Source organism: Carassius gibelio, chromosome A7, assembly GCF_023724105.1.
Source record: "Carassius gibelio isolate Cgi1373 ecotype wild population from Czech Republic chromosome A7, carGib1.2-hapl.c, whole genome shotgun sequence".
Lineage (NCBI taxonomy): Eukaryota > Metazoa > Chordata > Actinopteri > Cypriniformes > Cyprinidae > Carassius > Carassius gibelio.
Genome location: NC_068377.1, coordinates 9439166 through 10013541, shown reverse-complemented (window position 1 = coordinate 10013541; position 574376 = coordinate 9439166). Strand labels below are relative to the sequence as shown.

At 37.1% G+C, this 574376-nt stretch overlaps 15 protein-coding genes, 3 long non-coding RNA genes, 120 other non-coding genes and 3 pseudogenes across 153 annotated transcripts; 130 read left to right on the top strand and 11 right to left on the bottom strand.

The window, feature by feature from the left end:
• The first annotated feature begins 61065 nt into the window (after positions 1–61065).
• On the top strand, positions 61066–62475 carry LOC128016395 (paraneoplastic antigen Ma1 homolog). The gene has a single exon (XM_052600866.1). It carries the CDS (start codon positions 61066–61068, stop codon positions 62473–62475), a length of 1410 nt encoding a protein of 469 aa, XP_052456826.1.
• A 24973-nt stretch (positions 62476–87448) lies between these two features.
• LOC128017706 (uncharacterized) lies at positions 87449–90409 on the bottom strand. The gene is made up of 4 exons (XM_052603166.1): positions 90255–90409; positions 89823–90112; positions 88610–89596; positions 87449–88441 (listed from the first exon to the last, which is right to left on the bottom strand). Exons 2-3 carry the CDS (start codon positions 90022–90024, stop codon positions 89172–89174), a joined length of 627 nt encoding a protein of 208 aa, XP_052459126.1. The 5' UTR covers positions 90025–90112; positions 90255–90409; the 3' UTR covers positions 87449–88441; positions 88610–89171.
• Positions 90137–91754, bottom strand: LOC128016394 (uncharacterized). The gene is made up of 6 exons (XM_052600865.1): positions 91513–91754; positions 91227–91430; positions 90821–91142; positions 90496–90639; positions 90255–90417; positions 90137–90153 (listed from the first exon to the last, which is right to left on the bottom strand). The coding sequence occupies exons 1-6, from the start codon at positions 91752–91754 to the stop codon at positions 90137–90139; spliced, it is 1092 nt and encodes a 363-aa protein (XP_052456825.1).
• A 15646-nt stretch (positions 91755–107400) lies between these two features.
• On the bottom strand, positions 107401–123702 carry LOC128017705 (zinc finger protein 809-like). 4 transcript variants are annotated; one of them, XM_052603161.1, is made up of 4 exons: positions 123581–123702; positions 122623–122943; positions 109211–109439; positions 107401–109012 (listed from the first exon to the last, which is right to left on the bottom strand). In XM_052603161.1, the coding sequence occupies exons 2-4, from the start codon at positions 122934–122936 to the stop codon at positions 108920–108922; spliced, it is 636 nt and encodes a 211-aa protein (XP_052459121.1). In that variant the 5' UTR covers positions 122937–122943; positions 123581–123702; the 3' UTR covers positions 107401–108919. The 4 variants fall into 4 exon arrangements, with proteins under 4 accessions (XP_052459121.1, XP_052459124.1, XP_052459123.1 ...); XM_052603164.1 differs by lacking the exons at positions 122623–122943; positions 123581–123702 and adding exons at positions 109526–109760; positions 110400–110554 and having other exon boundaries at positions 109211–109453; XM_052603163.1 differs by lacking the exon at positions 122623–122943 and having other exon boundaries at positions 109211–109760; positions 123581–123698.
• LOC128017707 (uncharacterized) lies at positions 108263–122393 on the top strand. Its single transcript, XM_052603167.1, has 3 exons — positions 108263–108387; positions 121571–121870; positions 121961–122393. Exons 1-3 carry the CDS (start codon positions 108295–108297, stop codon positions 122171–122173), a joined length of 606 nt encoding a protein of 201 aa, XP_052459127.1. The 5' UTR covers positions 108263–108294; the 3' UTR covers positions 122174–122393.
• Positions 120767–120899, top strand: LOC128017937 (uncharacterized; annotated as a pseudogene).
• A 1740-nt stretch (positions 123703–125442) lies between the features above and the next one.
• LOC128017901 (5S ribosomal RNA) lies at positions 125443–125561 on the top strand. Its single transcript, XR_008184597.1, has one exon. It is a non-coding gene; the product is annotated as a 5S ribosomal RNA (ribosomal RNA).
• A 1618-nt stretch (positions 125562–127179) lies between these two features.
• Positions 127180–127298, top strand: LOC128017900 (5S ribosomal RNA). The gene has a single exon (XR_008184596.1). It is a non-coding gene; the product is annotated as a 5S ribosomal RNA (ribosomal RNA).
• A 1618-nt stretch (positions 127299–128916) lies between these two features.
• LOC128017936 (uncharacterized) lies at positions 128917–129030 on the top strand (annotated as a pseudogene).
• Positions 129031–129602: 572 nt separating this feature from the next.
• LOC128017687 (uncharacterized) lies at positions 129603–133862 on the bottom strand. Its single transcript, XM_052603133.1, has 7 exons — positions 133721–133862; positions 132900–132982; positions 132668–132811; positions 132390–132554; positions 131906–132194; positions 130896–131802; positions 129603–130792 (listed from the first exon to the last, which is right to left on the bottom strand). The coding sequence occupies exons 2-7, from the start codon at positions 132948–132950 to the stop codon at positions 130261–130263; spliced, it is 2088 nt and encodes a 695-aa protein (XP_052459093.1). The 5' UTR covers positions 132951–132982; positions 133721–133862; the 3' UTR covers positions 129603–130260.
• LOC128017694 (uncharacterized) lies at positions 133269–134975 on the bottom strand. The gene is made up of 3 exons (XM_052603143.1): positions 134430–134975; positions 134131–134339; positions 133269–134042 (listed from the first exon to the last, which is right to left on the bottom strand). Exons 1-3 carry the CDS (start codon positions 134973–134975, stop codon positions 133661–133663), a joined length of 1137 nt encoding a protein of 378 aa, XP_052459103.1. The 3' UTR covers positions 133269–133660.
• Positions 134976–135056: 81 nt separating this feature from the next.
• LOC128017698 (uncharacterized) lies at positions 135057–137394 on the bottom strand. Its single transcript, XM_052603151.1, has 4 exons — positions 137316–137394; positions 135844–136393; positions 135668–135743; positions 135057–135532 (listed from the first exon to the last, which is right to left on the bottom strand). The coding sequence occupies exons 2-4, from the start codon at positions 136384–136386 to the stop codon at positions 135057–135059; spliced, it is 1095 nt and encodes a 364-aa protein (XP_052459111.1). The 5' UTR covers positions 136387–136393; positions 137316–137394.
• A 1782-nt stretch (positions 137395–139176) lies between these two features.
• LOC128017898 (5S ribosomal RNA) lies at positions 139177–139295 on the top strand. The gene has a single exon (XR_008184595.1). It is a non-coding gene; the product is annotated as a 5S ribosomal RNA (ribosomal RNA).
• Positions 139296–140913: 1618 nt separating this feature from the next.
• LOC128017897 (5S ribosomal RNA) lies at positions 140914–141032 on the top strand. The gene has a single exon (XR_008184594.1). It is a non-coding gene; the product is annotated as a 5S ribosomal RNA (ribosomal RNA).
• A 1618-nt stretch (positions 141033–142650) lies between these two features.
• LOC128017896 (5S ribosomal RNA) lies at positions 142651–142769 on the top strand. Its single transcript, XR_008184593.1, has one exon. It is a non-coding gene; the product is annotated as a 5S ribosomal RNA (ribosomal RNA).
• A 1618-nt stretch (positions 142770–144387) lies between these two features.
• LOC128017895 (5S ribosomal RNA) lies at positions 144388–144506 on the top strand. Its single transcript, XR_008184592.1, has one exon. It is a non-coding gene; the product is annotated as a 5S ribosomal RNA (ribosomal RNA).
• Positions 144507–146124: 1618 nt separating this feature from the next.
• LOC128017894 (5S ribosomal RNA) lies at positions 146125–146243 on the top strand. The gene has a single exon (XR_008184591.1). It is a non-coding gene; the product is annotated as a 5S ribosomal RNA (ribosomal RNA).
• A 1618-nt stretch (positions 146244–147861) lies between these two features.
• Positions 147862–147980, top strand: LOC128017893 (5S ribosomal RNA). The gene has a single exon (XR_008184590.1). It is a non-coding gene; the product is annotated as a 5S ribosomal RNA (ribosomal RNA).
• Positions 147981–149597: 1617 nt separating this feature from the next.
• On the top strand, positions 149598–149716 carry LOC128017892 (5S ribosomal RNA). The gene has a single exon (XR_008184589.1). It is a non-coding gene; the product is annotated as a 5S ribosomal RNA (ribosomal RNA).
• A 1618-nt stretch (positions 149717–151334) lies between these two features.
• On the top strand, positions 151335–151453 carry LOC128017890 (5S ribosomal RNA). The gene has a single exon (XR_008184587.1). It is a non-coding gene; the product is annotated as a 5S ribosomal RNA (ribosomal RNA).
• A 5486-nt stretch (positions 151454–156939) lies between these two features.
• LOC128017889 (5S ribosomal RNA) lies at positions 156940–157058 on the top strand. The gene has a single exon (XR_008184586.1). It is a non-coding gene; the product is annotated as a 5S ribosomal RNA (ribosomal RNA).
• Positions 157059–158456: 1398 nt separating this feature from the next.
• LOC128017888 (5S ribosomal RNA) lies at positions 158457–158575 on the top strand. Its single transcript, XR_008184585.1, has one exon. It is a non-coding gene; the product is annotated as a 5S ribosomal RNA (ribosomal RNA).
• A 1618-nt stretch (positions 158576–160193) lies between these two features.
• LOC128017908 (5S ribosomal RNA) lies at positions 160194–160312 on the top strand. The gene has a single exon (XR_008184604.1). It is a non-coding gene; the product is annotated as a 5S ribosomal RNA (ribosomal RNA).
• Positions 160313–161930: 1618 nt separating this feature from the next.
• Positions 161931–162049, top strand: LOC128017887 (5S ribosomal RNA). The gene has a single exon (XR_008184584.1). It is a non-coding gene; the product is annotated as a 5S ribosomal RNA (ribosomal RNA).
• A 1400-nt stretch (positions 162050–163449) lies between these two features.
• LOC128017912 (5S ribosomal RNA) lies at positions 163450–163568 on the top strand. The gene has a single exon (XR_008184608.1). It is a non-coding gene; the product is annotated as a 5S ribosomal RNA (ribosomal RNA).
• Positions 163569–166529: 2961 nt separating this feature from the next.
• LOC128017886 (5S ribosomal RNA) lies at positions 166530–166648 on the top strand. The gene has a single exon (XR_008184583.1). It is a non-coding gene; the product is annotated as a 5S ribosomal RNA (ribosomal RNA).
• Positions 166649–168266: 1618 nt separating this feature from the next.
• Positions 168267–168385, top strand: LOC128017885 (5S ribosomal RNA). The gene has a single exon (XR_008184582.1). It is a non-coding gene; the product is annotated as a 5S ribosomal RNA (ribosomal RNA).
• Positions 168386–169785: 1400 nt separating this feature from the next.
• On the top strand, positions 169786–169904 carry LOC128017922 (5S ribosomal RNA). Its single transcript, XR_008184617.1, has one exon. It is a non-coding gene; the product is annotated as a 5S ribosomal RNA (ribosomal RNA).
• An 11011-nt stretch (positions 169905–180915) lies between these two features.
• Positions 180916–181034, top strand: LOC128017884 (5S ribosomal RNA). The gene has a single exon (XR_008184581.1). It is a non-coding gene; the product is annotated as a 5S ribosomal RNA (ribosomal RNA).
• A 5167-nt stretch (positions 181035–186201) lies between these two features.
• On the top strand, positions 186202–186320 carry LOC128017883 (5S ribosomal RNA). The gene has a single exon (XR_008184580.1). It is a non-coding gene; the product is annotated as a 5S ribosomal RNA (ribosomal RNA).
• A 1373-nt stretch (positions 186321–187693) lies between these two features.
• On the top strand, positions 187694–187812 carry LOC128017882 (5S ribosomal RNA). The gene has a single exon (XR_008184579.1). It is a non-coding gene; the product is annotated as a 5S ribosomal RNA (ribosomal RNA).
• A 1618-nt stretch (positions 187813–189430) lies between these two features.
• On the top strand, positions 189431–189549 carry LOC128017881 (5S ribosomal RNA). Its single transcript, XR_008184578.1, has one exon. It is a non-coding gene; the product is annotated as a 5S ribosomal RNA (ribosomal RNA).
• Positions 189550–190949: 1400 nt separating this feature from the next.
• Positions 190950–191068, top strand: LOC128017879 (5S ribosomal RNA). Its single transcript, XR_008184576.1, has one exon. It is a non-coding gene; the product is annotated as a 5S ribosomal RNA (ribosomal RNA).
• A 1618-nt stretch (positions 191069–192686) lies between these two features.
• On the top strand, positions 192687–192805 carry LOC128017878 (5S ribosomal RNA). Its single transcript, XR_008184575.1, has one exon. It is a non-coding gene; the product is annotated as a 5S ribosomal RNA (ribosomal RNA).
• Positions 192806–194209: 1404 nt separating this feature from the next.
• LOC128017877 (5S ribosomal RNA) lies at positions 194210–194328 on the top strand. Its single transcript, XR_008184574.1, has one exon. It is a non-coding gene; the product is annotated as a 5S ribosomal RNA (ribosomal RNA).
• A 1618-nt stretch (positions 194329–195946) lies between these two features.
• LOC128017876 (5S ribosomal RNA) lies at positions 195947–196065 on the top strand. Its single transcript, XR_008184573.1, has one exon. It is a non-coding gene; the product is annotated as a 5S ribosomal RNA (ribosomal RNA).
• A 1618-nt stretch (positions 196066–197683) lies between these two features.
• On the top strand, positions 197684–197802 carry LOC128017875 (5S ribosomal RNA). The gene has a single exon (XR_008184572.1). It is a non-coding gene; the product is annotated as a 5S ribosomal RNA (ribosomal RNA).
• Positions 197803–199420: 1618 nt separating this feature from the next.
• Positions 199421–199539, top strand: LOC128017874 (5S ribosomal RNA). Its single transcript, XR_008184571.1, has one exon. It is a non-coding gene; the product is annotated as a 5S ribosomal RNA (ribosomal RNA).
• A 1401-nt stretch (positions 199540–200940) lies between these two features.
• Positions 200941–201059, top strand: LOC128017872 (5S ribosomal RNA). The gene has a single exon (XR_008184570.1). It is a non-coding gene; the product is annotated as a 5S ribosomal RNA (ribosomal RNA).
• Positions 201060–202678: 1619 nt separating this feature from the next.
• Positions 202679–202797, top strand: LOC128017871 (5S ribosomal RNA). Its single transcript, XR_008184569.1, has one exon. It is a non-coding gene; the product is annotated as a 5S ribosomal RNA (ribosomal RNA).
• A 2381-nt stretch (positions 202798–205178) lies between these two features.
• LOC128017870 (5S ribosomal RNA) lies at positions 205179–205297 on the top strand. The gene has a single exon (XR_008184568.1). It is a non-coding gene; the product is annotated as a 5S ribosomal RNA (ribosomal RNA).
• A 1619-nt stretch (positions 205298–206916) lies between these two features.
• On the top strand, positions 206917–207035 carry LOC128017869 (5S ribosomal RNA). Its single transcript, XR_008184567.1, has one exon. It is a non-coding gene; the product is annotated as a 5S ribosomal RNA (ribosomal RNA).
• Positions 207036–208654: 1619 nt separating this feature from the next.
• On the top strand, positions 208655–208773 carry LOC128017867 (5S ribosomal RNA). Its single transcript, XR_008184565.1, has one exon. It is a non-coding gene; the product is annotated as a 5S ribosomal RNA (ribosomal RNA).
• Positions 208774–210392: 1619 nt separating this feature from the next.
• On the top strand, positions 210393–210511 carry LOC128017866 (5S ribosomal RNA). Its single transcript, XR_008184564.1, has one exon. It is a non-coding gene; the product is annotated as a 5S ribosomal RNA (ribosomal RNA).
• Positions 210512–212129: 1618 nt separating this feature from the next.
• On the top strand, positions 212130–212248 carry LOC128017865 (5S ribosomal RNA). Its single transcript, XR_008184563.1, has one exon. It is a non-coding gene; the product is annotated as a 5S ribosomal RNA (ribosomal RNA).
• A 1400-nt stretch (positions 212249–213648) lies between these two features.
• LOC128017911 (5S ribosomal RNA) lies at positions 213649–213767 on the top strand. Its single transcript, XR_008184607.1, has one exon. It is a non-coding gene; the product is annotated as a 5S ribosomal RNA (ribosomal RNA).
• A 1403-nt stretch (positions 213768–215170) lies between these two features.
• Positions 215171–215289, top strand: LOC128017864 (5S ribosomal RNA). The gene has a single exon (XR_008184562.1). It is a non-coding gene; the product is annotated as a 5S ribosomal RNA (ribosomal RNA).
• A 1618-nt stretch (positions 215290–216907) lies between these two features.
• Positions 216908–217026, top strand: LOC128017863 (5S ribosomal RNA). The gene has a single exon (XR_008184561.1). It is a non-coding gene; the product is annotated as a 5S ribosomal RNA (ribosomal RNA).
• A 1619-nt stretch (positions 217027–218645) lies between these two features.
• LOC128017862 (5S ribosomal RNA) lies at positions 218646–218764 on the top strand. Its single transcript, XR_008184560.1, has one exon. It is a non-coding gene; the product is annotated as a 5S ribosomal RNA (ribosomal RNA).
• A 1619-nt stretch (positions 218765–220383) lies between these two features.
• Positions 220384–220502, top strand: LOC128017861 (5S ribosomal RNA). Its single transcript, XR_008184559.1, has one exon. It is a non-coding gene; the product is annotated as a 5S ribosomal RNA (ribosomal RNA).
• A 1374-nt stretch (positions 220503–221876) lies between these two features.
• On the top strand, positions 221877–221995 carry LOC128017927 (5S ribosomal RNA). The gene has a single exon (XR_008184622.1). It is a non-coding gene; the product is annotated as a 5S ribosomal RNA (ribosomal RNA).
• A 1620-nt stretch (positions 221996–223615) lies between these two features.
• LOC128017860 (5S ribosomal RNA) lies at positions 223616–223734 on the top strand. The gene has a single exon (XR_008184558.1). It is a non-coding gene; the product is annotated as a 5S ribosomal RNA (ribosomal RNA).
• A 1400-nt stretch (positions 223735–225134) lies between these two features.
• LOC128017910 (5S ribosomal RNA) lies at positions 225135–225253 on the top strand. The gene has a single exon (XR_008184606.1). It is a non-coding gene; the product is annotated as a 5S ribosomal RNA (ribosomal RNA).
• A 1403-nt stretch (positions 225254–226656) lies between these two features.
• Positions 226657–226775, top strand: LOC128017859 (5S ribosomal RNA). Its single transcript, XR_008184557.1, has one exon. It is a non-coding gene; the product is annotated as a 5S ribosomal RNA (ribosomal RNA).
• Positions 226776–228393: 1618 nt separating this feature from the next.
• Positions 228394–228512, top strand: LOC128017858 (5S ribosomal RNA). Its single transcript, XR_008184556.1, has one exon. It is a non-coding gene; the product is annotated as a 5S ribosomal RNA (ribosomal RNA).
• A 1618-nt stretch (positions 228513–230130) lies between these two features.
• On the top strand, positions 230131–230249 carry LOC128017855 (5S ribosomal RNA). Its single transcript, XR_008184554.1, has one exon. It is a non-coding gene; the product is annotated as a 5S ribosomal RNA (ribosomal RNA).
• A 1620-nt stretch (positions 230250–231869) lies between these two features.
• Positions 231870–231988, top strand: LOC128017854 (5S ribosomal RNA). Its single transcript, XR_008184553.1, has one exon. It is a non-coding gene; the product is annotated as a 5S ribosomal RNA (ribosomal RNA).
• Positions 231989–233389: 1401 nt separating this feature from the next.
• Positions 233390–233508, top strand: LOC128017853 (5S ribosomal RNA). Its single transcript, XR_008184552.1, has one exon. It is a non-coding gene; the product is annotated as a 5S ribosomal RNA (ribosomal RNA).
• A 1619-nt stretch (positions 233509–235127) lies between these two features.
• LOC128017852 (5S ribosomal RNA) lies at positions 235128–235246 on the top strand. The gene has a single exon (XR_008184551.1). It is a non-coding gene; the product is annotated as a 5S ribosomal RNA (ribosomal RNA).
• A 1619-nt stretch (positions 235247–236865) lies between these two features.
• LOC128017851 (5S ribosomal RNA) lies at positions 236866–236984 on the top strand. Its single transcript, XR_008184550.1, has one exon. It is a non-coding gene; the product is annotated as a 5S ribosomal RNA (ribosomal RNA).
• A 1618-nt stretch (positions 236985–238602) lies between these two features.
• Positions 238603–238721, top strand: LOC128018003 (5S ribosomal RNA). Its single transcript, XR_008184693.1, has one exon. It is a non-coding gene; the product is annotated as a 5S ribosomal RNA (ribosomal RNA).
• Positions 238722–242389: 3668 nt separating this feature from the next.
• LOC128018002 (5S ribosomal RNA) lies at positions 242390–242508 on the top strand. The gene has a single exon (XR_008184692.1). It is a non-coding gene; the product is annotated as a 5S ribosomal RNA (ribosomal RNA).
• Positions 242509–244127: 1619 nt separating this feature from the next.
• LOC128018001 (5S ribosomal RNA) lies at positions 244128–244246 on the top strand. The gene has a single exon (XR_008184691.1). It is a non-coding gene; the product is annotated as a 5S ribosomal RNA (ribosomal RNA).
• A 3668-nt stretch (positions 244247–247914) lies between these two features.
• LOC128018000 (5S ribosomal RNA) lies at positions 247915–248033 on the top strand. Its single transcript, XR_008184690.1, has one exon. It is a non-coding gene; the product is annotated as a 5S ribosomal RNA (ribosomal RNA).
• Positions 248034–249652: 1619 nt separating this feature from the next.
• Positions 249653–249771, top strand: LOC128017999 (5S ribosomal RNA). The gene has a single exon (XR_008184689.1). It is a non-coding gene; the product is annotated as a 5S ribosomal RNA (ribosomal RNA).
• Positions 249772–251389: 1618 nt separating this feature from the next.
• On the top strand, positions 251390–251508 carry LOC128017997 (5S ribosomal RNA). The gene has a single exon (XR_008184687.1). It is a non-coding gene; the product is annotated as a 5S ribosomal RNA (ribosomal RNA).
• Positions 251509–253125: 1617 nt separating this feature from the next.
• On the top strand, positions 253126–253244 carry LOC128017996 (5S ribosomal RNA). The gene has a single exon (XR_008184686.1). It is a non-coding gene; the product is annotated as a 5S ribosomal RNA (ribosomal RNA).
• A 1618-nt stretch (positions 253245–254862) lies between these two features.
• LOC128017995 (5S ribosomal RNA) lies at positions 254863–254981 on the top strand. The gene has a single exon (XR_008184685.1). It is a non-coding gene; the product is annotated as a 5S ribosomal RNA (ribosomal RNA).
• A 1618-nt stretch (positions 254982–256599) lies between these two features.
• On the top strand, positions 256600–256718 carry LOC128017994 (5S ribosomal RNA). The gene has a single exon (XR_008184684.1). It is a non-coding gene; the product is annotated as a 5S ribosomal RNA (ribosomal RNA).
• A 1401-nt stretch (positions 256719–258119) lies between these two features.
• On the top strand, positions 258120–258238 carry LOC128017993 (5S ribosomal RNA). Its single transcript, XR_008184683.1, has one exon. It is a non-coding gene; the product is annotated as a 5S ribosomal RNA (ribosomal RNA).
• Positions 258239–259857: 1619 nt separating this feature from the next.
• LOC128017992 (5S ribosomal RNA) lies at positions 259858–259976 on the top strand. The gene has a single exon (XR_008184682.1). It is a non-coding gene; the product is annotated as a 5S ribosomal RNA (ribosomal RNA).
• A 1619-nt stretch (positions 259977–261595) lies between these two features.
• Positions 261596–261714, top strand: LOC128017991 (5S ribosomal RNA). Its single transcript, XR_008184681.1, has one exon. It is a non-coding gene; the product is annotated as a 5S ribosomal RNA (ribosomal RNA).
• A 1398-nt stretch (positions 261715–263112) lies between these two features.
• On the top strand, positions 263113–263231 carry LOC128017921 (5S ribosomal RNA). Its single transcript, XR_008184616.1, has one exon. It is a non-coding gene; the product is annotated as a 5S ribosomal RNA (ribosomal RNA).
• Positions 263232–264849: 1618 nt separating this feature from the next.
• LOC128017990 (5S ribosomal RNA) lies at positions 264850–264968 on the top strand. Its single transcript, XR_008184680.1, has one exon. It is a non-coding gene; the product is annotated as a 5S ribosomal RNA (ribosomal RNA).
• A 1374-nt stretch (positions 264969–266342) lies between these two features.
• Positions 266343–266461, top strand: LOC128017925 (5S ribosomal RNA). Its single transcript, XR_008184620.1, has one exon. It is a non-coding gene; the product is annotated as a 5S ribosomal RNA (ribosomal RNA).
• Positions 266462–268081: 1620 nt separating this feature from the next.
• On the top strand, positions 268082–268200 carry LOC128017989 (5S ribosomal RNA). The gene has a single exon (XR_008184679.1). It is a non-coding gene; the product is annotated as a 5S ribosomal RNA (ribosomal RNA).
• Positions 268201–269818: 1618 nt separating this feature from the next.
• LOC128017988 (5S ribosomal RNA) lies at positions 269819–269937 on the top strand. The gene has a single exon (XR_008184678.1). It is a non-coding gene; the product is annotated as a 5S ribosomal RNA (ribosomal RNA).
• Positions 269938–271338: 1401 nt separating this feature from the next.
• LOC128017986 (5S ribosomal RNA) lies at positions 271339–271457 on the top strand. Its single transcript, XR_008184676.1, has one exon. It is a non-coding gene; the product is annotated as a 5S ribosomal RNA (ribosomal RNA).
• Positions 271458–273076: 1619 nt separating this feature from the next.
• On the top strand, positions 273077–273195 carry LOC128017985 (5S ribosomal RNA). The gene has a single exon (XR_008184675.1). It is a non-coding gene; the product is annotated as a 5S ribosomal RNA (ribosomal RNA).
• Positions 273196–274814: 1619 nt separating this feature from the next.
• On the top strand, positions 274815–274933 carry LOC128017984 (5S ribosomal RNA). The gene has a single exon (XR_008184674.1). It is a non-coding gene; the product is annotated as a 5S ribosomal RNA (ribosomal RNA).
• Positions 274934–276331: 1398 nt separating this feature from the next.
• Positions 276332–276450, top strand: LOC128017920 (5S ribosomal RNA). The gene has a single exon (XR_008184615.1). It is a non-coding gene; the product is annotated as a 5S ribosomal RNA (ribosomal RNA).
• Positions 276451–278068: 1618 nt separating this feature from the next.
• LOC128017983 (5S ribosomal RNA) lies at positions 278069–278187 on the top strand. Its single transcript, XR_008184673.1, has one exon. It is a non-coding gene; the product is annotated as a 5S ribosomal RNA (ribosomal RNA).
• A 1400-nt stretch (positions 278188–279587) lies between these two features.
• LOC128017982 (5S ribosomal RNA) lies at positions 279588–279706 on the top strand. The gene has a single exon (XR_008184672.1). It is a non-coding gene; the product is annotated as a 5S ribosomal RNA (ribosomal RNA).
• Positions 279707–281080: 1374 nt separating this feature from the next.
• LOC128017924 (5S ribosomal RNA) lies at positions 281081–281199 on the top strand. The gene has a single exon (XR_008184619.1). It is a non-coding gene; the product is annotated as a 5S ribosomal RNA (ribosomal RNA).
• Positions 281200–282819: 1620 nt separating this feature from the next.
• LOC128017981 (5S ribosomal RNA) lies at positions 282820–282938 on the top strand. The gene has a single exon (XR_008184671.1). It is a non-coding gene; the product is annotated as a 5S ribosomal RNA (ribosomal RNA).
• Positions 282939–284336: 1398 nt separating this feature from the next.
• On the top strand, positions 284337–284455 carry LOC128017919 (5S ribosomal RNA). The gene has a single exon (XR_008184614.1). It is a non-coding gene; the product is annotated as a 5S ribosomal RNA (ribosomal RNA).
• A 1618-nt stretch (positions 284456–286073) lies between these two features.
• Positions 286074–286192, top strand: LOC128017980 (5S ribosomal RNA). Its single transcript, XR_008184670.1, has one exon. It is a non-coding gene; the product is annotated as a 5S ribosomal RNA (ribosomal RNA).
• A 1398-nt stretch (positions 286193–287590) lies between these two features.
• LOC128017918 (5S ribosomal RNA) lies at positions 287591–287709 on the top strand. The gene has a single exon (XR_008184613.1). It is a non-coding gene; the product is annotated as a 5S ribosomal RNA (ribosomal RNA).
• A 1618-nt stretch (positions 287710–289327) lies between these two features.
• Positions 289328–289446, top strand: LOC128017979 (5S ribosomal RNA). Its single transcript, XR_008184669.1, has one exon. It is a non-coding gene; the product is annotated as a 5S ribosomal RNA (ribosomal RNA).
• A 1400-nt stretch (positions 289447–290846) lies between these two features.
• On the top strand, positions 290847–290965 carry LOC128017978 (5S ribosomal RNA). The gene has a single exon (XR_008184668.1). It is a non-coding gene; the product is annotated as a 5S ribosomal RNA (ribosomal RNA).
• Positions 290966–292339: 1374 nt separating this feature from the next.
• LOC128017923 (5S ribosomal RNA) lies at positions 292340–292458 on the top strand. Its single transcript, XR_008184618.1, has one exon. It is a non-coding gene; the product is annotated as a 5S ribosomal RNA (ribosomal RNA).
• Positions 292459–294078: 1620 nt separating this feature from the next.
• Positions 294079–294197, top strand: LOC128017977 (5S ribosomal RNA). Its single transcript, XR_008184667.1, has one exon. It is a non-coding gene; the product is annotated as a 5S ribosomal RNA (ribosomal RNA).
• Positions 294198–295597: 1400 nt separating this feature from the next.
• LOC128017975 (5S ribosomal RNA) lies at positions 295598–295716 on the top strand. Its single transcript, XR_008184665.1, has one exon. It is a non-coding gene; the product is annotated as a 5S ribosomal RNA (ribosomal RNA).
• Positions 295717–297336: 1620 nt separating this feature from the next.
• On the top strand, positions 297337–297455 carry LOC128017974 (5S ribosomal RNA). Its single transcript, XR_008184664.1, has one exon. It is a non-coding gene; the product is annotated as a 5S ribosomal RNA (ribosomal RNA).
• A 1620-nt stretch (positions 297456–299075) lies between these two features.
• On the top strand, positions 299076–299194 carry LOC128017973 (5S ribosomal RNA). The gene has a single exon (XR_008184663.1). It is a non-coding gene; the product is annotated as a 5S ribosomal RNA (ribosomal RNA).
• A 1620-nt stretch (positions 299195–300814) lies between these two features.
• Positions 300815–300933, top strand: LOC128017972 (5S ribosomal RNA). Its single transcript, XR_008184662.1, has one exon. It is a non-coding gene; the product is annotated as a 5S ribosomal RNA (ribosomal RNA).
• Positions 300934–302552: 1619 nt separating this feature from the next.
• Positions 302553–302671, top strand: LOC128017907 (5S ribosomal RNA). The gene has a single exon (XR_008184603.1). It is a non-coding gene; the product is annotated as a 5S ribosomal RNA (ribosomal RNA).
• A 1618-nt stretch (positions 302672–304289) lies between these two features.
• LOC128017971 (5S ribosomal RNA) lies at positions 304290–304408 on the top strand. Its single transcript, XR_008184661.1, has one exon. It is a non-coding gene; the product is annotated as a 5S ribosomal RNA (ribosomal RNA).
• A 1403-nt stretch (positions 304409–305811) lies between these two features.
• LOC128017917 (5S ribosomal RNA) lies at positions 305812–305930 on the top strand. The gene has a single exon (XR_008184612.1). It is a non-coding gene; the product is annotated as a 5S ribosomal RNA (ribosomal RNA).
• A 1620-nt stretch (positions 305931–307550) lies between these two features.
• LOC128017970 (5S ribosomal RNA) lies at positions 307551–307669 on the top strand. Its single transcript, XR_008184660.1, has one exon. It is a non-coding gene; the product is annotated as a 5S ribosomal RNA (ribosomal RNA).
• Positions 307670–309288: 1619 nt separating this feature from the next.
• LOC128017906 (5S ribosomal RNA) lies at positions 309289–309407 on the top strand. The gene has a single exon (XR_008184602.1). It is a non-coding gene; the product is annotated as a 5S ribosomal RNA (ribosomal RNA).
• A 1618-nt stretch (positions 309408–311025) lies between these two features.
• On the top strand, positions 311026–311144 carry LOC128017969 (5S ribosomal RNA). Its single transcript, XR_008184659.1, has one exon. It is a non-coding gene; the product is annotated as a 5S ribosomal RNA (ribosomal RNA).
• A 1403-nt stretch (positions 311145–312547) lies between these two features.
• LOC128017935 (uncharacterized) lies at positions 312548–312661 on the top strand (annotated as a pseudogene).
• A 572-nt stretch (positions 312662–313233) lies between these two features.
• LOC128017688 (uncharacterized) lies at positions 313234–317493 on the bottom strand. The gene is made up of 7 exons (XM_052603135.1): positions 317352–317493; positions 316531–316613; positions 316299–316442; positions 316021–316185; positions 315537–315825; positions 314527–315433; positions 313234–314423 (listed from the first exon to the last, which is right to left on the bottom strand). Exons 2-7 carry the CDS (start codon positions 316579–316581, stop codon positions 313892–313894), a joined length of 2088 nt encoding a protein of 695 aa, XP_052459095.1. The 5' UTR covers positions 316582–316613; positions 317352–317493; the 3' UTR covers positions 313234–313891.
• LOC128017695 (uncharacterized) lies at positions 316900–318606 on the bottom strand. The gene is made up of 3 exons (XM_052603144.1): positions 318061–318606; positions 317762–317970; positions 316900–317673 (listed from the first exon to the last, which is right to left on the bottom strand). Exons 1-3 carry the CDS (start codon positions 318604–318606, stop codon positions 317292–317294), a joined length of 1137 nt encoding a protein of 378 aa, XP_052459104.1. The 3' UTR covers positions 316900–317291.
• Positions 318607–318687: 81 nt separating this feature from the next.
• Positions 318688–321163, bottom strand: LOC128017697 (uncharacterized). The gene is made up of 4 exons (XM_052603150.1): positions 320947–321163; positions 319475–320024; positions 319299–319374; positions 318688–319163 (listed from the first exon to the last, which is right to left on the bottom strand). Exons 2-4 carry the CDS (start codon positions 320015–320017, stop codon positions 318688–318690), a joined length of 1095 nt encoding a protein of 364 aa, XP_052459110.1. The 5' UTR covers positions 320018–320024; positions 320947–321163.
• A 1645-nt stretch (positions 321164–322808) lies between these two features.
• Positions 322809–322927, top strand: LOC128017959 (5S ribosomal RNA). Its single transcript, XR_008184650.1, has one exon. It is a non-coding gene; the product is annotated as a 5S ribosomal RNA (ribosomal RNA).
• Positions 322928–324546: 1619 nt separating this feature from the next.
• Positions 324547–324665, top strand: LOC128017948 (5S ribosomal RNA). Its single transcript, XR_008184639.1, has one exon. It is a non-coding gene; the product is annotated as a 5S ribosomal RNA (ribosomal RNA).
• A 1398-nt stretch (positions 324666–326063) lies between these two features.
• Positions 326064–326182, top strand: LOC128017916 (5S ribosomal RNA). The gene has a single exon (XR_008184611.1). It is a non-coding gene; the product is annotated as a 5S ribosomal RNA (ribosomal RNA).
• Positions 326183–327800: 1618 nt separating this feature from the next.
• LOC128017942 (5S ribosomal RNA) lies at positions 327801–327919 on the top strand. The gene has a single exon (XR_008184633.1). It is a non-coding gene; the product is annotated as a 5S ribosomal RNA (ribosomal RNA).
• A 1619-nt stretch (positions 327920–329538) lies between these two features.
• LOC128017933 (5S ribosomal RNA) lies at positions 329539–329657 on the top strand. The gene has a single exon (XR_008184627.1). It is a non-coding gene; the product is annotated as a 5S ribosomal RNA (ribosomal RNA).
• A 1614-nt stretch (positions 329658–331271) lies between these two features.
• Positions 331272–331390, top strand: LOC128017940 (5S ribosomal RNA). Its single transcript, XR_008184631.1, has one exon. It is a non-coding gene; the product is annotated as a 5S ribosomal RNA (ribosomal RNA).
• Positions 331391–332788: 1398 nt separating this feature from the next.
• On the top strand, positions 332789–332907 carry LOC128017913 (5S ribosomal RNA). Its single transcript, XR_008184609.1, has one exon. It is a non-coding gene; the product is annotated as a 5S ribosomal RNA (ribosomal RNA).
• Positions 332908–334525: 1618 nt separating this feature from the next.
• On the top strand, positions 334526–334644 carry LOC128017939 (5S ribosomal RNA). The gene has a single exon (XR_008184630.1). It is a non-coding gene; the product is annotated as a 5S ribosomal RNA (ribosomal RNA).
• A 1619-nt stretch (positions 334645–336263) lies between these two features.
• LOC128017932 (5S ribosomal RNA) lies at positions 336264–336382 on the top strand. The gene has a single exon (XR_008184626.1). It is a non-coding gene; the product is annotated as a 5S ribosomal RNA (ribosomal RNA).
• A 1617-nt stretch (positions 336383–337999) lies between these two features.
• LOC128017938 (5S ribosomal RNA) lies at positions 338000–338118 on the top strand. Its single transcript, XR_008184629.1, has one exon. It is a non-coding gene; the product is annotated as a 5S ribosomal RNA (ribosomal RNA).
• A 1398-nt stretch (positions 338119–339516) lies between these two features.
• LOC128017926 (5S ribosomal RNA) lies at positions 339517–339635 on the top strand. The gene has a single exon (XR_008184621.1). It is a non-coding gene; the product is annotated as a 5S ribosomal RNA (ribosomal RNA).
• A 1619-nt stretch (positions 339636–341254) lies between these two features.
• LOC128017914 (5S ribosomal RNA) lies at positions 341255–341373 on the top strand. The gene has a single exon (XR_008184610.1). It is a non-coding gene; the product is annotated as a 5S ribosomal RNA (ribosomal RNA).
• A 1619-nt stretch (positions 341374–342992) lies between these two features.
• On the top strand, positions 342993–343111 carry LOC128017930 (5S ribosomal RNA). The gene has a single exon (XR_008184625.1). It is a non-coding gene; the product is annotated as a 5S ribosomal RNA (ribosomal RNA).
• Positions 343112–344728: 1617 nt separating this feature from the next.
• LOC128017909 (5S ribosomal RNA) lies at positions 344729–344847 on the top strand. Its single transcript, XR_008184605.1, has one exon. It is a non-coding gene; the product is annotated as a 5S ribosomal RNA (ribosomal RNA).
• A 1613-nt stretch (positions 344848–346460) lies between these two features.
• Positions 346461–346579, top strand: LOC128017903 (5S ribosomal RNA). The gene has a single exon (XR_008184599.1). It is a non-coding gene; the product is annotated as a 5S ribosomal RNA (ribosomal RNA).
• Positions 346580–347977: 1398 nt separating this feature from the next.
• LOC128017905 (5S ribosomal RNA) lies at positions 347978–348096 on the top strand. The gene has a single exon (XR_008184601.1). It is a non-coding gene; the product is annotated as a 5S ribosomal RNA (ribosomal RNA).
• A 1618-nt stretch (positions 348097–349714) lies between these two features.
• On the top strand, positions 349715–349833 carry LOC128017891 (5S ribosomal RNA). Its single transcript, XR_008184588.1, has one exon. It is a non-coding gene; the product is annotated as a 5S ribosomal RNA (ribosomal RNA).
• Positions 349834–351452: 1619 nt separating this feature from the next.
• On the top strand, positions 351453–351571 carry LOC128017941 (5S ribosomal RNA). The gene has a single exon (XR_008184632.1). It is a non-coding gene; the product is annotated as a 5S ribosomal RNA (ribosomal RNA).
• A 1619-nt stretch (positions 351572–353190) lies between these two features.
• Positions 353191–353309, top strand: LOC128017929 (5S ribosomal RNA). The gene has a single exon (XR_008184624.1). It is a non-coding gene; the product is annotated as a 5S ribosomal RNA (ribosomal RNA).
• Positions 353310–354927: 1618 nt separating this feature from the next.
• LOC128017880 (5S ribosomal RNA) lies at positions 354928–355046 on the top strand. Its single transcript, XR_008184577.1, has one exon. It is a non-coding gene; the product is annotated as a 5S ribosomal RNA (ribosomal RNA).
• Positions 355047–356444: 1398 nt separating this feature from the next.
• On the top strand, positions 356445–356563 carry LOC128017904 (5S ribosomal RNA). The gene has a single exon (XR_008184600.1). It is a non-coding gene; the product is annotated as a 5S ribosomal RNA (ribosomal RNA).
• A 1618-nt stretch (positions 356564–358181) lies between these two features.
• On the top strand, positions 358182–358300 carry LOC128017868 (5S ribosomal RNA). The gene has a single exon (XR_008184566.1). It is a non-coding gene; the product is annotated as a 5S ribosomal RNA (ribosomal RNA).
• A 1619-nt stretch (positions 358301–359919) lies between these two features.
• Positions 359920–360038, top strand: LOC128017850 (5S ribosomal RNA). The gene has a single exon (XR_008184549.1). It is a non-coding gene; the product is annotated as a 5S ribosomal RNA (ribosomal RNA).
• Positions 360039–361657: 1619 nt separating this feature from the next.
• On the top strand, positions 361658–361776 carry LOC128017928 (5S ribosomal RNA). Its single transcript, XR_008184623.1, has one exon. It is a non-coding gene; the product is annotated as a 5S ribosomal RNA (ribosomal RNA).
• Positions 361777–363394: 1618 nt separating this feature from the next.
• Positions 363395–363513, top strand: LOC128017856 (5S ribosomal RNA). The gene has a single exon (XR_008184555.1). It is a non-coding gene; the product is annotated as a 5S ribosomal RNA (ribosomal RNA).
• A 1398-nt stretch (positions 363514–364911) lies between these two features.
• LOC128017998 (5S ribosomal RNA) lies at positions 364912–365030 on the top strand. Its single transcript, XR_008184688.1, has one exon. It is a non-coding gene; the product is annotated as a 5S ribosomal RNA (ribosomal RNA).
• Positions 365031–366649: 1619 nt separating this feature from the next.
• On the top strand, positions 366650–366768 carry LOC128017987 (5S ribosomal RNA). The gene has a single exon (XR_008184677.1). It is a non-coding gene; the product is annotated as a 5S ribosomal RNA (ribosomal RNA).
• A 1619-nt stretch (positions 366769–368387) lies between these two features.
• LOC128017976 (5S ribosomal RNA) lies at positions 368388–368506 on the top strand. Its single transcript, XR_008184666.1, has one exon. It is a non-coding gene; the product is annotated as a 5S ribosomal RNA (ribosomal RNA).
• Positions 368507–369566: 1060 nt separating this feature from the next.
• On the bottom strand, positions 369567–476169 carry LOC128016599 (calcium/calmodulin-dependent protein kinase type II delta 1 chain). 11 transcript variants are annotated; one of them, XM_052601230.1, is made up of 21 exons: positions 475861–476169; positions 475282–475376; positions 433859–433918; positions 430578–430632; positions 422592–422657; positions 417829–417901; positions 410954–411056; positions 409988–410071; positions 409221–409315; positions 408464–408586; positions 407221–407304; positions 406727–406769; positions 406047–406081; positions 402110–402142; positions 390658–390702; positions 389590–389638; positions 385042–385347; positions 372461–372536; positions 372286–372380; positions 371126–371359; positions 369567–370613 (listed from the first exon to the last, which is right to left on the bottom strand). In XM_052601230.1, the coding sequence occupies exons 1-20, from the start codon at positions 475920–475922 to the stop codon at positions 371127–371129; spliced, it is 1815 nt and encodes a 604-aa protein (XP_052457190.1). In that variant the 5' UTR covers positions 475923–476169; the 3' UTR covers positions 369567–370613; position 371126. The 11 variants fall into 11 exon arrangements, with proteins under 11 accessions (XP_052457190.1, XP_052457191.1, XP_052457189.1 ...); XM_052601231.1 differs by lacking the exon at positions 417829–417901 and adding an exon at positions 415518–415590 and having other exon boundaries at positions 371131–371359; XM_052601229.1 differs by lacking the exon at positions 417829–417901 and adding an exon at positions 415518–415590 and having other exon boundaries at positions 475861–476168.
• A 6901-nt stretch (positions 476170–483070) lies between these two features.
• LOC128016598 (mitotic spindle assembly checkpoint protein MAD2A-like) lies at positions 483071–488215 on the top strand. Its single transcript, XM_052601228.1, has 5 exons — positions 483071–483268; positions 484700–484846; positions 485108–485228; positions 485399–485502; positions 487882–488215. Exons 1-5 carry the CDS (start codon positions 483205–483207, stop codon positions 488052–488054), a joined length of 609 nt encoding a protein of 202 aa, XP_052457188.1. The 5' UTR covers positions 483071–483204; the 3' UTR covers positions 488055–488215.
• Positions 488216–490896: 2681 nt separating this feature from the next.
• LOC128016584 (cGMP-specific 3',5'-cyclic phosphodiesterase-like) lies at positions 490897–530027 on the bottom strand. 2 transcript variants are annotated; one of them, XM_052601212.1, is made up of 21 exons: positions 529821–530027; positions 527301–527937; positions 524707–524796; positions 524535–524606; positions 524361–524450; positions 524125–524262; positions 521931–521995; positions 509615–509723; positions 509324–509408; positions 507938–508113; positions 506930–506989; positions 504866–505012; positions 496579–496704; positions 495696–495790; positions 495508–495595; positions 494081–494181; positions 493876–493953; positions 493727–493790; positions 492916–492990; positions 492701–492784; positions 490897–492085 (listed from the first exon to the last, which is right to left on the bottom strand). In XM_052601212.1, exons 1-21 carry the CDS (start codon positions 529916–529918, stop codon positions 491966–491968), a joined length of 2598 nt encoding a protein of 865 aa, XP_052457172.1. In that variant the 5' UTR covers positions 529919–530027; the 3' UTR covers positions 490897–491965. The 2 variants fall into 2 exon arrangements, with proteins under 2 accessions (XP_052457172.1, XP_052457173.1); XM_052601213.1 differs by having other exon boundaries at positions 506939–506989.
• On the top strand, positions 501936–503151 carry LOC128016597 (uncharacterized). Its single transcript, XR_008184218.1, has 2 exons — positions 501936–501988; positions 502122–503151. It is a non-coding gene; the product is annotated as an uncharacterized LOC128016597 (long non-coding RNA).
• Positions 515819–520936, top strand: LOC128016593 (uncharacterized). The gene is made up of 8 exons (XM_052601226.1): positions 515819–516057; positions 516790–517144; positions 517501–517704; positions 518802–518893; positions 519036–519409; positions 519556–519622; positions 519751–519916; positions 520385–520936. Exons 1-8 carry the CDS (start codon positions 515940–515942, stop codon positions 520497–520499), a joined length of 1491 nt encoding a protein of 496 aa, XP_052457186.1. The 5' UTR covers positions 515819–515939; the 3' UTR covers positions 520500–520936.
• LOC128016594 (uncharacterized) lies at positions 521415–524274 on the top strand. Of its 2 annotated transcripts, XR_008184215.1 has the most exons (4): positions 521415–522326; positions 522409–522612; positions 522891–522991; positions 524127–524274. It is a non-coding gene; the product is annotated as an uncharacterized LOC128016594 (long non-coding RNA). The 2 variants fall into 2 exon arrangements; XR_008184214.1 differs by having other exon boundaries at positions 522409–522991.
• Positions 530028–541867: 11840 nt separating the features above from the next.
• LOC128016595 (uncharacterized) lies at positions 541868–543338 on the top strand. The gene is made up of 3 exons (XR_008184216.1): positions 541868–541940; positions 542038–542101; positions 542890–543338. It is a non-coding gene; the product is annotated as an uncharacterized LOC128016595 (long non-coding RNA).
• Positions 543339–574376: the final 31038 nt, after the last annotated feature.

Sequence of the window (574376 nt, the reverse complement as noted above, 5' to 3'; positions counted from 1 at the left end):
TTTCTATGGAGATTTAAATGCTGCTTAAAGTGTGTCTATGATTTGAGTCGTTGTTGGCTTTCAAAAAGTTTACTGTCTATGATTTTCTTACCTGAGCTCATTCTGTGATCTCTTTGTCTCTCTCTCTCTCTCTCTCTCTCTCTCTCCCTCACTTGGATTCCGTTATGTCTTGTACAAAGTTTACTGTCTGTATTGTCGTACGCATATTTACTCTGTGTGATTTGTAGTCTAATGTATTATTAGTCAATTATTAAAAACCCATATATTCATGATTGTCTTGGCCTCCACCCCACTCACATTACGAGTCACTGAGATGTCTGATCTTTAGCTACAAACTTTAAATTTAGAAACTAAATTTGTCATAATGATGGGATAATGTTTTCATGGCCAGAGAATATTTTTCCTTGAATTATAAGAAGTGATAACTTTATGGAAAATTGATAGGTCAATCTTACGGCCGTTTGCTGGACAAACCACTGTTTGATTTGCAGTAATTTACAATAAGAGATATCACAATAATTGATATGAAGAATGGAATATTGACATATTAATGAGTAAAGCCGCATTTCCACCGCAGGAACTTTACCCAGGAACTAGGGACTTTGGCCTGGTACTTGGTGTTTTTCCACCGCAGGAACCAGGAACTAAATAAAGTTCCGGGTAAAAAAATGCCCCTCAGAAAGTCCCTGCTGGCGAGGTAGTACTTTTTTAAAGTTCAGGAACTTTCGGGGGCGAGACTTTGGCGCTAAACATTCTGATTGGTTGAGTTCACGCAGCATTGGTTGAGTTCAACCACCATTTATTCGGATCAACATTTTCAAAATATTACTGTTATTGTGTCATGAAATGTAATTTTAAAAGTATTTCAGGCGAGAATGAAGTTGTTTAAAATTCAAATCTGATGTTTATTTATATAGACAGCATTTAAAAATGTGTTTCGCCGATCTCTGAGACGGTGAGCTCCACGCAATCAGCGGGAGCTCAGTCCTCATGTATCCGCCGAGAAGCTGCCTCAGCTTGGATAGACCTTCTGATATGTGCCGCTGGCTCTGATGTCTCTTTAGTGTTTAAACATAAAATATAATTCAGCTGCGGGGTAAATCTAACAGGTTTTCTCTGGTCTGTATTCAGTTTATCTATGTGTTAAAATGAAAATAAAAAAGGCATATTTATATAATATTTCGTTTCATTGTAATGGCTGTATATAACGTTACACATATCCCTGAACTAAGTACATTTCTGCAGCTGTTATTATGTTTAAATGAAAACGAAAGGAGGCAGTGGTATTTTATATCCTATTTCGTGTTATTGTATATATACTGAGGGGAAAATTGCTTTAGCCAAAGCCATCTGAGTTCACGCAGCATTGGTTGAGTTCAACCTCCATTTATTTGGATCATTTTCAAATATTACTGTTATTGTGTCATGAAATGTAATTTTAAAAGTATTTCAGGCGAGAATGTAGTTGTTTAAAACTCAAATCTGTGGTTTATTTATAAAGACAGCGCCTATTTAAAAAATGTGTTTCGCCGATCTCTGCGACGGAGAGCTCCACTCGATCAGCGGGAGCTCAGCCTCTCCTGGGATAGACCTTCTGATATGTGCCGCTGGCTCTGATGTGTCTTTAGTGGTTAAACATAAAATATAATTCAGCTGCGGGGTAAATCTAACAGGTTTTCTTTGGTCTGTATTCAATTTATCTATATGTTAAAATGAAAATAAATAAGGGCAAATTTATATAATATTTCGTTTCATTGTAATGGCTGCATATACACATATCTCTGAACTAAGTACATTTCTGCAGCTGTTATTATGCTTAAATGAAAACCAAAGGAGGCAGTGGTATTTGATATCCTATTTCGTTTTATTGTAAATATACAGTAGGGAAAATTGCAGTAGCCAAGACGAGCTGACTGAAGTTATCAAGTATAATATATATATATATATATATATATATATATATATATATATATATATATATATATATATATATATATATATATATAGTTACGCTGCTGTTTGTAGATTTACCAGAGTTGCGTAGTTGCAGACATCACACTCCCCAGTCGAATGCACAAAGTCTGAACTAACTACCGATGTTGCACGTCCAAAATCAGCATACTTTTTTTTTTTATCAGCGGTACTTTGTATTGAGAAACGTGCGCGGACCTACGTCACCAGTCATTTGCCTAATCTTCCCGGTACTTTACACCGCGGTGGAAACGCAGAAAGTAACAGGTCTGGGGGGCAAAAAGTTCCTGGGAAAAAAAGTTCCTGGTAAAAATGTTCCGGATAATTTCGGTGGAAACGCGGCATAAGTTACAGTGCCCTGTAATGATTTATTGGTATAGACAATTGAGCTATTTTTCATAATCAATAAAATGTATTGTAACTGTCATATGAGATATATATATATATATATTAATCATATTCCTAATTAATTATTCAAATTCCCTATATATCATTTGAGTTAATTATTCTGTACAACTCATTGTTGTTACAGTTTTGGTGGAGAATGCGGGCATTTCAAACGTCGTTTTGTGAGCAATCAATCTGTGTATATGGTTTTTAATAATTTCTGCACGTGCGCTATGAAATTATGTACTTGTGAGATAAGTCGCAAGACGCGAACTCACTCCTAACTGACTGAGGCAAAAAGCTGATCAGTCAGCACGTTAGGTATCTATAGAAACGTAACAGGATAGTCACTGTTATTTTTAATGTAAGTAAACTGCAGTATAATGTTAAAAGTATCCTGTTAAGAAAGACCAAAATCTTTTTACAGTGAGAACATTTTAATATGAATAATCAAAAGATGGAGAAATCTTTTATTAGTTGCAACATTTAAATCTGAACATGAGCGATGTTCCTCTGATTCAGTTAAAAAGGCCTTGCTATTTAAATATCGTTATTGAATTTGTGGTGAACCACAGTGATATTCAAAAATTAAACGATAAAAACTCCTGGTCTAAAATTGGCTTAGCTACCCGATTTCTTAACCTAAAACATTTAAATCATAAGTGCTATTTTGATAAATGTTTATGGGAGTTCAACAGATGAAAAAAAATTCCTGTTTTTCACATTTGTGTCTTGGCAGTGAAACGAATCCTGTCCTTACACTCTTGTGCAGTATATAGCACCTCAGAGATCATATAAACCTGTTTCTGTTTGTTACTTGTGATTTTTGATGCAGAAAATCAGCCTGACAAAGATCAAATTCTAAGTCATATTGAAATTGTAATTCCGCTATCTAAACACCAGAGGGAACTCGTGGTTTAGAAATTTCAAGTTACGCCCCTGCTTTCTGATTCCAGCTTGCATGAGTGCAAAGTCGCCATCCCGTGGCCGTTTCAGATAATGCGCTCTAATTGCTATTGCTATTACTATGGTATTGAATTAGCTGTTTAAATTCTCGATAATTATTTGCATTTACAGCTTTGCTCATGCGAATATTATTACAGGGAAACAAAAGAATTTTCCCTGCCTTTGACTGTTTACATTTACTTTGAGTTTGGTTCAAACATGATTTGAATTAAAATGTAATTGTTTAATAGTGGAAATCTAGATGTTTCAGGTCAACTACTGATTGACCCACTTAGAAGGTAAGCCATCTAGTGGCAGTCTCCTGTTAAATCGACTAACAGACCTCTGTCTTTTCCATTCTGTTTTGAATTGCATGTCCACTTTTACCCTTTTTGATTAATCTCACCCTGTTTGATTAATTTCATAATTATTAATGATAACTTACAGCTATCATGGGTTATTAAAGGATATTATTCAGATTTTCCTTTTAATTCTTACATGCTTATTTTAAATTTTGATTTAAACTAGTTTTGAATTTTTCATTTGAATTAAGTTTTCTGCTCAGCAGGTTAAGCACAGAGATGCAATACACCCCCCCCCCCCCCCCGTGGTGAAAACCAGCTACTTCTTCTCCCGTGTTTCTTTCCTTTCTTTTATTTTTATTTTTATTATTTTTCTTCTCTCTTTTGGCTTAGGTTATTTAGATAATTAATATTACTATCAGAATTCCTTTTCTTTGTTTTATCATTATTAGGTATAGCTGTTACCTCTTATTTCTACAGATATATTTACTCAATTGATGTTAAACAAACAAAACCTTAATTAACTTTAAGTTTCTTTTGTTCATCCTTTGTGTATTTGATTGTAGAACTCCCTTGGTGATTGGACAGTCATCTCAGGTTTCCAGTGAGCAAGGCTGCCCGACCGGTGCCCGACCACTGGCTGCGAGTGAAACTCGGCTCCTTTTGTCTCTGTCCGTTAGCGACACGCAGTGGAGACATCAGTAATTTGGCACTCCAAAAATTGTGTTAAAAGTCACAAGCTGTTTGAGAGGGTGCAACGCCAGAGTAACGGAGGACCGGGGACACTGCGGTTGAGTGTTTGGGGAGCGCCGGAGAGGTTGACCAAGCCACTGGTTTCCACCTGAATGACTTCAATTCACCCAGGTGAACCAAATGTGATAAAACCCATCCACTTATTATAAGCCACAGAATATTAGATATTCCCCCGGATATATTTTAAGTGTTTAACCCTTTTGCTTCTTTAAGCCACACCATATTTCTAGGTTTCCTACCCAGATAGCCCACTCACCTGTTGGCCCTATCTTAAAACCTAGCAGTAGGCTTAGGCCTCCTTATTCTCACTAACACATTGTGTTTCTATTGTTTTTATCTCATTTCAAGTGTTGTTTCACTTTGATCTTTTTCTATCCTCTGTTCTGTTGTGATTTGTTTCTTTCATTTCACATAGAGACAGTAACCTGTGAGCCACCAAGGAAGCTAAATAGTAGAGCAACAACCAGCAGCCGGTGTCATCACACGACCCGCTAGGCTACTGCCTGTCAAATCTCCATTTCAGGTCCTTCGTTGACCCAAGTTAATTGGCTACTTAACTGTCTGACTGTTTGCATCAGTCAGCCCCAAAATTCTCATAAACGGCACAGCCCATATGAATATAGCTCGTTAAACGTAGAACGAACTTGCATTGGTCTTTTTGTGTGTGTGTGCTGTGCTTCTCTCACCGACAGAGAGTCAGGATGTTCCAGTCATCCAGTCCAGCAATCCACGGGGGCCACCTCTCGACATGGTTGAAAGCAGTGATGACCCCATTCCTGCCCAAGGACACCAGTAGCCTGCAGCACCCAGAGCAACTAGACACCGAGCTAGATGAACTGATGGCACGTGATCCAAACCAAAGCGACTACTACAAAGAACACGCCAGGATCCTCGAAAGCCTAGTTCACATTCTCGTCGCCCTGGCACGGATCAGTGAACGGAGCAACATCACGGAGGAGGCCTGGAAGGACCAGGCCCCAACCCAGAGTCATCTTGATCGGCTCCTCCTCGAGACCCAGAACCGGCGCGAGAAAGAGGACGACACAGATCCAGAGCTACAGAAAGCAGGCCCACCACTCCAACCCTTCCAGCCAAGAACCCAGAGCTGAAAAAGGGGGTGTAAGCTCACGGCTCAAGAAATCACCAGCCAGCTTACAAGAACACCTGTCAACAACGGAGGGGAGAGAACCCTTCCAGAGAACGCATGCCACTAAACCCTGCACGGCTCGCAGAGAACTTGACAAGCTAGCCAGAAGCATCTCTATGTTCAATACAGATCCTGCAGGACGACAGGACGTTCATGCTTCTTTACAAGCCATTGACTTTCATCTGCAAACTGTCACCAACATGACAGACGTGAACACATTGTACCTGTTAAAAATCACTTCCAGCTGTGATGTGCATTGTTTTCTGGATTGTCAACCAGAGACTGTCAAAGCGTACTACCAGCAACTGCTACAAACTTTGATTCTTGAATTCTCTGATCCAGACTCAGACCATGGGCTTCTTATTGCTATGGACCTCAAACAGGGCCGACTTGAAAACCCACAGACTTTCTGTAGTCAGCTACGAAAAGCCTACTTCGGAGCATGCAACGAACCAGATATGGAACAGGATGTCAACTTAAAAACTCTGTTCCTCCTAAACCTACATGCCAGTTGGAGTTTTCATCTCAGAGTCCCAGCGTGTCCACGTAACAGGACTACACAAGAGTTACGGAACTTAGCCTACAAAGCTTGCACCAAGCAAAAGACTATTTGTGAAAAGACTGTGAAAAACTCCAAAGTCTCTGTCTCTGAGCACTGCTTGGAGTTAACCCTAGATGGCGCCCTACAACACCACAGACATCTTTACAGAGAGTCAATACCGTTCCAAGCCAGCAGAGGGCAACACAATCGTGGTGGTACTCATCCAACGCACCAGAGCGGCGATTCCCACCATCCAGGACACAAAGCCCCGACAGCCGGCAGTGGAACCACTCTCGACATGACACTGGTAAGCTCAATCCTGAGCCCACGTCAGAAAAACACAGTGCAGCCACGTCTGAGACAGCAGAGATCCTGAGGGTGCTGAAAGAGCTTCTTCACATGAAAAATCGCAAGGAAGATTAGCCAAGCACCCAGAAAACTGCCCGTCATCCACAGACCACAGAGCTAACTGTCACAGCACAAAGTGACAACAACACCCAAGCTCCACAGCCGACAGCTGCACACCCTGAACGAGACAGCACAGGTCCTCACACCAGGTACCACAAACACAAGGTACCAGAAAATGCTCTTTTGACTACCTGCCTTCGCAGCGAGCTACACAAGACCGGTCCTCACCACCCATCGATCGTCACACCTGCCCTGATGCCAACATTCCTGGGCAGCCTTCTCAAAAAGGGGGTGGGCCGAAAAGGAGTCAGCAGGGAAGACCTGATCGACACAGGATTAAACCTGACTGTGATCTCATCTCACCTTTTCAAAAGACTCCAATTTGAAGCTAAGAGACAAGATCAAACTCTTACACCTCAAACTTATGAACTGAATGTACAGGCGTACAGACAGAACGACATCCAGTTTGAACAGGTTGTTTCCTTTCACCTGACAATCATTCTGATGAGTCTAATACATCCCATGTATGTCCCACCAATGAACACTCATACATTTCTCATCGACAAAGACCTGCTAGAACACTTTGACCCTTTTCTGAACTTCAAACAGCTAAAAGACTTTGCTCAAGGGCGAGAGCCTCTTTCCCTCCTGCCACACAGGTTCCTTGAGCCAGACTGTCAGGTCACAGAGGTCACGGGAACTCCCACAGAGCCAGACGGTCAGGTCACAGAGGTCACGGGAACCCCAGCAGCCAACCATGAGTACAAAACCCTAACGACAAGCTCAAGTTCATACCTCTGTACCTTAATCAACAAACAGGGTACGGTGGTACCAGCTTACACCAAAGGGGTCGCTGTTCGGCTCAACCTGCAATGTGGTCAAACCTTACACCACACGCTGGGTTTCTTCCAATCCTCACCTGAATGTGTGAAACTTGGACCCACACTTGAAGCCACACCCCTCACTGAAATGTCATCTTGTATAGTCTACATCCTGTGCAACAACTGCACGGCAACAGACATCAACATTCCCAAGGCCTACCGGCTGGGATGGCTAGTGAGCCATGACTTTAATGACTTTGAACTAGTACTACCTGTCATTGAGCCCATTCCACTTGCACTGATACCTGAAGGGAGTACAAACAACACATTGTTCACTGCACCCTTCAAATTTGTCGCCATCACATCTGTCATGTCGGTGAGCAAAGACCAGGTGTGCAGAATGGATCTGACAGATGACCAACTCCTCGCAATATACACAGTCTCCCACCAGAACATCAGTGAGACTGATGAAGCTGCTACACCTCGCAATACCAAACTGACATTAACACTTGGCGACCTTCAACAGGTGTCTGCTCGACTATGCCAACTCACCAGCTGAATTCAACATCTGTGTGAACAAAGCCTGTACAGACTCTAACTATGCTAGACTCAGTGTCGTGTGCCATCTTCCATGCTGTAAACAGAATGGCTTCAAAACTGCAAACAACAAGCATGTCAAACACCAACACCTGTTCCAGCAATGTGATAACATCACAAAAACACACAATGTGATCGTGTACTGGAAGAAGGTAAAAGGGCACTCGAAGCTACCAAGTCTAGACAAGGACTTAAAAGATCAAACTGACACCCTTGCCAAAACTGGCACACTAAACAACATTCTGTGGTCACTCCCAACCCACCCACCCACACTCAAGGTTGAAGTGATTACACACAGCATAAGAACTTTACTAGCTAAACTGCCTACCTCAGAATTGCTTACGCTGGCTCCGTTGTCTACACAGACCAACATAGCGGACATACGGGCTTCTGAAACCTCCATAATGACTTTGTTTTACCACCTCTCAGACCCCTCCATCCACCCTGGCAACCAGTCTACAGTCACTGACAATCAACGCCCCAGACCACTGCATGATACAGACCGCAGCAAGATGTGGCAAAACAGGAGCCAGGGCGAGCTAAACCCAGTCACCGCCCACTAAGCAAAGAGGCTGTCCTGTCCAACCAAAGACAGCCCTCGCTTGTTTCTTTCTCCCCTTTCTCTCTCTCTCTCCCTATTATCTGTACCAGGATGCTGCTGTGGTTTGCCGTGCCGTGCTGTCAGCCAAAGAGAGGACAGCTGCCACCGAGAGAACCGCTGAGACTCCTGATCACCGACAACAGGGCACACTACCCCAGCACTGTAACCGAACAGCTGTACAGGGATCCGTTGGAGAGAGGACTCCCTCACTCACACTGAGGCCGGTGTAAATGTTCAGCCAACATGAGAAAGTGACTGTTACACAAATGGAGTTAAGTGGACACCACGACCGCTCCAAACAGTTCCCGGGAGCTTTGCTCAGAGCCGCTGCTGCCGCCAGAATGTTTAACATTGTTATGTCCAGTGTCAATGCAGCGAACCAGACCGTAAACTCCTTGAAACCACTGTTTACTGTCTTCCAGAAGGACTTTACCCAGACTCAGCTGTTTACAGCATTAACAACAGACATGCTGTGGGAGGTTAGCTCCTCCAATGACAGCCTAACCACGAGTAAAACCCCACCATACATGATACCCTTAAGCCTTGTGTTAACTGTGCTGTCTTACACCAAATACACCTGGCCAACTCTCTGGATAGTGCCTTCTTACGGCACATTTACCCCAAACAGAGAGAAGTGAATGTGCTCCTGAACCAACTCATTAGTGAGTCAAGCCAAGTCTACAGACCTAAAGACATTGTCAGTGTCAGGATGTGGAAAAGCAACACCCACAACAAGACACACATTCCAGATGTGGTGGCCTACCACGACAGCGACACACAGCTGTACCTGGCCTCAAACATGCACATGTGTACTTTGACCAAAGACATTCATTATCTCTGCCTTAGCAAACCCTTCCTCAGACACAACGCTGAAGGAATCTGCGGTTTGCAACCCCGGGTCAGCAATACGCGCTGCCCTGCCGAAGCCAAGCCTCTTACACAAGTCACAGAAACACAAGCAGAGATTGTGGGTAACAGATGGCTCGTCAACACTCCTGTGCGCTCAGCTACACTGAGCTACGACCAGCATTATTCCCGTCGACAAAGCCCTCCAAGCACTGTCTCGACAGCCCCTTCTGAACTCGTCATCTGCAGTCCGAGCCTGGACTGCTGCCGACACTGCACGGTGCATCTCCATTGTCATTGGTCACACCCTGACTCTTGGCGTGACCTTCATCCTATACAGGATACTCAACGAGATGCAAACCTCTACAGCCAAACTCACGACAACTGTGGCTGGAGGTCTCAGATGGAAGGGGGTGCCAAGTCAAAGACAACACCGAACGTCATTAAGCTGAATCCTCAGCTCCAGGAACCACCTGCCATCTTGAACAATCTGCCGTCATGATTCACCTTTCATCTGCCAATAGTGATGATTGCCGTCCGATGATGTCCACACAGGGACTTCATCCGACGGAAAAGGGGGAGATGTAACACTAATGAGCTGATGGTATTTCAGCCATCTGTTCCATATTAATGAATCCTGACTCTTAACACATTCTGAACTCAAAGACCAGAACGTGAGTAAACAAGGACCTTCGTTGTTTACATAATTCACCATTTTGGCCGCCCTAAAGTCGGCCACATCCTGCCTTGAGTGACAGTTATTTACGACAAGAAATTCCAGAGTCACCTGGGCGAGCCTCAAAGGGGACATGAAATCCCCCCCCCCACACACACACACATAAGCACACACACGCAAACGAACGTTTCTTTATGCTTTTTATGTAAGTCCTTAATAATATGTATTTTGAATATGTTTGTGGGTACAATGGTTAATCCTTGTTATGCGAGGATTATAATTTTACTAGTTTATAAATTGGAAATGTTTCTCCTCATTTTAACTTTCTCAAAGAGAGCCATGTTTCTGCAACACCCACTCCTGACCAGGTCGTAAAGCTTTAAGACCCCACTGGGCAACAGGACAGGAAAGAAACATTCACTGGTACCTTTTTCTCAATGTATCCTAAACTATTACTTATTCAATATGGTCTCAATGTATGAAGTATTGCTTTGGTGCATTAAAGATTCCCCATATAAATTGGAGAATCTGCAGTTTTATCATGTGTTAATCAAATCTTTAAATGTGTGTAATTCTGCATTTGAATGAAACTTCATGTTTTGATCATTTATATACATTATTTTTGGTATCTGTTTAATCGTTATGCTTTGACAGACCCATTTATCTAAAGCAAAGTGATGAAAAATGTATTAATCTGGAATAACGAACTTGCTAGAATATCACTGCTGAAATCTAACAAGCCCCAAAGTTAGTAGGGTGGGTGTTTCCACAGAGACAAAGGAACTTTTCCCCGCTTCAGATCGCGGACATTCATTGGTTGTTCACGCGAAAAGAGGCGTGAACCATCCCAAGCCATAAGAACCGACCGAACAAGCAGGGCTGTAGTACTTGAGTCCGGTCTTGGACTCGAGTCCGGACTCGAGACATTTTTCTGTCGTCTCGGACTTGTCTCGGACTCGTTGAATTTGCACTCGGACTTGTCTTGAACTTGGCCATTGGACTCGCCAAGTCTCCTAGTTGGTCTCGACCGAGTCCAGCAAAAAAATAAAATAAAAAATTTCTCCTTCAAAACAAAACCACATTTGCATGATGTGTGTGTTCCGCGCAAACCAGCAAAAGGTAAAGATGCAAACATGTAGGACAAGTAGACAATGTATCTGTATCGAAGCTGATTATTAGCCTACTCTTGAGAGAGAACTGATTTGGTTTTTGAGAGACTGAGACGCGCAACGCTGCTGTTTGATTGGCGAGCTCGCTGTGCTTATTCCATTCATTCGTATCATATGGTAGCCTAAGCTTTCAATATTTGCCTTTTAAATATATACAAATAATATAACGTGTAGCTATGATGTATTATTATAGGTAAAATTACTCTTGCAACGCTCTGGTTTCTGAGAGATAAAGAGAGGCGACAACAATGCGGTGTTTGATTTGCTCTCTTTTCACTCATAAAGTTTACATTCATTCACTTCTGGCGCTGATGCCCTGGCTCACCTGTTATCTAGCAAACACCAGACTCTGTCAGCTTTAGCCGAGTATTCAGGCAGAATTATTCCTTGAGCGTTATTCGTTTTTTAAGCCATTATCCGTTCCATTCCGAATAAGGTATTCAGCTTCAGGCACAACCCTAATACATTACATATTTTATTTTTACATGCAACATAGATAAGGTCATATAGTAACAGCTCCACGCAATATTGTAATTCTAAAATTCACGTCGTACTTGCAAACACTTTGTAACTTTATGGTTAATGCATGCTGGAGTAGTCGATTGTTTCCGACAGAGCTCAACTAGTCTATGCAAGCACTAGTACAGTATGACAAAAAAGTTCGCTGTATTTATGTGCACATGTCCAGTAGAGCCAAACGTATCCATTCTAGCCTTGCTGCGCGCATTTGTCATATCTCGAGCTTTGCGTGTCTGTGCACTGTGCCAATTAGGCATAGTCATATACATTTTTGACCACAGATATAATGTCAACAAAAAATAAAGTGCATAAAAATTATTTGACCTTACAGTCCCAAACTTTGTTTGTTTATCCAAGTTTAGCTCCCAGGGTCGTACTGGGGGTAAAACCAGTACTCATTAGCAAGGCCCCAAAGGAAGAGAGTAGAGCTGTAATCGGGCCTTAAAAGTTAGGCCCGAAAGGACCCGAGCCCGACAGGTTTCGGCCCGAGCCCGACAAGTACATTTTGATTGACAGCTTTTTAAAAGCCCGAGCCCGTTTACAGCCCGACATTATTCAAATGTGTGCACGCACACAGCTCTTTTGCCTTTTGTCAACAATGAGTAATTTATTCATGTTTTAACATAATTTAGTAATAACTAACGTAGACTACACCACTTGGAAGTTGGAATAAAGAAATAAAATAAGTCCTCTGTGACATCGTAACATCTCAGCACTCTAGACATAGGCTCATTTAACCTACAAATAGACCAACGCACCAATAAAAATGAGTCATTAAAAAAAAATTAAATTAAGATAGATTTTAAATTAAGATGGGTATTTGGCAATAACGAAATTAAGATAAAGGCTCCGCCGGATTTGCTTCGCACTAGCAGATGATATTTAATAAAAGAATATGCCAACATTAGTGTAAATACTCTGTCAACATTATGCATTTAAGACTCAATGAATATTTAGTTATCATTTGAAAAACCTTTACTCACAGAGATTAGGCTAGGTCTACATGTTTATGTGGAGGAAAATGATTGAATCCACTGTAGATGTCTTCAGCGCGCTCCTGCGCTCACTGATGGTGCGTCATTATTCACTCATTATTCTTATTATAAACACGTTCAAAACTTTTCCACACCTCAGAGTTTGCTTTAGTTGCTGGTGCATCCAAAACGTAATCGCCAGAGGCAAGCCTCCGTTACACCTGCTCAGCATTCATTTTCGCATCTTCCTCGCGCTAATCGAAACACATCACATTACTGCTCGTTTACCTCGCAAACCGGAGCGCAAGCCCAAGCCCGGCCCGAGCCCGCGTAAGATGATAGAAATTAAGCCCGAACCCGACCGAACCCGTCGGCTTCAGCTCTAGAAGAGAGGGCCCTTGAAAAGTATGAATCTGAAATATATATTTTTTACCTGGATATTTTCATGGGTGGGGGCCATGGGGGCCCATCAGGACTGCCTATGCATAGGGCCCAGGATCTTGTTTAACGCCCCTGTTAGCTTTAACCCTAATTATACACACTTGAACCTAATCAAGCTCTTACTAGACACACTAATCTTCCAGGTGTTTTAAGGCTAGTTGGAGCTAAAATTTTCAGGACATTGGCCATCCAGGATCTAGTTTGGAGACCCCTGTCCTACAGAGTTGTTACTTTGCACATGCTTTTTGATCATTACAAATAATAATGTAAAATTATTTTCTTAGAATAGGAGATATGCTTTCTCTCGCATCACAAACATTATCAGTAGTTAAGTATGTGGTCTTGAAGAGGACCCTTTTTTCTTTCATTTGGACTCGGTCTTGGACTTGGACTCGAAACTTTTGGACTTGGACTTGACTTGGACTCGAACCTCTTTGGACTCGGTTTTGACTCGGTCTCGACTAGTCCTGGACTTGGACTTGACTTGGACTCGACAAAGCCGGACTTGACTACAGCTCTACGAACAAGGTCCGCTTTCCCTTCTTCCTCTCTCTTCCTTCACACATGCTGCTCTCCTGCGACCCTCGTCGCTCCCACAAGTCCATCGGCGCGGCCTTGGGCCACGCTCATATCGCCGTCCCCCCCTCCAGCCAGGAGGCGGAGAGGACAGCCATTATCATGGCTCCTCCGGAAGCTGTCATTTTCGTTGTTTTGTTTTCTTTCCTTTACGAAGTTTATTCAACTATTCGCCTCTCCACACAAGGAAGACGAATTCTGGAACATTGTTTGTTGAACCTTTCAAATACCACACGATTCCACCGCAACCCCCGGGCTGGAAGACAAAAGACCATGCTGCTCCAGCGGGCGCCGGTCTCCAGCACGCGCACGCTGGTTTTAAAAGACCTGCGCACAAAGCGTCACGAAAAGACCATGCTCACGCACACTGGACACTTTGCAAGTATCATTTTTCTATGGAGATTTAAATGCTGCTTAAAGTGTGTCTATGATTTGAGTCGTTGTTGGCTTTCAAAAAGTTTACTGTCTATGATTTTCTTACCTGAGCTCATTCTGTGATCTCTCTCTCTCTCTCTCTCTCTCTCTCTCTCCCTCCCTCCCTCCCTCCCTCACTTGGATTCCGTTATGTCTTGTACAAAGTGTACTGTCTGTATTGTCGTACGCATATTTACTCTGTGTGATTTGTAGTCTGATGTATTATTAGTCAATTATTAAAAACCCATATATTCATGATTGTCTTGGCCTCCACCCCACTCACATTACGAGTCACTGAGATGTCTGATCTTTAGCTACAAGCTTTAAATTTAGAAACTAAATCAATTCAATGAACACTCGTTACTCAAATCAAACAGGATTTTTTTTCACAAAAGCCACAACCCAAGAAAGCAAAGTAAACGTTCTCTCATTTGTAGGTTTCATTGATAAGTAGCGGTGGATGCAAGTAAAACAGTAGCTACCTCATTTTTTTTCTCACCTGAAATTCATGCAATAAACATGTTTCTGACAAAGATTTAAATTAGTTTGTGGTCTATATAGCCTGCATCAAAATTAGGTTTGCAATGATGCGCCCGAAGGCAGGGGTGGAAGACCCAGTCAGTGACATCACAATATGCTAATTTGTTTAAAAATTAATACCAACATCATCACGATCACAAAAATTTACTTTTTTTTTTTACATTGAAACTTGAAAAAAAAAAAAATATATATATATATATATATATATATATATATATATATATATATATAGACCGACCTACCAACCCTTTTTTTTAAAAAAATGACTGTTACTGCATGCAAACCCAAATATTTTTAAGGATGGCCTCAGCGGTAAATTCCATCAGGTGCGTGATTTCACATAGAGAAGCTGATACACGGAGCCTTTGTTAACTCAGAAGATGCGCAAATCCACGTTCATTTTCAGTGTTTATTTGCGCATCTTCTCAGTAAACGATGGCTAGTTACAGCTGCTCTATGTGAAATCACACACCTGATGGAATTGACCGCTGATTAGAGAACCGGCTTTACTGACGAGATGCGCATAACGATCGGCCGATCGGAGTACCCATAATAATAATAATAAGCTAGGCTCTACATAATAACAGGCTATAATCTGTCAATTTTTGTTTGTTTAAAGGGGGGGTGAAATTTTTTACACTGTTAAAGAGTTGGATTCCAATGCTAAACATGGACAAAGTTTCAAAAATTAAGTTGTATGTTTGAAGGAGTATTTTTGTTCCAAAAAAACCTCTTCCGGTTTGTCACAAGTTTCGGAAAGTTTTTTCGAGTATGGGTCTGTGTGACGTTAAATGGAGCGGAATTTCCTTATATGGGTCTTAAGGCACTTCTGCCGGAAGAGCGCGCGCTCCCATATAGCAGAGCACTGAGAGCTCAACAGGCATTCACTGATCAGAGCGAGAGCGTCACGAAAAGTCACAAAAGAAGTGTGTTTTTGGTTGCCAGGGCAAGACAACCCTGCACAGATTACCAAAAGAGAAACAGCATTAAGGGACCAGTGGATGGAGTTTATTTTTAAAGAGAATCAACTGAGTTGTGCAAGTGTTTTTGTTTGTTCCCTGCATTTCGAAATGCTTGTTTTACAAACAAGGCCCAGTTTGACGCCGGATTTGCACATCGTTTATTTCTTAAGGATAATGCAGTCCCAACGAAAAAGGGTCACGATCATGTGTTGGAACCGCATGCGGTGAGTAAAACTGCTTCAAATATCTCTGTGTTGTTAACTTAGCTATCAGCGCGTAAGCACATCAAGTAAACAACATGCGATGTTGTCATCAAACTGCACTTTCCACATGTACAGCTTAAAAAAATTTTTTTTTTTAAAAAGACGACATAAAGTGGAACTTAGTCATTTTCCAAAACCGCTAAGCAAATATATACAGTTTCAGTACATACCACATAGAGACGCCTTTGCTGATGCTGCTCAGCCTCTGGATCTGTGTCACAACTTCCAAACGCTCTCAACGCAAAAGCCTACTCGCGCTCGTGATTCTTTAGCTCCGCCCACACGTCACGCCTCTAGGCGCTCGTGTTTTGAAACGCTCGCATGCACTTTTGAAAAGCAAGAAGTAAACGTCAGTTCTGTAGGCTATAGGATGAATGTTTATTTATTTTACCTTAAAATTACATTGACGTAATATGATTTAAAACGCACCTGCTGTAGCATCTTTGTTGTATTCGATGCACTTAACATAATTGGATTTAACATTCTGGAATAATTTATTTATATAGCCTACTTTGGTTTTATTTAGTTTCACTGGTAAAGACCTTTTTTCTTTACACTAAATTTAAAAACGAACATTTTTGTTTGGAGTGTTGAATGTGTTTTCATTTTGTTGTTTGGATTGTTGAACTATACAGTTGTTGCCTTTAAAATTACATGGTTAAAGTTAATGTTTTCATTTAAGGTTTCAATCCAATCTAAAAACAAAAACGAAATGTCGGCCTATGTTTGTATTGAATGCTTACTGCGCAGTTACTGCTGTTAATTCAAATGGTTACAGTTTCAATGGCCAAAACCCAGTTTAGCCAGTTAAATACCAAAATAAACATCCTGTTTATATATACTTTCATTCTTTCTTGTTTTTTGCTTGATAAAATCTTGAAAATCGGAAATCGGTATCGGAATCGGCCAGTTTGCTTGTAAAAAAATCGGTATCGGAATCGGCCATGAAAAATCATGATCGTGCATCCCTAATTTTAAGTGTGTTACGATTCTGCACGATAATGTGTTCTTTGCATGCTCTTCTTCGGCTCGAGTTAATACATAGTCTATGACGATTATGAATAGGAAGGGAGCTAGGGTATCGCCTTGTTGGACGCCTGTTGTAATGTCGAAGTGGTCTGATAGCTTCCCTTCAACTAGTACGTGACTCTTTGACTTGTTGTATATTGTGCGGATCGCTCTTACTGTTTTGTCTGGGATTCCATAATGTCTTAGTATGTCGAACATGGTTGACCTCTTGATTGAATCGAATGCCTTCTTGAAATCCACAAAGGTGATATAATAATCGAGTTTCTTGTCTTGGAAGCCTTCGATTATTCTACACAGTATGTGGACTTGTTCTGTACATCCTCTGCCTCTTCTAGTAGCGGTACATACGAATCACCTACTGATTGATATTCGATCATATGTGACCCATCACGGAAACCAGTGACACAAATCGGCAGCAAAATTTTCGAACAAAATGAGAAAGAAGCGTTTTTTTTTTTTTCAAAATTGGTGATTTTTGTTTTTTTTCAGAATCTGATAGTTGATATCACAAAAGAAGCCTCTCCGTGTTTGAGATAACATTATTGGTATATTTGAAAGCGTACATTTTGAGGTTGAAATCAGCTTGTTTGTCGGAGATTCTAGCACGCAGTAGGGAGTTTCATTGTCTGTCTGTATTTCCATTCTGGATAAGCCGGCTTTTGTTTCTTTTGTTATTGCCCCCGCCCTCCGAGGGAAGCGAAGCTACTTAGTATGCAGCGCTCTGGACGGCTCTAGCTGATATCAAAATTCAATGAAGATGGACGCCGCAAAGATGAACACAGATGAGCTGAACCGTGGCCGTTACACCGAAAATGCTTTGAAGTACTTCGACAAGCCGAATGCTTATAAACAAGTGCTCACTGATTCTGAAGACGATCTGAGCGACGTTGAAAGCGGCATAATAAGACTGTAATATTCCTAATCTACAACTGAGCGAAGATGATGACGAGGAAGAATGTATTGGACTGGTATCAGACGAGTTGGACCGTAAGATATCAGAGGCTATATCGATAGTAACATTTGATGGGGAAATAGACAGAGAAATGGGGAAAATCCGTAACATTTAGAGGCAAACAGACGCACAGTAAAAACTTCGGAGATGGTTACATCCACAAAGAAAACCCCGACAAAGAGAAAGTGTGCCCGAACGACTTTTCATTGGAGGCATCAAGATCTGCAAGAATACTTTTGTTTCTTATGGTGTGAGTTTCCATAAACATCAAAGTTTGTAGTTTTGTGTTCATTCTAAGACCACGTACACGTTATCTCATGTTTAGTCCATGTTTAGACCTTCCCATATCTACCTATTGTTATTAGCTAGCTCATCGGTTATCACAGAATCCTGTTAAAAAAGTCCTAATGCTACACAATGAAATCAATTCACCAAGTTTTATGTAGACAACCAGCAAATAACAAAATAAAATTAGCATCAATATGTACTTTTTGTTTACATAAACATTAAAATAATAACATAAAAAATGATGGCTACATTTGAAAGATTAAAGATTTTTTATAAAAAGATAAAACTCACATATTTCAGCCTCTAAATCATTTTTATAAAAGTCAAAAAATATAAAGTACTGACATTTACAATGCACATTCTCCTTTATTATTAATAGTATGCAGTCCGATTTTTCCCGTTGTGTCTGTCGTTGCTATGCAGGGGGTATGGCTTATCTAAATGAGATGTAAATGAGCCCCATTGTCACTCGCAGCAGTGAGAACTGCACAATCTTCAGAGGCTATGTTCTGCTTTTTTAGCTTTTTTGAGTGCCTACCTTCAAATGGCCACAACTTCTCCAAATATTATCAGATTTCCATGAGTTACACATCGTTGGAAAGCTTGGAGACTACACTTTCAGAATCTGTGAATAACTCAAAATGCCCCAGAACCGACTTGTGTCCCTACATTCCGTGACTGGTCACATATCACTGTATATGTACATGCTATAAAATGCCCCTTTTATGTCAGCTTGATGCGGTGCGTATGTGACGACAGGTGTACCGTCAGAACTATTTTCGGGTTGTTGTTTTGCAGTTCCTAGAGACACAACAGACTTTAATCCTAGAATAATAGCCAACTTCCCATAAAATATCAAAGACGTGTTTGTCGGTGCTTTAGAAATATCCTGTTTTTGATGTGATCGTAACCAAGTGTGACTTTCGGTGGAAGGTTGGCGTTGATTTCTCTAACCAGAAATAGTACATCTTCATAATAACCCGGTTTAAACGTATTGCACACTTTAGATACATTTTGTAGATTTTTTTTCTTTAATGTAGATAATCACATCACTGTCCTCTTCGTAATGCTTCTCATCATATCCCAGTATATTAGGGTCGGTGTTAATAATAAAGGCGGCATCCTCCTCATTAAATGTATACCAGGAAATAGGATAATAAAATTTGATTAAACCGACTTCCCATTGACCTTTGAGGTTCATACTTCTTGCTAGTCTCGTTTTGTAATTTGAGATACAGTTGTCAGGGTAAACATCCATAGATGCATTACAAGGTAGCATGATATAAAACCCGCCCTCACTCATGGTGTAGTTTTTCACAAATGTTACTTATGACACCTCCGGTTATTACTTTAATGGATTCTGTATGTCCACGATTTCCTTTTCTGGTAACCATGAGAAAAACTTAGTAGGCCAGCCCAGCCACTTGACAAGACAAAGCACTTTGCGGCCACTCTTTTTTCTATCTAAAATCTTTTCCATTTTAAACGATTTGTCTTGGTTCACAATTATTTTTTGTAGTTCTTTTTCATAAAAGCAACCATCGATAACATCACCATCATAATCTTGTAGTCTGTACACTGGAGGGTTTCCGCGGCTATAGTGAAAAATTCCTCGGTGTAATTCTGCTCATAACCCTTCGAAAATACCCCTCTAACTTTTGAAACTCTAACTACATCCCTATTTTATACTTAAAGTGTTCCTTCACGTAACTTTCCATACAGATTATTAAACACATCTGTCTCATTTTTTTTATTAACATCCAACGGTTGCATTTTAATACTTTTGTGATAACTGGCGTTATATCCTTCGATAAGATCTTGTAAGATATTGTAGTAACGCTTTGAATTGATAGCTGTTAAAAACCGCCACATATATGATTTAATCATTCGATTAAAACGCTCAACACAACAAGCTTTAACATCACTTGCTGTAGCAAAATGATGTATGTTATACTTTTTCATCAGTTGTTGGAAATGTTTGTTGAAAAATTCTGTACCTTTATCGGTCTGTCATTTTTGAGGTATACGGTTTTCTTTCAGTATAGAGGCGAATGCTTTTGTAACCTCTGCACCTGTCTTATTCTTCAGCGGACGCACCCATGCATACTTGCTAAAAACATCTATGCAAGTCAGTAAAAATGTGATACCATCGTTTTCTTTTGAATAGGCAGACATGTCAAACAGATCTGCTTGAAACTGTACATCTTTTCGGTACACTATCACTCTATTCCGTTTGTATTTGATAGGTGCTGTCTTGTGTAATGTATAAGTGTCCTGAGATGATAGCCAATCTGATATTTCTTTATCCTTCAGAGTTTCCCCCGTTTTCCTGTAGTGCACCACGTTTTAATCGTTCTTTACCTCCCAAAGAACCAGGGTGCGCTGGGTTGTAGTACACTTTTTTCATGAATTCAGGCATCTTACCAACACTACTGTTTACACAAAACAATGACCGAGTTATTAGAGTCAAAAGGTTTTTATTTGTAATCATTGCAGAAGACACATACGGGTTCAATATGATTGGTTGTACATTATCTAATTATACATTATCTAGATATTGAAGGAATTTCACACACATTAAAAAAATGTCAATGTCAATAATTTTATATACGTCTGTCGGATCATTTCCTGACAACAACATTACACACACATCGGTTACATAAGTACAAAGACATGAAATGTTACCTATTTTAAGACTTTCTTCACATTCAGTCATACGTTAAAGAATATTTTTAACAGTCATGCGAGGGTTATACCTGTTTGTGAGGCACTGAGTTGTCATAACACACCACTCCTCCGACATGCCCCTCACAGCTAACATTTGTTTTTTTAATTTCATTAAACGTTTATTATCCATATAACATTCACTCTCATCATCTATATTCTTATGCAATAAACAAGTTATTTCACTCTTAATTTTTTTTTAAATATGAGTTTTCCCAGACAGTTTGTCCTGCAGAGGTTACCCATGTCCCCCGGTTAATCAGAATCAGCAGGTGTACTCTTCTTCCAGCTTGTCAACAGCGTCGTAAATGGCCTGCTCGCAAGTTTCATCCACAAGTTTCGTCCGGAGTTCTGCCAGACCTTCCACTATGTACATATCATCTCTGAGCTCACACAGAACGCCATCGACAACAACCTGAATTCTCTGCTGATGCGGTGTTAAACCAAACAGTTTCAAGGTTTGTGCCCGAATGAGTTTCAGATCAGGTTTACACAATTTATGCAAGAGTTGCTCAAAACACCCCAGAAAATAGAATGCAGGTGCCTCATAGAGACATGATGTTGTGTTTGTAAAGGATGATCGACCTGACATCCGTTTAATGATCTTATGTCCAATCACCCCGATGCATCCGTCAACAGTGTCCGAGATGTTTTCAGAAATTGCTGTGCCAGATGGACCAGCGTGGGGAGGTGGTTGTGGTTTGTACTTTGCGAGAAAGGCGGTTATGGTATCCGAGCTCTGTACAGAATTTGTTCAGCCAGGCATCATTGTCCATCGCTGACCACGGTGCGGATGCGTTGTTATCGCATACAAAGTGTGGAGCTGGCGAAGTATTTTCTTGAGTCATGTTGGTGGTGATGATTATAGATGGTAGGTGGGGCCACATGAACCCCTCTCCGACTGGTCACACACTATTCAGGGTGAAACAGTTTCACTTTTATATTGTTGTATTTGTCAAACGCCTCACACCACTTAAAAATTTTGTCTATCTTCCCAAATATTTCCTCTAATGCAGGCACGTCTTTCCACTGAAACGAAAATTTAATGTTATAGTATTTAAGATGGTCCTCTTCAGATATTGGCCATGCAGGTTCAGGTAAATCCAGAAGGCGGTTGCTGCAAAGAATATATATATAATCATCAGCATGCTTGTTAATGTGATCCCCGAGCACTCTGTAACGCATTCCTGGAGTGACACCGTTCCATTCCCCTGCGAATAGAGGATCGTCGCCTCCATCTTTTCGATCACCCCAGACATAATTGTAAAATAAACACCAATCTTTTACGGTGAAAAACAGATCATGATCCTCGCTCGTGTCGTACGTGACCCTTTCATCACTGTCTACGGTGCTCAGTCTGACCTCGCGGTTGCTCATGTCAAAATCGTAACCGCAAATATGATTACCGGATAGTGGCTTTTCTGAAGCATTCCCGAGCCTCATTCTAAGTGTGTCAGCGGTGCTGAGGTCAACTCAACGGAGATGCCTTAACACTTTGCTTAACACAATCTTTTTAACACAATCTTTTTTTCTTTTTTTCTTTTGTTTAAAGTCTTTCTCTCTGTCAGTAATAGTCTTGATTTTTAAAATGGTAGTTAGTGGTAAAGTACTGCATAGATTTGACAAGTATCTTGTCTGATGTATTTTATTTTAGATCAGCGTAAATGCCTACCATCTTTTTTCTTATGTTTTAACTTTTTATCCCGACGTGACATACACCACGTGTATCGCTGCTTTACATTCGCTTCTTTTTTTTAGTTTGAGGTAAGGTACAAATGCTATAAAACTCTGTAACCTAGTTTTCTAGCAGGAAACAAAACACCTTTTTAAATTGGAATGCTAAAAGCTATCAAACTTTTTCACGTGTTGCTTAATGAAACATATCTGATAGTTGTTTTACTTGTTTGGTTGTTTTAGATGAATAACCAGTAACCTAGTTTTCTTTTTATTTAATTTGTAACAACTTTAACAACATTTTTACATTGTTTCCACTTCGTCTGTGTTTATAACCTTTTTCTTGAAATGCACTGTGTATTTAAAACCTTAATAAAATCTTCCCTTATATACTATTTTCATGATTTCACCCTTTTCAGAGTTTAAAAAGCACATATGGGGAAGTCGTGGCCTAATGGTTAGAGGGTTGGACTCCCAATCGAAAGGTTGTGAGTTCTAGTCTTGGGCCGGACGGAATTGTGGGTGGGGGGAGTGCATGAACAGCTCTCTCTCCACCTTCAATACCACGACTTAGGTGCCCTTGAGCAAGGCATCGAACCCCCAACTGCTCCCCGGGCGCCGCAGCATAAATGGCTGCCCACTGCTCCGGGTGTGTGCTCACAGTGTGTGTGTTTGTGTTCACTGCTCTGTGTGTGTGCATTTCGGATGGGTTAAATGCAGAGCACAAATTCTGAGTATGGGTCACCATACTTGGCTGAATGTCACTTCACTTCATATCCCAACACATTTTCCCTCCCTCCGAAATTCCTTCTTAGGTTCATAAGTTCATATTTAGGTCACTGGGCTGTACAGGGAGAGGAGGGGGGTGTACAAACAGGTGTCCAGAACAGATGGCTTTTATGACCCTCATCAATCAAATTTTTGGAGACAAGCCGCACTGGATTCTCTCTTATTGTGCTTAATTAACTTGAACTGTTTCATTTTCAATTTTACTTAATTTAATTATTAATCGTTAAACTAACGTAAAGTGTTTAATTTCGTCATTAAAAAAAATTGAAGTGACGATTTCCAATGTATTTTGAAAGTCTTTAATTTCTCTTAGAGTTTATGTTTTGGGGTGCTTTTGTTTTGCACTCTAGTATTGTGTAATTGATTTATGATGATTTTGATTTGGGAGATGTGAAAGCAAACAACTCTGTAACGTATTGACTATATATATATATATATATATATACTAGGGCTGAATCAGTTAATCGATATTTTCGAGAACGTCGACGATAAAACAAATTGTCGGCAAATGTTTTTGAGTAGTGGTTTGATCTCGTATCTCCTTAATGTAAGAGCCTGCAGCCCTGCACTAATGTGGTTCGGTTTTGACCAGTGTGGCGCCAACCTGGTCTCACAGAATTCCGTGAAATGTCCACGGGCCCTTTACTCAAAATCCGTGAAACCATCACGGAATTGCCCCAAATTCCGTGACGCGGCCACGGATATATCTCCAACGCAAGTCAATGACACTGACCTTCCGTGGTCCACACACGGATACCCGTTTTAATGACGGAGTACAGAACTCGCTCAACGGACGTGCTTTCTCATTTGGAGTATTTGTTTCTTTTCCAACATCAAATGCCATAATGACGTTAACCAGACAGTTATTGTAGTTATTGTATTGTCCTGTCATCATAAAAATTCAGTTTGTTTCAGTTAGCCTAACCAAAGTCCCGTGATGGCACCACGGACCTCAACAACCTGACCTCACTCACTGGATGTTGTAATGTTGCTGGCTTGTTTAGGAACTTATAAGCTTTTCGTCGACTCTGTTGCAATGGCATGTAATTAACTTGACATTCTTTCTCATCCCGTCATCATGAAATCCAGTTTGATGGCGTTTTACACACATTTTGGCTATAGTCAGAACTAAAATCTGTGATAGGAGCACGGAGTGAGTCTGTGCTGAGATCACGGATAACTCTAACGCAAGTCAATGACACTCATCTTCCGTGGTACATACACAAGAAACCCAGTCTCACGGCAGTTCGTGATTTGGTCACATAATTTAATATATATTTATTCATGCCTGGGACACGTTTATTTCATTATCTCATGATTGCAGCACGTTTTTTAAACTAATGAATTTCAATTGGAGGCATCTTTCGTGCATCAGCACTAGTGATGACCGATTCGTGAACGAATCATTCAATTTAACCGGTTCTTCTTAGTGAACTAGTTCACCAAATCGAACTGAATCGTTTGAAACGGTTCACGTCTCCAATAAGCTTTAATCCACAAATTACTTAAGCTGTTAACTTTTTTAACGTGACTGAGACTCCCTCTGAGTCAGAATAAACCAATATCCTGGAGTAATTCATTTACTCAAACAGTACACTGACTGAACTGCTGTGAAGACTGAACTGAAGATGAACACCGAGCCGAGCCAGATAATGAACCAACATGCCCACTGCTGGAGCAGTTCTCGTTCTCGAGTCAAGAACCGGTTGCTTCGGTTTTCGGATCACCAGTACACTCAACCGAGAATCGTTTCTGTCGGACGCGTCTGATTTGAGCTGATTCTCATTCTCGAGTTAAGAACCGGTTGCTTCAGTTTTCGGATCACCAGTACACTCAACCGAGAATCCTTTCTGTCGGACGCGTCCGATTTGAGAACCGATGAACTGATGATACTGCGCATGCGTGTAATTTTTTAAGTATTTTGTTAAACATCGGAAAGTCTGATAAAATAACTTTTTTTTTTTTTTTTTAGATGAATGTCTCCAATCTGTATATTGTATATAATGTATAGGCCAAATGGGTTTTCAGGGAAGTTGGACAATAATTAAGACTCTAAAGACTCCTATGCTTAATAGGAAAATGGGATGATTCATGAAATATCTGTACTGTATTTATAGTTAATGATGACACATTCACAAATTGAGTTTGTAGTAAACAGAACATGAACATGAGTAGAGCAGCTGATGATACTGAATTGCAGCACGTGCCGGTTAGAGCGATTCTCGTTCTCGAGTCAAGAAACGGTTGCATCGTTTTTCGGATCATCAGTACACTGAACCGAAAACCATTTCATCCGGACATGTCCGATTCTAAAATCGAGGAGCTGATTATACTGCGCATGCGGGATTCAGCGTGAAGCCAACTGACTCACAGCATGTCTGAACCGAAGTGATTCTTGTGGTGATTGATTCTGATTCTGTGCTAATGTTATGAGCGTGGGTAATCCGAGGGCTTGGATGAAGGGCAATCTGGCGAAACATAAGTTAATTTAATACAAATACATCACAATGGATTATGTTTAGTAAGTGGATCATGGTTTCTGCGCTGATGACACCTAATTTATTTACCTTATATTTTCAAGACTTAAATCCTCATATGATTGCTGTTACTGTATTTGGGTGTTGTTGCAAAACTCAAATGTAAACTTTTCATGATTATGAGGTTTTTAACTGACTAAAGTTATGATTACTGAGTTTATATATTTGAATGTTTGATGGACGTGACGCCATTACGTCATCGCCAAAGACGCCATTACATCGAGCGTAAAAGAACCGCTGAACCATTTTTTTCAACCGGTTTATTGAATCGAACCGTCCGAAAGAACTGATTCGCGGAAAAGAACTTCCCCATCACTAATCAGCACGATATTTTCTGAATAATTTATTTATTTATTTATTTTTTTTCCACAGGACAACAGAAGAAACTCACTGAAACTTAAAAAAATATCGGAGCTTAAATTACTGTAACAAAACTGAGCAACATACTGTATTGCTGGTGACAAAAACGCATATTAAAACTTTTTTTGCTGTAAAATGCGCAATGGTTCTTTTTTTTACTTTTTTATTGATTGATTATTGATAGATTTTTTTCATAGGCTTAGATTTTTTTTAAATTACAGAATTCAATATCAAGTCCTTGACACATAACTGTAACACATTTTCACATTTAGAAACAATATAGTTTAAATAAAAAGAACCAACATTTTTTTAAAATAACTAGCAGAGATAGGCCTACAGATCTTCTTTTTTTTTTTACTTTAGACTCTAAAGTTAAAAGTTTTTATTAAGGTTATTGTAAAGGCTGCTTAAAAATGCTGTCGCTGATGAGCCGCTGATCGCTGTCAGATTCTGTGATATGTCTGCGTTGGATTGTGGCTAATGGGCTTAGAATGAGCCCCGCTGGGCCCGTGTTCTGGTTTACTGTAATATTTCACCGGTAATAAGACCGAAATAATATAGTTAAAATAAAGAAATGAATGAATACAATGATATCATCTAAATAAATGTTGATAGATGTAGCGTTATAGTTTTAAAAATATTAATAAACAGCAAATCAACACAGCTTCGAAATAATAACCGAAAAGACCTAAATAATAATAATACATAATTAATATACATCGCCGCCCCTCCCACCACGCGCATCACGCTCTGTGCGTCAACCCCAAAGTGTCAAAAACTGAAGCGTGGTCAAGTGCCTCCAGGCAGCAAGAAAGTCGACCAGAAGTTGAAGTCGGCTGCGAGCTGCCATCTTGTAGCAGAACTTCACTTGCGTTAGCATTCCCATTGACTCCCATTCATTTTGGCATCACTTTGACAGCGAATAACTTTACATCTGAGGCGTTTAAAGACTCCAGTTGTCCATTATTTATTTCTAAAGATACACGACAGTGTATAAAGGGCTCCATTACCTTCTATGTTACATTATGGGCCCGTAGAAACAGTTTTTGTAAAAAATAGGCTAACGATTGCGTCATAACCACTCGACTCTCTGTCCCATTACCATACAGACAGGAGGAGAAGCTCGCAGGCAATTAACTTAATATGGCGTACTGGCGTTACATTTTAAAATACTATACAAAATAATCAGAATACTTACTCCTGCTCACTCACGCCAAAGAACTCCCCGCTCAAGCTCGCCGTCTCTGCAAGATTAACGATGGCAGTTTGCACGCACAGCTACTAGAAGATTTACATCTGTCAGACAGGTTGCTGACGTCGTAAAGCTTTGTTTGAGTCTGCGCGTCAGAAACGGAAGTGCTAAAAAACGCTAAAAATGGGCTTCACTTGTCTCAATTGAGTTCCAATGGGGTCGCTGTGTCCATTTCTTTTACTGTCTATGAGTGCCTCTAGCGTCACTGACATGATGTTTATCACTATGAAATCACGTTCAAGAAGTCTCATTCAGCACACATCGCGATACTTGCCATGAGTTTACAAGAGCCGCAGGTTGGGTGAGTTATACAGTGTATGGTGAGTAGTAGTAAATATGCTCTTTTAATGCCTGTTATAAAATGTATTCTTTCTTCTTTATTGATCAGATGAGCCCCTTATGTTTACTTTCTGTATTACATCGGTCATCCGTGGCTGTCTTTGAGTTTCATTGTGTTTAACTAAATGAACACAGCTGCTAACTTGGGTGATTAAACTCTGTCACGTGACGTGCTATAGACCTGGGTTCCGTTTTATATTAATTTCAGGTTCAAAGATTTAAGCTGTATTTGTAGTAAAATCATGGTAACCATGACACCTACAATAGTAGGTAAAACCCAGTAAACAAGACATTTACCATGGGTTTTTTTTACCGCAGTAACCGTAGTTTTACTATGGCTTCATAATAGCACAATAATCACCAAAATAACTATGGTTGTATGACTGTAATGATAGTGTTTTAATGTGCTTTTTAGTGATGTGTCGTTCTTGAACGATTCGTTCATTTTGAACGAATCTTTAATGTGACTCGGGAAGAACGAGTCATCTCGGGGAGTGATTCATTCAGTCGCGCATGCGCATTATTCTATAGGTTCTGTTCTAGTAGTAGTTATTCACCTGTCAGTCAATGCAGTCTTGAGCCGGAAAGAGAATTGATTAGTTCATAGTTCGGGTCTATCGGGTTTTTGACTCGTTCCTTAATCACGTGACAGCCCCATACGCTTACCCATTGCAGTCTGAGCCGGAAAGAGAATTGATTAGTTCATAGTTCGGGTCTATCGGGTTTTTGACTCGTTCCTCAATCATGTGACAGCCCAATACGCTTTCCCAATGCAGAGTGAGCCGGAAAGAGAATTGATTAGTTCATAGTTCGGGTCTATCGGTTTTTTTGACTCGTTCCTCAATCACGTGACAGCCCAATACGCTAAACTCAATGCAGTATGAGCCGGAAAGAGAATTGATTAGTTCATCTCATGAGTCTTCATGTCGAGTCATTCCTTAATCACGTGACAGACCCATACGCTAAAACCATAGACAATAAAAGAATGCAGTATTGAGCCGGAAAGAGAATTGAATAGTTCATCTTTCGGTTCTTCGGGTTTTTCATTCTTTTTGTCCCGTGATGTGTCCCGTAATTAGATAATTTACAACTTTCCTTACAAATGGGTGCGTAGTACTTATTTATTATAAGTATTATTTACTCTTACAGTAACGTGATGCATTTCTGGTTTCAAATTGTTGCTTTTAATTTCTGTCATGGTGGTACTTTTCCATAACACTGAATGTGGAAATAAAGAGTTGGTTATGCTTAAAAAGTTGATATTTTTTTTCTGTCTGTTTGTTTTTGTTTAGTTGTGCAGTTATTAAATCAGATTGTCTGTGTAAACCATACTTTTGTAACATATGACACTTTATAAACATTAAAAACACTGTGTACATACTTTTGAATTGTTGTTTATTTTTGTGCCAGAAAAGCTTTGTAACAAAGAGGACAACTATTCCAAAATAAATTAAAATAATAAAAATATAAATAATTAAAAATGAAATTCAAATGAAAAGATAATAAAGCAACAGGGTCTAATAACCCTAACAAATGAACTTTAAAAGTACAATATAAAAAAAAAGAAAAACTAAATATTGAACAAGCTTTGCTTTTTTTACATAATAATTTTAAATGAATGCGTTTTAAAATAAATAACACTTTTATGCCACAATAAAAACTTTATATCAAAGAGGATAACTATTCCCAAAATCATTTTAAACCATTTGAATAAAAAATAAATGAAAAAAAGGCTCCAGAAAGGCTTTTGTATACTGGTGAACATCTCCTCCACCAGGCCAGAGGGTCTGATGTGCGGGGTAAGAGTGGCTCTGCAAGGTTGGCCCGCATATCCATCATAGCATCTGAGGTCTTAGAAGAGGTAGCAGAAGGCCTCAAACTTGCCACCCTCTCGTCAAAGTCTTCCAAAACATGGCCCCTGCAATGGCAGTCGCACCAGGATCTGAAACTCCTCACTCTGAGCTGGGTTAAAACTGTTAAAGCTGAAGTTATCATAACCTTAATGTCTTAAACTAACATTAATAATTCAAATTCAAAATGTTATTTGCTTTTAATGTATGTCATTATGTCCTTTTTTGAGCAATCTTCTTATACATATATTACACCAATATGTCAAGTCTGCCTAGGAAAAGCAATTATTATACCAGCAATTATATTTATAAAATAACAACAAACCACAGATCCTCAACAAACAGTAACAAAAACACAGTGACAGAAATGTCAGAAATAGCGCATGGGTCTGTCACGTGATTAAGGAATGAGTCAAACTTGACCCGAGACCCGAAAGACTCATGAGATGAACTAATCAATTCTCTTTCCGGCTCAAGACTGCGTTAGTTTTGCGTATGGGTCTGTCACGTGATTAAGGAACCAGTCAAACTCGACCCGAGACCCGAAAGACTCATGAGATGAACTAATCAATTCTCGTTCCGGCTCAAGACTGCGTTGGTTTTGCGTATGGGGCTGTCACGTGATTAAGGAATGACTTAAACCCGAAGACTTCTTGTCAGATAAGAGGTGAGATGAGCTAATCACAGACTGAAGACCCAGGTAAAGAATGAATATTTTTTCTGTATCTTATAGCATTTTAGTTTTGTATTGTTTGTAGTGTGATCAACGTTTGCGTAAGTACTAGATGTGTTGGGGAGGTATCACTTAATATTTTAATAACATTTTGCTAAAATGAACGAAATGATCGAAATGACTCGAAAAAAGATTCGTTCATTTTGCTGAACGAGACTCAAAAGTATGAGTCGGTAAAAGGATCCAAACTTCCCATCACTAGTGCTTTTATATGATATATTTCACTGTAATCACATTTACTGTACCATGCTTGTAATACCTTTTTAATGTAAATTTAAAAAAATAAAAAACATTTTTCCCATCTTGCAGTTCATTCATATTAGTTTATATCTTAAATATTTTGCTCACAGATCACTATTAACATTCTGTATATAATTCTGTTTTATTTTCTTTCCCCTTGTATTTATTTTTTAGCTGAAAAGACGTAAAGGAAGCAGTCACCCCAGTCGTGTTTGTGGAGAGGTATTCCTTCAGAAATGGAGAAGACTTAGCTCTTTAACTCTTTATCACCCCCACCCCCCCACCACACACACAGAAATGGTTCCTAGATCAGTGACTTAAGACTTAGCAGTGGTTTGATTTCTGCAGAAGATGTAACTTTGTTTTAATTAAGCTTATAATTGTGACCTTCCAGCAACCTACTGTACTGTATACATAACCAGTGATGACAACAATAGTTAAAAATAGTATTTATCATAGTGATAAAGCATTGTGTTCTCTTTTTCAAGCTTCATACAGTAAACTTTACTTCTGGTGCTTTTATCATAAAAAAAGCATCAGTTCTCATCAGGAGTTTTAGTAAAGAACATATTTATGCACAGGCATCCCCTAGTTCCAGTCATGAAGTGAATGATGTTATTGTTAAAGTTATATTTCTTCATTTTTATGTAGCAGGTGTTTGTTTTCCTGAACACTTTATCTTTCTTCCATTGTTCGGACAATGATGCTGTGCTGATTGAGTTTTATAGAAGATATTGCATACTTGACATGCATGTCTTATTTTTTTTTTTGTTTTTTTGAAACATTTACATAGTGTTGTATCACTTTTTGGTCAATAGAATTTTTAAAGAAAATGTATCTTTTTCCGGTGTTCTCTGAAAGACATATACGGTATTTATACTGTTTTGTTATTTAATAAAAGTATTTGCATATTAAAAATTGTTAACGTTTACAACATAACTGCCTTTTTATTCTTCATAGTTTTATTCTTCAAAAACGAGCTTGGTGACAGTGCAGTAATATGCGCAGTTGCGCACTTTGTCTTTAAATGAGTTTGACATATCAATAAATACTAGGGGTGTAACGGTATGTTACACACGCCGGAGATCGGGCACAGTGCCGGAATACTTTAAGCCCTTTAAATGAGGTAGGACCATAAACGCTTACTTCTTGTCTTTCCTGTTTCTAAGTTAACCCATGTCTGCACCAGGGTCTGCGCTGCACATCAGTTCAAATCTGAGAGAGACGGTTAGGTTTGTTTAGGAGCGTACATCATTTAAATATCATCATAAAGTAAAATAATCTTATAAAATACATGTAAATGAGGTACAACACTTACTTATGGTGTTTTCCTTTGATAAAACCAAATTCACCATCTTCTCCCCATCGTGAATGTAAGAAAATATCTCGCTTGAGAAAAAGATTTGGAGAGAACAGAACATAAATATCGCTATAAATCAATATAATGTTATTAAATACATATTTTAAATGAGATAAAAACAGTTACTTCCAGAATCCCCTTATAAAAAAAGAAATAACATCCTCATCTGTCGAAGGAAATGTCGTTGAGAAAAGTTTATGCGCACACAGAAAATAAATGTCGTTATAAAACGATATAATATTACAAAACCCATTTTAAGAGTAAGATTTTACACTTTATTACACTTTTTATTTAATTCTGTCCCCATACGAGGGATCTGTGAAAAATATTTCACATGGGTCGGGCACGCGCACACGAGCAAATGTCCCGGATGTGACTATTAACACTCAACAGTGTTAATAAAAATAAAGGTAACTCTGCATATTTACACCACCAGAGGGGGCTGCTAGTGTTAATCCTGTTAATTCAACACCACAACTTTAACACTTTACTCTAAAAGTCCCCAACACTAGAGCCGCGTTCGAAATCGCATACTTCCATACTATATAGTAGGCGAAAAACAGTATGCGAAGCAAGTAGTATGTCCGAATTCTCAGTATTCGAAAAACAGTAGGCGAAATGTACCCGGATGGCATACTACTTCCGGCCGAATTCCGTAGTATGCATAGGATGGACACTTCTCTATCCCATGAGGCACCGGGAGGGGGCTCGCCATACTCATATTCGAAAATAACGGAAAATCGGAGGATCGTGACGCCGCTGTTTTGAAGTGCAAGTACCTTATGGATAAACGCTGTTCATTGTGGTTAAAGTGTACTTGTTTAACATAATCCAAGTAAACGACTGATTTGTTAAAGTTTTACACATTGTAAACTGATGAGACTATTTTGTAAATTGAGTTAAAAAATATGTTTAATAATCATTATCGATCAGAGGCTGTGCTTCAGCTTGTTAAGGCTGCTTTCTACAGACGGCTCGTTAATTTAATGATATAAAGTTACAAAATTGTAAGTAATTGAAACGAGTTAATTTACATTTTACTAGTGTTGATATTTTGATTAAAAAAATGTTGGATAACTTACAAGGCAAACTATTGTTAATAGGTGCCTCAGTTTGATTATAAATCATCAGTAATGTGTAAATCCTGTTCTGATGTTACAGAGACTGATGAACACAATCTTGTTCTCATCCACTGATGACACCCTATACACTGGAAAGCATAATTCAGTAAGTATATAAATGAAAATTAATCTTAACTACACACACTCTTTACATGTATTTATGTTAGGATCATCACTGATTTATGCTGTTTTTTTATTATAATATGAATTTCCAGGTATTTCCAGTTGTTAATTGGTCATTTGCAAAGTACTTAATAGCAAATAACTTTTGAAGCAGTTGTGTGCACTGATTTTGTAGCAGTTTCCAGTTGTTTTTTTAACATCTGAAGAATGTTGTCTTGAGAATGGGTGCCACACTTTAGAGAAATACCCATACAAATTATTCTCTTTATGTATTTATTTATTTATTTGTCATTTCTACATGGATAAGAGCACAAAGCTTCAGACAAAACCACATTAAAATTTTCATAAAGTAGTATAATAGGGCTTAAAGCAACAGCAAAAGGGAATTTCTTAAGATGTTTCTATAATAATGTCAGGAAAATAAACTTCAGCAGCTTCATTTCAGTAACTGTAGATGAGGACTTTAAATTTGGGAATCAAAAATGAGTGAAAAAAAGTGGAATTCAAAAATATAACCCAGGGATAAAGTAATACATATTATAAAATTAAACTTGTTGTAATTATGTTGGTATGATATGTTATGTGATATGTTTCTAGGTTTTCAAATTATAAGATGAATTCCCAGTTATGAGTGTAATATATTTATGTGTATATATAAATACACACACGTTTAAATTTAAATACTTACATGTGTATTTATACATATGTGATTTTATAGTATTTATATTTTTTAAATAACTAATATATGTATATCTTGATTTGACAGTCTTAAAATGACCTTCACAACGTACACAAGCTTAAACAATAGCACTATGAGAACATGAACTGATTTGCAGAGTCTTAACCTGTTCGACTGTCCTACAGGTAATCTGCTCTTGAAGAACTGCACACGGTCATCTGCTGTGACACAGCTGTGGTCCGTTTGTCCCGCACATGCTGTCCTGTGCTGACTTCTGTGTTTTTGGGTTCCAGTGTATCATCGTCATGATCCTCATTCAGAAGACGGAGGTTGTGGAGCACTGCACAGCATGCAACAACATCTGCACAAAGGCAGAACTCACTTCCAGGGCCTTGAAGAAGAAGATGGAGCACAGCTGGTCTTCATCATCCTGAAGGCTCTCTCAACAATGTTCTGTGCACGAGCATCATTGGTGTTGAATCAAAGCTGTGCAGGATTGTGTTCAGACTCTCTGTCTGCTGTGATGAGGCAGATGAACACTCACACAAGGACACACACACCATCTCCCAGGATGTGTTTTCCTGCAGGTGGATAGGCCTCCAGAGTTCTTCAGCACCCTGGCATCATACACAGACCCGGGATACTCAACAAAGATATCAAGGTACTTACCATGGTGGTGACCTGCAGCTGAACAGAATGAAACCACTTCCTGTTGAAATAACATTGGGCTTCACTTGCTGGAGGTTCAGTTTGTATGTGACAGCCATCTATTGTTCCAGCTACCAGAAGAAAAGCTGCTTCCACTGCCTCCAGGTCATCTGTGGTGGAGAAGGCAATCAGCCTCCTCAAAATCCCCATGACAGACCTGCTCATTCTGTGCACAATGTTATGCAGCTCTTGGATGTCGAAGGCCAGTGACAGCAGCCTGTATGATGCTGTTCACAGTCTGTAAATATTTAGTTTTTGTTTTTTAGAATAAAATTTCAATAGGTTACAAATTTTTTTGCTGATATATATATATCTAACTATATATATTTATATATGTGTGTATATTGTCTATAATGTATATATTATGTATGTATTTATGTATATATTGTGATGTGTGTGTGTTTCTGTGTATATTTCTATAATGTATTTGTGTGTATTTATGTGTATATATGTGTGTGTGTGTGTATTTGTCCAAGCATTCATTCAAGTTTATTAATTTATGTTCGTTGTGTGTAATTTTATTTGTATTTATGTATTACAATAAATTACTTTATATCCTTACATAAAATCAGGCTGTCATTCTGTTCACAGCTGTAGCTGCTGTTATTCTGAGGTAGAAAATTAAAAGCTAAATTTATTTTAGTAAAGGATTTACAAGCTGTTAACTAAGGCATGATCTGCGAACAGCTGACCGACGCCTGCTTTGAATTGTTAATTCAAACGACATAAAAACGCAGACGAAAGCGGTAAGAAAAACGAAAAGCATCACATATGTTCGCTCAGTAGAGTGGGCTCTTTAAATTTACGCGCTGTTGTGACGACGTATGTCACGTGACAATGTCAACATGGCGGATGTAGTACGTCCGAATTCCATTCATACTACCCACATTCATACTATATAGAACGTACTTTTCTAACGGTCGAGTAGTACGTTCAAATTCAAATGTAGTACCCAGTACGCAGTATTCGATTTCGGACGCAGCTTAGGATTTTAACCAGATGACATTTCTGATTTTAAATTTCAAAAATAGGACCATATTAACTTCCACTCAAAGTGCCTCAACGCAAATGATTGTATTTATTGATATTAATTTTATTTATTCATTTAAAAATTTTGTTTTAATTTACTTTAATTTACTTTAACCAATTTCTGTTTCTAAATCACCAAATTCACCCCAAATTACATTCAATTTAAAGTAACCGCAAAATTTGTTACTTTTATTTAATTTAATTTTAACCAGAAGACATTTCTGATTTTAAAGTTGAGAAACAGGCCCCCATTACTTCCACACAAAGTGCGTCACCACGACATAGATTTTTGTGAATGTATTTATTTATTAAAATGCATATTTTATATTGTTACTTATTTATTTCCCTTAATTCAGTTCATGTAAAAAAAAGAGAGAAGACAGGTCAAGTCACCGTTGACACTCCAGAGTCAGGTCAAGTCACCGTTGACACTCCAGAGTCAAGTCAAGTCACCGGTGATCTTCATGGGCAAAGTCAAGTCACCATTGATCTTCATGGGCAAGGCTATGTCACCAATGATCTTCATGGGCAAAGTCAAGTCACCATTGTTCTTCATGGGCAAAGTCAAGTCACAGACTATCTTCATGGGCAAAGGCAAGTCACCATTGATCTTCATGAACAAATGCAAGTCACCATTGATCATCATGAGCAGAGACAAGTCACCATTGATCTTCTTGAATCCAGTCTAAACTCTGCGAAACTACCAGAGCCGCTCCACATCTCTGCTGAACTACCAGAGCCTCCCCACCTCTCTGCTGAACTACCAGAGCCTCTCCACATCTCGGCTGAACTACCAGAGCCTCTCCTCGTCTCGGCTGAACTACCAGAGCCTCTCCTCGTCTCTGCGGAACTTCCAGAGCCTCGTCACATCTCAGCCGAACTTTCTGAGCTCTCGACTGATCCTGTCGTGGCCACGGAGGCCATCTTGTTCATGTTCACTGTTTCAGACTTGTCTAACCAGACTTGCTCTCCTGTGTCACAGAAGCCCACTGTGGTGGTCTTCTGCGCCGCCCTGGTGGGCTTCTGTCTCCACAGCACGGATGTGGTGGTCTTCTGCACCGCCCTGGTAGGCTTCTGTCTCGACCGCACGGATGTGGTGGTCATCTGCGCCGTCCTGGTGGGCTTCTGTCTTGACCGCACGGATGTGGTGGTCTTCTGTGCCGTCCTGTTGGGCTTCTGACTCGACCGCACGGATGTGGTGGTCTTCTGCGCCGCCTTGGTGGGCTTCTGACTCGACCGCACGGATATGGTGGTCTTCTGCGCCGCCTTGGTGGGCTTCTGTCTCAACCGCACGGATGTGGTGGTCATCTGCGCCGCCCTGGTGGGCTTCTGTCTCGACCGCACGGATGTGGTGGTCTTCTGCACCGTCCTGGTGGGCTTCTGTCTCGACAGCACGGATGTGGTGGTCTTCTGCGCCGCCTTGGTGGGCTTCTGTCTCGACCGCACGGATGTGGTGGTTTTCTGCGCCACCCTGGTGGGCTTCTGTCTTGACCGTACGGATGCGGTGGTTTTCTGCACCGCCCTGGTGGGCTTCTGTCTCGACCACATGGCTCAAATTCCACCTTGCTCCTTGCTTTAGTATGCAAATACTTGCACCTTGGTTCGGCCCTGGACCACTGAACGTTATGTTCCTTCCTGGACTTGTGTTTTGTTGTTGTTTTGTTTTTGTTTTTTGCTCTTCTTCTTTCTGTTACCCTCTATGGACCTGGCCCTCCGTCCCTCCCCCTGTTCCTCCGCCGGTCCACCTCCCTCCTGGGCTCCTTGTTTTTGTTTTTCTCTCTGTTTCCCTCTATGGACCTGGCCCTCCGTCCCTCCCCCTGATCCTCCATCGCTCCACCTCCCTCCTGGTCTCTGTGTTCTTTGGTCTCTTCTTGTGTTCAGGTGGAGCATCTGGTAGCTGAGTGGTAATGTCACGCTGTCTGGTCTCTGTTTCCCTGAGTCTCCACTAGTGGTCTCACTTCCCCTTAGGAACCTCACCGTAGGCACTACATTCCCACAAAGCCTTGTCCCCTCATCACAGTAATTGCACTCCTGTTAATTGCACTCAGGGGTCTTCACTTGATAGTCATTACCCTGCCTATATTAACCGGTCTTTTTCTGTTTGTCTTCATGGAGTCCTTTCATTCCGTCACCCAGTTTCCTCGCCTTCCGAGTTTCCTCATCTTCCGGGTTTCCTGTTCCAGTTCCTATTCCTGTTCCTGTACCTATCCCTATTGTTTGTTTGTTTTGGATTGATTTCTGGTTTTGACCCCTGCTTGTTGGATTCTGATTTGGATTACCCATTAAATTCCACACTGCGTTTGGATCTCTCATCTCCTGTGTTTCTCTGGGTTCCGATTGTAACACATGTACAGTTTGAAAAGAAGAAAATGACTGACACATCAGAGCTGGAATTGAATGAGTAGTGTGACCTGACCATTTTGATTACCCAACGAATCTCAGCTTCAAGCACAGCTTGGCTTGAAAAGAACTTTGACCTTGTTGGCCTGAGTATGTCGCCTCTTCATTTGTATTGGACACTTTAAAAGCTATGCTTCCCTTACAGCCACTTTTTACATCTACAGTGGTTGCCTGTAAGTCTTTGCTTTGTCTTCAAATGTCCTGTCCTCTGCCTTCAGAAGTAATTTCCCTGAGAAAATGTGTGATTTGTGTCTCCTTTTTCATTTGTGTAGCAACCTTTACATGGCCTTGTCCTCGTTCATGATTCGAGTGCAGAGAGACCCATGTTACCAACATCAAACGATTTCTTGCAAAACTTGCAATATGCCCTTTGCACATCTGATACTTCCCCTAGCCAGTCCCTGAACTGGGGATTTCAGTTCCTTCTTAAACTTGCACTGCCTCCCTGACATTTGTCTTGCTTATCAGAAGTGTTACAGATGCAATGACGGGTATAAACCACCTTTACATGTTCTATAGCTTTATTTTTATTACCATCTCTTTTTGCATCCTATCCTGTTCTAATTTTGTATCTGGTCATTGTACTTCCTTATCCTTTCTTTTTTGGAAAGCACACATTCTATATTTATTTTAAGTTATGTTATATAATCATATTGTATTAACCAGCTATTTAATAAAAAAATCACTAGTAATAATCTAGTGTTTTAATAAAATATCAACGAACAACATATCACAATTGTATAAATAACGCAACAAATTTAATGTTTTAAAATAAAAACAATTTAGAATAGAAATAGGAAAGGTAGGATGCTTTTAAAATTAAACTATTACCACCAGCAGATGGCAGAAAATAACAGTCTTATTGAGTGAATCATTGGAGTCACTCTATCAAACGATTCATTCAAAACGCTTATAAAGGAATGAAGAAAATGATGGTTTTCATGAATTGGTCATTCAAAAACGAAGATATGAATCAAAAACGCAGATTCGGTCGGCAAAGAAACGTCACTGTACTGTATGTTGCTAAGATAAACGTCTTTTTGGAACTACTAGGTTGGTGAAAGAGCAAACAGACAATAGTTTGTCTAAAAAGGAAGTCACTTATATTGACCTATTGTTTGGTGAACTGTTGCAGAAAATCAGCATCACGTTTGCAAACGTGCCTTTATTACATTTATATAAGTACTATTGTATACTACCAGCCTCCGCATCATGTTCACAAGTGTGTGCTGCACTATGAACATGCAATTATCGCTGTGCATCACGTCAGCATTTCGTTTTCACTTCCTATATCGTTCATAAAACAGGTTTGGGAAGTTTGGATCTGATTTGTCATGGGGATGCAAGGCGTTCCAACGATTCTAAATAAAATAGACTTAACAAATCGATAACCCTTTTCAGGCAAATGCCGTCACGCATGCTGTAATTCGCCGTGCAGACCCCTTGCACATGCGTATCAAAATAATTACTTTACAATAATATTAACATGTAATTAAATATTACCTGTATACCAGCGAACATTTGCTGCAAAGATTCGAGCACTTGATTTCTAGCACCTGAAAACTGCCAACATGAGACTGTCATGATTCTGCCCTCGTGTCCTTGATTTTTCCTAGTCTTGAGGCAGGATCATGACAGACCCGTGTTTTGTGTGCAAGCACATGGCCTTGCCTTTGGGCCATGTGCTTGTGTTGTCTCGTTCCCTTGCCCCGCCCCCCTTGTTAACCTAGTCGTGTCTTGATTGTCCCATCTGTGCCACCTGTCGTGTCTTGATTGTTCCCCCTATTTAGATCTCCTAGTGTGCTCTGTCTTGCGTCGGTTCATTGTGTACCTGTGATTGTTCCTTAAGAAGTGTTTGTATTACCGTGAGTGTTTGTTTATAGTTAGTATTTAGAGTCCTTGTTTATCTTGTCAGTCCAGTCCTGTTTTAGTTATTTAGTCTTTACCTTGCTCCGTGTTTTCCCCCTCGTGGGTTTTTGTTTCCCCTTTTTTGTAATAAACCCTTTGTTTGAGAATCCCTGTCTGCACCTGAGTTCCTCCCTTACCAAGATCCTGACAGAATGAACCGACCACCAAGGAACTCAGCAGACAGGAGGCAATGCTGGATGGCATCAGCCAGCCAGCGAGATTGTTTTGAGGGCTCTCGCCTTGTGGTGTTCCGGGGGACCAGGGGAGGTCGTTCCGGAGCGAGCGAGCGAGAGGAGGAGCCCCATAGGTCCCCACCTACCCAGCTGCCCACGGTCCCAGAGGGTCGTGTCCTGGCCGTGGCAACCCTGGGGGGTCAGGCAAGCCCCTCCCAGAGTCCTGAGGTGCCCTCCTCAGCCAGCAGTCTCCCCATGAAACGAGGGAGACGGTCTTCATGGGAGTCAACTTCTGAGTCTTCGGCGTCCGAGACTGCCCTGCCCGAGACCAAACTCCCCCAACCCGCCTCTGACCCAGCTGTGGCCTCTGCACCGCGCCCAAGAAGGAAGAGGAGGAAGAGGGGGCCTGCCGGTCCTGTGACCCTGTCTCCTCCCGTGCCAGCAGCGGAGAGCGCTGGCGTGCCCGTGCCAGCAGCGGAGAGCGCTGGCGTGCCCGTGCCAGCAGCGGAGAGCCCTGGCGTGCCCGTGCCAGCAGCGGTGGGCGTTCCCGTGCCAGCAGCGGAGAGCGCTGGCGTGCCCGACCCAGCAGCGGTGAGCGTGCCCGTGCCAGCAGCGGAGAGAGCTGGCGTGCCCGTGCCAGCAGCGGTGAGCGCTGGCGTGCCCGTGCCAGCAGCGGTGAGCGCTGGCGTGCCCGAGCCAGCAGCGGTGAGCGTGTCCGAGCCAGCAGCAGTGAGCGCTGGCGTGCCCGAGCCGGCAAAGAAGAGGGCAGTATGCAAGTCGGCAGTCGTGAGAGCGCAGGAGAGTGCCGCGGCCGACTCTGCAGCAAAGACTTTAGTTCAGTGTATCTCATCTCGTAAGGAGATGCCAATTGTCTTAGCGGCTAAAGCCTTCTCTGATTATTTGTCTAGTCTTGTCCGTATTTTAGAAATCCCCGTCAGTCCTGTCTTGTCCCCTGACCCTGTCCCCAGAAGTCCCAAGTGTCCAGCCGTTGTCTCCCCGTGTCCTGTTGATGTGGCCCCGTGTCCTGTTGATGTGGCCCCGTGTCCCGTTAATGTCCCCCCGTGTCCTGTGGTCCCCCCGTGTCCAGTAGATGTTGTCCCCCCGTGTCCAGTAGATGTTGCCCCGTGTCCAGTAGATGTCGTCTCCCCGCGTCCCGTAAGTCTTGCCCCGCGTCCCGTAAGTGTTGTCCCGAGTCCCTTGTCTGGTCCTGTCATGTCCCCTGTCAGTTGTCCCGAGACCCCTCCCCGCCCCTCACCACCCAGACCTGCCCGTACCCCCCGTCGTCAGCCTTCGTCCTGTCCTCCTAAGATTCCTACCCCACCCACCCGCCCTGGTCTGTCCCCCATGAACTTTGTGGTCCCGCCCCCTCCCCTTCCCTGTTTGTTTTTTTTGATTTGTCACCCTAACCCTGCCGTCGTGTATTCATGTCTGCCTTTGTTATTATTTGTCATGTCTTGTTGGTTTGTGTCGGTGTCCCAGTCCGTCATGTCAGTCATGTCTCGTGTTTGATGTTCCCTTGAGGAGCGTCTGGAAGCCGCTCCTTAAGGGAGGGGTTCTGTCATGATTCTGCCCTCGTGTCCTTGATTTTTCCTAGTCTTGAGGCAGGATCATGACAGACCCGTGTTTTGTGTACAAGCACATGGCCTTGCCTTTGGGCCATGTGCTTGTGTTGTCTCGTTCCCTTGCCCCGCCCCCCTTGTTAACCTAGTCGTGTCTTGATTGTCCCATCTGTGCCACCTGTCGTGTCTTGATTGTTCCCCCTATTTAGATCTCCTAGTGTGCTCTGTCTTGCGTCGGTTCATTGTGTACCTGTGATTGTTCCACTCTGTGATTGTTCCTTAAGAAGTGTTTGTATTACCGTGAGTGTTTGTTTATAGTTAGTATTTAGAGTCCTTGTTTATCTTGTCAGTCCAGTCCTGTTTTAGTTATTTAGTCTTTACCTTGCTCCGTGTTTTCCCCCTCGTGGGTTTTTGTTTCCCCTTTTTTGTAATAAACCCTTTGTTTGAGAATCCCTGTCTGCACCTGAGTTCCTCCCTTACCAGATCCTGACAGAGACAGCGTCATACGTCACAGGAAGCTTAAACAGCGTGAGCTCACATCAAAACTCAGCATCCCTGAACAGAGCGCTTTCTGTTACATTAATTGTTTTAACCAGTTGTCGGCCAATTCTTTAATGATAAAAATAATAATTTTCCAGGACAACAAGATTTTTTCCAGGACAATATATGTTTTCTCTCATTTTCCATGTGTTTTCCAGGACTGGAAAATTGTTCATTAATATTCCAGGATTTCCAGGTTTTTCAGGACGTGTGGGAACCCTGAAAGTGTAATTTGCTCATATCTGAACAAATTATTCACTCTATAAGCCCTATTCACCCTGTAGGAAGCATGTAAAATGTACACATAAAAGGGCCTAAATGGAATTTTAGAAAATTACTTTATCTTTACCTTACTGGTAAGTAATTCAGCCTCTATTTTACTCAATACAGTTTCATGTGAAAGTCTTTACATGAAGTGGACAAATCAAGTGGACAAATGGGAAAACAGCAGTGAGAGGAATAATATACTTGCAAACATAATTTTTTTATTATTTGTTCAACAATATATATCTACATATCAGAAATAAATACACAACACAATAATAATAAGACAGGTAACAAGGTAAACAGAATAGAATTAACATTAATTATTAAGTAATTTAGCAGAAAATATAGCAAAATAGTTACTAATAAGTTATAATTTACAGGATTCTTATTACAAGATTTATGCATGTACAAACTGAGCAATATACAATATATATATAATATATACAAGGGGATGAGGTAATGCAGTACAATAGTATGCGATGTTAAGCAGATATTTACATTCACTAAAAACACATCTTTTTTCTATGAGAAAATAGGTATGTGTTTTATTGATGGTGTAGGGCAGGGCAGGATTCCAGGGTGGAGCAGAGGACCACCACATCTGTCTGGTTGAGACAGAAGTCCCCCAGGGCAGAGCAGAAGACCACCACGTCCGTGTTGTCAAGACCGAAGACCACCAGGGCGGCGCCGAAGACCACCACAGTGGGATCGAATTGACAGGAGAGCAAGTCTGGTTGGGCAAGTCTGAAACAGAGAACATGAACAAGTTAAGGGTAGCCTCCGTGGCCACGACAGGATCAGTCGAGCGCTCAGAGAGTTCAGCTGAGACGTGACGAGGCTCTGGAAGTTCCGCAGAGGCAAGGAGAGGCTCTGGTAGTTCAGCAGAGACGTGGAGAGGCTCTGGTAGTTCCATGGTGTTTAGACTGGATTCCAGAAGATCAATGCTGACTTGACTCTGCTCATGAAGATCATTGGTGACTTGCATTTGTTCATGAAGATCATTGGTGACTTGCATTTGTTCATGAAGATCAATGGTGACTTGCATTTGTTCATGAAGATCATTGGTGACTTGCATTTGTTCATGAAGATCAATGGTGACTTGCATTTGTTCATGAAGATCATTGGTGACTTGCATTTGTTCATGAAGATCAATGGTGACTTGCCCTTGTTCATGAAGATCATTGGTGACTTGCATTTGTTCATGAAGATCAATGGTGACTTGCCTTTGCCTATGAATATAGTCGGTGACTTGACCTTGCCCATGAAGAACACTGGTGATTTGCCTTTGTCCATGAATTTCACTGGTGACTTGGCTTGACTCTGGAGTGTCGACGGTGACTAGCCCTGACTCTGGAAGGTCCAGGGTGACTAGCCCTGACTCTGGAGTGTCGACGGAGACTAGTCCTGACTCTGGAAGGTCAATGGTGACTAGCCCTGACTCTGGAAGGTCAACGGTGACTAACCCTGACTCTGGAGGGTCAACGGGAACCTGACTCGGCTCTGGAGGGTACACGGGAACCTGACTCGGCTCTGGAGGGTACACAGGAACCTGACTCGGCTCTGGAGGGTCCACGGGAACCTGACTCGGCTCTGGAGGGTCCACGGGAAACTGACTCAACTCTGCAAAGTCAACAAGGATCAGACTCGACTCTGGAAAGTCAACGGGGACCTGACTTGACTCTGGAGAGCCCACTCTAGCTGCCATCCTATGCAGTGGCTCCAGGCCAGCAGCCACCTTGTGCAGTGGCTCTGGGTGGGCGACCACCTTGTGCAGTGGCGCTGGGTTGGCGGCCATCTTGTACTGTGGCGCTGGCTCAGCAGACGTGATGTGAACAGTCTTTGGAATCTCTAGGATCTTGGACAGCATAGAGAAATAATCAAAAAATGTTTCAGCGGCCATCTTGGGCAGTGGCGCTGGGTTGGCGGCCACCTTGCATCATGTCGCTGGGCTGGCGACCACTTTGTTCTATGGCGCTGGGCTGGCGTCCATCTTGCCTCATGGCGCTGGGCTGGTGGCCATCCTGGGCAGCGGCGCTGGGCCGACGGCCATTCTGCACAGTGGCTCTGGGCTGGCGGCCATCTTGTGCTGTGGCGCTGAGCTTGCGACCATCAAGGACAGTGGCGCTGGCTCGGCAGACATGCGCTTCCTCTCCCTTCTCCGTCCGCAATGGTGAGACGGCGGCTCCAACCGTCCCACACGAGCCCCGGGTCGAAGGGGGGCCATGGTGGAGAACGATGCTGAACCTCCTCTCGACCAGACGGGTTCCCTCAAACTGACTCCTTCTCTCCCGCTCGGTGGCTGGGGAAGAAACATCAACAGACATACCGCTGGATCTTGTGTCAGGACACAGGAAAACACAGAGAGAGATCCAAGTACAGGTATGTCTTTTATTGGGGTAATCCAAATCATTGTCCATGCAGGGGTCAAAACCAAAGTAGCCAAACAACATAAACAGACACTAAACACACGGGCGAGAACAAGACTAGAATAGTCGTGAAAACTACAAGGACTCAGTGACACATACTAAAACAGACAGGGTATAAATACACAAGGAAATGACAGTGCTAATGGGGAATTGGCTGAGTGCAATGATTAATGACCCGTGACAGCTGAGTGCAATGAGGAGACAGAGATCGTGGGGAATGTGGTTCAGGAAGTGACAGACACCGTGGGGAAGGAGGACATCTAGTGGTTACACAGGGAACACAAACAAGACGCTGTGAACACACCATGTCTAAACCAGGACCAAATTAGGGTAAGATCTAAACTAGGTCTAATCCAGGTCTGAACCAAGTCCAAACCATACCCCAGAAATCTGCTATTGTGATTTGGGGGATGTAGTTGCAGATGTATGTAGTTGTAATTTTTGTCTTTTTTAGTTCCTCATCTACTACACTTTTGAAGTGTTCAAAACTGTTGAACACAACACCTTCAAAACCTGAAGTGGTGGACTTCTTAGTTGCTGGGCAATAGGTAAATAGTTTTTGGCTACTTTCAGCAGCCTTGTCTTTGGAGGGGGTGTACCTCTTATGCTGCCCACCACATTGGGGTACTTGGCAGGCCCAACAAGGCTTCATGGATTTATGAGGCTTGATTAATCTGGATGTCAGCTCAGGAGGCGGTGCGAAAGGTATGAACCCTTGACTGCTGGATGCCCCACAGAGCATCATGGATGGTCCCGGTGGCTGTGCAGGAACCACTACCAGGACAGGTGCTGCTGATGCTCTGGGTGGGATGTACGTGGCCACATGGGTTTTTGGTTGAATGGGCTGGTTCACAAGCATTTCCACATCTAACCTGCAAAAATAAATCATACATGCAATGATGAGTATAATTCATGAGAAATAATGTGTATGACTATCACGTCACATTGTTTGTTGTGTTTAAGTTTAAACCATTAGGCTGATAAATTCAGATATGTTCACATATTGTAATAAAGTAGAAAAGTCACATACTTGTGAAATGAAGAACTGAAAAACTTCCCCTTCTGTTCATGCCTTTTCCCAGCTACATAACGTAAGCTCTGGTATTGAACCTGAGGTCGATCTGGAGCTGGAAGGGATTCTGGCAGAGTAGGAGCTGCTGACATTGGTTCTTCTGACAGCACTCTTTGGTGAGGTTTCACCTTTGGCATTACTGTTGCCCTGTAGTTAGCCTTCTTCTCTTCCTGTGCCATGAATGTAGAGATGGACTTGGCATTCAGATTGGGCAGAGGAATTGAGAAACCGTTGAGGATGGGATTGTCTCTGACTCGGTCTACAATCCTTTTTATACTGGCTCTTGATTGCATTGGTGAGGCCATCCTTAAAAATATTCTTGTTTGCCATAACCCGACCGACCCTGTCAATTTTTTTTTTTTGCTTTTAGTCCGACCGACTTGCCGATTGTAAATTTTAGACCGCATTAAGACCGACCAATTTTTTTTAACTCTTCAAACAACTAATACAAAAGCAATAAAATACTATTAATTATATTTAAGTATTGTAAATATATAAATTGCCTAGGCCTTCATACAAACGAAGGCTATCTTCTTTAATTAAAAAAACCTGTGACGTCATCTATGTTTACACAGATGTCACACTATAGACCAACGCTACTTTGGTGTAATCGAAGGTTAACAAACGGATTCCTGATACAGAACTCGCTCCAGGGACCTTTTGTTTTTCATTGTTTCTGATGTGTACAGGCCTGTCAGACACAATTACAAACAGATATTGTATAATAGTTATATTGTTTAGTCCTAGCCTGCAAATATTTGAAACTTAAAATCAGTTAACAGCCAAGGTAGCATGCCTAATGAGAACTAACGTTAATCACGTAGCTACTAGCAGCTTCGTATTTCTAACTACAACAAAACTGTCAATAGCTTAAATCAAGTGAAATATGATCCAAGTAAACCACCGACTCCTCTTGGCATGGCCTCATCGTCTAGTTTATCATACTGTGAGCATGTTAATGACAAAAGTAGGCTACTTGGTGATTCCACGAGATAATGGTAACGTTAGATATTTCCATATTTGGCCACTGCGTGGGGTTATTAATCCAGTTTTCGACCATTTCAAAGGGAAACCTCTGTAAACACCGTGTCCAGTAGCTTCAATAAATACCTCTCACGGTCCTCGGCCGGCAAAAAGAGTGTGTATGTTTCTGCCATTTTTGCTATCAAGAAATTAGAGCGAGTTCTGTATCAGGGGAATCCGTTTTTTTTCCCCCAAAAAGGGGCGTTAACCTTCGATGATGCAAAAGTAGCGTTGGTCTATGGCCGGTGCGTCCGCTTCGTCTCATTAACTGTCAGAGTCAACGGTTCGCGCTTGGTAATGATGGCTGTGGCTGCAGTAAACCAAATGTTTGCGGTTCAAAATGTTTCAATGTTCAAAGTCATAAGGGTTCGGGCACCATAATACGTATAAAAAATGCACTAAAACAGCTTGACACCACTTTAACTTGGCATGAAGTTCTGGAAAAACTGTGCCCAGATCTTCTCCCATCCCTTCTCCCGTCTAGTCTAAAACGTGACCGTGTCAAATCTATTGCACGAATCAAGCACGAATCAACCAACACAAGTTTCGAAAACAAAAATAGGAAATTGATTTTTTTTTTTTTTAACAGGCGTCACACAGCAACTGCAGCTTCGGACAAACACGCATAACAGCAAATAATACTTCTGCACAATGTTTCTCTTTTTACAACAGAAATATGAATTCTGCCGGTTTTCAGTCTCATACAGTTTCGGGCTTGAATCGCCTAGGGCTGTCAAAATAGCTGAAAAACTAAATTAGAATTTTATACTTAAATATGATCAAAATTCGAATTGTATTCAAATTAAAAATGCATAATTTCAGTAAGGGTGAAGAAAAGCTTTTTGCTTCTCTTAAGAGGCTCAAGATAGCGCATCGAGCAAAATATTACTTCATGTTTATTCAAAGAATTAGAATACATGACTGTGAAAAAAACATAATATTTAAAATAATGTTTATGAACCAATTATTATTAATAAAGTTGCTTAAAGAACTATAAACAAAACAGCATCATGTATGAATGCATTGTTAAATGTTAAATAAAAAGGGCGGAAAACCAGTCACACACGATACATTTTTCATTTAAAAACATGAGATGCAGTGGGATGGGGAACAAAAACTCAAAATAAAGTCTCGAGATATTTTTAGATTTTTAAATTAAATTAATACATTAATTTTACATGTCTTTATACGGCTCTCTTGTGTGAGACGCGAATCCAACGGTGTCCCTCTAGAAAATGCGCGAAATATCCGTTCTGTATGAACGGCTTGGTTTCCATTTTGATTTACTTTAAACAAGATCTTCTCCACATTGATGTTCTCTCTCTCTCTCTTTTTTTTTTTTTTTTTTTAAGTGGCTTCAACTGGATAGGGTAACATAACCTTATAATGCAATGCCACATATCGTCATCGCATCTCGTGCGCCACTGAAATACCTCGGACGGTGCACGTACAGGAGATGACAGATGAGACAGCAGATACTGTGTGTCGAGCTCTTCCGCCTTTGAAACTTGTGTAGACACAGCTGTGCGCGTGGCGAAATGGAATGGAACACGTACCGAGGCTCATAAGGCAGTTTCCTTAATGAACACCTAAAATTCGAATGCGCATTCGAATGTGGATTTTTATTTTAAATTCGACGAATATTCGAAAAAATATTTTTTTTACAGCCCAAGAAAATCGTCTATGCGATTTTGTTGTTGTTGTTGTTGTTGACATTTCTAATCGTAAACACAGCCATGTTGAAGCCTGCAGTAAATGTTTTGCATTGTGGCAGTCTACTCTGCTTATTGTTTTTCTAAAAACATCTGAACATCTGTTTTTCTTCTCATCTGAAATTCATGCAATAAACATGTTTTTAACAAAGATTTAAATTTGTTTGTGGTCTATATAGCCTGCATGAAAATGAGGTTTGCAAAGATGCACCCGAAGGTGGGGGTTGAAGACCCAGTGATGTCATGAAATACTAATTTGTTTAAATTCATACCGACGTCATCGCCATCACAAAAATTTACTTTTTTTTTTACATTGAAACTTGAAAAAAAATATATAAACCGACCTAACGGCCCTTTTGTTTTTATTATTACTGTTACTGCAAACCAAAATATTTTTAAGGATGGCCTGATTTTAGTGGGGGAGGTGAGACGACTGGCTGGTTTTTCAGCATTTTAATAATGAAGTACAACAGACGACTATCCTCAGTCACCTGGGCTGCCTGGGGGTACCTCATCCAGGAAAACTTTGTCTTCTGTGCTGCTCTGGTCTCAGGTTCGTCAGCTCCCAAGCATCTGCCAAACAGGGTGTAACCCCACCTTGACTCATACTTTTTTACAAAGTTGGCTGCAGACCTGTCATGCTCTTGCAGAGCACCAACAGCAGTGCCAATCTTCAGCCTTAGGTCAGCTGGCACTAGGTGACGGCCACTGTTGTCTGCCAGTTCTAAAATGAGCAGGGCCAAAGGCTTCCACTTCCTCCAGCCCAGGAAGATGCAGATGGCTCTGGGTCATCAGCACATCCTGCAGAGCAGGACTGTCCTCCTCCTCCACCTGTTCTGACTGAGTGAGGATTACATGTTTGTCACTGACAGTGTCCATAGGATCCTCCTCTGACTCTGCACCCATGTCCACACCCTCATCTGCCAGCTTGTCCTCACTTTGTTCAGCCGTCTCCTCTTCTTCAAAGGACTGCTCTTCCTCAACTGCAAATATGTAATGTACTAATCACCAGTGTGTCTAGGCAGTTACAACAACTAACATCAGACTAATTAATACAACATGGCAATGCTGCAGTTAATTTGTTTCATATTATGTAAAATAAAAATGAACTATATCATACATACTTGTCATGGATAGAATATGCAAGATATTTATAGATATTTGACTGCTTAGTTTGTATGTATATTGTTATAATGCAAAATTGTGTACCTTGCTGGGCATAGTAATCCTTTGCAGTGAAGCTGGTTGACTGGCACATGGCATACTCTACTCCAAGGAGCTCCTCCTCGTCTGGGTCCTTGTATACAGCAGGGTAGGGCATTGGAGTGGCAAAGTTGGGCTCGAGGACATGCTCTTTACTGAAGAGCACCTCAGCCTGCTGATTCAGGCGCTGAATCTGCCGCGGGTCCATACACCACGTCTGCCTGCCATGACCACCAGCAACCCGGAGTGATTCCATGCGGCTGTTCCACTGCACAGCAAATGCAATCAGATACACCTGAAAGACATGACCATTCGTGCATTATTGTACATCAGAAACTAATTTTGATTACAAAGTGGACATAATAGAGATATAATATGCCTATGAACAATAATGTGTAATCAATATTTTTTTTATATATTAAAGCTGTTTATACTTACTTGGAATGGCATAACTCCACATCTCTGAGGGAATGGCATTGTACAGGTGTGAGTGCAAGCCCTCCAAGGAGTTACTGCCTCGCCGACACCTGTACTTGTTCAGGCGTACACCATTCAGCACCACCACCTTCACTGACACATACAGCTGTATGCCAGGGGGGTCCTATAAAACATACATTGCTTATTTATTATGGTGTCTGTGAGTTTGTATGATTTTACAAAAATGTTTACCCACCTGCATACAACTAAGATGCTTGCTTGCAGTTGCCCTGTGAGAATTCACTGCCTGTGCTGATTTGAACAGGTGGATTCCATCAATGTCAAGGCCTGCAGGTCCATTGAACTCCGTAATGATGGACTCAATTGATGAAGCTGTCTCCTGTAACAATCATTCACATTTATTTTATAAAGTTCAGAAAGGAACCACTTTGGCAAGTTTACTTGAGTTTATTGAACACAGTTTACCTTTGGCAGTATGGTTCCTTATGGGGGTTCTTGCTCCCAGAATAACTGAACATACAAGAGCTGTACCATTAACCCCCAAAACATAAAGAGAGGTATTACGGCCTGAAGAAGAACCCCCCAAAACCAACCTTGTTCCAATCCTACAAAGAGAAAAGACAGTGTTATTGATATATCCTTAATGTAGCCTACTGGCTAGCGAAGGGGTATTCTCCAGGGGGAGAACCGCAAACGAGCAGCATGTCCCTGAGCTTGGTATGAGTGGTGTGAGAGTAGCGTTTCCTTGTTTCCTTCCTGCAAAAGAGAAACACAATGTTATGGAGATGTCCTTAATGCAGCCTATGGTAGGAGAGGTGTATTCTCCCCTCTAGAAAGCGAGGGAGAGAATAGCAAGTCTTTTACAGTTCTAATTGCAGATTTGTGGCCATTATTGGAACTGAAATGTTGAATAATCCCGAAAGCACATGATCATCGTCATGTGGTGAATATGGCCAATCGTGAACAGCTGTGTCGTCATCAGCGCTCCAGCTGTCACTCTGGGGAAACTGCAGGCTGAATCAGCGGGCTACTCTCGCAATACTTGATGCCACACGTGACGGTCGTAGTCACGTGACAGTCTCAGTCGGACAATATTTTGCCCGGTGTGCATTGCTTCAGTCTGATTGCGATCGGTTTGCACAGTGCTGGTGAGTCGAACATGTCTGATGCTCAGCAAGTCAGCTGCCTAAGATCAGATGCAGCCAGTACTTTTATTCACTATTCAGTACAGTACTTTTACTCACTATTGATTCCCGATGGTTTCAGAGGAGGGTTAGTCTTTGTCGCCCTCTGTTGTTCAGAGAAAGGTACAACAGGGTTCTTAAAAAAAAAATCCAAAAGTAAATCCAAGCACTTCCAAAGACATTTAATTTTCCAGCACTTTAGACTGGGAAATATATATATATATATATATATATATATATATATATATATATATATATATATATATATATATATATATATATATATATATAATTTATTTTTTTTTTTTTTTTTTTTTCATAAATACTCTTACCTTAGTTAAGCACATGCACAGATACCCCACGGACACCCTTACTTGTAAAACGTTTGGATTTTTGAGGTGCATAGCAATTCATTGTTCTCTCAACAAATCATCAAATTGCAACAGGCAGTGCATTTGGACCGGTACAGCGGTTTGTATGAATGTCCTTACAATAATGATGTCCTTAGATTTTGTCACAATAATGATTAATGTTTGTGGGAGAATGATACATCATGTTCATACAATCTTCGATATGTGATTTTTGTAGCATAACAGATGGTTAATCCATTCGGGATTTAATTTACGTAACGTGCAACATATCCCTGATTGATGAGTGATGATTCCACTGCATTTCGCGGACTATGACACAAATTAATTCTTGTTTAAATCATTCCGTTGTTGTGATGGCGATGTTCGAGAGAGTCCAGTCCGGTGACACATGATCTGACACGGCTGTAGCATTCAACACCGTGTATGATTATATAAGGACTAGGGCTGGGATAAACTATTATTTTTTAAACGATTAATCTAGCGATTATTTTTTCGATGCATCGATTAATCTAACGATTAATTTTTTAAGACCGATTCAATTTCGATTATCTCCCCATTAATTGACTACTAACAGTTTATACATGTTGATTTACATTTCTGAATGAAAAAAACATGAATTCCTTAACATTGCAATATATGTTTATTGCTCTTAAAATTACAAAATAAAAGACTGACTAAGAATGCATTACTTTGCACTTGTGTAGAGATAGCATCAATAAAACCTTGAAGCCTTGAAAACACATAGCTTACTGAAAAAGCTTACTGAACACATAGGGCCTAGCTTACTGAAAAAAAGTTATTCTTTCAGATGAAAATAACAACAACTTTATGTCCAGCATTCAATAAAAAAGGTCACCTGAAATAGTTGTTTAGTGCAATTGAAAGAATACAGTAACCAATTTAAACTTGTGGGCTAATACAGAGAGTGCTTTTCCCAAAAAAAAAAAAAAAATTAACAGCAGCCTGTCATGGAGAAAAGAAAATCTCTGAATGCTCCACGTGAAACTTTGGTGTTTCGCCCTTTTTCGTTAAACATTCATTCAGCTGTGCCACTGTGACTGAGGAGTTACAAGAAAGAATGTGAGAACAAAATAAAAGTATATGATTTTATGTTTGTAGTTTATTAAGAATATATTTAATTATCCCACAACATAATTTAATATCCACTTGGGGGAGCAGTTAAACAGTTTATTAGGAACAATCAAAGCTTACTTTCAAACTAATTATAAAATAACTTTTTGGCATCCTTACTCCAGTCTCACAATCCTTCAGAAATCCTTTTAACAATCTTATTTTCTACCAAAAAAAAAAAAACCATTTATTATTATCATCATTATTATTTTTTATCATTATTAATGTTGAAAAGAGCTGAGAATATTTTTCAGGTTTTTTTAGGGGGAATAAATTGAAAGAACTCTATTGTTTTTACATTTGTTAGAGTTATCTCTATTTGTTACATTTATATTATTTACATCATACTTTTGAATGGTATAGTATTGTATATTATTAATGAAACTTAATAATGTTTCACTTGATCAGTGGTGGACAGTAAAGGAGTAGCTTTACTTCGTTACTGTACTTAAGTACATTTTTCAAGTATCTGTACTTTACTGGAGTAGTTTTATTTTGAACAACTTTTACTTTTACTTCACTACATTCCAAAGAATAAAATCTTACTTTTTACTTCACTAAATTTCATAAAACATATCGTTACTCCCTATAATATATCACGTGCTCCGACACGCAGAAGCGGTGTCTGATTCATCATGAACGAACTGAGTCTTTTCAAAATAAACTGGAGTCGACCACTCACTGATTCAAATGAACCGTTTAGTGCGAGTCTCCAGAAGTAAGAACCGGCAGATCTTGTGAGCGCGCGTGCGTCTGATGTTGCTAAAAGTAAGTTATGTCGAAATTCTGGATTAATTATTGTAACTGAAAATCATATTTAGGTCAAAACTGTCAGTTGTTTGGGAACTAAATCCGTTGTAAAGAGTGATCTATTTGAGCCCACTGAAATGCTCGAGTGTAGACGATGCAGACAGATCAATTTTAGGTAAAAAACAAAACAAAAAAACATAAAATAACACAGATTAAATACAATAACTCATGCACGTTCAAATTCACCGCTGCCGTAATGTTAACAGTTTTATTAAAATGTCCTATGTTACGTCTGTTTTTATATTGTTTATCGACAGTAACGTTATACATATGTAGGCTATATTGTTTGGATTAACTAGACGAGTAGACAGACATGAATGTTCATCGTACTGAAAATAAGTAAATATTGTTAGCTGATGCTAACTGTCTAGCTAACAAGCTTGTTAGTGCTAAGTTGATGTAATTTTTATGATGTCCAAATATTTTTATTCAGCCACACACATACACACACACACACACGCACACACATACACACACACACACACACACACATATATATATATATATATATATATATATATATATATATATATATATATATATATATATATATATATATATATATATATAGAGATTACATCTGGTTAGAAAAGAAAGGATGTGATGTTCAGAACATGGTAACTACAGTAATTATCAGTGGGAAGAGATGCACCCCGTTTGGCCAGGGGTGTTTTTAAACCACAGACAAGATTTGAGAAGGAAAAAATCATTATGAAATTTGTTTTATTATTTTTTTCCTTAAAATGTTCTTCCTAACTTCAGGCCTTATTATCATGTCATATATACAGTACAGACCAAAAGTTTGGACACACCTTCTCATTCAAAGAGTTTTCTTTATTTTCATGACTATGAAAATAGTAGATTCACACTGAATCAAAACTATGAATTAACACATGTGGAATTATATATGGAATTATATACATAACAAAAAAGTGTGAAGCTGAAAATATGTCATATTGCAGGTTCTTCAAAGTATCCATCTTTTGCTTTGATTACTGCTTTGCACACTCTTGGCATTCTCTTGATGACCTTCAAGAGGTAGTCACCTGAAATGGTCTTCCAACAGTCTTGAAGGAGTTCCCTGAAAGATGCTTAGCACTTGTTGGCCCTTTTGCCTTCTGTCTGCGGTCCAGCTCACCCCTAAACCATCTCGATTGGGTTCAGGTCCAGTGACTGTGGAGGCCAGGTCATCTGGCGCAGCACCCCATCACTCTCCTTCTTGCTCAAATAGCCCTTGATGCCTTCAGTGTGACTCTACAACTTTCATAGTCATGAAAATAAAGAAAAACTCTTTTAATGAGAAGGTGTGTTCAAACTTTTGGTCTGTACTGTAACTTTGATGTTCTGTAAAACAACTAACTTTAAAATACTTTTTTTCTTACTGGTGAAAATCAGATGGTCATCTCTGTTTTCTCTCAGGTACATCACAGTGTAAGCTTCACAGTGAACATTACTCTAATCAGCGTAGTCCATATCAACAACAAAAATATCTTGACTCCATATAGTGGTTATTTTGGAAAAAAATCCAAGGTATTTTGAGCAGTAGGATTATAAAAAAAAATGTGCTAATATAAAATTAAATTAAGTAGCCTATATAAAATTGCAAACATCTATCTTGCAGTACTTTTTTACTTAAGTACATAAAAATTGAGTACTTTTGTACTTTCACTTGAGTAAAATTGAAAAAGGAGTACTTTTACTTTTACTGGAGTAATATTCTACCATATGTATCTGTACTTTTACTCAAGTACTTGATTTGTGTACTTCGTCCACCACTGCACTTGATTATACTTTAAGTCAGGAATTATAGTTTGGAAAAAGTATTTGGAAAAAGTCTAACTAGTAAAATGTTTACACGTTATGTGAAAACTAGTACAAGTATATAAATAAATAAAAAGATACTTACAAACAGTAAAATAAAATAAAAACTTGAAGAACAGTCTTGCTGCTTTTTCTTCTGTGTGGGCATATTCAAGCTGAGTACTTCAGTTTGAATCTAAATAGCGCGTTCAGGGGGGGGGCGTGGTCACATTACACATAACATACTAATATGCTTTTAATATCCAAATCCGTTAAAGGATTTTTAGGCTGCATTAATTAGGTAAACCGGAACCGGAAACACTTCACATAACACCGTACTTTCTACATCATTAGAAGAATGGCATCTACGCTAATATTTGTCTGTTTCTCTCTTGTTCCGAGGTCACCGTGGCCACCAGATCCAGTCTGTGTCCAGATCAGAGGGTCACTGCAGTCACCCGGATCCAGTACGTATCCAGACCAGATGGTGGATCAGCACCTAGAAAGGACCTCTACTGCCCTGAAAGACAGCGGAGACCAGGACAACTAGAGCAACAGATACAGATCCCCTGTAAAGACCTTGTCTCAGAGGAGCACCAGGACAAGACCACAGGAAACAGATGATTCTTCTGCACAATCTGACTTTGCTGCAGCCTGGAATTGAACTACTGGTTTCATCTGGTCAGAGGAGAACTGGCCCCCCAACTGAGCCTGGTTTCTCCCAAGGTTTTTTTCCATTCTGTCACCGATGGAGTTCCGGTTCCTTGCCGCTGTTGCCTCTGGCTTGCTTAGTTGGGGTCACTTCATCTACAGCGATATCATTGACTTGATTGCAAATAAAAACAGACACTATTTAAACTGAACAGAGATGACATAACTGAATTCAATGATGAACTGCCTTTAACTATCATTTTGCATTATTGAGACACTGTTTTCCAAATGAATGTTGTTCAGTGCTTTGACGCAATGTATTTTGTTTAAAGCACTATATAAATAAAGGTGATTGATTGACATTAGATATAATGAAGGGAGACATGAAAAACAGACATTGCGTTGTTTTCATATGGATTACTTTATCTCAGAATATTTGTTTTCGGCAGCACTTGTTTAGTTTAAAAGTACACATTTCAGGCTTTCTATATATATCTCTCCCATGTCTCTTCGTTGAGTATTCACAGAGTTACAGTTCATTTTAATGACGTGTTTGTACTTGACGATCAGTGGAGACAAAGGCTGCAGACAGCGCACCTTGTTTGTTATCTTTATGTTATAAGTACAACTGAGAGAGTTCCTTCAAGACAATTTACATGCATATGACCACAAAGTTGAGTCATGCTCGCTGTGACCAGCGACAGAACGGAAGGCCTGTGATCACCTGGTGCACCACATCAGAGATGACAAGCACCTGTTCAACAAAGACCCAGAACGAACAAGTCTTTCACAGCCAACCGTTGATGAAAAATCTGAGGTACTAAAGGACATCACCTCAGTCACCTAACACAGTCATTAACAAACTGTCAAATTAACTCCAATTCCAAGAACCACATTCTCTGTCTGTAAAACAGCAACCACCAGAGCACAGAAGGTCAGAAAGTCTGCTACAGCCAGAAGGCACCACAAGAACAATGCAAAATAGGAGAAAAGGTTTTTGCAACCCAGGTGCACCCAGCCATGCCAAGCTGCCTCCGACTGTCTGCTAAAGAACTTCCTGCCTTGCTGGACTGACCCCTCATTAGACCATGGACACGCCCTCATCCAAACCAAGGATGCAGAGAGCCAGTCTTCAGTGACATGCTAGAAAAAGGGGGAGACAACACAGACTTGAACAGATCTGACCCCACATGCACTACACCAGTAAAAAACAGAACATTACTTACACCCAGAGGTAAACACATCTACTGATAACACATTCAACAAACATATTCTTCCAACAGGTAGAATATCCAACTTTTAGTGTAACAAAGTTACACATACCAACCATGAAGAAACGTGCAGCCATCCTCACAATAGGTAGAACACCTGACACTAAGTTAAGGTTCATGACACACTAGCTGCACCTGACATCCTAGCTCAATAGTAGTTGTAACCCATGCTAGGAAAACCCTCAGCAGCCTTGTTTTGTTTTGTTCTTCTTTTACCTATCCTTCTCCTTCCCCTCTTTCCTGAGTAGGTGAAACGCCTAGACACCCTGCAAGGGTCGAAGGTCTGATATTAGGATTGACTCGCAACACCTAATATCCGCCAGCCACTCTAAACTGAATGGAAGCCAGAGAGCTCCATGCATGATAGGTCAAATCATTGAATTGAAAATGAAATTACTAGAAAACTAATGGTAAACGTGTAAAGTAAGACAACCTAGAAGAACCAAACAAAGTTAACCACAAATTTGATTGATGAATCAAAATAAAAAAACAATTTCCAAGACGATCTAAACTATCCTCAATGTGCTAAACTACATTGACTAATTGAACTTAACCACGTGTACCTAAATAACCTGATGCCTGCACCAGTACAGTAACTGTCATGGAGGTGTTGTCTTGCTGTTTGCTGTGTTAGTCTGCTTCATCTGCATTTGTTTCTCCAGCAATCGACGATGTCTTCACCTAAACACCTCGCCGATCGAAAGGGGGATATGTAACAGAAATGAGTCGAACCAGACAAATTAAAGAGTCTATCAAAGCTGTGTTGGAACATGAGCCGAATTCCTCAGGAAGTCATAAAACATTCTGTGCCACAAGTCCCAAGGAAGATAACCAACCAACCAACTTTAACACACATTAACACCACTAGAACAATTATTGACAATTTCAATTCGAAGAAGAGAAATCTGGTGTCAAATGTGTTGTTCGTAATGGAAATGCAATGCTGGACATCACATGTAAACCCATGAGATCGAGTTAAACACTTCCATTGACTTCCCCCCACCTAGCAGAACCAGTCTGAAATTCCTAAGGAGGGGGGGGGGGGATTGTAACCTCTGTCTCCACAGAACATCCCTATGTCAGAGAATGACAAAGAAACTGTCTTTTGTACATATATATATATGGACCAAAATGAACTCCAAAATGACTTCTAAATGAATCAGTCCATCAATTCACTCCATATTCATTTATGTGTATGTTTTTTTTTTTTATAACTATGGTGTAGCTTAAGGATTCATAATTGTGTTTGGTATGTGTGTGATTGAATCTGCTTGCTTGAATTAGACCAGACAATAATTTATTTGTCCCATGTATCATATTCATGTTATAGGAATCATGTCCAAAATTAGACCCTGCCAGAGCAGGAAAATTCGGACCACATGCTTGGTAAGATAAACATATGATTTATGATACCCCCGAGCCAAGACAATATCTGATCGGTCAAGACAACATTTGAGGTGTGGCCAACAGGCCAGTTTAAATACTTAGGACACCATAAAATCTTTGCTTTTAGTTCTAGCCTTGCTTTTGCTATCAGTCATGCCAGCTTTTTAGTCTCTAGCCATGCTGTTTAGTCATCACTATTCTCTGAGGTTCCAGCGTGCTTCAGCCTGCACGCCTGCTGCTACTTAGCCACAATGAGAAGGAACACAACCTAGTCTCATCAAACTTTATTTCTTTTCTTTTCCGTTTGAGAGTTTCGTGTTCTGAGTTAAGTCTTGTATCATCGACCTCGTCTGCGCGTTTCAACTCCAACCAGCCACACAACTCCATCTTCAGCCAACGCCCAACAACCACGGGCTTCCCAAGACGTCACTTCAGCGACTACTGAACTTCCAGCCAATCAGCGACACCAGTGTAGGGACTAAAAATACGTTGTGTTAAAATGTATTTGATATTATTTTAATTTTTCTTTATTTTGAAATATGATGCAACAACTACGTTTTGCTTGTATTCAATGAGAAAGTGTGTTCAATACAGGTGTACTATTGCAAGCCAATGACTGTTGAGCTTGAGGTTGCATCATAACGTGAGTCACGTAATGAGGAAGGAGAAGAATCACACATGTTGAGAGAGTGTGCTGTCAGGTCTACTGTTCCGATGAAAAGTGCGTCATCCTTTTGGAGACTAGTATATTCTTTGTAATATAAGGCCCAAAGTGTAAAGTGACGACACTTGTTTTATTTTCTGTTCGTATTTTACGTGCATCTTTGTTTTGTTGTTTTCCGTGATCCTGCGAGTCATCACTTAGTAAGCCGTTTGTAATGATGGCTTAGCGGTTATAGAGACAATTGACTTTATGAACAAAACGGTGTTTATGAAGTTATTAGTCATTTGCGGTGGACGTTGGAATGACGTGTGAAATTGGACAGATCGCGTGTTTCATCGCTGGACTTGGATCGACTGGATTCGTCTCATGTTCAAGACTGATCGCGAAGGGATGCTGAGTGTTCGTGTCGTGAGAAGCCTAATATTGTTTCACTGTCATCGGATGAACGTAAGTGTCTTCGGGTTTTCGTGGGAATACTTTGAATTCATCATCTGATTAATGTGCACCAACGAACTGGGCCCCAACTATAATGATCGATCATACGTTTGAACTGTTGACTGACTCAAGTGCTTCATAACTGTTTGACTGACTCCCGTACATTTGAATTGATTGAAAGATATGTAACTAATGTGCATATATTACTGAAAAACAGTTTATGGTGTGAACTGCAAGTTATCTCAAGTGTTTAATTGAACTTGAAAGACCTATTTTGTTTTATTTTATTTTTTTGCATTATTTGGTTTTGGAGGAAACTGAGTGTTTGCTAGGATTCTGAATTGAAATTTTATGTATCTTGATTAAGTTCTAGTATTCTAAGAAGGAAAGTATAAGAAGTGTGAAATAACAAGAACCATACTGAGACTCCAAAAGAGGTTTATATATTTTTTATTATTTAAAAAGAAAAGAAGCAACTTGCATATATCATCAGGAAGAATTGTTTATCTTCTTTAAAAACAAAGGAGTTGTTACCTTAATGTACAAATACATTTTGTTATATTTTTTCCCTTTTAACATTTGTCCTTTGGGTTTTCATTGGGACTGGAAAGTTAATTAATTTATTAAGTCACTGAATCCTTGGGAAATGTAAATAAGAATTGTTAAATTGATCTTTAGTGAAGAAATTGAGTAAAAATTGGTACAGGAGGAAAATTCATTTTACAATTTTTTTTGTAATTACAAAGAGGAACTACCGGCCTAATTCACCATCCAACTGCCGGGAATCCAGGATTCTTGTAAATAATTAAATCAACCCCCAGGGTTAAGGAAAGGGTTACATTTTGGAGGCACCGCTGGGATCGTTTTTTTTTTCTCTTTTCTCCTGTTTACCAACATTTTTCTTTATCTTTTCCATTATAATTCAGTATAGCAGTGACCGTAGATTTGAAACACTGTTTATTTCACCTCAGTGCTAGTTCCTTGCCTTGACTTTTGAAATTATGAATCTGGCAAAGACTGTTGAGTGGAGCAGAGAAGAGAATGCAAATCTCTCACGTGCCATTGTATTGAGCAATGTTCCTTTAGGCACAAGTGATGACACTATTAAAAAGGTGTTAAACACAGTAAAAGTTTTTGGTCGCAGTAGAATACGTGGTCGCCGTGGTGATGTAACTGGCAGATGGTTGTTTATTTTAGTGGAGGCCAGTGCCGATCTAGAACCTGATGTTATACCTACTGAGATAGGTATAGAAAATGAAGCTGGACCCTGGAGTGTCAACTTAGTGGGCAGTCTAGTAGCTAGTGGTCCTGCCTCTGAAGGTGATACTTTTCAGCTCAAGCTGCAAGCATTGTTGCAGCAGGAGGGTAAATCTATGGATGAAGTGAAGGCCCTGATTGTGGAAAAGCAGTCTCCCAAATCAGATATCAGTGTTGACCTTGTTGATGCCATAGGTAAATTGGTAGATCGGTGCAACCAAGTTTCCAGTGATGGTCCTGCCTACAGAAAGCTGAAGTTGTTTTCAGGGCTGAAACCTGTCCCTCCAGGTGAAGAAGAGTATGAAATCTGGATGGAGCAGGCCGCTCAAATGATAAGTGAATGGCAGTGCACCGAAGCTTCAAAGAAACAACGTATCGTTGAGAGTTTACGAGGTCCTGCTGCTGATATTGTCAGGTTTTTAAAAGTGAGTAATCCTTCTGCAAATGCAAATGAGTACTTAGCTGCCCTTGAGACTGCATATGGAACTACTGAGAGTGGGCCTGACCTTATGGCTAGATTTCGTCACACCTACCAGGAAAATGGAGAGAAACTTTCAGCTTTCTTGTATCGCCTAGATAAACTTCTCCACAGAGCCTTGTTGAAAGGTGGGATTGATGCTGGTGGCATAAATAGAGCCAGAATGGAGCAGTTAATTAAAGGAGCCCTTACCAATGATATGGTTGCCTTGCGAATCAGAATGACTCACACTTTGCAGAGTCCTCCTTCTTTTTCACAGTTGATGAAAGAAATACGTGAAGAAGAACACTGGGTAGCTGCAAGGGAAAATGTTAAAGCATCTGTGGCCACTGTCGTCTCTCCCCAGGCATATGCGCCATCTGAATTACAAAACCTGAAGAAGGAGGTTAAAGAGCTATCTACACAGGTGAGTCAACTGTTGAAGGTGGCGACTGTGCCTTGTGGTTCTGATCCTGCTCCTCAGAAAACATCCATCAAAAACTCTGAGACTGTGCACCGAGACAACTCTCAAAACGCTAAACCCATTCAGCAACCAGTGCCTGTGATCTTTTGCTACAAATGTGGTGAAGACGGACATAAGAAGTGGGAGTGCAAGGCACCTGAGGACCTCAGAAAAGTGAATCAGAAGCTGATGAAGATGCAGCGCCTGCAGGGAAACTGGGCAGGAGCTCAGTGAAGGAACGGCACGGGGCTCCTGAGACAACACATTCCACTTGTGGTTCATCCATGCTTGATGCCGGTAAGCCAAAATTGCCTGAGGGATTAGTAGGACCTGTCTCAGAAGTGCCTGTCCAGATAGAAGGTATCTACGCAAAAGCTCTTCTTGACAGTGGTTCGCAGGTTACTCTCTTATACCGTAGCTTTTATGAAACATATCTGAAACATTTGGAACTTCAGCCTGTGGAAAACCTTGAGATTTGGGGTCTAAGTTCACATAAATACCCCTATGATGGATATTTGCCCCTTAGACTGGAGTTCACAGAAAGTGTAGCTGGAGTGCATCAAGTGATTGACACGCTTGCCATTGTATGCCCCGACCCTGTGAAACGGGAGGGAATAGCTATTTTACTTGGGACTAACACTAGCTTAGTGAAGAAACTGTTTGAGTCTTGTCGTGAACAAGCTGGTGAAAAATCCTTGAATGTGCTAACCATACATCCTGTAATCAGAGAGGCGTACGAGACTATGCAACCAACAAATGTTTCACATGATGACCCAGACAAGCATGGAACAGTTTGGTTTATGAAGCATAACCCTGTTGTTCTGACACCAAATCAAATTCTGCAACTTCCTGGTCTGCTTAAGTTTCCTGGTCAAATGACTGAATCTTTAGTGCTAGTTGACAGAGCAGCAGTTGGTGACACAAGTTCTGATGACTTAGAGGTGAGGCCTGAACTTCTTTCAGCATCTGTTGTATCTAGTCGCAGAGTCACAGTGACCGTTAGGAACATGTCTTCAAAAGAAGTATGGGTGAAACGAGGAACTCCTCTTGCTCATGTTTTTCCAGTATCCTTAGTGCCTCAACTTACTGCTAAACAGCCGCCAGAACAAAATACTTTGACACCTGCATCTTTTGATTTTGGAGATTCTCCAATGCCAGAGGAAGCAAAACAAAGATTGTGTGAGAAAATGATGCAGAGAAAGGAAGTGTTTTCACTACATGAGTGGGATGTAGGATGTTCAAAAAGCACCACTCATGAGATAAGGTTGAATGATTCATGCCCTTTTAGAGAAAGATCTCGCCGTCTGGCCCCCGCCGACTTCGAAGATGTGCGACTGCACCTACAAGATCTTCAGAGTAGTGGCATTATATCCGAGTCCCGTAGCCCCTATGCTTCGCCCATTGTTGTGGTGCGCAAAAAGTCACGGAAGGTTAGAATGTGTGTGGACTATCGGACTCTCAACCAACGGACTATACCAGACCAGTATACTGTGCCCCGTATTGAGGATGCTCTCCATAGTCTTTCTGGAAGTAGATGGTTCACTGTTCTCGATTTAAGGAGTGGGTACTACCAAATACCCATGAGTGACGCCGACAGGGAGAAGACAGCGTTCATCTGCCCAGTGGGGTTTTATGAATTTGAGCGTATGCCCCAAGGTATCTGTGGAGCACCGGCCACTTTCCAAAGAGTCATGGAACGCACTGTAGGGGATATGAACTTTTTGGAAGTGCTAGTGTACTTGGATGATTTAATCATATTTGGACGAACTCTTGAAGAGCATGAAGAGCGCCTTTTGAAAGTCCTTGATAGGTTGAGAGATGAGGGATTAAAGATTTCCCTTGACAAGTGTCAATTTGGCAGGACTTCTGTAAACTACGTAGGGCATATAGTGTCTCAAGATGGAATATCCACTGATCCTTCCAAGATCGAGGCTGTTGTATCCTGGCCTCAGCCCCAGACAGTGACAGAGCTCAGGTCTTTTCTAGGGTTTTGTGGATATTACCGGCGTTTCGTGAGGGATTTCTCAAAGTTGTGCCGACCGTTAAATGAACTTCTGAAGGGGTATCCATCTTCTGCAAAGAAGAGAAACAAAAATTCACCTGTGAGTAACACCAAACCCTGCTTTAAACCTTCTGAACCATTTGGATCTCGATGGACGGCTCAGTGTGATACAGCCTTCCAAACCTTGAAGAATTGTTTGACTCAAGCTCCAGTGTTAGCCTTTGCGGATGCACAAAAGCCATATGTTTTGCATGTGGACGCAAGCATGGATGGACTTGGAGGAGTTTTGTATCAAAAACATGAGGAAGGATTACAACCAGTTGCTTTCATCAGTCGCAGCCTTTCCCCTTCGGAGAGAAATTATCCAGCCCATAAACTGGAATTTTTAGCTCTGAAGTGGGCTGTTGTGGATCGACTGCATGACTATCTTTACGGTGTTGCGTTTGAGGTTAGAACTGACAATAATCCTCTTACTTATATATTGAAGTCAGCAAAACTTGATGCAACGGGTCACCGTTGGCTGTCTGCATTGACCACTTACAGTTTCAGCTTGAAATATAGACCTGGCCGCAGGAATGTCGATGCAGATGCGTTATCTAGGCGTCCACATACTCACCCAAGTGATGATGATGAGTGGCAGGAAATTCCAGCTGCAGGTGTGAGGGCTCTTTGTCAGGCTTTGTCTGTAGAGAGGAGAACAGAGAATGTCTCTTACCAATGTGTAGTGCAACAGGCAGGGGCACATATGTCTGCTGTTCCGAAAGCTTACTCTTGTGCTGTTGACGTAGCTGCAGATCACTTACCCGTGCTTAGTCCAGGTGAGCTTCAAACAGCACAGAAAAATGATTTGTTCCTTGGAGAAGTGTGGAGGGCAGTTTGTGATAAGAAACACCCTAGTAACATCCAGAGCAGCCACCCTAAGATGAAGATCTTGAAGCGAGAGTGGGAAAAATTGTCTGTATATAATGGATTGCTTTACAGAACAGTTCGTCAGAGTAATAACCGGGTGAAACGACAGCTTGTACTGCCAAAACAATTCCAAAAAAGAGTGTTAAAATCTCTGCATGACGAGATTGGACATTTAGGCTTTGATAAGTCCTATGGCCTAGTTTGTGACCGATTTTACTGGCCACACATGAAGCGTGATGTAGAGGCTTACTGTAAGACATGCGAGCGCTGCATTAAAAGGAAGACGTTACCTCAAAGAGCTGCTCCATTGTCTCATATGCAGAGTTCAGGACCCATGGACCTCGTATGTATTGATTTTCTTTCCATCGAAGCCGATTCCCGGAATGTTTGCAATGTTTTGGTTGTAACTGACCATTACACACGTTACGCTCAAGCTTTTCCCACGAGGGATCAAAAAGCTTCTACAGTGGCAAAGACATTGTGGGAAAAGTATTTCATACATTACGGTCTGCCTACTCGAATACACTCAGATCAAGGCAGGGATTTTGAGAGCCAGTTGGTGACTGACATGCTGACTATGCTAGGGGTAAAGAAATCGAGAACCTCACCTTATCACCCACAAGGTGATCCCCAGCCTGAAAGATTTAACAGGACCTTGTTGGATATGCTGGGTACCCTTGAGCCTAGTCAGAAAAGTAAATGGAGTCAGCACATAGCGCATTTGGTACATGCATATAATTGTACTTCCAACGAGGCTACTGGGTTTTCACCCTATTTTTTGATGTTCGGCAGAGAGGCTAGATTGCCTGTCGATATTTGTTTTGGAGTCTCTGGTGATAATACGTCACATGTGTCATACTCCAAGTATGTGTCCAAAATGAAGCAGGAATTACAGGCAGCTTATCAGTTAGCTCAGGCTACTTCTGAGAAGATGAATCAGAGTAATAAAGCTAGGTATGATCAGAAGGTACGCTATCATATTCTAAATGTAGGTGACAGAGTTCTTATTCGAAACCTTGGCCTCAAGGGAATACAAAAGCTTGCAGATAGGTGGAGTGCTAATCCCTATGTAGTGGAGAGTCAATTCTCTGGCATTCCTGTGTATCGTTTGAAGCCTGTTGATGGTAATGGATCATCCACAGTTATGCACCGAAATCATCTTTTGCCTTTAGGACAAGAAGTGAGGTTAAGTCCTCAGGTAGACCTTATACCTACTCCTTCACCTAGAGCTTTGAGGCGTAGGAGAGCGAAAGAGAAGCGTAGAACTGCTGAGTCAGAAAACTCACCACTTGTAGTTGATGCCTTTCCAAGGGAATGTAATTCTTCAGATTCAGAGTCTGAGTTTGGGTTTTATGTTGAAGATGTGACAAACATTCCTTCTCAAGTGACAGAGGAGATACAAAGTGAAAACTCTGTACAAGATGTAGAATGTTCAGAGTCTGGTGATGCTCACATGGTTTCAGAAATACCAGTAATTCAATGTCAGAGTGAAATTTCTGATGGTCAGCTAGTAGCTGAAGAGGGTGATACTGAAGTAGTTGATGTAATGACTGAAGCTCCTGATGTTACCTTACAGACTACTGCATCTGCTGATAATGAAACTCAGCCTGAGCTTGTACCTCCTGAAGTACGTAGATCAAGTAGGGAGAGGAGGCCTAATACTAGATTTACCTATGATAAGCTGGGTATGCCATTCATACAGTCTGTATCATCTCAACACTGTGGTGTTAATGTGTCAGCAACTGAAATACTAAATGTTTTTGGGTGTTACAACAGTTCACATGCTTGGTGGTGTAATCCTTATGCCTTGTGTGAAATATGTAGCAACTAACCTGTACTTGTGCCCTGTAAACAGGTGGTTATCATTTGATTGATGCATGGTAATTTTTGTAACCAGCATGGGGACATACTGGATTTTTGGTGGGGGGAGTGTGTAGGGACTCCTAAAAATACGTTGTGTTAAAATGTATTTGATATTATTTTAATTTTTCTTTATTTTGAAATATGATGCAACAACTTGTCATGATCCTGGTTCCCTTTCCCCTTTTCCCCTCCCCTCTCTGATGCTTTTTCTTCTCTTCTCCTACTTTGCACTAATCTTTCTTCTCTCGTTAATCTCCTTCAGCTGCTCCTCATTGCGCTACTCTTTGCGCTTGGCTTCCCGCACCTGTTTCCTCTTGTCCTTTGATTAACACTCCTACTACTTTCCCTTTCCTCCCTACCTGCCTTGCCAGATTATTCCCCTAAAATACGCTTAACTGGTATGTCTTATCCCCTGTCGTTTGTCCCAGTCTTAGTCCTGTTTGTTCGGGGTGCTGTGAGTGTGAGCCTGGAAGTTTAGCCGCCGCTCGTCTCCTGACCTGCCGATCTCTCTCTCTCTACTGTGAGGTTGCGGAGCTGTCCACCGTACTCAATCCGCCGGGGCGGCCGGTGGCTTTTGCTTTCTCCTTTTGAACAAGGACGAGTTTTGGTTCCGGTTTTTCCCTTTGGGATTTTTTCTGTTTGCATTCCCTATTATTCTCAAGCTCCTGTGTTTGATCATTAAAGACAATATTTGCTCCGCGAATTGCTCTCTCTGGTCCTCTTTCCACACGACACAACTACGTTTTGCTTGTATTCAATGAGAAAGTGTGTTCAATACAGGTATACTATTGCAAGCCAATGACTGTTGAGCTTGAGGTTGCATCATAACGTGAGTCACGTAATGAGGAAGGAGAAGAATCACACATGTTGAGAGAGTGTGCTGTCAGGTCTACTGTTCCGATGAAAAGTGCGTCATCCTTTTGGAGACTAGTATATTCTTTGTAATATAAGGCCCAAAGTGTAAAGTGACGACGCTTGTTTTATTTTCTGTTCGTATTTTACGTGCATCTTTGTTTTGTTGTTTTCCGTGATCCTGCGAGTCATCACTTAGTAAGCCGTTTGTAATGATGGCTTAGCGGTTATAGAGACAATTGACTTTATGAACAAAACGGTGTTTATGAAGTTATTAGTCATTTGCGGTGGACGTTGGAATGACGTGTGAAATTGGACAGATCGCGTGTTTCATCGCTGGACTTGGATCGACTGGATTCGTCTCATGTTCAAGACTGATCGCGAAGGGATGCTGAGTGTTCGTGTCGTGAGAAGCCTAATATTGTTTCACTGTCATCGGATGAACGTAAGTGTCTTCGGGTTTTCGTGGGAATACTTTGAATTCATCATCTGATTAATGTGCACCAACGAACTGGGCCCCAACTATAATGATCGATCATACGTTTGAACTGTTGACTGACTCAAGTGCTTCATAACTGTTTGACTGACTCCCGTACATTTGAATTGATTGAAAGATATGTAACTAATGTGCATATATTACTGAAAAACAGTTTATGGTGTGAACTGCAAGTTATCTCAAGTGTTTAATTGAACTTGAAAGACCTATTTTGTTTTATTTTATTTTTTTGCATTATTTGGTTTTGGAGGAAACTGAGTGTTTGCTAGGATTCTGAATTGAAATTTTATGTATCTTGATTGAGTTCTAGTATTCTAAGAAGGAAAGTATAAGAAGTGTGAAATAACAAGAACCATACTGAGACTCCAAAAGAGGTTTATATATTTTTTATTATTTAAAAAGAAAAGAAGCAACTTGCATATATCATCAGGAAGAATTGTTTATCTTCTTTAAAAACAAAGGAGTTGTTACCTTAATGTACAAATACATTTTGTTATATTTTTTCCCTTTTAACATTTGTCCTTTGGGTTTTCATTGGGACTGGAAAGTTAATTAATTTATTAAGTCACTGAATCCTTGGGAAATGTAAATAAGAATTGTTAAATTGATCTTTAGTGAAGAAATTGAGTAAAAATTGGTACAGGAGGAAAATTCATTTTACAATTGTTTTTTTGTAATTACAAAGAGGAACTACCGGCCTAATTCACCATCCAACTGCCGGGAATCCAGGATTCTTGTAAATAATTAAATCAACCCCCAGGGTTAAGGAAAGGGTTACACCAGAATACCCCTTTCAACGGGACTCCCTTTCACAGGAAACCAAGGCAATGTACCCTCAGACATTTGTGCTGGTGTATCTAATATAATTTTAACCCCATTGAGGAACTCAATGCGAGCGTTAATTAAGTGATTGATGGTTGTTCATGTCTATGCAATTTAACGTATTGCTGTAAACTTGGGATTCCATATTTCCATTCTCTTAAACTCATCTTTCCCTAACTTTCGATCTTCCTGGAACTTGTGTGAATGTGTGAGTGCGTGCGTTTATGTGTTAGATTAGTTTATATGTCTTAGATTTATCTAATAAAGCCTTATTCATATTGAAAAGAGAAGTATCTTGTGTTTTGTGCTTACAAGTCTTAAACTGCCGATCTTGTTACTGTGCTAATTGATAGTGTTTTCACTATACTTTGGATATTAATATCCAGCGCAGATTTGATGTTAAACGGCTTGTTCAGTGAATCACAGGGCTTCTCAGTGATCAGCCGTGAAACAGTGATTCTGTTCAAATTCCCTTTAAATTATTAAATGATTCCCTTTGAGCTAAATTGACCTGTTTCCGTTACAGCAGTTTGAGCCTTGGGAGCAGTTGAACATACTTACCGAGCAGTGGTGCCACGTATATATATGTCCCATGTCTAATAGGAGAGAGGTGGTGATTGGAGCGATTTGACAGCTGACCACATCAGCTTTTCACAGCTTTGCCTCCGTGGCCTGACTGAACTGACGCTGTGCTCGATTTATATTGCTTAAAATTTGAAATTATTTCAATAATTGGAAGTATTTCCAAAATGAAATATAGTAGTGTGACAACTTAGTTAATTTTAGTGAATTATGTTTTGAGCACTTGTGAACACCCGATACTTGGCATGGCTCTGTTTGATGACAACAGCATCCCAGCAGTGCGGCCAGTGTCGGATGTCCAGTCTGACCATATTCTGTACCCAGTCCCCAAACAGATTCTCCAAGAAGGACAAACCACTGTCACTGAAACAATATAAATTCAGACCTTTGGCCATACGTCTGTAGCACCCCTCAGACTCAGCTGCCACCACCACTGTGGCCAAGAACTGGCCCCACTCGTTCAGCACACTGGTGACATACTGCATGGTGCCCTGGCCATCACCATATATCTTCTTAAGGACCTGGAAAACACAAAGCAGAACATTCATTTTATAGTTTCTATAAATAACCTGTCTGTCCAATATAATTTATATGACTTACAGGACCTGTACCATTTTGTATCCATCACATTTGAACACTGAACAGTGAGGCCAAAGTCCCTTATTCAAAACAATAAGCTGGCTCAAGTCATTTTAAAGTGACTAAATAAATATTAAGTTTGCTTTTTTTCTGCATACCTTTTTGTACCATCAATGCAGAGGATGTCTCCAGTCACACTGAGGATTGAGGCTCTGTACACAGGCATCTTCTCCATCTCCATGATCGTGTGCACACCTCAACACACGGGCACAAGGAAGGGGAGTCCGGGGCAGAGGAGGGGTATAAGTACCAGCAGCTTTGACAAAGGAGAGGATGCTCTTCTGATACGATGTAGATCCAGCTGTGTGGGCTTCGTACAGGAGAGTCTGGTACAGGTCACGGCGCTCCACATACCACTCATCATGTCCCTGCTGCAGCATTCTCTGGACTTTGTTCATGGACACACTGTTGACCCTGTCATTCAGAAGAGTAACCATGCCTTTGTCAATGGCACGCTTCCCACATAGTATGGCAGGAAACATGCTTCTGATGGCCGGGCCCAAGTTCATCAGAATCTTGGGACTGTGTGCCAGCCAAATGTACTGCTGAACATGATGACTGTTCTCATCTTCACTGTCTGCGTCACTATGTGTCTTGCTCACTGCCCACCTCATCTTTTCACAATGTGAACACTTCAGCTTCTCCGTCAACAGGGTGTAATTGTACTTCATCCCACACACTTGCCTGGCATAACTTACCAAAGCCTTTCTTCTCAAGGTATTCACCTGGTGGTGAAGGGCAGTTGGAGCAAGATCAGCGGATCTTGGCTTGCATCACACCAACTGGGCGCCAGAAGAAGACCGGGGTTGTGAAAAAGGCCATCATGTTGGGCAGTCCTCCCTTGACAGAAGTAGGAATTGGGGGTGGGTGGAATTCCATCTTCTCCTTTAAAAGCCTTCTCTCCACAATCTCTCCTTTGGCATTCTTGTACTTGAAAGGCCTCTCAAACAGACCATACATCTCATCGCATTTCAGCCACTTGATGTTAGAAGGAGCTATACCATTGGCTTGTGTAGATGGAGGTGGATGCTCCCAGTATTTCTGCCAGCCCTCCAGCAAGATGTTACCGGTTTCTGAGGCAGAGGTGTCTACAGGGGAAGAAGGTCTTCCCTGAGATATGCTGAGGCTCATGGAAGAGTCCTGACTCACAGCTGGTGTGAGTTCTCCCCAGGTGGTCAGCTGTGTGGCATCCGCTACCTCAGACTCTTCAAGGACAGTTTCTGTAGAAAAAAATCAGACAAAATGTACTGAGCACATTGCTTAAGATGTGAATATAATGACAAACATAAGCATAATCAAAATAAAGTTTGTTTCTATTTTCCATGTTATCAGATCTTATTTTAGACAACACAAATGATATTTGATACAAACATTTTTGTAAAGAGCTGCAACAAAAAAATTTAGGAAATAGTTAAAAAATAAATATAAAAAAAATCCAACATATCACATCTATAAATTAAATAGATTTATGTGTTATCTAAATGCCAACAAGCACCTAGCTTGATAATATCCCTCACCCTGCTGAAAGTTAAAGTGAAATACTAATCATTATCAGTGCCATAAAATGTGTGATATTGCGGCAGTGTATTTAGTTAGATGTTTGAAATACATCAATAAGAAAATGTTAAATGAATTTTAAAATCGAGCTATGGCATGTTAATGTGATGATCGGAGTGCAATTACTGTGATGAAGGGACAAGGCTTTGTGGGAATTGTAGTGCCATCGGTGAGGTGCAAGTGAGACCAATAGTGGACACCCAGGGAAACAGAGACCAGACAGCGTGACATTACCCCCTTCTCCACGGAGCAGCTACCAGATGTTCCACCCGAACCCAAGAAGAGACCAAGGAACACAGAGACCAGGAGGGAGGTGGAGCGGCGGAGGACCAGGGGGAGCGACGGAGGACCAGGTAAAATGGGGAAAGAGACAAGAAGTGCAAACACAAAAACAAGGAGCCCAGGAGGGAGGTGGACCGGCAGAGGATCAGGGAGAGGGATGGAGGGCCAGGTCCATAGAGGGAAACAGAGAGAAAACAAAGACAAGGAACCCAGGAGGGAGGTGGACCGGCGGAGGATCAAGGGGAGGGACGGAGGGCCAGGTCCATAGATGGAAACAGACAGAAGAGGAGCAAAAAACAAAAACAAAACACAAGTCCCGGATAGACATAATGTTCAGTCCCCAGGGCCGAACCGACAGGGCAGGAATCCAGAGAGGAGCAAGGTGGAATTGGAGCCCTGCGGTCGAGACAGAAGCCTACCAGGGCGGTGCAGAAGACCACCACATCCGTGCGGTCGAGACAGAAGCCCACCAGGGCAGTGCAGAAGACCACCACATCCGTGCGGTCGAGATAGAAGCCCACCCGGGCGGCGCAGAAGACCACCACATCCATGCATTCGAGACAGAAGCCCACCAAGGGGGCGCAGAAGACCACCACATCGGTGCAGTCGGGACAGAAGCCCACCAAGGTGGCGCAGAAGACCACCACAGTGGGATCGATGACACAGGAGAGCAAGTCTGGTTAGGCAAGAGAACATGAACAAGTTAAGGGTGGCCTCCGTTAAAGCCCTGCATTTCAGCCTGAGCCCGACGGGCCCCAACTTATTTATGCCCCTAGGGCCGGGCTTCGGGCCAATTTTCACGTTATAGCTCACATGCGGGCCGGGCCTCGGGCCTTTTTTGGGTTATCCTTCTATTTATATTTTTAGACATTAAATAAAAAAATGAGAAGTTGACATCGACGATAGAAAAACAAACATAGAAAGACATTTCATAACCTCATAACTTTCAGAATCTGATAATTCAACCCGTTATAATTAAACTGACATACTGACATGACAGTCTCACGCATGCACGCTTTTCCATCAGCGCGACCCACAATTATACTTCACTTATATCCACTTATTGTAGTAGTAGCTATTATAGGCCTCTAAAGTAATGTAAATGTAAACAGCACATAGGGAAGAGTGATAGAAGAGAGGAGGACTGGGTTAAAACCTGGTTAAAACCTTCCACTATGGAGGCTATTCTTTTTCTCCACAATGCTCTGTATGAGACTGTTCTAACTTTTCATTTGACTGGACTTTATTTTCGTTTAACTGTTGGAAACTAATGGAAAAAAGAATGGACATGTTCTGTGGTGCATTTTTGAGGTAAGATAACCTGCAAGTTTGTTTTTAATTAATTTAATTTGTTTTGATTGTAGGCTATTTCTCATTTCGTTTGCGAGCGCTGTTGCGAGCCTGCCTCAGTATTTCAATTTTTTTTATTTTATTTTACTCACTGTGGTTTAATAAATAAACATTTATTAAACTAACTGTCTGTGTGATATGCTTGAAGTGTTTTATAAATTGATTTTATTGTAGCCTGTTAAAGTATTAGCGTTAATTTGAGAGGCTTAATTGATTAAATATGTTTTAGGCTACTCGCTGTCGGCTCGGCTGATTAACGTTAATCGTCATTATAAAAAAAAAAAGCTCCAAACATTTTTCTAAAATAACTTGATAAAGAAATGAAAAGAAACATAACACAAAACTGACCCATTTTTTAATTGTTGCAAATAGGGTAAGCTTCCGCTGTGTAATAAAATAAATGAATAATAACACGGGCACGTGTCGGACTCGGGCTGATAATTCTGATGAGCTGTCGGACACGGGTCGGGCTAGGGCCTGAGAGTCTCGGGCCAGGGCCGGGCTCAGGCCTAGATTTGAGGCCCGTGCAGGGCTCTAGCCTCCGTGGCCACGACAGGATCAGTCGAGCGCTTAGAGAGTTCGGCTGAGACGTGATGAGGCTGTGGAAGTTCCGCAGAGACGAGAAGAGGCTCTAGTAGTTCAGCAGAGACGTGGAGAGGCTCTAGTAGTTCAGCAGAGATGTGGAGAGGCTCTGGTAGTTCAGCAGAAACGTGGAGAGGCTCTGGTAGTTCAGCAGAGATGTGGGGAGACTCTGTTAGTTCCACAGAAACGCGGAGAGACTCTGGTAATTCCATGGTGTTTAGACTAGATTCAAGAAGATCAATGCTGACTTGACTCTGCTCATGAAGATCATTGGTGGCCTGACGCTGCTCATTAAGATCATTGGTGACTTGCATTTGATCATAAAGATCAATGGTGACTTGCCTTTGCCCATGAAGAACACTGGTGACTGGACTTTGCCCATGAAGACCATTGGTGACTGGACTTTGCCCATGAAGATCATTGGTGACTGGACTTTGTCCATGAATATCACCGGTGACTTGACTTGACTCTGGAGTGTCAACAGTGACTTGACTTGACTCTGGACTGTCGATGGTGACTAGCCCTGACTCAGGAAGGTCAACGGTGACTAGACTTGACTCTGGAAGGTCAACGGTGACTTGACTTGACTCTGGAAGGTCAACGGTGACTAGCCCTAACTCTGGAAGGTCAACAGTGAGTAGCCCTGACTCTGGAAGATCAACGGTGACTAACCCTGACTCTAGAGGGTCACTGAGCACCTGACTCAACTCTGGAGGGTCACCGAGCACCTGACTCGACTCTGGAGGGTCCACAGGAACCTGACTCGACCTAACTCGAACCTGGCGGCCTACTTTTGCAGTGGCGCTGGGCTGACGGTCCTCCTGTCTGTATGTAGACCCCGGTCTAAAAGTGGCCATCCCACCGGGAGAGACAGGTGTGGCTGGGGTATTCCACGGAGAACGATGTTTTAAATAAAAAACAAATTATAGGCGTCCAACTGCTCCAATTCAAGTCTAGGAACCGGGTCATCCAGCCCGGGATTGAACATATCCTTTAGGGCCGCATCATTATATCCCAAACCATCCACTAGGGTCCAGAACATTTGTGCTATAGCACCCACCTCAATCCCCTTTTGGCAGAGAGTGGTCAATTTGACGTATCTTGCCCTTCGTTCCATCATACAAATACAATCAATCCAAAGGGAAATGAACAAGCAGGGGTCAAAACCAAAAATCCGTCCAAACAAATAAACAGGAATGGAACAGGAACGGGAACAGGAACTCGGAATACGAGGAACTCGGAAGAAGAGGAAACTGGGTAACGGAAGGAAAGGACTCCATGAAGACAAACAGGAAAAGACTGGTTAATATAGGAAGGATAATGACTAACAAGTGAAGACACCTGAGTGCAATTAACTGGAGTGCAATTACTGTGATGAAGGGACAAGGCTTTGTGGGAATTGTAGTGCCTACAGTGAGGTGCCTAAGAGGAAGTGAGACCACTAGTGGACACCCAGGAAAACAGAGACCAGACAGCGTGACAGTTAAATGTTAATTACCAGCAGCTGCCAACAATTCAGCATCATTGGCATAGTCAGGATCCTGCCGGAACTTAGAAAGGATAGATTCAGTCTTCTTTCCTTTGTGTTTCCTTGACTCCTGTTCATGCAGAAACTAAAGAAATTGTAGAAAAACACATACAAAGTTGTACTGTACAACATAAACACACGTACTTACACTGTTACCACTTCCTATGTCTAAAGCACAAGCTTTTGTGCAGAGTAAACATTGATGATTTTACTATTGAAGGTGCATTACATGTGCCTAACTGATTTACACATGCACTATTTTTTTTTTTTTTTTTTATTAACAAAACAGTAAATATAATTTAATCTCAGTCAAAGGGCCAAAGTTACCTCCAAGCGTTTGTCAAGATGAAAGGTGACAAGTGGGAACTCTCTGGCATACTGCAGCAATCGTTCCTTTTGCCACTTTAGGAGATCGCTCTTCTCACCCTTCTGGCAATATTCAGACAGCAGCCATATGACCCAGCCCACATCATTTTCAAGCAGCCACCTGAAAGACTGTCCTGCATATTTGGTGAATGTGACAACTAGCTGGCCTTTCCACATTTCCCGTCCAGCTTCCTTTGCAGCAGCCTCCGCCTTTCCAGAATCCAGACAGCTGGGGTCTAGTGCTTTGCTGGGGGCCATTGCCACACTCTTAGCTGCATCCGTACACTCCAGCTTGGCCTCTCCCTGCCTGTACAAACGGATGCATGGGTACAGGTGCTGTTTTTGGTGGCTGCTCAGCTGCTGTTTCAGTGAGAAGCTTTTCCCACACACTTCACACACGTTCCTTTGGACCATGAAGCTGCATGTGCCGAGTCAGGTTGGACTTCACAGAGAAACTACTACCACATACACTGCACTTGTGTCCCACCAAATCCATGCTTTTTATCTGTTGTAATAAAACAGAAACAGATTTAGATTGCAGACGCGGAACACACAGAATTCACCACAAAGTGTAAACAACCCGAGATCACGGTTTACCAACCGTGACAGTACCCCCCCCCCCCCCCTCTAAGAACTCCTCCTGGAGTTCCCAGAAGGGCCTACCTGCTGACTGAATTCATCAATAAGTGAGTGATCCAATATGTCCCTAGCAGGTACCGAACTCCTCTCCTCCGGACCGTAGCCTTCCCAGTCCACCAGATACTGGAATCCTCGTCCCCTCCGTCTCGAGTCCAGAATGCGATTAACCGAATATCCCCATCTACGAGACGCGGCGGCGGGGGAACCGGATAGGTGGATTAATACGTGCATAAAACACGGGTTTAATTTTGGACACATGAAAGGCGGGGTGTATCCTCTTGTATGCAGGAGGTAGTTTGAGGTGGACTGTCACCGGACTAATGATCTTGGTGATAGTGAACGGGCCGATAAATTTGGGAGCTAGTTTATTAGAAACGGATCGCAATGGAATGTTACTGGTAGAAAGCCACACTTTTTGACCCACGACGTAGACGGGAGGCTTTGACCGGTGGCGATCGGCCTTGGCCTCAGTGCGCTCCCTCACCCGGAGCAGAGTCTTCTTCAGACTTCAGATTCCAGACTGGGAAATGCTGGTGGCTGGTACCCAGGGCCGGCCCGAGGCATAAGCGAACTAAGCTGCTGCTTGGGGCCCCTCGCCACCAGGGGGCCCCCCAATAATTTTTTTTATTTTTTTTTTATAATTAAATAACTTAAACAAGTGATATAAATGAATGAATGAATGAATAATGAACGAATAAATTAATAATTCAAGACAAAAAAAACGTATTTACCAACAACTGCTGCTGTGTCTGCTAGCGTTTTAGTCATGCGCAATTGCACATAGACACCTCGCGTGCATTGACAATTCGCGCCAGCGCGCAAGTGTGCTTCACTGTAATAAATGATAAACCATGTCACAAAAAGGATGTATCCCTCTGGTGCCGAAAAGAGAAAGAAGAAAAGGACATAAAGGTGGCTTGTCGTTGGACGTTCGAGAGTCTCAAATTTAGGGACCGTCTCTAAAGTTACATGCGATATTGTTATACACTTTTCTAACGTCAGTAGCATTTGAGGAGAATGACTTACAGTCATAAAGACAACTGTAATTGTTCATCTAGGTGTCAGCTATAATGCACAATTGAATATAATGTTGAATATTTATTAAAACAAACTGTAAGACATATGTAAATTATGCTACTTTTTCACATGGGCTCAAAGGCAAATTTGAAGCTCAGTAGCATTTGAGGAGAAAGACTTGCAGTCACCTTATACATTTTTAATATATATTAAAATAAATTATAAATCATTTAGGTAAAAACGAGACCCGTTTATCACTTTCAGGCACATTGCTGTTAAACATTCCTGTTGTTTTTTTGTTTTTTTTTCAGGTTCCCTTACGAAAATTACCCATGGTTTTATCAATAACACCACAAATCATCGTTCTTGTAGCCATGGCAACTGCAAATTAACCATGGTTTTGTTACTTCAAATAATTTTTTGTTGTTGTTGTTGTTGTTGCTATAAAAACAGACCTAAGCCATCAATAGCCTTTAAATTAACTTCATATAAATTATTGCATTATATAAAAAAAAATATGAGGCCATAATGATTGGTTAATAATAACACTGTTAAAATACATATTGTAGGCACATACAAAATAAACAATTTATGTACATGTTATTACAAATGCATGCACATGGAGCCAAATGCCATGTAATTGCTGCTGTTACATTTTTGCTATAGATTACACAGCCTATATAATTTCTTCAATTTGGCAAATTATTTATTTCATGTTTTGTGACAGTTTGTATTCAGAAGTTTAAGAGTGAAGTATGTTAAGTATTGATTTTTATTTATTTATTTTGTATTAATACATAATCTCACTGTATTCATTTATAATGTAACATTATAGTGTGACATTTGTGTCAATAATCTTGAAGCACAGGTGACTCCGCATGGTGGGAGGGGGGGCCCCCAAATCAAATTCTGCTTAGGGCCCCCAAGAGGCTCAGGCCGGCACTGCTGGTACCCTACACTACACTGAAATGGAGAGAGGCCCGTAGCTGACACTGGCAATGAATTGTGGGCGTACTCCACCATAGAGAGTTGTTGACTCCAGGAAGAAGGATTCTTGGAGACCAAACATCTCAACGTCCTCTCTAAATCTTGGTTGGCTCGCTCAGATTGTCCATTGCTTTGGGGATGATAACCCGACGACAAGCTAACTGACGCTCCTAATAATTTGCAAAACTCTTTCCAAAATTTGGATATAAACTGAGATCCCCTGTCTGAAACCACGTCTACCGGGAGGCCATGAAGCAGAAAGACGTGATCTAAAACAGTAACCGCTGTCTCCTTGGCTGTAGGTAATTTGGGCAAGGGAATGAAATGTGCCGCCTTCGAGAACCGGTCCACTACAGTCAAAACGACTGTCATGCCATTAGAGGGCGGGAGGGCGGTAACAAAATCTAGAGCGATATGTGACCAGGGTCTCTAAGGGACAGACAGCGGTTGAAGAAGCCCATCAGGAGGTCGGTTAGATGACTTACCACTGGCACAAACTGAACAAGCCAAAACAAAATCGCGGACATCGCGAGCCATACGTGGCCACCAGAATCGTTGTCTAACCAACCCATTAGTTCTACTTATCCCTGGGTGACAAGCCATGTTGGAACAATGACCCCACTGGACAACTTCGGACCTTAACTCTTCCGGCACAAATAAGCGGTTCGGTGGGCAACCGGACGGAGGCATTACCCCTTCTAAGGCCGTCTTGACCTTTGACTCGACCTCCCATACGAGTGCTGAGACTACTAATCTCTCAGGCAAAATACACTAGGGAGTAGCGGGACGGTCGGAGGGATCAAAAAGACGTGACAAAGAATCGGGTTTAACATTTTTGGAACCCGGGCGGTACGATAGGTTAAATTCAAAACGGCCGAAAAAAAGTGCCCACCGAGCCTGCCTGGAATTGAGTCTTTTGGCAGTTCTGATGTACTCTAAATTCTTGTGATCGGTCCAAACAATAAAGGGAACCCCTGAACCCTCTAACCAGTGGCGCCACTCCTCCAACGCTAATTTGACCGCCAACAACTCTCTATTGCCAATGTCATAATTACGTTCGGCAGGAGATAATCGATGAGAGAAAAATGCGCAAGGGTGTACCTTATCGTCTGAAGCAGCACGTTGGGACAACACTGCTCCTACCCCCACCTCTGATGCGTCGACCTCCACCACGAACTGCCATGTGGGATCAGGGGCCACAAGGATGGGAGCCAAAACAAAGCAGTTCTTGAGGTTAGTGAACGCAGCCTCAGCTGCGTTAGACCACCTGAACGGAGTACTGGGGGAGGTCAAGGCTGTCAGAGGTGAGGCTAGTTGGCTGTAATTACGAATGAAACACCGATAGAAATTGGCGAACCCCAGAAACCGCTGTAGGGCCTTACAGGAATCTGGAGATGGCCAATCTATCACAGCCTTTACCTTGTCAGGGTCCATTCGTGTTCCCTCAGACAACACGATATACCCTAGGAAGGGGACCGACTGTGCATGTAATACGCACTTCTCCGCCTTGACAAAAAGCCCATTCTCTAATAACCTCTGGAGCACTCGTCTGACGTGTTGAACATGTTCCTGGAGAGATGAAGAAAAAATCAGTATGTCATCCAGGTAAACATATATAAACTGATCTACCATATCTCTCAACACATCATTCACGAGTGCTTGAAAAACCCCAGAAAAGCCTTGAAAAACGGCATCACCAAATATTCAAAGTGCCCTCTAGGGGTATTAAAGGCAGTTTTCCATTCATCCCCCTTCCTGATGCGGACCAAATGATAAGCATTACGTAAATCCAATTTTGTGAATACAGATGCTCCCTGCAACCTCTCGAAAGCTGAAGACATGAGTGGTAACGGATAAGTATTCTTAATAGTAATGTTGTTCAGCTCTCGGTAATCAATGCAAGGTCGCAGAGAACCATCCTTCTTACCCACAAAAAAGAACCCCGCCCCCGCTGGAGAAGAGGAAGGATGGATGAACCCAGAGGCTAAGGAATCAGAAATATATTTCTCCATGGCCTCCCTCTCAGGAATAGAAAGAGAGTATAACTTGCCTTTAGGCGGAGATTTACCTGACACTAAGTCTATGGCACAGTCATAGGGACGATGCGGAGGAAGAGAAGCAGCCCGGGACTTACTGAACACTTCCTTCAGGTCCAGATACTCAATGGGCATGTTTGGCAAAGCCATGGTCTCCTTCTGATAAACAGAAACAGGAACAACAGGCCAAGCAGAAACCAGACAAGTCTCATGACAACTTTCACTCCACAATGTGACGGTGTTTCAACCCTATTCCACTCATGGATTATGTTTGAACAACCAGGGGTGACCTTAAACAATGGGAGCAACAGGGGAGTATGAGGAAAAAGGATATGGTTTCTTGATGGTTGCCAAATGTGATGAGTGTGATGGGTTCAGTATGGTGGGTGACGTGAGGCAGTTCCTGGCCATTGAGTGCGGTGACATGGATGGGGAGAGACACAGGAAGGACAGGAATTTTCAGGTGATGTGCAAGTGAAGAATCAATGAAATTACCTTCGGCTCCGGAGACCAGAAGGGCTTGGCATTCATGATGGTGATTCTTCCACCGCAGTCTCACTGGAAGGAGGGTCGATGATGTGGGTGAGGACTTCTCAGCGGAGATCCCACCCGATAGTAGCCACAGGTTTACTATCGGGCTGACTCTTTTACCGATATCTTTTATCTTTTACTCTTTTAAGAGTAGTTGTTATGGTCAGAGCCTCCGCAGTATAAACATAGTCCTTGGGACCTCCGCCATTCCCTCTCCCTCCGGGACAGCCGAGCTCGACCCACCTGTAGGGGCTCGTGATCATTGACAGAACTGACCGTGTTCTCTCGACTCAAGCGTCCCCTACCAGGAGAGAATGGAGGTCTGGAAGGACTGTGTTGGCGGCCCAGGCGATTAAACCTGGCCTCCACCCACAACGCCAGGTCTATGAGTTCGTTGAGAGTAGGGGGCAGCTCGAGGAGGTAGATCTCCTGCTGAACACGGTCGGATAACCCATGCAGGAATCTATCCCACTGCGCCGCCTTGTTCCAGTGGCACGCGGCCGCCAGGGTACGGAACTCGATGGAATCCTCGTTGACAGATGAATGTCCTTGCCGGAGTTCCGAGAGGCGATGGGCGGCCTCCCTGCCGGTCGCGGCCCGGTCGAAGACTCTCTTCATCTCATCTGATAGGAGGTGGAACGAGGCACAACACGGATGTTGATTCTCCCACACCGCCATTCCCCATAAGGCAGCCTTGCCAGAGAGAAGTGTGAGCGTGAACGCTACTTTGGATTCCTCCGTAGCGAAAGTGCGGGGCTGCAGAGCAAAATGCATCGAGCATTTGTTAAGGAATGTTCTACAAAAGGTTGGCTCACCCGCGTAGTTCTCCGGCGCCGGAAGTCGCGGCTCTGGCCGGAAGTGGTCTTGGGGAATCCCCGGGGGAACAGACGGCGCAGGCGGTGCGATGGGCGCAGTGGGAGACGTGAGCTGATGGATCTGCTGGGTGAGCTCGGACAACTGTGCCACCAGCGCTTGGACAGTGCGTCCGGTGTTCGAGATGCTCTCCTGCTGCTGATCCATCTTTTTGACACTGTGGTGCATGAAGTCGGTGAGGGTATTGGTGCTCGCTGCTTCCATAGTGGTGAGATCGTTCTGTGACGGCTGGTGAAAGGACAGTCAGGAAACAATAGCGAGTTACAGATATTTAATGAGAAGATATGATGATGGTACATAAACACACAATGACGATGATACGGCGACACTCCAGAGGGATGGTAGTAGTGGTGAGAAGTCCAGACGGTGGTGGAGAGAAGGTGAGGAATCCGGATGTTGACGGCGTGAGGCAGCAGGAGAGAGTGGCACAGGAACTGCGGGGAATAGAGCCGAAGGTAAGTGTCCGTGGCTGAGTGATGGTGCGAAGAGTGGATGAGGTTCTAGGGAAACACAGACATCCAACGCAAATAACACAGAAGCCAGACGGGGGTAAACACAACGACATGAAACAACGATCTCACAAACACAGGACGTGTGACAAGCCATTATATAGTGGATGAGTAATGAGTGGCAGCTGTTGCTGATACAATTAAGTGCAGACGCGGAACACACAGAATTCACCACAAAGTGTAAACAACCCGAGATCACGGTTTACCAACCGTGACATACTGTTATTACTATTACTTAAAGTAAATAATAATTAAAAAAATACTACACAAGTACTGAGTCATCTTTATTGATTTTATCTGATTTACCTTTTAATGTGATATTTCATATGATTAGATGAAAGTTCAAAAGGTAATGCATTTATCATTTTAAACTCTATTTTTGCTTGCCTTGTGTTTTCAGTGTTTTAAAATGTTATTGAATGTAAATGGCTTATCAGTTACAATGAGACAAAATAGTTTAGATTAGTGGAGAACAAAACAGGCCTAAACTGTTTAAATGTACATTATCAATTCCAACAGGACAAACTGGCAAGTGACAGTTGTGTTACTAGCCATAAGTAAAATTTGACCTGTATTTGAATAGTAGGTTAGTCCTAATGTCCAGCCCTGATTGTGCTTGGGTATTTCCAAAGTATTTACTTTTTAGTAAAACATTACAAAGACTATCAAGAATTACTGCAGTTTACGATTCATGTTAGTAACTTTAGTTAGATGGGCGATTATATTGTCCCTTAATGGTTTTAAAACTTTAACAGTTAATAACTTTGTAATTATTGCACGTAAATCCACGCAGAAAAAAACGGTTAGAAAGCATTTATATGAATATACTGGAGAATATACTATACTGACCTATTTTTTGCTATCGCCGATCTCAGTCCACTGATGATATTGTTACTGCTCGTCACTAACATGATGCACGTTCAGTCAATCAAAGCAATGCGGCCAACTGATTGCGGCCAACTCAATGGCCCTCAATGATTGGTCAATAATTGGTCAGTATAGGCAGGGCCATTTGAAGGAATTTGGGGATCCCAAGCAAAATGGACAAAGAGGCCCCCCGACCCCCACACGCACGCAAAGCCTACACGAACCACAGCATAGCCATACAGTTTAAGTTCACCCACACTTTATATAAATAAAAAAGGTTTACAGTGGGAATTCAGTAGTGATTTGCACTGTTTTTTTCTGATAATATGACAGCATACACCTATCAGTTTAAACTCTGGGCTGTGCAGGATATCAGCTATAATTATAGAGCTTGTGGTACCTTGTGCTATATAGAGGAAACATCAGCATTGAGAAGTGATGCATCTGTTGATGTTGAGGATGAAGTTGATGGTGTAGCTGGGAAAATAATTGAAAACAAATCTGAAATTACCTGTGAAGTACGTTTTACTATTTCACTGTTAGCATATTGAAAGAGGTCACTATTAACAGCTCAGGGGTACATTTCCCAAAACCATAGTTGCTAACTAAGTTAGATGGTAGACACTTTATAATAACAGTCATTAATAGATGGTAAATTGATAGTTAATTAATCTTTAGTTAGTTGTCATTTAACTGTTAGCAAACAGTATTTTTACTTATAAAGTTTACGGAAAACTTAAAGATATGTTAGCATTTCCATATTTTGATATTAGAAGGGAAGGGATGCCGGCAGCTGCTTTCACTACCAATGCTTAAAATTATCCCAAGCTAATGTTTGATGAATGGAATATATTGTGTGGTTTTCCTAACCCCCATTTGGTAAATACAGTATTGTTCAAAATAATAGCAGTACAATGTGACTAACCAGAATAATCAAGGTTTTTTGTATATTTTTTATTGCTACGTGGCAAACAAAGTTACCAGTAGGTTCAGTAGATTGTCAGAAAACAAACAAGACCCAGCATTCATGATATGCACGCTCTTAAGGCTGTGCAATTGGGCAATTAGTTGAAAGGGGTGTGTTCAAAAAAATAGCAGTGTCTACCTTTGACTGTACAAACTCAAAACTATTTTGTACAAACATTTTTTTTTTTCTGGGATTTAGCAATCCTGTGAATCACTAAACTAATATTTAGTTGTATGACCACAGTTTTTTAAAACTGCTTGACATCTGTGTGGCATGGAGTCAACCAACTTGTGGCACCTCTCAGCTGTTATTCCACTCCATGATTCTTTAACAACATTCCACAATTCATTCACATTTCTTGGTTTTGCTTCAGAAACAGCATTTTTGATATCACCCCACAAGTTCTCAATTGGATTAAGGTCTGGAGATTGGGCTGGCCACTCCATAACATTAATTTTGTTGGTTTGGAACCAAGACTTTGCCCGTTTACTAGTGTGTTTTGGGTCATGGTCTTGTTGAAACAACAATTTCAAGGGCATGTCCTCTTCAGCATAGGGCAACATGACCTCTTCAAGTATTTTAACATATGCAAACTGATCCATGATCCCTGGTATGCGATAAATAGGCCCAACACCATAGTAGGAGAAACATGCCCATATCATGATGCTTGCACCTCCATGCTTCACTGTCTTCACTGTGTACTGTGGCTTGAATTCAGAGTTTGGGGGTCGTCTCACAAACTGCCTGTGGCCCTTGGACCCAAAAAGAACAATTTTACTCTCATCAGTCCACAAAATGTTCCTCCATTTCTCTTTAGGCCAGTTGATGTGTTCTTTGGCAAATTGTAACCTCTTCTGCACATGCCTTTTTTTTAACAGAGGGACTTTGCGGGGGATTCTTGAAAATAGATTAGCTTCACACAGACGTCTTCTAACTGTCACAGTACTTACAGGTAACTCCAGACTGTCTTTGATCATCCTGGAGGTGATCATTGGCTGAGCCTTTGCCATTCTGGTTATTCTTCTATCCATTTTGATGGTTGTCTTCCGTTTTCTTCCACGTCTCTCTGGTTTTGCTCTCCATTTTAAGGCATTGGAGATCATTTTAGCTGAACAGCCTATCATTTTTTGCACCTCTTTATAGGTTTTCCCCTCTCTAATCAACTTTTTAATCAAAGTACGCTGTTCTTCTGAACAATGTCTTGAACGACCCATTTTCCTCAGCTTTCAAATGCATGTTCAACAAGTGTTGGCTTCATCCTTAAATAGGGGCCACCTGATTCACACCTGTTTCTTCACAAAATTGATGACCTCAGTGATTGAATGCCACACTGCTATTTTTTTGAACACACCCCTTTCAACTAATTCAACTAATTGCCCAATTGCACAGCCTTAAGAGCGTGCATATCATGAATGCTGGGTCTCATTTGTTTTCTGAGAATCTACTGAACCTACTGGTAACTTGTTTGCCACGTAGCAATAAAAAAATATACGAAAAACCTTGATTATTCTGGTTAGTCACATTGTACTGCTATTATTTTGAACAATACTGTAGATTATCACGGTGGAATAGTATAGCATGCTATTTGCTATGCCACTTTCATCTAGGGCTGTAGCTATCGAATATTTTAGTAATCGAGTATTCTACCAAAAATTCCATCGATTAATCGAGTAATCGGATAAAATGTGTTTTTACTTAATTAAAGTGCAATATTAATTATGCAAGAGAAAATAAGACTCCTGTGTCTCTTAAAATGAACAACTAAAATGTTTTCTTTTTTAGAAAAAAAATATTTTTATTTTTAAATGCATACATCAAAAATAAACATTTAATTATTATCCATAATTATTATCAGCAATTAAGTCCCATTCAGTTGAGGTTTTAAATAAAGCATTTTCTGAGATGCACATTAAACATTAAACACAAAACATTAATTTAATTTATATTTTAATTATTGAAAATTAATCAAACTTAACTTTTTGGTAAACAAAGGGGATTTACTATTAAAAATAAAACATGGAAGAAATTTTGTGTGATTAAACCTTAAAAAAAAAAATAATAATAATGTTTGATTTTTTTTTTTAGTAGTAGGCTATGTACATTCTGCTGAACAATAGTAATACATCTCTGGCAAATACTTGTCTAAAACAATTATTTTTACATTTTATTTTGACGGGTTGACGTACCTTTACAGTTCTGTGTATGTGATGTGACTCTAGTTTTACTCAAATAAAACGGTCAAATGCTCATGAAGTGACTGTCAGAGTAGTTCTGGAGATGTTGTTCATGTGTTCACGTCCTTATTTGGTGAGACAGCAGACGCTGAAATCGCTGCGAGCGTCACGCGCTTCAGTGTGTGTTAATAAAGGAAGACGCGCTTCTACTCCATTCATTAACAGAGACACGCAGAACATGCAGGATTCATATTTAAATAGACTGTTCTGGCTTAATATTTACAGATATTAGTCCATATCGTGATTTGATGTAAGTGCAATGACCTATTTTTAATTAATTCATTCAAAATTTGGCAAGTTAACCTGTAAATTCCGTTTGGATCCAGATAACAGCGTCATTACACGTTACTGCATTGACGATCAAAGGGGCACTCACACAGTGTCGTTTTTTTGGGGCCCCAGGCCAGCTCGGGAGCATGTAAAATGTACACAAAAACGTACACATTTTACATGCTCCCCTGTAGGCCCATAAAAGGGCCTAAATGGAATTTTAGAAAAATACTTTATCTTTACCTTATTGGTAAGTAATTCAGCCTGTTTTACTCAATGCAGTTTCATGTGAAAGTCTTTACATGAAGTGGACAAATCAAGTGGAAAAATGGGAAAACAGCAGTGAGAGGAATTAATATATTTGTAAACATTCTTTTTTATTATTTGTTCAACAATATATATCTACATATCAGAAAGAAATACACAACAATAATAATAATACAGGTAACAAGATAAACAGAATAAAATTAACATTAATTATTAAGTAATTTAGCAGAAAATATAGCAAAATAGGTACTAATAGGTTATTATTTACAGGATTCTTATAACAAGATTTATACATGTACACACTGAGCAATATACAATATACATACAATATATACAAGGGGATGAGATAATGCAGTACAATGTTATGTGATGTTAAGCAGATATTTACATTCACTAAAAACACATCTTTTTTTCTATGTGAAAATAGGTATGTGTTTTATAGATGGTGTATAATGAATCGGTAAATTGGTATAAGAGCTAGATATAGTAGCACATATGGCTAACTATATTTAGCCTTATAATGAGAATATAAATAACATGGCAAATAGTACATTGTAACCCACAAAGTGTAAATAATGTTGAGGACATGTAAATCTCTGTAACCCACACCATGTCTAAACCAGGACCAAATTAGGGCAAAATCTAAACTAGGTCTAATCCAGGTCTGAACCAAGTCCAAACCATACCCCAGAAATCTGCTATTGTGATTTGGGGAATGTAGTAGCAGATGTAGTTGTAGTTTTTTTCTTTTTTAGTTCCTCATCTACTACACTTTTGAAGTGTTCAAAACTGTTGAACACAACACCTTCAAAACCTGAAATGTTGGACTTCCTAGTTGCTGGGCAATAGGTGAATATTTTTTGGCTACTTTCAGCAGCCTTGTCTTCGGAGGGTGTGTACCTCTTACACTGCCCACCACACTGGGGTACTTGGCAGGCCCCACAAGGCCTCAAGGATTTATGAGGCTTGATTAATCTGGATGTCAGCTCAGGAGGCGGTGAGAATGGTATGAACCCTTGACTGTTGGATGCCCCACAGAGCATCATGGATGGTCCCGGTGGCTGTGCAGGAACCACTACCAGGACAGGTGCTGCTGATGCTCTGGGTGGGATGTACGTGGCCACAGGGGTTTTAGGTTGAATGGGCCGGTTCACAAGCATTTCCACATCTAACCTGCAAAAATAAATATACATGCGATAATGTGTATAATTAATGAGAAATAATGTGTATGACTATCAAGTCACATGGTCTGTTGTGTTTAAGTTTAAACCATCCGTGTTCACATATTGTAATAAAATAGTAAAGTCACATATTTGTGAAATGAATAACTGAAAAACTCACTTCCGCTTCTGACCATGCCTTTTCCCAGCTACATGACGTAGGCTCTGGTACTGAACCTGAGGTCGATCTGGAGCTGGAAGGGATTCTGGCAGAGTAGGAGCTGCTGGCATTGGTTCTTCTGACAGCACTCTTTGGTGGGGTTTCACTTTTGGCATTACTGTTGCCCTGTAGTTAGCCTTTTTCTCTTCCCATGCCATATAATACAACTAATACAAAAGTAATAAAATACTATTAATTATATTTAAGTATTGTAAATATATAAATTGCCTAGGCCTACATACAAACGAAGGCTATCTTCTTTAATTAAAAAAACCTGTGACATCATCTATGTTTACACAGATGTCACACTATAGACCAACGCTACTTTGGCGTCATCGAAGGTTAACGCCCCTTTTTGGGGGAAAACAAATTAGTGGGGGAGGTGAGACAACTGGCTGGTGGCCGGTTTTTCAGCATCTTAATAATGAGGTACAACAGACGACTATCTTCAGTCACCTGGGCTGCCTGAAGGTACCTCAACCAGGAAAACTTTGTCTTCTGTGCTGCTCTGGTCTCAGGTTCGTCAGCTCCCAAGCATCTGCAAAACAGGGTGTAACCCCACCTTGACTCCATACTTTTTTACAAAGTTGGCTGCAGACCTGTCATGCTCTTGCAGAGCACCAACTGCAGTACAAATCTTCAGCCTTAGGTCAGCTGGCACTAGGTGACGGTCACTGTTGTCTGCCAGTTCTAAAATGAGCAGGGCCAAGACTTCCACTTCCTCCAGCCCAGGAAGATGCAGATGGCTCTGGGTCATCAGCACATCCTGCAGAGCAGGACTGTCCTCCTCCTCCACCTGTTCTGACTGAGTGAGGATTACATGTTTGTCACTGACAGTGTCCATAGGATCCTCCTCTGACTCTGCACCCATGTCCACACCCTCATCTGCCAGCTTGTCCTCACTTTGTTCAGCCATCTCCTCTTCTTCACAGGACTGCTCTTCCTCAACTGCAAATATGTAATGTACTAATCACCAGTGTGTCTAGGCAGTTACAACAACTAACATCAGACTAATTAATACAACATGGCAATGCTGCAGTTAATTTGTTTCATATTATGTAAAATAAAAATGAACTATATCATACAAACTTGTCATGGATAGAATATGCAAGATATTTATAGATATTTGACTGCTTAGTTTGTATGTATATTGTTATAATGCAAGATTGTGTACCTTGCTGGGCATAGTAATCCTTTGCAGTGAAGCTGGTTGACTGGCACATGGCATACTCTACTCCAAGGAGCTCCTCCTCGTCTGGGTCCTTGTATACAGCAGGGTAGGGCATTGGAGTGGCAAAGTTGGGCTCGAGGACATGCTCTTTACCGAAGAGCACCTCAGCCTGCTGATTCAGGCGCTGAATCTGCCACGGGTCCATACACCACGTCTGCCTGCCATTGACCACCAGCAACCCGGAGTGATTCCATGCGGCTGTTCCACTGCACAGCAAATGCAATCAGATACACCTGAAAGACATGACCATTCATGCATTATTGTACATCAGAAACTAATTTTGATTACAAATTGGACATAATAGAGATCAAATATGCCTATGAACAATAATGTTTAATCAATATTTGTATATATATTAAATGTGTTTATACTTACTTGGAATGGCATAACTCCACATCTCTGAGGGAATGGCATTGTACAGGTGTGAGTGCAAGCCCTCCAAGGAGTTACTGCCTCGCTGACACCTGTACTTGTTCAGGCGGACACCATTCAGCACCACCACCTTCACTGACACATACAGCTGTATACCAGGGGGGTCCTATAAAACATACATTGCTTATTTATTATGGTGTCTGTGAGTTTGAGTTTGTAAGATTTTACAAACATGTTTACCCACCTGCATACAACTAAGATGCTTGCTTGCAGTTGCCCTGTGAGAATTCACTGCCTGTGCTGATTTGAACAGGTGGATTCCATCAATGTCAAGGCCTGCAGGTCCATTGAACTCCGTAATGATGGACTCAATTGCTGAAGCTGTCTCCTGTAACAATCATTCACATTTATTTTATACAGTTATATCGCTTAAAATGTGAAATTATTTCAATAATTGGAAGTATTTCCAAAATGAAGTATAGTAGTGTGACAACTTAGTTAATTTTAGTGAAGTTTGTTTTGAGCTTCTTATACATAAATATTATACATGGATTAATATTACACTTAACCTCAACTCCACAGGTGATCCGTCTGACATAGGACCTGATCTGGTGAGGTTTGAGGAAGGCTATCATGTCCTCGTCTGAAAGACTGGCATACAACTCCTGGTTGCCCTTCCTGACTGCCTGGATTAGGAGCATCATATCGTCCTTGTAGTAGGCCAGCACTGCACCTGCAAGGGCACTCATGAACACCCCATACTTGGCATGGCTTTGTTTGATGACAACAGCCCCCCAGCGGTGCAGCCAGTGTCGGATGTCCAGTCTGACCACAGTGCCCTTCTGCACCCAGTCCCTGAAAAGATTCTCCAGGAAGGACGAACCACTGTCACTGAAACAATATAAATTCAGCATTTTTTTTTACTTTAAATGAATGACAAATTTGATCAGGGTATATGGATGTGTTATTACCTACCGACAACAGTTGTTATCTGCATATATGACAGTTGGTGCAGGAGCCCTAGCTCGTTCAAAGCGGGTCATCAGACCTTTGGCCATGCGTCTGTAGCACCCCTCAGACTCAGCTGCCACCACCACTGTGGTCAAGAACTGCCCCCACTCGTTCAGAGGTGACATACTGCATGGTGCCCTGGCCATCACCATACATCTTTTTAAGGACCTGGAAAACACAAAGCAGAACATTCATTTGATAGTTTCTATCAATAACCATCTTCTCCATCTCCATGATCATGTGTGCATGCCTCAGCACACGGGCACAAGGAAGGGGAGTCCGGGGCAGGGGAGGGGTATAAGTACCAGCAGCTTTGACAAAGGACAGGATGCTCTTCTGATACGATGCAGATCCAGCTGTGTGGGCTTCGTACAGGAGAGTCTGGTACAGGTCACGGCGCTCCACGTACCACTCATCATGTCCCTGCTGCAGCATTCTCTGGACTTTGTTCATGGACACACTGTTGACCCTGTCATTCAGAAGAGTTACCATGCCTTTGTCAATGGCACGCTTCCCACATAGTATGGCAGGAAACATGCTTCTGATGGCCGGGCCCAAGTTCATCAGAATCTTGGGACTGTGTGCCAGCCAAATGTACTGCTGAACATGATGACTGTTCTCATCTTCACTGTCTGCGTCACTATGTGTCTTGCTCACTGCCCACCTCATCTTTTCACAATGTGAACACTTCAGCTTCTCCGTCAACAGGGTGTAATTGTACTTCATCCCACACACTTGCCTGGCATAACTTACCAAAGCCTTTCTTCTCAAGGTATTCACCTGGTGGTGCATGGCAGTTGGAGCTAGGGCAGCGGATCTTGGCTTGCATCACACCAACTGGGCGCCAGAAGAAGACCGGGGTTGTGAAAAAGGCCATCCTGTTGGGCAGTCCTCCCTTGACAGAAGTAGGAATTGGGGGTGGGTGGAACTCCATCTTCTCCTTTAAAAGCCTTCTCTCCACAATCTCTCCTTTGGCATTCTTGTACTGGATAGGCCTCTCAAACAGACCAAACATCTCATCACATTTCAGCCACTTGATGGAGGAGGATGCTCCCAGTATTTCTGCCAGCCCTCCAGCAAGATGTTACCGGTTTCTGAGGCAGAGGTGTCTACAAGGGAAGAAGGTCTTCCCTGAGATGTGCTGAGGATCATGGAAGAGTCCTGACTCACAGCCGGTGTGAGCTCTCCCCAGGTGTCCAGCTGTGTGGCATCCGCTACCTCAGACTCTTCAAGGACAGTTTCTGTAGAAAAAAATCAGACAAAATGTATTGAGCACATTGCTTAAGATGTGAATATAATGACAAATATAAGCATAATCAAAATAAACAAAGTTTGTTTCTATTTTCCATGTTATCAGAACTTATTTTAGAGAACACAATTGATATTTGATACAAACATTTTAGTATAGAGCTGCTACAAAAAATATAGGCAATAGTTTAAAAAAAATATTGTAATATAATAAAAAGTCACATCTACAAATTAAATTGTTTTATGTGTTATCTAAATGCCACCAAGCAGCTAGCTTGATAATATCCCTCACCCTGCTGAAAATTAAAGTGAAATATCATTATCAGTGCCATAAAATGTGTGATATTTCGGCAGTGTATTTTTAGTTATATGTTTGAAATACATCAGTAAGAAAATGTTATATGAATTTTAAAATCGAGTTATGGCGTGTTAAATGTTAATCACCAGCAGCTGCCAACAATACAGCATCACTGTCATAGTCAGGATCCTGCTGGAACTTAGAAAGGGTAGATTCAGTCTTCTTTCCTTTGTCTTTCCTTGACTCCTGTTCATGCAGAAACTAAAGAAATTGTAGAAAAACACATACAAAGTTGTACTGTACCACATAAACACAAGTATTTCACTGTTACCACTTCCTATGTCTAAAGCACAAGCTTTTGTGCAGAGTAAACATTGATGATTTTACTATTGAAGGTGCATTACATGTGCCTAACTGATTTACACATGCACTAATTTTTATTTTTTTATTAACAAAACAGTAAATATAATTTAATCTCAGTCAAAGGGCCAAAGTTACCTCCAAGCGTTTGTCAAGGTGAAAGGTGACAAGTGGGAACTCTCTGGCATACTGCAGCAATCATTCCTTTTGCCACTTTAGGAGATCGTTCTTCTCACCCTGCTGGCAATATTCAGACAGCAGCCATATGACCCAGCCCACATCATTTTCAAGCAGCCACCTGAAAGACTGTCCTGCATATTTGCCGAATGTGACAACTAGCTGGCCTTTCCACATTTCCCGTCAAGTTTTCTTTGCAGCAGCCTCCGCCTTTCCAGAATCCAGACAGCTGGGGTCTATTGCCTTGTTGGGGGCCATTGCCACACTCTTAGCTGCATCCGTACACTGCAGCTTGGCCTCTCCCTGCCTGTATAGATGGATGCATGGGTACAGGTGCTGTTTTTGGTGGCTGCTCAGCTGCTGTTTCAGTGAGAAGCTTTTCCCACACACTTCACACACGTTCCTTTGGACCATGAAGAAGAGCTGAAGATTTTTGCCCGAACCCGATGGGACCCGGGTTCGGGATTTCTATCATCTTACGCGGGCTCGGGCCGGGCTCGGGCTTGCGCTCCGGTTTGCGAGGTAAACGAGCGGTCATGTGATGTGTTTCGATTAGCGCGAGAAAGATGTGAAAATGAATGCTGAGCAGGTGTAACGGAGGCTTGCCTCTGGTGATTACGTTTTGGTTGCACCAGCAACTAAAGCAAAGTCTGAGGTGTGGAAAAGTTTTTACCATGTTTATAATGAGAATAATGAGTGAATAATGACGCACCATCAGTGAGCGCAGGAACGCGCTGAAGGCATCTACTGGATTCAATCATTTTCCTCCGCAAAAACATGTAGATCTAGCCTAATCTCTGTGAGTAAAGGTTTTTCAAATGATAACTATATATTAATTGAGTCTTAAATGCATAATGTTGACAGAGTATTTACGCTAAAGTTTGCATTATTCTTTTATTAAATAAAGCAAATCCGGTGGAGCCTTTATCTTAATTTCGTTATTGCCAAATACCCATCTTAATTTAAAATTTATCTTAATTAAAAACATTTTTAAATGACTCGTTTTTATTGGTGCGTTGGTCTATTTATAGGTTAAATGAGCCTATGTCTAGAATGCTGAGATGTTACGATGTCACAGAGGACTTATTTTATTTCTTTATTCCAACTTCCAAGTGGTCTAGTCTACGTTAGTTATGAGTAAATTATGTTAAAACCTGAATAAATTACTCATTGTTGACAAAAGGCAAAAGAGCTGTGTGCGTGCGCACATTTGAATAATGTCGGGCTGTAAACGGGTTCGGGCTTTAAAAAAGCTGTCAATCGTACTTGTCGGGCTCGGGCCGAAACCTGTCGGGCTCGGGTCCTGTCGGGCCTAACTTTTAAGGCCCGATTACAGCTCTACCATGAAGCTGCATGTGCCGAGTCAGGTTGGACTTCACAGCGAAACTACTGCCACATACACTGCACTTGTGTCCCGCCAAATCCATGTTTTTTATCTGTTGTAATAAACAGATTCAGATTAGTTTCTTCTTTTCAAACTGTACATGGGACTAAACACTGGAAGACCAGGAGATTCAAAACATGTACACAAGTAACAGTACTGTTATTTCTATTACTTAAAGTAAATAATAATTTTAAAAAAACACTACACAATTACTGAGTTATCTTTATGGATGTTATCTGATTTACCTTTTAATTTGATATTTCATATGATTAGCTGAAAGTTCAAAAGGTAATGCTTTTATAATTTTAGACTATATTTTTGCTTGCCTTGTGTTTTCAGTGTTTTAACATGTTATTGAATGTTAATGGCTTATCAGTTACAGTGAGACAAAATAGTTTAGATTAGTTGAGATAGCCGGAAAAAACAGTTTAAACAGGCCTAAACTGTTTTAATGTACAGTATGTAGTCAGTTAATTCCAACAGGACAAACTGGCAAGTGACAGTTGTGTTACTAGCCATAAGTAAAATCGACTTGTATTTGGATAGTAAGTTAGTCCTAATGTCCAGCCCTGATTGTGCTTGGGTATTTCCAAAGTATTTACTTTTTAGTAAAACATTACAAAGCCTATCAAGAATTACTGCAGTTTAACGATTCATGTTACTAATGTTAGTTAGATGGGCGATTATATTTTCCCTTAATGGTTTTAAAACTTTAACAGTTAATAACTTTGTAATTACTGCACGTAAATACATGCAGAAAAAAAATGTTAGAAAGTATTTATATGAATATACTGGAGAATATACTGTACTTACCTATTTTTTGCTATTGCCGATCTCAGTCCACTGATGATATTGTTAACGCTCGTCACTTACATGACGCACGTTCAGTCAATCAAAGCAATGCAGCCAACTGATTGGTGGGTTGAGGAAGCAGCCTGCTCAACAGAGCTCAGTGATTGGTAGATTCAGCTGCTCAACGGCGCTCAATGATTGGTCAATAATTGGTCAGTATAGGGACTTAGAGGAGAACGCGCCTGGGACCACCAGGTGCTGTAAGCTTTTGCTTTTCCTTCAGCCAAGGCTCAGCTTTCATTCTAGTTCCTTTACACTTTTATACGGATTAGCTGCTTCTTTTTTTTTGTCTGTTTTCTCTTTCTCTGTGCCATCTTTCTGCTTGCTACCTGTTGCGGTGTGACAAAGGACACCTCAGCCTCGTCATTCTTCCTTTCTCCTGCAGGAGGCGATAGACAGACCTTTTCTCGGTCTCTATTACAAACTCTTGAGCGCCGCGTGCTCTTTTGGAAATGACACCCCTCTCTTCAGCTTGAGACGGAGCTTTCCAAATTTGATTGTCATCCGAACCCCTTAGTGGTAAACTACACAGGAGATGTACCCTCTTAGATTTAAAGTTAATTTTCAAATAAATTAACAAAAAACACATTCTCATGTTCATTCTTCACTGATGTTGGTGTGGGATCAAATGATTTGCAATTAAACAAATGACATATTTCAGCTTTTTTGGTACTTTTTCATTACTTGGAACAGGACAAAAGTTTATCTCAAAAAAAAAAAAAAAAAAAAAAAAAGTTCATTAAACTCATCAGCAAATATTGTTTCATTGTAGGAAAATATAGGCATGCCCTTTCTGTTTTAAAATCACTAAATTCACCCCAAATTACCTGCACTCAAAGTGCATCACCACGGTTACGTCCCCCTCTGTGTCTAGGGGTGACAAGGGGAGTAACATATGCTATTTATGAAAAATGAACAATTGTGTCGGTGAACTTGCAAACAAAAATAGTGAGAGAGGGTTGACTATCCATAATCCCAGCACTCAAACTCATGGAAACTCTTCAAGATTTTATTTACAATGTAAAGTCTTTGTACAGCATTAAAGGGTAAGGGAAAATTAGAGGTTTAACAATATGGGTAATTCAAAAAGAAAGAATAAAGACGCTTGTATCTTCAGGAGGGGGTTAAGGCCAAAATAACAAACAAAAAGGGGATGCTAACTGAAAACAAAGTAATCTAACTTACCTAGCAAACAAAACATCAAAATCAACAACATGTCTCTTCCCTGACTTCCTCACTGTTCCACAAAACCAGGAGAAAAGCATAAGTTGATAAAATAAAAGTGGCACCCCCCTCCTTACTGCGTCTGCAGGCAAAAGAATAAAAAGAAAACAATTTCTAATCACTACAGCCAGTACAACAGGCTGTCTTGAAGATACACTACAGGCCCTGATCACACAATAGCAATCAAATACAACAGGCTTTCTTAAAGCAGCACCACTGCTTAAACCACCAACTGGGAAAACAGACAAGCCAAACTCTCTCTGGTGCTGTGTCCGTTCCCTCTGTTTAAATACAAGCTCCTCTCCACAGCTCTGACGAGGAACAGGTGACATCAATTAGGTCTCCTGTGAGAGGACAGGGAGGAACAGAGGAAAACCAACAAAAACTACAACTCCCAACAGGATGTCAAGCATCAATGAAGCACAGTTACATATGGAGTTAACACACAGTATTAACAGCAACAATAACATACATCTTAGGATGTAACACCCCCACCCATAAATTTACAGATTACCACCGTAATTTGTAACGATTCATCAAAACATGTACTCACGTACAAAGGGCAAAGTATCCACAGGTCAACTGTCTGCACTATTGGTTCTGGACAGTGCATCTGCAATGACATTTTCGGAACCCTTTTTATGACGAATATCCAAATTGTACTCTTGTACAATGAGGGACCAGCGCATCAAGCGTTGATTAGAGTTACACATTCGAGATAAGAAGGTCAGGGGATTGTGGTCAGTATAAACTAACACTGGGGTACAACTACCTCCAACATAAACTTCAAAATGTTGCAAAGCCAAGAGGAGAGCTAAAGTCTCTTTCTCTATGGTGCTGTAATTCTGCTGACATTTGGAAAGTTTTCTAGAAAAATAACATACTGGGTGGTCCACTCCAAAAGGATCTTCTTGCAGGAGAACTGCTCCTACTCCAGTTGCACTGGCATCTATTTGCAACTGGAAAGGCAGGGTGAAGTTTGGGGCAGCAAGCACAGGGGCATTGACTAGGTTTAAGGAAACCATGCTGCAACAAGTATTGCACTTCCCCTCTCATTATCTCACGTTTTCGGTGGTTAACCCGATAAGGGTGCTGTTTGACAGGAGGGGAGTTTCCAACATCAATGTCATGACAAATGACCGTAGTTTGACTGGGGACATCTGAGAAGAGCATAGGGAACCTACTAATTAGACACACAATATCTTCACGTTGACATGTAGAGAGGTGAGCAAGATAAGTCTCTAGACCATTTATAATGGTTGAGTTCTCTAGGCGTTCACAGAACACGTTCTCAATGCCCATGCCTAGGCCATCCTGTGCAGGGGAATATACAGGTGAACAAGCAGCAGCAATGACAGGGGTAACACTGGAATCATGGAAAGTATTTGACTTCGCTAATGTAACATATGCTTTCAGCATGTTTATATGACATACCCTAGTCTTTCTCTTACGATCAGGCGTATTAACAACAGTCAGTTTCACTCAATTTCTCTTTAATGGAGTATGGACCAGCAAATCTAGCCTGCAAAGGAGAGTTCTGAATAGGGAGCAACACTAATACAGAGTCCCCTGGCTGGAAACTGCGGCTTAGACTTTTACGGTCAAAATGGGTCTTCATTTTAGCCTGGGCAGTTAACAAGTGACTTTTAGCAAAATCGCGGGCTTGAAGTTTCTCACGAAAACGGCTGACATAATCCAACACCGGGCTTTGATTTGCAGACAGTAATTGTTCCTGCAGTAGTTTAAGAGGACCCCTCACAGTATGGCCGAACACCAGTTCTGCTGGACTGAACCCAGTTGACTCCTGTTTTGCTTCTCTGACGGCAAACATCAGCAAGGGTAAGCCTTCAACCCATTCTTTCCCAGACTCTAAACAATATGCACGCAACATTGACTTAAGAGTCTGGTGAAAGCGTTCCACAGCACCTTGACTCTGTGGGTGATATGCGCTTGACAGCACATGACTAACACCTAACTCTTTTGCAACCTGCGCAAACAACTTTGAAGTGAAGTTAGTCCCTTGGTCCGTCTGCATGACTCTAGGTAACCCAAAAGTAGAAAGAAACTTAACTAGTTCTTGGACTACAGTTTTAGCTTTTAAAGTATGCAGAGGGATAGCTTCAGGAAAACGAGTTGCAGCGCACATTATAGTCAAGATATACTGGTGTCCAGATTTGGACCTGGGCAAAGGACCAACACAATCAATTACTTACCTTTCAAATGGTTCCCCCATTGCTGGTATTGGATGTAAGGGGGCTGGGGGCACTTTCTGATTGGGTTTACCAGATAATTGACATGTGTGGCACGCTTTACAAAATCGGGACACACTAGACTTAACTCCAGGCCAATAAAAATACTTTGTGAGACGGTAATATGTTTTTGCAATCCCTAAATGACCTGCAAGAACATGCTCATGTGACAGCTTTAGGACTTGCGAGTGGTAAGCAAAGGGCAACACTATTTGACAGCTAGCGAGAGCATCATCAGCTAGTCTAGGGTTCCATCTCCGCATCAAAACCTCTTTGTCCCAATAATACTCCACCCCGGCTGGCAATTTAATATTCGCATCAGCAGCTTCTATGCAATGTTTAAGGGTTGGATCAGAGCGTTGCATAGTAATGAGCTGCTCCCTACCAGTCTTCAGGAATGGCAACTCTGCAGGAGGAGTCTCTTCATCACTAGGAACATCTAGCTTAGCTTCAATCTCAAGCTTACACTCTGCAGGTTCAAACGATGGTGCAATAAAGGAATCAGAGAGATCAATGACGTCAGAAAATTTTCTGGCTTGTGCACGAGTAACAGCACAATCTGGAAATACAGTGGAAAAACTGGTAGATAAATTCACGCGACTAAACAAGTCAGGTTTTTCTATCATAATTGGGGATGAAAACACTTTACTACCTGCCAGATCATTCCCTAGAATTAGGTCTACACCGTTCACTGGCAATTCAGAGCGCACACCAATCTTAACAGGTCCTGAAGCCAACTCAGATGACAAACAGACACCATGTAGCGGTACTTTTACACAACCCAGTTCAACACCTCTAACCAGGATGCTTGTGCCCGTATAAGACTCAGATGAAAAAGGCAGTACACTATCCAGTATAAGGGACTGACAAGCCCCAGTGTCACGTAGAATCGAGACCGGGTATGCAGGGGAATCAGGGGAGAGTGAAACGGTTCCTCTTAACATAAACGGTTCGTAACCAGAGATGTGTGATGGCAGAGAATTCTCAACAGCTGCAGCAGAGTGAATGAAAGCAACACTTTTAGTCTTTGTTCCCATTTTCTGCTTCCACGCTTTACAGTCCACTGTTTTATGGCCAGGGTCAAGACAAAAGCATACACGCTTATCTCCAACACGGTTCGAGACGGTCTTATGGCCTCTTTCCAATTTACTCCCTAAAAATCTGTCCCTCACACCACTCTCGGTAACGAGAGGCTGATTATGAAACATACAGTTCACCAGAAAAACATTTTTGTGGGTAAGCACAAATTCGTCAGCGATAACCGCTGCTTCAGAGAGTGTCATGACCTTCTGGTCATTCAAATGAACAACTACACTCTCTGGCACACAATTTTTAAAGTCTTCTAGTAAGATAAGTTCTTGAAGCTGTTCAAGACTCGAAATTTTACCAGCACCACACCACTTTTCAAAGAGGTTTTTCTTTTCTCTAGCAAATTAGGTGTATGTTTGATTGACTGTTTTCGTTAATCTTCTATAACGCTGACGATAAGCTTCTGGCACTAGCTCATAAGCTCGGAGAACGGCCGTCTTAACCACTTCATAGTCCAAACACTGCTCAACTGACAGAGCAGAGCACACTTGCTGTGCCCTGCCAGCAAGGTTACACTGGAGCAATAGCCCCCACATATCTTTTGGCCACCCCAGCTTACCAGCTATACGCTCGAACGCTATAAAATAAGAATCCACCTCAGTTTCTTTAAATGGTGGTACAAGCTTTATGTGCTTCGTCACATCAAAAGTGGAGTGAGACACTTGAGGGTCTAGCACGCGGTGCCGGGACAGGTTTTTGCCGTAAAGTCTCTGCCTCTATATCCAGGGAACGCAATTTAATATCTCTGTTAGCCTGTACCTCTAATGTACGGAGATTAACTACTTGAAGCCCTTGTTCCTGCTTCAAGGCAAGATCTAATTCTTTAAACTTAAGCGCAAGCACAGGGTCAAAGCGTGGACTGGTAGGATCAATACTGGGAGGCAGACCAGCAAAAGAACCTACATCTGCAGTCTCAGTATTTTCCTCCATGTCTTCAGAATCGCTTGGCAGAATACCAGCAGTAACTAGCTCCATGTAAAGCTTATCTTTAATTACCCGTTTAGCAGCTTTCCTTGGAACAGTGATATTAAAAAAATCTGCGATCACCAGCAAGTCCTGCTTTCTGCATTTGTTATAAACTTCAATAGTAGGAGCTAAAGTAAACGCTGTTAAATTGAACTCCATACTCACGCTCCAAGAGGTCTCCTCTCTATCGCCCAAAAACGGAAACAGTCAAGCAAAGTAGAGTAAGAAATAAATCTCTTTGAAAAAAAAAAGTTTAAGACGAGCCCCCAAATATGTTACGTCCCCCTCTGTGTCTAGGGGTGACAAGGGGAGTAACATATGCTATTTATGAAAAATGAACAATTGTGTCGGTGAACTTGCAAACAAAAATAGTGAGAAAGTTGACTATCCATAATCCCAGCACTCAAACTCATGGAAACTCTTCAAGATTTTATTTACAATGTAAAGTCTTTGTACAGCATTAAAGGGTAAGGGAAAATTAGAGGTTTAACAATATGGGTAATTCAAAAAGAAAGAATAAAGACGCTTGTAGCTTCAGGAGGGGGTTAAGGCCAAAATAACAAACAAAAAGGGGATGCTAACTGAAAACAAAGTAATCTAACTTACCTAGCAAACAAAACATCAAAATCAACAACATGTCTCTTCCCTGACTTCCTCACTGTTCCACAAAACCAGGAGAAAAGCATAAGTTGATAAAATAAAAGTGGCACCCACCTCCTTACTGCGTCTGCAGGCAAAAGAATAAAAAGAAAACAATTTCTAATCACTACAGCCAGTACAACAGGCTGTCTTGAAGATACACTACAGGCCCTGATCACACAATAGCAATCAAATACAACAGGCTTTCTTAAAGCAGCACCACTGCTTAAACCACCAACTGGGAAAACAGACAAGCCAAACTCTCTCTGGTGTTGTGTCCGTTCCCTCTGTTTAAATACAAGCTCCTCTCCACAGCTCTGACGAGGAACAGGTGACATAAATTAGGTCTCCTGTGAGAGGACAGGGAGGAACAGAGGAAAACCAACAAAAACTACAACTCCCAACAGGATGTCAAGCATCAATGAAGCACAGTTACATATGGAGTTAACACACAGTATTAACAGCAACAATAACATACATCTTAGGATGTAACACCACAATATTTTATTTTATTTTAATTGGTTTGGTTTTATTTTAACCAGATGACATTTACTTCCACTCAAAGTGCCTCAACGCAATATTGATTGTATTTATTGATATTAATTTTATTAATTAATTTAAACATTTTGGTTTAATTTAATTTAACCAGGTTTGAAATTTCTGTTTTAAAATGACCAAATTCCCCCCAAATCACATTCAATTTAAAGTAAGCACAGTATTTGTTTACTTTTATTTAATTCAATTTCAACCTGGGGCCTGTACCATGGAGCTGGATTAGCTGGCTAGCCAGGTAAATTTCAGTATAGTTTGCACCAATCCTGGGTTTTAGGTACCATGTAAGTGGTTTGGCTTTTAGCTGCATTCATTGCCATAGTAACTTACACTCCACGGCTAACCTGCTCCAGGGCAGGTTATGTTCTGGGTTAGAGATCTCAAACTGAAGTTGGACCAATCAGATGTGAGAAAAGTGACACATGTCTGACACAAAGTCACTCCAGTTTATCTTGCTCCAAATTAAATGTCACTAATGCTAAAAAAAAAAAAAAAAAATAGAAGTCTGGCGTTAATGATAATTACTCAGTCATTTTATGATTTATATAATTATTGTGATTCATATTATTATTATTTATCTTTTACACACAAGCAATTTTAGTTAAACAGTTATTATAAATCATTTATTTTAAATAAATATAAATGTATACCGATCATATAAATAAGCTGTAGTATCAGAAGATTGCACCATTTAAAAAAATAAAAAATCTGACCTTACATGTTCTAGTCTCTACCACTATATATTTTAAAATGTATGAACTGAGTTAACAAGTTTCACTTGTGACTTCACTGATAGAGCAAGATTATTTATTTTATTTGTCCTGTTTAAATTTGTCATATTCTTCAGTCTCTTAACCTTTAGCAAAACCTTTAACCTTTAGTTTTGAATCTCGCTGGGTCTCTTGCGAGAAGAAAATCATACTTGCTTTTTGTTGCAAGGCTCGTGATTGGCTGTTCGCCAGTGATGTCACAAATTCATGTGCACGCGCTCCACAAACTGAGGATCAAAGCCTGAGTTGACAAAGAAAGTTGATGAACAGCATCATGGTACCTACAGAGCCGGATTGGAGCGGTTTGGTTTTGTCAACTCAAAACTAATCCTGTAACTTTGAATTTGTTTAGCTACCATCATGGTACAGGCCCCAGAAGACATTTCTGATGTTAAAGTTGAGAAACAGACCCCCACAGGGCTGGCCCTGACCAATTTGCTGCCCTAGGCAAGATTTTACCTGGCCCCCCATGCATCACAGCCCATTTCACCCTGTCATTGTGTTCATGATTTAGCATATATATATATATATATATATATATATATATATATATATATATATATATATATATATATATATATATATATATATATATATATATATATATACACACATACACACGCACACACACACACACATTACAGCAGAACTGTTTCCAACACTCATAATAAATCATATTAGAATAATTTCTTAAAGGATCATGTGACAGACTGGATGTCACATGTGACACTGAAGAATGGAGTAATGATGCTGAAAATTCAGCTTTGCATCACAGAAATAAATGATCATTTAAAGTATAATAAATTGAAAAAAAAATATTTTAAATTGTAATAATATATCACAAGATTAATTTTTTTCTTTATTTTTGATCAAATTAATGCAGGCTTGATGAGCAGAAGAAAATTCTTTCAAAAACATTAAAAATAGTAATGTTTACAAACTTTTGGCCTGTACTGTATCCCCCCAAAACTGAACAACTGTAGAGTAAAACATTAATAAAAAAAATTGATAATAAAAAATGCGTCTTAAAACTGACATGATTGTACAAAATCACAGTCTGGGGACTCAGAACTCAGAACAACCTTAAACAGAACATTAAGTTTAAGGTAAAAATAACTGGCATGAAATTATAGTATCTTACTCCTATGCAATAAATTGTTCTTTCACTACATCTCTTTACCTCTGTCTTCAGGGGCGTCGGACTGGGGGGGTAAAGGGTACCGAGTACCCAGGGCCCGAGGCAGGGGGGGGGGGGGGGGGGGCTTAAAAGTCAGTTTTCTATACATGCATATACATGCACTAACATTTGTATAGCATTTATGTACAAATAAAATAGTTCCTGTGCAAAACTAAACTTGTAGTTAGGCACTGGTTTGGTATAACAAAGTCATTTTCATTCGGTGCAGGGCCCCACCACCCCTCTCGAATCAATGTAAATGGTACGACCCGCAGTTCAGGTGCTTCAGCTGCGGATCAGCGGTGAATCAGTTAATGAGACAGGAGCATAGTCAGTAAAATAAGACAGGAGCTGGAGTTAACCGTGATATGAACTAAGAAGACAGGGGAAGAGTCATGTCTTTCCTTAAGAAAGGAAAATCAGGGGCTCAAAAACGAAAAGAAACGAAGATTAAAGAGAGAAAGGCAAATGAGGGCAAGCAGTTGCTCACTCAGTTTTTTGAAAAGAAAGGTGAGCTCCAAATGCATAATCGAGCATTGACATTGTTTTAACATAAATATCTATCTAAATATCTTTTAAAACGTAAAGACTGAATGTCTAGTTTGGTGGTTAGTGTACCCTGTGATTCTATAGTCTGCATTCATTTTAAACAGACAAATAATCAGCAATTAACTTGTACTTAGCCTACACTTTAAAAAAGGTATTAATGACAATAAAGGATATTTTAGCAACCATTTGAAGCCATATATCATACCTCATCCCTCCATATATCCCTCATCATGGCCAGGTGAAAGCAAGTGACAGTGAGGTGGATGTGACAGTGAGACAAGGTGAGCTTTTAGCGGAATTGCCTGTTTTTAAACTTAGTAATTAGTAATTAAGTGTTAAGAGGAAATAAGCAAAATGGGTACATTGTTATTGTACACATTTAAACTTTAAAGGGGCAGTTCACCCAAAAATGAAAATTCTGTCATCATTTACTCTCCCTCAAGTTGTTCCAAACCTGTATGGTTTCCTTTCTCCTGCTAAACACAAAAGAATATAATTTAAAGAAGGTTGGCAATTAAACAGTTGCTGGTCCTCATTGACTTCCATAGTATTTTTTTCCTACTATGGAAGTCAATGGGGTCCATCAGTCGTTTGGTTACCGACTTTCTTCAAAATATCCCACCCATTGGTATCACTATGGTATTTGGTAAGGGGGCCCAGCAAGATGGTTTGTACCCAGGGCCCAAAATTTGGTGCTACGCCCCTGTCTGTCTTTATCCTATTCTCTTCTTTTTGGCACTGTATCTATCTATGACTATGCTCATTTATAATGTGTCATGTAAATTCGGCCTTCCGTCACAATCAGGAAACTTTCCCCGTGTCTAGAACTGGCGCGAGCTGTCAGGCCCGTTTCTACGAGCTGTGTGTTAACAAAAGCAGTGCTGTCTACATTGGATGCGGCGTCGGGCACGCTACACAACAAATTACCAACAACTGATCGTGCGCGCGCTCTGTTTCTGACGCACTTCAAGCACTCGATGGGCGGGGGAAGATTGAAGAGCCGGATTTTTTTTTCTTTCTTTATTTGGTAGTATTTCGAATTAATGTTTTTTAAATAGTAGCCTATTATAAAAAAAAATATGTAAAAAATAAATAAATAAATAATTCACTCGTTCACTCATTCTGGCGCCCCTATGGATGAGTGGCGCCCTTAGCATTTGCCTATACGGCCTATGAAGCGCACAAAATGGGTCACCGCGACTTTGATTTTTGTGAATGTATTTATTTATTAAAATGGATATTTTTTATTGTTACTTATTTATTTCCCTTAATTTAACTCATATTAAAAAAAAGAGAGAAGACTTTTAAAAGACTTGGAAAAAGCTTTGAGTTGAAAACAGTAGTGTAGCCAGAAAAGAGACTGGGTGTGCCACATTCATTAAATTATGGGCTACTATTTTTGTTGCACTGCTTCCGTCCAACCACACTCCTAGTGGTAATTTGCAGGTCATGTCAAAATGTAGTTAAATGTTAAATGTAATAATTTTCTTCCAAATACAATAATTTTGAACTTCTGATATGAAACTTGGACATTTCCAATCTGGCAACACTGTCTGTTGATGTTGGGCCCTGGAAGGGAGAAGCATCCTCATCAGGTGTAACGTTAGGCCTTGTCAATCAAGCCAAGGTTTTTTGCTAAAAAAAATTAAGAAAGGAGCTCTCCGACATATCACTAGCTAGCAATGTGCAATCAAAAATTATGTTTATATCATAGACTGCTGGGGTCACAGTCAGCTGCTGTTTGCTGATTGGTTGGCAGTCCAAATGTCGGCAGATATATTTTAACAAAAATAATTTAAAATGTAAATTACATTTTAACATTTTTAGCATTAATGCACCATACTGTATATTGGATTCTTATTTCTGTGCCCCTGGCCCTGAGAGTAGGATTTAGAATGTTCAGTGGCGTCACAGAACTGTCAGATTCAAACAGCTTTCGCGCGTTTGCTGACACTGAGCCAGAGACGGACGCGCTCAGCGCTTGTAATATATCACAATTAATATGCTGTGTTTTCAACCACATAGTGTTTATTTTAGGTTTCATATATTTAAATATACATAATCACTAGTAAAACAATACATTGGTAGTTTGTAAAACACACACTGATGTCTATGGAAGCAGCAAAAACTATCTAATCAAATGTTATTTGCAGACGTGTTTTATTCATATATCAGACATACATAGCAGAACAATAAAGTTTACTCTATTCTTCGTCCAGTTCAACAGCCAACAGCCAACACATTCATGTATTTCGGGAGAAACTGGGGAATTCAAGTGCTGTACGTTAAATCCGGCTGACAGGACTCTGATCTGCAGCGCTCATCTCGTTATAGATCAAGATAATTTATAAAGGTTTTTAAACGACGAATCGGAATATCAGATAGTTGACATGGTAGGCAAGTTTGTGTATGTATTTTAATAAAAAAATTAAAAACTAAATAAAATGAATACTGATGCATCTGTTAGTGGCTGTGGTGTGTCACGTGACAATCATGACGCGTCGCCATGGAAACAAGGGGTCGGTTAAAATATTTGTAATTTACGCATGAAAGGGTTGATTTAAAAATATTTTTTTTTTTCTAAGTAAACAACAATAGCCCAAGTTTAGTAAACATTTTTTATTGAGACTATAAAAAATAATTCTGCGTCTATTTTTAGGTGTTCCAGCTGCCACTCTGGGTGGCACAGGCACACCCTGGCACACCTGTGGCTACGCCACTGGTTGAAAAGCATCTGTTTCTCTTTGGCCTGCCTGTGTGTCTTCTTTAAATAGGTCGCTCTTGACTGTTGTACTCGCTTACGGCCATACCACCCTGAGCACGCCCCCGATCTCGGAAGCTAAGCAGGGTCGGGCCTGGTTAGTACTTGGATGGGAGGCCCGGACCCTCGTCCCTCCGAGAAACCTCGGAACCCGGTGGCGTCGTGCTGGAGGGCTGGCAGAAGTTCTGGGAGCAGCCGCCTGAATCCGCCCAAGCCCTTGGTATTGCCCCCGCTAACATCAAGTGGCTGAAGACCAACGAGACCTACGGGCTGTTCGAGAGGGCGTCCAGGTACAAGAATGTCAGGGGAGAGATGGCCGAGAGGAAGCTCTTTAAGGAGAAGATGGAGTTCCTCCCGCCACCACCTCCTATGGCTGTCAAGGGAGCTGTGCCCAACATGCTCTCCTTCTTCACCACCCCTGCCTTCTTCTGGCGCCCGGTCGGCGTGATGAAGGCATTGATCCGCTACCCAACACCAACTGCCCCGCACCGCCAGAATACTACCTGGAGAAGAGAGGGTACGGCAGCTACGCCAGGCAAGTGTACAGCTTAAACTTCCTTTACACCCTGCTGACTGAGAGGTTGATGTGCAAACACTGTCTCAAGCTGAGGGAGGAGCCGAGCCAGGCGCACCCGAACGACGACGAGGAGGACGGTGCCCACCGTTCCCAGCAGCAGTACACCTGGCTGGCGTACAGTCCGAAAATTCTAATAAACCTCGCCCCGGCAGTCAGAATCATGTTCCCGGCCATAATCTGCGGCAAGCGTGCTGTGGACAGGAGTGTGGTCAGCCTGATGAGCGACCGACTCAACGCTGTCTCGATGAGCAAGGTGCAGAGGCTGCTGCAGCAGGGTTACGATGAGTGGTACGTGGAGCGTCGGGACCGGTACCAGACTCTCCTGTACGATGCCCACACGTCGGCGGCTGGATCGTCTTCATCTCAGCAAGGCATCCTGTCGTTTGCCAGAGCAACCGGCACTTACACCCCTCCCATCGCCCCGCCTCCACTTCCGTCTGCTCGGGTCCTGAGGTGTGCACACCTGATTCTGGAGATGGAGAAGATGCCCGTGTACAGGGACCAAATCCTCAGTACGACTGGGGAAATCTTGTGCATCGACGGCACGAGGAAGGTATGTACAGCATAAAGTACTTGTGATCATATGGAGCAGACAGACTGTTGATAAACACCATGCAATCAATGTTCTGCTTTGTTTTTATAGATTCTCAAGAAGATCTACGGCGACGGTCAGGGCACCATGCAGTACGTCACCAGCGTGCTGAATGAGTGGGGTCAGTTCTTGACCACAGTGGTGGTGGTGTTCGAGTCCGAGGGCTGCTACGCACGCATGGCCAGAGGTCTGGTCACCCGCTTTCGCCATGCCAACGCTCCTGCTCCAAAGGTGGTGTACGCGGACAACAACTGCTGTCGGTGAGTTCAATAACAGTTGATAGAACCTATGATGAAATGGATAATCCAACATTTAACACACCTACACAAAATGTCATGATATCATTTTCAGTGACAGCGGTTCGTCGTTTTTGGAGAATCTGTTTGGTGACTGGGTGACATTAAACATTAAATAATACTTTACTAATACTGGTTACTGCTTAACATCATTACTCAGGTCTAAAAGGTAACTGAGTTTATCTTACCTTCAATCTCCTGTCAAGGTGCCATGTGACAGGAGGGAACTCTCTGGCGTACGCGAGCAGTCGCTCCTTCTGCCACTTCAGCAGCTCGTTCTGCTCTCCCTGCTGGCAGTACTGGAACAGCAACCACACCAGCCAGCCGACATCGTTTTCTAGAAGCCACTTGAAGGTCTGACCGGCGTACTTCCCGAACACGATGACCAGCTGACCTTTCCACAGCTCACCCCCGGACCTCTTGGCCATCGCCTCTGCTGTCTTGGGATCCAGCCATGTAGGGTCATCAACGGTGCTGGGGGCCTCTGCCACAGACTTTGCTGCCTCTGTACACTGCAGCCTGGCCTCTCCTTGCCAGTACAAAACGATGTTGGGGTACTGGTTTTTCTGTTGATGGCTGACCAGCGATGATTTGGTGGTCAAGCTCTTCCTGCAGACATCACAGTCAAAGGTCTCCCTGGCGACGGCATGGATCTTCAGATGCCTTGTCAGGTTGGACTTTTCAGTGAAAGTCTTGTGGCACACGCTGCACCGATGTCTAGGCTTCTCCATGTTTCATCTGGTACAGTAAAACATGAATAAATGAGTAAAACTAAAAGCAGATGAGGGCTTAAATACATGTTTATAGACCCTGCAGCCCTCATAAAAGTAGTAACCAAAAACAGCCCATTCATTCATCACTTGTTGTTAGCATGCAAATCGCGGTTGACATGTTTACACTTCTAAAGCATATTTACACATCGAATTTCAAACGCCACACTGTTGTAACACTATCTCTTTCATGGTCTTAAGAAGTGAGCGAGAGTGTCTGATCACGTTTTTAAAGAATTTCCAGAGATCGTAAGGTCATTACAGCGGCGATTGGTAGCTCATTCATTCATTTTCAATGCTTAGCATACTAATCGCGATTGATATTCTAACACACCTAAAGCATATTTAAGCTTTACATTTCGAGTCCACACAGTAGTAGTACATTCTTCAACGTCTCAACATGTAAAATCAATAGTCTGGTCGCATTTTAAACGCATTTCAGAGAGATAAAACCTAGCTATTTTAATGTAAACAAGCGGAGCTAGAAAGTTAGTGTCAGTACGGCGCTGACGAGATATCACCATGTAAAACCTTGAATATCAGCCAAATTATCCCAAAATATATGGAGTTTCATTCATTACTTAGCACATAATTATACCAAACGTACCTGATAGTAAAGAAAACAGTCCAATCGATCATCTTCTTCTTCTTCTTTTTTAAATTGGCGGTTGGCAAACAACTTTTAAGTGTGCATTACCGCCACCTTCTGAAATGGAGTGTGGATCCTAATAGCCTTCACTCACTACTCTTTAAATAAAGAAATACATAAATACATAAATCCAAAAAAAATAAATAAATAAAATTCATAAATATATAATATCTAATAAAAATATTAATTTTAATACCTTACCATTCACATATTATTAACTCCAATATTTTAAGACAACTAAATTCATCTTCCTAATGAGCCCAATCGATCATCAATGGCCGCCAGTATTTTTAAAACAGCTCATACAGCTGGATGACATTTACCGATCCTCGCTCAATGATTGGTCTGTTGAGCACTGAGCTCTGCTCAGCATTGCTCAACCATTGGCTGATCGCTACTCAGCTCTGCTCAACCATTGGACGGCTGACGATCGCTTAGGTACTTGGAGAATTCGCCTGGGAATACCAGGTGCTGTAAGCTTTTGCTTTTCCTTCAGCCAAGGCTCAGCTTTCATTCTAGTTCCTTTACACTTTTATACGGATTAGCTGCTTCTTTTTTGTCTGTTTTCTCTTTCTCTGTGCCATCTTTCTGCTTGCGGTGTCACAAAGGACAGCTCAGCCTCGTCATTCTTCCTTTCTCCTGCAGGAGGCGATAGACGGGCCTTTTCTCTGTCTCTATTACAAACTCTTGAGCGCCGCGTGCTCTTTTGGAAATGACACCCCTCTCTTCAGTTTGAGACGGAGCTTCCCAAATTTGATTGACATCCGAAACCCTTAGTGGTAAACTACACAGGAGATGCACCCTCTTAGATTTAAACTTAATTTTCAAATAAATTAACAAAAAACACATTCTCATGTTCATTTTTTCACTGATGTTGGTGTGGGATCAAATGATTTGCAATTAAACAAATGACATATTTCAGCTTTTTTGGTACTTTTTCATTACTTGGAAAAGGACAAGGGTTTTTTATCATCTCAAAAAAAAAAAAAAAAAAAAATCATTAAACTCATCAGCAAATATTGTTTCATTGTAGGAAAATATAGGCATGCCCTTTCTGTTTTAAAATCACTAAATTCACCCCAAATTACCTGCACTCAAAGTGCATCACCACAATATTTTATTTTATTTTAATAGGTTTTGTTTTATTTTAACCAGATGACATTTACTTCAACTCAAAGTGCCTCAACGCAATATTGATTGTATTTATTGATATTAATTTTATTAATTAATTTAAACATTTTGGTTTAATTTAATTTAACCAGGTTTGAAATTTCTGTTTTAAAATCACTAAATTCACCCCAAATTACCTGCACTCAAAGTGCATCACCACAATATTTTATTTTATTTTAATTGTTTTGGTTTTATTTTAACCAGATGACATTTACTTCCACTCAAAGTGCCTCAACGCAATATTGATTGTATTTATTGATATTAATTAATTTCAACATTTTGGTTTAATTTAATTTAACCAGGTTTGAAATTTCTGTTTTAAAATGACCAAATTCCCCCCAAATTACATTCAATTTAAAGTAAGCGCAGTATTTGTTTACTTTTATTGAATTCAATTTCAACCAGAAGACATTTCTGATGTTAAAGTTGAGAAACAGGCCCCCATTACTTCCACACAAAGTGCGTCACCGCAACATTTATCTTTTGTGAATGTATTTATTTATTAAAATGCATATTTTTTATTGTTACTTATTTCTTTCCCTTAATTTAGCTCATATTAAAAAAGAGAGAAGACTTTTAAAAGACTTGGAAAAAACTTTGAGTGAAAAAGGATCTGTTTCTCTTTCGCCTGCCTGTGTGTCTTCTTTAAATAGGTCGCTCTTGACTGTTGTACTCGCTTACGGCCATACCACCCTGAACTTTTAGTGGTGACAGGAAGTGGTACAGCAAGAGAAGCAAGGAGGGAGAAGGAGTGTGTTTGCTTGTGTGGAGTTGGAGATTTTGTTCTGTTGAATTGCTTGAAATAATTATAGCAAAACAGTACGTACAGTTTGGGTTCGACTAAATCCTCAAACAGCTCTTGCTGTTTGAGGATAAACACTTCTAGTAGCAAAGGAGGAGAAATGGCTGGACAATTGGATAAGGAAAGCGACCGTGACATGTCGGACGCAAGAGGTGAGGAGCGCAGTTATGATAAAGAACTGACGGTGTTGGTGGAGATTGAAGGGGAGGACAGAATCACAATGATGGAACTGTTGAAGACCGTGAAAGAAGAGTGCGGAGGAGTTATTGGATGTAGATATAAGTCTCCAAAAGAGTATGAATTAACAATGGCGGATGTGAGAGCAAAAAAGAAAATTTTGGATGGTCTGATGATTAAAAAAAGTCGTGTCATGGTAAAAGAAGTGGATTGCATGGAGATGGTCGTTTCCTTTTTAGGACTGCCAATGTACATTTAGGACGAGGAAATATTGAACAAACTAAAGGATTGGGGAGTAACAGCAGCCTCTAAAATAAAGAGGAGAATGTGGCCGGGAACTGACATTGCAGATGGGACAAGGTTTTTAAAAGTTAAGTTCAACAATATCGTCAAATCTTTGCCTTATTCAACGAAGTTTGAAACGCTCAGTGGGACTGAACACTTCAGGGTTATACACGATCGACAAGTCAAGGTTTGCCGTCTGTGTATACAACCGGGGCATGTTGTGAGAGAATGCCCGAGCTTTAGATGTTTTAGATGCGACAAACAAGGACATTATTCAAGAGAGTGCAAGGAGGTGAATTGTGGCGTGTGTGGAATGCGACCAGGACGCTGTGTGTGTGAAACGCCGGCAGTGATGGAAGAGGAGAACAGCGAGGAAGAAACGTCGGATCTATATGAGGTGGAGGAGAGCGAAGAGGAAGAGAGTTTAAATGTAGAAGGAGAGGAGAGCCAAATTTCCAAGGGAAAAGAAGAGACAGTGACGACATGGGGAGAAATTGGAAGTGAGAACAGCCAAGGTGAGGTTGGCTTAGGGCAGCGGATAAGAGAGAGGAAGAAGAAAGAGAGTACACCAGGTAAAGAGATGGATCCTAAAGATATGGAGTGTGAAGCTGGAGACAGGGATGAGGTTAAAAGTAAAGATGAAGGTGATGATGCCAAAAAGAAGGAAGGAAAACATCTGAGGGGAAAAAGAATGAAGAAAGATGATGGCGGAGCAAAAGAGGGAGAAGTGGTAGAGAATCTTGTGACAAACGCGGACGAAGATATGGACACGAGTAAGGGGACAGGTATGCTGAATAAAAGAAAGAAAGAAGAAACGAGTGGAGGAGCACAAGGCAGAAAGTAGGAGCTTGATTTAATTTGAATTGGTATATATTAGGGGTGTAACGGTTCACAAAATTCACGGTTCGGTTCGATACGATTCACTGGTGTCACGGTTCGGTTCGGTACGGTTCGGTACGTTTTAGATACAGCAAAAAGAAAAATTGGCAGATAAATTTCCTTGATTTTTAAAAAATGTTTTATTTATTAAAACTAACAAAGTATGTTTTTTTTTTTTTTTTTTTTTTTTTTACATTGAACAATGATGGAGCTATTCTTTACCCATATTCTATGGTGTTTTCTTAGCAGCATATTTTATAAACAACAACAGCTCCTTATAAAAAATAAAAAAAATGAAAATGTCATATTGTTGTAGTAGTTATGAACACATAGAAAGATGTAACCTTTTATATGGAACTCTATAACTCTTTATATTGAGTGTGTTTTTACTCAATTGGTTCTCTATAGGGCTTATGTTTTTTGGAACAAAGCAGGAATTACTCTCTGGCTGAAATAGGCTCGTGAAGGAATATTGTAACGGGGCTCAATTACATTAAGCATGTTCTTAAAACCTGCGTTTTCCACTACAGAGTAAGGCGCTCGCTCACTCAGTACGCGCTGAAGGCTCGTTGGAAAATGGCCAAAGGGTCTTTTACACAGGACGCGGTATGCGCGGTGCTGGACCCTGGGCTCAGCGTTGCCCTTCAGATACAACGCGATTTGCGCTGCACCATACCAAGAGCAAAGTAGGTGGAGTTTTCAAAACTGCCCTTGCATACGTTCTATTTATAACAGTTCTTCTATCTAATAACGTGCAGGCCTGTTAATTGTATCGTACTGCTCAGGAAATTCCGACACAGTATAGTACTAGTCCATTTTGATTTCCGTGCTTGTTTGGATGCCCCGATCGATTGGTAAAGTGCACCCAAACACGAGACCTGTTGGTTATTGGAGGATTTTCTATTTCTGGTCTTTTAAACGCATTGGCCATTTTTTAAACGAGCCTTCAGCGCGTACTGAGTGAGCAAGCGCCTGACTGAGCAGCATAACATAAACATATAAGTTGGTGCTTTTTTCTTCTTCGGGGGTGTCAGGGGCGTTGCCTGTTACGTCGTTTGGGTTATTGGGCTACCTTGTTGAATGCATATCATTATATTTCACAATTCTTTTTTCCAAATATAATTAATTAGTCCAATGAACCGTTCGGTACATAGTGCGTACCGCGTACCGAACCGAAAGCCTCATACCGAACGGTTCAATACGAATACGCGTATCGTTACACCCCTAGTATATATATATATAATTTATTTTATTTTCTTTATAATCATAATGTGGGGTGTTTTGCAAATTGCGAGTTTAAACAGTAATGGGTTAAGAGACATGAATAAGTTTGAGAGGGTGAAGAGATTGTTAAAAGCTGATGTGCTATGTTTACAAGAGACGCACTGGACAGGGGATATAATGGATAATATAAAAAAAAAATGGGATGGAGAAATTTATGTAAGTCACGGGAATGTAAATGCCTGTGGAGTGGCCATTTTGACAAAAACAGAAAGAGTGCAAAATGTGAAACAGATTTATAAAGATGGAAGCGGGAGATTGTTAGGGCTTGAATTTATGTTTTGCAATGAATTGTTTAGGCTTATGAATATTTATGCACCGAATGTAGAGGTTGAAAGAAAAGGAGTCTTTAATGAAATGAAGACTATATGTAAAGGAAAGTGTATAGTGGTTGGGGACTTTAATGTATGGTGCACGAGACTGGACGCTTCAAGTAGTGCCAATTTTAAAACTGATGGGTCAAGAAAGATCTTATTAGAGTGGATGCGGAGTGATGATATAGTTGATGTGTGGAGGGAAGAGAATCCATATAAGAGAGAATTTTCGAGAAGACAAATGGTGATGGGTAACTTAAAACAGAGTCGTATAGATCTATGTTTGATGAAAAGAGAAATACTAAAATATGTAAAAAATGTGAAATATAGTTTTGTTGGTTTAAGTGATCATGCTGTGATGACAGTTAAGATGTGTGTTACAGGGGAGAAGAGGGGAGGGGGAGTGTGGTGTTTAAATTCAAATCTGTTAAATGAAGTGGCGTATAAGGAAAGCATTGTAAAATGTATAAATTATGAAATGCAGAACCCGGTATATGAGGAAAATATTTGTGAGTGGTGGGAGGAAATGAAAAGGAAAATTAAAAAAAGAAGTATTAGATATTCAAAACAGAGGGATTTTATGAGGAGGAGTAAAGTATTGGAAAATGCTTTAAAAGAAGAAGCTAAAAAAATTGAAAATAATCCTGAGTATGGTGAAGATGGCTTTATGAGGCTAAAAACAGAATTAGAAGAGTATGAAAAGGAAAAAAGCAAGGGAATAAGAATAAGAAGCAGAGCTCAGTATGCTTTGGAGGGAGAAAGAAGTACAAAGTTTTTCCTTAATTTAGAAAATAAAAAGCAGAGGAGAAATCAGATCTTTGAACTGGAAAATAAAAACGGTGACAAAATAAATGATTTTGTGGGGATAATAGAAGAGGTGGAGGTTTTTTATAGAGAGTTATATAAGAGGGAGGGTGTAAAACAAGAGTGTGTGAATGAAGTCTTGAGTAATGTTAATGTAAAGCTAGATGAGGATGAGAAGAATATGTGTGAAAAAGATATAAGTATTTTAGAAATAAAGGATGCAATAAATCAGACAAAAAACAATAAAAGTCCTGGCTCAGATGGCTTAACTCACGAGTTTTACAAGACGTTTATAGGGACCTTAGCGCCAATATTGTTAAAAGTGTATAAAGATATGGAAGAGCGGAAGGAAATGCCGGCATCTATGGGCTTAGGAATAATAACCATATTATATAAAAATAAAGGGAATCCATTGAAGTTGGAAAATTATAGGCCTCTGAGTCTGCTAAACTCAGATTATAAAATTTTAACAAAACTTATAGCTAATAGAATTAAGCAGGTAGTAGGGAGTATTGTGTCGCCAAGCCAAGCGTACAGTATAGTGGGGAGAGATATTGCGGATACCATTTGTACAATAAGGGACGTTGTTGAAAATATGGGAAAAGATAGAAAAGGGGGATTGGTTTTATCTGTGGATTTGAATAAAGCCTTTGATAGGGTGGAACACAGTTTTATTGAGCAGACAATGGTAAGATATGGATTTGGGGAGAGAATAAGAAAATGGATAAAATTAATATATGACAATGCTAGAAGCTGTGTTAAAATCAATGGGGTATTAACTGATCCCTTTCCATTAGAAAGGTCTGTCAGACAAGGGTGCCCACTATCTGCACTGTTATATTCAATAACAGCGGAACCGCTTGCATCTTTGATAAAAAATGATAAGGAAATAAGAGGTATCCCAATTCCGTATGGGGGAGTAAGTGTCATCCACCAGTACGCAGACGACACAACTTTTACTGTCAGGGATATAGAGAGTGTCAAGAGAATAAGAATGCAGATGGGAATATACGGAAAAGCTTCGGGTGCAAAAATAAATGCTGATAAGTCGGAAATAATGAGTGTAGGAGGAGTGAAGATAGAAGGGTTAGATTTTCCGTTTAAAATAGTGAAAGATCATTTAAAAATATTAGGAGTGAATATAGGAGTAGATATGAAGGAGGCTGGAGATGCAACATGGACTGGAGTTTTAAACAAAATCAAACAAGTATTAAATTTCTGGAGGCAAAGAGAATTAAGACTAAGAGGAAAGGTGGTAGTTGTTAATTCATTAATACTTACTAAATGCAACTATGTGATGGGAGCAATTAGTATACCAGACTGGGTATTGAACGAAATAAAAGAGATTATGAATACTTTTGTGTGGGGAGGTAAAGGAATCAAAATTTCAACAAAAACATTGATAGCGGATTATGAGGAAGGGGGTCTGAGGTTGGTAGATTTAGATGTTAAGAGGAAGGCAATAAGAGTTAAAACAATAAAAAAAGTATTTATGTGACAAAGTAGAGTATGGGTGGAAGGGATATATGAAAACTTATTTAAATGAAGGGGGAGGATGTGGTGAGGAAGGATTGTTTATGGCTTTTAAAAAACCTATGACTGAAAAAATGCCAGAGTTTTATCGGGAAGTGTTTAGTGCTTGGGCTGAGTTTTTAGTTAACGTTAATTATGATTGCAATAATATAAATCAAGTCCTTAACCAGCCATTATTTCTGAATCCAAAAATAAATAGGAGAGAGAAAACTCTTTATAATAAATTGTTTATGAGAGCGGGAGTTAGAAAAGTGAAAGATATGGCATATGAGTATATTGAAGGTTTTTTGCCAAATAGGGCTATATATGATTGTGTGGTGGGATGGGATGATGAAATTGAAATATCTAAAGTGGACTGTGAATGTGAAAATATAAAAACAAGCCTACCAGAAGGGTGGGTGCAAAGAATTGAGAGAGAGACCGTGAAAGTAGGAGATTGGGGATTTCCTGAAATGTATGTTTTGGACAAAAAAGGAAAAAAGTTTTTTTTGCATCAATTGAACGTTAAAATAATTTACAAGATGATGGTGAAAAAGGAAATCAAAACGCCTGCGTCTGAGGAGGTATGGCCAAGAGTATTCCCTGGAATAAATGTAAAGATGATTTGGAAGAACTCAAATGTGAAATACAATGGACTGGACTGTGAAAACCTGGACTTCAAATTAAGGCATAACAGAATATATACAAAGGTGGTGATTCATCAAATGAACAGAAATGTGAATCGAGAGTGTGATGTTTGTGAGACAGAGCCAGAAACATTGATGCACATTTTTTTTGAATGTAAAGGGCTGGAAGCATTTCATGCTGCAGTAAAAGTATTAGTGAAAAAAGGAATGGGGATAGATGTGGCAGGGGAGGAATGGAAAAAGTTGTTTTTGTTTGGGATAAACATGAACAAAAAGGATAGTAAAGTGAACTTATGGAACATGGTTTTAAGTAATGCTAGGTATGCGATATGGGTAAGGAGGAGCATGGCTTATTATGATAGGATGTAATGCCAATGTTCAAAATGATCTTTAAGAAAAATGTGTATTTGATGTGGAAATACTTGCCTGATGAGGAATTTGAAAGAGCATTTGTGGAAGGGAGTGAGTTGATTAGAATAGAAGGGAAAAAAGGGTTGTGTTTAAAGTTTTGAAAGAACAAAAGGAGTAATGAGTTGGGTAAATTTTGTTGTTTTGTCCTGGCTCTGTGGGTAATATTTGTTTTGTTTAAGGTTTATTTTGAAGGATGTATATGTGGACTGATTCTATAGCTTAAGTCCTATATGCCTTGGTTGAAATATGATTTACGTGTAATGTAAGGATGTGAAACTGAATTATTTTTTCATGTACATATGTTCTTTTTAATAATAAAAAATAAAAATAAAAAAAAAAGCACGCCCGATCTCGGAAGCTAAGCAGGGTCGGGCCTGGTTAGTACTTGGATGGGAGACCGCCTGGGAATACCAGGTGCTGTAAGCTTTTGCTTTTCCTTCAGCCAAGGCTCAGCTATCATTCTAGTTCCTTTACACTTTTATACGGATTAGCTGCTTCTTTTTTGTCTGTTTTCTCTTTCTCTGTGCCATCTTTCTGCTTGCGGTGTCACAAAGGACAGCTCAGCCTCGTCATTCTTCCTTTCTCCTGCAGGAGGCGATAGACGGGCCTTTTCTCTGTCTCTATTACAAACTCTTGAGCGCCGCGTGCTCTTTTGGAAATGACACCCCTCTCTTCAGTTTGAGACGGAGCTTCCCAAATTTGATTGTCATCCGAACCCCTTAGTGGTAAACTACACAGGAGATGCACCCTCTTAGATTTAAAGTTCATTTTCAAATAAATTAACAAAAAACACATTCTCATGTTCATTTTTTCACTGATGTTGGTGTGGGATCAAAATATTTGCAATTAAACAAAATGACATATTTCAGCTTTTTTGGTACTTTTTCATTACTTGGAACAGGACAAGAGTTTTTTATCATCTCAAAAAAAAAAAAAAAAAAAAAAAAATTCATTAAACTCATCAGCAAATATTGTTTCATTGTAGGAAAATATAGGCATGCCCTTTCTGTTTTAAAATCACTAAATTCACCCCAAATTACCTGCACTCAAAGTGCATCACCACAATATTTTATTTTATTTTATTTTAATAGGTTTGGTTTTATTTTAACAAGATGACTTTTACTTCCACTCAAAGTGCCTCAACGCAATATTGATTGTATTTATTGACATTAATTTTATTAATTAATTTAAACATTTTGGTTTCATTTAATTTAACCAGGTTTGAAATTTCTGTTTTAAAATCACTAAATTCATCCGCAAATTACCTGCACTCAAAGTGCATCACCACAATATTTTATTTAATTTTATATTATTTAATTTTATTTTATTTCAATAGATTTGGTTTCATTTTAACCAGATGACATTTACTTCCACTCAAAGTGCCTCAACGCAGTATTGATTGTATTTATTGCTATTAATTTTATTAATTAATTTAAACATTTTGGTTTAATTTAATTTAACCAGGTTTGAAATTTCTGTTTTAAAATCACTAAATTCACCCCAAATTACCTGCACTCAAAGTGCATCACCACAATATTTTATTTTATTTTAATTGTTTTGGTTTTATTTTAACCAGATGACATTTACTTCCACTCAAAGTGCCTCAACGCAATATTGATTGTATTTATTGATATTAATTATTTTAAACATTTTGGTTTAATTTAATTTAACCAGGTTTGAAATTTCTGTTTTAAAATGACCAAATTCCCCCCAGATTACATTCAATTTAAAGCGCAGTATTTGTTTACTTTTATTTAATTCAATTTCAACCAGAAGACATTTCTGATGTTAAAGTTGAGAAACAGGCCCCCATTACTTCCACACAAAGTGCGTCACCGCGACATTTATCTTTTGTGAATGTATTTATTTATTAAAATGCATATTTTTTATTGTTACTTATTTCTTTCCCTTAATTTAGCTCATATTAAAAAAGAGAGAAGACTTTTAAAAGACTTGGAAAAAACTTTGAGTGGAAAAGGATCTGTTTCTCTTTGGCCTGCCTGTGTGTCTTCTTTAAATAGGTCGCTCTTGACTGTTGTACTCGCTTACGGCCATACCACCCTGAGCACGCCCGATCTCGTCCGATCTCGGAAGCTAAGCAGGGTCGGGCCTGGTTAGTACTTGGATGGGAGGCCCGGACCCTCGTCCCTCCGAGAAACCTCGGAACCCGGTGGCGTCGTGCTGGAGGGCTGGCAGAAGTTCTGGGAGCAGCCGCCTGAATCCGCCCAAGCCCTTGGTATTGCCCCCGCTAACATCAAGTGGCTGAAGACCAACGAGACCTACGGGCTGTTCGAGAGGGCGTCCAGGTACAAGAATGTCAGCGGAGAGATGGCCGAGAGGAAGCTCTTTAAGGAGAAGATGGAGTTCCTCCCGCCACCACCTCCTATGGCTGACAAGGGAGCTGTGCCCAACATGCTCTCCTTCTTCACCACCCCTTGCCTTCTTCTGGCGCCCGGTCGGCGTGATGAAGGCATTGATCCGCTACCCAACACCAACTGCCCCGCACCGCCAGAATACTACCTGGAGAAGAGAGGGTACGGCAGCTACGCCAGGCAAGTGTACGGCTTGAACTTCCTTTACACCCTGCTGACTGAGAGGTTGATGTGCAAACACTGTCTCAAGCTGAGGGAGGAGCCGAGCCAGGAGCACGCGAACGACGACGAGGAGGACGGTGCCCACCGTTCCCAGCAGCAGTACACCTGGCTGCCGTACAGTCCGAAAATTCTAACAAACCTCGCCCCGGCAGTCAGAATCATGTTCCCTGCCATAATCTGCGGCAAGCGTGCTGTGGACAGGAGTGTGGTCAGCCTGATGAGCGACCGACTCAACGCTGTCTCGATGAGCAAGGTGCAGAGGCTGCTGCAGCAGGGCCACGTTGAGTGGTACGTGGAGCGTCGGGACCGGTACCAGACTCTCCTGTACGATGCCCACACGTCGGCGGCTGGATCGTCTTCATCTCAGCAAGGCATCCTGTCGTTTGCCAGAGCAGCCGGCACTTACACCCCTCCCATCGCCCCGCCTCCCCTTCCGTCTGCTCGGGTCCTGAGGTGTGCACACCTGATTCTGGAGATGGAGAAGATGCCCGTGTACAGGGACCAAATCCTCAGTACGACTGGGGAAATCTTGTGCATCGACGGCACGAGGAAGGTATGTACAGCATAAAGTACTTGTGATCATATGGAACAGACTGACTGTTGATAAACACCATGCAATCAATGTTCTGCTTTGTTTTTATAGATTCTCAAGAAGATCTACGGCGACGGCCAGGGCACCATGCAGTACGTCACCAGCGTGCTGAATGAGTGGGGTCAGTTCTTGACCACAGTGGTGGTGGTGTTCGAGTCCGAGGGCTGCTACGCACGCATGGCCAGAGGTCTGGTCACCCGCTTTCGCCGTGCCAACGCTCCTGCTCCAAAGGTGGTGTACGCGGACAACAACTGCTGTCGGTGAGTTCAATAACAGTTGATAGAACCTATGATGAAATGGATAATCCAACATGTAACACACCTACACAAAATGTCATGATATCATTTTCAGTGACAGCGGTTCGTCGTTTTTGGAGAATCTGTTTGGTGACTGGGTGACATTAAACATTAAATAATACTTTACTAATACTGGTTACTGCTTAACATCATTACTCAGGTCTAAAAGGTAACTGAGTTTATCTTACCTTCAATCTCCTGTCAAGGTGCCATGTGACAGGAGGGAACTCTCTGGCGTACGGGAGCAGTCGCTCCTTCTGCCACTTCAGCAGCTCGTTCTGCTCTCCCTGCTGGCAGTACTGGAACAGCAACCACACCAGCCAGCCGACATCGTTTTCTAGAAGCCACTTGAAGGTCTGACCGGCGTACTTCCCGAACACCATGACCAGCTGACCTTTCCACAGCTCACCCCCGGACCTCTTGGCCATCGCCTCTGCTGTCTTGGGATCTAGCCATGTTGGGTCATCAACGATGCTGGGGGCCTCTGCCACAGACTTTGCTGCCTCTGTACACTGCAGCCTGGCCTCTCCTTGCCGGTACAAAACGATGTTGGGGTACTGGTTTTTCTGTTGATGGCTGACCAGCGATGATTTGGTGGTCAAGCTCTTCCTGCAGACATCACAGTCAAAGGTCTCCCTGGCGACGGCATGGATCTTCAGATGCCTCGTCAGGTTGGACTTTTCAGTGAAAGTCTTGTGGCACACGCTGCACCGATGTCTAGGCTTCTCCATGTTTCATCTGGTACAGTAAAACATGAATAAATGAGTAAAACTAAAAGCAGATGAGGGCTTAAATACATGTTTATAGACCCTGCAGCCCTCATAAAAGTAGTAACCAAAAACAGCCCATTCATTCATCACTTGTTTTTAGCATGCAAATCGCGGTTGACATGTTTACACTTCTAAAGCATATTTACACATCGAATTTCAACTCCACACTGCTGTAAGACTATCTATATGGTCTTAAGAAGTGAGCGAGAGTGTCTGATCACGTTTTTAAAGAATTTCCAGAGATCGTCGGGTCATTACAGCGGCGATTGGTAGCTCATTCATTCATTTTCAATGCATTTAGCATGCTAATCGCGATTGATATTCTAACACACCTAAAGCATATTTAAGCTTTACATTTCGAGTCCACACAGTAGTAGTACATTCTTCAACGTCTCAACATGTAAAATCAATAGTCTGGTCGCATTTTAAACGCATTTCAGAGAGATAAAACCTAGCTATTTTAATGTAAACAAACGGAGCTAGAAAGTTAGTGTCAGTACGGCGCTGACGAGATATTACCATGTAAAACCTTGAATATCAGCCAAATTATCCCAAAATATATGGAGTTTCATTCATTACTTAGCACATAATTATACCAAACGTACCTGATAGTAAAGAAAACAGTCCAATCGATCATCAATGGCCGCCAGTATTTTTAAAACAGCTCATACAGCTAGATGACGTTTACCGATCCTCGCTCAATGATTGGTCTGTTGAGCACTGAGCTCTGCTCAGCATTGCTCAACCATTGGCTGATCGCTGCTCAGCTCTGCTCAACCATTGGACGGCTGACGATCGCTTAGGTACTTGGAGGAGAATTCGCCTGGGAATACCAGGTGCTGTAAGCTTTTGCTTTTCCTTCAGCCAAGGCTCAGCTATCATTCTAGTTCCTTTACACTTTTATACGGATTAGCTGCTTCTTTTTTGTCTGTTTTCTCTTTCTCTGTGCCATCTTTCTGCTTGCGGTGTCACAAAGGACAGCTCAGCCTCGTCATTCTTCCTTTCTCCTGCAGGAGGCGATAGACGGGCCTTTTCTCTGTCTCTATTACAAACTCTTGAGCGCCGCGTGCTCTTTTGGAAATGACACCCCTCTCTTCAGTTTGAGACGGAGCTTCCCAAATTTGATTGTCATCCGAACCCCTTAGTGGTAAACTACACAGGAGATGCACCCTCTTAGATTTAAAGTTCATTTTCAAATAAATTAACAAAAAACACATTCTCATGTTCATTTTTTCACTGATGTTGGTGAGGGATCAAATTATTTGCAATTAAACAAATGACATATTTCAGCTTTTTTGGTACTTTTTCATTACTTGGAACAGGACAAGAGTTTTTTATCATCTCAAAAAAAAAAAAAAAAATTCATTAAACTCATCAGCAAATATTGTTTCATTGTAGGAAAATATAGGCATGCCCTTTCTGTTTTAAAATCACAAAATTCACCCCAAATTACCTGCACTCAAAGTGCATCACCACAATATTTTATTTTATTTTATTTTAATAGGTTTGGTTTTATTTTAACAAGATGACTTTTACTTCCACTCAAAGTGCCTCAACGCAATATTGATTGTATTTATTGATATTAATTTTATTAATTAATTTAAACATTTTGGTTTAATTTAATTTAACCAGGTTTGAAATTTCTGTTTTAAAATCACTAAATTCATCCCCAAATTACCTGCACTCAAAGTGCATCACCACAATATTTTATTTAATTTTATATTATTTAATTTTATTTCATTTCAATAGATTTGGTTTCATTTTAACCAGATGACATTTACTTCCACTCAAAGTGCCTCAACGCAGTATTGATTGTATTTATTGCTATTAATTTTATTAATTAATTTAAACATTTTGGTTTAATTTAATTTAACCAGGTTTGAAATTTCTGTTTTAAAATCACTAAATTCACCCCAAATTACCTGCACTCAAAGTGCATCACCACAATATTTTATTTAATTTTATTTTAATTGTTTTGGTTTTATTTTAACCAGATGACATTTACTTCCACTCAAAGTGCCTCAACGCAATATTGATTGTATTTATTGATATTAATTATTTTAAACATTTTGGTTTAATTTAATTTAACCAGGTTTGAAATTTCTGTTTTAAAATGACCAAATTCCCCCCAAATTACATTCAATTTAAAGTAAGCGCAGTATTTGTTTACTTTTATTTAATTCAATTTCAACCAGAAGACATTTCTGATGTTAAAGTTGAGAAACAGGCCCCCATTACTTCCACACAAAGTGCGTCACCGCGCGACATTTATCTTTTGTGAATGTATTTATTTATTAAAATGCATATTTTTTATTGTTACTTATTTCTTTCCCTTAATTTAGCTCATATTAAAAAAGAGAGAAGACTTTTAAAAGACTTGGAAAAAACTTTGAGTGGAAAAGGATCTGTTTCTCTTTGGCCTGCCTGTGTGTCTTCTTTAAATAGGTCGCTCTTGACTGTTGTACTCGCTTACGGCCATACCACCCTGAGCACGCCCGATCTCGTCCGATCTCGGAAGCTAAGCAGGGTCGGGCCTGGTTAGTACTTGGATGGGAGACCGCCTGGGAATACCAGGTGCTGTAAGCTTTTGCTTTTCCTTCAGCCAAGGCTCAGCTATCATTCTAGTTCCTTTACACTTTTATACGGATTAGCTGCTTCTTTTTTGTCTGTTTTCTCTTTCTCTGTGCCATCTTTCTGCTTGCGGTGTCACAAAGGACAGCTCAGCCTCGTCATTCTTCCTTTCTCCTGCAGGAGGCGATAGACGGGCCTTTTCTCTGTCTCTATTACAAACTCTTGAGCGCCGCGTGCTCTTTTGGAAATGACACCCCTCTCTTCAGTTTGAGACGGAGCTTCCCAAATTTGATTGTCATCCGAACCCCTTAGTGGTAAACTACACAGGAGATGCACCCTCTTAGATTTAAAGTTCATTTTCAAATAAATTAACAAAAAACACATTCTCATGTTCATTTTTTCACTGATGTTGGTGTGGGATCAAATTATTTGCAATTAAACAAATGACATATTTCAGCTTTTTTGGTACTTTTTCATTACTTGGAACAGGACAAGAGTTTTTTATCATCTCAAAAAAAAAAAAAAAATTCATTAAACTCATCAGCAAATATTGTTTCATTGTAGGAAAATATAGGCATGCCCTTTCTGTTTTAAAATCACAAAATTCACCCCAAATTACCTGCACTCAAAGTGCATCACCACAATATTTTATTTTATTTTATTTTAATAGGTTTGGTTTTATTTTAACAAGATGACTTTTACTTCCACTCAAAGTGCCTCAACGCAATATTGATTGTATTTATTGATATTAATTTTATTAATTAATTTAAACATTTTGGTTTAATTTAATTTAACCAGGTTTGAAATTTCTGTTTTAAAATCACTAAATTCATCCCCAAATTACCTGCACTCAAAGTGCATCACCACAATATTTTATTTAATTTTATATTATTTAATTTTATTTCATTTCAATAGATTTGGTTTCATTTTAACCAGATGACATTTACTTCCACTCAAAGTGCCTCAACGCAGTATTGATTGTATTTATTGCTATTAATTTTATTAATTAATTTAAACATTTTGGTTTAATTTAATTTAACCAGGTTTGAAATTTCTGTTTTAAAATCACTAAATTCACCCCAAATTACCTGCACTCAAAGTGCATCACCACAATATTTTATTTAATTTTATTTTAATTGTTTTGGTTTTATTTTAACCAGATGACATTTACTTCCACTCAAAGTGCCTCAACGCAATATTGATTGTATTTATTGATATTAATTATTTTAAACATTTTGGTTTAATTTAATTTAACCAGGTTTGAAATTTCTGTTTTAAAATGACCAAATTCCCCCCAAATTACATTCAATTTAAAGTAAGCGCAGTATTTGTTTACTTTTATTTAATTCAATTTCAACCAGAAGACATTTCTGATGTTAAAGTTGAGAAACAGGCCCCCATTACTTCCACACAAAGTGCGTCACCGCGCGACATTTATCTTTTGTGAATGTATTTATTTATTAAAATGCATATTTTTTATTGTTACTTATTTCTTTCCCTTAATTTAGCTCATATTAAAAAAGAGAGAAGACTTTTAAAAGACTTGGAAAAAACTTTGAGTGGAAAAGGATCTGTTTCTCTTTGGCCTGCCTGTGTGTCTTCTTTAAATAGGTCGCTCTTGACTGTTGTACTCGCTTACGGCCATACCACCCTGAGCACGCCCGATCTCGTCCGATCTCGGAAGCTAAGCAGGGTCGGGCCTGGTTAGTACTTGGATGGGAGACCGCCTGGGAATACCAGGTGCTGTAAGCTTTTGCTTTTCCTTCAGCCAAGGCTCAGCTATCATTCTAGTTCCTTTACACTTTTATACGGATTAGCTGCTTCTTTTTTGTCTGTTTTCTCTTTCTCTGTGCCATCTTTCTGCTTGCGGTGTCACAAAGGACAGCTCAGCCTCGTCATTCTTCCTTTCTCCTGCAGGAGGCGATAGACGGGCCTTTTCTCTGTCTCTATTACAAACTCTTGAGCGCCGCGTGCTCTTTTGGAAATGACACCCCTCTCTTCAGTTTGAGACGGAGCTTCCCAAATTTGATTGTCATCCGAACCCCTTAGTGGTAAACTACACAGGAGATGCACCCTCTTAGATTTAAAGTTCATTTTCAAATAAATTAACAAAAAACACATTCTCATGTTCATTTTTTCACTGATGTTGGTGAGGGATCAAATTATTTGCAATTAAACAAATGACATATTTCAGCTTTTTTGGTACTTTTTCATTACTTGGAACAGGACAAGAGTTTTTTATCATCTCAAAAAAAAAAAAAAAATTCATTAAACTCATCAGCAAATATTGTTTCATTGTAGGAAAATATAGGCATGCCCTTTCTGTTTTAAAATCACAAAATTCACCCCAAATTACCTGCACTCAAAGTGCATCACCACAATATTTTATTTTATTTTATTTTAATAGGTTTGGTTTTATTTTAACAAGATGACTTTTACTTCCACTCAAAGTGCCTCAACGCAATATTGATTGTATTTATTGATATTAATTTTATTAATTAATTTAAACATTTTGGTTTAATTTAATTTAACCAGGTTTGAAATTTCTGTTTTAAAATCACTAAATTCATCCCCAAATTACCTGCACTCAAAGTGCATCACCACAATATTTTATTTAATTTTATATTATTTAATTTTATTTCATTTCAATAGATTTGGTTTCATTTTAACCAGATGACATTTACTTCCACTCAAAGTGCCTCAACGCAGTATTGATTGTATTTATTGCTATTAATTTTATTAATTAATTTAAACATTTTGGTTTAATTTAATTTAACCAGGTTTGAAATTTCTGTTTTAAAATCACTAAATTCACCCCAAATTACCTGCACTCAAAGTGCATCACCACAATATTTTATTTAATTTTATTTTAATTGTTTTGGTTTTATTTTAACCAGATGACATTTACTTCCACTCAAAGTGCCTCAACGCAATATTGATTGTATTTATTGATATTAATTATTTTAAACATTTTGGTTTAATTTAATTTAACCAGGTTTGAAATTTCTGTTTTAAAATGACCAAATTCCCCCCAAATTACATTCAATTTAAAGTAAGCGCAGTATTTGTTTACTTTTATTTAATTCAATTTCAACCAGAAGACATTTCTGATGTTAAAGTTGAGAAACAGGCCCCCATTACTTCCACACAAAGTGCGTCACCGCGCGACATTTATCTTTTGTGAATGTATTTATTTATTAAAATGCATATTTTTTATTGTTACTTATTTCTTTCCCTTAATTTAGCTCATATTAAAAAAGAGAGAAGACTTTTAAAAGACTTGGAAAAAACTTTGAGTGGAAAAGGATCTGTTTCTCTTTGGCCTGCCTGTGTGTCTTCTTTAAATAGGTCGCTCTTGACTGTTGTACTCGCTTACGGCCATACCACCCTGAGCACGCCCGATCTCGTCCGATCTCGGAAGCTAAGCAGGGTCGGGCCTGGTTAGTACTTGGATGGGAGACCGCCTGGGAATGGCTCATGACCCCCCCAAGTACATATATCTCAAACCTGGGATGGATCGAAAATGATCAAAATGAATGGTGCCACCTGGTGGTCAAAGTGTTATTTACAGAAATTGTCATGTACAAGGCCTAGTTTATTGAAATCCTGATTTGTTTTATAATTTTCATAGTTTGAGTTGATGTAGCTGATGAGATTCATATAGTCAAGTGGAAAAGTGTGCAATTGTTACATTTTTGGGCTGAATTAAGAAATATGTGTACACATCATCAAAGACATCAGAGCTGTTCACAGAACTCATTTTTGTGACCACCCAGGGGGTACAGCCAGCGCACGGTGGGGTGTGTTCACACCTCTGGTAGTGACGGAGAAGAAACAAGGACTTCTAGTTGCTCTGATGGGTTTCAAAAGGGATGGGATAGTGTAAAAAAAAACACAAGCATTCAGAGACTCCAAAATACTTGAAATAGTTTTACAACTTTTATTTTTCACCCAGATTGTGTTTCATTTAAAAGGCAATGCATGGAAACACAAGTAAACAAGATCTGTTTGGTTTAAAGCTCGCTCACCACAACAAGGTACAGATCTACGAGCGAGAACACGAGAGACAAACATTTACTACCATTTGCAAACATTTTGTTAAACATGGAAGCTGACAGATATACAAACATCACAAGGACACACACACATAAATAACATTAATAATAATCAAAAACAATTAAAAACACAAACTTTTGATTTGTACAGGCCCAAGCCCCATAAAGAACAGGATTATCCAAAGACTCAGGTCACTAATCAACAAATAAAGTGTTTTCTTTGGCAAATTTTTGTTAAACATGAAGCAGACAAAGACACAGATTATCTGAACATGAACAATCACTTAAGGGTTATGAAAACTGATTGTGTTAGATCAGAACTGATTAAGGCTAAAATGATTGAGGTTAGATTGGCCTTGATATTGAACATAGGCCAGAACATGTTTGTATTAAAAAAAAAAAAAGATACTACAAAGTGCATTTTAAGAGCAACATAAATAATAATAAAAAACAAACAAGAACATTCTAAAGTAAAACTGGAAAGTGCATTTTTTGAACTTTTGAACTATATAAATAAATTGTTTGTTTGTTTGATTGTGTTACAAAGTGCTTCAAGTACAATCTAATAAACAAACAAGCCTCTTTCTCTCTCCTACAGATGGCACAGGAGAAGTGGCATCACACAGGTACGTTATTTACACAGTTATTTACACAGTTATTTACACAGTTCTCCTCTTTTCCAACTCAACATCCACCACACTTTTAAAGTGTTCAAAGCTGTCGTACACCACATTGTCAAACCCAGAGGTGGTGGATTTCTTAGTGGATGGACAGAAGGAAAATATCTTCTGGGTGCTTTCTGCCACTTTGTCCTTGGAAGGTGTGTACCTCTTCCGCTGTCCACCACAATTAGGCACGTGGCAAGCCCCACATGGCCGCGAGGACTTGTTCGGCATGAATGCCTTGACTGTTGGTGCAGGAGGTACAAAGCTCTGGCTGCACGATGGCCCACGAAACAGGACAGAGGGAGCCAGTGGCTGTGCGGGGAGAACCAGCAGTATGGGTGCTGCCGACACAGCGGGTGGTCCATAGGTGGACGCAGCAGGCCTTGGCTGGAGGTGGGTGGACGCAGCAGGCCTTGGCTGGAGGTGGGTGGACGCAGCAGGCCTTGGCCGAGTGGAGGAGGACAACGCTGTGGGCTGAACGGGCCAGTCCACAGGAGGCACAGGCTCTGGCTCTTCATCAAATAATCTGGAAGTAAAATAAAATACACATGTAATGAGTATTGATATGATGTGTGTGCTATTTGCTTTCCACAGGCAACAGGTGAAACAAAGTGCTTATGACAACTTACCTCCGCTTCTCACCACGCCTTTTTCCAGCCTCGTGATGAACGTGCTGGTACTGGACCTGAGGCCGGTCTGGCGGTGGGAGGGATGTTGGTAGCGCAGGAGCTTCCGGGAACGGTGCGTCCGACAGCACTTTCAGGTGAGGCGTCACCTTCGGCAGTACCGTCGCCCCGTAGTTGGCCTTTTTCTCCTCCCTGGCAGCGAAGGTCGAGATGGACTTGGCGTTCAAGTTGGGCAGTGGAATGGCGAGACCGCTGAGGATGGGGTCGTCTTGAACTCGGTCTGCAATCCTCTTATACTGTCCCTTCAAAGAAGCCGTGACCTTGCTGGGGGAGGTGAGCTGATTGGCCGGCGCTCGGTTCTTCAGCATCTTGAGGAGGAGGTAGAGCAAGCGACTGTCCTCGGTCACCTGTGCCGCCTGAGCGTACCTCATGCAGCCAAACTTGGTCTTCTGGGCTGCTCTGGTCTCGGGAGAGTCCGCCCCAAGGCACCGACCGAACAAGGTGTAACCCCACCTGGACTCGTACTGCTTGACGAAGCGGGCCGCGGTCTTGTCGTGGTCGTGGAGAGAGCTGGCGGCGGCGGCGATCTTCTGCCTGAGGTCAGCCGGCACTAAGTGGTGGTCGCTGTTGTCGGCCAGTTCTAGGAGGAGCAAGGCCAGTGCCTCCACTTCCTCTATACCTGGCAGATGCAGATGTCGATGTCTCATCAGCACATCTTGCAGGGCAGGACTGTCCTCCTCTTCCACCTGTTCTGCCTGTGTGAGGACGACGTGCTTGCCACAGACTCTGTCTATCGGGTCCTCCTCTGTATCAGAAGACATGCCGAGACCCTCATCCGCCATCTCGTCGTCTTCCTGCTCAGCCGACTCATCGTCCTCCTCCTCCTCCTCACGCGACTGCTCTTCCTCAACTGCAAATATGTAATTGTACTAATCACAAACGTGTCTACACAACAATTGTTTTTTTTCACCAGGTTTGTCATCATTGTTTAAGTGTGTGATCAAGTACTGTACCTTTCTGCACGTAGTAGTCCCTGGCAGTGAAGCTGGTGGACTGGCACATGGCGTACTCGACACCAAGGAGCTCCTCCTCGTCGGGGTGCTCGTACGCTTCAGGGACCGGCATCGGTGCAGCAAAGTTGGGCTCCAGGACGTGCTCCTTGCCGAAGAGAACCTCAGCCTGCTGGTTGACGCGCTGGATCTGCCGCGCGTCCAAGCACGACGTCTGCCGGCCATGACCACCAGCGACACGGAGCGATGCCATGCGGTGGTTCCACTGCATGGCAAAGGACACCAAGTATACCTGAAACACATTTCCATTTTGACTGTTATTGTGTACAATGTTTGCAAGTGATGACTGGAGCTGTGAAATAAAATGTATCATTGAAACTATCATTGACACTTATCACTATCTATACTATCAATTATACTATATGATGTGCTATATGAACATGTGTCTGCAATGAAGCTTTATATATATTATGTTTTAATCACTCACTTGGAATGGCATAATTCCACATCGCTGTGAAGGGACGGCGTTGAACAGGTGGGCGTGCAACCCCTCCAGAGAGTTGCTGCCACGCCGGCACTTGTGCTTGTTCAGTCGGACGCCGTTCATCACCACCACCTTCACAGACACATACAGCGGTATGCCAGGGGGATCCTGTAACACAACATATTGCAAGGTCCTTATTTATTCTGGTGTCCTTTTGAAATGTTGCCATATACAAGTTTGAATGGTTTTGACACACGATGACCGCAAAGACATTAACCCACCTGCATGCAACTGAGGTGCTTGCTCGCAACTACCCAGTGAGCGTCGACTGCCTCTGGCGACTTGAACAGGTGAATGCCATCGATGTCAAGGCCGGCTGGTCCCTGGAACTCAGCAAGGATGGACTCTATCACCAAAGCAGTTTCCTGTAACACATAGGATATATTCTCAGCATCGAGTGTTTAATCACATTGAACACATGCATTTATTTTCAAAGCTGGATCTGACCAATACCTTAGTCCAGTACGGTTGAATCCATATGTGACAATATCTGGGAAAACCCATCAGATGTTGCTCAGGTACGTTTTCAGTAAGGTCTAAAATTAGATTGAATGTCAGTTTTTTTGACAAAATTGGGTTTTCATTAAGTTATTATTCTATAACATCTTGCCTATCATCTCTGAATGTATCTTGGCAGAAGTTTCACTAGTTTGATGCAGAAAAATAGCAATTTATAGTAGCAAGCTGAAAAGACTGTCTTTCTCTTTAAGAACACGCGCAGCGTGATAGACTGTCACCTATCAAAATAAACAGAATAAAGGTATATCAATGTGCATTTCCCGACAGTCCTGTGTAAACTACAACGGCACGCAAGTTTTTATAAAAAAAATGGATCCAACGCGTGAGATGCAGAGCACAAGAGAACAACGGCGTCTGAAGCTGCTCGCTTAAAAGATCTTGCTCGCCTCTCAATCGTCCATTTTCAAAACGGTTTTCACAGGATGAATTTTGAGTTCATAAGCTCTCGAATGATACCTAATCTATGATGATTACTAAAGTATGTGATATGAAAAATAGGCAATAAACACAGTGCCAATCGTCCCGCTAGCAGGACGTGACTGCGTTAAACCTGTTTTGCGTTAAACCAGAAATTCCATTTCTGAAAATCATAGTGATCAGATAACTTCAGATAACCATAACTTTTGCTACAGACAAACAATGAAAGAAATAAAAACTGATTTGGAAAGGGCTTGAAACCAGGTTCCTGTAAAATATCACCATGTAGTGGGTTTCCCAGATCGCATCACATATGTGAATATGAAAGCCACACTTACCACAACCCCACGGGTAATACGTCTTACATATGACCTGATCTGATTAGGCTTGAGGAAGGCCATCATCTCCTCATCAGAGTACCTGCCGTAGAGCTCTGGGTTACCGTTCCTGACCGCCTGGACCAGGAGCATCATGTCTGCCTTGTTGTAGGCGAGCACGGCACCCGCCATGGCACTCATGAAAGCCCCGTACTTGGCGTGGCTCTGCTTGATCACGACAGCGTCCCAGCGGTGCAGCCAGTGGCGGATGTCCAGCCTGATGACGGTACCCCTCTTCACCCAGTCACCAAACAGATTCTCCAAAAACGACGAACCGCTGTCACTGAAAATGATATGACATTTTGTGTAGGTGTGTTACATGTTGGATTATCCATTTCATCATAGGTTCTATCAACTGTTATTGAACTCACCGACAGCAGTTGTTGTCCGCGTACACCACCTTTGGAGCAGGAGCGTTGGCACGGCGAAAGCGGGCGACCAGACCTCTGGCCATGCGTGCGTAGCAGCCCTCGGACTCGGATGCCACCACCACTGTGGTCAAGAACTGACCCCACTCATTCAGCACGCTGGTGACGTACTGCATGGTGCCCTGGCCGTCGCCGTAGATCTTCTTGAGAATCTATAAAAACAAAGCAGAACATTGATTGCATGGTGTTTATCAACAGTCAGTCTGTTCCATATGATCACAAGTACTTTATGCTGTACATACCTTCCTCGTGCCGTCGATGCACAAGATTTCCCCAGTCGTACTGAGGATTTGGTCCCTGTACACGGGCATCTTCTCCATCTCCAGAATCAGGTGTGCACGCCTCAGGACCGGAGCAGACGGAAGGGGAGACGGGGCGATGGGAGGGGTGTAAGTGCCGGCTGCTCTGGCAAACGACAGGATGCCTTGCTGAGATGAAGACGATCCAGCCGCCGACGTGTGGGCATCGTACAGGAGAGTCTGGTACAGGTCCCGACGCTCCACGTACCACTCATCGTGGCCCTGCTGCAGCAGCCTCTGCACCTTGCTCATCGAGACAGCGTTGAGTCGGTCGCTCATCAGGCTGACCACACTCCTGTCCACAGCACGCTTGCCGCAGATTATGGCAGGGAACATGCTTCTGACGGCCGGGGCGAGGTTCATTAAAATTTTCGGACTGTACGCCAGCCAGGTGTACTGCTGCTGGGAACGGTGGGCACCGTCCTCCTCGTCGTCGTTCGGGTGCGCCTGGCTCGCCTCATCCCTCAGCTTGAGACAGTGTTTGCACATCAACCTCTCGGTCAGCAGGGTGTAAAGGAAGTTTAAGCTGTACACTTGCCTGGCGTAGCTGCCGTACCCTCTCTTCTCCAGTTAGTACTCTGGCGGTGCGGGGCAGTTGGTGTTGGGGCAGCGGATCAATGCCTTCATCACGCCGACCGGGCGCCCGAAGAAGGCAGGGGTGGTGAAGAAGGAGAGCATGTTGGGCACAGCTCCCTTGACAGCCATAGGAGGTGGTGGCGGGTGGAACTCCATCTTCTCCTTAAAGAGCTTCCTCTCGGCCATCTCTCCCCTGACATTCTTGTACCTGGACGCCCTCTCGAACAGCCCGTAGGTCTCGTTGGTCTTCAGCCACTTGATGTTAGCGGGGGCAATACCAAGGGCTTGGGCGGATTCAGGCGGCTGCTCCCAGAACTTCTGCCAGCCCTCCAGCACGACGCCACCGGATTCCGAGGTTTCTCGGAGGGACGAGGGTCCGGGCCTGTCGTCCTGGCACACAGAGCTGGCGAGTTCTCCCCAGGTGGTCAGCTGAGTGCTGACCGACGCCTCGGCCCTGTCCAGGACACTCTCTGAAGAGGAGAACACCACAAAAATGTATCAACTGCATTGCTCGATACATACTGATGAATTTCACATGGCACAAACACAAGTTCTAGCAGCTCCACAGCATTCTACAAAGTCATTTCAGCATAATACTACTATACCTGCAGCAACCAACATCTCGGCATCGCTGGCATAGTAGGGGTCCTGCTGAGAGAGGTCGGGCTTCGATTGCGCTTTCTGCAGAAAATAAAACACAACCATAGAATAATACTTTACTAATACTGGTTACTGCTTAACATCATAAGTCAGGTCTAAAAGGTAACTGAGTTTATCTTACCTTCAACCTCCTGTCAAGGTGCCATGTGACCGGAGGGAACTCTCTGGCGTACGCGAGCAGTCGCTCCTTCTGCCACTTTAACAGCTCGTTCTGCTCTCCCTGCTGGCAGTACTGGAACAGCAACCACACCAGCCAGCCGACATCGTTTTCTAGAAGCCACTTGAAGGTCTGACCGGCGTACTTCCCGAACACGATGACCAGCTGACCTTTCCACAGCTCACCCCCGGACCTCTTGGCCATCGCCTCTGCTGTCTTGGGATCCAGCCATGTAGGGTCATCAACAATGCTGGGGGCCTCTGCCACAGACTTTGCTGCCTCTGTACACTGCAGCCTGGCCTCTCCTTGCCGGTACATAACGATGTTGGGGTACTGGTGTTGCTGTTGATGGCTGACCAGCGATGATTTGGTGGTCAAGCTCCTCCTGCAGACATCACAGTCAAAGGTCTCCCTGGCGACGGCATGGATCTTCAGATGCCTCGTCAGGTTGGACTTTTCAGTGAAAGTCTTGTCGCACACGCTGCACCGATGTCTAGGCTTCTCCATGTTTCATCTGGTACAGTAAAACATGAAAAAATGAGTAAAACTAAAAGCAGATGTACATTAAGTACATTTTTATAGAGACCCTGCAGCCCTCGTAAAAGTAGTAACCAAAAACAGCCCATTCATTCATCACTTTGTTTTTAACATGCAAATAGCAGTTGACATGTTTACATTTCTAAAGCATATTTACACATCGAATTTCAACTCCACACTACTGTAACACTATCTCTTTCATGGTCTTAAGAAGTGAGCTAAAGTGTCTGATCACATTTTTGAAGAATTTCCAGGGATCATCTTCTCCATGTTTCATCTGGTACAGTAAAACATGAATAAATGAGTAAAACTAAAATCAGATGAGGGCTTAAATACATGTTTATAGACCCTGCAGCCCTCGTAAAAGTAGTAACCAAAAACAGCCCATTCATTCATCACTTGTTTATAGCATGCAAATCGCGGTTGACATGTTTACACTTCTAAAGCATATTTACACATCGAATTTCAACTCCACAGTGCTGTAAGACTATCTATATGGTCTTAAGAAGTTAGCGAGAGTGTCTGATCACGTTTTTAAAGAATTTCCAGAGATCGTCAGGTCATTACAGCGGCGATTGGTAGCTCATTCATTAATTTTCAATGCATTTAGCATGCTAATCGCGATTGATATTCTAACACACCTAAAGCATATTTAAGCTTTACATTTCGAGTCCACACAGAAGTAGTACATTCTCCAACGTCTCAACATGTAAAATCAATAGTCTGGTCCCATTTTAAACGCATTTCAGAGATTTTAATGTAAACAAGCAGAGCTAGAAAGTTAGTGTCAGTACGGCGCTGACGAGATATTACCATGTAAAACCTTCAATGTCAGCCAAATTATCACAAAATATATGGAGTTTCATTCATTACTTAGCACATAATTATACCAAACGTACCTTATAGTAAAGAAAACAGTCCAATCGATCATCAATGGCCGCCAGTATTTTTAAAACAGCTCATACAGCTGGATGACGTTTACCGATCCTCGCTCAATGATTGGTCTGTTGAGCACTGAGCTCTGCTCAGCATTGCTCAACCATTGGCTGATCGCTGCTCAGCTCTGCTCAACCATTGGACGGCTGACGATCGCTTAGGTACTTGGAGGAGAATTCGCCTGGGAATACCAGGTGCTGTAAGCTTTTGCTTTTCCTTCAGCCAAGGCTCAGCTATCATTCTAGTTCCTTTACACTTTTATACGGATTAGCTGCTTCTTTTTTGTCTGTTTTCTCTTTCTCTGTGCCATCTTTCTGCTTGCGGTGTCACAAAGGACAGCTCAGCCTCGTCATTCTTCCTTTCTCCTGCAGGAGGCGATAGACGGGCCTTTTCTCTGTCTCTATTACAAACTCTTGAGCGCCGCGTGCTCTTTTGGAAATGACACCCCTCTCTTCAGTTTGAGACGGAGCTTCCCAAATTTGATTGTCATCCGAACCCCTTAGTGGTAAACAACACAGGAGATGCACCCTCTTAGATTTAAAGTTCATTTTCAAATAAATTAACAAAAAACACATTCTCATGTTCATTTTTTCACTGATGTTGGTGAGGGATCAAATTATTTGCAATTAAACAAATGACATATTTCAGCTTTTTTGGTACTTTTTCATTACTTGGAACAGGACAAGAGTTTTTTATCATCTCAAAAAAAAAAAAAAAATTCATTAAACTCATCAGCAAATATTGTTTCATTGTAGGAAAATATAGGCATGCCCTTTCTGTTTTAAAATCACAAAATTCACCCCAAATTACCTGCACTCAAAGTGCATCACCACAATATTTTATTTTATTTTATTTTAATAGGTTTGGTTTTATTTTAACAAGATGACTTTTACTTCCACTCAAAGTGCCTCAACGCAATATTGATTGTATTTATTGATATTAATTTTATTAATTAATTTAAACATTTTGGTTTAATTTAATTTAACCAGGTTTGAAATTTCTGTTTTAAAATCACTAAATTCATCCCCAAATTACCTGCACTCAAAGTGCATCACCACAATATTTTATTTAATTTTATATTATTTAATTTTATTTCATTTCAATAGATTTGGTTTCATTTTAACCAGATGATATTTACTTCCACTCAAAGTGCCTCAACGCAGTATTGATTGTATTTATTGCTATTAATTTTATTAATTAATTTAAACATTTTGGTTTAATTTAATTTAACCAGGTTTGAAATTTCTGTTTTAAAATCACTAAATTCACCCCAAATTACCTGCACTCAAAGTGCATCACCACAATATTTTATTTAATTTTATTTTAATTGTTTTGGTTTTATTTTAACCAGATGACATTTACTTCCACTCAAAGTGCCTCAACGCAATATTGATTGTATTTATTGATATTAATTATTTTAAACATTTTGGTTTAATTTAATTTAACCAGGTTTGAAATTTCTGTTTTAAAATGACCAAATTCCCCCCAAATTACATTCAATTTAAAGTAAGCGCAGTATTTGTTTACTTTTATTTAATTCAATTTCAACCAGAAGACATTTCTGATGTTAAAGTTGAGAAACAGGCCCCCATTACTTCCACACAAAGTGCGTCACCGCGCGACATTTATCTTTTGTGAATGTATTTATTTATTAAAATGCATATTTTTTATTGTTACTTATTTCTTTCCCTTAATTTAGCTCATATTAAAAAAGAGAGAAGACTTTTAAAAGACTTGGAAAAAACTTTGAGTGGAAAAGGATCTGTTTCTCTTTGGCCTGCCTGTGTGTCTTCTTTAAATAGGTCGCTCTTGACTGTTGTACTCGCTTACGGCCATACCACCCTGAGCACGCCCGATCTCGTCCGATCTCGGAAGCTAAGCAGGGTCGGGCCTGGTTAGTACTTGGATGGGAGACCGCCTGGGAATACCAGGTGCTGTAAGCTTTTGCTTTTCCTTCAGCCAAGGCTCAGCTATCATTCTAGTTCCTTTACACTTTTATACGGATTAGCTGCTTCTTTTTTGTCTGTTTTCTCTTTCTCTGTGCCATCTTTCTGCTTGCGGTGTCACAAAGGACAGCTCAGCCTCGTCATTCTTCCTTTCTCCTGCAGGAGGCGATAGACGGGCCTTTTCTCTGTCTCTATTACAAACTCTTGAGCGCCGCGTGCTCTTTTGGAAATGACACCCCTCTCTTCAGTTTGAGACGGAGCTTCCCAAATTTGATTGTCATCCGAACCCCTTAGTGGTAAACTACACAGGAGATGCACCCTCTTAGATTTAAAGTTCATTTTCAAATAAATTAACAAAAAACACATTCTCATGTTCATTTTTTCACTGATGTTGGTGTGGGATCAAATTATTTGCAATTAAACAAATGACATATTTCAGCTTTTTTGGTACTTTTTCATTACTTGGAACAGGACAAGAGTTTTTTATCATCTCAAAAAAAAAAAAAAAATTCATTAAACTCATCAGCAAATATTGTTTCATTGTAGGAAAATATAGGCATGCCCTTTCTGTTTTAAAATCACAAAATTCACCCCAAATTACCTGCACTCAAAGTGCATCACCACAATATTTTATTTTATTTTATTTTAATAGGTTTGGTTTTATTTTAACAAGATGACTTTTACTTCCACTCAAAGTGCCTCAACGCAATATTGATTGTATTTATTGATATTAATTTTATTAATTAATTTAAACATTTTGGTTTAATTTAATTTAACCAGGTTTGAAATTTCTGTTTTAAAATCACTAAATTCATCCCCAAATTACCTGCACTCAAAGTGCATCACCACAATATTTTATTTAATTTTATATTATTTAATTTTATTTCATTTCAATAGATTTGGTTTCATTTTAACCAGATGACATTTACTTCCACTCAAAGTGCCTCAACGCAGTATTGATTGTATTTATTGCTATTAATTTTATTAATTAATTTAAACATTTTGGTTTAATTTAATTTAACCAGGTTTGAAATTTCTGTTTTAAAATCACTAAATTCACCCCAAATTACCTGCACTCAAAGTGCATCACCACAATATTTTATTTAATTTTATTTTAATTGTTTTGGTTTTATTTTAACCAGATGACATTTACTTCCACTCAAAGTGCCTCAACGCAATATTGATTGTATTTATTGATATTAATTATTTTAAACATTTTGGTTTAATTTAATTTAACCAGGTTTGAAATTTCTGTTTTAAAATGACCAAATTCCCCCCAAATTACATTCAATTTAAAGTAAGCGCAGTATTTGTTTACTTTTATTTAATTCAATTTCAACCAGAAGACATTTCTGATGTTAAAGTTGAGAAACAGGCCCCCATTACTTCCACACAAAGTGCGTCACCGCGCGACATTTATCTTTTGTGAATGTATTTATTTATTAAAATGCATATTTTTTATTGTTACTTATTTCTTTCCCTTAATTTAGCTCATATTAAAAAAGAGAGAAGACTTTTAAAAGACTTGGAAAAAACTTTGAGTGGAAAAGGATCTGTTTCTCTTTGGCCTGCCTGTGTGTCTTCTTTAAATAGGTCGCTCTTGACTGTTGTACTCGCTTACGGCCATACCACCCTGAGCACGCCCGATCTCGTCCGATCTCGGAAGCTAAGCAGGGTCGGGCCTGGTTAGTACTTGGATGGGAGACCGCCTGGGAATACCAGGTGCTGTAAGCTTTTGCTTTTCCTTCAGCCAAGGCTCAGCTATCATTCTAGTTCCTTTACACTTTTATACGGATTAGCTGCTTCTTTTTTGTCTGTTTTCTCTTTCTCTGTGCCATCTTTCTGCTTGCGGTGTCACAAAGGACAGCTCAGCCTCGTCATTCTTCCTTTCTCCTGCAGGAGGCGATAGACGGGCCTTTTCTCTGTCTCTATTACAAACTCTTGAGCGCCGCGTGCTCTTTTGGAAATGACACCCCTCTCTTCAGTTTGAGACGGAGCTTCCCAAATTTGATTGTCATCCGAACCCCTTAGTGGTAAACTACACAGGAGATGCACCCTCTTAGATTTAAAGTTCATTTTCAAATAAATTAACAAAAAACACATTCTCATGTTCATTTTTTCACTGATGTTGGTGAGGGATCAAATTATTTGCAATTAAACAAATGACATATTTCAGCTTTTTTGGTACTTTTTCATTACTTGGAACAGGACAAGAGTTTTTTATCATCTCAAAAAAAAAAAAAAAATTCATTAAACTCATCAGCAAATATTGTTTCATTGTAGGAAAATATAGGCATGCCCTTTCTGTTTTAAAATCACAAAATTCACCCCAAATTACCTGCACTCAAAGTGCATCACCACAATATTTTATTTTATTTTATTTTAATAGGTTTGGTTTTATTTTAACAAGATGACTTTTACTTCCACTCAAAGTGCCTCAACGCAATATTGATTGTATTTATTGATATTAATTTTATTAATTAATTTAAACATTTTGGTTTAATTTAATTTAACCAGGTTTGAAATTTCTGTTTTAAAATCACTAAATTCATCCCCAAATTACCTGCACTCAAAGTGCATCACCACAATATTTTATTTAATTTTATATTATTTAATTTTATTTCATTTCAATAGATTTGGTTTCATTTTAACCAGATGACATTTACTTCCACTCAAAGTGCCTCAACGCAGTATTGATTGTATTTATTGCTATTAATTTTATTAATTAATTTAAACATTTTGGTTTAATTTAATTTAACCAGGTTTGAAATTTCTGTTTTAAAATCACTAAATTCACCCCAAATTACCTGCACTCAAAGTGCATCACCACAATATTTTATTTAATTTTATTTTAATTGTTTTGGTTTTATTTTAACCAGATGACATTTACTTCCACTCAAAGTGCCTCAACGCAATATTGATTGTATTTATTGATATTAATTATTTTAAACATTTTGGTTTAATTTAATTTAACCAGGTTTGAAATTTCTGTTTTAAAATGACCAAATTCCCCCCAAATTACATTCAATTTAAAGTAAGCGCAGTATTTGTTTACTTTTATTTAATTCAATTTCAACCAGAAGACATTTCTGATGTTAAAGTTGAGAAACAGGCCCCCATTACTTCCACACAAAGTGCGTCACCGCGCGACATTTATCTTTTGTGAATGTATTTATTTATTAAAATGCATATTTTTTATTGTTACTTATTTCTTTCCCTTAATTTAGCTCATATTAAAAAAGAGAGAAGACTTTTAAAAGACTTGGAAAAAACTTTGAGTGGAAAAGGATCTGTTTCTCTTTGGCCTGCCTGTGTGTCTTCTTTAAATAGGTCGCTCTTGACTGTTGTACTCGCTTACGGCCATACCACCCTGAGCACGCCCGATCTCGTCCGATCTCGGAAGCTAAGCAGGGTCGGGCCTGGTTAGTACTTGGATGGGAGACCGCCTGGGAATACCAGGTGCTGTAAGCTTTTGCTTTTCCTTCAGCCAAGGCTCAGCTATCATTCTAGTTCCTTTACACTTTTATACGGATTAGCTGCTTCTTTTTTGTCTGTTTTCTCTTTCTCTGTGCCATCTTTCTGCTTGCGGTGTCACAAAGGACAGCTCAGCCTCGTCATTCTTCCTTTCTCCTGCAGGAGGCGATAGACGGGCCTTTTCTCTGTCTCTATTACAAACTCTTGAGCGCCGCGTGCTCTTTTGGAAATGACACCCCTCTCTTCAGTTTGAGACGGAGCTTCCCAAATTTGATTGTCATCCGAACCCCTTAGTGGTAAACAACACAGGAGATGCACCCTCTTAGATTTAAAGTTCATTTTCAAATAAATTAACAAAAAACACATTCTCATGTTCATTTTTTCACTGATGTTGGTGAGGGATCAAATTATTTGCAATTAAACAAATGACATATTTCAGCTTTTTTGGTACTTTTTCATTACTTGGAACAGGACAAGAGTTTTTTATCATCTCAAAAAAAAAAAAAAAATTCATTAAACTCATCAGCAAATATTGTTTCATTGTAGGAAAATATAGGCATGCCCTTTCTGTTTTAAAATCACAAAATTCACCCCAAATTACCTGCACTCAAAGTGCATCACCACAATATTTTATTTTATTTTATTTTAATAGGTTTGGTTTTATTTTAACAAGATGACTTTTACTTCCACTCAAAGTGCCTCAACGCAATATTGATTGTATTTATTGATATTAATTTTATTAATTAATTTAAACATTTTGGTTTAATTTAATTTAACCAGGTTTGAAATTTCTGTTTTAAAATCACTAAATTCATCCCCAAATTACCTGCACTCAAAGTGCATCACCACAATATTTTATTTAATTTTATATTATTTAATTTTATTTCATTTCAATAGATTTGGTTTCATTTTAACCAGATGATATTTACTTCCACTCAAAGTGCCTCAACGCAGTATTGATTGTATTTATTGCTATTAATTTTATTAATTAATTTAAACATTTTGGTTTAATTTAATTTAACCAGGTTTGAAATTTCTGTTTTAAAATCACTAAATTCACCCCAAATTACCTGCACTCAAAGTGCATCACCACAATATTTTATTTAATTTTATTTTAATTGTTTTGGTTTTATTTTAACCAGATGACATTTACTTCCACTCAAAGTGCCTCAACGCAATATTGATTGTATTTATTGATATTAATTATTTTAAACATTTTGGTTTAATTTAATTTAACCAGGTTTGAAATTTCTGTTTTAAAATGACCAAATTCCCCCCAAATTACATTCAATTTAAAGTAAGCGCAGTATTTGTTTACTTTTATTTAATTCAATTTCAACCAGAAGACATTTCTGATGTTAAAGTTGAGAAACAGGCCCCCATTACTTCCACACAAAGTGCGTCACCGCGCGACATTTATCTTTTGTGAATGTATTTATTTATTAAAATGCATATTTTTTATTGTTACTTATTTCTTTCCCTTAATTTAGCTCATATTAAAAAAGAGAGAAGACTTTTAAAAGACTTGGAAAAAACTTTGAGTGGAAAAGGATCTGTTTCTCTTTGGCCTGCCTGTGTGTCTTCTTTAAATAGGTCGCTCTTGACTGTTGTACTCGCTTACGGCCATACCACCCTGAGCACGCCCGATCTCGTCCGATCTCGGAAGCTAAGCAGGGTCGGGCCTGGTTAGTACTTGGATGGGAGACCGCCTGGGAATACCAGGTGCTGTAAGCTTTTGCTTTTCCTTCAGCCAAGGCTCAGCTATCATTCTAGTTCCTTTACACTTTTATACGGATTAGCTGCTTCTTTTTTGTCTGTTTTCTCTTTCTCTGTGCCATCTTTCTGCTTGCGGTGTCACAAAGGACAGCTCAGCCTCGTCATTCTTCCTTTCTCCTGCAGGAGGCGATAGACGGGCCTTTTCTCTGTCTCTATTACAAACTCTTGAGCGCCGCGTGCTCTTTTGGAAATGACACCCCTCTCTTCAGTTTGAGACGGAGCTTCCCAAATTTGATTGTCATCCGAACCCCTTAGTGGTAAACTACACAGGAGATGCACCCTCTTAGATTTAAAGTTCATTTTCAAATAAATTAACAAAAAACACATTCTCATGTTCATTTTTTCACTGATGTTGGTGTGGGATCAAATTATTTGCAATTAAACAAATGACATATTTCAGCTTTTTTGGTACTTTTTCATTACTTGGAACAGGACAAGAGTTTTTTATCATCTCAAAAAAAAAAAAAAAATTCATTAAACTCATCAGCAAATATTGTTTCATTGTAGGAAAATATAGGCATGCCCTTTCTGTTTTAAAATCACAAAATTCACCCCAAATTACCTGCACTCAAAGTGCATCACCACAATATTTTATTTTATTTTATTTTAATAGGTTTGGTTTTATTTTAACAAGATGACTTTTACTTCCACTCAAAGTGCCTCAACGCAATATTGATTGTATTTATTGATATTAATTTTATTAATTAATTTAAACATTTTGGTTTAATTTAATTTAACCAGGTTTGAAATTTCTGTTTTAAAATCACTAAATTCATCCCCAAATTACCTGCACTCAAAGTGCATCACCACAATATTTTATTTAATTTTATATTATTTAATTTTATTTCATTTCAATAGATTTGGTTTCATTTTAACCAGATGACATTTACTTCCACTCAAAGTGCCTCAACGCAGTATTGATTGTATTTATTGCTATTAATTTTATTAATTAATTTAAACATTTTGGTTTAATTTAATTTAACCAGGTTTGAAATTTCTGTTTTAAAATCACTAAATTCACCCCAAATTACCTGCACTCAAAGTGCATCACCACAATATTTTATTTAATTTTATTTTAATTGTTTTGGTTTTATTTTAACCAGATGACATTTACTTCCACTCAAAGTGCCTCAACGCAATATTGATTGTATTTATTGATATTAATTATTTTAAACATTTTGGTTTAATTTAATTTAACCAGGTTTGAAATTTCTGTTTTAAAATGACCAAATTCCCCCCAAATTACATTCAATTTAAAGTAAGCGCAGTATTTGTTTACTTTTATTTAATTCAATTTCAACCAGAAGACATTTCTGATGTTAAAGTTGAGAAACAGGCCCCCATTACTTCCACACAAAGTGCGTCACCGCGCGACATTTATCTTTTGTGAATGTATTTATTTATTAAAATGCATATTTTTTATTGTTACTTATTTCTTTCCCTTAATTTAGCTCATATTAAAAAAGAGAGAAGACTTTTAAAAGACTTGGAAAAAACTTTGAGTGGAAAAGGATCTGTTTCTCTTTGGCCTGCCTGTGTGTCTTCTTTAAATAGGTCGCTCTTGACTGTTGTACTCGCTTACGGCCATACCACCCTGAGCACGCCCGATCTCGTCCGATCTCGGAAGCTAAGCAGGGTCGGGCCTGGTTAGTACTTGGATGGGAGACCGCCTGGGAATACCAGGTGCTGTAAGCTTTTGCTTTTCCTTCAGCCAAGGCTCAGCTATCATTCTAGTTCCTTTACACTTTTATACGGATTAGCTGCTTCTTTTTTGTCTGTTTTCTCTTTCTCTGTGCCATCTTTCTGCTTGCGGTGTCACAAAGGACAGCTCAGCCTCGTCATTCTTCCTTTCTCCTGCAGGAGGCGATAGACGGGCCTTTTCTCTGTCTCTATTACAAACTCTTGAGCGCCGCGTGCTCTTTTGGAAATGACACCCCTCTCTTCAGTTTGAGACGGAGCTTCCCAAATTTGATTGTCATCCGAACCCCTTAGTGGTAAACTACACAGGAGATGCACCCTCTTAGATTTAAAGTTCATTTTCAAATAAATTAACAAAAAACACATTCTCATGTTCATTTTTTCACTGATGTTGGTGAGGGATCAAATTATTTGCAATTAAACAAATGACATATTTCAGCTTTTTTGGTACTTTTTCATTACTTGGAACAGGACAAGAGTTTTTTATCATCTCAAAAAAAAAAAAAAAATTCATTAAACTCATCAGCAAATATTGTTTCATTGTAGGAAAATATAGGCATGCCCTTTCTGTTTTAAAATCACAAAATTCACCCCAAATTACCTGCACTCAAAGTGCATCACCACAATATTTTATTTTATTTTATTTTAATAGGTTTGGTTTTATTTTAACAAGATGACTTTTACTTCCACTCAAAGTGCCTCAACGCAATATTGATTGTATTTATTGATATTAATTTTATTAATTAATTTAAACATTTTGGTTTAATTTAATTTAACCAGGTTTGAAATTTCTGTTTTAAAATCACTAAATTCATCCCCAAATTACCTGCACTCAAAGTGCATCACCACAATATTTTATTTAATTTTATATTATTTAATTTTATTTCATTTCAATAGATTTGGTTTCATTTTAACCAGATGACATTTACTTCCACTCAAAGTGCCTCAACGCAGTATTGATTGTATTTATTGCTATTAATTTTATTAATTAATTTAAACATTTTGGTTTAATTTAATTTAACCAGGTTTGAAATTTCTGTTTTAAAATCACTAAATTCACCCCAAATTACCTGCACTCAAAGTGCATCACCACAATATTTTATTTAATTTTATTTTAATTGTTTTGGTTTTATTTTAACCAGATGACATTTACTTCCACTCAAAGTGCCTCAACGCAATATTGATTGTATTTATTGATATTAATTATTTTAAACATTTTGGTTTAATTTAATTTAACCAGGTTTGAAATTTCTGTTTTAAAATGACCAAATTCCCCCCAAATTACATTCAATTTAAAGTAAGCGCAGTATTTGTTTACTTTTATTTAATTCAATTTCAACCAGAAGACATTTCTGATGTTAAAGTTGAGAAACAGGCCCCCATTACTTCCACACAAAGTGCGTCACCGCGCGACATTTATCTTTTGTGAATGTATTTATTTATTAAAATGCATATTTTTTATTGTTACTTATTTCTTTCCCTTAATTTAGCTCATATTAAAAAAGAGAGAAGACTTTTAAAAGACTTGGAAAAAACTTTGAGTGGAAAAGGATCTGTTTCTCTTTGGCCTGCCTGTGTGTCTTCTTTAAATAGGTCGCTCTTGACTGTTGTACTCGCTTACGGCCATACCACCCTGAGCACGCCCGATCTCGTCCGATCTCGGAAGCTAAGCAGGGTCGGGCCTGGTTAGTACTTGGATGGGAGACCGCCTGGGAATACCAGGTGCTGTAAGCTTTTGCTTTTCCTTCAGCCAAGGCTCAGCTATCATTCTAGTTCCTTTACACTTTTATACGGATTAGCTGCTTCTTTTTTGTCTGTTTTCTCTTTCTCTGTGCCATCTTTCTGCTTGCGGTGTCACAAAGGACAGCTCAGCCTCGTCATTCTTCCTTTCTCCTGCAGGAGGCGATAGACGGGCCTTTTCTCTGTCTCTATTACAAACTCTTGAGCGCCGCGTGCTCTTTTGGAAATGACACCCCTCTCTTCAGTTTGAGACGGAGCTTCCCAAATTTGATTGTCATCCGAACCCCTTAGTGGTAAACTACACAGGAGATGCACCCTCTTAGATTTAAAGTTCATTTTCAAATAAATTAACAAAAAACACATTCTCATGTTCATTTTTTCACTGATGTTGGTGAGGGATCAAATTATTTGCAATTAAACAAATGACATATTTCAGCTTTTTTGGTACTTTTTCATTACTTGGAACAGGACAAGAGTTTTTTATCATCTCAAAAAAAAAAAAAAATTCATTAAACTCATCAGCAAATATTGTTTCATTGTAGGAAAATATAGGCATGCCCTTTCTGTTTTAAAATCACAAAATTCACCCCAAATTACCTGCACTCAAAGTGCATCACCACAATATTTTATTTTATTTTATTTTAATAGGTTTGGTTTTATTTTAACAAGATGACTTTTACTTCCACTCAAAGTGCCTCAACGCAATATTGATTGTATTTATTGATATTAATTTTATTAATTAATTTAAACATTTTGGTTTAATTTAATTTAACCAGGTTTGAAATTTCTGTTTTAAAATCACTAAATTCATCCCCAAATTACCTGCACTCAAAGTGCATCACCACAATATTTTATTTAATTTTATATTATTTAATTTTATTTCATTTCAATAGATTTGGTTTCATTTTAACCAGATGACATTTACTTCCACTCAAAGTGCCTCAACGCAGTATTGATTGTATTTATTGCTATTAATTTTATTAATTAATTTAAACATTTTGGTTTAATTTAATTTAACCAGGTTTGAAATTTCTGTTTTAAAATCACTAAATTCACCCCAAATTACCTGCACTCAAAGTGCATCACCACAATATTTTATTTAATTTTATTTTAATTGTTTTGGTTTTATTTTAACCAGATGACATTTACTTCCACTCAAAGTGCCTCAACGCAATATTGATTGTATTTATTGATATTAATTATTTTAAACATTTTGGTTTAATTTAATTTAACCAGGTTTGAAATTTCTGTTTTAAAATGACCAAATTCCCCCCAAATTACATTCAATTTAAAGTAAGCGCAGTATTTGTTTACTTTTATTTAATTCAATTTCAACCAGAAGACATTTCTGATGTTAAAGTTGAGAAACAGGCCCCCATTACTTCCACACAAAGTGCGTCACCGCGCGACATTTATCTTTTGTGAATGTATTTATTTATTAAAATGCATATTTTTTATTGTTACTTATTTCTTTCCCTTAATTTAGCTCATATTAAAAAAGAGAGAAGACTTTTAAAAGACTTGGAAAAAACTTTGAGTGGAAAAGGATCTGTTTCTCTTTGGCCTGCCTGTGTGTCTTCTTTAAATAGGTCGCTCTTGACTGTTGTACTCGCTTACGGCCATACCACCCTGAGCACGCCCGATCTCGTCCGATCTCGGAAGCTAAGCAGGGTCGGGCCTGGTTAGTACTTGGATGGGAGACCGCCTGGGAATACCAGGTGCTGTAAGCTTTTGCTTTTCCTTCAGCCAAGGCTCAGCTATCATTCTAGTTCCTTTACACTTTTATACGGATTAGCTGCTTCTTTTTTGTCTGTTTTCTCTTTCTCTGTGCCATCTTTCTGCTTGCGGTGTCACAAAGGACAGCTCAGCCTCGTCATTCTTCCTTTCTCCTGCAGGAGGCGATAGACGGGCCTTTTCTCTGTCTCTATTACAAACTCTTGAGCGCCGCGTGCTCTTTTGGAAATGACACCCCTCTCTTCAGTTTGAGACGGAGCTTCCCAAATTTGATTGTCATCCGAACCCCTTAGTGGTAAACTACACAGGAGATGCACCCTCTTAGATTTAAAGTTCATTTTCAAATAAATTAACAAAAAACACATTCTCATGTTCATTTTTTCACTGATGTTGGTGAGGGATCAAATTATTTGCAATTAAACAAATGACATATTTCAGCTTTTTTGGTACTTTTTCATTACTTGGAACAGGACAAGAGTTTTTTATCATCTCAAAAAAAAAAAAAAAATTCATTAAACTCATCAGCAAATATTGTTTCATTGTAGGAAAATATAGGCATGCCCTTTCTGTTTTAAAATCACAAAATTCACCCCAAATTACCTGCACTCAAAGTGCATCACCACAATATTTTATTTTATTTTATTTTAATAGGTTTGGTTTTATTTTAACAAGATGACTTTTACTTCCACTCAAAGTGCCTCAACGCAATATTGATTGTATTTATTGATATTAATTTTATTAATTAATTTAAACATTTTGGTTTAATTTAATTTAACCAGGTTTGAAATTTCTGTTTTAAAATCACTAAATTCATCCCCAAATTACCTGCACTCAAAGTGCATCACCACAATATTTTATTTAATTTTATATTATTTAATTTTATTTCATTTCAATAGATTTGGTTTCATTTTAACCAGATGACATTTACTTCCACTCAAAGTGCCTCAACGCAGTATTGATTGTATTTATTGCTATTAATTTTATTAATTAATTTAAACATTTTGGTTTAATTTAATTTAACCAGGTTTGAAATTTCTGTTTTAAAATCACTAAATTCACCCCAAATTACCTGCACTCAAAGTGCATCACCACAATATTTTATTTAATTTTATTTTAATTGTTTTGGTTTTATTTTAACCAGATGACATTTACTTCCACTCAAAGTGCCTCAACGCAATATTGATTGTATTTATTGATATTAATTATTTTAAACATTTTGGTTTAATTTAATTTAACCAGGTTTGAAATTTCTGTTTTAAAATGACCAAATTCCCCCCAAATTACATTCAATTTAAAGTAAGCGCAGTATTTGTTTACTTTTATTTAATTCAATTTCAACCAGAAGACATTTCTGATGTTAAAGTTGAGAAACAGGCCCCCATTACTTCCACACAAAGTGCGTCACCGCGCGACATTTATCTTTTGTGAATGTATTTATTTATTAAAATGCATATTTTTTATTGTTACTTATTTCTTTCCCTTAATTTAGCTCATATTAAAAAAGAGAGAAGACTTTTAAAAGACTTGGAAAAAACTTTGAGTGGAAAAGGATCTGTTTCTCTTTGGCCTGCCTGTGTGTCTTCTTTAAATAGGTCGCTCTTGACTGTTGTACTCGCTTACGGCCATACCACCCTGAGCACGCCCGATCTCGTCCGATCTCGGAAGCTAAGCAGGGTCGGGCCTGGTTAGTACTTGGATGGGAGACCGCCTGGGAATACCAGGTGCTGTAAGCTTTTGCTTTTCCTTCAGCCAAGGCTCAGCTATCATTCTAGTTCCTTTACACTTTTATACGGATTAGCTGCTTCTTTTTTGTCTGTTTTCTCTTTCTCTGTGCCATCTTTCTGCTTGCGGTGTCACAAAGGACAGCTCAGCCTCGTCATTCTTCCTTTCTCCTGCAGGAGGCGATAGACGGGCCTTTTCTCTGTCTCTATTACAAACTCTTGAGCGCCGCGTGCTCTTTTGGAAATGACACCCCTCTCTTCAGTTTGAGACGGAGCTTCCCAAATTTGATTGTCATCCGAACCCCTTAGTGGTAAACTACACAGGAGATGCACCCTCTTAGATTTAAAGTTCATTTTCAAATAAATTAACAAAAAACACATTCTCATGTTCATTTTTTCACTGATGTTGGTGAGGGATCAAATTATTTGCAATTAAACAAATGACATATTTCAGCTTTTTTGGTACTTTTTCATTACTTGGAACAGGACAAGAGTTTTTTATCATCTCAAAAAAAAAAAAAAATTCATTAAACTCATCAGCAAATATTGTTTCATTGTAGGAAAATATAGGCATGCCCTTTCTGTTTTAAAATCACAAAATTCACCCCAAATTACCTGCACTCAAAGTGCATCACCACAATATTTTATTTTATTTTATTTTAATAGGTTTGGTTTTATTTTAACAAGATGACTTTTACTTCCACTCAAAGTGCCTCAACGCAATATTGATTGTATTTATTGATATTAATTTTATTAATTAATTTAAACATTTTGGTTTAATTTAATTTAACCAGGTTTGAAATTTCTGTTTTAAAATCACTAAATTCATCCCCAAATTACCTGCACTCAAAGTGCATCACCACAATATTTTATTTAATTTTATATTATTTAATTTTATTTCATTTCAATAGATTTGGTTTCATTTTAACCAGATGACATTTACTTCCACTCAAAGTGCCTCAACGCAGTATTGATTGTATTTATTGCTATTAATTTTATTAATTAATTTAAACATTTTGGTTTAATTTAATTTAACCAGGTTTGAAATTTCTGTTTTAAAATCACTAAATTCACCCCAAATTACCTGCACTCAAAGTGCATCACCACAATATTTTATTTAATTTTATTTTAATTGTTTTGGTTTTATTTTAACCAGATGACATTTACTTCCACTCAAAGTGCCTCAACGCAATATTGATTGTATTTATTGATATTAATTATTTTAAACATTTTGGTTTAATTTAATTTAACCAGGTTTGAAATTTCTGTTTTAAAATGACCAAATTCCCCCCAAATTACATTCAATTTAAAGTAAGCGCAGTATTTGTTTACTTTTATTTAATTCAATTTCAACCAGAAGACATTTCTGATGTTAAAGTTGAGAAACAGGCCCCCATTACTTCCACACAAAGTGCGTCACCGCGCGACATTTATCTTTTGTGAATGTATTTATTTATTAAAATGCATATTTTTTATTGTTACTTATTTCTTTCCCTTAATTTAGCTCATATTAAAAAAGAGAGAAGACTTTTAAAAGACTTGGAAAAAACTTTGAGTGGAAAAGGATCTGTTTCTCTTTGGCCTGCCTGTGTGTCTTCTTTAAATAGGTCGCTCTTGACTGTTGTACTCGCTTACGGCCATACCAACCTGGCGGCGATAGAGAGTGATTGGGAAGGTGTGTCTGATTGCAGTTGGAAGAGAAAGGCTCTTCTAAAGCTTTATTTTGTATTTTACTTTTTTCTGTTTATTCTGTGGGAGGAGATTTGGGTTTATTTTGGAAAAAAGCCCACGTTTAAGCTCCAAGCAGTTTATCTGCTTGGAGGCAAGCTTTTGTTTGTGCTTTTTTGTTTACAAAAATGGATGGACCACATGGTAAAGATCTGGCAATGGCAGGAGGACTAGAAGAACGTTTGGAACCACATGGAGCAGATAGATCATCAAGAGAGGCAAATGGAGGAAATATGGATCATGGAGCACAGAGGGGAATCAAGCAAAGAGTGGATTATCTGAAAGAAGCAACGGTGGTGTTGGACTTAAAAGGAAATAAGGAGGTAAAAGCTGTGGATATCATTAAAGTAGTTTCAGAGAAGATTGGATTTGGTAAATTGCTGGCAGTGAGACCAAAGTATGGGGAGGAATATGAGTTGACTGTGGAAGATGCAGAACTTTGTGATGTATTATTGGATGGAATGGAAATAAAAGGTCAATTCTTCGAAATAAGGAGGCTGGAGGTAAAGGAACATATTGTGTCTTTTCTTCACTTGCCTGCATACTTGGAGGATGAAGTGATTGAGAACAAATTGAAGTTTTGGGGAGTTAATCCAATGACAAAAATAAAGAGAAGAGTCTATCCTGGAACGAACATTGCTGATGGAACGAGGTATGTGAAGGTTAAATTTCCAAAAGAGGTAACATCACTACCCTATAGTGCTAAATTTGAAACGGCAGATGGCACTCAGTACTTTAGGGTCATACATGATGGACAGCAAAAACTATGTCGGATGTGTATGCAGCCAGGACACATTTTCAGGGACTGTCCTGATTTCAAATGTTATGAATGCTTTGAGCAAGGGCATTTCGCGAAAGACTGTAAAGCTGATAAATGTCTGGATTGTGGGAAAGTATTCATAAGGTGTGACTGTGAAAGTGAACATGAAGAAGAGACAAATGATAAAACTGAACATGGTGAACCAGAGGAGAATATGGAGAGTATGGAAATAGTCATAAATGAGGGAGAGGAAGATGGGTCTCTGAATGATAGTAAAAGTCAGGAGCAGGAAAAGGGGGGGGATAAGGAGTTGGAGAGAAGAGAGGGGTTTGAAATGGTGGAACATATGATAGAGGGGTATAGGGGTCCGGTGGATGTTATAATAAAAGAAAGACAGGAGGAAAAAAAGGAGAAGGAGCAAGTAGAGGAATGCATAGAAGTAAATTTGGAGGAGCTGAGGAGGGGAATGAAGAGAGGAATATTGGACACCAAAACATATGTAGGAGAAAGTAGAGAAAAAGGACAGAGAAGGAGAAGAAACTCAGGTACAAATGAAGATGGAGTTTTAATGGAGAATGTGGGAGAAAAGTATGAAAAATGAATGTTTTGTTGGTAATGGCTCTTTGTTTTGTTTCAATCAATGTAAGGGGTTTAACAAAAATTGATAAATTTGGGAAAATGAAAGCGCTATGCAAAAAAGCTGATGTGATATTATTACAAGAAACATTTTGGAAAGATGAAATGATTGAATGTTTTAAAAGAAGTTGGAGAGGAGGAATTTATTATAACAATGGTGGGGGGATTGGGAAAGGCGTTGCGGTTTTATGTAAAAGACACATGAATGATGATGTTGAAATCATATAACGGGATAATGGAGGGAAATGTATTATTGTGAAAATGGTTATAGGAGGGGAAAATGTTTTTGTGTGTAATGTACATGCGCCAAATGAAGAGGCAGAAAAGAAAATGTTTTTTAAGGATTTAAATGGTCAGATGGAGAAATGGGAAAATATTATTGTAATGGGAGATTTTAATACAGTTTTTAGTAGACTGGATATAGCGAATGATATGGTTTACGGGGAACAATGCTAGAGTTCTGCAATGCTTTAAAGAACATATGATAAATATGCCTGGATAATTAGGATTGTAAGTATAAGCGTATAATGGAGGGTGAAATTCAATAATGAATATAGAATGAGTGAATATGATAATGATGTGACACGCATTGGAATTTATGTATATGTCAAATGTGAAATTATTGAATAAAAAAAAAAAAAAAAAAAAAAAAAAAAAAAGCACGCCCGATCTCGTCCGATCTCGGAAGCTAAGCAGGGTCGGGCCTGGTTAGTACTTGGATGGGAGACCGCCTGGGAATACCAGGTGCTGTAAGCTTTTGCTTTTCCTTCAGCCAAGGCTCAGCTATCATTCTAGTTCCTTTACACTTTTATACGGATTAGCTGCTTCTTTTTTGTCTGTTTTCTCTTTCTCTGTGCCATCTTTCTGCTTGCGGTGTCACAAAGGACAGCTCAGCCTCGTCATTCTTCCTTTCTCCTGCAGGAGGCGATAGACGGGCCTTTTCTCTGTCTCTATTACAAACTCTTGAGCGCCGCGTGCTCTTTTGGAAATGACACCCCTCTCTTCAGTTTGAGACGGAGCTTCCCAAATTTGATTGTCATCCGAACCCCTTAGTGGTAAACTACACAGGAGATGCACCCTCTTAGATTTAAAGTTCATTTTCAAATAAATTAACAAAAAACACATTCTCATGTTCATTTTTTCACTGATGTTGGTGTGGGATCAAATTATTTGCAATTAAACAAATGACATATTTCAGCTTTTTTGGTACTTTTTCATTACTTGGAACAGGACAAGAGTTTTTTATCATCTCAAAAAAAAAAAAAAAATTCATTAAACTCATCAGCAAATATTGTTTCATTGTAGGAAAATATAGGCATGCCCTTTCTGTTTTAAAATCACTAAATTCACCCCAAATTACCTGCACTCAAAGTGCATCACCACAATATTTTATTTTATTTTATTTTAATAGGTTTGGTTTTATTTTAACAAGATGACTTTTACTTCCACTCAAAGTGCCTCAACGCAATATTGATTGTATTTATTGATATTAATTTTATTAATTAATTTAAACATTTTGGTTTAATTTAATTTAACCAGGTTTGAAATTTCTGTTTTAAAATCACTAAATTCATCCCCAAATTACCTGCACTCAAAGTGCATCACCACAATATTTTATTTAATTTTATATTATTTAATTTTATTTCATTTCAATAGATTTGGTTTCATTTTAACCAGATGACATTTACTTCCACTCAAAGTGCCTCAACGCAGTATTGATTGTATTTATTGCTATTAATTTTATTAATTAATTTAAACATTTTGGTTTAATTTAATTTAACCAGGTTTGAAATTTCTGTTTTAAAATCACTAAATTCACCCCAAATTACCTGCACTCAAAGTGCATCACCACAATATTTTATTTAATTTTATTTTAATTGTTTTGGTTTTATTTTAACCAGATGACATTTACTTCCACTCAAAGTGCCTCAACGCAATATTGATTGTATTTATTGATATTAATTATTTTAAACATTTTGGTTTAATTTAATTTAACCAGGTTTGAAATTTCTGTTTTAAAATGACCAAATTCCCCCCAAATTACATTCAATTTAAAGTAAGCGCAGTATTTGTTTACTTTTATTTAATTCAATTTCAACCAGAAGACATTTCTGATGTTAAAGTTGAGAAACAGGCCCCCATTACTTCCACACAAAGTGCGTCACCGCGCGACATTTATCTTTTGTGAATGTATTTATTTATTAAAATGCATATTTTTTATTGTTACTTATTTCTTTCCCTTAATTTAGCTCATATTAAAAAAGAGAGAAGACTTTTAAAAGACTTGGAAAAAACTTTGAGTGGAAAAGGATCTGTTTCTCTTTGGCCTGCCTGTGTGTCTTCTTTAAATAGGTCGCTCTTGACTGTTGTACTCGCTTACGGCCATACCACCCTGAGCACGCCCGATCTCGTCCGATCTCGGAAGCTAAGCAGGGTCGGGCCTGGTTAGTACTTGGATGGGAGACCGCCTGGGAATACCAGGTGCTGTAAGCTTTTGCTTTTCCTTCAGCCAAGGCTCAGCTATCATTCTAGTTCCTTTACACTTTTATACGGATTAGCTGCTTCTTTTTTGTCTGTTTTCTCTTTCTCTGTGCCATCTTTCTGCTTGCGGTGTCACAAAGGACAGCTCAGCCTCGTCATTCTTCCTTTCTCCTGCAGGAGGCGATAGACGGGCCTTTTCTCTGTCTCTATTACAAACTCTTGAGCGCCGCGTGCTCTTTTGGAAATGACACCCCTCTCTTCAGTTTGAGACGGAGCTTCCCAAATTTGATTGTCATCCGAACCCCTTAATGGTAAACTACACAGGAGATGCACCCTCTTAGATTTAAAGTTCATTTTCAAATAAATTAACAAAAAACACATTCTCATGTTCATTTTTTCACTGATGTTGGTGTGGGATCAAATTATTTGCAATTAAACAAATGACATATTTCAGCTTTTTTGGTACTTTTTCATTACTTGGAACAGGACAAGAGTTTTTTATCATCTCAAAAAAAAAAAATTCATTAAACTCATCAGCAAATATTGTTTCATTGTAGGAAAATATAGGCATGCCCTTTCTGTTTTAAAATCACTAAATTCACCCCAAATTACCTGCACTCAAAGTGCATCACCACAATATTTTATTTTATTTTATTTTAATAGGTTTGGTTTTATTTTAACCAGATGACATTTACTTCCACTCAAAGTGCCTCAACGTAATATTGATTGTATTTATTGATATTAATTTTATTAATTAATTTAAACATTTTGGTTTAATTTAATTTAACCAGGTTTGAAATTCCTGTTTTAAAATCACTAAATTCACCCCAAATTACCTGCACTCAAAGTGCATCACCACAATATTTTATTTTATTTTATATTATTTAATTTTATTTTATTTCAATAGATTTGGTTTCATTTTAACCAGATGACATTTACTTCCACTCAAAGTGCCTCAACGCAGTATTGATTGTATTTATTGCTATTAATTTTATTAATTAATTTAAACATTTTGGTTTAATTTAATTTAACCAGGTTTGAAATTTCTGTTTTAAAATGACCAATTTCCCCCCAAATTACATTCAATTTAAAGTAAGCGCAGTATTTGTTTACTTTTATTTAATTCAATTTCAACCAGAAGACATTTCTGATGTTAAAGTTGAGAAACAGGCCCCCATTACTTCCACACAAAGTGCGTCACCGCGCGACATTTATCTTTTGTGAATGTATTTATTTATTAAAATGCATATTTTTTATTGTTACTTATTTCTTTCCCTTAATTTAGCTCATATTAAAAAAGAGAGAAGACTTTTAAAAGACTTGGAAAAAACTTTGAGTGGAAAAGGATCTGTTTCTCTTTGGCCTGCCTGTGTGTCTTCTTTAAATAGGTCGCTCTTGACTGTTGTACTCGCTTACGGCCATACCACCCTGAGCACGCCCGATCTCGTCCGATCTCGGAAGCTAAGCAGGGTCGGGCCTGGTTAGTACTTGGATGGGAGACCGCCTGGGAATACCAGGTGCTGTAAGCTTTTGCTTTTCCTTCAGCCAAGGCTCAGCTATCATTCTAGTTCCTTTACACTTTTATACGGATTAGCTGCTTCTTTTTTGTCTGTTTTCTCTTTCTCTGTGCCATCTTTCTGCTTGCGGTGTCACAAAGGACAGCTCAGCCTCGTCATTCTTCCTTTCTCCTGCAGGAGGCGATAGACGGGCCTTTTCTCTGTCTCTATTACAAACTCTTGAGCGCCGCGTGCTCTTTTGGAAATGACACCCCTCTCTTCAGTTTGAGACGGAGCTTCCCAAATTTGATTGTCATCCGAACCCCTTAGTGGTAAACTACACAGGAGATGCACCCTCTTAGATTTAAAGTTCATTTTCAAATAAATTAACAAAAAACACATTCTCATGTTCATTTTTTCACTGATGTTGGTGTGGGATCAAATTATTTGCAATTAAACAAATGACATATTTCAGCTTTTTTGGTACTTTTTCATTACTTGGAACAGGACAAGAGTTTTTTATCATCTCAAAAAAAAAAAAAAAATTCATTAAACTCATCAGCAAATATTGTTTCATTGTAGGAAAATATAGGCATGCCCTTTCTGTTTTAAAATCACTAAATTCACCCCAAATTACCTGCACTCAAAGTGCATCACCACAATATTTTATTTTATTTTATTTTAATAGGTTTGGTTTTATTTTAACAAGATGACTTTTACTTCCACTCAAAGTGCCTCAACGCAATATTGATTGTATTTATTGATATTAATTTTATTAATTAATTTAAACATTTTGGTTTAATTTAATTTAACCAGGTTTGAAATTTCTGTTTTAAAATCACTAAATTCATCCCCAAATTACCTGCACTCAAAGTGCATCACCACAATATTTTATTTAATTTTATATTATTTAATTTTATTTCATTTCAATAGATTTGGTTTCATTTTAACCAGATGACATTTACTTCCACTCAAAGTGCCTCAACGCAGTATTGATTGTATTTATTGCTATTAATTTTATTAATTAATTTAAACATTTTGGTTTAATTTAATTTAACCAGGTTTGAAATTTCTGTTTTAAAATCACTAAATTCACCCCAAATTACCTGCACTCAAAGTGCATCACCACAATATTTTATTTAATTTTATTTTAATTGTTTTGGTTTTATTTTAACCAGATGACATTTACTTCCACTCAAAGTGCCTCAACGCAATATTGATTGTATTTATTGATATTAATTATTTTAAACATTTTGGTTTAATTTAATTTAACCAGGTTTGAAATTTCTGTTTTAAAATGACCAAATTCCCCCCAAATTACATTCAATTTAAAGTAAGCGCAGTATTTGTTTACTTTTATTTAATTCAATTTCAACCAGAAGACATTTCTGATGTTAAAGTTGAGAAACAGGCCCCCATTACTTCCACACAAAGTGCGTCACCGCGCGACATTTATCTTTTGTGAATGTATTTATTTATTAAAATGCATATTTTTTATTGTTACTTATTTCTTTCCCTTAATTTAGCTCATATTAAAAAAGAGAGAAGACTTTTAAAAGACTTGGAAAAAACTTTGAGTGGAAAAGGATCTGTTTCTCTTTGGCCTGCCTGTGTGTCTTCTTTAAATAGGTCGCTCTTGACTGTTGTACTCGCTTACGGCCATACCACCCTGAGCACGCCCGATCTCGTCCGATCTCGGAAGCTAAGCAGGGTCGGGCCTGGTTAGTACTTGGATGGGAGACCGCCTGGGAATATCAGGTGCTGTAAGCTTTTGCTTTTCCTTCAGCCAAGGCTCAGCTATCATTCTAGTTCCTTTACACTTTTATACGGATTAGCTGCTTCTTTTTTGTCTGTTTTCTCTTTCTCTGTGCCATCTTTCTGCTGGCGGTGTCACAAAGGACAGCTCAGTCTCGTCATTCTTCCTTTCTCCTGCAGGAGGCGATAGACGGGCCTTTTCTCTGTCTCTATTACAAACTCTTGAGCGCCGCGTGCTCTTTTGGAAATGACACCCCTCTCTTCAGTTTGAGACGGAGCTTCCCAAATTTGATTGTCATCCGAACCCCTTAGTGGTAAACTACACAGGAGATGCACCCTCTTAGATTTAAAGTTCATTTTCAAATAAATTAACAAAAAACACATTCTCATGTTCATTTTTTCACTGATGTTGGTGTGGGATCAAATTATTTGCAATTAAACAAATGACATATTTCAGCTTTTTTGGTACTTTTTCATTACTTGGAACAGGACAAGAGTTTTTTATCATCTCAAAAAAAAAAAAAAAGTTCATTAAACTCATCAGCAAATATTGTTTCATTGTAGGAAAATATAGGCATGCCCTTTCTGTTTTAAAATCACTAAATTCACCCCAAATTACCTGCACTCAAAGTGCATCACCACAATATTTTATTTTATTTTATTTTAATAGGTTTGGTTTTATTTTAACAAGATGACTTTTACTTCCACTCAAAGTGCCTCAACGCAATATTGATTGTATTTATTGATATTAATTTTATTAATTAATTTAAACAATTTGGTTTAATTTAATTTAACCAGGTTTGAAATTTCTGTTTTAAAATCACTAAATTCATCCCCAAATTACCTGCACTCAAAGTGCATCACCACAATATTTTATTTAATTTTATATTATTTAATTTTATTTCATTTCAATAGATTTGGTTTCATTTTAACCAGATGACATTTACTTCCACTCAAAGTGCCTCAACGCAGTATTGATTGTATTTATTGCTATTAATTTTATTAATTAATTTAAACATTTTGGTTTAATTTAATTTAACCAGGTTTGAAATTTCTGTTTTAAAATCACTAAATTCACCCCAAATTACCTGCACTCAAAGTGCATCACCACAATATTTTATTTAATTTTATTTTAATTGTTTTGGTTTTATTTTAACCAGATGACATTTACTTCCACTCAAAGTGCCTCAACGCAATATTGATTGTATTTATTGATATTAATTATTTTAAACATTTTGGTTTAATTTAATTTAACCAGGTTTGAAATTTCTGTTTTAAAATGACCAAATTCCCCCCAAATTACATTCAATTTAAAGTAAGCGCAGTGTTTGTTTACTTTTATTTAATTTAATTTCAACCAGAAGACATTTCTGATGTTAAAGTTGAGAAACAGGCCCCCATTACTTCCACACAAAGTGCGTCACCGCGCGACATTTATCTTTTGTGAATGTATTTATTTATTAAAATGCATATTTTTTATTGTTACTTATTTCTTTCCCTTAATTTAGCTCATATTAAAAAAGAGAGAAGACTTTTAAAAGACTTGGAAAAAACTTTGAGTGGAAAAGGATCTGTTTCTCTTTGGCCTGCCTGTGTGTCTTCTTTAAATAGGTCGCTCTTGACTGTTGTACTCGCTTACGGCCATACCACCCTGAGCACGCCCGATCTCGTCCGATCTCGGAAGCTAAGCAGGGTCGGGCCTGGTTAGTACTTGGATGGGAGACCGCCTGGGAATACCAGGTGCTGTAAGCTTTTGCTTTTCTTTCAGCCAAGGCTCAGCTATCATTCTAGTTCCTTTACACTTTTATACGGATTAGCTGCTTCTTTTTTGTCTGTTTTCTCTTTCTCTGTGCCATCTTTCTGCTTGCGGTGTCACAAAGGACAGCTCAGCCTCGTCATTCTTCCTTTCTCCTGCAGGAGGCGATAGACGGGCCTTTTCTCTGTCTCTATTACAAACTCTTGAGCGCCGCGTGCTCTTTTGGAAATGACACCCCTCTCTTCAGTTTGAGACGGAGCTTCCCAAATTTGATTGTCATCCGAACCCCTTAGTGGTAAACTACACAGGAGATGCACCCTCTTAGATTTAAAGTTCATTTTCAAATAAATTAACAAAAAACACATTCTCATGTTCATTTTTTCACTGATGTTGGTGTGGGATCAAATTATTTGCAATTAAACAAATGACATATTTCAGCTTTTTTGGTACTTTTTCATTACTTGGAACAGGACAAGAGTTTTTTATCATCTCAAAAAAAAAAAAAAAAAATCAAACTCATCAGCAAATATTGTTTCATTGTAGAAACATATAGGCATGCCCTTTCTGTTTTAAAATCACTAAATTCACCCCAAATTACCTGCACTCAAAGTGCATCACCACAATATTTTATTTTATTTTATTTTAATAGGTTTGGTTTTATTTTAACCAGATGACATTTACTTCCACTCAAAGTGCCTCAACGTAATATTGATTGTATTTATTGATATTAATTTTATTAATTAATTTAAACATTTTGGTTTAATTTAATTTAACCAGGTTTGAAATTCCTGTTTTAAAATCACTAAATTCACCCCAAATTACCTGCACTCAAAGTGCATCACCACAATATTTTATTTTATTTTATATTATTTAATTTTATTTTATTTCAATAGATTTGGTTTCATTTTAACCAGATGACATTTACTTCCACTCAAAGTGCCTCAACGCAGTATTGATTGTATTTATTGCTATTAATTTTATTAATTAATTTAAACATTTTGGTTTAATTTAATTTAACCAGGTTTGAAATTTCTGTTTTAAAATGACCAATTTCCCCCCAAATTACATTCAATTTAAAGTAAGCGCAGTATTTGTTTACTTTTATTTAATTCAATTTCAACCAGAAGACATTTCTGATGTTAAAGTTGAGAAACAGGCCCCCATTACTTCCACACAAAGTGCGTCACCGCGCGACATTTATCTTTTGTGAATGTATTTATTTATTAAAATGCATATTTTTTATTGTTACTTATTTCTTTCCCTTAATTTAGCTCATATTAAAAAAGAGAGAAGACTTTTAAAAGACTTGGAAAAAACTTTGAGTGGAAAAGGATCTGTTTCTCTTTGGCCTGCCTGTGTGTCTTCTTTAAATAGGTCGCTCTTGACTGTTGTACTCGCTTACGGCCATACCACCCTGAGCACGCCCGATCTCGTCCGATCTCGGAAGCTAAGCAGGGTCGGACCTGGTTAGTACTTGGATGGGAGACCGCCTGGGAATACCAGGTGCTGTAAGCTTTTGCTTTTCCTTCAGCCAAGGCTCAGCTATCATTCTAGTTCCTTTACACTTTTATACGGATTAGCTGCTTCTTTTTTGTCTGTTTTCTCTTTCTCTGTGCCATCTTTCTGCTTGCGGTGTCACAAAGGACAGCTCAGCCTCGTCATTCTTCCTTTCTCCTGCAGGAGGCGATAGACGGCCCTTTTCTCTGTCTCTATTACAAACTCTTGAGCGCCGCGTGCTCTTTTGGAAATGACCAGAGGTGGGTAGTAACGAGTTACATTTACTTCGTTACATTTACTTGAGTAATTTTTGGGGGTAACTAATACTTTTCGGAGTATATTTAAAGATGGGTACTTTATACTCTTACTTGAGTAAATTTTTTGGGAAAAACCTGTACTTTTACTTCGTTACTGTGGGCGACGCTCCTCTCGTTACTTTATCTTTATCTTACTTTATCTTAATGCAATAAATGTTATAAATGCTTCAGTTTATTCCAAACGCGCCGTCTACTTTTCTCTGGGCAATGAGCGATGCCCCTTCGCGAATGATTCATTCTTTTGAGTCAACTCTGTTCAAAGGCTTGATCAAACCAATTGGCAAACGAGTGAATTGGTTCATGAATCAGTTTGAATGAGTCGTACAGTTCCCTGCCGCACGCGCTGAGCGTCTGAAGCGGTTCACTCAGAGTTGTAACGTTTAATATCAGCAGCGTTGAAAACGGGGCTATGGAACTGCACTGAATTGAAAGCAAATCTACAAAGGCTATTATTTGCTTGCGATGGAGATCCTTATTAGATGAACGCGTGTGCTGTCTACTGTTTAACAGGTAATAACTTGGGCTACATTCGATTACAGTACACGATACCACTGTGACATTAGTTTGTTGTATGTCTGTGGCTTATAACAGAGGGGAGTCAAGTTGAATGCAGCTTCCAAAAGACAAAAAAGACGATTAAGATTAGATAAGATTATTAATTTTAATAAAATCACACCGGTGCGAGTACGTTCAGCAAGTCATAACATCAGCTGCTAAATTTAGATCTGTGGTCGCTTGCTGGCGCTGAGCCAGAGACAGACGCGTTTTTACAGCGCTGCACATTAACCAATCACAGACGGTTCTGTTGAGCTTTTGAATGCAATGGCCAATCAGAGGTGTTCCGATGAGTCATCGCTAAAATGCCGGCGCTTCCTTCACTCGCTCACTGACTGAATACCTCTTTCTGGCGAATTCTCTCATCAGAAACAACAAAGTGCAGATGTGTGTACGAATCTATTATTAAGATAATGATTTCGCAGTGATAACAGTTTCAGTGATTTTAATGGGAGTTTCTGAGAGTGATTGAAATCTAGACTGTCAGTGAAAATGATCTTTAATAATGTAAATGTTATTTGCTCTCTTTCTGAACAATGACAGATTAGTAGCAATATTTATATCACATTAACTTTTTATGTTAAATTCACATTTAATATAAAGTCAGTCGTATTAAAAATATGTTATGGCATGACACCTATATCTGTTACTTAAGTAAACAGACAGGGTTTTATAATAAATTACATACTTTGGAGTAAAGGCTGATGAAACATATACATTTATACACAGACACATACATTACATACATTTTATCTATATATCTAAATAAAAATAGGCTCAATATATATGACCCAAAGTAACTAGTAACTAACTACTTGAGTAGATTTTTTATCCGATACTCTTTTACTCTTACTCAAGTAACTGTTCAAGACTAGTACTTTTACTTTTACTTGAGTAAATATTTCTAGAAGTACTTTTACTTTTACTTGAGTACAGTTTTTGGGTACTCTACCCACCTCTGGAAATGACACCCCTCTCTTCAGTTTGAGACGGAGCTTCCCAAATTTGATTGTCATCCGAACCCCTTAGTGGTAAACTACACAGGAGATGCACCCTCTTAGATTTAAAGTTCATTTTCAAATAAATTAACAAAAAACACATTCTCATGTTCATTTTTTCACTGATGTTGGTGTGGGATCAAATTATTTGCAATTAAACAAATGACATATTTCAGCTTTTTTGGTACTTTTTCATTACTTGGAACAGGACAAGAGTTTTTTATCATCTCAAAAAAAAAAAAAAAAAATTCATTAAACTCATCAGCAAATATTGTTTCATTGTAGGAAAATATAGGCATGCCCTTTCTGTTTTAAAATCACTAAATTCACCCCAAATTACCTGCACTCAAAGTGCATCACCACAATATTTTATTTTATTTTATTTTAATAGGTTTGGTTTTATTTTAACAAGATGACTTTTACTTCCACTCAAAGTGCCTCAACGCAGTATTGATTGTATTTATTGCTATTAATTTTATTAATTAATTTAAACATTTTGGTTTAATTTAATTTAACCAGGTTTGAAATTTCTGTTTTAAAATCACTAAATTCACCCCAAATTACCTGCACTCAAAGTGCATCACCACAATATTTTATTTAATTTTATTTTAATTGTTTTGGTTTTATTTTAACCAGATGACATTTACTTCCACTCAAAGTGCCTCAACGCAATATTGATTGTATTTATTGATATTAATTATTTTAAACATTTTGGTTTAATTTAATTTAACCAGGTTTGAAATTTCTGTTTTAAAATGACCAAATTCCCCCCAAATTACATTCAATTTAAAGTAAGCGCAGTATTTGTTTACTTTTATTTAATTCAATTTCAACCAGAAGACATTTCTGATGTTAAAGTTGAGAAACAGGCCCCCATTACTTCCACACAAAGTGCGTCACCGCGCGACATTTATCTTTTGTGAATGTATTTATTTATTAAAATGCATATTTTTTATTGTTACTTATTTCTTTCCCTTAATTTAGCTCATATTAAAAAAGAGAGAAGACTTTTAAAAGACTTGGAAAAAACTTTGAGTGGAAAAGGATCTGTTTCTCTTTGGCCTGCCTGTGTGTCTTCTTTAAATAGGTCGCTCTTGACTGTTGTACTCGCTTACGGCCATACCACCCTGAGCACGCCCGATCTCGTCCGATCTCGGAAGCTAAGCAGGGTCGGGCCTGGTTAGTACTTGGATGGGAGACCGCCTGGGAATACCAGGTGCTGTAAGCTTTTGCTTTTCCTTCAGCCAAGGCTCAGCTATCATTCTAGTTCCTTTACACTTTTATACGGATTAGCTGCTTCTTTTTTGTCTGTTTTCTCTTTCTCTGTGCCATCTTTCTGCTTGCGGTGTCACAAAGGACAGCTCAGCCTCGTCATTCTTCCTTTCTCCTGCAGGAGGCGATAGACGGGCCTTTTCTCTGTCTCTATTACAAACTCTTGAGCGCCGCGTGCTCTTTTGGAAATGACACCCCTCTCTTCAGTTTGAGACGGAGCTTCCCAAATTTGATTGTCATCCGAACCCCTTAGTGGTAAACTACACAGGAGATGCACCCTCTTAGATTTAAAGTTCATTTTCAAATAAATTAACAAAAAACACATTCTCATGTTCATTTTTTCACTGATGTTGGTGTGGGATCAAATTATTTGCAATTAAACAAATGACATATTTCAGCTTTTTTGGTACTTTTTCATTACTTGGAACAGGACAAGAGTTTTTTATCATCTCAAAAAAAAAAAAAAAATTCATTAAACTCATCAGCAAATATTGTTTCATTGTAGGAAAATATAGGCATGCCCTTTCTGTTTTAAAATCACTAAATTCACCCCAAATTACCTGCACTCAAAGTGCATCACCACAATATTTTATTTTATTTTATTTTAATAGGTTTGGTTTTATTTTAACAAGATGACTTTTACTTCCACTCAAAGTGCCTCAACGCAATATTGATTGTATTTATTGATATTAATTTTATTAATTAATTTAAACATTTTGGTTTAATTTAATTTAACCAGGTTTGAAATTTCTGTTTTAAAATCACTAAATTCATCCCCAAATTACCTGCACTCAAAGTGCATCACCACAATATTTTATTTAATTTTATATTATTTAATTTTATTTCATTTCAATAGATTTGGTTTCATTTTAACCAGATGACATTTACTTCCACTCAAAGTGCCTCAACGCAGTATTGATTGTATTTATTGCTATTAATTTTATTAATTAATTTAAACATTTTGGTTTAATTTAATTTAACCAGGTTTGAAATTTCTGTTTTAAAATCACTAAATTCACCCCAAATTACCTGCACTCAAAGTGCATCACCACAATATTTTATTTAATTTTATTTTAATTGTTTTGGTTTTATTTTAACCAGATGACATTTACTTCCACTCAAAGTGCCTCACCGCAATATTGATTGTATTTATTGATATTAATTATTTTAAACATTTTGGTTTAATTTAATTTAACCAGGTTTGAAATTTCTGTTTTAAAATGACCAAATTCCCCCCAAATTACATTCAATTTAAAGTAAGCGCAGTGTTTGTTTACTTTTATTTAATTCAATTTCAACCAGAAGACATTTCTGATGTTAAAGTTGAGAAACAGGCCCCCATTACTTCCACACAAAGTGCGTCACCGCGCGACATTTATCTTTTGTGAATGTATTTATTTATTAAAATGCATATTTTTTATTGTTACTTATTTCTTTCCCTTAATTTAGCTCATATTAAAAAAGAGAGAAGACTTTTAAAAGACTTGGAAAAAACTTTGAGTGGAAAAGGATCTGTTTCTCTTTGGCCTGCCTGTGTGTCTTCTTTAAATAGGTCGCTCTTGACTGTTGTACTCGCTTACGGCCATACCACCCTGAGCACGCCCGATCTCGTCCGATCTCGGAAGCTAAGCAGGGTCGGGCCTGGTTAGTACTTGGATGGGAGACCGCCTGGGAATACCAGGTGCTGTAAGCTTTTGCTTTTCTTTCAGCCAAGGCTCAGCTATCATTCTAGTTCCTTTACACTTTTATACGGATTAGCTGCTTCTTTTTTGTCTGTTTTCTCTTTCTCTGTGCCATCTTTCTGCTTGCGGTGTCACAAAGGACAGCTCAGCCTCGTCATTCTTCCTTTCTCCTGCAGGAGGCGATAGACGGGCCTTTTCTCTGTCTCTATTACAAACTCTTGAGCGCCGCGTGCTCTTTTGGAAATGACACCCCTCTCTTCAGTTTGAGACGGAGCTTCCCAAATTTGATTGTCATCCGAACCCCTTAGTGGTAAACTACACAGGAGATGCACCCTCTTAGATTTAAAGTTCATTTTCAAATAAATTAACAAAAAACACATTCTCATGTTCATTTTTTCACTGATGTTGGTGTGGGATCAAATTATTTGCAATTAAACAAATGACATATTTCAGCTTTTTTGGTACTTTTTCATTACTTGGAACAGGACAAGAGTTTTTTATCATCTCAAAAAAAAAAAAAAAAAATCAAACTCATCAGCAAATATTGTTTCATTGTAGGAACATATAGGCATGCCCTTTCTGTTTTAAAATCACTAAATTCACCCCAAATTACCTGCACTCAAAGTGCATCACCACAATATTTTATTTTATTTTATTTTAATAGGTTTGGTTTTATTTTAACCAGATGACATTTACTTCCACTCAAAGTGCCTCAACGTAATATTGATTGTATTTATTGATATTAATTTTATTAATTAATTTAAACATTTTGGTTTAATTTAATTTAACCAGGTTTGAAATTCCTGTTTTAAAATCACTAAATTCACCCCAAATTACCTGCACTCAAAGTGCATCACCACAATATTTTATTTTATTTTATATTATTTAATTTTATTTTATTTCAATAGATTTGGTTTCATTTTAACCAGATGACATTTACTTCCACTCAAAGTGCCTCAACGCAGTATTGATTGTATTTATTGCTATTAATTTTATTAATTAATTTAAACATTTTGGTTTAATTTAATTTAACCAGGTTTGAAATTTCTGTTTTAAAATGACCAAATTCCCCCCAAATTACATTCAATTTAAAGTAAGCGCAGTGTTTGTTTACTTTTATTTAATTCAATTTCAACCAGAAGACATTTCTGATGTTAAAGTTGAGAAACAGGCCCCCATTACTTCCACACAAAGTGCGTCACCGCGCGACATTTATCTTTTGTGAATGTATTTATTTATTAAAATGCATATTTTTTATTGTTACTTATTTCTTTCCCTTAATTTAGCTCATATTAAAAAAGAGAGAAGACTTTTAAAAGACTTGGAAAAAACTTTGAGTGGAAAAGGATCTGTTTCTCTTTGGCCTGCTTGTGTGTCTTCTTTAAATAGGTCGCTCTTGACTGTTGTACTCGCTTACGGCCATACCACCCTGAGCACGCCCGATCTCGTCCGATCTCGGAAGCTAAGCATGGTCGGGCCTGGTTAGTACTTGGATGGGAGACCGCCTGGGAATACCAGGTGCTGTAAGCTTTTTGTAACAGGTGTTTAAAGAATTTAACAAATAATTAATTAAATGAATTGCTGTTGGTGCAAATAGGTTTATCAGAAGATTCTAAGAGTCGTAAAGGAGGTAGCGGGTTGTAGTGAGAAACAACAGACAACACAAGTTAGATGCAAGCTGGTATGTAATTAGATTTCCAGTGAGAATTATAATCAGGTTAAATACAATATCAGGCAATGATACAAATCTCAAGCATGAAAATCCCCTCGAGAGTGCACTCTTCTTTTACCCCAGAAAACAGAAAAGTATTGTACAGACTAGTAAATGAAATGACAAAAAGAAATAAAATAAACAAAAATACTCAAAGGAATGGTGTCTTTTTTTCCTTTTAAAACACCTTTCTCAAAATATATCACATATCAATTTCAATCAACTTATGGCTATGGGTAACCATACACCAATAAGAGTGTTCAATGCTATTCAAAGCATGGATCAGTTTCCTGTCAATCCCTGTATTTGTCAATCTAAAAAAAAAAAAAGTATTCAATAGTCTCTAATAGGAATTGTCTTACTTAAAGCAAGACTGGAGAATGAAAGAAAGGATATTGTCCTCTTCTTTATGAATTGTAGTCTTTTCCTCTCTGTAGCAGATTCGGGTGGCTCGCCATCAAACGTGAATTTCACAGGATATCGCAGAAGATCACAATCCAGAACCAAGGAAAAAAAAAATAGAAGTACAAGGAAGAAGAGAAAAAAAAAAAAAAAAAGAAAGGGACAAAAAAACCTGGCCTGATCACAGACCAGAGCATTCATTTAGTGATTTCAAAAATAATTTCACATCAAAGATCGAAACAATCAAAATAAACAATTAAACACACAAATATGTGTTTCAAGACATCATATATTACACTAATTTACCTCTAGAACAATCCTATCTGTATTCCTCACACAGGCGCATGTGACCAATAATGGCGCCGGTGAACTGAAATGGAGGAATAACCACGCGGTTCACTATGACCACACTTATACTCATTTAGAGTGAAATAGTACAATTAAACGATAGAACATATCAATATTAATTTTTCAAAAGAACTTTTAATCCTATATTAATCATTTACCTTCTATATTTAGCGTCTTTTGCTTTCACCCAAGCACGTCTCACAGGCACGCGTCGGCCAGCAATGGCGTTGGTGAACGATGAATACCCACACGATTCACTCTAAGCCTGGAGTGAAATGTGACTCAACATTCACTCGGCTTCTCCATACGCTGCTTGGTATTAAATTTATCAAATTAAAGGTTTTCTACTTTTCTTCAATTATACACTTCTAGTTTTGATCGCAGAGATCGACTCGCGTCTTCTCTCCTCTATGCTCAGCTCTCTTCTCGTTACGCAGGCGCGTCCAACCACACACACACAGCGCGTGATGACGGAGCTCGCTCATTGGTCAATCACCAATCAAATAGTAATAACTTAAAACGTCAACTGTTTGAGTTAAATCATTTTTTTCTTTTTATAATACATCACTTTTCAACTTTTATTAAGGGACAATCATGTAACTAAATTGTCTAAATAAAATAATTAACTTCATTTAATCTGTGTTACATTCTCCCCTCCTAAATTCATGCAAGTCCCTTTGCATGTTCTGCTGGGCTGACTGGTGACCACACCGTGTAAACCATTAGACAGCAAGGGAAGGACATTCAGATTTTCATCTCCACCAAGAGATTGAACAAAAGCCGAATTCAGACCTTGGAACAAAGATTGGACCACATATATTAATGGGTTTCCTGGCTGGAAATAAGTAAGTCGCTCTGGTTTCTCTCTCTGTCTGACAGAACGTCTCGGTAAAGTGTCTATCTCTTCTTCTGATTGTTGTTCTGCTCTTTCAGGAACATCTGAACTTTCGACAACACTGGTTACTTCAACTTCATCAACGGAATTACCCATTACAGCTTCAACTTGGCCCTTATCAGGTAAGTTACTTTGCTCAAGGGCACCGGAAACATAAAGAGGTAAGTGTTCACCAGGTTTTTCGATCGGTAAGGCTTCAATAAGTAAATTATCACTCTGGTCGCCCTGCAGGATAACACCAGTGGGGAAAGTTTGTTCAGCCGAGTTATCAGCAAAATCAGCGTTCAATGTCTCTCCTTCCGTACCGATATCATGAACTGTAGAGAAACGTACTGTCTCTATTTTTGGAGTATGACTGTACTCGCAATATGAAGTTCCTTCTTCGGAATCAGAAAGGGAAACGTCATCAATTAACGGAACTTTAGGATTCTGTCGCGTTCTAGGTTTTGAGATGGATTCGTGTAAAGTGGGTGGTTCAACTTCGGAAGATGGTAAAAACCCACACGGGAGCAACAGATCTCTGTGAAGAGTACGCAGAGGACCGTCCTTTCTCTCTGGACGAACAGTGTAAACTGGCAATTCAGCTGCCTGACTCACCACGACATACACCTCAGACTCCCACTTGTCTGCTAACTTGTGCTTCCCGCGCAACCTAACATTCCTCACCAATACTCGGTCACCAATCTCCAAAGAGCAATGAGTTACGGATTTGTCAAACCTAGCTTTGTTTCTTTCTGCACTTTTTGACATACCACGTGACGCGAGCAAATAACTTTCTTTCAGATTGGTTTTTAGATGATTTACATACTCTGAATGAGACTGTCGCGGACCATCTTGATACGGCAACCCAAAAGCAAGGTCAACGGGTAACCTGGGTTGACGCCCAAACATCAATTCGTAGGGAGTAAACCCAGTGACCTCATGTTTCGTGCAATTGTACGCATGAGCTAAGGGTTTTACAAAATCCTTCCAACGAACCTTGTCTTTTTCTTCTAAGGTACCCAACATACTGAGCAATGTCCTATTAAAACGTTCGACAGGATTTCCCCTGGGATGATAAGGGGTTGTTCGGGTTTTCATAATACCTGCCATTTCACAAAGCTCCTTGATGGTGCGTGATTCAAAATCTGGGCCCTGGTCGCTATGCAGACGCTCGGGGAACCCATAGTGCACAACAAAATTCTCCCAAAGACATTTTGCTACTGTTCTTGCCTTTTGGTTGGGTGTGGGGACGGCCACAGCATATTTGGTAAAGAAGTCAGTGATTACCAAAATGTCTCTCGTGTTACTTTTGTCTGGCTCTAATGAGAGAAAATCCATACAGACTAACTCTAAAGGTCTTGTGGCTTGGATATTAACTAACGGTGCAGCTTTTTGAGGCAATGATTTCCTCCTCACACAACGACTGCATGTCCTGATCTTTTGTTCTACCTCCGCAGCCATCTTCGGCCAATAGAACCGAGACCTTACCAAATCTAGAGTTCTCTCCACCCCCATATGACCCATACTGTCATGCAAACTGGTCAATACAGAGGCCCTCAGTTTCTCAGGTAGCACCAGTTGGTAAGTAATGAATTCCTCTACCTGTCGTTTCCGGTAAAGCACCCCACCTTTTAACTCAAGACGGTTCCACTCTCTTAGAAAGAAAGGAAGATCTGGGAGTTCCTTCCTGACTGTTGGTGGAGGCTTTTCCCCAGACTCTAAGAAAGATACTACTTCCCGAATGACTGGATCTGCCCTTTGCTCATCACAGAGGTTCCCTGACAGATAAGATACAACAGGTAACCCCTCAAAATCACCTTCTTGTTCATAACTATCAGGTACAGCATCAGGGTAAAGTGCAAGAGATTCAACAAACCCAACACCACTCCCAACGTCTGTTGGCTGTCTGACCAGATGCTTCTCACATATAGCCTGAACTACATCAGTTGCGGTGTAACAAGAATCTGCAGCTTCCGTGAGATGATTCTGCATAAACTGCTGAATTCGTTCATACTCTTTCTGAGATACCGGATTTTCGGGCAACTGTTCCTGCGGTCGCCTTGACAAACCATCAGCATCAGCATTTAGCTTGCCTGCTCTGTACTGTAACTTAAATGAAAAAGTGGAAAGGGCAGCAAGCCACCGGTAGCTAGTCGCATCTAGTCTCGCCGTGGTTAAAACATAAGTTAGAGGGTTGCTGTCTGTAATGACGGTAAACTGGCTACCATACAAATAGTCTCTAAACTTTTCAGTTACTGCCCATTTAAGGGCAAGAAACTCAAGCTTGTGCGCAGGGTAATTGGACTCACTGCGGGACAACCCTCTACTTGCATATGCAATGACTCGCATCCTCCCTTCCTGTTCCTGATACAGGGCTGCTCCTAAACCCTTGGTGCTGGCATCTGTATGCAGGAAGTAGGCAAGTTTAGGGTTAGCAAAGCCCAACACTGGCGCAGTAGTTAGCTTTTCAATAACAGACCGAAACGCTTCCTCACAAAGTGGTGTCCAACGGTCTCCGAACGACTCTTTTGGGTTATGGTATGGACCCTTACTCTCACTTTGTTTACCACTTTTCCTAGTCGGCGGATACCCTACAGTCAAGTCCGTAAGTGGTTTCACGACCCTAGAGTAATCTTTAATAAATCGGCGGTAATACCCCGAAAAGCCCAAAAATGACCTTAACTCTCTAAGGTTTGTGGGACTCGGCCAGGTTTTTAAGGTTTGCACTTTCTCTGGATCGGTCTCTACTCCACGCTCTGACACTATGTGCCCTAAATAACGAACGGACGTCTGAAAAAATTTGCACTTTTCAAGGGCAAGTTTTAGCCCATACTCTCTGAGCCGAGAAAGAACTTTTAACAACCGTCTTTCATGCTCTTCCAAAGTTTCAGAAAATATGATCAGATCGTCTAGGAAGACAAGTACTTCTCTGAGATTGATATCCTCCATACACTTCTCCATCAATCTCTGAAAAGTACTTGGGGCATTAGTGACCCCCTGAGGCATTCGGTTAAACTCCCAAAACCCCAGGGGACAGACAAAGGCAGTTTTAGGTTTGTCGACTTCTTCCACCTCTATCTGGTAATACCCAGATTTCAGATCAAGTACAGAAAACCATTTTGACCCAGTTAAGGCGGAAAACGTCTCCTCGAGATTGGGTAATGCATAGGCGTCTTTCACGGTCTGGAGATTTAACTTCCTGTAGTCAATGCACAAACGTACATCTCCATTTTTCTTTCGCACGACTACAATAGGCGAAGAAAAAGGGGATTCAGACTCGCGAATAACATTGCTTGCGAGAAGGTCACGCAGATGTCTGCGGACGGCTTCCAGATCTTGTGGATGGATCGGTCGCGCCCTATGTTTAAAGGGAGTTTCGTCGTGCAGATGTATACGATGTTTCACCTTTTGCGTATGCCCAAAATCTAAATCGTGTTGGCTGAAAACATCAGGCATTTCTCTGAGTTTTGCTGAAATGCGTTCCCGCCATTCTGGTGGAAGTGGGGACTCACCAAAATTCAGGGCGAAATTGGACTCTTGAGAAGGTAAATGCTCACTAACAGGCGAAACACTCGGCTGGGGAAGCACGGATTCAACCACATGCAATTCTGCTATTATGCATTTTGGAGGAATGGCTATATCGTGCTCCGTTTCATTTTTTAGTACCACAGGTAACGAGACAGACTGACTACTAGAAATGGTAAGTAAGCAGCGCTTCACAAACACACCACCAGGTAAGGGGGAATCAGACGGGTGTTCTACCACTACACACTTATCTATCCCAACAGGTACCGCAACAGAGCCTTTCACTACGACAGTTTGACCAGCAGGCATGACCTCCGGTACATTGCCTTTTAATCTCACATGACCCAGAACACCACTTGTGTTCTGCTTTCGCCTTGTTTCAAGGGTTTTCAAAACCACTCTATACCCAAATAGAGATGGCTGGTGCTTTGGGGAATCTGCAAGTAACTGCTGCTCATAAAGGATATCGAGAGTGTTTGTACCTATTAAGACCAAAGGCTGAGTGTGAGACTTTACATCTGGAACTACTAAAGCTACTGTGGCCACTTCAATAGTCGCACCCAAAAACTCTTCAGGGAAAGTTATGTCTACCTTTATGTAACCTTCGTACGGGACAGAAAAACCATTTGCACCTTCCACCTCCAATATATCGCCAAGAGGGTTAATCGGGTACTCTGAGAGGTGTTGTTCGTAAAAAGACTTAGGCACAGTTGTGACCTGTGATCCAGTGTCTAGTAAACAATGACATTTCTTACCAGCTATGCTGACTTCGGCAACACATCTAGCACCGACTAAGCCCTTAGGTAGATTTGCACTCTGCTTCCTAGGAGTTTGGCATTTCTTGAAGACACGATTTACAATGGGACCACTCGATTTAAGCTCAGTTCCTGTATGTCCCGCGACAGGAACAGCCTCTAGTTTAAATCTGAGCTAGTAGAGGAATTCTGTGACTCCCACTGTAACTGTTTCTCCCTTAACAGCCTACGTTTAGTAGCGACAAGCTCTGGGTTTGGCTCAGAACTACAGGTAGATGCAATGTGGCCATCCTCACCACATGTGAAACAGTACCACGGTCTAGGTCTATCAGTTGGCTTCTTATTGACCGGAACTACACTCGCAGCAGCCCCTGACTTCCTTTGGTCAGGTGGTGCAGGCCTTTTAACTACCTCTCGCGACGGAGTTCTCTTTGAATGTTTTGGTCGGACTGCAAGATTAGCTAACTGACTCTGTAACTTGACAATCTGCTTCTTTAACTCGCGCGTTTCAGTTTCAAGAGGACTCACACTAGGAGCTTCATCTTGTTCTAACTCAGCAGAAATCCACGCTTTCTGAGAGTGCATAAACGCTCTCTGCTTAGAAGACCCAAGGTGTTGCTTCATGCGCGTTGCTTTCGCAGTGTGTCTATCCTCCTCTGTGCGAAGCATAAGGAGAAGCTGTGCAAAGGAAGGAGGATTGTTTCGCTTTTGCTCTAGTCGTAGTTCTGCAATTAAGTCATTGTCCCAGCAGCCCCTGCAAAACTGCTTTAGGAGATGCCTATCTGCCTCTGCTGGGACAATACCATCTCTTTTGACAGTTGCACTTAAAGCTGACTGTAACCTGTACAGATAAGTAGATGGCCTTTCACCTGCATCCTGCAACGTGTTCATGAATTTCGCTAACAATTCGTCCCCGTCCTCCACAGCCCCAAAAGCGGAGTCCAACAGCTGGAGGTAAGCAGAAGGAGGAGATTCGGGATTCAAGTGCTTTATAACATCCGCTGCAGGTGGCAAAAGACTGTCTAGTATTCGCCTAGACGCATGCAAATCGGACAAAGAGGGATCTTTTAAAATGAATTCAACACTAGAACGCCAAATGTCGTAATCTACCTCGTTTCCAGGCCTGGGGCATTTTCCCGAAAACACTCTAAGCCTGGGCTGGATCTGTCCTTGAGCAACCACTTCACTGCTCCGCACAACATGCTCAACTACTAGTCTTTGGACCTCAGGCGGGTTGAGAATTTTGGAAGACGTGCGTAGGGTCGGCTCAATCAAATTGATAGGAGTAGGTTGGGACGGTACGTCATCTATCTGACTCGGCGGATTACGAATTGGATCGAAATTCCCATCCGGAGATGCCCAATACGGTTTCTCACAGGTATTTTCACCAGTACTACCAGAAACAGCAGGCTCTGGTGGGAGGTCAGCACCCACTTGCGACAGCATTTCACTCAGTATAGACTCAAAGTTGTTTCCGCTCAGTTTTGCTATTTCTCTTAATCTGTCCAGGTAGGATTTTGTTATGCTACTACCCAGTTGCTGTGTAAACACACTGGCTAACGCTCTCACATGGTACTTAACACCGGGTTCGCTTGACAGCTGATGAGTATACGGCAATTTTTGTTCAAGTGTTTGCAATGCTTGATTACTGTTGTACTCAATGATCACGTTTTGGTAGAACTCTGATTCTTTGTCGTCGATACGCACGGTTTTAGCAAACGACCCGTAACGTTTCAGAGCATCAAATAATTCTTCATCACTCTCAGTGTCAGTTAAACCACTGATTATTACGGAGTTTGGGATAATAATCCCCTCAGCTTCAATAATCTCCATTATAGGTGCTTGTTTGAGAACAAAAGAAAAAGACCTAAAATGTTCCTGTTTAATGTGCAGCTGTTAGTTCTCAGCAACAGCGCCACCTCCTGGCTGGCTCGCCATAATTTATGTAACAGGTGTTTAAAGAATTTAACAAATAATTAATTAAATGAATTGCTGTTGGTGCAAATAGGTTTATCAGAAGATTCTAAGAGTCGTAAAGGAGGTAGCGGGTTGTAGTGAGAAACAACAGACAACACAAGTTAGATGCAAGCTGGTATGTAATTAGATTTCCAGTGAGAATTATAATCAGGTTAAATACAATATCAGGCAATGATACAAATCTCAAGCATGAAAATCCCCTCGAGAGTGCACTCTTCTTTTACCCCAGAAAACAGAAAAGTATTGTACAGACTAGTAAATGAAATGACAAAAAGAAATAAAATAAACAAAAATACTCAAAGGAATGGTGTCTTTTTTTCCTTTTAAAACACCTTTCTCAAAATATATCACATATCAATTTCAATCAACTTATGGCTATGGGTAACCATACACCAATAAGAGTGTTCAATGCTATTCAAAGCATGGATCAGTTTCCTGTCAATCCCTGTATTTGTCAATCTAAAAAAAAAAAAAAGTATTCAATAGTCTCTAATAGGAATTGTCTTACTTAAAGCAAGACTGGAGAATGAAAGAAAGGATATTGTCCTCTTCTTTATGAATTGTAGTCTTTTCCTCTCTGTAGCAGATTCGGGTGGCTCGCCATCAAACGTGAATTTCACAGGATATCGCAGAAGATCACAATCCAGAACCAAGGAAAAAAAAAATAGAAGTACAAGGAAGAAGAGAAAAAAAAAAAAAAAAAGAAAGGGACAAAAAAACCTGGCCTGATCACAGACCAGAGCATTCATTTAGTGATTTCAAAAATAATTTCACATCAAAGATCGAAACAATCAAAATAAACAATTAAACACACAAATATGTGTTTCAAGACATCATATATTACACTAATTTACCTCTAGAACAATCCTATCTGTATTCCTCACACAGGCGCATGTGACCAATAATGGCGCCGGTGAACTGAAATGGAGGAATAACCACGCGGTTCACTATGACCACACTTATACTCATTTAGAGTGAAATAGTACAATTAAACGATAGAACATATCAATATTAATTTTTCAAAAGAACTTTTAATCCTATATTAATCATTTACCTTCTATATTTAGCGTCTTTTGCTTTCACCCAAGCACGTCTCACAGGCACGCGTCGGCCAGCAATGGCGTTGGTGAACGATGAATACCCACACGATTCACTCTAAGCCTGGAGTGAAATGTGACTCAACATTCACTCGGCTTCTCCATACGCTGCTTGGTATTAAATTTATCAAATTAAAGGTTTTCTACTTTTCTTCAATTATACACTTCTAGTTTTGATCGCAGAGATCGACTCGCGTCTTCTCTCCTCTATGCTCAGCTCTCTTCTCGTTACGCAGGCGCGTCCAACCACACACACACAGCGCGTGATGACGGAGCTCGCTCATTGGTCAATCACCAATCAAATAGTAATAACTTAAAACGTCAACTGTTTGAGTTAAATCATTTTTTTCTTTTTATAATACATCACTTTTCAACTTTTATTAAGGGACAATCATGTAACTAAATTGTCTAAATAAAATAATTAACTTCATTTAATCTGTGTTACATTTTGCTTTTCTTTCAGCCAAGGCTCAGCTATCATTCTAGTTCCTTTACACTTTTATACGGATTAGCTGCTTCTTTTTTGTCTGTTTTCTCTTTCTCTGTGCCATCTTTCTGCTTGCGGTGTCACAAAGGACAGCTCAGCCTCGTCATTCTTCCTTTCTCCTGCAGGAGGCGATAGACGGGCCTTTTCTCTGTCTCTATTACAAACTCTTGAGCGCCGCGTGCTCTTTTGGAAATGACACCCCTCTCTTCAGTTTGAGACGGAGCTTCCCAAATTTGATTGTCATCCGAACCCCTTAGTGGTAAACTACACAGGAGATGCACCCTCTTAGATTTAAAGTTCATTTTCAAATAAATTAACAAAAAACACATTCTCATGTTCATTTTTTCACTGATGTTGGTGTGGGATCAAATTATTTGCAATTAAACAAATGACATATTTCAGCTTTTTTGGTACTTTTTCATTACTTGGAACAGGACAAGAGTTTTTTATCATCTCAAAAAAAAAAAAAAAATTCATTAAACTCATCAGCAAATATTGTTTCATTGTAGGAAAATATAGGCATGCCCTTTCTGTTTTAAAATCACTAAATTCACCCCAAATTACCTGCACTCAAAGTGCATCACCACAATATTTTATTTTATTTTATTTTAATAGGTTTGGTTTTATTTTAACAAGATGACTTTTACTTCCACTCAAAGTGCCTCAACGCAATATTGATTGTATTTATTGATATTAATTTTATTAATTAATTTAAACATTTTGGTTTAATTTAATTTAACCAGGTTTGAAATTTCTGTTTTAAAATCACTAAATTCACCCCAAATTACCTGCACTCAAAGTGCATCACCACAATATTTTATTTTATTTTATATTATTTAATTTTATTTTATTTCAATAGATTTGGTTTCATTTTAACCAGATGACATTTACTTCCACTCAAAGTGCCTCAACGCAGTATTGATTGTATTTATTGCTATTAATTTTATTAATTAATTTAAACATTTTGGTTTAATTTAATTTAACCAGGTTTGAAATTTCTGTTTTAAAATGACCAATTTCCCCCCAAATTACATTCAATTTAAAGTAAGCGCAGTATTTGTTTACTTTTATTTAATTCAATTTCAACCAGAAGACATTTCTGATGTTAAAGTTGAGAAACAGGCCCCCATTACTTCCACACAAAGTGCGTCACCGCGCGACATTTATCTTTTGTGAATGTATTTATTTATTAAAATGCATATTTTTTATTGTTACTTATTTCTTTCCCTTAATTTAGCTCATATTAAAAAAGAGAGAAGACTTTTAAAAGACTTGGAAAAAACTTTGAGTGGAAAAGGATCTGTTTCTCTTTGGCCTGCCTGTGTGTCTTCTTTAAATAGGTCGCTCTTGACTGTTGTACTCGCTTACGGCCATACCACCCTGAGCACGCCCGATCTCGTCCGATCTCGGAAGCTAAGCAGGGTCGGGCCTGGTTAGTACTTGGATGGGAGACCGCCTGGGAATACCAGGTGCTGTAAGCTTTTGCTTTTCCTTCAGCCAAGGCTCAGCTATCATTCTAGTTCCTTTACACTTTTATACGGATTAGCTGCTTCTTTTTTGTCTGTTTTCTCTTTCTCTGTGCCATCTTTCTGCTTGCGGTGTCACAAAGGACAGCTCAGCCTCGTCATTCTTCCTTTCTCCTGCAGGAGGCGATAGACGGGCCTTTTCTCTGTCTCTATTACAAACTCTTGAGCGCCGCGTGCTCTTTTGGAAATGACACCCCTCTCTTCAGTTTGAGACGGAGCTTCCCAAATTTGATTGTCATCCGAACCCCTTAGTGGTAAACTACACAGGAGATGCACCCTCTTAGATTTAAAGTTCATTTTCAAATAAATTAACAAAAAACACATTCTCATGTTCATTTTTTCACTGATGTTGGTGTGGGATCAAATTATTTGCAATTAAACAAATGACATATTTCAGCTTTTTTGGTACTTTTTCATTACTTGGAACAGGACAAGAGTTTTTTATCATCTCAAAAAAAAAAAAAAAATTCATTAAACTCATCAGCAAATATTGTTTCATTGTAGGAAAATATAGGCATGCCCTTTCTGTTTTAAAATCACTAAATTCACCCCAAATTACCTGCACTCAAAGTGCATCACCACAATATTTTATTTTATTTTATTTTAATAGGTTTGGTTTTATTTTAACAAGATGACTTTTACTTCCACTCAAAGTGCCTCAACGCAATATTGATTGTATTTATTGATATTAATTTTATTAATTAATTTAAACATTTTGGTTTAATTTAATTTAACCAGGTTTGAAATTTCTGTTTTAAAATCACTAAATTCATCCCCAAATTACCTGCACTCAAAGTGCATCACCACAATATTTTATTTAATTTTATATTATTTAATTTTATTTCATTTCAATAGATTTGGTTTCATTTTAACCAGATGACATTTACTTCCACTCAAAGTGCCTCAACGCAGTATTGATTGTATTTATTGCTATTAATTTTATTAATTAATTTAAACATTTTGGTTTAATTTAATTTAACCAGGTTTGAAATTTCTGTTTTAAAATCACTAAATTCACCCCAAATTACCTGCACTCAAAGTGCATCACCACAATATTTTATTTAATTTTATTTTAATTGTTTTGGTTTTATTTTAACCAGATGACATTTACTTCCACTCAAAGTGCCTCACCGCAATATTGATTGTATTTATTGATATTAATTATTTTAAACATTTTGGTTTAATTTAATTTAACCAGGTTTGAAATTTCTGTTTTAAAATGACCAAATTCCCCCCAAATTACATTCAATTTAAAGTAAGCGCAGTGTTTGTTTACTTTTATTTAATTCAATTTCAACCAGAAGACATTTCTGATGTTAAAGTTGAGAAACAGGCCCCCATTACTTCCACACAAAGTGCGTCACCGCGCGACATTTATCTTTTGTGAATGTATTTATTTATTAAAATGCATATTTTTTATTGTTACTTATTTCTTTCCCTTAATTTAGCTCATATTAAAAAAGAGAGAAGACTTTTAAAAGACTTGGAAAAAACTTTGAGTGGAAAAGGATCTGTTTCTCTTTGGCCTGCCTGTGTGTCTTCTTTAAATAGGTCGCTCTTGACTGTTGTACTCGCTTACGGCCATACCAACCTGGCGGCGCCAGTGAGCCAACAGGAAGTGATAGTCTTGCAGCACAGAGAGAAAGGCTCAATCCTGTTTGTTTATTTTAATTGTTTGTTTCTAAATATTTTGGCTTTCAGATTTTTGCTTGGGATATTAGTTGCTGGATAGTCAGTGTTGACCTCCATAAATCCCCCTGGCAGCTTAGGCTGTCTGGGGGACTTTTTTTGACGTTTTTTGACTTATTTTTCCTTGTAGCATGCTGCAGAAGCACAGCATGGCGTCAGATAAAGAAAGAGAACAAACCATGATGAGAAAAGGTAGCAATGGGAGGAATGAAGAGGAGGAGCAAAGAAGAGGTAAAGTCAAACAAGCAGAGATCCAAAAGCAACAAGAGATAAGTAAAGTCACAGGGAATTTGTGGGAAGAGGGAGAAGAAAACAGCAGAGGAGTGCAAGGAAAATCAAAATGGAAGTACAGCAAAGAGCTGACTGTGGAGGTAGAGGTGGATGGAACAGAAAAGATTTCAATGATGGATTTGCTGAAGGAAGTAAAGAAGGAGTGTGGAGAAGTGATTGGCTGCAGGGTGAGAGGTGAAAGGGTCTATGAGCTCACAATGAAAGATGAAGAGGCAAAGAGGAAACTAATGGATGGAGTGAGAGTGAAAGGAGTGATGGTGCATGCCAGGGATATAATAAATAATGATATGGTGGTGTCCTTTATCAATTTGCCTGTGTACTTAGAGGATGAGAAGATACTCGCCAAGTTACAGGAGTGGGGAGTACGACCACTTTCACCAATCAAACGCCGGGTGTGGCCTGGAACGGATACAGTTGATGGGACACGTTTCTTAAAAGTTCGCTTCACGGAACAGGTATGTTCACTACCATACTCCACAAAATTTGAGACTCTGAGAGGCACCGAATTTTTTCGTGTCATCCATGATAGACAAATACGTGTTTGTAGACTTTGCATCAAGCCAGGGCACATAATCAGAGAGTGCCCTGAATTAAAGTGCTTCAAGTGCAATGGTGGAGGCCATTATGCAAGAGATTGTGACGAATGGATGGGATTAGAGAGAGAGAGGGTGGATAGTCAAAAATATGATGAAAGGAGGAATAGTGTTCTGACAGAGGTGCAAGAGGAGGGAACAACTGATGTGGTGAGCGGTGGAGAGAAAGACGGAGCTGAAGATAGTGAAAGAAGAAGCAAAATGGAATGGCGAGGCAGACCTGAAAGTTACAGTGAAGCAGAAGATGGGGAGGAGGAGATGGAGCAGTCGGAAGAGATCGAGGAAGAGGAGGACACAGATGAAAGTAATGTGAAAGAAAGAGGTAAAGAAGAGGAAAATAAAAATACTGCACAAGAACTGATAGAAAGCAGAGGTGGAAAAAAGAGAGACAGAGAAAGTAAAGAGGGACTGAAAACAAAGATTAAAAGACTGAGTGCAAAGAGGAAGTCTGAGATGGACGGAGAACAGGTTGAGCAGATAAAAGAACCACGAGCGGTTATGTGACAAAACTGGGGTGTCGAAGTTGAGACCGAGGAGGAATGGGGGAAATTGTTTTTGTTTGGAACTTTCGGGAAAAGGAAAATAACTGATATTTGTTTAATTAATTTTGTTCTGAGTCATGCCAGACTAGAAGTAGTTCTAAGAAGGAACTATAAATATTTTGAAGGGAGAAAAATAAAAGTAAAAGATTAATGTCAATGATACAAAGAGGGTTGATTTGTAAGTATGACGATAAAGAAGGGAAAGAGTTATTTTTTGACTATGAATAGGTTCATACATCAAAAGGTGGGGGAAGAAATACGTTTCAATTGGTAAAGAGTTATAATCTGGTTGAGAATGGCTGATGTCAATTGAGTAATTGTAAACATATATGTGTGTGTACTTTATTTATGTTCTTTCTTTTTATTGCTGTATGATTATGCAAAATTAAGTAGTTCAGTTGAAAAACGATTCATACAAATGTATTGAAATGTAAGTAAATTGGATGGAATGATGCAATTGAAAAACTGTGAATTGAAAGTTAAATAAAAAGATAAAAAAAAAAAAAAAGAGCACGCCCGATCTCGTCCGATCTCGGAAGCTAAGCAGGGTCGGGCCTGGTTAGTACTTGGATGGGAGACCGCCTGGGAATACCAGGTGCTGTAAGCTTTTGCTTTTCTTTCAGCCAAGGCTCAGCTATCATTCTAGTTCCTTTACACTTTTATACGGATTAGCTGCTTCTTTTTTGTCTGTTTTCTCTTTCTCTGTGCCATCTTTCTGCTTGCGGTGTCACAAAGGACAGCTCAGCCTCGTCATTCTTCCTTTCTCCTGCAGGAGGCGATAGACGGGCCTTTTCTCTGTCTCTATTACAAACTCTTGAGCGCCGCGTGCTCTTTTGGAAATGACACCCCTCTCTTCAGTTTGAGATGGAGCTTCCCAAATTTGATTGTCATCCGAACCCCTTAGTGGTAAACTACACAGGAGATGCACCCTCTTAGATTTAAAGTTCATTTTCAAATAAATTAACAAAAAACACATTCTCATGTTCATTTTTTCACTGATGTTGGTGTGGGATCAAATTATTTGCAATTAAACAAATGACATATTTCAGCTTTTTTGGTACTTTTTCATTACTTGGAACAGGACAAGAGTTTTTTATCATCTCAAAAAAAAAAAAAAAAAATCAAACTCATCAGCAAATATTGTTTCATTGTAGGAACATATAGGCATGCCCTTTCTGTTTTAAAATCACTAAATTCACCCCAAATTACCTGCACTCAAAGTGCATCACCACAATATTTTATTTTATTTTATTTTAATAGGTTTGGTTTTATTTTAACCAGATGACATTTACTTCCACTCAAAGTGCCTCAACGTAATATTGATTGTATTTATTGATATTAATTTTATTAATTAATTTAAACATTTTGGTTTAATTTAATTTAACCAGGTTTGAAATTCCTGTTTTAAAATCACTAAATTCACCCCAAATTACCTGCACTCAAAGTGCATCACCACAATATTTTATTTTATTTTATATTATTTAATTTTATTTTATTTCAATAGATTTGGTTTCATTTTAACCAGATGACATTTACTTCCACTCAAAGTGCCTCAACGCAGTATTGATTGTATTTATTGCTATTAATTTTATTAATTAATTTAAACATTTTGGTTTAATTTAATTTAACCAGGTTTGAAATTTCTGTTTTAAAATGACCAAATTCCCCCCAAATTACATTCAATTTAAAGTAAGCGCAGTGTTTGTTTACTTTTATTTAATTCAATTTCAACCAGAAGACATTTCTGATGTTAAAGTTGAGAAACAGGCCCCCATTACTTCCACACAAAGTGCGTCACCGCGCGACATTTATCTTTTGTGAATGTATTTATTTATTAAAATGCATATTTTTTATTGTTACTTATTTCTTTCCCTTAATTTAGCTCATATTAAAAAAGAGAGAAGACTTTTAAAAGACTTGGAAAAAACTTTGAGTGGAAAAGGATCTGTTTCTCTTTGGCCTGCTTGTGTGTCTTCTTTAAATAGGTCGCTCTTGACTGTTGTACTCGCTTACGGCCATACCACCCTGAGCACGCCCGATCTCGTCCGATCTCGGAAGCTAAGCAGGGTCGGGCCTGGTTAGTACTTGGATGGGAGACCGCCTGGGAATACCAGGTGCTGTAAGCTTTTGCTTTTCTTTCAGCCAAGGCTCAGCTATCATTCTAGTTCCTTTACACTTTTATACGGATTAGCTGCTTCTTTTTTGTCTGTTTTCTCTTTCTCTGTGCCATCTTTCTGCTTGCGGTGTCACAAAGGACAGCTCAGCCTCGTCATTCTTCCTTTCTCCTGCAGGAGGCGATAGACGGGCCTTTTCTCTGTCTCTATTACAAACTCTTGAGCGCCGCGTGCTCTTTTGGAAATGACACCCCTCTCTTCAGTTTGAGACGGAGCTTCCCAAATTTGATTGTCATCCGAACCCCTTAGTGGTAAACTACACAGGAGATGCACCCTCTTAGATTTAAAGTTCATTTTCAAATAAATTAACAAAAAACACATTCTCATGTTCATTTTTTCACTGATGTTGGTGTGGGATCAAATTATTTGCAATTAAACAAATGACATATTTCAGCTTTTTTGGTACTTTTTCATTACTTGGAACAGGACAAGAGTTTTTTATCATCTCAAAAAAAAAAAAAAAATTCATTAAACTCATCAGCAAATATTGTTTCATTGTAGGAAAATATAGGCATGCCCTTTCTGTTTTAAAATCACTAAATTCACCCCAAATTACCTGCACTCAAAGTGCATCACCACAATATTTTATTTTATTTTATTTTAATAGGTTTGGTTTTATTTTAACAAGATGACTTTTACTTCCACTCAAAGTGCCTCAACGCAATATTGATTGTATTTATTGCTATTAATTTTATTAATTAATTTAAACATTTTGGTTTAATTTAATTTAACCAGGTTTGAAATTTCTGTTTTAAAATCACTAAATTCACCCCAAATTACCTGCACTCAAAGTGCATCACCACAATATTTTATTTAATTTTATTTTAATTGTTTTGGTTTTATTTTAACCAGATGACATTTACTTCCACTCAAAGTGCCTCAACGCAATATTGATTGTATTTATTGATATTAATTATTTTAAACATTTTGGTTTAATTTAATTTAACCAGGTTTGAAATTTCTGTTTTAAAATGACCAAATTCCCCCCAAATTACATTCAATTTAAAGTAAGCGCAGTATTTGTTTACTTTTATTTAATTCAATTTCAACCAGAAGACATTTCTGATGTTAAAGTTGAGAAACAGGCCCCCATTACTTCCACACAAAGTGCGTCACCGCGCGACATTTATCTTTTGTGAATGTATTTATTTATTAAAATGCATATTTTTTATTGTTACTTATTTCTTTCCCTTAATTTAGCTCATATTAAAAAAGAGAGAAGACTTTTAAAAGACTTGGAAAAAACTTTGAGTGGAAAAGGATCTGTTTCTCTTTGGCCTGCCTGTGTGTCTTCTTTAAATAGGTCGCTCTTGACTGTTGTACTCGCTTACGGCCATACCACCCTGAGCACGCCCGATCTCGTCCGATCTCGGAAGCTAAGCAGGGTCGGGCCTGGTTAGTACTTGGATGGGAGACCGCCTGGGAATACCAGGTGCTGTAAGCTTTTGCTTTTCCTTCAGCCAAGGCTCAGCTATCATTCTAGTTCCTTTACACTTTTATACGGATTAGCTGCTTCTTTTTTGTCTGTTTTCTCTTTCTCTGTGCCATCTTTCTGCTTGCGGTGTCACAAAGGACAGCTCAGCCTCGTCATTCTTCCTTTCTCCTGCAGGAGGCGATAGACGGGCCTTTTCTCTGTCTCTATTACAAACTCTTGAGCGCCGCGTGCTCTTTTGGAAATGACACCCCTCTCTTCAGTTTGAGACGGAGCTTCCCAAATTTGATTGTCATCCGAACCCCTTAGTGGTAAACTACACAGGAGATGCACCCTCTTAGATTTAAAGTTCATTTTCAAATAAATTAACAAAAAACACATTCTCATGTTCATTTTTTCACTGATGTTGGTGTGGGATCAAATTATTTGCAATTAAACAAATGACATATTTCAGCTTTTTTGGTACTTTTTCATTACTTGGAACAGGACAAGAGTTTTTTATCATCTCAAAAAAAAAAAAAAAATTCATTAAACTCATCAGCAAATATTGTTTCATTGTAGGAAAATATAGGCATGCCCTTTCTGTTTTAAAATCACTAAATTCACCCCAAATTACCTGCACTCAAAGTGCATCACCACAATATTTTATTTTATTTTATTTTAATAGGTTTGGTTTTATTTTAACAAGATGACTTTTACTTCCACTCAAAGTGCCTCAACGCAATATTGATTGTATTTATTGATATTAATTTTATTAATTAATTTAAACATTTTGGTTTAATTTAATTTAACCAGGTTTGAAATTTCTGTTTTAAAATCACTAAATTCATCCCCAAATTACCTGCACTCAAAGTGCATCACCACAATATTTTATTTAATTTTATATTATTTAATTTTATTTCATTTCAATAGATTTGGTTTCATTTTAACCAGATGACATTTACTTCCACTCAAAGTGCCTCAACGCAGTATTGATTGTATTTATTGCTATTAATTTTATTAATTAATTTAAACATTTTGGTTTAATTTAATTTAACCAGGTTTGAAATTTCTGTTTTAAAATCACTAAATTCACCCCAAATTACCTGCACTCAAAGTGCATCACCACAATATTTTATTTAATTTTATTTTAATTGTTTTGGTTTTATTTTAACCAGATGACATTTACTTCCACTCAAAGTGCCTCACCGCAATATTGATTGTATTTATTGATATTAATTATTTTAAACATTTTGGTTTAATTTAATTTAACCAGGTTTGAAATTTCTGTTTTAAAATGACCAAATTCCCCCCAAATTACATTCAATTTAAAGTAAGCGCAGTGTTTGTTTACTTTTATTTAATTCAATTTCAACCAGAAGACATTTCTGATGTTAAAGTTGAGAAACAGGCCCCCATTACTTCCACACAAAGTGCGTCACCGCGCGACATTTATCTTTTGTGAATGTATTTATTTATTAAAATGCATATTTTTTATTGTTACTTATTTCTTTCCCTTAATTTAGCTCATATTAAAAAAGAGAGAAGACTTTTAAAAGACTTGGAAAAAACTTTGAGTGGAAAAGGATCTGTTTCTCTTTGGCCTGCCTGTGTGTCTTCTTTAAATAGGTCGCTCTTGACTGTTGTACTCGCTTACGGCCATACCACCCTGAGCACGCCCGATCTCGTCCGATCTCGGAAGCTAAGCAGGGTCGGGCCTGGTTAGTACTTGGATGGGAGACCGCCTGGGAATACCAGGTGCTGTAAGCTTTTGCTTTTCTTTCAGCCAAGGCTCAGCTATCATTCTAGTTCCTTTACACTTTTATACGGATTAGCTGCTTCTTTTTTGTCTGTTTTCTCTTTCTCTGTGCCATCTTTCTGCTTGCGGTGTCACAAAGGACAGCTCAGCCTCGTCATTCTTCCTTTCTCCTGCAGGAGGCGATAGACGGGCCTTTTCTCTGTCTCTATTACAAACTCTTGAGCGCCGCGTGCTCTTTTGGAAATGACACCCCTCTCTTCAGTTTGAGATGGAGCTTCCCAAATTTGATTGTCATCCGAACCCCTTAGTGGTAAACTACACAGGAGATGCACCCTCTTAGATTTAAAGTTCATTTTCAAATAAATTAACAAAAAACACATTCTCATGTTCATTTTTTCACTGATGTTGGTGTGGGATCAAATTATTTGCAATTAAACAAATGACATATTTCAGCTTTTTTGGTACTTTTTCATTACTTGGAACAGGACAAGAGTTTTTTATCATCTCAAAAAAAAAAAAAAAAAATCAAACTCATCAGCAAATATTGTTTCATTGTAGGAACATATAGGCATGCCCTTTCTGTTTTAAAATCACTAAATTCACCCCAAATTACCTGCACTCAAAGTGCATCACCACAATATTTTATTTTATTTTATTTTAATAGGTTTGGTTTTATTTTAACCAGATGACATTTACTTCCACTCAAAGTGCCTCAACGTAATATTGATTGTATTTATTGATATTAATTTTATTAATTAATTTAAACATTTTGGTTTAATTTAATTTAACCAGGTTTGAAATTCCTGTTTTAAAATCACTAAATTCACCCCAAATTACCTGCACTCAAAGTGCATCACCACAATATTTTATTTTATTTTATATTATTTAATTTTATTTTATTTCAATAGATTTGGTTTCATTTTAACCAGATGACATTTACTTCCACTCAAAGTGCCTCAACGCAGTATTGATTGTATTTATTGCTATTAATTTTATTAATTAATTTAAACATTTTGGTTTAATTTAATTTAACCAGGTTTGAAATTTCTGTTTTAAAATGACCAAATTCCCCCCAAATTACATTCAATTTAAAGTAAGCGCAGTGTTTGTTTACTTTTATTTAATTCAATTTCAACCAGAAGACATTTCTGATGTTAAAGTTGAGAAACAGGCCCCCATTACTTCCACACAAAGTGCGTCACCGCGCGACATTTATCTTTTGTGAATGTATTTATTTATTAAAATGCATATTTTTTATTGTTACTTATTTCTTTCCCTTAATTTAGCTCATATTAAAAAAGAGAGAAGACTTTTAAAAGACTTGGAAAAAACTTTGAGTGGAAAAGGATCTGTTTCTCTTTGGCCTGCTTGTGTGTCTTCTTTAAATAGGTCGCTCTTGACTGTTGTACTCGCTTACGGCCATACCACCCTGAGCACGCCCGATCTCGTCCGATCTCGGAAGCTAAGCAGGGTCGGGCCTGGTTAGTACTTGGATGGGAGACCGCCTGGGAATACCAGGTGCTGTAAGCTTTTGCTTTTCTTTCAGCCAAGGCTCAGCTATCATTCTAGTTCCTTTACACTTTTATACGGATTAGCTGCTTCTTTTTTGTCTGTTTTCTCTTTCTCTGTGCCATCTTTCTGCTTGCGGTGTCACAAAGGACAGCTCAGCCTCGTCATTCTTCCTTTCTCCTGCAGGAGGCGATAGACGGGCCTTTTCTCTGTCTCTATTACAAACTCTTGAGCGCCGCGTGCTCTTTTGGAAATGACACCCCTCTCTTCAGTTTGAGACGGAGCTTCCCAAATTTGATTGTCATCCGAACCCCTTAGTGGTAAACTACACAGGAGATGCACCCTCTTAGATTTAAAGTTCATTTTCAAATAAATTAACAAAAAACACATTCTCATGTTCATTTTTTCACTGATGTTGGTGTGGGATCAAATTATTTGCAATTAAACAAATGACATATTTCAGCTTTTTTGGTACTTTTTCATTACTTGGAACAGGACAAGAGTTTTTTATCATCTCAAAAAAAAAAAAAAAATTCATTAAACTCATCAGCAAATATTGTTTCATTGTAGGAAAATATAGGCATGCCCTTTCTGTTTTAAAATCACTAAATTCACCCCAAATTACCTGCACTCAAAGTGCATCACCACAATATTTTATTTTATTTTATTTTAATAGGTTTGGTTTTATTTTAACAAGATGACTTTTACTTCCACTCAAAGTGCCTCAACGCAATATTGATTGTATTTATTGATATTAATTTTATTAATTAATTTAAACATTTTGGTTTAATTTAATTTAACCAGGTTTGAAATTTCTGTTTTAAAATCACTAAATTCATCCCCAAATTACCTGCACTCAAAGTGCATCACCACAATATTTTATTTAATTTTATATTATTTAATTTTATTTCATTTCAATAGATTTGGTTTCATTTTAACCAGATGACATTTACTTCCACTCAAAGTGCCTCAACGCAGTATTGATTGTATTTATTGCTATTAATTTTATTAATTAATTTAAACATTTTGGTTTAATTTAATTTAACCAGGTTTGAAATTTCTGTTTTAAAATCACTAAATTCACCCCAAATTACCTGCACTCAAAGTGCATCACCACAATATTTTATTTAATTTTATTTTAATTGTTTTGGTTTTATTTTAACCAGATGACATTTACTTCCACTCAAAGTGCCTCACCGCAATATTGATTGTATTTATTGATATTAATTATTTTAAACATTTTGGTTTAATTTAATTTAACCAGGTTTGAAATTTCTGTTTTAAAATGACCAAATTCCCCCCAAATTACATTCAATTTAAAGTAAGCGCAGTGTTTGTTTACTTTTATTTAATTCAATTTCAACCAGAAGACATTTCTGATGTTAAAGTTGAGAAACAGGCCCCCATTACTTCCACACAAAGTGCGTCACCGCGCGACATTTATCTTTTGTGAATGTATTTATTTATTAAAATGCATATTTTTTATTGTTACTTATTTCTTTCCCTTAATTTAGCTCATATTAAAAAAGAGAGAAGACTTTTAAAAGACTTGGAAAAAACTTTGAGTGGAAAAGGATCTGTTTCTCTTTGGCCTGCCTGTGTGTCTTCTTTAAATAGGTCGCTCTTGACTGTTGTACTCGCTTACGGCCATACCACCCTGAGCACGCCCGATCTCGTCCGATCTCGGAAGCTAAGCAGGGTCGGGCCTGGTTAGTACTTGGATGGGAGACCGCCTGGGAATACCAGGTGCTGTAAGCTTTTGCTTTTCTTTCAGCCAAGGCTCAGCTATCATTCTAGTTCCTTTACACTTTTATACGGATTAGCTGCTTCTTTTTTGTCTGTTTTCTCTTTCTCTGTGCCATCTTTCTGCTTGCGGTGTCACAAAGGACAGCTCAGCCTCGTCATTCTTCCTTTCTCCTGCAGGAGGCGATAGACGGGCCTTTTCTCTGTCTCTATTACAAACTCTTGAGCGCCGCGTGCTCTTTTGGAAATGACACCCCTCTCTTCAGTTTGAGACGGAGCTTCCCAAATTTGATTGTCATCCGAACCCCTTAGTGGTAAACTACACAGGAGATGCACCCTCTTAGATTTAAAGTTCATTTTCAAATAAATTAACAAAAAACACATTCTCATGTTCATTTTTTCACTGATGTTGGTGTGGGATCAAATTATTTGCAATTAAACAAATGACATATTTCAGCTTTTTTGGTACTTTTTCATTACTTGGAACAGGACAAGAGTTTTTTATCATCTCAAAAAAAAAAAAAAAAATTCATTAAACTCATCAGCAAATATTGTTTCATTGTAGGAAAATATAGGCATGCCCTTTCTGTTTTAAAATCACTAAATTCACCCCAAATTACCTGCACTCAAAGTGCATCACCACAATATTTTATTTTATTTTATTTTAATAGGTTTGGTTTTATTTTAACAAGATGACTTTTACTTCCACTCAAAGTGCCTCAACGCAATATTGATTGTATTTATTGATATTAATTTTATTAATTAATTTAAACATTTTGGTTTAATTTAATTTAACCAGGTTTGAAATTTCTGTTTTAAAATCACTAAATTCACCCCAAATTACCTGCACTCAAAGTGCATCACCACAATATTTTATTTTATTTTATATTATTTAATTTTATTTTATTTCAATAGATTTGGTTTCATTTTAACCAGATGACATTTACTTCCACTCAAAGTGCCTCAACGCAGTATTGATTGTATTTATTGCTATTAATTTTATTAATTAATTTAAACATTTTGGTTTAATTTAATTTAACCAGGTTTGAAATTTCTGTTTTAAAATGACAAATTTCCCCCCTAAATTACATTCAATTTAAAGTAAGCGCAGTATTTGTTTACTTTTATTTAATTCAATTTCAACCAGAAGACATTTCTGATGTTAAAGTTGAGAAACAGGCCCCCATTACTTCCACACAAAGTGCGTCACCGCGCGACATTTATCTTTTGTGAATGTATTTATTTATTAAAATGCATATTTTTTATTGTTACTTATTTCTTTCCCTTAATTTAGCTCATATTAAAAAAGAGAGAAGACTTTTAAAAGACTTGGAAAAAACTTTGAGTGGAAAAGGATCTGTTTCTCTTTGGCCTGCCTGTGTGTCTTCTTTAAATAGGTCGCTCTTGACTGTTGTACTCGCTTACGGCCATACCACCCTGAGCACGCCCGATCTCGTCCGATCTCGGAAGCTAAGCAGGGTCGGGCCTGGTTAGTACTTGGATGGGAGACCGCCTGGGAATACCAGGTGCTGTAAGCTTTTGCTTTTCCTTCAGCCAAGGCTCAGCTATCATTCTAGTTCCTTTACACTTTTATACGGATTAGCTGCTTCTTTTTTGTCTGTTTTCTCTTTCTCTGTGCCATCTTTCTGCTTGCGGTGTCACAAAGGACAGCTCAGCCTCGTCATTCTTCCTTTCTCCTGCAGGAGGCGATAGACGGGCCTTTTCTCTGTCTCTATTACAAACTCTTGAGCGCCGCGTGCTCTTTTGGAAATGACACCCCTCTCTTCAGTTTGAGACGGAGCTTCCCAAATTTGATTGTCATCCGAACCCCTTAGTGGTAAACTACACAGGAGATGCACCCTCTTAGATTTAAAGTTCATTTTCAAATAAATTAACAAAAAACACATTCTCATGTTCATTTTTTCACTGATGTTGGTGTGGGATCAAATTATTTGCAATTAAACAAATGACATATTTCAGCTTTTTTGGTACTTTTTCATTACTTGGAACAGGACAAGAGTTTTTTATCATCTCAAAAAAAAAAAAAAAATTCATTAAACTCATCAGCAAATATTGTTTCATTGTAGGAAAATATAGGCATGCCCTTTCTGTTTTAAAATCACTAAATTCACCCCAAATTACCTGCACTCAAAGTGCATCACCACAATATTTTATTTTATTTTATTTTAATAGGTTTGGTTTTATTTTAACAAGATGACTTTTACTTCCACTCAAAGTGCCTCAACGCAATATTGATTGTATTTATTGATATTAATTTTATTAATTAATTTAAACATTTTGGTTTAATTTAATTTAACCAGGTTTGAAATTTCTGTTTTAAAATCACTAAATTCATCCCCAAATTACCTGCACTCAAAGTGCATCACCACAATATTTTATTTAATTTTATATTATTTAATTTTATTTCATTTCAATAGATTTGGTTTCATTTTAACCAGATGACATTTACTTCCACTCAAAGTGCCTCAACGCAGTATTGATTGTATTTATTGCTATTAATTTTATTAATTAATTTAAACATTTTGGTTTAATTTAATTTAACCAGGTTTGAAATTTCTGTTTTAAAATCACTAAATTCACCCCAAATTACCTGCACTCAAAGTGCATCACCACAATATTTTATTTAATTTTATTTTAATTGTTTTGGTTTTATTTTAACCAGATGACATTTACTTCCACTCAAAGTGCCTCACCGCAATATTGATTGTATTTATTGATATTAATTATTTTAAACATTTTGGTTTAATTTAATTTAACCAGGTTTGAAATTTCTGTTTTAAAATGACCAAATTCCCCCCAAATTACATTCAATTTAAAGTAAGCGCAGTGTTTGTTTACTTTTATTTAATTCAATTTCAACCAGAAGACATTTCTGATGTTAAAGTTGAGAAACAGGCCCCCATTACTTCCACACAAAGTGCGTCACCGCGCGACATTTATCTTTTGTGAATGTATTTATTTATTAAAATGCATATTTTTTATTGTTACTTATTTCTTTCCCTTAATTTAGCTCATATTAAAAAAGAGAGAAGACTTTTAAAAGACTTGGAAAAAACTTTGAGTGGAAAAGGATCTGTTTCTCTTTGGCCTGCTTGTGTGTCTTCTTTAAATAGGTCGCTCTTGACTGTTGTACTCGCTTACGGCCATACCACCCTGAGCACGCCCGATCTCGTCCGATCTCGGAAGCTAAGCAGGGTCGGGCCTGGTTAGTACTTGGATGGGAGACCGCCTGGGAATACCAGGTGCTGTAAGCTTTTGCTTTTCTTTCAGCCAAGGCTCAGCTATCATTCTAGTTCCTTTGCACTTTTATACGGATTAGCTGCTTCTTTTTTGTCTGTTTTCTCTTTCTCTGTGCCATCTTTCTGCTTGCAGGTGTCACAAAGGACAGCTCAGCCTCGTCATTCTTCCTTTCTCCTGCAGGAGGCGATAGACGGGCCTTTTCTCTGTCTCTATTACAAACTCTTGAGCGCCGCGTGCTCTTTTGGAAATGACACCCCTCTCTTCAGTTTGAGACGGAGCTTCCCAAATTTGATTGTCATCCGAACCCCTTAGTGGTAAACTACACAGGAGATGCACCCTCTTAGATTTAAAGTTCATTTTCAAATAAATTAACAAAAAACACATTCTCATGTTCATTTTTTCACTGATGTTGGTGTGGGATCAAATTATTTGCAATTAAACAAATGACATATTTCAGCTTTTTTGGTACTTTTTCATTACTTGGAACAGGACAAGAGTTTTTTATCATCTCAAAAAAAAAAAAAAAATTCATTAAACTCATCAGCAAATATTGTTTCATTGTAGGAAAATATAGGCATGCCCTTTCTGTTTTAAAATCACTAAATTCACCCCAAATTACCTGCACTCAAAGTGCATCACCACAATATTTTATTTTATTTTATTTTAATAGGTTTGGTTTTATTTTAACAAGATGACTTTTACTTCCACTCAAAGTGCCTCAACGCAATATTGATTGTATTTATTGATATTAATTTTATTAATTAATTTAAACATTTTGGTTTAATTTAATTTAACCAGGTTTGAAATTTCTGTTTTAAAATCACTAAATTCACCCCAAATTACCTGCACTCAAAGTGCATCACCACAATATTTTATTTTATTTTATATTATTTAATTTTATTTCATTTCAATAGATTTGGTTTCATTTTAACCAGATGACATTTACTTCCACTCAAAGTGCCTCAACGCAGTATTGATTGTATTTATTGCTATTAATTTTATTAATTAATTTAAACATTTTGGTTTAATTTAATTTAACCAGGTTTGAAATTTCTGTTTTAAAATCACTAAATTCACCCCAAATTACCTGCACTCAAAGTGCATCACCACAATATTTTATTTAATTTTATTTTAATTGTTTTGGTTTTATTTTAACCAGATGACATTTACTTCCACTCAAAGTGCCTCAACGCAATATTGATTGTATTTATTGATATTAATTATTTTAAACATTTTGGTTTAATTTAATTTAACCAGGTTTGAAATTTCTGTTTTAAAATGACCAAATTCCCCCCAAATTACATTCAATTTAAAGTAAGCGCAGTATTTGTTTACTTTTATTTAATTCAATTTCAACCAGAAGACATTTCTGATGTTAAAGTTGAGAAACAGGCCCCCATTACTTCCACACAAAGTGCGTCACCGCGCGACATTTATCTTTTGTGAATGTATTTATTTATTAAAATGCATATTTTTTATTGTTACTTATTTCTTTCCCTTAATTTAGCTCATATTAAAAAAGAGAGAAGACTTTTAAAAGACTTGGAAAAAACTTTGAGTGGAAAAGGATCTGTTTCTCTTTGGCCTGCCTGTGTGTCTTCTTTAAATAGGTCGCTCTTGACTGTTGTACTCGCTTACGGCCATACCACCCTGAGCACGCCCGATCTCGTCCGATCTCGGAAGCTAAGCAGGGTCGGGCCTGGTTAGTACTTGGATGGGAGACCGCCTGGGAATACCAGGTGCTGTAAGCTTTTGCTTTTCCTTCAGCCAAGGCTCAGCTATCATTCTAGTTCCTTTACACTTTTATACGGATTAGCTGCTTCTTTTTGGTCTGTTTTCTCTTTCTCTGTGCCATCTTTCTGCTTGCGGTGTCACAAAGGACAGCTCAGCCTCGTCATTCTTCCTTTCTCCTGCAGGAGGCGATAGACGGGCCTTTTCTCTGTCTCTATTACAAACTCTTGAGCGCCGCGTGCTCTTTTGGAAATGACACCCCTCTCTTCAGTTTGAGACGGAGCTTCCCAAATTTGATTGTCATCCGAACCCCTTAGTGGTAAACTACACAGGAGATGCACCCTCTTAGATTTAAAGTTCATTTTCAAATAAATTAACAAAAAACACATTCTCATGTTCATTTTTTCACTGATGTTGGTGTGGGATCAAATTATTTGCAATTAAACAAATGACATATTTCAGCTTTTTTGGTACTTTTTCATTACTTGGAACAGGACAAGAGTTTTTTATCATCTCAAAAAAAAAAAAAAAATTCATTAAACTCATCAGCAAATATTGTTTCATTGTAGGAACATATAGGCATGCCCTTTCTGTTTTAAAATCACTAAATTCACCCCAAATTACCTGCACTCAAAGTGCATCACCACAATATTTTATTTTATTTTATTTTAATAGGTTTGGTTTTATTTTAACAAGATGACTTTTACTTCCACTCAAAGTGCCTCAACGCAATATTGATTGTATTTATTGATATTAATTTTATTAATTAATTTAAACATTTTGGTTTAATTTAATTTAACCAGGTTTGAAATTTCTGTTTTAAAATCACTAAATTCATCCCCAAATTACCTGCACTCAAAGTGCATCACCACAATATTTTATTTAATTTTATATTATTTAATTTTATTTCATTTCAATAGATTTGGTTTCATTTTAACCAGATGACATTTACTTCCACTCAAAGTGCCTCAACGCAGTATTGATTGTATTTATTGCTATTAATTTTATTAATTAATTTAAACATTTTGGTTTAATTTAATTTAACCAGGTTTGAAATTTCTGTTTTAAAATCACTAAATTCACCCCAAATTACCTGCACTCAAAGTGCATCACCACAATATTTTATTTAATTTTATTTTAATTGTTTTGGTTTTATTTTAACCAGATGACATTTACTTCCACTCAAAGTGCCTCAACGCAATATTGATTGTATTTATTGATATTAATTATTTTAAACATTTTGGTTTAATTTAATTTAACCAGGTTTGAAATTTCTGTTTTAAAATGACCAAATTCCCCCCAAATTACAGTCAATTTAAAGTAAGCGCAGTGTTTGTTTACTTTTATTTAATTCAATTTCAACCAGAAGACATTTCTGATGTTAAAGTTGAGAAACAGGCCCCCATTACTTCCACACAAAGTGCGTCACCGCGCGACATTTATCTTTTGTGAATGTATTTATTTATTAAAATGCATATTTTTTATTGTTACTTATTTCTTTCCCTTAATTTAGCTCATATTAAAAAAGAGAGAAGACTTTTAAAAGACTTGGAAAAAACTTTGAGTGGAAAAGGATCTGTTTCTCTTTGGCCTGCCTGTGTGTCTTCTTTAAATAGGTCGCTCTTGACTGTTGTACTCGCTTACGGCCATACCACCCTGAGCACGCCCGATCTCGTCCGATCTCGGAAGCTAAGCAGGGTCGGGCCTGGTTAGTACTTGGATGGGAGACCGCCTGGGAATACCAGGTGCTGTAAGCTTTTGCTTTTCTTTCAGCCAAGGCTCAGCTATCATTCTAGTTCCTTCACACTTTTATACGGATTAGCTGCTTCTTTTTTGTCTGTTTTCTCTTTCTCTGTGCCATCTTTCTGCTTGCGGTGTCACAAAGGACAGCTCAGCCTCGTCATTCTTCCTTTCTCCTGCAGGAGGCGATAGACGGGCCTTTTCTCTGTCTCTATTACAAACTCTTGAGCGCCGCGTGCTCTTTTGGAAATGACACCCCTCTCTTCAGTTTGAGACGGAGCTTCCCAAATTTGATTGTCATCCGAACCCCTTAGTGGTAAACTACACAGGAGATGCACCCTCTTAGATTTAAAGTTCATTTTCAAATAAATTAACAAAAAACACATTCTCATGTTCATTTTTTCACTGATGTTGGTGTGGGATCAAATTATTTGCAATTAAACAAATGACATATTTCAGCTTTTTTGGTACTTTTTCATTACTTGGAACAGGACAAGAGTTTTTTATCATCTCAAAAAAAAAAAAAAAAAAATCAAACTCATCAGCAAATATTGTTTCATTGTAGGAACATATAGGCATGCCCTTTCTGTTTTAAAATCACTAAATTCACCCCAAATTACCTGCACTCAAAGTGCATCACCACAATATTTTATTTTATTTTATTTTAATAGGTTTGGTTTTATTTTAACCAGATGACATTTACTTCCACTCAAAGTGCCTCAACGTAATATTGATTGTATTTATTGATATTAATTTTATTAATTAATTTAAACATTTTGGTTTAATTTAATTTAACCAGGTTTGAAATTCCTGTTTTAAAATCACTAAATTCACCCCAAATTACCTGCACTCAAAGTGCATCACCACAATATTTTATTTTATTTTATATTATTTAATTTTATTTCATTTCAATAGATTTGGTTTCATTTTAACCAGATGACATTTACTTCCACTCAAAGTGCCTCAACGCAGTATTGATTGTATTTATTGCTATTAATTTTATTAATTAATTTAAACATTTTGGTTTAATTTAATTTAACCAGGTTTGAAATTTCTGTTTTAAAATGACCAAATTCCCCCCAAATTACATTCAATTTAAAGTAAGCGCAGTATTTGTTTACTTTTATTTAATTCAATTTCAACCAGAAGACATTTCTGATGTTAAAGTTGAGAAACAGGCCCCCATTACTTCCACACAAAGTGCGTCACCGCGCGACATTTATCTTTTGTGAATGTATTTATTTATTAAAATGCATATTTTTTATTGTTACTTATTTCTTTCCCTTAATTTAGCTCATATTAAAAAAGAGAGAAGACTTTTAAAAGACTTGGAAAAAACTTTGAGTGGAAAAGGATCTGTTTCTCTTTGGCCTGCCTGTGTGTCTTCTTTAAATAGGTCGCTCTTGACTGTTGTACTTGCTTACGGCCATACCACCCTGAGCACGCCCGATCTCGTCCGATCTCGGAAGCTAAGCAGGGTCGGGCCTGGTTAGTACTTGGATGGGAGACCGCCTGGGAATACCAGGTGCTGTAAGCTTTTGCTTTTCCTTCAGCCAAGGCTCAGCTATCATTCTAGTTCCTTTACACTTTTATACGGATTAGCTGCTTCTTTTTTGTCTGTTTTCTCTTTCTCTGTGCCATCTTTCTGCTTGCGGTGTCACAAAGGACAGCTCAGCCTCGTCATTCTTCCTTTCTCCTGCAGGAGGCGATAGACGGGCCTTTTCTCTGTCTCTATTACAAACTCTTGAGTGCCGCGTGCTCTTTTGGAAATGACACCCCTCTCTTCAGTTTGAGACGGAGCTTCCCAAATTTGATTGTCATCCGAACCCCTTAGTGGTAAACTACACAGGAGATGCACCCTCTTAGATTTAAAGTTCATTTTCAAATAAATTAACAAAAAACACATTCTCATGTTCATTTTTTCACTGATGTTGGTGTGGGATCAAATTATTTGCAATTAAACAAATGACATATTTCAGCTTTTTTGGTACTTTTTCATTACTTGGAACAGGACAAGAGTTTTTTATCATCTCAAAAAAAAAAAAAAAAATTCATTAAACTCATCAGCAAATATTGTTTCATTGTAGGAAAATATAGGCATGCCCTTTCTGTTTTAAAATCACTAAATTCACCCCAAATTACCTGCACTCAAAGTGCATCACCACAATATTTTATTTTATTTTATTTTAATAGGTTTGGTTTTATTTTAACAAGATGACTTTTACTTCCACTCAAAGTGCCTCAACGCAATATTGATTGTATTTATTGATATTAATTTTATTAATTAATTTAAACATTTTGGTTTAATTTAATTTAACCAGGTTTGAAATTTCTGTTTTAAAATCACTAAATTCATCCCCAAATTACCTGCACTCAAAGTGCATCACCACAATATTTTATTTAATTTTATATTATTTAATTTTATTTCATTTCAATAGATTTGGTTTCATTTTAACCAGATGACATTTACTTCCACTCAAAGTGCCTCAACGCAGTATTGATTGTATTTATTGCTATTAATTTTATTAATTAATTTAAACATTTTGGTTTAATTTAATTTAACCAGGTTTGAAATTTCTGTTTTAAAATCACTAAATTCACCCCAAATTACCTGCACTCAAAGTGCATCACCACAATATTTTATTTAATTTTATTTTAATTGTTTTGGTTTTATTTTAACCAGATGACATTTACTTCCACTCAAAGTGCCTCAACGCAATATTGATTGTATTTATTGATATTAATTATTTTAAACATTTTGGTTTAATTTAATTTAACCAGGTTTGAAATTTCTGTTTTAAAATGACCAAATTCCCCCCAAATTACATTCAATTTAAAGTAAGCGCAGTATTTGTTTACTTTTATTTAATTCAATTTCAACCAGAAGACATTTCTGATGTTAAAGTTGAGAAACAGGCCCCCATTACTTCCACACAAAGTGCGTCACCGCGCGACATTTATCTTTTGTGAATGTATTTATTTATTAAAATGCATATTTTTTATTGTTACTTATTTCTTTCCCTTAATTTAGCTCATATTAAAAAAGAGAGAAGACTTTTAAAAGACTTGGAAAAAACTTTGAGTGGAAAAGGATCTGTTTCTCTTTGGCCTGCCTGTGTGTCTTCTTTAAATAGGTCGCTCTTGACTGTTGTACTCGCTTACGGCCATACCACCCTGAGCACGCCCGATCTCGTCCGATCTCGGAAGCTAAGCAGGGTCGGGCCTGGTTAGTACTTGGATGGGAGACCGCCTGGGAATACCAGGTGCTGTAAGCTTTTGCTTTTCCTTCAGCCAAGGCTCAGCTATCATTCTAGTTCCTTTACACTTTTATACGGATTAGCTGCTTCTTTTTTGTCTGTTTTCTCTTTCTCTGTGCCATCTTTCTGCTTGCGGTGTCACAAAGGACAGCTCAGCCTCGTCATTCTTCCTTTCTCCTGCAGGAGGCGATAGACGGGCCTTTTCTCTGTCTCTATTACAAACTCTTGAGTGCCGCGTGCTCTTTTGGAAATGACACCCCTCTCTTCAGTTTGAGACGGAGCTTCCCAAATTTGATTGTCATCCGAACCCCTTAGTGGTAAACTACACAGGAGATGCACCCTCTTAGATTTAAAGTTCATTTTCAAATAAATTAACAAAAAACACATTCTCATGTTCATTTTTTCACTGATGTTGGTGTGGGATCAAATTATTTGCAATTAAACAAATGACATATTTCAGCTTTTTTGGTACTTTTTCATTACTTGGAACAGGACAAGAGTTTTTTATCATCTCAAAAAAAAAAAAAAAAATTCATTAAACTCATCAGCAAATATTGTTTCATTGTAGGAAAATATAGGCATGCCCTTTCTGTTTTAAAATCACTAAATTCACCCCAAATTACCTGCACTCAAAGTGCATCACCACAATATTTTATTTTATTTTATTTTAATAGGTTTGGTTTTATTTTAACAAGATGACTTTTACTTCCACTCAAAGTGCCTCAACGCAATATTGATTGTATTTATTGATATTAATTTTATTAATTAATTTAAACATTTTGGTTTAATTTAATTTAACCAGGTTTGAAATTTCTGTTTTAAAATCACTAAATTCATCCCCAAATTACCTGCACTCAAAGTGCATCACCACAATATTTTATTTAATTTTATATTATTTAATTTTATTTCATTTCAATAGATTTGGTTTCATTTTAACCAGATGACATTTACTTCCACTCAAAGTGCCTCAACGCAGTATTGATTGTATTTATTGCTATTAATTTTATTAATTAATTTAAACATTTTGGTTTAATTTAATTTAACCAGGTTTGAAATTTCTGTTTTAAAATCACTAAATTCACCCCAAATTACCTGCACTCAAAGTGCATCACCACAATATTTTATTTAATTTTATTTTAATTGTTTTGGTTTTATTTTAACCAGATGACATTTACTTCCACTCAAAGTGCCTCAACGCAATATTGATTGTATTTATTGATATTAATTATTTTAAACATTTTGGTTTAATTTAATTTAACCAGGTTTGAAATTTCTGTTTTAAAATGACCAAATTCCCCCCAAATTACATTCAATTTAAAGTAAGCGCAGTATTTGTTTACTTTTATTTAATTCAATTTCAACCAGAAGACATTTCTGATGTTAAAGTTGAGAAACAGGCCCCCATTACTTCCACACAAAGTGCGTCACCGCATATTTCAGCTTTTTTGGTACTTTTTCATTACTTGGAACAGGACAAGAGTTTTTTATCATCTCAAAAAAAAAAAAAAAAAAATCAAACTCATCAGCAAATATTGTTTCATTGTAGGAACATATAGGCATGCCCTTTCTGTTTTAAAATCACTAAATTCACCCCAAATTACCTGCACTCAAAGTGCATCACCACAATATTTTATTTTATTTTATTTTAATAGGTTTGGTTTTATTTTAACCAGATGACATTTACTTCCACTCAAAGTGCCTCAACGTAATATTGATTGTATTTATTGATATTAATTTTATTAATTAATTTAAACATTTTGGTTTAATTTAATTTAACCAGGTTTGAAATTCCTGTTTTAAAATCACTAAATTCACCCCAAATTACCTGCACTCAAAGTGCATCACCACAATATTTTATTTTATTTTATATTATTTAATTTTATTTCATTTCAATAGATTTGGTTTCATTTTAACCAGATGACATTTACTTCCACTCAAAGTGCCTCAACGCAGTATTGATTGTATTTATTGCTATTAATTTTATTAATTAATTTAAACATTTTGGTTTAATTTAATTTAACCAGGTTTGAAATTTCTGTTTTAAAATGACCAAATTCCCCCCAAATTACATTCAATTTAAAGTAAGCGCAGTATTTGTTTACTTTTATTTAATTCAATTTCAACCAGAAGACATTTCTGATGTTAAAGTTGAGAAACAGGCCCCCATTACTTCCACACAAAGTGCGTCACCGCGCGACATTTATCTTTTGTGAATGTATTTATTTATTAAAATGCATATTTTTTATTGTTACTTATTTCTTTCCCTTAATTTAGCTCATATTAAAAAAGAGAGAAGACTTTTAAAAGACTTGGAAAAAACTTTGAGTGGAAAAGGATCTGTTTCTCTTTGGCCTGCCTGTGTGTCTTCTTTAAATAGGTCGCTCTTGACTGTTGTACTTGCTTACGGCCATACCACCCTGAGCACGCCCGATCTCGTCCGATCTCGGAAGCTAAGCAGGGTCGGGCCTGGTTAGTACTTGGATGGGAGACCGCCTGGGAATACCAGGTGCTGTAAGCTTTTGCTTTTCCTTCAGCCAAGGCTCAGCTATCATTCTAGTTCCTTTACACTTTTATACGGATTAGCTGCTTCTTTTTTGTCTGTTTTCTCTTTCTCTGTGCCATCTTTCTGCTTGCGGTGTCACAAAGGACAGCTCAGCCTCGTCATTCTTCCTTTCTCCTGCAGGAGGCGATAGACGGGCCTTTTCTCTGTCTCTATTACAAACTCTTGAGTGCCGCGTGCTCTTTTGGAAATGACACCCCTCTCTTCAGTTTGAGACGGAGCTTCCCAAATTTGATTGTCATCCGAACCCCTTAGTGGTAAACTACACAGGAGATGCACCCTCTTAGATTTAAAGTTCATTTTCAAAAAAATTAACAAAAAACACATTCTCATGTTCATTTTTTCACTGATGTTGGTGTGGGATCAAATTATTTGCAATTAAACAAATGACATATTTCAGCTTTTTTGGTACTTTTTCATTACTTGGAACAGGACAAGAGTTTTTTATCATCTCAAAAAAAAAAAAAAAAATTCATTAAACTCATCAGCAAATATTGTTTCATTGTAGGAAAATATAGGCATGCCCTTTCTGTTTTAAAATCACTAAATTCACCCCAAATTACCTGCACTCAAAGTGCATCACCACAATATTTTATTTTATTTTATTTTAATAGGTTTGGTTTTATTTTAACAAGATGACTTTTACTTCCACTCAAAGTGCCTCAACGCAATATTGATTGTATTTATTGATATTAATTTTATTAATTAATTTAAACATTTTGGTTTAATTTAATTTAACCAGGTTTGAAATTTCTGTTTTAAAATCACTAAATTCATCCCCAAATTACCTGCACTCAAAGTGCATCACCACAATATTTTATTTAATTTTATATTATTTAATTTTATTTCATTTCAATAGATTTGGTTTCATTTTAACCAGATGACATTTACTTCCACTCAAAGTGCCTCAACGCAGTATTGATTGTATTTATTGCTATTAATTTTATTAATTAATTTAAACATTTTGGTTTAATTTAATTTAACCAGGTTTGAAATTTCTGTTTTAAAATCACTAAATTCACCCCAAATTACCTGCACTCAAAGTGCATCACCACAATATTTTATTTAATTTTATTTTAATTGTTTTGGTTTTATTTTAACCAGATGACATTTACTTCCACTCAAAGTGCCTCAACGCAATATTGATTGTATTTATTGATATTAATTATTTTAAACATTTTGGTTTAATTTAATTTAACCAGGTTTGAAATTTCTGTTTTAAAATGACCAAATTCCCCCCAAATTACATTCAATTTAAAGTAAGCGCAGTATTTGTTTACTTTTATTTAATTCAATTTCAACCAGAAGACATTTCTGATGTTAAAGTTGAGAAACAGGCCCCCATTACTTCCACACAAAGTGCGTCACCGCGCGACATTTATCTTTTGTGAATGTATTTATTTATTAAAATGCATATTTTTTATTGTTACTTATTTCTTTCCCTTAATTTAGCTCATATTAAAAAAGAGAGAAGACTTTTAAAAGACTTGGAAAAAACTTTGAGTGGAAAAGGATCTGTTTCTCTTTGGCCTGCCTGTGTGTCTTCTTTAAATAGGTCGCTCTTGACTGTTGTACTTGCTTACGGCCATACCACCCTGAGCACGCCCGATCTCGTCCGATCTCGGAAGCTAAGCAGGGTCGGGCCTGGTTAGTACTTGGATGGGAGACCGCCTGGGAATACCAGGTGCTGTAAGCTTTTGCTTTTCCTTCAGCCAAGGCTCAGCTATCATTCTAGTTCCTTTACACTTTTATACGGATTAGCTGCTTCTTTTTTGTCTGTTTTCTCTTTCTCTGTGCCATCTTTCTGCTTGCGGTGTCACAAAGGACAGCTCAGCCTCGTCATTCTTCCTTTCTCCTGCAGGAGGCGATAGACGGGCCTTTTCTCTGTCTCTATTACAAACTCTTGAGTGCCGCGTGCTCTTTTGGAAATGACACCCCTCTCTTCAGTTTGAGACGGAGCTTCCCAAATTTGATTGTCATCCGAACCCCTTAGTGGTAAACTACACAGGAGATGCACCCTCTTAGATTTAAAGTTCATTTTCAAATAAATTAACAAAAAACACATTCTCATGTTCATTTTTTCACTGATGTTGGTGTGGGATCAAATTATTTGCAATTAAACAAATGACATATTTCAGCTTTTTTGGTACTTTTTCATTACTTGGAACAGGACAAGAGTTTTTTATCATCTCAAAAAAAAAAAAAAAAATTCATTAAACTCATCAGCAAATATTGTTTCATTGTAGGAAAATATAGGCATGCCCTTTCTGTTTTAAAATCACTAAATTCACCCCAAATTACCTGCACTCAAAGTGCATCACCACAATATTTTATTTTATTTTATTTTAATAGGTTTGGTTTTATTTTAACAAGATGACTTTTACTTCCACTCAAAGTGCCTCAACGCAATATTGATTGTATTTATTGATATTAATTTTATTAATTAATTTAAACATTTTGGTTTAATTTAATTTAACCAGGTTTGAAATTTCTGTTTTAAAATCACTAAATTCATCCCCAAATTACCTGCACTCAAAGTGCATCACCACAATATTTTATTTAATTTTATATTATTTAATTTTATTTCATTTCAATAGATTTGGTTTCATTTTAACCAGATGACATTTACTTCCACTCAAAGTGCCTCAACGCAGTATTGATTGTATTTATTGCTATTAATTTTATTAATTAATTTAAACATTTTGGTTTAATTTAATTTAACCAGGTTTGAAATTTCTGTTTTAAAATCACTAAATTCACCCCAAATTACCTGCACTCAAAGTGCATCACCACAATATTTTATTTAATTTTATTTTAATTGTTTTGGTTTTATTTTAACCAGATGACATTTACTTCCACTCAAAGTGCCTCAACGCAATATTGATTGTATTTATTGATATTAATTATTTTAAACATTTTGGTTTAATTTAATTTAACCAGGTTTGAAATTTCTGTTTTAAAATGACCAAATTCCCCCCAAATTACATTCAATTTAAAGTAAGCGCAGTATTTGTTTACTTTTATTTAATTCAATTTCAACCAGAAGACATTTCTGATGTTAAAGTTGAGAAACAGGCCCCCATTACTTCCACACAAAGTGCGTCACCGCGCGACATTTATCTTTTGTGAATGTATTTATTTATTAAAATGCATATTTTTTATTGTTACTTATTTCTTTCCCTTAATTTAGCTCATATTAAAAAAGAGAGAAGACTTTTAAAAGACTTGGAAAAAACTTTGAGTGGAAAAGGATCTGTTTCTCTTTGGCCTGCCTGTGTGTCTTCTTTAAATAGGTCGCTCTTGACTGTTGTACTCGCTTACGGCCATACCACCCTGAGCACGCCCGATCTCGTCCGATCTCGGAAGCTAAGCAGGGTCGGGCCTGGTTAGTACTTGGATGGGAGACCGCCTGGGAATACCAGGTGCTGTAAGCTTTTGCTTTTCCTTCAGCCAAGGCTCAGCTATCATTCTAGTTCCTTTACACTTTTATACGGATTAGCTGCTTCTTTTTTGTCTGTTTTCTCTTTCTCTGTGCCATCTTTCTGCTTGCGGTGTCACAAAGGACAGCTCAGCCTCGTCATTCTTCCTTTCTCCTGCAGGAGGCGATAGACGGGCCTTTTCTCTGTCTCTATTACAAACTCTTGAGCGCCGCGTGCTCTTTTGGAAATGACACCCCTCTCTTCAGTTTGAGACGGAGCTTCCCAAATTTGATTGTCATCCGAACCCCTTAGTGGTAAACTACACAGGAGATGCACCCTCTTAGATTTAAAGTTCATTTTCAAATAAATTAACAAAAAACACATTCTCATGTTCATTTTTTCACTGATGTTGGTGTGGGATCAAATTATTTGCAATTAAACAAATGACATATTTCAGCTTTTTTGGTACTTTTTCATTACTTGGAACAGGACAAGAGTTTTTTATCATCTCAAAAAAAAAAAAAAAAATTCATTAAACTCATCAGCAAATATTGTTTCATTGTAGGAAAATATAGGCATGCCCTTTCTGTTTTAAAATCACTAAATTCACCCCAAATTACCTGCACTCAAAGTGCATCACCACAATATTTTATTTTATTTTATTTTAATAGGTTTGGTTTTATTTTAACAAGATGACTTTTACTTCCACTCAAAGTGCCTCAACGCAATATTGATTGTATTTATTGATATTAATTTTATTAATTAATTTAAACATTTTGGTTTAATTTAATTTAACCAGGTTTGAAATTTCTGTTTTAAAATCACTAAATTCATCCCCAAATTACCTGCACTCAAAGTGCATCACCACAATATTTTATTTAATTTTATATTATTTAATTTTATTTCATTTCAATAGATTTGGTTTCATTTTAACCAGATGACATTTACTTCCACTCAAAGTGCCTCAACGCAGTATTGATTGTATTTATTGCTATTAATTTTATTAATTAATTTAAACATTTTGGTTTAATTTAATTTAACCAGGTTTGAAATTTCTGTTTTAAAATCACTAAATTCACCCCAAATTACCTGCACTCAAAGTGCATCACCACAATATTTTATTTAATTTTATTTTAATTGTTTTGGTTTTATTTTAACCAGATGACATTTACTTCCACTCAAAGTGCCTCAACGCAATATTGATTGTATTTATTGATATTAATTATTTTAAACATTTTGGTTTAATTTAATTTAACCAGGTTTGAAATTTCTGTTTTAAAATGACCAAATTCCCCCCAAATTACATTCAATTTAAAGTAAGCGCAGTATTTGTTTACTTTTATTTAATTCAATTTCAACCAGAAGACATTTCTGATGTTAAAGTTGAGAAACAGGCCCCCATTACTTCCACACAAAGTGCGTCACCGCGCGACATTTATCTTTTGTGAATGTATTTATTTATTAAAATGCATATTTTTTATTGTTACTTATTTCTTTCCCTTAATTTAGCTCATATTAAAAAAGAGAGAAGACTTTTAAAAGACTTGGAAAAAACTTTGAGTGGAAAAGGATCTGTTTCTCTTTGGCCTGCCTGTGTGTCTTCTTTAAATAGGTCGCTCTTGACTGTTGTACTCGCTTACGGCCATACCACCCTGAGCACGCCCGATCTCGTCCGATCTCGGAAGCTAAGCAGGGTCGGGCCTGGTTAGTACTTGGATGGGAGACCGCCTGGGAATACCAGGTGCTGTAAGCTTTTGCTTTTCCTTCAGCCAAGGCTCAGCTATCATTCTAGTTCCTTTACACTTTTATACGGATTAGCTGCTTCTTTTTTGTCTGTTTTCTCTTTCTCTGTGCCATCTTTCTGCTTGCGGTGTCACAAAGGACAGCTCAGCCTCGTCATTCTTCCTTTCTCCTGCAGGAGGCGATAGACGGGCCTTTTCTCTGTCTCTATTACAAACTCTTGAGCGCCGCGTGCTCTTTTGGAAATGACACCCCTCTCTTCAGTTTGAGACGGAGCTTCCCAAATTTGATTGTCATCCGAACCCCTTAGTGGTAAACTACACAGGAGATGCACCCTCTTAGATTTAAAGTTCATTTTCAAATAAATTAACAAAAAACACATTCTCATGTTCATTTTTTCACTGATGTTGGTGTGGGATCAAATTATTTGCAATTAAACAAATGACATATTTCAGCTTTTTTGGTACTTTTTCATTACTTGGAACAGGACAAGAGTTTTTTATCATCTCAAAAAAAAAAAAAAAATTCATTAAACTCATCAGCAAATATTGTTTCATTGTAGGAAAATATAGGCATGCCCTTTCTGTTTTAAAATCACTAAATTCACCCCAAATTACCTGCACTCAAAGTGCATCACCACAATATTTTATTTTATTTTATTTTAATAGGTTTGGTTTTATTTTAACAAGATGACTTTTACTTCCACTCAAAGTGCCTCAACGCAATATTGATTGTATTTATTGCTATTAATTTTATTAATTAATTTAAACATTTTGGTTTAATTTAATTTAACCAGGTTTGAAATTTCTGTTTTAAAATCACTAAATTCATCCCCAAATTACCTGCACTCAAAGTGCATCACCACAATATTTTATTTAATTTTATATTATTTAATTTTATTTCATTTCAATAGATTTGGTTTCATTTTAACCAGATGACATTTACTTCCACTCAAAGTGCCTCAACGCAGTATTGATTGTATTTATTGCTATTAATTTTATTAATTAATTTAAACATTTTGGTTTAATTTAATTTAACCAGGTTTGAAATTTCTGTTTTAAAATCACTAAATTCACCCCAAATTACCTGCACTCAAAGTGCATCACCACAATATTTTATTTAATTTTATTTTAATTGTTTTGGTTTTATTTTAACCAGATGACATTTACTTCCACTCAAAGTGCCTCACCGCAATATTGATTGTATTTATTGATATTAATTATTTTAAACATTTTGGTTTAATTTAATTTAACCAGGTTTGAAATTTCTGTTTTAAAATGACCAAATTCCCCCCAAATTACATTCAATTTAAAGTAAGCGCAGTGTTTGTTTACTTTTATTTAATTCAATTTCAACCAGAAGACATTTCTGATGTTAAAGTTGAGAAACAGGCCCCCATTACTTCCACACAAAGTGCGTCACCGCGCGACATTTATCTTTTGTGAATGTATTTATTTATTAAAATGCATATTTTTTATTGTTACTTATTTCTTTCCCTTAATTTAGCTCATATTAAAAAAGAGAGAAGACTTTTAAAAGACTTGGAAAAAACTTTGAGTGGAAAAGGATCTGTTTCTCTTTGGCCTGCCTGTGTGTCTTCTTTAAATAGGTCGCTCTTGACTGTTGTACTCGCTTACGGCCATACCACCCTGAGCACGCCCGATCTCGTCCGATCTCGGAAGCTAAGCAGGGTCGGGCCTGGTTAGTACTTGGATGGGAGACCGCCTGGGAATACCAGGTGCTGTAAGCTTTTGCTTTTCTTTCAGCCAAGGCTCAGCTATCATTCTAGTTCCTTCACACTTTTATACGGATTAGCTGCTTCTTTTTTGTCTGTTTTCTCTTTCTCTGTGCCATCTTTCTGCTTGCGGTGTCACAAAGGACAGCTCAGCCTCGTCATTCTTCCTTTCTCCTGCAGGAGGCGATAGACGGGCCTTTTCTCTGTCTCTATTACAAACTCTTGAGCGCCGCGTGCTCTTTTGGAAATGACACCCCTCTCTTCAGTTTGAGATGGAGCTTCCCAAATTTGATTGTCATCCGAACCCCTTAGTGGTAAACTACACAGGAGATGCACCCTCTTAGATTTAAAGTTCATTTTCAAATAAATTAACAAAAAACACATTCTCATGTTCATTTTTTCACTGATGTTGGTGTGGGATCAAATTATTTGCAATTAAACAAATGACATATTTCAGCTTTTTTGGTACTTTTTCATTACTTGGAACAGGACAAGAGTTTTTTATCATCTCAAAAAAAAAAAAAAAAAATCAAACTCATCAGCAAATATTGTTTCATTGTAGGAACATATAGGCATGCCCTTTCTGTTTTAAAATCACTAAATTCACCCCAAATTACCTGCACTCAAAGTGCATCACCACAATATTTTATTTTATTTTATTTTAATAGGTTTGGTTTTATTTTAACCAGATGACATTTACTTCCACTCAAAGTGCCTCAACGTAATATTGATTGTATTTATTGATATTAATTTTATTAATTAATTTAAACATTTTGGTTTAATTTAATTTAACCAGGTTTGAAATTCCTGTTTTAAAATCACTAAATTCACCCCAAATTACCTGCACTCAAAGTGCATCACCACAATATTTTATTTTATTTTATATTATTTAATTTTATTTTATTTCAATAGATTTGGTTTCATTTTAACCAGATGACATTTACTTCCACTCAAAGTGCCTCAACGCAGTATTGATTGTATTTATTGCTATTAATTTTATTAATTAATTTAAACATTTTGGTTTAATTTAATTTAACCAGGTTTGAAATTTCTGTTTTAAAATGACCAAATTCCCCCCAAATTACATTCAATTTAAAGTAAGCGCAGTGTTTGTTTACTTTTATTTAATTCAATTTCAACCAGAAGACATTTCTGATGTTAAAGTTGAGAAACAGGCCCCCATTACTTCCACACAAAGTGCGTCACCGCGCGACATTTATCTTTTGTGAATGTATTTATTTATTAAAATGCATATTTTTTATTGTTACTTATTTCTTTCCCTTAATTTAGCTCATATTAAAAAAGAGAGAAGACTTTTAAAAGACTTGGAAAAAACTTTGAGTGGAAAAGGATCTGTTTCTCTTTGGCCTGCTTGTGTGTCTTCTTTAAATAGGTCGCTCTTGACTGTTGTACTCGCTTACGGCCATACCACCCTGAGCACGCCCGATCTCGTCCGATCTCGGAAGCTAAGCAGGGTCGGGCCTGGTTAGTACTTGGATGGGAAACCGCCTGGGAATACCAGGTGCTGTAAGCTTTTGCTTTTCTTTCAGCCAAGGCTCAGCTATCATTCTAGTTCCTTTACACTTTTATACGGATTAGCTGCTTCTTTTTTGTCTGTTTTCTCTTTCTCTGTGCCATCTTTCTGCTTGCGGTGTCACAAAGGACAGCTCAGCCTCGTCATTCTTCCTTTCTCCTGCAGGAGGCGATAGACGGGCCTTTTCTCTGTCTCTATTACAAACTCTTGAGCGCCGCGTGCTCTTTTGGAAATGACACCCCTCTCTTCAGTTTGAGACGGAGCTTCCCAAATTTGATTGTCATCCGAACCCCTTAGTGGTAAACTACACAGGAGATGCACCCTCTTAGATTTAAAGTTCATTTTCAAATAAATTAACAAAAAACACATTCTCATGTTCATTTTTTCACTGATGTTGGTGTGGGATCAAATTATTTGCAATTAAACAAATGACATATTTCAGCTTTTTTGGTACTTTTTCATTACTTGGAACAGGACAAGAGTTTTTTATCATCTCAAAAAAAAAAAAAAAATTCATTAAACTCATCAGCAAATATTGTTTCATTGTAGGAAAATATAGGCATGCCCTTTCTGTTTTAAAATCACTAAATTCACCCCAAATTACCTGCACTCAAAGTGCATCACCACAATATTTTATTTTATTTTATTTTAATAGGTTTGGTTTTATTTTAACAAGATGACTTTTACTTCCACTCAAAGTGCCTCAACGCAATATTGATTGTATTTATTGATATTAATTTTATTAATTAATTTAAACATTTTGGTTTAATTTAATTTAACCAGGTTTGAAATTTCTGTTTTAAAATCACTAAATTCACCCCAAATTACCTGCACTCAAAGTGCATCACCACAATATTTTATTTTATTTTATATTATTTAATTTTATTTTATTTCAATAGATTTGGTTTCATTTTAACCAGATGACATTTACTTCCACTCAAAGTGCCTCAACGCAGTATTGATTGTATTTATTGCTATTAATTTTATTAATTAATTTAAACATTTTGGTTTAATTTAATTTAACCAGGTTTGAAATTTCTGTTTTAAAATGACAAATTTCCCCCCTAAATTACATTCAATTTAAAGTAAGCGCAGTATTTGTTTACTTTTATTTAATTCAATTTCAACCAGAAGACATTTCTGATGTTAAAGTTGAGAAACAGGCCCCCATTACTTCCACACAAAGTGCGTCACCGCGCGACATTTATCTTTTGTGAATGTATTTATTTATTAAAATGCATATTTTTTATTGTTACTTATTTCTTTCCCTTAATTTAGCTCATATTAAAAAAGAGAGAAGACTTTTAAAAGACTTGGAAAAAACTTTGAGTGGAAAAGGATCTGTTTCTCTTTGGCCTGCCTGTGTGTCTTCTTTAAATAGGTCGCTCTTGACTGTTGTACTCGCTTACGGCCATACCACCCTGAGCACGCCCGATCTCGTCCGATCTCGGAAGCTAAGCAGGGTCGGGCCTGGTTAGTACTTGGATGGGAGACCGCCTGGGAATACCAGGTGCTGTAAGCTTTTGCTTTTCCTTCAGCCAAGGCTCAGCTATCATTCTAGTTCCTTTACACTTTTATACGGATTAGCTGCTTCTTTTTTGTCTGTTTTCTCTTTCTCTGTGCCATCTTTCTGCTTGCGGTGTCACAAAGGACAGCTCAGCCTCGTCATTCTTCCTTTCTCCTGCAGGAGGCGATAGACGGGCCTTTTCTCTGTCTCTATTACAAACTCTTGAGCGCCGCGTGCTCTTTTGGAAATGACACCCCTCTCTTCAGTTTGAGACGGAGCTTCCCAAATTTGATTGTCATCCGAACCCCTTAGTGGTAAACTACACAGGAGATGCACCCTCTTAGATTTAAAGTTCATTTTCAAATAAATTAACAAAAAACACATTCTCATGTTCATTTTTTCACTGATGTTGGTGTGGGATCAAATTATTTGCAATTAAACAAATGACATATTTCAGCTTTTTTGGTACTTTTTCATTACTTGGAACAGGACAAGAGTTTTTTATCATCTCAAAAAAAAAAAAAAAATTCATTAAACTCATCAGCAAATATTGTTTCATTGTAGGAAAATATAGGCATGCCCTTTCTGTTTTAAAATCACTAAATTCACCCCAAATTACCTGCACTCAAAGTGCATCACCACAATATTTTATTTTATTTTATTTTAATAGGTTTGGTTTTATTTTAACAAGATGACTTTTACTTCCACTCAAAGTGCCTCAACGCAATATTGATTGTATTTATTGATATTAATTTTATTAATTAATTTAAACATTTTGGTTTAATTTAATTTAACCAGGTTTGAAATTTCTGTTTTAAAATCACTAAATTCATCCCCAAATTACCTGCACTCAAAGTGCATCACCACAATATTTTATTTAATTTTATATTATTTAATTTTATTTCATTTCAATAGATTTGGTTTCATTTTAACCAGATGACATTTACTTCCACTCAAAGTGCCTCAACGCAGTATTGATTGTATTTATTGCTATTAATTTTATTAATTAATTTAAACATTTTGGTTTAATTTAATTTAACCAGGTTTGAAATTTCTGTTTTAAAATCACTAAATTCACCCCAAATTACCTGCACTCAAAGTGCATCACCACAATATTTTATTTAATTTTATTTTAATTGTTTTGGTTTTATTTTAACCAGATGACATTTACTTCCACTCAAAGTGCCTCACCGCAATATTGATTGTATTTATTGATATTAATTATTTTAAACATTTTGGTTTAATTTAATTTAACCAGGTTTGAAATTTCTGTTTTAAAATGACCAAATTCCCCCCAAATTACATTCAATTTAAAGTAAGCGCAGTATTTGTTTACTTTTATTTAATTCAATTTCAACCAGAAGACATTTCTGATGTTAAAGTTGAGAAACAGGCCCCCATTACTTCCACACAAAGTGCGTCACCGCGCGACATTTATCTTTTGTGAATGTATTTATTTATTAAAATGCATATTTTTTATTGTTACTTATTTCTTTCCCTTAATTTAGCTCATATTAAAAAAGAGAGAAGACTTTTAAAAGACTTGGAAAAAACTTTGAGTGGAAAAGGATCTGTTTCTCTTTGGCCTGCCTGTGTGTCTTCTTTAAATAGGTCGCTCTTGACTGTTGTACTTGCTTACGGCCATACCACCCTGAGCACGCCCGATCTCGTCCGATCTCGGAAGCTAAGCAGGGTCGGGCCTGGTTAGTACTTGGATGGGAGACCGCCTGGGAATACCAGGTGCTGTAAGCTTTTGCTTTTCCTTCAGCCAAGGCTCAGCTATCATTCTAGTTCCTTTACACTTTTATACGGATTAGCTGCTTCTTTTTTGTCTGTTTTCTCTTTCTCTGTGCCATCTTTCTGCTTGCGGTGTCACAAAGGACAGCTCAGCCTCGTCATTCTTCCTTTCTCCTGCAGGAGGCGATAGACGGGCCTTTTCTCTGTCTCTATTACAAACTCTTGAGTGCCGCGTGCTCTTTTGGAAATGACACCCCTCTCTTCAGTTTGAGACGGAGCTTCCCAAATTTGATTGTCATCCGAACCCCTTAGTGGTAAACTACACAGGAGATGCACCCTCTTAGATTTAAAGTTCATTTTCAAATAAATTAACAAAAAACACATTCTCATGTTCATTTTTTCACTGATGTTGGTGTGGGATCAAATTATTTGCAATTAAACAAATGACATATTTCAGCTTTTTTGGTACTTTTTCATTACTTGGAACAGGACAAGAGTTTTTTATCATCTCAAAAAAAAAAAAAAAAATTCATTAAACTCATCAGCAAATATTGTTTCATTGTAGGAAAATATAGGCATGCCCTTTCTGTTTTAAAATCACTAAATTCACCCCAAATTACCTGCACTCAAAGTGCATCACCACAATATTTTATTTTATTTTATTTTAATAGGTTTGGTTTTATTTTAACAAGATGACTTTTACTTCCACTCAAAGTGCCTCAACGCAATATTGATTGTATTTATTGATATTAATTTTATTAATTAATTTAAACATTTTGGTTTAATTTAATTTAACCAGGTTTGAAATTTCTGTTTTAAAATCACTAAATTCATCCCCAAATTACCTGCACTCAAAGTGCATCACCACAATATTTTATTTAATTTTATATTATTTAATTTTATTTCATTTCAATAGATTTGGTTTCATTTTAACCAGATGACATTTACTTCCACTCAAAGTGCCTCAACGCAGTATTGATTGTATTTATTGCTATTAATTTTATTAATTAATTTAAACATTTTGGTTTAATTTAATTTAACCAGGTTTGAAATTTCTGTTTTAAAATCACTAAATTCACCCCAAATTACCTGCACTCAAAGTGCATCACCACAATATTTTATTTAATTTTATTTTAATTGTTTTGGTTTTATTTTAACCAGATGACATTTACTTCCACTCAAAGTGCCTCAACGCAATATTGATTGTATTTATTGATATTAATTATTTTAAACATTTTGGTTTAATTTAATTTAACCAGGTTTGAAATTTCTGTTTTAAAATGACCAAATTCCCCCCAAATTACATTCAATTTAAAGTAAGCGCAGTATTTGTTTACTTTTATTTAATTCAATTTCAACCAGAAGACATTTCTGATGTTAAAGTTGAGAAACAGGCCCCCATTACTTCCACACAAAGTGCGTCACCGCGCGACATTTATCTTTTGTGAATGTATTTATTTATTAAAATGCATATTTTTTATTGTTACTTATTTCTTTCCCTTAATTTAGCTCATATTAAAAAAGAGAGAAGACTTTTAAAAGACTTGGAAAAAACTTTGAGTGGAAAAGGATCTGTTTCTCTTTGGCCTGCCTGTGTGTCTTCTTTAAATAGGTCGCTCTTGACTGTTGTACTTGCTTACGGCCATACCACCCTGAGCACGCCCGATCTCGTCCGATCTCGGAAGCTAAGCAGGGTCGGGCCTGGTTAGTACTTGGATGGGAGACCGCCTGGGAATACCAGGTGCTGTAAGCTTTTGCTTTTCCTTCAGCCAAGGCTCAGCTATCATTCTAGTTCCTTTACACTTTTATACGGATTAGCTGCTTCTTTTTTGTCTGTTTTCTCTTTCTCTGTGCCATCTTTCTGCTTGCGGTGTCACAAAGGACAGCTCAGCCTCGTCATTCTTCCTTTCTCCTGCAGGAGGCGATAGACGGGCCTTTTCTCTGTCTCTATTACAAACTCTTGAGTGCCGCGTGCTCTTTTGGAAATGACACCCCTCTCTTCAGTTTGAGACGGAGCTTCCCAAATTTGATTGTCATCCGAACCCCTTAGTGGTAAACTACACAGGAGATGCACCCTCTTAGATTTAAAGTTCATTTTCAAATAAATTAACAAAAAACACATTCTCATGTTCATTTTTTCACTGATGTTGGTGTGGGATCAAATTATTTGCAATTAAACAAATGACATATTTCAGCTTTTTTGGTACTTTTTCATTACTTGGAACAGGACAAGAGTTTTTTATCATCTCAAAAAAAAAAAAAAAAATTCATTAAACTCATCAGCAAATATTGTTTCATTGTAGGAAAATATAGGCATGCCCTTTCTGTTTTAAAATCACTAAATTCACCCCAAATTACCTGCACTCAAAGTGCATCACCACAATATTTTATTTTATTTTATTTTAATAGGTTTGGTTTTATTTTAACAAGATGACTTTTACTTCCACTCAAAGTGCCTCAACGCAATATTGATTGTATTTATTGATATTAATTTTATTAATTAATTTAAACATTTTGGTTTAATTTAATTTAACCAGGTTTGAAATTTCTGTTTTAAAATCACTAAATTCATCCCCAAATTACCTGCACTCAAAGTGCATCACCACAATATTTTATTTAATTTTATATTATTTAATTTTATTTCATTTCAATAGATTTGGTTTCATTTTAACCAGATGACATTTACTTCCACTCAAAGTGCCTCAACGCAGTATTGATTGTATTTATTGCTATTAATTTTATTAATTAATTTAAACATTTTGGTTTAATTTAATTTAACCAGGTTTGAAATTTCTGTTTTAAAATCACTAAATTCACCCCAAATTACCTGCACTCAAAGTGCATCACCACAATATTTTATTTAATTTTATTTTAATTGTTTTGGTTTTATTTTAACCAGATGACATTTACTTCCACTCAAAGTGCCTCAACGCAATATTGATTGTATTTATTGATATTAATTATTTTAAACATTTTGGTTTAATTTAATTTAACCAGGTTTGAAATTTCTGTTTTAAAATGACCAAATTCCCCCCAAATTACATTCAATTTAAAGTAAGCGCAGTATTTGTTTACTTTTATTTAATTCAATTTCAACCAGAAGACATTTCTGATGTTAAAGTTGAGAAACAGGCCCCCATTACTTCCACACAAAGTGCGTCACCGCGCGACATTTATCTTTTGTGAATGTATTTATTTATTAAAATGCATATTTTTTATTGTTACTTATTTCTTTCCCTTAATTTAGCTCATATTAAAAAAGAGAGAAGACTTTTAAAAGACTTGGAAAAAACTTTGAGTGGAAAAGGATCTGTTTCTCTTTGGCCTGCCTGTGTGTCTTCTTTAAATAGGTCGCTCTTGACTGTTGTACTCGCTTACGGCCATACCACCCTGAGCACGCCCGATCTCGTCCGATCTCGGAAGCTAAGCAGGGTCGGGCCTGGTTAGTACTTGGATGGGAGACCGCCTGGGAATACCAGGTGCTGTAAGCTTTTGCTTTTCCTTCAGCCAAGGCTCAGCTATCATTCTAGTTCCTTTACACTTTTATACGGATTAGCTGCTTCTTTTTTGTCTGTTTTCTCTTTCTCTGTGCCATCTTTCTGCTTGCGGTGTCACAAAGGACAGCTCAGCCTCGTCATTCTTCCTTTCTCCTGCAGGAGGCGATAGACGGGCCTTTTCTCTGTCTCTATTACAAACTCTTGAGCGCCGCGTGCTCTTTTGGAAATGACACCCCTCTCTTCAGTTTGAGACGGAGCTTCCCAAATTTGATTGTCATCCGAACCCCTTAGTGGTAAACTACACAGGAGATGCACCCTCTTAGATTTAAAGTTCATTTTCAAATAAATTAACAAAAAACACATTCTCATGTTCATTTTTTCACTGATGTTGGTGTGGGATCAAATTATTTGCAATTAAACAAATGACATATTTCAGCTTTTTTGGTACTTTTTCATTACTTGGAACAGGACAAGAGTTTTTTATCATCTCAAAAAAAAAAAAAAAATTCATTAAACTCATCAGCAAATATTGTTTCATTGTAGGAAAATATAGGCATGCCCTTTCTGTTTTAAAATCACTAAATTCACCCCAAATTACCTGCACTCAAAGTGCATCACCACAATATTTTATTTTATTTTATTTTAATAGGTTTGGTTTTATTTTAACAAGATGACTTTTACTTCCACTCAAAGTGCCTCAACGCAATATTGATTGTATTTATTGCTATTAATTTTATTAATTAATTTAAACATTTTGGTTTAATTTAATTTAACCAGGTTTGAAATTTCTGTTTTAAAATCACTAAATTCATCCCCAAATTACCTGCACTCAAAGTGCATCACCACAATATTTTATTTAATTTTATTTTAATTGTTTTGGTTTTATTTTAACCAGATGACATTTACTTCCACTCAAAGTGCCTCAACGCAATATTGATTGTATTTATTGATATTAATTATTTTAAACATTTTGGTTTAATTTAATTTAACCAGGTTTGAAATTTCTGTTTTAAAATGACCAAATTCCCCCCAAATTACATTCAATTTAAAGTAAGCGCAGTATTTGTTTACTTTTATTTAATTCAATTTCAACCAGAAGACATTTCTGATGTTAAAGTTGAGAAACAGGCCCCCATTACTTCCACACAAAGTGCGTCACCGCGCGACATTTATCTTTTGTGAATGTATTTATTTATTAAAATGCATATTTTTTATTGTTACTTATTTCTTTCCCTTAATTTAGCTCATATTAAAAAAGAGAGAAGACTTTTAAAAGACTTGGAAAAAACTTTGAGTGGAAAAGGATCTGTTTCTCTTTGGCCTGCCTGTGTGTCTTCTTTAAATAGGTCGCTCTTGACTGTTGTACTCGCTTACCGCCATACCACCCTGAGCACGCCCGATCTCGTCCGATCTCGGAAGCTAAGCAGGGTCGGGCCTGGTTAGTACTTGGATGGGAGACCGCCTGGGAATACCAGGTGCTGTAAGCTTTTGCTTTTCCTTCAGCCAAGGCTCAGCTATCATTCTAGTTCCTTTACACTTTTATACGGATTAGCTGCTTCTTTTTTGTCTGTTTTCTCTTTCTCTGTGCCATCTTTCTGCTTGCTGTGTCACAAAGGACAGCTCAGCCTCGTCATTCTTCCTTTCTCCTGCAGGAGGCGATAGACGGGCCTTTTCTCTGTCTCTATTACAAACTCTTGAGCGCCGCGTGCTCTTTTGGAAATGACACCCCTCTCTTCAGTTTGAGACGGAGCTTCCCAAATTTGATTGTCATCCGAACCCCTTAGTGGTAAACTACACAGGAGATGCACCCTCTTAGATTTAAAGTTCATTTTCAAATAAATTAACAAAAAACACATTCTCATGTTCATTTTTTCACTGATGTTGGTGTGGGATCAAATTATTTGCAATTAAACAAATGACATATTTCAGCTTTTTTGGTACTTTTTCATTACTTGGAACAGGACAAGAGTTTTTTATCATCTCAAAAAAAAAAAAAAAAAATTCATTAAACTCATCAGCAAATATTGTTTCATTGTAGGAAAATATAGGCATGCCCTTTCTGTTTTAAAATCACTAAATTCACCCCAAATTACCTGCACTCAAAGTGCATCACCACAATATTTTATTTTATTTTATTTTAATAGGTTTGGTTTTATTTTAACAAGATGACTTTTACTTCCACTCAAAGTGCCTCAACGCAATATTGATTGTATTTATTGATATTAATTTTATTAATTAATTTAAACATTTTGGTTTAATTTAATTTAACCAGGTTTGAAATTTCTGTTTTAAAATCACTAAATTCATCCCCAAATTACCTGCACTCAAAGTGCATCACCACAATATTTTATTTAATTTTATATTATTTAATTTTATTTCATTTCAATAGATTTGGTTTCATTTTAACCAGATGACATTTACTTCCACTCAAAGTGCCTCAACGCAGTATTGATTGTATTTATTGCTATTAATTTTATTAATTAATTTAAACATTTTGGTTTAATTTAATTTAACCAGGTTTGAAATTTCTGTTTTAAAATCACTAAATTCACCCCAAATTACCTGCACTCAAAGTGCATCACCACAATATTTTATTTAATTTTATTTTAATTGTTTTGGTTTTATTTTAACCAGATGACATTTACTTCCACTCAAAGTGCCTCACCGCAATATTGATTGTATTTATTGATATTAATTATTTTAAACATTTTGGTTTAATTTAATTTAACCAGGTTTGAAATTTCTGTTTTAAAATGACCAAATTCCCCCCAAATTACATTCAATTTAAAGTAAGCGCAGTGTTTGTTTACTTTTATTTAATTCAATTTCAACCAGAAGACATTTCTGATGTTAAAGTTGAGAAACAGGCCCCCATTACTTCCACACAAAGTGCGTCACCGCGCGACATTTATCTTTTGTGAATGTATTTATTTATTAAAATGCATATTTTTTATTGTTACTTATTTCTTTCCCTTAATTTAGCTCATATTAAAAAAGAGAGAAGACTTTTAAAAGACTTGGAAAAAACTTTGAGTGGAAAAGGATCTGTTTCTCTTTGGCCTGCCTGTGTGTCTTCTTTAAATAGGTCGCTCTTGACTGTTGTACTCGCTTACGGCCATACCACCCTGAGCACGCCCGATCTCGTCCGATCTCGGAAGCTAAGCAGGGTCGGGCCTGGTTAGTACTTGGATGGGAGACCGCCTGGGAATACCAGGTGCTGTAAGCTTTTGCTTTTCTTTCAGCCAAGGCTCAGCTATCATTCTAGTTCCTTCACACTTTTATACGGATTAGCTGCTTCTTTTTTGTCTGTTTTCTCTTTCTCTGTGCCATCTTTCTGCTTGCGGTGTCACAAAGGACAGCTCAGCCTCGTCATTCTTCCTTTCTCCTGCAGGAGGCGATAGACGGGCCTTTTCTCTGTCTCTATTACAAACTCTTGAGCGCCGCGTGCTCTTTTGGAAATGACACCCCTCTCTTCAGTTTGAGATGGAGCTTCCCAAATTTGATTGTCATCCGAACCCCTTAGTGGTAAACTACACAGGAGATGCACCCTCTTAGATTTAAAGTTCATTTTCAAATAAATTAACAAAAAACACATTCTCATGTTCATTTTTTCACTGATGTTGGTGTGGGATCAAATTATTTGCAATTAAACAAATGACATATTTCAGCTTTTTTGGTACTTTTTCATTACTTGGAACAGGACAAGAGTTTTTTATCATCTCAAAAAAAAAAAAAAAAAATCAAACTCATCAGCAAATATTGTTTCATTGTAGGAACATATAGGCATGCCCTTTCTGTTTTAAAATCACTAAATTCACCCCAAATTACCTGCACTCAAAGTGCATCACCACAATATTTTATTTTATTTTATTTTAATAGGTTTGGTTTTATTTTAACCAGATGACATTTACTTCCACTCAAAGTGCCTCAACGTAATATTGATTGTATTTATTGATATTAATTTTATTAATTAATTTAAACATTTTGGTTTAATTTAATTTAACCAGGTTTGAAATTCCTGTTTTAAAATCACTAAATTCACCCCAAATTACCTGCACTCAAAGTGCATCACCACAATATTTTATTTTATTTTATATTATTTAATTTTATTTTATTTCAATAGATTTGGTTTCATTTTAACCAGATGACATTTACTTCCACTCAAAGTGCCTCAACGCAGTATTGATTGTATTTATTGCTATTAATTTTATTAATTAATTTAAACATTTTGGTTTAATTTAATTTAACCAGGTTTGAAATTTCTGTTTTAAAATGACCAAATTCCCCCCAAATTACATTCAATTTAAAGTAAGCGCAGTGTTTGTTTACTTTTATTTAATTCAATTTCAACCAGAAGACATTTCTGATGTTAAAGTTGAGAAACAGGCCCCCATTACTTCCACACAAAGTGCGTCACCGCGCGACATTTATCTTTTGTGAATGTATTTATTTATTAAAATGCATATTTTTTATTGTTACTTATTTCTTTCCCTTAATTTAGCTCATATTAAAAAAGAGAGAAGACTTTTAAAAGACTTGGAAAAAACTTTGAGTGGAAAAGGATCTGTTTCTCTTTGGCCTGCTTGTGTGTCTTCTTTAAATAGGTCGCTCTTGACTGTTGTACTCGCTTACGGCCATACCACCCTGAGCACGCCCGATCTCGTCCGATCTCGGAAGCTAAGCAGGGTCGGGCCTGGTTAGTACTTGGATGGGAAACCGCCTGGGAATACCAGGTGCTGTAAGCTTTTGCTTTTCTTTCAGCCAAGGCTCAGCTATCATTCTAGTTCCTTTACACTTTTATACGGATTAGCTGCTTCTTTTTTGTCTGTTTTCTCTTTCTCTGTGCCATCTTTCTGCTTGCGGTGTCACAAAGGACAGCTCAGCCTCGTCATTCTTCCTTTCTCCTGCAGGAGGCGATAGACGGGCCTTTTCTCTGTCTCTATTACAAACTCTTGAGCGCCGCGTGCTCTTTTGGAAATGACACCCCTCTCTTCAGTTTGAGACGGAGCTTCCCAAATTTGATTGTCATCCGAACCCCTTAGTGGTAAACTACACAGGAGATGCACCCTCTTAGATTTAAAGTTCATTTTCAAATAAATTAACAAAAAACACATTCTCATGTTCATTTTTTCACTGATGTTGGTGTGGGATCAAATTATTTGCAATTAAACAAATGACATATTTCAGCTTTTTTGGTACTTTTTCATTACTTGGAACAGGACAAGAGTTTTTTATCATCTCAAAAAAAAAAAAAAAATTCATTAAACTCATCAGCAAATATTGTTTCATTGTAGGAAAATATAGGCATGCCCTTTCTGTTTTAAAATCACTAAATTCACCCCAAATTACCTGCACTCAAAGTGCATCACCACAATATTTTATTTTATTTTATTTTAATAGGTTTGGTTTTATTTTAACAAGATGACTTTTACTTCCACTCAAAGTGCCTCAACGCAATATTGATTGTATTTATTGATATTAATTTTATTAATTAATTTAAACATTTTGGTTTAATTTAATTTAACCAGGTTTGAAATTTCTGTTTTAAAATCACTAAATTCACCCCAAATTACCTGCACTCAAAGTGCATCACCACAATATTTTATTTTATTTTATATTATTTAATTTTATTTTATTTCAATAGATTTGGTTTCATTTTAACCAGATGACATTTACTTCCACTCAAAGTGCCTCAACGCAGTATTGATTGTATTTATTGCTATTAATTTTATTAATTAATTTAAACATTTTGGTTTAATTTAATTTAACCAGGTTTGAAATTTCTGTTTTAAAATGACAAATTTCCCCCCTAAATTACATTCAATTTAAAGTAAGCGCAGTATTTGTTTACTTTTATTTAATTCAATTTCAACCAGAAGACATTTCTGATGTTAAAGTTGAGAAACAGGCCCCCATTACTTCCACACAAAGTGCGTCACCGCGCGACATTTATCTTTTGTGAATGTATTTATTTATTAAAATGCATATTTTTTATTGTTACTTATTTCTTTCCCTTAATTTAGCTCATATTAAAAAAGAGAGAAGACTTTTAAAAGACTTGGAAAAAACTTTGAGTGGAAAAGGATCTGTTTCTCTTTGGCCTGCCTGTGTGTCTTCTTTAAATAGGTCGCTCTTGACTGTTGTACTCGCTTACGGCCATACCACCCTGAGCACGCCCGATCTCGTCCGATCTCGGAAGCTAAGCAGGGTCGGGCCTGGTTAGTACTTGGATGGGAGACCGCCTGGGAATACCAGGTGCTGTAAGCTTTTGCTTTTCCTTCAGCCAAGGCTCAGCTATCATTCTAGTTCCTTTACACTTTTATACGGATTAGCTGCTTCTTTTTTGTCTGTTTTCTCTTTCTCTGTGCCATCTTTCTGCTTGCGGTGTCACAAAGGACAGCTCAGCCTCGTCATTCTTCCTTTCTCCTGCAGGAGGCGATAGACGGGCCTTTTCTCTGTCTCTATTACAAACTCTTGAGCGCCGCGTGCTCTTTTGGAAATGACACCCCTCTCTTCAGTTTGAGACGGAGCTTCCCAAATTTGATTGTCATCCGAACCCCTTAGTGGTAAACTACACAGGAGATGCACCCTCTTAGATTTAAAGTTCATTTTCAAATAAATTAACAAAAAACACATTCTCATGTTCATTTTTTCACTGATGTTGGTGTGGGATCAAATTATTTGCAATTAAACAAATGACATATTTCAGCTTTTTTGGTACTTTTTCATTACTTGGAACAGGACAAGAGTTTTTTATCATCTCAAAAAAAAAAAAAAAATTCATTAAACTCATCAGCAAATATTGTTTCATTGTAGGAAAATATAGGCATGCCCTTTCTGTTTTAAAATCACTAAATTCACCCCAAATTACCTGCACTCAAAGTGCATCACCACAATATTTTATTTTATTTTATTTTAATAGGTTTGGTTTTATTTTAACAAGATGACTTTTACTTCCACTCAAAGTGCCTCAACGCAATATTGATTGTATTTATTGATATTAATTTTATTAATTAATTTAAACATTTTGGTTTAATTTAATTTAACCAGGTTTGAAATTTCTGTTTTAAAATCACTAAATTCATCCCCAAATTACCTGCACTCAAAGTGCATCACCACAATATTTTATTTAATTTTATATTATTTAATTTTATTTCATTTCAATAGATTTGGTTTCATTTTAACCAGATGACATTTACTTCCACTCAAAGTGCCTCAACGCAGTATTGATTGTATTTATTGCTATTAATTTTATTAATTAATTTAAACATTTTGGTTTAATTTAATTTAACCAGGTTTGAAATTTCTGTTTTAAAATCACTAAATTCACCCCAAATTACCTGCACTCAAAGTGCATCACCACAATATTTTATTTAATTTTATTTTAATTGTTTTGGTTTTATTTTAACCAGATGACATTTACTTCCACTCAAAGTGCCTCACCGCAATATTGATTGTATTTATTGATATTAATTATTTTAAACATTTTGGTTTAATTTAATTTAACCAGGTTTGAAATTTCTGTTTTAAAATGACCAAATTCCCCCCAAATTACATTCAATTTAAAGTAAGCGCAGTGTTTGTTTACTTTTATTTAATTCAATTTCAACCAGAAGACATTTCTGATGTTAAAGTTGAGAAACAGGCCCCCATTACTTCCACACAAAGTGCGTCACCGCGCGACATTTATCTTTTGTGAATGTATTTATTTATTAAAATGCATATTTTTTATTGTTACTTATTTCTTTCCCTTAATTTAGCTCATATTAAAAAAGAGAGAAGACTTTTAAAAGACTTGGAAAAAACTTTGAGTGGAAAAGGATCTGTTTCTCTTTGGCCTGCTTGTGTGTCTTCTTTAAATAGGTCGCTCTTGACTGTTGTACTCGCTTACGGCCATACCACCCTGAGCACGCCCGATCTCGTCCGATCTCGGAAGCTAAGCAGGGTCGGGCCTGGTTAGTACTTGGATGGGAGACCGCCTGGGAATACCAGGTGCTGTAAGCTTTTGCTTTTCTTTCAGCCAAGGCTCAGCTATCATTCTAGTTCCTTTACACTTTTATACGGATTAGCTGCTTCTTTTTTGTCTGTTTTCTCTTTCTCTGTGCCATCTTTCTGCTTGCAGGTGTCACAAAGGACAGCTCAGCCTCGTCATTCTTCCTTTCTCCTGCAGGAGGCGATAGACGGGCCTTTTCTCTGTCTCTATTACAAACTCTTGAGCGCCGCGTGCTCTTTTGGAAATGACACCCCTCTCTTCAGTTTGAGACGGAGCTTCCCAAATTTGATTGTCATCCGAACCCCTTAGTGGTAAACTACACAGGAGATGCACCCTCTTAGATTTAAAGTTCATTTTCAAATAAATTAACAAAAAACACATTCTCATGTTCATTTTTTCACTGATGTTGGTGTGGGATCAAATTATTTGCAATTAAACAAATGACATATTTCAGCTTTTTTGGTACTTTTTCATTACTTGGAACAGGACAAGAGTTTTTTATCATCTCAAAAAAAAAAAAAAAATTCATTAAACTCATCAGCAAATATTGTTTCATTGTAGGAAAATATAGGCATGCCCTTTCTGTTTTAAAATCACTAAATTCACCCCAAATTACCTGCACTCAAAGTGCATCACCACAATATTTTATTTTATTTTATTTTAATAGGTTTGGTTTTATTTTAACAAGATGACTTTTACTTCCACTCAAAGTGCCTCAACGCAATATTGATTGTATTTATTGATATTAATTTTATTAATTAATTTAAACATTTTGGTTTAATTTAATTTAACCAGGTTTGAAATTTCTGTTTTAAAATCACTAAATTCACCCCAAATTACCTGCACTCAAAGTGCATCACCACAATATTTTATTTTATTTTATATTATTTAATTTTATTTCATTTCAATAGATTTGGTTTCATTTTAACCAGATGACATTTACTTCCACTCAAAGTGCCTCAACGCAGTATTGATTGTATTTATTGCTATTAATTTTATTAATTAATTTAAACATTTTGGTTTAATTTAATTTAACCAGGTTTGAAATTTCTGTTTTAAAATCACTAAATTCACCCCAAATTACCTGCACTCAAAGTGCATCACCACAATATTTTATTTAATTTTATTTTAATTGTTTTGGTTTTATTTTAACCAGATGACATTTACTTCCACTCAAAGTGCCTCAACGCAATATTGATTGTATTTATTGATATTAATTATTTTAAACATTTTGGTTTAATTTAATTTAACCAGGTTTGAAATTTCTGTTTTAAAATGACCAAATTCCCCCCAAATTACATTCAATTTAAAGTAAGCGCAGTATTTGTTTACTTTTATTTAATTCAATTTCAACCAGAAGACATTTCTGATGTTAAAGTTGAGAAACAGGCCCCCATTACTTCCACACAAAGTGCGTCACCGCGCGACATTTATCTTTTGTGAATGTATTTATTTATTAAAATGCATATTTTTTATTGTTACTTATTTCTTTCCCTTAATTTAGCTCATATTAAAAAAGAGAGAAGACTTTTAAAAGACTTGGAAAAAACTTTGAGTGGAAAAGGATCTGTTTCTCTTTGGCCTGCCTGTGTGTCTTCTTTAAATAGGTCGCTCTTGACTGTTGTACTCGCTTACGGCCATACCACCCTGAGCACGCCCGATCTCGTCCGATCTCGGAAGCTAAGCAGGGTCGGGCCTGGTTAGTACTTGGATGGGAGACCGCCTGGGAATACCAGGTGCTGTAAGCTTTTGCTTTTCCTTCAGCCAAGGCTCAGCTATCATTCTAGTTCCTTTACACTTTTATACGGATTAGCTGCTTCTTTTTGGTCTGTTTTCTCTTTCTCTGTGCCATCTTTCTGCTTGCGGTGTCACAAAGGACAGCTCAGCCTCGTCATTCTTCCTTTCTCCTGCAGGAGGCGATAGACGGGCCTTTTCTCTGTCTCTATTACAAACTCTTGAGCGCCGCGTGCTCTTTTGGAAATGACACCCCTCTCTTCAGTTTGAGACGGAGCTTCCCAAATTTGATTGTCATCCGAACCCCTTAGTGGTAAACTACACAGGAGATGCACCCTCTTAGATTTAAAGTTCATTTTCAAATAAATTAACAAAAAACACATTCTCATGTTCATTTTTTCACTGATGTTGGTGTGGGATCAAATTATTTGCAATTAAACAAATGACATATTTCAGCTTTTTTGGTACTTTTTCATTACTTGGAACAGGACAAGAGTTTTTTATCATCTCAAAAAAAAAAAAAAAAAATTCATTAAACTCATCAGCAAATATTGTTTCATTGTAGGAACATATAGGCATGCCCTTTCTGTTTTAAAATCACTAAATTCACCCCAAATTACCTGCACTCAAAGTGCATCACCACAATATTTTATTTTATTTTATTTTAATAGGTTTGGTTTTATTTTAACAAGATGACTTTTACTTCCACTCAAAGTGCCTCAACGCAATATTGATTGTATTTATTGATATTAATTTTATTAATTAATTTAAACATTTTGGTTTAATTTAATTTAACCAGGTTTGAAATTTCTGTTTTAAAATCACTAAATTCATCCCCAAATTACCTGCACTCAAAGTGCATCACCACAATATTTTATTTAATTTTATATTATTTAATTTTATTTCATTTCAATAGATTTGGTTTCATTTTAACCAGATGACATTTACTTCCACTCAAAGTGCCTCAACGCAGTATTGATTGTATTTATTGCTATTAATTTTATTAATTAATTTAAACATTTTGGTTTAATTTAATTTAACCAGGTTTGAAATTTCTGTTTTAAAATCACTAAATTCACCCCAAATTACCTGCACTCAAAGTGCATCACCACAATATTTTATTTAATTTTATTTTAATTGTTTTGGTTTTATTTTAACCAGATGACATTTACTTCCACTCAAAGTGCCTCAACGCAATATTGATTGTATTTATTGATATTAATTATTTTAAACATTTTGGTTTAATTTAATTTAACCAGGTTTGAAATTTCTGTTTTAAAATGACCAAATTCCCCCCAAATTACAGTCAATTTAAAGTAAGCGCAGTGTTTGTTTACTTTTATTTAATTCAATTTCAACCAGAAGACATTTCTGATGTTAAAGTTGAGAAACAGGCCCCCATTACTTCCACACAAAGTGCGTCACCGCGCGACATTTATCTTTTGTGAATGTATTTATTTATTAAAATGCATATTTTTTATTGTTACTTATTTCTTTCCCTTAATTTAGCTCATATTAAAAAAGAGAGAAGACTTTTAAAAGACTTGGAAAAAACTTTGAGTGGAAAAGGATCTGTTTCTCTTTGGCCTGCCTGTGTGTCTTCTTTAAATAGGTCGCTCTTGACTGTTGTACTCGCTTACGGCCATACCACCCTGAGCACGCCCGATCTCGTCCGATCTCGGAAGCTAAGCAGGGTCGGGCCTGGTTAGTACTTGGATGGGAGACCGCCTGGGAATACCAGGTGCTGTAAGCTTTTGCTTTTCTTTCAGCCAAGGCTCAGCTATCATTCTAGTTCCTTCACACTTTTATACGGATTAGCTGCTTCTTTTTTGTCTGTTTTCTCTTTCTCTGTGCCATCTTTCTGCTTGCGGTGTCACAAAGGACAGCTCAGCCTCGTCATTCTTCCTTTCTCCTGCAGGAGGCGATAGACGGGCCTTTTCTCTGTCTCTATTACAAACTCTTGAGCGCCGCGTGCTCTTTTGGAAATGACACCCCTCTCTTCAGTTTGAGACGGAGCTTCCCAAATTTGATTGTCATCCGAACCCCTTAGTGGTAAACTACACAGGAGATGCACCCTCTTAGATTTAAAGTTCATTTTCAAATAAATTAACAAAAAACACATTCTCATGTTCATTTTTTCACTGATGTTGGTGTGGGATCAAATTATTTGCAATTAAACAAATGACATATTTCAGCTTTTTTGGTACTTTTTCATTACTTGGAACAGGACAAGAGTTTTTTATCATCTCAAAAAAAAAAAAAAAAAAATCAAACTCATCAGCAAATATTGTTTCATTGTAGGAACATATAGGCATGCCCTTTCTGTTTTAAAATCACTAAATTCACCCCAAATTACCTGCACTCAAAGTGCATCACCACAATATTTTATTTTATTTTATTTTAATAGGTTTGGTTTTATTTTAACCAGATGACATTTACTTCCACTCAAAGTGCCTCAACGTAATATTGATTGTATTTATTGATATTAATTTTATTAATTAATTTAAACATTTTGGTTTAATTTAATTTAACCAGGTTTGAAATTCCTGTTTTAAAATCACTAAATTCACCCCAAATTACCTGCACTCAAAGTGCATCACCACAATATTTTATTTTATTTTATATTATTTAATTTTATTTCATTTCAATAGATTTGGTTTCATTTTAACCAGATGACATTTACTTCCACTCAAAGTGCCTCAACGCAGTATTGATTGTATTTATTGCTATTAATTTTATTAATTAATTTAAACATTTTGGTTTAATTTAATTTAACCAGGTTTGAAATTTCTGTTTTAAAATGACCAAATTCCCCCCAAATTACATTCAATTTAAAGTAAGCGCAGTATTTGTTTACTTTTATTTAATTCAATTTCAACCAGAAGACATTTCTGATGTTAAAGTTGAGAAACAGGCCCCCATTACTTCCACACAAAGTGCGTCACCGCGCGACATTTATCTTTTGTGAATGTATTTATTTATTAAAATGCATATTTTTTATTGTTACTTATTTCTTTCCCTTAATTTAGCTCATATTAAAAAAGAGAGAAGACTTTTAAAAGACTTGGAAAAAACTTTGAGTGGAAAAGGATCTGTTTCTCTTTGGCCTGCCTGTGTGTCTTCTTTAAATAGGTCGCTCTTGACTGTTGTACTTGCTTACGGCCATACCACCCTGAGCACGCCCGATCTCGTCCGATCTCGGAAGCTAAGCAGGGTCGGGCCTGGTTAGTACTTGGATGGGAGACCGCCTGGGAATACCAGGTGCTGTAAGCTTTTGCTTTTCCTTCAGCCAAGGCTCAGCTATCATTCTAGTTCCTTTACACTTTTATACGGATTAGCTGCTTCTTTTTTGTCTGTTTTCTCTTTCTCTGTGCCATCTTTCTGCTTGCGGTGTCACAAAGGACAGCTCAGCCTCGTCATTCTTCCTTTCTCCTGCAGGAGGCGATAGACGGGCCTTTTCTCTGTCTCTATTACAAACTCTTGAGTGCCGCGTGCTCTTTTGGAAATGACACCCCTCTCTTCAGTTTGAGACGGAGCTTCCCAAATTTGATTGTCATCCGAACCCCTTAGTGGTAAACTACACAGGAGATGCACCCTCTTAGATTTAAAGTTCATTTTCAAATAAATTAACAAAAAACACATTCTCATGTTCATTTTTTCACTGATGTTGGTGTGGGATCAAATTATTTGCAATTAAACAAATGACATATTTCAGCTTTTTTGGTACTTTTTCATTACTTGGAACAGGACAAGAGTTTTTTATCATCTCAAAAAAAAAAAAAAAAATTCATTAAACTCATCAGCAAATATTGTTTCATTGTAGGAAAATATAGGCATGCCCTTTCTGTTTTAAAATCACTAAATTCACCCCAAATTACCTGCACTCAAAGTGCATCACCACAATATTTTATTTTATTTTATTTTAATAGGTTTGGTTTTATTTTAACAAGATGACTTTTACTTCCACTCAAAGTGCCTCAACGCAATATTGATTGTATTTATTGATATTAATTTTATTAATTAATTTAAACATTTTGGTTTAATTTAATTTAACCAGGTTTGAAATTTCTGTTTTAAAATCACTAAATTCATCCCCAAATTACCTGCACTCAAAGTGCATCACCACAATATTTTATTTAATTTTATATTATTTAATTTTATTTCATTTCAATAGATTTGGTTTCATTTTAACCAGATGACATTTACTTCCACTCAAAGTGCCTCAACGCAGTATTGATTGTATTTATTGCTATTAATTTTATTAATTAATTTAAACATTTTGGTTTAATTTAATTTAACCAGGTTTGAAATTTCTGTTTTAAAATCACTAAATTCACCCCAAATTACCTGCACTCAAAGTGCATCACCACAATATTTTATTTAATTTTATTTTAATTGTTTTGGTTTTATTTTAACCAGATGACATTTACTTCCACTCAAAGTGCCTCAACGCAATATTGATTGTATTTATTGATATTAATTATTTTAAACATTTTGGTTTAATTTAATTTAACCAGGTTTGAAATTTCTGTTTTAAAATGACCAAATTCCCCCCAAATTACATTCAATTTAAAGTAAGCGCAGTATTTGTTTACTTTTATTTAATTCAATTTCAACCAGAAGACATTTCTGATGTTAAAGTTGAGAAACAGGCCCCCATTACTTCCACACAAAGTGCGTCACCGCGCGACATTTATCTTTTGTGAATGTATTTATTTATTAAAATGCATATTTTTTATTGTTACTTATTTCTTTCCCTTAATTTAGCTCATATTAAAAAAGAGAGAAGACTTTTAAAAGACTTGGAAAAAACTTTGAGTGGAAAAGGATCTGTTTCTCTTTGGCCTGCCTGTGTGTCTTCTTTAAATAGGTCGCTCTTGACTGTTGTACTTGCTTACGGCCATACCACCCTGAGCACGCCCGATCTCGTCCGATCTCGGAAGCTAAGCAGGGTCGGGCCTGGTTAGTACTTGGATGGGAGACCGCCTGGGAATACCAGGTGCTGTAAGCTTTTGCTTTTCCTTCAGCCAAGGCTCAGCTATCATTCTAGTTCCTTTACACTTTTATACGGATTAGCTGCTTCTTTTTTGTCTGTTTTCTCTTTCTCTGTGCCATCTTTCTGCTTGCGGTGTCACAAAGGACAGCTCAGCCTCGTCATTCTTCCTTTCTCCTGCAGGAGGCGATAGACGGGCCTTTTCTCTGTCTCTATTACAAACTCTTGAGTGCCGCGTGCTCTTTTGGAAATGACACCCCTCTCTTCAGTTTGAGACGGAGCTTCCCAAATTTGATTGTCATCCGAACCCCTTAGTGGTAAACTACACAGGAGATGCACCCTCTTAGATTTAAAGTTCATTTTCAAATAAATTAACAAAAAACACATTCTCATGTTCATTTTTTCACTGATGTTGGTGTGGGATCAAATTATTTGCAATTAAACAAATGACATATTTCAGCTTTTTTGGTACTTTTTCATTACTTGGAACAGGACAAGAGTTTTTTATCATCTCAAAAAAAAAAAAAAAAATTCATTAAACTCATCAGCAAATATTGTTTCATTGTAGGAAAATATAGGCATGCCCTTTCTGTTTTAAAATCACTAAATTCACCCCAAATTACCTGCACTCAAAGTGCATCACCACAATATTTTATTTTATTTTATTTTAATAGGTTTGGTTTTATTTTAACAAGATGACTTTTACTTCCACTCAAAGTGCCTCAACGCAATATTGATTGTATTTATTGATATTAATTTTATTAATTAATTTAAACATTTTGGTTTAATTTAATTTAACCAGGTTTGAAATTTCTGTTTTAAAATCACTAAATTCATCCCCAAATTACCTGCACTCAAAGTGCATCACCACAATATTTTATTTAATTTTATATTATTTAATTTTATTTCATTTCAATAGATTTGGTTTCATTTTAACCAGATGACATTTACTTCCACTCAAAGTGCCTCAACGCAGTATTGATTGTATTTATTGCTATTAATTTTATTAATTAATTTAAACATTTTGGTTTAATTTAATTTAACCAGGTTTGAAATTTCTGTTTTAAAATCACTAAATTCACCACAAATTACCTGCACTCAAAGTGCATCACCACAATATTTTATTTAATTTTATTTTAATTGTTTTGGTTTTATTTTAACCAGATGACATTTACTTCCACTCAAAGTGCCTCAACGCAATATTGATTGTATTTATTGATATTAATTATTTTAAACATTTTGGTTTAATTTAATTTAACCAGGTTTGAAATTTCTGTTTTAAAATGACCAAATTCCCCCCAAATTACATTCAATTTAAAGTAAGCGCAGTATTTGTTTACTTTTATTTAATTCAATTTCAACCAGAAGACATTTCTGATGTTAAAGTTGAGAAACAGGCCCCCATTACTTCCACACAAAGTGCGTCACCGCGCGACATTTATCTTTTGTGAATGTATTTATTTATTAAAATGCATATTTTTTATTGTTACTTATTTCTTTCCCTTAATTTAGCTCATATTAAAAAAGAGAGAAGACTTTTAAAAGACTTGGAAAAAACTTTGAGTGGAAAAGGATCTGTTTCTCTTTGGCCTGCCTGTGTGTCTTCTTTAAATAGGTCGCTCTTGACTGTTGTACTCGCTTACGGCCATACCACCCTGAGCACGCCCGATCTCGTCCGATCTCGGAAGCTAAGCAGGGTCGGGCCTGGTTAGTACTTGGATGGGAGACCGCCTGGGAATACCAGGTGCTGTAAGCTTTTGCTTTTCCTTCAGCCAAGGCTCAGCTATCATTCTAGTTCCTTTACACTTTTATACGGATTAGCTGCTTCTTTTTTGTCTGTTTTCTCTTTCTCTGTGCCATCTTTCTGCTTGCGGTGTCACAAAGGACAGCTCAGCCTCGTCATTCTTCCTTTCTCCTGCAGGAGGCGATAGACGGGCCTTTTCTCTGTCTCTATTACAAACTCTTGAGCGCCGCGTGCTCTTTTGGAAATGACACCCCTCTCTTCAGTTTGAGACGGAGCTTCCCAAATTTGATTGTCATCCGAACCCCTTAGTGGTAAACTACACAGGAGATGCACCCTCTTAGATTTAAAGTTCATTTTCAAATAAATTAACAAAAAACACATTCTCATGTTCATTTTTTCACTGATGTTGGTGTGGGATCAAATTATTTGCAATTAAACAAATGACATATTTCAGCTTTTTTGGTACTTTTTCATTACTTGGAACAGGACAAGAGTTTTTTATCATCTCAAAAAAAAAAAAAAAATTCATTAAACTCATCAGCAAATATTGTTTCATTGTAGGAAAATATAGGCATGCCCTTTCTGTTTTAAAATCACTAAATTCACCCCAAATTACCTGCACTCAAAGTGCATCACCACAATATTTTATTTTATTTTATTTTAATAGGTTTGGTTTTATTTTAACAAGATGACTTTTACTTCCACTCAAAGTGCCTCAACGCAATATTGATTGTATTTATTGATATTAATTTTATTAATTAATTTAAACATTTTGGTTTAATTTAATTTAACCAGGTTTGAAATTTCTGTTTTAAAATCACTAAATTCATCCCCAAATTACCTGCACTCAAAGTGCATCACCACAATATTTTATTTAATTTTATATTATTTAATTTTATTTCATTTCAATAGATTTGGTTTCATTTTAACCAGATGACATTTACTTCCACTCAAAGTGCCTCAACGCAGTATTGATTGTATTTATTGCTATTAATTTTATTAATTAATTTAAACATTTTGGTTTAATTTAATTTAACCAGGTTTGAAATTTCTGTTTTAAAATCACTAAATTCACCCCAAATTACCTGCACTCAAAGTGCATCACCACAATATTTTATTTAATTTTATTTTAATTGTTTTGGTTTTATTTTAACCAGATGACATTTACTTCCACTCAAAGTGCCTCAACGCAATATTGATTGTATTTATTGATATTAATTATTTTAAACATTTTGGTTTAATTTAATTTAACCAGGTTTGAAATTTCTGTTTTAAAATGACCAAATTCCCCCCAAATTACATTCAATTTAAAGTAAGCGCAGTATTTGTTTACTTTTATTTAATTCAATTTCAACCAGAAGACATTTCTGATGTTAAAGTTGAGAAACAGGCCCCCATTACTTCCACACAAAGTGCGTCACCGCGCGACATTTATCTTTTGTGAATGTATTTATTTATTAAAATGCATATTTTTTATTGTTACTTATTTCTTTCCCTTAATTTAGCTCATATTAAAAAAGAGAGAAGACTTTTAAAAGACTTGGAAAAAACTTTGAGTGGAAAAGGATCTGTTTCTCTTTGGCCTGCCTGTGTGTCTTCTTTAAATAGGTCGCTCTTGACTGTTGTACTCGCTTACGGCCATACCACCCTGAGCACGCCCGATCTCGTCCGATCTCGGAAGCTAAGCAGGGTCGGGCCTGGTTAGTACTTGGATGGGAGACCGCCTGGGAATACCAGGTGCTGTAAGCTTTTGCTTTTCCTTCAGCCAAGGCTCAGCTATCATTCTAGTTCCTTTACACTTTTATACGGATTAGCTGCTTCTTTTTTGTCTGTTTTCTCTTTCTCTGTGCCATCTTTCTGCTTGCGGTGTCACAAAGGACAGCTCAGCCTCGTCATTCTTCCTTTCTCCTGCAGGAGGCGATAGACGGGCCTTTTCTCTGTCTCTATTACAAACTCTTGAGCGCCGCGTGCTCTTTTGGAAATGACCAGGGGCGGACTTTACCATTAGGCAAAGGTCGGCAATTGCCTTGGGCCCCGAGCTACCTAGGGGCCCCCAAAATGCCCCATTAACTTGCTTAAAGATTTTTATTTTTTTTTACTTCGTGCAAAATATATATTTCTAAAACTTCATTTGAAAAATGGCATCAAATCATTAGTGTCGCAGACAGGAGGCCCCCCCCCCACCTCACTACATTGGACTATTCCATTATTTCACTTACTGCGCATCTGCGAAAGTGACAAGGCTGTAATGCGCCAAAAAACTGACGAAGAAGAAGTGATTGACAGTGATAGACATTGTGTACAGAGAGAGAGTGTTGACAGTAAAAATGAAGCGAAGCTACCCAAGCGGTGCTGAAAAAAGGAAGAAACAGGAGGAAAGCAAAAAGTTTTTAGGAAAATTGATGAGTAATGAGTACTAGCAGTCACTAGCCGCATTTCCACTGTCGGCCCAGTGCGAGCCAGGGCTTAAAAGAGGCCGTTTGTTTGCATGCTTTGTTATATATTCAAATTCAAAATCATCGATGTTTTAATTATAGAATTGATTTAATTTATCAGGACTCAAAATTAATCACACATAAATACACTTATTTCTATTTTATTTATTTATTTTTAACGCTTATAAAAATAGCCTGCTTATTCAGTCGAGTCTGTTTATGTTTATTAGCCACAGTATAGCCCTCATGTTTATAATGAATGATAATATCTCTATTGTTATAAAAGCTCCCGAACAAAAAACATTATTAGGCTATATTCTTTTATGATAGGCAACATGAGATAAACTCTCGAGACGAGGCTTGTGAAAGATAATATAAGTTACTTAATACACTATTGTGATAGAGAATAAGAAGCTGACGTCTGATTTCTTCAAGCGGTCATATTTTACCATGTTTACTATGGTAACATGTTTAGCGTGCATATCTTTTTCATCGCTTATACATATTTCTGCCTTGTATGGTGATTATCCACATTGGACCAAGTTATTTCAAACACTCGCTGCTGACTGAAAGAGAGTTTTGAGCTCAACTTATTTTTAAAAAAAGTGTTTAATGCTGGTGTTAAAGCTGTTATCTTTCTGAAATGATCCTCGGCGCAGACTCGCTATTTTTATAAAAGCTCCCGAACAAAAATCATTATTATATTTTGATGATATGCAACGTGGAGCTAAACTCTTGAAAAGAGACGACAGATAAAATGTTACTTAATAAATACACAATTGTGATAGAGAATAAGAAGCTGACGTCTGATTTCTCCAAGCGGTAATATTTAACATGTTTACTGTGTAACGTTAATGTTTAGCGTACATAGTCTTTTACATCGCTTATAAATATTTCTGCCTTGTTTAGTGATTATAATCCACATCGGATCAAGTTATTTCAAACACTTGCTGCTAACTAAGGGTGAGTTTTGAGCTCAACTTATTTTAAAACGTCTTTAATGCTGGTGTTTAAGCTGTTATCTTTCTGAAATGATCCGCGCTGACGCTCTCTAGACACGGAGAAACTCCGCCTTTGTTCATAACCCCTCCTCTAGCCCCAGCTGGCCCGCTTTGGCCCAAGGTTTTCGTAGGGCCAAAAAACCCTGGCCGTTGGCCCCGAGGAAGCCCCGGCGAGGCACGATCAAGCCCCGGAAGTGACAGTGGAAACGCGACTGGCCCTGGCACGCACTAGCACGCCCGGTCTTAGCTCGATAGTGGAAACACGGCTATTCTGACCAATTTGTTACACTTGAACTTGAAGATGACCAAGCACTCTGGCCAAAACATCTCACTGACAAAGAACGCTGCTTAATAGTGCAGAGAGGCCCTGTTCAGAGCAAGGATAGAATTTATCCTTTTTATTTTTCTTCTTTTTTTTCTTACAGATACAACTCCAGATGTCTATACATCATTGCTGTGTGAAGACTGCTGAAGAGAAGTAACAAGTAGGGCTTTTTTTTTAAATAAGGATTGACAAAAGGAGGGAAACGAGATGTAGAGGGCCCCATGTCTGTGTTTGCCTTGGGCCCCAAAATGTCTAAATCCGCCCCTGGAAATGACACCCCTCTCTTCAGTTTGAGACGGAGCTTCCCAAATTTGATTGTCATCCGAACCCCTTAGTGGTAAACTACACAGGAGATGCACCCTCTTAGATTTAAAGTTCATTTTCAAATAAATTAACAAAAAACACATTCTCATGTTCATTTTTTCACTGATGTTGGTGTGGGATCAAATTATTTGCAATTAAACAAATGACATATTTCAGCTTTTTTGGTACTTTTTCATTACTTGGAACAGGACAAGAGTTTTTTATCATCTCAAAAAAAAAAAAAAAATTCATTAAACTCATCAGCAAATATTGTTTCATTGTAGGAAAATATAGGCATGCCCTTTCTGTTTTAAAATCACTAAATTCACCCCAAATTACCTGCACTCAAAGTGCATCACCACAATATTTTATTTTATTTTATTTTAATAGGTTTGGTTTTATTTTAACAAGATGACTTTTACTTCCACTCAAAGTGCCTCAACGCAATATTGATTGTATTTATTGATATTAATTTTATTAATTAATTTAAACATTTTGGTTTAATTTAATTTAACCAGGTTTGAAATTTCTGTTTTAAAATCACTAAATTCATCCCCAAATTACCTGCACTCAAAGTGCATCACCACAATATTTTATTTAATTTTATATTATTTAATTTTATTTCATTTCAATAGATTTGGTTTCATTTTAACCAGATGACATTTACTTCCACTCAAAGTGCCTCAACGCAGTATTGATTGTATTTATTGCTATTAATTTTATTAATTAATTTAAACATTTTGGTTTAATTTAATTTAACCAGGTTTGAAATTTCTGTTTTAAAATCACTAAATTCACCCCAAATTACCTGCACTCAAAGTGCATCACCACAATATTTTATTTAATTTTATTTTAATTGTTTTGGTTTTATTTTAACCAGATGACATTTACTTCCACTCAAAGTGCCTCAACGCAATATTGATTGTATTTATTGATATTAATTATTTTAAACATTTTGGTTTAATTTAATTTAACCAGGTTTGAAATTTCTGTTTTAAAATGACCAAATTCCCCCCAAATTACATTCAATTTAAAGTAAGCGCAGTGTTTGTTTACTTTTATTTAATTCAATTTCAACCAGAAGACATTTCTGATGTTAAAGTTGAGAAACAGGCCCCCATTACTTCCACACAAAGTGCGTCACCGCGCGACATTTATCTTTTGTGAATGTATTTATTTATTAAAATGCATATTTTTTATTGTTACTTATTTCTTTCCCTTAATTTAGCTCATATTAAAAAAGAGAGAAGACTTTTAAAAGACTTGGAAAAAACTTTGAGTGGAAAAGGATCTGTTTCTCTTTGGCCTGCCTGTGTGTCTTCTTTAAATAGGTCGCTCTTGACTGTTGTACTTGCTTACGGCCATACCACCCTGAGCACGCCCGATCTCGTCCGATCTCGGAAGCTAAGCAGGGTCGGGCCTGGTTAGTACTTGGATGGGAGACCGCCTGGGAATACCAGGTGCTGTAAGCTTTTGCTTTTCCTTCAGCCAAGGCTCAGCTATCATTCTAGTTCCTTTACACTTTTATACGGATTAGCTGCTTCTTTTTTGTCTGTTTTCTCTTTCTCTGTGCCATCTTTCTGCTTGCGGTGTCACAAAGGACAGCTCAGCCTCGTCATTCTTCCTTTCTCCTGCAGGAGGCGATAGACGGGCCTTTTCTCTGTCTCTATTACAAACTCTTGAGTGCCGCGTGCTCTTTTGGAAATGACACCCCTCTCTTCAGTTTGAGACGGAGCTTCCCAAATTTGATTGTCATCCGAACCCCTTAGTGGTAAACTACACAGGAGATGCACCCTCTTAGATTTAAAGTTCATTTTCAAATAAATTAACAAAAAACACATTCTCATGTTCATTTTTTCACTGATGTTGGTGTGGGATCAAATTATTTGCAATTAAACAAATGACATATTTCAGCTTTTTTGGTACTTTTTCATTACTTGGAACAGGACAAGAGTTTTTTATCATCTCAAAAAAAAAAAAAAAAATTCATTAAACTCATCAGCAAATATTGTTTCATTGTAGGAAAATATAGGCATGCCCTTTCTGTTTTAAAATCACTAAATTCACCCCAAATTACCTGCACTCAAAGTGCATCACCACAATATTTTATTTTATTTTATTTTAATAGGTTTGGTTTTATTTTAACAAGATGACTTTTACTTCCACTCAAAGTGCCTCAACGCAATATTGATTGTATTTATTGATATTAATTTTATTAATTAATTTAAACATTTTGGTTTAATTTAATTTAACCAGGTTTGAAATTTCTGTTTTAAAATCACTAAATTCATCCCCAAATTACCTGCACTCAAAGTGCATCACCACAATATTTTATTTAATTTTATATTATTTAATTTTATTTCATTTCAATAGATTTGGTTTCATTTTAACCAGATGACATTTACTTCCACTCAAAGTGCCTCAACGCAGTATTGATTGTATTTATTGCTATTAATTTTATTAATTAATTTAAACATTTTGGTTTAATTTAATTTAACCAGGTTTGAAATTTCTGTTTTAAAATCACTAAATTCACCCCAAATTACCTGCACTCAAAGTGCATCACCACAATATTTTATTTAATTTTATTTTAATTGTTTTGGTTTTATTTTAACCAGATGACATTTACTTCCACTCAAAGTGCCTCAACGCAATATTGATTGTATTTATTGATATTAATTATTTTAAACATTTTGGTTTAATTTAATTTAACCAGGTTTGAAATTTCTGTTTTAAAATGACCAAATTCCCCCCAAATTACATTCAATTTAAAGTAAGCGCAGTATTTGTTTACTTTTATTTAATTCAATTTCAACCAGAAGACATTTCTGATGTTAAAGTTGAGAAACAGGCCCCCATTACTTCCACACAAAGTGCGTCACCGCGCGACATTTATCTTTTGTGAATGTATTTATTTATTAAAATGCATATTTTTTATTGTTACTTATTTCTTTCCCTTAATTTAGCTCATATTAAAAAAGAGAGAAGACTTTTAAAAGACTTGGAAAAAACTTTGAGTGGAAAAGGATCTGTTTCTCTTTGGCCTGCCTGTGTGTCTTCTTTAAATAGGTCGCTCTTGACTGTTGTACTCGCTTACGGCCATACCACCCTGAGCACGCCCGATCTCGTCCGATCTCGGAAGCTAAGCAGGGTCGGGCCTGGTTAGTACTTGGATGGGAGACCGCCTGGGAATACCAGGTGCTGTAAGCTTTTGCTTTTCCTTCAGCCAAGGCTCAGCTATCATTCTAGTTCCTTTACACTTTTATACGGATTAGCTGCTTCTTTTTTGTCTGTTTTCTCTTTCTCTGTGCCATCTTTCTGCTTGCGGTGTCACAAAGGACAGCTCAGCCTCGTCATTCTTCCTTTCTCCTGCAGGAGGCGATAGACGGGCCTTTTCTCTGTCTCTATTACAAACTCTTGAGCGCCGCGTGCTCTTTTGGAAATGACCAGGGGCGGACTTTACCATTAGGCAAAGGTCGGCAATTGCCTTGGGCCCCGAGCTACCTAGGGGCCCCCAAAATGCCCCATTAACTTGCTTAAAGATTTTTATTTTTTTTTACTTCGTGCAAAATATATATTTCTAAAACTTCATTTGAAAAATGGCATCAAATCATTAGTGTCGCAGACAGGAGGCCCCCCCCCCACCTCACTACATTGGACTATTCCATTATTTCACTTACTGCGCATCTGCGAAAGTGACAAGGCTGTAATGCGCCAAAAAACTGACGAAGAAGAAGTGATTGACAGTGATAGACATTGTGTACAGAGAGAGAGTGTTGACAGTAAAAATGAAGCGAAGCTACCCAAGCGGTGCTGAAAAAAGGAAGAAACAGGAGGAAAGCAAAAAGTTTTTAGGAAAATTGATGAGTAATGAGTACTAGCAGTCACTAGCCGCATTTCCACTGTCGGCCCAGTGCGAGCCAGGGCTTAAAAGAGGCCGTTTGTTTGCATGCTTTGTTATATATTCAAATTCAAAATCATCGATGTTTTAATTATAGAATTGATTTAATTTATCAGGACTCAAAATTAATCACACATAAATACACTTATTTCTATTTTATTTATTTATTTTTAACGCTTATAAAAATAGCCTGCTTATTCAGTCGAGTCTGTTTATGTTTATTAGCCACAGTATAGCCCTCATGTTTATAATGAATGATAATATCTCTATTGTTATAAAAGCTCCCGAACAAAAAACATTATTAGGCTATATTCTTTTATGATAGGCAACATGAGATAAACTCTCGAGACGAGGCTTGTGAAAGATAATATAAGTTACTTAATACACTATTGTGATAGAGAATAAGAAGCTGACGTCTGATTTCTTCAAGCGGTCATATTTTACCATGTTTACTATGGTAACATGTTTAGCGTGCATATCTTTTTCATCGCTTATACATATTTCTGCCTTGTATGGTGATTATCCACATTGGACCAAGTTATTTCAAACACTCGCTGCTGACTGAAAGAGAGTTTTGAGCTCAACTTATTTTTAAAAAAAGTGTTTAATGCTGGTGTTAAAGCTGTTATCTTTCTGAAATGATCCTCGGCGCAGACTCGCTATTTTTATAAAAGCTCCCGAACAAAAATCATTATTATATTTTGATGATATGCAACGTGGAGCTAAACTCTTGAAAAGAGACGACAGATAAAATGTTACTTAATAAATACACAATTGTGATAGAGAATAAGAAGCTGACGTCTGATTTCTCCAAGCGGTAATATTTAACATGTTTACTGTGTAACGTTAATGTTTAGCGTACATAGTCTTTTACATCGCTTATAAATATTTCTGCCTTGTTTAGTGATTATAATCCACATCGGATCAAGTTATTTCAAACACTTGCTGCTAACTAAGGGTGAGTTTTGAGCTCAACTTATTTTAAAACGTCTTTAATGCTGGTGTTTAAGCTGTTATCTTTCTGAAATGATCCGCGCTGACGCTCTCTAGACACGGAGAAACTCCGCCTTTGTTCATAACCCCTCCTCTAGCCCCAGCTGGCCCGCTTTGGCCCAAGGTTTTCGTAGGGCCAAAAAACCCTGGCCGTTGGCCCCGAGGAAGCCCCGGCGAGGCACGATCAAGCCCCGGAAGTGACAGTGGAAACGCGACTGGCCCTGGCACGCACTAGCACGCCCGGTCTTAGCTCGATAGTGGAAACACGGCTATTCTGACCAATTTGTTACACTTGAACTTGAAGATGACCAAGCACTCTGGCCAAAACATCTCACTGACAAAGAACGCTGCTTAATAGTGCAGAGAGGCCCTGTTCAGAGCAAGGATAGAATTTATCCTTTTTATTTTTCTTCTTTTTTTTCTTACAGATACAACTCCAGATGTCTATACATCATTGCTGTGTGAAGACTGCTGAAGAGAAGTAACAAGTAGGGCTTTTTTTTTAAATAAGGATTGACAAAAGGAGGGAAACGAGATGTAGAGGGCCCCATGTCTGTGTTTGCCTTGGGCCCCAAAATGTCTAAATCCGCCCCTGGAAATGACACCCCTCTCTTCAGTTTGAGACGGAGCTTCCCAAATTTGATTGTCATCCGAACCCCTTAGTGGTAAACTACACAGGAGATGCACCCTCTTAGATTTAAAGTTCATTTTCAAATAAATTAACAAAAAACACATTCTCATGTTCATTTTTTCACTGATGTTGGTGTGGGATCAAATTATTTGCAATTAAACAAATGACATATTTCAGCTTTTTTGGTACTTTTTCATTACTTGGAACAGGACAAGAGTTTTTTATCATCTCAAAAAAAAAAAAAAAATTCATTAAACTCATCAGCAAATATTGTTTCATTGTAGGAAAATATAGGCATGCCCTTTCTGTTTTAAAATCACTAAATTCACCCCAAATTACCTGCACTCAAAGTGCATCACCACAATATTTTATTTTATTTTATTTTAATAGGTTTGGTTTTATTTTAACAAGATGACTTTTACTTCCACTCAAAGTGCCTCAACGCAATATTGATTGTATTTATTGATATTAATTTTATTAATTAATTTAAACATTTTGGTTTAATTTAATTTAACCAGGTTTGAAATTTCTGTTTTAAAATCACTAAATTCATCCCCAAATTACCTGCACTCAAAGTGCATCACCACAATATTTTATTTAATTTTATATTATTTAATTTTATTTCATTTCAATAGATTTGGTTTCATTTTAACCAGATGACATTTACTTCCACTCAAAGTGCCTCAACGCAGTATTGATTGTATTTATTGCTATTAATTTTATTAATTAATTTAAACATTTTGGTTTAATTTAATTTAACCAGGTTTGAAATTTCTGTTTTAAAATCACTAAATTCACCCCAAATTACCTGCACTCAAAGTGCATCACCACAATATTTTATTTAATTTTATTTTAATTGTTTTGGTTTTATTTTAACCAGATGACATTTACTTCCACTCAAAGTGCCTCAACGCAATATTGATTGTATTTATTGATATTAATTATTTTAAACATTTTGGTTTAATTTAATTTAACCAGGTTTGAAATTTCTGTTTTAAAATGACCAAATTCCCCCCAAATTACATTCAATTTAAAGTAAGCGCAGTGTTTGTTTACTTTTATTTAATTCAATTTCAACCAGAAGACATTTCTGATGTTAAAGTTGAGAAACAGGCCCCCATTACTTCCACACAAAGTGCGTCACCGCGCGACATTTATCTTTTGTGAATGTATTTATTTATTAAAATGCATATTTTTTATTGTTACTTATTTCTTTCCCTTAATTTAGCTCATATTAAAAAAGAGAGAAGACTTTTAAAAGACTTGGAAAAAACTTTGAGTGGAAAAGGATCTGTTTCTCTTTGGCCTGCCTGTGTGTCTTCTTTAAATAGGTCGCTCTTGACTGTTGTACTTGCTTACGGCCATACCACCCTGAGCACGCCCGATCTCGTCCGATCTCGGAAGCTAAGCAGGGTCGGGCCTGGTTAGTACTTGGATGGGAGACCGCCTGGGAATACCAGGTGCTGTAAGCTTTTGCTTTTCCTTCAGCCAAGGCTCAGCTATCATTCTAGTTCCTTTACACTTTTATACGGATTAGCTGCTTCTTTTTTGTCTGTTTTCTCTTTCTCTGTGCCATCTTTCTGCTTGCGGTGTCACAAAGGACAGCTCAGCCTCGTCATTCTTCCTTTCTCCTGCAGGAGGCGATAGACGGGCCTTTTCTCTGTCTCTATTACAAACTCTTGAGTGCCGCGTGCTCTTTTGGAAATGACACCCCTCTCTTCAGTTTGAGACGGAGCTTCCCAAATTTGATTGTCATCCGAACCCCTTAGTGGTAAACTACACAGGAGATGCACCCTCTTAGATTTAAAGTTCATTTTCAAATAAATTAACAAAAAACACATTCTCATGTTCATTTTTTCACTGATGTTGGTGTGGGATCAAATTATTTGCAATTAAACAAATGACATATTTCAGCTTTTTTGGTACTTTTTCATTACTTGGAACAGGACAAGAGTTTTTTATCATCTCAAAAAAAAAAAAAAAAATTCATTAAACTCATCAGCAAATATTGTTTCATTGTAGGAAAATATAGGCATGCCCTTTCTGTTTTAAAATCACTAAATTCACCCCAAATTACCTGCACTCAAAGTGCATCACCACAATATTTTATTTTATTTTATTTTAATAGGTTTGGTTTTATTTTAACAAGATGACTTTTACTTCCACTCAAAGTGCCTCAACGCAATATTGATTGTATTTATTGATATTAATTTTATTAATTAATTTAAACATTTTGGTTTAATTTAATTTAACCAGGTTTGAAATTTCTGTTTTAAAATCACTAAATTCATCCCCAAATTACCTGCACTCAAAGTGCATCACCACAATATTTTATTTAATTTTATATTATTTAATTTTATTTCATTTCAATAGATTTGGTTTCATTTTAACCAGATGACATTTACTTCCACTCAAAGTGCCTCAACGCAGTATTGATTGTATTTATTGCTATTAATTTTATTAATTAATTTAAACATTTTGGTTTAATTTAATTTAACCAGGTTTGAAATTTCTGTTTTAAAATCACTAAATTCACCCCAAATTACCTGCACTCAAAGTGCATCACCACAATATTTTATTTAATTTTATTTTAATTGTTTTGGTTTTATTTTAACCAGATGACATTTACTTCCACTCAAAGTGCCTCAACGCAATATTGATTGTATTTATTGATATTAATTATTTTAAACATTTTGGTTTAATTTAATTTAACCAGGTTTGAAATTTCTGTTTTAAAATGACCAAATTCCCCCCAAATTACATTCAATTTAAAGTAAGCGCAGTATTTGTTTACTTTTATTTAATTCAATTTCAACCAGAAGACATTTCTGATGTTAAAGTTGAGAAACAGGCCCCCATTACTTCCACACAAAGTGCGTCACCGCGCGACATTTATCTTTTGTGAATGTATTTATTTATTAAAATGCATATTTTTTATTGTTACTTATTTCTTTCCCTTAATTTAGCTCATATTAAAAAAGAGAGAAGACTTTTAAAAGACTTGGAAAAAACTTTGAGTGGAAAAGGATCTGTTTCTCTTTGGCCTGCCTGTGTGTCTTCTTTAAATAGGTCGCTCTTGACTGTTGTACTCGCTTACGGCCATACCACCCTGAGCACGCCCGATCTCGTCCGATCTCGGAAGCTAAGCAGGGTCGGGCCTGGTTAGTACTTGGATGGGAGACCGCCTGGGAATACCAGGTGCTGTAAGCTTTTGCTTTTCCTTCAGCCAAGGCTCAGCTATCATTCTAGTTCCTTTACACTTTTATACGGATTAGCTGCTTCTTTTTGGTCTGTTTTCTCTTTCTCTGTGCCATCTTTCTGCTTGCGGTGTCACAAAGGACAGCTCAGCCTCGTCATTCTTCCTTTCTCCTGCAGGAGGCGATAGACGGGCCTTTTCTCTGTCTCTATTACAAACTCTTGAGCGCCGCGTGCTCTTTTGGAAATGACACCCCTCTCTTCAGTTTGAGACGGAGCTTCCCAAATTTGATTGTCATCCGAACCCCTTAGTGGTAAACTACACAGGAGATGCACCCTCTTAGATTTAAAGTTCATTTTCAAATAAATTAACAAAAAACACATTCTCATGTTCATTTTTTCACTGATGTTGGTGTGGGATCAAATTATTTGCAATTAAACAAATGACATATTTCAGCTTTTTTGGTACTTTTTCATTACTTGGAACAGGACAAGAGTTTTTTATCATCTCAAAAAAAAAAAAAAAATTCATTAAACTCATCAGCAAATATTGTTTCATTGTAGGAAAATATAGGCATGCCCTTTCTGTTTTAAAATCACTAAATTCACCCCAAATTACCTGCACTCAAAGTGCATCACCACAATATTTTATTTTATTTTATTTTAATAGGTTTGGTTTTATTTTAACAAGATGACTTTTACTTCCACTCAAAGTGCCTCAACGCAATATTGATTGTATTTATTGATATTAATTTTATTAATTAATTTAAACATTTTGGTTTAATTTAATTTAACCAGGTTTGAAATTTCTGTTTTAAAATCACTAAATTCATCCCCAAATTACCTGCACTCAAAGTGCATCACCACAATATTTTATTTAATTTTATATTATTTAATTTTATTTCATTTCAATAGATTTGGTTTCATTTTAACCAGATGACATTTACTTCCACTCAAAGTGCCTCAACGCAGTATTGATTGTATTTATTGCTATTAATTTTATTAATTAATTTAAACATTTTGGTTTAATTTAATTTAACCAGGTTTGAAATTTCTGTTTTAAAATCACTAAATTCACCCCAAATTACCTGCACTCAAAGTGCATCACCACAATATTTTATTTAATTTTATTTTAATTGTTTTGGTTTTATTTTAACCAGATGACATTTACTTCCACTCAAAGTGCCTCAACGCAATATTGATTGTATTTATTGATATTAATTATTTTAAACATTTTGGTTTAATTTAATTTAACCAGGTTTGAAATTTCTGTTTTAAAATGACCAAATTCCCCCCAAATTACATTCAATTTAAAGTAAGCGCAGTGTTTGTTTACTTTTATTTAATTCAATTTCAACCAGAAGACATTTCTGATGTTAAAGTTGAGAAACAGGCCCCCATTACTTCCACACAAAGTGCGTCACCGCGCGACATTTATCTTTTGTGAATGTATTTATTTATTAAAATGCATATTTTTTATTGTTACTTATTTCTTTCCCTTAATTTAGCTCATATTAAAAAAGAGAGAAGACTTTTAAAAGACTTGGAAAAAACTTTGAGTGGAAAAGGATCTGTTTCTCTTTGGCCTGCCTGTGTGTCTTCTTTAAATAGGTCGCTCTTGACTGTTGTACTCGCTTACGGCCATACCACCCTGAGCACGCCCGATCTCGTCCGATCTCGGAAGCTAAGCAGGGTCGGGCCTGGTTAGTACTTGGATGGGAGACCGCCTGGGAATACCAGGTGCTGTAAGCTTTTGCTTTTCCTTCAGCCAAGGCTCAGCTATCATTCTAGTTCCTTTACACTTTTATACGGATTAGCTGCTTCTTTTTGGTCTGTTTTCTCTTTCTCTGTGCCATCTTTCTGCTTGCGGTGTCACAAAGGACAGCTCAGCCTCGTCATTCTTCCTTTCTCCTGCAGGAGGCGATAGACGGGCCTTTTCTCTGTCTCTATTACAAACTCTTGAGCGCCGCGTGCTCTTTTGGAAATGACACCCCTCTCTTCAGTTTGAGACGGAGCTTCCCAAATTTGATTGTCATCCGAACCCCTTAGTGGTAAACTACACAGGAGATGCACCCTCTTAGATTTAAAGTTCATTTTCAAATAAATTAACAAAAAACACATTCTCATGTTCATTTTTTCACTGATGTTGGTGTGGGATCAAATTATTTGCAATTAAACAAATGACATATTTCAGCTTTTTTGGTACTTTTTCATTACTTGGAACAGGACAAGAGTTTTTTATCATCTCAAAAAAAAAAAAAAATTCATTAAACTCATCAGCAAATATTGTTTCATTGTAGGAACATATAGGCATGCCCTTTCTGTTTTAAAATCACTAAATTCACCCCAAATTACCTGCACTCAAAGTGCATCACCACAATATTTTATTTTATTTTATTTTAATAGGTTTGGTTTTATTTTAACAAGATGACTTTTACTTCCACTCAAAGTGCCTCAACGCAATATTGATTGTATTTATTGATATTAATTTTATTAATTAATTTAAACATTTTGGTTTAATTTAATTTAACCAGGTTTGAAATTTCTGTTTTAAAATCACTAAATTCATCCCCAAATTACCTGCACTCAAAGTGCATCACCACAATATTTTATTTAATTTTATATTATTTAATTTTATTTCATTTCAATAGATTTGGTTTCATTTTAACCAGATGACATTTACTTCCACTCAAAGTGCCTCAACGCAGTATTGATTGTATTTATTGCTATTAATTTTATTAATTAATTTAAACATTTTGGTTTAATTTAATTTAACCAGGTTTGAAATTTCTGTTTTAAAATCACTAAATTCACCCCAAATTACCTGCACTCAAAGTGCATCACCACAATATTTTATTTAATTTTATTTTAATTGTTTTGGTTTTATTTTAACCAGATGACATTTACTTCCACTCAAAGTGCCTCAACGCAATATTGATTGTATTTATTGATATTAATTATTTTAAACATTTTGGTTTAATTTAATTTAACCAGGTTTGAAATTTCTGTTTTAAAATGACCAAATTCCCCCCAAATTACAGTCAATTTAAAGTAAGCGCAGTGTTTGTTTACTTTTATTTAATTCAATTTCAACCAGAAGACATTTCTGATGTTAAAGTTGAGAAACAGGCCCCCATTACTTCCACACAAAGTGCGTCACCGCGCGACATTTATCTTTTGTGAATGTATTTATTTATTAAAATGCATATTTTTTATTGTTACTTATTTCTTTCCCTTAATTTAGCTCATATTAAAAAAGAGAGAAGACTTTTAAAAGACTTGGAAAAAACTTTGAGTGGAAAAGGATCTGTTTCTCTTTGGCCTGCCTGTGTGTCTTCTTTAAATAGGTCGCTCTTGACTGTTGTACTCGCTTACGGCCATACCACCCTGAGCACGCCCGATCTCGTCCGATCTCGGAAGCTAAGCAGGGTCGGGCCTGGTTAGTACTTGGATGGGAGACCGCCTGGGAATACCAGGTGCTGTAAGCTTTTGCTTTTCCTTCAGCCAAGGCTCAGCTATCATTCTAGTTCCTTTACACTTTTATACGGATTAGCTGCTTCTTTTTTGTCTGTTTTCTCTTTCTCTGTGCCATCTTTCTGCTTGCGGTGTCACAAAGGACAGCTCAGCCTCGTCATTCTTCCTTTCTCCTGCAGGAGGCGATAGACGGGCCTTTTCTCTGTCTCTATTACAAACTCTTGAGCGCCGCGTGCTCTTTTGGAAATGACACCCCTCTCTTCAGTTTGAGACGGAGCTTCCCAAATTTGATTGTCATCCGAACCCCTTAGTGGTAAACTACACAGGAGATGCACCCTCTTAGATTTAAAGTTCATTTTCAAATAAATTAACAAAAAACACATTCTCATGTTCATTTTTTCACTGATGTTGGTGTGGGATCAAATTATTTGCAATTAAACAAATGACATATTTCAGCTTTTTTGGTACTTTTTCATTACTTGGAACAGGACAAGAGTTTTTTATCATCTCAAAAAAAAAAAAAAAATTCATTAAACTCATCAGCAAATATTGTTTCATTGTAGGAAAATATAGGCATGCCCTTTCTGTTTTAAAATCACTAAATTCACCCCAAATTACCTGCACTCAAAGTGCATCACCACAATATTTTATTTTATTTTATTTTAATAGGTTTGGTTTTATTTTAACAAGATGACTTTTACTTCCACTCAAAGTGCCTCAACGCAATATTGATTGTATTTATTGATATTAATTTTATTAATTAATTTAAACATTTTGGTTTAATTTAATTTAACCAGGTTTGAAATTTCTGTTTTAAAATCACTAAATTCATCCCCAAATTACCTGCACTCAAAGTGCATCACCACAATATTTTATTTAATTTTATATTATTTAATTTTATTTCATTTCAATAGATTTGGTTTCATTTTAACCAGATGACATTTACTTCCACTCAAAGTGCCTCAACGCAGTATTGATTGTATTTATTGCTATTAATTTTATTAATTAATTTAAACATTTTGGTTTAATTTAATTTAACCAGGTTTGAAATTTCTGTTTTAAAATCACTAAATTCACCCCAAATTACCTGCACTCAAAGTGCATCACCACAATATTTTATTTAATTTTATTTTAATTGTTTTGGTTTTATTTTAACCAGATGACATTTACTTCCACTCAAAGTGCCTCAACGCAATATTGATTGTATTTATTGATATTAATTATTTTAAACATTTTGGTTTAATTTAATTTAACCAGGTTTGAAATTTCTGTTTTAAAATGACCAAATTCCCCCCAAATTACATTCAATTTAAAGTAAGCGCAGTGTTTGTTTACTTTTATTTAATTCAATTTCAACCAGAAGACATTTCTGATGTTAAAGTTGAGAAACAGGCCCCCATTACTTCCACACAAAGTGCGTCACCGCGCGACATTTATCTTTTGTGAATGTATTTATTTATTAAAATGCATATTTTTTATTGTTACTTATTTCTTTCCCTTAATTTAGCTCATATTAAAAAAGAGAGAAGACTTTTAAAAGACTTGGAAAAAACTTTGAGTGGAAAAGGATCTGTTTCTCTTTGGCCTGCCTGTGTGTCTTCTTTAAATAGGTCGCTCTTGACTGTTGTACTCGCTTACGGCCATACCACCCTGAGCACGCCCGATCTCGTCCGATCTCGGAAGCTAAGCAGGGTCGGGCCTGGTTAGTACTTGGATGGGAGACCGCCTGGGAATACCAGGTGCTGTAAGCTTTTGCTTTTCCTTCAGCCAAGGCTCAGCTATCATTCTAGTTCCTTTACACTTTTATACGGATTAGCTGCTTCTTTTTGGTCTGTTTTCTCTTTCTCTGTGCCATCTTTCTGCTTGCGGTGTCACAAAGGACAGCTCAGCCTCGTCATTCTTCCTTTCTCCTGCAGGAGGCGATAGACGGGCCTTTTCTCTGTCTCTATTACAAACTCTTGAGCGCCGCGTGCTCTTTTGGAAATGACACCCCTCTCTTCAGTTTGAGACGGAGCTTCCCAAATTTGATTGTCATCCGAACCCCTTAGTGGTAAACTACACAGGAGATGCACCCTCTTAGATTTAAAGTTCATTTTCAAATAAATTAACAAAAAACACATTCTCATGTTCATTTTTTCACTGATGTTGGTGTGGGATCAAATTATTTGCAATTAAACAAATGACATATTTCAGCTTTTTTGGTACTTTTTCATTACTTGGAACAGGACAAGAGTTTTTTATCATCTCAAAAAAAAAAAAAAAATTCATTAAACTCATCAGCAAATATTGTTTCATTGTAGGAAAATATAGGCATGCCCTTTCTGTTTTAAAATCACTAAATTCACCCCAAATTACCTGCACTCAAAGTGCATCACCACAATATTTTATTTTATTTTATTTTAATAGGTTTGGTTTTATTTTAACAAGATGACTTTTACTTCCACTCAAAGTGCCTCAACGCAATATTGATTGTATTTATTGATATTAATTTTATTAATTAATTTAAACATTTTGGTTTAATTTAATTTAACCAGGTTTGAAATTTCTGTTTTAAAATCACTAAATTCATCCCCAAATTACCTGCACTCAAAGTGCATCACCACAATATTTTATTTAATTTTATATTATTTAATTTTATTTCATTTCAATAGATTTGGTTTCATTTTAACCAGATGACATTTACTTCCACTCAAAGTGCCTCAACGCAGTATTGATTGTATTTATTGCTATTAATTTTATTAATTAATTTAAACATTTTGGTTTAATTTAATTTAACCAGGTTTGAAATTTCTGTTTTAAAATCACTAAATTCACCCCAAATTACCTGCACTCAAAGTGCATCACCACAATATTTTATTTAATTTTATTTTAATTGTTTTGGTTTTATTTTAACCAGATGACATTTACTTCCACTCAAAGTGCCTCAACGCAATATTGATTGTATTTATTGATATTAATTATTTTAAACATTTTGGTTTAATTTAATTTAACCAGGTTTGAAATTTCTGTTTTAAAATGACCAAATTCCCCCCAAATTACAGTCAATTTAAAGTAAGCGCAGTGTTTGTTTACTTTTATTTAATTCAATTTCAACCAGAAGACATTTCTGATGTTAAAGTTGAGAAACAGGCCCCCATTACTTCCACACAAAGTGCGTCACCGCGCGACATTTATCTTTTGTGAATGTATTTATTTATTAAAATGCATATTTTTTATTGTTACTTATTTCTTTCCCTTAATTTAGCTCATATTAAAAAAGAGAGAAGACTTTTAAAAGACTTGGAAAAAACTTTGAGTGGAAAAGGATCTGTTTCTCTTTGGCCTGCCTGTGTGTCTTCTTTAAATAGGTCGCTCTTGACTGTTGTACTCGCTTACGGCCATACCACCCTGAGCACGCCCGATCTCGTCCGATCTCGGAAGCTAAGCAGGGTCGGGCCTGGTTAGTACTTGGATGGGAGACCGCCTGGGAATACCAGGTGCTGTAAGCTTTTGCTTTTCTTTCAGCCAAGGCTCAGCTATCATTCTAGTTCCTTCACACTTTTATACGGATTAGCTGCTTCTTTTTTGTCTGTTTTCTCTTTCTCTGTGCCATCTTTCTGCTTGCGGTGTCACAAAGGACAGCTCAGCCTCGTCATTCTTCCTTTCTCCTGCAGGAGGCGATAGACGGGCCTTTTCTCTGTCTCTATTACAAACTCTTGAGCGCCGCGTGCTCTTTTGGAAATGACACCCCTCTCTTCAGTTTGAGACGGAGCTTCCCAAATTTGATTGTCATCCGAACCCCTTAGTGGTAAACTACACAGGAGATGCACCCTCTTAGATTTAAAGTTCATTTTCAAATAAATTAACAAAAAACACATTCTCATGTTCATTTTTTCACTGATGTTGGTGTGGGATCAAATTATTTGCAATTAAACAAATGACATATTTCAGCTTTTTTGGTACTTTTTCATTACTTGGAACAGGACAAGAGTTTTTTATCATCTCAAAAAAAAAAAAAAAAAAATCAAACTCATCAGCAAATATTGTTTCATTGTAGGAACATATAGGCATGCCCTTTCTGTTTTAAAATCACTAAATTCACCCCAAATTACCTGCACTCAAAGTGCATCACCACAATATTTTATTTTATTTTATTTTAATAGGTTTGGTTTTATTTTAACCAGATGACATTTACTTCCACTCAAAGTGCCTCAACGTAATATTGATTGTATTTATTGATATTAATTTTATTAATTAATTTAAACATTTTGGTTTAATTTAATTTAACCAGGTTTGAAATTCCTGTTTTAAAATCACTAAATTCACCCCAAATTACCTGCACTCAAAGTGCATCACCACAATATTTTATTTTATTTTATATTATTTAATTTTATTTCATTTCAATAGATTTGGTTTCATTTTAACCAGATGACATTTACTTCCACTCAAAGTGCCTCAACGCAGTATTGATTGTATTTATTGCTATTAATTTTATTAATTAATTTAAACATTTTGGTTTAATTTAATTTAACCAGGTTTGAAATTTCTGTTTTAAAATGACCAAATTCCCCCCAAATTACATTCAATTTAAAGTAAGCGCAGTATTTGTTTACTTTTATTTAATTCAATTTCAACCAGAAGACATTTCTGATGTTAAAGTTGAGAAACAGGCCCCCATTACTTCCACACAAAGTGCGTCACCGCGCGACATTTATCTTTTGTGAATGTATTTATTTATTAAAATGCATATTTTTTATTGTTACTTATTTCTTTCCCTTAATTTAGCTCATATTAAAAAAGAGAGAAGACTTTTAAAAGACTTGGAAAAAACTTTGAGTGGAAAAGGATCTGTTTCTCTTTGGCCTGCCTGTGTGTCTTCTTTAAATAGGTCGCTCTTGACTGTTGTACTTGCTTACGGCCATACCACCCTGAGCACGCCCGATCTCGTCCGATCTCGGAAGCTAAGCAGGGTCGGGCCTGGTTAGTACTTGGATGGGAGACCGCCTGGGAATACCAGGTGCTGTAAGCTTTTGCTTTTCCTTCAGCCAAGGCTCAGCTATCATTCTAGTTCCTTTACACTTTTATACGGATTAGCTGCTTCTTTTTTGTCTGTTTTCTCTTTCTCTGTGCCATCTTTCTGCTTGCGGTGTCACAAAGGACAGCTCAGCCTCGTCATTCTTCCTTTCTCCTGCAGGAGGCGATAGACGGGCCTTTTCTCTGTCTCTATTACAAACTCTTGAGTGCCGCGTGCTCTTTTGGAAATGACACCCCTCTCTTCAGTTTGAGACGGAGCTTCCCAAATTTGATTGTCATCCGAACCCCTTAGTGGTAAACTACACAGGAGATGCACCCTCTTAGATTTAAAGTTCATTTTCAAATAAATTAACAAAAAACACATTCTCATGTTCATTTTTTCACTGATGTTGGTGTGGGATCAAATTATTTGCAATTAAACAAATGACATATTTCAGCTTTTTTGGTACTTTTTCATTACTTGGAACAGGACAAGAGTTTTTTATCATCTCAAAAAAAAAAAAAAAAATTCATTAAACTCATCAGCAAATATTGTTTCATTGTAGGAAAATATAGGCATGCCCTTTCTGTTTTAAAATCACTAAATTCACCCCAAATTACCTGCACTCAAAGTGCATCACCACAATATTTTATTTTATTTTATTTTAATAGGTTTGGTTTTATTTTAACAAGATGACTTTTACTTCCACTCAAAGTGCCTCAACGCAATATTGATTGTATTTATTGATATTAATTTTATTAATTAATTTAAACATTTTGGTTTAATTTAATTTAACCAGGTTTGAAATTTCTGTTTTAAAATCACTAAATTCATCCCCAAATTACCTGCACTCAAAGTGCATCACCACAATATTTTATTTAATTTTATATTATTTAATTTTATTTCATTTCAATAGATTTGGTTTCATTTTAACCAGATGACATTTACTTCCACTCAAAGTGCCTCAACGCAGTATTGATTGTATTTATTGCTATTAATTTTATTAATTAATTTAAACATTTTGGTTTAATTTAATTTAACCAGGTTTGAAATTTCTGTTTTAAAATCACTAAATTCACCCCAAATTACCTGCACTCAAAGTGCATCACCACAATATTTTATTTAATTTTATTTTAATTGTTTTGGTTTTATTTTAACCAGATGACATTTACTTCCACTCAAAGTGCCTCAACGCAATATTGATTGTATTTATTGATATTAATTATTTTAAACATTTTGGTTTAATTTAATTTAACCAGGTTTGAAATTTCTGTTTTAAAATGACCAAATTCCCCCCAAATTACATTCAATTTAAAGTAAGCGCAGTATTTGTTTACTTTTATTTAATTCAATTTCAACCAGAAGACATTTCTGATGTTAAAGTTGAGAAACAGGCCCCCATTACTTCCACACAAAGTGCGTCACCGCGCGACATTTATCTTTTGTGAATGTATTTATTTATTAAAATGCATATTTTTTATTGTTACTTATTTCTTTCCCTTAATTTAGCTCATATTAAAAAAGAGAGAAGACTTTTAAAAGACTTGGAAAAAACTTTGAGTGGAAAAGGATCTGTTTCTCTTTGGCCTGCCTGTGTGTCTTCTTTAAATAGGTCGCTCTTGACTGTTGTACTCGCTTACGGCCATACCACCCTGAGCACGCCCGATCTCGTCCGATCTCGGAAGCTAAGCAGGGTCGGGCCTGGTTAGTACTTGGATGGGAGACCGCCTGGGAATACCAGGTGCTGTAAGCTTTTGCTTTTCCTTCAGCCAAGGCTCAGCTATCATTCTAGTTCCTTTACACTTTTATACGGATTAGCTGCTTCTTTTTTGTCTGTTTTCTCTTTCTCTGTGCCATCTTTCTGCTTGCGGTGTCACAAAGGACAGCTCAGCCTCGTCATTCTTCCTTTCTCCTGCAGGAGGCGATAGACGGGCCTTTTCTCTGTCTCTATTACAAACTCTTGAGCGCCGCGTGCTCTTTTGGAAATGACACCCCTCTCTTCAGTTTGAGACGGAGCTTCCCAAATTTGATTGTCATCCGAACCCCTTAGTGGTAAACTACACAGGAGATGCACCCTCTTAGATTTAAAGTTCATTTTCAAATAAATTAACAAAAAACACATTCTCATGTTCATTTTTTCACTGATGTTGGTGTGGGATCAAATTATTTGCAATTAAACAAATGACATATTTCAGCTTTTTTGGTACTTTTTCATTACTTGGAACAGGACAAGAGTTTTTAATCATCTCAAAAAAAAAAAAAAAAATTCATTAAACTCATCAGCAAATATTGTTTCATTGTAGGAAAATATAGGCATGCCCTTTCTGTTTTAAAATCACTAAATTCACCCCAAATTACCTGCACTCAAAGTGCATCACCACAATATTTTATTTTATTTTATTTTAATAGGTTTGGTTTTATTTTAACAAGATGACTTTTACTTCCACTCAAAGTGCCTCAACGCAATATTGATTGTATTTATTGATATTAATTTTATTAATTAATTTAAACATTTTGGTTTAATTTAATTTAACCAGGTTTGAAATTTCTGTTTTAAAATCACTAAATTCATCCCCAAATTACCTGCACTCAAAGTGCATCACCACAATATTTTATTTAATTTTATATTATTTAATTTTATTTCATTTCAATAGATTTGGTTTCATTTTAACCAGATGACATTTACTTCCACTCAAAGTGCCTCAACGCAGTATTGATTGTATTTATTGCTATTAATTTTATTAATTAATTTAAACATTTTGGTTTAATTTAATTTAACCAGGTTTGAAATTTCTGTTTTAAAATCACTAAATTCACCCCAAATTACCTGCACTCAAAGTGCATCACCACAATATTTTATTTAATTTTATTTTAATTGTTTTGGTTTTATTTTAACCAGATGACATTTACTTCCACTCAAAGTGCCTCAACGCAATATTGATTGTATTTATTGATATTAATTATTTTAAACATTTTGGTTTAATTTAATTTAACCAGGTTTGAAATTTCTGTTTTAAAATGACCAAATTCCCCCCAAATTACATTCAATTTAAAGTAAGCGCAGTATTTGTTTACTTTTATTTAATTCAATTTCAACCAGAAGACATTTCTGATGTTAAAGTTGAGAAACAGGCCCCCATTACTTCCACACAAAGTGCGTCACCGCGCGACATTTATCTTTTGTGAATGTATTTATTTATTAAAATGCATATTTTTTATTGTTACTTATTTCTTTCCCTTAATTTAGCTCATATTAAAAAAGAGAGAAGACTTTTAAAAGACTTGGAAAAAACTTTGAGTGGAAAAGGATCTGTTTCTCTTTGGCCTGCCTGTGTGTCTTCTTTAAATAGGTCGCTCTTGACTGTTGTACTCGCTTACGGCCATACCACCCTGAGCACGCCCGATCTCGTCCGATCTCGGAAGCTAAGCAGGGTCGGGCCTGGTTAGTACTTGGATGGGAGACCGCCTGGGAATACCAGGTGCTGTAAGCTTTTGCTTTTCCTTCAGCCAAGGCTCAGCTATCATTCTAGTTCCTTTACACTTTTATACGGATTAGCTGCTTCTTTTTTGTCTGTTTTCTCTTTCTCTGTGCCATCTTTCTGCTTGCGGTGTCACAAAGGACAGCTCAGCCTCGTCATTCTTCCTTTCTCCTGCAGGAGGCGATAGACGGGCCTTTTCTCTGTCTCTATTACAAACTCTTGAGCGCCGCGTGCTCTTTTGGAAATGACACCCCTCTCTTCAGTTTGAGACGGAGCTTCCCAAATTTGATTGTCATCCGAACCCCTTAGTGGTAAACTACACAGGAGATGCACCCTCTTAGATTTAAAGTTCATTTTCAAATAAATTAACAAAAAACACATTCTCATGTTCATTTTTTCACTGATGTTGGTGTGGGATCAAATTATTTGCAATTAAACAAATGACATATTTCAGCTTTTTTGGTACTTTTTCATTACTTGGAACAGGACAAGAGTTTTTTATCATCTCAAAAAAAAAAAATTCATTAAACTCATCAGCAAATATTGTTTCATTGTAGGAAAATATAGGCATGCCCTTTCTGTTTTAAAATCACTAAATTCACCCCAAATTACCTGCACTCAAAGTGCATCACCACAATATTTTATTTTATTTTATTTTAATAGGTTTGGTTTTATTTTAACCAGATGACATTTACTTCCACTCAAAGTGCCTCAACGTAATATTGATTGTATTTATTGATATTAATTTTATTAATTAATTTAAACATTTTGGTTTAATTTAATTTAACCAGGTTTGAAATTCCTGTTTTAAAATCACTAAATTCACCCCAAATTACCTGCACTCAAAGTGCATCACCACAATATTTTATTTTATTTTATATTATTTAATTTTATTTTATTTCAATAGATTTGGTTTCATTTTAACCAGATGACATTTACTTCCACTCAAAGTGCCTCAACGCAGTATTGATTGTATTTATTGCTATTAATTTTATTAATTAATTTAAACATTTTGGTTTCATTTAATTTAACCAGGTTTGAAATTTCTGTTTTAAAATGACCAATTTCCCCCCAAATTACATTCAATTTAAAGTAAGCGCAGTATTTGTTTACTTTTATTTAATTCAATTTCAACCAGAAGACATTTCTGATGTTAAAGTTGAGAAACAGGCCCCCATTACTTCCACACAAAGTGCGTCACCGCGCGACATTTATCTTTTGTGAATGTATTTATTTATTAAAATGCATATTTTTTATTGTTACTTATTTCTTTCCCTTAATTTAGCTCATATTAAAAAAGAGAGAAGACTTTTAAAAGACTTGGAAAAAACTTTGAGTGGAAAAGGATCTGTTTCTCTTTGGCCTGCCTGTGTGTCTTCTTTAAATAGGTCGCTCTTGACTGTTGTACTCGCTTACGGCCATACCACCCTGAGCACGCCCGATCTCGTCCGATCTCGGAAGCTAAGCAGGGTCGGGCCTGGTTAGTACTTGGATGGGAGACCGCCTGGGAATACCAGGGGCTGTAAGCTTTTGCTTTTCCTTCAGCCAAGGCTCAGCTATCATTCTAGTTCCTTTACACTTTTATACGGATTAGCTGCTTCTTTTTTGTCTGTTTTCTCTTTCTCTGTGCCATCTTTCTGCTTGCGGTGTCACAAAGGACAGCTCAGCCTCGTCATTCTTCCTTTCTCCTGCAGGAGGCGATAGACGGGCCTTTTCTCTGTCTCTATTACAAACTCTTGAGCGCCGCGTGCTCTTTTGGAAATGACACCCCTCTCTTCAGTTTGAGACGGAGCTTCCCAAATTTGATTGTCATCCGAACCCCTTAGTGGTAAACTACACAGGAGATGCACCCTCTTAGATTTAAAGTTCATTTTCAAATAAATTAACAAAAAACACATTCTCATGTTCATTTTTTCACTGATGTTGGTGTGGGATCAAATTATTTGCAATTAAACAAATGACATATTTCAGCTTTTTTGGTACTTTTTCATTACTTGGAACAGGACAAGAGTTTTTTATCATCTCAAAAAAAAAAAAAAAATTCATTAAACTCATCAGCAAATATTGTTTCATTGTAGGAAAATATAGGCATGCCCTTTCTGTTTTAAAATCACTAAATTCACCCCAAATTACCTGCACTCAAAGTGCATCACCACAATATTTTATTTTATTTTATTTTAATAGGTTTGGTTTTATTTTAACAAGATGACTTTTACTTCCACTCAAAGTGCCTCAACGCAATATTGATTGTATTTATTGATATTAATTTTATTAATTAATTTAAACATTTTGGTTTAATTTAATTTAACCAGGTTTGAAATTTCTGTTTTAAAATCACTAAATTCATCCCCAAATTACCTGCACTCAAAGTGCATCACCACAATATTTTATTTAATTTTATATTATTTAATTTTATTTCATTTCAATAGATTTGGTTTCATTTTAACCAGATGACATTTACTTCCACTCAAAGTGCCTCAACGCAGTATTGATTGTATTTATTGCTATTAATTTTATTAATTAATTTAAACATTTTGGTTTAATTTAATTTAACCAGGTTTGAAATTTCTGTTTTAAAATCACTAAATTCACCCCAAATTACCTGCACTCAAAGTGCATCACCACAATATTTTATTTAATTTTATTTTAATTGTTTTGGTTTTATTTTAACCAGATGACATTTACTTCCACTCAAAGTGCCTCAACGCAATATTGATTGTATTTATTGATATTAATTATTTTAAACATTTTGGTTTAATTTAATTTAACCAGGTTTGAAATTTCTGTTTTAAAATGACCAAATTCCCCCCAAATTACATTCAATTTAAAGTAAGCGCAGTGTTTGTTTACTTTTATTTAATTCAATTTCAACCAGAAGACATTTCTGATGTTAAAGTTGAGAAACAGGCCCCCATTACTTCCACACAAAGTGCGTCACCGCGCGACATTTATCTTTTGTGAATGTATTTATTTATTAAAATGCATATTTTTTATTGTTACTTATTTCTTTCCCTTAATTTAGCTCATATTAAAAAAGAGAGAAGACTTTTAAAAGACTTGGAAAAAACTTTGAGTGGAAAAGGATCTGTTTCTCTTTGGCCTGCCTGTGTGTCTTCTTTAAATAGGTCGCTCTTGACTGTTGTACTCGCTTACGGCCATACCACCCTGAGCACGCCCGATCTCGTCCGATCTCGGAAGCTAAGCAGGGTCGGGCCTGGTTAGTACTTGGATGGGAGACCGCCTGGGAATACCAGGTGCTGTAAGCTTTTGCTTTTCCTTCAGCCAAGGCTCAGCTATCATTCTAGTTCCTTTACACTTTTATACGGATTAGCTGCTTCTTTTTTGTCTGTTTTCTCTTTCTCTGTGCCATCTTTCTGCTTGCGGTGTCACAAAGGACAGCTCAGCCTCGTCATTCTTCCTTTCTCCTGCAGGAGGCGATAGACGGGCCTTTTCTCTGTCTCTATTACAAACTCTTGAGCGCCGCGTGCTCTTTTGGAAATGACACCCCTCTCTTCAGTTTGAGACGGAGCTTCCCAAATTTGATTGTCATCCGAACCCCTTAGTGGTAAACTACACAGGAGATGCACCCTCTTAGATTTAAAGTTCATTTTCAAATAAATTAACAAAAAACACATTCTCATGTTCATTTTTTCACTGATGTTGGTGTGGGATCAAATTATTTGCAATTAAACAAATGACATATTTCAGCTTTTTTGGTACTTTTTCATTACTTGGAACAGGACAAGAGTTTTTTATCATCTCAAAAAAAAAAAAAAAAATTCATTAAACTCATCAGCAAATATTGTTTCATTGTAGGAAAATATAGGCATGCCCTTTCTGTTTTAAAATCACTAAATTCACCCCAAATTACCTGCACTCAAAGTGCATCACCACAATATTTTATTTTATTTTATTTTAATAGGTTTGGTTTTATTTTAACAAGATGACTTTTACTTCCACTCAAAGTGCCTCAACGCAGTATTGATTGTATTTATTGCTATTAATTTTATTAATTAATTTAAACATTTTGGTTTAATTTAATTTAACCAGGTTTGAAATTTCTGTTTTAAAATCACTAAATTCACCCCAAATTACCTGCACTCAAAGTGCATCACCACAATATTTTATTTAATTTTATTTTAATTGTTTTGGTTTTATTTTAACCAGATGACATTTACTTCCACTCAAAGTGCCTCAACGCAATATTGATTGTATTTATTGATATTAATTATTTTAAACATTTTGGTTTAATTTAATTTAACCAGGTTTGAAATTTCTGTTTTAAAATGACCAAATTCCCCCCAAATTACATTCAATTTAAAGTAAGCGCAGTATTTGTTTACTTTTATTTAATTCAATTTCAACCAGAAGACATTTCTGATGTTAAAGTTGAGAAACAGGCCCCCATTACTTCCACACAAAGTGCGTCACCGCGCGACATTTATCTTTTGTGAATGTATTTATTTATTAAAATGCATATTTTTTATTGTTACTTATTTCTTTCCCTTAATTTAGCTCATATTAAAAAAGAGAGAAGACTTTTAAAAGACTTGGAAAAAACTTTGAGTGGAAAAGGATCTGTTTCTCTTTGGCCTGCCTGTGTGTCTTCTTTAAATAGGTCGCTCTTGACTGTTGTACTCGCTTACCGCCATACCACCCTGAGCACGCCCGATCTCGTCCGATCTCGGAAGCTAAGCAGGGTCGGGCCTGGTTAGTACTTGGATGGGAGACCGCCTGGGAATACCAGGTGCTGTAAGCTTTTGCTTTTCCTTCAGCCAAGGCTCAGCTATCATTCTAGTTCCTTTACACTTTTATACGGATTAGCTGCTTCTTTTTTGTCTGTTTTCTCTTTCTCTGTGCCATCTTTCTGCTTGCTGTGTCACAAAGGACAGCTCAGCCTCGTCATTCTTCCTTTCTCCTGCAGGAGGCGATAGACGGGCCTTTTCTCTGTCTCTATTACAAACTCTTGAGCGCCGCGTGCTCTTTTGGAAATGACACCCCTCTCTTCAGTTTGAGACGGAGCTTCCCAAATTTGATTGTCATCCGAACCCCTTAGTGGTAAACTACACAGGAGATGCACCCTCTTAGATTTAAAGTTCATTTTCAAATAAATTAACAAAAAACACATTCTCATGTTCATTTTTTCACTGATGTTGGTGTGGGATCAAATTATTTGCAATTAAACAAATGACATATTTCAGCTTTTTTGGTACTTTTTCATTACTTGGAACAGGACAAGAGTTTTTTATCATCTCAAAAAAAAAAAAAAAAAATTCATTAAACTCATCAGCAAATATTGTTTCATTGTAGGAAAATATAGGCATGCCCTTTCTGTTTTAAAATCACTAAATTCACCCCAAATTACCTGCACTCAAAGTGCATCACCACAATATTTTATTTTATTTTATTTTAATAGGTTTGGTTTTATTTTAACAAGATGACTTTTACTTCCACTCAAAGTGCCTCAACGCAATATTGATTGTATTTATTGATATTAATTTTATTAATTAATTTAAACATTTTGGTTTAATTTAATTTAACCAGGTTTGAAATTTCTGTTTTAAAATCACTAAATTCATCCCCAAATTACCTGCACTCAAAGTGCATCACCACAATATTTTATTTAATTTTATATTATTTAATTTTATTTCATTTCAATAGATTTGGTTTCATTTTAACCAGATGACATTTACTTCCACTCAAAGTGCCTCAACGCAGTATTGATTGTATTTATTGCTATTAATTTTATTAATTAATTTAAACATTTTGGTTTAATTTAATTTAACCAGGTTTGAAATTTCTGTTTTAAAATCACTAAATTCACCCCAAATTACCTGCACTCAAAGTGCATCACCACAATATTTTATTTAATTTTATTTTAATTGTTTTGGTTTTATTTTAACCAGATGACATTTACTTCCACTCAAAGTGCCTCAACGCAATATTGATTGTATTTATTGATATTAATTATTTTAAACATTTTGGTTTAATTTAATTTAACCAGGTTTGAAATTTCTGTTTTAAAATGACCAAATTCCCCCCAAATTACATTCAATTTAAAGTAAGCGCAGTGTTTGTTTACTTTTATTTAATTCAATTTCAACCAGAAGACATTTCTGATGTTAAAGTTGAGAAACAGGCCCCCATTACTTCCACACAAAGTGCGTCACCGCGCGACATTTATCTTTTGTGAATGTATTTATTTATTAAAATGCATATTTTTTATTGTTACTTATTTCTTTCCCTTAATTTAGCTCATATTAAAAAAGAGAGAAGACTTTTAAAAGACTTGGAAAAAACTTTGAGTGGAAAAGGATCTGTTTCTCTTTGGCCTGCCTGTGTGTCTTCTTTAAATAGGTCGCTCTTGACTGTTGTACTCGCTTACGGCCATACCACCCTGAGCACGCCCGATCTCGTCCGATCTCGGAAGCTAAGCAGGGTCGGGCCTGGTTAGTACTTGGATGGGAGACCGCCTGGGAATACCAGGTGCTGTAAGCTTTTGCTTTTCCTTCAGCCAAGGCTCAGCTATCATTCTAGTTCCTTTACACTTTTATACGGATTAGCTGCTTCTTTTTGGTCTGTTTTCTCTTTCTCTGTGCCATCTTTCTGCTTGCGGTGTCACAAAGGACAGCTCAGCCTCGTCATTCTTCCTTTCTCCTGCAGGAGGCGATAGACGGGCCTTTTCTCTGTCTCTATTACAAACTCTTGAGCGCCGCGTGCTCTTTTGGAAATGACACCCCTCTCTTCAGTTTGAGACGGAGCTTCCCAAATTTGATTGTCATCCGAACCCCTTAGTGGTAAACTACACAGGAGATGCACCCTCTTAGATTTAAAGTTCATTTTCAAATAAATTAACAAAAAACACATTCTCATGTTCATTTTTTCACTGATGTTGGTGTGGGATCAAATTATTTGCAATTAAACAAATGACATATTTCAGCTTTTTTGGTACTTTTTCATTACTTGGAACAGGACAAGAGTTTTTTATCATCTCAAAAAAAAAAAAAAAATTCATTAAACTCATCAGCAAATATTGTTTCATTGTAGGAAAATATAGGCATGCCCTTTCTGTTTTAAAATCACTAAATTCACCCCAAATTACCTGCACTCAAAGTGCATCACCACAATATTTTATTTTATTTTATTTTAATAGGTTTGGTTTTATTTTAACAAGATGACTTTTACTTCCACTCAAAGTGCCTCAACGCAATATTGATTGTATTTATTGATATTAATTTTATTAATTAATTTAAACATTTTGGTTTAATTTAATTTAACCAGGTTTGAAATTTCTGTTTTAAAATCACTAAATTCATCCCCAAATTACCTGCACTCAAAGTGCATCACCACAATATTTTATTTAATTTTATATTATTTAATTTTATTTCATTTCAATAGATTTGGTTTCATTTTAACCAGATGACATTTACTTCCACTCAAAGTGCCTCAACGCAGTATTGATTGTATTTATTGCTATTAATTTTATTAATTAATTTAAACATTTTGGTTTAATTTAATTTAACCAGGTTTGAAATTTCTGTTTTAAAATCACTAAATTCACCCCAAATTACCTGCACTCAAAGTGCATCACCACAATATTTTATTTAATTTTATTTTAATTGTTTTGGTTTTATTTTAACCAGATGACATTTACTTCCACTCAAAGTGCCTCAACGCAATATTGATTGTATTTATTGATATTAATTATTTTAAACATTTTGGTTTAATTTAATTTAACCAGGTTTGAAATTTCTGTTTTAAAATGACCAAATTCCCCCCAAATTACAGTCAATTTAAAGTAAGCGCAGTGTTTGTTTACTTTTATTTAATTCAATTTCAACCAGAAGACATTTCTGATGTTAAAGTTGAGAAACAGGCCCCCATTACTTCCACACAAAGTGCGTCACCGCGCGACATTTATCTTTTGTGAATGTATTTATTTATTAAAATGCATATTTTTTATTGTTACTTATTTCTTTCCCTTAATTTAGCTCATATTAAAAAAGAGAGAAGACTTTTAAAAGACTTGGAAAAAACTTTGAGTGGAAAAGGATCTGTTTCTCTTTGGCCTGCCTGTGTGTCTTCTTTAAATAGGTCGCTCTTGACTGTTGTACTCGCTTACGGCCATACCACCCTGAGCACGCCCGATCTCGTCCGATCTCGGAAGCTAAGCAGGGTCGGGCCTGGTTAGTACTTGGATGGGAGACCGCCTGGGAATACCAGGTGCTGTAAGCTTTTGCTTTTCTTTCAGCCAAGGCTCAGCTATCATTCTAGTTCCTTCACACTTTTATACGGATTAGCTGCTTCTTTTTTGTCTGTTTTCTCTTTCTCTGTGCCATCTTTCTGCTTGCGGTGTCACAAAGGACAGCTCAGCCTCGTCATTCTTCCTTTCTCCTGCAGGAGGCGATAGACGGGCCTTTTCTCTGTCTCTATTACAAACTCTTGAGCGCCGCGTGCTCTTTTGGAAATGACACCCCTCTCTTCAGTTTGAGACGGAGCTTCCCAAATTTGATTGTCATCCGAACCCCTTAGTGGTAAACTACACAGGAGATGCACCCTCTTAGATTTAAAGTTCATTTTCAAATAAATTAACAAAAAACACATTCTCATGTTCATTTTTTCACTGATGTTGGTGTGGGATCAAATTATTTGCAATTAAACAAATGACATATTTCAGCTTTTTTGGTACTTTTTCATTACTTGGAACAGGACAAGAGTTTTTTATCATCTCAAAAAAAAAAAAAAAAAAATCAAACTCATCAGCAAATATTGTTTCATTGTAGGAACATATAGGCATGCCCTTTCTGTTTTAAAATCACTAAATTCACCCCAAATTACCTGCACTCAAAGTGCATCACCACAATATTTTATTTTATTTTATTTTAATAGGTTTGGTTTTATTTTAACCAGATGACATTTACTTCCACTCAAAGTGCCTCAACGTAATATTGATTGTATTTATTGATATTAATTTTATTAATTAATTTAAACATTTTGGTTTAATTTAATTTAACCAGGTTTGAAATTCCTGTTTTAAAATCACTAAATTCACCCCAAATTACCTGCACTCAAAGTGCATCACCACAATATTTTATTTTATTTTATATTATTTAATTTTATTTCATTTCAATAGATTTGGTTTCATTTTAACCAGATGACATTTACTTCCACTCAAAGTGCCTCAACGCAGTATTGATTGTATTTATTGCTATTAATTTTATTAATTAATTTAAACATTTTGGTTTAATTTAATTTAACCAGGTTTGAAATTTCTGTTTTAAAATGACCAAATTCCCCCCAAATTACATTCAATTTAAAGTAAGCGCAGTATTTGTTTACTTTTATTTAATTCAATTTCAACCAGAAGACATTTCTGATGTTAAAGTTGAGAAACAGGCCCCCATTACTTCCACACAAAGTGCGTCACCGCGCGACATTTATCTTTTGTGAATGTATTTATTTATTAAAATGCATATTTTTTATTGTTACTTATTTCTTTCCCTTAATTTAGCTCATATTAAAAAAGAGAGAAGACTTTTAAAAGACTTGGAAAAAACTTTGAGTGGAAAAGGATCTGTTTCTCTTTGGCCTGCCTGTGTGTCTTCTTTAAATAGGTCGCTCTTGACTGTTGTACTTGCTTACGGCCATACCACCCTGAGCACGCCCGATCTCGTCCGATCTCGGAAGCTAAGCAGGGTCGGGCCTGGTTAGTACTTGGATGGGAGACCGCCTGGGAATACCAGGTGCTGTAAGCTTTTGCTTTTCCTTCAGCCAAGGCTCAGCTATCATTCTAGTTCCTTTACACTTTTATACGGATTAGCTGCTTCTTTTTTGTCTGTTTTCTCTTTCTCTGTGCCATCTTTCTGCTTGCGGTGTCACAAAGGACAGCTCAGCCTCGTCATTCTTCCTTTCTCCTGCAGGAGGCGATAGACGGGCCTTTTCTCTGTCTCTATTACAAACTCTTGAGTGCCGCGTGCTCTTTTGGAAATGACACCCCTCTCTTCAGTTTGAGACGGAGCTTCCCAAATTTGATTGTCATCCGAACCCCTTAGTGGTAAACTACACAGGAGATGCACCCTCTTAGATTTAAAGTTCATTTTCAAATAAATTAACAAAAAACACATTCTCATGTTCATTTTTTCACTGATGTTGGTGTGGGATCAAATTATTTGCAATTAAACAAATGACATATTTCAGCTTTTTTGGTACTTTTTCATTACTTGGAACAGGACAAGAGTTTTTTATCATCTCAAAAAAAAAAAAAAAAATTCATTAAACTCATCAGCAAATATTGTTTCATTGTAGGAAAATATAGGCATGCCCTTTCTGTTTTAAAATCACTAAATTCACCCCAAATTACCTGCACTCAAAGTGCATCACCACAATATTTTATTTTATTTTATTTTAATAGGTTTGGTTTTATTTTAACAAGATGACTTTTACTTCCACTCAAAGTGCCTCAACGCAATATTGATTGTATTTATTGATATTAATTTTATTAATTAATTTAAACATTTTGGTTTAATTTAATTTAACCAGGTTTGAAATTTCTGTTTTAAAATCACTAAATTCATCCCCAAATTACCTGCACTCAAAGTGCATCACCACAATATTTTATTTAATTTTATATTATTTAATTTTATTTCATTTCAATAGATTTGGTTTCATTTTAACCAGATGACATTTACTTCCACTCAAAGTGCCTCAACGCAGTATTGATTGTATTTATTGCTATTAATTTTATTAATTAATTTAAACATTTTGGTTTAATTTAATTTAACCAGGTTTGAAATTTCTGTTTTAAAATCACTAAATTCACCCCAAATTACCTGCACTCAAAGTGCATCACCACAATATTTTATTTAATTTTATTTTAATTGTTTTGGTTTTATTTTAACCAGATGACATTTACTTCCACTCAAAGTGCCTCAACGCAATATTGATTGTATTTATTGATATTAATTATTTTAAACATTTTGGTTTAATTTAATTTAACCAGGTTTGAAATTTCTGTTTTAAAATGACCAAATTCCCCCCAAATTACATTCAATTTAAAGTAAGCGCAGTATTTGTTTACTTTTATTTAATTCAATTTCAACCAGAAGACATTTCTGATGTTAAAGTTGAGAAACAGGCCCCCATTACTTCCACACAAAGTGCGTCACCGCGCGACATTTATCTTTTGTGAATGTATTTATTTATTAAAATGCATATTTTTTATTGTTACTTATTTCTTTCCCTTAATTTAGCTCATATTAAAAAAGAGAGAAGACTTTTAAAAGACTTGGAAAAAACTTTGAGTGGAAAAGGATCTGTTTCTCTTTGGCCTGCCTGTGTGTCTTCTTTAAATAGGTCGCTCTTGACTGTTGTACTCGCTTACGGCCATACCACCCTGAGCACGCCCGATCTCGTCCGATCTCGGAAGCTAAGCAGGGTCGGGCCTGGTTAGTACTTGGATGGGAGACCGCCTGGGAATACCAGGTGCTGTAAGCTTTTGCTTTTCCTTCAGCCAAGGCTCAGCTATCATTCTAGTTCCTTTACACTTTTATACGGATTAGCTGCTTCTTTTTTGTCTGTTTTCTCTTTCTCTGTGCCATCTTTCTGCTTGCGGTGTCACAAAGGACAGCTCAGCCTCGTCATTCTTCCTTTCTCCTGCAGGAGGCGATAGACGGGCCTTTTCTCTGTCTCTATTACAAACTCTTGAGCGCCGCGTGCTCTTTTGGAAATGACACCCCTCTCTTCAGTTTGAGACGGAGCTTCCCAAATTTGATTGTCATCCGAACCCCTTAGTGGTAAACTACACAGGAGATGCACCCTCTTAGATTTAAAGTTCATTTTCAAATAAATTAACAAAAAACACATTCTCATGTTCATTTTTTCACTGATGTTGGTGTGGGATCAAATTATTTGCAATTAAACAAATGACATATTTCAGCTTTTTTGGTACTTTTTCATTACTTGGAACAGGACAAGAGTTTTTAATCATCTCAAAAAAAAAAAAAAAAATTCATTAAACTCATCAGCAAATATTGTTTCATTGTAGGAAAATATAGGCATGCCCTTTCTGTTTTAAAATCACTAAATTCACCCCAAATTACCTGCACTCAAAGTGCATCACCACAATATTTTATTTTATTTTATTTTAATAGGTTTGGTTTTATTTTAACAAGATGACTTTTACTTCCACTCAAAGTGCCTCAACGCAATATTGATTGTATTTATTGATATTAATTTTATTAATTAATTTAAACATTTTGGTTTAATTTAATTTAACCAGGTTTGAAATTTCTGTTTTAAAATCACTAAATTCATCCCCAAATTACCTGCACTCAAAGTGCATCACCACAATATTTTATTTAATTTTATATTATTTAATTTTATTTCATTTCAATAGATTTGGTTTCATTTTAACCAGATGACATTTACTTCCACTCAAAGTGCCTCAACGCAGTATTGATTGTATTTATTGCTATTAATTTTATTAATTAATTTAAACATTTTGGTTTAATTTAATTTAACCAGGTTTGAAATTTCTGTTTTAAAATCACTAAATTCACCCCAAATTACCTGCACTCAAAGTGCATCACCACAATATTTTATTTAATTTTATTTTAATTGTTTTGGTTTTATTTTAACCAGATGACATTTACTTCCACTCAAAGTGCCTCAACGCAATATTGATTGTATTTATTGATATTAATTATTTTAAACATTTTGGTTTAATTTAATTTAACCAGGTTTGAAATTTCTGTTTTAAAATGACCAAATTCCCCCCAAATTACATTCAATTTAAAGTAAGCGCAGTATTTGTTTACTTTTATTTAATTCAATTTCAACCAGAAGACATTTCTGATGTTAAAGTTGAGAAACAGGCCCCCATTACTTCCACACAAAGTGCGTCACCGCGCGACATTTATCTTTTGTGAATGTATTTATTTATTAAAATGCATATTTTTTATTGTTACTTATTTCTTTCCCTTAATTTAGCTCATATTAAAAAAGAGAGAAGACTTTTAAAAGACTTGGAAAAAACTTTGAGTGGAAAAGGATCTGTTTCTCTTTGGCCTGCCTGTGTGTCTTCTTTAAATAGGTCGCTCTTGACTGTTGTACTCGCTTACGGCCATACCACCCTGAGCACGCCCGATCTCGTCCGATCTCGGAAGCTAAGCAGGGTCGGGCCTGGTTAGTACTTGGATGGGAGACCGCCTGGGAATACCAGGTGCTGTAAGCTTTTGCTTTTCCTTCAGCCAAGGCTCAGCTATCATTCTAGTTCCTTTACACTTTTATACGGATTAGCTGCTTCTTTTTTGTCTGTTTTCTCTTTCTCTGTGCCATCTTTCTGCTTGCGGTGTCACAAAGGACAGCTCAGCCTCGTCATTCTTCCTTTCTCCTGCAGGAGGCGATAGACGGGCCTTTTCTCTGTCTCTATTACAAACTCTTGAGCGCCGCGTGCTCTTTTGGAAATGACACCCCTCTCTTCAGTTTGAGACGGAGCTTCCCAAATTTGATTGTCATCCGAACCCCTTAGTGGTAAACTACACAGGAGATGCACCCTCTTAGATTTAAAGTTCATTTTCAAATAAATTAACAAAAAACACATTCTCATGTTCATTTTTTCACTGATGTTGGTGTGGGATCAAATTATTTGCAATTAAACAAATGACATATTTCAGCTTTTTTGGTACTTTTTCATTACTTGGAACAGGACAAGAGTTTTTTATCATCTCAAAAAAAAAAAATTCATTAAACTCATCAGCAAATATTGTTTCATTGTAGGAAAATATAGGCATGCCCTTTCTGTTTTAAAATCACTAAATTCACCCCAAATTACCTGCACTCAAAGTGCATCACCACAATATTTTATTTTATTTTATTTTAATAGGTTTGGTTTTATTTTAACCAGATGACATTTACTTCCACTCAAAGTGCCTCAACGTAATATTGATTGTATTTATTGATATTAATTTTATTAATTAATTTAAACATTTTGGTTTAATTTAATTTAACCAGGTTTGAAATTCCTGTTTTAAAATCACTAAATTCACCCCAAATTACCTGCACTCAAAGTGCATCACCACAATATTTTATTTTATTTTATATTATTTAATTTTATTTTATTTCAATAGATTTGGTTTCATTTTAACCAGATGACATTTACTTCCACTCAAAGTGCCTCAACGCAGTATTGATTGTATTTATTGCTATTAATTTTATTAATTAATTTAAACATTTTGGTTTCATTTAATTTAACCAGGTTTGAAATTTCTGTTTTAAAATGACCAATTTCCCCCCAAATTACATTCAATTTAAAGTAAGCGCAGTATTTGTTTACTTTTATTTAATTCAATTTCAACCAGAAGACATTTCTGATGTTAAAGTTGAGAAACAGGCCCCCATTACTTCCACACAAAGTGCGTCACCGCGCGACATTTATCTTTTGTGAATGTATTTATTTATTAAAATGCATATTTTTTATTGTTACTTATTTCTTTCCCTTAATTTAGCTCATATTAAAAAAGAGAGAAGACTTTTAAAAGACTTGGAAAAAACTTTGAGTGGAAAAGGATCTGTTTCTCTTTGGCCTGCCTGTGTGTCTTCTTTAAATAGGTCGCTCTTGACTGTTGTACTCGCTTACGGCCATACCACCCTGAGCACGCCCGATCTCGTCCGATCTCGGAAGCTAAGCAGGGTCGGGCCTGGTTAGTACTTGGATGGGAGACCGCCTGGGAATACCAGGGGCTGTAAGCTTTTGCTTTTCCTTCAGCCAAGGCTCAGCTATCATTCTAGTTCCTTTACACTTTTATACGGATTAGCTGCTTCTTTTTTGTCTGTTTTCTCTTTCTCTGTGCCATCTTTCTGCTTGCGGTGTCACAAAGGACAGCTCAGCCTCGTCATTCTTCCTTTCTCCTGCAGGAGGCGATAGACGGGCCTTTTCTCTGTCTCTATTACAAACTCTTGAGCGCCGCGTGCTCTTTTGGAAATGACACCCCTCTCTTCAGTTTGAGACGGAGCTTCCCAAATTTGATTGTCATCCGAACCCCTTAGTGGTAAACTACACAGGAGATGCACCCTCTTAGATTTAAAGTTCATTTTCAAATAAATTAACAAAAAACACATTCTCATGTTCATTTTTTCACTGATGTTGGTGTGGGATCAAATTATTTGCAATTAAACAAATGACATATTTCAGCTTTTTTGGTACTTTTTCATTACTTGGAACAGGACAAGAGTTTTTTATCATCTCAAAAAAAAAAAAAAAATTCATTAAACTCATCAGCAAATATTGTTTCATTGTAGGAAAATATAGGCATGCCCTTTCTGTTTTAAAATCACTAAATTCACCCCAAATTACCTGCACTCAAAGTGCATCACCACAATATTTTATTTTATTTTATTTTAATAGGTTTGGTTTTATTTTAACAAGATGACTTTTACTTCCACTCAAAGTGCCTCAACGCAATATTGATTGTATTTATTGATATTAATTTTATTAATTAATTTAAACATTTTGGTTTAATTTAATTTAACCAGGTTTGAAATTTCTGTTTTAAAATCACTAAATTCATCCCCAAATTACCTGCACTCAAAGTGCATCACCACAATATTTTATTTAATTTTATATTATTTAATTTTATTTCATTTCAATAGATTTGGTTTCATTTTAACCAGATGACATTTACTTCCACTCAAAGTGCCTCAACGCAGTATTGATTGTATTTATTGCTATTAATTTTATTAATTAATTTAAACATTTTGGTTTAATTTAATTTAACCAGGTTTGAAATTTCTGTTTTAAAATCACTAAATTCACCCCAAATTACCTGCACTCAAAGTGCATCACCACAATATTTTATTTAATTTTATTTTAATTGTTTTGGTTTTATTTTAACCAGATGACATTTACTTCCACTCAAAGTGCCTCAACGCAATATTGATTGTATTTATTGATATTAATTATTTTAAACATTTTGGTTTAATTTAATTTAACCAGGTTTGAAATTTCTGTTTTAAAATGACCAAATTCCCCCCAAATTACATTCAATTTAAAGTAAGCGCAGTGTTTGTTTACTTTTATTTAATTCAATTTCAACCAGAAGACATTTCTGATGTTAAAGTTGAGAAACAGGCCCCCATTACTTCCACACAAAGTGCGTCACCGCGCGACATTTATCTTTTGTGAATGTATTTATTTATTAAAATGCATATTTTTTATTGTTACTTATTTCTTTCCCTTAATTTAGCTCATATTAAAAAAGAGAGAAGACTTTTAAAAGACTTGGAAAAAACTTTGAGTGGAAAAGGATCTGTTTCTCTTTGGCCTGCCTGTGTGTCTTCTTTAAATAGGTCGCTCTTGACTGTTGTACTCGCTTACGGCCATACCACCCTGAGCACGCCCGATCTCGTCCGATCTCGGAAGCTAAGCAGGGTCGGGCCTGGTTAGTACTTGGATGGGAGACCGCCTGGGAATACCAGGTGCTGTAAGCTTTTGCTTTTCATTCAGCCAAGGCTCAGCTATCATTCTAGTTCCTTTACACTTTTATACGGATTAGCTGCTTCTTTTTTGTCTGTTTTCTCTTTCTCTGTGCCATCTTTCTGCTTGCGGTGTCACAAAGGACAGCTCAGCCTCGTCATTCTTCCTTTCTCCTGCAGGAGGCGATAGACGGGCCTTTTCTCTGTCTCTATTACAAACTCTTGAGCGCCGCGTGCTCTTTTGGAAATGACACCCCTCTCTTCAGTTTGAGACGGAGCTTCCCAAATTTGATTGTCATCCGAACCCCTTAGTGGTAAACTACACAGGAGATGCACCCTCTTAGATTTAAAGTTCATTTTCAAATAAATTAACAAAAAACACATTCTCATGTTCATTTTTTCACTGATGTTGGTGTGGGATCAAATTATTTGCAATTAAACAAATGACATATTTCAGCTTTTTTGGTACTTTTTCATTACTTGGAACAGGACAAGAGTTTTTTATCATCTCAAAAAAAAAAAAAAAAAATCAAACTCATCAGCAAATATTGTTTCATTGTAGGAACATATAGGCATGCCCTTTCTGTTTTAAAATCACTAAATTCACCCCAAATTACCTGCACTCAAAGTGCATCACCACAATATTTTATTTTATTTTATTTTAATAGGTTTGGTTTTATTTTAACCAGATGACATTTACTTCCACTCAAAGTGCCTCAACGTAATATTGATTGTATTTATTGATATTAATTTTATTAATTAATTTAAACATTTTGGTTTAATTTAATTTAACCAGGTTTGAAATTCCTGTTTTAAAATCACTAAATTCACCCCAAATTACCTGCACTCAAAGTGCATCACCACAATATTTTATTTTATTTTATATTATTTAATTTTATTTTATTTCAATAGATTTGGTTTCATTTTAACCAGATGACATTTACTTCCACTCAAAGTGCCTCAACGCAGTATTGATTGTATTTATTGCTATTAATTTTATTAATTAATTTAAACATTTTGGTTTAATTTAATTTAACCAGGTTTGAAATTTCTGTTTTAAAATGACCAATTTCCCCCCAAATTACATTCAATTTAAAGTAAGCGCAGTATTTGTTTACTTTTATTTAATTCAATTTCAACCAGAAGACATTTCTGATGTTAAAGTTGAGAAACAGGCCCCCATTACTTCCACACAAAGTGCGTCACCGCGCGACATTTATCTTTTGTGAATGTATTTATTTATTAAAATGCATATTTTTTATTGTTACTTATTTCTTTCCCTTAATTTAGCTCATATTAAAAAAGAGAGAAGACTTTTAAAAGACTTGGAAAAAACTTTGAGTGGAAAAGGATCTGTTTCTCTTTGGCCTGCCTGTGTGTCTTCTTTAAATAGGTCGCTCTTGACTGTTGTACTCGCTTACGGCCATACCACCCTGAGCACGCCCGATCTCGTCCGATCTCGGAAGCTAAGCAGGGTCGGGCCTGGTTAGTACTTGGATGGGAGACCGCCTGGGAATACCAGGTGCTGTAAGCTTTTGCTTTTCCTTCAGCCAAGGCTCAGCTATCATTCTAGTTCCTTTACACTTTTATACGGATTAGCTGCTTCTTTTTTGTCTGTTTTCTCTTTCTCTGTGCCATCTTTCTGCTTGCGGTGTCACAAAGGACAGCTCAGCCTCGTCATTCTTCCTTTCTCCTGCAGGAGGCGATAGACGGGCCTTTTCTCTGTCTCTATTACAAACTCTTGAGCGCCGCGTGCTCTTTTGGAAATGACACCCCTCTCTTCAGTTTGAGACGGAGCTTCCCAAATTTGATTGTCATCCGAACCCCTTAGTGGTAAACTACACAGGAGATGCACCCTCTTAGATTTAAAGTTCATTTTCAAATAAATTAACAAAAAACACATTCTCATGTTCATTTTTTCACTGATGTTGGTGTGGGATCAAATTATTTGCAATTAAACAAATGACATATTTCAGCTTTTTTGGTACTTTTTCATTACTTGGAACAGGACAAGAGTTTTTTATCATCTCAAAAAAAAAAAAAAAAATTCATTAAACTCATCAGCAAATATTGTTTCATTGTAGGAAAATATAGGCATGCCCTTTCTGTTTTAAAATCACTAAATTCACCCCAAATTACCTGCACTCAAAGTGCATCACCACAATATTTTATTTTATTTTATTTTAATAGGTTTGGTTTTATTTTAACAAGATGACTTTTACTTCCACTCAAAGTGCCTCAACGCAGTATTGATTGTATTTATTGCTATTAATTTTATTAATTAATTTAAACATTTTGGTTTAATTTAATTTAACCAGGTTTGAAATTTCTGTTTTAAAATCACTAAATTCACCCCAAATTACCTGCACTCAAAGTGCATCACCACAATATTTTATTTAATTTTATTTTAATTGTTTTGGTTTTATTTTAACCAGATGACATTTACTTCCACTCAAAGTGCCTCAACGCAATATTGATTGTATTTATTGATATTAATTATTTTAAACATTTTGGTTTAATTTAATTTAACCAGGTTTGAAATTTCTGTTTTAAAATGACCAAATTCCCCCCAAATTACATTCAATTTAAAGTAAGCGCAGTATTTGTTTACTTTTATTTAATTCAATTTCAACCAGAAGACATTTCTGATGTTAAAGTTGAGAAACAGGCCCCCATTACTTCCACACAAAGTGCGTCACCGCGCGACATTTATCTTTTGTGAATGTATTTATTTATTAAAATGCATATTTTTTATTGTTACTTATTTCTTTCCCTTAATTTAGCTCATATTAAAAAAGAGAGAAGACTTTTAAAAGACTTGGAAAAAACTTTGAGTGGAAAAGGATCTGTTTCTCTTTGGCCTGCCTGTGTGTCTTCTTTAAATAGGTCGCTCTTGACTGTTGTACTCGCTTACCGCCATACCACCCTGAGCACGCCCGATCTCGTCCGATCTCGGAAGCTAAGCAGGGTCGGGCCTGGTTAGTACTTGGATGGGAGACCGCCTGGGAATACCAGGTGCTGTAAGCTTTTGCTTTTCCTTCAGCCAAGGCTCAGCTATCATTCTAGTTCCTTTACACTTTTATACGGATTAGCTGCTTCTTTTTTGTCTGTTTTCTCTTTCTCTGTGCCATCTTTCTGCTTGCTGTGTCACAAAGGACAGCTCAGCCTCGTCATTCTTCCTTTCTCCTGCAGGAGGCGATAGACGGGCCTTTTCTCTGTCTCTATTACAAACTCTTGAGCGCCGCGTGCTCTTTTGGAAATGACACCCCTCTCTTCAGTTTGAGACGGAGCTTCCCAAATTTGATTGTCATCCGAACCCCTTAGTGGTAAACTACACAGGAGATGCACCCTCTTAGATTTAAAGTTCATTTTCAAATAAATTAACAAAAAACACATTCTCATGTTCATTTTTTCACTGATGTTGGTGTGGGATCAAATTATTTGCAATTAAACAAATGACATATTTCAGCTTTTTTGGTACTTTTTCATTACTTGGAACAGGACAAGAGTTTTTTATCATCTCAAAAAAAAAAAAAAAAAATTCATTAAACTCATCAGCAAATATTGTTTCATTGTAGGAAAATATAGGCATGCCCTTTCTGTTTTAAAATCACTAAATTCACCCCAAATTACCTGCACTCAAAGTGCATCACCACAATATTTTATTTTATTTTATTTTAATAGGTTTGGTTTTATTTTAACAAGATGACTTTTACTTCCACTCAAAGTGCCTCAACGCAATATTGATTGTATTTATTGATATTAATTTTATTAATTAATTTAAACATTTTGGTTTAATTTAATTTAACCAGGTTTGAAATTTCTGTTTTAAAATCACTAAATTCATCCCCAAATTACCTGCACTCAAAGTGCATCACCACAATATTTTATTTAATTTTATATTATTTAATTTTATTTCATTTCAATAGATTTGGTTTCATTTTAACCAGATGACATTTACTTCCACTCAAAGTGCCTCAACGCAGTATTGATTGTATTTATTGCTATTAATTTTATTAATTAATTTAAACATTTTGGTTTAATTTAATTTAACCAGGTTTGAAATTTCTGTTTTAAAATCACTAAATTCACCCCAAATTACCTGCACTCAAAGTGCATCACCACAATATTTTATTTAATTTTATTTTAATTGTTTTGGTTTTATTTTAACCAGATGACATTTACTTCCACTCAAAGTGCCTCAACGCAATATTGATTGTATTTATTGATATTAATTATTTTAAACATTTTGGTTTAATTTAATTTAACCAGGTTTGAAATTTCTGTTTTAAAATGACCAAATTCCCCCCAAATTACATTCAATTTAAAGTAAGCGCAGTATTTGTTTACTTTTATTTAATTCAATTTCAACCAGAAGACATTTCTGATGTTAAAGTTGAGAAACAGGCCCCCATTACTTCCACACAAAGTGCGTCACCGCGCGACATTTATCTTTTGTGAATGTATTTATTTATTAAAATGCATATTTTTTATTGTTACTTATTTCTTTCCCTTAATTTAGCTCATATTAAAAAAGAGAGAAGACTTTTAAAAGACTTGGAAAAAACTTTGAGTGGAAAAGGATCTGTTTCTCTTTGGCCTGCCTGTGTGTCTTCTTTAAATAGGTCGCTCTTGACTGTTGTACTCGCTTACGGCCATACCACCCTGAGCACGCCCGATCTCGTCCGATCTCGGAAGCTAAGCAGGGTCGGGCCTGGTTAGTACTTGGATGGGAGACCGCCTGGGAATACCAGGTGCTGTAAGCTTTTGCTTTTCCTTCAGCCAAGGCTCAGCTATCATTCTAGTTCCTTTACACTTTTATACGGATTAGCTGCTTCTTTTTTGTCTGTTTTCTCTTTCTCTGTGCCATCTTTCTGCTTGCGGTGTCACAAAGGACAGCTCAGCCTCGTCATTCTTCCTTTCTCCTGCAGGAGGCGATAGACGGGCCTTTTCTCTGTCTCTATTACAAACTCTTGAGCGCCGCGTGCTCTTTTGGAAATGACACCCCTCTCTTCAGTTTGAGACGGAGCTTCCCAAATTTGATTGTCATCCGAACCCCTTAGTGGTAAACTACACAGGAGATGCACCCTCTTAGATTTAAAGTTCATTTTCAAATAAATTAACAAAAAACACATTCTCATGTTCATTTTTTCACTGATGTTGGTGTGGGATCAAATTATTTGCAATTAAACAAATGACATATTTCAGCTTTTTTGGTACTTTTTCATTACTTGGAACAGGACAAGAGTTTTTTATCATCTCAAAAAAAAAAAATTCATTAAACTCATCAGCAAATATTGTTTCATTGTAGGAAAATATAGGCATGCCCTTTCTGTTTTAAAATCACTAAATTCACCCCAAATTACCTGCACTCAAAGTGCATCACCACAATATTTTATTTTATTTTATTTTAATAGGTTTGGTTTTATTTTAACCAGATGACATTTACTTCCACTCAAAGTGCCTCAACGTAATATTGATTGTATTTATTGATATTAATTTTATTAATTAATTTAAACATTTTGGTTTAATTTAATTTAACCAGGTTTGAAATTCCTGTTTTAAAATCACTAAATTCACCCCAAATTACCTGCACTCAAAGTGCATCACCACAATATTTTATTTTATTTTATATTATTTAATTTTATTTTATTTCAATAGATTTGGTTTCATTTTAACCAGATGACATTTACTTCCACTCAAAGTGCCTCAACGCAGTATTGATTGTATTTATTGCTATTAATTTTATTAATTAATTTAAACATTTTGGTTTCATTTAATTTAACCAGGTTTGAAATTTCTGTTTTAAAATGACCAATTTCCCCCCAAATTACATTCAATTTAAAGTAAGCGCAGTATTTGTTTACTTTTATTTAATTCAATTTCAACCAGAAGACATTTCTGATGTTAAAGTTGAGAAACAGGCCCCCATTACTTCCACACAAAGTGCGTCACCGCGCGACATTTATCTTTTGTGAATGTATTTATTTATTAAAATGCATATTTTTTATTGTTACTTATTTCTTTCCCTTAATTTAGCTCATATTAAAAAAGAGAGAAGACTTTTAAAAGACTTGGAAAAAACTTTGAGTGGAAAAGGATCTGTTTCTCTTTGGCCTGCCTGTGTGTCTTCTTTAAATAGGTCGCTCTTGACTGTTGTACTCGCTTACGGCCATACCACCCTGAGCACGCCCGATCTCGTCCGATCTCGGAAGCTAAGCAGGGTCGGGCCTGGTTAGTACTTGGATGGGAGACCGCCTGGGAATACCAGGGGCTGTAAGCTTTTGCTTTTCCTTCAGCCAAGGCTCAGCTATCATTCTAGTTCCTTTACACTTTTATACGGATTAGCTGCTTCTTTTTTGTCTGTTTTCTCTTTCTCTGTGCCATCTTTCTGCTTGCGGTGTCACAAAGGACAGCTCAGCCTCGTCATTCTTCCTTTCTCCTGCAGGAGGCGATAGACGGGCCTTTTCTCTGTCTCTATTACAAACTCTTGAGCGCCGCGTGCTCTTTTGGAAATGACACCCCTCTCTTCAGTTTGAGACGGAGCTTCCCAAATTTGATTGTCATCCGAACCCCTTAGTGGTAAACTACACAGGAGATGCACCCTCTTAGATTTAAAGTTCATTTTCAAATAAATTAACAAAAAACACATTCTCATGTTCATTTTTTCACTGATGTTGGTGTGGGATCAAATTATTTGCAATTAAACAAATGACATATTTCAGCTTTTTTGGTACTTTTTCATTACTTGGAACAGGACAAGAGTTTTTTATCATCTCAAAAAAAAAAAAAAAATTCATTAAACTCATCAGCAAATATTGTTTCATTGTAGGAAAATATAGGCATGCCCTTTCTGTTTTAAAATCACTAAATTCACCCCAAATTACCTGCACTCAAAGTGCATCACCACAATATTTTATTTTATTTTATTTTAATAGGTTTGGTTTTATTTTAACAAGATGACTTTTACTTCCACTCAAAGTGCCTCAACGCAATATTGATTGTATTTATTGATATTAATTTTATTAATTAATTTAAACATTTTGGTTTAATTTAATTTAACCAGGTTTGAAATTTCTGTTTTAAAATCACTAAATTCATCCCCAAATTACCTGCACTCAAAGTGCATCACCACAATATTTTATTTAATTTTATATTATTTAATTTTATTTCATTTCAATAGATTTGGTTTCATTTTAACCAGATGACATTTACTTCCACTCAAAGTGCCTCAACGCAGTATTGATTGTATTTATTGCTATTAATTTTATTAATTAATTTAAACATTTTGGTTTAATTTAATTTAACCAGGTTTGAAATTTCTGTTTTAAAATCACTAAATTCACCCCAAATTACCTGCACTCAAAGTGCATCACCACAATATTTTATTTAATTTTATTTTAATTGTTTTGGTTTTATTTTAACCAGATGACATTTACTTCCACTCAAAGTGCCTCAACGCAATATTGATTGTATTTATTGATATTAATTATTTTAAACATTTTGGTTTAATTTAATTTAACCAGGTTTGAAATTTCTGTTTTAAAATGACCAAATTCCCCCCAAATTACATTCAATTTAAAGTAAGCGCAGTGTTTGTTTACTTTTATTTAATTCAATTTCAACCAGAAGACATTTCTGATGTTAAAGTTGAGAAACAGGCCCCCATTACTTCCACACAAAGTGCGTCACCGCGCGACATTTATCTTTTGTGAATGTATTTATTTATTAAAATGCATATTTTTTATTGTTACTTATTTCTTTCCCTTAATTTAGCTCATATTAAAAAAGAGAGAAGACTTTTAAAAGACTTGGAAAAAACTTTGAGTGGAAAAGGATCTGTTTCTCTTTGGCCTGCCTGTGTGTCTTCTTTAAATAGGTCGCTCTTGACTGTTGTACTCGCTTACGGCCATACCACCCTGAGCACGCCCGATCTCGTCCGATCTCGGAAGCTAAGCAGGGTCGGGCCTGGTTAGTACTTGGATGGGAGACCGCCTGGGAATACCAGGTGCTGTAAGCTTTTGCTTTTCATTCAGCCAAGGCTCAGCTATCATTCTAGTTCCTTTACACTTTTATACGGATTAGCTGCTTCTTTTTTGTCTGTTTTCTCTTTCTCTGTGCCATCTTTCTGCTTGCGGTGTCACAAAGGACAGCTCAGCCTCGTCATTCTTCCTTTCTCCTGCAGGAGGCGATAGACGGGCCTTTTCTCTGTCTCTATTACAAACTCTTGAGCGCCGCGTGCTCTTTTGGAAATGACACCCCTCTCTTCAGTTTGAGACGGAGCTTCCCAAATTTGATTGTCATCCGAACCCCTTAGTGGTAAACTACACAGGAGATGCACCCTCTTAGATTTAAAGTTCATTTTCAAATAAATTAACAAAAAACACATTCTCATGTTCATTTTTTCACTGATGTTGGTGTGGGATCAAATTATTTGCAATTAAACAAATGACATATTTCAGCTTTTTTGGTACTTTTTCATTACTTGGAACAGGACAAGAGTTTTTTATCATCTCAAAAAAAAAAAATTCATTAAACTCATCAGCAAATATTGTTTCATTGTAGGAAAATATAGGCATGCCCTTTCTGTTTTAAAATCACTAAATTCACCCCAAATTACCTGCACTCAAAGTGCATCACCACAATATTTTATTTTATTTTATTTTAATAGGTTTGGTTTTATTTTAACCAGATGACATTTACTTCCACTCAAAGTGCCTCAACGTAATATTGATTGTATTTATTGATATTAATTTTATTAATTAATTTAAACATTTTGGTTTAATTTAATTTAACCAGGTTTGAAATTCCTGTTTTAAAATCACTAAATTCACCCCAAATTACCTGCACTCAAAGTGCATCACCACAATATTTTATTTTATTTTATATTATTTAATTTTATTTTATTTCAATAGATTTGGTTTCATTTTAACCAGATGACATTTACTTCCACTCAAAGTGCCTCAACGCAGTATTGATTGTATTTATTGCTATTAATTTTATTAATTAATTTAAACATTTTGGTTTCATTTAATTTAACCAGGTTTGAAATTTCTGTTTTAAAATGACCAATTTCCCCCCAAATTACATTCAATTTAAAGTAAGCGCAGTATTTGTTTACTTTTATTTAATTCAATTTCAACCAGAAGACATTTCTGATGTTAAAGTTGAGAAACAGGCCCCCATTACTTCCACACAAAGTGCGTCACCGCGCGACATTTATCTTTTGTGAATGTATTTATTTATTAAAATGCATATTTTTTATTGTTACTTATTTCTTTCCCTTAATTTAGCTCATATTAAAAAAGAGAGAAGACTTTTAAAAGACTTGGAAAAAACTTTGAGTGGAAAAGGATCTGTTTCTCTTTGGCCTGCCTGTGTGTCTTCTTTAAATAGGTCGCTCTTGACTGTTGTACTCGCTTACGGCCATACCACCCTGAGCACGCCCGATCTCGTCCGATCTCGGAAGCTAAGCAGGGTCGGGCCTGGTTAGTACTTGGATGGGAGACCGCCTGGGAATACCAGGGGCTGTAAGCTTTTGCTTTTCCTTCAGCCAAGGCTCAGCTATCATTCTAGTTCCTTTACACTTTTATACGGATTAGCTGCTTCTTTTTTGTCTGTTTTCTCTTTCTCTGTGCCATCTTTCTGCTTGCGGTGTCACAAAGGACAGCTCAGCCTCGTCATTCTTCCTTTCTCCTGCAGGAGGCGATAGACGGGCCTTTTCTCTGTCTCTATTACAAACTCTTGAGCGCCGCGTGCTCTTTTGGAAATGACACCCCTCTCTTCAGTTTGAGACGGAGCTTCCCAAATTTGATTGTCATCCGAACCCCTTAGTGGTAAACTACACAGGAGATGCACCCTCTTAGATTTAAAGTTCATTTTCAAATAAATTAACAAAAAACACATTCTCATGTTCATTTTTTCACTGATGTTGGTGTGGGATCAAATTATTTGCAATTAAACAAATGACATATTTCAGCTTTTTTGGTACTTTTTCATTACTTGGAACAGGACAAGAGTTTTTTATCATCTCAAAAAAAAAAAAAAAATTCATTAAACTCATCAGCAAATATTGTTTCATTGTAGGAAAATATAGGCATGCCCTTTCTGTTTTAAAATCACTAAATTCACCCCAAATTACCTGCACTCAAAGTGCATCACCACAATATTTTATTTTATTTTATTTTAATAGGTTTGGTTTTATTTTAACAAGATGACTTTTACTTCCACTCAAAGTGCCTCAACGCAATATTGATTGTATTTATTGATATTAATTTTATTAATTAATTTAAACATTTTGGTTTAATTTAATTTAACCAGGTTTGAAATTTCTGTTTTAAAATCACTAAATTCATCCCCAAATTACCTGCACTCAAAGTGCATCACCACAATATTTTATTTAATTTTATATTATTTAATTTTATTTCATTTCAATAGATTTGGTTTCATTTTAACCAGATGACATTTACTTCCACTCAAAGTGCCTCAACGCAGTATTGATTGTATTTATTGCTATTAATTTTATTAATTAATTTAAACATTTTGGTTTAATTTAATTTAACCAGGTTTGAAATTTCTGTTTTAAAATCACTAAATTCACCCCAAATTACCTGCACTCAAAGTGCATCACCACAATATTTTATTTAATTTTATTTTAATTGTTTTGGTTTTATTTTAACCAGATGACATTTACTTCCACTCAAAGTGCCTCAACGCAATATTGATTGTATTTATTGATATTAATTATTTTAAACATTTTGGTTTAATTTAATTTAACCAGGTTTGAAATTTCTGTTTTAAAATGACCAAATTCCCCCCAAATTACATTCAATTTAAAGTAAGCGCAGTGTTTGTTTACTTTTATTTAATTCAATTTCAACCAGAAGACATTTCTGATGTTAAAGTTGAGAAACAGGCCCCCATTACTTCCACACAAAGTGCGTCACCGCGCGACATTTATCTTTTGTGAATGTATTTATTTATTAAAATGCATATTTTTTATTGTTACTTATTTCTTTCCCTTAATTTAGCTCATATTAAAAAAGAGAGAAGACTTTTAAAAGACTTGGAAAAAACTTTGAGTGGAAAAGGATCTGTTTCTCTTTGGCCTGCCTGTGTGTCTTCTTTAAATAGGTCGCTCTTGACTGTTGTACTCGCTTACGGCCATACCACCCTGAGCACGCCCGATCTCGTCCGATCTCGGAAGCTAAGCAGGGTCGGGCCTGGTTAGTACTTGGATGGGAGACCGCCTGGGAATACCAGGTGCTGTAAGCTTTTGCTTTTCATTCAGCCAAGGCTCAGCTATCATTCTAGTTCCTTTACACTTTTATACGGATTAGCTGCTTCTTTTTTGTCTGTTTTCTCTTTCTCTGTGCCATCTTTCTGCTTGCGGTGTCACAAAGGACAGCTCAGCCTCGTCATTCTTCCTTTCTCCTGCAGGAGGCGATAGACGGGCCTTTTCTCTGTCTCTATTACAAACTCTTGAGCGCCGCGTGCTCTTTTGGAAATGACACCCCTCTCTTCAGTTTGAGACGGAGCTTCCCAAATTTGATTGTCATCCGAACCCCTTAGTGGTAAACTACACAGGAGATGCACCCTCTTAGATTTAAAGTTCATTTTCAAATAAATTAACAAAAAACACATTCTCATGTTCATTTTTTCACTGATGTTGGTGTGGGATCAAATTATTTGCAATTAAACAAATGACATATTTCAGCTTTTTTGGTACTTTTTCATTACTTGGAACAGGACAAGAGTTTTTTATCATCTCAAAAAAAAAAAAAAAAAATCAAACTCATCAGCAAATATTGTTTCATTGTAGGAACATATAGGCATGCCCTTTCTGTTTTAAAATCACTAAATTCACCCCAAATTACCTGCACTCAAAGTGCATCACCACAATATTTTATTTTATTTTATTTTAATAGGTTTGGTTTTATTTTAACCAGATGACATTTACTTCCACTCAAAGTGCCTCAACGTAATATTGATTGTATTTATTGATATTAATTTTATTAATTAATTTAAACATTTTGGTTTAATTTAATTTAACCAGGTTTGAAATTCCTGTTTTAAAATCACTAAATTCACCCCAAATTACCTGCACTCAAAGTGCATCACCACAATATTTTATTTTATTTTATATTATTTAATTTTATTTTATTTCAATAGATTTGGTTTCATTTTAACCAGATGACATTTACTTCCACTCAAAGTGCCTCAACGCAGTATTGATTGTATTTATTGCTATTAATTTTATTAATTAATTTAAACATTTTGGTTTAATTTAATTTAACCAGGTTTGAAATTTCTGTTTTAAAATGACCAATTTCCCCCCAAATTACATTCAATTTAAAGTAAGCGCAGTATTTGTTTACTTTTATTTAATTCAATTTCAACCAGAAGACATTTCTGATGTTAAAGTTGAGAAACAGGCCCCCATTACTTCCACACAAAGTGCGTCACCGCGCGACATTTATCTTTTGTGAATGTATTTATTTATTAAAATGCATATTTTTTATTGTTACTTATTTCTTTCCCTTAATTTAGCTCATATTAAAAAAGAGAGAAGACTTTTAAAAGACTTGGAAAAAACTTTGAGTGGAAAAGGATCTGTTTCTCTTTGGCCTGCCTGTGTGTCTTCTTTAAATAGGTCGCTCTTGACTGTTGTACTCGCTTACGGCCATACCACCCTGAGCACGCCCGATCTCGTCCGATCTCGGAAGCTAAGCAGGGTCGGGCCTGGTTAGTACTTGGATGGGAGACCGCCTGGGAATACCAGGTGCTGTAAGCTTTTGCTTTTCCTTCAGCCAAGGCTCAGCTATCATTCTAGTTCCTTTACACTTTTATACGGATTAGCTGCTTCTTTTTTGTCTGTTTTCTCTTTCTCTGTGCCATCTTTCTGCTTGCGGTGTCACAAAGGACAGCTCAGCCTCGTCATTCTTCCTTTCTCCTGCAGGAGGCGATAGACGGGCCTTTTCTCTGTCTCTATTACAAACTCTTGAGCGCCGCGTGCTCTTTTGGAAATGACACCCCTCTCTTCAGTTTGAGACGGAGCTTCCCAAATTTGATTGTCATCCGAACCCCTTAGTGGTAAACTACACAGGAGATGCACCCTCTTAGATTTAAAGTTCATTTTCAAATAAATTAACAAAAAACACATTCTCATGTTCATTTTTTCACTGATGTTGGTGTGGGATCAAATTATTTGCAATTAAACAAATGACATATTTCAGCTTTTTTGGTACTTTTTCATTACTTGGAACAGGACAAGAGTTTTTTATCATCTCAAAAAAAAAAAAAAAAATTCATTAAACTCATCAGCAAATATTGTTTCATTGTAGGAAAATATAGGCATGCCCTTTCTGTTTTAAAATCACTAAATTCACCCCAAATTACCTGCACTCAAAGTGCATCACCACAATATTTTATTTTATTTTATTTTAATAGGTTTGGTTTTATTTTAACAAGATGACTTTTACTTCCACTCAAAGTGCCTCAACGCAGTATTGATTGTATTTATTGCTATTAATTTTATTAATTAATTTAAACATTTTGGTTTAATTTAATTTAACCAGGTTTGAAATTTCTGTTTTAAAATCACTAAATTCACCCCAAATTACCTGCACTCAAAGTGCATCACCACAATATTTTATTTAATTTTATTTTAATTGTTTTGGTTTTATTTTAACCAGATGACATTTACTTCCACTCAAAGTGCCTCAACGCAATATTGATTGTATTTATTGATATTAATTATTTTAAACATTTTGGTTTAATTTAATTTAACCAGGTTTGAAATTTCTGTTTTAAAATGACCAAATTCCCCCCAAATTACATTCAATTTAAAGTAAGCGCAGTATTTGTTTACTTTTATTTAATTCAATTTCAACCAGAAGACATTTCTGATGTTAAAGTTGAGAAACAGGCCCCCATTACTTCCACACAAAGTGCGTCACCGCGCGACATTTATCTTTTGTGAATGTATTTATTTATTAAAATGCATATTTTTTATTGTTACTTATTTCTTTCCCTTAATTTAGCTCATATTAAAAAAGAGAGAAGACTTTTAAAAGACTTGGAAAAAACTTTGAGTGGAAAAGGATCTGTTTCTCTTTGGCCTGCCTGTGTGTCTTCTTTAAATAGGTCGCTCTTGACTGTTGTACTCGCTTACCGCCATACCACCCTGAGCACGCCCGATCTCGTCCGATCTCGGAAGCTAAGCAGGGTCGGGCCTGGTTAGTACTTGGATGGGAGACCGCCTGGGAATACCAGGTGCTGTAAGCTTTTGCTTTTCCTTCAGCCAAGGCTCAGCTATCATTCTAGTTCCTTTACACTTTTATACGGATTAGCTGCTTCTTTTTTGTCTGTTTTCTCTTTCTCTGTGCCATCTTTCTGCTTGCTGTGTCACAAAGGACAGCTCAGCCTCGTCATTCTTCCTTTCTCCTGCAGGAGGCGATAGACGGGCCTTTTCTCTGTCTCTATTACAAACTCTTGAGCGCCGCGTGCTCTTTTGGAAATGACACCCCTCTCTTCAGTTTGAGACGGAGCTTCCCAAATTTGATTGTCATCCGAACCCCTTAGTGGTAAACTACACAGGAGATGCACCCTCTTAGATTTAAAGTTCATTTTCAAATAAATTAACAAAAAACACATTCTCATGTTCATTTTTTCACTGATGTTGGTGTGGGATCAAATTATTTGCAATTAAACAAATGACATATTTCAGCTTTTTTGGTACTTTTTCATTACTTGGAACAGGACAAGAGTTTTTTATCATCTCAAAAAAAAAAAAAAAAAATTCATTAAACTCATCAGCAAATATTGTTTCATTGTAGGAAAATATAGGCATGCCCTTTCTGTTTTAAAATCACTAAATTCACCCCAAATTACCTGCACTCAAAGTGCATCACCACAATATTTTATTTTATTTTATTTTAATAGGTTTGGTTTTATTTTAACAAGATGACTTTTACTTCCACTCAAAGTGCCTCAACGCAATATTGATTGTATTTATTGATATTAATTTTATTAATTAATTTAAACATTTTGGTTTAATTTAATTTAACCAGGTTTGAAATTTCTGTTTTAAAATCACTAAATTCATCCCCAAATTACCTGCACTCAAAGTGCATCACCACAATATTTTATTTAATTTTATATTATTTAATTTTATTTCATTTCAATAGATTTGGTTTCATTTTAACCAGATGACATTTACTTCCACTCAAAGTGCCTCAACGCAGTATTGATTGTATTTATTGCTATTAATTTTATTAATTAATTTAAACATTTTGGTTTAATTTAATTTAACCAGGTTTGAAATTTCTGTTTTAAAATCACTAAATTCACCCCAAATTACCTGCACTCAAAGTGCATCACCACAATATTTTATTTAATTTTATTTTAATTGTTTTGGTTTTATTTTAACCAGATGACATTTACTTCCACTCAAAGTGCCTCAACGCAATATTGATTGTATTTATTGATATTAATTATTTTAAACATTTTGGTTTAATTTAATTTAACCAGGTTTGAAATTTCTGTTTTAAAATGACCAAATTCCCCCCAAATTACATTCAATTTAAAGTAAGCGCAGTGTTTGTTTACTTTTATTTAATTCAATTTCAACCAGAAGACATTTCTGATGTTAAAGTTGAGAAACAGGCCCCCATTACTTCCACACAAAGTGCGTCACCGCGCGACATTTATCTTTTGTGAATGTATTTATTTATTAAAATGCATATTTTTTATTGTTACTTATTTCTTTCCCTTAATTTAGCTCATATTAAAAAAGAGAGAAGACTTTTAAAAGACTTGGAAAAAACTTTGAGTGGAAAAGGATCTGTTTCTCTTTGGCCTGCCTGTGTGTCTTCTTTAAATAGGTCGCTCTTGACTGTTGTACTCGCTTACGGCCATACCACCCTGAGCACGCCCGATCTCGTCCGATCTCGGAAGCTAAGCAGGGTCGGGCCTGGTTAGTACTTGGATGGGAGACCGCCTGGGAATACCAGGTGCTGTAAGCTTTTGCTTTTCTTTCAGCCAAGGCTCAGCTATCATTCTAGTTCCTTTACACTTTTATACGGATTAGCTGCTTCTTTTTTGTCTGTTTTCTCTTTCTCTGTGCCATCTTTCTGCTTGCGGTGTCACAAAGGACAGCTCAGCCTCGTCATTCTTCCTTTCTCCTGCAGGAGGCGATAGACGGGCCTTTTCTCTGTCTCTATTACAAACTCTTGAGCGCCGCGTGCTCTTTTGGAAATGACACCCCTCTCTTCAGTTTGAGACGGAGCTTCCCAAATTTGATTGTCATCCGAACCCCTTAGTGGTAAACTACACAGGAGATGCACCCTCTTAGATTTAAAGTTCATTTTCAAATAAATTAACAAAAAACACATTCTCATGTTCATTTTTTCACTGATGTTGGTGTGGGATCAAATTATTTGCAATTAAACAAATGACATATTTCAGCTTTTTTGGTACTTTTTCATTACTTGGAACAGGACAAGAGTTTTTTATCATCTCAAAAAAAAAAAAAAAAAATCAAACTCATCAGCAAATATTGTTTCATTGTAGGAACATATAGGCATGCCCTTTCTGTTTTAAAATCACTAAATTCACCCCAAATTACCTGCACTCAAAGTGCATCACCACAATATTTTATTTTATTTTATTTTAATAGGTTTGGTTTTATTTTAACCAGATGACATTTACTTCCACTCAAAGTGCCTCAACGTAATATTGATTGTATTTATTGATATTAATTTTATTAATTAATTTAAACATTTTGGTTTAATTTAATTTAACCAGGTTTGAAATTCCTGTTTTAAAATCACTAAATTCACCCCAAATTACCTGCACTCAAAGTGCATCACCACAATATTTTATTTTATTTTATATTATTTAATTTTATTTTATTTCAATAGATTTGGTTTCATTTTAACCAGATGACATTTACTTCCACTCAAAGTGCCTCAACGCAGTATTGATTGTATTTATTGCTATTAATTTTATTAATTAATTTAAACATTTTGGTTTAATTTAATTTAACCAGGTTTGAAATTTCTGTTTTAAAATGACCAATTTCCCCCCAAATTACATTCAATTTAAAGTAAGCGCAGTATTTGTTTACTTTTATTTAATTCAATTTCAACCAGAAGACATTTCTGATGTTAAAGTTGAGAAACAGGCCCCCATTACTTCCACACAAAGTGCGTCACCGCGCGACATTTATCTTTTGTGAATGTATTTATTTATTAAAATGCATATTTTTTATTGTTACTTATTTCTTTCCCTTAATTTAGCTCATATTAAAAAAGAGAGAAGACTTTTAAAAGACTTGGAAAAAACTTTGAGTGGAAAAGGATCTGTTTCTCTTTGGCCTGCCTGTGTGTCTTCTTTAAATAGGTCGCTCTTGACTGTTGTACTCGCTTACGGCCATACCACCCTGAGCACGCCCGATCTCGTCCGATCTCGGAAGCTAAGCAGGGTCGGGCCTGGTTAGTACTTGGATGGGAGACCGCCTGGGAATACCAGGTGCTGTAAGCTTTTGCTTTTCCTTCAGCCAAGGCTCAGCTATCATTCTAGTTCCTTTACACTTTTATACGGATTAGCTGCTTCTTTTTTGTCTGTTTTCTCTTTCTCTGTGCCATCTTTCTGCTTGCGGTGTCACAAAGGACAGCTCAGCCTCGTCATTCTTCCTTTCTCCTGCAGGAGGCGATAGACGGGCCTTTTCTCTGTCTCTATTACAAACTCTTGAGCGCCGCGTGCTCTTTTGGAAATGACACCCCTCTCTTCAGTTTGAGACGGAGCTTCCCAAATTTGATTGTCATCCGAACCCCTTAGTGGTAAACTACACAGGAGATGCACCCTCTTAGATTTAAAGTTCATTTTCAAATAAATTAACAAAAAACACATTCTCATGTTCATTTTTTCACTGATGTTGGTGTGGGATCAAATTATTTGCAATTAAACAAATGACATATTTCAGCTTTTTTGGTACTTTTTCATTACTTGGAACAGGACAAGAGTTTTTTATCATCTCAAAAAAAAAAAAAAAAAATTCATTAAACTCATCAGCAAATATTGTTTCATTGTAGGAAAATATAGGCATGCCCTTTCTGTTTTAAAATCACTAAATTCACCCCAAATTACCTGCACTCAAAGTGCATCACCACAATATTTTATTTTATTTTATTTTAATAGGTTTGGTTTTATTTTAACAAGATGACTTTTACTTCCACTCAAAGTGCCTCAACGCAATATTGATTGTATTTATTGATATTAATTTTATTAATTAATTTAAACATTTTGGTTTAATTTAATTTAACCAGGTTTGAAATTTCTGTTTTAAAATCACTAAATTCATCCCCAAATTACCTGCACTCAAAGTGCATCACCACAATATTTTATTTAATTTTATATTATTTAATTTTATTTCATTTCAATAGATTTGGTTTCATTTTAACCAGATGACATTTACTTCCACTCAAAGTGCCTCAACGCAGTATTGATTGTATTTATTGCTATTAATTTTATTAATTAATTTAAACATTTTGGTTTAATTTAATTTAACCAGGTTTGAAATTTCTGTTTTAAAATCACTAAATTCACCCCAAATTACCTGCACTCAAAGTGCATCACCACAATATTTTATTTAATTTTATTTTAATTGTTTTGGTTTTATTTTAACCAGATGACATTTACTTCCACTCAAAGTGCCTCAACGCAATATTGATTGTATTTATTGATATTAATTATTTTAAACATTTTGGTTTAATTTAATTTAACCAGGTTTGAAATTTCTGTTTTAAAATGACCAATTTCCCCCCAAATTACATTCAATTTAAAGTAAGCGCAGTATTTGTTTACTTTTATTTAATTCAATTTCAACCAGAAGACATTTCTGATGTTAAAGTTGAGAAACAGGCCCCCATTACTTCCACACAAAGTGCGTCACCGCGCGACATTTATCTTTTGTGAATGTATTTATTTATTAAAATGCATATTTTTTATTGTTACTTATTTCTTTCCCTTAATTTAGCTCATATTAAAAAAGAGAGAAGACTTTTAAAAGACTTGGAAAAAACTTTGAGTGGAAAAGGATCTGTTTCTCTTTGGCCTGCCTGTGTGTCTTCTTTAAATAGGTCGCTCTTGACTGTTGTACTCGCTTACGGCCATACCACCCTGAGCACGCCCGATCTCGTCCGATCTCGGAAGCTAAGCAGGGTCGGGCCTGGTTAGTACTTGGATGGGAGACCGCCTGGGAATACCAGGTGCTGTAAGCTTTTGCTTTTCCTTCAGCCAAGGCTCAGCTATCATTCTAGTTCCTTTACACTTTTATACGGATTAGCTGCTTCTTTTTTGTCTGTTTTCTCTTTCTCTGTGCCATCTTTCTGCTTGCGGTGTCACAAAGGACAGCTCAGCCTCGTCATTCTTCCTTTCTCCTGCAGGAGGCGATAGACGGGCCTTTTCTCTGTCTCTATTACAAACTCTTGAGCGCCGCGTGCTCTTTTGGAAATGACACCCCTCTCTTCAGTTTGAGACGGAGCTTCCCAAATTTGATTGTCATCCGAACCCCTTAGTGGTAAACTACACAGGAGATGCACCCTCTTAGATTTAAAGTTCATTTTCAAATAAATTAACAAAAAACACATTCTCATGTTCATTTTTTCACTGATGTTGGTGTGGGATCAAATTATTTGCAATTAAACAAATGACATATTTCAGCTTTTTTGGTACTTTTTCATTACTTGGAACAGGACAAGAGTTTTTTATCATCTCAAAAAAAAAAAAAAAAAATTCATTAAACTCATCAGCAAATATTGTTTCATTGTAGGAAAATATAGGCATGCCCTTTCTGTTTTAAAATCACTAAATTCACCCCAAATTACCTGCACTCAAAGTGCATCACCACAATATTTTATTTTATTTTATTTTAATAGGTTTGGTTTTATTTTAACAAGATGACTTTTACTTCCACTCAAAGTGCCTCAACGCAATATTGATTGTATTTATTGATATTAATTTTATTAATTAATTTAAACATTTTGGTTTAATTTAATTTAACCAGGTTTGAAATTTCTGTTTTAAAATCACTAAATTCATCCCCAAATTACCTGCACTCAAAGTGCATCACCACAATATTTTATTTAATTTTATATTATTTAATTTTATTTCATTTCAATAGATTTGGTTTCATTTTAACCAGATGACATTTACTTCCACTCAAAGTGCCTCAACGCAGTATTGATTGTATTTATTGCTATTAATTTTATTAATTAATTTAAACATTTTGGTTTAATTTAATTTAACCAGGTTTGAAATTTCTGTTTTAAAATCACTAAATTCACCCCAAATTACCTGCACTCAAAGTGCATCACCACAATATTTTATTTAATTTTATTTTAATTGTTTTGGTTTTATTTTAACCAGATGACATTTACTTCCACTCAAAGTGCCTCAACGCAATATTGATTGTATTTATTGATATTAATTATTTTAAACATTTTGGTTTAATTTAATTTAACCAGGTTTGAAATTTCTGTTTTAAAATGACCAATTTCCCCCCAAATTACATTCAATTTAAAGTAAGCGCAGTATTTGTTTACTTTTATTTAATTCAATTTCAACCAGAAGACATTTCTGATGTTAAAGTTGAGAAACAGGCCCCCATTACTTCCACACAAAGTGCGTCACCGCGCGACATTTATCTTTTGTGAATGTATTTATTTATTAAAATGCATATTTTTTATTGTTACTTATTTCTTTCCCTTAATTTAGCTCATATTAAAAAAGAGAGAAGACTTTTAAAAGACTTGGAAAAAACTTTGAGTGGAAAAGGATCTGTTTCTCTTTGGCCTGCCTGTGTGTCTTCTTTAAATAGGTCGCTCTTGACTGTTGTACTCGCTTACGGCCATACCACCCTGAGCACGCCCGATCTCGTCCGATCTCGGAAGCTAAGCAGGGTCGGGCCTGGTTAGTACTTGGATGGGAGACCGCCTGGGAATACCAGGTGCTGTAAGCTTTTGCTTTTCCTTCAGCCAAGGCTCAGCTATCATTCTAGTTCCTTTACACTTTTATACGGATTAGCTGCTTCTTTTTTGTCTGTTTTCTCTTTCTCTGTGCCATCTTTCTGCTTGCGGTGTCACAAAGGACAGCTCAGCCTCGTCATTCTTCCTTTCTCCTGCAGGAGGCGATAGACGGGCCTTTTCTCTGTCTCTATTACAAACTCTTGAGCGCCGCGTGCTCTTTTGGAAATGACACCCCTCTCTTCAGTTTGAGACGGAGCTTCCCAAATTTGATTGTCATCCGAACCCCTTAGTGGTAAACTACACAGGAGATGCACCCTCTTAGATTTAAAGTTCATTTTCAAATAAATTAACAAAAAACACATTCTCATGTTCATTTTTTCACTGATGTTGGTGTGGGATCAAATTATTTGCAATTAAACAAATGACATATTTCAGCTTTTTTGGTACTTTTTCATTACTTGGAACAGGACAAGAGTTTTTTATCATCTCAAAAAAAAAAAAAAAAAATTCATTAAACTCATCAGCAAATATTGTTTCATTGTAGGAAAATATAGGCATGCCCTTTCTGTTTTAAAATCACTAAATTCACCCCAAATTACCTGCACTCAAAGTGCATCACCACAATATTTTATTTTATTTTATTTTAATAGGTTTGGTTTTATTTTAACAAGATGACTTTTACTTCCACTCAAAGTGCCTCAACGCAATATTGATTGTATTTATTGATATTAATTTTATTAATTAATTTAAACATTTTGGTTTAATTTAATTTAACCAGGTTTGAAATTTCTGTTTTAAAATCACTAAATTCATCCCCAAATTACCTGCACTCAAAGTGCATCACCACAATATTTTATTTAATTTTATATTATTTAATTTTATTTCATTTCAATAGATTTGGTTTCATTTTAACCAGATGACATTTACTTCCACTCAAAGTGCCTCAACGCAGTATTGATTGTATTTATTGCTATTAATTTTATTAATTAATTTAAACATTTTGGTTTAATTTAATTTAACCAGGTTTGAAATTTCTGTTTTAAAATCACTAAATTCACCCCAAATTACCTGCACTCAAAGTGCATCACCACAATATTTTATTTAATTTTATTTTAATTGTTTTGGTTTTATTTTAACCAGATGACATTTACTTCCACTCAAAGTGCCTCAACGCAATATTGATTGTATTTATTGATATTAATTATTTTAAACATTTTGGTTTAATTTAATTTAACCAGGTTTGAAATTTCTGTTTTAAAATGACCAAATTCCCCCCAAATTACATTCAATTTAAAGTAAGCGCAGTATTTGTTTACTTTTATTTAATTCAATTTCAACCAGAAGACATTTCTGATGTTAAAGTTGAGAAACAGGCCCCCATTACTTCCACACAAAGTGCGTCACCGCGCGACATTTATCTTTTGTGAATGTATTTATTTATTAAAATGCATATTTTTTATTGTTACTTATTTCTTTCCCTTAATTTAGCTCATATTAAAAAAGAGAGAAGACTTTTAAAAGACTTGGAAAAAACTTTGAGTGGAAAAGGATCTGTTTCTCTTTGGCCTGCCTGTGTGTCTTCTTTAAATAGGTCGCTCTTGACTGTTGTACTCGCTTACGGCCATACCACCCTGAGCACGCCCGATCTCGTCCGATCTCGGAAGCTAAGCAGGGTCGGGCCTGGTTAGTACTTGGATGGGAGACCGCCTGGGAATACCAGGTGCTGTAAGCTTTTGCTTTTCCTTCAGCCAAGGCTCAGCTATCATTCTAGTTCCTTTACACTTTTATACGGATTAGCTGCTTCTTTTTTGTCTGTTTTCTCTTTCTCTGTGCCATCTTTCTGCTTGCGGTGTCACAAAGGACAGCTCAGCCTCGTCATTCTTCCTTTCTCCTGCAGGAGGCGATAGACGGGCCTTTTCTCTGTCTCTATTACAAACTCTTGAGCGCCGCGTGCTCTTTTGGAAATGACACCCCTCTCTTCAGTTTGAGACTGAGCTTCCCAAATTTGATTGTCATCCGAACCCCTTAGTGGTAAACTACACAGGAGATGCACCCTCTTAGATTTAAAGTTCATTTTCAAATAAATTAACAAAAAACACATTCTCATGTTCATTTTTTCACTGATGTTGGTGTGGGATCAAATTATTTGCAATTAAACAAATGACATATTTCAGCTTTTTTGGTACTTTTTCATTACTTGGAACAGGACAAGAGTTTTTTATCATCTCAAAAAAAAAAAAAAAAATTCATTAAACTCATCAGCAAATATTGTTTCATTGTAGGAAAATATAGGCATGCCCTTTCTGTTTTAAAATCACTAAATTCACCCCAAATTACCTGCACTCAAAGTGCATCACCACAATATTTTATTTTATTTTATTTTAATAGGTTTGGTTTTATTTTAACAAGATGACTTTTACTTCCACTCAAAGTGCCTCAACGCAATATTGATTGTATTTATTGATAATAATTTTATTAATTAATTTAAACATTTTGGTTTAATTTAATTTAACCAGGTTTGAAATTTCTGTTTTAAAATCACTAAATTCATCCCCAAATTACCTGCACTCAAAGTGCATCACCACAATATTTTATTTAATTTTATATTATTTAATTTTATTTCATTTCAATAGATTTGGTTTCATTTTAACCAGATGACATTTACTTCCACTCAAAGTGCCTCAACGCAGTATTGATTGTATTTATTGCTATTAATTTTATTAATTAATTTAAACATTTTGGTTTAATTTAATTTAACCAGGTTTGAAATTTCTGTTTTAAAATCACTAAATTCACCCCAAATTACCTGCACTCAAAGTGCATCACCACAATATTTTATTTAATTTTATTTTAATTGTTTTGGTTTTATTTTAACCAGATGACATTTACTTCCACTCAAAGTGCCTCAACGCAATATTGATTGTATTTATTGATATTAATTATTTTAAACATTTTGGTTTAATTTAATTTAACCAGGTTTGAAATTTCTGTTTTAAAATGACCAAATTCCCCCCAAATTACATTCAATTTAAAGTAAGCGCAGTATTTGTTTACTTTTATTTAATTCAATTTCAACCAGAAGACATTTCTGATGTTAAAGTTGAGAAACAGGCCCCCATTACTTCCACACAAAGTGCGTCACCGCGCGACATTTATCTTTTGTGAATGTATTTATTTATTAAAATGCATATTTTTTATTGTTACTTATTTCTTTCCCTTAATTTAGCTCATATTAAAAAAGAGAGAAGACTTTTAAAAGACTTGGAAAAAACTTTGAGTGGAAAAGGATCTGTTTCTCTTTGGCCTGCCTGTGTGTCTTCTTTAAATAGGTCGCTCTTGACTGTTGTACTCGCTTACGGCCATACCACCCTGAGCACGCCCGATCTCGTCCGATCTCGGAAGCTAAGCAGGGTCGGGCCTGGTTAGTACTTGGATGGGAGACCGCCTGGGAATATCAGGTGCTGTAAGCTTTTGCTTTTCCTTCAGCCAAGGCTCAGCTATCATTCTAGTTCCTTTACACTTTTATACGGATTAGCTGCTTCTTTTTTGTCTGTTTTCTCTTTCTCTGTGCCATCTTTCTGCTGGCGGTGTCACAAAGGACAGCTCAGCCTCGTCATTCTTCCTTTCTCCTGCAGGAGGCGATAGACGGGCCTTTTCTCTGTCTCTATTACAAACTCTTGAGCGCCGCGTGCTCTTTTGGAAATGACACCCCTCTCTTCAGTTTGAGACGGAGCTTCCCAAATTTGATTGTCATCCGAACCCCTTAGTGGTAAACTACACAGGAGATGCACCCTCTTAGATTTAAAGTTCATTTTCAAATAAATTAACAAAAAACACATTCTCATGTTCATTTTTTCACTGATGTTGGTGTGGGATCAAATTATTTGCAATTAAACAAATGACATATTTCAGCTTTTTTGGTACTTTTTCATTACTTGGAACAGGACAAGAGTTTTTTATCATCTCAAAAAAAAAAAAAAAATTCATTAAACTCATCAGCAAATATTGTTTCATTGTAGGAAAATATAGGCATGCCCTTTCTGTTTTAAAATCACTAAATTCACCCCAAATTACCTGCACTCAAAGTGCATCACCACAATATTTTATTTTATTTTATTTTAATAGGTTTGGTTTTATTTTAACAAGATGACTTTTACTTCCACTCAAAGTGCCTCAACGCAATATTGATTGTATTTATTGATATTAATTTTATTAATTAATTTAAACAATTTGGTTTAATTTAATTTAACCAGGTTTGAAATTTCTGTTTTAAAATCACTAAATTCATCCCCAAATTACCTGCACTCAAAGTGCATCACCACAATATTTTATTTAATTTTATATTATTTAATTTTATTTCATTTCAATAGATTTGGTTTCATTTTAACCAGATGACATTTACTTCCACTCAAAGTGCCTCAACGCAGTATTGATTGTATTTATTGCTATTAATTTTATTAATTAATTTAAACATTTTGGTTTAATTTAATTTAACCAGGTTTGAAATTTCTGTTTTAAAATCACTAAATTCACCCCAAATTACCTGCACTCAAAGTGCATCACCACAATATTTTATTTAATTTTATTTTAATTGTTTTGGTTTTATTTTAACCAGATGACATTTACTTCCACTCAAAGTGCCTCAACGCAATATTGATTGTATTTATTGATATTAATTATTTTAAACATTTTGGTTTAATTTAATTTAACCAGGTTTGAAATTTCTGTTTTAAAATGACCAAATTCCCCCCAAATTACATTCAATTTAAAGTAAGCGCAGTGTTTGTTTACTTTTATTTAATTTAATTTCAACCAGAAGACATTTCTGATGTTAAAGTTGAGAAACAGGCCCCCATTACTTCCACACAAAGTGCGTCACCGCGCGACATTTATCTTTTGTGAATGTATTTATTTATTAAAATGCATATTTTTTATTGTTACTTATTTCTTTCCCTTAATTTAGCTCATATTAAAAAAGAGAGAAGACTTTTAAAAGACTTGGAAAAAACTTTGAGTGGAAAAGGATCTGTTTCTCTTTGGCCTGCCTGTGTGTCTTCTTTAAATAGGTCGCTCTTGACTGTTGTACTCGCTTACGGCCATACCACCCTGAGCACGCCCGATCTCGTCCGATCTCGGAAGCTAAGCAGGGTCGGGCCTGGTTAGTACTTGGATGGGAGACCGCCTGGGAATACCAGGTGCTGTAAGCTTTTGCTTTTCTTTCAGCCAAGGCTCAGCTATCATTCTAGTTCCTTTACACTTTTATACGGATTAGCTGCTTCTTTTTTGTCTGTTTTCTCTTTCTCTGTGCCATCTTTCTGCTTGCGGTGTCACAAAGGACAGCTCAGCCTCGTCATTCTTCCTTTCTCCTGCAGGAGGCGATAGACGGGCCTTTTCTCTGTCTCTATTACAAACTCTTGAGCGCCGCGTGCTCTTTTGGAAATGACACCCCTCTCTTCAGTTTGAGACGGAGCTTCCCAAATTTGATTGTCATCCGAACCCCTTAGTGGTAAACTACACAGGAGATGCACCCTCTTAGATTTAAAGTTCATTTTCAAATAAATTAACAAAAAACACATTCTCATGTTCATTTTTTCACTGATGTTGGTGTGGGATCAAATTATTTGCAATTAAACAAATGACATATTTCAGCTTTTTTGGTACTTTTTCATTACTTGGAACAGGACAAGAGTTTTTTATCATCTCAAAAAAAAAAAAAAAATTCATTAAACTCATCAGCAAATATTGTTTCATTGTAGGAACATATAGGCATGCCCTTTCTGTTTTAAAATCACTAAATTCACCCCAAATTACCTGCACTCAAAGTGCATCACCACAATATTTTATTTTATTTTATTTTAATAGGTTTGGTTTTATTTTAACAAGATGACTTTTACTTCCACTCAAAGTGCCTCAACGCAATATTGATTGTATTTATTGATATTAATTTTATTAATTAATTTAAACATTTTGGTTTAATTTAATTTAACCAGGTTTGAAATTTCTGTTTTAAAATCACTAAATTCATCCCCAAATTACCTGCACTCAAAGTGCATCACCACAATATTTTATTTAATTTTATATTATTTAATTTTATTTCATTTCAATAGATTTGGTTTCATTTTAACCAGATGACATTTACTTCCACTCAAAGTGCCTCAACGCAGTATTGATTGTATTTATTGCTATTAATTTTATTAATTAATTTAAACATTTTGGTTTAATTTAATTTAACCAGGTTTGAAATTTCTGTTTTAAAATGACCAATTTCCCCCCAAATTACATTCAATTTAAAGTAAGCGCAGTATTTGTTTACTTTTATTTAATTCAATTTCAACCAGAAGACATTTCTGATGTTAAAGTTGAGAAACAGGCCCCCATTACTTCCACACAAAGTGCGTCACCGCGCGACATTTATCTTTTGTGAATGTATTTATTTATTAAAATGCATATTTTTTATTGTTACTTATTTCTTTCCCTTAATTTAGCTCATATTAAAAAAGAGAGAAGACTTTTAAAAGACTTGGAAAAAACTTTGAGTGGAAAAGGATCTGTTTCTCTTTGGCCTGCCTGTGTGTCTTCTTTAAATAGGTCGCTCTTGACTGTTGTACTCGCTTACGGCCATACCACCCTGAGCACGCCCGATCTCGTCCGATCTCGGAAGCTAAGCAGGGTCGGGCCTGGTTAGTACTTGGATGGGAGACCGCCTGGGAATACCAGGGGCTGTAAGCTTTTGCTTTTCCTTCAGCCAAGGCTCAGCTATCATTCTAGTTCCTTTACACTTTTATACGGATTAGCTGCTTCTTTTTTGTCTGTTTTCTCTTTCTCTGTGCCATCTTTCTGCTTGCGGTGTCACAAAGGACAGCTCAGCCTCGTCATTCTTCCTTTCTCCTGCAGGAGGCGATAGACGGGCCTTTTCTCTGTCTCTATTACAAACTCTTGAGCGCCGCGTGCTCTTTTGGAAATGACACCCCTCTCTTCAGTTTGAGACGGAGCTTCCCAAATTTGATTGTCATCCGAACCCCTTAGTGGTAAACTACACAGGAGATGCACCCTCTTAGATTTAAAGTTCATTTTCAAATAAATTAACAAAAAACACATTCTCATGTTCATTTTTTCACTGATGTTGGTGTGGGATCAAATTATTTGCAATTAAACAAATGACATATTTCAGCTTTTTTGGTACTTTTTCATTACTTGGAACAGGACAAGAGTTTTTTATCATCTCAAAAAAAAAAAAAAAAAATTCATTAAACTCATCAGCAAATATTGTTTCATTGTAGGAAAATATAGGCATGCCCTTTCTGTTTTAAAATCACTAAATTCACCCCAAATTACCTGCACTCAAAGTGCATCACCACAATATTTTATTTTATTTTATTTTAATAGGTTTGGTTTTATTTTAACAAGATGACTTTTACTTCCACTCAAAGTGCCTCAACGCAATATTGATTGTATTTATTGATATTAATTTTATTAATTAATTTAAACATTTTGGTTTAATTTAATTTAACCAGGTTTGAAATTTCTGTTTTAAAATCACTAAATTCATCCCCAAATTACCTGCACTCAAAGTGCATCACCACAATATTTTATTTAATTTTATATTATTTAATTTTATTTCATTTCAATAGATTTGGTTTCATTTTAACCAGATGACATTTACTTCCACTCAAAGTGCCTCAACGCAGTATTGATTGTATTTATTGCTATTAATTTTATTAATTAATTTAAACATTTTGGTTTAATTTAATTTAACCAGGTTTGAAATTTCTGTTTTAAAATCACTAAATTCACCCCAAATTACCTGCACTCAAAGTGCATCACCACAATATTTTATTTAATTTTATTTTAATTGTTTTGGTTTTATTTTAACCAGATGACATTTACTTCCACTCAAAGTGCCTCAACGCAATATTGATTGTATTTATTGATATTAATTATTTTAAACATTTTGGTTTAATTTAATTTAACCAGGTTTGAAATTTCTGTTTTAAAATGACCAAATTCCCCCCAAATTACATTCAATTTAAAGTAAGCGCAGTATTTGTTTACTTTTATTTAATTCAATTTCAACCAGAAGACATTTCTGATGTTAAAGTTGAGAAACAGGCCCCCATTACTTCCACACAAAGTGCGTCACCGCGCGACATTTATCTTTTGTGAATGTATTTATTTATTAAAATGCATATTTTTTATTGTTACTTATTTCTTTCCCTTAATTTAGCTCATATTAAAAAAGAGAGAAGACTTTTAAAAGACTTGGAAAAAACTTTGAGTGGAAAAGGATCTGTTTCTCTTTGGCCTGCCTGTGTGTCTTCTTTAAATAGGTCGCTCTTGACTGTTGTACTCGCTTACGGCCATACCACCCTGAGCACGCCCGATCTCGTCCGATCTCGGAAGCTAAGCAGGGTCGGGCCTGGTTAGTACTTGGATGGGAGACCGCCTGGGAATACCAGGTGCTGTAAGCTTTTGCTTTTCCTTCAGCCAAGGCTCAGCTATCATTCTAGTTCCTTTACACTTTTATACGGATTAGCTGCTTCTTTTTTGTCTGTTTTCTCTTTCTCTGTGCCATCTTTCTGCTTGCGGTGTCACAAAGGACAGCTCAGCCTCGTCATTCTTCCTTTCTCCTGCAGGAGGCGATAGACGGGCCTTTTCTCTGTCTCTATTACAAACTCTTGAGCGCCGCGTGCTCTTTTGGAAATGACACCCCTCTCTTCAGTTTGAGACTGAGCTTCCCAAATTTGATTGTCATCCGAACCCCTTAGTGGTAAACTACACAGGAGATGCACCCTCTTAGATTTAAAGTTCATTTTCAAATAAATTAACAAAAAACACATTCTCATGTTCATTTTTTCACTGATGTTGGTGTGGGATCAAATTATTTGCAATTAAACAAATGACATATTTCAGCTTTTTTGGTACTTTTTCATTACTTGGAACAGGACAAGAGTTTTTTATCATCTCAAAAAAAAAAAAAAAAATTCATTAAACTCATCAGCAAATATTGTTTCATTGTAGGAAAATATAGGCATGCCCTTTCTGTTTTAAAATCACTAAATTCACCCCAAATTACCTGCACTCAAAGTGCATCACCACAATATTTTATTTTATTTTATTTTAATAGGTTTGGTTTTATTTTAACAAGATGACTTTTACTTCCACTCAAAGTGCCTCAACGCAATATTGATTGTATTTATTGATAATAATTTTATTAATTAATTTAAACATTTTGGTTTAATTTAATTTAACCAGGTTTGAAATTTCTGTTTTAAAATCACTAAATTCATCCCCAAATTACCTGCACTCAAAGTGCATCACCACAATATTTTATTTAATTTTATATTATTTAATTTTATTTCATTTCAATAGATTTGGTTTCATTTTAACCAGATGACATTTACTTCCACTCAAAGTGCCTCAACGCAGTATTGATTGTATTTATTGCTATTAATTTTATTAATTAATTTAAACATTTTGGTTTAATTTAATTTAACCAGGTTTGAAATTTCTGTTTTAAAATCACTAAATTCACCCCAAATTACCTGCACTCAAAGTGCATCACCACAATATTTTATTTAATTTTATTTTAATTGTTTTGGTTTTATTTTAACCAGATGACATTTACTTCCACTCAAAGTGCCTCAACGCAATATTGATTGTATTTATTGATATTAATTATTTTAAACATTTTGGTTTAATTTAATTTAACCAGGTTTGAAATTTCTGTTTTAAAATGACCAAATTCCCCCCAAATTACATTCAATTTAAAGTAAGCGCAGTATTTGTTTACTTTTATTTAATTCAATTTCAACCAGAAGACATTTCTGATGTTAAAGTTGAGAAACAGGCCCCCATTACTTCCACACAAAGTGCGTCACCGCGCGACATTTATCTTTTGTGAATGTATTTATTTATTAAAATGCATATTTTTTATTGTTACTTATTTCTTTCCCTTAATTTAGCTCATATTAAAAAAGAGAGAAGACTTTTAAAAGACTTGGAAAAAACTTTGAGTGGAAAAGGATCTGTTTCTCTTTGGCCTGCCTGTGTGTCTTCTTTAAATAGGTCGCTCTTGACTGTTGTACTCGCTTACGGCCATACCACCCTGAGCACGCCCGATCTCGTCCGATCTCGGAAGCTAAGCAGGGTCGGGCCTGGTTAGTACTTGGATGGGAGACCGCCTGGGAATATCAGGTGCTGTAAGCTTTTGCTTTTCCTTCAGCCAAGGCTCAGCTATCATTCTAGTTCCTTTACACTTTTATACGGATTAGCTGCTTCTTTTTTGTCTGTTTTCTCTTTCTCTGTGCCATCTTTCTGCTGGCGGTGTCACAAAGGACAGCTCAGCCTCGTCATTCTTCCTTTCTCCTGCAGGAGGCGATAGACGGGCCTTTTCTCTGTCTCTATTACAAACTCTTGAGCGCCGCGTGCTCTTTTGGAAATGACACCCCTCTCTTCAGTTTGAGACGGAGCTTCCCAAATTTGATTGTCATCCGAACCCCTTAGTGGTAAACTACACAGGAGATGCACCCTCTTAGATTTAAAGTTCATTTTCAAATAAATTAACAAAAAACACATTCTCATGTTCATTTTTTCACTGATGTTGGTGTGGGATCAAATTATTTGCAATTAAACAAATGACATATTTCAGCTTTTTTGGTACTTTTTCATTACTTGGAACAGGACAAGAGTTTTTTATCATCTCAAAAAAAAAAAAAAAATTCATTAAACTCATCAGCAAATATTGTTTCATTGTAGGAAAATATAGGCATGCCCTTTCTGTTTTAAAATCACTAAATTCACCCCAAATTACCTGCACTCAAAGTGCATCACCACAATATTTTATTTTATTTTATTTTAATAGGTTTGGTTTTATTTTAACAAGATGACTTTTACTTCCACTCAAAGTGCCTCAACGCAATATTGATTGTATTTATTGATATTAATTTTATTAATTAATTTAAACAATTTGGTTTAATTTAATTTAACCAGGTTTGAAATTTCTGTTTTAAAATCACTAAATTCATCCCCAAATTACCTGCACTCAAAGTGCATCACCACAATATTTTATTTAATTTTATATTATTTAATTTTATTTCATTTCAATAGATTTGGTTTCATTTTAACCAGATGACATTTACTTCCACTCAAAGTGCCTCAACGCAGTATTGATTGTATTTATTGCTATTAATTTTATTAATTAATTTAAACATTTTGGTTTAATTTAATTTAACCAGGTTTGAAATTTCTGTTTTAAAATCACTAAATTCACCCCAAATTACCTGCACTCAAAGTGCATCACCACAATATTTTATTTAATTTTATTTTAATTGTTTTGGTTTTATTTTAACCAGATGACATTTACTTCCACTCAAAGTGCCTCAACGCAATATTGATTGTATTTATTGATATTAATTATTTTAAACATTTTGGTTTAATTTAATTTAACCAGGTTTGAAATTTCTGTTTTAAAATGACCAAATTCCCCCCAAATTACATTCAATTTAAAGTAAGCGCAGTGTTTGTTTACTTTTATTTAATTTAATTTCAACCAGAAGACATTTCTGATGTTAAAGTTGAGAAACAGGCCCCCATTACTTCCACACAAAGTGCGTCACCGCGCGACATTTATCTTTTGTGAATGTATTTATTTATTAAAATGCATATTTTTTATTGTTACTTATTTCTTTCCCTTAATTTAGCTCATATTAAAAAAGAGAGAAGACTTTTAAAAGACTTGGAAAAAACTTTGAGTGGAAAAGGATCTGTTTCTCTTTGGCCTGCCTGTGTGTCTTCTTTAAATAGGTCGCTCTTGACTGTTGTACTCGCTTACGGCCATACCACCCTGAGCACGCCCGATCTCGTCCGATCTCGGAAGCTAAGCAGGGTCGGGCCTGGTTAGTACTTGGATGGGAGACCGCCTGGGAATACCAGGTGCTGTAAGCTTTTGCTTTTCTTTCAGCCAAGGCTCAGCTATCATTCTAGTTCCTTTACACTTTTATACGGATTAGCTGCTTCTTTTTTGTCTGTTTTCTCTTTCTCTGTGCCATCTTTCTGCTTGCGGTGTCACAAAGGACAGCTCAGCCTCGTCATTCTTCCTTTCTCCTGCAGGAGGCGATAGACGGGCCTTTTCTCTGTCTCTATTACAAACTCTTGAGCGCCGCGTGCTCTTTTGGAAATGACACCCCTCTCTTCAGTTTGAGACGGAGCTTCCCAAATTTGATTGTCATCCGAACCCCTTAGTGGTAAACTACACAGGAGATGCACCCTCTTAGATTTAAAGTTCATTTTCAAATAAATTAACAAAAAACACATTCTCATGTTCATTTTTTCACTGATGTTGGTGTGGGATCAAATTATTTGCAATTAAACAAATGACATATTTCAGCTTTTTTGGTACTTTTTCATTACTTGGAACAGGACAAGAGTTTTTTATCATCTCAAAAAAAAAAAAAAAATTCATTAAACTCATCAGCAAATATTGTTTCATTGTAGGAACATATAGGCATGCCCTTTCTGTTTTAAAATCACTAAATTCACCCCAAATTACCTGCACTCAAAGTGCATCACCACAATATTTTATTTTATTTTATTTTAATAGGTTTGGTTTTATTTTAACAAGATGACTTTTACTTCCACTCAAAGTGCCTCAACGCAATATTGATTGTATTTATTGATATTAATTTTATTAATTAATTTAAACATTTTGGTTTAATTTAATTTAACCAGGTTTGAAATTTCTGTTTTAAAATCACTAAATTCATCCCCAAATTACCTGCACTCAAAGTGCATCACCACAATATTTTATTTAATTTTATATTATTTAATTTTATTTCATTTCAATAGATTTGGTTTCATTTTAACCAGATGACATTTACTTCCACTCAAAGTGCCTCAACGCAGTATTGATTGTATTTATTGCTATTAATTTTATTAATTAATTTAAACATTTTGGTTTAATTTAATTTAACCAGGTTTGAAATTTCTGTTTTAAAATGACCAATTTCCCCCCAAATTACATTCAATTTAAAGTAAGCGCAGTATTTGTTTACTTTTATTTAATTCAATTTCAACCAGAAGACATTTCTGATGTTAAAGTTGAGAAACAGGCCCCCATTACTTCCACACAAAGTGCGTCACCGCGCGACATTTATCTTTTGTGAATGTATTTATTTATTAAAATGCATATTTTTTATTGTTACTTATTTCTTTCCCTTAATTTAGCTCATATTAAAAAAGAGAGAAGACTTTTAAAAGACTTGGAAAAAACTTTGAGTGGAAAAGGATCTGTTTCTCTTTGGCCTGCCTGTGTGTCTTCTTTAAATAGGTCGCTCTTGACTGTTGTACTCGCTTACGGCCATACCACCCTGAGCACGCCCGATCTCGTCCGATCTCGGAAGCTAAGCAGGGTCGGGCCTGGTTAGTACTTGGATGGGAGACCGCCTGGGAATGGCTCATGACCCCCCCAAGTACATATATCTCAAACCTGGGATGGATCGAAAATGATCAAAATGAATGGTGCCACCTGGTGGTCAAAGTGTTATTTACAGAAATTGTCATGTACAAGGCCTAGTTTATTGAAATCCTGATTTGTTTTATAATTTTCATAGTTTGAGTTGATGTAGCTGATGAGATTCATATAGTCAAGTGGAAAAGTGTGCAATTGTTACATTTTTGGGCTGAATTAAGAAATATGTGTACACATCATCAAAGACATCAGAGCTGTTCACAGAACTCATTTTTGTGACCACCCAGGGGGTACAGCCAGCGCACGGTGGGGTGTGTTCACACCTCTGGTAGTGACGGAGAAGAAACAAGGACTTCTAGTTGCTCTGATGGGTTTCAAAAGGGATGGGATAGTGTAAAAAAAAACACAAGCATTCAGAGACTCCAAAATACTTGAAATAGTTTTACAACTTTTATTTTTCACCCAGATTGTGTTTCATTTAAAAGGCAATGCATGGAAACACAAGTAAACAAGATCTGTTTGGTTTAAAGCTCGCTCACCACAACAAGGTACAGATCTACGAGCGAGAACACGAGAGACAAACATTTACTACCATTTGCAAACATTTTGTTAAACATGGAAGCTGACAGATATACAAACATCACAAGGACACACACACATAAATAACATTAATAATAATCAAAAACAATTAAAAACACAAACTTTTGATTTGTACAGGCCCAAGCCCCATAAAGAACAGGATTATCCAAAGACTCAGGTCACTAATCAACAAATAAAGTGTTTTCTTTGGCAAATTTTTGTTAAACATGAAGCAGACAAAGACACAGATTATCTGAACATGAACAATCACTTAAGGGTTATGAAAACTGATTGTGTTAGATCAGAACTGATTAAGGCTAAAATGATTGAGGTTAGATTGGCCTTGATATTGAACATAGGCCAGAACATGTTTGTATTAAAAAAAAAAAAAGATACTACAAAGTGCATTTTAAGAGCAACATAAATAATAATAAAAAACAAACAAGAACATTCTAAAGTAAAACTGGAAAGTGCATTTTTTGAACTTTTGAACTATATAAATAAATTGTTTGTTTGTTTGATTGTGTTACAAAGTGCTTCAAGTACAATCTAATAAACAAACAAGCCTCTTTCTCTCTCCTACAGATGGCACAGGAGAAGTGGCATCACACAGGTACGTTATTTACACAGTTATTTACACAGTTATTTACACAGTTCTCCTCTTTTCCAACTCAACATCCACCACACTTTTAAAGTGTTCAAAGCTGTCGTACACCACATTGTCAAACCCAGAGGTGGTGGATTTCTTAGTGGATGGACAGAAGGAAAATATCTTCTGGGTGCTTTCTGCCACTTTGTCCTTGGAAGGTGTGTACCTCTTCCGCTGTCCACCACAATTAGGCACGTGGCAAGCCCCACATGGCCGCGAGGACTTGTTCGGCATGAATGCCTTGACTGTTGGTGCAGGAGGTACAAAGCTCTGGCTGCACGATGGCCCACGAAACAGGACAGAGGGAGCCAGTGGCTGTGCGGGGAGAACCAGCAGTATGGGTGCTGCCGACACAGCGGGTGGTCCATAGGTGGACGCAGCAGGCCTTGGCTGGAGGTGGGTGGACGCAGCAGGCCTTGGCTGGAGGTGGGTGGACGCAGCAGGCCTTGGCCGAGTGGAGGAGGACAACGCTGTGGGCTGAACGGGCCAGTCCACAGGAGGCACAGGCTCTGGCTCTTCATCAAATAATCTGGAAGTAAAATAAAATACACATGTAATGAGTATTGATATGATGTGTGTGCTATTTGCTTTCCACAGGCAACAGGTGAAACAAAGTGCTTATGACAACTTACCTCCGCTTCTCACCACGCCTTTTTCCAGCCTCGTGATGAACGTGCTGGTACTGGACCTGAGGCCGGTCTGGCGGTGGGAGGGATGTTGGTAGCGCAGGAGCTTCCGGGAACGGTGCGTCCGACAGCACTTTCAGGTGAGGCGTCACCTTCGGCAGTACCGTCGCCCCGTAGTTGGCCTTTTTCTCCTCCCTGGCAGCGAAGGTCGAGATGGACTTGGCGTTCAAGTTGGGCAGTGGAATGGCGAGACCGCTGAGGATGGGGTCGTCTTGAACTCGGTCTGCAATCCTCTTATACTGTCCCTTCAAAGAAGCCGTGACCTTGCTGGGGGAGGTGAGCTGATTGGCCGGCGCTCGGTTCTTCAGCATCTTGAGGAGGAGGTAGAGCAAGCGACTGTCCTCGGTCACCTGTGCCGCCTGAGCGTACCTCATGCAGCCAAACTTGGTCTTCTGGGCTGCTCTGGTCTCGGGAGAGTCCGCCCCAAGGCACCGACCGAACAAGGTGTAACCCCACCTGGACTCGTACTGCTTGACGAAGCGGGCCGCGGTCTTGTCGTGGTCGTGGAGAGAGCTGGCGGCGGCGGCGATCTTCTGCCTGAGGTCAGCCGGCACTAAGTGGTGGTCGCTGTTGTCGGCCAGTTCTAGGAGGAGCAAGGCCAGTGCCTCCACTTCCTCTATACCTGGCAGATGCAGATGTCGATGTCTCATCAGCACATCTTGCAGGGCAGGACTGTCCTCCTCTTCCACCTGTTCTGCCTGTGTGAGGACGACGTGCTTGCCACAGACTCTGTCTATCGGGTCCTCCTCTGTATCAGAAGACATGCCGAGACCCTCATCCGCCATCTCGTCGTCTTCCTGCTCAGCCGACTCATCGTCCTCCTCCTCCTCCTCACGCGACTGCTCTTCCTCAACTGCAAATATGTAATTGTACTAATCACAAACGTGTCTACACAACAATTGTTTTTTTTCACCAGGTTTGTCATCATTGTTTAAGTGTGTGATCAAGTACTGTACCTTTCTGCACGTAGTAGTCCCTGGCAGTGAAGCTGGTGGACTGGCACATGGCGTACTCGACACCAAGGAGCTCCTCCTCGTCGGGGTGCTCGTACGCTTCAGGGACCGGCATCGGTGCAGCAAAGTTGGGCTCCAGGACGTGCTCCTTGCCGAAGAGAACCTCAGCCTGCTGGTTGACGCGCTGGATCTGCCGCGCGTCCAAGCACGACGTCTGCCGGCCATGACCACCAGCGACACGGAGCGATGCCATGCGGTGGTTCCACTGCATGGCAAAGGACACCAAGTATACCTGAAACACATTTCCATTTTGACTGTTATTGTGTACAATGTTTGCAAGTGATGACTGGAGCTGTGAAATAAAATGTATCATTGAAACTATCATTGACACTTATCACTATCTATACTATCAATTATACTATATGATGTGCTATATGAACATGTGTCTGCAATGAAGCTTTATATATATTATGTTTTAATCACTCACTTGGAATGGCATAATTCCACATCGCTGTGAAGGGACGGCGTTGAACAGGTGGGCGTGCAACCCCTCCAGAGAGTTGCTGCCACGCCGGCACTTGTGCTTGTTCAGTCGGACGCCGTTCATCACCACCACCTTCACAGACACATACAGCGGTATGCCAGGGGGATCCTGTAACACAACATATTGCAAGGTCCTTATTTATTCTGGTGTCCTTTTGAAATGTTGCCATATACAAGTTTGAATGGTTTTGACACACGATGACCGCAAAGACATTAACCCACCTGCATGCAACTGAGGTGCTTGCTCGCAACTACCCAGTGAGCGTCGACTGCCTCTGGCGACTTGAACAGGTGAATGCCATCGATGTCAAGGCCGGCTGGTCCCTGGAACTCAGCAAGGATGGACTCTATCACCAAAGCAGTTTCCTGTAACACATAGGATATATTCTCAGCATCGAGTGTTTAATCACATTGAACACATGCATTTATTTTCAAAGCTGGATCTGACCAATACCTTAGTCCAGTACGGTTGAATCCATATGTGACAATATCTGGGAAAACCCATCAGATGTTGCTCAGGTACGTTTTCAGTAAGGTCTAAAATTAGATTGAATGTCAGTTTTTTTGACAAAATTGGGTTTTCATTAAGTTATTATTCTATAACATCTTGCCTATCATCTCTGAATGTATCTTGGCAGAAGTTTCACTAGTTTGATGCAGAAAAATAGCAATTTATAGTAGCAAGCTGAAAAGACTGTCTTTCTCTTTAAGAACACGCGCAGCGTGATAGACTGTCACCTATCAAAATAAACAGAATAAAGGTATATCAATGTGCATTTCCCGACAGTCCTGTGTAAACTACAACGGCACGCAAGTTTTTATAAAAAAAATGGATCCAACGCGTGAGATGCAGAGCACAAGAGAACAACGGCGTCTGAAGCTGCTCGCTTAAAAGATCTTGCTCGCCTCTCAATCGTCCATTTTCAAAACGGTTTTCACAGGATGAATTTTGAGTTCATAAGCTCTCGAATGATACCTAATCTATGATGATTACTAAAGTATGTGATATGAAAAATAGGCAATAAACACAGTGCCAATCGTCCCGCTAGCAGGACGTGACTGCGTTAAACCTGTTTTGCGTTAAACCAGAAATTCCATTTCTGAAAATCATAGTGATCAGATAACTTCAGATAACCATAACTTTTGCTACAGACAAACAATGAAAGAAATAAAAACTGATTTGGAAAGGGCTTGAAACCAGGTTCCTGTAAAATATCACCATGTAGTGGGTTTCCCAGATCGCATCACATATGTGAATATGAAAGCCACACTTACCACAACCCCACGGGTAATACGTCTTACATATGACCTGATCTGATTAGGCTTGAGGAAGGCCATCATCTCCTCATCAGAGTACCTGCCGTAGAGCTCTGGGTTACCGTTCCTGACCGCCTGGACCAGGAGCATCATGTCTGCCTTGTTGTAGGCGAGCACGGCACCCGCCATGGCACTCATGAAAGCCCCGTACTTGGCGTGGCTCTGCTTGATCACGACAGCGTCCCAGCGGTGCAGCCAGTGGCGGATGTCCAGCCTGATGACGGTACCCCTCTTCACCCAGTCACCAAACAGATTCTCCAAAAACGACGAACCGCTGTCACTGAAAATGATATGACATTTTGTGTAGGTGTGTTACATGTTGGATTATCCATTTCATCATAGGTTCTATCAACTGTTATTGAACTCACCGACAGCAGTTGTTGTCCGCGTACACCACCTTTGGAGCAGGAGCGTTGGCACGGCGAAAGCGGGCGACCAGACCTCTGGCCATGCGTGCGTAGCAGCCCTCGGACTCGGATGCCACCACCACTGTGGTCAAGAACTGACCCCACTCATTCAGCACGCTGGTGACGTACTGCATGGTGCCCTGGCCGTCGCCGTAGATCTTCTTGAGAATCTATAAAAACAAAGCAGAACATTGATTGCATGGTGTTTATCAACAGTCAGTCTGTTCCATATGATCACAAGTACTTTATGCTGTACATACCTTCCTCGTGCCGTCGATGCACAAGATTTCCCCAGTCGTACTGAGGATTTGGTCCCTGTACACGGGCATCTTCTCCATCTCCAGAATCAGGTGTGCACGCCTCAGGACCGGAGCAGACGGAAGGGGAGACGGGGCGATGGGAGGGGTGTAAGTGCCGGCTGCTCTGGCAAACGACAGGATGCCTTGCTGAGATGAAGACGATCCAGCCGCCGACGTGTGGGCATCGTACAGGAGAGTCTGGTACAGGTCCCGACGCTCCACGTACCACTCATCGTGGCCCTGCTGCAGCAGCCTCTGCACCTTGCTCATCGAGACAGCGTTGAGTCGGTCGCTCATCAGGCTGACCACACTCCTGTCCACAGCACGCTTGCCGCAGATTATGGCAGGGAACATGCTTCTGACGGCCGGGGCGAGGTTCATTAAAATTTTCGGACTGTACGCCAGCCAGGTGTACTGCTGCTGGGAACGGTGGGCACCGTCCTCCTCGTCGTCGTTCGGGTGCGCCTGGCTCGCCTCATCCCTCAGCTTGAGACAGTGTTTGCACATCAACCTCTCGGTCAGCAGGGTGTAAAGGAAGTTTAAGCTGTACACTTGCCTGGCGTAGCTGCCGTACCCTCTCTTCTCCAGTTAGTACTCTGGCGGTGCGGGGCAGTTGGTGTTGGGGCAGCGGATCAATGCCTTCATCACGCCGACCGGGCGCCCGAAGAAGGCAGGGGTGGTGAAGAAGGAGAGCATGTTGGGCACAGCTCCCTTGACAGCCATAGGAGGTGGTGGCGGGTGGAACTCCATCTTCTCCTTAAAGAGCTTCCTCTCGGCCATCTCTCCCCTGACATTCTTGTACCTGGACGCCCTCTCGAACAGCCCGTAGGTCTCGTTGGTCTTCAGCCACTTGATGTTAGCGGGGGCAATACCAAGGGCTTGGGCGGATTCAGGCGGCTGCTCCCAGAACTTCTGCCAGCCCTCCAGCACGACGCCACCGGATTCCGAGGTTTCTCGGAGGGACGAGGGTCCGGGCCTGTCGTCCTGGCACACAGAGCTGGCGAGTTCTCCCCAGGTGGTCAGCTGAGTGCTGACCGACGCCTCGGCCCTGTCCAGGACACTCTCTGAAGAGGAGAACACCACAAAAATGTATCAACTGCATTGCTCGATACATACTGATGAATTTCACATGGCACAAACACAAGTTCTAGCAGCTCCACAGCATTCTACAAAGTCATTTCAGCATAATACTACTATACCTGCAGCAACCAACATCTCGGCATCGCTGGCATAGTAGGGGTCCTGCTGAGAGAGGTCGGGCTTCGATTGCGCTTTCTGCAGAAAATAAAACACAACCATAGAATAATACTTTACTAATACTGGTTACTGCTTAACATCATAAGTCAGGTCTAAAAGGTAACTGAGTTTATCTTACCTTCAACCTCCTGTCAAGGTGCCATGTGACCGGAGGGAACTCTCTGGCGTACGCGAGCAGTCGCTCCTTCTGCCACTTTAACAGCTCGTTCTGCTCTCCCTGCTGGCAGTACTGGAACAGCAACCACACCAGCCAGCCGACATCGTTTTCTAGAAGCCACTTGAAGGTCTGACCGGCGTACTTCCCGAACACGATGACCAGCTGACCTTTCCACAGCTCACCCCCGGACCTCTTGGCCATCGCCTCTGCTGTCTTGGGATCCAGCCATGTAGGGTCATCAACAATGCTGGGGGCCTCTGCCACAGACTTTGCTGCCTCTGTACACTGCAGCCTGGCCTCTCCTTGCCGGTACATAACGATGTTGGGGTACTGGTGTTGCTGTTGATGGCTGACCAGCGATGATTTGGTGGTCAAGCTCCTCCTGCAGACATCACAGTCAAAGGTCTCCCTGGCGACGGCATGGATCTTCAGATGCCTCGTCAGGTTGGACTTTTCAGTGAAAGTCTTGTCGCACACGCTGCACCGATGTCTAGGCTTCTCCATGTTTCATCTGGTACAGTAAAACATGAAAAAATGAGTAAAACTAAAAGCAGATGTACATTAAGTACATTTTTATAGAGACCCTGCAGCCCTCGTAAAAGTAGTAACCAAAAACAGCCCATTCATTCATCACTTTGTTTTTAACATGCAAATAGCAGTTGACATGTTTACATTTCTAAAGCATATTTACACATCGAATTTCAACTCCACACTACTGTAACACTATCTCTTTCATGGTCTTAAGAAGTGAGCTAAAGTGTCTGATCACATTTTTGAAGAATTTCCAGGGATCATCTTCTCCATGTTTCATCTGGTACAGTAAAACATGAATAAATGAGTAAAACTAAAATCAGATGAGGGCTTAAATACATGTTTATAGACCCTGCAGCCCTCATAAAAGTAGTAACCAAAAACAGCCCATTCATTCATCACTTGTTTATAGCATGCAAATCGCGGTTGACATGTTTACACTTCTAAAGCATATTTACACATCGAATTTCAACTCCACAGTGCTGTAAGACTATCTATATGGTCTTAAGAAGTTAGCGAGAGTGTCTGATCACGTTTTTAAAGAATTTCCAGAGATCGTCAGGTCATTACAGCGGCGATTGGTAGCTCATTCATTAATTTTCAATGCATTTAGCATGCTAATCGCGATTGATATTCTAACACACCTAAAGCATATTTAAGCTTTACATTTCGAGTCCACACAGAAGTAGTACATTCTCCAACGTCTCAACATGTAAAATCAATAGTCTGGTCCCATTTTAAACGCATTTCAGAGATTTTAATGTAAACAAGCAGAGCTAGAAAGTTAGTGTCAGTACGGCGCTGACGAGATATTACCATGTAAAACCTTCAATGTCAGCCAAATTATCACAAAATATATGGAGTTTCATTCATTACTTAGCACATAATTATACCAAACGTACCTTATAGTAAAGAAAACAGTCCAATCGATCATCAATGGCCGCCAGTATTTTTAAAACAGCTCATACAGCTGGATGACGTTTACCGATCCTCGCTCAATGATTGGTCTGTTGAGCACTGAGCTCTGCTCAGCATTGCTCAACCATTGGCTGATCGCTGCTCAGCTCTGCTCAACCATTGGACGGCTGACGATCGCTTAGGTACTTGGAGGAGAATTCGCCTGGGAATACCAGGTGCTGTAAGCTTTTGCTTTTCCTTCAGCCAAGGCTCAGCTATCATTCTAGTTCCTTTACACTTTTATACGGATTAGCTGCTTCTTTTTTGTCTGTTTTCTCTTTCTCTGTGCCATCTTTCTGCTTGCGGTGTCACAAAGGACAGCTCAGCCTCGTCATTCTTCCTTTCTCCTGCAGGAGGCGATAGACGGGCCTTTTCTCTGTCTCTATTACAAACTCTTGAGCGCCGCGTGCTCTTTTGGAAATGACACCCCTCTCTTCAGTTTGAGACGGAGCTTCCCAAATTTGATTGTCATCCGAACCCCTTAGTGGTAAACTACACAGGAGATGCACCCTCTTAGATTTAAAGTTCATTTTCAAATAAATTAACAAAAAACACATTCTCATGTTCATTTTTTCACTGATGTTGGTGTGGGATCAAATTATTTGCAATTAAACAAATGACATATTTCAGCTTTTTTGGTACTTTTTCATTACTTGGAACAGGACAAGAGTTTTTTATCATCTCAAAAAAAAAAAAAAAAATTCATTAAACTCATCAGCAAATATTGTTTCATTGTAGGAAAATATAGGCATGCCCTTTCTGTTTTAAAATCACTAAATTCACCCCAAATTACCTGCACTCAAAGTGCATCACCACAATATTTTATTTTATTTTATTTTAATAGGTTTGGTTTTATTTTAACAAGATGACTTTTACTTCCACTCAAAGTGCCTCAACGCAATATTGATTGTATTTATTGATATTAATTTTATTAATTAATTTAAACATTTTGGTTTAATTTAATTTAACCAGGTTTGAAATTTCTGTTTTAAAATCACTAAATTCATCCCCAAATTACCTGCACTCAAAGTGCATCACCACAATATTTTATTTAATTTTATATTATTTAATTTTATTTCATTTCAATAGATTTGGTTTCATTTTAACCAGATGACATTTACTTCCACTCAAAGTGCCTCAACGCAGTATTGATTGTATTTATTGCTATTAATTTTATTAATTAATTTAAACATTTTGGTTTAATTTAATTTAACCAGGTTTGAAATTTCTGTTTTAAAATCACTAAATTCACCCCAAATTACCTGCACTCAAAGTGCATCACCACAATATTTTATTTAATTTTATTTTAATTGTTTTGGTTTTATTTTAACCAGATGACATTTACTTCCACTCAAAGTGCCTCAACGCAATATTGATTGTATTTATTGATATTAATTATTTTAAACATTTTGGTTTAATTTAATTTAACCAGGTTTGAAATTTCTGTTTTAAAATGACCAAATTCCCCCCAAATTACATTCAATTTAAAGTAAGCGCAGTATTTGTTTACTTTTATTTAATTCAATTTCAACCAGAAGACATTTCTGATGTTAAAGTTGAGAAACAGGCCCCCATTACTTCCACACAAAGTGCGTCACCGCGCGACATTTATCTTTTGTGAATGTATTTATTTATTAAAATGCATATTTTTTATTGTTACTTATTTCTTTCCCTTAATTTAGCTCATATTAAAAAAGAGAGAAGACTTTTAAAAGACTTGGAAAAAACTTTGAGTGGAAAAGGATCTGTTTCTCTTTGGCCTGCCTGTGTGTCTTCTTTAAATAGGTCGCTCTTGACTGTTGTACTCGCTTACGGCCATACCACCCTGAGCACGCCCGATCTCGTCCGATCTCGGAAGCTAAGCAGGGTCGGGCCTGGTTAGTACTTGGATGGGAGACCGCCTGGGAATACCAGGTGCTGTAAGCTTTTGCTTTTCCTTCAGCCAAGGCTCAGCTATCATTCTAGTTCCTTTACACTTTTATACGGATTAGCTGCTTCTTTTTGGTCTGTTTTCTCTTTCTCTGTGCCATCTTTCTGCTTGCGGTGTCACAAAGGACAGCTCAGCCTCGTCATTCTTCCTTTCTCCTGCAGGAGGCGATAGACGGGCCTTTTCTCTGTCTCTATTACAAACTCTTGAGCGCCGCGTGCTCTTTTGGAAATGACACCCCTCTCTTCAGTTTGAGACGGAGCTTCCCAAATTTGATTGTCATCCGAACCCCTTAGTGGTAAACTACACAGGAGATGCACCCTCTTAGATTTAAAGTTCATTTTCAAATAAATTAACAAAAAACACATTCTCATGTTCATTTTTTCACTGATGTTGGTGTGGGATCAAATTATTTGCAATTAAACAAATGACATATTTCAGCTTTTTTGGTACTTTTTCATTACTTGGAACAGGACAAGAGTTTTTTATCATCTCAAAAAAAAAAAAAAAAATTCATTAAACTCATCAGCAAATATTGTTTCATTGTAGGAAAATATAGGCATGCCCTTTCTGTTTTAAAATCACTAAATTCACCCCAAATTACCTGCACTCAAAGTGCATCACCACAATATTTTATTTTATTTTATTTTAATAGGTTTGGTTTTATTTTAACAAGATGACTTTTACTTCCACTCAAAGTGCCTCAACGCAATATTGATTGTATTTATTGATATTAATTTTATTAATTAATTTAAACATTTTGGTTTAATTTAATTTAACCAGGTTTGAAATTTCTGTTTTAAAATCACTAAATTCATCCCCAAATTACCTGCACTCAAAGTGCATCACCACAATATTTTATTTAATTTTATATTATTTAATTTTATTTCATTTCAATAGATTTGGTTTCATTTTAACCAGATGACATTTACTTCCACTCAAAGTGCCTCAACGCAGTATTGATTGTATTTATTGCTATTAATTTTATTAATTAATTTAAACATTTTGGTTTAATTTAATTTAACCAGGTTTGAAATTTCTGTTTTAAAATCACTAAATTCACCCCAAATTACCTGCACTCAAAGTGCATCACCACAATATTTTATTTAATTTTATTTTAATTGTTTTGGTTTTATTTTAACCAGATGACATTTACTTCCACTCAAAGTGCCTCAACGCAATATTGATTGTATTTATTGATATTAATTATTTTAAACATTTTGGTTTAATTTAATTTAACCAGGTTTGAAATTTCTGTTTTAAAATGACCAAATTCCCCCCAAATTACATTCAATTTAAAGTAAGCGCAGTATTTGTTTACTTTTATTTAATTCAATTTCAACCAGAAGACATTTCTGATGTTAAAGTTGAGAAACAGGCCCCCATTACTTCCACACAAAGTGCGTCACCGCGCGACATTTATCTTTTGTGAATGTATTTATTTATTAAAATGCATATTTTTTATTGTTACTTATTTCTTTCCCTTAATTTAGCTCATATTAAAAAAGAGAGAAGACTTTTAAAAGACTTGGAAAAAACTTTGAGTGGAAAAGGATCTGTTTCTCTTTGGCCTGCCTGTGTGTCTTCTTTAAATAGGTCGCTCTTGACTGTTGTACTCGCTTACGGCCATACCACCCTGAGCACGCCCGATCTCGTCCGATCTCGGAAGCTAAGCAGGGTCGGGCCTGGTTAGTACTTGGATGGGAGACCGCCTGGGAATACCAGGTGCTGTAAGCTTTTGCTTTTCCTTCAGCCAAGGCTCAGCTATCATTCTAGTTCCTTTACACTTTTATACGGATTAGCTGCTTCTTTTTGGTCTGTTTTCTCTTTCTCTGTGCCATCTTTCTGCTTGCGGTGTCACAAAGGACAGCTCAGCCTCGTCATTCTTCCTTTCTCCTGCAGGAGGCGATAGACGGGCCTTTTCTCTGTCTCTATTACAAACTCTTGAGCGCCGCGTGCTCTTTTGGAAATGACACCCCTCTCTTCAGTTTGAGACGGAGCTTCCCAAATTTGATTGTCATCCGAACCCCTTAGTGGTAAACTACACAGGAGATGCACCCTCTTAGATTTAAAGTTCATTTTCAAATAAATTAACAAAAAACACATTCTCATGTTCATTTTTTCACTGATGTTGGTGTGGGATCAAATTATTTGCAATTAAACAAATGACATATTTCAGCTTTTTTGGTACTTTTTCATTACTTGGAACAGGACAAGAGTTTTTTATCATCTCAAAAAAAAAAAATTCATTAAACTCATCAGCAAATATTGTTTCATTGTAGGAAAATATAGGCATGCCCTTTCTGTTTTAAAATCACTAAATTCACCCCAAATTACCTGCACTCAAAGTGCATCACCACAATATTTTATTTTATTTTATTTTAATAGGTTTGGTTTTATTTTAACCAGATGACATTTACTTCCACTCAAAGTGCCTCAACGTAATATTGATTGTATTTATTGATATTAATTTTATTAATTAATTTAAACATTTTGGTTTAATTTAATTTAACCAGGTTTGAAATTCCTGTTTTAAAATCACTAAATTCACCCCAAATTACCTGCACTCAAAGTGCATCACCACAATATTTTATTTTATTTTATATTATTTAATTTTATTTTATTTCAATAGATTTGGTTTCATTTTAACCAGATGACATTTACTTCCACTCAAAGTGCCTCAACGCAGTATTGATTGTATTTATTGCTATTAATTTTATTAATTAATTTAAACATTTTGGTTTAATTTAATTTAACCAGGTTTGAAATTTCTGTTTTAAAATGACCAATTTCCCCCCAAATTACATTCAATTTAAAGTAAGCGCAGTATTTGTTTACTTTTATTTAATTCAATTTCAACCAGAAGACATTTCTGATGTTAAAGTTGAGAAACAGGCCCCCATTACTTCCACACAAAGTGCGTCACCGCGCGACATTTATCTTTTGTGAATGTATTTATTTATTAAAATGCATATTTTTTATTGTTACTTATTTCTTTCCCTTAATTTAGCTCATATTAAAAAAGAGAGAAGACTTTTAAAAGACTTGGAAAAAACTTTGAGTGGAAAAGGATCTGTTTCTCTTTGGCCTGCCTGTGTGTCTTCTTTAAATAGGTCGCTCTTGACTGTTGTACTCGCTTACGGCCATACCACCCTGAGCACGCCCGATCTCGTCCGATCTCGGAAGCTAAGCAGGGTCGGGCCTGGTTAGTACTTGGATGGGAGTCCGCCTGGGAATACCAGGTGCTGTAAGCTTTTGCTTTTCCTTCAGCCAAGGCTCAGCTATCATTCTAGTTCCTTTACACTTTTATACGGATTAGCTGCTTCTTTTTGGTCTGTTTTCTCTTTCTCTGTGCCATCTTTCTGCTTGCGGTGTCACAAAGGACAGCTCAGCCTCGTCATTCTTCCTTTCTCCTGCAGGAGGCGATAGACGGGCCTTTTCTCTGTCTCTATTACAAACTCTTGAGCGCCGCGTGCTCTTTTGGAAATGACACCCCTCTCTTCAGTTTGAGACGGAGCTTCCCAAATTTGATTGTCATCCGAACCCCTTAGTGGTAAACTACACAGGAGATGCACCCTCTTAGATTTAAAGTTCATTTTCAAATAAATTAACAAAAAACACATTCTCATGTTCATTTTTTCACTGATGTTGGTGTGGGATCAAATTATTTGCAATTAAACAAATGACATATTTCAGCTTTTTTGGTACTTTTTCATTACTTGGAACAGGACAAGAGTTTTTTATCATCTCAAAAAAAAAAAAATAATTCATTAAACTCATCAGCAAATATTGTTTCATTGTAGGAAAATATAGGCATGCCCTTTCTGTTTTAAAATCACTAAATTCACCCCAAATTACCTGCACTCAAAGTGCATCACCACAATATTTTATTTTATTTTATTTTAATAGGTTTGGTTTTATTTTAACAAGATGACTTTTACTTCCACTCAAAGTGCCTCAACGCAATATTGATTGTATTTATTGATATTAATTTTATTAATTAATTTAAACATTTTGGTTTAATTTAATTTAACCAGGTTTGAAATTTCTGTTTTAAAATCACTAAATTCATCCCCAAATTACCTGCACTCAAAGTGCATCACCACAATATTTTATTTAATTTTATATTATTTAATTTTATTTCATTTCAATAGATTTGGTTTCATTTTAACCAGATGACATTTACTTCCACTCAAAGTGCCTCAACGCAGTATTGATTGTATTTATTGCTATTAATTTTATTAATTAATTTAAACATTTTGGTTTAATTTAATTTAACCAGGTTTGAAATTTCTGTTTTAAAATCACTAAATTCACCCCAAATTACCTGCACTCAAAGTGCATCACCACAATATTTTATTTAATTTTATTTTAATTGTTTTGGTTTTATTTTAACCAGATGACATTTACTTCCACTCAAAGTGCCTCAACGCAATATTGATTGTATTTATTGATATTAATTATTTTAAACATTTTGGTTTAATTTAATTTAACCAGGTTTGAAATTTCTGTTTTAAAATGACCAAATTCCCCCCAAATTACATTCAATTTAAAGTAAGCGCAGTATTTGTTTACTTTTATTTAATTCAATTTCAACCAGAAGACATTTCTGATGTTAAAGTTGAGAAACAGGCCCCCATTACTTCCACACAAAGTGCGTCACCGCGCGACATTTATCTTTTGTGAATGTATTTATTTATTAAAATGCATATTTTTTATTGTTACTTATTTCTTTCCCTTAATTTAGCTCATATTAAAAAAGAGAGAAGACTTTTAAAAGACTTGGAAAAAACTTTGAGTGGAAAAGGATCTGTTTCTCTTTGGCCTGCCTGTGTGTCTTCTTTAAATAGGTCGCTCTTGACTGTTGTACTCGCTTACGGCCATACCACCCTGAGCACGCCCGATCTCGTCCGATCTCGGAAGCTAAGCAGGGTCGGGCCTGGTTAGTACTTGGATGGGAGACCGCCTGGGAATACCAGGTGCTGTAAGCTTTTGCTTTTCCTTCAGCCAAGGCTCAGCTATCATTCTAGTTCCTTTACACTTTTATACGGATTAGCTGCTTCTTTTTGGTCTGTTTTCTCTTTCTCTGTGCCATCTTTCTGCTTGCGGTGTCACAAAGGACAGCTCAGCCTCGTCATTCTTCCTTTCTCCTGCAGGAGGCGATAGACGGGCCTTTTCTCTGTCTCTATTACAAACTCTTGAGCGCCGCGTGCTCTTTTGGAAATGACACCCCTCTCTTCAGTTTGAGACGGAGCTTCCCAAATTTGATTGTCATCCGAACCCCTTAGTGGTAAACTACACAGGAGATGCACCCTCTTAGATTTAAAGTTCATTTTCAAATAAATTAACAAAAAACACATTCTCATGTTCATTTTTTCACTGATGTTGGTGTGGGATCAAATTATTTGCAATTAAACAAATGACATATTTCAGCTTTTTTGGTACTTTTTCATTACTTGGAACAGGACAAGAGTTTTTTATCATCTCAAAAAAAAAAAAAAAAATTCATTAAACTCATCAGCAAATATTGTTTCATTGTAGGAAAATATAGGCATGCCCTTTCTGTTTTAAAATCACTAAATTCACCCCAAATTACCTGCACTCAAAGTGCATCACCACAATATTTTATTTTATTTTATTTTAATAGGTTTGGTTTTATTTTAACAAGATGACTTTTACTTCCACTCAAAGTGCCTCAACGCAATATTGATTGTATTTATTGATATTAATTTTATTAATTAATTTAAACATTTTGGTTTAATTTAATTTAACCAGGTTTGAAATTTCTGTTTTAAAATCACTAAATTCATCCCCAAATTACCTGCACTCAAAGTGCATCACCACAATATTTTATTTAATTTTATATTATTTAATTTTATTTCATTTCAATAGATTTGGTTTCATTTTAACCAGATGACATTTACTTCCACTCAAAGTGCCTCAACGCAGTATTGATTGTATTTATTGCTATTAATTTTATTAATTAATTTAAACATTTTGGTTTAATTTAATTTAACCAGGTTTGAAATTTCTGTTTTAAAATCACTAAATTCACCCCAAATTACCTGCACTCAAAGTGCATCACCACAATATTTTATTTAATTTTATTTTAATTGTTTTGGTTTTATTTTAACCAGATGACATTTACTTCCACTCAAAGTGCCTCAACGCAATATTGATTGTATTTATTGATATTAATTATTTTAAACATTTTGGTTTAATTTAATTTAACCAGGTTTGAAATTTCTGTTTTAAAATGACCAAATTCCCCCCAAATTACATTCAATTTAAAGTAAGCGCAGTATTTGTTTACTTTTATTTAATTCAATTTCAACCAGAAGACATTTCTGATGTTAAAGTTGAGAAACAGGCCCCCATTACTTCCACACAAAGTGCGTCACCGCGCGACATTTATCTTTTGTGAATGTATTTATTTATTAAAATGCATATTTTTTATTGTTACTTATTTCTTTCCCTTAATTTAGCTCATATTAAAAAAGAGAGAAGACTTTTAAAAGACTTGGAAAAAACTTTGAGTGGAAAAGGATCTGTTTCTCTTTGGCCTGCCTGTGTGTCTTCTTTAAATAGGTCGCTCTTGACTGTTGTACTCGCTTACGGCCATACCACCCTGAGCACGCCCGATCTCGTCCGATTTTGGAAGCTAAGCAGGGTCGGGCCTGGTTAGTACTTGGATGGGAGACCGCCTGGGAATACCAGGTGCTGTAAGCTTTTGCTTTTCCTTCAGCCAAGGCTCAGCTATCATTCTAGTTCCTTTACACTTTTATACGGATTAGCTGCTTCTTTTTTGTCTGTTTTCTCTTTCTCTGTGCCATCTTTCTGCTTGCGGTGTCACAAAGGACAGCTCAGCCTCGTCATTCTTCCTTTCTCCTGCAGGAGGCGATAGACGGGCCTTTTCTCTGTCTCTATTACAAACTCTTGAGCGCCGCGTGCTCTTTTGGAAATGACACCCCTCTCTTCAGTTTGAGACGGAGCTTCCCAAATTTGATTGTCATCCGAACCCCTTAGTGGTAAACTACACAGGAGATGCACCCTCTTAGATTTAAAGTTCATTTTCAAATAAATTAACAAAAAACACATTCTCATGTTCATTTTTTCACTGATGTTGGTGTGGGATCAAATTATTTGCAATTAAACAAATGACATATTTCAGCTTTTTTGGTACTTTTTCATTACTTGGAACAGGACAAGAGTTTTTTATCATCTCAAAAAAAAAAAAAATCATTAAACTCATCAGCAAATATTGTTTCATTGTAGGAACATATAGGCATGCCCTTTCTGTTTTAAAATCACTAAATTCACCCCAAATTACCTGCACTCAAAGTGCATCACCACAATATTTTATTTTATTTTATTTTAATAGGTTTGGTTTTATTTTAACCAGATGACATTTACTTCCACTCAAAGTGCCTCAACGTAATATTGATTGTATTTATTGATATTAATTTTATTAATTAATTTAAACATTTTGGTTTAATTTAATTTAACCAGGTTTGAAATTCCTGTTTTAAAATCACTAAATTCACCCCAAATTACCTGCACTCAAAGTGCATCACCACAATATTTTATTTTATTTTATATTATTTAATTTAATTTTATTTCAATAGATTTGGTTTCATTTTAACCAGAAGACATTTACTTCCACTCAAAGTGCCTCAACGCAGTATTGATTGTATTTATTGCTATTAATTTTATTAATTAATTTAAACATTTTGGTTTAATTTAATTTAACCAGGTTTGAAATTTCTGTTTTAAAATCACTAAATTCACCCCAAATTACCTGCACTCAAAGTGCATCACCACAATATTTTATTTAATTTTATTTTAATTGTTTTGGTTTTATTTTAACCAGATGACATTTACTTCCACTCAAAGTGCCTCAACGCAATATTGATTGTATTTATTGATATTAATTATTTTAAACATTTTGGTTTAATTTAATTTAACCAGGTTTGAAATTTCTGTTTTAAAATGACCAAATTCCCCCCAAATTACATTCAATTTAAAGTAAGCGCAGTATTTGTTTACTTTTATTTAATTCAATTTCAACCAGAAGACATTTCTGATGTTAAAGTTGAGAAACAGGCCCCCATTACTTCCACACAAAGTGCGTCACCGCGCGACATTTATCTTTTGTGAATGTATTTATTTATTAAAATGCATATTTTTTATTGTTACTTATTTCTTTCCCTTAATTTAGCTCATATTAAAAAAGAGAGAAGACTTTTAAAAGACTTGGAAAAAACTTTGAGTGGAAAAGGATCTGTTTCTCTTTGGCCTGCCTGTGTGTCTTCTTTAAATAGGTCGCTCTTGACTGTTGTACTCGCTTACGGCCATACCACCCTGAGCACGCCCGATCTCGTCCGATCTCGGAAGCTAAGCAGGGTCGGGCCTGGTTAGTACTTGGATGGGAGACCGCCTGGGAATACCAGGTGCTGTAAGCTTTTGCTTTTCCTTCAGCCAAGGCTCAGCTATCATTCTAGTTCCTTTACACTTTTATACGGATTAGCTGCTTCTTTTTGGTCTGTTTTCTCTTTCTCTGTGCCATCTTTCTGCTTGCGGTGTCACAAAGGACAGCTCAGCCTCGTCATTCTTCCTTTCTCCTGCAGGAGGCGATAGACGGGCCTTTTCTCTGTCTCTATTACAAACTCTTGAGCGCCGCGTGCTCTTTTGGAAATGACACCCCTCTCTTCAGTTTGAGACGGAGCTTCCCAAATTTGATTGTCATCCGAACCCCTTAGTGGTAAACTACACAGGAGATGCACCCTCTTAGATTTAAAGTTCATTTTCAAATAAATTAACAAAAAACACATTCTCATGTTCATTTTTTCACTGATGTTGGTGTGGGATCAAATTATTTGCAATTAAACAAATGACATATTTCAGCTTTTTTGGTACTTTTTCATTACTTGGAACAGGACAAGAGTTTTTTATCATCTCAAAAAAAAAAAATTCATTAAACTCATCAGCAAATATTGTTTCATTGTAGGAAAATATAGGCATGCCCTTTCTGTTTTAAAATCACTAAATTCACCCCAAATTACCTGCACTCAAAGTGCATCACCACAATATTTTATTTTATTTTATTTTAATAGGTTTGGTTTTATTTTAACCAGATGACATTTACTTCCACTCAAAGTGCCTCAACGTAATATTGATTGTATTTATTGATATTAATTTTATTAATTAATTTAAACATTTTGGTTTAATTTAATTTAACCAGGTTTGAAATTCCTGTTTTAAAATCACTAAATTCACCCCAAATTACCTGCACTCAAAGTGCATCACCACAATATTTTATTTTATTTTATATTATTTAATTTTATTTTATTTCAATAGATTTGGTTTCATTTTAACCAGATGACATTTACTTCCACTCAAAGTGCCTCAACGCAGTATTGATTGTATTTATTGCTATTAATTTTATTAATTAATTTAAACATTTTGGTTTAATTTAATTTAACCAGGTTTGAAATTTCTGTTTTAAAATGACCAATTTCCCCCCAAATTACATTCAATTTAAAGTAAGCGCAGTATTTGTTTACTTTTATTTAATTCAATTTCAACCAGAAGACATTTCTGATGTTAAAGTTGAGAAACAGGCCCCCATTACTTCCACACAAAGTGCGTCACCGCGCGACATTTATCTTTTGTGAATGTATTTATTTATTAAAATGCATATTTTTTATTGTTACTTATTTCTTTCCCTTAATTTAGCTCATATTAAAAAAGAGAGAAGACTTTTAAAAGACTTGGAAAAAACTTTGAGTGGAAAAGGATCTGTTTCTCTTTGGCCTGCCTGTGTGTCTTCTTTAAATAGGTCGCTCTTGACTGTTGTACTCGCTTACGGCCATACCACCCTGAGCACGCCCGATCTCGTCCGATCTCGGAAGCTAAGCAGGGTCGGGCCTGGTTAGTACTTGGATGGGAGTCCGCCTGGGAATACCAGGTGCTGTAAGCTTTTGCTTTTCCTTCAGCCAAGGCTCAGCTATCATTCTAGTTCCTTTACACTTTTATACGGATTAGCTGCTTCTTTTTGGTCTGTTTTCTCTTTCTCTGTGCCATCTTTCTGCTTGCGGTGTCACAAAGGACAGCTCAGCCTCGTCATTCTTCCTTTCTCCTGCAGGAGGCGATAGACGGGCCTTTTCTCTGTCTCTATTACAAACTCTTGAGCGCCGCGTGCTCTTTTGGAAATGACACCCCTCTCTTCAGTTTGAGACGGAGCTTCCCAAATTTGATTGTCATCCGAACCCCTTAGTGGTAAACTACACAGGAGATGCACCCTCTTAGATTTAAAGTTCATTTTCAAATAAATTAACAAAAAACACATTCTCATGTTCATTTTTTCACTGATGTTGGTGTGGGATCAAATTATTTGCAATTAAACAAATGACATATTTCAGCTTTTTTGGTACTTTTTCATTACTTGGAACAGGACAAGAGTTTTTTATCATCTCAAAAAAAAAAAAATAATTCATTAAACTCATCAGCAAATATTGTTTCATTGTAGGAAAATATAGGCATGCCCTTTCTGTTTTAAAATCACTAAATTCACCCCAAATTACCTGCACTCAAAGTGCATCACCACAATATTTTATTTTATTTTATTTTAATAGGTTTGGTTTTATTTTAACAAGATGACTTTTACTTCCACTCAAAGTGCCTCAACGCAATATTGATTGTATTTATTGATATTAATTTTATTAATTAATTTAAACATTTTGGTTTAATTTAATTTAACCAGGTTTGAAATTTCTGTTTTAAAATCACTAAATTCATCCCCAAATTACCTGCACTCAAAGTGCATCACCACAATATTTTATTTAATTTTATATTATTTAATTTTATTTCATTTCAATAGATTTGGTTTCATTTTAACCAGATGACATTTACTTCCACTCAAAGTGCCTCAACGCAGTATTGATTGTATTTATTGCTATTAATTTTATTAATTAATTTAAACATTTTGGTTTAATTTAATTTAACCAGGTTTGAAATTTCTGTTTTAAAATCACTAAATTCACCCCAAATTACCTGCACTCAAAGTGCATCACCACAATATTTTATTTAATTTTATTTTAATTGTTTTGGTTTTATTTTAACCAGATGACATTTACTTCCACTCAAAGTGCCTCAACGCAATATTGATTGTATTTATTGATATTAATTATTTTAAACATTTTGGTTTAATTTAATTTAACCAGGTTTGAAATTTCTGTTTTAAAATGACCAAATTCCCCCCAAATTACATTCAATTTAAAGTAAGCGCAGTATTTGTTTACTTTTATTTAATTCAATTTCAACCAGAAGACATTTCTGATGTTAAAGTTGAGAAACAGGCCCCCATTACTTCCACACAAAGTGCGTCACCGCGCGACATTTATCTTTTGTGAATGTATTTATTTATTAAAATGCATATTTTTTATTGTTACTTATTTCTTTCCCTTAATTTAGCTCATATTAAAAAAGAGAGAAGACTTTTAAAAGACTTGGAAAAAACTTTGAGTGGAAAAGGATCTGTTTCTCTTTGGCCTGCCTGTGTGTCTTCTTTAAATAGGTCGCTCTTGACTGTTGTACTCGCTTACGGCCATACCACCCTGAGCACGCCCGATCTCGTCCGATCTCGGAAGCTAAGCAGGGTCGGGCCTGGTTAGTACTTGGATGGGAGACCGCCTGGGAATACCAGGTGCTGTAAGCTTTTGCTTTTCCTTCAGCCAAGGCTCAGCTATCATTCTAGTTCCTTTACACTTTTATACGGATTAGCTGCTTCTTTTTTGTCTGTTTTCTCTTTCTCTGTGCCATCTTTCTGCTTGCGGTGTCACAAAGGACAGCTCAGCCTCGTCATTCTTCCTTTCTCCTGCAGGAGGCGATAGACGGGCCTTTTCTCTGTCTCTATTACAAACTCTTGAGCGCCGCGTGCTCTTTTGGAAATGACACCCCTCTCTTCAGTTTGAGACGGAGCTTCCCAAATTTGATTGTCATCCGAACCCCTTAGTGGTAAACTACACAGGAGATGCACCCTCTTAGATTTAAAGTTCATTTTCAAATAAATTAACAAAAAACACATTCTCATGTTCATTTTTTCACTGATGTTGGTGTGGGATCAAATTATTTGCAATTAAACAAATGACATATTTCAGCTTTTTTGGTACTTTTTCATTACTTGGAACAGGACAAGAGTATTTTATCATCTCAAAAAAAAAAAAAAAAATTCATTAAACTCATCAGCAAATATTGTTTCATTGTAGGAAAATATAGGCATGCCCTTTCTGTTTTAAAATCACTAAATTCACCCCAAATTACCTGCACTCAAAGTGCATCACCACAATATTTTATTTTATTTTATTTTAATAGGTTTGGTTTTATTTTAACAAGATGACTTTTACTTCCACTCAAAGTGCCTCAACGCAATATTGATTGTATTTATTGATATTAATTTTATTAATTAATTTAAACATTTTGGTTTAATTTAATTTAACCAGGTTTGAAATTTCTGTTTTAAAATCACTAAATTCATCCCCAAATTACCTGCACTCAAAGTGCATCACCACAATATTTTATTTAATTTTATATTATTTAATTTTATTTCATTTCAATAGATTTGGTTTCATTTTAACCAGATGACATTTACTTCCACTCAAAGTGCCTCAACGCAGTATTGATTGTATTTATTGCTATTAATTTTATTAATTAATTTAAACATTTTGGTTTAATTTAATTTAACCAGGTTTGAAATTTCTGTTTTAAAATCACTAAATTCACCCCAAATTACCTGCACTCAAAGTGCATCACCACAATATTTTATTTAATTTTATTTTAATTGTTTTGGTTTTATTTTAACCAGATGACATTTACTTCCACTCAAAGTGCCTCAACGCAATATTGATTGTATTTATTGATATTAATTATTTTAAACATTTTGGTTTAATTTAATTTAACCAGGTTTGAAATTTCTGTTTTAAAATGACCAAATTCCCCCCAAATTACATTCAATTTAAAGTAAGCGCAGTATTTGTTTACTTTTATTTAATTCAATTTCAACCAGAAGACATTTCTGATGTTAAAGTTGAGAAACAGGCCCCCATTACTTCCACACAAAGTGCGTCACCGCGCGACATTTATCTTTTGTGAATGTATTTATTTATTAAAATGCATATTTTTTATTGTTACTTATTTCTTTCCCTTAATTTAGCTCATATTAAAAAAGAGAGAAGACTTTTAAAAGACTTGGAAAAAACTTTGAGTGGAAAAGGATCTGTTTCTCTTTGGCCTGCCTGTGTGTCTTCTTTAAATAGGTCGCTCTTGACTGTTGTACTCGCTTACGGCCATACCACCCTGAGCACGCCCGATCTCGTCCGATTTTGGAAGCTAAGCAGGGTCGGGCCTGGTTAGTACTTGGATGGGAGACCGCCTGGGAATACCAGGTGCTGTAAGCTTTTGCTTTTCCTTCAGCCAAGGCTCAGCTATCATTCTAGTTCCTTTACACTTTTATACGGATTAGCTGCTTCTTTTTTGTCTGTTTTCTCTTTCTCTGTGCCATCTTTCTGCTTGCGGTGTCACAAAGGACAGCTCAGCCTCGTCATTCTTCCTTTCTCCTGCAGGAGGCGATAGACGGGCCTTTTCTCTGTCTCTATTACAAACTCTTGAGCGCCGCGTGCTCTTTTGGAAATGACACCCCTCTCTTCAGTTTGAGACGGAGCTTCCCAAATTTGATTGTCATCCGAACCCCTTAGTGGTAAACTACACAGGAGATGCACCCTCTTAGATTTAAAGTTCATTTTCAAATAAATTAACAAAAAACACATTCTCATGTTCATTTTTTCACTGATGTTGGTGTGGGATCAAATTATTTGCAATTAAACAAATGACATATTTCAGCTTTTTTGGTACTTTTTCATTACTTGGAACAGGACAAGAGTTTTTTATCATCTCAAAAAAAAAAAAAAAAATCATTAAACTCATCAGCAAATATTGTTTCATTGTAGGAACATATAGGCATGCCCTTTCTGTTTTAAAATCACTAAATTCACCCCAAATTACCTGCACTCAAAGTGCATCACCACAATATTTTATTTTATTTTATTTTAATAGGTTTGGTTTTATTTTAACCAGATGACATTTACTTCCACTCAAAGTGCCTCAACGTAATATTGATTGTATTTATTGATATTAATTTTATTAATTAATTTAAACATTTTGGTTTAATTTAATTTAACCAGGTTTGAAATTCCTGTTTTAAAATCACTAAATTCACCCCAAATTACCTGCACTCAAAGTGCATCACCACAATATTTTATTTTATTTTATATTATTTAATTTTATTTCATTTCAATAGATTTGGTTTCATTTTAACCAGAAGACATTTACTTCCACTCAAAGTGCCTCAACGCAGTATTGATTGTATTTATTGCTATTAATTTTATTAATTAATTTAAACATTTTGGTTTAATTTAATTTAACCAGGTTTGAAATTTCTGTTTTAAAATCACTAAATTCACCCCAAATTACCTGCACTCAAAGTGCATCACCACAATATTTTATTTAATTTTATTTTAATTGTTTTGGTTTTATTTTAACCAGATGACATTTACTTCCACTCAAAGTGCCTCAACGCAATATTGATTGTATTTATTGATATTAATTATTTTAAACATTTTGGTTTAATTTAATTTAACCAGGTTTGAAATTTCTGTTTTAAAATGACCAAATTCCCCCCAAATTACATTCAATTTAAAGTAAGCGCAGTATTTGTTTACTTTTATTTAATTCAATTTCAACCAGAAGACATTTCTGATGTTAAAGTTGAGAAACAGGCCCCCATTACTTCCACACAAAGTGCGTCACCGCGCGACATTTATCTTTTGTGAATGTATTTATTTATTAAAATGCATATTTTTTATTGTTACTTATTTCTTTCCCTTAATTTAGCTCATATTAAAAAAGAGAGAAGACTTTTAAAAGACTTGGAAAAAACTTTGAGTGGAAAAGGATCTGTTTCTCTTTGGCCTGCCTGTGTGTCTTCTTTAAATAGGTCGCTCTTGACTGTTGTACTTGCTTACGGCCATACCACCCTGAGCACGCCCGATCTCGTCCGATCTCGGAAGCTAAGCAGGGTCGGGCCTGGTTAGTACTTGGATGGGAGACCGCCTGGGAATACCAGGTGCTGTAAGCTTTTGCTTTTCCTTCAGCCAAGGCTCAGCTATCATTCTAGTTCCTTTACACTTTTATACGGATTAGCTGCTTCTTTTTGGTCTGTTTTCTCTTTCTCTGTGCCATCTTTCTGCTTGCGGTGTCACAAAGGACAGCTCAGCCTCGTCATTCTTCCTTTCTCCTGCAGGAGGCGATAGACGGGCCTTTTCTCTGTCTCTATTACAAACTCTTGAGCGCCGCGTGCTCTTTTGGAAATGACACCCCTCTCTTCAGTTTGAGACGGAGCTTCCCAAATTTGATTGTCATCCGAACCCCTTAGTGGTAAACTACACAGGAGATGCACCCTCTTAGATTTAAAGTTCATTTTCAAATAAATTAACAAAAAACACATTCTCATGTTCATTTTTTCACTGATGTTGGTGTGGGATCAAATTATTTGCAATTAAACAAATGACATATTTCAGCTTTTTTGGTACTTTTTCATTACTTGGAACAGGACAAGAGTTTTTTATCATCTCAAAAAAAAAAAATTCATTAAACTCATCAGCAAATATTGTTTCATTGTAGGAAAATATAGGCATGCCCTTTCTGTTTTAAAATCACTAAATTCACCCCAAATTACCTGCACTCAAAGTGCATCACCACAATATTTTATTTTATTTTATTTTAATAGGTTTGGTTTTATTTTAACCAGATGACATTTACTTCCACTCAAAGTGCCTCAACGTAATATTGATTGTATTTATTGATATTAATTTTATTAATTAATTTAAACATTTTGGTTTAATTTAATTTAACCAGGTTTGAAATTCCTGTTTTAAAATCACTAAATTCACCCCAAATTACCTGCACTCAAAGTGCATCACCACAATATTTTATTTTATTTTATATTATTTAATTTTATTTTATTTCAATAGATTTGGTTTCATTTTAACCAGATGACATTTACTTCCACTCAAAGTGCCTCAACGCAGTATTGATTGTATTTATTGCTATTAATTTTATTAATTAATTTAAACATTTTGGTTTAATTTAATTTAACCAGGTTTGAAATTTCTGTTTTAAAATGACCAATTTCCCCCCAAATTACATTCAATTTAAAGTAAGCGCAGTATTTGTTTACTTTTATTTAATTCAATTTCAACCAGAAGACATTTCTGATGTTAAAGTTGAGAAACAGGCCCCCATTACTTCCACACAAAGTGCGTCACCGCGCGACATTTATCTTTTGTGAATGTATTTATTTATTAAAATGCATATTTTTTATTGTTACTTATTTCTTTCCCTTAATTTAGCTCATATTAAAAAAGAGAGAAGACTTTTAAAAGACTTGGAAAAAACTTTGAGTGGAAAAGGATCTGTTTCTCTTTGGCCTGCCTGTGTGTCTTCTTTAAATAGGTCGCTCTTGACTGTTGTACTCGCTTACGGCCATACCACCCTGAGCACGCCCGATCTCGTCCGATCTCGGAAGCTAAGCAGGGTCGGGCCTGGTTAGTACTTGGATGGGAGACCGCCTGGGAATACCAGGTGCTGTAAGCTTTTGCTTTTCCTTCAGCCAAGGCTCAGCTATCATTCTAGTTCCTTTACACTTTTATACGGATTAGCTGCTTCTTTTTTGTCTGTTTTCTCTTTCTCTGTGCCATCTTTCTGCTTGCGGTGTCACAAAGGACAGCTCAGCCTCGTCATTCTTCCTTTCTCCTGCAGGAGGCGATAGACGGGCCTTTTCTCTGTCTCTATTACAAACTCTTGAGCGCCGCGTGCTCTTTTGGAAATGACACCCCTCTCTTCAGTTTGAGACGGAGCTTCCCAAATTTGATTGTCATCCGAACCCCTTAGTGGTAAACTACACAGGAGATGCACCCTCTTAGATTTAAAGTTCATTTTCAAATAAATTAACAAAAAACACATTCTCATGTTCATTTTTTCACTGATGTTGGTGTGGGATCAAATTATTTGCAATTAAACAAATGACATATTTCAGCTTTTTTGGTACTTTTTCATTACTTGGAACAGGACAAGAGTTTTTTATCATCTCAAAAAAAAAAAAAAAAATTCATTAAACTCATCAGCAAATATTGTTTCATTGTAGGAAAATATAGGCATGCCCTTTCTGTTTTAAAATCACTAAATTCACCCCAAATTACCTGCACTCAAAGTGCATCACCACAATATTTTATTTTATTTTATTTTAATAGGTTTGGTTTTATTTTAACAAGATGACTTTTACTTCCACTCAAAGTGCCTCAACGCAATATTGATTGTATTTATTGATATTAATTTTATTAATTAATTTAAACATTTTGGTTTAATTAAATTTAACCAGGTTTGAAATTTCTGTTTTAAAATCACTAAATTCATCCCCAAATTACCTGCACTCAAAGTGCATCACCACAATATTTTATTTAATTTTATATTATTTAATTTTATTTCATTTCAATAGATTTGGTTTCATTTTAACCAGATGACATTTACTTCCACTCAAAGTGCCTCAACGCAGTATTGATTGTATTTATTGCTATTAATTTTATTAATTAATTTAAACATTTTGGTTTAATTTAATTTAACCAGGTTTGAAATTTCTGTTTTAAAATCACTAAATTCACCCCAAATTACCTGCACTCAAAGTGCATCACCACAATATTTTATTTAATTTTATTTTAATTGTTTTGGTTTTATTTTAACCAGATGACATTTACTTCCACTCAAAGTGCCTCAACGCAATATTGATTGTATTTATTGATATTAATTATTTTAAACATTTTGGTTTAATTTAATTTAACCAGGTTTGAAATTTCTGTTTTAAAATGACCAAATTCCCCCCAAATTACATTCAATTTAAAGTAAGCGCAGTATTTGTTTACTTTTATTTAATTCAATTTCAACCAGAAGACATTTCTGATGTTAAAGTTGAGAAACAGGCCCCCATTACTTCCACACAAAGTGCGTCACCGCGCGACATTTATCTTTTGTGAATGTATTTATTTATTAAAATGCATATTTTTTATTGTTACTTATTTCTTTCCCTTAATTTAGCTCATATTAAAAAAGAGAGAAGACTTTTAAAAGACTTGGAAAAAACTTTGAGTGGAAAAGGATCTGTTTCTCTTTGGCCTGCCTGTGTGTCTTCTTTAAATAGGTCGCTCTTGACTGTTGTACTCGCTTACGGCCATACCACCCTGAGCACGCCCGATCTCGTCCGATCTCGGAAGCTAAGCAGGGTCGGGCCTGGTTAGTACTTGGATGGGAGACCGCCTGGGAATACCAGGTGCTGTAAGCTTTTGCTTTTCCTTCAGCCAAGGCTCAGCTATCATTCTAGTTCCTTTACACTTTTATACGGATTAGCTGCTTCTTTTTTGTCTGTTTTCTCTTTCTCTGTGCCATCTTTCTGCTTGCGGTGTCACAAAGGACAGCTCAGCCTCGTCATTCTTCCTTTCTCCTGCAGGAGGCGATAGACGGGCCTTTTCTCTGTCTCTATTACAAACTCTTGAGCGCCGCGTGCTCTTTTGGAAATGACACCCCTCTCTTCAGTTTGAGACGGAGCTTCCCAAATTTGATTGTCATCCGAACCCCTTAGTGGTAAACTACACAGGAGATGCACCCTCTTAGATTTAAAGTTCATTTTCAAATAAATTAACAAAAAACACATTCTCATGTTCATTTTTTCACTGATGTTGGTGTGGGATCAAATTATTTGCAATTAAACAAATGACATATTTCAGCTTTTTTGGTACTTTTTCATTACTTGGAACAGGACAAGAGTTTTTTATCATCTCAAAAAAAAAAAAAAAAATTCATTAAACTCATCAGCAAATATTGTTTCATTGTAGGAAAATATAGGCATGCCCTTTCTGTTTTAAAATCACTAAATTCACCCCAAATTACCTGCACTCAAAGTGCATCACCACAATATTTTATTTTATTTTATTTTAATAGGTTTGGTTTTATTTTAACAAGATGACTTTTACTTCCACTCAAAGTGCCTCAACGCAATATTGATTGTATTTATTGATATTAATTTTATTAATTAATTTAAACATTTTGGTTTAATTTAATTTAACCAGGTTTGAAATTTCTGTTTTAAAATCACTAAATTCATCCCCAAATTACCTGCACTCAAAGTGCATCACCACAATATTTTATTTAATTTTATATTATTTAATTTTATTTCATTTCAATAGATTTGGTTTCATTTTAACCAGATGACATTTACTTCCACTCAAAGTGCCTCAACGCAGTATTGATTGTATTTATTGCTATTAATTTTATTAATTAATTTAAACATTTTGGTTTAATTTAATTTAACCAGGTTTGAAATTTCTGTTTTAAAATCACTAAATTCACCCCAAATTACCTGCACTCAAAGTGCATCACCACAATATTTTATTTAATTTTATTTTAATTGTTTTGGTTTTATTTTAACCAGATGACATTTACTTCCACTCAAAGTGCCTCAACGCAATATTGATTGTATTTATTGATATTAATTATTTTAAACATTTTGGTTTAATTTAATTTAACCAGGTTTGAAATTTCTGTTTTAAAATGACCAAATTCCCCCCAAATTACATTCAATTTAAAGTAAGCGCAGTATTTGTTTACTTTTATTTAATTCAATTTCAACCAGAAGACATTTCTGATGTTAAAGTTGAGAAACAGGCCCCCATTACTTCCACACAAAGTGCGTCACCGCGCGACATTTATCTTTTGTGAATGTATTTATTTATTAAAATGCATATTTTTTATTGTTACTTATTTCTTTCCCTTAATTTAGCTCATATTAAAAAAGAGAGAAGACTTTTAAAAGACTTGGAAAAAACTTTGAGTGGAAAAGGATCTGTTTCTCTTTGGCCTGCCTGTGTGTCTTCTTTAAATAGGTCGCTCTTGACTGTTGTACTCGCTTACGGCCATACCACCCTGAGCACGCCCGATCTCGTCCGATTTTGGAAGCTAAGCAGGGTCGGGCCTGGTTAGTACTTGGATGGGAGACCGCCTGGGAATACCAGGTGCTGTAAGCTTTTGCTTTTCCTTCAGCCAAGGCTCAGCTATCATTCTAGTTCCTTTACACTTTTATACGGATTAGCTGCTTCTTTTTTGTCTGTTTTCTCTTTCTCTGTGCCATCTTTCTGCTTGCGGTGTCACAAAGGACAGCTCAGCCTCGTCATTCTTCCTTTCTCCTGCAGGAGGCGATAGACGGGCCTTTTCTCTGTCTCTATTACAAACTCTTGAGCGCCGCGTGCTCTTTTGGAAATGACACCCCTCTCTTCAGTTTGAGACGGAGCTTCCCAAATTTGATTGTCATCCGAACCCCTTAGTGGTAAACTACACAGGAGATGCACCCTCTTAGATTTAAAGTTCATTTTCAAATAAATTAACAAAAAACACATTCTCATGTTCATTTTTTCACTGATGTTGGTGTGGGATCAAATTATTTGCAATTAAACAAATGACATATTTCAGCTTTTTTGGTACTTTTTCATTACTTGGAACAGGACAAGAGTTTTTTATCATCTCAAAAAAAAAAAAAAAAATCATTAAACTCATCAGCAAATATTGTTTCATTGTAGGAACATATAGGCATGCCCTTTCTGTTTTAAAATCACTAAATTCACCCCAAATTACCTGCACTCAAAGTGCATCACCACAATATTTTATTTTATTTTATTTTAATAGGTTTGGTTTTATTTTAACCAGATGACATTTACTTCCACTCAAAGTGCCTCAACGTAATATTGATTGTATTTATTGATATTAATTTTATTAATTAATTTAAACATTTTGGTTTAATTTAATTTAACCAGGTTTGAAATTCCTGTTTTAAAATCACTAAATTCACCCCAAATTACCTGCACTCAAAGTGCATCACCACAATATTTTATTTTATTTTATATTATTTAATTTAATTTTATTTCAATAGATTTGGTTTCATTTTAACCAGAAGACATTTACTTCCACTCAAAGTGCCTCAACGCAGTATTGATTGTATTTATTGCTATTAATTTTATTAATTAATTTAAACATTTTGGTTTAATTTAATTTAACCAGGTTTGAAATTTCTGTTTTAAAATCACTAAATTCACCCCAAATTACCTGCACTCAAAGTGCATCACCACAATATTTTATTTAATTTTATTTTAATTGTTTTGGTTTTATTTTAACCAGATGACATTTACTTCCACTCAAAGTGCCTCAACGCAATATTGATTGTATTTATTGATATTAATTATTTTAAACATTTTGGTTTAATTTAATTTAACCAGGTTTGAAATTTCTGTTTTAAAATGACCAAATTCCCCCCAAATTACATTCAATTTAAAGTAAGCGCAGTATTTGTTTACTTTTATTTAATTCAATTTCAACCAGAAGACATTTCTGATGTTAAAGTTGAGAAACAGGCCCCCATTACTTCCACACAAAGTGCGTCACCGCGCGACATTTATCTTTTGTGAATGTATTTATTTATTAAAATGCATATTTTTTATTGTTACTTATTTCTTTCCCTTAATTTAGCTCATATTAAAAAAGAGAGAAGACTTTTAAAAGACTTGGAAAAAACTTTGAGTGGAAAAGGATCTGTTTCTCTTTGGCCTGCCTGTGTGTCTTCTTTAAATAGGTCGCTCTTGACTGTTGTACTCGCTTACGGCCATACCCCCCTGAGCACGCCCGATCTCGTCCGATCTCGGAAGCTAAGCAGGGTCGGGCCTGGTTAGTACTTGGATGGGAGACCGCCTGGGAATACCAGGTGCTGTAAGCTTTTGCTTTTCCTTCAGCCAAGGCTCAGCTATCATTCTAGTTCCTTTACACTTTTATACGGATTAGCTGCTTCTTTTTGGTCTGTTTTCTCTTTCTCTGTGCCATCTTTCTGCTTGCGGTGTCACAAAGGACAGCTCAGCCTCGTCATTCTTCCTTTCTCCTGCAGGAGGCGATAGACGGGCCTTTTCTCTGTCTCTATTACAAACTCTTGAGCGCCGCGTGCTCTTTTGGAAATGACACCCCTCTCTTCAGTTTGAGACGGAGCTTCCCAAATTTGATTGTCATCCGAACCCCTTAGTGGTAAACTACACAGGAGATGCACCCTCTTAGATTTAAAGTTCATTTTCAAATAAATTAACAAAAAACACATTCTCATGTTCATTTTTTCACTGATGTTGGTGTGGGATCAAATTATTTGCAATTAAACAAATGACATATTTCAGCTTTTTTGGTACTTTTTCATTACTTGGAACAGGACAAGAGTTTTTTATCATCTCAAAAAAAAAAAATTCATTAAACTCATCAGCAAATATTGTTTCATTGTAGGAAAATATAGGCATGCCCTTTCTGTTTTAAAATCACTAAATTCACCCCAAATTACCTGCACTCAAAGTGCATCACCACAATATTTTATTTTATTTTATTTTAATAGGTTTGGTTTTATTTTAACCAGATGACATTTACTTCCACTCAAAGTGCCTCAACGTAATATTGATTGTATTTATTGATATTAATTTTATTAATTAATTTAAACATTTTGGTTTAATTTAATTTAACCAGGTTTGAAATTCCTGTTTTAAAATCACTAAATTCACCCCAAATTACCTGCACTCAAAGTGCATCACCACAATATTTTATTTTATTTTATATTATTTAATTTAATTTTATTTCAATAGATTTGGTTTCATTTTAACCAGATGACATTTACTTCCACTCAAAGTGCCTCAACGCAGTATTGATTGTATTTATTGCTATTAATTTTATTAATTAATTTAAACATTTTGGTTTAATTTAATTTAACCAGGTTTGAAATTTCTGTTTTAAAATCACTAAATTCACCCCAAATTACCTGCACTCAAAGTGCATCACCACAATATTTTATTTAATTTTATTTTAATTGTTTTGGTTTTATTTTAACCAGATGACATTTACTTCCACTCAAAGTGCCTCAACGCAATATTGATTGTATTTATTGATATTAATTATTTTAAACATTTTGGTTTAATTTAATTTAACCAGGTTTGAAATTTCTGTTTTAAAATGACCAAATTCCCCCCAAATTACATTCAATTTAAAGTAAGCGCAGTATTTGTTTACTTTTATTTAATTCAATTTCAACCAGAAGACATTTCTGATGTTAAAGTTGAGAAACAGGCCCCCATTACTTCCACACAAAGTGCGTCACCGCGCGACATTTATCTTTTGTGAATGTATTTATTTATTAAAATGCATATTTTTTATTGTTACTTATTTCTTTCCCTTAATTTAGCTCATATTAAAAAAGAGAGAAGACTTTTAAAAGACTTGGAAAAAACTTTGAGTGGAAAAGGATCTGTTTCTCTTTGGCCTGCCTGTGTGTCTTCTTTAAATAGGTCGCTCTTGACTGTTGTACTCGCTTACGGCCATACCACCCTGAGCACGCCCGATCTCGTCCGATCTCGGAAGCTAAGCAGGGTCGGGCCTGGTTAGTACTTGGATGGGAGACCGCCTGGGAATACCAGGTGCTGTAAGCTTTTGCTTTTCCTTCAGCCAAGGCTCAGCTATCATTCTAGTTCCTTTACACTTTTATACGGATTAGCTGCTTCTTTTTGGTCTGTTTTCTCTTTCTCTGTGCCATCTTTCTGCTTGCGGTGTCACAAAGGACAGCTCAGCCTCGTCATTCTTCCTTTCTCCTGCAGGAGGCGATAGACGGGCCTTTTCTCTGTCTCTATTACAAACTCTTGAGCGCCGCGTGCTCTTTTGGAAATGACACCCCTCTCTTCAGTTTGAGACGGAGCTTCCCAAATTTGATTGTCATCCGAACCCCTTAGTGGTAAACTACACAGGAGATGCACCCTCTTAGATTTAAAGTTCATTTTCAAATAAATTAACAAAAAACACATTCTCATGTTCATTTTTTCACTGATGTTGGTGTGGGATCAAATTATTTGCAATTAAACAAATGACATATTTCAGCTTTTTTGGTACTTTTTCATTACTTGGAACAGGACAAGAGTTTTTTATCATCTCAAAAAAAAAAAATTCATTAAACTCATCAGCAAATATTGTTTCATTGTAGGAAAATATAGGCATGCCCTTTCTGTTTTAAAATCACTAAATTCACCCCAAATTACCTGCACTCAAAGTGCATCACCACAATATTTTATTTTATTTTATTTTAATAGGTTTGGTTTTATTTTAACCAGATGACATTTACTTCCACTCAAAGTGCCTCAACGTAATATTGATTGTATTTATTGATATTAATTTTATTAATTAATTTAAACATTTTGGTTTAATTTAATTTAACCAGGTTTGAAATTCCTGTTTTAAAATCACTAAATTCACCCCAAATTACCTGCACTCAAAGTGCATCACCACAATATTTTATTTTATTTTATATTATTTAATTTTATTTTATTTCAATAGATTTGGTTTCATTTTAACCAGATGACATTTACTTCCACTCAAAGTGCCTCAACGCAGTATTGATTGTATTTATTGCTATTAATTTTATTAATTAATTTAAACATTTTGGTTTAATTTAATTTAACCAGGTTTGAAATTTCTGTTTTAAAATGACCAATTTCCCCCCAAATTACATTCAATTTAAAGTAAGCGCAGTATTTGTTTACTTTTATTTAATTCAATTTCAACCAGAAGACATTTCTGATGTTAAAGTTGAGAAACAGGCCCCCATTACTTCCACACAAAGTGCGTCACCGCGCGACATTTATCTTTTGTGAATGTATTTATTTATTAAAATGCATATTTTTTATTGTTACTTATTTCTTTCCCTTAATTTAGCTCATATTAAAAAAGAGAGAAGACTTTTAAAAGACTTGGAAAAAACTTTGAGTGGAAAAGGATCTGTTTCTCTTTGGCCTGCCTGTGTGTCTTCTTTAAATAGGTCGCTCTTGACTGTTGTACTCGCTTACGGCCATACCACCCTGAGCACGCCCGATCTCGTCTGATCTCGGAAGCTAAGCAGGGTCGGGCCTGGTTAGTACTTGGATGGGAGACCGCCTGGGAATACCAGGTGCTGTAAGCTTTTGCTTTTCCTTCAGCCAAGGCTCAGCTATCATTCTAGTTCCTTTACACTTTTATACGGATTAGCTGCTTCTTTTTTGTCTGTTTTCTCTTTCTCTGTGCCATCTTTCTGCTTGCGGTGTCACAAAGGACAGCTCAGCCTCGTCATTCTTCCTTTCTCCTGCAGGAGGCGATAGACGGGCCTTTTCTCTGTCTCTATTACAAACTCTTGAGCGCCGCGTGCTCTTTTGGAAATGACACCCCTCTCTTCAGTTTGAGACGGAGCTTCCCAAATTTGATTGTCATCCGAACCCCTTAGTGGTAAACTACACAGGAGATGCACCCTCTTAGATTTAAAGTTCATTTTCAAATAAATTAACAAAAAACACATTCTCATGTTCATTTTTTCACTGATGTTGGTGTGGGATCAAATTATTTGCAATTAAACAAATGACATATTTCAGCTTTTTTGGTACTTTTTCATTACTTGGAACAGGACAAGAGTTTTTTATCATCTCAAAAAAAAAAAAAAAATTCATTAAACTCATCAGCAAATATTGTTTCATTGTAGGAAAATATAGGCATGCCCTTTCTGTTTTAAAATCACTAAATTCACCCCAAATTACCTGCACTCAAAGTGCATCACCACAATATTTTATTTTATTTTATTTTAATAGGTTTGGTTTTATTTTAACAAGATGACTTTTACTTCCACTCAAAGTGCCTCAACGCAATATTGATTGTATTTATTGATATTAATTTTATTAATTAATTTAAACATTTTGGTTTAATTTAATTTAACCAGGTTTGAAATTTCTGTTTTAAAATCACTAAATTCATCCCCAAATTACCTGCACTCAAAGTGCATCACCACAATATTTTATTTAATTTTATATTATTTAATTTTATTTCATTTCAATAGATTTGGTTTCATTTTAACCAGATGACATTTACTTCCACTCAAAGTGCCTCAACGCAGTATTGATTGTATTTATTGCTATTAATTTTATTAATTAATTTAAACATTTTGGTTTAATTTAATTTAACCAGGTTTGAAATTTCTGTTTTAAAATCACTAAATTCACCCCAAATTACCTGCACTCAAAGTGCATCACCACAATATTTTATTTAATTTTATTTTAATTGTTTTGGTTTTATTTTAACCAGATGACATTTACTTCCACTCAAAGTGCCTCAACGCAATATTGATTGTATTTATTGATATTAATTATTTTAAACATTTTGGTTTAATTTAATTTAACCAGGTTTGAAATTTCTGTTTTAAAATGACCAAATTCCCCCCAAATTACATTCAATTTAAAGTAAGCGCAGTATTTGTTTACTTTTATTTAATTCAATTTCAACCAGAAGACATTTCTGATGTTAAAGTTGAGAAACAGGCCCCCATTACTTCCACACAAAGTGCGTCACCGCGCGACATTTATCTTTTGTGAATGTATTTATTTATTAAAATGCATATTTTTTATTGTTACTTATTTCTTTCCCTTAATTTAGCTCATATTAAAAAAGAGAGAAGACTTTTAAAAGACTTGGAAAAAACTTTGAGTGGAAAAGGATCTGTTTCTCTTTGGCCTGCCTGTGTGTCTTCTTTAAATAGGTCGCTCTTGACTGTTGTACTCGCTTACGGCCATACCACCCTGAGCACGCCCGATCTCGTCCGATCTCGGAAGCTAAGCAGGGTCGGGCCTGGTTAGTACTTGGATGGGAGACCGCCTGGGAATACCAGGTGCTGTAAGCTTTTGCTTTTCCTTCAGCCAAGGCTCAGCTATCATTCTAGTTCCTTTACACTTTTATACGGATTAGCTGCTTCTTTTTTGTCTGTTTTCTCTTTCTCTGTGCCATCTTTCTGCTTGCGGTGTCACAAAGGACAGCTCAGCCTCGTCATTCTTCCTTTCTCCTGCAGGAGGCGATAGACGGGCCTTTTCTCTGTCTCTATTACAAACTCTTGAGCGCCGCGTGCTCTTTTGGAAATGACACCCCTCTCTTCAGTTTGAGACGGAGCTTCCCAAATTTGATTGTCATCCGAACCCCTTAGTGGTAAACTACACAGGAGATGCACCCTCTTAGATTTAAAGTTCATTTTCAAATAAATTAACAAAAAACACATTCTCATGTTCATTTTTTCACTGATGTTGGTGTGGGATCAAATTATTTGCAATTAAACAAATGACATATTTCAGCTTTTTTGGTACTTTTTCATTACTTGGAACAGGACAAGAGTTTTTTATCATCTCAAAAAAAAAAAAAAAAATTCATTAAACTCATCAGCAAATATTGTTTCATTGTAGGAAAATATAGGCATGCCCTTTCTGTTTTAAAATCACTAAATTCACCCCAAATTACCTGCACTCAAAGTGCATCACCACAATATTTTATTTTATTTTATTTTAATAGGTTTGGTTTTATTTTAACAAGATGACTTTTACTTCCACTCAAAGTGCCTCAACGCAATATTGATTGTATTTATTGATATTAATTTTATTAATTAATTTAAACATTTTGGTTTAATTTAATTTAACCAGGTTTGAAATTTCTGTTTTAAAATCACTAAATTCATCCCCAAATTACCTGCACTCAAAGTGCATCACCACAATATTTTATTTAATTTTATATTATTTAATTTTATTTCATTTCAATAGATTTGGTTTCATTTTAACCAGATGACATTTACTTCCACTCAAAGTGCCTCAACGCAGTATTGATTGTATTTATTGCTATTAATTTTATTAATTAATTTAAACATTTTGGTTTAATTTAATTTAACCAGGTTTGAAATTTCTGTTTTAAAATCACTAAATTCACCCCAAATTACCTGCACTCAAAGTGCATCACCACAATATTTTATTTAATTTTATTTTAATTGTTTTGGTTTTATTTTAACCAGATGACATTTACTTCCACTCAAAGTGCCTCAACGCAATATTGATTGTATTTATTGATATTAATTATTTTAAACATTTTGGTTTAATTTAATTTAACCAGGTTTGAAATTTCTGTTTTAAAATGACCAAATTCCCCCCAAATTACATTCAATTTAAAGTAAGCGCAGTATTTGTTTACTTTTATTTAATTCAATTTCAACCAGAAGACATTTCTGATGTTAAAGTTGAGAAACAGGCCCCCATTACTTCCACACAAAGTGCGTCACCGCGCGACATTTATCTTTTGTGAATGTATTTATTTATTAAAATGCATATTTTTTATTGTTACTTATTTCTTTCCCTTAATTTAGCTCATATTAAAAAAGAGAGAAGACTTTTAAAAGACTTGGAAAAAACTTTGAGTGGAAAAGGATCTGTTTCTCTTTGGCCTGCCTGTGTGTCTTCTTTAAATAGGTCGCTCTTGACTGTTGTACTCGCTTACGGCCATACCACCCTGAGCACACCCGATCTCGTCCGATCTCGGAAGCTAAGCAGGGTCGGGCCTGGTTAGTACTTGGATGGGAGACCGCCTGGGAATACCAGGTGCTGTAAGCTTTTGCTTTTCCTTCAGCCAAGGCTCAGCTATCATTCTAGTTCCTTTACACTTTTATACGGATTAGCTGCTTCTTTTTTGTCTGTTTTCTCTTTCTCTGTGCCATCTTTCTGCTTGCGGTGTCACAAAGGACAGCTCAGCCTCGTCATTCTTCCTTTCTCCTGCAGGAGGCGATAGACGGGCCTTTTCTCTGTCTCTATTACAAACTCTTGAGCGCCGCGTGCTCTTTTGGAAATGACACCCCTCTCTTCAGTTTGAGACGGAGCTTCCCAAATTTGATTGTCATCCGAACCCCTTAGTGGTAAACTACACAGGAGATGCACCCTCTTAGATTTAAAGTTCATTTTCAAATAAATTAACAAAAAACACATTCTCATGTTCATTTTTTCACTGATGTTGGTGTGGGATCAAATTATTTGCAATTAAACAAATGACATATTTCAGCTTTTTTGGTACTTTTTCATTACTTGGAACAGGACAAGAGTTTTTTATCATCTCAAAAAAAAAAAAAAAAATTCATTAAACTCATCAGCAAATATTGTTTCATTGTAGGAAAATATAGGCATGCCCTTTCTGTTTTAAAATCACTAAATTCACCCCAAATTACCTGCACTCAAAGTGCATCACCACAATATTTTATTTTATTTTATTTTAATAGGTTTGGTTTTATTTTAACAAGATGACTTTTACTTCCACTCAAAGTGCCTCAACGCAATATTGATTGTATTTATTGATATTAATTTTATTAATTAATTTAAACATTTTGGTTTAATTTAATTTAACCAGGTTTGAAATTTCTGTTTTAAAATCACTAAATTCATCCCCAAATTACCTGCACTCAAAGTGCATCACCACAATATTTTATTTAATTTTATATTATTTAATTTTATTTCATTTCAATAGATTTGGTTTCATTTTAACCAGATGACATTTACTTCCACTCAAAGTGCCTCAACGCAGTATTGATTGTATTTATTGCTATTAATTTTATTAATTAATTTAAACATTTTGGTTTAATTTAATTTAACCAGGTTTGAAATTTCTGTTTTAAAATCACTAAATTCACCCCAAATTACCTGCACTCAAAGTGCATCACCACAATATTTTATTTAATTTTATTTTAATTGTTTTGGTTTTATTTTAACCAGATGACATTTACTTCCACTCAAAGTGCCTCAACGCAATATTGATTGTATTTATTGATATTAATTATTTTAAACATTTTGGTTTAATTTAATTTAACCAGGTTTGAAATTTCTGTTTTAAAATGACCAAATTCCCCCCAAATTACATTCAATTTAAAGTAAGCGCAGTATTTGTTTACTTTTATTTAATTCAATTTCAACCAGAAGACATTTCTGATGTTAAAGTTGAGAAACAGGCCCCCATTACTTCCACACAAAGTGCGTCACCGCGCGACATTTATCTTTTGTGAATGTATTTATTTATTAAAATGCATATTTTTTATTGTTACTTATTTCTTTCCCTTAATTTAGCTCATATTAAAAAAGAGAGAAGACTTTTAAAAGACTTGGAAAAAACTTTGAGTGGAAAAGGATCTGTTTCTCTTTGGCCTGCCTGTGTGTCTTCTTTAAATAGGTCGCTCTTGACTGTTGTACTCGCTTACGGCCATACCACCCTGAGCACGCCCGATCTCGTCCGATTTTGGAAGCTAAGCAGGGTCGGGCCTGGTTAGTACTTGGATGGGAGACCGCCTGGGAATACCAGGTGCTGTAAGCTTTTGCTTTTCCTTCAGCCAAGGCTCAGCTATCATTCTAGTTCCTTTACACTTTTATACGGATTAGCTGCTTCTTTTTTGTCTGTTTTCTCTTTCTCTGTGCCATCTTTCTGCTTGCGGTGTCACAAAGGACAGCTCAGCCTCGTCATTCTTCCTTTCTCCTGCAGGAGGCGATAGACGGGCCTTTTCTCTGTCTCTATTACAAACTCTTGAGCGCCGCGTGCTCTTTTGGAAATGACACCCCTCTCTTCAGTTTGAGACGGAGCTTCCCAAATTTGATTGTCATCCGAACCCCTTAGTGGTAAACTACACAGGAGATGCACCCTCTTAGATTTAAAGTTCATTTTCAAATAAATTAACAAAAAACACATTCTCATGTTCATTTTTTCACTGATGTTGGTGTGGGATCAAATTATTTGCAATTAAACAAATGACATATTTCAGCTTTTTTGGTACTTTTTCATTACTTGGAACAGGACAAGAGTTTTTTATCATCTCAAAAAAAAAAAAAAAAAATCATTAAACTCATCAGCAAATATTGTTTCATTGTAGGAACATATAGGCATGCCCTTTCTGTTTTAAAATCACTAAATTCACCCCAAATTACCTGCACTCAAAGTGCATCACCACAATATTTTATTTTATTTTATTTTAATAGGTTTGGTTTTATTTTAACCAGATGACATTTACTTCCACTCAAAGTGCCTCAACGTAATATTGATTGTATTTATTGATATTAATTTTATTAATTAATTTAAACATTTTGGTTTAATTTAATTTAACCAGGTTTGAAATTCCTGTTTTAAAATCACTAAATTCACCCCAAATTACCTGCACTCAAAGTGCATCACCACAATATTTTATTTTATTTTATATTATTTAATTTAATTTTATTTCAATAGATTTGGTTTCATTTTAACCAGAAGACATTTACTTCCACTCAAAGTGCCTCAACGCAGTATTGATTGTATTTATTGCTATTAATTTTATTAATTAATTTAAACATTTTGGTTTAATTTAATTTAACCAGGTTTGAAATTTCTGTTTTAAAATCACTAAATTCACCCCAAATTACCTGCACTCAAAGTGCATCACCACAATATTTTATTTAATTTTATTTTAATTGTTTTGGTTTTATTTTAACCAGATGACATTTACTTCCACTCAAAGTGCCTCAACGCAATATTGATTGTATTTATTGATATTAATTATTTTAAACATTTTGGTTTAATTTAATTTAACCAGGTTTGAAATTTCTGTTTTAAAATGACCAAATTCCCCCCAAATTACATTCAATTTAAAGTAAGCGCAGTATTTGTTTACTTTTATTTAATTCAATTTCAACCAGAAGACATTTCTGATGTTAAAGTTGAGAAACAGGCCCCCATTACTTCCACACAAAGTGCGTCACCGCGCGACATTTATCTTTTGTGAATGTATTTATTTATTAAAATGCATATTTTTTATTGTTACTTATTTCTTTCCCTTAATTTAGCTCATATTAAAAAAGAGAGAAGACTTTTAAAAGACTTGGAAAAAACTTTGAGTGGAAAAGGATCTGTTTCTCTTTGGCCTGCCTGTGTGTCTTCTTTAAATAGGTCGCTCTTGACTGTTGTACTCGCTTACGGCCATACCACCCTGAGCACGCCCGATCTCGTCCGATCTCGGAAGCTAAGCAGGGTCGGGCCTGGTTAGTACTTGGATGGGAGACCGCCTGGGAATACCAGGTGCTGTAAGCTTTTGCTTTTCCTTCAGCCAAGGCTCAGCTATCATTCTAGTTCCTTTACACTTTTATACGGATTAGCTGCTTCTTTTTGGTCTGTTTTCTCTTTCTCTGTGCCATCTTTCTGCTTGCGGTGTCACAAAGGACAGCTCAGCCTCGTCATTCTTCCTTTCTCCTGCAGGAGGCGATAGACGGGCCTTTTCTCTGTCTCTATTACAAACTCTTGAGCGCCGCGTGCTCTTTTGGAAATGACACCCCTCTCTTCAGTTTGAGACGGAGCTTCCCAAATTTGATTGTCATCCGAACCCCTTAGTGGTAAACTACACAGGAGATGCACCCTCTTAGATTTAAAGTTCATTTTCAAATAAATTAACAAAAAACACATTCTCATGTTCATTTTTTCACTGATGTTGGTGTGGGATCAAATTATTTGCAATTAAACAAATGACATATTTCAGCTTTTTTGGTACTTTTTCATTACTTGGAACAGGACAAGAGTTTTTTATCATCTCAAAAAAAAAAAATTCATTAAACTCATCAGCAAATATTGTTTCATTGTAGGAAAATATAGGCATGCCCTTTCTGTTTTAAAATCACTAAATTCACCCCAAATTACCTGCACTCAAAGTGCATCACCACAATATTTTATTTTATTTTATTTTAATAGGTTTGGTTTTATTTTAACCAGATGACATTTACTTCCACTCAAAGTGCCTCAACGTAATATTGATTGTATTTATTGATATTAATTTTATTAATTAATTTAAACATTTTGGTTTAATTTAATTTAACCAGGTTTGAAATTCCTGTTTTAAAATCACTAAATTCACCCCAAATTACCTGCACTCAAAGTGCATCACCACAATATTTTATTTTATTTTATATTATTTAATTTTATTTTATTTCAATAGATTTGGTTTCATTTTAACCAGATGACATTTACTTCCACTCAAAGTGCCTCAACGCAGTATTGATTGTATTTATTGCTATTAATTTTATTAATTAATTTAAACATTTTGGTTTAATTTAATTTAACCAGGTTTGAAATTTCTGTTTTAAAATGACCAATTTCCCCCCAAATTACATTCAATTTAAAGTAAGCGCAGTATTTGTTTACTTTTATTTAATTCAATTTCAACCAGAAGACATTTCTGATGTTAAAGTTGAGAAACAGGCCCCCATTACTTCCACACAAAGTGCGTCACCGCGCGACATTTATCTTTTGTGAATGTATTTATTTATTAAAATGCATATTTTTTATTGTTACTTATTTCTTTCCCTTAATTTAGCTCATATTAAAAAAGAGAGAAGACTTTTAAAAGACTTGGAAAAAACTTTGAGTGGAAAAGGATCTGTTTCTCTTTGGCCTGCCTGTGTGTCTTCTTTAAATAGGTCGCTCTTGACTGTTGTACTCGCTTACGGCCATACCACCCTGAGCACGCCCGATCTCGTCTGATCTCGGAAGCTAAGCAGGGTCGGGCCTGGTTAGTACTTGGATGGGAGACCGCCTGGGAATACCAGGTGCTGTAAGCTTTTGCTTTTCCTTCAGCCAAGGCTCAGCTATCATTCTAGTTCCTTTACACTTTTATACGGATTAGCTGCTTCTTTTTTGTCTGTTTTCTCTTTCTCTGTGCCATCTTTCTGCTTGCGGTGTCACAAAGGACAGCTCAGCCTCGTCATTCTTCCTTTCTCCTGCAGGAGGCGATAGACGGGCCTTTTCTCTGTCTCTATTACAAACTCTTGAGCGCCGCGTGCTCTTTTGGAAATGACACCCCTCTCTTCAGTTTGAGACGGAGCTTCCCAAATTTGATTGTCATCCGAACCCCTTAGTGGTAAACTACACAGGAGATGCACCCTCTTAGATTTAAAGTTCATTTTCAAATAAATTAACAAAAAACACATTCTCATGTTCATTTTTTCACTGATGTTGGTGTGGGATCAAATTATTTGCAATTAAACAAATGACATATTTCAGCTTTTTTGGTACTTTTTCATTACTTGGAACAGGACAAGAGTTTTTTATCATCTCAAAAAAAAAAAAAAAATTCATTAAACTCATCAGCAAATATTGTTTCATTGTAGGAAAATATAGGCATGCCCTTTCTGTTTTAAAATCACTAAATTCACCCCAAATTACCTGCACTCAAAGTGCATCACCACAATATTTTATTTTATTTTATTTTAATAGGTTTGGTTTTATTTTAACAAGATGACTTTTACTTCCACTCAAAGTGCCTCAACGCAATATTGATTGTATTTATTGATATTAATTTTATTAATTAATTTAAACATTTTGGTTTAATTTAATTTAACCAGGTTTGAAATTTCTGTTTTAAAATCACTAAATTCATCCCCAAATTACCTGCACTCAAAGTGCATCACCACAATATTTTATTTAATTTTATATTATTTAATTTTATTTCATTTCAATAGATTTGGTTTCATTTTAACCAGATGACATTTACTTCCACTCAAAGTGCCTCAACGCAGTATTGATTGTATTTATTGCTATTAATTTTATTAATTAATTTAAACATTTTGGTTTAATTTAATTTAACCAGGTTTGAAATTTCTGTTTTAAAATCACTAAATTCACCCCAAATTACCTGCACTCAAAGTGCATCACCACAATATTTTATTTAATTTTATTTTAATTGTTTTGGTTTTATTTTAACCAGATGACATTTACTTCCACTCAAAGTGCCTCAACGCAATATTGATTGTATTTATTGATATTAATTATTTTAAACATTTTGGTTTAATTTAATTTAACCAGGTTTGAAATTTCTGTTTTAAAATGACCAAATTCCCCCCAAATTACATTCAATTTAAAGTAAGCGCAGTATTTGTTTACTTTTATTTAATTCAATTTCAACCAGAAGACATTTCTGATGTTAAAGTTGAGAAACAGGCCCCCATTACTTCCACACAAAGTGCGTCACCGCGCGACATTTATCTTTTGTGAATGTATTTATTTATTAAAATGCATATTTTTTATTGTTACTTATTTCTTTCCCTTAATTTAGCTCATATTAAAAAAGAGAGAAGACTTTTAAAAGACTTGGAAAAAACTTTGAGTGGAAAAGGATCTGTTTCTCTTTGGCCTGCCTGTGTGTCTTCTTTAAATAGGTCGCTCTTGACTGTTGTACTCGCTTACGGCCATACCACCCTGAGCACGCCCGATCTCGTCCGATCTCGGAAGCTAAGCAGGGTCGGGCCTGGTTAGTACTTGGATGGGAGACCGCCTGGGAATACCAGGTGCTGTAAGCTTTTGCTTTTCCTTCAGCCAAGGCTCAGCTATCATTCTAGTTCCTTTACACTTTTATACGGATTAGCTGCTTCTTTTTTGTCTGTTTTCTCTTTCTCTGTGCCATCTTTCTGCTTGCGGTGTCACAAAGGACAGCTCAGCCTCGTCATTCTTCCTTTCTCCTGCAGGAGGCGATAGACGGGCCTTTTCTCTGTCTCTATTACAAACTCTTGAGCGCCGCGTGCTCTTTTGGAAATGACACCCCTCTCTTCAGTTTGAGACGGAGCTTCCCAAATTTGATTGTCATCCGAACCCCTTAGTGGTAAACTACACAGGAGATGCACCCTCTTAGATTTAAAGTTCATTTTCAAATAAATTAACAAAAAACACATTCTCATGTTCATTTTTTCACTGATGTTGGTGTGGGATCAAATTATTTGCAATTAAACAAATGACATATTTCAGCTTTTTTGGTACTTTTTCATTACTTGGAACAGGACAAGAGTTTTTTATCATCTCAAAAAAAAAAAAAAAAATTCATTAAACTCATCAGCAAATATTGTTTCATTGTAGGAAAATATAGGCATGCCCTTTCTGTTTTAAAATCACTAAATTCACCCCAAATTACCTGCACTCAAAGTGCATCACCACAATATTTTATTTTATTTTATTTTAATAGGTTTGGTTTTATTTTAACAAGATGACTTTTACTTCCACTCAAAGTGCCTCAACGCAATATTGATTGTATTTATTGATATTAATTTTATTAATTAATTTAAACATTTTGGTTTAATTTAATTTAACCAGGTTTGAAATTTCTGTTTTAAAATCACTAAATTCATCCCCAAATTACCTGCACTCAAAGTGCATCACCACAATATTTTATTTAATTTTATATTATTTAATTTTATTTCATTTCAATAGATTTGGTTTCATTTTAACCAGATGACATTTACTTCCACTCAAAGTGCCTCAACGCAGTATTGATTGTATTTATTGCTATTAATTTTATTAATTAATTTAAACATTTTGGTTTAATTTAATTTAACCAGGTTTGAAATTTCTGTTTTAAAATCACTAAATTCACCCCAAATTACCTGCACTCAAAGTGCATCACCACAATATTTTATTTAATTTTATTTTAATTGTTTTGGTTTTATTTTAACCAGATGACATTTACTTCCACTCAAAGTGCCTCAACGCAATATTGATTGTATTTATTGATATTAATTATTTTAAACATTTTGGTTTAATTTAATTTAACCAGGTTTGAAATTTCTGTTTTAAAATGACCAAATTCCCCCCAAATTACATTCAATTTAAAGTAAGCGCAGTATTTGTTTACTTTTATTTAATTCAATTTCAACCAGAAGACATTTCTGATGTTAAAGTTGAGAAACAGGCCCCCATTACTTCCACACAAAGTGCGTCACCGCGCGACATTTATCTTTTGTGAATGTATTTATTTATTAAAATGCATATTTTTTATTGTTACTTATTTCTTTCCCTTAATTTAGCTCATATTAAAAAAGAGAGAAGACTTTTAAAAGACTTGGAAAAAACTTTGAGTGGAAAAGGATCTGTTTCTCTTTGGCCTGCCTGTGTGTCTTCTTTAAATAGGTCGCTCTTGACTGTTGTACTCGCTTACGGCCATACCACCCTGAGCACACCCGATCTCGTCCGATCTCGGAAGCTAAGCAGGGTCGGGCCTGGTTAGTACTTGGATGGGAGACCGCCTGGGAATACCAGGTGCTGTAAGCTTTTGCTTTTCCTTCAGCCAAGGCTCAGCTATCATTCTAGTTCCTTTACACTTTTATACGGATTAGCTGCTTCTTTTTTGTCTGTTTTCTCTTTCTCTGTGCCATCTTTCTGCTTGCGGTGTCACAAAGGACAGCTCAGCCTCGTCATTCTTCCTTTCTCCTGCAGGAGGCGATAGACGGGCCTTTTCTCTGTCTCTATTACAAACTCTTGAGCGCCGCGTGCTCTTTTGGAAATGACACCCCTCTCTTCAGTTTGAGACGGAGCTTCCCAAATTTGATTGTCATCCGAACCCCTTAGTGGTAAACTACACAGGAGATGCACCCTCTTAGATTTAAAGTTCATTTTCAAATAAATTAACAAAAAACACATTCTCATGTTCATTTTTTCACTGATGTTGGTGTGGGATCAAATTATTTGCAATTAAACAAATGACATATTTCAGCTTTTTTGGTACTTTTTCATTACTTGGAACAGGACAAGAGTTTTTTATCATCTCAAAAAAAAAAAAAAAAATTCATTAAACTCATCAGCAAATATTGTTTCATTGTAGGAAAATATAGGCATGCCCTTTCTGTTTTAAAATCACTAAATTCACCCCAAATTACCTGCACTCAAAGTGCATCACCACAATATTTTATTTTATTTTATTTTAATAGGTTTGGTTTTATTTTAACAAGATGACTTTTACTTCCACTCAAAGTGCCTCAACGCAATATTGATTGTATTTATTGATATTAATTTTATTAATTAATTTAAACATTTTGGTTTAATTTAATTTAACCAGGTTTGAAATTTCTGTTTTAAAATCACTAAATTCATCCCCAAATTACCTGCACTCAAAGTGCATCACCACAATATTTTATTTAATTTTATATTATTTAATTTTATTTCATTTCAATAGATTTGGTTTCATTTTAACCAGATGACATTTACTTCCACTCAAAGTGCCTCAACGCAGTATTGATTGTATTTATTGCTATTAATTTTATTAATTAATTTAAACATTTTGGTTTAATTTAATTTAACCAGGTTTGAAATTTCTGTTTTAAAATCACTAAATTCACCCCAAATTACCTGCACTCAAAGTGCATCACCACAATATTTTATTTAATTTTATTTTAATTGTTTTGGTTTTATTTTAACCAGATGACATTTACTTCCACTCAAAGTGCCTCAACGCAATATTGATTGTATTTATTGATATTAATTATTTTAAACATTTTGGTTTAATTTAATTTAACCAGGTTTGAAATTTCTGTTTTAAAATGACCAAATTCCCCCCAAATTACATTCAATTTAAAGTAAGCGCAGTATTTGTTTACTTTTATTTAATTCAATTTCAACCAGAAGACATTTCTGATGTTAAAGTTGAGAAACAGGCCCCCATTACTTCCACACAAAGTGCGTCACCGCGCGACATTTATCTTTTGTGAATGTATTTATTTATTAAAATGCATATTTTTTATTGTTACTTATTTCTTTCCCTTAATTTAGCTCATATTAAAAAAGAGAGAAGACTTTTAAAAGACTTGGAAAAAACTTTGAGTGGAAAAGGATCTGTTTCTCTTTGGCCTGCCTGTGTGTCTTCTTTAAATAGGTCGCTCTTGACTGTTGTACTCGCTTACGGCCATACCACCCTGAGCACGCCCGATCTCGTCCGATTTTGGAAGCTAAGCAGGGTCGGGCCTGGTTAGTACTTGGATGGGAGACCGCCTGGGAATACCAGGTGCTGTAAGCTTTTGCTTTTCCTTCAGCCAAGGCTCAGCTATCATTCTAGTTCCTTTACACTTTTATACGGATTAGCTGCTTCTTTTTTGTCTGTTTTCTCTTTCTCTGTGCCATCTTTCTGCTTGCGGTGTCACAAAGGACAGCTCAGCCTCGTCATTCTTCCTTTCTCCTGCAGGAGGCGATAGACGGGCCTTTTCTCTGTCTCTATTACAAACTCTTGAGCGCCGCGTGCTCTTTTGGAAATGACACCCCTCTCTTCAGTTTGAGACGGAGCTTCCCAAATTTGATTGTCATCCGAACCCCTTAGTGGTAAACTACACAGGAGATGCACCCTCTTAGATTTAAAGTTCATTTTCAAATAAATTAACAAAAAACACATTCTCATGTTCATTTTTTCACTGATGTTGGTGTGGGATCAAATTATTTGCAATTAAACAAATGACATATTTCAGCTTTTTTGGTACTTTTTCATTACTTGGAACAGGACAAGAGTTTTTTATCATCTCAAAAAAAAAAAAAAAAAATCATTAAACTCATCAGCAAATATTGTTTCATTGTAGGAACATATAGGCATGCCCTTTCTGTTTTAAAATCACTAAATTCACCCCAAATTACCTGCACTCAAAGTGCATCACCACAATATTTTATTTTATTTTATTTTAATAGGTTTGGTTTTATTTTAACCAGATGACATTTACTTCCACTCAAAGTGCCTCAACGTAATATTGATTGTATTTATTGATATTAATTTTATTAATTAATTTAAACATTTTGGTTTAATTTAATTTAACCAGGTTTGAAATTCCTGTTTTAAAATCACTAAATTCACCCCAAATTACCTGCACTCAAAGTGCATCACCACAATATTTTATTTTATTTTATATTATTTAATTTAATTTTATTTCAATAGATTTGGTTTCATTTTAACCAGAAGACATTTACTTCCACTCAAAGTGCCTCAACGCAGTATTGATTGTATTTATTGCTATTAATTTTATTAATTAATTTAAACATTTTGGTTTAATTTAATTTAACCAGGTTTGAAATTTCTGTTTTAAAATCACTAAATTCACCCCAAATTACCTGCACTCAAAGTGCATCACCACAATATTTTATTTAATTTTATTTTAATTGTTTTGGTTTTATTTTAACCAGATGACATTTACTTCCACTCAAAGTGCCTCAACGCAATATTGATTGTATTTATTGATATTAATTATTTTAAACATTTTGGTTTAATTTAATTTAACCAGGTTTGAAATTTCTGTTTTAAAATGACCAAATTCCCCCCAAATTACATTCAATTTAAAGTAAGCGCAGTATTTGTTTACTTTTATTTAATTCAATTTCAACCAGAAGACATTTCTGATGTTAAAGTTGAGAAACAGGCCCCCATTACTTCCACACAAAGTGCGTCACCGCGCGACATTTATCTTTTGTGAATGTATTTATTTATTAAAATGCATATTTTTTATTGTTACTTATTTCTTTCCCTTAATTTAGCTCATATTAAAAAAGAGAGAAGACTTTTAAAAGACTTGGAAAAAACTTTGAGTGGAAAAGGATCTGTTTCTCTTTGGCCTGCCTGTGTGTCTTCTTTAAATAGGTCGCTCTTGACTGTTGTACTCGCTTACGGCCATACCACCCTGAGCACGCCCGATCTCGTCCGATCTCGGAAGCTAAGCAGGGTCGGGCCTGGTTAGTACTTGGATGGGAGACCGCCTGGGAATACCAGGTGCTGTAAGCTTTTGCTTTTCCTTCAGCCAAGGCTCAGCTATCATTCTAGTTCCTTTACACTTTTATACGGATTAGCTGCTTCTTTTTGGTCTGTTTTCTCTTTCTCTGTGCCATCTTTCTGCTTGCGGTGTCACAAAGGACAGCTCAGCCTCGTCATTCTTCCTTTCTCCTGCAGGAGGCGATAGACGGGCCTTTTCTCTGTCTCTATTACAAACTCTTGAGCGCCGCGTGCTCTTTTGGAAATGACACCCCTCTCTTCAGTTTGAGACGGAGCTTCCCAAATTTGATTGTCATCCGAACCCCTTAGTGGTAAACTACACAGGAGATGCACCCTCTTAGATTTAAAGTTCATTTTCAAATAAATTAACAAAAAACACATTCTCATGTTCATTTTTTCACTGATGTTGGTGTGGGATCAAATTATTTGCAATTAAACAAATGACATATTTCAGCTTTTTTGGTACTTTTTCATTACTTGGAACAGGACAAGAGTTTTTTATCATCTCAAAAAAAAAAAATTCATTAAACTCATCAGCAAATATTGTTTCATTGTAGGAAAATATAGGCATGCCCTTTCTGTTTTAAAATCACTAAATTCACCCCAAATTACCTGCACTCAAAGTGCATCACCACAATATTTTATTTTATTTTATTTTAATAGGTTTGGTTTTATTTTAACCAGATGACATTTACTTCCACTCAAAGTGCCTCAACGTAATATTGATTGTATTTATTGATATTAATTTTATTAATTAATTTAAACATTTTGGTTTAATTTAATTTAACCAGGTTTGAAATTCCTGTTTTAAAATCACTAAATTCACCCCAAATTACCTGCACTCAAAGTGCATCACCACAATATTTTATTTTATTTTATATTATTTAATTTTATTTTATTTCAATAGATTTGGTTTCATTTTAACCAGATGACATTTACTTCCACTCAAAGTGCCTCAACGCAGTATTGATTGTATTTATTGCTATTAATTTTATTAATTAATTTAAACATTTTGGTTTAATTTAATTTAACCAGGTTTGAAATTTCTGTTTTAAAATGACCAATTTCCCCCCAAATTACATTCAATTTAAAGTAAGCGCAGTATTTGTTTACTTTTATTTAATTCAATTTCAACCAGAAGACATTTCTGATGTTAAAGTTGAGAAACAGGCCCCCATTACTTCCACACAAAGTGCGTCACCGCGCGACATTTATCTTTTGTGAATGTATTTATTTATTAAAATGCATATTTTTTATTGTTACTTATTTCTTTCCCTTAATTTAGCTCATATTAAAAAAGAGAGAAGACTTTTAAAAGACTTGGAAAAAACTTTGAGTGGAAAAGGATCTGTTTCTCTTTGGCCTGCCTGTGTGTCTTCTTTAAATAGGTCGCTCTTGACTGTTGTACTCGCTTACGGCCATACCACCCTGAGCACGCCCGATCTCGTCCGATCTCGGAAGCTAAGCAGGGTCGGGCCTGGTTAGTACTTGGATGGGAGACCGCCTGGGAATACCAGGTGCTGTAAGCTTTTGCTTTTCCTTCAGCCAAGGCTCAGCTATCATTCTAGTTCCTTTACACTTTTATACGGATTAGCTGCTTCTTTTTTGTCTGTTTTCTCTTTCTCTGTGCCATCTTTCTGCTTGCGGTGTCACAAAGGACAGCTCAGCCTCGTCATTCTTCCTTTCTCCTGCAGGAGGCGATAGACGGGCCTTTTCTCTGTCTCTATTACAAACTCTTGAGCGCCGCGTGCTCTTTTGGAAATGACACCCCTCTCTTCAGTTTGAGACGGAGCTTCCCAAATTTGATTGTCATCCGAACCCCTTAGTGGTAAACTACACAGGAGATGCACCCTCTTAGATTTAAAGTTCATTTTCAAATAAATTAACAAAAAACACATTCTCATGTTCATTTTTTCACTGATGTTGGTGTGGGATCAAATTATTTGCAATTAAACAAATGACATATTTCAGCTTTTTTGGTACTTTTTCATTACTTGGAACAGGACAAGAGTTTTTTATCATCTCAAAAAAAAAAAAAAAAATTCATTAAACTCATCAGCAAATATTGTTTCATTGTAGGAAAATATAGGCATGCCCTTTCTGTTTTAAAATCACTAAATTCACCCCAAATTACCTGCACTCAAAGTGCATCACCACAATATTTTATTTTATTTTATTTTAATAGGTTTGGTTTTATTTTAACAAGATGACTTTTACTTCCACTCAAAGTGCCTCAACGCAATATTGATTGTATTTATTGATATTAATTTTATTAATTAATTTAAACATTTTGGTTTAATTTAATTTAACCAGGTTTGAAATTTCTGTTTTAAAATCACTAAATTCATCCCCAAATTACCTGCACTCAAAGTGCATCACCACAATATTTTATTTAATTTTATATTATTTAATTTTATTTCATTTCAATAGATTTGGTTTCATTTTAACCAGATGACATTTACTTCCACTCAAAGTGCCTCAACGCAGTATTGATTGTATTTATTGCTATTAATTTTATTAATTAATTTAAACATTTTGGTTTAATTTAATTTAACCAGGTTTGAAATTTCTGTTTTAAAATCACTAAATTCACCCCAAATTACCTGCACTCAAAGTGCATCACCACAATATTTTATTTAATTTTATTTTAATTGTTTTGGTTTTATTTTAACCAGATGACATTTACTTCCACTCAAAGTGCCTCAACGCAATATTGATTGTATTTATTGATATTAATTATTTTAAACATTTTGGTTTAATTTAATTTAACCAGGTTTGAAATTTCTGTTTTAAAATGACCAAATTCCCCCCAAATTACATTCAATTTAAAGTAAGCGCAGTATTTGTTTACTTTTATTTAATTCAATTTCAACCAGAAGACATTTCTGATGTTAAAGTTGAGAAACAGGCCCCCATTACTTCCACACAAAGTGCGTCACCGCGCGACATTTATCTTTTGTGAATGTATTTATTTATTAAAATGCATATTTTTTATTGTTACTTATTTCTTTCCCTTAATTTAGCTCATATTAAAAAAGAGAGAAGACTTTTAAAAGACTTGGAAAAAACTTTGAGTGGAAAAGGATCTGTTTCTCTTTGGCCTGCCTGTGTGTCTTCTTTAAATAGGTCGCTCTTGACTGTTGTACTCGCTTACGGCCATACCACCCTGAGCACGCCCGATCTCGTCCGATCTCGGAAGCTAAGCAGGGTCGGGCCTGGTTAGTACTTGGATGGGAGACCGCCTGGGAATACCAGGTGCTGTAAGCTTTTGCTTTTCCTTCAGCCAAGGCTCAGCTATCATTCTAGTTCCTTTACACTTTTATACGGATTAGCTGCTTCTTTTTTGTCTGTTTTCTCTTTCTCTGTGCCATCTTTCTGCTTGCGGTGTCACAAAGGACAGCTCAGCCTCGTCATTCTTCCTTTCTCCTGCAGGAGGCGATAGACGGGCCTTTTCTCTGTCTCTATTACAAACTCTTGAGCGCCGCGTGCTCTTTTGGAAATGACACCCCTCTCTTCAGTTTGAGACGGAGCTTCCCAAATTTGATTGTCATCCGAACCCCTTAGTGGTAAACTACACAGGAGATGCACCCTCTTAGATTTAAAGTTCATTTTCAAATAAATTAACAAAAAACACATTCTCATGTTCATTTTTTCACTGATGTTGGTGTGGGATCAAATTATTTGCAATTAAACAAATGACATATTTCAGCTTTTTTGGTACTTTTTCATTACTTGGAACAGGACAAGAGTTTTTTATCATCTCAAAAAAAAAAAAAAAAATTCATTAAACTCATCAGCAAATATTGTTTCATTGTAGGAAAATATAGGCATGCCCTTTCTGTTTTAAAATCACTAAATTCACCCCAAATTACCTGCACTCAAAGTGCATCACCACAATATTTTATTTTATTTTATTTTAATAGGTTTGGTTTTATTTTAACAAGATGACTTTTACTTCCACTCAAAGTGCCTCAACGCAATATTGATTGTATTTATTGATATTAATTTTATTAATTAATTTAAACATTTTGGTTTAATTTAATTTAACCAGGTTTGAAATTTCTGTTTTAAAATCACTAAATTCATCCCCAAATTACCTGCACTCAAAGTGCATCACCACAATATTTTATTTAATTTTATATTATTTAATTTTATTTCATTTCAATAGATTTGGTTTCATTTTAACCAGATGACATTTACTTCCACTCAAAGTGCCTCAACGCAGTATTGATTGTATTTATTGCTATTAATTTTATTAATTAATTTAAACATTTTGGTTTAATTTAATTTAACCAGGTTTGAAATTTCTGTTTTAAAATCACTAAATTCACCCCAAATTACCTGCACTCAAAGTGCATCACCACAATATTTTATTTAATTTTATTTTAATTGTTTTGGTTTTATTTTAACCAGATGACATTTACTTCCACTCAAAGTGCCTCAACGCAATATTGATTGTATTTATTGATATTAATTATTTTAAACATTTTGGTTTAATTTAATTTAACCAGGTTTGAAATTTCTGTTTTAAAATGACCAAATTCCCCCCAAATTACATTCAATTTAAAGTAAGCGCAGTATTTGTTTACTTTTATTTAATTCAATTTCAACCAGAAGACATTTCTGATGTTAAAGTTGAGAAACAGGCCCCCATTACTTCCACACAAAGTGCGTCACCGCGCGACATTTATCTTTTGTGAATGTATTTATTTATTAAAATGCATATTTTTTATTGTTACTTATTTCTTTCCCTTAATTTAGCTCATATTAAAAAAGAGAGAAGACTTTTAAAAGACTTGGAAAAAACTTTGAGTGGAAAAGGATCTGTTTCTCTTTGGCCTGCCTGTGTGTCTTCTTTAAATAGGTCGCTCTTGACTGTTGTACTCGCTTACGGCCATACCACCCTGAGCACGCCCGATCTCGTCCGATCTCGGAAGCTAAGCAGGGTCGGGCCTGGTTAGTACTTGGATGGGAGACCGCCTGGGAATACCAGGTGCTGTAAGCTTTTGCTTTTCCTTCAGCCAAGGCTCAGCTATCATTCTAGTTCCTTTACACTTTTATACGGATTAGCTGCTTCTTTTTTGTCTGTTTTCTCTTTCTCTGTGCCATCTTTCTGCTTGCGGTGTCACAAAGGACAGCTCAGCCTCGTCATTCTTCCTTTCTCCTGCAGGAGGCGATAGACGGGCCTTTTCTCTGTCTCTATTACAAACTCTTGAGCGCCGCGTGCTCTTTTGGAAATGACACCCCTCTCTTCAGTTTGAGACGGAGCTTCCCAAATTTGATTGTCATCCGAACCCCTTAGTGGTAAACTACACAGGAGATGCACCCTCTTAGATTTAAAGTTCATTTTCAAATAAATTAACAAAAAAACACATTCTCATGTTCATTTTTTCACTGATGTTGGTGTGGGATCAAATTATTTGCAATTAAACAAATGACATATTTCAGTTATTTTGGTACTTTTTCATTACTTGGAACAGGACAAGAGTTTTTTATCATCTAAAAAAAAACACAAAAAAAAAAACAATTAATTAAACTCATCATCAAATTCAAATATAGGCCCCAATTTACTTCCACTCAAAGTGCCTCAACCCAATATTGATTATACATACAAAGTAGCATGCATTACTGGCAAAATAAAACAAAAAGAAAAATTAATATGTTTCAATCTACTTTTCTGATCTTTTTGTTAACCAGCAGACATTAAAGAAATATTCTAGATTATACAATTTAAGCAGCATGTGTCCATTACTATTACTGATTGGACAGTACAACAATGAATCTCTACAAAATTGGATCTGCAAATTTGCATAAACTATCTCATCGAATTGGAACAACTCCTCTATGAAGATGAAGTTCTGGTGATCAACTGCATACCACAGATGTTTGTATAATCATAAAGGCTTTAGTTGTGCTTAATTTTAATAAAATATTACTTTACTAATAAGCTTGGAAACGATACATACATACATTACCGCAAATTATACCACAAAGCACAGTTTGATTAAGTTTAGATGGAATTAACTTTTTGACAAACATAAATCAAAATGATGTCAATACATGTATTTTGCAGAAATCACACATTTTATTAGATGTTTTACATATATAGAAATCTACTATATCAAGTTATCTGGTAATAACCTTTTTCTATAATGTTGTACTGTAACTTAATATATTATCATAACTGGAGTTAGAAGAATCAAAGTTGCATCTGACAAACAACATGCCTGTTTTGATGGTACATTGTGGCATCATGTTTTTAGCCATTTATTGTTTTTACCAAGTAATTGTGTGTAGCGAATTATGGGTAGAACTTTTTTTCCAGACCTGTTTCTCATGTACATACTATCACAATTCATTGAAAAGCAATGAAAACCTATCTGGCATTGCTAGTCAATTATATTTTTTTACAGAATGAGCATATAAGCATATCTGGTGTAGTGAAGTGTGAGTTGTTACATTGTTTTTTTTTTTCATATATTCAGATGTATTATAACTGTATGACAATTCATGGGCAAAAAAAATACAATAAAATTATAATAATATGAATAATAAATCTCTAAACCTTATCCCCTATCATAATTTTGGATTATCCAAGAAAATAGCACAATATGCCCTATGTGTGCTAACAAACTAGTAATACTCCAAAGTGTAAAGCAGAAATAGCACTTCACATAATGTACATCACTGAAAACTATTCACAAGCTCATATATCTGTCATTTTAAGAAATAAGTAAATCTTGGATCTGTCATTTTTTTATGACAAATACAAAGAAAAAAAAAAAAGCTTGATTTATTATTTTCTGATATACAGTACCCATGTACCCAAACACCACAGATTACTAACAAATGGCTCCATATAATTTGTTATACAAAAATGTAACCCTTAAAAAAAGATTCAAGTACTAAGTAAGAACATGCCTTTCACATAATGAGTATAGTGTGTGAACAGCATATTCAATACATATAAATGTACTCGCATACAAACACACCACATCCTAGTCCAACAGTTCATGTAAACAAGACTCTGGTACAGTAGACCAAACTATGAAGATCATGGTTGAGTTGAAGCTCAGTTGACAGGAAGGGCTGTGCTCTGGAGTCCTTATTATCTGAAAAGGAAGAATAAATAACATATTACCTCATCAAAAATATTATTTATTACTTTTTTTTATACACTGACCAAGTTTTAACCAACTTTAGTTTACTTTATTTAATGAAAATCTACTGCAGTTTCCTCCAACTCGCTCAGAAAAGAAAAGTTGTGAGAAATACATTTATGATACACAGAATACAACGCATACTTGCTTTTCTTTAAAAGCTAGTACAGAACCAGGTCAGCATTAAAGGGATAGTTCACCCAAAAATGAAAACTGTCATCATTTACTTACCCATATGTTGTTCCAAACCTGTATGAGTTGCTTTCTTATGTTGAACATAGAAGATATTTTGAAGATCGCTGGCAGTCAAACAGTTGGTTGTTCCCACTGACTTCCATGGCATTTCTTTTCCTACTATGGAAGTCAATGGGAACCAGTAAATGATGACAGAATTTTTGGGTGAACTATCCCTTTATCTAGCCTAGACAAACAGGTCTTTTTAACAGACACACACAAAAACAGACCTCACTTGGTGGGCACAGTTGGTGAGCCAGACCGATGGAAGTGGATGTTCTGCCATTTGCCATCACGACGATGCCAGACACGGGTTTCTTCAGACTGCATAGTGCGAGGCATATTGTTGACGTCCATGTATTGGGTGAGCCTTATATAAGCGATGCATGCAGCATCCTCACCAATTAGGTGTACATGAGGGTTCAGCAAGATGGTATGGATGGGTTTGTGACCTTTGGAGAGAGCTACAGCAGAGGGACAATAATGCTTATATATGAAACTATAGTTTTGTGTCATTCAAGGCACTTTCACCCTTATCAAAGACATTAAAGATATTAAAACAATATGCATTCATATGGATCCATGATATAAATACATTAAGAATCCATATATTCTTCATTTGTGTAGAATATAAACAAGTTTTCATAACAACCATTTAAATGACTATCCCCCAGTTTCACAGACAAGTCTTAAGACTAATGCCAGACTAAAATCTATGTCTGAGCTGTTTCTACTGAAAGAAACTTGCTCTGACTGATCTTAAAATATATCAGTGCCTTTATTTTGTCTCGCAATGCACACCAAATTATTATTATTTTTTTTCTAAGGCACGTTTATAAGATTTTCTTAAATGTCCTAACTGGACTATGGCCTAATCCTTAGTCTAAGCCCTGTCTGTGAAACCAGGCCTAACAAAATTAGTAGTCTGTTTATATATATAGTTCACAATGTAGCCTAATAAGCCTAATTGTCTTTTAATAAAACTGATTATATTTAGTGCTCAAATTTATTATATTGAAAGACAGTTATGATATTGTAAACATAATAATACTTGATTTAATTTATGTTCTGGTATTACCATATGAACTGTGATTAGACAGTGTGTCCAAAATGTTTTCAAATTCTCATAAAATGACCTATTATGTGATATAAAAATGTTAACATTTACTGCAATTCACCTTTTTTATTACTTTAAAAATAAATCTACTATCAAAAACTGTTTCAAAGTAAATCCTGAAAAAAACAACAACCTTGATCTCTCTAATCCTGACATTTAGCTATAGCATGGCTTCAGAAGAATTGGAATATATAGATATTTTTTTCTTGATAGCCCACTTACTTGTCTTAGTATCAAAACATCAATTATTTTTTAACATGTAACATCTCTTACAGTTTTCAAAGTAGAACCTGTGGAAATCTGTCCCCTCCACTAGGTTTCCCAACGCTTCAGGTTCAAAAGATGTCAGTCCAGGGTCAGAAATTTTCCTGCGGAACCCAATATAATATAAAAAGCTAAAAGATAATTTATACAGAGTGAAGGCATAACATAAAATAAAAACACTCACGTGTAAGCTTCAAAATCTCCATTATTAATGGCTTCGATCAGCAGCTCTGTGACTTTAATTATCTCCTGTTTCCGTGCTAAAACACATATGCAGAAAAGGGGGGGAAAAGTTAAACACTTGAAAAACTGTGCAAATGACTGTAGTCATTATCCTTTAGCTGAGGAACAGACCAGGCTATGAAATACATACATTTTTAAAGGGGTCATATGATGCGACTTAAATTTTTCCCTTCTCTTTGGAGTGTTACAAGCTCTTGGTGCATAAAGAAGAACTGCAAAGTTGCAAAGACTAAAGTCTTGAATCATAAGAGATAATCTTTATAATAGTTAAGACTTGATTCAAATGTGAGTTTTGAGCAGTGTAGAATAGGCTTGTGGTTTTATGTTCATGTGGTGCAATACACAACGCTTAAAAAGACAATATAAGTCACTATAATCAGTGTGGCGAGTGGGGCGGGGCCGAGAGGCGTGGGAACGAGGAGTGAGGCCAGGTGTAGTGATTGGAGATGAGCTACACCTGCGCCCCACCGCCCGTATCGAGTCCCACGTAGGAGATGGAAGGATATAAAACTGGAGTGACGACCGTGAAGGACGAGAGAGGACCAGGCCTGGGATATTATTTTATGTGTTTGGTTTTTATTTGTGCGCGTCAGTCGCCGTGAGGGGCTGACGCGCTGTTTTGTTTATCTTTTGAATTATTAAAATTATGTTTTGATTGTGCGCCGGTTCCCGCCTCCTTCTTCCCGATGAGTAAGAAGTTCATATCGTTACAATCAGTAATTATGTCCCCACTGGATGCAACAAATTTCTCATTTGTAATGGATTTTATTGTTTTTGTCCTGTCACGCCAGTGTTCTGATTGGGACAAACATCACAGTATGGTGAGGGGCTTAACATTTCCATCACACACTTGAAGCATTTAGCCAATCACAAAGCATTGGATAACTGACCATAAGCTTTAAAAAAAAAAAACGACGCATTTCAGAAGGCGGGGCATAGAGGAGAAACAGTAATGTACAGTATGTGGAAAATAATGTTGTTGTTTCTTTTTTAACCTTAAAACACATAAACACATTTCATTACACCAAATACATGGAAACAGGAGATAATTAAAGTCAGATAATTAGGGGAAGTCATGGCCTAATGGTTAGAGAGTCGGACTGGCAATCGAAGGGGTTTGAGTTTGAGTCTTGGGCAGGCAGGAATTGTGGGTGGGGGGAGTGCATGTACAGTTCTCTCTCCACCTTCAATACCACGACTTAGATGCCCAAGGCATCGAACTCTCAACTGCTCCTCGGGCGCCTCAGCATAAATGGCTGCCCACTGCTCCGGGTGTGTGTTCACTGCTCTGTGTGTAGGGTGACCATATGCGCCGTTCATACGGGACACGTCCCAGCCATGATTTTAATGTTGCCTAAAATATACAGGTTTTAGGCATTATTAAAATCCTGCATGGGACGTGTCCCATATGAACGGCGCATATGGTCACCCTATCTGTGTGTGTGCACTTTCGGATGGGTTAAATGCAGAGCACAAATTCTGAGTATGGGTCACCATACTTGGCTGAATGTCACGTCACCACTACACAAAATAATGTTCTTTTTAGCAACATCATATGACCCTTTTAAACAGTAATACATTTCAAACAGTGATATTTGATTATCCAGTGAATGAGTTTTATGAGGCTGTTCTTTAAACAGTCTGAAAGGAACTGGCTAGCTACCAATGTAAATCAAATGTTAACCCCATACTCCCTAAAGTTTGACTATGTGGAGAACTGTCCTGTTTTATGTATACCTTTAGAATGAAATTTATTGATTCAGCCTTTTTCAAACCAAGAAACTGGGTGTTGCATTTTAGTCCCGGCCAGTAAGTATGAGTACCATGTTAATTATTTACTTTTTAATGATTCTTGAATTGTAAAGCTGATAAAATAATTTTTAATACTTATAATTTTTTACATTTCTGCTTGTTTTGAATATGAAGTAGTAAGCCTGAACTGCAATGCCTTCATTCTTTTGAGAAAGATTTGAATTTTCACAAATCATAATTTCTGTGCTAGTGATGGAGCTGTAGCAAATAATCCGCTCATAGCTCCAGACAAAATCACGTTGCTCCACTCATATACTTTGTCTCACACACTTCAATGCACTTTGAATGGAACATAAAGCCTACAGTACGTTCGCTTCGAACTGGAATCATGGTGGAGTATCCTGTGATGTCCACTTCACTGGGCACTTACGTTTGAATAGAACAAATGTCTGAAGCCATAAGAGAAACATACTAAATGTACAGAACAGGGGGCGCGAGGACTGGAATTGACAACCGCTGCTTTAGGTAAGCTATTACATGGAGCAAAGATGAAAACAAAATGCCATCAAATCGTTTCTGAAGACAGTCAAAACCTTCAGAGGTACATTCATATAATTAATTATTTCATATTTTCATTTGAATAATTCCCTTAGCACTCTTCTACAACCTTCAAGCTTTTCCGCCCTGTTTTGACTCAAAACGAAACTACTATGCTGTGTGCACCTGAGACTGTTACAGAAAACTGTGCTTTATGCTGGACAGTATTAATTTATCGCCAGTTGTTCAAATCGTGGTAATCTAATAACGGTTTTAATGGTAATAAAACGATTAAACGGTAATACTAACCGTAGGGAATTTATCATGATTTATCATTAAACCGGTAATCGTTACATCCCTAACATCAAGGCAGTTCTAGCCAGGAGGATAAAGAAAAGCCAAGAATATTATGACTTTATTGCCCATAGTCTTTTTCCTTTACAACTGCATCAGATGCAGGATGCAGACATGGTTTCTACATACTGTTGGTTGCACAGGGCACTGCTCCTCAACCAAACATCTATGTGGTAACCTTTCAAGGCACACAGTACATATACAACATTGATGTCTCACAGTAAATATACAACATCTCGATGTCCCTGCACCCACTGAACTCACAGTGAATGATTACAGGTCCCCCTTGCAATTTTCATTTGCAGTATTACCATCTCAAATCAAAGTACCTGCCACTAGTGCCACTGATTGCTCAGTGGCAAATTGCTCAGCCTCAAATGACTTGTTCAGGGAGATTGAGCCATCCTAACTCATGTTATCACAACTAATTAAATGGCTAAGGACATCCTTCTTAGTGATTCACAGTGTTTACATGTGAAGATGATTCTTCTGCACAATCTGACTTTGCTGCAGCCTGGAATTGAACTGCTGGTTTAGTCTGGTCAGAGGAGAACTGGCCCCCCAACTGAGCCTGGTTTCTCCCAAGGTTTTTTTCTCCATTCCGTCACCGATTGAGTTTCGGTTCCTTGCTGCCGTCGCCTCTGGCTTGCTTAGTTGGGGTCACTTCATCTACAGGGATATCGTTGACTTGATCGCAAATTAATGCACAGACACTATTTAAACTGAACAGAAATGACATCACTGAATTCAATGATGAACTGCCTTCAACTGTCATTTTGCATTATTGACACACAAATGTTTTCCTAATGAATGTTGTTCAGTTGCTTTGACGCAATGTATTTTGTTTAAAGCGCTATATAAATAAAGGTAACTTGACTTTACTTGGCATGTTATGCAACACTTTAGTGATTTTGCAAAAAAAACCTGAAACATATGTTTGGTGTATTTAGTTAGTGGTCATTAGCTTACAGGGAGGGATATAGAGTGTAAATATTGCTCTAGTTATTTGCACAGATAATTCACTCCCAAAAAATGAAAATTCTGTCATAATTGACTCTCATGTTGTTTCAAACCCCTAAGACTTTAGTTCATCTTCAAAACACAAATTGAGATATTTTAATTGAAACTAGAGAGTGTAGCAGAAATGACTCGAACCAGACAAATTAAAGAGTCGATCAGGGCTGTGTTTGAAACACGAGCCGAATTCCTCAGGAAGTCATAAATCAGTTCTAGTGCCACAAGTCCCAAGCAAGATGACCAACCAACTTTTTCACAAAACAGCTTTCAACATTAACACCACTAGAACAATTATTGACATTTTTAATTCGCAGAAGAGATTGTCAAATTTGTTGTTCGTAATTGAAATGCAACGCTGGACATCACATGTAAACCCATGAGAGTACTACACAAGTTCCATTGACTTCCCCCCCACCTAGCAGAACCCGACTGAAATTCCTAAGGGGGGGAGGGACTTTGAACCCCTGGTCTCCACAGAAATCTTGGTCAGATAATGACAAAGAAACTGTCTTTTCTACATATATATGGACCAAAATGAATTCCAAAATGACTTCTAAATGAATATCAGTCCATCGCTTAAGTCCATATTAATTAATATATAACCCACACATTTGACTATCATGTTATAATCACTTATTGTGTATGTCTTTTGATAACTATAGGATAGCTTAAGGATACATATTCATGTCTTGTCAATGTAATCGAATATGCTTGCTTGAAATAGTCCTGACAATCATTTAAGTGTCAAATATATAATATTCTGGTTATAGGAATCATATCCAAAATTAGACCCTGCAAAAGCGGGAAAATTCGGACCACATGCTTGGTAAGATAAACATATGATTTATGATGCCCCCGAGCCAAGACAATATCTGATTGGTCAAAACAACATTTGAGGTGTGGCCAACAGGCCAGTTTAAATACTCAGGACATCATAAAATCTTGCTTTTAGTGGTTAGCTTTGCTTCTGCTACTAGTCATGCCAGCTTTTAACTTTGCTTCTTAGCTTTAGCTTTTATGCTGTTTGTCATCACTGTTCTTTGAGCGCGGTTCCAGCATGCTTCAGTCTGCACACCTGCTTAGCCACGATGAGAAGAAACACAACTTAGTCTCGTCAAACTTTACTTCTTTTCTTTTCCGTTTGAGAGTTTCGTGTTCTGAGTTAAGTTTTGTAACGTCGAGTTTCAACTTCAACCCGCACACAACGCCCAACCAGGGCTACCCAAGACGTCACTTCTGCGACTACTGAACTTCCAGCCAATCAGCGACATCGTACAACAAAGGGGACTCCCTTTTCACAGGAGACGCAAGTAACCTCCAGACTGTGAACTTTACTGGTGTATCTAATATAATTTTAACCTCATTGAGGAACTCAATGCGAGGGATAATTACGTGATTGATGGTTGTTCATGTCTATGCAATTTAATGTATTGCTGTAAACTTGGGATTCCATATTTCCATTCTCTTAAACTCATCATTCCCTAACTTTCGATCTTCCTGCAACTTGTGTGAATGTGTGTGCGCGTTTATGTGTTAGATTAGTTTATATGTCTTAGATTTATCTAATAAAGCCTTATTCATATTGAAAAGAGAAGTATCTTGTGTTTTGTGATTACAAGTTAATGTCTTAAACTGACGATCTTGTTACTGTGCTAATTGAAAGTGTTTTCACTATAGTTTGGATATATTAACATCCAGCGCAGATTTGATGTTAAACGGCTCGTTCAGTGAAACGCAGGGCGTCTCAGTGATTAGCCGTGAAACAGTGGTTCTGTTCAAATTCCCTTTAAATTATTAAATGATTCCCTTTGAGCTAAATTACATGTCCCACCAGAGACAGTAATATATTGGATCACTGTTACACCACAATAAAGGATGCATATCACTCTGTTCCACGAGCAGCTTTGGGACGTTCTGATCACCTTCTGGTTCATCTTATACCGTCCTACAGGCAGAAACTTAAATCTGCTAAACCTGTAGTAAGGACTGTGAAGAGATGGACCAGCGAAACAGAGCAGGATTTACAATCTTGTTTTGACCTCACTGATTGGAGTGTTTTTGAAGCTGCTACCACCGATCTGGACGAACTCACAGAGACCGTAACATCCTACATTAGTTTCTGTGAGGATATATGCATTCCTACCAGGACTTATTTAACATTTAACAATGAATGATAAGCCATGGTTTACAGTAAAACTCAGACATCTTCGTCAGGCCAAAGAGGATGCCTACAGAAATGGGGACAGGGTCTTGTACAATCAGGCCAGGAACACACTGAACAAAGAGATCAGAGCGGCTAAAAAGACCTACGCTAAAAAGTTGGAAGACCAGTTTACTTCCAACGACTCAACTTCAGTGTGGAGAGGTCTAAGAGCCATCACAAACTACAAGACACCATCCCCTTGCACTGAGGCTAATCAACGACTTGCTAACGACCTGAATGAGTTTTATTGCAGATTTGAAACCCCCATCACCCATTCTGACCATCTCCCTACACAACCATTAACACATCCTGCAATCCCACCCTCCACACCTCCTGCTCTTCAAATCTGTGAAGATGATGTGCGCCAGGTCTTCAAGAAGAACAAAAGAAGAAAAGCACCAGGCCCAGATGGTGTTACACCAGCCTGTCTGAAAATCTGTGCTGACCAGCTGGCCCCCATCTTTTCACAGATTTTCAACAGATCCCTGGAGTTGTGTGAAGTGCCTTCCTGCTTCAAACGCTCCACCATCATCCCCATCCCAAAGAAACCCAAGATAGCAGAACTTAACGACTACAGACCTGTGGCTCTAACGTCTGTAGTCATGAAGTCGTTTGAAAAACTGGTTCTGGCTTATCTGAAGGACATCACTGGACCCTTACTGGACCCCCTGCAGTTTGCTTACCGAGCAAACAGGTCCGTGGATGATGCAATCAACATGGTATTGCACTTCATCCTGCAACATCTGGACAAAACAGGGACTTATGTGAGGATCCTATTTGTGGACTTTAGTTCGGCATTCAACACCATCATCCCAACAGCCCTTAAGACCAAACTGACCCAGCTCTCTGTTCCTAGCTCTATCTGTCAGTGGATCACCAGCTTTCTGACAGATAGGCAACAGTTAGTGAAACTGGGGAAATACACATCAAACAGCTGCTCCACCAACACTGGTGCCCCTCAGGGATGTGTTCTCTCCCCTCTGCTCTTCTCCCTGTACACCAACGACTGCACCTCTAAAGACCCCTCTGTCAAGCTCCTAAAGTTTCCAGACGACACTACAGTCATCGGCCTCATCCAGGACGGTGATGAGTCTGCTTACATACAAGAGGTTGAGCAGCTGGCTGTCTGGTGCAGTCTTAACAACCTGGAGCTGAACACGCTCAAAACAGTGGAGATGATCGTGGACTTTAGGAGAAACCCACCTGCACTTTCCCCACTCACCATCATGAACAGCACTGTGACTGCAGTGGAGTCATTCAGATTCCTGGGAACCACCATCTCTCAGGACCTGAAGTGGGACAATCACATTGACTCCATTGTTAAAAAGGCCCAGCAAAGGTTGTATTTCCTTCACTAGCAGAGGAAGTTTAACCTGCCACAGGAGCTGCTGAAACAGTTCTACTCGGCCGTCATTAAGTCTGTCCTTTGTACTTCAATAACTGTCTGGTTTGGTTCAGCAACAAAATCAGACATCAGAAGACTACAGAGAACTGTTCGGACTGCTGAAAGGATTATTGGTGCTCCCCTGCCCACTCTTCAAGAACTGTATACATCCAGAGTGAGGAAAAGGGCTCAGAAAATCACTCTGGATCCCTCACATCCAAGTCACCCCATCTTTGAACTTTTGCCATCTGGCCGGCGCCTCAGAGCCGCAAACACCAGAACAGCAAGGCACAAGAACAGTTTCTTCCCCCAGGCAATCTACCTCATGAACAGTTAAATGTTCCCTACTTATGCTTATAAACGTGCAATATCCTTATATTTATTTGTTAACCCTCCATCCTAGAACATTCCTGCATCTCACTCAATCCTATTCCATTATCATTTATAGCACAATTGTTTATACACTTATTTATTTGTCAATTTGTAAATCTCTCTTTTTTTTTTTTTCTGTGTGTTGTTGTCTCTGTGTACTGGAAGCTTATGTCACTAAAACAAATTCCTTGTATGCGTAAGCATACTTGGCAATAAAGCTCTTTCTGATTCTGATTCTGAAATTGACCTGTTTCCCTTACAAGAGGGTCCCTATTGAACACTCTCTCCTGTTTCCTTGAATGCATATGGGAAACTCCTGTTTACTCTGATACTAAAGCCTGATTTGCTGATTTGCGCTAATTTTTGCACCCATGGGCGTGCTGGTCTAAAAAAGAGGTGCGTTCAGGGGCATTGCTATTTTAAGGAGCTGAAAATAGACTGCGCCATAGACCAACTCAAACCTTGCCTAAAGTCTGGCGCAATGTTTTTTCTTTGTTATTTAAAGAGTGTGTTAGTATAGGCGGGTCCGCAACGCGCGTACACACTGCTTATTAAACACAGGGACACACAGCAGCACACAAACATGTCAAATATTTAAAATTAAAGGATTGCAATGCATAAGAATTTTTTCTAAGCTAATTAAATATATATATTTAATCTGTCATGGCACGAGCGCAACTAGCTCCTAAAGGGAATGGAAGATGAGACGTTATGCCCAAAAAACACCCATTACTCATTAAGAGAATAGGGACAACCCGCTTAGACCGTGCGCCCAGACTTGCCAACCGTTTGTGCGTTGTTAAAATAGCAAAAGTGGATTTGGACACGCCCTGAGTGCACCTGCACTGTGCGCTTTACACTTTGCGTTTAGAACGTTAAAATAGGGCCCCAAGATCCTGCAGCTTATCGGTGTGCATGGAGTTTAACTATAAAAAAGTGGTTCTGCTGACATCGAGCTTAAACTCATGACTGTATGCATGCTTAAAGACAGGTAGATGCGATGAAGACAAGAAACACAAAAACACTGGAGGGGGAGAAGCCGTTGCATGTGGACTTCCCGCCATTTTTGTGTCATATAAATCACCAAGGCAGTATCAGGTCATGCTCCCTTTACAGGATGGTGCAGCACCTCTTTAATGGGCACAGTGCAATCTCATGTCATCAGACGGATCAGGGAAGTCAAATGCTTGGTCCTCCTGGTGGCCCCACTCTACAGGAATCAGACATGGTTCCCAGAGTTGAATCAGTTGCCAACGGCAGCCCTTTGGCTGATACCATTGAGGACAGACGTCCTCTCAAAAGCAAGAGGCATGATTTGGCATTCCCTGCCTGAGCTGTGAAGCCTTCATGTTTGGCCACTCAACAGGAACCTTTACAGCTCTTAGCGAATGTGACTAAAACCATTTTGGAGGCTAAAGCCCAATCTACTATACGCCTCCTTGCCATTAAATTGTCAGTCTTTTCTGGCTGGTGTGCAGCATGGAACAAAAACCCATTTTCCTGTGATGTGTTATTCTAGCTAACTTTTCTGCAAGATTTGCCGGATTAGGGCCTCAGAAGGCTCCTATCGGAGTGAGGGCCAACTCCACCAGAGGAATGGCCTCCTCCTGGGTGTGGTCCAGCAGGATTTCTATTGGTGATATCTGTGCAGTCGCCCTCCAGGCATGGATTTTGTCTGCTTAATTCACAAAATCCCCTCTGTGAGTGGAATAGGTTTTGCTATGCAGTCTTTAGCCTAGTGGATTGGGTCTCATAATTAGCTCCTGCTTTTTAGGAGCCCTCATTGTGAGCCCTCTGAGGCTTGGCTCGTAAAGTGGCTTAGTTCTGCACTTGCTAATAGCACGGCACTATTGGATGCATTCTCCATATGTGTTCAACACAATCATTTGATAGGGAAAGCTGTCCACAAAATCATTCTCTGTATTAATCATCTGTCTAAAAACATGATTGTTTATAAGTTTTCAGCAAAATTGTACCTTCATCACTGAAAGCTAAACGTTACGTGAAGTGACAAAAAAAAAAATATTTTCAGACCTTATGTAGTGTTCATTACTGTTATGTGGAGTGTAATTTGGAACCAGTGTGATTATATTGTAGATGTAATCTAGTCATGGGAAAGGAGTCAATGTTTAGCTGATTCTCTACTGACGACCTTTCAAAATATTCATAAAAATTGTATTATATTATAGTGCCCGCTTTTTATAGGGCGCTTCAAAGCTAAAAAAATATTTTGCCCTGTCTGTTTCCGTTCATAGCTCAAGACAGGTGCTAGTGAATGGTTTGGGATTATGTGCTCTTGTGGTGCCATCAACATTGACATAATTTTCATGCAGCTCTGGAGTGCAAAAACAAATCACCCATGAACAAAGATGGAATCTTGTGCCAGCCTAGCAACTGCTGTTGAATGGAAATGCTAAATCATAGATTGCTATATACTAAATATTACAGATCTTCTAAGGTGAAAAGAAAAAGCCTGTATTCCAGTCAGACTGTAAAATTGTGCTCCCAGACACAAAGCATCTTTGAATTGACTTTTTTTTTTTTTTTGATTGTGCAATTATATTTTATTGGCACAAGAGGGCAATAATGCATCACAATAGCCTTTAATGTCTTATTCTAGCAGCACCTCAAGGGACACTGCACAATCAAAATGAGAAATAACTCCAGATGTTTGCAGTGATGCTTCAGTGTTTTGGAGACAGAAGACAAAATAACAGCACCTAATTCTCTCTCTCTCTCTCTCTCTCCCCCTCTCTCTCTCTCTCACACACACACACACACACACACACACACACACACACACACACACACACACACACACACACACACACACACACTCTAAATAAGACAAAGAGAATGTTATTGCATTAGAGTGTGGAAAGCTTCTTTAAATACATACTCAGTGTCTCCAACCAGGTTAACAAATCATAGTACATTTTATCTTTCTCATGGAAAGGCTTGCTCAATGAACTGAAAGTCATTTGATTTCAATGGGCATACTGTAATTGATTGTAAAAAAAAAAGATAGATAAGGTTGTTGTACCTAACTGATTTTAGTCAGTCACAATATTATCAATATATTTCACGAGTTCATGCTTACATATAATTAGCTGAGGTATGGAAATGCGTATTTGGCATGCTGTCCGGGGAAGGGCTCCAAGCTCGGGAATGGCCCGAACCTAGAGTATCCCTCCTTCCACATATAGTTGTAAAATGAACTCGAAGTGAGGAGATGGGGTGAATGAGGGATGCTGATAGTATCTGACGTGCTCCTCCCGAATTTTGTCAATAAAACATCATATAACTTTTTTTAAATTATTATTATTGTTATTTTATAAACCTGATACATTGTCTAAATGAAAATGACATTTTTAGTGGGTGATACATTCCATTTGTTGTCAGTGATTCAATAGTCATTTGTTTCTGCAGCCTACAAATAAAGTTAAGCCAAAGAGCAGAATGCTTACTAATGACCAACAATACAGCATCTTGGGGAGCTGTGTAGAACACGGTCAATGACAGTTTTTAATCTGTAATGTTAAAGTGATAGTCTATCCACATTTTTAAATTCTATCATAATGTAAGAATAAATTCTATATTCTTGCCTTCGAGATCGCAAATATAATTTCTGGTTCAGGTTGGGCTATCTTATAGAGAAGATCAGGTACCCAGGACCAAAGAATGAGACACACGAGTGGTGCAGTTCATTCTAAGCTCAACTTTATTTTGCATAATTTAGTCAATCTCATGTTGTTTCAAACATATGCATTTCTTTCTTCTGTGGAATGTGAAAAAAATATATATTTTTGAAGAATGTTGGTAAACAAACTGTTTAGGTTCTCACTGACTTCCATTGTGCTGACAAAAATACAATGGACATCAAGGGGAAACTATTTGGAACAACATTAAGTTGAGAAAATGAGGATAGAACTTTAATTTTTTTGGTAAAAAAGTTTTGAAAACTATAAACTATAAGTTTTGAAACAGTTTGTTGGAGATGGTCTGACGATCTGTATAAGAGAGGGAGAGAGATAGATTGAAGAGCAGGGCGACGCAAGGAATAAGATTGAGAACCGCTGCTTTAGAACATTGGTTTTGAAACTTGTGAATCCATTAGAATCGTTAGAAGACAGAATCGCGATTCATATGTACAAAGATTTTTACGTGCACCCTTAGTTTTCTCTTCTTGTTCTCTAAAGCAGCACAGCATTGCCTCGCCCCTTTGTTGTGTGTCGGGGTTTATCTGGTTTCATGATGTAACGGACCTAGGAAGAAGCTTTTTGTAGTCCCTTACCAGCCGTTTTGTATGCATTAAACTGACAGAATTTTAAAAGATGATATCTCCTTTTGCATTGAACCTTCAGCGCTGCAACTTTGCAGATATTGTTCATGCTCAAACAGCAACATTACAAACTAACTACTGTTAAAAAAGTTAAATCACAATCAACAACCCCTTTAAAAAAATATGAAGACAAAACAATATCTCTATAGAGAAAATTAATGTAGAAAAAAAGGAGCTCCCTAATGGAAACTTGTATTGCAACATTCTTGGAGCTGCATGTTTAACAAAACTTTGATCTCTGAATTACTATTACAGTATAAATTATTTTGGATATATATGACCTGACAAAATGCACATAAATTCACCTTAAAAAGTTCCTGACTGAATCACACAACATCAAATTCTGTTACAGCTTTGAGTACAAAGCCAGATCCAGAAGCTAAATATAAGATATTGCTTGGCATAACTAACAGCGGTTTGTGTCTGTAAATCCCAGGGGAAAAAAAGTATACACATCAAGTCATTTTTACTCATTTGCAATCATGTCTACTGGCTAAGCTATCATTGTACACCATTTTAAAACTGTCCATTGACTTCATGTCTCCCTCTGCTGTCACTTACACTGAAAGGTGATGTGGCTCTGGGTTAGCGGAGACCGTTTGGGAGCAGCCTTGGGATTAATGCACTTGCCACAATCGGCTGTTGAGCTAATGTAGAGGAAGGCCAAATAGGCAAATAGGAAAACAAGCAGGTAGAGTGCCAGGAGGGCTTTAAGAATGCGGTTACAGCAGATTTCTTCAGGCCACATGTTTGGGAGATACCAGCAGGATGAGACAGAGGAGGAAGTGGAAGAACAAGACTGCTGGGAATGAGATCGTTCGCGTTTGTACATTTTAGGAGAAGCGGCAGGCGGGTGGTATTCTGATCCTAGTAAATGTGCCATTTGGAAGGGTATGTTTTCAGTATATGGGAAGAACATCAAGGACAGGATGAGTGGATGGATAGATACATGGATGGACAGACAGATGAATGAATGTGTGGACAGATTGGTGGACAGGAAAGCAAATAAATTAAGATGTGGATTGATAGTGGGAGGATAAAAAGCAAGGGTAATGTTGATAAAAAGAGGAGAAAAAGGATAAAATGAGTAGAAATGACATCAGGTGAATAATAGATTTACATATTGTTTGCAGGGCATCCCCTGAAACAAAGACATGAATGAAACAGCAATGGAAAGAAATGGCACATAAATATTTCCCTTTTAAATGTCTCTTTTACACTGTGCAGACTTATGTGAGTTCTATGGGTGTTTTTTACTGCAATAAAAAAAAAAAACACACACACACACACACACAAAAAAACCGGAAAAGCCGTATTTAAAGATTTGACATTATTGGGCCCTATTTTAACGATCTAAATGCAAAGTGTAAAGCGTACGGCGCAGGTGCACTCAGGGCGTGTCCAAATCCACTTTTGCTATTTTAACGACAGAAAAACAGGGCGCATTTTCGGAATGGGTTGTCCCTATTCTCTTAATAAGTAATGGGCGTAACGTTCAATACACTAATCAGTGTCATCTCCCATCCCCTTTAAGAGAGAGATGCGCTCGCGCCAGGGCAGATAGGGAATTTGTTGGCGGAAAAGCTGAACGCTTCTCAAGCGAAGAAACCGATCTGCTTGTGCGCAAAGTTAAAGCCTAATTCTAGTACATGCACTGACTATCCATCATTAAATTTTTATATTTATGTAGCCTACACAATAATATTCTTTTACACTGTAATCCTTTTTTTAATATATATATTTGGCATGTTTGTGTGATGCGCATCCCTGTATGTAATAAGTAAAGTCAACGCGCACTGTGGACCCGCTCAGAGGCGCATTTTCTACCAACCCGCTCTTTAAATAACAAAAAATATTGCGCCATTGACTTTAGACTTTAGACCAGGTTTTTTTTAGTTGACAATGCGAACGGCGCCGGACTGAAAGTAGCAAACACACTTGCACTGCGCCTTGCGTCGCATTGCGCCGGGTGTATGATAGGGCCCATAGAGTTCAATCCGGAAGATAAACCAGAACAAATTGCATAATTTAGGTATTTAATTACATAATTTTGTATTACATTTTTGTAGCTCGCAAAAATGCAGACACACAAACTGTTACTGTCACCTGGAAAATATGTCACACAACTTTATCTACACATAATTACACAAAATCACACAGTTGCATTAAAGGGTCATGAAAACCCATTCAGCACTGGTTAGTTCTCACTACAGTTGAAAAAAAATGCTAAAATCTGGGAGTGGTGCACAGTGGAACGGAGAAGAGGGAAGAGGGGAGACAGTTTCATTTAGCTCCCATCGAGTTAAAAACACAAATAAATGCACAGCCATTTGCACTCTGCATCGAAAACATATATATGAACGTGCTGTTGCACCTCTGTGAACTTTTAAGGTTTACTCTGTAGCGTTTATAAAAGCTTTTTGATGGGTTGTGTCACAGAGTTTTAAAAACTGCTATGCTTGCCAAGTGAATGAATCATGTTTGTGCCAAACTCTTATTACAAAGCAAAAAAAAAAAAAAAAAAATTAACTTTTCTCTCAGTTAATGTGCATGATGTCATCTCACAGTCTGAAATGTCTATCATAGCAAATCAACACATGCTGTTGTTAATAATTAAGTGAAGCGTCTTCTCAAGGGATAAGAACACGCAGTCTCATGAATAATTTAATAGACACAGACGCTTAATCGTTGTACTATAGTCCATTGCCATGTCATCACAATGTAGATTTTAAAGGGGTCATATGATGCAATTTAAATTTTTCCTTTCTCTTTGGAATGTTACAAGCTCTTTGTGCATAAAGACGATCTGTGAAGTTGCAAAGACTGAAGTCTCAAATCCATAGAGATATTCTTATAAAGAGATATAAAAGTTAAGTCAACCACACACCCCTAAAATGGCTCGTTCTTACACGCCCCCACATCTCTACGTCACTATGTGGGAAGATTTGCATAATGCCACCCAAAATGTTCATGCAAAGAAAGAAGGCATAACTTTGATTTTCTCTGTTGCTGATTCTGCCATGTCGAAGAGTCGCTGTGTGTTTTGTTGTGAAAGCAAAACTACTTGTTTGGCCTTCCAAAAGAGGACACGACAATAAAATAATTGGTTAAGTTGTACAAACCTGATTCCAAAAAAGTTGGGACACTGTACAAATTGTGAGTAAAAAAGGAATGCAATAATTTACAAATCTCATAAACTTATATATTTTTCACAATAGAATATAGATAACATATAATATGTTGAAAGTGAGACATTTTGAAATGTCATGCCAAATACTGGCTCTTTTTGGATTTCATGAGAGCTACACATTCCAAAAAAGTTGGGACAGGTAGCAATAAAAGACTGGAAAGGTTAAATGTACATATAAGGAACAGCTGGAGGACCAATTTGCAACTTATTAGGTCAATTGGCAACATGATTGGGTATAAAATGAGCCTCCCAGAGTGGCAGTGTCTCTTAGAAGTCAGGATCACCAATTCCCCCAATGCTGCATCAGATGCAATGCTATCAGCTGCAATGCTATCAGAAAGGAGGTTCTCAGAGAAAAATGGTAAAGAGTTTGAAGTTATCATCATCTACGGTGCATAATATCATCCAAAGATTCATAGAATCTGGAACAATCTCTGTGTAAGGGTCAAGGCTGGAAAACCATACTGGATGTGGATGTCCTTGATCTTCAGGCCTTTAGACGGCACTGCATCACATACAGGAATGCTACTGTAATGGAAATCACAACATGGGCTCAGCAATACTTCCGAAAAACATTGTTGATGAACACAATCCACTGTGCCATTCGCCGTTGCTGGCTAAAAATATGGGTAAAAAAAGAAGCCATATCTAAACATGATCCAGAAGCGCAGGCGCTAAAATATTGAAATTTGAAAATTCCACATCGTTGCATTCTGTTTTTATTCACAATTTGTACAGTGTCCCAACTTTTTTGAAATCGGGTTTGTATTTCAAGACAATCTGAACCAATCTAACCAGTTCACTAAATCGTTAGAAACCGTTCTCGTCTCCAGTATGCAGTAATCCACAAATCATCCACAGTTATTGGGTTTATAAACATGCCTTACACTCCCTCTGACGCAAAATAAACCAATATGCAGAGTTATTTAGTTACTCCTAACAGTACATTGACTGAACTGCTAAAAGAGAACAGAAGATTGGATGTGCACGAGCAGAGCAGCTGGACTGAGTCTTGTGCTGCTGGCCTGAGAGACGGCATATGTTAAGGGGTTTAAAGTTTCCATCATATGCTTAAGGAATTCAGCCAATCAGAATGCACTGGATAGCTGGCCAATCAGAGCACACTTCACTTTTTTAGAATGATGAGCTTTGAGATGAGATGAGAAGGTGGGGCATAGAGGTGAAACAATAATGTGCATCATATGGAAAATAATGTGTTTTTTAACCTTAAACCAAAAAAACACATTGCATTACACCAAATACACCAAATAATGTTCTTTTTAGCAGCATCATATTACCCCTTTAAAACCCGGAAGATGAAAATATCGCAAAAAATCTTAACCAGTTTTCTCCAAAAGTTAAAATTATAGGATATAAAGTATATAATTATAGGATGCTAATACTGTAATCTATGATGTGCAACACAAACACCTCTAGTAAAATCTCAGAAAAAAAGTAGCCTGGGGTTTCATGACCCTTTAAAGAGATGAAATTACTGTTCTACCTTCAAAGCTCATAACAGCAAAAGAAAAGAACAGAAAGTTAGCAGACATGTGAGAAGAAAGCTTCAAATAAAAAGATTCATCTCAACAGATATTCACCAACTGTGACCTCCAAGTTTGGTACAGCGGGCCAAACTAATAGTAAAGTGCACATGCAGGAAACAGGTGACCAACGGTGTTCACTCTGTATGTTTCCACTTTTAGCACCTAATACAGTACATTAGTCCAGTTAAAGGATGCATTCAACCTATTTATTGTGTGAGACTAGAGGTTTAAGAATCAGCTACTGAAAACCCAAAATTATTGACCAATAACTTTAGCCCTGAAGCAGGGAAATTTAGCAGTATGATGTGAATATGAATATAAATGTAAAGCAAACGGCTGGACAACAGAAGTCTGTGTTAGGCTCAACGGTACCTTTAATGTCTTCATCTTCAATAGTGGTGTTGGCACTCTCTGATGATTCCTGAAAAAGAACAAAAATACACACAAACAAACAAGCAGACAAATAATTTAAATAGTATCTTACTAATGATAATAGGCTCAAGTTAAATGATGATTAAAAACAGTCAGAAATGTTAACCCCCCTTCAGTAAAAATAAACTGAAAAATAAACTGAAACTGAAACTTGGTTAGATAAACACTAGTTTGGCCAGCACACCACCATTTTCCAGAAGGTTTAAAATCTTATTTCACATTGCAGTTTAAGTGACTGCTTCCATTATATAATTCCATTATATCAATATTGTTTTGGATAGGATATAAATTATGTTGATGTGATGATTGACCCAGAAAAGTATAAGATTATAAATTTCGACATCATGTGGTGTTCTATTTCCTAAAAAATCGACAATTTACCATGGATTTTCTCTACCACTTTTCTCTAACAATTATATTACAATAATATTTTTGTACAGTATTTGCTTTTGTGCATTTATACTAAATATAATTACAGTACTGATTTTCACAGAAAAAACATATTTTACCATGGTATTGAGGTGCTATATGTGTGGTTTTAAATGTGGATACTATATGATCTACAGTAAAATGTATGCTACTATGGAAGACCAAGGGTTAATTTTAATAAAACAAAATAATAATGTATCTATCTATACTGTGTATGTGTGTGTGTGTGTGTGTGTATAAATACACACTCGGATTTGAAATGCAGTTATCAATGCAGAAATCACACTTTTAATGCTATTATTTTGTAAATTAATTTTGTGTTCTGCAAAAGAATGACATCTGGGTAAACAAATTAGAGATTTTTATTTTTTATGGGGTCAGTTATCCAGAATTCATACAAAAATGCATGCAGCAAGGTTAATGTTTCTGATTTTAAACATTCCATTCCTCTTGCTTGCTAGGTTATATCTTTACAAACTGAATTATCTCAGTAATTACAGACAGCCTGCATCAGATGCACTACACAGACATGTTCAAACTCACAATACCCCTTTTAAATCCTCATTGATCAATTAATACCTTGTTTCCATCAGTAGGATTGTGGATAACAGTAGTTTGAGGCTCCTGATATAGAGGTGCATAGGGAGAGAAAGAAAGATAAAACAGAAAAACAAAAGATAAAGTGTGTCAGAAAAAGTAGTAGTGAGGTGAAGAGTTAAAGAACACCAAGCATTACATGTTGAGTCGTGGCAGCCTAGATGTTACTGTCCTGCATGTGCTCATCTAACCGACACTTTCCACAAATATGGTTCAAAATAGAACCTGAAACTTTTTAAACAAATGGTCAGTGCTTAACCTTCAGAAATGGCTGACAGTCAAATAAATTTGTTATGTCAGATAGCAGTTTATCTTCAAAAGTTCTCATGCAATGTATATGAAACTAATGTTTTAAAAAGTGCACTACATTCATGGAAATAATTTACTGAAGAACTTTAATAGTAGACTATGTGAAGTCAAGATTAAAATATCTTAAAGTAACTTTTTGTAACAAAGCTTGGTGAACTTTTGAAAAGAATAGATCATACTGGCTTAGACAACTGGTCATGTAAATGTGAGATGGGAATATGGGTAATTAATACAGTACATCTTCACTAGAGCAACAGTACAACATACCCAGCCGAAGCATGCAGTAAAACGAAAGTATCAGGAAGAACACAAGCCAACCTTACAAAACCTTCATTCAGTCTATGGGTTTGCTTCAGGTGTAGGTAATGTTTTGTTATTGCATACTGGTATAGTTTCCTATTGTGACAGCTGTACATTACAGTACTGTAACACTTCATTCACAAGAGCAATTTAAAACATGTGTCTTGAATTTGATTAAATTAACTAATCACTAAAATTACCAAATTGTAAGAACACTATTCCATTGTGTTTTTATGATTAAACCAAATGTTCTCATAACATAGCCTACAGTGGTGCGTGTGTATGTGTTTGGATAATTCAACAATTATTAACAAATTAATTGATTTTATATTACTCTATGTTGCTTAAATCAAATCAAATGATTTTTATTATTAATGGCCTTATTGGCCTTAATGGCATTATTGAGTATATTAGGTTTGTAGACAAATATAAATTGTCAATATATATCATTAAAAAAATAAATTATTGATAAGTTAAACTTAACATTTAGTGCAGAAAATAGAAAATCAAAAAAACCTTCCATGAGCAAGGCATTTATCCATACAAAATAAACTGTTGACAATGTCCACTCTTAACACACATTCAATGATGCACCTTTCAAAAACATGGTTAATTCATGTATGAATATGGAAAGAATAGTCAATTAGCGAACACACAAACAAGGCTTTGAGCACCGCATGAAGTGAACTTTCCTATAATACATTACATTACAGAACATGAAAATGTTTCTTTTTGTAGATAATCAGTAACAAGCACATAACCCTTACTAAACTATATACCAAACTATCAGCTTGATAAACTGGAAAAGGGATAGAAATTTGCTAACAGGAAAATAAATCATGTACCGGTACAGCTTTTAAACATTTGAACTATGGTCTGTACAAAAATAGCTGTACAATGGAGTATTCTTGTTTATTTAGTGCACCTCACAGGTTTTTTGTTTTTTTTTGTACACAATGTGTTGTGATTACTGAATAATGATCACATGAAACTTGCATATGCATATACTAATAAAACCAACTGACTTATCTGATTAAGAATTTTTTTAATTAAACCATTAACTAAAGTATGTTTAAAATTGTTAAATTATTAAATATAACTGTTTTATATTTAATCATTTATAGACATATTTGCTCGAATGTTGTAATAAAGACAAAATAATACATAACACTTCATTTAACACTCTATCTCAGAGTAAACATTTTTGTCACTGTAATTGATACCATTATTTGAAATACTGACTTTGAACTTTCTCTCTCTCTGCATTGATATGCTAGTGCAGAACAATACATAGTGACATTTCCAGAATATTAGTAATTATTTGACTGACTGCATTATTTGAATGCAGGATTTCACACATGAAGAAGGTGCTGAATTGATTTAAAAGAGATAAGGCATGCTGACAAAGAAAAGAAAGTGAGAGGGAGAGAGAGAGAGAAATGTGAAGCCAGTGGTAAGAGAACACAACTGACAAACAGTCATACAGACAAAATACCAGAGCAGGAGAGGGGGCAGATTCTTTGGGGCTGGTGATTACTTTGGTTTTGTTGTTGATCTATATGTGAGAGCGAGGCAGACAAGCAAAGCTTTAAACAAGTAAGGGAAATGTCACATCCCATTAATCTAAAATCTTGCATTACATGGATGTTAATTTGCATATATCATAATGATTTCTCTTGACAACAATTAATCAGGCTATTCCACAACTACAGCAAAACTGGACGTCAAATAATCAAAATTTTCAGTGGAAATGGTCATTTATGGAAAATGGCATTTACAATTCTGTCCAAATAATGCTGTGGAAATTACACATTATTCAAAGGCCATAAAAGTCTAACAGGTACGGAAGTCCAAAAGGCCATGCATTATTATATATTGTTTTCTTTCTTTTTCTAACATGATCTCGATATAACAGTAGTTGTTTTCTCATTAACTCAACTTAATTTTCTTGTGAACTCGACATATAACAATAGTTGGTTCCCTTTCAGTCGGTCACTCTCGACGTCACGCCGTAAGACCGACGAATTGGGATCTCGCTTAGAGAGACAAATCTACTTCAAATGTAAACTAAACAAGCCAATGCACATTGGCATGTGATTATTGCACCCAGCTGCCGCTGATCACAATGTGAGTATAAGTAGGCAACAGATGCAGCTCATATTCAGCTTTTCATTTCGGAGTCGAGTAATCACTTTGTTCTGTTCCAACTGAGAGAAAAAGACTCAACAAGTTCAGTGCGCTCTTTGAGATCTCTTCATGTTGGAGGTATGGCGCCTCAGCCAGTGGTGGCTTTCCTGTGTCGTCACACACATTTAGCACACTGAAGTGGTGTTTGTGGATGAGTCATGTTCTCCGGAGATGTCGGCTATGCTTTCCTGGGCTGAGAGAGCTGTGCCCGAGTGGAAACCTCCACCGCGTCCAGAGTCCTCATGATTGGACAATTGGTTTCTTGGGGTGGTTCGTGCTGGTTCTCAGCACCCTGCCTTGGTGCCTTTCTTCCCGGAGGTGCATGAGGAGGAGCTCACAAAGTCATGATCAGCACCTATTGCTGTTGGAAATCGATTTGCTGGTTCCTCCTCCCTCACCACCCTTGACAATACAATACACGTTCATAGCATGCATTTGTCATGTTTGTTGATGTAACTTTCCCCAACACTGTGCTCGCTGTTTTGAAGTCTCTGCCGTGTGTTACCATATGAGGACACGAACGCATAAAACATCACTTCATGAGATTTTACCGTTTCATTTGAGAAAACTGTCATATCATAAACACAGACACTCAAAGATCTTCATGGCGAGTAAATCGACAATATATTTAGCTACTGTTGTAGCCTACAGTAGATTTAGCTACGTCTCTATGTAGTAATAATAATACGTCTCTATTAATAATAATAATTATGCCTAGATGGTTGCTTGTTTTTTACTTGTTTTGTTTTAAAGAGATTATCTGATTATTATAGAATTTTTTATATTCCTAGACTTATTTGTTGCAGTTTTTTAAACAGTTATATTGTAAAACTAAAATACCCTTTTTAGTTTGCGGTGTTAGATTTTTGGCTGCATTTGAAGTTCTTTTTCGCTTAAGAAAATAAATAATATTACTGTCAAATTCATGTCAGATAATAAAAATACTGTAATAAATACAGTAGTTCACCATGTATTTGTTCATGTTTTATAAAGGGATAAGTCTGAAGCACACAATAAAATAATTCTAGCAGTTTACACAGGGCTAGTAGTATATACAGCTGTATATACAGATACACACCCAGGTATCGGATCAGTACTCGGTATCGGCCAATACTCTGAGCCCAGGTATCGGAATCGGTATCGGGAAGAGAAAAAGGGTATCGGAACATCTCTACTGAAAATTAAGCAAACTTGTTTTCGGCAAACAAAGGGGATTAACTATTCAAAATTAAACATGGAAGAAATGTTGTATGAATAATCCTTAAAAAATGATGATGGTTCCATTATAGTAGTAGTAGGCTATGTACATTCTACAAAAAAATAGACTTTGAAACCAGACTTTTATTTTGACGGGATGCCGTGTTCTGTGCATGTGATATGATGCTTTTACTGTGTGTTCACACAGCCACCGCCGAGAGCGTCCAAGTTGTCGGAAGTCATTCATTTTAAATGAGAGCCGGCATCGAGAAGCGGAGAGGAGCAGCGCGGTGGAGAGGTGAAATCAGGGCAACTTTATGGTAATGAGCTATGACGCGGTTCGGCGGCAACCATTCGGAACGTAGAAGTCCACCGCTTGAGAGGATTCCAGAGAACGCAGCTCTGACCACATAAGTTCTCAAGCACAATAGAGCACAGGTTGATTATTTATGTGGCTGGTTTGCAATAATCTATGCATCCCTATTTGCGTACAGGGACATAAAAAAAAAAAATGATACGAGAACCAAGTTGTCTGAGATTGTTCATGGTCCTGGTGAGTTGCTGATGTGCAGTAACGTTATAGGAATAATAATTTAATGATATAATAAATAATAGTACAGCAGTCCCAGTTTACTTTTAAACAAATTTCCTTGATTATAATTACATTAAGTAATGTTTATACTTGATTATATTTACTTAGGTAACATTTTCAATGCATGACTTTAACTTGCATCAGAGTATTTTTACAGTGCTTTTTACACTATTAGGTAAAATATCTTAATACTTCATCCACAACAATATTTAATGAGGTTAACTTATAACGTTACTCTCATTGTGGTTTGTCTGCACAAGTTTAACAAGCTTGTTTGCTTTGCGGCCGCTTTAAATACAAGATAAGCATTCGATCTACTTCAGAGCATTCACAAATCTTTCAGCAGCCTTGTGAGCAGAGCAGCCAGAGCATTTTTTGATGCTCTCGACGGAGGCGATGTGAACGCACAGTTAGGCTGGTCATACACTGTGTGATTTCTGTGCGATTTCGGCAAGGTATCAACTCACACTCTACGAGCAGATCACATGCGATGTAAAGCCAAAGCTCATGATTATTATGCACTGACTGCACGGTCCGCTCGTCGAGTTGCGATTTGACTGCTCACACTATACGTGGGAATCAACACGTAGGATCCCTCAGAACCCAGATGTTTGTGGCCGTTTCAGAATAAACATGCTTTCCCGGGATAAACCATAGAGGGATAAACGCACTGCTTTGGTCATATGCGCAATTCTGTGTGCTGAAATGTCAAAAAAAAAAAAAAAAGGCAGACAGGCAGCTGCAGCTCATGAGCTATATCCTCCCAACTTTTCCCTCTGGCGTTCCTGTTGTGGTAAATTGACGATGACACGTCGAAAAGGCTGACATGTTGCTGCCATAACTCCACAAGTTTTCCCTCCATCACTTCAGTCAACACTACACGCCGTGTCGCCATGGTTTCATTCATGGTTTTGCACTTGCGTAGTGAGGGAAATGTGGAAAATTGGTTGGTAGCCCTGCTTCAATAGTGCGATACCTCACGAGAGGCGACCAAAATTTCTGACATGTCAGAAATCCATCCGACCATGCGATTGCCGGTCGGGAGAGGCTAATTGCCTCTCGTTTCCCCTTGTACACTGCACGAACACTGCACGACAATGCTGAAAATTGGCCCGACCCGAAAAAGAGTCGCACGAGTCAGAATTCGACTCAAAATCGATGAAAATCGGTTGAAAACAGTGTATGCTTTAGTCAAATCAAATGGTCAGATGCTCATGAAGTGACTCTCAGAGCAGTTCTGAAGAGGTTGTTCATGTGTTTTTGTCCTCATTTAGTCTGACGGCAGATGCTGAAATCACCACGAGCATCACGCATGCTAAACTGTGAATTCCGTTTTTATGAATGGATTCCGCGACTCCGTCCACATTTTCTGCATCGTGGAAACCATGGGGGCCTACATTTATCCCAGCACAATGTATACTCTCACACTTGAACTGCTTCTATTCTTGAACACTTAATGATTATCTAATCAAAATAAAAGAGCAGCGCCTAGTCTAGGAGAGCTCACCGGTATCACACACACTCCCAACACGCCGTTCAACTCGTGCAGCGCTCTAAAAATGTATTCACCAAATGGACACAAGTTTACTTAAAGAATGAACAATGAGCCAAAGATAAGTTTGAAGTTCAGTATTTAAAAAACTGAGCAAACGGAAATAGCGATCTATATTATAGCTCTATAAATGAAGCATACAGACTTTATTAGAGCCACAGAAAGACAAAAGTTTCTATGAAAATGTACAATATACAATTCATTATGTACATTAAGAATGATTCAGTCAAATCTAATCTAATTAAGATCTAATCTAATTTAATGTTAAACTATGTGAATGGCCCTCTGAGGCGCAGCGGGATTTTCTGTCTGATGTGTCTCTCTCTTTTCAGCGTGCAGCATCACGTGTCTAAACAAACAGCACGGGGTGTCAGTGATTTCCGCCACTAGATGCCTCTTTCGCACTGTATAATGAAAACCGAGCTTAATGGACCCAACCCGGGAAACTATCAGCCACTCCAGCAAAGGAAAACTATGGATTTTTGCAGATAACCGATTGTTCCAGCAAACAACTATCGGTGCAGATTAATCGGCAAAAACTGATAAATCGGTCGACCTCTTGTTGAAATCACGAGAAAACTTATGTCGAGATCACAAGGAACTTCAATTGTGATCATGAGAAAACAAGAAAGAAAGAAATAATAACACATGCCCTCTCGGGATTACCATAAACATGCATAAAAGTGTGTCCTTTAAAGTTTGCGATAGAATAATCTTGTAGAGAAGTTTTTGTTATTTACAGATTCCCAGGGAAACAACTAGATTATTAACCCTCTGGAGTCTAAGGGTATTTTTGGGGCCTTGAGAAGTTTTGTCATGCCCTGACATTTGTGCTTTTTTCAGTTTCTTATAAATATCTAAATGGGTAAAGTCTAATATCACTGTAATCAGCACAAACTGGGCTATAATAATATGTGAAATGCATGCATGTACATGATTGTATTTTTGAGAAAAAAAATGTTATGCATGGTTAGTGAAAAACTAAAAATGTTAAATCACTTGAATAAGGCAATAAAACACATACATAAAATTGGTTGCCGGAAAAGTTGAGAACTGGAGCTTGTAGCCTAGAATTTTTCTTTCTGAATTATGTGAAAATCATCTTGTTTACTCACTCACAGAAAACAATATATTGATTTAAATTTTCTAAAACACTTTTTGTTGGTAAAAGTCATATGCGAGTAGGCGTCAACTATCATGAATATCATTGTGATTTACACCTGAGAAGACAAAGGCCTGCATAATGAGCTGCATAATGAGCCTCTCATTCAACTGTGCCACTGAGGGAGGACTTACAAGAAAGAATGTGAGAACAAAATAAAAGTATATAATTTCATGTTTGTAGTTTATTAAGAATATATTTAATTATCCCACAACATAATTTAATATCCACTTGGGGGAGCAGTTAAACAGTTTATTAGGGACAATCAAAGCTGACTTTCAAATTTTTTGGCATCCTTTCTCTAGTCACACAATCCTTCAGAAATCCTTTTAACAATCTTATTTTCTACCAAATAAACCCCATTTATTATCATCATCATTATTATTATTATTAATGTTGAAAAGAGCTGATAATATTTTTTCAGGTTTTTTTAGGGGGAATAAATCGAAAGAACTGCATTGTTTTTACATTTGTTAGAGTTATCTCTATTTGTCACGTTTATATTATATACATCAAGCTTTTGAATGGTATAGTATTGTATATTGTTATTGAAACTTCATAATGTTTCACTTGATTATACATTTAGTCAGGAATTATAGTTTGGAAAAAGTATTTGGAAAATGTCTAACTAGTAAAATGTTTACACGTTATGTGAAAACTAGTACAAATAAATAAAAAGAGACTTACTCATGTTTATGATCTCTGCTGAATAAAGTGCTTCATTCTTTTTTCTGAGGAAATCCATTTCTCAAATCCTCAACCACATCACATCTTTTTGGGGTGAATTATGTCTTAGTCCTCTCATCGCGAAGCAAACAGTAAAATAAAATAAAAACTTGAAGAACAGTCTCGCTGCTTTTTCTTCTGTGTGGGCGTATTCAAGCCGCGCGCTTCAGTTTGAATCTGAATAGCGCGTTAAGCGCGGGGGCGTGGTCACATTAGATATAATGAGCGGAGATATGAAAAACAGACATTGCGTTGTTTTCATATGGATTACTTTATCTCAGAATATTTGTTTTCGGCAGCACTTGTTTAGTTTAAAAGTAGACATTCCAGGCTTTCTATAGATATCTCTCTCATGTCTCTTCGTTGAGTATTCACGGAGTTACAGTTCATTTTAATGAAATGTTTGTACATGACGATCAGCGGAGACAAAGACTGTAGACAGCGCACCTTGTTTGTTATCTTTATTTTATAAGTGCACAAAGGTTTTTTGTTATTATGTCTGTATCCAAAAAAAACTAGACCCTTTACAGATTCGATTGATGTATTGCTCTTATCTGTACGATTAAAACTGAGAGTGTAATTTAAGTTCTTTTCGGGGTTATCAGGTGAAAATGACTCAAAACGCATATATGCGTTAATCGACTCGAAAGGGTTAAACAGCACAAAGCAGCAAAGACTTCATCGCCATCAAATTATTCTACCAAACCTTTCAAAATCCTCTTCCCTTTCCTTCCCTTGAGGCAGCCATACATTTTTGGTTGGATTGTATATGTGTTTTTAAGAAGAAGAAGAAACACACTCCTATTAAATACATACTGTACAGTATTCCCTACAGATTACAGAGACTATAATCTAACTGATTTGAAGGAAACCGTTAACATAATATTCCAGTAACAATCATGTAAATGCTCATTTCATCCTTGTTAAGCTAATAAAACTTACCCCTATTTTGCTGTTGCGATCAATGTAGAAACTCATAGTGGATATGAAACAGACGTGTTATAAAATTTTACAGGCATCACACCTTGGGTCATTATGATATTAAAAACCGGGATGTTTGGATACTCTACACAAGTAAATAATCCAGAATTTTATAAAATAACAAACTCATAAAATTAAAGGTGCCATAGAATGCAAAAATTCTTTTATAAGGTGTTTGAACAGAAGTGTGGCAGCTCCACACTAGTAGTTCTAGATTTCTCTCTACTCAAATCCCGCCCATTTGTGATGCACTCCACCCTATTAGAATATACACAGCCCTGAGTGAGAAGCAGCAGTCTGCCATTACTGTTTTCTTGCTATAGCTGCTGGAGGTACAATGCCAGTGCCAAAGAGTCAAAAAGTGTAATGTTTTGGGATGCACAGACGAACATAGAATTCTATATAGACTGCTGAGGAAACGGTGGTTAAATTTCATTTTCGAAAGAAATGTAAAAAAAATAAAAATAAAAAATAAAAGGAAAGGAAAAGTCTTATAAGTTTGTGCTAACATTTTACACCGGACTGCCTCACAAACATTGGTCAGTTCAGTGCTGTAGTTGTGCAAAGATTGCTTCTGAAAGAGGGATCTATAACAGTGCTTTTCGCACAAATGTCCAGACTCCAGACAAAGTAAGCATCATGCGTAATATTTTGTTTTCCAAAAGGTCTTCTTGGCTCTCTGTAAGGCTAATGTTGCTAATGCTAGCATTGTCTCTGCCTGTTTTCACTAATGCTGCTTTAACTGGTTACCAGAATGATCATTAATAGGAATGTGGTAGAAAATTGCATTTGGAAGTAGTGATGTCCGATTCGTGAACGAATCGTTCAATTTAACCGGTTCTTCTTAGTGAACCGGTTGAATTAGTTCACCAAATCGAACTGAATCGTTTGAAATGGTTTGCGTCTCCAATAAGCATTAATCCACAAATTACTTAAGCTGTTAACTTTTTTAACGTGACTGGCACTCCCTCTGAGTCAGAATAAACCAATATCCCAGAGTAATTAATTTAATAAAACAGTACACTGACTGAACTGCTGTGAAGAGAGAACTGAAGATGAACGCAGAGCCAGATGACGAACGAACACGGCACTGCTGGAGCAGTTCTTGTTCTCGAGTCAAGAACCAGTTGCATCGGTTTTCGGATCACCATACACTCAACCGAGAATCGTTTCTGTCGGACACGTCCGATTTAAGAACCAATGAACTGATGATACTGCGCATGTGTGTAATTTTTCAACTATTTCGGAAAGTGTGATAAAAGATCTATCTATTTTTTTTTTTTTTTTTTTTAAGATTAATGTTTCTAATCTGTATATTGTAGATAATGTAAAGGCCAAATGGGTTTTCAGGGAAGTTGGAGAATAATTAAGACTCTAAAGACTCTATGTTTAATAGGAATAAGGGACGATTTATGAAATATGTGTACTGTATTTATAGTTAATGAAGACACATTCACAAATTGAGTTTGTAGTAAACAGACCATGAACACGAGTAGAGCAGCTGATGATACTGAACTGCAGCACGTGCCGGTTAGAGCGATTCTCGTTATCGAGTCAAGAACTGGTTGAACCGAAACCGTTTCTTTCGGACGCGTCCGATTCGAGAACCGAGGAGCTGATGATAATGTGAATGCATGATTTTATGTATAGTAAGTGGATCATGGTTTCTGCGCTGATGACACCTAATTTATTTACTTTATATCTTCAAGACTTAAATCCTCATGCATTATTGCTGTTACTGTATTTGGGTGCGTTGTTGCAAAACTTAATTGTAAACTTTTCATGATTATAAGGTTTTTAACTGACTTAAGTTATGATGACTTTACTGTACTGTACTGACTTTATATATTTGAATGTTTGATAGACGTGACGCCATTACGTCATCGCCAATGGCGTCATTACGTCGAGCGCAAAAGAACCGGTGAACCGTTTTTTTCAACCGGTTTATTGAATCGAACCGTCCAAAAGAACCGGTTCGCGGAAAAAGAAATCGAACTTCCCATCACTATTTGGAAGGAATGTGACGTCAGTAACACGGTCACCACCAGTTAAACCGTAACACCAGTTTGCCTGCAAGCATGAGATCTTGAAGCTCCGCGCTCTTCTGAAAAGGAAGGCGGGGGAACCAGCTCATTTTCATTTAAAGGGGACGAACACAAAAAACTGCATGTTTTGGCTCAAACCCAAAAAGTGGCAAAATTATCTATAAAATTATTAGCTATAAAAAATTATCTGTGGGGTATTACACTCTGGGGACATCAGAGAACAATTTAAAATATTCTATCAATGCATTCTATTGCACCTTTAGGTATACAACTGCAAAGGTTTTCAGTCTACATCTAAAACTGGACTATACAGAAGAGAAATACAATACTAGTAACTAGAGAATTATACAAATAATGATTTTATTATTACTAGCACATCTCACCATTTCAAATTCTGTAGAGTTAGGCTTCCTTTTCTGCAGTTTGATGTAGTAAAACAAAAAAATAAACCTTATTATCACCATGTTATCAGATAATGTTTTTCTCATTGTGCTAATTCTACTGCATAATTCACTAAAATGGAGCAACAATAATCTTATCATCCTTTCAAAAATATAATAGGAAAAACTTGAAAACTTTGACTGTATCCCACTTTGTATACTTTTGCGGTATATATGCAAAACTATGTAGACACTCTCTTAAAAATAAGGGTTTTAACTATTCTATTAATAACAAATATTAATATTACACCATACAATGACATTCTAGAGAATTCTGTTTTTGGAGGGATTTTTTTTTTCTGTTCTAAGTGAACAATACCATTGGGAACACAGTGTGCTTTGTAAAGAAGAGGTAAACTGTCTGGCTTGTTCAAAGCCAAGACCTGAGCATTAGGGTTTATACATGTTACAAGTAATGCATGTTATGTAATCAGATTATTTAAAGTAAAATAATGATTATTAAACTACAATAAAATTGAAGTTACTTTTTTAAATAAGTAAATTCAAAATTACCGTTGTGGAACACAAGTGTGAATCCTCCTTCCGTTTTTGGGCCATTTGATCAAAAAAAGCCCTCAGGCAACAGAGGTTGAGAAGCTGTAGCTTTTGACCTCAGGTCTATACGCATGAGTGGACACGAATGTGTCACTGATTGAGTCTGCAAACCACAGTCTTTCTGAGGGGGCAGTCTTAGTGCCCTTCACTTCATCGAGGACACCGCAGAGAGCTGGAAAAGGATTTTACTAAGACAATGCAGGTTCTCATACCCTATCAGGGAAACAACTGCTGGGAGTTTGCAGTGCAGAACGTGTCAGCCTTGAGTAGATCAGTCTTGTACACCTGCAGTACCACTATGGACTTCACAGTAAAGGACTAATTTATTCTACAGGGCTTAGATGGCAGTGTTGGCCACAACTTCTAAGAAGGAGCTGAAGATAACAAGAGATCTCTTCAAGCTTCTCTTTAACTGCAGGTATTTCAGCATACCGTTGCTCCACCAAACTGAAAATGGTGAAGTCAGAGGCAACATGATTAGTGATCTGTGTTGAAAAGAGTTTTCAGGACCTACAGGATACGATGAGATCTTTAAAAAAAATGGCAATTGGCTACTGTCAGCCAAGAAATGTTTGTCTAATTCAGACTGCTCTTCTGGCTGGGCTGGCTCATGCAATGTCTGCCTGACCATCATGAGTCTGAAGGAGCAGTGGAGAGAATATCAACCCTGAAGGAGACTGCATTGCAATCGTTCAGGCTTGGGCAAGAGTAAATTCCATCAGAGAAATATGCTGCACATGCTACGTTGTGGATAACGGAAAAGGGCAAAAATCTGTCAGATCATCATCTCTTTATCTCATTAGACATGAAATGGGTTTGTCTGACAAAGGATATATTCAGCATGTGCAGATGGGGGATGGCTGATTATTACTAACTCTAATATTATTGGAGTAATATTCTCAAAGCCTTTTTTTTTTTAAATCCCCTAAATATCAAGGCATGTTGTATATATGACCAATGTGACCCTGTGCCACAAAACCAATCTTAAGTGTAAATTTTTCGAAATTGAGATTTACATCATCATCTGAAATCTGATTAAATAAGCTTACTATTGATGTATGGTTTGTTGGGATCAGACAATATTTGGCTGAGAAACAACTATTTAAAAATCTGGAATCTGAGGGTGCACAAAAAATTGAAATATTGAGAAAATCGCCTTAAAATTTGTCCATATGAAATTCTTAGTAGTGCATATTACTAATCAAATATTTTTTTTATATATTTACAGTTTACTTAATATCCTAATGATTTTTGGCATTAAAGAAAATCCATAATTTTGAGCCATACAATATTTCTTTGGCTATTGCTAAAAATGTACTTCAGGGTCACATATGTTCTTCCAATATAGGCCTACTTTGATACTTTCAGACACTCTATCAAAATTTTGGATACAGCCTAGGACTTAAAACACTGTTCCAAAACTCATTCAGGACAGATTAACACTGCTTTCACAGGGTTTAAAAGGCACAACCCATGTTTCAGCTGATATGAGTTGGAGACACAGCTGTGAATTAGAGTGTGAGATATAAAGATAAGGGTTACTCAGTGACTCTAAATGCTGGACCTAATTTTTTATTAAAAAAGGGCTAATTAATTTTTTAGTAATGTGAATACTGAAAGCAAAAAGTATGTAGACAATGACCACCGTTTAAAAAGAGGCACTACAGGATTGTAGGACAGATACATAGGGCCCTATCATACAACTGGTGCTACTGTATGTGGCACAAGACGCGGTGCAAGTGTTTTTGCTAGTTTGAGCCTGAAGCAGTTCTAATTTTCCCATACTGCACCATGTTGTTTATATGGGCATGCGGGTCTAAAAAAGAGGTGTGTTCAGGCACATTGTTAGCACATTTCTTTTTTTTGGAACTGAAACCTGCACCAAAGACCAACTCAAACTCAAAGTCTGGCGCAATATTTTTTCTTTGTAATTTAAAGAGCACATTAGTAATGTGCGCCTATAGCCAAGTGCACAACGTGCATATACTTTGCTTATTACACACACAGCACACAAACATTTTTAAAATGAAAAATTATATTCCGAGCATGGGAGATGAGCCTCTGATTGGTTTATTGCACGTTATGCCCAAAAACACCCATTACTCATTAAGAGAATAAGGACAACTCGTTTTAACCATACATACATGCGCGCCGACTGTTTTCCAGTCATTAAAGGGGGGGTGAAATGCTATTTCATTCATACTGAGTTTTTTTACACTGTTAAAGAGTTGGATTCCCATGCTAAACATGGACAACGTTTCAAAAATTAAGTTGTACGTTTGAAGGAGTATTTCAAAAATACTCCTTCCGGTTTGTCACAAGTTTCGGAAAGTTTTTTTCGAGTATGGGTCTGTGTGACGTTAGATGGAGCGGAATTTCCTTATATGGGTCCTAAGGGCACTTCTCCCGGAAGAGCGCGCGCTCCCGTATAGCAGAGCACTGAGAGCAGAGACATTCACTGATTAACAGCTTTAAGGGACCAGTGGATGGAGTTTATTTTTACAGAGCATCAATGGAGCTGTGCAAGTGTTTTTGTTTGTTCCCTGCATTTCGAAGATGCTTGTTTTACAAACAAGGCCCAGTTTGACGCCGGATTTGCATATCGTTTATTTCTTAAGGATAATGCAGTCCCAGCGAAAAAGGGTCATGATCGTGTGTGGAACTTAGTCATTTTCCAAAACCGCTAATCAAATATACAGTTTCAATACATACTACATAGAGACGTCCTGCTGTAGTCATTGATGATGCTGCTCTTGTTCAATTTCAGCCTCTGGATCTGATTCTGGATCATAAATAAACGGCTGAATCTGACTGTTAGCCATGGTTTGTTTTGGATGATGGTTTTTTCCTCACGGTAATGTCACAGTTTCCACACGCTCTCAACGCAAAAGCCTACTCGCGCTCGTGATTCCTTAGCTCCGCCCACACGTCACGCCTCCAGCCGGTCGTGTTTTTCCGGGAAAAAACGGTACAGACTATCTTTCTCTTATAAATATAATAAAACTAAAGACTTTTTGGAGTTATGAAGGATGCAGTACTACTCTATAGGTACTCAAGATTAACAGGATATTGAGTGAAAACGAGCATTTCACCCCCCCCCCCCCTTAAACTAGCAAAAGTGGATTCACACATTTCACACACTATGGTTCATGCCCATTTACCTGCTGCAAATCACTTACTAGGTTACTTAATTACTAAATACAACTGGGTGAAAGGTATGTCAGCTAATTAATATTCTTGTTTTTTTTTCTCTATGCAAAAATAATAGTTAATGTCCTAGCACATAAAGTATGTGGCAATGTTTACCTACAGTACAGTAACCTACCTTAACACCATCAGGCTTCTTGTATGGGTTCTTGCCTGTTGAGTGAAATGAAAAGATCATTTTGAACATAAAGGGGAATAAAAAAGGAAAGGGTTGGGGCAGACAAGGTTAGTGTTTACTAATGTTGAAAATAGTACAAAAATAGTACCCTGAATGAATTGTAATCAAAGATTTGCATTATGTAATGAAATATGATCAAGAAGCAAATTCAATATTTTTGATACAGGGAAATGCTACTTTTGAAAAAAGAAAATGTTTATAGGGCTGGATAATTTAATAATAATAATAATAATAATAATAATAGTAATAAAATCATGATTATTTTAATATACATTGTGATTGCTATTTGAACTGTGATATGATAAATATGGTAATTTTGCTGGTGCTTTGGATATCACAAGCTAATAGTAAAAAAAGTAAACATGAAATAAGGATGTGCAAACAAAAATTTTATTTAATTAAATCTTAGCCTTTCAAAGTTTAGTAATTGCACATGGCCATCTGACCTTAAATCAACTGTTTTTATAACCCTATTTCAGTGAAAATATTAAAAACTTCTGTATTATCCAAGATACTTTACATCTTCTCAAACATAAAAAGTATAACTCCAACTTGTTTACATGATTCACAGAACAACTATCAAAAAGCAAATGCAAAGTAAACAGAAGAGAGTTTCTTACTTGAGAAGTTCCGTGTAGCAAGCATTGTAGTAAGGATAGCACCCTAAAACAATCCAGAAAAACAGAAAGGCAAAGATCAATCATGAGTCTTTGTAGCTGTGCAAAATATTAGTCAATGATAGATTAATTAACAATTAATCTAGTTAAGCTTTTTGAATGATGTCATTCAGGCTAAAACCCCACAAAGACTAAAGTCAATATGAAATTATTGTTTATTTTCTTAATAAATTTCTTAATGCTCCTGTTTTTTTTGTTGTATATAATGTACATTATTCTAAATATGGCACAAATTCTCTTAATTATCTTTTATAAAAATCCAACCCTTACCCCTTATCTCTTATAGAGAGTATTTTTCACAATCAAATGCATTTATAATGGGTAACAGCCCCATGAAGTGCTAAAAAGTGATTGTGTGTGTGTGGTTATTAGTCATTAGTGTGTTCCCAGTTAGAATGCTGTTCATGTGTGCATTTACATGACTCTGTGTTTCTTACTTTAAGCTTCCTCCTGGCATTGAATTTCTTCAGGCATTCCACTGTCTCCTGTCTGTGCATCATGGATGCCACTGTGGAACGTTGCTATAATACACACAGGAAAACAATAAACGAACAACTGTTTTAGATCTATTATTAAAATCTATCTTTGTATGCTAAATAAATAAATAAAAGTCCTGCACATTATTGAGAATCAATTGAAGAAAATCACTGTCAGTGTGTACAATAAAAATTGGGGCACATTCATTAAACAGTTGTACCACTTGCAATTCAGCTGAAATTTGCATGAGACAGAGGTATTGCATGGATGCTGAGTCATTATCATTCTTTCCAGAACAAACCTATCTTCTATGCAAATATGATCCATTTGTGTACATAAAAAATTTAGTTTTATTACCACCTGTAAAAGAAAAATGAATAAATCTTTATTTGAAATACAAGGGTTTGTAGATATTCTGTAGATCATGGCGTAAGTTGCTCATCAAGACACTGTTTTAGCCAAAGGAGAACTGGCCCCCTGACTGAGCCTGGTTTCACCCAAGTGTTTTCCCCCATTTCTGTCACTGATGGAGTTTTGGTTCCTTGCCACTGTCACCTTTGGCTTGCTTAGTTGGGGTCGCTTGTCTGATTGCACAGACACTATTGAAAGAGAGCTAAACTGGAGGATGACATAATAAATCATCAATGAACTGACTTTAGCTGAAAAACATCTCTTTGCTATTGTCTTCTTGCATTATTGACAAACTATTTTCCTGTTTGAAACTGTTAAGCTGCTTTGACACAATCAGTTTTGTGCATAAAGGTGATTGACTTGACTTGAATATTGGTTTGGGATTTGCGATGGTCACAGAAGCAACTAAATAAAGAAGAAATTGTGTATCGAGAACATTTTTATGTGAAGTGCTAAAATAATTTCAATTATTATTCCATTATTAATTCATATAAATAATAATATTAATAATATCTGACTTAATTAACATTAAATAATAACTTTGATTAGAAGTAATCCGATATAATATAATATGCATTACTTACAAGTTATGTTTCCAGCGCTGATGATAGTATGTTCATACAATGCAGATGATAAAAATGTGTTTGTGTGCATGTGTATGTGCTTGTATGTACCTCCCTAACCATATTTTAAGGGACAAAACATACAAAAAGAAATTATAATATATGCAATGCCCCCTTTTAGATAGAATAGTAAACTTGTGTGTGTGAATGAGAAAGTAAGTAGACATACACAGATCCAGGGGTGTTTGAGGGCCTCAGCTGCTGTGATGCGTTTGGCAGGGTTTAGAGTCAGCATCTTGTTGATCAGATCTTTGGCCTCTGGTGTCACTGTATCCCACTCAGGAGAAGGAAACTAGGAAAAGAAAGCACACACACACACACACACACACACACACACACACACACATTTAATTTCAGGATCTGGGGAGCCATAGTATTTTTCTTATCTGTATCACATGTGATTCAGATCATCAGCTTGCTGTGAGTTAAAAGAGACAATCCATTGACATAGCACATACAGTGAACATTTAATTGGTCTACGTTTGTCTTAAAGTGATGCTGCAGTATTACAATGCACTCTTCTTGTTTAATAATTATCATAATGCATTAAAAAACTCATCAATAACTGATAGAGCCTTTCAGAAGATTAGGTTCACAGAAGCTAGATGAGGCAATGTTTGGGGAAATAATTTAGTCTCATCCAGAATTACTAAATAGCTGGGCATGTGAGCCAAGCTGGACAGAGGCCAATGGACTGCTCATTCTTTCTAACTCGCTCCTTTACTTTCTGATGGGAAAACATGATTTGCCTAACACATAAATAACACAGAATTATGATTTGCATTAGGTTACTACATCTGTGTTTCTTTCTTTCTCTCTCTTTTTTTTTTAACTGTCAGAGTATCAAACATACAGTAGATAAAGAACTGAGTATGTAATCGTTACGTAATATATTTGATATACTATATCTATGTAAGAAATCTTACATCGTATGCACCAGCTTTGATCTGCTGGTAAAGTCGATGCTGGTCTTCATCCCAGAAAGGAGGGTAACCCACAAGAAGGATGTACAAAATAACACCTATTCATGAAACAAAATGGTAAAAAAAGAAGAAAAAGTATAAGTTATAATAAAATATATTATATTAAAGGGTTAGTTCTCCCCAAAATGAAAATTCTGTTATTAATTACTCACCTTCATGTCGTTCCACACCCTTAAGACCTTCGTTCATCTTTGGAACACAAATTGAGATATTTTTGATGACAGAATTTTGTCAGATTTCCTTCCACTGACTGCCTTTATAACTACTACTTTGAAACTTCAAAAACTTTTTAAAGAGATCGGAAAACTTATCCATTTGAATTAAGTGGTTTAGTCCAAATTTTCTGAGGAGAATCAATTGTTTATTATGATTTACCTTAGGTTTTTACTTGAATGTAAACATTGATCAGTGAACATAAGCAGCAGCTCAACCAAAAAATAGTAACGCACAAGAACTAACCTCTTTTTGAACTCAAAAGTTCAAAAGTAATGACAGAATTTCCATTTTGGGGTGAACTAACCCTTTAATATATAATATAATATTTTATTATATTATATAAAGATAGACAGTTCCTGTCTCAGACAGAGACCATGGACCACCCACAGACTGCTTACTAACCACCCAATACGAAAGTAAATTCTAATCTGATTCGCTAGAAGACAGTTGGGGTGCAGATAGTCACAAAGTCCGAATACATTTTAGGAACCTACCACACGCCCACATGTCCACTGGTTTGCCATAAGGCTCCTTCCTGAGCACCTCAGGAGACAGATAACCCGGAGTTCCAGCAAACCCTTCAAAAAATACAAAAAACAGACCTCAATTAAACCTAAATCTTTTTTCTCATTTAAACAGTCTTTCAAAAAAAAAGAGCTTCCCTTAAATTCTATCTTACTAATTTACTAAAGGCATTTTTTTGACTTTGGATTGCAGCCTAATTCTAAAATAACTTTAGTCCCTAATGTCCCATCAAGCCGCAGGGGCAAAAAGCCCATAATGAGAAAGCAGCCAAAGAGGAAAACTGGAGCTGAGTGTAAAGCCCTTGAGATCATTGTAATTAAATGGTAACATCATCAGGGTTTCTCCAAAAGTAAGACTAATCACACAACATCCACATAGAACTTAGTGAGAATAATAATAATAATTATCATACTTTTTTTTTCTTTTTTTTTTGGTGATTAAAGCCATTTTAGAGAACAGGCAAAATATTTTTAGATAACGATTATTAATAACAGACTAATTACTAACATTGCTTCAAGTGATTGAATGATACAAGCCATTGAAGTTCTAAAATTATACTTAATTATACATAATTTGACAGTAATAAAATAAAAAAGATTTTTCTAATTTGACTATCCCATAACATTCACTAACATAACAAAATACAGAAAAATTACACTGAAAAGTTATGCACTTCAAAATCTAAAGTAATACACAAAAATAACTATTGATAATGTTTTTACACAATGTAATTCTATTCAGTTTTATAAGCATTGCCAACACTTCCAGAAGAGTAACCATATAAGGTGTAACCATATGAATTTTAATTTGGAAAAATTATAAGCATTTTAACATTCTCTGATTATGCCGATGCACATTTTGTCAGCTATGTCAGCATAGTATTAGTATAATCATTTTTTAAACCAGTGTTGTTAAGCCATTTGGTGAATACTAACCAAACCACGCTTGTTGGTCTCCCTGCACCTCAATAGCCAGCCCAAAATCAGCCAGTTTCACTGCTGCACCCTTCAGTTTGCTGGCCAATAGAAGATTCTCTGGCTTTGGGTAATATATTGAGAGAATTTATACAAATTATCTGTGTTATAGACAACAAATGACATGACACATCTTCAACGAACTGATGTCTCATAGAAGACTTGGGTCAAAATGTAGTTTTCAAGAAACATTTTAAGAATACCATGTACTCTGATAAGAAAGATAAAAAAAAAATCCCCCAGAGTTCCAAAAATGGATTAAAAAATTATGATTTTTTTTTTTTTTATTGATTTTCTTTTTCAGAAACAAAAACAAGGGGATTATTTATGTAAATACACAAATTATGATACAACATTTTGAACCATGTCTTCCAAATCATCAGTACAGCCTCTAGGGTTATGCAGCACCTCATGAAGAGCTTTGTGACCAGACTTGAACAATGGATTGACTGAGCAACAACAGTTAATTTAAACTCATTTAAAAATGAATAATCACACAAGCAACACTGTTGTAACTGATGTAACAAATGGTGTTTCATTAGAAATCTCTGAAAAAAAAAGGATATGTCCAAGTGATTTTTTCTATGATTTTAATAAATGTTATAATATGCATGTGAAATATTTACATTTCTTTTCAAAAACATTAATTTGTAAGTAAAATGTAATAGGTCACTAGTAATCAACTGCATAGCCCATTAAGACTGGAGGAAATAATGATATAATTTTCAACACTGCACATGACAATTTTTTTGAAAAAACAAAAAAAGGAAAGAAAGAATTAATGAACTAATAATAAAGTATACAAATAAAAAAAAGTGTTGAAAATTTCAGACAACCCCTTTCATGTGAGCCTTGAAATAGATTCACGAAGCATATAAAAATACGTAATTACTTATACATATTTATTATTTATAGTATTTTTTTTTTATTATTATTATATTGAATAGTGGATATTCAGTTCTAAACTTTATAAAAAGTATACATTTATTAGGACTCTTATGTCAGGGGAGTCTAGAAAGAGAAGTCAAAACTCTAACCAAAATCATTTTCTTGTGATTATTGTACAAACAGGACATTAGCAGAGGACATGAGGCTAGTTTGTCAGGTGCAGTTAGTTGTTGTAGCATTCACCTTATGCCTTGGGAAGATCAAGGGGCTAACATGCTAGTGCAATTGAAACTGTCATGCAGTCATTGCATTTCCGAACCTTATAAACAACCCAAACTTTACTATTATATAAATGTTTTTTTTTTTTTGTTACAAAAAACAAAACAAAAAACCTTGCCCCCATACACCCCCTCACAAGGATATTTTCACTCCCAACTCGTCACATATTGATGCTTGGTCAGGATCCCTTAGCATTACTTAACGTTATGGTTACCCATTTAGCATCATTTTTCGATGTGCAGGGTATACTTTTGCTTTCAGTTGTTTGCCTTATGAGTCAGATCAAGACACATTTAATCATTTGCATATGTAAATGCAAAAAATTGAATTGTATAAATTTAAATTTGAAAGTTTATAAATATTCATACTATCATAGATACCGGCACACTTAACCCCAAATCCTACTCACTTCTCAATAACATAAAACACTTAACAGGCAATATCACAGGTATGCATTGCTTATTTACAGGTATTTTTTTATTCTCCAATGTGTTATTTCATTATGACAATATTCCCATACCCACTGGATCTCTGTATGACACCAAAAGTTATGGAGCCCTGCTAAAATGCTAAAGAGGTACCCTGAGCATTAAAAAAGTGACACAGAAGGATCCTGAAAAAACGTCAATATGTGGCAAGTTGTTAGCGAGAACGTGTTGCCCTGAGATTATGCTAGGGTATTGTGGCCTTGTAAGTGATTGGCAAGGAGCTCCACTGTTGCTTTCAATTCTGAAGACCTTGATTAGCTGATTCAACTGTGTTTGATTAGGATTAAAACTCAACTGTGCAGAATGGTAGGCCTTTCAGAAGCAGGGCTGAAAGGGTTAGTTCACCCAAGAATGAAAATTCATCCATCTTCTACTCGCCCTCAAAGCATCCAAGGTGTATGTGACTTTCATCTTTCATAATAATCAAATCAGAGTTATATAGAAGTTATATCCTTGCTCTTCCAAGCCTGTCAATGGGATAAGCGGGTGTTTGTTGTCAAAAGTTCCGAAGACGTGGAATAAAGTGTGCACATCTGTAATAAAAACGTCCCTCACATGGCTACGGGGGGTTAATAAAGGCCCCCTGTAGTTAATCCATCAATTTTTGAAAGATAAATATCCAGATTTCAAATGTAATAATTTTTTTTTCTCTCTTCTGCTGACTGTTGGAAACCGAAAGACGTGCAGGTGGATGTCGTGGTACGCAGCGTGGTTAGTGATGAACACGGAGAGGGAACAAAACAAAAAGCTGGTCACGAATTTGAAACACAAAACAAGGATTTGTAAAGAAAAACGTCAGAATATTTCGAAATAAGCCAAGAGGAGACTGGTTTACCTTTTGCTAAAGTAAGGAAACTCTGTTTCCTTTGCTCCTACATTTCCCAGAGGAGCGCATGACGCATTTGTCTTCCATCTTCCGCCTGCACGTCTTCTGCATCCCACAGTCAGCAGATGTTAGAAAAAAAGTGTTTATTGGGTTGAAATCTGGATATTTATCTTACAAAAAAAAAAAAACATGAATTCGTTACAGGGGGCCTTTATTCACCCCCCGGAGCCGTGAGGGACATTTTATTACAGATGAGTACACTTTATTTCACGTCTTCTGAACTGTTGACAACAAACACCCGCTTACCCCACTGAAAGGCTTGGAAGAGCAAGGACAATTTTTTATATAACTCTGATTGGATTATTCTGAAAAAAGAAGTCACATACACCTAGGATGCTTCGAGGCTGAGTAGAACACGGACAAATTAAAATTTTTGGGTGAACTATTCCTTGAAGATCCTCCTGATTCGGAGAGCAATTGTGCAGGTTAATATCACATCCATTACTACAATATATTTGTAATTGTGAATGTCCCTTCCAGAAGCATCTTTATAATAAGCATGTGCAGATAGCCATTGTTTCATCGACAGACAACACATCGTTTTCATGTTTACTAAGCCTTGCAGATGAGGTGTGCTGTTGTCACCAATTTTGCAGCCTACAACAGCAAAATCATTCATGGGACCAATTGTGGGCAGTTGGGACATATTTTAATTCTGTGTCTGGTCTTTCCATTCTTAGCAAACTAGAAACTAGTCTTGACTTAGCAAACATCAGCTAAGAACTGCTGTTCTTTACAGAGACAGAAGCCACATGTATTCTGCCATACAAAGGCAAAAGACCTTAACCTGCTAGAGTGTGCAACTGAGAAAAACACACAGGTCATAAGGTAAGATAGACCTCTTTTTTGCTAATAAGCTTTCAAGTGACATTCCTTAAGAGGGAAAAACTGAAGGAAAAACACTACATCCACATCTGTATGCTGTTTGACTCAAATTTGTCCCTTGACATGCCTGGTCAGGATTGGAAACTCTGATTAGAATAGAAGTGAATGTTTTGCTTGCTGATTTGTTGCGCTAATGCCAACAACACACCCATGTTATTCCAAATAATTCACCACAGCTATTCAATCTCATTAGTGTTTGTTCACATTCAAATACCTGTGTAGACAATCTCTATGTGCAATTTTTTTTGCCTATTTATAGAGCATTTTAGACAGTGTGTGGTTAATGGACACACTTTAAAGTAAAATGGTTTGGAATGATGTGGTTGATTAAATGTCATTTAAAAATTTTGGGTGAACTCTTTCTTTAATGATTATTATTTGAGGGTTGCTCATAGGAGAGGTGGAGTGAAGGGGGAAGGGGGGTGAAAGTGTAAAGACAGAAATGTAAACCTATATAAGGATGCAAGACCCTTGCCCTATGAGCTTTGATATTTCAAAATGAGAATATATATATATATATATATTAATTGCTGTTTGTCTGTAATGAACAGTCATATGTGATGTATATAATATATTGCACTAAAACACAATAATAAAAAAAACCAATATATATTACTTTCTGTTTTGTGTCTGTTTTGTTTCTGTTATTTGGTTTTGTTCTTTTTTATGGTGCAGTCACTGTTCACCATGGTAACTATATGCCAGCAGCCAATCACTGAGCTGAATTACAGCTGATTCAAATTCAGGTGAAGATAATAAGAGGAGGGAAAACAATCTCTGGTTGCACCTGGCTCATTTGATTGGCAAATTAGCACTGACAAGAGCTTGTGGTGGATTAGGTCTAAAGGACAGAAAACACCAATCCCACCTAAACGTGTGTAATCTTAAATGTTTTTATATTCATATCACCGATTCCCATCTCCAAGACAAACCTAGATCTCATATGTTACTAAGCACTTGTATAATCTTCAATTTTTTTTTAATTACAATACCATAAGCCATTTGTAGCCCTTAGTAAAAGCCACACAAGATACTGGATCTAAATAGAAGGACAAAGAAGTAAGACTTGGCGATTAAGACCCTCAGCGTCTCTACTCACCTTTAGGTCACGATGGACCACTCCCATCTGGTGACAGTGGAGAACAGCCTCAAGGATCTGCTGAATGCAATGACTGCATGCAAACACCAGGGGGTGTGGGTTAGTAACTAGCATTCACTCACTGTCTGTGCATTGCATTGAGAGTTAGAGAGCATGGGCTTAGAGGTGATGAACATGACTCAAATGGACTTCTCATTACTTAAAGTTTCAGTGTTACATGATTATGAGTGATGCTTTGCAGTAGGGCTGGGTGATATTTTTTCAAAAGTGCATTAATTGAAGAAATACAGTGCATTGTAAAATCCTAGCAAAGCTATTTATTTATATGTATGGAAAATTAATAAAGTATTTTCCAACTCTGTACCTGTAGGCATACCAACAATCATTCTGGATTTTCTCTTTTTTGACCTATCCATTTATTGCAGTCTTTAATAAGCTAATGAGTTTTATCAGGTATGTTTGATTATGAAGTGTCTAGTGGTGTTTAGCTTCCAGGAACAAGGCAAGGAAATCTTTTACATCTTTTATTAAGCAACTACACATAGAAATTGTTTAATTTATTGAAGAGGACAGTTCAACAAAACTGATTCACAAAATTCACAAATACGTTCAGATTTTGACAACAGTGTATGCACCGACTCAAAACAACAATAGGCTAGTAAATCAAAGGAAGGGATATAAGGCCATAAAGATCAATTCATGCGTTCCCTTATTTGTTTAGACTTTTATGTTGACGTTCTAGATTCATCTCTGTCCCTTTGTCCTATCTTATGCTGCATACACGCCATGACGTAATTACCGTAGTTCCAAAATGACAACATGTGACGTTCTACTCAGAGCTGCCCAAGTTCTCAGACTCAGAGGTAGCGCCAAATTGAAATCTGGTGGCGGTCAGATGGTACAGCTTCACATGGTCCAAGTTGTAGCAATCAGAACATTGTGAGTTTACTAGTTGTAATTACCAGCTCTGGAGCATCTAAAGGCTTTGGTGTTGATAGTGTTGCCATAGAAACACATAATTCAGCTCAGAGCATAATGTCACATGTTGTCATCTCAGAATTGCATTAACTATAACATAGCATGAAGGCAGCTTTAGTACTTTGTAGTTTTACAAATGTTCCCCTTTATCATCTCCCCAGGTGTTCTGTGTTCTTTGTTGTTTATTTAGTGGTGTGTCCAAGCCATGTCAGAAAGATCATATTATGAGTTGAATGCACATGAGGACTGCACCATAAATCCTTTCCTGTCACAATGTTGACCGAAGCATAATATGTTTAAAATAGTATGCCAAAGATCACCAGATGGTCTATTATTTCTGGTCTTTTAAGTGTGGACCAGTGCTAAATGGCTGATATTGCCCACAACCCATTGTGCTTCAGAGGACAACAGTGGATGTGCTCGAGACCAACGGCAAAGTAGAATTGCCCTGAAATGGGTTTGAATGATTTAATCGATGTCTAACTTGATGAAAAACTATTTATTTAATGATATCTGTTATAATTCATCTGATATTTTTATAAAGATATGAATATCACAATAGCTAAAACAGACATTTGACCACTAATTATTAAATGTATCATTTTTCTAAAAACGTAAGCAGAGTTCTTTATATTATATAAACATAGTATACAAAAACTACAAATTACGATGACAAATGAATATGCTGAATATAGACTTTTAATAGTTTTTTTTTTTATGAAAGATCAAAAGGATGAACAATGAAGATTTATTTGTATAAGATTTACAGATTAATATGACTAGGTACTTTATTTCCCAGCCCTACAATGAAATATTACACTTTTGAAATATGTGTATGCTATCAAATATAGTTAAATATTAGAAAAAATAATACATATACATACACATTGCCCATCTATTGTCATCATTACCTCATTTGTCTTGCTCGCCTAATCTCAATCCAGAAGTGGTGTTTGCTTGGGTGACTGTGTGCTTGACCCACTAATTCACTGACTGATGGGTTCTGATACCCGTTTTGCATTTCAACCAAAAAGGGCACAGTCACCAACAACACACATTTATGAAAAAAAGACAATCCTATAGAGTCAAACACACAGCTCCAGAATAAGCACATTTCTGAGGTGCTACATGCACAACCTTAGCTCAGAGGTCAACAGTTGTGATTTTCTCCTCAGCCCACAGCCACACACCCAGATCTTGGTGTGTAGATGTGTTTTGAGGGACAAGGTTGGGGTGAGTAGAGGAGGCTTCCACATTGGGAACACACGGTGTATTGTTTTGATTTTTAAACAACATTGCCAGCAGGTTGGAGGCTTAAGTCTGTTATACTAACCTTCAAGTCGCGATGTACAATTCCATTTATGTGACAATGATTAACACTCTCTAGAATCTGCTGTATGCAATGACTATGAGAAAGAGAGACATAGCAAGGAAGCCAAAGAAGAGAGATTGAACAGTCAGCAAGCACAGTCAGAAAATATATGCAGCTGGCAACCAGACAGTGCAAACAGAAAGCAAATTTAGCTTGGGCAGGAGCAAATACTCTACTCCAGTAGGCTATTGAAATTTTTAAATAGTTGAAAATAATTATAAACAAAAATGCATTTAAAGCAATATTTCACCCAAAAATAAAAAATTCATTTTCAGCTTAACCTCATATTTTTCCAATCACTGTTGACTTTTTTTCTTTCATTCTTAATGTGGAATTATTATTACCTGGTAATGTGAAGTTGCTACTACTGGCCTGAATCAGCAGTGCCCGAAGGCATTAAAGGGTTAGTTCACCCAAAAATGAAAATTATGTCATTAAAGACTCACCCTCATGTCATTCCAAATCCGTGAGACCTCAGTTTTTTCTTCGGAACATACTTTATGATATTTTAGATTTAGTCCGAGAGCTTTCTGTCCCTCCATTGAAAATGTATGTACGGTATACTGTCCATCAGAGGGTCAGTTAGAATTTGTTTAAGCATCGAAAATAAAAAATTACGGGTCAGTTGTGAGTGCTTTCACAACACTGCAGTGACGCTGCTGACGTATGATGCTGCTGACATGTTTTCTGGTGTGCCCAATAACAAATATAACACATCAGCAGCGTTGTACGTCAGCAGCGTCATGGACATGGACAGTATACTGTACATACAGTTTCAATGGAGCAAGAAAAAAAAAGGAAAGCTCTCAGACTAAATCTAAAATATCTTAAACTGAGTTCTGAAGATGAACGGAGGTCTCACAGGTTTGGAACTACATGAGGGTGAGTTATTAATGACACAATTTTTATTTTTGGATTAACTAACCCTTTAAGTCTAAGTACATTGTAGAGACCACTGATTCCAATGGTTTCTATGATCTTTCCTGAGCTTATGATGCATTTCAGAAACAGAGTCTAGACCAGCAGTTTTTTTTGTTGTTGTTGTTGCTGTTGTTGTTGTTGTTTTTTTATGGATGAATTGATTCTTTGACGAGATATCAAAAAAAAAAAGTTTCAGAGAACTCTTTGAAAATATCTGTATTTCTGCATTGATTACTCCAACTGCTGAGTTGAGCAGAGGAAATGTGGGTTGCACAAGTCATGCAATGCCTATTTACTGATCAATCTGTTCTTTCCGAAGAAATAACGGATAGTGAATGGGTGTCAAATTATGCTTTGGGAGGGCCACAGTCCTGCAGAGTTAAGCTCCATCCTGATCCAACACACCTTTAGTTTTCAAGTAAAAAAATCATACACGATTTCTGAGTCATATTACTTTTTTTTTTAGTGTGGCTGCATTTCAGCTTTGTCATGAGTGTTTGTGTTGTGCTTTGTACAGGGGGTAACGAGAGATGATTATCCTCTCTTGAGCGGCAATCGGATGATCAGATGAATTGCTGTCATGTCCGAAATTTAGCTTATCACTCGAGAAGCTATTGCACAGTTGAAACAGCTATGAACAGACTACCCTAAACTCAGCATTTTCACCCTCACTGCACCTGCGTGAAAACAGAAACTAAACCATGGTGACATGGCATGTGGTATGAACAGAGGCTACACAGGTTCTGGGTTCGGGGGGGTCTCACATGTATGTTTCACACTTATATTATGAGTACTCAAATTGCAGCTCGACGATCAGATTTGAGCTTTGGCTTGACATCACATGCAATTTACTCGTACAGTGAGATATGGTACTTAACAAAAACACTGCTAAAATCTAAAATCAGTTTATGCCTAGCTTAATTCTAAAGAACTTGATTAGCTGGTTCAGGTGTGTTTAATTAAAGTTTGAGCTAAACTATGCCGGGCTGTGCCTCTAGAGGTAGTGCGTTTGACATCCCTTAGTGTGAACCATGCATTGATCCCAAAAGCTTTCACAAGACCAAAAATAACTTTATTTAAAGGAAAATGTCACAAGAACCTCAACTAACTGGGAAGAATGAACATCATAATTTAGGGCTGCTTTACTGCCTCAAGGCCTGTAAACTTTGCAATCAATGAAGGGGATATGAATTCAAGGTGTATCAAGACATTTTACAGGGGAATATCAGATGCCAGAACAGTAATTCATGACTTCAAGCTTAAGAGAGGTTGGGTAAGGCAGCAAAACAATGACCCAAAGCACACAAATAAATCAACTAAAGAATGTCTAAAAAGAAGACAATATGTTTTCCTGAGCCCGTTGTTGTGTTATTAGTTCAATTAGATAGTGTTTGTCTATAATTGCGAGTTAAATTAACAAATCCAAGGGTCTCATTTATAAAACACTCCATAGATTTCATCCTAAAAATGTACCTGAAATCACCATACAGTATATGGAGCTTAAAATGCCTAGTTTTACTATGCATAACCCGATCTGCATATCATTTCCATCCATATTCCCATCCACATGACACCATATTTAACACTATTAAAGGTACAAGACATTAAGGAAATATGATATATGGACTATAAATGCCATTTGTGCCATACACAATTTTTTTATTGCTAAAAATCATCCAGTATCCTTGTTATGTTTTAGTATAAATACATAAAAAATATTTAAAAATCCTAATATAAGAATAGAGTTGGTCTCATTTTTTTTGCACTGGCCAAATAGTATTCCAGTTGTTTTAAACAATTCAAATCAAAATTAATTTATGGAAGGCCAAACAAAGTAGGTTCACTTTCACAATGAAACACTGAGCAGAGGAAAACTGTTGCATGTTTTAGCAGCCCTGGAATACTACCAGTTTCTAAGCAGCGATATATCAGTCCCGATATCAAATCCCAATGTGCGTGGAAAACTGCGTATGCAATTTCTATGCCTATTTTCTGCATATGCAATGTTTATAAATGAGACCCCAGATGTTTTCAAATGATTCCAAACTTATTCATGTCACTGTATGATTTCACATGAAAGGCCAAGAAGAATGGAGGACTAAATAACCACCTAAAAACGTTGATGTTGCTCACACAAGCTTGTATTATTTCAGAAGAACTGGGATATTGAGTCATCTGGACTACATTTATGATACTTTTATGATGCATTTGTGTCCTTTTTTGCAGCTTGAATGCTTCAGTCTTTGTTAATTTTAACTTCACAGAAAAGAACATATAACATGTCTTAATTTCAAATTTTGTGTTGCACTGGAAAAATAAGTCAAATGGGGTTGGAACAGCATATGGGTGTTTAAAGGATGACAATTTCCATTTCTGGGTGAACTATTCTTTTAAAAATACTCATAAACATGTCACAGAAGCACACAAAAAAGCTTAAATAACCCAAAATTAAGAAATAAGCAGCATAGAAAGAATTTTAAGCCAAAAAAAAAGAGAAAAACAAACGAACAAAAAACACCTATAGACAGAAATTACAAGTACATATACATTGGAAGACATATTGCAATACAGACACTTTATTAAATTTCTTCTCAATGTTGGTTTTAAAACCTAGAAAACATTTATTTCTTATGCTTAAGCAATATTACAAAATTTGCTCATTCACTTTTTCTGTGAAGTTACAGAGAGGATTGCCCCCACAACTGACTGAGAAAAATAATATTTTGCAGACACAGACTGTGATAAAATATTGTTATTCTGTTTTGTGAACTACAAAATTTGCACTTTACATTTTATAACTGAATGCTATGTTTAGAAATTGTTAAGCTCTTTCCACAGATTACAGTTTGGACTTTATGGTCAGTTTGTAAAAATAAGATAAATTGTGTTTACAATAATGCACTTGCAATGGAAGTCTAGGGCAAGGTTTTCTAGAGTGTTTAAAATCACAAATATAATTGAATATAACTAACTTTTTGTTCTACTCTGCTTGCTATTTAAGCTGTAGGTCTCTTTTTTCAGAGAGTTACTTTGCTAGAAAAAACTGTGAACCGTGTACTGCAATGCAGCCCTTAAAAACAAATACAAACCCAAAAAATTGTGAAAATGAGGAAAACATCATGGTTAAAATAACACTAACTACAATTTGGAAAGAACGTTCAGAATTGGCAACATAAATGATAAACAAGACTTTATAAAGAAGCTGGACTATACATGCAGTCTACTAATTAAGGGAAGAGATTCATGTGTGAAGGAAACGCAGAAGTTAGTATTCTGGTGATAGCTCCCTCATTTGGTGGGGGAGGGAATGACAGGTGCAAAAACACCAGGATGCAGTGTCTTGCCCCATAAACTTCCACTGTAAGTCCATTATTGTTTTAAAGATAAAATAAAAAAAAAACACCAGAAAGTTATTTTATATGATATTTGACAATGATGCGTATATTATATATATATATAGTAGTGAACATTTGAAGTGGACCAAAAAAAATTAATCAAAGTTGTCCTAAGACAAGAATGCATTTTGGTTTTAGGACAACTTTAATGAAAGTTTTTGATCCATGTCAAATGTTGACTACTGTATATACATATATATATATATATATATATATATATATATATATATATATATATATATATATATATATATATATATATATATATATATATATATACACACGCACACACACACACGCTTTATATTATAGTTTACTGTGTTGTCTATTTAAAATAATTGAGCTGTCTATTCATGCATTCTAATGAGTGGGTTTTAAAGGGGTTTAAATTTGGATACAAGCACTAACCTGGCGTCGGCTTCACTGTAGTACTCTCTGGCAACGATATCTTCAAACAGCTCCCCTCCTGTGACTCTGAAAAAGTTCACATTCTGAGTCGACATGAAAGACAGTCTAATTGCAGCACCTTTAATAAACTGATTTACATTTTCATCTTGGCATATATATATATATATAGTTAAAGAATATAAGTAAAAAAATAAAATAAAGACTAACCAACCATAGTGTCTTTTTTTGTGAGTAACAAAAAAATACTGTCCCTGAAGAACTGAAACGTAAATAAAGGAATTATCATCCATATTACAATGTTATTGTTTCGTTGGACTAAACGTGTACCAAGAGATTTCGTTCAGTGAACCCTTACCTTTCTAACTAAACCGGTATTTACAGCTGTGGATGTGTTTATCACTCGTTATTACGACGAATCTGGTATGTACTGCGTTTTTATTCTTAATTTATTCATGTGTACTGCTTACACAAATTTAGCAAATACATTCTTTATAAGGTTTCCATTGAAAAACAGCGATCTGTTATTGATGCTTGAGGCTTAGATCTTTATAATGATATGTAGTGGTCAAGATGAAATGTGTGCCGTTTCATTTAATCTATTCATAAATATTGGCAAGTGAAAACAAGGGGAGTTCAGCATGCCCGCGTCAGTTTGCGGGTTAAGAGGTTAAAGAGCTATCTCCTCCATCCCTTGTCACACTCCTGGCATTTCTAGCCCTCTCATTAAAGATGGCCTTCCTGGATGTTTTCATTTTTTCAAGAGTGTGGGGATTCTTCAAGACAGCAGACTCTCACATTGTCCTGAGTACATGACTTGGATATGTGCCCAAGTTTCCCACCACTCCTTTTAGAGATCAGATGGTAACCTTGCAAGCTATCCACCCAAAGTAAGGGGACCCTGGCCTGTCTCTGTTGTGCCCGGTTTGAGCCCTAATCATCTATTAGGAACACACACACACACACACACACACACAGAGAGAGAGAGAGAGAGAGAGAGAGAGAGAGAGAGAGAGAGTTTTAGACTGTCTGACCAGCTCTTTGTCTGCTTTCAAGTTCAGAGGAAGGGGAATACTGTGTTCAAACAAAGGATCTCACACTGGATTGTGGATGTGTTCCTTACAGCCTATCAAGCCAGAGGCTTACCATGCCCACTGGGAGTGGGGGCACAATCAACCAAGGGCATTCCTGTTTCTTCAGCTTTAGCAAATGGTGCCTCATTAGTGGACATTTGTTGAGCTAGAGTTTGTGCTACACCTAATACATTTGCCAGATTCTACATTCTGCAATTGGAACCAGTTTCAGCCTAAGTTTTGAGCACTAGCTCTTAAACTTAGGTGGCTGGTAAGGTGTAGAGCTCACATTTAGTGCCTTCCCCTCTCTGAGGTGATAATGTGCACTTATTGAGTCCAGTTTAGTTCCTTCTTATGAACCCTGGACTACCCTTCCATCACTCAAGCACTGCCTTATGTAGCTGAGTTTAATGGAGGAACTCTCTGTGAGAATCCATTATGAGTATGTATCCCCCAAGTGAACTTGTTGATTGGTGGTCCCTTTGGCAGCCCCATATAAGTCCAGTGTTCTTTATCAGAATAGGTTTCACTGCTTCCCCTAGACAGACATGTGGTCTCTGTAGTGTTCTTTTCCCACTTAGGAAAACAAATTCTTCCCCAAAGTTACAACCAGGACATTTCACCCTCTATTTTTTCTTTATGTTGGAGAGTGAGGTCACAAGTCTTGGAAGTTGAGGTGCATTTGAACGAGACACACTGGGCTTGTCAACATCAGCGCCCCTCATGTACTGGTAACACAGTTCAGCAGCTGTGGCATTTTGGATAGGGACCTCTAGTGTTGGAACTTCAAAGAGTTTTGAAGTGACAAACTGAAAGGGAACGTCTTGGTAATGTATAGTAACCAATGGATATGTTGTGTCCCTTATTCCACAACTCTGAACCGCTTCTGAGTAGGTTTAGATGATTCTCAACATCTCAGAACAAAATGAGTGTCCAAATGCCATGTTGGCCTATTTATACATGCATGCATTTATACAACATTTTGTTCACCAATTTCATTGGCCTTTTCTCAATTATGTCAGAGGTGGCTGGGCTCCCAAGTCCAATGTATGTATGCTCCCCTTTAAGAAAGGGAAGTGTTGTTCTAGTGTGCTCTTCTTTAGCAGAAATAATAAACGTGGCTGCTGAGTTTTCTGGTGCAATCCTGCCTCTGTGTATCTTTGCTAGCACAAAAGCTACATTGGTGACCCCGAGGCAGAACAAATAATTTATTATGTTGTAAAATTGAAGCTGCCAGAGTTTTGGGAGCAACAAGCAGTCATGTGGTTCGCTCAAGCTGAAGCTCAGTTCACATTACGGGATATCACCACGGATAACAATAAATATTGTTATGTTTTTGTGGCCCTTGGCAGTTCCACAGCAGTGTGAGTGATCAGCATACCGGAAAATACCCCTGCTCTGGATAAATATTCTACACTGAAGGCATATTTGTTAAACACATTCAGTTTATCAGAGACTAAAAAAGGACACTGTTTAATTTCCCTGCCCGGCCAAAGAGATTCACGTCCATCTGAGTTAATGGATCATATGCTAGGACTCCTTGGTGAGCATAAGCCATGCTTTCTGTTGTTGTTGGTTCCCCAAAAATGAAAATTATGTCATTAATAACTCACCCTCATGTCGTTCCAAACCAGTAAGACCTCCATTTATCTTTGGAACACGGCTCGGCATTCATCTTCAGTTCTCTCTTCACAGCAGTTCAGTCAGTGTACTGTTTGAGTGCATGCATTACTCCGGGATATTGATTTGTTTTAACTCAGAGGGAGTGTAAGCCACATTAAAAAAGTTAACAGCTTAAGTCATTTGTGGATTAATGCGTATTGGAGACACAAACCATTTAAAACGATTCAGTTCAATTAGGTGAACTGGTTCAAAAAGATCCGGTTACATCGAATGAACCGGATATGACAAGCAACTTTGTTTTGAACTCTCTCACAACAGACATGGAAGAGAAGACTATGCTGAATAAAGTCGTAGTTTTTGCTATTTTTAGACCAAAATGTATTTTCAATGCTTCAAAAAATTCTAACTGACCCTCTGATGTCACATGGACTACTTTGATGATGTTTTTATTACCTTTCTGGACATGGACAGTATACCGTATACACAGTTTCAATGGAGGGTCAGAAAGCTCTCGGACTAAATCTAAAATATCTTAAACTGTGTTCCGAAGATAAATGGAGGTCTTACTGGTTTGGAACGACATGAGGGTGAGTTATTAATGACATAATTTTCATTTTTGGGTGAACTAACGCTTTAAGGAGTTGTTCTTACAAAAGTTACCAGAACACATTCAAACAGCCTTGGCAAATACTACAGTATACGATTACAGGGGACTGACTCAGTTGGCAGATGAATATCAGGCAGCATTCCAATACTGTATGTGTATGGCACCCCCTCTGGGTGAAGGCCAAAAAGTGTCATCCTCCATGCATGATCAATGAGTCCCACAGCATTCCTACAGTTAGTAGCACTGTAGCCAGTGACACTGCTTATCTGCTGTTCATTACAGACTGGTTATCGGGCCAACCTTTCCTGTGTGATATGGGAGCACAGGTTAGTGTCCTGCCTGCGTCATCATTGGAAAAATGTGAGTGAGGTCGATATGAAACACTGCTGTTTAATTACTGGGGGCGGTTCCCCTACCATCCAAAGTTGCCATTACAGAGTTTCCAACTCCCCGCACAAACAAAATCACAGTTTTTGGGGATGATAAATGTTTACCACTGTTTTAATCCACTGGAAGCTGCACTCATGCATCCTTTGTACAAGGCCCTCAAAGGGAACAGCAGGAAGAAACAGATTACCTGGTCAGAGGAGTTGACTAAATCATTGGAAGGGCATTGGTAAGTGTTCCTGTAGCTCAGTGGTAGAGCACCGCGTTAGCAGTGCAAAAGGTTGTGGGTTCAATTCCCAGGGAACATATGTACTGATTAAAAAAGTGTATAGCATGAATGCACTGTAAGTCACTTTGGATAAGTGTCTGCTAAAGAGAGTTTGACTCCTAACCCTAAGGGTTGTGGGTTTGAGTCTTGGGCTGGCAATACCACAACTTAGGTGCCCTTGAGCAAGGCACCAAACCCCCAGCTGCTCCCCGGGTGCCGCAGCATAAATGGCTGCCCACTGCTACGGGTGTGTGTTCACTGCAGTGTGTGTGCACTTTGGATGGGTTAAATGCAGAGCACAAATTCTGAGTATGGGTCACCATACTTGGCTGTATGTCATTTTCACTCACTAAATACATAAATGGAAATGGAAGACACTAAACTCAAGCAACCTTGCTTTCTCATCCACTTCCCAATGCTCCTATTGCTTTCACTCCTGATGATGCCTCAGATGGCGCTGTACATGAACAGGGTGTTTGCCAACCCCTTGCATTTTTAGTCAACATTTCCACCCTAATCAGCAGAAGTAAAGTGCATGGATGCTTATGTTTTCAATTCTGATTTGTTCCACTTCCATATGTGGTACTAAATCCGATCCATGTTTGATGTTTTCAAACACAGTGTGTATGGTCATGTCGGATTTCATGTGACTTTTACATCACTCTAGATCGGTATTCATCATAATTATGCACTGATGGGAGACAGATTTTACATACCCAAAGTTATCAAGACAGTAGCGAATGGTAATCAGTGGAAATATAGTGAGGTGTCAGAACTTAAGTATTACGGTGAAAACTCTACAAGCAAAACATAAGGGCTTGTATCATAAAAGTTTCAAAACTCTGCTTTCTTTTGTCACATCCTTGGGACAAAATATATATATATATAGACAGCACGCTGTGCAAGTGTTGCCAAATCCACATTATTCCTGCAGAATTGGTCTCCTTTTTCCTCTGTAGCCGCGGGATGTTTTTGGAGAATTTTGTTGTCAAAATCTGGAAATTCTGTTTGTATCATTCTTTTGCGCATATTATTCAAAACAACATGAACAGCTATGCAAAAAAAAAAAAAAACCTGAATTGAGCACACAGGCTGGCAGTGTGAATGTAGTCTTACAATTCATGTGAATAACTTTATTTGCATGATCATGAGAGCACTGAGTGAGTGTTAATGCGGCTTTCCTCCGCATAGTTGCAAGTAAAAAGTGGCCATTTTAAAGAGGCCATAAAGTCCACCCTTACAAAATTTATGGTGGCAGTATAATGTTTAGAGTAAAAAGTATTTGCACTGACTTGTACCTGGACTTTAAAGCAGACTCAAACCTATTTTTAGTCGTCATTCATTCATTATACTTATAAAAATGTATACAGTCATTCATTCACACATGTGGTTTTATGATAATAATGATAATAATAAAAATGATTATAATAATAAAAATTATTATAATCTTAAATATTAGTATTATCATTAAGACAATATATTACTATTGCAATACAACTGCACTGTAAAATAAATGTAAATGTAAATTAATATCTTTATACAGTATATATCAAGTATAAATGAATATCTCACTAAGTATATTACTTTAATAGTATATATTATACTTTATAGTATAGTACTTTATAGTAGGCTACAACAGTCTAGGTAATTAATAGGAATCAATGTATAAGCATTCTTGGAATTCCTTGTGGGCCCATCAAACCAGAGGATACAAACTGTTGTATAAATGCTGTATACTAGTGTTTGTACTTTTATTTTGTAGCTCTGTCTTGTTTCTGTTTCGTAAAGCTGAATTTTCAGCATTATTACTCCAGTACAGTGTCACATGATCCTTCAGAAATCATTCTAATTTGAAGAATTGCTGCCTAATTATTATTTGAATAGTTATTCTTAGTACCCTTATGAAAAATAAGTTTATTCAAGTGTGCTATTCATATACTTTCAAACAAAAAATAGGAAAGTATGCTTTTAGTTTACTATTTACATTTCTTAGAAATGGGCTTATTTGCTCATCAGAAATATACTTAAAATGACATTTAAGTATACCTGACATACTAAAAAGTCTAAATATATTTGAGCTATACTTCTTGAATCCTTGTTTTCATTATTATACAGTAGAGGGCGCTAGTACACATTAGAGCTGCAACTAATTTTTTTCTGTCGACTAATCTAACAATTTTTTTTCTGTCGACTAATCTAACGATTATTTGTATTACAATAAATAATTAATCTAATGTTCTTTTTTTAATTAGCTAATGAAACCTTTGTATAACTTTACAAAAAAAAATATATAAGTACAACTTCTAATATAATATTTCAACCTTTATTCATTTTCAACCAATGTGGTTGAAGTTTTTACAGTATAAAATAATAAAGAGGCAAAGAAAATTATTTTACTATGGTAAATATGAGCTTATTATAACGTTTAAACCACAGTAGCCATAAATTTACAGTTGTCTGAGATGTCATGAAATGTTCTTTAGCATCACAAACCATAAAATGTAGTCAGGGTTCTGCTATGGTTTAGCTTGGTTTCCAGAGATCTGGAGCGGATTCGGGGTAGCTCGGTGGTTTGTGACTGTTGTCTTTTAAGGGGCCGTTCACATCACGTCTTTTGCGCGCTCAAGTTCGTTATTTCCAATGTAGGCGCGCGATAAGTGCGCTCATAATGGAAGCGACGCGGTTGCGACGGAGAGCGCCAAGATGTTTTCCTCTGAGGTGCTCGCGCATCGCAGTTGTGCTGCCGTGGTCCACCATATCGGTTTTGTGAAGGGAACAAAGGGCCATTTTATTTTTCCTCTGTTTAAAGTATTCCCATACTTTTGATAACAGTGGTCTCTGTTTTTGTGATAGAATGCAACTTTCTCCATTCCCAGTATGCCATTATGTGAGATGTAAACAAACAGTGTGACGTGTCGACGCATTTCACGCACGTCAACATATTTTTGTAGTCGTAATCGATGACGTCGACGAGTCGTTGCAGCACTAGTACACATCTTCTGCACAGAATTTCCAAAAAAACACAAGTGAAGAAGGAAAAAAAGAAACAATAGATACTAACAGATGTAATCTAAAAAGATAATCTTAAAGTCAAGCTTTTGGTTGTTGATCTACTCTACGTTTTGATTATCATTCTGAATCCAATTCATAGTCTTTTTTCAGCTTTTTGTTCAAAATGTTATTTTATGAAACTTACCCACATTAATGTGTTTAAAAAAAGAATGCATGAAGCTAGAATAATTTTTTTTTATTTTATTTTTTTACAAGCAGATACCCTATTCTACCCTGACATAGTAGTATACTTAAAGTATGATGTAAAGTTCACTTAAAGAAAACTTATGAGTATACTAGCAGTATAAAAATACTAAACTGGTAGTTTACTGAGACTATACTTCAAAGTATACAAAGTATTTAATTAGTATACTATCAGTATTATCAATTTAGTTCCAAGGAGTATTGAAACAGTACACTTACAAGTATACTACTAGAACACTGATATTTGTATACTTGCTACATAGTATACTTAAAAATATACTTGTACTTTACTTAAGCATACTTAATCAAATAAACCTGAAGTATACTACTTTTTGGTAAGGGTATTAACAATTGTAAAAAGTTTTTGCTGCTTAATATTTTGTGGAAACTGTTTTTCAGGATTCTTTGATGAATAAAGAACAAAACAAAATAACATTTATTTGAAATATAATCTTTTGTAACATAATACAAAAGTTTTTACTTTAACTTTCAATTAATTTAATGCTTATTTGCTGAATAAATGTAAAAAAAAAAAAATCAGAAATGATTTCTGAAGTATATCATACTTGACAGTTTAAGTCATTTAAATGATAAGCCTGTCACTTCGCAATCTTGGCAATGTACTGTCTAACTTTTTATGGCTTTTTCTGATCTGGGTTTAGTCTCATTTATTTGGTCAGTGGAGGAGCTCTCATTAACAATCACACTCATTTAACATGAGACCTTGAGAAGTGACCTCATAGAGACAGAGAAACACAGAGCAAAAAATCACTCACAAATCAAAGACGAGGTAGTGAACACCCTCCTCTGATATGCTGTCATGGAGCCTCACTGTCGAGAAAACAGAGAGAGATTGATTAGATTGTATGGAGCAGCTCACCTTCAAACTCGTTAGAATGAGGAAGTGAGATTTTCACAGACTCGTTTACTCCACAAAGCAGAATTATGAATTATTCCTACTTCTGCTTCCTTTCATTGTCAAAGATGAATAAAGGGCAGATCCATTGCTGAAATGTTATTAATTCTTAATTCTTAATTCTATACCATCTTAATATGCAGATACTTCTAAACGGCACTTTTAAGTGATTTCCTTAACAAGTGAAAATGTTGTGGTGGTATCAACATGTTTGTGCATACTGACATAACAACAACGAGTCAACCAAATATGCTACACATTCTTACATTAAAAGATGGATCCATGTAGGACCAGAGCATGTGAGTGAAGCGGGAAGTGGACTGGTAATAATTCCTTAAGAGCGCAGAGTGCTTTTATGAAGATTCTTCTCCGCTAGCTCAATACGCTCAGCATCACTCGCTCAACCCAGTTCATAATCCAAGCATCCAAGTGCATTTTATCTTGTGTGTGCTTTTCTCAGGCTTTATAATCCAGGTTTACTTTGTAAAGATCTACGTACATTTCATCTTGTGTGTGCGTCTGTGTTTTAATGAGCCTGTTTTGAATGTTCTATTGCACAACAACGGCAGCTATTTTCACGGAAATAAAGTGAATGAAAATCACATACACTTTTTCAGCTTTTGCATTTGAGTTATGTTTGCTAAAGTCAGATTAATATATTATTATCAGCATGCATAATTTTAGACAATTATTCAATAATTTCAGTACAAACAGTAAACAATTAGGCCTACTAGATAAATTTGATGTCGGCGCGGTACCCAGGCTTGTTTGGGTGGTTAGAGCGACTGAGCGGAGCGCACGTCCATAGAGCGGAAGACATAGCGGAGCGTCACTCCGCTCTGCTTCGCTCACACTGTTTAGGTATGTAGAATTCAGACCTTTGAACATCAGTATTGAACACAGCAAAATAAAATTGTGGAAATCTTCTAATGAAACTGAAGAGATCATGACAGCTACTGATTAAAGTAAGTAGAGGGAATTCCCAATAAACTATACCAAAGGAATAGAAATATGAATGGACTACATGGGGGGAAAGAGGCAGGGAAAACCCCCTCTGTATAAATATCTTCTCTCATCTATGATACAGTTGGTTGCTCGAACCTGTTGCCATAGTAACAAAAAGAGAATTGCTTTCCAGCTGATGGTTGCTTTGGAGAGGAGAAATCACTCTGCTAGTTTAAGAAAGCCACTGGGTTTCACTCCACTTTTTTTTTCTTCCATATATGTAAATGGAAATAACTTGAAGTGAAAATACACTGAATGGACTGAACTTTAAAGTTCCAAAATGACTGAAACGTATGGATTTTAAATAATCCTCTTTTATTATTGTTATTATTATTATATCTCCTTATTTTGTGTGTGTATAGGGGTATTATTGGGAAAGTAAGCCCTATTAAAAATTACTGTATAAGAAAGCCACTGGGTGATAGATAGATAGATAGATAGATAGATAGATAGATAGATAGATAGATAGATAGATAGATAGATAGATAGATAGATAGATAGATGAGGATAGTGACGATTGTGAGGGTCTCAAATACATTTACATTGGAATAAAACTGTTAAAACATTTTGTCATCTGATGTAATCTCTGGGGGAAAAAACACTGAATAGTTTCAATGGCTTAGTGTTGTTCTCATGCAAGAAGATGAGCATATGGGGGTGGGAATGTGATACAAACATTTGCAGCTTATCTGTAGCTTTGTGTTATAGCCGTAATTACTGCTAAAATTCACCCACGCTTGTAATCTTGCAGCTGGCTAGGAGGTCGGTGAGTGTGGGCAGAAAAGTATGGCCATTTTTAGCTGTTACCACCTTAACAGCTAGAGGTCAGATTTGCGTGATCTAATTACAATGAATCACACAGCACTGGGAAATCCATGAATGTGAGCACTATGAAAGAAATGTAATTGTTGTAATGTAGATATTTAGTAGTTTATGCATGGAACTTAAAACAGACTAAGTGACCCAACACCGTGTCCAAATGAATGAAATTCTATAGTCAATACTCTTGCAATGCAATGCTGCCATGTTGTATCTGAGTTTAAATTAGGTTTTCTCCAAACTAGCTACAAGTGATTAGGGATGGGTCAAGATTTTTAATATTCGATTAGTTGATTTAATCATAGAATATTGAATAAGTTATGTGATTATTGTCTTAAAAAATCTCTCCAAGTTTTCCGTGTTGATGCAGTGGTGATGTAAGCGGAGGGTGGCGCTGCCAATAAAGCACCTAAAAGCTGTCAAAGACAACAGAAGAACACATTGTCTCACGCGCAAACTGTAGACTTGTTTGGCATAAGAAGGATAATGTCAAAGTTCTGTACATACCACTGTGTGTCTGGGTTATGTGGCTGAATCCGTATTCAGAAAGTCGCGGAAAACAAATAACATGGTTATTAAATGGACATGGTTAGCCACTTGCTAACGGTAGCTTGTTACATTACAGTGCATAACATTTCCATCAAGTTCCATCATTCGGTTGTGTTTATTATATTAATATGTTTCAGCAAGTTACAATAACTATATGGCTTGAGTTAAGGTAGACTATCTTCTGAATTAAACAGTTAATCATACAGATTGATAGTGTGCAACTCGTCTCTCTCCCTCTCTCTCAGTTTGTTCATGCATGTAGGGGAGGGGGAGATTTTAGAATAGTAATCGAATAATACCCTGCGATTTCCGAATATAATTTTTGCTTGGAATGCCCATCCCTACAAGTGATATTTTATTTGGTTGCTTCACCATGACTGGGCAGCCTTGCCGGCCAAGGAAATGCACGGGGGTGCAAGCTACATGGTCTGAGCCACTGCCTCTTTGCCCTCATTGGCTTCCCCAGGCTTTCAATTCATGCTAAAAGTATCTGTAATCACTCTTCTGCCCTGGATCCACACTGGGGTTTCCATTTCTCACTCGCACCCCAGTCACACTCACCAAACAGCTATATAATTTTTGCTTTCACTGAGGACAGAATTATTACAGTGAAGCTTGAACAGAGTCATGTCACATTTGGTTTGAATACTTACTATATTTTAAGTGCTGTACATAAAACAGCTCATAAAACAGTGGCAGTTGTAGTGCTGTAAGGCCATGACAAGTGAACCTTCACTGGATAATGTGAGTGTGTGTGGCTGTACTTACCAATGTTGGCATGCTTGAGTAGACGACAAATTCGGGCCTCTCTTTCCAGTTTTTGGTGATCTAAAAAAAAAAAAAAACATGTTTGTGTTTGTTCAATTTATTCAGCCATTCCAAAGGCATTTGACTGTTTAACTTATCTTTGGATAAAATTATCTGCTGAATTACAGCATAAATGTAATGAAAGTGTAAATGTTTTTAGCAATAGAAATATAGTGATATATTATAGAAATATATCATAGTGAATATCATAGGACAGATATGTATGATCTGAACTCTGCTCTACTGGTTTAAATTATGAAAACCAACTCACACTGACAGATGACAAGAAATTACACAATAAATCACCATTGTAAAATGGAGATATGTCATTTGAAAGTGCAGAAGTTCTGCATGTGAAAACTCATATCAATACTATGGACCTTTTTAAAATCATGTGCTTGTGTATACAGTATGTGTGTCTAATACAAATGTGCAAGACACAGCTACGGTTGGATTATGGTTCAGACTGGGTCAATGGGACCAGTGGCCTGGGGCCTGTGATTGCCAGGGGCCTTGAGCCGAGAGCCCAGTAACCTGACAAACCGGAATCAATACTCTGCACTTGTAATTGATGTAGACAAAGAGTACCGTATTTTCCGCACTATAAGGCGCATTTAAAAGCCTTTAATTTTCTAAAAAAACGACAGTGCGCCTTATAATCTGGAGTGCCTTATATATGGATCAAGGTGCTCTGTCAAAATGTTGACATTCCCTTTAGCACAGCTTTATCTAGTGGATGCATAACGAAACTCTAGTCAAACGTTTGACTGCAGTATCTTCTATTCTATGCGCCTTATAATCCGGTGCGCCCTATATATGAAAACAGTTTTAAAATAGGCCATTCATTGAAGGTGCGCCTTATAATCCAGTGCACCTTATAGTGTGGAAAATATGCTATTTCATTGTTTGCCAGTATAATAATAATAATAATACGGAAGTCACTTTTTTTAATAACTCTTTATTCAGTCTGCCTTACCAACATGAATCTTGGCCAAACAGTATAAAATAAGCCTATTTATTTAACCATAACACTGGCAACAATTCTCACTTAGAAGGCACACACTGTCCCTCATAACACACTGACCTAAAAACACTAAAAACAGAGACCATTACATAGCTAAATGACCTTTTATCTTTGCAGTTAAAATTATTTTCACATAAATTAATCATTATGGAATATGAATAACACCATTCCAAGTGATTGACTTTTCTGAAGCATATGTAACAAGAATAAGAGTTTATCCTGCACTGAATTTTTTTTGGCACCCATCAAAATAAATAAATAACAAATCATGTGCAGTGATGAAGCTTTATCTGTTGACACAAATCATTTGTGATGTCATAACATTTTATATTTACATTTTAAGTTTATACACCACAACTTTACAGTAGCATTTTTTGTTGTTGCCATTGTACTTCCCACTGTTTTAGTGGGAGGTAGGAAAATCTGACAGAAAACCGGGGTTAGCAGTCATTGCGTCCATGGCGTGCACTGCCTCTGACGTCCGATTTGTGACTAGGGCTCAGTGTGGTCGATTCAAAATAGATTCTCAAAAACCAAGAATCAAATTTTTTTCAACATTTATTTCTGCAAACTTTGAACGTAAGATTAACGTTAATCTAATTACAAGTCTGCTCCACTAGATGTCACCCTCTTATTTGCCTTGTGCGATGTTACCAAGGAGCGAGAGGCGAACCTGTCATTCATTCATTCAGTGCTTAAAATGGCGGTTTCAGGTGGTTTGTCGACGTTGATGCCACCTTCACATAAAAAGTTAGAGGTATGGAAGCATTTTAGATTTCGTAAGCAAGATGATAGTGTTGTGGACAAGAAAAAAGCATGTTCATCTTTCATCAAAATTGTATTGTATTTATTTAACATAATTGTATGCATTTGAAAATAAGAGATGGGTTCTGTTTTAATGTACCCAAGTGTACCTAAAATAAAAGAGTTTAATATACAGGTTTGTGGCTCTTAATTTATTTTTATTAATTACACAAATTGTAAACTTATGTTCACTTTTATTTTTCATAGATATAGTATTTGTTTTAAATCTATATTCATTGAGTTGAATCGAGATGCTTAATTTTAATAAAGTGATAAAGACTTAAGTAAAAGCCTGTCATACTTTATTATGGATATAAAAAAATATTTGTAATATTGAAATGCGCAATTTTATGGTGTATGATTCAGCTGCCTAATCATTTTCACACCGTAATACATGCCATAAAATAAATATAACATGAAAATTTTTATATTAAATACAAAAAAAAAAAAAACGTAATGGAAATCACAACATGTGCTCAGGAATACTTCCAGAAAACATTGTCGGTGAACACAATCCACCATGTCATTCGCCGTTGCCGGCTAAATCTCTATAGGTCAAAAAAGAAGCCATATCTAAACATGATCAGGAAGCACAGGCGTTTTCTCTGGGCCAAGGCTCATTTAAAATGTACTGTGGCAAATTGGAAAACTGTTCTGTGGTCAGATGAATCAAAATTTGAAATTCTTCTTGGAAAACTGGGATGCCATGTCACCCAGACTAAAGAGGACAAGGACAACCCCAGTTGTTATTAGCGCTCCATTCAGAAGCTTGCAACTCTGATGGTATGGGGTTGCATGGGCAGCTTACACATCTGGAAAGGTACCATCAATACTGAAAGGTATATCCAAATTCTAGAACAACATATGCTCCCATCCAGATGTCCTCTCTTTCAGGGAAGACCTTGCATTTCCCAGCATGACAATAACAGACCACATACTGCATCAATTACAACATCATGGCTGCATAGAAGAAGGATCCGGGTACTGAAATGGCCAGCCTGCAGTCCAGATCTTTCACCCATTGAAAACATTTGGCACATCATAAAGAGGAAGATGCGACAAAGACCTAAGACAGTTGAACAACTAGAAGCCTGTATTAGACAAGAATGGGACAACATTCCTATTCCTAAACTTGAGCAACTTGTCTCCTTAGTTTCCAGACGTTTACAGGCTGTTATAAAAAGAAGAGGGGATGCCACACAGTGGTAAACATGACTTTTTCCCAAAGAAGAGATTTCGCAGAGAGAAATGCCTGCTGGCACTCATCAGTCCAACTGAAACAAACTTTAGGAGTACACAGTTGAGTTAAAGGGGCAACAACACTTGAGAATTTTTTGCAAAAAACACCAGTAGTATCCAAGCATCCCCAGGAATCTACGCAGCTCTCTCCTCATAGTACTTTAAGTACTGGATAGCTAAGGACAGAGGCCACTTTTCCATCCAATGGCCATACCTGACCAATCCACCTGCTTCCCTAAATATGTCACAGAAGCCTTAACAAATTCACATTTCTTGAGGTTTAATGCTAAGAAAGCAGCTGTTAAACGTAGAAACACTTCATATAAGGTCAACAGGTGTTCATCTCATGTAGACGAATAAATGACTACATCATCCAAATAAATATTACAATTAGGAACCCCGCCTAAGACTGTTGACATGTAACATTGAAACATTTCAGGTACATCTTACAGGCCGAATGCCATTCGCATATATTGCAGGAAAGCGTCAGGAGTTAAAAACTCGGAGACCTCAGAAGCACGTTCAGTTAGAGGCACCTCCCAATAGCCTAATACACAGTAACGGAAAAGTATCAGCCACAGTGACAGAATTGACATTCTTAAAGCCAGTACAAAAGTGAAAAGACCCATCAGCCTTTGGTACCAGAACGCACGGCGAGTTCCATGGACTATGGCTCGGAACAGCGAAACCATTCTGTAATAAAAATCCAATTTAGTTCTTGATCGCTTCTCTCTTACCTATTGGAAAATAATAAGCATGTTGCTTGAGTGGTAATGCACTGCTGACCTCGATGTCATGCTGAATGATATTAGTACCAGGAGGAACGTCATTGAATAAACTCAGAAAACTGTCTATCAGCTTCATTATGTCTCCTCGCTGTTTGATCATTAAATAGAAGAGCTGAGAGGAAAGCAAAGATAAAACTTCTGTGTGTTCAAAACATCCTTCTTTTAAAACTTCCATAGGTACATTCAACCCATTGTCCTCCGTTTCGGTAGGCAAGGTATAAGTTAGCAATGAAACACATTCAGTGGTTAACTCAGTCACCGGTTCACATGCCAAACCCTCAGCGGTGTTCCCTTTTGGTTCAAAACAACATAAATATGGTTTCAACATATTGACGTGACATAAGCGAGTTTTTCGCCTCTGCTCTGGAGTGTATAAGATGTAATCAGTTTCACTCAACTTACTTACGATCACATAGGGGCCGGAAAAAAGCACAGAGAGAGTGGACCCAGGAATGGGAAGCATCACTAAAACTTTCTCTTGTGGCAGAAAATTAAGCGCAACTGCCTTTCGATCAAAGTGTTTCTTAATTTTCTTTTGTGAGAGACAGAGCTTCCTTTTGCCACAGTACAAGCGTTACGCAAGCACTCACGAGTACGTGATACAAAATGAAGGACGTTAGTCTTCGCGAAAGAAACCTGTACAGAGGAATTCCTCCTTTAACATCTTTAAAGGTCCACGGACATTATGCCCGAACACGAGCTCTGAAAGGCTAAACCCAAGCGAGTCCTGTCGCACCTCACGCACTGCAAATAAGACTAATGGAACTCCATCATCCCACTCATTCCCAGTCTCTATAGAATACTTGCGCAGCACAGATTTTAATGTTTGATGCCTGTTAACTTCATGTGCGAGTGAATGTATTATCGCGAGAGTCTGCGTGACCGGAAGGGAGACTGTTTTTCCTGTGTATAGGTTTTGGCGTGTTTTGTGAGAACGGAAAATAAAGATAACCTTGTGCTGAACTACATCGTGTCTGTGGATATTTCATGGTAGCAGAGGATGGTTTCCAACTATAGAGTACCGCCTAAGTTTGACGAAGCCAGACCATACGAGTGCTGGAAAAATGAAATTAGTATTTGGAAACTTGTTACAGATTTGGACAAGAAAAAGCAGGCACTCGCGGTGGTGTTTGGGCTCGAGGGGCGAGCCAGAGAGACCGCTTTGGAAATACCCGCGAGCGATCTGAACAAAGACGACGGTATGAAAACCTTGCTAGATAAACTGGACTCCGTATTCTTGAGAGAAGAAAAAGACCGCACTTATGAAGCGTACTCTCATTTCGACTCGATTTCCAAAGACAGCGCGGTGTCCATGGCAGACTACATCATAGACTTTGAGCAGAGATACAACCGCATGAAGAAGTACAACATGACCCTGCCTGACGCAGTGTTAGCGTTTAAACTCCTGGACACGGCTTGTCTTGAAGAGAAGAGTAGGCAGCTACCACTTACACGTGCATGGATTTAACATTCGCATCCATGAAGTCAGCGTTAAAACGGATTTTCGGAGGAAAAACCAGTGGAGCAAGCGGAGGCAGCGGGACTCAAGATGCGGCGTTTTTCACGGAGCAGAGGCCACTGTGTAAATTCAGACTGAACAACAGCCAGTCACAGAGCAGACAGTGGCAGCCACAGCAAGGTACAAACCCACTCGACAAATATGGTAAGCGAACAAAATGCGTAATTTGTCAGAGCACGTACCATTGGGCGAAAGACTGTCCTCATCGGAGAAATGAAGTAAAGCTAGCAGAAGATGAAAATGTCGAAGAGTGTAACATTACACTGTTTACAAAAGTCATGACGGACTCTGAGATCTTCCTAACTGAATCACTGGGATCAGCTATCATTGATACAGCATGCACACGTACTGTTTGTGGTGAAAAGTGGCTGGATAGTTACATGAAAGACCTGAGCCAATGCCAAATAGAGAAACTGATGCATACAGAATCTTCAAGCTGCAGACCTTTCAGATTTGGTGATGGTCAGGTGGTACACTTCAATAGAAAGGTAAAGCTTCCCGCTAAGATCTGACCAACAAAATGTCACATTGAAACGGAAGTTGTTCCTGTTGATATTCCCTTACTGCTGAGCAAAATGGCTCTAAAGAGAGCACAAACTGTTTTAGACATGGAGAATGACAAAGTTGTCATGTTCAAGCAACCAGTGACTCTTGAGCTCACTAGTTCGGGACACTATTGTGTTGACATTAGAGATGGTAATACTGAAGCGGACACCAATGAAAGTGAAGTCCTTGTCGTCACAGCAGAGATGTCTACAAAAGAGAAGCATAAAGTTCTCCTGAAGCTTCACAAGCAGTTTGGCCACGCCTCTGCAGACCGGCTGCAAAAGGCTCATCCTCAGCTCTGGAAATACTGACAAAGACTGTCCAGTTATTCTGCAAGAGATCATCCGTGACTGTGAGGTATGTCAAAGATATAGCAGGACCAAGCCCAGGCCTGCTGTTGGTTTGCCTTTAGCCTCAGAGTACAATGAGACGGTGGCAATGGATTTACATGAGCTGGAACCTGGCATATGGTACCTCCACATCATCGACCATTTTACACGCTTCAGCGCTGGAAACATTGTGAGAACAAAGAAAGCCTCGGAGATTGTCAACTCTTTCATTCACTCATGGATAAGTGTTCATGGTGCCCCAAAACGGATATACACTGACAACGGTGGCGAGTTCAACAATGAGGAGATAAGAGAGATGGCAGAAAAATTCAACATTGAGATGAAGACTACAGCGGCATACAGTCCTTGGAGCAACGGGCTGCTGGAGAGACACAACATGACACTGACTGAGATCCTCCTGAAGGTGAAAAAGGAAAATGGGTGTGGCTGGCAGATTGCTCTAGACTGGGCTCTAATGGCCAAAAAACAGTATGATCAATGTGCATGGCAATAGTTCACATCAGCTTGTGTTTGGTCACAGTCCTAATCTTCCCTCCGTTTTGGTTAATAAACTGCCTGCTCAAGAAGGCACTTCTATGGGTACTAGAGTAGGACAGCACATAGCAGCGTTGCATGCTTCCAGAAGAGGATTCTCAGAGGTGGAATGCTCAGAAAGAATAAGAAGAGCTTTACGAAAGCAGCTCAGGCCTACAGATGAAAAGTATGAGACAGGAGACAGAGTGTACTACAAACGAGCAGACAGTACAGAGTGGAAAGGCCCTGCTGTAGTTATCGGTCAAGATGGCTCTGTAGTGTTTGTCAGACATGGTGGGATCCTTGTCAGAGTACACCAGTCCAGGCTGAATAAAGTTAATGCACATGATGAGGATACACCTGTACTACCTGATATCCCTGAAAATAGTAAAGAAAAAGAAAACGTAATACACACTGATGTGTCAGAGAATTCAGATGACGAAATGAGTGTTAGCAGAGAAGTGCAAATCCCTGAAAGCACAGAAACAGATGATAGAGAAGATGTGAGACAAACTAATGAGACAGAGAGTGATGCTACTAATACAGTGGGTTCAACTGGTGTCAAACTGAGAACAGGTCAGACAGTGATATTTACAAACAGAGATGATGGTACTAAACACACTGCCAGAGTTTTAGGCAGAGCAGGGAAAGCAAAAGGGCAATATAGAAACTGGTACAATGTGCAGTATCTTGAACCAAAAGGCAGCAAGGGTAAAAAGGAAGCTTTAGACATGTCACATGTTGATGATCTTCTCACTGAATGTGAGAACACCGATGGTGATGTACTTATTACCAAAGACATCTCTTTTGATGCTGCTAAACAGCAAGAGATTGAAAACTGGCAAAATAATAATGTTTACGAAGAAGTCACAGACAAGGGTCAGAAATGTATCTCTACTAGATGGGTCTGTACGTTGAAGGAAACTTCTAATGGTATTGTTCCCAAAGCCTGCCTTGTGGCGAGAGGTTTTGAAGAAGTCAATATTCATGAATTACAAAAAGATTCTCCCACATGTGAATCAGAGTCACTCAGGCTGCTGTTAGCTGTTATTTGTCAAAACAAATGGCAAGTGAATACTATGGATATTAAGTCTGCTTTTTTGCAGGGAATGGAACTCTCAAGAGACATTTACATTTGTCCCCCACCAGAAGCGGGCGTGGACAATGTGTTGTGGAAACTAAAGAAATGTGTGTATGGACTTGCAGATGCTTCTCTCTACTGGTACAACAAGGTCAAAGAACTAATGCTGAACAGTGGTGGTAAAATGTCACGGGTTGATCCTGCAGTGTTTTATTGGCAGAATGAGCAGTCTGAAGTGACAGCAGTACTGGCATGCCATGTGGATGATTTTTTTTGGGCAGGTTCAGAGCATTTTGTGACTAATGTCATCCCTGTACTTAAATCTGCATTTCACATGGGTCGTGAAGAGCATGAGAGTTTTTCATATGTGGGGATGAACATTGCTACTGTGGGTGGTGTAGTGCAGGTGCATCAGCACAGTTATATTGAAAACCTACAACCAGTTCACTTACAAGCAACATGTGCTGAACAGAGAGAGGCTCCACTAAACGAGAAAGAAAGAGAACAACTCAGATCCAAAATAGGACAGGTTCTGTGGGTTGCTAAACAAACAAGACCAGATGTTATGTTTGACACATGTAGCCTAACATCCAACATTAAGAATGCTACTGTTCAGTCCATGCATGAAGTGAACAGAGTGATCCGTAAACTTAAGTCAGAGAAGGTAACACTTAAGTTTCAATACTTGGGCAACAGTGATGATTTGAGTTTGGTCGTTTTCAGTAATGCTTCACTGGGTAATCTTCCAGATGGAGGCACACAGGGTGGGGCTCTAATTGCTCTCATGGAAAAAACAGGAAAGTTCTCTCCACTGTTTTGGCAATCTAAAAAAATCAGACGTGTGGTAAAAAGCACACTGGCAGGAGAAACCCTTGCCATGTCAGATGGTATTGACAATGCTATGTTCTTGGCTATGCTTTACTCTGAGCTCACTACTGATAAAGCTGATCTTAATGCTCTTCCCCTTATCTGTGTTACTGATAACCATTCCCTGTTTGACGCTCTTAAGTCTACAAAGCAGGTCACAGAGAAGAGACTAAGATTATAAATAAGCGGTGTCAAAGAGCTCATACATGCTAACAAAATCAAAGAAGTGCGTTGGTCAGAAGCCAAGTCACAACTTGCCGACTGTTTGACAAAAAAAGGTGCTTCCTCTCTTATGCTTTTTAAAGCGCTGTATGAGGGTGTATGGAAACTGTAATATCTGGTCCATTGAGCATCTATCTTGGTACAGTTTTTTTTTTTTAAATACACAAATGCACTTTAATGTTAATGTGTTCTGAAAATATTTTTTTTTTTCTGTGTGACAATATTTTATGTCAAAAACACCCGTTCATTTTTTTTTCTTATTTAAAGAACAGAAGGAGATTGTTAGCTTCATGTGCGAGGGAATGTATTATCGCGAGAGTCTGCGTGACCGGAAGGGAGACTGTTTTTCCTGTGTGAAGGTTTTGGCGCGTTTTGTGAGAACGGAAAATAAAGATAACCTTTGTGCTGAACTACGTCGTGTCTGTGGATATTTCAATGCCATCTCTCCAAAGCCCCTTGCGACTCAGGATGATAGGCACTAGACACGATGTGAGACACGCCACTTTAATGAGCTACAAAACATGCGAGACACAAAATTTTAACCCTGATCAGTTTGAACGGTTTTTGACAACCCGAGAGTTGTAAAAAACTTTGTTAAAGCTTTAGTTACAGACTTAGCCGTTATGTTCCGTAACGGGATGGCTTCTGTAAAACGTGTTGCTACGCATATGATTGTCAATAAATATTGACAACCAGACTTAGCACGAGGAAGTGGGCCCACACAATCAACGAGAACATGCTCAAAAGGTTCGCCGACTGCAGGAAAATGACAGAGAGGAGCAAGCGGTACCAACTGATTAGGCTTTCCACTGACCTGACAAATATGTCTTACAGTGCATCGTACATCAGATTTCAACCCTGACCACAAAAAGGATTTAACGATCTACTCCATTTACGCATGAGCACATTATCGTTCCAGTAAAACTGTTGGTTACGCAACAACGTTGACTCATTTTCAACACTCGCATGACATTTGTTCAATGATGAATCATTTCTCTGAGCTTCAATCAGAGTTTCCCATGAGATGGGCAAATCAGCAGCAAGATCAAAGCAGAAGGATGAACCCAAAGTTATTTTAGATGCGTCTGAAGATTCAGCAATATATCATCTTTCAAAATCTTTGAAAAGACAGAATCGCAGCGAATATTACCTTCTTGAAAATCATGCTTCCATTGTGCTCACGTCGCAACAGCACTTAACACATCTGGCAATTTTTTAGCAAGTACATCAGCCTGCGAATCATTACACTGAACATCAAATCACTTGCACTACCGGCATTACCTTACCTCCAGCTATGTCGTTGCCCATGATAAAAATCAACACCTTTCACAGGTAAAGAGGGACGAACTGCAACCTCAAAACACCCAGATGCCAAATCAGAAGAGATGTATACACGATGAAGAGGAATGGGCACCAAACCCATTTTAATACCCTGCACAATCACGCTGGTATTACACGCCAAGTCAGCACAAAAATCCAAAATATCTGATAATATAAAAGGACTGAGACCCTCCTGTATCAGAGGATTCTTACAGGTTTTCGACTTTTGACCTTATCAGTTAACAACACAAATCCATCGAACATGAAAGGCTGAAAACAGCTCTTAGGTGTTGCAGGAGAACCAGAGAAGGGTGGAGACAGTTTTCACCAAAACAGAACCTCGAGACTGAAAAGATGAGGACTCTTGTTGCTCTTGTTTCCGTTTTCAGATTCGACAGTCAGCCATCATATGTCCCATTTTGTGACAATAACCGCACTCTCTATTAAACTTCGGACTGGTAGGAACCCATCTATTTTTTGAATCAGAAAGATTTTCATTTTCTTTTGATGAGGGACCTCCAGAATCAGAAGAATGCTTAAAAAACACAGTTTTGTGCATTAATGTGTACTCGTCAGCTAACACAGCAGCCAGTTGTACTGTGCTGACTTTTTGTTCAAGTACAATGCAGTACGTTCTGGAACGCAGTTTTTAAATTCTTCAATCAGCAAAAGTTCTCGCAACTTTCAGTCAGTTACCTTACATGCTTTGATCCACAGATCAAATAAAATGCCCTTTTCACGAACAAACTCGACATAAGACCTTCTTCGTGGTACGAAATCACTGTCGATAATGCTCAAGCATCAATTCATATGCCTGTAGAATTGTAGTTTTCATTTTATTTTAAATATTATACTCTGATTTCCTATATATTTCAATATAATTATTGCAGACAGTATTCGATTTTGAAGGAGTTTTAGTAGTTTTGAAAGCAGTGTGTTATAGCTTTTGATAAAAAAGTGACAAATATAGGGTATAATGTTTTACAAGTGACACAGTATGACTAACATAAGAGCTCCTTGATTTTGCAAGATGTCATCATTTTATATAAAAAAAGTTATGAAAATGATTCAAAGATTGGACCAAACACTGTTTTGCTGACTGTGTGAAGACACTCTGACTTGTGAAGAGTATGCCCTGTGTTTTTAGTTTGATTGCATATTAATTTGAAATTTCACAGACTAGCTAAACTTAATCCATGCTGTACGTCACTATTGATATAAAATACTATTTCCTTTTGATAATTTTGGCTTCAAGTAGGTTGAGCAGTCTTTGCTCATAGGGAGACAGCAGATGGGTGGTGGAAAAGGAATTCACCACTCACTCCAGATGCAGTTTAGCCAATGAAATTGTTTGTCTCTAGAGTCTTAATCCCAGAGCTCCAATCAGATGTGCTTTTGCCACCATAATCCCAACCACTTGAGCCATTAATGACACACAGCATGCTGCCTGGAGTCTGTCTAATCAGGTAGGCTACATGTCTAATAGGAAGATGGGAAACCTATGACATAACAGGATTAAACAAATTGCTTGCAATTACGACAAGAGTTTAAATGTCCTTCTCTGCGTGTGGCTTCATGTTCATGTAAAATAGCAGCCTGTAAAAACAACTCATTTTGAACAAGTGTTATCAATTTTGTCCTATTCTCTTTATTAGAAAGGTTTGGCCAAATTCCATGTTCTTCATTAAATGTCCCAGATGGAGAGATTTTCATTCAAATCTAGTTTTTGCATATTTTAAGTGTTGCTTTGACCCAGTTGAGTCAGTTCCCATCTGACAGAAACTGAGCGAATGCCAGAAATGGGGCAGCTATTTTCAAAGTTGTCAAATCAAGTCAACTGTCCACTGAAATGCATTTCTATGGTGGGTGGTCAAAACGGTCTATTTTTGGAAATTGAAATTTATACATAATCTGAAAGCTGAATAAATAAGCTTTCCATTGGTGTATGTGGTTTGTTCGGATAAAACAATATTTGGCAGCGATATAACTATTTGAAAATCTGGAATCTGAAAGTGCAAAACAAATCTAAATATTGAGAAAATCACCTTTAAAATGGTCCAAATTAAGTTCTTAGCTATGCATATTACTAATCATAAATTACACTTTGATATATTTACAGTAGAAAAATAACGAAATATCTTCATGGAACGTGATATTTACTTAATGTCCCAATGATTTTTGGCATAAAAGAAAAATCAATCATTTTGACCCATACAATGTATTTTTAGCTATTGCTACAAATATAGCCCAGTGACCTAAAGACTACTTTTTGTGGTCCAGGGTCACATTTTTGGGACAAAACTGTAACCAGAATTGAGCTAGATATGAAAAAAAAAAAAAAAAAAAAAAAAAAAACATTATTAGAAAAATCAAGTAGGTCAATTAAATTAAAAACTGATAAAAAGTTGATTTATTATTTTGATGTGGTGCTATTGTATAAGGCAGATATCCACAGTCATAGTTCTCTCCAGCTAATGCTAGATTAATTCATTCAAATATCACACTAACAGTATGCAGAGGTCAACAGAGGCCTGGTGTCTAGTAGCTGTTTGGCAGGCACAAAGTTAGCATAAGAAGCAAATTAGTCCAAAAGAGACAAAAGAGAAACTTGAATGAGAGTGGTGGAATGAAAAAAAAAAAACACTAAATAGAAACTCAAAATTCAGGTAGAAGTACAGTGGAGTGGGTCCTTTTCAAAGGGTAATAATATTTACATTTGAAGTACTAATATGTAATTTAAATATACTAATATGTATTTTTTTAAGGTACTATTATGTACCATTTAGGGATAAATGAAGTACAAAGATATACCTATTAGCATTTGTAACTTAGAGACTGCCCCAGTGACAGTTTGTGTTTGTAAAGCCTGCAGGATTTAATGCTAAATATTTCAAACCATTGTGCCATATTGTTATAATGACCTCATTTTGTCTGTGTGTTAACTTGCAGCAGTGAAGTCATGTGACGATGCACACTACAAGTGGTGTACTGTTATTTCATAAATATATAGCAGTTTTGTCTTATCCTAAATCAAATTTAAAGGGGGGGGGGTGAAATGCTATTTCATGCATACTGAGTTTTTTACACTGTTAAAGAGTTGGATTCCCATGCTAAACATGGACAAAGTTTCAAAAATTAAGTTCTACATTTGAAGGAGTATTTCTGTTCCAAAAATACTCCTTCCGGTTTGTCACAAGTTTCGGAAAGTTTTTTTCGAGTATGGCTCTGTGTGACGTTAGATGGAGCGGAATTTCCTTATATGGGTCCTGAAGGCACTTCTGCCGGAAGAGCGCGCGCTCCCATAGAGCAGAGCAGAGAGAGGCTGTGCACAGACAATCACTGATCAGAGCGAGAGCGTCGCGAAATGTCACAAAAGAAGTGTATTTTTAGTTGCCAGGGCAAGACAACCCTGCACAGATTACCAAAGAAAAAACAGCATTAAGGGACCAGTGGATGGAGTTTATTTTTACAGAGCATCAACGGAGTTGTACAAGTGTTTGTGTTTGTTCCCTGCATTTCTAAAATGCTCGTTTTACAAACAAAGCCCAGTTTGATGACGGATTTGCGTATCGTTTATTTCTTAAGGATGATGCAATCCCAACGAAAAAGGGTCACGATTGTGTGTTGGAACCACAGGCGGTGAGTTAAACTGCTTAAAATATCTCTGCCTCCTTGTTAGTGCATTCGCCTCCCATCGGAGACCCGGGTTCGAGCCCCGCTCGGAGCGAGTCGTTGCTGCTGCTGCTCTCGTTCAGTTTCTTCAGCCTTCACAGCTGTCACAGCTTCCAAACGCTCTCAACGCAACTGGCGCTCGTGATTCTTTAGCTCCGCCCACACGTCACGCCTCCAGGCGCTCGTGCTTTTCCGGGACAAATCGGTACAGACTATCTTTCTCTTATGAATATAATAAAACTAAATACTTTTTGGAGTTATGAAGGATGCAGTACTACTCTATAGGTACTCAAGATTAACAGGATATTGAGTGAAAACGAGCATTTCACCCCCCCTTTAATGTTTATTTTTCAACAAATGATCAGTAACATGATATGGACAACCCTTCTGCCACTTCTGGCTCCACATCACTTAACATGTGGATTGCTCTCAGCATGGAAGATTTAAAATTACTTAATCCTGGAAATTGTCTTGTCACTCCTCGTTAGAACAAAGTGTTAGATTGCTTTACAAACAGACTTAGACCTGTATAGACTGGACTAAAGAAATCTATACACAGCAAGCACTTGGAGATGCTGGAACCCATTTCTACTTTTCCAATTTCTTTTTTATTAAAACTTTACACTACTAAGAACTGAATCATATGCCATTATTTTTTCATATTACTTTGTGACTATGGTGAATGTCCATTACTTTTTCTTCTCTAGTAAGCTGTCTGTCTTTCGTTCTTCTCTGGACTGTTTTTAGGCAATGTCAACCCGTCAGTCAAACTTATGCTATCGGTTTATGTTTCTATGGCTCTTTTTTTAATTCTCTATTTTTGGCAACCTTCCCCATGTCAGTATGCAAATGTGCATCTCATAATCCCAGACCTATTCAAATGAACTGAGAACTTAGACCCTGCATTGTTTTTCAACACAAATGCCAATTTGCAACGTTCTATGGACACCATTATAATTGAATTGCCATTGGCTAGTAATTTTTTTGTTTACTCGCCAGAATGAGATTTTACGCAAAATGCGATATTCGCAGTTATTAGGTCATGTTTTCTCCCTTTTTTTCCCAAACCGGGACAAACGCCAGTCTCCCTTCTTTACAGAATGCAATATATCCACTCAACCAATCACAGTGCACCATTCCACACAGTGTAAATGGTGACAACCAATCACAACGAACCATTCCACGCACTCTAGACAGTAATGGCGGCGCTCTGAATACACCCATCATCCTAATTTCCTCATATACTTTGTACTTTGTGATCAACAAACAATGGCTGCATGATAAATCGCATGTGATTGTCATGTGCATCTCGTCGCATAAAGCCGGTTTTGTGATTAATTGTACTGGTAAATCTCCATCACATGCTTTCAGATGGAAATTAATCAGATGCATTTAATACACAGAGCCATAGATCACTGACAAGCTATGTTATATAGCAATTATTAGATGAATCACATTTGATTATGAACATGATATTGCGTAGCTTGTCAGTGTTAATGTTTTTATTAATGCCATTTATGTTTTTGTTAATACAGCACATAGCACTAGTCAAGTACATGAATGTAACATGGCAAGGATGAATACACTTTTGGAAGTTGAATGTAAGGGAAATGTTATTTTGGAATTTCTGTTGTTATTTAATATGACGTTCATGTTCTTGTTGACAAATACATTTTATTTTATTGCTTTAATTAATTTTATAGTATTAACAAGATGCTTTTTAGTCCAGTGTCTGTATATAAGATTAGTATTGACCAAGTTCAGAGGCTGTCATATGTGGATCAACTTACTATGTTGTTGTTTTTTTCATCAGTTTCAATATTAAAAATAACTTATTGATTCAATGGATTTACTGCATTATGAGAAAAAAGTATCATGGATTTAATGCATTTTGGGAAGAAAATAAAATTTTATAATAAATCTTTGAAAATCAAAACCTGGATTTTAATTTTTTATGTTATTATAACCTAAATATGCTATGTGAAAGTTTGACCATGGGTCATAGGAGGGGATGGTCCCGATCAAATTATTTAGGCTAAGCATGAACATTCTGTTATTTTTAACAGAAAAGAATGCAACAAGCGCGTAATCATGACTTCATAAATGGGAAATAGGATGTTTCCGACAGCACATGAAGATAGCACAGAAACACTTGCTCAGCACAGTAGAGTGCACTGTTTTGTTAACTTTGTGGTTTATTATTTTGAGTCGTATGGGACGCGGTAACACACGGCCCTGTCACAATATTGCTTTACACATCTATTGCTTTTGTCGCTCAGAAATATTCACACAATCATGCAGCATGCCATGTAGTGATGGCAAGTTGTGAGCCTTCTTTCTAGTGTTTACGTTAGATACAGGTGTGTTGCAAATCCATTCAGATGAACTGAAAAACAGCACAGATCGCTTGATGAAGAGTGAAACTCTAAAGCGCCCAGTCAGAGTGTTTGCGAGTGAAATATGTGCTATACATATACTTAGCCTCCAACTCAGACACTGGCAATATTACACATCATTTATTCGCCCAGAGTAAGGCTGTCAGTATCTTGTCAGTAAGGCCGGTTCTGTATTCAGTGGTAAATCTCCATCACCTGAGCGAGTTCACATGGAGCAGCATTTACTACACAGAGTAGTAGTGTTCACTGACAAGCTGTGCAAAAACACTATCATATTTTGCTCATGTTCTGCGCATGCGATTTATAGTGCAGCCCTAGCCCAGAGTGAAAATAATACTAATCCCGTGTGAATAGGGCTTAATACTCTAATGTGAGTTAGTATACATGTAGGTGCAACAATTATTTATTGTCAACAGAATGTTTAAAAGAGACCATCGAAATAAAGTGTTGAGAATTTCAGGAAGTACAACTGAAGCAAACAGTCAACTAAAAAGTCAGGAGTAAGACAGAGCAAAATAAAAGGTTTTATCAATGCCTTCAAGCACAGTAAAGTTTATTATTAAGAAGTGGAAGGTATTTGGTGTGACACAGACCCTCCCTGGATCAGGATGTCATTCCAAATTCCAAATTCTCCATGAATGTGGGTTGCAAGAAAAAAACAACTCCTCAAGAAAGACCACAAGTAGTCACGACTGAGCTTGAAGATTCTGAGGCAGATGAGACTAAAATTGAATTATTTGGCCTCAACACCCAACGTTATATCTGGCTATAACGCTGGTAGCCGCCCTAACTTAAATAACTATTTTAAAGAAAAAAACCTTCGGGCGCAAGACAGGATTAAACCTGTCAAAAATTAACTTAACCCAGGATAGCATAAAAATAACCACTTGTTACAAAACAAATTATAATAATAATCCCAGACTAAAGGTCATCAGGATATTTATTCTTCCATATGTTCAAAATCATAATAACACAGAAAACTGAAATGGACAAAAAATAAAAATAAAACAAAATAAGAAATGACCACACGTTCCCACTAGCGGTCTCTGGTCTTCGAAATCCGTGCCCGTGCCAGAAACCGACCACATCACGCTAATCCACGTTCGCAGATTCATGTCCACATTCATTCACAAAAATGTCCGTATGAAAAAATAAAGTAAAAGAGAGAACAAAGAAAACATTGGATGAACATCTCATTAAGTTTGTGGTAAATCACCCACATTAAATCAACAGCATCAATAATTTTAACGGGCAACAACAATTATACACAAAACACTAAGCACACAGAATGTGCGAATATGAAAGCTATGTGAGTGTGTGTGTGTGTGTGTGTGTTGCAGTGTGTGTACCACACGCTCCCTTTAAATACAACTCCCATCCACCGTTAACTGACACACTCCACCCAAAATCACGCTAAAATGAAAGTGAAAGTAACCAATGTCGTAGAACAGATACTTTTGTTTGCCACATTGCACATATCCAATCGGTTCATGATTCAAATAACACAATTCCTACAGTAAAGCATGTGGGTGGTAATATACTGTTATGGGGTGTTTCTCTGCAGCAGGGACTGGGGCAAAATACCATCAAAATATTGAGGAAAATCTGATGCCCTCTGCCAGAAAGTTGAAAGGTTTACCAACATGACAATGAACCAAAGCACACAGCATAACTGAGCACACAGTGGTTGAAGGAGGAAAAGGTAAATCTCTTGGCATAGCCTAGTCAGAGCCCAGACTTAAACCCCACTGCAAATCTGTGGAATGACTCAAAGTCTGTAGTCCACAAATGATCACCATCAAATTTCAAATTGAACAGTTCTGCAAACAAGAGTGGGTAAATATTGCAAAGTTAAGATATGCAAAGTTAGTATAGACATATCCCAACAGACTAAAGGCTAAAATGAAAGCATAAGGTGGTTCGACAACATACTGACAAATGGGTGATCCATTTTCCAACTCCGTGATTCTGTTGTTGTTTCAGTTACGTTGTGGTTATATCTTTCACTTGCATTCATCAAATTGCAGTGAGTAAATACAGCTGATTACAAAAAAAGTGTCTTTATTCATTTCATGCTGCAAAGTAGGGCCCTATGAAATCAGTTGTATTTTTTCCCATGTTCCATTTTATTTTTCTTCCAAATTCCGTTTTTTCATTTTTCATTTTTTCTGGATTAAATTTTTTTCTGTTTTAACTACTTTTTAATAGTTAAATTAAATTTTAAGAATCAAAAGCATGTCTAATTAATTTAGATCATAAAACGTATACATTTTCACATCAAAATTACATTTTTAGGGCCCTATGAAATGTTTTATTTTTTCTTCACCATATGTTTTATTGTTATCTTATTTCTAATTATTTAAATGCATAAAAACAATTTATCAAAATTATCTTAAAATAGCCTTATAGAATGTTTTTTTCCCCTTTGGAAATCCTGTTTTGAATTTACATTTTTCTGGTTATAAAGCATAAAACATAACATCTGGCATAAAACATTCATTTAATTTATCTTTTAATTATTGAAAATTAAGCAAACTTTTTTTTGGTAAACAAAGAGGATTTACTATGAAAAAAAAAAAACATGGAAGAAATGTTGTGTGATTATTTCAAAAAAAAAAAAAATGTTTGTTTCTTTTTAGTACTAGTAGTAGTAAATTAAACCAGACTTTTATTTTGACGGGTTGCCGTGAATACCTTTACAGTTCTGTGTATGTGATATGACGCTAATTTTACTCAAATAAAACGGTCAAATGCTCTTGAAGTGACTCTCAGTGCAGTTCTGGAGATGTTGTTCATGTGTTTACGTCCTCATTTAGTGAGACGGAAGATGCTGAAAGCACTGCGTCACACGTGCTTCCATGTGTGTAATAAACGAAGCCACGCTTCTGCTCCATTCATTAACACAGTCATGCATAACATGCATGATTCATATTTAAATAGACTTTTCCAGCTTAATATTTACAGATATTAGTCCATATAAAGATATGATGTGAATGCAATGACCTACTATTGATTAATTCATACAAATTCCTTGACATTCCATGTTAAACAGTACATTCCGTTTTATGCCTGGAATCCGTGATTCTGTCCGCGTTTTCTGCATTGCGGAAATCATATATATGGACCTACTGCAAAGCAATAAAATTTTATTATTTTAAAGGGGGTTAATTCTTTTCTATAACCACTGAATATAAAATTTGTAGGTACACTCTTTATAAAATAATTCCATTAATAAAACCCCTTTAAAATAATCACATTTTGTTGAAAAAAAGTTCTATATACATATAGAAGAAATCATATGTCTATGCTAGGGCTGCACGATTTGGGAAAATTGTCATATTGCGATTATTGAGGTCAATATTGCGATATGCGATTGCGATTATAATAAATGGTATCGTGAGTCAACTTGATGGGTTTTTAAGGAAAATGCACACACAGATTAGTAATAATGCTGAAATGTGTATTTGTAAAACTAGAAATGGTTTCAAAATAAATAATTTTTAGAAAATGAAATAACATTCTTATTAATGTAAACTTATTTTCTCAAATATATAGCTAAATTAAATAAAACAATAAATAAAAACATACACATTTTCACAAAAATAAGATATTTTAAACATTTTGTCCATACAAACAGGGACATTTACGCAGGAGGTAACATACTGAAAATAAAAAAAACAACAACTGCATATACAATTGTTGTTCAAAGTCAAACCACTAAATCTTTTTTTTTTTTTTTAAATGACCAACTGGTACTTTTAAATCCTCTTTCTAAACAGTTAAACTGATCACATTAGAGGTTCTTTGCCAAAAAGACAAGCATGTCTACTTTCTCTGGTTTCAGACAGGAGCGATGATTCGACACAACATTACCACTAGTGCTAAAAGCTCTCTCTGATGCAGAGCTTGTTGCTTGTATGCCCAGATATTTCTGTGCTAGTTTGCATAGCCTAGGGAAGTTTACTTTGTGAAACTTCCACCATTTCAGTGGATCTTCTCCATGGTCTACACATGGCATGTAAATGTAAGCATTGAGTTCAGCGGTCACTGCTTCTCTAAACTGTGCCATGGAATCAAATGTGGATGACAATGATGTTCTTGGTGCTGTGCATGTGGTTTCCTTGAAGAAACTGGCCAGAGTTTTCTTCTTGGCTTTAGCAGCAGGTGGACTTTCCACATCCGGGCTATCATTCTCCATCACTGCAGTTCTTTGGGCAACAGACTGCTGCTGGTGAATTTCCTGAAACAAATATTAAAAAAAATGCATGTTTTAGAAATTTGTTAGATTGAATTCTTACCAGTTAGGTAAACTCTGGTTTTACTCACTATCAATTCAGAGATGGCTCGTTCCTTCAAGGTCTGGGTCTCCTCTGCACAGATGTATTGAGTTCTGAACCTTGGGTCTAGGAAAGTGGTGAAGTTTAGCAAGTCCTGTGTGCCTTCATATTTGTTGTTGAGGTAGCTAAGGATTTTTGTTTTCAGTGATTTGGTCAGTTCAGTGTCTGCTTCGTCTTCAGCCAGCACTGAGGTGTTCAGAAGATGCAGAGCAGGTTTCACACAAGATATGCTCACATAACTCTCACCAGATAAGGCATCTGTAAAGTCCTGGAGTGGGCTTAGTGCCTTGTTTACAGATTCCAAGACCTCCAGGTCCTGCCATGAAGGGAGTAGGTGTCGCACTTTGCGGTCTGTAGAGAGAACCTTGGACAACGCACTTTGCTGCTCCAGGACTCTTGCTATCATTTTCTGAGTGGAACCCCATCGTGTTGAGCAGTCTGTCACCATGGCATGCTCTGGGAGGTTCAGCTCTTGTTGTGCTTCCTTCAAGGCCACTCTTTTCTTCCAACTATGGGAGAAGTGGCCCACAATCTTCCTGCATATCCCAGTAGCTCTGTTAATGCATTGTGCATTATCTTTCAGAGCATTTTCTGTGAATGATAAGATGAAAAAAAAATGTAATACAAAATACAAAAATGACAACACACACACACACACACACACACACACACACACACACACACACACAGTGTTTTCATCAAATCATGTCACCACTCTAGGCCTAATAGTAGTAGGCAAATAGCTATGGCAGATTTGTTCTTTACACTCTTACAGAGTTATGTTTAATGCTAATTATTAGCACTTAATGAAATAGGCTACTCCTAGTATCTTTTGTGATACACATAATTTTACACTGTATTTAAAATGATTTCATTAATAAATCGAGGGTACAACTGCCCCTAACCCCATAGTTGGCCGGTCCTGTAATGAGTAGTAAATCTCCATCACGTGTGTGCTTTCAGCAGCGCTTACTACACAGAGCTGCTCTATCTGAAACACATATGTGATGGAGATTTACTACTGATTACAGGACCGGCTTTACTGAAAAGACGTGCATTTGCATGCGATTTGTCGTACTGCCCGTCTAATAACAAAATATGAAATCAATTTAACTTACCAATGGCCAAATGAAGTCTATGCCCAAAACACTGGATTCTAGTCCATTGATTAAGCTCCACTGCTTTGACAATGTTGGTGCCGTTGTCTGTAGTGATGGCGACCTGACGCTCCTCACAGAGGTCCCACCCAGCCAGTGCCTCTCTCAAGCCCAAGGCTATGTTCTCTCCTGTGTGGTCAGCGGGGAAATACGATGTTTGAAGGCAGCGGCTTTTCAATTCAAACTCCTCGTTGACAAAGTGCACAGTCAAGCTAATATACGGTTCACTTGTCCTGCTTGACCACAGGTCCGTAGTGGTTGAAAAGAACGTCACCGAAGCCATTTCCTTTTGAACTTCGTCACGGCGCGAGTTATAAAGTTTAGGTATCGCTACTTGAGAGAAATAGTTTCGAGAGGGCAGCTGGTACCTCTTGTCCAGTGTGCGGATCATTTTCTGAAATCCCACTTTACTTACGGTGTGTATGGGCGTCATGTCTTTTGCCAAGTAGTGGGTTATGGAGTCGGTGATTTCTTTATGTCTATGCGAAGACTTATCATATGGCGTGAGACTTGCAAACACATCTGTAATTGCGCATTGTTTTGTTCGGGGAACAGCTTGTGCCTTGTTTCCTTCACCTGTCTCTTTACTAATCTGGGTTTTCATCGTCATGCATTCATCATATTTTTCTCTGTGCTGTTTCAGGTGCTGATATAAATTTGTCGTATTGCCACGTGATGTAGCGACTTTAATTTTGCAAATCTTGCACAGTACATCTCTCTGCTCAGTGTCAGTAATCTCAAATCCGAAATATCGCCATATAACAGAGGTAGAGTTTTTTTTGGCTATCAGATCAGTCTCCTCGGCATCCATCTTCGTTCTGGTCTCTCAGCGCTGCTCACAAAAGTGAACACGCACGCCACACGTGCACTTGCTTATACTGATAGACTGTCAGATCTTTTTTTTTTCATCTTTTTTTGTTTGTTTTGTTAGCGGCACGAAAAATCGGCAAACTGTTCTCAGAAAATGTGTGTTTAAGTCCACACACTTATTTATTTAATATAATCGCAACATTTCCCGTCATATAATCGCACAGGCTGACATCGCGATTACGATACGATTAATCGTGCAGCACTAGTCTATGCATGTATACATACATAAATGCTGAATATATATATATATATGTATACAGTATATATATACGTACAAACACATACACAGACACACACACACACACACACACATATAATGATTAAGATAGACTGATGATTTGCATCTTTAAAATTTGTCAGCTTAAAATGTGAGTGAGTGAGTGAAGTGAAGTGAGTGAGTGAGTGAGTGAAGTGAGTGAGTGAAGTGACATTCAGCCAAGTATGGTCACCCATACTCAGAATTTGTGCTCTGCATTTAACCCATCCGAAATGCACAAACACAGAGCAGTGAACACACACACACTGTGAGCACACACCCGGAGCAGTGGGCAGCCATTTATGCTGCGGCGCCCGGGGAGCAGTTGGGGGTTCGATGCCTTGCTCAAGGGCACCTAAGTCGTGGTATTGAAGGTGGAGAGAGAGCTGTTCATGCACTACCCCCACCCACAATTCCTGCCGGCCCGAGACTAGAACCCACAACCCTTCGATTGGGAGTTCGGCTCTCTAACCATTAGGCCACGACTTCCCCTGCGTGTGATTTTGCTACACATATGTTGATGGCATAAAAATGTACTGCATAGTAGGAGTTACTTTGATATTGAATTTGTAATGTAACATACTTTCCAACTTTTGTTTCAAATAAAAATACATTTTACAATACTTATCATAGACATTACAAAATCTGAGGCAGCATGAAGCAATGATTCTAGTGCAAGATGATATATGTGACATTTGTGGCATCAAATCCGTTGTTCCAGGAAAAGGCTTTATGAAAGAAAGCTCTGTATCACCATGAAAGACAGGGAGTGAGTGTGTGTATGTTTTGGGGTGTAGAATCTGGCATTATGCCATCTTAACCCCGAAAGGAATGTAGTGCAGTCTCCATAACAACCATGAGAAAATTTGTTGAGTTGGATTTGCTTGAATGTGATTGGGCCTAATCCTCCTTTAAAATAGACTTCATACATATTTGCATGTCTATCTTTGCATGTGCTGACTTGTTAATGAACAGCAAACAAAAATTCCTCTCGTTCTCCACTAGCTGCTAGAAGGCATGTTGATTCCAGTTCCAAAAACTGGTGTTTTTTTGGTGAAAAGGGTGAAAGCTAAAGATTACTGAATGTATGTATAAAAGCATGTATACGTTTTCATGTCCAGGTGATTTGTCAGTGTATGTGTTGTTTTGCCTATGATAAGCTCAACATTTTAATTCTGCTTGTTTTATTGTAAAATACTAACAAATGTCTATGATATTCTGGCAAATAAGATTTTTTCACCCATTTTATCAAGCAAGCAAAAATAATTAAGTTTCACTTGCCTCAGGAAATCACTAGGAATCTACATGAAACATGTAATAGATGGGGCTCAAATGTCAACAGCACACCAAACAGAACTTTCAAGGTTGCTTTAGTAAAATAACAGAATAATTCATTCATGAGTTTTTTAAAGGTACTTTTGTTTTGTAGGTACTCATGCATTGCTCACAGACATGTAGGCTAACATGACCAATAGGCTAATATTTTTTTTCTTCAGCAAACTGACAGACTAGAATAGCAACACAGTAGCGAACAATAAATTATATGGCAAGACAAAAATTAAATAACTGAACCTAAGTTTGACCAGTTAGAGTAATGTTAGGCTAAAACATGTAAATATGATATCTGGATCACTGTCAAATGAGCCGTCAGATGCTGAGCCGACCCAGGATGCATCAGACTCTCCATCACTCATGACAGTTAGTGTTTATGATGCCTTCCATAAATCGCCTTTTTTGGTCATTTTGACTTAATTGATAAAATGGATAACCACTAAATCAGTGAGTGAAAGGCATTGCCTAGAAATGTACAATGTTAAAACATAAGCGGAAAGAAAATGCCAGCACAAAAGTACATGAATTAGCCTATATAGCACCGTTATGCATAATATGTAATATGCCACGTATTTTGATTTGGTTTTACATATGCTATGGTCTCCCATTAACTCCTACAGAATTTCACCCTACTAATGTTTGCACTCTGTTTTTTAACTGTGTCAGGAATGCACATATCCTACACTGTCCGCATTTCATTATCACATACATTATGAAAAATGTATGTTTAATAAAAAAACATATTGTTTACTTTAACATTTTGACAGGATTTGGCCAGTTCAAAACCATGAAATAGCCAATGAACCATCTGAAAACTCTAGATGCACGCTGATAGGTTCTTGACATTAATGGAATTTAGGCCTACATTAAAATATGTATTACATATATTCTTATCCAGAATAATCCCAAATTGCTGATTACAGACTTTAAGACAGTGGTCGGCAACAGGTGGCCCATGGGCCAAAACTATCCCGCCGACAATAATATCTGACCTAGCCTGCATCCGGATTATTTTGACAGCAACTGGTTCTTAAATAGATCTGTCATGACAGTAACAGTTACTCACAATCATTCATCTTAAGTCATTTCAAAATAAAAGTTTTTTGCACAATGTTTTATTTTGTGATAAATTGATAGCTTTCAATTTGAAAAGCTTAATTTGTGGTCCCGTCTAATATTATATTATTTGCAAACAGCGATAACTTAATTTCAGATAAAACACACCTGCTTTGAATTCACAATTCTAGATAGGGATGAATGCATAGTTTAGGGCTGGGCGATAGGTCAAATATCTTATCGATAATTGCCTTAAAAAAAAAAAAAAATCGCAATATTCAATAATATCATCTACCTAGGGCCCCACCTCCACCATGCCCCGTCCCCGCCGAGACAACACTGCAGACATGCACCATAAACACACACCATGTTGAGTTTGGTCTTCATTATTGCCACAAAGTTTGGTTTTACTTTTCTTAGTTTGTGCTCAGACTAACAGAAAACATTAGCTTTGCTGTTATTTTATTATTATTTATTTATTTATATATTTTTTGGTGTTGCTAATAGTCTTTTCTTATTAAATTGGTGTTTGAAATGAATTTTTGACGAGAACTATTAAGGAAAAAATAATATAACCCAATTTTAAGTTCATCATGAAGTTGGTGTCATGGTCTTGTCATGATCCTGTCTCTATCTCTCTCTTTTTCTCTCTCTGTCTCCCCCTGCTGGTTTATCCCCTCCTGTCTCCCTCGCTCTTCGCTTCTGTGTCACAGCTGTCTTCACTTCTCATTAAGATAATCTCCCCTCCACCTGGTTCTCATCCTGCCTCATTATTTGGGCTACTTCTACCCTCTCGTTCCCGTGTCTCTTTGTCAGATTGTTACTTCCGAATGAAGCCGTTGCCTTTGGCGTCTACGTTAGCAATTGGTCTTGTCCTGTCCTGTCCTGTCCTGTCCTGTCCTGTCCTGTCCTGTCCTGTCCTGTCTAGTCGGGGTGAAGTTAGTTTTCTGCCATCATTACCTGTACATCTCTGTGCTCACCCATTGCACCCCACAGAACCTTACCTGCTGTTCTACGCCGCGACCGCCCTGCTCTGCGAGCTCCGATCTCCGGTTCTCCCCTGAGCCCGGTCAAGCCTCCACCTCGCCAGCCTTCTGGTCGTTCCAGCCACAGAGGCTGCCTGTGTTAGTTAAACCCAGCCTTCGGGTCTTCCTTGGTTCTCATCTTTTGTACTCCTTAGTTGGATATTCCTGTGGCTTTCCTTTGTTTAATTAAAAACTGTCATTTTGCCCTCGCATTTGAGTCCTCTCTCTTCAATACCCATCACAGTTGGACATTGTGGCACTGACTGTATTAATCATAAATGCATGTTTATGTCATATAATAATGTCTTGAATAAAAAATGCCTATTTTCTGAAGTTTCGTTGACACACCTGTAGATATATTTTATGATGGTAAGTTTAATTTCCCTAATTATAACAATTTCAGCGTTGTTTTTAAAGTTGTAGTTAAAAACTCGTTATAGTTTTGTTGCAAATAAATTAAGAATTTATAGTACTATATCTCAGCTTAACTAAACATAATTATATTGTGCAGGGCTCTTGACTAAGTTTTTGCACAGTTGCACTGGTGCGCTTTACTTTTTTCTTAGGTGCACCAGCACAAAAGTTAGGTGCACCCAAAATTTCGACCGCATCGCATTTAACACTGCAGTTTTACAAGTTAACTTTTTTTTTTTTTAAAGCTGTCCATATTGGCAATATTGACTTGTAGCCTAAATGATTAACTAAGATATCTGGTCCAACATGAAGTTCTTTATTTGACGCAAAATTCTACAAGAAAGGTAACTTATTAAAAAATTGTTGGTGCTTAAAGTGCTTCACTGAGCTGAAATTTAACTTAAAACATCTTAATATAAATGAAATAAAAAGAAAATCTAAATTAAGTGTTTTAAGGGCTTCGAACAGAACACTTCATGGCTCACTGTATTATCCATCATTGCAATCTAATGCCCCTCAGATGGCCTTTTGTAGGGCAGTATGGCTCTGTGTATTAAATGCCACTCCATCTGAAAGCATGTGATGTTGATTTGCTACTAATCACAGAACCAGCTTTACTGACGAGATGTGCATGACAATTGCATGTGATTTATCATCAGTGTTTGGAATAATGGCGTTTAAAAGAACCGTGTTAGGTAATGACGTTATTTTTTCAGTAACGGGGTAATCTAACTAATTACTTTTCCCGCTGTTACATCGCCGTTAACGTTACTGAACGTTAAATGTGGTGCGTTACTATGAATTGATTTAATATGCAATCCGAACGCACCCCTGGCTCACACAGCGAGTACATACAATATCCACAATCCGCCAATATAGTCCAATGGTGCGCACATATGAAAAGATAATAATTTTAAGACATGTTTGTAAAATATTTCGTCATACAGAATAACTTTTCTTTTCATTTAACACTAATTTATGCGATCTGAAGAGCTAAACAGGCTAACAGAGCTAGCGATTACTCTCATCTTATTGATTCGCGTCAGCTATGACATCAGTGCAATATCATTAGTTTGTAAAGCTGTCAATCATCTCACGTGAACCACGTGACCAAAAGGATGTCCATCTGCAATGAAGCTGTCTGTGTCATTGCAGTCTGTGTCATTGATAAAATATATGAAAGGCAAAAGTAACAAAAATATTTGATTCCAGCTTGTTAAATGTGAATATGTTCTAGCGAGTTGTGGACAGAACGAGACATTTGAGGACCATTCCTGGGCTTTTGGGGAAACAATGATCCACATTTTTCTGACATATTATAGACCAAACAACTAACCGATTAATTGAGAAAATATTCAACAGATTAATCGACTATTAAATTAATCCCAAATCCCTAATCATTGTGTACAAGTGCATTGCATTGGAATCCCTGGATATAAGCCTCCCTTTCTATTCCTCTTTAAACAAAAATTGTTCTCTCTGTTTTGTCATTTAGTAAACTTTATAGATTTCAACCTTATTATTTCTTCTTGAGTCTCTTTAACAAGAACTTAGATTAATGTATGAATTGAATAGTGATTGTGTGACCTATATGAGGGAAAAACCAGTGATACCCTTGGTAGTAATATCAAATGATAACCTATATTGATGTCATCAGGATACACATACACCGGTAGGCAGTGGCCCACCTTACCGTGACCACGATGTGATCACCCAGAATTTATAGTTTACCCACCTCTTTTTTTACCACTACACCTCTGGGAACAAGTAGTGAGTAAATATAACTAATTACTTTTTTAAAGTAACGTTCCCAACAGTGTTTATCATGCAGCCCTAACATGATCCACTATGGTTATATGTATGCTATTCTGCCAGTATGACAGTAAAAGAACAGCTTGAAAAGTGGCCTCATTATTCTGGTCTTTAAACAGTGCACCTCATTATCTTGTCTTCTTGAGCTCTCCTATCTCTCTTAAAATGAGGAGACATTCAGACAGGTGTAATTACTACAGGAACCATCTCTGTAACTCTTCAGAGACCCATTCCACAGCACATCATGTACTAGCTATCCACCTAAATGCACATGATAGACATAATAGGTGTAGAGCCTGTGTTTGGACAGTTCTGTGATGGGTAAAATGTCCATGGTTCACATGGTTATTAATCTGTATGTTGCACAGATGAGACAGTGGTGTGGTAAAGTAGCTTTTGAATAAGCAATGCAATAATATAGATATTTTAGCTGATTTATCTTTGGTTCTGTTATAGTTATAGCCCTCTACTCAGTTTCTCTAAGAATGATTAGTGGCAGTTGGAAGAAACCTGATCTGAATTCAAACTCCTTTTCATTGTGATACTGTAATGTGAGTCTCAAAAATATACTGACATCTTGCACCAATCTAATATCCCAACATGTGCCTTTGTTCTATTATAAAGCCAATCTCACCTACTTTTTTCTATTCTTTTCTAAGTGTTCTGGTTTCAAGAGACAAAAACTTGCTTAACAAAAAAAGTACATTTGAGGGTGGACACACAACCATTGTTAATGAACAGGTTCTCACATAGGACTACAGCTGAGTCTGCCTTATGAGTCTGCCTTTACTGCAAAATGTCATAATTAGTCAAAACACAGTGATAATGCATTTTCTCAAGTTTCTCTTCAATAAAGATGCTTTTTACACAGATTAAAAAAAGCTGCTGCTAAACCTTTTTAATATGTTTGTACTGTTTACAAAAGAATGACTTTTGCTTTCAGATTTGAGATAAACTCGCAAATGGCAGTATTACTATGAACATAAACTGCTACTGTTTTCAGCCTGCATTTTATTGACGCATCACAATTTTATATTTAATCTACTAATTAAAATATGATTAATTTAGTAGATAACTGATATTTATACATTTTGATACAAACATCTTGTTCATAAATATATAAAATAATCTAATAATTAAAAATAATGTGGCATAACACACATCAGCATTCTCTATTTTAACAATACAAAACACAGTAGGCACTGTTGCTTCCATAAGCAATGGCTTTCCATCATTTTACATTTAACATGCCATTCACACATCAGGACCAGTAAACTCTGTGATGTTAGTCATCAGAAAAGACTTTTCACTTTTCACTATACTTTTTTTTCAGACTTCTGAGTGACAGCCTTTAGGGACAAATCACGCAGAATGTGCTTATGCTGAAAGCCCATGTACAAGATGAAAAAAAAAAGCAGCGAGAAATGGTAAACAGTGAAAGTTGTTTGTCTGGGATGTTTACATAAAAAATATTAAAGAGCAGCACATATTAAACACAAATGTGTTGTGTGCAATCAAGTTCTTCATGTAAACAGCACAGAGTAATCACATCATCTTTATAGTTGGCCCAGGCCTCTTACTTCAGCACGTCCAGACCTCATGCGTGCTAGTACGAGTAATCTAGCAGTACCAGTAATCCCAGAAAAACTGCCAAATGATTTACCAAGTATTTTTCCAAAGGCCTTGTTCACACATGCCCAAACGGTAATTCTCTGGAAAAATGTAACAATGATTTAAAGAAACCTAAGAGATTTCTAGATAAATCAGATCTTGTGATATGAAAAAAAACAGCATCCTCTACAAAACATATGACACATTTGTGAATGGAGAGTCTTGGGTTACATAACACTGACATTTGCTGTAGGAAGTCAACTTCTTGGATATAAACAGACATGTTCAAGGCACAAAAAGAAGCTAATCTATGGCTAACACTGAAAGAGGAAAGTAGAAACAGTGTGGGAAGAATGTGTAGAAAAAAAGTATTTAAGAAAATGGCAGAAAAGCATCCTGATTTATACACACTATGCTCGTGGAAAGCCTTTGCTTAAATCTTACCAATGCAAGCATTTGTGCAACACTTGTTTGATGTATCTGCAGCATGTCAGTGCGGAATTCACTGGAGAATGGACGGTTGCCCAAACACAGAGAAGTTGTATGGTTTTTCTGTTTTTGTATTTATGTGCGCCCTAAGCATGTGTAAGCTGTAGTTTTCTCTCTGGTGATCTAATCACTTATGTAAGACTTGGTATGTTTTTGTGTGTTTGTATGAGTGCATGATGCTAAGTTTGTCTGACCATTTTTGAAATCTGTTTAAATAAAATTAAGTAAAAGTGGATATACGTTTGTGTCTTTAAAGTGCATTTATCACACACCTGCAAATAAATTCCAGTAGCATTATGGCATTATGATAATATTTTCTTACGTTGCTTCCACATCATCAGGTGCACTAAGCAATATTTAAAAAACGCACTGACTACAGTGTCAGACCGAGTCCCACACTCGCTGCCAATCAGATTTTAGGGGCGTGTCTAGTAATGAAAGGGAGAAGACAGCACTCATTGAGTGAACAGGATGGATATCAACAGATTAGCTACAGATAGTGAGAAAAGGCAGATAAAACATAGGAACATTTCTGAGGAACAAAACATTAATAAAAATAGTTACGATCAGGCAAGAGGTAAGGACCCACATAAATACTGGAGCAGCTTTCCAACGCTGGAGACAACTCAAGGATCAGGAAAGCCTGGAATAGAATGCAGCTGGGGGTGTTTGTTTTGCTGCTTTCAAATATCAACATTATTTGGCAAAATTCACTTAGTGCACCTTTAAGTTATTTTGAAGTAACAAAATGTAATAATCTTAAAGTGATTTTACATGGTTACCATACAGGATTTAATTTATTCAATTTTATGCTTTTTGTTACATCGCTTAACTATAAAATTAGCTAGCTAGCTACAAACTGTTCATGAGCAATGTTATACAATGTTATACAATGTTATACACTGTGTTACCATTCCAATGGTACTTTTCTGAGCTTCTCTAGTTGTTTGCTATTGTATGTATTCATGTGAATATTCAGTTAATATCAATCTAATAGACACCACCTGTGCTATCCATCTGTCTAATACATTGGTATTTATGTCCAAAATAAAGGGCCAAATTTAGAGGAACCAGGCACAGCCTGTTCCCCTCTCTTAACTGAAGTATCTTCAAGTAGCCATTAATTTATATTCTTGCTGCTGGATCACTATGAAGTGCCTGTATATGTTTGAAAAGTAATCTAAAAGACACCAAATAGGGTTGGGCGATGTGTACCAAAGCGTGAATCTTAATGCAGAAAGGCACGGAAAACAAATAACAAGTTCTACAGAGCAGTGTTCATTTGGACAGCAAATTATTTTTTTTTTGTCAAGAGCAGTGCCTGATTTTCTGTCTTTCTCTTGTTGTTTGGTTAACAAATTAAACTTCTGTTTAAAATCTGTTTTCTTAATTATTTAAGTCTTAAAATATTTAGCTTTTTTTTCATGAAAACAAATTGTTATTTATATTTTATGCATATTATTTATATAGGCTATACATTTTCCTTAAAGCATCCCATTTTGTCCATGCAGAAACTTGAATGATTGTTGTTGTGGCATCACCATTTAGTGACATCATTGAATGCTCTTGGAAAACATCAGTGTCAGTCACAGCACCTTTTAATTTTTGGTTTGAATCCAGTGATGATTTATTTACAAATTATAAGCTCTGATTATGACAAGTGTAGTATAAAAGCTTTGTTTATTAGAGGAATAATAGGTTAGCTGAAAAAAAAGTTACATCGATCATGCTTTGGATGCCGTTTGAGACCATATAGCCTACATTTATGCGGCCTTGTTCTGGTTGGCCATTTGGTCACGAATATCCACAAATTCAGTTCCACAAAGTTTCTTTTCCTAAATCATCACCATCTAACCCTCAAATTTTGCTGTTTATTATCACATAATCACAGTTTTCGCACCTCTTACTGTGGAAAATGTAGGAAGAGAAATTTATTTCTTCGATTTATTAATTTTTTCCCTTATTTCTGTTAAATCATGGGTTATTTAAGGAACCATATTAAAGAAACATGGAGGTTTTGCGCACAAGCCGCACACAGCCCAACATTAAATCGGTTAATCGACCATCAGTAGCTTTAATCGATTTCATCTTTTATCGACAATTAAGCGATCATCAATTAATCGTTGACATCCCTACTCTGTAGTATAACGTCCCTGTGGTTGCGAATCTCGAAAGTGAAAGTATAATGAAAGTTTCAGTTCAGACATAGCAAGTAAAATGGAAATATTTGAGCACCCCTGCATATTCCATCATGTTTTCAGAGTTATCTGGTTTCATGTCTGCCTTTAAACTCCTCTAAACATCACAAGAAAGTGAACCATTATTTAAAAATGCTAGTCAAACAGCCTCTTCTGGTCTAAGTGGGTGGTTAATTTCCAAAATTGGCAAATAAGAGGACCACAGTTCATGTTTATCATCAAATGTCTGGCTTTGCAACACTACCAGCTCCTTGACTTAGGGAACCTCTTGCACAAGTACACAAAAGGTTTCAAATTTCAGCATCCATCCTCCTAGCATTTACATAGTTATTTACAATGTGATGCATAATATGTATTTTAAGCCTGACATTATCTACTGTTTTCCACAAATGTTTAAATCTGGCTGCTGGCATCAGTATCAAATAACCTTTTCGCCATAACAGCTGTGTACTATCAATATTCTACATCTAACAAGGACTCTGAATAATATATCAGGTAAAGTACAGGTCAAATCTATATTGGTCATTCAATTTAAGACAGATTCATTGTTATAGTCAACCCAAATATGTCAGTTAAAACAGCTTGCACACATTTTTTATAAGTAATGATACATTTACCTGAGGAAAGCCATTCAATACCCATAATTTGATAGTTAGCAAAAACAAATAACTATGGAGAGCAGCAATTTTCTCAGTAATTGTATTGCACAGGAAAGTGTTTTTTTTTAATACTTAACCTGTTTAGTGATGTCTGTCTAATTTTATATTTAAATATATATATAAAGCTTATGTTTGTAAAATGGCACTGTTTTTTAAATATCTGAATTCTAGTGAAACTGGCAATATCTTATGGTTGCTCTTAAAGGCTGAAGAATTCTAAATGAACGGTTTTTATTTTGACATAAAAATACAACAAACAATATTGTTTAAATGTAGAGTGTCAATTTTGCATGCAAAACTCTCTCACTCTCAGCAAAGCACTTTCACACTAGAGTTTACGGTACATCAAATACAGGTAGGTGCACTGCGCATCCATTGAGATGAATAGACAAATAGCACAGATTGTTTGAAGGCGAGTGAAACTCTGAAGCGCTCAGAGTGTTTGGCAACTAAAAATATATCTGTGCGAAACTTAAACTTAGCTTTCAAATCATACACTGGCAAGGAAAGTCTAAGAATTTATTAGCCAATGGCTAATGTTAGACATCATTTAGTTGTTTGAAAACTTACTGTCATTGTAAAGGGTTGAATAGAAACAAACTGAAATCAGAATCCAGTCAAGACCATGTGCATCAGAATCTACTGATTTGTGAAATATGTGTCAATACCCAGAGCTATTAAGAAAAATATGACACTTTGGTGACCATACAGTAGACTGGTGGACAGTATTCCTCTGTTCTCATACTGTAAACGTGCATGCTCAGAAAAAGGGAACATATAACAGCCATAAAGAGATTGTGGAGTGTGGTTAGGGCTGTGCGATTAATCGAAATCAAATCACAATTTTGAGACATTGCGGTTTTCCAGTCACAAAGCCTGCAATGTGGGCGTGATATTACTCTCTTCCTGAGCACATGCATGGCTGAAGACCTTGAGTGGCAGCCTTACAAAGTGAGCGCACCTCCATTCTCCCCAATCAGCACTGCTCTAGCCAACTGCATAAAGACCCACCATTAAACAAACAAACAAACAGAAGGTTGGAGAGAGAGTGTGTGATTATGGCATCTACTGGGTCAGATCGATAGTTAGGCAAATTAATACCGAAGAAAAACATATAATATGCGATTACTTCGGCTTTGAAATGAAAGACACCAAACAAAAAAGGTAACATTAATTTGCCAGCGCTGTGTCACAAGAACACATATCAAGAGCTACATTAAATGTTCCGCTTTCAGTACTGGAGAATAAAATATATATTCTAAGATGTTTTTATTAGTACATGAACGTTATACTGCACATTTTACCTCCCCAACACATTGCAAGTTTGAGTCTCGGGCAGGCAAGAATTTTAGGTGTGGGAGAGAATGTACAGCGCTCTCTCTACCCTCAACACCATGAGTGAGGTGCCCTTGAGCAAGGGACCGAACCCCCAACTGCTCCCTGGGCTCCGCAGCATAAATGGCTGCCCACTGCTTCTGGTGTGTGTGGTGTGTCCACTGCTGTGTGTGAGCGCAATTTGGACACTTGGTTGTATGTCATGTCACTTTCACTTTTGCTATTCCCAATTCAGAAGACCACACACTCAACCTGTGTCTCTGAATGCTTGTCATACTCACTCCTCAGCCTGTCTCGTAAGCCTGGCTCCACACCACAAGTCTCCACTAGCGTATCTGGCAATATGGACGTGTAAATTCAGTCTAACTGCTTTTCTAATTTAACTTGGATGAAATTAAACATTGAGCACATTTTCCACTTGTTCTTAAGATCCCAAATAATTGATTAAAGTAATACAGTAATACAGATATATATATATATATATATATATATATATATATATATATATATATATATATATATTTGAATTGGAGAACACACTGTAGGTTTTGCAATTGCTTCTGATTTTGGAGGGAGTAGCCTTTTAAAGATCAACTTTATAAAATAGCATCAATATGTTGTGGATGGCCAATTCTTTATGTTATGTAGCTCTTGTTTAATGGGATTATTCTCTTAACAAAGCTTTGTAATCTCCTCTAGAATCCTGAATTATCTTGGCCAATCTCCAAGTCAGTTTACTGATGACCACTTCAGCTTTTGATCCTAGCTGTCATTCTTGGAATTTCTCTATGCATGGTTTCTCTAGTCTCCACTGCTTTCCCAACATCAATTCTTAAAGATCCCATTTAATGAAACTATGACCATGTCAAAATACTCCAGACTAGGGAGCACCTTTCACTTATACAAATGTTCTGAACATGTTATTCATGGCAGGAAAAAAGGGTTATAAATTACTCTAAAAATTACTATGCTAGTACAGCATTAATAATTGATCTAACAACTAAAATGGCTGAATTATAAATTTGGAATTTTATTTTACTCTTTGCTGTCAGTCCAGTGGTTTTCACTTGATGAAATGGAACTGAATTAAAGAACTAGGAATTGATTTTATTTTTTAATTACCACTGAGTGTTAAGACAAAACAAGCACACATGATACCGCAACAATGCATATATTCACTTGGGTAGAGACGTGCATTTAGACTGTCAAAGCCCAAGCAGGATTACTGAAATCAAAGGAGCTTAATGCTATTTATTTTAACACAATACTGCATCAGTCTTTATGGCCTACTACCTTTGCAAAAGAGAAAAAAAAAGAGGGAGAGATTGATTTAGAATCACCATGCCAATAAATCCCTGTGGTGAGAGTTCTCCAACTAGAGATCCTTTAACATTAAGAGTACAAACCCAGAGTCAAGAAGAGGGAATCCCGGAGGTGACCTTCAGTGGATGATGAAAATTAAATGGGCTTCTCTTGCTATCCATCTCCATCTCCCTCGCTGTCTCTATCTCTAACACACATTTAAACTTTGCACAGACACACATTCTCACATATCATTCCCTATATATATATATATATATATATATATATATATATATATATATATATATATATATATATATATATATATATTGTAATAATAAAATTTTCCTAATCATTGGGAAGAAGGAGGCGGGAACCGGCGCACAATCCAAAATGACACTTTAATAGTTCAAAATAAACACAAAACTGTGCACCAGCCCCTCACGGACGACTGGTGTGCTCAAATAAAAACCAAAACATAAAATAAGGCCCAGGCCTGGTCCTCTCTCGTCCTTCACTATCGTCGCTCCAGTTTTATATCCTTCCATCTCCTACGTGGGACTCGAGACCAGCGGTGGGGCCGGTCTCTTATATATATATAAAACATACTGATTGGAAAAGATATATATGTACGCACACAATGTGAGGTTTTAACCGTGCGATTTTATGCTAGTTATGCCATTTCAATGTTTGTATCACTTCGCTTGAGGGATTTCTCAGTGCGCATCATGGTGGTGAAGCAAACTCACTATAATTTCACAAATACTGTTGATTTAGCAAAGAATATATATATATATATATATATATATATATATATATATATATATATATATATTCGGGATGCCGAAATTAATCATTTCTTTGATACATTGCGATGCAAACGAGGACAATTCAGTATCAGTTCAGTAATAGACCATAACTGATTATAACATACTGATGCTTTTCTGATGTCATTTGTCTCACATACGTGCTTTGTCGCGGTAGCATACATTAGGCACATTTGGCTTGAAGCTCAACTGAGCTGAAAGATTAGTGTATGACATCAAGTACCGTGATGGGGAAGTCGTGGCCTAATGGTTAGAGAGTCGGACTCCCAATCGAAGGGTTGTGAGTTCTAGTCTCGGGCCGTACGGAATTGTGGGTGGGGGTAGTGCATGAACAGCTCTCTCTCATAAATGGCTGCCCACTGCTCCAGGTGTGTGCTCACAGTGTGTGTGTGTGTGTGTTCACTGCTCTGTGTGTGTGCATTTCGGATGGGTTAAATGCAGAGCACAAATTCTGAGTATGGGTCACCATACTAAGCTGAATATCACGTCACTTTTCGTGAGTGATAACGGAGCAGACGGATCCTATGCTTTCGTGGTAGATTTCATACAATCATCATTCGAGGTTGCACTTCAAATTGAATGTGCCTAATGGTGGAGGGAGGGGAGACGTAAGCATGAGTAATTAAAAATGCTCCAACTACTTTAAAAGCCGACATCTGGTCACAATAAATGCCAATGCCAATAAATCACATTGCTGTTTTCATGAACAATCTGTTTTCATGAGCAATCTGAGCATGACCTGGAGAATAAAAACGCTGCGTGTAAATCATGTCATGCACAATGAAATATTTAGGGGGTAGGTATGGGCAAACGAAGCCTCGTGAAGCACTGAGGCTTTCCTCTGATTGTTTCGGGAAAAGATTGAGGATGCAGTGCATCATAAATGCATTGTAATGCATCTGGATATCGAATTGAACTGAATCAATGAAATGATAATCGTAACCAAACCATGAGACCAGTGTAGGTTCAAACCCCTAATATATGTATATATATATACACACACACACACACACACACACACACACACACACACACAGACCATTAGAAGGTGAAAAGATAAGTCAATAGTAAATACTTTTATATTGAAAGGGACTGAAACAAAGTTGTAAACAAGGACATTATTTTTTAACAATACATTGTAAGACACAACCAACAAATGCAATGACCAGCATTTACCTCAAAACCATCTTAACCACTTAAACAGATACTACGACAAAGGCATTGTTTTCCTCGGAGGACATTCAAACAGTTTGTTATTTTGAATATGAGATTGACCAGAATAATAAATGTTTTATAGATGCAGGTAATCACACTCACTCAGTCAATTTTTCTCTCATGATAATTTACTCTTTTCAATGATTTTAGCATACAGCTTCTTGCATATAGCTTTGTAGTATTTTACATAAGCTAAAACTTTTACAAATAATAGCTTCAATAAAGCAACTCGGTGTTCTTTCGTTACTAGTTCTATAGTGATGTTTTTGAATTAGTAACAGAAGCTTGATATTCCAGTTGATTAGAGAGTGGAGATGTGAGAAGTGTGTGCAGAAAAGCAGTGTCTATTTTGTCCACAACTAGAACAAACTACAGCAGGTAAAGCTGTCAGCTGTGTGGAGATTAACAATATATTGTTCACAATTTGTTTATAATTGATACGGCAAATTGATAATTTATTATCAATATCTTTAGTCTTTTTGCAGTGTTCTGTTAATGCGTTAATCTTTTATTGTGGCCAGCCTAAGGCACACCTGTGCAATAATCATGCTGTCTTATCACATCTTGATATGACACACCTGTGAAGTGGATGGATTATCTCGGCAAAGGAGAAGTGCTCGCTAACACAGATTTAGACAGATTTGTGAACAATATTTGAGAGAAATGGGCCTTTTGTGTACATAGAACAAGTCTTTGTTCTTTGAGTTCAGCACATGAAAAATGGGGGCAAAAACAAAAGTGCTGCATTTATAATTTTGTTCAGTGTATATGACAGGATTCCATGGAAAACGTATTTCCTATTAAAAGGTTTTCCCTGGGGTTCCTGTGATGTAATGGCTTCAATGTCAGAAAAGCATACAATTTTTTTCTTGTAAAAAATAAATAAATGAAATAGTTCAACAGAGCATTACAAAAAAAAAAAATAACACAAATTAGCAAATGGTGTCCAGTTAAAGTTATGTTCTGGCCAAAGTGTAACATTTTTAGAGATTTTTACACTTGAGTCCTCTTTAAAAGAGGTGACTTTAGAAACCTTTTAATTGACCCAAAACTGAAAGAGTCTAGTTGTCTTTGCATTTACATTTCACATACCTGAAAGTGGAGTTATAACATTAAGGTAAAAAAAATTTTTATATATATGTGTGTGTGTGTGTGTGTATGTATATATGATGATTGTATATTATTATTATTGTTTTTTTATTTTTTTATTGTAATTGTTCATTTTGGTGTTGTTGGGTTTTTTTGGAAGAAAATTTTACATCCAAGTACACCACTCCAACATTTTCTCATACATGTCGACCTTCAGCTTCTACTGTTATATTCTCTGTACACTTCTTAGTGCCCCTCACAGTAACCAAGTGAGGGGTCTCACTTATACACAAAGGACTGCTTTTTCCATTCACCTGACAGTCTATTAAAGACTCAGTATGAGTCAATACTGGGACGCCAAAGCCATCCCACGCTTGCATTCAGCGAACAGCTGCCTCTGAAAGCTCAGCGGGACATAAAACGCAAGGCTTCCATAACACCCCTGGCTTATTATGGTATTGACAGATTGACCCGTGGAGGTCAAAAGAAATAAGAAATGGGCCTGCTCTACAGTGGGTAGCAAGTGATGTTTTAAAGCAAAGCTACAGTCAAAAGACTATTGTTAATCATGATAAAATAAAAAACAAAAAATGATCAAATGTTACTGTTTTTTTACATAATAAAGATAAACAGCACAAGACCACCTGCACAGACAAAGATCAACAACTGCTTCTTCATCATGGTCCCTTTGGCCCAGCCACTGATCCTTTAGTTAAGGACAGGAGAAGGAGTCACGGGAAGCACAACAGGATCACTGAACTAAGAATAACATTAGGATCCTTTGGATTCATTAGGATTGTCTCAGTAGAGCATTATTTGTTTGTTCGGGTAAATTTCACTATTCGACTATTCGATTTACCCAATTCGACACAGGCTTTGCAAACAAACTTCTACAGAAAAATATAGACTCAAGTACAAAAGTGATGCAGAGATGATATTTGTTGCAGGTTAAACCTGGAAACAAGTTAGCATTTCTAGCATTTTCATGAAGTCAATGGGTTTTTTAGTTCTGAAATAAGTTTTGTAGTTAATACAAGCTCAAAATATATATTCACATTTATTCTATAACAAAATATACATCAGTAATACTTCCAGGCTGTCCTACAAAAATATGTAATCACTGCGGCATTTAATGTATGAAATACTGATCAAAAACTATCCCTTTATAAACAGTGGAGCTGTCAATCACACAGTTTATCACTGACAGAGAGTTCTGCACTTAAAATCAATGACACAGCAAAATGTCTACACTGCATAATGAGTATATTATTTAAATGTACGTTATGTCTGCAAGGTTTTGATGAAAGCATTCATGAGAGTGCAGAAATCGTGAGGTCACTGCATTTGTTCGCTCGACAGATAAGGCTTTGATGGGCTACAATGACCAGCGCTGCAATGGGACTAAATGTAATGTTATAATCAGCACATTTAAGGATTAGTTCATCTCAGCAGCTATGATAGTACAGACGTAGTAAATGAGTTAAATTAGTTATTTAATACTTATTTCATATGCAGTAATACTACCCAATCATAGCAGTGGATGATTACTTTGGTGTCCTAAAGAAGAGCCGTCCATTTAAACAGTGTTCAAATTAGATGGCTAAAATCAGGGTAGAAATTTCCTTTTATTTTCTAAATTATTAATATCTAAATAATATTTACAATCAAAATTTATGTAAAAATCATAAGTGCACCTCAGGACACATTGTACAATGTAAAATGTCGTTAATGACCCATTAAATACTTAGGGTTAGGGGTTGGTTCAACTTAAGCCTAAATATGATAAGTAGCAATAGTGATGCAGTAAAGTTACTGATATACTGATAGTTCTATGTAATTAATGCTTTGGGGCCAAGAACAGCTGTGGTTTTGTACATGTAACTGTGGTTACAATAAAACCACAATAAAACCCTCAATGGAACTATGCTGAACATTACAACATGCAATAATATATTTAGTTAAAGCTACAGATGTAGTAAGAGTTCAACATCATACTCAACTGAACCAGTTGTGTTCATTTCAGCATATGATCTAGGCCTACTCAACAGAATGAGCTCACCTCTGGCAGACAGCTTTTTGGTGTTGATGATTTTGGCAGCATATTCCTGACCAGTAGAGATTTTCATACATCTTCTCACCACAGAAAAGGCTCCTCTGGAAATCAAAAAGAAAGTTATATATATATATATATATATATATATATATATATATATATATATATATATATATATGTATATGTATATGTATATATATATATATATATATATATATATATATATATATATAGGGTTATGTTAAATTTTGATTAAATTAAATTATTTTAATTTATCCTTTTTGGGGTATGTAAATATTTCTCTTAATGCTGAATTTTTCTGTTTGTTCTTCACTGTGAAAAAAAAAAACACGCCGTTTCCTATTCCCGCCAAAAACGGGAAAGACTTATTAAAAAAAGTACAGTATTTAATTGCCAGGATGAAACTCGGCGTCATAACAGCACATGAAAGACGCCGAAAAGAGACTTGCGAACGCAGGTACAGAATCAGGTAGGGACTAACAGGTCACTTTCACTGCATTTAAAACAGACAAGAAAAAACCCGTTTAGGTTGTTATTAGAAGCTTGTGCATAACTAATACTTACTTTCCCAGTTCTTCATACAGCTGATATTCGTCGGTAAACCTGGTGCAGGTTGTTGAAGCCATACTGAGAGCGACAGGAAGAACAATCTGAGCGCAAAAGTGAAATCCGCGGTTACCTCGTCCTATATATCCTCAGCGCAGACTGAAAGTAAAAGTCTCAACGAAATTGCAATGTATAAATCTGTCACTTCAAATCCTCTTGCAGGTGTGAGATGGTGACTGGCACTGTTTTGACACCTATTTGAAGTTGAAGCGCCTCTCCTCGTCTAATCAGAGATGTACGAGTCGTGTCGTTCTTTTAAACTGATTCTTTTTAATGATTCAATCCAACCGATTCGAAACGTGTGTGAATCATTCGAGTTTCGGGGACTTTCATTTGCTATGTAAATGTTTCTAGTCACAAACGCTTTAATATATATCCATGAAGAGTGGAAGAGTAGTTATTTATAACGTATAAAAAAAATAAAAACCTGTATGAAACCAACGTAAGTAGCCTATTATATATTTTAAAACATTTGCGCGGTTTAAACTAGAAAACAAATATAAATAAGCTATATAAATGGGCTACTGTTAAATGTACCCTAGCTATTTATTTTATGATATCATACAAAGGTTGCATTATATTTTATAATGTCAGATTAGTTTAGTTTTACATTCAAGTTTAAAAAACACGGTTGACACAATTTCACACAGTCATATTAACCATTAAAACATATAGTGATAAAGAATATTATGATATTTAACTTGATTAGTTTCATTGCTTTAAAAAACTAATAAAAAAGGGGGAGCTGTAAAACGCAGTGCGGGATATTACTATTGCTTGATGATTCAAATGAATCTATTTTTGACCGGATCATTCGAACGAACCGATTCGCTAAAATGATTCGAGTTTCCCAACAGTAGGCTACTTAATCTCTCACATCTCGCTTCCTGTTGTAACAGCGGCTGTTGGATCCAGTGTAAGAGCTCTCTCTGGCGGAACAAACACGCGTGTACGAGAGTCTGAAATGACTCAAGTATTTATATCGCAGGAAATTACAGAATGTGCGCGGGAAGACTTGTTGATAGACTGATAACGCTAGCCTAAAATAAGGCATCAGACAGTACTGTTCATCCTTGGGTACTGTAACCTTGGGTTAACAGGGATGACCAATTATCCTATTAAATGACTAATCCTGTAAATCCAGTTGCACATTCTCCTTCATCTCCTATACTGTCTCAAAAATCAATGTGATGATAAAAAGCTCCCTATCCCACCCACCCTTGACTTTTCAGATTAGGTATATTAGTCACTTTTTACTCACCTGAATATTTATCATAGTGTTGTTTTATCAAAGTGAATGCACACACACACACACACACACACACACACACACACACACACACACACACACACACACACACACACACACACACACACACACACACACACACACACACACACACACACACATATTCCTTTTGTCAGTTCTTCACAATTAAAATAATGAATATTTCCTCTTTTCAAATAACTTTCAGTGAATTATACAAAACTGAAAACCACTGCCCAATATTAAAAAAAAAAAAAAATATCAAGACAATTTTTATTTGAAGTTAATTCAAAAAAAGATTTTTAAATTACACAATATTAATTTACATCTATGCATTTAGCAGACACTTTTATCCAAAGCAACTTACAGTGGAGTCAGGATATACAATTTTGATGTAATGATCAATAATATTATATTGTCAGAGATTTTAACCTTCATGTTGATAATACAAATGATGCTTTAGGACTTGCATTTACTGACCTACAGGTAATAAACTATTTCGGAGTATGGAATAGATCTTACTGATATAGATATCGTACCTCAAAGTGTGCCATGGTAAAACAGTAATACCTACACTCTCAAGAAAGAAACTTGTAGTTTTGCAAATGGAAAAAAAACTAAATTGGACATTTTTAGAATTACATGGAAAAGCAGTAGGCTATGTCCGGCTATAGACAGGCTCTAAAAACTGTCATTGCTGAGCATATCCACAAACTCATAGAAAATAACCAAACTTTCCAAGGTTATTATTTAGCACAGTGGCTAATTTAACAAATAACCAGATGCCACCCGATCTAAATATTCCCTCACAGTTTAATAGTAATTACTTTAATTTCTTAACTGATAAAATAGATAACATCAGAAATACAATAACAAATGTAGATTCTATAGCCTCTAACACTTCAGCTTTATACATCACACCCAAAGATAAACTGCAGTGCTTTACAACTATAGGACACGAAGAGCTAAATAAACTTAAAGGGGGGGGGGGGGTGAAATGCTCGTTTTCACTTAATATCCTGTTAATCTTGAGTACCTATAGAGTAGTACTGCATCCTTCATAACTCCAAAAAGTCTTAAGTTTTATTATATTCATAAGATAAAGATAGTCTGTACCGATTTTTCCCGGAAAAACACGACCGGCTGGAGGCGTGACGTGTGGGCGGAGCTAAAGAATCACGAGCACGAGTAGGCTTTTGCGTTGAGAGCGTTTGGAAGTTGTGACATTAACGTGAGGAAAAAAAACATCCAAAACAAACCATGGCTAAAGGCCCGTTCACACCAAGCACGATAACTATAAAGATAACGATAAAGACATATTTCTAAAAATCGTTCTCAATATTAAAGAATAGCAGAGTCCACAACACAACTATAACGATAAAGGCATAGAGAAACGGTATCGTTGGAATCATTTTCAGAACGTTTTTTTTCCAGCTGATGAACAATATAAACTTTGATATCCAATCAGAATCCATCCTGCTGTGACGAGCTCGAGGATTTAAAGCGGCAGACGCACGTGCGCTCAGAATAAACAGACAATATCGTTCGCTGGTGTGGACGCTAATATCGTTATCTTTATAGTTATCGTTCTTGGTGTGAACGGGGCTTAACAGTCAGATTCAGCATATATTTATGATCCAGAATCAGATCCAGAAGCTGAAATTTAACAAGAGCAGCATCAGCAACGACGTCTCTATGTGGTATGTACTGAAATTGTATATATTTGCTTAGCGGTTTTGGAAAATAACTAAGTTCCACTTTATGTCTTCTTTTTTTTTTTTTTTTTTAAGCTGTACATGTGGAAAGTGCAGTTTGATGACAACATCGCATGTTGTTTACTTGATGTGCTTACGCACCGATAGCTAAGTTAACAACACAGAGATATTTGAAGCAGTTTTACTCACCTCCTGCGGTTCCAACACACGATCGTGACCCTTTTTCGTTGGGACTGCATTATCCTTAAGAAATAAACGATACGCAAATCCGGCGTCAAACTGGGCCTTGTTTGTAAAACAAGCATCTTCGAAATGCAGGGAACAAACAAAAACACTTGAACAACTCCATTGATGTTCTGTAAAAATAAACTCAATCCACTGGTCCCTTAATGCTGTTTTCTTTGGTAATCTGTGCAGGGTTGTCTTGCCCTGGCAACCAAAAACACATGTCTTTTGTGACATTTCGCGATGCTCTCGCTCTGATCAGTGAATGTCTGTGCTCTCAGTGCTCTGCTATACGGGAGCACGCGCTCTTCTGGCAGAAGTGCCCTCAGGACCCATATAAGGAAATTCCGCTCCATCTAACGCCACACAGAGCCATACTCGAAAAAAACTGTCCGAAACTTGTGACAAACCGGAAGGAGTATTTTTGGAACAAAAATACTCCTTCAAACGTACAACTTAATTTTTGAAACTTTGTCCATGTTTAGCATGGGAATCCAACTCTTTAACAGTGTAAAAAACTCAGTATGCATGAAATAGCATTTCACCCCCCTTTAAGTTATCACTGCACCTAAACCAACAACATGTTTATTAGATCCTGTACCCACTAAATTACTGAAAAAGTTGTTAACTGTAGAAGAACCACTTCTCAATATTATTAACTCGTCATTATCATTAGGTCACGTCCCAAAACCATTCATGCTGGTGGTTATTAAGCCTCTTATTAAGAAACCACAACTAGATCCTAGTGAACTGGTAAATTACAGACCCATTTCAAATCTTGCATTTATGTCTAAAATTGTAGAAAAAGAGTTGTGTCTGTTCAATTGAGCACCTTCCTGCAAAAAAAAAATAAGATCAGTATGAAAATTTTCTGTCAGGTTTCAGGCCCCACCATAGCACAGAAACTGCACTGGTTAAAATTACAAATGACTTGCTTCTTGCGTTAGATCAAGGCTGCATCTCATTGCTAGTTTTCTTGAACTTAGTGCCGCATTCAACACCATAGATCATGACATACTCTTAGATCGATTACAAAACAATACAGGTATTCAAGGGCAAGCTCTAACATGGTTTAGATCCTACCTGTCCAATCTATATAACTTTATTTAAATGGGAATTCTTCTTATTTATCACCAGTAAAATATGGAGTGCCATGAAGATCTGTCCTAGGTCCTCTGCTATTTTCAATATACATGTTGCCCCTTGGTAATATTATTAGAAAATGCAGGATTAGTTTCCACTATTATGCTAATGATACTCAACTATATATTTAAACGAAACCAGATACAATTTTCTATTCAATTCAGACAGAGATATTACTTATTGGACCATAAAAAAAAAAAAAAACACAATCTCATAGATTACAATTTGCAACTAGACGGATGTACCATTACTTCCTCTATAGTCAAAAATCTGGGTGTTTTACTAGACACCAACTTATATAATATAATTTTTCCCAAAACAGCATTCTTCCATCTTAGAAACATTGCCAAGCTACAAAACATGTTGTCTGTTTCTGGTGCAAAAAAGCTAGTTCATGCATTCATGACCTCTAGACTGGACTATTGTAACACACTTCTAGGTGGTTGTCCTGTATCTTCAATAAACAAGCTACAGGTAGTCCAAAATGCAGCGGCTAGAGTCCTTACCAGGCCAAGAAAATATGATCATATTACCCCAATTTTACAGTCTCTGCACTGGCTAACTATTAAGTTCTGTATCAGTTACAAAATATTACTTACCTATAAGGCCCTTAATGGTTTAGCTTCTGCGTACCTAACTAGTCTTCTTCCATGATACAATCCATCACGCTCCCTAAGGTCACAACACGCTGGACTTTTGGTAGTTCCTAGGATAGCAAAGTCCACTAAAGGAGATAGAGCTTTTTCACATTTGGCTCTCAAACTCTGGAATAGCCTTCCTGATAACATTCGGGGTTCAGACACACTCTCTCGGTTTAAATCTAAGACACATATCTTTGGCCAAGCATTCAAATAATGCATTTCATAATCTTGTATTGCAGTTATATCTGATCAAAAGGAGGTTCAACCAACTCTGAGTTTAAACTTGAACTCTGAGTTGACTTACCCTGAGATGGGAAAATCTGAGTTTTCGGTTACAGAACAGCTGAAATGAGTTGGTTTAATCAACACTAAATTGACTGACTCTGAGTTAAGCGCGTGCTCCACAACTATAAAAAGCCATTATCAATGGAGCACCAATATTACGATTCACCATGGCAACAGCTCCCGCCAAAAAGCTGTACTTCATACTCAATAAACATGTAATACTTATCAGTGTTATAATATCAGAGGTGAAAACTAGCAGAACTAATAGCTAATCATTTAATGGTATCTCATGGGCAAAAATTATATATAAAATAATAATATCAATAATAATATTTCAAGTGCATTTTTCTTATTTTACAAATGATCTGCCAATAGAGTAAGAAAAATACGGCAGTGGCTATTTACACTAAGTGGAATTAACATACTTTCTTAGGGATAGATCCTATTTACAGTAGGTTAAGTGCAAGTAGCTCTAGATGCTATTTACATAAAAAATGTACAGTGAAAATAGTGATCTATTCTATTTACCATGTAAAAGTAGCAGTTCTTTGCAACAGGCTAAGTGTAAATAATAATTAGATGCTAGTTATACATTATACTGGCAGATACTAAGGCCATTTGCACCTCAGTATTGTTATACATTAACAGGATGCAATAATAACAGATTGTAAATGATTATATTCATTACAATTGTAAATAATTGTATCATTATTAAACACTTGTTAGGCACTTTACTTCTACTTTTAGAACATTTTGTTAATTTTTATTGAAAATAAATTCTAATGTGACATGTGATGGGAAAAGTGAGAACGAGCTCTAACCCAATCACTCACGTTACAAGCTAGTTTTCCGTGCCCAAAACATTACTGCCTACAGTAGGTGTTATTCACATGGGTCATATTTAACCTTATGTATCGAGGGAGGGCGGAGCTACAGTAGATTTGCACTTAGTAATGGACACTCCGAATAATCTTGTTTTCCATTTGCATTAAGATTATTTTTATCACTACACTGGCATATAATTTTACTTAAGTTAAATGCACTCCATTTAGACCCCCCCATCCCCCCCCCCCCCCAGGAAACAAGACCTATCTCATATCATTTTGTATAGACAATCAATCTTGGGGGGAAGAAGAAAAAACACTTAGTACGAAGAGCATTTTTCCCATCAAGCTTCGTTTGAGTCTGCGTGTCAGAAACGGAAGTGCTAAAAAACGCTAAAAATGGGCTTCATTTGTCTCAATTGAGTTCCAATGGGGTCGCTGTGTCCATTTCTTTTACTGTCTAAGGTTTTTTAGCACTTCTGTTTCTGACGCGCAGACTCAAACGAAGCTTGACGACGTCAGCAACCTGTCTGGCAGATGTAAATCTTCTAGGTGGCTGTGCCTGCAAACTGCCATCGTTAATCTTGCAGAGACGGCGAGCTTGAGCGGGGAGTTCTTTGTCGTGAGTGAGCAGGAGTAAGTATTCTGATTAATTATTTTGTATAGTATTTTAAAATGTAACGCCAGTACGCCATATTAAGTTAATTGCCTGCGAACTTCTCCTCCTGTCTGTACGGTAATGCGACAGAGAGCCGAGTGGTTATGACGCAATCGTTAGCCTATTTTTTTTACAAAAACTGTTTATACGGGGCCATAATGTAACATAGAAGGTAATGGAGCCTTTATACATTGTCGTGTATCTTTAGAAATAAATAATGGACAAACGGAGTCTTTAAACGCCTCAGATGTAAAGTTATTCGCTGTCAAAGTGACGCCAAAATGAATGGGAGTCAATGGGAATGCTAACGCAAGTGAAGTTCTGCTAAAAGATAGCAGCCCCCACCCGACTTCAACTTCCGGTCGAGTTCCCTGCTCTGAACGTGGATTCGTGGAACGCAAGCAGTTCCGGTTTCGTCACAATGACGAATGCATCTGCGTCAGACGCAGCGTCTAGATTCAAACTAGTCGGCGGTTAAGAAAAACAGGAACGAGTGAGGACTTAAAGCGTACAGAAACAAACCAAAATTAAACTAAATCCAAAGATGTCTAAGACATTGAAAGGAATCACACTGAAGGGGAGTGCAGAACTCGTTGCTGAGTTTTTCTGTAAGTAATGTTAGTGGTTTTGTAGCAGATGATGGGTTTCATGGCGTCGTTCTAGTCTGTCCTGGTATCAATAGAAATTGAATTAAAAACGACGGGAATCGGGAGGTGTCTGAAGTTTTGTTCAAAAGACTCGTGCCTTTGCTACGGTTCAACCATTATAATCTCAAATGCATGGCTTTAAAAGTAAATAATTTTTGATGATGATTTCTAACCATGTAAAACCTTACATATTCAATATTAGTCTTTTTTTTGTTTTATATCAAAATGTTTGCGCTTGTGTTTGTTGAGTATCATATTTGCTACCTTAGGATGGTAAACCTTTTTTTTTTTGCGTCAGAATAATTTATGTCTGTACAATTTAAGGGTGAACACTTACTGCTTGTGTTCCTCTTGAAATACTGCAAACAATATAGGTCAGTGGTTTTCAAACTCTGTCGTGAAACTTGATTTAAGGAAATTTTATAGGTGTAACGAAGTTCAATACTCGGGAGGAAAGAAACGGGAAACATAACTTTGAAAACTAAATAAACATAAACAACTAAATGAAAGTGAGGCAGCCACCTCACGCAGAATAAATTCAACGTGTGTTTGTGTTGTGCTCTGTTTTTGCAAGTGTTGAACACTATGGCCAATCATCACAGTTTTCATTTCTGGAACTCAATGACCAATCAGAGGCGTTACAGTTAGTCAGAATTCACTCGCCAAGTTTTTATTCAGTCTTGAGTTGTGGAAGCTCGCGAATCCTCTCTTTATAAAAAAAAGTGTTGACGCAATGTAAATAAGAGATTCATTGTGCCATGTTGCGAGATTCACGGATTATAGCAGAATTTCTCAGGGAGCGCTCCTAGCGTGCTTCCTTGTCTGTATTAGTCCATATTCAGTCCATTCTTAATTTGAATAAAATTTGCTAAGACCATTGTCGCGCACTTGCTGCAAGTTTCAGGATCAAGTAACATCCGCACATAAACGGGGGAATCTCTCGAAATCTCTCATATACTTTATAGAAATCAGTAAAGGTTTGACAACAAAAAGGCTACATTTTATAACAAGTCGATTTACTTAAATGCCTTTTACTTGCAAAAAAAAAGAAAAAAAAAAGAAACAAACTGTCAATCAAATGTCAGAAGGCATGTAATAGTGGTCAATAGGGTTTTCCATCAAGGTTATAGTCATAATTAGAGTCCTTGGACATTTGTGTAGAGAAAATAAAACAGTACTCTTGATTTATTATATATATATATATATATATATATATATATATATATATATATATACTTTTTTAAACAGTTTTTTTTGTTTATAGTCATGTTAGTGTTATCCATTTTAGCTCCTGCATCATGATTCATTTGGAAAATGAAATACATTTTGGTGTGCTGTGCCTTTTTAATTGTTTCCGAACATAAATGAAATGAGTCCTTTTGTTGTCTGTAGCATTTGGAATCAACAGCATCTTGTACCAGCGAGGAATCTACCCAGCAGAAACCTTCACCAGAGTTACTCAATATGACATGAGCCTTCACCTGACCACAGATGCAAAGCTGAAGAACTACCTCACCAATGTCATCTCACAACTCAAAGGTTGTTTTTCATCCAACCATGCTTTTCTGAAAAATAATAGTACCAAATCTTGAGGAACAGTTTGTTTTATTAAGACTGGTAATGCAGTTTAGTAGGAGGTGCATATGGTATTCATACAAGTTGCCTTCAATTCTTTTTTTTTTTTAAATCTCAAAGTAATTTAAGAGTGCTGTATTCACACGATAAAGACTGCTTTCATGACTAGAAATGGAAACCTTAGCCTGCTTAGTTCTTTAGCATTGTTTGTCCTTTTTGTTGCAGAATGGTTGTTTGATTGCACAGTTCAGAAGCTGGTGGTTGTCATCACATGCCTGGAGACCAATGAGGTGCTGGAGCGATGGCAGTTTGATATTGAGTGTGACAAGACAGCAAAGGAGAACGGGTACTTAATCAAAATTCATAATCTGGAAGGACGAATGATTCATTTTCATATTCAATCACAGCTTTGAAAATTTACAATAAGTTAATAGTGACTTAGTCTTATTGTTGTTTTTTACCTAACCGATGCAAATATAAATTGTCATAAAGTATTTTACACTTTGGCTTTTCCAGTGCACCCAGGGAGAAGTCCATAAAAGCTATCCAAGAGGAAATCCGTTCTGTTATCAGACAGATTACTGCCACAGTCACCTTCTTGCCATTATTAGAAACTGCCTGTAAGTAAACTAGTTATTGTTTTAATAAGTACAGAATTTACTGTGCTTAAAATTTATCAGGATCACTTTAGCACCTCAGTTCAAGCTACACGTGAACCCATCATATCTTTCTATTTACTATAGTACAAATTAAACATGAATGGACACCAAAAGATACTATCTGATATGATAGTCATATTAGATCATATTTAATATGATCATTAGATCCATGCAGTTACACTGCAAGATCACTGTCATCCAGTGCTATATAATTTGTATGAAATATATATATTTTTTAAATTGTCGCTGTAACATTAGATTTCTGATTTCAAACATTTTAATACATTTTATTGTTTTTTTTTTTTTTTTTTTTGCAATATTGCATATGCCATAGTTTACATAGCGGCTCCAGACTGTGACAAAAAAATATTAATTTGTGAGTGAAGTTTTTGCTGAAGTGGCCAATGGCTACTATAGGATATCACAATATCGTTAACAATAGGGCTGCATGATAAATCGCATGCGATATTTAATGCGCAACTTGTCAGTAAAGCCTGTTTTGTAATCCGAGGTAAATCTCCATCATCTGTGCGGAATTAACTACATAGAGCTGTTGTTCACAGACAAGCTGCGCAAAATATGATCATGGTTTTGCGCAGCTTGTCAGTGAACAACGGCTCTGTGTAGTTAGATTTACCGCTGATTACAAAACTTTACTGACAATATCGCATGCGGTTTATCGTGCAGCCCTAGTTAACAATTTGTTTATAATCTATACAGCGTCTTGTTGTCAAGATCTTTAGTCTGTTTGTTGTGTTCTGTTAATGCATGTGCTTCATATTATTTGTAGCGCACTTACTGTCCAATAGTCATAATAATAGAATATATAAACATAGAATATATCTTACTGAAATGTCTCATGGAATCGCTCATTCATTGTTTCAAACTGCAGAAAATGTGGAAAACTTGTACCACGTATCAATCATTTACCTCAGAATAACCATTCGGCATCCATAAGCTCATCAGTCAGTCAGGAAAAAATAACTATAAATAGGTGCATTATGCTAAATTTATGCCCTATATTGCATATTCATATTTTTACTTAACATGGTGAGAAACTGCAAAGAGCTAGAGGTAAAATTCAACACCTCCTATATTATTGCATGTTAATAATGAAGTAAAACAGACTGGATATATGCAAGACATATGACAAGATTTATAGGATGCATTATGGACAAGTGATACTGAAATAAATATGATCCACAATATTGGCACAGATTGTCATAAATAATTGTTTGTGAATGTATATGGTTCTCAAGATGGAAAAGACATTAAGTTCTCAATTGAAGTGATTCTTAGTTCCCAGGATGTCAACAAGATGGATAAAAATTGTGAGAAAGACAAGAAAAGATGAGACATAAAGATGAGAAATAAACACATGAAAGTATGACTACAAAAATAATGTATGTTTATTCTATGGAGCCTAAAAAAACGATAATAATAAAGTATCTAGTTTTGTTTCTTATAGCCCTGCATAGTACAACAATTGTAAATAGGCCTTTAGCAGTAACCATAGAATTCATAACAAACTTTGCTTAGATCATTTTGAAGTATCATCTGGTTTCGTTGAGAGATATAGTTGAGTATCAACAGCATAACAGTGGAAACTTATCCCGTATTTTCTAATAATATTACCAAGGGGCAACGTATATTGAAAATAGTAGAAGACCTAGGACATATCCTTGTGGCACTTTATTTTACTGGTGATAAATGAGATTACTCCCCATTTAAAAAAAAAAAAAAAAAAATGGAGCAATTGAACAGGTAGGATCTAAACCATAATTATTTGTACTATCTTAAAGCTGGTATTTGAATACCTGTATAATTTTGTTATCGATCTATGAGTATGTCAATGATCTATGGTGTCGAACGCAGCACTAAGATCAAGTAAAACTAGCAATGAGATGCAGCCTTGATCTGACGCAAGAAGCAAGTTATTTGTGATTTTAACAAGTGCAGTTTCTGTGCTATGGTGGGGCCTGAAACCTGACTGAAATTCTCCATACAGATTTTTTTTGCAGGAAGGAGCACAATTGAGCAGACACAACGTTTTCTTAAATTTTAGCCATAAGTGGAAGATTTGAAATGGGCCTATAATTTGCCAGTTCATTAGGATGTATAATCTTAGTAATATCTTAGTCTAATAATACTAAGTTATTGTTTTCCAATTTGAATCAGCCGAATTATATTTGTATATTTATTTATTTTTCCCCAGTGGTCAGAAAGTGGTCCCTCTTTTCAGAGTGAAGCAAAACTAAAAATTTTATAAAGCTGACAAGTTGCAGGGTACATATTTTGATTGTTTTCTCTTTATTGTGACTTTTGTCCTTTATAACGCAGGTGCTTTCGACCTTCTGATCTACACCGACAAAGATCTTGAGGTACCCGAGCAATGGGAGGAATCTGGGCCTCAACTAATTGACCAATCAGAAGAGGTCCGCTTGCGTTCCTTTACTACTTCTGTTCATAAGGTGAACAGTATGGTGGCCTACAAGAGGACAAACTCCATGTGATTTCTTTCTTTTGTGTGTTCTGTTCTCTTTTTGTGTGTGTGTGTTCTGTTCAACTTTTCAGTCTTTTGTATATATATCTATATAAAGCTTATTTCTTATTTGTTGTATTTTTAAAGAATGTATTTCCCAATACAGAAAATACAGTTCTTGTTTCCAATGTTGTATTGGTGATTCATGTGTCTTTGATATTTTGTAGTAGTTATCCTCTAGATGGCGACCAAATCTAGGTGTACATTTCCTTACAAATGTGAACAGGCTGCCAACAACAAAGCCTGTCGAGAATGCATCTGGCTCAGTACTACAACCTAAATTCAAAAGGAACTTTGTTTGCTTTAATATTTTCCAATTATTATTTTACTATACTATTTATTTTTTAGTTACTCATCAGTGTTATGGCAATATTTTTTCTACCATCTTATAAAAGGGCTATCTATACCTATAGGATGATTCCCATTACTGTGTGAAGGATCATGATTGATAATTACAAATGAAAACATACAGTATTGTTCAAAATAATAGCAGTACAATGTGACTAACCAGAATAATCAAGGTTTTTCGTATATTTTTTTATTGCTACGTGGCAAACAAGTTACCAGTAGGTTCAGTAGATTCTCAGAAAACAAATGAGACCCAGCATTCATGATATGCACGCTCTTAAGGCTGTGCAATTGGGCAATTAGTTGAATTAGTTGAAAGGGGTGTGTTCAAAAAAATAGCAGTGTGGCATTCAATCACTGAGGTCATCAATTTTGTGAAGAAACAGGTGTGAATCAGGTGGCCCCTATTTAAGGATGAAGCCAACACTTGTTGAACATGCATTTGAAAGCTGAGGAAAATGGGTCGTTCAAGACATTGTTCAGAAGAACAGCGTACTTTGATTAAAAAGTTGATTAGAGAGGGGAAAACCTATAAAGAGGTGCAAAAAATGATAGGCTGTTCAGCTAAAATGATCTCCAATGCCTTAAAATGGAGAGCAAAACCAGAGAGACGTGGAAGAAAACGGAAGACAACCATCAAAATGGATAGAAGAATAACCAGAATGGCAAAGGCTCAGCCAATGATCACCTCCAGGATGATCAAAGACAGTCTGGAGTTACCTGTAAGTACTGTGACAGTTAGAAGACGTCTGTGTGAAGCTAATCTATTTTCAAGAATCCCCCGCAAAGTCCCTCTGTTAAAAAAAAGGCATGTGCAGAAGAGGTTACAATTTGCCAAAGAACACATCAACTGGCCTAAAGAGAAATGGAGGAACATTTTGTGGACTGATGAGAGTAAAATTTTTCTTTTTGGGTCCAAGGGCCACAGGCAGTTTGTGAGACGACCCCCAAACTCTGAATTCAAGCCACAGTACACAGTGAAGACAGTGAAGCATGGAGGTGCAAGCATCATGATATGGGCATGTTTCTCCTACTATGGTGTTGGGCCTATTTATCGCATACCAGGGATCATGGATCAGTTTGCATATGTTAAAATACTTGAAGAGATCATGTTGCCCTATGCTGAAGAGGACATGCCCTTGAAATGGTTGTTTCAACAAGACAATGACCCAAAACACACTAGAAAATGGACAAAGTCTTGGTTCCAAACCAACAAAATTAATGTTATGGAGTGGCCAGCCCAATCTCCAGACCTTAATCCAATTGAGAACTTGTGGGGTGATATCAAAAATGCTGTTTCTGAAGCAAAACCAAGAAATGTGAATGAATTGTGGAATGTTGTTAAAGAATCATGGAGTGGAATAACAGCTGAGAGGTGCCACAAGTTGGTTGACTCCATGCCACACAGATGTCAAGCAGTTTTAAAAAACTGTGGTCATACAACTAAATATTAGTTTAGTGATTCACAGGATTGCTAAATCCCAGAAAAAAAAAATGTTTGTACAAAATAGTTTTGAGTTTGTACAGTCAAAGGTAGACACTGCTATTTTTTTGAACACACCCCTTTCAACTATTTGCCCAATTGCACAGCCTTAAGAGCGTGCATATCATGAATGCTGGGTCTTGTTTGTTTTCTGACAATCTACTGAACCTACTGGTAACTTGTTTGCCACGTAGCAATAAAAAATATACTAAAAACCTTGATTATTCTGGTTAGTCACATTGTACTGCTATTATTTTGAACAATACTGTAAATGCTAAATAATGTTTTAAAATAAACCTTGTATGAGGACAGAATTTACTCAAACAACATGCTATTGAGCTCTTCTATCTTGAATAATTACCTACAATGAAAAGAGTGTAGAAGTGTGTCACAAATAAAGGAGACTAGTGTCTCAATTATGAAAATTTGGAGCAGAATAAAGGATGTAAATGTGTTTCATCTGAAGCAGGGTGGCAAATTCTGCTTTGAACCTGTCATTCTTTGGACATCAAAGTCTTCTATTGCTGATGGCTCAGTTGAAGACACATCAGAGAAACACCTGCTGGGTTCATTAGCATGAGAAGAGGTGGAAAGGCAGTCTTTCCCTTTTATAGCAAGAAATGTAGTTAGGAGAAAATGACAGGAGTGTGTGTTATATGCTATGCTTGTATATAAATACACTTTTAAAATATTTCTTATTTTTGTCTAAATTATGCATTCGGTTTGTAGCACCATATTCTACATGGAATATTTGTATTTCTAAAAAATAATATCTTATTACTTTACACTACAGTAGTATTTGAGAGCAATGTAAAAATTAACAAGGTAAAACAAAGACCAGCTACCGCAACTAAAAATGTACACGTTTCCATCCAATTTGTTAACTGCTCTACTACAAATTCCTTTAAATAAATAAAATGTGTATCCTTAATGATTGCAAAATATTGTAAAATAATAACTTAAAGAATAGTAGATCAACATGTCAGGTGTGGAACAGGTTTCTTTTTGGACATGCCAAATGGGCACACAGTGATTTCTACAGACATCTTATTTCCATCATACTCCAAAATTGTCAAGGATTTTAACACATTTGTGTAGCAGATAATAAATAAGTTGACATCTTACAGGCTATTGAGTTCTTTATATGTAATGTAGGTGAAAAAAAAAAAAAATCTATAGCATGGTATAATGGTGTAACACAAAGTGATTTGGGAAGTGGTTATACGGTGAAAAATGACCGTGTAGCAAAATAAGATTTTGTGTGCGGATTTCAGTAGGCTAATTCAGCAAGAGAGCTGCACAAAAGAATAACAGACTACAAGAATAAGGAATGTCCTTGGCTCAGTCCAAGTTGATTTGCTGTTGATTACCATGTAAAATAGGTTGGAAATGTTATAAAACAAGAAAGATTAAAACCGCTAAACTGGAATTAGAAAATCTGTGAGAAAAGGCACAGCACTAGTATAAATGTAAGAATACAGTACATGCTTTTCAAAGGAATAGCTAAAAGATAAACATTACATGGTACACGTAAATCTAACATGCTAGAACTGCTAGCTAAATGTGTCTCTGTAATAATATCATACAACTTGTACACTTATGACTTGGGAATCTTACCTCTTAAAATTCTATTGTGTGTGTGTATGTGTGTTACAGTAAATTTCATTTTTGTTTGTTTTTACAAATTCACAGATGAGTTGAAATGATTTTCTTTGTTAACAGCATGTCACAAATGCTTTGGACAGAACTTGTATTGAACCTGGAACATTCCTTTAACGAGTCAAGATAATTTAATCACAGTTTTAAAGCATTTCTTCATCAGATGAATTACATGCACAGGTAAAGATCCATTAATCCTTCTTTCCTTCATAAAGTCTATTACAGCACAGCTATACACTGCTCATAAATGCACTTTATTCTGATGCATCTATAACCCAACCTTGCATTTTCAAAAAAACTGCTTCAGTGTGCTTCAGGGTCTTTTAATCCTTTAGTCTCTGAGAAATGGGCAGGGAATGTTGTCCTAGGACGTCTGCATGCCAGAGGAAATGCTACAGTCCTCTATTCAGCAAAGCTTCCTCTCCTTGCTCAGCCAGCAGCTTCCAATTCTGTCTGTTCTTCCTACATCCCTCCAGCAGGGGAGAACAGTACTCGGAGATACCCGTCAGCGCCTGCTCACACAAACACAAGGGTAAGAGAGCAGAAGGACAATAAATAAAACTGACCTTAAAAGATAAGACCCAAAAACTAAAATTCTGTCATCATTTACAATTACATATTTTGAAAAATGTTGTGGTCCAAACAAAACTGGACCACACTTACTTTGACTGCATGGAATCTAAACAGTCATTTTTTTTTAAGTATAAGAAATGGATAAAAGTTTAAAATGACACGAAGAGGAGTTCATGATGACAGAATTTTCATATAATGAGAAGAACTGGTAAGGGCGTGCTTTATTCTAAATGATTAAATCAACCATGTAAAGCCTGACATGATACAGTGAGCTTTAGAGAGTTAAATACCTACATGATTAGCAGTTGAGGTATTCTAATGCACATACCCAGACTATGATGATCCACAAAAAAAACAACAACAGTTAATTATATAATAATAATAAAAAATTATCAAGAAAATGAAACAAAATGCCTGATTTGCATTACACATCAGCATATACCAAACAAGTAGGCCCACACTAAACTTGCACCATTGGTTGAGCAAGGCTCTTTTTTCTTTTAGCTGGTTGGGTCACTTAAACAATATAAATGAACAATGAAAATATGATTCACCTCATATAACTGTGTACAAATGGCATCAATGAAAGACACTTGCATGCTGGGAATTTTATCCTGCTTCTCCCTGTTCATCAGATCCTTGGAAAGAATCAGGTCACATGGTTACTTTTATTTTGTCATCCACCAGAGAGTTACTGACCTGGCTCTAAACTACTGCAGTCTTATACAACACAATATTGATGTTTTCATAAAGCAAGTAAAGAGCTTACAATAGGTTCGATGTTTAGCTCTCTCCGCTCCTTATCACCTTGTTCAAAGAACTCTGTGGCAACCAGTTCTGCTATCTGTTGAAACATAAATTATTGGTCATTACTGAATTGGTACTTTCCTTGGTGAAGAAAATGTTCAATATTTCACATAATATTTCAGCTGAACAACCTTGAAAATTATTACACTTTCCTGTGTGTGTGTGGTTTTTTTTCAGTTGCCAGTCTTCACAGGTTTGCTTATTAGTGTCATTTTCAATATTTAGAGTTGGGGATTTGATAGACAGATTGAATGCTAAGGTGTTATGCAACGGATATCTGGTTGTGTTTAACATGGAATACTGTGAATGCTCATTATGTTCTGTATGTTTTAACTATAGTATGTGAACCAAAACATAATGCAATGATAAACAATTGGTGTCCATCTATCTTATCTTAGAAAAAAAACTATATGATTCATACAAGCAACAAAGTAAATATTTTTTACCATAGCCTCATGTCTGTCCAGTAAATAATTAGTCTGTCTATAGGTCATGACTCTGCATAATTTTCAGAGATAACATGTTCTTGGTTATGTTTTATTAGAGTGTGAAGGTCTAAATTATGATCATTTTGGGTTGCGTTGAGTAGGACCGCAGCTGCACCTCCATCCTCTGCTAATTAGCAAACAAGCTTGTTAATTACTGAAGAGAGAGAAAACTAACGGAAGAGAGGAGGTGCTGATGATGCCATAAACTATGAAAGGCCGAGTAGAGGAATAAGAGAGCATATAATGGGCTTTTTTGTAAATTTAATCATCTTTATTCTTGTTTACCTTCTTCTGTACTGGCCAGGGTTTTGTAATAGCAGAGATATCACATGCTGTCATCAGCATCGACCTACAGAAGACAAGCATAACGAAGAAATATATCTGACTGACCCACACATAAATTCATTCTTCCCTCCTGAATGCTGGACACTCACCTTAGCAGATCTCGGTGATATCCGTCCTCCCATACAAACTGACTGTTCTTAGCCAGCTCAAAGAATTCTGTTCTCTTCCTGCAAAACCAAATATAGCATTATGAACAAACGGCAAGAGACTGTCAAATTTAGTTCACTGAATAAATCCCTTTTGTAGGTTTCTAAAGCACCTCTGTCTCAGCTGTAAATGACATCTGGTACCTACTTCATGTAGAGAGCCAGGTCAGTGGCCAAAATAGCCTTCTCAATCATCTTCAGTGTTGCCTTGTACTCATCCAGAGAAAGACCGCTCAGAATCTGATTACCCTGAGAGAGAGAGAGAGAGAGAGACAGTAGGTATGAAAGAAAACAACCTTTTTTTCTATATTATTATCTCAAGATGTACTGTAGTGGAAGAATGCAGTTACAATGTGGACACATACATTTTTTTCTTTTCTTTTTTTCTTTAAATATTCCCACAATATACTCTTATATATAAAATAATGGTTCCAAAAGAGGGGGTTTGCAGGAGTGCCGCAGAAGAAACGTTTGGGTTTCCCCAAATAACCTTTACATTTTATTAATTTCTTGCTTTTTTATTATTGTGAAGACATTTTCAGAATTTAAAGAACCTTTTTCCAGTATAAATAATATTTTGTGCAATGTAAAGTTATTTACATTATTTTAAATAGTGTAGGATGCTGGGATATAGTTTTGCTATGTGATTGCTAAGATTTTCTGGGTGGTTTCTTCTAATGGCCTGGGCCTGAAAAGCCCACTTTCAAGTCCCTATTATATTCCCTAAAGAATTTTTCTAAAAGTACCTCCTTCAAAGAATTTCACACATTTCATCATTATACAGTATATACTGTAAGTAATAGCACGTCCCATCAAAAAGGTACATACTTTGAGGTATCATTCACATTCCGCAAATGGTGTGAGCATATTATGTTCCAAATGTTATTAATTTTTTTAAATTAGAAGTTTATATAAATCACCAACTTTAAGAATGGGCTTATAGAGAAGTTTATCTCAACAAATGCTACACTGAAATAATGTCAGCATGTTGCCATAACAGCATCAAGGCCCTAGACAACGAGAAAAGCATGGTCCCAGTCTTTCTTATTGAATTTGCTGAATGTGAATGAGAGTAATTATTCCCTGTGTGTAAATGCAATATGACCAGCTAATTGTTTTCCAAGATACAGCTTATTATTGTATACATTCTCCATGGCACATTTTCTTCCAGAATTTGACAGCAAAAAGAAGAAAAATCATTTATTTATTTATTATGTATGGGTTATATTTCAACTATTATACTTCATAACAACTATTTATACTATTTACTATTTACAACTATTTACAAATATTTATATTTCATAACATTTTTGAAGACCTGTTAATGGCCATTTAAAAACCATTAATCTCATAGCATTACTTACTAACTGCTGTATAAATGCATTAATGCCTGCTCTAAACAATCTGTGTAAATATAGGCCTCCCTAAATGTCACTTTAGATGCCTGAAAACAATATATTGTTTTATAATGATATTCTTTGTTTAATATCTATTCGATGCTTTTCTTATTGAACACAATAATGATATAAGCTTAATTTTTGATTAATTTGAATAATGAGACTCTTATATACTCACTGGACTGTTGAGAATCATAAGACACTGGTCAAAATGATGGTGCTCCATCGTGGAGTGGCAGTACAGCTGGGCCAGTGGATGGTCGCTTCTGTGAAAACAGTCGAATATGCCGCATCATTATCATTTTTACATATCCATCTTGTTGGTAATAACACAACCTGATACACCAAACTAAATTCAGTACAAACCTTTTGATGTAGGAGTTGTTGACACCTCGATGATCCAAATCATGGCTCAGTGTTGCAATCATTAAAGCTAAAACCTCCAAATCACTCAAATTACTCTGTAAAGGAAAACACTGCTATATAAAATGATCAAACTTCTATGGGATTGGTTAATGCATTGAAAATCACTGCAAAATATAGCCATGTTGTCCAAAAACAAATGCAGTCGTATGTAAATCTGAATAACTATAATTACTTTTTGGTAAACAGGCAAACTAAATCCAATTAGACTTTAGCTGGCAAGTCAAAACAAGACTTAAATAATAGTTCTCAATTCATAATTCATAAAACTTATTTAAAACAAATAATTCATAATAATTTGTAATTGTGAATAATTGTAACAAGTTAATTCAACACACTGTTCTTGATAGACTTTGCTATTCAAAGAAAGCATGCATTTTCCATCAGTCTAAAACAAGTACTGTAAATAAATGCTAATTATTAACTACCACTGTAAAAAACAGAAGACATTTAAAGTGGAATGCATAATAAAACTGTTCTGCTAGTTATAACTTTAAACTGGTTTCTCTATAAAAGGAAACAGCCTAAAGCTTTTCGACATATTCAAAAGAGAATTACTACATAATATTTTTAATAACAGTTTTTATTCATTACTACTCTTTATACTGTACTTGTGCTAGCAGTCTTGAATCCAGAGTTGCACACCTTAATACACAGATCAGCAAGCTTATGTCCTAGTTACTGTTTAGTTCCAAGACAGACAGTTTATGTGTTAATAGGTGTCAGTGCGGTTACTGATTGGTGCTATGCTGGACTGAACTCAAGTTGAAGCTGTACGCCAGACGCCACAGTTGCCTGTGTGGTGTTTGTTATCAGAGCCACTGACCTGAAACCGCCCAGACTTCAGCACAGCAAACATGCACTGGGAGGTGTTGAAGGCATGTCGCCAGTTGTGGTAGACCACATTCTTCCTGTAGTTCTTCTTTACGCTTAAGATCCACTGACACAAACTCTGGAACAAGGTTAATAGTTATTTTTATAGGTATAAAAATTAGCATGAATAAAATAGAGTGCTGCAGGGATTCATATATATTCATATATATTAGGGATGTAATGATTAACTGCGAGCCAGTTGATAATCGATTCAAATATGTGATGATTCTAATCAGATGAGATTCTAAACAAATCTCTATTCATTTAGGTTTTGCTTCAAATTTTATCTAATTTAGATTAAAAACTGCTCATGTTGCATGTATGCAGCATCTTTGTTTGGATCATGATTAAGTGCTCAGTGGTTGCCTTTACTTTAACTTTAATGGAAAGAACACAGACAAACAAAGCCTTATTTTGTTTGTATGAAGAGATTTCTTTTATTTGTGTTATCTATTTGATTTGGGGCTTTTTTTACATTTAAATTTAGTTTTGCTATTTAAATGTATTAAAATGTAGTAATTTAGCAGACACTTTTATCCAAAGTGACTTACAAATGAGGACAATAAAAGCAATCAAAACAAACAAAAGAGCAATAACATGGGAGTGCTATATTAATACATTATTATATTGCTATTTTTCAGTTTGACAAAAAAAAAAAACGTGCAGCATTTTTAATTAATTTATTTTGAATCGTGAATCGAATCGTGAGTTGAGTGAATCCTTACATCACTATCGTTACACACACACACACACATACTTTTTCTTTTTTTGTAGGCTAAAACCTAAAGACAAGTTAGAATTTTTTTTAAAAGCGGTTGTTAATAAGTGGCTAAATGGGACAAATTCATTGGGTATATTAAATATCATAATGGCGAACAGGAAAGCTCATCTACTCAATAGACCACTTTCACAATCATGCTCATGCAAACTATTCTGACTCCAAATTTCAGGGAAAATCTATACTTAAAGTGTTGTCAAAAGCTTAGTGGTGTTGATCTTAAAGTCACAAGAGCAAGGTGTAGTTTGTTTGTTACTTCTGGGCATTGTATTCAGGCTTCAACATCCATATAAGTCAAGTCAAGTCACCTTTATTTGTATAGCGCTTTATACAAAGGCAACAGTGGCTAGGAACCAAAACTCCTTCGGTGATAGAAATGGAGAAAAAACCTTGGGAGAAACCAGGCTCAGTTGGGGGACCAGTTCTCCTCTGGCCAAAGTGTGAACACCATTATAATGTAAACAAACCTCTATGAAGCATGCACTTTTGTTGCTCACAGAGCTTATTTTCTGTAATAATCCAAAAGGCAACTGAAAAGTCCTGTCAAGGAAACCAATGTAATACTTTTGAGCTGGCCTACAAAAATATGTTATCAGTGCAGCACTCTATAGATAGAAGCAAGGCAAAATGACAATTTTGTCCTTAAAATGGAAAGGTAATTACTTTGATATTATAACTGATTTAAATTAAATAACTCTGAATGAAACAGGATGTTAAGGTGGGGTTTGGACTAAAACTCTTCTATTTAAAACACAATCCAGCAGTGCATGTTAATCTTTCAACAAAAAGTAAGACCACATAGACTATGGGTTAATTTTGATCTATATCTAAATTTGATCTATATCTGTTTTCACAAAGTCACATTTAAGTGTTCCTTCATTCTTGTATGTAACGCCAACATTTCACATTTCAAATCAATTATCAATGGATATAATAAAGTTTTGCTTAACCATTTTGTTTATTGTAGGATGTCTAGTCACAATATAAATGGGTTGTGAATAATAAAGTCTCATAGGTTGCAATTTCATGTTAACTAGAAACCCAATATTTTATTGAATAAATGTAATTTTTTTTTGCTTAAACACCCTTTTCTAAAAAAATATTATTCACAAATGTATTTAAAAACAAAGATTAATTTACTCTGAAACTGAAAGCATCCAAAAATATAAGAGTTAGATAGAATCATTAGCAGATAAATTCAGGTGATCTCAACAAAACCTCTTTTTCTAGGCCACTGATGACTGGTGCATTCATATTAAGTGAGTGTCACTGACATTCTTGGTCAAAAGTGCCATTAATGTATTTAGGTTCAAAACATGTAAAGTTTGACTAGAGACAATTTGTACTAATAATTTACTGGGTCCTGAAACACTAAGTAAACTTCCCACAGTGAACATGATTAATTTCTCCAATAAAATGTCGGTCTGGTGTAATGTATGCCTGTGTGCTATGTTCTGTTGACATGTGATATGTATATTATCAGAGGAGCCTGTGATTGATCAGGGCTCTGTAATGTGGTGGCCTCTATTAGACCTGCTTTCATTCACTCGGTCACACCCATAAAAACCAATAAAAAAGGGAGACTTCATGTCCTGCCAGGAAGATACCTCTCCTAACAATAAAGGCCATAAAAGGAGCTTGTTGCAGCCGATCAAACACAGAGTGAAGCCTGATGTTTTGCTTTAATAGTCAGCTGAACCTGATATGAACCTGATATCAATTAGAGTTCAAACTGCAGGAGAAAGAGGACTGCTCTTTATTTTCTTCTTTATGAGGGTTTACTGAATGGCTTCCACAGAATTAATTCATAATTGAGCAAACAGATTGCTTCTGGCTCCAAATTTACAAAACTATTCAGCTATTCTAATAAAATCAAATCAATAAACTGTAAATAACACTTAACATAAGTAACATTACATTAATAAAATCTTAATATTTTAATTTGTTGACGCTGTGGAAAAACAGATAATTTGCACCGGGAATGTGCTACCCTGGAAGTGGCTTTGGCCACGCCTCCATCGGGAAATGGACAGGGCCCGGAGTAGAGGGAGGTGCTCTCGACCCATCAGCCATTCCAAAACCTCCTAGTGTATCGTCTATTGACTTGGTTATTCCAGTAGAGTGCTGCCAATAGAGACTAAAGTGGATGGTGGAATGCCTTGTTGGATACTGGTTCTACAGTCACGATTATTCATTGACAAAAAGGGTCCTTTAGACAGCTCAATCTAATCTGGTGACTGTCATGAGTGAGAAAGCAATGTTGATGGGTTGCTGTGAGGTACAGGACACAGGGTTGCTGAGATTCCGGAATGTTGTCTCTTTGGTATCGACTTCCTACACCAGGCAGCTGTAGTTTTGGATGCTAGCTGGAAATTGTTCGGTGCCCATTCACTTTAATTCTATATGGCCGGGTCCTCAGTCACGCTACATGGGCCTTCCAAATCCTAGCTCACATGCCAAGGGAATCCCAGGTCCAAGCTCTTCCATTTTGTCACCAACATTACATTTTGTAGAGACACCATTTTCTGGCTCTACACTTGGGATTTTCACCATTCCACCACCTACTGCCTTTGATAGTTGGAACTGCAGTCAAGGTGGGGAGAGCCCAGTTTCAATGCAAGTCTGTTGGGGAGAGAAGTAGTGAGGGTTTGGAGGAACTCCAGAAGCAGAAATGTGGCAAATGATGGAATGCCATTATATGAGCAAACAGATTGCTTCTGGCTCCAAATTTACAAAACTATTCAGCTATTCTAATAAAATCAAATCAATAAACTGTAAATAACACTTAACATAAGTAACATTACATTAATAAAATCTTAATATTTTAATTTGTTGACGCTGTGGAAAAACAGATAATTTGCACCGGGAATTTGCTACCCTGGAAGTGGCTTTGGCCACGCCTCCATCGGGAAATGGACAGGGCCCGGAGTAGAGGGAGGTAACATCTTTGCCACCTCAGCTAGTGATGTCGGGTAGACAAAGTTGGTTGGTTGAAGTTGGTACAGCATTGTATCGACACTGGGGATGCACCACCCATCCAGCAACGTGCATAACCTCCCATAAGGCAGTTGGCTGCAGATCACTGCCTAGAAGAGATGAAGGCTTCAGGAATTATAGAACCATCGGAAAGCATGTTGACTTCTCCATTTAAATTGGTCCCTAAGAAGGATGGTGGCTGGTGTTTCAGACATCTAGATAAGGTGACTGTTAAGGACTCTTACAGGTGGTTCTCTTCACTAGATCTGTGTAGCGGGTATTGGCAGGTCCCCCTCAGTGCTGACGCAAGAACGATGACTGCCTTCATGACAGGGACAGACCTCTGGCAATTCAAGACCATGCCCTTTGTTCTGTGCAATGCTCCAGCAACCTTTGAGCGGCTGATGGAGTGAGTGCTCCAGGATATTCTTAGAAAGCCATGCCTGGTCTATTTGGGTGACATTTTAATGCATGGAAAAGACTTTGAATCAGCCTCGACCTTGTCATGACCAGGATAGCCAAGGCTGGTCTGAAATTGCATCCAGAGAAGTGGCAGCGGATGCAAAAAGCTTTTTTGATTGCCGCAGGGGTGGCCACTGATGATCAGAAGATGGAAGCTATTCGTGATTGGCCAGTCCCATGCATCTTAGGCAGTTGTGGGCTTTCCTTAGACTAGTATCGTATTATTGGAAATTCATCCCTGGGTTCACAATTGTTGCCTCTATCCTCCATGAGTAAACAAAATAAATCACAGTGGTTCCAGTGGGGGCAAGAATACCAGCAGGCTTTTGAAAGCCTGAAAGAGGCTTTGTGTCATGCACCAATCTTGGCCACCCCAGACCCTAGGCAGAACATAATTACTGTGTGACCCGACCTGAACTTATAGCCATGGTGGAGGCAGCCAGCCATTTCAGACATCACCTCTGCGGTCTTTACTTTGTGATCTAAACAGATCATACTTCTCTACATGGCTGTTGCTTTCCGGAGCCAGTGGGACAGGTGTCATGGTGGATAGAATTCTAGCAGGAGCTTTAATTCACCACTGAGCATCGCAAGGGGGAGAGTCACCAGAATGAGGACAGGTTAAGGCACACCTGTATAGCATCCTGCCCACAACGTGAGCAACAGGCTGGATATGTGATACAAAGTAGCATGGGCCATTGAACAGTGTAAGGACCCCGAGCTTCAGGTAGTCATCAACTGGGTGGAAGCAGGAAGGAGAGCTACTTGGAAAGAGGTCATGGCCTCTGGATCAATGGTGAGGTGGCTGTGGTCCATGTGGGATGGCCTGGCATTGAATTTGGGAGGGTTACAGATAGGATTCATGGAACCTGTGACGGGCGTAATCAAGTGACAGACAGTAGTGCTAAAGTCCTGTCATCTGTCCTGTCACCTGTCACCCAGTCCTGGCTTTGGAAGCAATGCATGGGCAGCCGGGGGTAGGACATTTTGGAGTAAACAAAACATTAAAACGAGTTCAGACCTGTGTCTGAGCCAGAAACAAAAAGACTGGGATCTTCAGTTGCCAATGGTCTTGCTCGCAAGTCAAAGTGTAGTACAGGACTGGCTGCAGTCAGCCCATGAGTTTGCTCATCATTAGGCTTTGCAGGTGGGTTTTCAGCAAAAACAGGCATATGACCATCATTGTACGGGATGTGATTTTAATGCTGGAGAGTTGGTATGGGTCTATAGTCCGAAGAGGCAGAAGTAACGTTCACCTAAACTTGATTATGCCTTGGTAGGACCCTGTTACGTAGTGAAGAGGCTTGGAGAGTCTGTTTACCATGTTCGGAAGAGACCTGGGGGTGGTGGTTTCATACCGGGACAGGATTTCTACATATATGGGAGAACAGCAGCCCTTCAAGAGCAAAGGTCAACGGCAGACTGCTGGGGCAACCCACCCTGCACACGGACAAGGGGTGGAGAAACTCAGCAGGAAACAAACCACAGCCCATTGGGTGCTTGCAAAACGGATTCTCATCTCTTGTCTGTTTCTCCTGGGAAAGTGCAGAATGTCACAATATGTTACAAGCTTCTGATCAGATAAAATCTTTTGACATGCGCATACTACATTAATATGCGTTTCCCGCTGTTGTCACACACTGTTTTAAAAAGCACACAAGATATTCATCTACTTTGTGTTATAATTAGGTGATGACCAGCACATGAACTGTTGTGCAGTACTGCTTACTTTATAAAACAGCAAAAGTGCTCTTTCCTGTACCCAAAACCAGCTATCTGTTAATGAGGGTCTCAAGGACTGGTGGGACGTTGTCCTGCTCCCCTTCACAGATGCTGAGTGAAAGGGGAATTTTATGATGATAAAACACTCATTTATGATACTTCTTCCACCAGAAATGACAGCTCGTTCCGTGCATCATACATTATTATGCTATTTTTACATCACTGCACATGCGCAGTACTTTCCAGTTTTGGTTTTCAATCTGATCAAGTGTTTACGTGTCCTCTCACTTGGATTATAAAAACAATAAACCACCCCTTACAATGCGATCGAAATTTTAGTCAGACATGGCCAATTCAGTCCCACTGACATGGTTACATGTGATTTTTTTTAATTCTGACTGTGCTTCTAGTCCTATTACAATCGGATTAGTAGGGTCCATGTAAAAGGAACTACTGTTAATTGATTGCTGAGGTGTCATGGCTTAATCAGTGGTTTGCAGTGATTTAAGAACTAAGAGCTAAGAGCATTGTTAGGCATAATGAGGAACATAGTTAAATGTTCCAAAACATAGTTATTACATATGTTTACATATGTTTAAAAAAACGTATAATTATATATATATTTTTAAGTTGAAAATAGATTACTAGAGTAGTTTTTTTTACAAGAAAATTTAGTTTTCTGTCTTTATAATAAAAAATTGCATGTTTAAATCAACGTGTTAGTTTCTTTATAATTCTTTTTTAAATTTACTAGCATTGTCAAAGTGAAAATTGTTTAAAAGTAAATCTAGCAAGGGTTTATAAAATAAACACAATGAAACAGTAATATTAATGTAACGAATTCAGAGGTGTTTTTTTGTTTTGTTTTGTTTTTTTCAGTAGAAATACAACAGGACATAATGCTTTTGTCAGTGGTTGCCAAGTTGTTCTAAAGTTTTTAAGGTGTTCAGAAGGGTTATATAATCCATAATGCATTCACTAAAGTGCTATGGGTGCTTTCTAGGTGGTTTCTACTTGACCCAGGTCAAATGAGCTCATCCCCAATGCCCAAGTCTCTCAAATTTGGGTTACTATATATGGCTGATGATTTTCACTTTACGTCTATTTATCTGTTTTCCATCCATTTAACCATCCAGTGAAATACTAAGTCTGATCTTTTAGAAAAGAAATAGCACACCGCACCATATTACAACATGTTTTGACATAACTTGTCCAATGTGTTTGTCTTGAATTATGAGTTTTAGTGTAGTAATGAGGCTTATGAAAAAGAATAAGAACTAATATACAGCACAACTACTAACAAATAAAATAAACTTAAAGGGGTCATATGATGCAATCTAAAATTTTTCTTTCTCTTTGGAGTGTTACAAGCTCTTGGTGCATGAAGAAGATCTGTAAAGTTGCAAAGACTAAATTCAAACTCAAATTCAAATTCAGCTCATTCAAACACGCCTCAACATGTCTACCTTACTATGTGGAACTATTTGCATAATGCCACCCAAATGTTTATGGAAAGAAAGAAGGGGTGGTTTCAGTAACCGCAGTTAGTGTTGAAGCAGCCATATCAGGGAGATGCTTTGGGTTTCTAGGCGAAAGCAAAAGCACTTTATTTGGCCTTCCGAAAGTAGATGCATTTAGGAATCTTTAAGATTACTTACAAGTTACAACAGAACAGCAAAGCATTTTATGGACGACCATTTCGTGAACCAAGGAGAGGAGGTAATTCTGACTTTGCTATGACAATCTGGCACTTCTGAATCAGCTACTTTAAATATGTTTTGTTATTAGTTTATGTATTTGCTATTGAATGTTCAAATACAGAGTTTTGCGTGTCGTATGTGTGTGTGTGTGTGCGCGCGCATGTGTGACAGAGAGAGAGACAAGGTTACACAGTGGAAGCTGTCTTAACCGTGGCTTGTGTACTGCATCTGTCATGTCCTTCTGTTCCCCTTCCGGGCTTGAACTGATGGTAAAACTAGGAACATTATTAACTTTAAAAAAAAAAAAATTAAAAGATGAAGCTCACAATTATGGAAAGGAGCGTTACATTTGGCCAATCACAATGAACTGGATCATTTGACCAATCAGAGCAGGCTGCACATGTTGGAAGGAGAGACTTTGTAAAAAACGACGCGTTTAAGAGAGGTGGGGCATAGAGGACTTACAATAATATACAGTATTTAAAAAATAATGTGTTTTTTGAACATTAAAGCATGTCAGTATATTCTGTTAGACCAAATACAAAAAATAATGATCTTTAAAAATCCTATAACCCCTTTAACAACAGAGTCCAAGCAGGTACCTTGTACTTCATCTGAAAATTCTGCACAAGCTTGAGGTCCACAAACATGCGGATTGTTGCTTGGGTCGTCTCAGCATCCTTCAGGTCAAAATCACTGAAGCTGAAGTCCAACAGTCTGAGAGATTGAGCGGAGGGAATCGTAGCCTCCTGTGAAGTTAGGACAGACAGATATTGACATGACACCGTAAAACTCAAAAACACACACAGACACACACACACACACACACACACATCTGAAAAATCACACTTATTCACTCACTTACCAGAAAACGAAAACTGAAAGGAAAGAGATCACTGTCTGTCGGGTATAAATAATCAATGAGCTGCGATCAGCATATTGCAGTGTGCAGGATGAGCATTTAGCTGTGCACTTGATTTATATTCTTGTGCTGAAAACATCAGGTTTATCGCATAATGCAGAGCCCATAAATAATGTCTCTTCTCCTATCTCCTGTTGTTGGAACAATTACTTGCAGAGATGGCACCATTTTCATATACTTTTGTCTGTTTATGATTAACTACAATTCAGTTATTAATAATTATAAAATAGACACATATTAGTAGTTAATATTTTTTTCCACCATACTCAAAATTAAGCATATGTTTAGGTGTTTTTACATGCCTAATGAATTGTGCAAACAGTGGTAAATCTGCATGCTGACCTTCACTTCATAAGAGTAACTGGTGTTATTAACAAACTAATGACTCTCAGTTGAAGCAGAAATTCTGCCTCTGTCCATGTCTTAATTGCCTGATTATTCTCACAGGCCTAACCAGAGCAGGATTTCCATATGGACAACTGAGAGTGCTGTAACCAAGCAACCTGTGCTCTCTGGGAAATTCCCTGTGGGTGTCTGAAGATAGGAAATTCCTGTTTTCTTTACAAATGTGATGTAGAATAAGACTCATTTGAAGCAATAAAAAAAAACGCAAGACAGCAATTTTAGCATGTATATGAAGTTTCCCTAAAAAACAAAGCATTTTAAAAGTGATACAATGTGAGTTTGGGAATTGATAGGCAAAACCACTGAAAACTACTTTAAAATAGCAGCCTGTCGAGCTACAAAGATACACATATGTGACCCTGGACCACAAAACCAGTCTTAAGTCGCTGGGGTATATTCTTATCAATAGCCAAAAATACACCGTATGGGTCAAAATGATGATTTTATTTTTTATGCCAAAAATTATTAGGATATTAAGTAAAGATCCTGTTCCATGAAGATATTTAGTAAATTTCCTAACCTAAATATATCAAAGTTTAATTTTAGATTAGTAATATGCATAGCTAAGAACTCACCTGGACAACTTTAAAGGTGATTTTCTCAATATTTAGATTTTCTTTGCACCCTCAGATTCCAGATATTCAAATAGTTGTATCTCAGCCAAATATTGTCCTATCCTAACAAACTATATATCAGTGGAAAGCTTATTTATTTAGCTTTCAGATGGTGTTGTGGGTTACATATGTTACTGTTTTGGAAAAGTAGCTGGCTAGACTACTAGCTAGCTAACTACATTAGGGCTAATATCTTAAATGAATGAAACTTTCCAACATATGAAATAAATGTTCAGGCAGGAAAGCAAACTGATTCTCAGGCCTGCCTGGCAGTAAATCTCTTTCCCAATTTGTGCTACTAAAAATATAATTAATTCATCTGGGTTGCTAATTTTAAACTAACTTCTTTTAAGGACAAAAACATTCATTAAAACACTGTTTTATTAAACAAATTCAATAAGTTCCATCCTTCCCCAAGCAAGAATATACTGTATACTCCATAAAGAGAATGTTGCTATACAACAATTTGCTATCGGTTTTGCACAGTGAACATGTTTCACTTCATCTGTGACTGTGAGTATATTATAGTATGCCAGTATGTGTATATTAGCCATGTAGCAATGGCTTTAAGCATGGCTCAACCAATCTGTTTTCAGATTTGAAAAATATTTTTCATAAATTGATATTTATGGAAAAAGCAATCCTTATAACATTGTGGTTTGAATAACAGAATCAAAATGATGGTGGCACAGTTTGATATGATATGATGAGAAATTGTAATTTACCGCAGTTACCTGGAGCGCTCGTGTCTCTTCCTCTGCAGCTGAGGCATGATAAGAGAGGACCTGCAAAATATGCACACACACAGCTACATTATGTAAATGGGATTGCAAAGTTTTGTTTTGAATATGTTTAGCTTATAGAAAGTATACTGCAAAACATTGCACATTTTAAGTATGCATTTGGGACTACATTTGCCAGAGCATCCTATATACAACCAGAACATGATTTGATTTGACTGAACTGAAAAAAAAAAAAAAAAAAGATAAGGACAAAACATTTCTAAATAACCCTTATTCTGAGATAATAACTGGATTCAGATAAAACATACACAATTGAGATCATGTGACAATGGTGCATACTATTTAGCGGTGTACTATTTTTTTCATTTTAAAAACAGCTACATGTGTTTTTTTCATTTTTTATTATTAATATTTTTGAATACAGTGCTGGGGGATGGAGGATGTTAAGTGAGGATTAGGACAAAGGAGACGCCTGATGTGGAATGCAGCCATTGTGTCAGCTGCAGGAGACAGCTTGCCACCAGCACTTCTGACTGTGACAGCTGTGAAAGAGTGAAAGGATATCAGCCGTGAGCATCATGTGTAGCATCAGGTAAAAATCGTACATATTTTAAAGTAAGAGTTTAAAATATTATAAAACCTTTTAACTCAAAAAATATTCCTCAGTCCAAAAAGAGCATTATTAAAAATAAGCTGGAAAACTGACCTATTTTCAGAGATCCAGTGATGTCACACTTGAACAGCCTATACTGTACGTCACCCACAAAGTAAGGACATCCCTCAGTGCCCAACCAGTCACATTAAACTAATATTGAGGCTGGATGAAAACAATGTCCCTGAGTATTTTAGACCAATCCGAATTTCGAATTGGGGGAAAATAAAATGATAAAACATACATTTGACTGAGGGAATATGCTGCTGTTAGTTTCCATAATTTATTTTATTGTAGCATTTTGTTTTTATTTGTTAAACAAATAAAATTACACTCACCTCAAGTGTGACCTCTTGCTTGGCCATTGCTCTTTCCACTGCCTCATACATCTGTGTGTTCTGGATCCCCAGCCCACAAAAGATAGCAAAGGCCTCTAGAAACTGCTCATCGTTCCTATTAAAGGCTTTTACTTCCCCCGAAGCTTCATCTATCTTATTGACCAACTGGCAGACACCTGCATTCAGAGGCAAAAAAACAAAAATAATTATATATATGTATGTGTGTGTGTGTGTATGTCTCTCTCTCTCTCTCTCTCTCTCTCTCTCTATATATATATATATATTCATATGACAGAAAAACAGAGGGCAATAATTACATAATGAAATAATCCCTTTTCAACTTGAATAATGTGTCCACATATGGACATCCTAGTGCTATCTATGTATGTATCTATCTATACACACACACACACACGTTTGTTTTTGTGAAAAGTGGGGACATCCCATAGGCGTAATGGTTTTTATATTCTGCAAACAATATTTTCTATTGCCCTACACCTAACCCTCACAGGAAACTTTGTGCATTTTTACTTTCTCAAAAAAAAAAAAAAAAAAAAACTTGTTCTGTATGAATTATAAGCGTTTTGAAAAATGGGGACATGGGTTATGTCCTCATAAGTAAACCTCTCCTTGTAATACCTGTGTCATACCCATGTCATTATACAGAGTTGTGTCCTGAAATGTCACAAAAACATGCCCCCACCTCCACACACACATTACATTTCTGCCTTTCTGTCTTTTTGGTAATTTTGGACAGATGAATTCTCCATTTACTTTTATTACACGGAAAAAGTGTCCAGGAGCTTCTTTATAAATTTACCTCCTTGATCCAAAAATGAAAGCAATAAATTAACCTCTATTATACGTGAAGAGACTGATAAAAATAGACAAATTAATTAATTATAAAACAGAAAGTCTTGGATTTATTTTCAACCTGAATTGTTCAGGGAGCATACAATAGAAGATATAAACCATTCAAACCCTAAAGAAAATGACAGCCTAAATTATTTCAATCAATTTTGACTTTCATTATCAGGTTAATACTGTGCACTTGTATTTGACCAGCACCACTTCTTCCATGTAAATTGAGATTTATTGTATTATTTTTCTATCAGGTATAAATCTTAAATGTAACCTACTGAATCACACTTCTACACAAAAAGCCACACAATCTGAGTTATTATTTACTGGTGTGAAATTGAGTGCATGACATTAGGATTAAAGTTTTTTTTTCATACGAGCAATTGTAATATGAATGTTTGTTTTAGTAAGAACCACTAATAATGACTTTTTAAAATGTTAAAAATTGATCATAAAATATTCAGCATCAGCAATTTTGACTGATAGCTCAGATTGTATAAAATGAAATATAAAAAACAGACATACCTATCACTTTGTCTTTCTTCCCATTCCTTATTGGATTGCACAGCAGACTTTTGATTTGACCATTTGAGTTTTGTAGATTTTCACTCTTTTAAAAAGAAATGCAATAAAGAGATGTCAAATAAAATCAGTTTAAAGCAGCTTTGGGAAAATTGACAGTTCATAGCACAAAATGGGGGAGGTGGATGTCTGAATGAATAAGAGCTCTGGTAAATCCCAGGAACATCAGGATCCCAGAGCGGGATTACCCTATGCCAACTGACTTCCCTGTCCAGCTTTCCACTGTGTACTTACTGTCCATGGAAATCGCTGGTCTTTAGTGACATCTGCAATGTTCAGTGGCTCCATAGTGTTCTTCACATACTGGGCATAAATATAGTTAATCTTGTTGAGATCACATTCTCTGTAAAAGATAGAAAAAAAGTTTAAGCACTCCTGCTGATAACTACACTACAGGTAATTAAAATGTATCTGATCTGATGTGCAGTGTTGCTAATAAAATGATGATGATAAAAAATGTAGCAAAAGGTTTTTCGAAATGGAAACCATGCTAAAGGAATAGTTCACCCAAAATAACATTTCTGTCTCAGTTTACCTATTTTAATGTTTTTCCTAACCTATATGGCATTAATATGAATTGATATACCAATAATAAAAATATAGTAAGTTTTAAACCTCACTGTGACGAGGGGGGCGGGGCCACGCGCCACTCATCACACTCACAATTTTACGCCTCATACAAAGAGAGCATTTGTTGAACCCAAGCTGCCAAACTTACTAATTTTCCACTTCCTCCATATTTTGAGGTCACACTGTAGTAGACATTTGCATCTGACCACCTCCACAACAACACAGCCACACCTACTTTATCTAGCTTGTGTTTACTGACAAGACTTTCATCTTGTTTCATCAAAACACATTTGTCAAAGAAGAACAATTTTTACCAATACCCAGGAATAATTACACTGTTAAAAATTACCAGCATTTCACAATAATTAACAGTATTATTTTACAGTAACTTGTTGTAATTAAGTTTCCCTGTAATATCCCAATGAATACCTGTAAAAACTACAGTATCCTTGGATTTTACAGCATTTAACACTTATTTTACAGTAAAATATTGCAATCTAAAACCTGCTGTTATATCACAACAAGGTCTGTAATATCACATCAACACATTGAAAAAAATTAAGGATTTCACAACATTAAACAGTATTAATACAGTGAAATATTGTATTGAAATGTGCCCTGGGAAGTCACAGGACATAACCGATCTATTTTGAATTGAAGGCGCCATCGTGTCCCCTCTTCTATTCCGGGCTGAATGGAGAAGGTGAGCAGCATGCATGTTTGCAGCACTTACATATGATATTTTAACATAATTATAATATATACTTTCAAGTAAACGTTTATCGCACAGTTCACATTTGTTAGCAAGTGTCCGGAATTGTTGAAAATTCTCTCACAGCATTTGCTAATAGTAGTAATGTTAGTAATGACGAGAGTTTCGCTAATATTTTACATATAAATATCACAGTTTAGACAAATCTGGTGTTTGTAAAGTTTATAAACCAATGATGGGACAAGCATTACTATTTATGTGTGCATATTTCTGTAATTAGTCAAGGTTATCATAGATTAGCAGGGCTAACCGTTAGCTGTTTAACTTTAATAACTTAGTGATTCAAACGGTCAAAAAATATTTTTCCAGCGGATATCCTAGTTACAGTATGACTGAGGCCGGTGACACACTGGCTGCGTGGCGTGAGCGCCGCGTGTCTGAAGCGTCCCAGAAGCGTGGTGGATTCTGTGTCTTTACACACCAGAAGCGTGCCTGACGCGGCGCTGGCGCGCTGCTGCTGTAGAGGGAGACCGTTGACAGACCAGGCTCATGTCTTCATTACAACAATATATACTTTTTTCTACACACCTACACCTAAGCCTACTGATAAAGGACACCGTCAAAAGTATTTACGGCGAAATAGATTATGTTTGACAGGTGCAATATTTGAAAATCGATAATTATTATTTTTTTTATTACATTTATATCTGAATTTGTCAACCTATAGACTTTCAAATATCAAAATATCAGGAATTCATATGTATTTGTGTACAAAATGACATTTAAACATTTTCCTATTATATTTAGCCTGGAAAAGCTTCCAACACGCGCGCCTGTCGCGGTAAAAATAGGCGTCGGTTCTATTTCTAGCAAGCAAGCGTTTGCCGCGCTGAGACGCTGGAAAACTCTTGCATGCTAAAAAATAGAACCAACGCCTGTTTTTCACCCCTCATTTACACTGAACACGTGTGCGGCGCATTACGGCTGCGACAAGGTTTTATTCCGTCCTCCACGCGGTGCCAACTCACACCGGGAGCATATCAGAAGCGGAGCGACTGGATGCGTGAGACCACGTGATTGACTTTCGTCGTCCATTCTCCTACCAAGGATATATTGCCAATATACATGCAATACGTTTGGGAGTCTGCACAGGGTGTTTATTTTGAAATTGACAGGGATTTTTGACTTTTATTTTGTATTTCCGGTGCGACTTGGACGCGCGTCCGTCAAAAATAGACTAGGCGTCTATATTTAGCGAAGCGGCGCGGAAGCGTCTGAAACGCGCCGCGTAACGGCCGGGGTAAACACAAGCATTGACTAGAATGGGCGTGATCAGCTACGGTAGCCGTGTCGCAGCTGTAATTCGCCGCACACGTGTTCTGTGTAAGGGGTCACGCGCCACACGCGCGTGTTGGAAGCGTTTCAAGGCAAAATGTACTAGGAAAATATGTTTATATGTCATTTTGTGCACAAAGGCATATTAATTCATGACATTTTGATATTTGAAAGTCTATAGGTTGGCATAGGTCAGATATAAATGTAATTTAAAAAATAAAATAAATTATTATAAATTTTCAAATATTGCACCTGTCAAACATACTGTCAAAACATACTTTGCTGTCAATACTGTTGACGGTGTCCTATCAGTAGGTGTGTAAAAAAAGTTTATATTGTTGTCATGAAGACAGCTGGCACGCTGCTGCTACTGTAGGTGACATAGAGGGAGGCCACCGAAAAACCAGGCTCTTGTCTTCATGACAACAATATAAACTTTTTTTTACACACCTACGCCTACTGATAAAGGACACCGTCAACAGTATTGACGGCAAAATAGACTATGTTTGACAGTTGCAATATTTGAAAATCGTCGGTCCTATTTCTAGCATGTGCGCGTTTTCCGCGAGCCTCCCGCAGGCAGTCTGCAAGCTCTAACCTGTTAACATGGGAGCGGAATTAAAAACAGACACGCCACGCAGCTGAGACGCTTGCGCTATGCATCCAGTGTGTCGCCTGGCTTTGGTTCCATTTCTAGCATGCATGCGTTTTCCGTGCGGCTCGAGTACCGCCGGAGACATATAGCTAAAATTAAAATACAATTATTAAATTATCATAATCTGCAATCAAACTGAAATTCTTATTGTTGGTTTCCTTTGTGTAATTTCTCCTTTTTCTTTCCTTTTCTTTTCTTTCCAGGTCATCAGAGGGCGAGGCTAACCATCCTTTTCAGTGTCAGGCTAAGAGTGAGGAGAAATAGATTAGGTACAGTAGGTGACTAGTTAACATGCACCACAATGTTCAACTGTAAATTCGTTGGCTGTAAGCATGTGTCTGAGAATGTGTGTAACTATGTTCAGCACACAAAACTGCATAGCAATGCCCCCAATTATCACTACCAGTGTGGGGTGCCTGACTGTTCACAGATGTACAGAAAACACACGGGACTGCAAATTCATATGTATAGGCAGCATAGGTCCTACCTGCAAGCTGCTGGGCCTATACTGCCTGGTACATCAGCTCTACCACCTGACACATCAGCTCTACCACCTGACACACCCTTGAAATGTCTGCTTGAGGCTTGTGCATTTAAGTGTGACACTTTGGCCTCTCTTATTAAGCATTTGAAGATGCACATGAGGGAAGGAATGGTAACTACATGTCCATTTAGAGGTTGTGATTGCACGTTCACACACGTGATGACTTTTGCTTCACATATTTCCAGAAAACATAGGTGTGCAGAGGATTCAATTTTAGATAACCTTGTTTTAGACAAGTCTATTGCTACAGAGCCGTTGACAGGACCCAGTCAGTCATATTCAGAGGCTGACATGGAACATAATGAACCACAAATGCCATTAGCTGTCGACGAAAACCTATTTTTACAGAACCTTACACTTTTTTACCTGAAATTGCAATCTAAGCTACTCTTACCAGCAAGCACCATTCAAACCATTATTGATGGCTTTCAAAGTGCTCATGAACTTGGCCTGTCCAATTCCCTAAACATTCTGAGTGAGAAACTAAAAGAACTCAGAATCCCTCAGGCCACTATAAGCAGCATCACTGAGGAAATGAACAGAGATGATCTACTCACACTCTATAACAGGGGAATGCTCAGTACAGATGCAAAAAGGAAGGCTGCTTTCAAAGAGTGTTTTAACTATGTTCATCCTGTTCCTTTGCTCTTGGGCAATGATGAAAATGACAAAGAATGTTTTGCTCAGTATGTTCCTATTCATGAGACATTGGAGACACTTTTCAAAAATGAGTCTCTACGCGAACAGTATACCATAACACGTTTGCAGCCATCTACTGATGCTGTCTATCAGGATGTCAAGGATGGAGAAGGCTTTCAAAGTAATCCAATGTTGAAAGCTGACCCTTCTTCACTTGGTTTAATACTGTACCAAGATGCCTTTGAGGTTGTCAACCCCCTGGGCTCAGGGAAAAAAAAACACAAGGTTTTAGCAGTTTACCTAACTCTTACTGATATCTTGCCTCACAATAGATCTTCTATTGATCAGATGCAACTTGTTCTCTTGTGTAGGGAACAGGACTTTAAGTATTTTGGGGTAAATAAAGTTTTTGCTCCCCTGATTGAGGACCTCAAAATTCTGGAGCAGAGAGGTGTAGTCACATCTGATGGCATTATACTAAAGGGCTATTTGGTTGCCATTGCAGGAGACAACCTGGGATCCCATTCTATTGGGGGATTCTTGGAGAACTTCAGTCGGTCTACTTATTTTTGTCGATACTGTGAGGTGTGTAGAGATGATTTCCTGACTAATCCTATATCGTGTGGTACCAAAAGAACAGCCCAATCATACGCAAGTAATTTGCAAGAGCAGGAAACTACTGCCACCGACTCTGTATGCGGCATAAAGTTTGACTCTCCTTTCAATCAGCTTTCACATTTTCATGTTTGCCAGCCTGGCCTTCCACCATGTCTAGGCCATGACTTATTTGAGGGAGTCATAGCTTATGACCTTCCTTTATATATTCGCCATTTAGTTGAGGATAATCATTTTACATACCTGCAGTTAAACAGGTGCAAGAACCAGTTCCGATATGAAGTTAACGATGGTAAAGACAAACCAGCAGACCTCTCTCCCAGCAGCGACAAGCTCAGTGGGCATGCAGTTCAGAACTGGTGTTTGCTTAGACTTCTCCCACTCATGGTGGGTGACAGGATTAAAGATCCCTGCGAAAATGAGGTGTGGCAAATGATTTTGCAGCTGAGGGAGATTGTTGAGCTCATCTGTGCACCGGTCATTACAGAGGGCCAGGTTGCGTATCTTAAAGTCCTCATAGAGGAGTACATAGACAACAGGACAAGGCTTTTCCCCAATGCCCCCCTCAGACCAAAGCACCATTATCTGTGCCACTATCCATCTCTCATCATCCACTTTGGCCCACTTATTCGCCTATGGACACTCCGATTTGAGAGCAAACATACATTTTTTAAACAGTGTGCCAGAAAATTGCACAATTTTAAGAATTTGTGCAAAACTCTAGCAGAGAGGCACCAACTTCTACAAGCGTACTTGAGTGCAGGAAACTTGTTCCCTCCACTTGTACAAGCAGAAAAGGGTACTGATTTTCATGTTGACGATTACAATGACAGGATCAGGGCATCTGTAGCCAGTTGTCCATTCCAGTTACAGTCGGCAGTGGCTTCTAACTATGTTACAGTCAAAGGCACAGATTACAGAAGGGGGATGCACATTTTACTAGAGAACAGTGATGAAGGGCTTCTTATTGGGAAGATTATGCTAATTATTGTTGTTCATAATTCGGTCTATTTTGTCTCAGAGAAACATACTTTTGTAAAGTTATGTGACACAGGTGTGTACTGTGACCTAGGAGTGGCCCAAGACAATTATGTGTGCATTAAGCAGGAAGATCTACTGGACTACTATCCTCTTTCAGCATACAATGTGTATGATCAGTCCCTTATTGCTCTCCACCATTCTTTTCCAGAGGCAGTATGAGCAGGGAGGAAAGTGAGGATACAGGATATGTGAGGAGAGATGTGAGTAGTAGAGCAGTACAGTGAAGCAAACAAAGTTTTTTTTTTTTTTTTGGTAGCCTTGAATAAAGTTGATTTTGTCCTTAATTTGCTTTGTTGATTGAAGAGACTATAGTATGAAATATGCATACAGTGTAGGGATGGCAAAAATGAGAAATTACAGTGTTTCATGATTCAATACTTAATGAGACTAGGCCAAGGAAGCAGTGTTGTCATACTTGCCTGATCTCCCTGATGACCTTCTTACCACCATGCTGGATGAGCTTGGGGTCGAGTCTATTGAAGATCTGACCTTGGTGGAGGAGAGGGATCTGGTGAAATACCTCAAACCTATCCAAAGTCGGAAGTTAATGAAGGGCATCAAGGACGGTAAATGCATCTGTTCACCCATTACATTTTTAATTCTTTCATGTCACTGAACTAGGGCCTTAGAACATTGCACAACTGGTAGACAATATGCTTTGTATATAGTCCCAAGCTCACACACTTGTTACCTGTCAAATACTATTGGATGAATTGATTAATCTCAGGTGTGCAGCACAGCTTATAGACCTTATTAATGTGTGTGGCATTTGTTTAGTGTGACGTAATGGGTTGGGGAAATGTATAATAGGTATAAAAAATAATAATTGGAATTACAAACTCATTAAAAATGGGCTATTTTTCACTGCTGTTGTTTTCAAAACTGGAAATACATAGAACTGAATGCAGCTGATGCTTATTACTTGCATGCATTTCCAAACTTAATAACAATAGCAGTGAAAAACAATCAGACCCTTTTATGATGAGTTTGTAATTCCAATAATGTATTGGCCTGTTATTTTAACTATTGTTCTTTTACGTGGCATTATCAGAGTAATCTTTTAACATGAGTCAATGGCCACTTCTGCGTTCTCTCAACCCATTATGTCACATTCTAACAAATGGCACTCACGTGAATACATTTGAATTGCTTCATCCAATAGTGCTGACAGGAAACCAATTTATGAGCTTCCTCCAGGAAGTACTGGAGCGGGACTACAGTTAAGCACACAATCTATTGACCCCATAGCCCTTCATCTTGCCCTATCTTAATTAATAAATTGTTTTTGTGCCTTCTAGGACTTGCTACTCTTAATATGGAGTTGGTCTCTGCTCCTGATCCAAGTGCTCCAAGTTCCCCAACTCCCTGTTCTCCAAACACAACATTCCAGCCTCCAAATCAGCTGTTGCCCAGCCCTCCAAGCACTGCCCCAAGCACGTCAAGCGCTTTACAGTCTGGCATACCATGGCATGTTGACTTTCGTCTCAACTGGGACCAGGTGTCATCAGCCATTCGACTTAGAGTGGAAAAAGAAGAAAGACCATTGCCAGACGAGAGAAGGGCCTTTGTGGCCATGCTCGTGGACCAAATGATGCAGCATGACCGCAACCCAACCAGAGCCATGTGCCACAGCGTTGTGAGAAACATTGTCAGGTAGGGATGGGACTATTATAAATATTAGCTGTCAGTTGATCCCCAGCCCAGCCCCAACCCCTTCAACTGTTTGTAACTTTCACTGATTCATTCCCTGCACCTATTATGTAACAAGGGTGCAAAAGTGAAGACTTTGTAAACATGGTTTGTTTAAACAGAGCTAGTATATTCAAGAAAACCATAATTGTTTTTATGAAGGTCTTGTTTAGCCTGGTGTTTTTATTTTGGTCTTGTTCAGCCTGATGTTTTTTTTTTTTAAGTGTAGTTCTTTAAGTAATCCTTACATTAGCTGTACGCTTCTGTCATAAGTGCCACAATGGTGACATATTTTCTAATTATCCCACCCACATTTTCAGGAGCCATCCAAAATCATTTGGCGACATTGGCAAGTATGGTGATACTGCTGGAGACGGATGTCACTCTCTTCTGCAACAAGTAAAAACAAGAGTGGAGTATAAAAATAGGAATAAAACTCTTGCTCAACGCCGCAGAGAAAGAAGACCACGCACGGGAATGGCAGGAGAGGCCAGACTGGCAAGAGGTCCTGTTGACCAATACGGGTATGTGGCAATATGTATGTGGCAACATACATGAAAAGACTGTCAATATTTGTTTGAAAGAATGGTATATGACCATGAAGATCCCTGAAACTGGACAAAACATACTTTTCTCTTGACTACTTTATTGACACTTTGACATGGACCCTTTTCACAGCAATCATGTTGCGATGTTAATAGTGTAGTAAACACAGGTGTAATTACCTGTGATTATGGCCTTGTTCCATTTAGGATTAACTGAGCCAGGTCACTGATATTGTGCATAGTGGCTCTCTGGCATGCATGGTTGTGGTACACTAAATACCTTGACCTTAAAGGGATATTCCACCATTTGGGGAATTAAGCTAATTTTCCACCGCCCCTTGAGTAAAACAATTGATTTTTACCTTTCTCCCATTCATCCAGTCGTTCCCTGAGTTTGGCGATACCACATATAGCTCCAGCCTAGCATAGATCATTGGATCGCATTAGACCATTAGCATCTCGCCCTCAAAGTGACTAAGATTTCCTGAATTTTTCATATTTAAAAGTTGTCTCATCTCAAGTTAGAACATGCAATAAAATAACAGAGAATGAAATGTGGCAATTTTCTAGGCTGATTTGACATGGAACTATACTCTCATTCTGGTGTAATAATCAAGGAACGTTGCTAACTTACCATGGGCGCTGTGATATTACGCAGCAAGACAACTTTTAAATGGGACAAATTCTGGAAATCTTAGTCACTTTGCAGGCGAGATGCTAATGGTCTAATCCGATCCAATGATCTATGCTAGGCTGGAGCTATACATGGTATCGCCAGACTCAGGGAACTGCTGGATGAATGGGAGAAAAGTAAAAATCAATTGATTTTACTCGAGGGGAGGTGGAAAATGAGCTTAATTCCCCAAATGGTGGAATATCCCTTTAATTATTTTGATAAAATACACCTGTGTTTACAACACTATTACACTGTAACATAACTTCTGTGGGATGGGTCTATTTAGACAGTCACAACAGGGAATCAAACTGCTGACCCTTAAGTCATGAGACGACTTGCTCCAACTTCTGAGTTAAAACCATCCTCAATAGTATTGTTACTCTGTGATGCCCACTCCTAGGTGTGTCAGGTGGGGCCCAGCAGATTTGCCAGAGGGGGAGACCGAGGCAACGTTGGAGAATATAAAGAGGGATCTGCTGAACATCTACTCAGGCATGCCATCTATTGTCTTTTTGGGTAATTTTGTTTAGAATTTAGTAATTGGTCAAGATCTGAACACTGTGTGTGTTGAGCGGCTACAAGACCAAATTGTTACTTGGGTACTAACAATACATTTGTATGTCTGTATACACAGAGGAAGGAATGAGTGGGGCAGAGAGAGCAGAACCAATGATGGAAAAGACATATGTCATCCTGCGGAAATACCTTAACAAAGTGCCTTCTGCAGCAATGTCTGAGATCAAACAGGAATGGCCATTTCTCTTCTCTCAGAAATGCCTATTCTCGCACTTTAACCTTCTGACGGACGTCAATGTCCTTCAGAAGCTACAGGAGGCAATTAGTCGACGAGGACAGACCATCCTGGATTACTGTGCAACACTGGACAACCCCAAGATCCGTGATGTTCTGGCCTGCTATGATCCAGACTCTGACAAGGCTGCCTGCATCCTGCTGCTCCTAATGTTGTACTTCAGAGAGCCGAAAGAGAGTTTGATGCTTGAAGTTGATGTAAGATTTTTCATTCAAATATTTAAAATGCAAATTGAGTGATTACATTATCAACATTTACCTTGCATGATTTACTACCTCTGACCAATGAACAATATTTATCCTTTATCCTAAAACCATGCTATTGTGTGTTAACTATGTTACAGCCATGTGCCACTGCTGTGGAGGTCAATACTGCAGAACTCCCCGGCACCCCCTGCTTGATCATTCAAGGTAATGTTACTTTGATCTAGTACCGACATTTCTAACTCATTATTTTGTTTTCATTCTAGAAAGCAGATCCAAATCTTAAGCAGATCCAAAGTGCTCAAAACACATAATGTTGTATCTGTTCATTTCAGGTGACATGATGAAGCCCTCTGGATGGCTTTTGTCAATCGAGGGACATGTCGTGATGGGCCCACACCCTTTCTTTTTACACGGAGTAGCTGCTTTCTTCAGCAGCTATTACGTATTCAACCTTGAGTATCCTGCCGCTGGATCTTCAACGCTGGAGTTCATTCAAAGGTATTTTATAAAGATCACATTTAATCTTGTAATTCACATTATAGTACAGGCTTCCAACTCAATGATTGTCTTGAGGTTGAAAATGCTGACAAACAAGGTACATGAGGCTAGCCTGGTGAGACCATCCTGATCTCGCGAACTCATTCAATTTCGCTCTGCAGATCAGTCTGGGTTTCTACACATGTTATGCTGACAAATACCTGCCGGTCCAATCAAAGCTATTTATTTAGTTTTGCTACCTATCATAGTAAAAAATCAACCACTTTGCCTCAGGCAAACCTAACCTGAGGCACCTTGGCTAAAAATGGCAATTTTATGGTGAGCAGAATATCTAACAAGTTTGAATTATAAATCTATTAGGGTTCTATGTGGGGAATAAGCACAGCAAAAAGCACACCTTGATAAATGCTGTCTGCAATATATACTGTAAGTCTATTTAAAACTGAAACTATCTTTGCTTATTAACAGATGCTTCCTGGGCATCAATCCTGAAAGAGGCTCAAAGACCAAGAAGCGGACAACAATGAACCCTCATGTGAGCACCCTTTTGAGGAAACTTATTGACTTTGAGTGGGCATCATAGTTTTTTTTTTTGCAGCAGCAGCAGCAGTAGTTGTCAGGCTCAGTTTTGAGTAGCCTTGTTCTTTTTGTAATTTTTCAAGACAACTTTGCACTACAAGATTTTTACACAATGCTGTTCCTTGTGGACTCATTATAATGTTTGAGACAGAGAGGAGCACCTGACATTACTTCATCGCTCTCTCCCTTGCTCTCTTATCTTGCCATGAAGGCCTCATTCCCATCCTGTCCATTACTGTTATTGTGACACAGCTAGTTGAATAGTTGAATTTTGCGACAGGTAGTTGAATTGCAAGTTTGCACAATTTCTCTGCATTTTCTGCATTTTAAGATGGCTTTTATGACTAGAAAGTTGAATTTGTTGAACTCTTGAGGTTCTTGGCATCTACTGTACATTGAACAATATTTTTTGTTAATAAATATGCCAATCGGCTAAAGTTGTCTTTACCTCAGAGTTGTTTGTTGGGGGGAGGGGGTTAATAGTACAATGATTGTAAATTCACAGTAAATGGAAGCTTTATCTGCATTACTTTTACAGTAAGTTATAGGACAATTTTAGCATGACTTCCACAGTATACATTGTAAATTCACAGTAAATTATTGTCAACTTGAACATTACTTTCACAGTACACACTGTAAAAGTACAGGGTCTTGTTGTAATGATGTACAGCAAAATATTGTAATTCCCTAGTAATGTACTGTAATATCACAGTAATTGCTTTGACATTGAAGCTGTGAAGTTACAGTATACAGTTGTGCTTTTACAACAATGCATTGTAATATCACAGATATAAAATTACAGTAAATTGCTGTAACTATATTTCACAGTATATTGCTGTAATCCTTACTGTGAAAGTCATGCAAAATTTATCCAATTATTTACTGTAAATTTACACCGAAAATTTTTGCAGTGTAGGTTTCCAGCAGGGAACCTAAGCCACATACTTTCTTAAGCTTGGCACACTAGTCAATAACTCCGGAAAAATGCACTTAGATTAAATATTTCAAATACCACAATGTCTGCAAGTGTAAGGCTAATGTGGTAAAAAAAAAAAAAAAAAAAAACAACACGGAGAAAAACATTCCTAACATATCTCAATGTCAAAGCTATGTTCTAGATTTTCATATTGCAATAATCTATTCACAATAAACTGTAGCTATATAGATTTATGTTATGTCTATGCGATGCACAAGATAAATGTGAATTTTTTTAAGGTCTTTGCATACTAGACAATAACCTTTTTCAACACTGTACTGTTAACAAAACAGCATTTCATTTCTTTTTTACAAAGTAGTAAGCTACAAGATTTTTTTACATTTTAACATTTATTGTGCAGAAAAAAAATGTATTACTATAAAAATATATTTTTTTTTTTTACAAACTGAGGGACTTTGTTTTGCATTACATAAGCTTCTTTTTTTATGATAACCCCACCTGTTTGAGTCCACAGATCCTGCAAGCTCCTCATATTCCATGTGAAACACACTGGAGAATGTGTTCTGTAACATAAGCAGAACAGTAATTACTTACTCTGCAGTTTCACTCACAGAGGTAAACTCTGAGGAGGTTTAACACAGAGGTAAGCCAGTATTTCTGAGGCTTTTTAATGCTATTAGTGTCTGGCCGCCTGTGTAAACTTAACATTGAATATCTGCAGTCACATAGTTTAATGTGCCTGTGTTTGTAAATTTCTGGAAGGGTTAGAATTTTCCACTCGTGACAAGTAAATAGTTATGTAGCATGGTTCACTGCAAAAAGCATTCTGCAAGCAGTCAAAACCAACCGTTCACAATGGACCTGTGCAATGAACAAGGAGAAATGCAATAAATTGTAAGTTAATTTCCACATTCCAGACCACATAACAGACGATGAATATGAGTTTGATGACAAACTTGTCTTACTCTTGCAATAGCTGGTCTTTCCAAATTTGAAGACACTAGAAGGACAATGTCTGAATAAAATATGGCGCATTTCGAATGCAGTTCAAGAGGTGAAACCTGCCTGAGTTAGGAAGTACACCTCAGTTTTCCACAATGGTTAATCTCTTTCCGTAACACTCACTATGACTGTGACCAGGAAAATGATTTCATCAAATTAACAAGCTACTACAAAAAAGGTACAAAAAACTTTGTGTCAAGATGAGGAAAACCAGAGATTTTCCTATGAAGAAAAAAGTATGCAGATCTAGTTTTCTGGGTCAACAAATGACCTCTGAATTATGATACACATCTCAGAAACAGAAGTCCTTCTCTGTGATATCACCTTCATCATAACAACTCACCTATCTAGACAACCTAAACATGTGGATGTAGAATCTAGTTCCTTTGTATCTGGCATGTATTAGTGTTGTTTTTACAAATTAAATACTAAACAAAGATTTTTGCCTTTGCTTAGAAAGGACAGTTAAAGAAACCAGTTAGGAGAAAACAAAGAAGAAAAGAGAGGGGAATGGGATCAGGAAACGACCACAAGCTGGAACTCAGGTCGCCCGAAAAGTAAATACACTCCCACAAGACTATGATGCTAGAGTTTTCTTGTTACTAACTTTAACTTTTAACCAAATGGCTCCAAATACATTGTAGTGGATATAAAAGTCTGGCCCTCTCAAATTCAGGGAACATTTCAAATTCAGTCAGTGTACATCCTTCTAAAAACACGCATGCACTGTGAGGTGGGCCACTTCTGAATGAGAGCTTTCCCTGATTGCTCAGTGGGAAAGGAGGATTCATCAGTTTAAAATAGGGTTTCTTTTATACTTTTTTGTACCTTGATTCATCTACCCCTTCTGTGCATTCACTGAAAGCTTTTCCAATCTTTTCATGTTATACATTTCCCTCTGCCGTTAATAGAAGTGTATATTGCTGGAATACATAATGTTTTCATAATTACAATGTTTAAATTAGAAAGCAGCAATGTGTTGAATTTCCTCTTCTTTTTATTCAGTTTTTGTTTGTTTTTCCTCAGCTCAAGCTTAATTTGAATATAATGTTGTTGTGAAAGGGCCTTAACAATGACATCATTGTAAGACTTTCATACAAATATCTGATTGAGTATTCCTATAACTCAAACAGTACAGTGTGGTGCCATCAACACCAAAGTATTTGGTTTGATTCCTAAACTGCATGGATTAAATGCAATGTAAGTTGCTTTGAAAAAAAACAGGCAACATTTTTTACATTCTGAATTGTGACTGGTGTTGTCCTTTTTGCATCTGTTTATCTATAGCGGCCTCTACACTGTTAATACAGTATCATGTTAAATGATTGTGCACTGCTGACATAAAACAAGAGCTGATTGCCACAGCCAAGTTTAAGGATCATGTGATGCAGCAAAAAGCCAAAAAACTAAGCTAACCTAGAGTAAAACTTGTCAAACATTGGTGTTTTGCTGCTTTGCAAGCACTGGTATTTCCTTAAAAAATGTTTTATCTCAAAAAGGCATGCTGTTTGAAGCCCAAGTTTAAATATTTTCAATCATTCTAAAGGGATATTTTGGATAGCAAATGTTTTGGTGGCACCAAAGAAATGGAAAACTTGCTTGATATTTCCAAATTTTATGATCATACAGATTTTTTTGTGTGAAGTTAAATAATAGTGAAATAAATGTGATACAATATTTTTGGTCTTACAGCTGTTTCCCTGTCAGAAATGAAGATTGTGCATTCTTGGGCCTGCATGAAAGACAAGATAGTGGCCACAGTTTTCCTCAGTAAGACCTCCAAAGACTGCTGCTCCTCAAAGATCAGGCTAGCCAGATCCAACAACACCTGCAAAACAACACAAAAAATGATCACTGCTTGTAGCCAAGTTACTGTTTGATCGCACCTATACAAAATTAATTCTTACTAAAAATGTGGAAAAATACCTGGTTTCGCCTGTTCTCCAGCTGTGATGTCTCATAGAGCTGTGCGTTATGTAGCACTATGCCAGAGAAAGCCAGGTATGAAGAAAAGTCCTGTTGACATGAAAAAGAAACATATAATAATAAAATGACAGAAACTATGAAATAATTATATACTAAATGTGCAAAAGTTTTCACCCTCTCATCCTGTTCTGTGAAGGCACTGTTCTCTCCACACCTTTTATTGATTGCTTGCGCTACTCCAACAACCTTTAAGCATTAATAAGATACAGTATTCAAGTTTTGATAGTACATGTTGCAAATACTGTATAGCAGATCAGACTTTTTTATGTTTAAATTCATCACTCACTTCTTCTCTGTGGTTTTTGATGGGCAAACATAAGATGCTCTGCGTCTTATATCCTGTAATTTGGTCCACTTCTGCATTAAAACGTGGATCCTGAAGAAAAAAAAAATCAACTACAATTCCCATTTATCCAGCATTCTAATTAATTATGACTTGCTTGCAATATGTAGACGGGTAGTCTAATAATTCAAAAATAATGAATAATTCAATTCAATAGTTTTTTCTTCTTATGCACCCTAGAAATGCAACCTAGACATAAGTGTAAAAGGAATAATCTCATATATATATTGCATTTGTTTATTCAGTGTTGAGCTCTGTTTGACGGCTCAAACCGCAGAGTTTGGTGTGAATGCTTGGTTAGAATGCCCTGGGACTTTGGGTCTGTCTGTTGTGATATCACCATCTTATCAGCACTGTCACGACGTCATTTTATTCTTAATTTCTTGTGGTTCAGAAACAACTGTGTCCCTGAGCACAGATGGCAGATTTCCAACTTTGTATGTCTGGGGGTGTCCTGCAACACTCAAGCAACTGCAGTTCAGTTTGGGACCGTTACCAGCACAGAAATGACATACTTCAAGTAAACAAATATGTTGACAGATTATGTTAAATGGGACCATGAGTACCTATTGTTCTTTCTTAATTTTACCCTGTTCTGATATGCAAAAACTTTAGCATGATGTTTTAAATGGTGATAGTGGTGACTGCTGAACTATTCTTTGAATGTTTATATGAAGTAAACGTCTCCGAGGGTCATTAAACACTTAAATTTCATTCCAAACATGATTAAGGATTGACCTTGATCTTAATTTTAGTGTTATAAGATATCCTGATAAAGATTAAGATCTTCATTTTTTTTTTCTTTCTCGGTCTTACTATCTTTCTCTTTACGTCTTTTACCTTTTCCCTTTCTCTGTAGAATGCAGTGAAGCACAATTAAACTAAATTACAAAGAGCTAAAAATACCTGCTATTATTATACAAACTGTTGGTTAGCGACTGAATTGCATAACAACATTTAAATCTAATCAAAGGCCTTAAGAGACACAGCCTAAATTGCATTTCTAAGGAAAGACTTTATTAGTGTTAGGAGGGTATTAAAAAGCAGTACATTTTATTTCAGTCTCTGGAACCAAGGTGTTTCCTGCACATAACAAGGTAATACAGAGGAATCAGATAAGAGGGGAATGCATTAATAAAATCGTTGTCTGAAATCCTGTGTCTCATACTGATATAAGCATGTAAATTCAGTCGGGTGTCTATCCACAGGGTCAGAATAAGTTCAAGAGTGTTGATGAAATTTGATGGAAGAAACCTTGTTAAGACACAAATACCTCAAAATAGAAACAAGGGCGTGTATTATGTCAGATATCATTTTTTACTGGATTAGTAGCACTTTTTTCAATGTGGACAAATAAACTTTCAAACAAACATTATTACAAGAAGAGCTCAGTTGTTTTCATGACTTTTGTTGGTATACAACCAATATTTTCTAAGGAGAAGCTGTGTTTCTCGTTGTGAAAGTGAAACTACTAGAAACTAGAAATCAGTGGATAAGTTGTATTTACAACACTGTTCCGGAACAGTTCAACCCAAATATGTGTGCAACGCATTTTACGGAGGATAATTTACGCGCAGATAATCAAGACAATCAATTCACTATCAATGAATTGCACCATCCGCACCATCCAATCAACCACCTCGAGAAAGAACCACATGAAGATAATCAACGCGGCCAATTCACCATCAGTAATCCTATCCTCTAACCAACCACCACGAGAGAGAACCGATATAAATAATCAATAATCAATATTTCTAGTCTTTCAGCATCCCTTCACCACCCCGCCTCCTCAACGTCGACCCATTCCGGTGGGGGAGCACTCCGAATTCGGGCCGTTGCCAAGATCGGAGCCCTCTCCCTGGGCAGCATGCCAAATACGCAAACTATTCTTCTCGCTTTATTATCTATAAGGCAGATTCATGAAACCGGTGTCTATTTCTATAAAGTGGGGCAGTTCCATATTTGCAAGGACATTCAGGCACTTCTGACTCACAGTTTGTAAGTATGTTTACCTATGTAAAGGATTTGCGCTGATGATTCAATTGCAAGTTTTGAGCAGATCACAAATGCAGCGCAATACACAACGCTACGCGTAATAAGACAATGTAGGTCATTATAATCAGTATTTATATCCCCACTGGATGCAACAAATGCCACATTTGTTATGGGTTTTTATTGTTTTTGTCTTGTCGTGCCGGGACACACAGCATCACAGTATGGTGAGGGGCGTAACATTTCCATCACAAGCTTGAGGCATTTGTCCGATCACAACAGACTGGACAGCTGGCCAATCAGGGCACACCTCGCTTTTCAGAACGATGAGTTTTGTAAAAAACGACACTTTTCAGAAGACGGGGCATAGAGGAGAAACAATAATGTACAGTATATGGAAAATGATGTGTTTTTTTTTTTAACCTAAAAACACATTTCATTATAACAAAAACAAAATAATGTTCTTTTTAAAATCATCACATGTCCCCTTTAAGGAGTAAAACACTGATATGGCAAACAGCAGGTGAAATCACACAAAGCCTCACCTCATATGCATTCTTGATGTTCAGAGGCTGTCCGGTGGCTGCCACATATCCCACAATTCCTTTGTTCCATTCTAGGCGAATACCACTGTTGGAAGCCTCCTCAAGAGTGGATCCTTCTGCGACATCAAAGAGTCTGCTAACCAGGAACTTCCTGTTTGAACTATCCTCTCCAACCAAGAACAACGAATAACGATCTGCAGCGATCAACTCATGAGTGTGTAAGAAGATCTTGTGGCAGAGGGCAGTAAGGTCCAAGTGACTTGAAACATCACGTATAAGCTCCAGCAGACGAGCACAGCGGTCCCCATATTCGTGAACTCCTGAATTCATAATACCTCCACCCTCATCTGTCTTGTTGCCAAAGCCAGGCCGCTGGGGTGGAGGAAGTAGCATCTGCACCCTTTCTGTGTCACTAAGAAAAGTAAGCGAACCCTCAGCGTCTTTCACAACAATGGGGCGAAGCGGCCTATCAAACTCCGATGCCGAGATCTTTCGTGTAGGGGTGGAGGGAGCTGGACTTGGAGATGGCGCATCAGTTTGATGGAGGGCCGATAAAGGTTCTGTCGGGGCATTTGATCCTTCCCTAGACGGCTGAATGGAGTGGACACGCTCAGCAAACCAAGCATTGACCATTTCCCTTAAAAATAAAAACATAACCAAAAACATTAGCTCAGCAGTTTCTTAACACACACACACACACACAAATACAAATACAAAACTGAATCCCAGTAATTACCCAGTCTGATTTGGTCAATTTGATTATACCTAATGAGTCTCAAAGTCAGGTCACTTGGTATTTGTCATGGTAATGCAACCAGGCAGCTATTTCGTATAGTAACACTCAAACAAGGTAAACTTCTAAAAATCTGCCCTCATAAATGTTCCTGCATCCTTCAGGCTGATCAAATTAGTGTCTATGCCTGTATACAGTAAACAGACTCAATAAAAGGACTATTTTAATTGAAAGGTAGGACTTCCATTCTTACCACTGCCATATGGCTTCCTCCTATACAGTGTCTGCTACTCATCTAGAAAATGTATTGCTACCAACAGTTGGCTTAGCAAGATAAAACAGCAATATAGAGAATTTTCACAGTTCACCCCAGTCATTTCAAGGTTTTATGTGCATTTTGTTGGAACCATCTATATAATGAATTGTAACAAAGGTTACATTATTAAAGTTTTCATTTAAAGTTGAATGGGACATTGCATTTAGCAGCTCAAATGGAAACCACTGGAGTATATAACAACTCACAATCATAACATTTGCTGATAGATTATTTCCAAATCTGTCAAAACAACACTGACATACTGGCTTTTATTAAACTAACACTACAGTGAAAGCATTAAAATAGCCCATAACAAACGTTTTCAATTAAATGTTGTTTATCCGGGTAGGATATTCAAACTCCACCATAGTCTCAATGGACTCAACCTAAATTGTCCTTGGCTAGAATAGTTTAAATAAATAAAATTCCCTTTGAAGAGACACCATCAAACCATTTCCTAAAATTAGTAACTTCCCCATCTAAAGCTACTCATGCTAAGCAGTCTTAATTTATCCCAGACAATAAAATAGTTATGATTTGCATGGGTTATTTTTCAGTTGCAATAAATTATTTAATAAACAATTAAACAGACAAACAAACAGTTGGACTGGTGTTAAAGTTAAATATAACTATAGTTAAATATAATTGATTCAAAGCAAATAAAACTTAACTTAAAATACACACAGTAGCACAAGGTTTGGTAGAATTTGTAAAATTTTTAGTCTCAATCTAAATCTACACTACTTTTGTGTTTTGGCAATATGGGTGGCAAATTTGTATGAATTCCTATAATTCATATGTTTTTTGTATAATCTGTTTACATTAATTGCATAAGTAAAAAAAAAAAAAAAAATTTTTTATCTTACACTTTTTATGAATCAAATCATAGACATTCATATGAAATTGCAGAATTGTAAAATAGTTGTTTTCTTATGAATCCAGGTTGCATTTTTAATAATTTAATAATTTATTAGCCTATGTCTGTTCTTCTTCCTCGTTATTTCACCGTTACTAGATATAATTTTCTAAGCAAACAATAAACCTCTTAAATATGCCAAGTGTTCTAATAAATTTGGCCATATACAGTGTGAGCAATGAGTAGGCTATAGGCTACATCATAGTTGTAGCCTATATATCAACTGTGGGAAGCCTATGATGTGAATAACCGGCATATGTCAAATAAAAACACCCGTACAATTTGAAATAATAGGCTACACACAGTCTCAGATAATTCCTCCCTTAATCAACGAGTTCAAGTTCCCAATTATGTTTACATCGGAGTTCAAACGAAAAAATGCAGTATATATTGGCACATTCCTTTACAAACAACAAAAAAGTAAAACAGCTAAAGTTAAAGTTGAACTATGATGAGAACATGCATCGCTCCGTTGCGCAGCTAAAGCAAGCGGAGTCTGTACAGCCTCATTACAGGACTTTAAACTGAACTAGCAATCTGTGCTTTGGAACTTACCGAGAAGCCTTTCGTACAAAATAAGAATGTGCGAACTCTAGGTTGTCGTCAAGCCAAGCCTCCATCATCCTTTCACTTACGGGAGGATAGACCTCCATTCAGCGTACACAGACCAGCCGGTGGATCATCCGCCTCCTCTCTTCTGATGTTCAGTCACAAAAATACTTCCACCACCACAACCAGCCACCGGCGTCTACACTGCGCGCGCTCTCTCGATCTCTCTCTCGCTCTCTCTCTCTCTCCGCACACACATTGAGCGCCGCTCTACTTACATTAAAATAAAATCTATCACAATGCAAGATTAAACAAAACGATTTAAGCTTCATTTGGAGGGATATCTCCTTATCAGACCTTAAGTAATTATTGTAAGTAACAATTGTGGCTATTTTGGTAGCCTACATATTAGTAGCCTGTATCACATCAGGCTTTTTTCATCCCATTGGCACTTGTTTTATGTAGGCCTATCATTTGAGAAATAAACTCCTCACAACCACTTAATCAAGTATATCAACATCCCAAGGATACCATATGGGTAGGTGGCATGACATTTCAATTAGTGAATGAAGCATGCTTCAAGCTACATTTAAAAATATTTTAATCAACATTTTACAGATTAGAATAATCAAATAAAAATTAGATTGTTAGTATTTAATTGTTATACATAAAACATGTATGAGCTCAGATAATTAAAAGTCAGTATGAATTTAGATCAACTGCAAAAATAATCAAATACATACATTTATTTTGATGTCAGTTTAATGTTTAATACATTAGCCTAACTAAAATGCACTTTGCTTTAAGGCCTACGTGCAGTATACAGTCTCACACAAAATATTTTTAAAAATTCAGTTTGTAAATTACCCCTATACCACTGGATTTTTATTAAAATAACTAAATTCAGAATCCTTACCAGACATCCGTCCCTTTAAATTTTTTTGCAGACCTATTGCTAATATTAAATTGCTCCATCCCACCCATAAGCTCTACCCCATCTCTGTACACAATGGTGTAGCCTTACCAGCAGATGGTGCCTCCTTCTTTCCTGGGAGAGGGAGATACCACTGAAGGCATATGTGCTCTCTTGGGTACAAATGTGATTCCATTGTATACACAGTGGCCTGGCTGAGCTAATGACGGTCTCTAGAGAGACTATGTCAGAGAGAGTGAATGGTATTGGAAAATGTTTCAATAAAACATTTTTATATTGTATTTATTTATTTTTTTCCAGTTCATTTATCAATTGCTGCATTTGGCAGGAACTCCAGGAACTTCCCACTATATTTCCACAGAAGATGGAACTTAGGAGTCATGTCAGGACATGCTGGGCTCACGGTTGGATTCCTGTAGCTCGCATCTACAGCATCAGATGCAACTTTCACAGCCCTCAAGCACCATTTGTCATGGTGTCCCCAACTAGATGTGCATGAACACACAAAGTCAGCTGGGCTGAAACACTGTCCAGATGTGGTCACTCAAGTCACTCTAAGCTAAACTACTCGGTGTGCCTTTCAGTCATAAGTCAAACAACACTCTATTCCTTCCACATAATTCCCTGCTCTACATTAAACAGCTCAGCTGCTATTGTAAACCCTAAAGTCAGTGCTATGGAAGATAGTGCTGGATGGAGAGAAGTCCTGTGCAGTCCTCCAATGGAAACTATTTTTAGTGCTTAGTTTGTTCTATGTGGCCCTCGTCAAGAGAAATATGGCAGTCAAACAATTTATTAACAGCAGGTTTAATGGAGACAGAAGGAAGTGAAGTTGAAACCGGGGTCAAAACTTATTTTTTTTAAATGGTAGGCCTACTGAAGGGATGCAAGTGAATGTGCCACTGGATGCATGAAATGAAAGTAACCTGAAAAAATTCCACTAAACACACATTGTCCGAAATTTGCCTATGCCTGTTTTTAGATGATACCTAGATTTTTGTGTCTTATCAAGCCTTTTATTGAATAAAAATGTGTTATGAGATGTTATGATCCTAAAATTCAGCACCATAAAACATTTTCTCTTCGCTGTGAACAGAACACAATGAGACGCAGCAAGAAACTAGTGATAGGATTTAATCTAAATGGGTGTAAATTATCCGAGTATCTGACCCCTAATTAAAGCTTGAGTCCCTATAGAGAGTTAAAACAAAATGTTTTGGGAGTTTATGTATTTAAATGTGATTGTAATATATATAAAAAAGTATTAATTAATTATTATGATATCTCAGCAACCACAAAAATTAGATTACGATAGTTTAGTCAAGTTAAGTTAAGTAAGTCATGGTGCGTAATTTCTCCTGGCTGCAACAGTCTTATCTGCTTAAGCCCTTTTATTAAAGACTGTTATTAGATAAAACATAACTATTATTAATTATCCTTTAATTATAGATTCAAATATCACAGATATATAGCAAAAAGATTTAAATGTTTTGTCTTTAGTCTAAAAACATTTTTATTTAGCAGACCCCCTTGAAATTTATTGTGTAATTTGCAAACAGAATGTGCCACCCATTTCCCTTCTGATTCCATACATGCAAGGGATAGTTTACCCCCAAAAATTTAAATGTCAAACATTTATGTTGTGGAACCTAAAAAATGAAAAATAAAAAAAATAAATAAAATAATGTATTCAGCTTTAAAACAACACAGGGGAATGTGGTTTGGGGTGAACTACTCCTTTAACAGATCCTATTATAAATACATGCCCTGTTCGCTGTTTAAAGTTTATATGCCACGGCATACACATCAATACCTTAGTTATGCTCTGCAGGCATAGTTACCTCCAGCATGCACGGAATTCTCCTTAATATAACATCTCCTTTAGGACATGAAGAGGTCACAAGTAGGGTATTTTGGAGAAAATCTTTTGCAATAGAAAACTTTCCTAGTGAACAGTTCTGAAATGAGCTGAATATTGTTAAATATTGATAAATATTTTTTGGAGGCAGCAGAGGGGGTGTCAGGGGGTTGAGTCTTTCTTTCTGAGCTTGACAAAACACAGTGCTATCCCTGGCAAACATCACAAAGGTCTAGCAAGATTTGGAATAAACACAAAATAAATTGTGAAAGGGGAGGGGTTACCCTTAGATTCAGGTTGTTTAATGAGATATATAACAGGATGTTAGCAGATCCCGAGCTAAGCTGAGCTGTGGTTTGCCTGTTGTAAAAAGCTTCTTTTGTAACATTTAAACTGCAAGCAAATCTTGTATGCTAACTTAACTGAAATACATTTCCATCATTAATTAACATTCAAAAATACATTATGTAAATTACCACTGCATAAATGAGGTAATCTGTAATGACATTGCAGTGAATGTCTCTATTTGCTTCCAGACCATCAAGAATATAAAACACACATGGTGCTTGTTGTTACAAAACCTACTGACATTAAAAAAAAATTGTCACTATTAAGATTGATGGCTTTTTGCATTACATGAAATAAACAGCAGCAGATTTGAAAATGTACTATTAAAATTCACAATAAGTTACCTCTACCACAATTAAAGTAAGACATATGGTCTAGTACTCCACTAAAATAAAGTAATAATAAATAAATATTTATATAATAATAATAATAATAATAAATAATAATAATAATAAATGGTTTATTTTAGTAGAGAATGTAAATCACGCTGTGTAGCATATAATCTACTAAAATATTGAGTATAAATACAAATAATACTTTTAGATGACAGAGCAATTTAAAGGCATAAATCTATGACACATTACACCAGGTTTACTCTGGTTATTAATCCTCTGTATTGTTTCCAGTGGGAACAACAAACAGTAGGCCATCTTCAAAACTTTGCTGTCTGCTGTGTCTGAAAAATATTTTAAACATCCAATCCATCTTGATTCTTGTCAAATCCCCAATTATCATTATGATTTATACCTATCTCCTTAGTTTAAACAGCTGTAAAATAGGCTGAAAAGTGGGTCTCGGCTAACAATAGAAGTATATCTGGTACATATTTGTTGGTCAAACACACAATCTTGCAATACTGGTTTGGTTATGTGAACCCAATTTTTAAACTTCAGAAGTTTGATGTTGAATATCATGCATATTTTATGGATTGATGGGATTTGTCTCAGCCAAAGTACATTAAAGTGCAAAACCTTGTGTGAAAAAGTTCATGGAAAAATGAAAGAAGTCAAGTCTATCATGTAATGATACACACAATACCTGTGTAATTGGTGACATATTAACATATTAGATTTAAAAACTACAGGTGAGTTTTGTGAACAAAGACTTTAACATTGGTTTGCTTCTCCACATAACATTATAAGGTTTAAGAAGACTTGGCAGATGCAGAATGCTGTGACGGTTGGGTTTAGGATAAACACAAGGAGAGGGTAGGATCCAATTGCAAGTATGGGTTTTATTGACAGAAGGGAAAAATACAAAATAAACAGTCATGGGAGACAAACCAAACAAAAGAGGGAACCGGATGAAACGGATAAGAACTCGGAGGAACAAGAAGGTAACGGGAAGACTCGGGAGATGAGCACAACTCACACATAGGGTAAGGACTCCATACAGACAACAGAGAAAGACAGCTCTATATAGGGAGACTAATGACAAAGGATTGTCAGCACCTGTGCGATTTAATTGGAGTGCAATTACTGTGACGACATGACCAGACTAGCGGAATTAAAGTGCCTATGGTGAAGTGCCTAAGGAGAAGTGAGCTCACTAGGGGACACCCAGGAAAACAGAGACTGACAGCGTGACAAATGCAGAACGAGAACTTCTTTAATTTTGCTTTGTGGGGCTTTTTTTTTCTGACCTTGTCCTTCATCTACCTTAAATGCTAATTTCAACTGGCAAATGACATTTCTCAACATTAGCAGGTTGTCACAACAATAACCATGAATACAAACCTGATTCCAAAATAGTTGGGAAACTTTACAAATTGTGAATAAAGACAGAATACAATGATGTGGAAGCTTCAAATTTCAATATTTTATTCAGAATACAACATAGATGAAATATCAAATGTTTAAACTGAGAAAATATATAATTTTAAGGGACAAATAAGTGGATTTTAAATTTCCTGTCATCAACACATCTCAAAAAAGTTGGGACAAGGCCATGTTTACCACTGTGTGGCATCCCCTCTTCTTTTTATAACAGTCTGATGTTGTAATTGATGCAGTATGTGTCCTGGCATTGTCATGTTGGAAAATGCAAGTTCTTCCCTGAAAGAGATGACGTCTGGATGGGAGCATATGTTGTTCTAGAACTTGGATATACCTTACAGCATTGATGGTGCCTTTCCAGATGTGTAAGCTGCCCATGCCACACGCACTCACGCAACCCCATACCATCAGAGATGCAGGCTTCTGAACTGAGCACTGATAACAACTTGTCCTTGTCCTCTTTAGTCCGGATGACATGGCGTACCAGTTTTCCAAAAAGAACTTCAAGTTTTGATTCGTCAGACCACAGAACAGTTTTCCACTTTGCCACCGTCCATTTTAAATGAGCCTTGGCCCAGAGAAAATGCCTGCACTTCTGGATCATGTTTAGATATGGCTTCTTTTTTGACCTATAGAGTTTTAGTAGGCAACTGCGAATGACACCGTGGATTGTGTTCACCGACAATGTTTTCTGGAAGTATTCCTGAGCACATGTTGTGATTTCCATTACAGTAGCATTCCTGTACGTGATGCAGTGCTGTCTAAGAGCCTGAAGATCAGGGGCATCCAGTATGGTTTTTCGGCCTTGACCCTTACACACAGAGATTGTTCCAGATTCTCTGAATCTTTGATTGATATTATGCACTATAGATGATGATAACTACAAACTCTTTGCAATTTTTCTCTGAGAAACTCCTTTCTGATATTGCTTCACTATTTTTTGCAACAGCATTGGGGGGGATTGGTGATCCTCTGCCCATCTTGACTTCTGAGAGACACTGCCACTCTGAGGCTATTTTTATACCCAATCATGTTGACAATTGCCCTAATAAGTTGCAAATTGGTCCTCCAGCTGTTCCTTATTTGTACATTTACTTTTCCGGCCTCTTATTGCTACCTGTCCCAACTTTTTTGGAATGAATAGCTCTCATGAAATCCAAAATGAGCCAGTATTTGGCATGACATTTCAAAATGTCTCACTTTCAACATTTGATATTTAATCTATATTCTATTGTGAATAAAATATACGTTTATGAGATTTGTAAATTATTCCATTCCTTCTTTTACTCACAATTTGTACAGTGTCCCAACTTTTTTGGAATCGGGTTTGTAGAACAATACTTTAAGATGGTTGAGGTTTATCTTGTTTTTCCACTCTAATGATGTACAGGTATTCCTCTGTGTAAGCTGTTAATTCAGGGGAAACTGTTGATGGAAAGAACAGAGGAGCTATTTCAGTGTGTGAAAACACACTTGATTTCCCTGAGGCAGTGTCCAAGATTTTGTCACACTTCTTTCCACACACAAAACAATGGCTATAACCCCAGTTTTTTGTGATGTGAAGCTATATTTGTAGAAGTGTAATCATCGACAGGCTAACACATTACAAAACTATATTAGGCTGATGTAATAAAAGTGTCCAATTTTTTATTAACAAACTGACTGATATTAGACAATGATTATGAACATCTGCAGTCTTATCTGGAAACATGAAATAATTACAGAACTGCATTTTTATTACAGTTATGTATATTTTAGTCTTTACCACATATATCCTGGCATTATATTGACATCCATATTGCTTTTAGTAATTTCTGAGGGGATAGGACTTTGAAAAATTCAAACTTGAGTTGGCTGAGAAAAAAAAAACTGCATTCCCTATGAGCTTCTGCAAAATAATGTCCTGGTTACATATATAACTCTCATTTCCTGGAGGAGGAAACAGTGATGTTATGTCAGCGGTTACTGACGAATTGGGATCCATATGAAAGTGCCACTATTGCTGATCCCCTCCAGTCCCCTGCGAAAGCCAGCAAGTCCCAACAGGCCAGTTGGGGCAGAAGATAGGACAGGAATTAGGCAGAGGTGTCCGCCACTGCTGTTTTTTACAGTGGGATATTAGATAACACTGGGAAAGTGTACCCAAGTAGGGGAACGCCACGGAAGCCACATCCTGTGGATAAGAGGTATCATTTGGAAATTACACATATGGACTGGCCATAAGGCAGTGCTACATGCAGAAAGTCCCTGTGGTACACTCAGCCCACCTGGGGTGAGATCTCTACATAATCAGCAGAGATGGCAGAAAAATCTCTGCTAGGAAAAGACACAGGCTTACCCTGAGGAAAATCCATACCATTGAAAAGATTTGTAGGGATTTTTTTGTAGCTCTTTTCTTTTAAAGAGGAGAATCAAAGCTTAAGATTCTAAGTGATTTATTGAGCTGACTCCAAATTTAATTTGTTATGGTTAGAGTTAGGGGTTTTATGTTCCTTTGTTTGTACATTGGAAAAGCGCACGTTTTTCTGGGATGTAGAGAAAGGAGGGGGAAAGTGGGGAAAGTCCTGAGGTGTCTGTCACTGGAACCTTTCCAGTTACAATGTTCTTTGTTCTGTTGTTCAGTTTTAATTATTGCCCTTACTGTGAAACATGAACGCAGGTCAGCAGGGGACAATCAGCATTTGCTGGCATGGTTCTAAACAAAAGGGTTTTGATTCTTGGATTACAACCATTATTGGTCTTATCACTGCTTCAGGTGTCTCTTGAGACAAATGGGTGCACCCTGGGCATACACATGAGTGCTGGACCTGGCATTTCTCTACGCCTGACCACCGATGGTGCAGGAGGAACTTCAACAGGGTTCACCAAAAGGGAAACTGAACTGAAAAGCACTTAAGTGCACGTATGTGGTCCGTAGAGGGGAATGGCGAAAAAAAAAAAAAGGTAGCTATGTTTCAGTGGGACTGCCCTCCTGCGCTGAAATGACTCAAGGAAGTTCGGCATTGACTGGGCACGCTCTACTGAAAGGCGTTCTACAAAATGTAAGCATTTAGCAGACGCTTTTATCCAAAGCGACTTACAGTACATACAGGCTAACAATATTTTACCTATCATATGTTCACGGGGAATCGAACCACCAAACTTGCGCTTGCTTGTTTGCTAATGCAATGCTCTACCACTTGAGCTACAGGAACACTTTTAGTCTGAAAGAGTCCAACTCCATACCGAGAAAAGAGATCCTCTGCATGGGGGAGAGTTTGCTCTTTTCCCTGTGGACCCGAAGCCCCAACCGGCTGAAGTAGATGAGTATTCTGTCCCTGTGTTTGCACAACCGTGCTTGAGATTGGGCCAATATGAGCCAGTTGTCAAATTAATGGAGAATGTGAATGCCTCTTTCCCTAAATGGAATTAGGGCTGCCTCCATGACCTTGGTGAAGACACAAGGTGAAAGGGGCCAGACCAAAGGGGAGGACCATGTACTTATATGTTTGCCCCTCAAATGTGAAGTGGAGAAATGACCTGTGTCGAGGGAGAATCAAGACATGAAAGTAAGTGTCCTTAAGTGCAATCGCTGCCAACCAATCGTCTGGATGAATGCACTGAAAACTATGTTTCTGCATCAACATCCTGAACAGGAGCCTGTGGAGGGCTCAGTTCAGAATGTGGAGGCCCAGGAGCATGTGAGAGGGCATAGCATCCTTGAACTGGGCCCTGCTGCCCAATGGCGAAAGTAGAGGGGACGGGAGTGTTGAAGGAGTGTCTTGCACATTATCATCCTCTCCCTTTTGAGACCAAGAGAAACAGGAAACTGCTCTTTTGTTTAATGTTTGGGTACCACTGGTTGGGGAACCAGTGGCAGAACAAAACAAAAAGGGAAGAAAATATTCTCTATCAGGCCTTCCTCCGGGGGAAGGAGTGGTGAGGTCATCGTCTTCTGAAGAGCAGGATCCAGAGTCTATTGGTCATCCGTCTCAGAGCTGCACCACGTTCCTTCTGCAAGCTCCAAGGTGCAGCCAGCTGCTGCTGCAAAGCTGCATTGCAATAGCGCACTCGACTGGGGTGACCTCCCCATACCCCTTAGCCGCCTCGCCCGTCGAAGATAGTAAGGACAGAAGAGTCACTAGCTCTGTTTTGGGCAGAAAAAGGTGCCCTCCAGGACCTGGTAACCTCTTCATGCACCTCCAGGAGGAATGGAACCAGATGTGGATGCTGAGGATCAGTGTGTGACCCCCAGGAACCAATCATCCAGCCTTGAGCACTCGGGAGATGGAGGGAGTTTCCATTGGAACCAAACGCTCTCATTTGCCCGGGAAAGCATAGCAGTCAGCTCTGGATCTGACTCGGGCAATTCCACTTTCCCTGATGGCGGTAACGCAGCCAAGTCTAAAACCTCAGAGCCTAGCTCTGCCCCTGATGCAGTGATCAACATCATATCTTCTGCTGGGGCTACGAATGAGACTCTAGACCCCTGGGAAGCCCTCACTATAAACCTCAGCTCATCCTGACCATATGCCGAAGTATTCCTCCGCTACTGAGAGATAGAGGAAATAGAACGGGGCATAGCAAGCGTGATTCCCCCTCGTTCCAAGAAGCGGAGTCTAGATTGCAACATCGCAATGATCATGATCCCATAATGAGAACATGAATCATCCACAAGCACTGCCTCAGTGTGCTGAAAGCCCAGGCATGAAATGCAGCAATCATGACCATCAGACAGAGCTATGAAGTGACATCATCCAGGAACACATGAATGGAAGGCCATCTTTAAAAAGAGGCCACTTGTGGAGCTTTTTTAGAAAAAAAAAATGTAGGGGAGGTTGCAACATGACTGCAGTTTAACAAGCTGCAGAACGCCATCCAAACACAAAAGCGGCAGCACTGGACCAGCAACCCCCACTAATGCACCTTAACAACACCGAGAAATGCTGTCTTGCAGACACTCTTGCTCGATTGAACACAAGCTGAAAGGCTGGGCTCCGAAGCAAAAAGTTTAATGTGCAACTGCAACAATTTTTTTTATTTTTATTATTTTACATGTGCTAAATAGTGCTAAACCAAAAATTGTGAGAATTAGACACTTTAATTTTTTTATTGAGATGGGAAATATTAGCAAAAATAAAAGTGCTCTAACAACAGTTATTCGTTTAATACTTTATTAAGTGATACATGACACTGAACATAAATAAATACATAAAGAAATCAATTATTTCAAATATTTGGAATTTACAGTTTTTTTCAGTCGCTAACAAGCATTTGTCCAAGCAGTTGTCACATTTTCAAAACTCTAAACACAATTAGCACAGCATCCGTCTATTGTGGCCATACCATTCACACATTTCATGTCGTTTTCACACAATATGGAGTCATTGAACATATTTCCACAATGCTTACATTTTCTGAACAGACAAGCTATACCTCCCAACAAAATTATGGATCGTTTTTGTAGTATTTACAAATGTTAACACACAACATCCCAGAATAGCAAAAACAATGTTCCAAACCTTAGATACAGTATAAAAACCTCTGCTTCTGCGATGATATCAGTTCAAAAACAATTTATCTTAGCTGATTTATGTTGTGTAAATTGGGCCAACCACAGCTGATTCCAATCTGGCTTAGACTCAATGGCAGGGGTTATTTTTTCTATTACATTGACACTTATACAATAAAAGGAGGACTTTGAAGAGTGATGTTTTTGGAAACAGAAAAAGACAAACACTGTAATGTATGGACGAGGAAGAGTAAGAGCAAAGGGCCCAGGGAGAGGAGCAGGAGCAGTGAAAGATGCAGTGAGAGGAGCAGGAGCAGTGAGAGATGCAGTGAGAGGAGCAGGAGCAGTGAGAGGAGCAGGAGCAGTGAGAGATTGTTTTTATTTTACCCCCCCCCCCCCCTTGTTTTTTTATCTGGGCTTTTTGCTGTTGTTGTTTTTTTGTTCAGAATGCTCTTATGTGTTTAATTGATATGTTGTTCACTGTAAGCAATACTGTCAAATCTTTTCTGTTCTATCATACCGTGTTTCTACTGTACCTCCTGCAGTAAACAGTAAAGGAAAAAAATAGCTTTTTGCTGGAATGCTTTTGAATGTGAACATTACTGTATATTTGGACATACAGTTCCTAACCAAGAAATTTAGTGTAAAACAGTGAATTGCATGTTTTGCATGCAAATACCTGTAAAACTGAGACTGAAAAGTCTATGCAGTTTTTGTAATGTCAACAATAGCCAGTATTTTGAAACCTGGTGTACTTTGATTGACTGCATGTACCTTGTGAGGTGAAAACAAGTGTTATTCTTTGACAGAATAATTTAATTTTGAGTCAGATTTCCAGTGTTTTGGTAAAGTTGGTGTGTGCAGAGAAAGATGCGTTCTATTTTGAAATGAAGATTTAGTATATATTTAACAAAATGTGTTTTTGAGAAGAAAATTATCCATTTGGCCAATTGTGTTTTGTAGGTGTTAGTCTGTGTTAAGAGTTTAGAAAAAGTATCTGAAGTATGGTTAAGCGCTTGTTAGCGATTGAAAAAAACTGTAATAATATTCTTCCATCAACAAATTTTTGCTCATCCATTCATTGTTATTTTTAGTAAGAGGGCTTTGGAATAACTCTTGCCTAGAAATGGAAATTTAAGATCAACTAATTGAGAACTTGGTTCAGTGAGAATTTGCAGCTCTATCCCTTGTGGAATTTGTGACTTATACAAGTAGTCAAAAAACCTTCTTAAACATCTACCATAACACAGGGGGATCAACTCAAACTCTTACTTGAGTTAACCAGATTGATCAAAAGATTTATTTAACACCATTGCCTTTGTACATCAACTATTTCCCAGTAGCTAATGTAACCAGGTCTTAAAACGAAGTCTTGGCATAATAATCCCTTTCTTAAAGTTAATTGAGTCTTGAGATAAATGTTTTAAGCTAATTAATCAAAGTACATTTTCTATGTATTAGAGAAAAAAAAGAAAAAAACGTAATCTACAATAAGTGATCAAATGCATAAGAAGATAGAAAAAGAGCGATTTTCCCCTTGAAAAAAACTGTTCGCACTACAATTCCCATGCTCCCTTTTGTGAGGAGCTGACCAATCACTGAACTCCAAAGTTTCAGGCAATCGAGCTCTGCCTTGACTTCCTGTTAGCTACTTCCTGACTGAAAGACTGCATGGCTGTTCGTTGCCTATCTGAATTCCAATTTAATTACCATCCATAGGGTAAGAAACATAAATATCCCCTCCAACGGGATTTCATTAATTAATGAGGATGTTAAACATATGATGACGGCTATGTTGTCATGTTTACACTTTATAGAGAGCGCGATCGGCAGACGCTGATCAGACAGCCAATTTAGAGAGACCCACTCATTGACTCAACGGTGAGTGAGAAAAAAACTCTGAGACCTGTTAGGTTACCTGTAAAGGAACTAATTATGCTGGGAATGGTAACAGTTGATAAGCTGCCGTTTAGAAAGGCTGTTAACGGCTGTAATTGCTACTCAATGCTGTATCACGATGTTAATGCTGCTAATGTGAGCCTAGCTATCCTGCTAGCTTAGGTGTTCAGTGCCATATGCGCTCTTATCCTTGCAAAATGGATTTATTTCCAGTTGGGTTTGCAAAAGATGCTGTTTTCTATATAAATATGTTTAAATATGTTTTATATGTGTGTAAAAGGAAAAAAAGTTTTAAAGTATATGTTTGTAAATTTTCATGTCAGTGATTTAAGAGGTCAGATTTTTAGTGCATTCCCTCAATGTTACCGGTGCAGGAAGTGATGATAAAGCACGCTTAGCCTTACTAGTACCTCCTAGATCTCTATGAATGTTGCAATATTTGTTTTGCACAAATTGTAGCTTTTATTTTTATAGTATTTGTATTGTGAGTTGTTACTAACTTAAATAGCAATAACCATTAATACTTGAAATTGGTTTTGTTTAAAATGAATGAACATGAATGTAAAAGCGCTTTAGGATATATTTATAGTTCACTACTATAAACATTTGGATTTGATACATGATATATTATTGTCATACGACTGAACCTTCTTGAGAACATGATTTGAACCAGTTGATATAAAGTGAAATGTTATTGATTGGTGATAATTCATGAGATAGACAGAATATGAATGTAATGAGCTTTTGGATTTCCTCTGGCCAACCCATAGGTCAGGTTTTTTTGACAGATTAATTCCAGTGACGCACATGGATCGGAAGTCACGCTCGACCTGGAGTTGAAGCCTTCCGGTTGAATTGGGATTGGATGTTCGTACCCTGAAACCCCGAAAGATTCACAGCTTACGTTGGGTGGCGAGCCACGGACCCACGAGCATAAGTCTACGCGCAGTTTCACTTTCCCTTTTTCACGGATTGTGTGGTAGGATCCACGAGCACTGGCATACTGATACTGTCACGACACTGATTCAACCAAAGAAAAAAAGGGCCCCAATGAGCAATAAGACTATTTTTGGAACTGGGTTTTATTTCTTTTGTTTTAAGGGAAACTTATGCCGGCTTTATTATTTTCTTATTTCTTTATGTACATTCTCTGAACTAAATTGTTACACTGTTGTTATTGTTCCTGTTGTTAAACAAAGAGTGATCACAATAACACAAATTACTGTTTCCTGTCTTTATTGATGTAAAACCACTGGCTCTTAAAGACTTAGCATCTTCTGTTACTGGTCCAAATACTGTTAAGTATAACTAATTACCTGTTACTATATCGTAAAAAGGGTTACACTAATCAAACATGTTTACCATATTTTTCATAGTTCACTAAACATTTTTCACATCCGCAGTTAATGTAACTATGACCTGTTGTGTATCAAGGACAACCTAAACCCATACAGTCTGGAACGACTTGAGGGTGAGTAAATAATATAAATAATAATTGGTAATTGAATGTTCACTTCCAAACTCTATACCAGTAGACTGGAAGACCTGTTTTATGACAGCTAAAATTACTGACACAGTTCTTCAAAAGTGAGATCAGTTTTGTTTTTTGTTTTGTATCTGTGGTTTGAACTCATCTGAAAGCTTGTAAATTGTTACAAAAAAAGGACAGTCCAAAAATAGCTTTTGGGTTTGACAAACACAAACAACGTTGGTGATGAGCCGAACACAACTGAACAAACTAAGGCATGAAAATCCAAACACACATTTATGACACAACATATGGTGAGTGTGAATTAAAAGTTAATAAATCTGTTGACACAAAAAGACCTGTTGACAGTTTTCATATCATTCATAATGATTTTAAGAAAGTCATAAACAATAAATGATGTATTTGTGTTATGTTGTTACATAACCTACAGCTTTAACTTTGTAACAGCACACACCTACTCAAACACATCACATCCTGATGTCAAGAGGTATATCAATCACCTCACAGTTCTAGGACCTCCTCCATGCTGATATATTACTCACATTAACTTGATCTGTAATACAAACATGACTCACCTCTCTTACAATTGGATTAGTATGCAATTTCAAATTTTCAACTCACCCCATGTTAAATTCTCAGATGAAATGTCTCCAATTAAATCAGTATCCGTTTTTCTTCCTTTTTCTTGCTCTCCTCTTCACACTTTCCCTCTTCAACAGAGTTCTAGTAGACTGGCTTTTATTTATGTCCTTTTTTGGGATTGAAGTAGATGGAGAGAGCTTGCAGGACAGTACTACCTTGCTGTTATACTAGAGACACTTTGCCTGCCCCCTCTCTCTCTCTCTCTCTCTCTCTCTCTCTCTCTCTCTCTGTCGGTCTCTCACACATTCTCTCTGTCTGTCTTAATGTTTACCTAAAATTAGTTGTAAATAAAGAGATTGTCAAAAATTCTCTCTTTCACTTTCTTTTATGAATCTGACTCCAACGAAGATACCCAAGATATAACCAATCACACAAGATCACATTCAGGTGTGTTTGTGTGTATGTCACCAGCTTGTGGTTGAGAAATTCACTAGCATTGATTTAATATGTTTATGTAAAAGCAATGCTGAACTAATTGTGGTTTGTGTATGACACACAGGTGAAATATGGCAAGGAAAGGGTTCAAGTTAACTTGTCCTGAACACAAAAATCATACCCAGTCATTAGGTGCTCTCAAGAGCATGGAGCAACTGGGATCCAGCAAAGAACTACTTGTACCACTGAGTTTAACAAACCCAGGCAACTAGACTCTGGGGTACAGCCCTGGTAAACATGTAGGGATAAAAGGCCACAGTCTCTGGAGAGTAGCAGATCTACCTAGCAGACCTCCTCATTATGAAGAGATGCTGCCTCATTTGGACTTTGACACTCATTTTTATTCATTTACTCTGGAATGGTTAAATCCATATTGTAAATTTATAGACAGGTTTTTTTTTTTCTTTTTTTGCACACACTGTGGCATATTCCTTACAAAAAAGTTAAGTGTGATATTAGTTCTCTTTCTCTTTCTCTCGCTCTCCCTCTCTCTCTTTTCTATACATGAATGAGCATCTGTTAAGCGATTGTGAGGCGTGTGTGGTGAGTGTGAGAGGTGTTTGCCCACTGTGGCAAGAACAGTTGCTTTCTTAGCACATCCTCAAGTTATGCAGGGGTCAGACAGATTTGGCAGCAGTATCAAAAAGATAATATATCTAATTATGAAGCAATTGATAGCAACATTTTGGAAGAAATAGTGCAGCCCCTAAAATCATCAACCTGCAATCTTGACACACTTCCCACATATTTTTCAAGTGTGCTAAACAGTTTAGAAACAAATCTATGCGCCTCACTTCTTTCTGGGACTTTTCCAGACTCCCTGAAAACTGCAGTTGATAAGCCCTTTCTGAAAAAGAGCAATCTTGATAACACAATTTTGAGCAATTATAGACCAATATCAAATCTTCCTTTTATAGGCAAAATTATATAATAGGTAGTTTTTATTCAGTTAAAAACCTGGACACCTGGACAATTTTCAATCTGGTTTTCAGCCACATCACAACACAGAGACAGCCCTCATTAAGATAACAAATGATATTTGCTTAAATTCTGATTCTGGCAAAATATCAGTGCTGGTATTTCTAGATCTCAGTGATGAATTTGACACTATCGATCAAAAAATACTTCTACAGAGACTGGAAAACTGTGGGAGAGGTTATTATGTGAGTACAAGAGAGCATAAGTCTAAGTGGACGTCCCACAAGGCTCAGTTCATGCACCACTCTTGTTTAGCCTGTATATGCTCCCACTAAGTCAAATAATGTGAAAGAACCAAATTGCCTATCATAGCTATGCTTATGATACCTAGATTTACTTAGCTTTAATGCCAAATGACTACAGCCCCAATGACTCCCTCTGCCAATGCATTGATGAAACAGTTGGATGTGCCAGAACATTCTTCAGTTAAATAAGGAAAAAACTGAAGTCATTACATTTGGAAACAAAGATGATGTTTTCAAGGTGAATGCATACCTTGACTCTAGGGGTCAAACAACTGGAAATCAAGTGTTATTCTGGAGACAGACCTTAGTTTTAGTAGTCATGTCAAAGCAGTAACTAAATCAGCATACTGTCATCTTTGTTTCCAGTCTTGAGAAACTTGTTCATGACTTTATCAACAGCAGAGTGGACTTTTGCAATGGTCTCCTCATTGGCCTTCCCAGGAAGACCATTAGAGAGCTGCAGCTCATATAAAACGCTGGTGCCAGAATTCTGACTAGAACCAGAAAACATCAACATATCACACCAGTCCTCAGGTCTGGCTTCCAGTTACATTTAGGATTCATTTTAAAGTACTTTTACGCGTTTATAAATCACTTAATGACCTAAATGCATTGCAGATATGCTCACAGAATATATTACTAACAGACCACTCAGATCACTAGAATCTAGTCAGTTGAGCCCCTTTCACACTGCACGTCGGACCCGGCATATTGCCGGAACATTGCCGGGTCGCCTTCTGTGTGAAAGCAACCACGTCCCGGGATTGATTCCGGCATTGAACCCGGGTCGGGGACCTAGTAACATTGCTAGGTTCAATCCAGGACAAGCGCTGTGTGAACAGAAGCCAGATCTAATGCCGTGTCGAAGTGATGTCGCACGTTATCGCACGACTCTTTTACCGGCTGTTTTGAAGGAAGATCAATGTTTGCAACGGAAATATATGTGCAAACTGTAATGAAGTAGAGATCAGTTTGTTCCTCACTTTCTGCGCTGACGCAGAGATCGTCTGCTTGCTTCAGTGAAAGTATAACGTGCCTAACGTTTTCGACTCGTACATTACACGTCACGCACTGATGTCACGTGTCGTTACGGGATCTTTACGGGTTGTGTGTGAAAGCACGCACATATCCCGGGTAATCACTGGCAGTGTGAAAGTGCAAAATCTAGCGACCCGGGAACAATTGCCGGAACACTTTACCCGTGTATTTGCCGGAATGGCAGTGTGAAAGGGGCTTTAGAAATACAGAGGGATCACACAAAACAAGGAGAGGCTGTTTAGCTGTTTTAGATCACATTTCACTGCTGGTTATATATGCTCTATATAATCGTGTATGTGACAAATAAAAATCTTGAATCATTTATTGAATGAGCACTGTGCAGTGACCAAACTGATTGCACTGTATTTTATGTAAAATCATTTTCTATGTTTAACTCTCTTAAATTATTTTTGAGTCAATTTTTAAATAATTTTAAAAAGTTTTTAAATTTCTTGTTTTATTTTTGTGATTTTTTTATTTTAGGTTTTTTTTTTTTACTTTGTTTTATGTGAAGGACTTTGAATTACCATTGTCTTGCATTTTTCTCTTTTTTTTTTCTTTTCTATATATATATTTTTTTCGGTTGCTTTTTATATTTGTGGTGCATCGTGTGGTGAAATGCAGTTTCCTTGAGGGGTTTTTAGGCGTTAAAGACCCAACAAGTGCATTGCTGGGAAGCATGGCAGCCCAAAACACAAGCACTAGTTTGGAGTCTCTCACAATGGTACCACAGATTGAAACTGGTGTTCATTGTGAATGTGGAGACGTGCATTCTGGCCATTGGTGATATCTTTGGCAATAAATGTATTTTAGCAGCATCTAGAATTAATAACGCTATTGTTTTATTTTTTGAATTCAGTTGAGAAAGCAAACAAAGTTGTGGAGAAGGGAGTAGTAATTAGCGGTTTGTTTATCCCAGTGCTTCCCCTTTCTACACCTTCTAAAAAAGTAATGCTGTTTAATTAAAGAAATGTTTAATTAAAGAAATGTCACATTTTGGAAAGATAGTCAGTCTTATGAAAAAAAATTACCCTCTGGAGTAAGTCAGACTTGATTAAACATGTAGTATCTTTCAGAAGATTTATGCCGCTTTTCAGGCAACCCTTAACCCGTGTTTTTCCAACCTTCTACCCATGAAAGTGCACCAGAATGGCAGTCAAACCCGTGACTCCCCACCCGTGAACTCGTACTAGATAGATGTACTTCCAGTTCCAAACTCTGATGTCACATAACCAGCGAAACAACAATGACAGCACTTACGGATAATATTGCCTAAGGATGCCGTGTTTATGCAAGTGGTACACAGTAAGAAATAGAATTTAGTGCAATATAAAGTTCCAATAAATTTAATAATTTAGCTACAATTCCTTGCGCTCAGACAGTTTGGCGTGACTTGCCTGGAATGCTACAAAGTTGTGAGTTGTGATTTGAAGTCGTGACTTATGGGCTCAAAAACCTGACTGTAATGCAGCATTATGCATTACTAAGTAACAAAAGGCTCTGCAAACCCAAGGTGCTATCTGACATTTCAGCAGTAGACCTGCTTTCTTTTCCAAATCTGGGAAGACAAGGCATGATGCGCAAAGGACACAACACTGCAAGCAAATTTGATACTGAAAGTATCAAAACAGGAAATATTGATTTGGGTGGAAGAGTCACTGTATCAAAGCAGAGCACTTTGGAGTGTATGAGTGGCTTTGATAGCGTAACGTCAAACTGGTTAAACCGCGAGAAAAGTTTCCATCCACCAAAGGTTTTTTTTTATTTTTTTTACTGTGCTTAATCCAGCTTTAATCACTCACCAAACATTAAAAAACTTGTTAGTTAAAAGCACATAACAAAGTTTAGAGGACAAAGACAAAGCTTACCAGTTCTAAGACACTATGACAAAGGTTACCGATAGTTATCTGAACTAACGTCATGATCACTGCCACTAGATATAAAGAAAACGTTGATTTTTCACTCGGTGCTATTCAATGGCAGTAAAAAATATATGTGTCATTATTGTGCACTGCTGCTCGTAGACTAGCTCCAGTGCTCATTGCTGCGTTGCTAAATGATGACAACTCACCAGGACACTTCACCAACTCACCACTCATTCTCCTCGGACCATGTATTTAATGGGCTTTGACGGACATCAGTTCGTGGAAATTCCTCATTTGCCCTCTCACGTCTGGCTGGTTCGAAATTACAAGACTGCAGGCCTTCATACATGTTGGCTCTTGCCACCTCTTCCTCATCCCAGTCAGTCCCTATAGTTCTGATGCTGCGTTCCAGGCAGGTTTTTGAGCTCGTAATCACTATTTCATACCACAACTAACAACTTTATATCGTTCCAGGCAAGTTACGCCAAACTTTCTGAGCGCAAGGAATTGTAGCTAGATTATTTATTTTATTGCAATGTTACATTGACCTAAAATAATTTTTTCAACATGAACCACTTGTATAAACACTGCATCCGTAAGCAGTATTATTGGTAGGGGCTCCCATTGTTTTTTCGCGTGCTGTGTGACATCAGAACTCGGAAATTGGAGTACATCGATCTAGTACGAGTTCACGCGTGGGAGGTCACGGGTTTGACTGCTTACAGTTTGACACTTTCACGGGTTTAAGGTTGGATTGTGCTCGTGGGTTTCACTTTCGGATCCGCTGGAAAGAATGTAGACAAGCAAGTCCCTATCTTCTTCCTTAACCATCAGAACCGGTGCCCACTCTCAGGGGTTTGTAAGCCCGCGTTCGCGGTCCTTTTCCCCGGTGGGAGGGCGCGACGCGCTGCCTGTCTTTCTCTGAGGAGATCGAATTGGAAGGCGTCGATGAGCTCACCAGTTGTACCAGCATCAGTTGCACAAGCACCAGTTACACAAGCATATTATGCCTATTCTTTTATTATGCCCCTCTTTTCTGGGGCCATAGACAATTGTTTAAACCAGATAACCTCCACCCAAACAAACTTGATGCTAGAGTGTTTAAGGACAATATCTACTTTTCCCTCCATCATCCTTCAGCAGAGTGTGTCAATCCATTCAGCACACACACACCGGGTCCGAGTCATCATGTGGTTGATATATCCCACAAGGACACTGATAACTCCATGCAGCCAAAACAAGCACTGTTGATGGACACTATCCCGGCTGAGCCCTGCCCACAGAGCTCCTCACAGACAGATTGTGATGTATCAAAACAGCTACAAGGAATTGGTGTATGCTGGGACCAAACTCTGTCACTCATTTGCTGCAAGCCCGCAGATATCAACAAAAAAACGGCGGGCCCCCCAACCACCATAGCCCGTTGGCCCTGCTCCTGTGAGAGCTCTCCTACCCCTGCCATAACACCAGGGCCCAAACCCTCTATCTGCTGAAGGTGAGATTGATGTTGTTTGAGTGGCAAAAAAGAAAAATACATATTATATTGTTTCATTTTGATGTGTTTTTCTACACCAGACCGTGTTGATCTGGTTGTTGACTACATTTAATTCTGAGGAATAAAATGACATATTTATCTGACAATGTGAAGTTAGATGTACATGGGCTCTTGGGATGTAATTTCTTGTGTGAGAACATGTGTTTACCTCTCTTCCTCTGAGGAGGTTGAGGCAGTCAGGGGCTGCTGGGCGAAGCAGTCCCAACCATGTTCTAGCCCCTCTTGCCCGGGGTGTCACTTTTGTACTTCGCAGAAGCTAGAGTCAGAGTGGTGCTCCCAGGCCGAAGGCTTCTAGTGGAAAGCGGTTCTGCAGACTGTCATTTTCGCTGGATAGCCTTCGTCATAATGTCCTGATGCCTAAGGCCTAGGACTTTTTGAGGGCCAGCTCCCTCTGGTGAAGAGTGGTGTACACCACATTACACGGTGCCCGTCTCTTCTCAGTGCCCTCAGGAGATCGTTCTGCCAACCCTGCTGGTGTTCCAGGGTGCAGCGGTCTCTGGCGAGTGCTTCCCTCAGTTACCGCCAGGAAACGTAGCGGTGCTAAGAGGCTCGTGACCTCCTTGGAGGTTTCCAGAGCAGCTAGTTCGGTCATCTCCTGCCGGTGCGCCACTTCAGGGCACCGAGCTAACTGCTCTGATGACACCAGAAATAAGTCTTGAGAGGCTGATTCCCTTAGTAGACTTTTTGGCAGCATGAAAACTACTGCCATATGTGTCTCAGTGGGTCCTGCACACTGTAGTGAGAGGCCACAGAATCCAGTTCTGGTGGGCCACAAGCAGGCTGTGGTAAATGGAACAGAAGTAGACTCTCCCTGAGGATGGAGGCCATCGAGGTGGTCCCTCCTCGGGTTGCAGAGTCCAGGTCCTACAGCCAGTACTTCACTGTTCCGAAGAAGGATGAGGTGTTGTGTCCTTTTTTAGATCTGCGCTTTTTGAACTGCTCAGTCAGAGGACTGAAGTTCAGCACACTTACACAGGCCAAGTCCAAGGACTGGTGTGTCACAATCTATCAAAAAGATGCACTTATCTCTATCCTTCTTCATCGGAAGTTCCTGAGGTTTGCTTTTGGGGGCAAAAGCCTACCAATACAGATCTTCCTCTGGCCTCGCACTCTCACCCCACACTTTCACGACTCAACCACAATGATGATTGGTTGATATGAGCTCAATCAGAGCAGATGGCGGTTCGGCATTGAGGTGTCATTCTTGCTCACATGAAAGAGCTGGGGTTAAGACTTAATGCCAAGAAAAGAGTACTTTCTCGAGTACAGAGAACTACTTATCTGAGCGTGGTGTGGGATTCGACCATGATGCAGGCACGTATGTCACCTGCTCGGATCGAGTTGATCCTCACTGCAGTCGTGAGAGTGAGAGAAGGCCGGTCACTCACTGTCAAGAAGTCTCGGAGATTGCTGGGTCTGATGGCAGCTGCATCCAACGTGAATGCTATTGGCCTGCTGTACATGCAACCCCTACAGTGGTGGCTCAAGACCAAGGTGTTTTCCCCGAAGGGAAACCCACTTCGCATGTTGAAGGTCACACGGCGGTGCCAAGAAATATTTTCCTTGGTTCTTGTCTCAAGGCCCGGTGCTGGGAGCTCCTTGTCACCACGTAATGCTAGCGACGGATGCATCCCTCACCGGCTGCGGTGTGGTCATGAGTGGCCACCCTGCCTGTGGTTTGTGGAGTAGCTGCCATCCAACATGACATATCATCTGCCCAAGGATGCTGGCTGTGCTTCTAGCACTACATTACTTTCTCCCAGACCTAAGAGGTCACTATGTGTTGCTGCGCACCGACAACACAGCAGTGGTCTCTTACATCAACCACCAAGGAGTTCTGTGCTTATGCTGTTTATACAAACTAGCATACCAGATCCTTGTGTGGTCCTAGGGTGAAATTCCTCTGGCCGAGAGCAGTCCACATTCCTGGGCATCATCGAGGCCCGATGAATGGCGGTTTCACACTGAGGTGATGAAGCAAAGTTGGCCAGGTTTGGAGAATCTGTTTGCGAAAGAAATCGCACTACTGTCCCCTCTGGCTTCCTCTGGCTCATCCAGCTCCACTGGGGCTGGACGCCATGTTACAGACGTGGCCGAGGCTTCACCTGTACAATTTTCCCCCAATTCCTCTGCTCCCGGGAGTTCTGGAGAGAGTGCGCTGGGACGGAGTCCAGCTGCTGTTAGTAGCCCCGTTCTGGCCAGGCCGGGTATGGTTCCTGGGCCTGATTTCTCTTGGGAGGTTCCCGTCAGGAGAGATCTCTTCTCGCAGGCGGAGGGTGCGCCCCCGCATGGAGCTTAATGGCTGTACGTGTGGTATCTGGGTTGTTGAGACAGTTCTCCAATCCAGAGCTCCCTCAATGAAAAAACTGTATGCCTTGAAGTGGAAGCTTTTCACTTCTTGTTGTGGAGACCGCCAGCTCGACCCAGTTAATTGCCCGGTTGATACCTTCTTTAAATGAAGCTCCCAACTGAAAAGAAAATATTTGCTCTGATTGCTCAGTAGGTAAAAAGCTATAATATGGCTTACGATATCTGTCCTAAACTCAAATTACCTCTGTATTTAAAAAAAAGAGTATTCTTTCAACGTTTTGCTACCTTTTTGCTAATTTTGACATTATATCGGATCTAAAGCATGAATGATACTGTACTTAAAATTTTTTGAAAAGCACTGATTTTTCAAAAACTTTTTGTATGTTATTTGTAGGCATCTTCTTATTATTTTTATTTTTTTTATACTTCATCTACAAGAATGTTGACTGATTTAGACTTTGTTTTACACTGCATATTTTATTTAACAAATTACTTTTACTCTTTTTGTTCTGTCTACATTTCACACTATACTCAAACATGGAATAATCTTAGTTTTGACCAACTTTGAGTTTTGTTTTTATCTCTTTATTTTAAAGTGACCTTGTTTTAGGTTCAGTTACTCTGTAATTGTTCTGTAAAAAGGATACCAGATAAGATGTAACTAAAACTGTATCGACCGAGAAAAACCGCATGATTCCAGTTAGTGTTGTTGACTGGAGCGCGAGAAGCAAGTTTTTCATACTGAGATGGAGGTATTCGAATTTGGGATTTTCTGAAGCATAGCCTTGTAAAGCTAGTTATTACATTCTCTTCAAAGATTTCAAGGCAGTGTAACTTCAATTTAGTCTCACTATACCTATATACAGTTTTCAGAGTTATTGCCTCCTTGGTAAATATATGCAAAGAAAGCTGTAAAAATTTATCTGCATTGTTTGTCCATTTAAATTTGTATAAATTCACAAAAAAATCCATCCTTTTATTAAAGTAAAACAATTGAAAGTGGTGGGGAAATTATGAATTGTTTTTATTGCACACCAGTGACTAGGAACATAAAATGGATTTTTCACAGGAGTACAAATACAAGTCAACAAAAAGGAAAAATTCCATGAATCATCACTCACAAATGAGTAAAACCAAAGAATATAGTTCTGATATGCAGCAAAAGATTGTTGAGCTCTGCAACTAGAGATGTTACGAATATGCTGCAAATATGCCTGGAAGAGAATGTGTCTATATTGTCTTAAATCAAAGGCAAGAAGGATCACTACCATAGAATCACATTTTTTAATGTGTAAAACTGAACTACTCGCTGACACTCTGCCCCCTTCTAGTGCCCTCAGGTGAATAATGCAATTCATCAACTGCTAATATGTCATAGTGGCCTTTGTGAAACTATGATGCTTTGACCACCAGACTTGAAATACAATACTATATTTTAATGTACACAGAAAAAATAAAAAGTTTTTTTGGCCCAGTTTTTTTTAAAAGAGTTTACAATTTTCCCTTAGACATTTATAGTAAATTCAACAAATAATTTTGATCAGTGTTAAATTGAATTAATCATGACATTTTGAAGTACAACTGAAATGGTATTTTCTTGTACCCCCCCCCCCCCCCATTTAGAACTTACCACTAAGGGTAAACAAGATCACAATGTCAAATACAAGTTTAGAATTTCCTTTTTAATTAAATGTCTATAATCTCTTCAGAGCATTAATTTGTAAAAGCATTTAATTTTGCTTTCAAAGGAAGGTATATTGGCAACCTAGCTAAAATCTTTATTTTCTGTATGTTTATGCTAGTTATTTCTTCATTTAGCCCTCTTGTGTTGTTCACAGTCAAAAGTGACTGGACACCTAAAATGTTTAAAATTTCAGTGCAATCAGTGTAATATATTTTTGTTTGCTAATATGTTTTTTAAATACTTTTTTCTTTTGTATTTTGAGATGATTTCATGGTTCTATTTAATATTTATGCAATATTATCATACATTTTCCCCACTGAAAATAATGATAAAAATATGTACAATATTATGCTATTACTTTTCAATTATGGCAGTATTTCATATTAAAATAGAAAAAGAAAGCCTTTAAAATGCAATTTATGAAGGCAGATTATTTCCATCTGGTGGGAGTAAAAAAAAAAAAAAAATTCTGAAATGCTATGGTTTAGCCACTAAATTCCTATAAAGCTCTGCATAAATGGCTTATAAATTATCCAGTTGTTTTTAGACATAAATACTTTTTATTAAGTTGTGGATTTGGATTTATATTAAGGCATTCTCAAAGACAACTTTTTGTAAAGGTTTATACTATATTTTATATATATATATATATATATATATATATATATATATATATATATATATATATATATATATATATATATATATATATATATATATATATATATATATGTTTTTTTTTTTTTTTTTTACGTTGGTAGGAAATGTCAGTTTTGGTGTTCATTTTACTACAGTCAAACCTGACCACAAAGAACGACATTCTATAACACATTTTATTATTATTATTACTATTTATTTAACCTTTATTTAACCATAAAAGACTCTCTGAGATTAGAAATCTCTTTCACGTGAGTAACCTGTCCAAAATGAACAGCAAAAGAATTCGTTTCATCACAGACTAACACAGTACGAACAAACTAAAAACACTTAAAACAATTACATTTCCGTGAATCATCTTCCATTTGCCGAATGACTTCTTAAATTGATCCAAATTCAGCAAATTTTGTAGCTTCAATTTTGATTGAAGGTGATACCGAAGCTGCATACACAAAAGCTTTCTTACCTAATTCAGATCTAACATATGGAACAGAGAGAGTGTAATAGATTTGAGAACAAAGAAAATATTTCTCAACAGATTTATGTTGTACAAGACAGCAAAGATATGAAGGCAACATCCCCAAGATGGCTTTATAAATGCATTGTTCTCCTACAAGACAAAGAGAGCGAACCCACTCTGTTATACAAGGCACAATGATGATTTTGAAGGTTTACAATTTGATATCTTAGAACACCATGATAAACAGCATCTAAAGTAGAGAGAAGATATGAAGGTGCAAACTGATAAACCACGTCGTCAAAATCAAGTAGGCTACAGACAAAAAAGTAGCGGAAACTATTTTTTTTCTTGCATTAAATGACAACCAAAATATGTTCCTGAAATAAAGCCCAAGCTTAATTCATTTGTTTTCTTTCTTCAGTTGAGTAATCTGTGAGCCAAAAGATAAAACATCATCAACAACGATGCCAAGATATTTATACTCTTCACGTTACCTTAGCAGGGTCTGAAGAGAAATCAGCCCTGCACTTTCTGTATGTCTCCCACATCTATCACAGCTGATTCAACCAATGGCGATTCTATGGGGTGGCCGGGGCTCATTGGCCACCCCTGTGGCCACCCCAGATCTGATAGCTAGTTGGTCAAGTTCGTCAACACAAGAAAGGAGAAATCCTGTCAATCAATGATGACAGCTGATTAACTGATTAAGGGACAGTTTTACATTTTTAACTAACACAGTAATGGTTGTGCGGAGACTGAGAGATGATTTCTGCTCAGCGGACGTTTGGCCATGCAGGTCAGGTGACCTATGAGATGAACGCGCGCGGCACCTACTGTACTGCTGGTCCGTGAAACACAGGAGGACGGTCACACAGAGTAGCAACGACAAAACCGCTGGAATCAGTCGATAGAGATGTATGGTAAATCAGTGTTTAGTTATATCGTAGATCTCTCTAAATGTGTAGGAAAAATTTATCTAGCACTAAGTAGCAGCTTAAAGTCGAACTACACTGCACTGGCTAGCTTAGTAGCCTGCAAACTAAGTTAAGCATTGAAGGTTAGAATACCGCCGGTGCAGCAGCAGTCTATCTGTTCCCCTCGAAATGTCTGTTTCCCTTTACGCAAACATAGTCAAGTCACCTTTATTCATATAGCGCTTTTAACAAAAAGGATTGCTTCAAAGCAACTGAACAACATTAATTAGGAAAACAGTGTGTCAATAATGCAAAATGACAGTTAAAGGCAGTTCATCTTTGAATTCAGTGATGTCATCATCTCAGTTCAGTTGCCGAGTACGATCAGAAGTAGCGTGCACAAGAAGAGAGACTGCATGTACGGCAAGTCAAATGGTTCAAAATACCGTCCTAAATCCTAAACTTGAAAATAGTTTTAAGACAAGGGGTTTTACAACTCGAAAATTATTTTTTATCTGATTTATTACTGATTTCATTGTGATGCTTGAGGCTTTGGCTATTTTGTTTTATACTGTCTTATACTTATTAATTTATGCTCATTTATTTGTATTTTTGTATTAGCGGTATATGCCTTGCTGTTGTTGTATTTATGTATGCACTGAAAGTTTAAAAAAATCTTTGTGTGTATGCAAAACATACACTAGAATAAGTATACAATGAACCATAAAAATTGTGTATAAATCAGAACCATATGCACACATGACAATTTTATTTCATAGTGACCCCCCCCCCCCCCCCCCCCCTTTATTCAATAAACTATAAACCTGGTAAACAGACTCTGTGCCTTGGTCAGAAAGAATGATCTTTGTTGCCCCCAAACCTGTGAAATAAATTAAACACACACAACTGCTTCATATTTAGTCAAAATAGCATAGGCTATTTTGTGTAATGGTCAATAAATGTACTCATTAAAATTTTTGGTCCTGAACATACATTTGTGACTTTCCCCACTAAATTAATCCTAGCTGTTAACATAACATAATCAGTTTAAGGAAAATATTTAGTAGCCTTTTTAACTATTTATCAACGTCCACCTTCATTCCAGGCCAGTAGAATCTCGCTGAAATGGCAAGCTTGCTTTTTTCTCATTCTAAAATAAAAATTGTCTGGCCTCTTTTTGTCCAGCAACCACTTTTCTTCTAAATTTTACAGTGTTTTCTGAGGAGATGTGATTAAGTTGGCCATCTATTGAAATAGCTTTATTGTTAAAATCTAAAAAAATAACCTGCAATGAGGTTCTAAAGGCCTAATTGAAGGAATATGCCTATATAAACTGAAATTAGAAAACAGGTCATTGTCCATGTGCTAGTTACTTTAAGTCAGTTAAGTATAGTTTCTTGACAAGCACTGACTTTTTGTTATTATAAAGTGTTGGTGTATCATTATACTCACTTTACTATGAAAAAATGTGTCAGTGTAGGACAGCACGGACAGATTACACTAATTTGCAATGGAAAAATTAAACTGCAAAAACTCGGACATATGACAAAAACAAAGGAACAACTACAAGATGAAGAAAAATAATAATAGAACATTAACTGGAGTGTGAGAATCATTTTACATGCTGCAGTGTAGCATGAGATTGGTCCCTTTTTGCTTTCCTTACATCCAGGTGTGTTTGGTGTATTTGCAGGTGGCACAATTTAGGCTACTTTGGGGCAATGTTCGATAAAATATTTGGTTGGGTTTATTACACAGACCTTGCAACCCGAGGGGAAACAGGAATTCCAGAGGGGAACAGAATCGACTGCTATGAAATATGAAAAGCTATTTTCTGGACTGAAGACTGAGGGTGTTTTTTGCAGATGTGTGTGTTCAGTAGAGCTAATGTTATATTTTTTGGCCTACCAGTGTGTGAAATATAGTGTGACAGTCTAGATTTAAGTAACTATAACACAAGAACAAGCTTTGACTTATTTATTTGCTCTGTGATTAAAGGGCTGTTTAAAGTCTTTTAGTATTGAAGATGTCTACATCTAAGTCATGAAATCACAGAAAAGGCGATTAAAGCTGCAAACTGTGCGTGTATAAGCAGCAAACCACGTCTCTCAAATGCATGTTCAAATAAAATATAGTCTATCCTGCAATTCGAGGTCAAAATATCAGACCTAAGTTGATTTGTATTTTTTTTTAATAATTTAATGCACAATTAATTGTGAGCACAGTGCACTTATACTATAAAATATGCGAAAATTAAACCATTTAAATGCATAAAAACAAATTCTACGGTTATGTTGATTTCTGGCCTTTTTCACATTTTTGTTATCATTGCACGCCTCATCCATGATTAATGTTGGAGAGCAAGCATTTACGAGTTTTGAGAAGCTGAATGAGCAATAAAGCTAAAGTGAGCCCCGTTATTAAAATACCTGGAGGTGGGGAATAATATAAAAATTGTCATATTCACCCAGTGTTACTTGATCTAAGTTGCAAATTGTAATCTCAATTCAATTAAGTAGAAATTAATTGTACTCAGTTGTGTTTAAGGCACTAAAATAGCCCATTACGCCTACATTATAGTCAAACACATTTTTTATATAAAATAATAAAGAGTTCTGTGCCACCCCAGACTGGTTGCTGGCCCTTCCCTGGCCACCCCTATAAAAACATCCTGGCTTCACCACTGGATTCAACTCTTCAGCTCATTCAGTGGAGACTGCAAGACCTGAAATGGTTGCATCAGACATATGGAGACATACAAAACGAGCAGTGCTGGGGTACTTCATGGAGAGGTTTGAGAACCCCTGCTAGCATATCATTTGGACACTAGATGTCAGTATTACTCTTGCTATTTTAGTAATTAAATGCCTGGTCTTATTATTATTATGAAAAAAAAAAAAGAAGATACGTATTGCAGGCCAATACAAAACAACATTCTGTACCGCAAGGGTTATGCGCTCAGCTTCGTTCCCTTTCTTGAGATAGTAAGACTTTGGTTCCTTGGGCTCCACTCAGCCAGTGTGTATTTATTTATTTATTTATTTATTTATTTAGGGACAGTGCCGAAATCTAAACTGTGGCTAAATTAACGAAAAATAAAGTAAAGTAAATTAATTAAATTTGTGGCTAAATTAACGAAAAATAAAGCCTCAACAAGTGTTGACATTTCCCAACACCACAGCAGTAATGACTTTATGAACTACTTTACTTCTAAAATCGATACTATTAGAGATAAAATTGCAACCATTCAGCTATCAGCTACAGTCATCAGACAGTGCACTATAGACCCCCTGAGGAACAGTTCCACTCATTCCAGGCCCGGCTGCAGGATGAAATGACTGAGGGAGCATGTGAAATTGTTAAGGGGGCTTAACTTTATTACACCATCAAAATGCTTTGATGGCTGTCATGTTCATCAGCTGTACTCTCAATCACACTTTCAGTGTCCTTTTTGTGGTCTGAAATATGCTGCATATACTTTCTTATGTCCATTTTTGAATATTAACGATAATTCACATTTTAGCTGAAACTGAATTGCTTATAATATAACACGTTCAGATATTTGCTCGAACCTCGCCCCTTGCTTTAAATTTACACAACTGTATTTTCCATGTGACTTAATACCCACATCAGGAAATCACACAGTCGACAAAAGATAAGCCAGCGTCATTTATGAATAGTTAACCCGTTCATACTTAAGTTTAAAATATTCTAATGAACTCCCGAGAGTAAGATTTTTCAAGGCGACAGTTATTTTAGAACGTTCCCCCTTAATGTTTCCATGGCAACGCGTCATATTTGTCACGTGAAACACCTCAGCCACAATAATAACACTGTATAACAGATATTTCGTTTTTCCTTTTTTATTCGAAATATTCACAAACTTACTTACCATGTCATCAACTATCCTATATTCCGATTCGCAAATATGTGTAAGTAAGTGTGTTTGGTCGTTTAAAAATCTTTATAGAGTGAACTTTATAGTTAGCATTCTTCCACTTTGTTTATCTGATATGAAAAACACACGTCGGCAAATTATATTTGAATAGATTGTTTTTGCTGCTTTCACAGACTCCAAATGTAGCCTATTGTTTTACCAGTGCTTATGTGTAGCCTATTTAAATGTATGAAATCTAAAATAAACATTATGAGGTTGAAAACACTGCATAGTTGTGAAATGACAGCGCTGAGCTCGTCCGTCTCTGGCTCAGCGCCAACCAACGCGACACTAAGCACTTGCTTCCACAGACATTAGTGTGTATTTTACAAACTCCAAATGTAGGCTGTTGTTTTACCAGTGCTTATGTGTATTTAAATGTCTGAAATCTAAAATAAACATTATGAGGTTAAAAACACTGCATAGTTGTGATATATGACAGCGTTGAGCTCGTCCGTATCTGGCTCAGCGCCAACCAACGCGAAAGACGTTTGAATCTGGCAGTAATGTAACGAGTCACAACACTGAACATTCTAAATCCCATGGGGATAAGGTTAAATTATTATTTAACTCAAAAGGTTGACCATTTATTTTTAACCATGAAAACAAAAATGAAACAGAGGGGGCACAAGTCAGATCTGAGGGGGCATTGCCCCCTTTTGCCCCCTCGTGGCGCCGGGCCTGACTCATTCTCTACCACAGGAGAGGAAGAATTGTATAAACTTGTTAAATCATCTAAACCAACAACATGTATGTTAGACCCTATACCATCTAAGCTCCTAAAAGAGGTGCTTCCAGAAATCATAGATCCTTTTCTGACTATTATTAATTCTTCATTTTCATTAGGATATGTCCCCAAAACCTTCAAACTGGCTGTTATTGAACCTCTCATCAAAAAAACACAACTTGACCCCAAAGAACTAGTTAATTATAGACCAATCTTGAATCTCCCTTTTCTGTCCAAGATACTAGAAAAGGTGGTATCCTCACAATTATATTCCTTCTTAGAGAAAAGTGGTATATGTGAGGATTTCCAGTCAGGATTTAGACCGTATCATAGTACTGAAACTACGGAAGTTCTAAGCGGCCATGCATTATAATTTTTTTCCCTTTTTGTTTTCTCGTTATAACTACTTAATTTTCTTGTTATCTCGACATAATGAAGTTCGTTTTCTCGTTATAACGACTTATTTTTCTCGTTATCTCGACATAATGAAGTTCGTTTTCTCGTTATAACGACTTATTTTTCTCGTTATCTCGACATAATGAAGTTCGTTTTCTCGTTATAACGACTTATTTTTCTCGTTATCTTGACATAACGAAAGTTTGTTTTCTCATTATAACGACATGACAGTTTTACTGTTGCTATAGTAACGAACTCAACTTTGACAGGCATCTGATGGACAACCATGCAGGCGCTCTTACTGTAGCCTATATTTCAGCAAATTTAACTTCGCCTAGGTAATAACGTCTACAATACTGTATATAAATAAAGGCTGATCAATCACTGTTGATTTTTCCAGAGACAGTACAACGAACGTTTTGTTTTTGTAATTTACATGTTTAAATGGCAACACTGCGAAATTAGAGCTGCTTGGATTAAACTCAGTAAAGTGGATAGTGTACAACACCCCATCAGTTATATTCAGGTCTATAGTGCCAGTTTTGTAACTTCTTAGAGAAAACTAATTCGTTATAACGAAAAAACGAACTTCGTTATGTCGAGATAACAAGAAAATTAAGTCGTTATAAGGAGAAAACAAGAAGAAAAAATATTATAATGCATGGCCGCTTAGAACTTCCGTATGAAACTGCTCTCCTTAGAGTTACAAATGATCTGCTTTTATCATCTGATCGTGGGTCTATCTCTCTATTAGTTTTATTGGATCTTAGTGCTGCGTTTGACACAACTGACCACGACATTCTTTTGCATAGAGACTTGAACACTTTGTTGTCATTAATGGAAGTGCATTAGCATGGTTTAAATCGTACTTATATGACCGCCATCAGTTCATAGCAGTGAATGAATATGTATCATATCGATCACAAGTGCAGTATGGAGTACCTTGTAACAGAAATGAGTCGAACCAGACAAATTAAAGAGTCTATCAAAGTGGTGTTTGAAACACGGAGCCGAATTCCTCAGGAAGTCATAAATCAGTTCTAGTGCCACAAGAACCAAGCAAGATGACCAACCAACTTGTTCACACAACAGCTTTCACAAGAACATTAACACCGCTAGAACAATTATTGACAATTTTAATTTGCAGAAGAGATTGTCAAATTTGTTGTTCATAATTGAAATGCAACGCTGGACATCACATGGAAACCCATGAGTTAAACACTTCCATTGACTTCCCCCCACCTAGCAGAACCAGACTGAAATTCCTAAGGGGGGGGGGGGGCTTTAAACCTCTGTCTTCACAGGAAAGTCTTTGTCATGAGAATGGCAAAGAAACTGCTTTTTAAATATATATGTACCAGAATGAACTCAAAAAGACTTATAAATTAATCAGTCCATCGCATTACTCCATATTCATTTATGTGTAACTACAGCCTGAAGCCATTTGTTTTGAGAATAATGGCTGGTTGATGAAGCTATTGGCTGGCTAGCCGGCTCAGCCAAAACCTAAATGGCTGCTGCAGCCGCCACAATTTTCATAGCTGCAAATGGCTGAAGCTGCCACTTCATGTCTACAGATGTCTATGTTATACTGATTAACTTATGCATATATTTATGACATGTACAGTAATTTGCTGTTCAACTTTATAGTTAAGGCGAGACACTACGGGTAAAATTTTTAACTAGCAGATATCACCATGAAACTTTCCCAGTTGATTACTTACATTAAGATGAGAAAAAAAATTATTACACGTTTTCTTTAATTTAATGTTTAAATATGCAAATTATGCAATATCTAATTAAATGTGCTAATTTGCATATATATAAAAAAACGAAATCTCAGTATTGGATAAAGCCAGGAAAATTTTTTTTTTAATTGTGTTCACATTAGATGGGGGAAGAATTACAGAGGGATTTATGGATATCTTCTTTTGTTATCCTATAAATCAGAATATTATATGACAATAGCCTTAAAAAATTATTTTCGCCATGTTTTTTGGAATAACATGTTATATATATCAGGCTATGAGTAATATATTTATAAATCCCACTGTAAATGTCTTCATAATATAACTAGGTACTACTGAAGTGGAGATTTCGGACTTGGAGTATGAGAGAAATGACATTTTGAGAAAACGGGCTTTAAATATTTATCATCACACAATGAGATCGCGCATTCAGTCTTTTTACTTTCACGATTGGTTGCTGATAAAAAGGAAATGACCATATTTGGATCTAACAGGATTGTACAGAAGAGAGAGAGCTTCCTAACGGTGCATGTGATGAGAGGGTGACGGCAGAGATCGCGGAGAAGTATGATGAAGAACGCAAACTTTTGTTGAATTTATGAGAAATCTACAGACGCAAACAGACGAAGTGTAGTAAAATAATGACCTAAATGTGTATTTCGGACTTTTTTCACCACAAGTCTGAAAGAAGACATGTTATTGAAGACAAATATCCAAAAATCTCAAAATTGACCAGAAAAAAAACAACGTTTGTGCCTGCCATGTCTCGCCTTAATATAAAACACACACTGTTATCAGTATTACTTTGGACAAAGTTTTGCACATTTCAGTTCAATGTACAGCATGCGTCGTGAATTAGCAATGTGGAAACGGTGGTTTGTTACTGCAGTAATATCACGTTCAGTGCTATAAATCTCTCCATTTCAAAATATTTGGTTCATAACATCAATCTTTGATTCAGGTGTTTGTGCAACCGTGCCCTGAAGATTTAACAAAAGTCTGGGTAGGCCTAAGTTTAAAAAAAAAGTAAGTAGGAATTAGGAAAGTATGTGAGAAGTGAGATCAAAATTACCTTGCTTGCTTCTTTCTGCCATTTCACCTCAGTGCTAGAAAAAATTGCATCGATTCTTCTGCGAGCAACTTTAATTGGTCTTCAATTCACTGTGAGTCTGTGTATCGTAGCAACGAGCACAGGCTGTGCTGTTATGAAACCAGTGGGAAAATAGATCTCCTGTATTGTTTATATATTTCGTGTGTTAATGTCTCCATGTGATAGAATTATTATTATTATTGATGCAAATAATTCTAGCCGGCTCAGCCAAACTTTATCAGATGGCGGCTCAATTTGGCTTAGGAAATTATTGGCTGGCGGCGGTTGAAATTCTAAATGGCGCAAATGGCGGCGCCTGGCGGTAACCCACACATTTGACTATCATGTTATAATCACTTATTGTGTATGTTTTTTTTAATAACTATGGCATAGCTTAACGATTCATAATTGTGTTTGGTATGTTTGTGATCGAATCTGCTTGCTTGATATTGTCCTGACAATCATTTATTTGTAAAATATATCATAAACTGGTAATAGGAATCATGTCCAAAATTAGGCCCTGCAAGGCAGAAAAATTCGGACCACATGCTTGGTAAGATAAACAAATGATTTATGATACCCCCGAGCCAAGACAATATCTGATTGGTCAAGACAACATTTGAGGTGTGGCCAACAGGCCAGTTTAAATACCTAGGACACCATGAAATCTGGCTTTTTGTCTCTAGCTATGCTGCTGCTATCAGCCATGCCAGCTTTTAGTTCTAGCCTTGCTTGTGCTATCAGTCATGCCTGCTCTTAGCTTTTAGCTTGTAGCTTTGCTACCCAGCTTTAGCTTCTCTAGCCATGCTGTTTAGTCATCACTGTTTGAGCGTGGTTCCAGTGTGCTTCGGCCTGCAAGCCTGCTGCTACTTAGCCACGATGAGGAACACACAACCTTGTCTCGTCAAACTTTATTTCTTTTCTTTTCCGTTTGAGAGTTTCGTGTTCTGAGTTAAGTGTCGAGTCTCCGACGCCTGACCTCGGATGCCCGGTCAACTTCAACCAGCGCACACGACTCTGCGCTTTCAGCCAACGCCAAACAACCACGGGCTTCCCAAGACGTCACTTCAGCAACTGAACTTCCAGCCAATCAACGACCTCAGGATAGCCCTTTCACCGAGACTCCTTTTTCACAGGAGACACAAGTAGCTTTACCTCCAGACTGTGACCTTTACTGGTGTATCTAATATAATTTCAACCTCACTGAGGAACTCAATGCGAGGGCTAATTACGTGATTGATGGTTGTTCATGTTTATGCAATTTAACGTATTGCTGTAAACTTGGATTCCATATTTCCATTCTTTTAAACTCATCTTTCCCTAAGTTTCGATCTTCCTGCAACTTGTATGAATGTGTGAGTGCATGCGTTTATGTGTTAGATTAGTGTATATGTCTTAGATTTATCTAATAAAGCCTTATTCATATTGGAAAGAGAAGTATCTTGTGTTTTGTGCTTACAAGTTAATGTCTTAAACTGCAGATCTTGTTACTGTGCTAATTGATAGTGTTTCCCTATAGTTTGGATATTAGTATCCAGCGCAGATTTGATGTTAAACGGCTCGTTCACTGAATCACAGGACGTCTCAGTGACCAGCCGTGAAACAGTGATTCTGTTCAAATTCCCTTTAAAATCTTAAATGATTCCCTTTGAGCTAAATTGACCTGTTTCCGTTACAACCTCAAGGCTCAGTACTAGGGCCGCTACTCTTCACGCTTTATATGTTACCCTTGGGAGATATCATCAGGAAACATGGTGTTAGCACTGGCTCCCTATCAAACATCATATAGATTTTAAAATATTGCTTATTACTTACAAAGCCCTGAATGGTTTAGCACCTCAGTATTTGAATGAGCTCCTTTCACATTATAATCCTCTACGTCCTCTATGTTCTCAAAACTCAGGCAATTTGATGATACCTAGAATATCAAAATCAACTGCGGGCAGCAGATCCTTTTCCTTTTCTTATTTGGCGCCTAAACTCTGGAATAACCCACCTAACATTGTTCGGGAGGCAGACACACTCTTGCAGTTTAAATCTAGATTAAAGACCCATCTCTTTAACCTGGCTTACACATAACATACTAATATGCTTTTAATAGCCAAATCTGCTAAAGGATTTTTAGGCTGCATTATTTAGATAAACCGGAACCGGAAACTCTTCCCATAACACCCTATGTACTTGCTACATCATTAGAAGAATGGCATCTACGCTAAAATTTGTTTCTTTCTTATTCCGAGGTCACCGTAGCCATCAGAACCAGTCTGTATCCAGATCAGAGGGTCACTGCAGTCACCCGGATCCAGTATGTATCCAGACCAGATGGTGGACCGGCACCTGAAAGACAGCGGAGACAAGGACAACTAGAGCCCCAGATACAGATCCCCTGTAAAGACCTTGTCTCAAAGGACCACCAGGACAAAACCACAGGAAACAGATGATTCTTCTGCACAATCTGACTTTGCTGCAGCCTGGAATTAAACTGCTGGTTTTGTCTGGTCAGAGGAGAACTGGCCCCTCAACTGAGCCTGGTTTCTCCCAAGGTTTTTTTTCTCCATTCTGTCACTGATGGAGTTTCGGTTCCTTGCCGCTGTCGCCTCTGGCTTGCTTAGTTGGGGTCACTTCATCTACAGTGATATTGCTGACTTGATTGCAAATAAATGCACAGACACTATTTAACTGAACAGAGATGACATCACTAAATTAAATGATGAACTGCCTTTAACTATCATTTTGCATTATTGACACACTGTTTTCCGAATGAATGTTGTTCAGTGCTTTGTTCAGTGCTTATTTTGTTTAAAGCACTATATATATATAAAAAAAAAAAGAAACTAGAAACTAGGCACAGGAGAAAACTTGGTGACGGAAAGTAAGGACTCCATGCAGACAATTGGAAACAGATCGGATTATATAGGCAGGGTAATGACTATAAAGTGAAGACACCTGAGTACAATTAACAGGAGTGCAATTACTTGTTCATGAAGATCAATGGAGACTTGACTCTGTCCTTGAGGATCCCCAGTGACTTGACTTGTCTCCTGAGGTCTAACTGTGGTAGTGCTTAACTCATGAGTGTCAACAGTGACTTGACCTGAGTCTGGAGTGTCAAAGGTCACTTGACCTGACTCTGGAGTGTCAAAGGTGACTTGACCTGACTCTGGAGTGTCAGGTGACTTGACCTGACTCTGGAGTGTCAACGGTGACTTGACCTGACTCTGGAGTTTCAACGGTGACTTTACCTGACTCTTGAGTGTCAATGGTGACTTGACCTGACTCTGGAGTGACCACGGTGACTTGACCTGACTCTGGAGTGTCCACGGTGAATTGACCTGACTCTGGAGTGTCCACGGTGACTTGACCTGACTCTGGGGGGTCCACGGTGACTTGACTCGACTCTGGAGGGTCAACGGGAATCTGACTCGACTCTGGAGGGTCAACAGGAACCTGACTCGACTCTGGAGGGTCAACGGGAACCTGACTCGACTTTGGAGGGTCAACTGTGGATGTCATCCCGTGTAGAGGCGTTGGACAAGCGGCCATCTCGTGCCAAGACTCCGGACTGTTGGCAGTGGCGCTGGTCTGACAGCCACCTTGTGCTGTGGCGCTGGGCCGGTAGCCATCTTGGGCAGTGGCGCTGGACCGGCGGCCATCTTGGGCAGTGGCGCTGGTCTGGCAGCGCTGGTCTGGCAGCTGGTCTGGTCCGCCAGCCCAGCGCCACTGCCCAAGATGGGCGCCGGCCCTGTGCCACTGCCCAAGATGGCCGCCGACCCAGCGCTGGCGCCCATCTTGGGTAGTGGCGCTGGGCTGGCGGTTATATTGTGCAGTGGTGCTGGGCTGGCCATCCTACTATCTGTAGACCCCGGTCTAGAGTCGGCCATCCCACCAAGATCGATGCTGTAGGTAACTGGTGAACCCCCAAAAATACAGTATCTCCAGCCCCTTCATCTCCCACCCAGGTAAAGGGTCATCCAGGCAGTCGTTGAAAAGGTCCTTCAGGGCCTCATCATTATACCCCATCCCCACTGCCATTGTCCATAACATTTGCGCCAAGCCCCCACCTCACTCCCCTTTTGACGTAGAGTGGATAGGTTAGAAATTCTCCCCATCCGCTCCTCTATGGTGGCTGGGGAACGTATACGAAATCCCACACCACTGGATCTTAGCATGATGGAGTCCTTCTGTCACGTACGGGAACACAGGAGATGGAAGATCCAAGTGCAGTGTAGGTTTAATAGGGTTATCCAAAATCAGAGTCAAAACAAGCGGGGGTCGTAATCAAACATCAGTCCAAACAGAAACAAACAAATAAAAAACAAGATCAAGAACAGGAACTAGAAACTAGGCAAACGAGGAAACTTGGTGACAGAACGTAAGGACTCCATGCAGACAATTGAAAACAGGCCAGATTATATAGGCAGGGTAATGACTATCAAGTGAAGACACCTGAGTTCCATTAACAGGAGTGCAATTACTGTTGTGAATATTGACCCTTATCTTTAATTTTTTTTTTCTTTCCCATATATGTATGTTTGTACTACATATCCCACAATTCCAAGTAGACTACAATACCCATGCAAGTGCACTACATTATACACTTTATACACATTATACACTTCCTGGTCAAGGTCTACAAGTAGACCTCACTTCCTTTCATTGTTTCTCTTCCTTTGGTAAGGTGTGGGTGTTTGAATGGACACTCAACCATGTCCTTTGAGTCCTTTCCTTAAGATGCGTTAATGACTTAAGATCATCTTGTACATCCTGTACATCTTGTACATGTTATGGGAATTGTCTATGAATAATCATCTTGAACTTAAAATAAAAGAGAGCAAAGGACTGGTATCTCTCCGGTGTTTTAATCAGACACACCATCAAGTTTCTACACCTCCGATGAACTTTGGATATATTAACATCTGATATCCTACAATTACTGTGATGAAGGGACAAGGCTTGTGGGAATAGTAGTACCTGCAGTGAGGTGCCTATGGGGAAGTGAGACCACTAGTGGACACCCCGGGAAACAGTACTCAATCGTACTCAATCGTACTCGGCCGGTTCATGGCAACTGTGCCTTTAGACTCCAGAGGGTTAAAATAAAAGTGAATGATCAAATCAGATTAGATTGATAGATAATATCTAAAATATGGTGGGAATTATGTTATATTTTATCACTTTAAACAACAGAGAGTGATAGTAAGATAAAGATCAACAGAAAAAAACAAAGCTACAAGGAGCTACTGTACTATCACAAAGAGCAGCAATGCCAGCAGGAACCAGTAATAACACTGTCCAACAGTGACACCCGCAGGTAGGAGGCAGGTTTGGTTTTGCATTGTACTACAATTTCTCTATAGAAGCAAGGTGGGTTATTTTATAAATATATAAGTTTGATAAACATTCATACACAGTAGGTAAAATGATTTTCATGCCATTTTTATTATTATTATTTTTTATTTTCTTAATGAGGAAAAATAATGGGGACCAAAAACTGATAACCACATTCTTCAGAATATATTATTTTGTGTTTAGAACAAGAAATAAAATAATAAAGCTTTAGAAGGATGAGTAAATTACAGAATTTTCATTTTTGGGTGAACTAATGCTTTAACAGTGTTTCTCAACTATTTGAAGTGCATGGGTAAGAATTTTAATATATAATTTATTTATTATTAATATGGTCTGAGTTTAAAATTAAAAATTGTGCTTCATGTTTAAATGTATGGTTTTATGAGCACTTCTGTGGGGCATCAAGTGGCAGGGTATCTGGCTGTACAGAGAAGACCTGGTGATGGTAAGATTTAACCAATAACTTATTAAAGAATAAGTTGTAAATACTGTAAATGAGTCAACCTGCCCCCAGCATCACAAAGCCACAATAAGACAGTAAAAATCAGCCCCCTCCAGGACGCTATTTAGTGAGGTTTCTTTACATGCATGTCAGTTTAATTCTTAAAGGGTTAACTCACCCAAAAACGAAAATTACTCACACTCATTTCATTCCAAACCTGTAACACTATTGTTCAACTTCAGAACACAAAAGAAGATATTTTAAATTAAATTTGAGAGATTCCTGTCTCTTAAATGGCAGTCCATGCAACTAAGCAGAAGTTGCATGGACTGACAATAAAGAGACAGGAATCTCCTTATCAGAAAGCATGCATGTTGTGTTGATGCGAGAACAGATGTGTGAACATGCATTGAAAATTTATATTTTGAAAAGTCATTAATTGTTTTTTGAGCAAATATAGAACTTGTGTTGCTTCATAAAATTGAGGTTAAATCATATATGCATTACTTTTATGATTTCTTTTGTTATTTTTTTTTTACTTGGAAATCAATCAATTCAGAATGTAACCAAAATAGTTTATTGTTTAAGGCACAAAAGTCCAAGATTTCCACCATAAAATTGCAGTATTTATAAAACACAAAAAGCATTTATTTGAATTGGTTTGGTTTTGTGTTATCTAGATGAGTACCAGCGTTCCGATATTCTTGGAGGAAACTGAATCTGCACCACCTTTCCTACTTTCCTACTTGAGGGTCAAATATCCTGATCCACATATCCTGTGTTTTTTCATCTGCTGAATGTTGTTGACTCAAGCACTACTGTATTGTGTTGCAAAGTTGAAGGTATTGACTCAACTTCACTTATATTTAGCAACTTACACACAGACCTGCACTCACTGACACGTACAGGACTTGAAGTATAACAGACAATTTTTTAAGAAGCTTTCATATTTCTGATGACATAAATGCCCATATTATGCCTTCGTTTATTTTAAATGTGACCTTTCCATGATGTAAAGTGACATAATAAAGAACTAGTTTGTTTAAAAAACTCATTGCATTTTGCCTTTATTTTTTAAGAATTCTGCTGTGATCCCGGACAAAATTAAATTTAGCTTTATGGATTGATTTGATGTACTCTCAATGTAACTCTGCAAGATGACACAAATCAGAAATGTTACTATAGCTCAAAATATTAAGACAATTTGTTCACTCACTCACAGCTGATTTTATCTCTAAAAGAGTTGATTAGCACTGATGAATTTGCTGTGCAGAACAGGAATAACCCAGCTAGATCATTCAGTTGCACTGTACATGTTGACTAGGCCATTAAATTAAGTTGACACAGCAAACCCACACTGTTTTTACAAAAAAAAAAAAAAAATTAAGTAGGGCTAAACAGAGGGTCTTGACTGAGCAGTAATGTCACCTATATTATATACCAGGAGACAAAGAGATCTTCAAGATGGGTGTCAGACTTCCGTATGGCGGGGCACAATGAACGAGGAGAACAAGAGTATACGAACAACAATAGTCTTTTAATCCAAAATAGGAAATAACCCTTGGCAGACGGGAACACAGAGGTTGAAATACAATCTCCGACAAACATAAACTGAAAGGACTGGGGATTTTAAACACAAGAATAATGAGGTACTAAGGAGACACACCGAGAATCAAAGTAACAATCAGGGGAACACAGGTGCATGGAATAACTATAAACAGGGACATGTAATACATGGGGAACAAAACCACAACAAAAACAGTTCTGGGGCGATACATTACTCCTCCCTCCTGGGAGGATGGTGGAGCTTGTGGACTGCAAAACAATTTCGGAGAGTAAGGAGGAGCCAAGGTGGAGCTGACTGGGTCAATGGGCCGAGGCAGAGTCCAGTCCTTGGAGGCAGAGTCAAGGGAGACATAGTCATATGTGGAGTCATATTCAGATGATGGTGCAACTGCAGGCTGTGTTGAGACTGGCATCATAGAATGCACAGAGTGCGTTGTCTGTATAGTTGGTGAGATGGGCCACAGCCAGAAACAGTATGGTATGACCCTCAAACGATTCTTTCCCCTGCTCCTGCAGGAGGATGAAGGAGGGGTGAAGGAGGGGGTCCAAAGGGCACAAACAAAAAAAAAAAACCTTAGAGAAAAACAGAAACAAAACGGAAGGGAAACACGCAATAAACTGTTTAGGTCGGAGATTCTGTCACAAATCCCTATGGTGAGGAGTACACAAACAACAATAGTCTTTTAATCTAGAATATCCAGGAAGTAACACTTGGCAGACAGAAACTCAGAGGCTGACGTGCTATCTCCGACAAACAAACTGAAGGGACTGGGGCTTTTACACATAGAAAATCATTCATAGTTTCTTACATTTCCAGTAAGATTTGGTCGAGACTACCTGAATGCAAGTCTGAACATCAGCTCTACTTCCTTATTTGTTAATAGCACTGCCAGACTGTCTACGATTGTTCCACTCCTGAGTAGACTAGTAATGACTAGACCAGACAGCTACATGCCTCTAGCTTTAACCTCCTGAAACCCGAGAGATTGCCTGTTGTGCATTTTATAATTTTTCTTGCTATTTGGGATATGTAGGACCTAATAAGTATAATACCTAAAATTTGTTTTTGTACAGGAAGTAGTTTTCCCAGAAAAAAAGATGTCCTCATGTGAGGACAGTGGGTCTATCATGATGTGAAATGCTGCAAAGCAGTTTCATTCACTTTGCAAGCACAGATGCACATTGCATGTCATGCATCGCACACAGGATTTCCCAGTGCAGCCTTGTGCTCTGCATTCATGCATTTCATTTATAAAGTTATGTTATGTCCTCGGCAGAGGACATCGGGACTCAATTTCTAAAAAAAAAATGAAAAGACATGAATGAAAATGCATAGGCAAAAACAATAGATTTTTTTAAATCACCAATAAATTTTTAATGTTCAAGATTTTTTTTTTTTTTTTTACCAAACTTTGTATAAAGATGATTCTCAACTATGGTATAACAGAATAATTCAGTATAACATTTTTCTTTCTGCAAAATGTGTGTAAAATTACCATTAATGGGTTTTCTAATTATATACAATGTATCTATAAACTAAATCTAATTTGCATATAAATGTGTTTTTGGGGCAACATGTAATGAAAAAAGAAGTGTAATAATGTGAGTAATAATTGTCAAGATTTTCATAATAATATATAATATTTCATAGAATATTGAAATATAATTTCTTTCTCTATTCATTTGTTATGTCTCCAAAAATGCGTCATAAGCATGCGTTTAGTCCCGGTGTCCTCATCTGAGGACATGTATGAAATCAATGTCCTGTTTAGTAACAGAAAGTCATATTTTGATTTGAAACCCCATAACATATTTCTGAGATGTTGATTTATGACACAGAATTTAAAAATTAGACAGATTTAAATGATAACTACAATATATTATAGAAATATTATCATATTTCTATAAGAGTGTCATTAAATTAATTTCAGACATTTTGATGACCAAGGAGAGGGAGTGGTCATGTGAAACATCCAATCATTTGGTATCTCTGAAAAGCCCTGAATGTGCTCTGTACAGGACATCCAGATCTAAAACTGTGGCATGAACAGACTCAGAGAAATTCACAAAAATATAATGTCCTCATATGAGGCCACAGGGTCTCAAGAGGTTATGGCACTGTAGGAGATGGGAGGTCCTCTTATGCCATCATCCAGGCAATCTATAATCAGTGTTTTTCCAACCTTCTACCCATGAAAGTGCACTGCAACGGCAGTCAAACCCATGACTTCCCACCTGTCATCTCGTACTAGATCGATGAACCAACAGTTCTGCACTCTGATGTTACATAGCCTGTGAAACAACAATGGCAGCCCCTATGGATGCGATTTTTATGCAAAATGGTACTTTGGTGAGAAATAGACTTAAGGAGAATATAATGGTGCAATCAAATTAATAATCTAGCTACCACAATTCCTTGCGCTCATGCAGTTAGGTCTGACTTGCCTGGAACACTTCAAAGTCATGAGTTATGGTTTGAAATCGTGACTTACAGGCTAACAGCATTTCCACTGGCAGCCGGCAGACAGAGCACAGTGTCTTTTTGACCAAAAACAGAACTGCGTAATCATTGACTGTATCCTCCACTGCTGACCTTGTGCAGATGTAGTGCAGTAACCGGTGTAAATTATTTCACACTGAATGCTATTTATGGATGTACATGAAAACTAATATATATGTTAAAATTCAAAAATGTCAATTATTTTCATATTTATATAGAATGATAAGAAT

Excerpts from the sequence above, each read along its gene's own strand:
- LOC128016394 (XM_052600865.1), bottom strand. The coding sequence starts at position 91,754 with ATGGTAACTCTTCTGAATGACAGGGTCAACAGTGTGTCCATGAACAAA. Across the intron at positions 91,431-91,512 it reads CCTTGTGCCCGTGTGCTGAG|GTCCTTAAAAAGATGTATGG; the intron begins GCATGCACACAT and ends TGTGTTTTCCAG. Across the intron at positions 90,418-90,495 it reads AGCATCTTAGTTGTATGCAG|GACCCCCCTGGTATACAGCT; the intron begins GTGGGTAAACAT and ends TATGTTTTATAG.
- LOC128016395 (XM_052600866.1), top strand. The coding sequence starts at position 61,066 with ATGAATCTGGCAAAGACTGTTGAGTGGAGCAGAGAAGAGAATGCAAAT.
- LOC128017688 (XM_052603135.1), bottom strand. The coding sequence starts at position 316,581 with ATGGGTTTTCCCAGATATTGTCACATATGGATTCAACCGTACTGGACT. Across the intron at positions 316,186-316,298 it reads AGCACCTCAGTTGCATGCAG|GATCCCCCTGGCATACCGCT; the intron begins GTGGGTTAATGT and ends GTTGTGTTACAG. Across the intron at positions 314,424-314,526 it reads AGGCGTGGTGAGAAGCGGAG|ATTATTTGATGAAGAGCCAG; the intron begins GTAAGTTGTCAT and ends TTTTACTTCCAG.
- LOC128017705 (XM_052603161.1), bottom strand. The coding sequence starts at position 122,936 with ATGGAGAAGCCTAGACATCGGTGCAGCGTGTGCCACAAGACTTTCACT. Across the intron at positions 109,440-122,622 it reads GCAGAGGCGATGGCCAAGAG|GTCCGGGGGTGAGCTGTGGA; the intron begins GTCCGGGGGTGA and ends GATGGCCAAGAG. Across the intron at positions 109,013-109,210 it reads ACCTTGACAGGAGATTGAAG|GTTCTATCAACTGTTATTGA; the intron begins GTAAGATAAACT and ends ATTTCATCATAG.
- LOC128016599 (XM_052601230.1), bottom strand. The coding sequence starts at position 475,922 with ATGGCTTCAACAACCTGCACCAGGTTTACCGACGAATATCAGCTGTAT. Across the intron at positions 422,658-430,577 it reads CACTACCTCGTCTTTGATTT|AGTCACAGGAGGGGAGCTGT; the intron begins GTGAGTGATTTT and ends GAACTTTTTCAG. Across the intron at positions 389,639-390,657 it reads ATCCTACTGATGGAAACAAG|GAATCATCAGAGAGTGCCAA; the intron begins GTATTAATTGAT and ends GTTCTTTTTCAG.
- LOC128017687 (XM_052603133.1), bottom strand. The coding sequence starts at position 132,950 with ATGGGTTTTCCCAGATATTGTCACATATGGATTCAACCGTACTGGACT. Across the intron at positions 132,812-132,899 it reads TTCAACCGTACTGGACTAAG|GAAACTGCTTTGGTGATAGA; the intron begins GTATTGGTCAGA and ends TATGTGTTACAG. Across the intron at positions 131,803-131,905 it reads GGACTACTACGTGCAGAAAG|TTGAGGAAGAGCAGTCGCGT; the intron begins GTACAGTACTTG and ends ACATATTTGCAG.
- LOC128017707 (XM_052603167.1), top strand. The coding sequence starts at position 108,295 with ATGTTCCCGGCCATAATCTGCGGCAAGCGTGCTGTGGACAGGAGTGTG. Across the intron at positions 108,388-121,570 it reads ACGCTGTCTCGATGAGCAAG|GTGCAGAGGCTGCTGCAGCA; the intron begins GTGCAGAGGCTG and ends TCGATGAGCAAG. Across the intron at positions 121,871-121,960 it reads GCATCGACGGCACGAGGAAG|ATTCTCAAGAAGATCTACGG; the intron begins GTATGTACAGCA and ends TTGTTTTTATAG.
- LOC128017694 (XM_052603143.1), bottom strand. The coding sequence starts at position 134,975 with ATGTGCAAACACTGTCTCAAGCTGAGGGATGAGGCGAGCCAGGCGCAC. Across the intron at positions 134,340-134,429 it reads GCATCGACGGCACGAGGAAG|ATTCTCAAGAAGATCTACGG; the intron begins GTATGTACAGCA and ends TTGTTTTTATAG. Across the intron at positions 134,043-134,130 it reads GCGGACAACAACTGCTGTCG|TGACAGCGGTTCGTCGTTTT; the intron begins GTGAGTTCAATA and ends TATCATTTTCAG.
- LOC128016584 (XM_052601212.1), bottom strand. The coding sequence starts at position 529,918 with ATGGAGGTCTATCCTCCCGTAAGTGAAAGGATGATGGAGGCTTGGCTT. Across the intron at positions 505,013-506,929 it reads GAGCGCTCCAGGTAACTGCG|GAGGCTACGATTCCCTCCGC; the intron begins GTAAATTACAAT and ends CTAACTTCACAG. Across the intron at positions 495,791-496,578 it reads TGAAGTCTGGGCGGTTTCAG|AGTAATTTGAGTGATTTGGA; the intron begins GTCAGTGGCTCT and ends TTTCCTTTACAG.
- LOC128016598 (XM_052601228.1), top strand. The coding sequence starts at position 483,205 with ATGTCTAAGACATTGAAAGGAATCACACTGAAGGGGAGTGCAGAACTC. Across the intron at positions 485,229-485,398 it reads AAGACAGCAAAGGAGAACGG|TGCACCCAGGGAGAAGTCCA; the intron begins GTACTTAATCAA and ends TGGCTTTTCCAG. Across the intron at positions 485,503-487,881 it reads GCCATTATTAGAAACTGCCT|GTGCTTTCGACCTTCTGATC; the intron begins GTAAGTAAACTA and ends TTTATAACGCAG.
- LOC128017698 (XM_052603151.1), bottom strand. The coding sequence starts at position 136,386 with ATGGAGAAGCCTAGACATCGGTGCAGCGTGTGCGACAAGACTTTCACT. Across the intron at positions 135,744-135,843 it reads ACCTTGACAGGAGGTTGAAG|AAAGCGCAATCGAAGCCCGA; the intron begins GTAAGATAAACT and ends TATTTTCTGCAG. Across the intron at positions 135,533-135,667 it reads CGAGATGTTGGTTGCTGCAG|AGAGTGTCCTGGACAGGGCC; the intron begins GTATAGTAGTAT and ends TCTCCTCTTCAG.
- LOC128017697 (XM_052603150.1), bottom strand. The coding sequence starts at position 320,017 with ATGGAGAAGCCTAGACATCGGTGCAGCGTGTGCGACAAGACTTTCACT. Across the intron at positions 319,375-319,474 it reads ACCTTGACAGGAGGTTGAAG|AAAGCGCAATCGAAGCCCGA; the intron begins GTAAGATAAACT and ends TATTTTCTGCAG. Across the intron at positions 319,164-319,298 it reads CGAGATGTTGGTTGCTGCAG|AGAGTGTCCTGGACAGGGCC; the intron begins GTATAGTAGTAT and ends TCTCCTCTTCAG.
- LOC128017706 (XM_052603166.1), bottom strand. The coding sequence starts at position 90,024 with ATGGACCCGTGGCAGATTCAGCGCCTGAATCAGCAGGCTGAGGTGCTC. Across the intron at positions 89,597-89,822 it reads GGATTACTATGCCCAGCAAG|TTGAGGAAGAGCAGTCCTGT; the intron begins GTACACAATCTT and ends ACATATTTGCAG.
- LOC128017695 (XM_052603144.1), bottom strand. The coding sequence starts at position 318,606 with ATGTGCAAACACTGTCTCAAGCTGAGGGATGAGGCGAGCCAGGCGCAC. Across the intron at positions 317,971-318,060 it reads GCATCGACGGCACGAGGAAG|ATTCTCAAGAAGATCTACGG; the intron begins GTATGTACAGCA and ends TTGTTTTTATAG. Across the intron at positions 317,674-317,761 it reads GCGGACAACAACTGCTGTCG|TGACAGCGGTTCGTCGTTTT; the intron begins GTGAGTTCAATA and ends TATCATTTTCAG.
- LOC128016593 (XM_052601226.1), top strand. The coding sequence starts at position 515,940 with ATGCTGGATGAGCTTGGGGTCGAGTCTATTGAAGATCTGACCTTGGTG. Across the intron at positions 517,145-517,500 it reads GTTGTGAGAAACATTGTCAG|GAGCCATCCAAAATCATTTG; the intron begins GTAGGGATGGGA and ends CCACATTTTCAG. Across the intron at positions 517,705-518,801 it reads GGTCCTGTTGACCAATACGG|GTGTGTCAGGTGGGGCCCAG; the intron begins GTATGTGGCAAT and ends GCCCACTCCTAG.